We start from the raw sequence: 576716 nt of genomic DNA on the forward strand, positions 1-576716 counted from the left end.
ACTAGAATACAAGCTCTATAAATAAACAGTCTGTAAATTTATCCTTCCACTCCAGCTCATTCCAGGCATTGTGTACATGTGTTTAGGGAGGTGGAAATGGGAGCATCAGCAAGAAGGTAATGCAAGGAATCCAGGAAAATGACGCAATTTGCCATTGCCCAGGGATAGTTCTGACAAACACCAAAAAATACTGTTTTCCAGATTTGTATGTTTATCCTTGAAACAAAAGGAATCTTCTCATAAGATTTGGTTTGGAAGCTAAGAAATTAAGACTATATTTGCAGACAGTTCTCTTCAGTTTTCTGTAATGAGGACTTGATGGGTCTCTCAGAAGGCTTCCTCACCCTCTGTGGTCCACCTTCACTTGTTTTCTCGAATGAGGTCATGTGATGGCTAATACTGAGTGTCAATTTGATTGGATTGAAGGAAGCAAAGTATTGTTCCTGGGTGTGTCTGCGAGGGTGTTGCCAAAGGAAATTAACATTTAAGTCTGTGGGCTGGGAAAGGAGGGCCCACTCTTAATCTGGGTGGGCACAATCTAATCAGCTTCTAGTGAGGCCAGAATAAAAATCAGGCAGAAGAACACGAAAAGACCGGACTGGCTTAGTCTCCTAGCCTACATCTTTCTCCCATGCTGGATGCTTCCTGCCATCGAACATCGGACTCCAAGTTTTTCAGCTTTGGGGTTCAGACTGGCTTCCTTACTCCTGAGCTTGCACACCTTGTGGGACCTTGTGATCGTGTGAGTTAATACTCCTTAATAAACTCCCCTTTGTTTTGTCCCTCTAGAGAACTCCGTCATCACCACGTTACCAAAATGAGACTCTTAACCTTTACAAATATGTATACATGAGAGTATTACTTACTGAATATTAAAATGTCAAGTTATATCACACTGTAATCCTAGCACTTTGGGAGGCCAAGGCAGGCAGATCACTTGAGCCCAGGAGTTCAAGACTGGCCTGGGCAACCTGACGAACTCCCATCTCTACAAAAAATACTATTAGCCAGGTGTGGTGGCACACACCTGTAGTCCCAGCTACTTGGGAGGCTGAGTGGGGAGGATTAACTGAGCCTGGAGAGGTTGAGGCTGCAGTGATCCATGACTGTGCCACTGTACTTCAGCATGGGGGACAGGGTGAGACTGTCTCAAAAAAAAAAGTAAAGTTATAAAGAAAAGGATGTTGTCTTAGCCCAATAAAACTAAAATAGAAAAACAATCAGCAAGATTACTACTATAATTGAAAACAAAAAATAATTTTGTTGGTAAAGAATTCTCATAAATATTATGTTACTGTATTTCCTAAGCTTTTTTGTCTTTTTCATTTCTTTACTCTCTTTCTCTCAAACCATCAATTGTAGATTATACCAGCAATAAGGTATATGAAGGAAGTCATTGTAAAAAGAGTTAATATATCATGACCGAAGCCAAACATATATAGTTTTTTTATAATACCAGCAAAGGAGAAAAAATGTGGGACTCATCCCATTAAAAAACTTATTAATGATACTTCACTAATAATACAGACTTCACTAGGTCAGCAGTTTAGCTGAAATAGTGGTCAACCTCATCAAAGTTTGCTTCCTTTTTCTCTATTGAAATGTTTCTTCACTAAATTGTTTGTGGTGTGCCTATGCCAATGGCTTCGAAGCATTTTCTTTAAAAAAACAAAAAACACCTTAAAACATATGCTCTCCCTACGGAATAGATTTATACAATCTATTACTCTTTTGGAAATTGAATATTTTAAATGGCAGTAACAATCAGTTAGTTGACATAAACATTCAGTAGCTACCCACAATATTTCCATCAAAGGCTAAATAAAAATATGAGATTTCATGTTTTATTCTAAAGACTTGGACTCCTTTATAAAGACAGCAAGAACTGATAGTAATTTGTAGTTTTCTAGGAAAACTCTGCCACCTAGAATTTAAATATGGGAATCTATAGTTAGGAAAATGAAATAGACTTCATAGCTGTAGAGAGAAAATATGTTGTACAATTTACATACGATTATCTATGGAAAAAGGAGGGAGGGATATCTTAGTCATAGAATTGCAATGTTGTAGGGCAGGAGCTTTGTGAAATTCACAAAGCAACTTTACTTGAGGTTTGAGAAGTTCTTAGGGTAAAAATTACACACAGTTAGTAATCATAGCTCTAGGTCTTTCTTAGTTACCTGTGGAGCACGTTTTCTTTAACAAGTCTTCATTAAATTATGATGTGTCAGGAGATGTGCTATCCACTGGAGATGTAAAATTTAGTTCACATTCTAGTGGGGAAGAGCTACATTTTTTAATTACATTTAAAAATGATAAGTATACAATAGAAACATTTTAAACTACTGTAGAGTCACAGAAAAGGAAGTGATTACCTCTCTATAGTGAAGGAAGTTGGCCAAAGAAGGCTTGCAGAGGAGGAAATAGATAACTGGCCTCAGTGGATACAAAATACATTAACACTCAATCGACTCCACTTGACACCAGACTAACCGAATCTCTGGCACCTCTATAAACAGACTGCCTGATAAGCATGGCTAGTGGTTGCTTGTGTAGGACCCCACCCACTGGTATGCCTCAAAACTTCTCTCACTTGAGCATTTGTATGCTTTTCAAGAGTCAAGAGTGTTGATTCCCCAGTGTTTATGCCAGTTGTACTTACTATTGTAGTTACTCAATGTAATTAAATATTATACAAGCCAGTTCTATTTCAGCATGAAAATGAAGAGAACTGAAGGTCTATAAAAGCTAATGCTTTGGAAAGACTTCATATAATAGCCATTATAAAAAAATTGAAATTGTGCTTACATCAGATATAGGTAAGACACCTATAAGTAACTGGAAGAAAATTATAGACATCTAGATGGATTTTGCACTCATATTACTTTGCAAGGGCATTAAATTTCTACTCATCTTGAAATCAAATGAAATCAAAACTAAATGTAAAACGGTGCGAAAAGGACACAGATAATGCAATAGGAACTATGAGAAATTGTATTAGTCTGTTCTCATGCTGATGATAAAGACATACCCGAGACTAGGAAGAAAAAGAGGTTTAACTGGACTTACAGTTCCACATGGCTGGGAGGCCTCAGAATCATGGCAGGAGGTGAAAGGCACTTCTGACACAGAGGCGACATGGGAAAATGAGGAAGATGCAAAATAAAAAACCCCTGATAAAACTATCACATCGCATGAGACTTATTCACTACCACAAGAACAGCATGGGGGAAACTGCCCCTATGATTCAAATTATCTCCCACTAAGTCCCTCCCACAACATGTGGGAATTATGGAAGTATCATTCAAGATGAGATTTGGGTGGGGACACAGCCAAACCATATCAGGAATGTTCATCAGCAAAGAAAAAGCCTTGGCTCCACATTGAAAGTTTGACAATGAAATGATATATTTATACATTTTAATTTAAAACAATTAAAAACTAGGCCATGCGCAGTGGCTCACACCTGTAATCCCAGCACTTTGGGAGGCCAAGGCGGGCAAATCATTTGAGTTCAGGAGTTTGACTGGCCAACATGGTGAAAACCCCCCAGTCTCTACTAAAAATACAAAAATTAGCTGGGCGTGTTTGCGGGTGCCTGTAATCCCACCTACTCAGAAGGCTGAGGTGGGAGAATTGCTTGAACCCGAGAGGCAGAGGTTGCAGTGAGCCAAGATTGTGTCACTACACTCCAACTTGGGTGACAGAGTGAGACTCTGTCAAAAAAAAAAAAAGAAAGAAAAAAAACACCTATGGTCATGCATCACTTAATAACAGGAATACATCCTGAGAAGTGTGTTGTTAGATAATTTTGTCATTGTGTGAACATCATAGCATGTACTTACACAAGCCTACACATGTAGGCTATGTGGTATAGCCCATTGCTCCTAGGCTACAATCCTGTACAGCATGTTGCTGTACAAAATACCGCAGGCAATTGTAACACAATGGTAAGTATTTATATATTGAAACATAGAAAAGGTAATGTATTGTGCTGTGACATTATAACATCACTAGACAATAGGAATTTTTCAGTTCCATTATACTCTTGAGGGATCACCATCATATATATGTGCTTCATCATTGGCCAAAGCATTGTCATGCAGTGCCTGACTGTAATTACAAATAATTTTTATATATAGAAAAAGGTAATTAATAAAATAAATAGATGATAGGTAATTGATAATTAGATCACTCTATCAATTACAGATCCAGTTTCCTTGGTTAAAAAGGCATAGTGTACCCTAAAACTTAAAGTATAATAATAAAAAAAAAAAGCAAAAGAGAGAACTGCCATGAAAAAAAAAAAAGAAGGCATAGTGGTTAAGAGCACAGACTCTGGAACCAGATTGCATAGGTCAAATTCTGGTTCCACCACTTACAAGCTATGTTGCCTCAGGCAAGTAGTCAAGTTAATCTCTTTGTACCTTAGTTTTATCACTTGTTGAAGGGGGCTAATAATATAGTTTTTCTAAAAGATTTATCTTAAAGATTAAATTAGTATATATAAAGAACTTGGGACAACACCCGACACAGTAAATGTTGTATAAGTCTTGGCTATTACCAGCATAGCTATTACCAGTACTAGTAACAGAACTAGTACTGCTACTAATACTGATAACTGTATTTTGCCAGGGAGAGAGACAGAAGAAGGATGGGAAGAGGAGAATGCATTTGCAAGAGGGAATGACCTGCAAACCATGCCAACTGGAAGTGTAGTGCATTTGGGAGAGATAAACAATGAGGCAGTCTTAGGTTTGCTGGCAAAGTTGCTTTTCTGTCATTCCATTCCTAGTGTACCCTCTACCTCTAATTCTCTCTGCTCTCTTGATCATTTATTATATGTCAGGTTTTGAGATGCTGATGAACAAGAGTGATCTCAAAACTTTACAAATTTATAATTTAGCAGGAAATTTTAGTATGTAAATCATATGTTATTAAGAATATACATGCTGTTAAGAATGTATTGTACATTCTATATATAAAAATGTTATTGGTGCAAAGAACAGGATGCGAGAAACTGACCTGAGAGAGTATGATGGAAAGTAATAATTGAGCTGGATGTTAAGGATGAGTAAGTGTTTATTCATAAATAGCAGCATAAAATAATTAGTATCCAACATGCCTAATTGCCATCACTAGACTTACTAGACGAGGCAATCAGAGTGCCCTTTTCAAGTAGTTAGAACAACAAAGAAACCTTCTGACTACAGTAAAAGATTTGGAAAGTATAACATTTATATCACAAGGTCATTGTTATTTTCTATTTGATTTATCCTTGATAAAACTCTGAAATGTGTCATTGAGCCACACCACCCTTAAGTCAAATGACTTCTGAAATACCTTTTTTTCTGTTTTCCTATTTTTTAGCTTTCTAACTTAGACAACTGGCAAGATAAAAATGAACATGAAATGTTGAGAACAACCACCAAGAAAAGGCTATAACCATTGTTCACTGTCTTTCCTTTCAGCACAATAAAATAAAAGGAGATTCCATAAAATAATTTCACTTTGATACCATGCATTGTGGGCAACCTCATTCTGGCATTTTCATTCTGTGCCTCATGTTGACATTATCGACATGAGGGAGGGAGAGAGCTATCTTCTTAAGGAATGCTCACTAAATATTTGAAATGAACAGTGATGAGATCAAGCATTCAGCAACAGAATTCAGCATAGAAAAGCAGCTATAGCACCAGTCCTGAAGTTAATCAACCCTGGATCCAACTCCTACTCCACTACTTATTTGCTGTGTGACAATAGAAAAGTTACTGAACTGTGAACTTCATTTGTAAAATGCAGATACTAATTCTTACCCTCTACCATTTCTGGAATATCAAGTAAAATTTGTAATAGAACACTTGTACATTGTAGATAGTTAATGAATGCTTCTTGAATGAATAAAGTTATTTTCATTCGTCAGCTTTTTGAAAAATACTTTATTGGTTTTTCATTACAACAGTAATTGTATTTGTCTGCTATGGTTGCCATAACAAAGTACCACAGATTGGATAGTTTAAACAACAGTAATGTATTGTCTCACAGTTCTGGAGGCTGGAAGTCCAAAATCAAGGTGCTGGCAGGGTTGGTTCCTTCTGAGAGCTGAGAGAGAAGGATCTCTTCCAGGCCTCTTTCTGTGGCTTATAAATGGCTACCTTCTCACTGTGTCTCTTTACATTGTCTTTCCTCTATGTACATCTGACTCTGTGTCCATATTTCCCCTTTTTATAGGATACCAGTCATAAGGGCACCTACTCCAATATTATCTCATCAGAACTAATTATATCTGCAATGACCCTGTTTCCAAATAGGTCAAATTCTGAAGTACTGGGGGTTAGGACTTGAAACATAAATTTTGGGGGATGAATTTCAATCTATAACAGTAATAAAGGCTCTCTGTAATATTTCAAGCTATATAGGGATATAAAAAATTAATATTGGCTGGGCGCGGTGGCTCACGCCTGTAATCGCAGCACTTTGGGAGGCCGAGGCGGGCGGATCACGAGGTCAGGAGATCGGGACCTCCATCCTGGCTAACACGGTGAAACCCCGTCTCTACTAAAAATACAAAAAAATTAGCCGGGTGCGGTGGCGGGCGCCTGTAGTCCCAGCTACTCGGGAGACTGAGGCAGGAGAATGGCCTGAACCAGGAGGCAGAGCTTGCAGTGAGCCGAGATCGCACCACTGCACTCCAGCCTGGGCGACGGAGGGAGACTCTGTCTCAAAAAAAAAAAAAAAAAAAAATATATATATATATATATATATTTTATTCTCCTATGATCCTAAGTGAAGTAACTCAGGAATAGAAAACCAAATGTTATATGCTCTCACTCATAAGTGGGAACTAAGATATGAGGATGCAAAGGCATAAGAATGGCACATGGACTTTGGGGACTCATGGAGAAAGAGTGGGAAGGGGTTGAGGGATAAAAGACTAGAAATTGTGTATAGTGTATACTCCTCAGGTGATGGATGCACCAAAATCTCACAAATCACCACTAAAGAACTTACTCATGTAACCAAACACCACCTGTTCACCAGTAACCTATAGACATAATTTTAAAAAAAAAAAAAAGAGAGAGATTAAGCTTAAAAAAAAAGTCTCCTCCTCCAATCCAATCTCATTCCTCTGTTTTGACCAATTTTAACACTTTGGAAGTGTTGACATCCCCAAACCCTAGATGAATCCTACTTTGGAATGTATCTTTCTGTCTTTCTTATGTCTGCACACTCACCCACTCACATAGACACACACACACATGCATGCATGCACACACACACAGGCACACACAACACATATATACAGTCTTATCTTTAAATATATGTGTAGTCTTTTTTATTTTTATCAAAATTAAATCATCTACAGCCATACCATCCTGAACATCCCTATCTCATCTGATCTCAAAAGCTAAGCAGGGTCAAGCCTGATTAGTACTTAGATGGGAGACCTCCTTGGAATACTAAGTGCCGTAGGCTTAAGAAAAATATGCAAAACATTTTAAAAATAAATAAAATTAAATCATGTTATACATACTATTTAACTGCTTGCTTTTTTAATTCACAATAAATCATGAATATTTTTCTTTTTTTTTTTTGAGATGGAATCTCGCTCTGTCCCCCAGGCTGGAGTGCAGTGGCGCGATCTCGGCTCACTGCAAGCTCCGCCTCCCGGGTTCACGCCATTCTCCTGCCTCAGCCTCCGGAGTAGCTGGGACTACAGGCACCCGCCACCATGCCCAGCTAATTTTTTTATATTTTTAGTAGAGATGGGGTTTCACCGTGTTAGCTAGGATGGTCTCGATCTCTTGACCTCGTGATCCACCCGCCTTGGCCTCCCAGAGTGCTGGGATTACAGGCCTGAGCCACCATGCCCGGCCTTAAATCATCAATATTTTTCTAAGTCAATGAGCATAGACTTATGTAAATATTTGCATAATATTCTATAGTATAAATAAGCCATAATCTATTCAATTCATTTCCTATGGGCAGGTATTCAGGGTCTGTCTTAGTCTGTTTTGTGCTATTACAGAATACCTGAGACTGGGTAATTTATAATTAACAGAAATTTATTTGACTCATTGTTCTGGAGTCTGGGAAGTCCAAGACCAAGGGGCCACATCTAGCAAGGGCCTTCTGCATCATTGTCCCATGGCAGAAGGGTGGAAGAGCAAAAGACCAATGAGAGAGAGACAAGGGGGCCAAATTCATCCTTTTATCAGGAACCCAGTCCCACATAACTAACCCACTCCTTTGATGATGGCATTAATCCATTCATGAGAGTCGTCATGACCTAATCACCTATTAAAGGTCCCACCTCCCAACGCTGTTGCATTGGGAATTGTTTCCAATCCAGGAATTTGGGGGGACACATTCTAAGCAAAGCAGGATGTATCTAGGGTTTGGGGGTGTCATTTTTTTAATGCAAAAATATAGTTTTACATGGCTTTTTCCTCAAAAACTAGTGCTTTTATTTATGTAAGCTACATTCTGAGAAATAGCACTTCTAGGCCTAATATATGCAAATTTAAATTTAATATTATCAGATCATTTTCAAAAATGTTTTAGCAAGTCAATACTCACCAATAGTGCTTAATAATTATTCATTTTCCCCACACTTTTGCCAAAGTGAATTTGATCCATTTTTTAAATCTTCTACATCTCTGATACATGAAAAATGATATCTCTTTACTTCTCTAATTTACATATCCCTGACTACACTGAGGTACAGCATCTTTACGTATATTTATTGGCTATTTGTATTCCTATTCCTCTTCTGAGAATTGCTAGATCAAATTGTGTACATATTTTTCTATTATATTTCTTGTCTTTTATCCATTTGCAAGAGTCACTGTTATAAGGAAAATTAACACCTTGTCACATATAGGGCAAATATTCTTTCCTAATCTATCATTTGTCTTTCAACTTTATAATGGTGTCTTTTGCCATTCAGAAATGTTATGTCATTATGTAGTCACGTCTATGCATATTTTCTAATGGTTTCTGGATTTTTCTGCCTTGCCTATGAGGGTCCCTATCCTACCCCCGAGGTCATTCATAGTCTCTTTCATTATAGTTTGATGTTTTGTAGTTATATATCTCTCTACCTAGGTCATTTATACAGCTGGAATTTCTCTTTCTATTTGCTGTAAGTTCCAAATCTATTTTTTTCCTTTCAGGTGAATATTCCATTATGTTAACACTATTTATAAGGTAATTCTTCCTTTTCCCACTAAATTGAAATGTCAGCATCATCATATATTAAGTACTTATTTTGAAGAATACCTGAATCAGTTTCTGTGCTCTCTGTTCTGTTCCACTGATTGATTTGTTCATTCTTGAGCCAATATTCATATTATTTTGATTGCAGTAGCCATATAGGGAGTTTTATTAGGTTGGTGCAAAAGTAACTGCAGGGTTTGCCATTGGCAAATTACTGTACACCAGTAATTGCAAAACCTGCAGTTACTTTTGCACCAACTTAATAAAATCTGTATGGTAAGCTCCCCTTTACTATTTGTTTTCTTTCACAGTTTTCTTGACAGTATTTCTATGCTTAGTCTTTCACATTAGCTTTATTTTGATAAGTTAAAAACAACAACAATGGTCGGCCGCAGTGACTCACACCTATAATCCCAGCACTCTGGGAGGCCGAGGTGTGTGGATCACCCGAGGTCAGGAGTTCTAGACCAAACTGGCTAACATGGTGAAACCCCGTCTCTACTAAAAATACAAAAATTAGCTGGGTGTGGTGGTGGGTGCCTGTAATCCCAGCTACTCGGGAGGCTGAGGCAGGAGAACTGCTTGAACCCAGGAGTCAGAGGTTGCAGTGAGCCAAGATTACACCATTGCACTCCAGCCTGAGTCACAAGAGCAAAACTACGTCAAAAAATAAATAAATAAAGTAAATAAATAACAGCAATGAAATTCTGATAATTGTTTTAAGTTTACATACAAATGTGGGAATATTAATGATATTCCCTATCCAGGAATAATACACATGGGCCACATGAAGTTGATATGAAAGCTGTGGTTTAGAAAGGTTATATACCTTGCCTTCCAAAGCCGCATAGCCAGCTAAAGACAGAAATTGCCTTTAGTATCCCTTTGGTGCAAATTTTACAACATTAGTAACCCTTTCATTCATATCTGAGAAGGAAGGTTGTATCACCTGAGGTCAGGAGTTTGAGACCAGCCTGGCCAACATGGTGAAACCCCGTCTGTACTAAAAATATGAAAATTAGCTGGGTGTGGTGGTGGGTACCTGTAATCCCAGCTACTCGGGAGGCTGAGGCAGGAGAATTGCTTGAACCCAGGAGGCAGAGGTTGCAGTGAGATTGTCCTCAACTAAATTACTGAGCTTGTCCTTGACTAAACTACATGGCAGCTTAGCCATTTACAGGGCAGTCAGATGCAAGCAGAATTTGACCAAGCATGGCACCAGTTAATAAGCAAATTGCCAGCTTTCATCCAAATAAATTCTTATTCTTCAAAATATCTAGATTTAATAAGAATGAGAATAAATTTCCACTTAATAAGTATCTGGTACACTCTTGGCTCAAACCTATCTTTACCTATATGAACTTCTGTCATTATAAATTAATTTCTTTGTTTAAAAGTGTATTCTTCTAAAATGTAAATATTATTATAACGATTACTACACATATTGGTGTGAATTGGCTTAATTGCTGCTCTTTTAAGAACCAGCTGGCAAAGTCCCTATTGAAATTAAAATGTTTCTCTTGGAGGGGTGGGGCATGGAGAATGGTTTTAGAAAATGGGACGCCACTTCAGAGTAGCTTAGGCTAAACAGATTGCTGAGAGATATGGGGAAGCTGGAAAGGTGGAGGGACTTGACAAGCTCAGAGGATCCCAGAGCTGGGCCATACAGGAGAGTAAGAGCCACGGAGCCGCACCAGTTATTTCACACTTTCCTTTGGGCTAAGAACTTTTTTGTTCAAAACAAAACATGAAAAAAGAACTTCTGTTCAGCCACCACTAGGTGACAAATGGAGCAAATCATCTCTACAAAATCAGGTGTCTTTCTATATTGACAGCAGTTGTATCCCTCCCATACTCAGAGGAGCCACTTAACAGGAAGTCCAGTCACCATTTGCCATCACTCCTGCTCAAAAACAATGCCCTTTTCAGAACATTTCCAAAGCTAAACCAAAGAACAGCAAGAAAATCAGTTTTAAGGGAAAAGCCTTGCCTGAAGCTGGACACGAATTGACAAGAGATGGAGCCACTAGGCAGCAAATAGGAAAACAGATAAGGAAAAAGCCAGTCAGATCAATAAGTTACCAAAGTCAGTTAATTAACCAGTCAGTACTATGGAGCACCAGCTATGTACTGATTAAATGTAGTTTTAAAAATTACTCAGTTTAACAGACTGATATTGGGTACGCATCACCTGGATGCCCAATGCTTCTGCACATCTCCATCCTTTTTTTTCTCTGGACAGAATAAAATTAGATTCTGCCCTTCTTATTAAATCAAGGTGGTGATGTTACACATAATTTTCTACTTATTCGGCTTATGTTTTATGTATATTTCTTTAAATCATTGGATCAAAGGCACATTTAAAATATTTCCTCAAATGAAATCAGGGCATGATGTAAACTGATGAGTGAATAGTTTTCTTGATAAAGAAAAGTAATGTCAAATTATTATTTCAGAATGTAGGGTAAAATATCAGTCACATATTCATTAACTTATTAAGAAGATTAGCATCTATCCTAAATTTATATGTGGGTATAGTAAATTTACTGAAACATTTTTAAATGAAAGGAATATTTTTAAATGTGATACAAAAAATGTCTATTATTTCCAAATGTAAAAGACATTTCTCAATATTCTGCAACAATATTTTAATACAGCCAGGTGTCCAAAACAATTTATAATAGACATATGCCTCCACTAAAAAATAAAAACAAAAAACCTCCTAAGAATGAAGGTTTGTGGAAGTGATGCTGGATTAGATGATACAAGTCCTGGGTTCTACACCAGGTTGTGACCTTGAGTTTGCTGTACCTTTATAACCTTTTGTTTCTTGTGCTGGGGATATTACACATAGTTGATAGAAGATGAAAATGAGATGAGGCATAGTAATAGGCCTATAGAACTGCAAAAAGCTGTCAAATGCAAAGCATTCTATATCATACAAAATTAGTGTACTTTACTGTGGTGTGTCTACAAACTTCTCTTACTGTTAACATCTTCCATTCCTTGAAAGAAAATAGGACATAATGAACTGATAAAATTAAAAAATTTTAATGCCAGTATCAAACTTTAAATTCAATAGAAAAGCTCACTAGCTGAAAGATTTTGCCTTTTTTTTGTCCTGTAAATATATCATCTCTAAATCAATTTGTTTTTGTGAATTTGTTTTTTAAAAATGAAGTTGCTTTACTGTACATACATAATCGTTTCATTATTATTCACCTAATTGATTCAAGACATTCTGTACTCAAATATCCCCTTCCTGAATGCTCAATTTGATCTGATTACTTTCAATTCAAACTCTTCCTGTCCTGGACACAGAAAGCAAGGGAAGTGCTGCCACCAACAGGAAAATGCAAGTCCCAGTATTTCCACTTACACTAAAATTCTCCATGTTCCCCACTTGGAACTCTTGTTAAATAAACTAAGGCATCGTATAGGCAGTAGCAAAGAAAAATGGAAAAGCTCCTTGGATGCATATAACTTAAATTTAAAACTAAATAAAATTACATCCTATATCAGTAAGAAAAAAAGGCATCTAGAATAATATACTCAAAGGCAAATTTTCTCGGGGCAAGGTGTTACGAACATCACTGGTAGCGACTGACCTTTATTAAATATCTAGTAAGGAGTCTCCATGAAAATATTATTCCTGTATGCAGCGCTGTTATGCCTAAAATACAAAGAACATTTTAAAGAAAATGGTAGCATGCATTCAGTACATAATTTGTTTAGTGTAATAGAGTTTCATGCCTGTACTGTTATATAAGAGCACAGATATATAAAATGCTGCACTATTGTTCTTCTATTGAAAAAATAAAGGTTTTGGCCAGGTGCGGTGGCTCATGCCTGTAATCCCAGCACTTTAGGAGGCCAAGGCGGGCGGATCACGAGGTCAGGAGATCGAGACCATCCTGGCTAACACACAGTGAAACCCCGTCTCTACTAAAAATACAAAAAATTAGCCCGGCGTGGTGGCGGGCACCTGTAGTCCCAGCTACTCGGGAGGCTGAGGCAGGAGAATGGCGTGAACCTGGGAGGCGGAGCTTGCAGTGAGCCGAGATCGTGCCACTGCACTCCAGCCTGGGCGACAGAGCGAGACTCTGTCTCCAAAAAAAAAAAGAAAGAAAGAAAGAAAAAATAAAGGTTTCATGTTTCAAGAGCATCACTCAAGATGACCAGGAAAATGCAATACTAACATTTTTTAAGTATATGATTTTTCTTAAATCTAAGAGGTTTTTATAATTACAAATTATAAGTATATATTATATAAATATTATAATTGTGTCTGAAGATTTGGACACAATTGATGGTTAGGTATATGTATACACATAGGCTTTCCCAATTCTTTTATTCAAAAGCTCTCCAGTCCTTGATCTAGAATCATCTCTGTAGGCATTAGAGGAAGCTAGAACTTGGGTTTTCTGGAGTCACAGCCTTGAGAAGAAAATTATGAGTCACCCTTAAACCCCTAGTTCATCCCATCTATTATTTTAACCACTCAATTTTTTTCATTTCAAATAGTTCTAAGTTTCAAAATACCAAATTCTTCACTCAGGTGCACCCACACATTTCCCACTGAGTTTTTGCAAGTCATACAAATAAAACTGAAGCTACATTTATACCAAATGAATATGGCGTTTGCTTATTTTATATCCAGTTAATATTTGTTTGATGTTAAATTCCTTATAATTTTTATGAGAATTATTAAAAGTCCCAGAAAATTAATTTCAGGGAGCATGTTTTTAATTCTTGACTTTCAACCTCCTATTAAGCACTTACTATATGCTAGTTCCTGTCTGAGGCACTGGGTGAACAAGATACAGTCTTCTTCACTCTAAAACTAAGAATTCATGAAGGAAAAATTTTAATCTCTAACCTATGGATGAATTTATTTGTAAGTATTTCATGAACAAGTCATACGATAAACACAAAAGAGTGTATTAGTAAGAACTGGTGAAATTTGACAACTCTGTTAATATCCCTAACATGTTGGATCTGGCTGTTAGGTACTCAAGTGTCATTACTCTATTTCAGTGTTGAGTAACATGAGTTTTTTTCTTCTATCAAGTTACAGTATTCAGACCACACTATTCTGAGTGCATGAGTCTCTAAAAATGAAGATGCCATGATTTAACAACACTTAAAAGGGCAAAGAGCACAGAAGAGCTCAAAATTCCTCTATCCTCACCTCTTCTTTCCTCACAAACTTTCAATTCACAGCACACAGCTGTAGGAAGGCTGTCACATTGGGGATGTGAATTGTAGTCCTTCAGGCACTTTGCTTCCTCAGCTGGCATTGTCACAATAGCTTCCCAACTAGAATCCATGCCTCCAGGCTCACCCACATGCCAATGCCTTCTCCGTGCATTCAACCATTCTCCTTCCTGTTAAAAACCCTTCAGCGTTGCCTTAGAACCATTAGAGTAAAATCCAAACTTCTTGGAACAGCATTTGAAGACCTTCATGATCTGGCCCTTCCTTAGCTCCAGCTGTACCAATTTCTTGCAGTTCCAAAAATCTACCATGCTCTTTGTTTTGCCTCCTGACCTTTGCACATTTTAGCCCTTCTGCTTAGATTTTTCTCTTCTCTTCTGTTCCCCTTTTCTGGCTTATATGTGCGCTTAAATGCTCTGCTTAACTGTCTTCTCCCCCAGACCTTTCCCTCATCTGCAAAGGGGTCAAGTGACTATTAAAGGGTAGGTTAGGTGCCTATCAAAAATTCTCCCATAGAAACATGTGCCCACTCTATCCTATCTTAGTGTATATAATGTTTTGTGTCCATATGTAATCATGTTTAATTATCTGTCCTTCCAATTATAAAAAGCAGGGAGTCAGTTTATTCACTTTGAATCTTTAATCCATGGCATGCGGTAGGTACTATGTTTACCGAACAATAAAAATACACTGAATAAGGTATACTGAATTAAGGAATAAATTTTCTCTCCTGAAAATGAGCCCTATAGGCTTGTCTGCTCACATCGGCACAAGCTTCTAATTACAAGCGGAATACTCATGAAGGATGGATAACTTGCCAGAGAAGATTATCTTGCTATTAATTACTCAAATAGGAATGTATATAAAAATACTGCTTAAAACATTTGCTTTTGGCTAAGCATTAAGAATTCTCTTGCTCTGGGCACACTAGTGGGCATTTGTAATCCCAGCTACTCAGAAGGTAGAGGCTTGAGCCCAGGAGTTGAAGACCAGCCTGGGCAACATAGCAAGACCCCTGTCTCAAAAAAAAGTAAGAAGAATCAACTGGCCTCTGATTTTTAATTTCCTGGTGAGCAGAGCAATACAATATATCAGAGGAGGGATGGAGAGCTGAATGCAGACTGGGGAGTCATGAGCCATGTCTGTTTGCCCCAAAGTACTGCTCATTTGAAGTTTGATTACCAAGCAGCAGTCAGTTGGTATAATCACATTTCAAGCCTTGTCAAATGCCCAGCTATTTTTCCACGATGACATTTCTGTCATCTCCCAACTGTAACACATCTCCACATGAGTATCCAGAAGTGGATTCATTACTCAATTTAAAAAAGGCGGGTCAACAGGTTGACTAAAGACTCACCCATGAATGTAGACTGAGTCATGACATATTCTCACAGCTGTCACTGATACCTGATTTTCTTCATCACCCAGGTATGTGTGCTTAGACTAGGCAGTCTTTCCCAGCACCTGCAGCCTAGGATTCCATTCTCATTTTGAATACTTCCATTTTTCTTCATTTATGTGCTGCCATTGCTTTTAATTATGACAACTTCTTGCACTTTAAAAGGAAACCAAGTTCAGCAAATGTCAAAAAATACTTGGCACTGATTAAAACAAAGATGACTGATAATAAATTCCCAGAAACCATTTCTGCTGCTGATAATGTGCTTCTTCTTCACCTGTGAGAAAAAAATCCTTTAGCTATCTAGGATTTTCATTCAAATGCTGAGAATAAAAAATAAAAAAAGATTTGAAGTGCTCAACATAACAGTACACAATATTTCATACTGGGGGTAAGGTTTACCACCAAAATAAGCAGTATAGATACCTTGATAACATCTTTTTCATTCCTATGCTTAGGCAAAATGTCTGTATAAAATAATTTTACCTTGTTGGATTAAATAGCATCTCCTGCAAAAGCAATGTATTGAGGTTTACTGCAAGATAAGTCTCACTCTTCCAGAATTTAACGTTTTTTCAACTGGCATTTCCCTTAGCTACAGGGTGATAACTGGCCTACAAAAAGTTAAAGCTTAAGGCACTGTAAGATTATATGACTTGTGAATCACCAAAGAGTAACTAAATAATGGCTAATCCTGATCTATGATTTGGATGTGTTGTGTGGTATTTAACAGCTGCAAAGATTTGAGTGTGTTGTGTAGTACTTAACAGCTGCAAAGTAGTAAAAAGGTATCGAACTGTAGTTCTCAGTCCTATCTTTGCAACTCTAGGTCTGTGAATTGGGACAAGTCAATTCATCATCCCTGCCTTCCTTCCTTCATGCATTCACCAAGAGAGGCAATGAAGATACAAACATGATTTAGCCAAAGTCTCACAAGAAATCTCTGATTGTCAGTTTCCTTATTGGTAAAATGGGGCTTTCTTAATGAGGATTAAAGAAAACAAAGTATGTCAAAGTACTTCATAAATGACTAAGAGCCATATAGATGTTAAATGTTATTATAACATTTTTATGCCCATTTTTTACCCCATTTTCACCCCATTTTCTCACCCTTTTGCTTTCTCTCTCCCTCTCTCTCAATATTTTTATTCCTGAACAGTTTAAAGATTAGTTACATCATCATGGCCCATCATTCCTAAATAATTCAGTGTGTTTCCTAACAATAGGAGTATTTGCTTACTATATTTATAACTATAGTACAATTTTCAACTTTAGTAAATTTGGCATTGATACAGTACTTTTATCTAATTTGCCATCCATATTCCAATCTTGTCAATTGAGATAGTAATGTCCTTTATAGCATTTTTTTTCTCCTCCAGTACAGATCTCAGCCTAGATCAAGTATTTATTTGTTATGTATTTTATAGTCTCCTTTTATCTAGAACACTTCCACAGCCTTTCTTCGTCTTTTATGATGCTGACATTTTTAAAGACTACAGACCTCCTCTTTTTTAAAAGAGAAAATTCCTAATAATTCTCTATTTCATTTTTTAATAATTATTTTGTATTCATCCATTTAAGCTTCTCTTCCTACCACTGGGAATCCAAAAGCCATCTCTGCATGAAAAAAAAAAAAACAGTACACACAGTGGTTGCCACCATGTCTGACTCGCCACCATGATAATGTAATGTTGATTTCTGTCCCCCTCCTCTTCTGCCCTCTTTCTCCCCCTTGTTCTTCTATTGTTCTGTTGATCCTTAGACTGCAACATCCTTTCCTATTATCTGAACTAAATGGATCATGGACAGAAGGTCGTGTCTGCTCCCATCATTCACATAACAAGGAGAAAGGGATGAGGAAGAGCTCATGGCTCTGACAATTCTACAAGAGAACACAATTACTTTTTGCTAATGGTTCTAAATCACCCTTGATTATGGTATTCCCCCACCTTCCTAATCCTTTTTAATTTCCTCCTACTAAACAAAAGATTTCCATCACAGTTGCCCTTCAGAGTTTCAGCACACTTCCTTGAACCTTATTTCATTTGACCCTTAGAACAACCAAATGTATTAGGTAGGATTTATTATCACCATTTTACACATAAGGAAACAGAGGCTCAAACCCATCAAGTGATTTTCCACAAGCTCAGGCGCTTAGATGTAGTAGATTCAGGCTGAATGAAATCCAAGGCTTCTTATTGCTTGTCCAATGCATGCTCACTACATCTTCATGCCTCTTTTATACCTGCAGATCTTATGTGTGGTGGCATTCACCCTGGCATGGTGGGTCAAGATGCAATGCACTGAGGTCAATCTGTGCCTTTCCTTTTATGGAAAATAGTGTAGGTATTTTTAAATAGTACATTTCGGATATATGGTTCTGAAGCTATTATTTAAACATATTTGAAATTTGGCAAAAATATAGAAATACATTTGTTGTAATATGCATTTAGAAAATGTGAAAGAAATATATAGCTCTGAGAAATGTTCCACAAGTGTCCATTAAAATTAGTTTCAGGTGTCAAGAATAACAGCTTTTAAGTAAAGAGTTCATTTTGTAAGTATAATAACTTGCAAATATGCACAGTCATGAAAAACAAACAGGAGACAAGGAAAGAATTTAAAAGATCCTGCCCGGCCTCCTTATTAACAGCAGAACAAATGCTCTTAGGAATACACAAATTTTTTTAGAGGGGGGCATTAACTACCTCATTTTACAAAAGTGGAAACTAAGAGAGAGTCTTAAGTGTCTTATATGTGGCCACACTAGTGATTTGAAACAGCCCTGGAGCTGGGTGCACCTGTAATCCCAGCTACTCGGGAGGCTGAGGTGGGAGGGAGGCTGAGGCGAGAGGATTGCTTGAGCCCAGGAGACCAGCCTAGGCAACACAGCAAGACCTCTATCAAAAGCAAAGCAAAGCAAAGAAAAGAAAAAAAAAAAGCAAAGAAAAAAGAAAAGGAGGCCGGGCGCCGTGGCTCACGCCTGTAATCCCAGCACTTTTGGAGGCCGAGGCGGGCAGATCATGAGATCAGGAGATCAAGACCATCCTGGCTAACACACGGTGAAACTCCGTCTCTACTAAAAAATACAAAAAAATTAGCTGGGCGTGCTGGCGGGCGCCTGTAGTCCCAGCTACTCGGGAGGCTGAGGCAGGGGAATGGTGTGAACCTGGGAGGCGGAGCTTGCAGTGAGCTGAGATCGCACCACTGCACTCCAGCCTGGGCGACACAGGGAGACTTCGTCTCAAAAAAAAAAAAAAAAAAAAAAAAAAAAAGAGGGAGAGAAAAGAAAAGAAAAGAAGGAAAGAAGGAGGGAGGGAAGAAAGGAAGGGAGGGAGGGAGGGAGGTAGGGAGAGAGAGAAAGAGAAGAAAGAAAGAAAGAGAGAGAGAGAAAGAAAGAAAGAGAGAAAGAAAGAGAAAGAATAGAAAAGAAAAGAAAAGAAAGAAAAAGAAAGAGAAAGAAAGAAACATCCATCCCTGAGAGTAGACTTTGTATCTCACGGCTGCTAGTCCAATGCACTTGCCTACATTTTATGAATGTTTTATGGGATATAAATTAAATTCTTTTTAATCCTCCCATATAAGATAAAACTATATACTTCCCTAAGTTATATAGAGCCAAGATAGACTTTTAGAAATATTTAATAAGTGGCCAGTTACGGTGGCTCATGCCTGTAATCCCAGCACTTTGGGAGGCCAAGGCAGGTGGATCACTTGAGGTCAGGAGTTTGAGACCAGCCTGACCAACATGGTGAAACCCCGTCTCTACTAAAAATACAAAAAAAAAAAAAAAAATTAGCCAGGTGTGGTGGCATGCACCTGTAATTCCAGCAACTTGGGAGGCCGAGGCAAGAGAATCACTTGAACCTGGGAGGCAGAGGCTGCAGTGAGCCAAGATCATGCTGTTGCACTCCAGCTTGGGCAACAAGAGCAAAACTCTGTCTCAGGGGAAAAAAAAAGAGAAAGAAATATTTAATATTGAAATAAACAAATACCTTTTTATTTTTTAAAAAAGAAAATTCATCATATGGGGTCTCCACTGAGGAAAATGTAGGTGAGATACTTTTAGCTTCAGGTAAGTAAAAGAGAGTAAAGTGTGCTAGAACTGCCTTTGCTTCTTCAAGGATTTTCTCAAAGTGGGCAGTCAGCTGGGGCTTAAAGTGTTTGTGACAATCAGATCCTTTTCAAGTTAATTTTTGTTTATGGTTCAAGGTAACAGTTGGGTTTATTTTCTGTAGATGGATGTTCAATTGCACCAGCACCATTTGTTTGATGTTCTGAACAGCAAGATGTAAGATTAACTGCAGAAAGTGTCAAACAATAAAACAGCACATAGCCAACATATATATCATAGAAGCAAGCATTCTTCCCCTTTAAGTAGACTTCCCTAGGAAATATAATTAATCTTTTAAAAACTGACCCAGATAAAATGGAGAACTTGTTTTCTCTCAAAATATAGTGAAAGGAAAGGTAAGTGCCCATGTTATTGTACATCATAAATGTTTTCATTAAGAATTTTCTTAAATCACAAATAGGAGTTAAAGAGAATAAAATTTCAAGAAGCACATGTGAAGCAATTGTTAGAATTCATCAAACATACAAGGTATAAGATTAAAGAGTATAAAATCTACAACTCACTTACTTAAGTGAGTGGGCCATAAATGCTCCAGTTCCAAAATGATTTGCCAGTTCACAGTGAGTTTAATTGTTCAAAAGCTGTCCACTTGGTGGCACCATGGTGCTGCCGCAGGAATGAGCCTGTTGATTTGGGTATGGGTTCAGTTAGGGACTGACTTCTTACATAGGGTTTTAGGACTCTTAAACATGCGGTCATACCGCAGTACCTGCCAACAACAAACAATTGCCTTAGTCATTTGCACAAGGGAAGAAAAAGAAAAAGACATTTTACATTGTTCAAGCAAAGGCAAAATGGACAGGGTTTAAGTGGACTTGTAGGGCAGGCTGCACAAGTAGATGGATGAAAGACAGTGCAGCATGTCTTTTTATCCACATTCTTAGGCAAAAATGCCTCTGCAGGGTTTTTTTTTCTTTTCTCTCTCTTATGAGTTGATTCTAAGCAGAAAAATTGACACTAAGCAACTTCAGCCCAGTGAAAGTTCAAGCTGAGCTGCATTTGCCCCTTAATATATATTGAGTGCCTGCTATGCCATCATTATTGGGCACTTTAAGTTACATTATAGAAGGCAAAACATAGTTCTTATCCTTGATGTCTTGCAGTCCACCCAGGAAGGTAAGATGTATGCATGAAGCAGTAATTGCTCAATTGTGTGCTGAAGACAGTGCTAACTGGAAGGCATAATTAGGAATGACTTCACTACAGTCTTTCAGTAGGTGGGACTCTGGCTGGTCTTAGAGAATGGCTTCATTGTGGAAGGCAGCAGATTTCTGCACAGCTGAGTAGAAACAGTGCAGGAGGGACCAGGGCTTCCATCACAGTCACTCTAGTGACATGGTTGGGGAAGGAGGAAGTCAGAGTCTCCTGCTCTGTAGCAGCCTACTGGAGAAGCAGCAGCCATCCCAGCTGGGTTTCCCAGCCCCTCCATCCAGCTGATTCACCACTCAATAAATCTGTTGACTCATAGATTGATTTTTAAATTATGTTGACTTTTTTCTTCCAGATATTAGAGTGAACACAATCGATTGATTTGTTTAATTTATAATTTATATAGTTGAGTTCAACATTTAGACACTAAATGTGTGGGATGTGTATAAATGAATTTGGAAAGTGAGGAACCTGGAGAATACATTCTACACCTCTTAGAAGAATGTTGATGGCATTTAATAGCTTGTCCCTCAATCCATATTGAAGTGTGTAGAGGCAAAATGATTTTAAGTGTAGGATATGCCTTTTAAAATATTTCAACAAAGAAAAAAGTACATAGTGCAGTGTGCCACAGTTTTAATAATTGTTGATTCTGGCTGATGAGTATGTGAGGATTATTGTACTATTCTGTTTTTATGTGCATTTGAAATGTTTTATAGTACTTGGGGGTTGCTGGCAAGATGGTCAAACAGGAAGAGCTCAGGTCTGCAGCTCCCAGCGAGATCGACGCAGAAGGCAGGTGATTTCTGCATTTCCAACTGAGTTACCTGGTTCATCTGATTGAAACTGGCTGGACAGTGGTGCAGCCCAAGGAGGGCGAGCGAAAGCAGGGTGGGGAAGTGCAAGGGGTCCGGGAACTCCCTGTCCCAGCCAAGGGAAGCCATTAGGGACTATACCGTGCACTCTCACACAGATACTGCACTTTCCCTACAGTCTTGGCAACTCCAGACCAGGAGATTACTTCTGGTGCCTACACCACCAGGGCCCTGGGTTTCCAGCACAAAACTGGGAAGCCATTTGGGCAGACACTGAGCTAGCCACAGGAATCTTTCTTCATACCCCAGTGGAACCTGGAACACCAACAAGACAGAACCATTCACTCCCCTGCAAAGGGGGGCTGAAGCCAGGGAGCCAAGAAGTCTGGCTTGGCAGGTCCCACCCCCATGGAGTCCAGCAAGCTACGATCCACTGGCTTGAAATTCTGCCTGCCAGCACAGCAGAGCTGTGCTCAACAGTATGAGCTCAACCTAGGATGCTTGAGCTTGGTAGGGGGAGGGGAATCCACCATTGCTGAGGCTTGAGTAGACAGTTTCACCCTCACAGTGTAAAGAAAGCCACCAGGAAGTTTGAACTCGGCAAAGCCCACCCAAGCTCAGCAAGTCAGCTGTGGCCAGACTGTCTCCTCTCTGGGCAGGGCATCTCTGAAAACAAAAAGGCAGCAGCCCCAGTCAGGGACTGGGGGAAGGGGCGGTTGTGGGTGCAGCTTCAGCAAACTTAAACATCCCTACCTGGTAGCTCTGAAGAGAACAATGGATCTACCAGCACAGTGTTTGAGCTCTGATAAGGGACAGACTGCCTCCTCAATTGGATCCCTGACCCCCATGTGTCCTGACTAGAAGACACCTCCCAGTAGGGGCGGACAGACACCTCATACAGAAGAGCCCTGGCTGGCATGTGGCGGGTGCCCCTCAGGGAGGAAGCTTCCAGAGGAAGGAACAGGCAGCAATCTTTGCTGGTCTACAGCCTCTGCCGGAGACAGCAAACTCCAGCAGACCTGCAGCAGAAGGGCCTGACTGTTAGGAGGAAAACTAACTAACAGAAAGGAATAGTATCAACATCAACAAAAAGGACGTCCACTCAGAGACCCCATCCAAAGGTCACCAACTTCAAAGACCAAAGGTAGATAAATCCACAAAGATGGGGAGAAACCAGGGCAAAAACGCTGAAAATTCCAAAACTTAGTATGCCTCTTCTCCTCCAAAGGATCACAACTCCTCACCAGCAAGGGAACAAAACTGGACAGAGAATGAGTTTGACGAATTGACAGAAGTAGGCTTCAGAAAGTGGGTAATAACAAACTCCTCCGAGCTAAAGGAGCATGTTCTAACCCAAAGCAAGGAAGCTAAGAACCTTGAAAAAAGGTTAGACGAATCACTAGTATAGAAAAGAACATAAATGACCTGATGGAGCTGAAAAATGCAGCGTGAGAACTTCATGAAGCATACACAAGTATCAATAACCAAACTGATCAAGCGGAAGAAAAGATATCAGGGATTGAAGATCAACACAATGAAATAAAGTGAGAAAACCAGATTAGAGAAGAAAGAGTGAAAAGAAACGAACAAAGCCTCCAAGAAGTATGGGACTATGTGAAAAGACCAACTCTATGTTTGATTGGTGTACCTGAAAGTGACAGGGAGAATTGAACCAAGTTGGAAAACACTCTTCAGGATATTATCCAGGAGAACTTCCCCAACCTAGCAAGGCAGGCCAACATTCAAATTCAGGAAATACAGAGAACACCACAAAGATACTCCTTGAGAAGAACAACCCCAAGACACATAATCATCAGATTCACCAAGGTTGAAATGAAGGAAAAAATGTTAAGGGCAGTCAGAGAGAAAGGTCAGGTTACCCACAAAGGGAAGCCCATCAGACTAACAGTGGATCTCTGGGCAGAAAACCTACGAGCCAGAAGAGAGTGGGGGCCAATATTCAACATTCTTAAAGAAAAGAATTTTCAACCCAGAATTTCATATCCAGCCAAACTAAGCTTCATAAGTGAAGGAGAAATAAAATCTTTTACAGACAAGCAAATGCTGAGAGATTTTGTCACCACCAGGACTTCCCTACAAGAGCTCCTGAAGGAAGCACTGAACATGAAAAGGAATAACTGGTACCAGCCACTGCAAAAACATACCAAATTGTAAAGACCATTGAAGCTATGAAGAAACTACATCAACTAATGTACAAAATAATCAGCTAGCATCATAATGACAGGATCAAATTCACACATAACAATATTAACCTTAAATGTAAATGGGATAAATGCACCAATTAAAAGACACAGAGTAGCAAACTGGATAAAGAGTCAAGACCCATCGGTGTGCTGTATTCAGGAGACCCATCTCATGTGCAGAGACACAAATAGGCTCAAAATAAAGGGATGGAGGAATATTTACCCAGCAAATGGAAAGAAAAAAAAAAAGCAGCTGTTGCAATCCTAGTCTCTGATAAAACAGACTTTAAACCAACAGAGATAAAAAGAGACAAAGAAGGGCATTACATAATGGTAAAGGGATCAATGCAACAAGAAGAGCTAACTATCCTAAATATATATGCACCCAATACGGGAGCACCCAGATTCATAAAGCAAGTTATTTGAGGCCTACAAAGAGACTTAGACTCCCACACAACAATAGTGGGAGACTTTAATACCCCACTGTCAATATTTGACAGTTCAACGAGACAGAAAATTAACAAGGATATCCAGGCACCTGAACTCAGCTCTGGACCAAGCAAATCTAATAGACATCTACAGAGCTATCCACCCCAAATCAACAGAATATACATTCTTCTCAGCACCACATTGCACTTATTCTAAAATTGACCACATAATTGGAAATAAAACACTCCTCAGCAAATGCAAAAGAATGGAAATCATAACAGTCTCTCAGACCACAGTGCAATCAAATTAGAACTCAGAATTAAGAAACTCATTCAAAACCACACAACTACATAGAAAGTGAACAACCTGCTCCTGAATGACTACTGGGTACATAACAGAATGAAGGCAGAAATAAAGATGTTCTTTGAAACAAATGAGAAGAAAGACACAATGTACCAGAATCTCTGGGACACATTTAAAGTGGTGTGCAGAGGGAAATGTATAGCACTAAATGCCTACAAAGGAAAGTAGGAAAGATCTAAAATCAACACCCTAACATCACAATTAAAATAACTAAAGAAGCAAGAGCAAACAAATTCAAAAGCTAGCAGAAGGCAAGAAATAACTAAGATCAGAGCAGAACGGAAGAAGATAGAGACACGAAAAACCCTTCAAAAAATCAATGAATCTAGGAGCTGGATTTTTGAAAAGATCAACAAGATAGATAGACTGCTAGCCAGACTAATAAAGAAGAAAAGAGAGAAGAATCAAATAGACACAATAAGAAATGATAAAGGGGATATCACCACCAATCTCACAGAAATACAAACTACCATCAGAGAATACTATAAACACCTCTACACAAATAAACTAGAAAATCTACAACAAATGGATAAATTCCTGGACACAGACACCCTCCGAAGACTAACCAGGAAGAAGTTGAATCCCTGAATAGACCAACAAGTTCTGAAATTGAGGCAGCAATTAATACCCTACCAATCAAGAAAAGTCCAAGACCAGACAGATTCACAGCCAAATTCTATAAGAGGTACAAAGAGGAGCTGGTACCATTCCTCCTGAAACTATTCCAAACAATAGAAAAAGAGGGGATCCTCCCTGACTCATTTTATGAGGCTAGCATCACCCTGACACCAAAACCTGGCAGAGACACAACAAAAAAAGAAAATTTCAGGCAAATATCCCTAATGAACATCAATGCAACAATCCTCAATAAAATACTGGCAAACTGAATCCAGCAGCACATCAAAGAGCTTATCCAGCATGATCAAGTCAGCTTGCATCTCTGGGATGCAAGGCTGGTTCAACATACACAAATCAATAAACATAATCCATCACATAAACAGAATCAATGACAAAAACCACATGATTATCTCAATAGATGCAGAAAAGGCCTTCAGTAAAATTCAACAGCCCTTCATGCTAAAAAACTCTCAATAAACTAGGCATTGATGGAACGTATCTCAAAATAATAAGAGCTATTTATGACAAACCCAAAGCCAATATTATACTAAATGGCCAAAAACTGGAAGCATTCCCTTTGAAAACCGGCACAAGACGAGGATGCCCTCTCTCACTGCTCCTATTCAACATAGTATTGGAATTTCTGGCCAGGGCAATCAAGCAAGAGAAAGAAATAAAGGGTATTCAATTAGGAAAAGAGGAAGTCAAATTGTCCCTGTTTGCAGATGACATGATTGTATATTTAGAAAACCCCATTGTCTCAGCCCAAAATCTCCTTAAGCTGATAAGTAAATTCAGCAAAGTTTCAGGATACAAAATCAATGTGAAAAACCACAAGCATTCCTATACACCAATAACAGAGATCCAAATCATGACTGAACTCCCATTCACAACTGCTACAAAGAGAATAAAATACCTAGGAATCCAATTTACAAGGGATGTGAAGGACCTCTTCAAGGAGAACTACAAACCACTGCTCAAGGAAATAAGAGAGGACACAAACAAATGGAAAAACATTCCATGCTTATGGATAGGAAGAATCAATATCCTCAAAATGGCCATACTGCCCAAAGTGATTCATAGATTCAATGCTATCCCGATCAAGCTACCATTGACTTTCTTCAAAGAATTGGAAAAAACTACTTTAAATTTCATATGGAACCAAAAAAGAGCCTGCATAGCCAAGACAATCCTAAGCAAAAAGAACAAAGCTGGAGGCATCACGCTACCTGACTTCAAACTATACCACAAGGCTACAGTAACAAAAACAGCATGGTACTGGTACCAAAACAGATATATAGACCAATGGAACAGAACAGAGGCCTCAGAAATAACGCCACACATCTACAACCATCTGATCTTTGACAAACCTGAGAAAAACAAGCAATAGGTGTGAGTTCATGTCCTTTGCAGGGACATAGATGACACTGGAAACCATCATTCTCAGCGAACTAATACAAGAATAGAAAACCAAACACCACATGTTCTCACTCATAAGTGGGAGTTGAACAATGAAAACACATGGACACAGGGAGGGGGACATCACACACCAGGGCCTGTTGGGGGCTGGGGGTCTACGGGAGGGATAGCATTAGGAGAAATACCTAATGTAGATGATAGGTTGATGGGTACAGCAAACCACCATGGCACATGTGTACCTATGTAACAAACCTGCATGTTCTGCACATGTACCCCAGAATTTAAAGTATTAAAAAAAGTTTTATAGTACTTTTTTCTCAAAAGTTAATGGGTTAAAAAAAAATTCTGGAAACTGGGCAAGACTGAGCCTGAAACTAAGGGAGGTGGGTTCAGGTGAGGGTGTGGATGATGAGGAAATGAAGCAGAAGTTAGTACTAAGACCCTCAGCTGGAAAAAGTATTACAGTCATGCCTCATCGTTCAAGGAGGATTGGGTCCAGGACAATCCAAAGTCCTCACATACTCAAGTCTCACAGTCGGCCCTTGGTATAAGTGCATGTCATAGCCTACAAGACTGTATTTCCATCCATGTTTAGCTGAAAAAAAAATCTGCATATAATTGGACCCATGCATTTCAAACCCTATTGTTCAAGGGTCAATTGTATTGGCCAATGAATCTACCCAAAAGAAGGTGGAAAAAAAATGTCCTGATGGGGAGATTTACCAGTTAAAAAAGAATCTTCAGGAAATAGACTGTTTCTTTCTGTTCCAACCCACTTGTCCACACTCCAGTGTGAATTATCAGGGACTGTGCATTTAGAAGATAACAGCACCTATCAAACAAGGAATGTGCACACAACCATCAAAGTACTTTCATACAAATTCTCTCAAACATATAAGGAAAGCCATTCTCATCTATGTCTGTCCTCTAGAATTCCTCTGGCATTCTCTAATCTCATCTGCAGGCTAAAGAGAAATAGGCTAGGAAATCAAGAAACATTGAAAAAAAGGAGGAAATGTTTAAAAAGAAACACTAAAAAATGAGATATTGCTTGTAGACTGAGCACAAAACCAAAAGTAAGAAACTCTTTCTTAGAATTCTGATTCTTCCACTTCTGAGTTGTGGGGTTGAGGACAAGTCACTTAAATTTCCTGAATGGATAGAGTAATTGATTTTTGAAGTGTTTACTTTTGACCATAATTTGCACTGCAGATACTCTCTCTCCCAACTTTTCTGGTATGCACACCCACAAGGCCTCAAGTCCACAGCAAATGAGAATAAAAACACAAGATTACAACGTACAGGTTCAATAGAGATCCAACCTGGTGGTAGAAGAAAGCAATCTGGGAATGATCTGAAAAGCAAAAGACCTGATTGGTCTGCCCCAGGTGAAAGCTAAGCTATGAGCACATGCCAGAAGATTGGAGAGAGAAGAGGAAATGTGGGAAACAGCCTTACAAAGATGAATTGCATAAGAAAAAGCACTTCTCACTCCCCATGTTTCCTTCCTTGTTTTTCTAAAATAACACTCCTGGTCTCCCTTTGCTCTCTCCTTTAACTCCTCCACCAAAGAAGTGTAGAAACGTATCTGCTTGGTGAGTTTGAAATAAAACAGGACAAACATAACCTAGCCCCTTCCTCCTCCTTTCTCTCATGGCATTTATTGAGTGCTTAAAGGCCAATGGTAGCTCTTTATTGTGGACTGATGCCTTTTATCCTCTTTCTTTCTTTTTGACGTGATGCTCCTTTACACAATTTATCCTGCTTCCCTGGTTTCTTGTCTCTTTCCTGACACTGCTACTGCCCCTCCCCATCCGCTAAGCTAGTTCTTTTGACTCAATTATATTGGAGCCAGGGGAAGAAGAGGAAATGGGCCAGGATAAAACTAGGCCCATAGTTATGAAGTTGAATGGTGTCCATTCAACTTCATAAAGTTATTTAATTATTACTTTCCTTAGATCATACTTGTTCACTGTAATGTAATAGTCTCACAATTATAGTCTTTGTTTTTTTTCCTGTTGTATCTCCAACATCAATAACTGCTTGGCACATCAGTTTCTCACCAAATATTTATGATGGATGAGTGAATAAATAAATGAGGAAGTATATGATGAAAATAAGAGATAAAAAGTTTAGTTGGAAATATGAAAATCAATTAAAGACAATTAACTAAATACAATTAAAGAGTGGGCCAAGATGTTCCAGCCCAGTGCAAATTAAAATAAAGCACAATTTATTTTATGCCATAAATTGCATAAAAGAGTATTCAAGTCAAAAAGAAAGAAACAGGATAAAAGGCATCAGTCCACAATAAAGAGCTACCATTGGCCTTTAAGCACTCAATAAAATGGTGTTAAAATATAGGAAGTAAGAATTATTTAAAATAAAAGCAGAAACAAAAATATGTTTATTCCACAAGACTTTATTAGACCACTTTTAGCTTTTGACAGGTCAAGTATGCAAAAAATAAACAATGACATAAATAATTTTTAATATAGGAGAGCAAAGGACCCCCTACAAAAAATATATAGTTTCTGTATCTTTGTTACATATATGAAAATTGATATTGTACTAGATTCATTAGGTTGGCCTATCTAACAATCATTATAAACTTTATGCTCTAAGCTAGAGATTAGAAAACTGAAAACAAGCCCAGCTAGGCTGTCTTGTGGCTGGCAGTGCCCATATGGTTCAGTTCTTGCCAAAGAGACAGAAACACAAATCTACATGTGCCTCCTCTCCCTGTTCCTCTTCCTTCCTGCTTGGACCATACACAGGATGCCCAAGATGCAGCAGCACCATCTCCATAAGTTGGCAGAGCAGGAAAACAGAAAGAGCCTGCTTCCTTCAAGGCGGTCCTGGGCTTTCTCCTGTGGACTTGTCGTAGGGCACAAATCAGCCCCTTAGTCATTCAAGCCCCTCAGCTGGGTTTTCAGGCACTTGCACTGAGAACAACGCAAACTGACACAGCCCCGCCACAAAGAAAACACTAATAAATACACCAACGCAAAATCTGCACAGGCCACATCCTCCAACCACAATTCAACGAAGCTAGAAATAAATCATAAGAGTTTTAAAATCCATTTAGAAAATGTAAAGCATTCTTTTCAATAAATATTGGCAAAGGAGAAGCAAAAAATGCAAATTCATACTATTTAGACAAAAATAAAATTATAGCATTAATTATGTTACAAATTCTACTCTCCAGAATTCCTTATCTCCCATTTCTGCTGTTGTTATTTTCCTAGAATTTATCACTTTCTCATATACTACATAATATATTACATCTTTAACTTAATTTTCACCATCTCCTACTAGAATATAAGCTCCATGAAGCTAGGGACTTTTGTCTGTTTTGTTCACTGTTCTATCCCCAGCACCTGAAATATTGCCTGGCCCCCAGCCAACATTCAGTAAGACTGTTGAATAAACTAATAATTGCCCTAAAAGGCAAATATATAATTTTAACTTTTATTATTAACATTTTTAAAAGAAAATATTATAATCCAACTCAAGTTGAAAGATGTAAACAGCAATCAGGCAAACAAACAAATGAATAAAATTCCTAAATAATACAGACAGAAAAATAATAAAGATAAAAACGGAAATTAATGAATTTTTTAAAGTACCTTTTATAAATATATGAAGAAAATTTTGATGAAAAAATACAACAGACAAACTTCCGGTAAATCTGACCAATGAAAGTAGAAAATCACAAACAAAAATAGAGACAAAAAGGAAACTATTATAAAAGCTAGAAAGGAGAATAATAAGTGATAGTAGATGACTATTCCTAATTCCGTGCCCACATATTTTAGTATTAAAAAATAGACAATTTTCTCTGAAAACTTAAAAGAATAAAATGGACTTATAAAGCTCAACAAAATCTGAATAGGTTAATAATCATCAACAACCAAGAAATGCAAGTTATCAAATAATTATCTTAAAAATAAAAGGCTTTTGAAAGGATTTATTAGTTAGTTCTTACATATTTTCAAAGAAACATAAATCTTCATGCTATAGAAAATTATTAAAGAAAATAGCAAAACATGAATTTGATGTTGATTTTTTAAAGTGCCTTTTTGTTATCCATTATTGTTATTTTTCCTTGAACCTATTGATTTGATTTATAGTGTCAATAAAAGTCCTAATAATAAATCACTGTTGTGTTGTTATGGTGGAGAAATCTTTTGCTATACTTTTGAATTCAGTTTGCTGGTCAACAACACAATAGAATATTAAGCAGCCAATTAAAGGAAAGGTTCTGAAGAGATTTTTATGACATGAGAAAATGCTTATGTTGTTTTCTTTATTCAAACTTATTTCCTCTAATGGGCTGAAAGTTACATATCTTTATTCTTCCAGCATAGCATTTCTCAACCTTAAATTCTACCTTGTCTGAAATTAACATTGTCACCTTGACTTTTGGAGTTTGTTACAGCTCATTGAGAATTGGTGGTCTCCAGAGATCTAACAAATGGTCTGCTAGGAGTTTGACAATTTTAGGGGAAAAGGGGTTGAAACCATTTTGTTCACATACATTTCCCCAATTTGAAATGTTAGGTTAATAATGAATCCTCTCAAAATTCATATGTTGAAATTTAATTGCCAGGGTGATAGTATTAAGAGGTGGGGCCTCTTAGGAAGTGATGAAGTTGCAAGGGCAGAGCCCTCATAAAAGGGATTAGTGGCCTTATGAAAGCAGTGCAAGGGCCGTTTGCCTCTTCCACCATGCGAAGACACATTGTGTGAAGGTGCCATCTATGAGGAATAGGCCCTCAACCGACACCAAATCTGCGGGTGTCTTGATCTTGGACATCCCAGTCTCTAGAACTGTGTGCAATAAATTTCTATTGTTTTTGAATTACCCATTCTAAGGTATTTTGTTATAGCAGCCGAGACTAAGATACTTTCACAGAAATCCCATCACATTCTAACAACCATGAGTTTTTCAAAGTTTGTGCAAGTAGTGAAAGGACATAAGTGAATGAATTCATTTCGGTTAACACTAAGTTAATAGCACAAAGTTCTCAGTTATTTGCATATTTGCACATTTTTATTAATTAAAGCAGCAGTCCCCAACCTCTTTGCTACCAGGGACGGTTTCATGGAAGACCATTTTTCAATGGACCGGGGAGGGAGGATTAGATTCTCATGCAGAGTATACAACCTAGATCCTTCCAATGTGCAGTTGTGCAATTCACAATAGAGTCCAAGCTCCTATGAGAATCTAATGCCTCCGCTCATCTTTTTTTTTTTTTTTTTTTTGATACCGAGTCTTGCTCTGTCACCCAGGCTGAAGTGCAGTGGCGCCATCTCAGCTCACTGCAACCTCTGCCTCCTGGGTTCAAGCAATTCTCCTACCTCAGCCTCTGGAGTAGCTGGGATTACAGGGGCACGCCACCACTCCCGGCTAATTTTTGTATTTTTAGTAGAGACGGGGTTTCGCTATGTTGGCCAGGCTGGTCTCCTACTCCTGACCTCAGACGATCCGCCAGCCTCGGCCTCCCAAAATGCTGGGATTACCAGCGCGAGCCACCGCGCCGGTCAGCCTCCGCTGATCTGACAGGAGGTGGAGCTCAGGTGGTAATGCTCGCTTGCCAGCCACACACCTCCTGCTGTGCGGCCCCATTCCTAACAGGCCACAGACTGGTCCCTGGTCCCTGAGTTAGGAACCTCTGAATTAAAGGACTGCATCCAAAGGAGCTAGACAATTTGTACCTTTTTTCTCCCGCATACTAGACAGCCCATTTGCCTCCAGAATAAAGTGGTGACAACTTCTGTGTTATTCGTGTTTTCTACCTATGGAGATTTGCGGATGTCCACATTATTTGCACATTATTCACATATTTGCACTATGTATATTTCATTGTTTACATTTTCCATATTTTCATTTTGCTATTCATATTATAGCTCAAGTTCAACAAAATGGATCAGTGGGTCAAGAGTGTTCCATTAAAGAGTAAGAGTGGTAAATGATAAACTGATTCTTAGATCTATATGGAAATGCAAAGGATCTAGGATACTCAAAACTATCTTGAGTAAAGGATGGAATTGATTTTATGAATTTTAAAGACCATTGTTTATTATTTTGAATGGCTTGTGTGATATATGTAGTATCTTGAATATCCTGAACCTATTAATTTAGGACTTAATATGAAAAATAAGATATTAGAATTTTTAATAAGATGAAGCCAATAGCACAATGGTAGAACACTTGACCCTTTCCCACTTGATCATTGTCTTAGTCTACTCAGGCTGCCATAATGGAATACCACAGACTGGATGACTTAAATAACAGAAACTTATGTTCTCACAGTTTTGGGGGATCAAAGTCTGAGATCAGGGTGCTAACATGGTCAGGCTCTGGTAAGGGTCTCTTTCTGGCTTGCAGATGGCCACCTTCTCCTTGTATTCTCCCATGGTGGAGAGAGAGAAAACAAGCTCCCTGGAGTCTCTTCTTATAAGTGCACTAATTCCATTGTGAGGGCCCTGCCGTCATGACCTCATCTAAATCTAATTACTTCCTAATGTCCCATTTCCAAATCCCATCATCACATTGGGGGCTGCAGCTTCAAAATGTGAATGGGAATGGTGGAAACAATGTAGTATATGGCAACTGTCTTGGTCTATTTGGGCTGCTATAACTAAAAAACACCATAAACTGTATAAGTTACAAACAACAGAATTTGATTTCTCATAGTTCTGGAGGCTTGGAAGCCACTATTAAGGTGCTAACAGATGTCTCTAGTGACAGCCCATTTCCTGGTTCATAGATGGTGCCTTGTCATGGTGGGACCATGAGAAAGAACAAAGAAGAACAGGGAACTCTCACTTTCAGTGGACCAGCCACCAGTGTACTCTGCCATTTTGGAGGCTGGACCTCTCTTAAATCACAGGAGTTGGAGAGAGTTGTAACATTTGGATGAAATTTTAAAAATAGATCTAGTAGTTCTGTTTTTTTGGACAAGTGAAGAAAATTATTCCTGCTATGGTCTGAATGTTGTGTACCTCCAGAATTCATATGGTTGAAGGGCAAGGCAGTTCCTTCACATGGTGGAAGGGGCAAGGCACGTGATGTCTTCACATGGTGGAAGGGGTGAGGCACATGATATCTTCACATGGTGGAAGGGGTGAGGCAGCTCTCTGGGGTTTTTAATAAGGGCACTCATCCCATTTATGAGGCCTCTACCCTCATGATGTAATCACCTCCCTTACCTCCTAATACTATCACCTTGAGCATTAGGTTTCAACATATGAGAATATTTGGAGGTGCACAAACATTCAGACCACAGCAGCAATAATTTTCTTCACTTGTCAAGAAAAATGGCACTACTAGATCTATTTTTAAACTTGCATTCAAAAGTCACAACTCTCTTCACCTTCTGTGATTTAACAGGAGTCAAACCTCCAAAATGGCAGAGTCCAATGGTGGCTGGTCCACTGAAAGTTTGAGTTCTTGTTCTTCTTTGGTCCCCCTGGGTATCCCCCATGTCAGAATGCTTACTGAACTCCATTATGATTTTATGCTAGAAGAACATGCTGAAGTCTCTTTTCCTTTTTCCTCTTTCCTCCCTCTAATTATTGTAGAGTTCCAGATGACTCTGGTTTTTTTCCTCTAATAACACCACAAATTTAATTCACTTTATTTAAGAAGAAATTGTTACAGCTTTAATCTGGAGGCAACCAGCTTGCTTGCTCCCAGCTGCTCAGTATGGAGAAGAGAGGCCAACTTGCCCAGCTCCTTTGAATGCAGTAATTTATCCTGATAACTGCTCTAAACACTTCTCCCCGCTTCATTCTCATGCACTGAGCTGAAGTATTCTGAGGCTTACTCCTGGGTAAGAGTGCTCCTAAGAGTGTTTTGAGTATTGTTTATTCTTTTCTCATCCCAACAGAGGAGAAGGAACCATCAGAAGGGAGGAAACTGACAATAAGGAAGAAATCACTGATAAAGCAAGTTCCCCAAGGGTGTGGAAAGATAGAATTGTGAAGACAGGTAGCACAGGAATAGCAACACTTTCTCTTCTATTAACTGGAGAGAAGATGGCAGGAGAGCTGGGATCAGAGACAGTGGGTTAAATTATCCCAATGCCTTGCCTCTAATAGGGACTCAACTACTTATTGAACTTGATAGATGTTAACTAGTGACACAAACTTCCAGCTCCTAGTGAGTAACAACAGGTATCATTGTAACACATCATATCTGGCAACAGAGCACTGGACTGCGTGGGTCATGTAGATAAACTAATGGAGCAATCGGTATACTCAGTAGTCACCTATTCTTTTAATTATAATGATTATCAAGTGCACTTTACAGTCAACATACCAGGAGTAACCTACACTAGCAGCATAAATCCTCTCTCATCTTTAAATATTGCTAAAAGACTAAAGAAGGAAACCAACAAGGATTGAGCTCTTAAGTGTCAGGCTCTTTGCAAAGTACCTTACTACATTGTTTCATTGAATTGCTCGTAACAACACTATTGAAGAAACTGACTCAGGGAAATTAAGTACCTTGCCAATGTCATGGGCCTAGAAAGCAGAGCTGGGATTCAAACTTAGATGGCTTCACTTAAAAACCCACTCTTTCCACATGCCACAATGCAAAAAAAAAAAGAAAAAAAAAAGCAAGGAAAGAAAGAGAGAGAGAGAAAGAAAGAAAGAAAGAAAGAAAGAAAGAAAGAAAGAAAGAAAGAAAGAAAGTTTAATCTCCAATAAATTAATCTCATACCAGAAAAAGACCATTCAAGCACCTTACAGAGACAATGTGTAGCAGAAAAGCAATCTCACTGAACCTCTTTTCTGTATCTTCTATGAAGTATCACAGATTTGTGCGTATTTTCAGAAAACTGACAACTTGTGGATAGAGGATAACTTTTTGTCCATCTCTAGATTTCCCCTATTCTGGTGAGACAGCAGTTTTAAAATGCCTCCTATTTCTCTCCCTCTGAATTTGAGGTCCTCTATTATTTTCTGCTGTCAGAACTCAGACAAATCTTATTATTTTATTAGGTCATTGGATATGATTTATATGTCTCTTAGGAGGAGTGACTGTAGAAAGGGAGAGTGATAGGACTTATCAGCCCCGGAGAGGACTGAGCTCACCTATTAAGTTATCCTGTCTGCCCTGTACTTGACAGTTTTTAATGCTTCCACCTCCTGCAGCTTCCAGTGTTTGTCCTTCTGAAGTGCCCATTCCAGATATTATTGTTACATTGTGCCAGTACTTATGGCCCAAGCATGCTAGTGCTTTCCATGTCTTGGGCATAGACTGCTGTAACAGTTCCCTGCTGTCCTCCTTTCAATGCATCATCCAAAAACCTCAAATGATCAGCAGGAACCAACTACAGCCTCTGAAGCAAGCAACATACCCTGGCTCAGGCTACTTTCAAGTTAAAATTATTTCTTGGTAGGCAATGATTGTGTCTTGCTAACTCTCCATTAACCTGACAGTTCCTGCTTCATCCTCCTCAGCCTTCATTGTGTTATCATTTTATACAGCTAGTGAGCTCCTCAAGTTATTTGCCCATGATAACTGTTACCTGCCAGAGGATGAACAAATAGGGACAGAGAGAGATGTGACTTCCTTGTATCAGTCAGCATAGCCAAAATTATGCTGTGGCAACAACTGACCCCCAAAATCTCAGTGTCTTACAACGATAGAGGTTTATTTCTCATTCATATTATATGTTCATTGTGGGTGGGCATGTGTCTTTACTTCAGGACCTCAGCTAATAAAACAGACTCCCTGAGGAACATTGTCTTTGGCAGAGGCAAATTGAAACTGGACAATTGTTCCATCAAACTAATGTTTATGGTTTCTTTTGAACAAACATAGAAATTGACCCTCCCAGCCTTCAAATTTGAGAAAGTTACAATTGTCTTATCTGAGTTCCTTTCTCAGGAAACCAACCATCAGGCCTCCCAGATAGTATCAGGGAACTGAAACTCACCAGATCACCACATCTGGACAATGAGACACCAGACACCTCACCGTCATGATCACCTAACCAACTACCTGTTTCCTGTTGACCAACTCCTCTTTCTTACCCCTCCTTAATCCTTGTTTCCCTACATGTAATTACATTTATCTCCTGCTATATAAACCCCTGATCTTAGTTAGTCAGGGAGATGTATTTTAGAGTGCTCTTCCATCTCCTTGGCTGCAGCACTCAAAACCTTCTTCCCTGACAATACTCATTGTCTCAGTGATTGGCTTTCTGTGAGGCAAGCAGCAGGACCTAGATCAAACCCCTGGTGTTTCAGTAACAAAATGAAGCACGCAGAACAGAAACATCTGTCCCCACTTAACCAACAACACAAGTCACATGATCATTCCTGATATCAACAGAGAGAGAATGTGAAATCCTCCTTTGGGGAGCAGTACCCCAACGAGAGGCAGTACCCCATCGAGAGGCAGCACACATTTAGAACAATAATACAATCTACCACACTCACTTCGATATAGACCTGTCATGATATTCCCAAATTGCCTTAGAGGGAGTGCCGTCTATGGAGCCCCAGTCTCAAGACTCTTCCGCAGATTCTGCCAGGGCAGCAGACACCTGCTCATTTTCTCAGCCATGCCTGCCATGTTGAATTGAGCCTCTCTGACACTGACAGATGGCACTGGTTTCCTAGAGACTCCGAGGTGAATCAAGGTGTTGCTCCTGGTCTTTATAATTCCCAGACTGTCTGATATTTGTATCTAAAGAGGGAGACCTCATCACTTGCCCAGCCCCTGGGGCAGGGTAGGTAGAGAAGCCCATCCCCTGGAGCCCCACATTTCTGTCAATGAAGGACATTGTATTCTGAGTCACTTCTTTTTACAGCCTGTCAGAGACCAAATTAGATCACTGTGAAGGAATACACTATGACCCATCTGTCCATTCAAATAAATCACTGACCTTTGTTTTTATTTTTTGTTTTTTGCCCTAGCAGAAAGGTGTTCAAAACAGCTGTTTCTGTGATAAATCTTTAAGAGTTTAATAGGATAAATGTTGTACTTGATGTTTTATGCTATGATTATTTCTGTATTGAAAGGCATAGGACTTAAGAAGATAATGCTGTCCTTGGCAGCATGAGAGACATGTGAAATAAAGATGATTTAATGACTTGAATTATGTTAATAAACAGAAAATACCTGTGTAGGAGGTTTTTCTTCTAAATATGGTTACTCAAAATCTAGCTGAAGACCATTTCAAAAGAACTAATAATATAATAATATAATAATTTTATATACACTAATTTGGTGGCTACAAGCACACACACAAACTATATACATACATACATATATAAGTATATATATGTATGTGTGTATATATATATAGAGAGAGAGAGAGAGAAAGAGAGAGAGAAGAGAGTGTTAACCATTACTCATATAAATCAGGGAGACAGAACAAATTTAAAAAGTATCTCCTGTGGTGATATAAATAGACTGTGGTGACTACACTACTGTAGTTGAGTTTTGAAACTCACATGAAAACAACTGATATTCCTTTACTGAAGAACTATTTACCGAGCGCCAACTCTGAGTCAGGCACTCATCCAAGCACAAGGTATGCAAGAGATGGAAGCAGATAACCTGTAATCCCAGTGCTTTGGGAAGCCGAGGTGGGAGGATTGTTTGAGCCCAGGAGTTTGAGGGTGCAGTGAACTATGACTGTGCCACCACACTCTAGCCTGGGCAACAAGAGCGAGACCGCATCTAAAAAAAAAGAAATCCCATCCTTCATAGAACTTATGTTTTAGTGGGAGGAAAAAGACAAATGAAATATAGAAGACATCGTCTGTTTCCACCTCCTGGTCCACTCTCCACTCTGATCTGTGCCCTGCGAGGCCCATCTGTATAGACTGCATCCATAAGCTCACTTTCTCTTCTGCCTCCAGGTAGATTTAGCCAATGGGAGGAACTTGCAAGAGATCAGAGAACAAGAGGAGTTGACAAGTTGAGTTGACTCATCAAGGGATGGCTGCATCCTTCTCCCAGAGGCAGCCCGCTCCACATTGCTATCCTTTCTAGGTGCCTCTCTCTGTCCTGGTAACTGTTCTCTCACTTTGACCCTATAGGCCTTGGGGTGGCAATGGCTCCCACCAGCACCACCACCATGGTTGCTGGTCCCATCACATTACAGCAGCCCTCTGAAGCTTCCCTAAACCTTGCCCACACCTTTGTTAACCACTCTTTTATTACACTGTCCCAAGTCATCCAGTTCGAGGGTACTGTTTCCTGCTCTAACCCTGACCCATACACAAAATAAGGAAGTAAATTATATAGTAAATTGAATGTTGATAAGCTTTGTTGAGAAAAACAAAGCAGGGAAAGCAGATAAGGAGTGCTGGACCAGGACAGGTGGGTGCTTTTTAAATAGGGTGGTCAGGGAAAGCTTCATCAATAAACGTGTCTAATACTGCAGATTTGTCCATCTTCCAGCAGACCTTTCCTTTCAAAGGAAATCTTACAAGGACCTGAAAATTTAAAACCTGGAAGAGAGAAACATCACTGGTTGGAGCAGAGGCAGGAGTAGAGATGAAGGCTCAGAGCTCTTCCCCATGGCCTATTTCTCCCTATACCCTCCAAGCCTCTACAAACTCATGTACCACCCCACCCCTAGCTTCTGATGCATCTTGACTGGCCCTAGTACTTCAAGATACACACAACCAAGGAAGATACAAAATATTGTGTTTCCTTTTAAGCAGCAGGATCTCACTCTATCTCCCAGGCTATGGTTGCAGTGGTGCAACCATAGCTCACTGCAGCCTCCTAATCCTGGGCTTAAGGGATCCTCCTGCCTCAGCCTCCTGAGTAGCTGGAATTACAGGAGTGTGTCACCAAGCCTGGCTAATTTTTTAATTGAGAGGCAGGGTCTTGCTATGTTGCCCAGACTGGTCTTGAACTCTTGGCCTCAAGTGATTCTCCCTCCTCAGCCTCCCAAAGTGCAGGGATTATAGGGACATGCTGCCATGCCTGGCCAATATTTGGTTCTTAATCCTCTCCAAGTTTTACATTGTATCATTCCAAAGAAACAAAACTACTCCATCTTACCTTTAGGAAACAGCTTTTGTAGCGCCATGACTGAATGTTATGTCCTCATCTCTCACTCACTCCTGAAAACAGAAACGGTCTCACATATATTTTGTCTTTCATCTTTATTTGTAAAATTGACATTCAGGATCCTGTTTCTATTTTCTCCATGTCATCTATATAAGTACAGATATGATAAATTATCTCAGGGCCAGGAAAAAGTTTGTCTCTTCTGTTGAACTACAATCTTTCCTTCTATTGGACAATAAGAAGTGTGTATTTCATCATGTTTTCCTCTTCACGGTGGCTTACAGGAAACTCAGAGCCAAGTGTCATGTTAAAGTGCTATGACTTTTCTCAAGGATGTTTTCTTAATGTAATTTTCTTCTCTAGTTTCCCTTTTATGGTTTTGTTTCGTATGCTTTATTTTATTGCATGATTTTCTTACAGAGGCAGGCAAGCTGTAAATATATATTATAATGCAATCTAATTAAAATTTTTTCATTTTATTTTGGCTGACTTTTCCTGGTTATATATACAATATCAATATAATCTATAAAAATGAAAGCTTTAGCTAATTAGTTATTTTTGTTCTCTTTACTAAAATAAGCTATTTGATGTTTTTCTTACTCAGGAGACTGATTTCTTAATTCATGATTAAAAAAAAAAAAAACAATATGAGCTGGGCATGGTGGCCCACACCTGTAGTCCTAGATACTCAGGAGGCTGAGGCAGGAGGATTTCTTGAGCTCAGGAGTTCAAGGCTATAGAACACTACAATTGCACCTATGAATAGCCACTGCACTTCAGGTCATGCAATGTAGCGAGACACCATCTCTAGAAAAATAAACTAATTAAAATAAATTTTTAAAAACAATACTTCTGGATAATTATTATTGTCAGGATCCATGCTCAGTTCTGAGGATTCAAAGATGAATGTGGTACAGACCCTGTCCTAAAGGAATTTACAGTCTAGAAGTGAAGAGTTCTTCATTCTTTCAAACTTCTCATTCCAAACCAGTATTTATTTGTAGTTTTAAAACTAATTTGCAGAATAATACATTTTTGAAAGTAAAATTGGTTTTCCCCCTTAGTTCTGTTCTCTCATTCTAATAGATATAGAGATAAAACAAATCAACATTCTAAGCATTCTGCAAATGTAAGCATTCAAACAAACGTAAGATTGCTTTTAAAACGCTCTCTACAATAAGCATTTATGGAGGCCAGCCAAAGCTTCCATCGACTCACTAGGGCTGTGGTGCTTTTGTTGTTGATCCATCCTACTCTCTTCAACATTAAAATAAAAAAAATTTAAAATTAGTATTTGGCTTAGAAAGCCTGAAATGTGTCCACCTTACAGGTCAAGCCACGTTTTTAGATAAATCATAATTTCTAGCAGGTTTTGTAGCTTCCCAAGTTTGATGATTAGTTCTGTGCCAGTGGCCATGCCAAAACTCTCTGCTGAGGCATTTTCAAAACCCCAGGTTATAGATATCACCAGTCCGAGTGAACCTCCAACCTCTTATAACATTCATTTATTTGACAAATATTCACTAAACACCTACGATGTGTCAGGCTGCAATACTAGGTGGAGGGATACGAAATGGTAAATAAGATAGATACGTTCCCTGCTCTCACGAAGCTCAGTCTAACAGATGATACAAAAAGTAAACAATTGACTCCAAGTATGATGAGTGTAAGCTGAAGGAGTTCAGAACACACCACCCTAAATAAGCCATCCTGGCATATTGACTGTTTTGAGTTAAAGGTACTTGAAAAACAGCATATGCAAGAAGGACATTTTGAGTCCCCCTTCCTTTTCCTAAAATCAGAAGATGAGATTCCCATGTGAGATATGCCCCCCTTATACCAGGAGAAAATAAACATTCTTATAATTAAGGACAGTAAGTGAGACTGAAAGAATTCTGTATGAACAGACCTTGTTAAAATAATGTTTATCTTTCTTTAGGCTCCCCATACATTTTAACTACTTTTCCACAATCACCTCTCTTTGCTACCTAATATAAAAGCACTTGGATTTTGTCACCTCTTTGAGTCTTCATTTCCTTATGAGGGCTCCCATGTCATGTAAAATGTACATTAAATAAATGTGTGTGTTTTTTCTGTTAATCTGTCTCATGCCAATTTAATTCTCAGGCCAATCTTTTTTTTAAATTTTACTATTATTATACTTTAAGTTTTAGGGTACACGTGCACAACATGCAGGTTTGTTACATATGTATACATGTGCCATGTTGGTGTGCTGCACCCATTAACTCATCATTCAGCATTAGGTATATCTCCTAATGCTATCCCTCCCCGCTCCCCCTACCCCACAACAGTTCCCGGTGTGTAATGTTCCCCTTCCTGTGTCCATGTGTTCTCATTGTTCAATTCCCACCTATGAGTGAGAACATGCGGCGTTTGGTTTTTTGTCTTTGCAATAGTTTGCTGAGAATGATGGTTTCAGCTTCATCCATGTCCCTACAAAGGACATGAACTCATCATTTTTTATGGCTGCATAGTATTCCATGGTGTATATGTGCCACATTTTCTTAATCCAGTCTATCATTGTTGGACATTTGGGTTGGTTCCAAGTCTTTGCTATTGTGAATAGTGTCGCAATAAACATAACATGTGCATGTGTCTTCATAGCAGCATGATTTATAGTCCTTTGGGTATATACCCAGTAATGGGATGGCTGGGTCAAATGGTATTTCTAGTTCTAGATCCCTGAGGAATCCCCACACTGACTTCCACAATGGTTGAACTAGTTTACAGTCCCACCAACAGTGTAAAAGTGTTCCTATTTCTCCACGTCCTCTCCAGCACCTGTTGTTTCCTGACTTTTTAATGATCGCCATTCTAACTGGTGTGAGATGGTATCTCATTGTGGTTTTGATTTGCATTTCTCTGATGGCCAGTGATGATGAGCATTTTTTCATGTGTTTTTTGGCTGCATAAATGTCTTCTTTTGAGAAGTGTCTGTTCATATCCTTCACCCACTTTTTGATGGGGTTGTTTGTTTTTTTCTTGTAAATTTGTTTGAGTTCATTGTAGATTCTGGATATTAGCCTTTGTCAGATGAGTAGGTTGCAAAAATTTTCTCCCATTCTGTATGTTGCCTGTTCACTCTGATGGTAGTTTCTTTTGCTGTGCAGAAGCTCTTTAGTTTAATTAGATCCCATTTGTCAATTTTGGCTTTTGTTGCCATTGCTTTTGGTGTTTTAGACATGAAGTCCTTGCCCGTGCCTATGTCCTCAATGGTATTGCCTAGGTTTTCTTCTAGGGTTTTTATGGTTTTAGGCCTAATATGTAAGTCTTTAATCTATCTCAAATTAATTTTTGTATAAGGTGTAAGGAAGGGATCCAGTTTCAGCTTTCTACATATGGTTAGCCAGTTTTCCCAGCACCGTTTATTAAACAGGGAATTCTCAGACCAATCTTAAGCCCCAAAGAGAGAAGTGGTAATGTTTTGCCTTCCAAACAGAGCTCTATAAGGGTGGAGATTTTTGTCTGTTGCCTTCACTGCTGCATCTCCCATTCATATAATGGTGCCCACATCAATAAATATTTGCTGAACACATGGTATGAAAAAGGAAGCACAGGGCTCTACAAGAGTGTGTACCAGGGGATATCACCCAGTCTGGAGGGCTGAGGAAGGAAATCCTGAAGGAAGGGCATCCTAGACGATACTTAAATGATGAGTTGTAGAGAAAAGAAAAGAGTAATATAGGAGGAAGAAAAACTTTGTTTGAAAGCCCAGATGTAAACAAACTGAGGTTTAAACAGTAAATAAACAAATACCCAGAATGATTGAAGTGAAAAAGGCATAGAGCAGAGTGACACGAGATGGGATTGAACAGTTGGATATAAGCACAGGGGATGTACACCCGTCTATGATATTGTTCATAATATTCAGGGAGGAAGAGGATGATATTATTTTTAATATTGCAGGGGGTGTACATCCCCTTGTGATATAGTTCCTAATATCCAGTGGAAGAGAGAATATTACTCCCAATATCGCAGGGGTGTACACCTCCCTGTGAGAGTATTCGTAATACCCAGGGTGGGAGAGGATGATATTACTTCCATTTTCCCAGGAAGTGTAACCCCCCCCGCCACCGAGATACTGTTCATAATATTCAGTGGGGGAGAGGATATTACTCCCAATATCACAGGAGGTGTATATCCTTCTGTGATATTGTTCATAATACCAGTGACAGAAACGATGATATTACTCCAAACATCAAAGGGGGTGTACACGCCCCTGCGATATTGTTCGTAATATCCGAAGGAAGAGAGGATTATATTATTCCTAATATCGCAAGGGTTGTACACCACACTGTGATATTGTTGGTAATATCCAGGGACCGAAAGGATGATATTACTCCCAACATCGCAGATGGTGTAAACCCCCCGGTGATGTTTTTCATAATATCCAGGGGGAAAGAGGATGATATTACTCCCAATATCGCAGGGGTAGTACACCCTCCTGTGATATTCTTCCTAATATCCGGGGTGGGGGGGAGAGGATGAAATTACTCTCAATATCAAAGGAGGTGTACACCCTTTTGTGGTACTGTTCGTAATATCCAGAAGGAGAGAGAGTAATATTACTCCCAATATCATGGGGGGTGTACACTCCAATATCATTGGGGGTGTACCTCCCCCTGTGATAGTCTTAATATCTGGGGGTGGAGGGGGGAGAGGATGATATTACTCCCAATATCGCATGGGGTGTATACCACCTCTATGATATTGTTCCTAATATCCAGGGTGGGGGGGAGAGAATGATACTATTCCCAACATCGCGGCAAGTGTACACCTCTTCTGTGATATTGTTCCTAATATCCATAAGTGGAGAGAATAATATTACTCCTAATATCGCAGAGTGTGTTCACCCCCCCACCCACCATGATATTGTTGGTAATATCCAGGGGGAAGGAGGATTAATTTACTCTCAATATCGCAGGAGGTGTACACGACTCTGTAACATTGTTGTAATTGTTTGTGTATTGTGTACACCCCCTATGGTATTGTTCGTAATATCCAGGGGAGGAGAGGATAATATTATTCCCAATATCGCAGAGGAGTACACCCCTCTGTGATATTGTTCATAATATCCAAGGGCGGGGGAGAGGATGATATTACTCCCAATATCGCAGAGGATGTACATTCCCCTGGTGGTATTGTTTGTAATATCCGGCGGGGAGAGGTTATACACCCTTCTGTGATATTGATTCTAATATCCAAAAGCAAAAAGGATGATATTACTTTCAATATCGCAGAGTGTGTACACCCCCACCCCCCCATGTGATCTTGTTCGTAATATCCAGGGGAAAGAGGATGATTGTCCTTCCAATATCGCAGTGGGTGTACACTTCACCGCTGATATTTTTCGTAATATCCAGGAAGGAAAAAGATGATATTACTCCCCAAATCGCAGTGGGTGTACACCTTCCTGTGATATTGTTCCTAATATCCAGGTGGGGAGAGGATGATATTACTCCCAATATTGCAAGGGGTGTATAACCCCCTGTGATATTGTTGCTAATATTCAGAAGGGGAGAGAATGGTATTACTCCCAATATTGCAGGGGGTGTACACCCCTTCGTTGATATTGTTCCTAATATTCAGGGGGGGAGAGAATGATTTTACTCCCAATATCACAGCATGTGTACATCCCTTCTGTGATATTGTTCCTAATATCTAGAAGGGGAGAGGATAATATTACTCCTAATACCGCAGGAAGTGTACAGCCCCCCTGTAATATTGTTCCTAATACCTAAGGAAGAAAAGGATGATATTACTCCCTATATCGCAGGGGATATACACCACCCCCGTGATATCGTTCCAAATATCCAGGGGAGGAGAGGATGATATTACACCTCACCCAGTGACATTGTTCCTAATATCACGAGAGGACAGGATAATATTACTTTCAGTATCACAGTGAGTGTACACCTTCCTTGTGATATTGTTCCTAATATCCAGGGGAAGAGATGGTGATATTACTGTCAATATCGCAAAAGGGGTACACTCCCCCTGTGATATTGTTTTTTCTAATAGACAGGGGGAAAGAGGATGATATTACTCTCAATATCGCAGAGGGGTGTGCACCCTCTGTGATATTGTACCTAATATCCAAGGGTAAAGAGGATGACATTACTCCCTATATTGCAGTGAGTGTACACACCCCCTGTGACATTGTTCCTAATATCCAAAGGGGGATAGGATGATATTACTCCCACTATCGCAGGGTGTGTACGACCACCCTGTGATACAGCTCCCAATATCCAGGGGGTGAGAGGATAACATTACTCCCAATATCACAGTGAATGTACACCTTTTCTGTGATATTGTTCTTAATATCCAGGGGGGCAGAGGATGATATTACTCCTAATATTGCAGGGGTTGTACATCTCCCCTGTGATATTGTTCCTAATACCCAGCGCGGGGAGAGGATGATATTACATTCAATATCGCAGGCGGTGTACAACCCCGCTGTGATACTGTTCCTAATATCTATGAAAAGAGAGGACAATATTGCTCCCAATATCGCTGGTGCTGTACATCTTCCCTGCGATATTATTTCTAATATTCAGGGGGGAGACGATAATATTACTCCCAATATCGCAGGACGTGTACATCTTCCGGTAATACTGTTCCTAATATCCACGAGGGGAGAGAATGATATTACTCCAAATATTGCAGGGGTTGTACACTCACCCTATGATATTGTTCCTAATATCCACTGGAAAAGACGATGATATTCCTACCAATATCGCGGGGGGGGGGGGGGTGTGTACACCTTCCTGTGATATTGTTTGTAATACCCAGGGAGGAAAAGGATGATATTACTCCCAATATCACAGAGGCTGTACACCAACCCCGCCCCCCACCGTGATATTGTTTCTAATATCCAGGGGTGGAGAAGAAGATATTACTTCCAGTATCACAGGGGGTGTACACCAACCTTGTGATATTGTTCCTAATATCCATGGGGGAATAGGATATTACTCCCAATATCGCAGCAGGTGTACACCCCCTTTGTGATATTATTTCTAATATCCAAGGGGGGAGAAAATATTACTCCCTATATCACAGGGGGTGTGCACCCCCCTTGTGATACTGTTCTTAACATTTAGAGGAAGAGAGAATGATATCACTCCCAATATCACTGGTGGTGTTCACCTCCCTTGTGATAATGTTCTTAATATCCAGTTGGGGAGTGTATTGATGATATTGCTTTCAATATCTTAGGGGGTGTATACCCCCTTTGTGATATTGTTCCTATTATCCAAGATGGGAGCCGATATTACTCCCAATGTCGCAGAGGCTGTACATCCCCCCACCGCGTGATATTGTTCCTAATATCCACGTAGAGAATGATATTACTCCCAATATCGCAGGGAATGTACATCCTACCCCCAGTGATATGGTTCCTAATATTCAGGGAAGGAGGGGATGATATTACTCCCAATATCGCAGAGGGTATACACCGCCCCTGTGATATACTTTCTAAAATCCATGGGGGAAGAGGATATTACTCACAATATCACAAAGTGTATACACACCCCTTGTGTTATTGCTTCTAATATCCAGGGGGTGAGAGGATAATATTACTCCCAGTATTGCAGGAAGTGTACACCACTTCTGTGATATTTTTCCTAATGTCCAGAAGGGGAGATCATGATATTACTCATAATATGGCAGGACATGTACACCCACCCTGTGATTTTGTTCCTAATATTCAGGTGGGGAGAGGATGATATTACTCCCAATATCACAGGGGGTCTACACACCCCCTGTGATATTTTTTCTAATATCCAGTGGGAAAGAATATGGCATTACTCACAGTACTGCAGAGGTGTATACCTTCCCTGTGTTATGGTTTCTAATGTCCAGGGCGGAAGAGGATATTACTCCCAATATCGCAGGGGGCGTACACCCCTTCTACGATATTGTTCTGAATTTTCACTGGGGGAGAGGATGACATTACTTCCAGTATCGCAGGGGGTGTACACCTTTCTGTGATATTTATCCTAATATTCAGGGGTGGAGAGGATGATATTACTCCCAACATCGCAGGGGGTGTACACCCCTTTGTGTATATATCCACTATACAGACAGCCACTCTAAGTCAAAGAAAGAGGAAACAACCCTGCCAACACATTGATCTTGGAACTCTAGCCCCCAGAACTGTGAGTCAATAACTTCTGTTGTTTTAGCCATCCAGCTTATGCTAGTTTATTATGACATCCCTAGAAAACTAATCTACCTCCCTTGAGGAGAGTTGACTGTATTCTACGTAAAGATGGATGATACACGGATATATTATAAAACATGCAGCAGATTATGGCAGACTGCTAGTTGACCTTCTTACATAGTAAGTCATATTGTCACTTTTTAATTTTTTTGATTTTAGATTGAAGGGTACATGTGCAGGTGTGTTATATAAGTAAACTCGTGTCATGGGGTTTTTTTGTATGGACTATTTTGTCACCCAGGTACTAAGCCTAGTTCCCAACAGTTATTTTTTCTGATCCTCTCCCTCCTCCCACCCTTCACCATCAAGTAGGACCTGGTGTCTGTTGTTCTCCTCTTTGTGTCCATGTGTTCTCATTATCCAGTTCCCACTGGTGAGAACATACAGTATTTGGTTTTCTGTTTCTGCATTAGTTTACTAAGGATAATGGCCTCCAGCTCCATCCATGTTCCTGCAACGGACATGATCTCATCATCTTTTATGGATGCATAGTATTCCATGGTATATACCAGCAATCCTCAACATTTTTGGCTCCAGGGACTTGTTTTGTGAAAGACACTTTTTCCACCAACAGAGGGGTGGGGGGATGATGGGGGAAATGGGAGGTGGCAGGGTGGTTAAAGGGCATGCAACCTAGATCCCTCACATATGCACTTCACAATAGGGTTGAAGTTCCTGTGAGAATCTAATGCTGCCGTTAATCTGACAAGAGGTGGAGCTCAGGCAGTAATGCTTGCTCACCTGCCGCTCACCTCCTGCTGTGCAGCCCCATCCCTAACAAGCCATGGACCCCTGGCATTTGGGGACCCCTGGTGTATATGCACCACATTTTAAAAATCCAGTCTGCCATTGATAGGCATTCAGGTTGATTCTATCTTTGCTATTTTAAATAGTGCTGCAATGAACATACACGTGCATGTGTCTTTCTGGTAGAACAGTTTATATTCCTTTGGGTATATACCCAGTAATGGGATTGCTGTGTCAAATAGTAATTCTGTTTTTAGCTCTTTGAGGAATCACCACATCGCTTTCCACTGTGGCTGAACTAATTTACACTCCCACCAAAAGTGTGTAAGCATTCCCTTTTCTCTGCGACCTCGCTAACATGTTATTTTTTGACTTTTTAATAATAGCCATTATGACTGGTGTGAGATTGCATCTCACTGTCGTTTTGATTTGCATTTCTCTAGTGATTAGTGATGTTGAGCATTTTACATATGTTGGTTGGCCACATGTATGTCTTCTTTTGACAAGGGTTCATGTCCTTTGCCCACATTTTAATGGGGTTGTTTTTCTCTTGTAAGTTTGCATAAGTTTCTTATAGATGCTGGATATTAGACCTTTGTCAGATGCACAGCTTGCAAATATTTTCTCCTATTCTGTAGGTTGTTTGTTTACTCTGTTGATAGTTTCTTTTTCTGTGCAGAAGCTCTGTAGTTTAATTAGATCCTATTTGTCAATGTCTGCTTTTGTTGCAATTGCTTTTGGTATCTTTGTCAAGAAATCTTTGCCAGTTAGTATGTCCAGAATAACATTGCCTAAGTTGTCTTCCAGGGTTTTTATAGTTTGGGGTTTTACATTTAAGTATTTAATCCACACTGAGTTGATTTTCGTATATGGTGTAAGGAAGGGGTCCAGTTTCAGTCTTCTGAATATGGCTAGCCAGTTATCCCGGCACCATTTATTGAATAGGGAGTACTTTACCCATTGCTTCCTTTTGTCGGCTTTGTCAAAGATCAAATGGTTTTAGGTGTGCAGCCTTATTTCTGGGCTCACTATTCTGTTCCATTGGTCTAGCGTGTGCTTTTGTACCAGTACCATGCTGTCCAAGAAGTTTTGGTTACTGTAGCCCTGTAGTATAGTTTAAAGTCAGGTAGCATGATGCCTTCAGCTTTGCTCTTTTTGCTTAGCATTGCCTTGGCTATTCGGGCCCTTTTTTGGTTCCACATAAATTTAAAAATAGTTTTTTTCTAGATTTATGAAGAATGTCAATGGTAGTTTAATAGGAATAGCACTGAATCTGTAAATTGTTTTAGGCAGTATGGCCATTTTAATGATATTGATTCTTCCTATCCATGAGCATGGAATATTTTTCCATTTATGTCATCTCTGATTTCTTTGGGCAGTGTTTCATAGTTCTCATTGTAGAGATCCTTCACCTCCCTGGTTAGCTGTATTCCTAGGTATTCTGTTCTCTTTGTGACAATTGTGAATGAGATTACATTCCTGATTTGGCTTTTGGCTTGGCTATTGTCAGTGTATAGGAATGTTAGTGATTTTTTGCACATTGATTTTGTATCCTGAAACTTTGCTGAAGTTGTTTATCAGCTGAAGGAGCTTTTGGGCTGAGACTATGGGGTTTTCTAGGTATAGAATCATATTGTCTACAAACAGGGATAGTTTGACTTCCTCTCTTCCTATTGGGATGCCCTTTATTTCTTTCTCTTGCCTCATTGCTCTGGCCAGGACTTCCAACATTATGTTGAATAGGAATGGTGAGAGAGGGCATCCTTGCCTTATGCCAGTTTTCAACGGGGAATGTTTTCAGTTTTTGCCCATTCAGTATGATGTTGATTGTGGGTTTTTCATAGACGGCTCTTATTATTTTGAGGTGTGGTCCTTCCATACCTAGTTTATTGAGAATTTTTATCTTGAAGGGATATTGAATTTTATCAAAAGCCTTTTCTGCATCTATTGAAATAATCATGTGGTTTTTGTCTTCAGTTCTGTTTATGTGATGAATCACCTTTATTAATTTGCATATGTTGATCCAACCTTGAATCCCAGGGATAAAGCCTATTGATCATGGTAGATTAGCTTTTTGACATGCTGCTGGATTCAGTTTGTAGTTATTTTGTTGAGGATTTTGTCATCGATGTTCCCCAAGGATATTGGCCTGAAGTTTTTTTGTTGTGTCTCTGTCAGGTTTTGGTATCAGAATGATGCTAGCCTCCTAGAATGAATTGGGAAGGAGCCCCTTCACCTCAAATTTTTGGAATAGTTTTAGTAGGAATGGTACCAGCTCTTTGTATATCTGATAAAATTTGGCTGTGAATCTGTCTGATCTTCAGGTTTTTTTTTTTTTTTTTTTTGGTTGGTAGGCTATTACTGATTCAATTTCAGAGCTCATTATTGGTCTGTTTAGGGAATCAATTTCTTCCTGGTTCAGTTTTGGGAGGGTATATGTGTCCAGGAATTTATCTATCTCTTCTAAGTCTTTCTAGTTTGTGTGCATAGAGGTATTTGTAGTAGTCTCTGTTGGTTGTTTGTATTTCTGTGGGGTCAGTGGTTAACATCCCCTTTGTTGTTTCAAATTGTGTTTATTTGGATTGTCTCTCTTTTCTTCTTTATTAGTCTAGCTAGTGGCCTATCTTTTCCTTTCTTTTTTCTTTTTCTTTTTCTTTTTTTTTTTTTTTTGAGATGGAATTTTGCTCTATTGACCAGGTTGGAGTGCAGTGGTGCGATCTTGGTTCACTGCCACCTCTGCCTCCTGGGTTCATGCAATCCTCCTGCCTCAGCCTCCTGAGTAGCTGGGACTACAGGCATGTGCCACCACACCCAGCTAATTTTTGTATTTTTAGTAGAGATAGGGTTTCACCATATTGGCCAGGCTGGTCTCGAACTCCTGACCTCAAGTGATCCACTCGCCTTGGCCTCCCAAAGTGCTGGGATTACAAGTGTGAGCCACCATGCCCGGCTGCTAGTGGCCTATCTTATTATTATTTTTTTTTTTCAAAAAACGACTCCTGGATTTGTTGATCTTTTGGATGATTTTTTTTGTGTCTTGATCTCCTTCAAGTCAGCTCTGATTTTGGTTATCTCTTCTCTTCTGCTAGCTTTGGGGTTGGTTTGCTCTCGCTTCTTTAGTTCTTTTCGTTGTGATGTTAGATTGTAATGAGTTCTATAGATGTCTATCAGATTAATTTGGTTCAATGTTGAGTTCAGGTCCTGAATATCTTTGTTAATTTTCTGCCTCAATGATCTGTCTGATACTGTCAGTGGAGTGCTGAAGTCTCCCACTAAGTCTCTTTGTAGGTAAAGCTCGCTCTATGAATCTGGGTGCTCCTGTGTTGGGTCCATATATATTTAGGATAGTCAGGTCTTCTTGTTGAATTGAACCCTTCACCATTATGTAATACTCGCCTTTGTTTTTTTTTTTATCTTTGTTGGTTTAAACCCTGTTTTGTCTGAAATTAGGATTGCAACCTCCGTTGTCTGATTTCCATTTGTGTGGTAGATTTTCCTCCATCCCTTTATTTTGAACCTAAGAGTATCATTGCATGTGACATGAGTCTCTTAAAGACAGCATACCTTTGGGTCTTGGTTTTGTTTATCCAGCTTGCCACTCCATGCCTTTTAAATGAGGCATTTAGCCTGTTTACATTCAAGGTTAGTACTGATATGTGTGGGTTTGATCCTGTCTTTGTGTTGTTAGCTGGTTATTATACCAGCTTGTTAGTGTGGTTGCTACATAATGTCACTGGTCTGTGGACTTAAGTGTGTTTTTGTATTGGGTGGTTATGGTGTTTTCTTTCCATATTTAATGCTGCTTTCAAGATCTCTTGTAAGATTTGGTGGTAATAAACTCCCTCAGCATTTGCTTATCTGAAAAGGATCTTATTTTTCCCTTGCTGAGGAAGCTTAGTTTGGCTGGCTATGAAATTCTTGATTGAAGATTCCTTTTCTTTAAGAATACTGAATATAGGAACTCAATCTCTTCCGGCTTGTAGGGTTTCTGCTGAAAGGTCTGCTGTTAGCCTGATGGGGTTCCTTTTGTAGGAAACCTGCCCTTTGTCTCTAGCTGCCTTTAACATTCTGTCTTTCATTTCAACCTTGGAAAATCTAACAATTATGTGTCCTGGGGATGATCTTCTTGTGTTAAATCTTGCAGGGTTCCTCTGTATTTCCTGAATTTGACTGTTAGCCTCTCTGGCGAGGTTGAGGAGGTTTTCATGGATGATATTCTGAAATATGTTTTCCAAGTTGCTTGTTTTCTCCCTGTCCCTTTCAGAGATGTCAATGATTTGTAGATTTGGCCTCTTTACAAAGTCCCACATTTCTCAGAGGTTTTGTTCCTTCCTTTTCATTCATTTTTTTAAATTTTTGTCTGACGGTCTCATTTCACAGAGCCAGTCTTTAAGTTCTGAGGTTCTTTGCTCAGCTTGATCTATTCTGCCCTTGATATTTGCAACTGCATTATGAAACTCTTGCAGTGTGTTTTTCAGCTCTATCAGAGCAGTTAGTTTATTACTTATACTGGCTATTTCATCTGTCAGCTCCTGTATCATTTTATTGTGACTTGGATTGGGTTTTGCTGTTCTCCTGAATCTTGATTATATTTGCTCTTATGCATATTCTGAATTCTAGTTCTGTCATGTCAACCAACTCAGCCTGGTTAAGATCCCTTGTTGGAGAACTACAGCAGTTGTATGGAGGACATAAGACACTCTGGCCATTTGAGTTGCCAGAATTATTGCATCAGTTCTTTCTCATCTCTGTGTGTAGGTGCTCCTTTAAATGCTGGGCTGCCTCTGATTGAAGGGGTCAGATGGGGGCAAGGTGGTTGTGCTGGAGTCCCAGGTCTGGTGGTCCTGCCCTGTGAGAAGAAGTGAAGACCAGCCTGTGTGGAGAACAGTCCAGCCACTTTTTCACAAGGTGGGTGCTTTGTGCTGGGGATCACAGCTCTGGAGAGTCCATGGGGGACTCAAACATTAATATGCATAGGAATCATCTGGTGAATTGTTGACACCCAGAATATGATTCATTTATCAATCATGAAAATGAATGATCTGACTGGGAAAGTTCGAAAAAGGCTTCCAGGTGATGTCAATGTTGCTGATCCTTTTGTCATGGCAAAGACTATGGCCACAGTGGTTCTTAAAGTATGGTTCCTGAACCAGCATTGTCAGCATCACCAGAGAACTTGTTAGAAATGCATATTCTCAGACCCCACTTCAGACTGGAGGATAGGGCCCAGCAATCTATGTTTTAACATAGTCCGTGGGAGACTTTTCAGAGCCTGAAGACAGCCAGAGTGAGGGCTGTGAGACAGCAAAGATGGCAAACCCCCCCTCCCACTGGGTGCTCTGACCCAGGGAGTTGCAGAGCTGCTACCGGCTTGATAGCCCCAGTGTGGGGTGGCTATAGACCCAGGCCAGAAGGACTTTCCCAGTGAGGAGATATGGGATCAGGGACCCACATAACAGTCTGGCCACTTTTCCATAAGGCTACTCCAGTGTGCTGGAGGTCTGCTCCAGTCCCTAGTCACCTCGGATTTCCAGCACCTGAAGGTATCAACAGTAAAGGCTGTCAAAAAGCAAAGACAGTGGCCTGCCCCTCCATCTGGGAGCTCCATCCCAAGGAGGTACAGACCTGTTGCCAGCCTGAACACCAGCAGAGGTGGTTGCAGACCTCAATTGGGAGATTCTGCCCAGTGAAGAGAAGCAGGATCTGGGACTCATGTGAAAATGCTGTGTGGCTGTTTCTCTGTAGAACCTCTGTGCTGTGCCAGGGGACCACTCTAGTCTTTTGTTGCCTTGGACTCCCTAGAGCCCTATGGCAACAACTGCTAAGGTTGTGAAACAGCAAAGATGTCGCTCCATCCCTCCCCCTGGGAGCTCTGTTCCAGGGAGGCTCAGAACCACTGCCAGCTGGAAAACACTGGCAAATGTGGCTGGTGACCCCAGCTGGGAGATCCTGCCCAGTGAGGAGAAGCAGGGTTAGGAACCAGTGTAAAAAAGCAGTCTGGCCACTTTTCCATAGGGCAGCTTCACTGAAGGCAACAATACCTAAGGCTACAAAACAGCAAAGATGGTGGCCCACCCCTCCCTCTGGGAGCTGTCTCAGGTAGGTGTAATGCTGCCACTACCAGTGGCTGGCTGCAGTTCCAAGCCAGAGTCTTATCCTGCAAGATGCCACGGAAGCAGGGCCTGCACAGTGTTGCTGCTCAGTCCCCTGAATTCAGCCCCTTTCCTAAGGGCATGTACAGGAGTCTAACCTCCCACTTTGCCAGAGGTGCAGTTGCTTTTTCTGGGAAGCCCGGATATCTGAAAGGCCTGGAGCTCCACATGTGCCTGAGAAGCTTCTCTGCCATGTAGCTCTGTGTATCAGACCACAGGCCTTGGTGGTGTAGAATCACAAGGGGATCTCCTGGCCCAAGAGCTGCAAAGATCCATGGGTGAAGCAGGGTTCCTGGGGTCACTTACTCACTCATTGCTTCCCTGAGTGGGGGAGGCTCCCCTAGCTCCATTCCATGTCACTCCTGGGCGCGCAGTCATCCTGACTTGCTTTTCCCCATTCTCCATGGGTTGAGTTGTTTTCTTGATAAATCCCAATGTGTATACCTGAACATTTCAGTTGAAGTTTCTGTATTTACTCTCCCCTTCTATTTCTCTCTGTGAGAGCAGCACACACTAGCTGCTTCTAGCTGGCCATCTTGGCCAGCCTCCCCATATCTTCACTTTTTAACTGAGCCAAACTACATTTTCCACTGTCCAGTACAGCTGGCTGTGGCCAGATCACTAAGTTCTGGCCAATTATAATCAGATGTATCAGGAGGCAGATTTTAGAATTTGGCAGCTGCCTTTTGCCCTTTTTTTGTGCATCCCTTCCTCCTTCCTGGAAGCTGATGTGCACATGTGATATCTGTGGTATTTAAACCTCAGTGACCTTGGAAATGGAAGCTATGAAGTATGAAGAACCAGAATAGAAGTAGCTTGAGTGACTAAAAGGTTTGTGGAGCAGTTTAGCAGTCCATCACTGGACTGCCTACATTTGACATGAGAAAAAATGGTCTTTTATCTTGTTTAAACCATTGTTTTGGTGGGCTTACTATTATTTCCTGTTGAATCTAATCTTAAACAATACAAGTATGTGGTGTGGAAACAGGAGAAAATAAAACCTAATGGAGGATTTTAGCTATAGACTACAAAAAAGCAGATTGAGAAGAAATAGTCACAGAGACAGAAGGAAAACCAGGAGAAAATTATATTTGAAAGATAAAGGAGTATCTAAAAAGGGAGAGATGAAGCACTAGATATTCTTGACTCAACAGATATGAGGACCAAGAAATATCTCATGATAGGCCCATGCTTCTCAAACTTTCATGTGCATAGGAATCATTTGGTGAATTGTTAACACCCAGAATATGATTCACTTATCAAACATGAAAATGAATGATCTGACTGGGAAAGTTCGAAAAAGGCTTCCAGGTGATGTCAATGCTGCTGATCCTTTTCTCATGGCAAAGACTGTGGCCACGGTGGTTCTTAAAGTATGGTTCCTGAACCAGCATTGTCAGCATCACCAGAGAACTTGTTAGAAATGCATATTCTCAGACCCCACTCCAGACTGGGGGATAGGGCCCAACAATCTATGTTTTAACAAACCCACCAGGTGAGCCTGATGCACACCAAAGTTTGATGGCTGCTACGGTTTGAATGTGTCCCCTCCAAAATTCAGGTGTTGAAACTTAATGGCCAATGTGATGGTATTAAGAAATGGGGCCTTTAAGAGGTGATTAGGCCATTAAGTCTCCCCACTTTGTGAATGGGACTGAGGCCCTTTTAAAAGAGGCTTGCTTACCCTTCTGCCACATGTGAGGACATCACGTTCCTCCCCTTCAGAGGATGTAGCTACAGAGGCCATCTTGGAAGCAGACAGAAGCCCTCGCCAGACAACTGAATCTACTAGTGTCTTGGTCTTGGACTTCCCAGCCTCTACAATTATAAGCAAATGGGTTTCTATTCTTTATAAATTACTCAGTCTTGGATACTTTGTTACAGCAGCAAAAATGAAGTAAGATAACCATTGGTGAGGGCAAATAATAATAATAATGACTACCAAAGATGTTGGTTACAAACTGCAGGCCAGATACTTTAACACTTTCCTTGCATTATGTTTCACAACAATTCTTTTTATCAAAATGAGGAAACAAGACTGAAAGAAGTTAAATACATAGCCAAAGTCACAAAACTAGCAAGTGGTGGATCCAGGAAACCGTGTCTGTCTCACACTTAGGTCCACTCTCAGATCCCTTTGCCCACTGATCTTTAAGGGTCAACAGGGATACTACCACACATGATTTCGGCAGCATATGAAGATGAACACTAGATTACAATGGCTTTGAAAGGATGGAAATGGGGAAGTGAGCACAAAATACTTTTTCAAAAACATCAACTTTGAAGAAGGAAAGAGAAATAAAATTAAAACTAGAGGGCTTGGGAGAGAGGGAATTTGCTTGGTTATCTTTAAGAGGGGAAACAGAGATAAAAGAGGATGAGAGTTTCAAGATACAGGAATGTGTTAGAGATTTCAAAAGCTCAAACTTGAGCACTATCAGGGGATGGTGGATGAGGAATTAAATATTATTGATTATATTATGATTGCTTTGAGGAAATGGGGATACTTATTCAGGAAAGGGGAAAGACTTAAGCAAAATACAATAGTGAACTTTAAATATCAAGTAGGTTAAAAGATAGAAGAGGAAAGATTTTATTTTTACAGCTTCAGAGAGCAGACCAAGAGATGAAGTTACAAGTGATAGATTCCAACCTTAAAATGAAAAAGAACAGGCTAATGATTAGAAAACAGAATGATTTGCCTTTTGAGATGGTGATTCTCTTATTACTGAAAACGCTTAAGGAAGAGCTCTTTAACATCCATGATGCAAGTTGTATAAGGGATTTCTGTGAACTTGCTGAGGTGTTTTAACTATGCTAAAATTCTATGATATGTCCCTGCACTGTCTACTCCTTTGGTAAACTACTGAAGTATAGTACTGCTTATGGTAAGAACAATTCTTTGTGTAATTTACATCTTGAAGACTTCCTGCTATAATTGACAAGCAATAGAAGTAGAAAATAGATTACTGCCTACATTTCTGGCATTATCAAAACAACTCATATATTTGAAGTAATTTAAATCATTATGTAGACTTAAGATCAGCAGTTTTCTAAATGCTCACATTTGTATATATCCTTTTCTAAACCTCCGCTCACTTTTCTTTTCCTGCATGATTTGGAAAATGTAAGCAAGCAACTGGATTTTCCTATCATTCTAAATTGAAGTCCCTTCATTATCTATTTTCAACATTACTGTCTTTAGTAGATTTTGTTCAGAACCTTCTGCAGACATCATGACTTAACAAGTACAATGTCTCTTCTCCCATATTAAAGATGTCACTACTTCCAAAGCAGAGGAATTCATACTTTGATGAATTTATGAAAGAAAACCCCCCCAAACCCAGCATATAACTCAACAGATTCCAAACCAACTCTGCAGAGGTTTGATCCGTTCTTTCTTCTCACAGCCAACAGATAGAATCACGACCCGAAAATTTCCTAGTTACTACACTGTGAACAACCAGACTATTGGAAAGGGAGCCAAAACTAAAGCCCTCTGTCCTCTGAGAAGATGAATACAATTCACCAAAGTAAGTATTCACTTTTGCCCACTGGTAGAAAGGGCACAACAAAGGCCTCTAAGTGAGCACTGGAGAATGATACCATCTGTTGCACCTGTTGTGGAGAACAGCTGGTCTAGAGACCATATTGTAGATTGCAAGAAAGAGTAAATGTTTACAGAATTGCTATTTATTCTTGGGTTCAAATTCACTGCTGTAGCAAGTGTCTTGTGAAATGTGATTGAAACAGATTTTGCAAAATTTTAAGTGACCAGAGCCCTCTTTCTCTTAGAGTAAACTAAAGAAATAGGAAATTGAAACTTTGTTTCTTGGCTTATGAATTTAGAAAGATGGTTTCTAAGGTTACACTTGATTTTTAACTTGAGTATGTGAGTTTGCTTTGACCAGAATGTTTTTCTCTTCACATACCTTTCTAAGATTTAGTAGAATATAGTAATCAACATATAATTATATATACACATAGGTATAATATATGTGTAAAGGTATGTGGATGTATGTGAAATTTTGGATACCTGCTTCTGAGGCTATAAACTGAAAGTAGCAATTCCATGTTACTATCTTGTTATGTGACAGTTACATGTACATATATTATTAGGAATACGTCAGAAGAAAATGAAAACGTATACCAAATACAGCAGGTTCCTTTGAAATACTTTAAAAAGAATCAATGTTTTTTGTTTGTTTGTTTTGTTTTGAGATGGAGTCTCACTCTGTTGCCCAGGCTGGAGTGCAGTGGCATGATCTCGGCTCACTGCAACCTCCTCCTCCTGGGTCCAAGCAATTCTCCTGTCTCAGCCTCCCAAGTAGCTGGGACTACAGGCGTGCACCAACACACCTGGCTAATTTTTGTATTTTTAATAGAAATGGGGTTTCACCATGTTGGCCAGGCTGGTCTCAAACTCCTGGCCTCAGGTGATCCACCTGCCTGGGCCTCCCAAAGTGCTGGGATAACAGGCGTGAGCCGCCACATCTGGCCAACTTTTTAAAAATTTATTTATTTTGTAGAGAAGGGGTCTCGCAATGTTGCCCAGGCTGGTCAAGAAACAATATCCTTTATATTGCCAGTATAATATCCTTTATATTGGCAGTATAATGTTGCCAATATTTGTGTCCTTCTCACAGACCCGAAGGTCAATAAAATATATAAACTATATAGTCTAGAAAGGTAGAATGCTAAGGTTCTATGGTGTTCTCTAAAAATAATTTGCCAGTGGCATTACAGCAATATGTTCCAAAGGCTACTATACTTTTCTCGTCTTTCAGAATATCAAGTCATACACAAATGGACCTTTTAAATTTGCTTGTAATGCAATCACAGCATTTTAGTTAAATTTGAATTCATGACGGGGTCATCTTTTCTCAAAATATTTGGAAAAACTGGTTTGAACTATGGACAAGAACATGTCTTTCTGACTCAACTCCTAAGTTATTCTGTGCATCAGTAGTTTATCCCTTTCTCTTCTTCAGAGAGAAAGAATGGAAGGGACGGGGAGGGAGAACATGTTCCGCAAGGTGCCTTTGGAAGCTGGGCTATTGACAGTGCACCACCAGGGGGCAGCATAAAGCAGAGAAGCAGGAGATTGGATTTGGTCCTGCTCAGCTCTCTCCTTGATTGTCATCTAAACTCTCTGAGCCTCAGTTTATCACAGTGACTCCAGGATTTTGATATAATTATTGTTATTGTTGTTTTGAGAATGTTTTGTTGTAACTAATGACACACTTGGAGGGCCTGAAGTGCTGGGGGACATGGGTTGGGAATGCAAGGGTGGGCCACCAAGGGTCAATTTGTTTGGGGGACGATGGAAACTCCTGGAACCCTCCATTCTAAAGCACCAGTGGTTTGGCCCAAGTGCAGTGCAAGGATGGGGAAAGGGAGGGACTTCTGAGTACTGTTGGAGGTGTGGTGCTCACTAGCTTTCCCCTTACATCTAATGCAGGATGACCAGGGGGATATGTTGTGTGGTAGATTCTTGGGGCAGGGCATATAAAGATAAATATCAGTCTATTAATTTGTAAAAAGGCATTGCTGTCTCAGGTATGAGAACAATCATGCCTTTGTAATAAGAGCATACTCTCCCTTTCGACAGACTGATGTGGAAAACAAAATAATCAGAAGGTTGCTGGGTGATGACCTTTGAATTATATCTGGGTAAGATACATCTGTCTCCCACAAATGTGATCTTACTGGCCAGACCAGAACCTTTGAAGTCTAACAGCTCATGCCCTCTCTCCTCTCCTGGTATGGCACAGACACTGCCCACCAATATTGTTTTGCAACATTAGTTTTATCCATGGGCTTGGGAAAATAGTGATTATGTATCTTAAAAAGAACTGAAATAAATGATCCTTGATTTCTCTTCTGGGTTCTCCAATTTCTCTTCCCTGGTTCTTTTCTGTGATTTGTTCAGAATCATAGTATTTGTGATTCTGTGGTGTCACAAAGCAGTAACATAGCTTAATGGTAAAGACTTCCAGCACTGGAGCCAGACTGCCTGGGTCCAGATCTTGACACTAACTTGCCATGTCTCTGTGACTCTACTTTCTTTTTCTTTTTTTTCTTTTTTTTTTTTTTTAGAAGAGTTTCACTCTTGTTGCCCAGGGTGGAGTGTGGCACGATCTCGGCTCACTGCAACCACTGCCTCCCGGGTTCAAGTGACTCTCCTGCCTCAGCCTACCAAGTAGCTAGGATTACAGGCATGCACCACCACGCCTGGCTAATTTTGTATTTTTAGTAGAGACAGGGTTTCACCATGTTGGTCAGGCTGGTCTCGAACTCCACACCTCAAGTGATCCATCCGCCTCAGCCTCCCAAAGTGCTGGGATTACAGGCGTGAGCCACCGCACCCAGCCGACTCTACTTTCTTTACCTCTAACATGGGGAGACTAATAGTATCTATTTTCCAAAGTTGTCATGAAGATTAGGAGTGAATACACATAATGCATTTGACATAGTGCTAACCATATAGAAAGCACTGAAATTTTACATATTTTGAGAATGTACTTGCCCATTTCCTTTGTAATTTACATTTTGTGTGTGTGGCTTTAATGAACTCAATGTTAAGTAATGACTTTTCATGTTACATAACAATGTGGTGTTATAACCCGGTTAAGTACTTAATATATACATGATGCCAATTTTAGCAGTATTATTATTACTATTATTGTAATAAATCACAATGCTGAAATTTCTTAAAATTAATGAGCATATATTCTCCAGGCACAAAGAAAATAAATACCTATTTATGGTTGAAATCTTTTTCAACTCAAGCCATACCCTTCAGAGGGAGACAATCTGTTGATCACTTCCAGAGCCGTCCCCTGGGAAAAAAGAGACTAGAAAAAAAGAAGCCTTGGGGATATGCTTTGCATGCATTAGCAAAGTCCAAGGTGAGTTTTCTGCACAATTGTGTCAGGGTATGTTTGTGCTAGCTTATTTTTATTCTCATTGTAGGGCCAGAGTAATTAAGGAAAACATCTAGTTATGAAATACTGGTAAAAGTTACAAGATAGAGGACAATTAAAAACCACATAGATGGAACTCATTTAGCAATTCCAAGTAGATACAATTGAATTTGCTTTTTTATGGTTGTTTTTGAATCATTCAATTCATGTAAAATATATTATCTCAAGCATTTTTAAAATTTCATCTTCCAAGGGCTTAAGATTTAATAAGCAGCAAGCTAAAAACCATAGTCAAATGTGTAAATCCTTTGTACAAATAATAGATAAGATGATTTATTAGAGAATGTAATAGCCAATATAACACTTAATCTTGAGTAAATGAATAATTTGTGAAGGACTTCATGACTTTTTAAGAAATTTGTAATCACATGGTAGATTTAGATCAACGCTTTGGGTAATTTCTGAATGTAAAATAATAAAAATATAATAGGATGAATTCTTGAAGTTTGGAATATAAAAAGCATGATTGATGCTGTGAAATCATGGTTTTTATTTTTTTTAATTTTATTTATTTATTTATTTTTATTTTTATTTTTTTTTACACTTTAGCACTTTATTCCCTGAAGTTAGGAGGTGCTGCCCAGCAGCCATCATACAACCTCATCAGATTCCAGCCCATGGACCTCTTATAAAGCGTCCAGTATGGCCATCTGCTTCTTCATGGCAGGGAGGTAAAGGCTGAGGTCCCTCTGCATCCCAATACTGAAAGCTTCTTTCCGGTGGTCACCTTCCTTTACGGTTAACGCGGCCACAAAATCTTCATAGGATGGAGTTGCCCTTAAAGCTAACGCAAAAACCCCTCGAACTACCCAGCCATGGTGTTGCCGCAATGTTTTACCATATGCGTTATTCAGGGCTGTCTGGATATCCTTTTCCCCATTTTTCACTTCTGTCAAAAATCCCTTCAAAAATTTGAGACCTCTCTTCAGCCACAAGAGGGCTTCAGTCGCTGAGTTCCTAACCTGGGCTACATCCGCCTCCACTTCGTGCAGCACTATCTTCTGGAGAGTGGTAAACTCTTCTTTGTTGGTTATATACTTCTGATTTACTTTCTTAATATTTTCAACAAGATCCATCTTAACAGGAGCAAACACTGTAGGGCCAAGTTTGTCTAATACTGGAACCACAGCACAACATGATGCCAAGAATGCTTCTGTGGGAATGCCACTGTCTTCCAGAAGTTCAATGTCACTAAAGCTTGTGTTCATGGTACTAAAGAAAGTTGGGATAACTTCTTTGCCTTCCTCCCAGAGGCATTCTGGAGAGCAACTTGAGTCTGATCCAGACTGAGACAAGTTATTGTCATGATTTTTCAGGTTTTCCATTCTATCTTCCTTCATTATTTCACCTTGGACGGTTATATTATCATCTGTATTTTCCTCACTTGATATGCTGCAGTCTATCTCTGCAGATTTCAAATATAAGGAATTCTTATTTTTCATTAGGATTTCTTCCTCACCATTTATTTCCATATTTAAAGATCCATTTTCACAAGTGCTCAACTCCGTTTGCCTTTCCAATGAATTATGAATTGGTATAATAGGATGTTTCATCTTGCTGGACTTGAGCATGGCCAGCTGTGGTGATCCTGGTGGAGTGTGGTAGAGCAGCTCAGAGGTGAAGGCTGCATTTGCAATCTGCATGCATTCTTCCAAGGTCTTCAGAAAAGTATTACAGGTTGATTTCAGCAAAGTTCCCACATCAATTCCCTCCTCAGAATTGGACACACCAGTTGTGGTCACTTCTTTTGTTTTATCTACTTGCTGAACAAGGAGGTCACAGCAGAGTCTTAGTTCTGACATTTTGGTTTTCAAGTTTTCAGTGTTTTCAGCAAACTCTTTATCCTTCTGGGTCCTACTGTCAGTCAGGCAAGCCTTGGCTGATCCCAGGGCCACCAGCCGCCGCTATCTTTCAGGCACACTTCTGGCCTTCAGGTAGAAATACTGTTCCCCGGGGATTATCAGGTCCATGCATGTATTATCTACAGAATGAACTTCAATTTCACAGACTGCCATTTGTATGCTCCCTTTGCAACCTTTCCAGGCATCTTCAGGAGAATCATAATAGGACAATATTCCCCTACAGAGAAAGAACCATCAAGGCTGCCAACTGCTCAGATAGTTGGTCCACTTGTACAGCACCCACTCCATGGCGCCCACGGCCACTCAGCCCACGCCCACCGGCCCCCTCATTGCCCAAGGCCCCAGGAGGCGAGGAGCACCAGCAGCAGGGCCATCACCCGGTGCTGCCCAGACGCCCACTCCCGGTGCCCGGGCCCGGTGTGGGGACGCCCGACCTGCCTCACCCTCGGCCCGGGGTAAATCATGGTTTTTAATTACACTTTCTTTAACTGTTGAATTATATCTACCTTCTAATGCCAATATTTCTAATTTGAAAAATCCCCCTCATACCCACCTCTTATTATTTAAAACAAAAACAAAACTCTATGTTTATTTTTCATATTTTTCAGTGAGGGCATCTGTGTAGTGGTATATGTGAACGGGTATAAGAACTTGCTCCCGGCCGGGCACGATGGCTCATGCCTGTAATTCCAGCACTTTGGGAGGCCGAGGTGGGTGGATCACAAGGTCACGAGATTGAGACCATCCTGGCCAACATGGTGAAACCCCGTCTCTACTAAAAATACAAAAATTAGCTGGGTGTGGTGGCGTGCACCTGTAGTCCCAGCTACTCTGGGGAGGCTGAGGCAGGAGAATTGCTTGAACCTGGGAGGCAGAGGTTGCAGTAAGCAGAGATGGTGTCATTGCACCCCAGCCTGACAGCCTGGCAACAGAGTGAGACTCCATCTCAAAAAAAAAAAAAAAAAACTTGCTCCCTACTACTGAAATGAATCAGAATGGCCTAGAGTTCTTAGGGTGAGATGCCTGCTGAGCACCCAGAAGCACTGCCAAGAGTGATTGTGCCTTTAATGCGTCTCCAAGCACCACAGTTTGGCTCTCAGCTTAGCAGGTGTAGAAACTCAATTTAACCCACGTATCTAGATAGCCTCTTGTGGACTCATATTAACAAAGTCATCTTAGATTGATGTATAAATCAGAATACCAATTAATTAAGTTGCACTGGAAAATACGTACTTTTTTGGTATAAAATAACTTATTTACATAATTTATATATATAACATAACTGCTGATATGTACCTTTTTTATCTAAGCATTTCTAAGGTTCATGTAGCCAGAGACTGGTTAAATGTTGGTGCCCACTGTGACTAAGGTACCCGGCACACTGCTTTGCACATAGGAGCTATTTAATAAATGTTGGGAGAAAAGCTGAGTGTTGGGAGAGAAGCTGAGGCAGGGCTTGCATGTCTGACATAATACAAAAAAGTCTTGAAATATGTCTGGGATCCTGGGTCTAAAACCCCTCGTGGCCTTTGGAACACCAAGCTCTGCGCCAAAGGGTGGAAGGCTACCCTGATGCACCATAATCTAAGCCCAGGGCATAAAACCCCTTGTGGCTTGGAAAGAATCCAGGGCTCATGGCCTCTGGAATGTGTCTAGGCTGGCTGGCTCCTTGCTCCCTGCTCTCCCAGGATCTATTGTATCTTGAGTTAAAAGAACCTGCTCTCCATTATCTCAAGTAGCAGAGCATATGCTAAACCATCACAGCTGTAAATCATGTGCTTAATGCAATGCTCCCTTTCAACCCCACATTCTCACCACCTGTTTCTTTGTTTGATCACCAATAAATAGTCTGGGCTTCCAGGGCTCGGGGCCTTCACAGCCTCCATACTCGCATTGGCCCCCTGGGCCCACTTTCTCTCTCAAACTGTCTTTTCTCATTCCTTTCACTCTTCTGGACTTCGTTGTCCCCACAACCTGGTGTTAGGTCCGATCACCCCAACAATAGATGCTAAAAAAAAAAAAAAGGAAAAAGAAAAAATATTAAGAAACAACAACAACAAAATGGAGTAAGACTAAGTGAAATGCTGTTGAAATCCCAAGTGCTTAGTATTCCATCCCACCTTCTTAAAGAACATACTTATGATAATTAATATTAGTTTTTCAGATTCTGTATTTTTTCTTGAGAAAAAAATTGGATTCTTCTAGACTCCTTGATTGTGAGTCTTCTTGATTCTCTTTATAACTCAGTCTTACTTTAGAGATAATAGATTCTAACTGATGAAGTATCAACTTTTCCAGTTAAAAATCTTCAACCCTACCTCTCAGAAACTTAACCCTGGTAAGCTTATTCAAACTTCCCAAGTCTCCCTAGTATCTATTAATAGACAATCCCTTTCTTCTTTGAGATAATCTCTCTAAATTCAGAGACCACCTTCTTCACCTGCATTTGTCATCTATAAAGAGCAGCTGAAAGAAGAGCTAATGCTCAATTTTAGTGGTTAATACATGTTAACATATATTTTCCCCTTTGGGGAAAAGAGCAATCCCATATCAATGGCTGGCGCCCCAAGTGAGAAGGCATGAGAAAGAGGAAAGAAAAAGAAAGAAAGAGAGAAAGAGAGAGAGTGAAAGAAAGAAGGAATGAATGAATGCATTCTGGTGGCAGAGTAGGAAGCTTGGGCCCACCTCAACCCAGCCCACAGACACAGCAATTTAGCAACAATTCATGGACAAATTCCTTTGTGAGAAATCAGAAATGAATTGAAAGACTTCTGCATGCCAGGAGACTATGAAACCAACTCACTGAAACTATTAGGGAGACTCAAGACACCCTCTTGCTAGAGACACTGCCCTGGCACAGTGCCATACAATCAAGAAGAGACCCACTAGCTCCAAGTTTCACCTAGAGGATAAAAGGGGTTGGTTCACAGCACCCTAACTCTTCTAAGGGGGCTCCAGAAAGGACTCACTTCTGTTTTTCCAGTCTTGGAACGCTGAAAGATTTGGCACAGTCTAACCACCTGGAGGAAAATGGATACAGTGACTTGGGCTGGTAGATGTCATTGTTCCTCTCCCCTGCTCAGCACAGAGCAAGCTTATAAGAATGCCAGCATTTAGCCTCTCCTGAGGAGGGAAAGAATTGATCCATAACTCCTCCAGGCCTTCCCAAAGAACTTGCATCTGTCTCACCAGTCCTGAAGCTCTAATGGGTTCAGTACAATCTAGTCACCTGGAGGAGAGAAGAAACAGTAGCTCTGGCTAGTAGATGCCATAGCTCTCCCCTACCCATGGCTTAGCACAGGGCAAATAGGCAAAACACAGCTAACTGCTTCTTCCTGGGGAGGGAAGGAGTTGGAAGAGACCCTCATAATCTATGACTAGGCTGACTGGTGGGGGTCTTCACCTTTACCATGCCAGTTTATGAAGACTGAGAGAGGTACCCGCTTTGTCTAACATGTAGACACAACACAGGGGGTCAAGAAAAATGAAGCACCAGGCAAAGATGTTCCAAACAATGGAATGAAATAAATCTTCAGAAAATGACCTAATGAAACAGTTATTTAACTTGTCTGATAGAGAATTAAAAATAGCTCTCATGAAGATGCTCATTGAGGTTAAGAGAAACAATGCATGAACAAAATGAGAATTTCAAGGAAGAGGTAGCAAATATTTAAAAGCATCAAAGAGAAATATAAGATATGAAGCTGAAGAACACAAATGACCTGAAAAATTCACTAGAGGGGTTCAGCAGCATACTAGATCAAGCAGAAGAAAGGATCATCAGTGAACTCAAAGACAGGTCACTGATAATAATTCCTTCAGAGGAGCAAAAAGAAAAAAGAATGAAAAAGAGTAAAAGTAAGCCTAAGAGAATTACAGAACACCATTAAGCAGACCAAATATGTATTGTGAGAGTTTCAAAAGGAGAAGAAAGAGAGAAAGAATGAGAAAACTGATTCAAAGAACTAACAACTGACAGCTTCTCAAATCTTAGGAAGGGAATGAACATCCAGATCCAAGAAACCCAAAGGGATGCCAAATATGAACCTAGGGAAATCCATGGGCCAGGCACAGTGGCTCACTCCTGTAATCCCAGCACTTTGGGAGGCCAAGGTGGGCAGATCATTTGAGGTCAGGAGTTCATGAGAAGCCTGACCAACATGATGAAACCCCATCTCTACTAAAAATACAAAAAGTAGCTGGGCATGGTGGCGGGTGCCTGTAATCCCAGCTACTTGGGAGGCTGAGGCATGAGAATCACTTGAAACTGAGAGGCAGTGGTTGCAGTGAGCCAAGATCATGCCACTGCACTTGAGCCTAGGCAACAGAGCAAGACTTCAACTCAAAAAGAGAAAAAAAAAGAAAGAAAGAAAAGAAAAAGAAAAAAAAAAGAAATCCACACTGAAATGCATTATACTCAAATTGTCAAAAGCCAAAGACAATACCAATTTTGAAAGCAGCAAGAGAAACAATTTGTCACATACAAGGGGTCCTCCAGTAGATTATCAGCAGATTTTTCAGCAGAAACCTCACAAGCCAAAAGGGAGTAGGATGATATATTTGAAGTACTGAAAGAAGAAAAACCTGCCAACAAAGAATACTATACCCAGAAAAACTCTCCTTCAAAAATGAAAGAGAGGTAAAGCAGAAACCTCACAAGCCAAAAGGGAGTGGGATGATATATTTGAAGTACTAAAGAAGAAAGCCTGCCAGCCAAGAATACCATACCCAGAAAAACTCTCCTTCAAAAATGAAAGCGAGATAAAGACTTTCCCAGACAAACAAAAGCTGAAGTTCATCACCACTACACCTACCTTAAAATAAATGCTTTAAAAAGTTCTTCAAGTTGAAACGAAAGGCCACTAAGCAGTAACTCAATAGCAGAAGAGTGTGAAATGTATTGGCAGAGGAGGCATAACTTATAGCTTGTTACTGGCAACACACAATTTGCCATCTGCTATAATTTCTGACCACTGATCTACTTTTACCTGATATAAAAGATGTTTGTGGGCTGGACACAATGGCTCACACTTGTAATCCCAGCATTTTAGAAGGCCAAGGCGAGTGGATCACTTGAGATCAGGAGTTCAAGACCAGCCTGGCCAACATGGTGAAACCCTGTTTCTACTAAAAATACAAAATTAGCCAGGCATGGTGGTGGGTGCCTGAAATCTCAGCTACTTGGGAGGCTGAGACAGGAGAATCACTTGAACCTGGGAGGTGGAGGTTGCAGTGAGCTGAGATGGTGCCACTGCACTCCAATATGGGTGACAGAGAGAAACTCTGTCTCATACTAATGATGATGATGATAATAATAATAATAATAATAATAATAATAATAAAAGATGTTTGTGAGCAGGAAAAGAACCTCATCTTTTTATCATCAGTTTCTATCAAGTCAAAGGTCCAACTGAAAAGATAATGCAACTAACTAAGCATACCATGTAGCAGCTAACTGAAGGACAATGACCAAAATATCTTATTGGGTTTCTGATTGTTTAAAAGTTATCACTCAAGAAGAGCCCATTTTGTAGGATAACAAATGTAGAACAATTCAAGTGTTGCACTGCTGTTGCCATTCATATTTAGCTTGGAGATAACAAGACACACAAAAATAACACTCCTCTGTCTGTATTTATCCTGCAATCATATGTGCCTAATTAAACTGTATTCAGAACTATGCATGTAAATCATGATAAATCTTTCAGATCCAAATTAAGGTAATGGGATAGTCCTGGTCCCAAAGCCAAATTTAAAATCTAGGTCCATATCTAATTAGAAAATATCCTCAGTGCTTTTCCCAGGTCATTTTATAATACTGGAACCATTAGGAGCATCCCTTTAGAGATTTTGACACAACATATTTGACTTTGCCTCCTTAGAGTTTCTAGAGTGACAAAGCAATTGTTTTCTTTTGTTTTGTTTTTTGAGATGGAGTCTTGCTGGTGCCCCAGCTGGAGTGCAGTGGTGTGATCTCGGCTCACTGCAATCTCTGCCTCCAGGATTCAAGTGATTCTCCTGCCTCAGTCTCCCAAGTAGCTGGGACTACAGGCATGTGCCACCACACTAGGCTAATTTTTTTTTTTTTTTTTTTTTTGAGATGGAGTCTTGCTCTGTCACCAGGCTAGAGTGCAGTGGTGTGATCTTGGCTCACTGCCATCTCCGCCTCCTAGGTTCAAGCAATTCTCCTGCCTCAGCCTCCCCAGTAGCTGGGACTACAGGCACACACCACCACACTTAGCTAATGTTTTGTATTTTTAGTAGAGACGGGGTTTCAGCATGTTGGCCAGGATGCTCTCTATCTCTTGACCTCATGATCTGCCCGCCTCAGCCTCCGAAAGTGCTGGGATTCCCCCGGCCTAATTTTAGTATTTTTTGTATAGACAAGGTTTCACCATGTTGGCCAGGCTGGTCTCGAACTGCTGACCTCAAGTGATCTGCCTGCCTTGGCCCCCAAAGTGCTGGGATTAGAGGCATAAGCCACCGTGCTAGGCCCAATTGTTTTTTAATTTGATGATGAGGAGTCTTCTGATATTTAGACCCCTGCTCAGTATAACACCAAGAAAATCCCAGAGAAAGGTATCTTGATTAAAAGATTATGTTTAACATAATAATCAAACAGTAATAATATTTATTTCTGAGAAAGTAAACTCAAATACCAGGGTTAGGGTGGCAGGATAATTTATTTTCATGGCATACTTTTTACCCTGTTTAAATAGTTTAATATGATACATATTAATTTTCAGAAATAATGATCATGGACTTTTCAAATAGTATGGCAAAAAAGAAAAATAACTTCTTATATTCAATTTCCATATTTCTATATTTGAAACAAATTGCTACTTTTTACTTCAGAATTATGCATATGTCTTGAGAATAAAAATCTCATCCTGTCTGACTTTTGGGGCCCAGGGTTGTATAACAGTTTTCTATATGAAGAAGTTATAAAGTCAAATAAGTCCCTCATTCTAATTTTTGGCCCAAACCAGGACCATGTATACCCAAAATGAAGAACTACATAACTGACAGCTCAAGACTTCCATGGTTGCTGGTTGATCAGTCACCTGAACAACTCAGAACTCTGCTTAGAAAGTAGACAGTAAACACAAGATCACAATGGTGTCTCATGTGCGATGCCAAGAAATATTGTGGGCTTTATCCTGCCCTGGGTCACAGCCTCAAACACAATATTGAGTTGCAAGCATAATGTAAGTCCAGGGTGGAAGCATGCACAGAAGTCAGACCTCCTCTCTTTGCTTTCTTTTCTAGCAAATGCCTAGGGAAATTTTCCTTCTTAAGGCTATTACTATTATCTTTATTATTAATGCTAAAATAACAATGTTGAGAATTTTAATCATTGTGATGATGCTAATAATGACTAGTATTAATCAGAAGTCTGTTCTGGCCAAGTCCTTTTCTAGTATTTTAAAGATATTTTCTCATTTAACTTTCAGAACAACTCTATGAAGTTTTATTTTTTTCATTACCCAAATGAGGAAATTGAGGCCTAGCGAGTTACATAACTTGCTTAAGATCTCACAGCAACTAAGTGGCATAACCCATGTTGAACTTTTAGATTGTTTGACTCCAGAGTCTAGTTTCTTTTTTTTTTCTTGAGACAAACAGTCTCATTCCATTATCCAGGCTGGAGTGCAGTGGCGCAATCTTGGCTCACTGCAATCTCCACCTCCCAGGTTCAAGCAATTCTCCTGCCTCAGCCTCCCAAGTAGCAGGGATAACAGGCGCATGCCACCACACCCGGCTAATTTTTGTATTTTTAGTAGAGACAGGGTTTCACCACGTTGGCCAGTCTGGTCTCGAACTCCTGACCTCAAGTGATCCACCCGCCTCAGCCTCCCAAAGTGCTGGGATTACAGGTGTGAGCCACCGCGCCCGGCCAACTCCAGAGTCTATTTTCTTAACTTGTACTTTTAGCCATTCTAATCTTCAATCCCAGTAGTGAAATTAATTGCATAATGCCTGCCAACAAGAGAATCCGAGCTCTTTAGGTTTCTAAAAATCTCATTAGATTGTTTTTACATTTACTTTTCGGTCAATCTTGAATTATCTAAGGGAAGATATGTATATCTAGCCCTCTTGGATTACCTACATTATTGCTTTGCTAACTTTTTTTTAATCCCTTAGGATTCATGTCCTATCCTATCAGGGAAGGAGGGAAACCAGAAGAGGTAGAAGATAGATCAGTCAGTTGTGCTACTATAACAGCTTTGAGTACAGCTGAGAGGCTTTGAAACTAACATATAAAATTAAGCTTCAGGATTATCTGCTTCTTTAGTACTTCATTCATCTGGATATAATGAGATGAGTCAGCCAGTAGCCAAATCCCACTTACAATTGTAATGTAAGTATTAAAAGGAAAAACTTTACATATTATACTTCTGCCATTGTTGCCCAAATAATTTTGCATAATTTATGTTTTTTTATGGTTGGAATTCTGCAAATATAATTTATGAATAGCATTTAATTGCTATTAAATTATGAAGGCAAGCTAATATATTAATTACTTTCATATCTATTTTTTCCTCTTTTGCTTTACTATAATTTTTCAGAAACTAGCCATATTAATAATCCAAAAGTTATGCAGACAAATCAGAATCTGTCTCATATGTGATGATTTCTAGACATGATGATCCACAATTTCCCTTGATATTTCTTTCCTGAATTTTTCGGTACTCATTGAAGGAATTGCTCTTTCATATCTAAATCCTATTCCTGTGGATGAGACGCATTTCTTACTGCTCCATCCCTGGGAGAAAGAGTAGCTTGCCATAGGAACAGGGAAGGGTTACTTTATATACTATGAAATGTTCTGAGTTTTATATATGTGAAAAAGATCCAGAAATTAAATTTTAATAAGCCTCCAGATTTGGGCAGCAATCAAAGGCTTCCTCTATAGCAACAATTACACACATCACTGATCTGAGATCAAATATTTATGTCTTCTCCTACATGCTAGAGAACTAGCATTTTGCTAGTTACTGTTATTACCAGGGCAATTCAATAGAGGGCAAAAGAGACTAAAAATGTCATTTCACATTGGAAATTGTAAGAAAAAGCAATAACAAGCCTGGAAAAGATTAAATGCAATTGGAAATGAGTCTAAACTGAAATAAAATACTGTATTTTAGTAGATTTTAGTAGGGCTATAATTTTAACTTCTACTAAAAAACTGTCGTTTTGCCTATCGCTGAAAAGAAGACACAAAAGAAGACAAAAAGCCTGATGCTAGCAGGAAACAAAAGCTCTTCCCCATTTCCTAAAAGTACTTTCTTTTCTAGAAGTATATTGTTTGAAGGAGACTCTTCCATTATGCCTTGGGGAAAATGTAACCATTTTTTAAAAAATGAAATATAAATTATTCTCCCCTTTGGAAAAACTTTGTTTCCTTTGGTGTTGTTAACATAGAAGGCAGTGAATAATTTCTGCTCATTGCAGGACCCCATCAAACAATACCAATGTCTCATTTACCTTAAAGGACTAGAGTTTGCTTTGCATTGCCAGCAATATCACTGCCACCATTATCACCACATTATCAATTGCTATACTGTAATATCTTTGGGTGTGCAATCTTGCAGTAAATGCTCCTGCACCAGGTATTTTTCCAGAACTATTATAGAGCTACCTTTGAAGAATTTGTGATTTAGGAACTTACACTAAATTATTATATCCCCATCTTACATGACTTTATTTCTTTTCTGTTCACATTTCTGGTGATTTTACTTGGTTTCAAAGAAGCTATAAAATTCTGTTATTTATTCTCAGTGGGTTCCAAATACACAACCCAACTGGCCTCTCTGGGACCTCAATCTCCACTGGGGCCTCTAAACTAGGAATGGCTGCAGTGAGGATATGGTCCTTGGATGAAGTGCTTGTATAATCCAGATCAGCAGGCAGGGCTCGGTGAGAAAAGGGAACTGGTCATGGATGGCAGGCAGTTCTAAACGAATGGCCTGCCTGGCCAGAATTCAGAAGAGGGAGAGAACTCGGGCTCTACCTGAGTCTGGAAAGGCTTCACGGAGAAGGATCTTGAAGCAGGGATAAGGTTCACAGGGGGCTAAGAGTGGAGGAAAGTTGATCTCCAGATGATGTAATGTGAAGTAATGGGTAGATGGAAGGAGCCAGAAATGTTCAGGAAGCTGTAAAGAGACCTGTCTGGCGATGGTAGTGTTTATGAAGACAAGAAGTAGGAGGTAAGGGTGAACAAGCAGGTTGTAGCTGGCCTTGAATGGCAGGCTCAGAGATCTGAATTTTATTCTCCATTCATGTGGGAGTTGCTGAAGATTTCTGAAATAGGGAAGTGACAGGATGAAAGTGCTGTTCAAAGAAGATGAATGAGGAAGCTAAATGATAGGGCCCAACTCCCCATCTCTCTGGGAGGGTTAGATGCTTAAATTTGACAAATGCCGATTAGCAAACCCAGATGGATTTCACATAGATCCATTCCCCTTCCAGCTTTTTATGGTTTTTCACTTCCCTAACTCTGCTCAAGCCCTTGCCATGCCCCCTTCCTACTCCCTCATTCTCCCTTTGAAAAGCCCTATCACCAGCCACCCAGCCTGCCAGCTCATGCCTGTAATCCCAGCACTTTGGGAGGCTGAGATGGGTGAATAACCTGAGGCCAGGAGTTTGAGACCAGCCTGGCCAACATGGTGAAACCCGATCTCTACTAAAAATACAAAAATTAGCTGGGCATGGCAGCACACACCTGTAATCCCAACTACTCGGGAGGCCGAGGCAGGAGAATCACCTGAACTCGGGAGACGGAGGTTGCTGTGAGCCGAGATCGCACCACTGCACTCCAGCCTCGGTAACAGGTGAGACCCTGTCTAAAAAAATAAAAAAGAAAAAGAAAAGAAAAGCCCCATCACCTCTGTACAACTTGGGTTGGAGTTCAACTCTTCCTCACTGTCAGTAGTTATTAAATAAAATCTGTTTTACCATTTTAACTGATGTGTGGCTGTTTTTCTTTGACAGAGGCCTGAGGTTTAAACAATTTGGGGAACCTTCTTTAAGAAAAGGAATACAAAATTACAAATACAAAACTAAATATGTGGCTTTGGAAGGGGCATATGCAAATGAGGGCCCCTGAGCATAAGCAACCTTAGCTTCATGATAAATCTTCATCTGGTTGACCAGATAGACAAGGTGTCTGCTTTCTTGAAGCTTAGGTTCTAGAGGGAGTGGAGAGGAGAGATAGGCAATAAGCAAGTACACAAATGGGAATTTTTAGAGAATAATTACTCTGAAGCAAGTAAACTGGCATGGTAGAGTGGGGAGGAGGAGAAGAGAACAAGAAGAGCTCTGCTTTCAGGCATGGTGGCTCACACCTGTAATACTAGCACTTTGGGATGCTAAGGCAGGTGGATGACCTGAGGTCAGGAGTTTGAGACAAGCCCAGTCAACATGGCAAAATCCTGTCTCTACAAAAATACAAAAATTAGCGGGGCACCATGGTGTGTGCCTGCAGTCCCAGCTACTTGGGAGGCTGAGGCAGGGGAATTGCTTGAACCCGGGAGGCAGAGGGTGCAGTGAGCCAAGATCGCACCTCTGCACTCCAGCCTGGACAACAAAGCAATACGGTCTCAAAAATAAAAATAAAAAATAAAAAAGAAGAGATCTGCTTCCAATGTGCTGTCTGGGTAGGTCAACTGCATTCCAAGCAGATAGTATGTCTGAGAGACATACTACATGCCATACGGCATATAGGTATAAGCCATACGGCAGGACATACCAAGTGGAATAGAACATGAGGTCCAGGATGTTAGGCAGGAGACAGATCATGTAGGGCCTTACAGGCTACTGTGAGGTTCAGAAGCTGGATTTAGTTTTAAGCGTTTTGGTTATCTATTGCTACATAACAAACTATCTCAAAACATGGTATTTTAACGCAATTACCATTTTATGATTTCTCACAATTCTGTGAGTTGACAGGCTCAGCTGCCTGGTTCTTCTGCTTTGTGTGGTGTCAGCTGGGACCACAGTTAGTTGAGGGTTCCACTAAACTGGACAGTCAAGATGGCTCAGTCCCTTTTCTAGCACCTTGGCTGAGATGACTAGACAGCAGGACTCTGCTGGACACTGGCACAACTGGACTCTCTCTCTCTCCATGTTGTTTCAGCGTCTCTCTAATGCAGAGATATCCAATCTTTTGGCTTCCCTGGGCCACAATGGAAGAAGAATTGTCTTGGGCAACACATAAAATACACTAACATGAATGATAGCTGATGAACTAAAATTTAAAAAAAAAATCACAAAAAAATCTCATAATGTTTTAAGAAAGTTTACAAATTTGTGTTGGGCCACATTCAAAGTTGCAGGCTGCATGTTGCCTGCAGGCTGTGGGTTGGACAAGCTTGCTCTAATGTGATCTCTCCAACAAGATACATAGACCTCTCATATGAAAGCTCACAGAATCTAAAATTACAAAAGTAGAAGCTGCTGAGACTTCTTAAAGCTTCAGCTTTAAAACTGGCACAGTATCACTTCTGCGTTCTACTGGCTCAAGTGAGTGACAGCACTCAGATTAAATGAGGGAGCTGAACACATGAGCATGTGAATATGGAGAGACATGGTTCACTGGAGGCCAGCTATCACAGAAGCCACTTACTTTTTAAAAGACCACTCTGGTTGTGGAGTATGAACTGCAATGTTAAATCAGCTTAACAATAACCCATGTTGGGCACAGTGGCTTACGCCTATAATCCCAGCACTTTGGGAGGCCGAGGTGGGTGGATCGCCTAAGGTCAGGAGTTCCAGACCAGCCTGACCAACATGGTGAAACCCCGTCTCTACTAAAAATACAAAAATTAGCCAGGCGTGGTGGTGTGCACCTGTAGTCACAGCTACTCAGGAGGCTGAGACAGGAGAATTGCTTGAACCCAGGAGGCAGAGGTTGCAGCGATCCAAGATTGTGCCATTGCACTCCAGCCTGGGCGACAGAGCAAGGCTCCATCTCAAAACAAACAAACAAACGAACAAAAAAGCAAAACAAAAAAACAATAACCCACAACACTCGGACCAACTTGGGGATGAATTGCAGTGAGACAAGAATAGAAATAGAGGTCAGTTAGAAGGCAATGGTAATACTCCAGATAAGACGTGGTGACTGCTTGAACTATGGTGGTAGCTGTGGATATGGAAAGAAATAGATAAACTTGAGGATGGGATGAGAAAGTATAATCACCCAATAATAATCAATGTCTGGCATATGTTAAAATAAAAAGTAGAGTAAAGCATTAGGACTGTAGTCATCAGGCAGCTATTAAAGATTTCTTGATGGGGAAATTAATAGAAGGAAAGTCATGTTTTAAGAAGATTCACGTGGGAGCAGAGTACAGAGTGGATTCTGGTAGAAACAGAGCGCGGGAGAGGAAGAAAGTCCTGAGGTAGGAGACAAGTTAGGAAGTCCATTCTTCCCATGATCCAAGGATTAGACACTAAGTCCTAAACCATAGTGATAGCAGACAATATGGAAAGGATGAGAAGCCACAAGATGTGAGAAACATCATGAAGGCAGTGTTGACAGTACTTAGTGACTGCTTTGATGTGGAGATTAGGAAAAGAAAGGACCTTCTTTAGGGAAAAGAAGAAATTAGTGATGGGTCCAGCAATCAGGATTAATTTACCAAGGTTCCAAGCCAGGATGGTGGAGATAGGTGGTACCACTGACAGAACTAGGAACGTTAGGAGAGGGAACTGGTTTTGGAGAAAAATATAACATGTTCTCTGCAACACCTGTTGCTTTTGGTAGGGTCATTTAAATAGAAACACTAAGTCAGAAATGCCTTAGAAATACAACGTTGGGGCCAGGCGTGGTGGTTCACACCTGTAATCCTAGCACTTTGGAAGTCTGAGGCGAGATGATTGCTTCAGTCCAGGAGTTCGAGACCAGCCTGGGCAACATAGTGAGACCCCATCTTTAAGAAAAATTAAAAAACTAGCCGAGTGTGGTGGCACATGCCTGTAAGTCCCAGGTACTTGGGAGTCTGAGGCAAGAGGATTACTTCAGCCCAGGAGTTCAAGGTTGCATGCCACTGTACTCCAGCCTGGGTGACAGAGTGAGACCCAGTCTCAAAGCAAAAAAAAAGGAAGAAAGAAGGAATATAAGATTGGACCTCATGGGAGAGCCATAGAGGTAGATCCATCACAATGTACATAGAGGTGCAGGTTGAAGCAATGGGCAGGAATGGGCTGTTGAGGGACAGAGAGAACAGAGGGTCAAGGGTAAAATGTTTTCAAAGATCAGATGTGAAAAAATGAGAGGACAGGAATGGTTGGTAGAATCAAAGGCTGCAGGCTGGGTGTGGTGGCACATGCCTACAATCCCAGTACTTTGAGGCCGAGATGGGTGGATCACTTGAGGCCAGGAGTTCAAGACCAGCCTAGCCAACACAGTGAAAACCCCAACTCTACTAAAAATACAAAAATTAGCCAGGCATGGTGGCTCACACCTGTAGTCCCAACTAGTTGAGAGGCTGAGGCAGGAGAATTGCTTCAACCTAGGAGGTGGACGCTGCTGTGAGCCGAGATCACACCATTGCACTCCAGCCTGGGCAATAGAGTGAGACTCCGTGTCAAAAAAAAAAAAAAAAAAAAAAAAAAAAAGCATCAAAGAATCAATGATAAAAGCATTGAATTTGGTAACTACATTTTTTTGAGACAGGGCATCACTCTGTCACCCAGGCTGGAGTGCAGTGGCATGATCTTGGCTCACTGCAGCCTCGACCTCCTGGGCTCAAGTGATCCTCCCACCTCAGCCTGATCTTTAGTAAGCTTTTAGAAAGCATTTGGAGTGACTGGAGCAAAGATCAAGTAGATAAGATTTCAGGGACAAAGAAAAAGTGAAAGAAGGGGAAAGGGTTTGTGTCGACTGTGGTCCAGACAACTATGCTTTAGTGATTGTGTACAGAAGGAAAGAAAAAGTGTATATTTTACCATAAGAAGCCCAGCTATAAAGGAACCCATGGGCTTGGGTTATCCATTAGACCTATGCATCACTCTATATAATAATTTACTTGTAAAGATGAGAAAAATAAATAAAAACAAGCAAAGCTTGTGACATAGAAACAGTAGTTTAAAATAGACATGGTGTTTTTTTCTGCTCTGAAATAGAAAGAGTTCCCCCAACCTCTGCCTTTTTTTAAAGAAACTGATCACTAGCTGAGTGTGATAGCACATGCCTGTAGTCCAAGCTACTCAGGAGACCAAGGTGGGAGGATTGCTTGAGGCCAAGAGTTTGAGGCCAGCCTGGGCAACAGAGCAAGACCCCATTAAAACATTAAAAAAACAAAAAAAACCCAACAAACTAGTTAATCACTGTTTCTTTGCCAAGAATATGAAAACATGGTTTATTCCTCTTTCAGCCTAACATATAGTTTCAAAGATCTCTGTTGGTAGGGGTTGGGTGGTGAGAAAGCTTTGAGAAAAAAGAAGACATTTTACTGTTTTCTTGAGTAACTCTTCCTGCATTAGCTAACTTTAAGCAAACTTATAGCTTGCTGCACCATACAACTTTAAAAATATCTCCTGTTACAGATTTGGCAAGGACATGGCAGGTTTGGTTTCCTTCCCTCCTTCCCTCCCTCCCTCCCTCCTTCCCTCTTTCCCTTCTTCCCTCCCTCCCTCCCTCCTTCCCTCTTTCCCTTCTTCCCTCCTTCCCTTCTTCTCTCCCTCCCTCCTTTCCTTTTTCTTTCTCTTTTCTTTTCTTTTCTTTCTTTCTTTCTCTCTCTCTCTTTCTTTCTTTCTTTTTCTTTCTCTCTCTCTCCCTCTTTCTTTAAGTGGCTATATTTTTTTCTCTAGCTTATATAACTTTTACGTAAGTAGTTCATATCAGTCACAAGGCCAGGCTGCTAGAAGTTTAAGATGTTTTCAAGAAAAGTGGAGAAAACATTGGCATCTATAAGAAAAAAAAATTTTAACACCCCCACATTTTTGGGAACTTGACATACAATTCCAACTGTTTGTTCCTAAACTATGCCAATGAAATTTTTTTATTCATTATTTTACATTGCAGACAGACAGATAACAGAACCAGAGTTCTCTAGCTCTTTTGTCTAAGAGGTAGTGACATGGCATTGGATTCAAGCAAATCTGAGTTTAAATTCCTGCTTCACCACTTACTAGCTATGCCAGAGACTAACTGTTTTAGTGTTCATTGTGACCTTATGTTTACTAATTAGTAGAATCTCCTAAGTTTCAGCTGGGCACAGCACTACTCAGCCATAAGCTACATTTCCCAGCCTCGCTTGCAGCTAGATGGGGCCATGCAGCTAAGTTCAGGTTAGCAGGATGTAATTTGAAAGGATTTCCACAATTTGGGGGCATCTACTTTGAGACAAAGCTACTTGCCTTGAATATTGTCTTTCCCCCTTCCCATAGGCTGAAACATGACTATGATGGTGACCTAGCTTTGGCCATGCAGGAGATGACAGTGGCAAGAGAAGGAAAATCTGGGTTTCAGATCGACATCATGGAGCAGAGCTGCGCCAACAACCTGAAATGCATGCTCACAGTGGCCTGTTAAGAGGGACAGAAATATAAACATTAATGAATGAAACCACTATATTTCGCAGTCTCTTTATTACAGCAGTTCAGACTATAACCTTGAAAATATCCTTGCTATGTGCCCTTTGTGTTTAACCCCTCAGAATCTCAGTTTCCTCTTCTGTAAACTGGGGATAATTTCTACCACACATCCACGATGTTGAAGACTAAATGAGAAAACCAGAACCTCACACGAGAGGTGCCCAATGAATACAGCTGATCCACCAACAAGATTCTCCAGTAAATCTCCAATGTCTAGCACAGTGCCCAGCACATAGTATGCCCTCAATAAATATTTATTGAAAGAACAACTACTCAGCCACAGGCCAATCAGAGTGGAAGTTGTAAGTGCCCAGAAATCCTGAGTGATAACACTCCTATTGTGAGGATTAATTGATGCCACATATGTGAAAGTCCTTAGCAAATGCATGACTCATACGTAGTAAGGCACTCAAATAAAAGTTTTCATCAGACTGTAAGCTTCTTGAGGATGAGTTCTGTGTCTTGTTCACCACTATGTCCCAAGTGAACAGCCCACAGTAAGAGTAAGTAAATATTTGTTGCATGAGGAGAACATTGATATACAATGGGTGAGCTATTTTTATCCCCATCAGGTATCTTCTTCCCACACAAAAGAAGGAAATTGACATACAAAAGTTAAGCAATTTGCCCAAGTTGACACAGCTTCTAAGTAGCATAGTAAAGACTTAAGCTAAGTTTACCCTTACTAGGTTCATATTTGGAGATCTTCTAATTTTCAACCTAGGTAGATACTCTTTTTTCTTTTTCTTTTCTTTTTTTTTTTTGAGACATAGTTTCACTCTTGATCTTGTCACCCAGACTGGAGTGCAATGGCGTGATCTTGGCTCACTGCAACCTCCACTTCCCGGGTTCAAGCAATTCTTCTGCCTCAGCCTCCTGAGTAACTGGGATTACAGGCGCCCGCCACCATGCCCAGCTAGTTTTTGTATTTTTAGTAGAGACGGGGTTTCACCATGTTGGTCAGGCTGGTCTCAAACTCCTGACCTCAGGTGATCTACCCACCTTGGCCTCCCAAAGTGCTGGGATTACAGGTGTGAGCCACCGTGCCCGGCCGATACTCTTTTTCTAGAGCAGACTTTAAGACAAGTATGAGGAGAGAATTGAAAAGAGGAAGCTGAGTTGGAATGTTTTCTCTCATTTTACAGATTTGCTTAGCACATAATATGAGGGTATACTCAGTGCTTAGCAAATCTGTAAAATACATAACCCTACAGCAGGGAACATTCTTCCCATTCCTTGCTTCTTAGAGGGCCTACACTGTTTAAAAGCATCTCCTCTCATTTTTTCCTCCTATTTATGTATAACTAGACCTTTTGGATCCCTATGGAAAAACAATTCAACAACTTTTTTTAAAGACTCATTGTTAAGTGACCAGATTAACAAATATTCACCCTTTAGCCTTGGGTAGTATTTATATCACAGAAGAGATAAAAGGAGAAGCCACCAGCATGGCTATCATGTTCTTACTCTAGCTGATTTGAAATGCCCTTTACACTTTCATCTTAACTACCAAAACAATAGATGAGTCACTGATCCTCAGCAAGATAAGTCACTGTTCTTCAGCGAGGGGATAAGCAGAACTAGTTCTCCTATCAGGATGAGGAGTTAATTATAAATGGTTTGGTTAGAGTGGGCTTGAGGAAATGCTGATGGGGGCAGGGTTCTTCTCTCTAGTGTATCCTCCCTCCCCGTTATCATTCTATAAACAGTTACTACTTTTAGAGGTGTATTGTTTTTAACAACTGTTTGATAATGAAGATACTGGCTGATTCCGTTTTAAGGTAGATGCTTTTGCAGGGATATTTTTAAATTAAAAAAAAAAAACAAAACAGGTAAGGATGAAAAGTTCCAGGTGAGAACAATGGCCCCTTTATAGCCTTTTTCTCTGTTTAGATTCAGAAATGCTGTCTCTATGGTATCCCTGGACTGCTTGCTGGCCTTTGAAAAATGGAAACCTATAAGTGATCGTCCTTCCATATTGCTTCTCGGGACCCACTGACCCCAATAAAATAAATTGATATTTATTTGTATTATATATTACATGTGTCCATGTGTTTGAGTGTGTGTATTTCCAGGTTTAGAAAGTTTGTACAAGTATTACCTGTAAATACTGTATTTGGTCTGAGACATCTATGAGGACATTTAATTTTTTTTCTGTCTTCATTCTTTCTTTTTAACCACTTTCTTCTCTTACCACTCATTAGTCTTTTTTTCTAACCTGATACACAAAGGTGGATATTGTTTAATGTGGCCATTTAGAAACCATGTCAGTTATCTTCCTGCCCTCTCTTCCGCCCCTGAATATGGGGAAGAAAGAGGCTCTGAAGGTTTGCTATCCTGGGTATAAGTATATGGACTCCCCTTTGTGAGAAGCTGTAGCCATGAAAGACAGAATCTGCCTTCCACCCAAGGTGGTTCCCTGGGGCCATGATTGCCTTTCCACATGGATGCTTTACACCTATGTGGAAAACAAGGCCACCCGACATTTACCCCAATGGTGGTAAAATACATAGGTGAGGAAGACCTCTGCCCCATACAGCCTTCCCTCACCTGAACTTCCTGTGAATTCTGAGGTCTGGACTAGGTCCTGATAGAAAAAAAAGAAAAAGGTCGAGTGTGGTAGCTCACGCCTGTAATCCCCGCACTTTGGGAGGCCGAGGCAGGTGGATCATGAGGTCAAGAGATCGAGATCATCCTGGCCAACATGGTGAAACCCCGTCTCTACTAAAAATACAAAAATTAGCTGGGCGTGGTGGCATGTGCCTGTAGTTGCAGCTACACGGGAGGCTGAGGCAGGAGAATCACTTGAACCCGGGAGGTGGACGTTGCAGTGAGCCGAGATCGCATCACTGCATGACAGCCTGGCGACAGAGCAAGACTCTGTCTAAAAAAAAGAAAAAAAAAAAAACCTTCTCAAAATAAAAAGGGAACAAAGGTGCATTTGAGAAGAGGGAGAATTTGGAGATGGACCAGGGTTTAAATTGTTGACTTAGTGAACAGAGGGGAAAAAATATTATGATGCTAGCAGCCTTTTCTGGAATTTCCAGACCTTTGGTAAAAATCCTAAGCCTTTTTTCTGTGTATGAGACATAGGAGTAGCAGGGAGGTGCAGGTAGGTGCAGCCAGGAGAGAAGAGGGAAAGGATGCAGATTTACGTCAGAGAGATTCCTTGTGAAGAAGTAACCATGTGACTTCTTCCTTTCACATCCAGTTTTTTTTTTTTGTATTTTTTTTTTTTTTTTTTTAGACAGAGTTTCACTCTTGTTGCCCAGGATGGAATGCAATGGCATGATCTCAGCTCACTGCAGCCGCCACCTCCTGGGTTCAAGAGATTCTCCTACCTCAGCCTCCCGAGTAGCTGGGATTACAGGCATGCACCACCACATTCGGCTAATTTTGTATTTTTAGTAGAGATGGGGTTTCTCCATGTTGGTCAGGCTGGTGTCGAACTCCCGACCTCAGGTGATCCACCCGCTTTGGCCTGCCAAAGTGCTGGGATTACAGCCATGAGCCACTACACCTGGCCTCACACCCAGTTTTAAAATATAGTCAATCTTCTGCTTGGAGGGTGGAGGAGCTATGATAGTACCAAGGGGCTAGTAAAACCAAATTAGGCTAAACATGGGTACAGCATGGATGTAAAATGAACTCCCTTAGTAATAATTACAATGTATACACAGAAAGATAATAATCATTCTCAAAAGTCATTCAAAAGTATAAAAACAATACATTAATGATTGTTTAGGAATACCATACCTTACATAAATTAGTGGGAGAAAAACTAATTATTGGTTAAAAAAAAAAACAGTCCATTATAATTATGTTTTTTAAGCTGAGCTTTCATTCCTGGGATCGAAATGAAAACACAATAGCCCCATTGCCTGCACAGTTCTTTCCTGCACTCAACAGCAGGGTTAGAATCCACAACCCGCTCTCAGGCTCCTTCCCCACAGCAGTCAGAGACAGTGTTCCCAGCGGGAAGGGACATCACACATCTGATTGTCAATGCAGAGGTGGCCCCACTGTACAATCTGGTTCAACTTTGCCAGTAAAAAAATAATGAATGGTTTCTCAGTTGCAATGGACTCCCAGGCTGCAAATCATGTAACCTGAGCATGGCCAGATGAACCAAGTGTGATCGATTTGTGCCCTGGAGCCAGCCAGAATGAAAAAGTCAACCACGCGCAGAACGTAGATACCAGGATAAAGAAATGGGGACCAAATTAAGAAGGAAGGGGTAACCTATTTTGTTGCAGTAGGAACTTAAAAACCAAGGACCCAACACCATTTTGTTGCATGACCCAATCAGATCATGCCTCCTTGCATTTCCCTGTCTCCCTCATAGTTACTCTCTGCCTATGAAACCTGCCCCTAGAACCAGCTCGGGGAGACAGATTTGATTGAGCATTGCTTCCTGTCTCCTTGCCGGTCAAACTTACAATAAAGCTTTTTCTTTTCTTAAAAATTGGTGCCATAGTACTGGCTTCTGTGTGCATCAGGAAGCAAGCCTATTGCTCGGTAACAGTACTTTGCAATAAGCACCATGTGGCATCCATGCATGGCTGCATTGTCCAGTCAAATGAGACAACTTCCTATGTGTTTACAGATTTTTAAGGCCAGGCGCGGTGGCTCACGCCTGTAATCCCAGCACTGTGGGATGCCAAGGCAGGCGGATAGCTTGAGGTCAGGAGTTCAAGACCAGCCTGGCCAACATGGCAAAACCCCATCTCTACTGAAAATACAAAAATTAGCTGGGTGTGGTGGCGTGCGCCTGTAATCCCAGCTACTCAGGAGGCTGAGGCACGAGAATTGCTTGAACCTGGGAGGTGGAGGTTGCAGTGAACCAAGATAGTGCCACTGTACTCCAGAGTGAGACTGTCTCAAAAGAAAAAAAAACGATTAAAAAAATTTTTTTACACATATATACATTGTAGAGTTATTTTTGCCTCTATTATCGAACATGGACTTTAGAAAGATCCTAGCATAGCATTTAATATTTCATATTCTGAAATCAAATGGAAAGAGAATTCCATGTTCATATAAATTTAAGAAATGCTTTGCTAAATTCAGGCAAACAGGATTCATTACAGGAGGGTTTCTGAGAGGCTTTGTGAATCCCAAAGAGAGGATATGGTGGGGGTATTTCCCAGTTATATTTGGCCACACATCGATTTCCTTCTCTCTCTCTCTCTCTCTTTTGGTGGTTGTTTTCTTTTAATTAGGTCATGTCAAAGGACTAGAATTCCAAGGAGCAAACTAAAAGACTTCTTTAGAAGCTTAGTATTTCATCAGTTCAACAAATGTTTCTGAAGCCATCTAGATAGGTTTTTTTTGTTTTTTGAGACGGAGTTTCACTGTCGTAGCCCAAGTTGGAGTTCAATGGCACGTCTCGGCTCACCGCAACCTGTGCCTCCCGAGTTCAAGCGATTCTCCTGCCTCAGCCTCCCCAGTAGCTGGGATTACAGGTGTGTGCCACCATGCCGGCAAATCTTTTGTATTTTTAGTATAGACAGGGTTTCTCCATGTTGGTCAGGCTGGTCTTGAACTCCCAACCTCAGGTAATCCGCCTGCCTCAGCCTCCAAAAGTGCTGGGATTACAGGCGTGAGCCACCGCGCCCAGCCAATAGCATTTCTTATTAAGCCCTATTTTGCACCAGGCACTGTTCTAGCTGTTGGGGATGCTGGGTTGAAGAGACAAAGTCCTTGCCCTCAGTGAGCTTGCTTAGATTTACTCAACAAAGACAGGAAACAAACAGGTAAACAAATAAGTCTCAAAATGCAGTGGAAAAAAATGAAAAAGCCTAAGGTGACCCATTTGAGTCAACAGCTGAATGAGAAGGAATGGGAGCTCGTGAAGACCAGGAGGAATCTTTTGCGGAAATAAGAATGGTGAATGCCAAAGCTGTGAGATAGAAACCCATTTGGCATGCTCCTAGAAGCGAAAGACGATGGTGGCTGGAGAGGTAAGAGCAAGAGAAGAGTGAAAAGAGATGAAGGCAGGAGCCAGCAGGGCCAAGCGAAGAAGTCTGCTTATCGAGCTCAATGTGGCAGTAATCCACTGGAGCCTTTTCTTTTGGGTTTTTTGGTTTTTACTTTTTATTTTAAGGTACATTCCAAATTACAGAGAAGACGCAAGAATATACAAGGTTCCCTAATTGTTCCCATGTTCACCTACAAATCCACAGGATAGCCATCTAAACTAAGAAATTAATACTGATATAACCCTTTCATCTAAGATATCCCGTTCAATTTCTACAATTATCTTAATAATGTCCTGATAGGAAGTTTTTTTTCTCCTTTTTGTCCAGGATCCAATCTAGAATCATGGGTTGCATTTAATTGTCATATCTCTTTAATCTACTTCAGTCTGGAATAATTTCTCAGTCTTTCCCTGTCTTCTGCAACCCAGACTTTTTTTTTTTTTTTCAAGAAAGCAGGCTAATTATTTTGTAGAAGGCCCCTCAGTTTGGGTTTCTCTGTTTCCTTATGATTAGATTCAGATTATGCCTTTATAATAGGAATCTGACAGAAGTTATGCTGTATTCTTCTCAGTATGACATATGAGACAGTATGTGATGTTACTTTGTCTCATTTCTAGTGATGTTACTTTGACTAATATCAGATTTGTTGTTTCTCAGATTCTTCCACTATAAAGTTATTATTTTTACCTTTGTAATGCATTATTTTGTGGGGGAAAAGCTTTGACACTATGTAAATGTTCCATTCCTCAATAAACCTTCACCTACTTGTTTTAGCATCCATTGGTGTTCTGTGTCTGAATCCATCATTATCCTGACAGTTGCCAAGTGGTGATATTTATTACTAGCATTCTAATGCAATAAAGACTTTTCTCTTTTTCCCTATTCATCATTCATTCATTCATTTATATCTGTGTGGACTCATGGGCTTCTACTATATTATACTCAAGCGATCCTCCTGCCTTAGCCTCCCAAGTAGCTAGGACTACAGGTATATGCCACCACACCCAGCTAATTTATTTATTGTTTATTTTTTGTAGAGATGGGGCATCTTGCTCTGTTATCCATGCTAGTCTAAAACTCCTGGCCTCAGGTGATCCTCCTGCCTCAGCCTCCCATCTTCATCATTTTTTAAGCTCTTCCTTATTGTCTGGCCTATGAAAATGTTGCAGGCTCCTCTTGTGCATTTTCTGCCCAGTCCTGGAACCAGCCATTTCTCCCAGGAACCCAGTTCCTTTTAGCGACAAATGGTATTTAGGAACCAAGATCTGGGTGCTAAACGTAGTCATAGCTACAAGGTTTTTATTTCCATTACACCTTCTCATTGGACTGAAGTAGGAAATGCACAGATATAAACAACATATATATAAAACACATAATGCACAAACATATGTACATCTATCTCTATATCTACCTAGCTAGGTATATATTTTAAAGTACCATGACTTCACCCTAATATCTCCAGTTCCAATCAAAAAGCGCAAAATTTATTCTGGCCTTCTGCCTTCCCATATTTGCAGCTTATTTATGTACTTGCTCATAACTCCTCTCTGTAATCAATCTTCTAACCTTACCACTGCTTCCTCAACCTTGGAAGCTGGCTCCATCCCCTCCTCAGTCACAGCCACTTCCTCAGCTCTGACTGCCCTCTTGGTCCCAGCTCTTCAGGCCCTGCCAGGTATGGCTGTCTCAAAGGAAGAAGGCCAATGAATTTTTTTTTTTTAAGAAAAAAATAAGGGAACAGAAGGGAACAAAAGATGAAGAGAAAGAGACACTGGAGAATTTGTTTCCCCTCTTTATTTTGTAAAATTTCAAACATAAAGAAAATAGAGGCTGGGCCCAGTGGCTCACGTCTGTAATTCCAGCACTTTGGGATTTATAATATAATAAATAAATAATAGCAAAGAGATAGAATAGAAGGCTAGAGATCTGGTAGAGGAGAACTGGCCATTGAGGAAATCAGACAATTGAGATGCTCCCCGGAAGCTCAGAGAAGAAGGGTTTCAAAGAGGAAATAGGATCACTTTTAAAATGTACCTACTATTTGCCAGGATTTTAATATTAAAAACAAAAACAAACAAACAAAAAAACACCACCAGGCTGGGTGTGGTGGCTCATGCCTATAATCCCAGTGCTTTGGGAGGTCAAGACAGGAGGATCACTTGAGGCCAGGAGTTCAAGACCAACCTGGCCAACTTCACAAGACCCCATATCTACAAAAACAAACAAACAAACAAACAAACAAACCAAAACATAAGCCAGGCATGGTGGCTCATGCCTATAGTCCTAGCTACTTGGGAGGAGTTCAACGCTACAGTGAACTATGATTGCACCATTGCACTCTAGCTTGGGTGACATAGCAAGACCTGTCTCAGAAAACAAAACCAAACTAAACACTGAAAACTCTCAAGTGCTTCATATATTGGGCGAGAAATTCAAACAGGGTCACTTTCCTCAACAGAAAATACAGAGAATTAAAATGAAAGTAAGTAGGCATTAACGCTAAAGTGTATTAAATACTAGCATGGAAAAATACAGGATGTGCTGCAAGTATGTATTAGGGATATTCAATATAGACTGGGGAAGAATGAGGAAAGCTTCCAGGATGAAGTAAAATTTATAAGCTAAGACCTAATGGATAAGTAAAAGTCAAGTTCGAAGATGGAGATAATTTGTCCAAGCAGATATAAAAGCACATGCAAAGTCTTGGAGGTGTGATAGGGGAAGAAGCTGTTAAATAACTGAAGATGCTGGAAGTATTAAAGATGCTGAAGAAGGGTTGAGAATAAAGCTTGGGATATAGACAGGTGCTCAAGTCGCGAGAAAGTTTGGTCACTATCTACTGTGCAACGGAAGCTCTTGGGAGAGTTTAAAAGAAGCGATTCCATCAGTTTTGTGTCAGGAGGATCATTCCGACCATAGCAGGGAGAATGTATTGGAAAGAGAAAGAAAACTACTAAAGAGGTTTTAGCAGTAATCCAGGTGAGAAATAACTCCAGCAATTCCAATAGTTCCACACCACCAGAATATGCAATTCACTGGTCTTTTTCACTTGTATTCTCACTTTTCTACTTTTGGATCCCATAATACATCAGCAAAAGCATTCCCATGCTTATGCCTTCAACTTCCTCCCACTCTTTCCCTCTGTTGAACTCTCCTGGCCAAACTCAAGCTTAGTTATATACAACTGTCTACCTACTTGACAAGTGCAGAATGTGTCTGGAAAAAAATACATGACTACACTGACAGGTTTCACTTTACATTTTGGTGCAATCCTTGGCTATTTCCCTAGTCCATTTGCTTTCCAGCGGTCCTAGACAGATATTCCACATCTTTCTACTTAAACCTTCTTCCATGTGCTCACTCCTGCTAATGACCTTATTTTCCATTCTACTGAGAAAACAGAAATTCCTAAAAGATAGCTTCTGGACCTTGAGGATATTATGCTAAGTGAAATAAGCCAGTCGCAAAAAGACAAACATGTATGATTCCACTTAGATGAGCTATCTAAAGTAGGCAAAACTCATAGGAACAGAAAGCAGAATGGAAGTTGGGGGAGGAGGGAATGGGGAGTTGTTCAACGGGTACATAGTTTCAGTTTTGCAAGATCAAAAAGTTCAAGAGATCTGTTGCACAATAATGTGAATATATGTGACATTACTGAACCATTCAGAAACAGTTAAGATAGTAAATTTATGGTATTATTTTTTTACCACAATCTAAAAAGAAAAAAAAAAGCTTCCTGTTCCCAGCTAAGTCTGCTCTCAGCTAGGTGCTCGCAGTCTACCCGCAGTCTCCTGTCTTGCAGATGCCGACCCACACAGCTGTGTGGAATGGGGACCCAGGCCAACAAGGGCATCAACTTTGCCAAGGAAGGTGGTGCTCAGGAACCGGGATGTGGCGTGGGGCTGGGCAGCTGAGTAGCAACTGCAGGCCAGGGGCCTCAGCCTGCACTTGCACAGCTGGACACCCACCACAGCCAACCATCCTTGTCCTGCACGACTGCCTCCACCAGGACTGCCAGGGCTCCCCATGCTGGTCAGCAATGAGGGCATCATCTGCAATTTTGATCCCACACCCTTGTGTATTCATAAGCAGCGGTGTCAATGAAAACAAATCAGAGATGTCCGCACGGAGATACTGCCCCCAATAAAACCCCAAGGCAGAGAGGTGGATGTGTCCACTATGAAGAGTCTAAAAGCTCCTAAAGACTGCAGCCCAGAACTGCAGCAGCAGGTTCCAAGTAAGACTGTCATGGAGGAAAACAAGTTTGTGGAAGATACAGAGAATGGAACACACGGAAGGAGGGCTGGCCCAATACAGCACATGGAGGGAGGCAAATTGGCATCATTGTCCGGAGAGTACACCAGGAAGTGAGTCAAGGAAAGGTGACAAGATCCTCCTGAATGCACACTGCCCAGGGGGGTGAGAACAAACTTGAGGGGTGCCCAAGGCCACCAAAGAAGCAGAGACACCCAAGTATTTGGCCCATTTGCTCCCAGATATTGAGGGGGCCCTACAGACACTTTGGGAAGAAAAAGTAAATGTTGACTCACATCTCCATTCTTGAGCATGATTTTGTTCTCTTTCCTGATTCAACCAAAAAGGACATTTAATTCTTGTCCAAAACAGCCCTCACTTTGACTTGCCTGCTAAGTCTATGAAGTCTTTTGTGACTTTTTCCATGATAATCTATAGGGAAAAAATATGCAATTTCTGAAAATAATGAGTGAAAATCAACACATAAAGCGATTCTTTATAAGTATTAATTTCACATATTGTTTACAAGCTGAAACAGCTCCATCTCCAGTGTATAATATATCTTCTAAAAATTAAGCCAAGGGAAGGTACAGTATAACCCAGCGGTTGGCAAATTTTTTCTAGAAAGAGTCAGATAGTAGATATTTTCAGATTTGCAGGCCATACAATCTCAGTAAATGAGATAAAAGGTGCCAAGAGGGCTTAGGTAATTCTGAGTTAAATATGGTCATGAAAATATGCTCCTTTGTCAAGTATAAAAAATACCTAGCAATGCTCTAGAAAAGGAGATATGTGAATTAAATACTAGTGAAAAAGAAGACTATATGGCAAGTCAGTAAAGTGCCATGGGGAATCTGGCCATGAAGTGGTTTGCCCACATGTTGAAACCACTGGTCTAATCATTGCAGGGGTTATTTCTTGTTTTTTTTTTGAGACAGAATCTCGTTCTGTCACCAGGCAGGCTGGAGAGCAGTGGCACGATCTCGGCTCACTGCAACCTCCGCCTCCCAGGTTCAAGCAATTCTCCTGCCTCAGCCTCCTGAGTAGCTGGGACTACAGGCATGTGTCACCATGCCCAGCTAACTTTTTTTTGTATTTTTAGTAGAGACGAGGTTTCACCATGTTGGCCAGGATGGTCTCGATCTCTTGACCTCGTGATCCGCCCACCTCAACCTCCCAAAGTGCTGGGATTACAGGCATGAGCCACCGCACCCGGCCTGCAGGGGTTATTTCTAATCTTTGTGAGTGTGAGATTCCCATGTCATATTTTCCCTGATACCTTGCTTTTTAAAGTATCATATATTTTTAAAATGGAATTAAAATCAAAATAACTTTGAGGTTGTGTTATAAACCCCCTCCCCACCTGTCCTCACCTCCCACCCCCAACCCCAGCAATGACTCAGATTCCGTAATATTGAACTGAGCATGTGGATATTTTGCGGGTCTTTGATGTTTTCCATCCTGCATAGCAATTGAGGACAAGCTATGGGCAAAGCTGTGGCCTCTACTCAACTTCACAAGCCCAAAGAATCAAGTTTCTCTTTTTTAAGAAAATTATCCTGCCCACTAACCCAGTTGCCCTCATGCTGTGGTTCTAATCTAATCCAGCAATGTGGGTAGCTCTAATCCTAATTTTTTCAATGATCCTTGTACCACAGCAAGAAGGTACACATCCGGACTCGGGAGATTGCCATGGGAAAGGGCACTTTATTCACTTTTTTTTTCTAAAATCTTCAAGTGGATTTGTTTGCCAATCTTCCCTAACAAAACAAAAACAAGAACACTTAACTCAGAAAATTTGCTAACCAAAAATTTATCTGTATCAGTTCATTTTTGAGCAGGGCTATAGGTCATCTGGCCTAATTCCCCACCTCCTTCAAAAAAAGAACTCTAATCTCAAGTTTCTGCTTTCCCAACATTAGAACCCTCTCTCCTCAGAACCCAGGTTATCATAGAATCAGAGATTAATGCCCACATCAAAGCCCACTTTCCCATTTCATTTACTCATTGTTCTATGCATAAGCAATACGGATCTTGGGGAATGACAAAGAATCAAAATAGAAACAAAAATCAGCTGCAATCTGAGTTATCTCTTTACTGGAACAAATCAGCCCAGTCCCTGGTATTTGATACCCAGGTCTTAAGCTGATAAATATATTTTTCTCCTTCCCAATAAATAGAGAATTCTAGAAGAAGATGTTTGCTTTCACTGGGAAGGTATAGCAAGTTCCAAAAATCCTTTCTTAAGACCCTAAACTGATAAGACATTTTTAGGTAGTAAGAGGAACAATTAGCTTTTTTGTGGGGGGGAAGGTTCCACATTTGAATCCTAGCCTTGTGGCTTGTATGTGTGCTCTTGGTTCTTGACCCCTGTGCTCTTACACAGAGAGGCAATATAGCAAAGTGGTTAGAGGCACAGACCCTGGAGTCAGACTGCCCAGATTGGAGTCTCGACCCATTGGAAAGATCTGGCATTCACCATATAACCCAGTGATCAAACTGAGCACCAATGATGGTGGGACAACCAGCCAGTGTACACCTCTTACATAATGCAACATGAAGTACACAGCATCTTCTGTGACAGTCTCTTGCCAAAAATGTTTTACCTGAATCTAATTAAGCCTTTGCCTAATGTCCAGATTACAGAAAATACTGGACATTGCACAACACCATTAGAGGAAAAATATCACCCACAGCTATCTTGTTTTCTTGAAAAAGTCAAAGTCATGGGGAACAAAGTTCAGGAGCATAACCAATTGCAGTGTGTGAAATGTGACTGGGTGCTTGTATGAAGAACTTAGCCATACAAGACTAAGACAGTTGGGGAGAATTGAATATGAATTGATATTAGTCGATTTGAGGGAAATATTGTTAAATATCCTCTGTATGAATATATTATTTATGTAGGGATGAAGTATTATGATGTCTGCAACATTGACATGGTTCAGTAAAATATACACAGAGAGACAAACAGATAAATCAAATATAGGAAAATATTCACAATTGTTGAAGCTTAGTGATAGATGTACAGGTATCTGTTATACTATTCTTTCAACTTTTCTATATGTTTTAAAGCTTTCAAAATAAATATACCTACATCTGTATCCATATGTTCTACCTTCCCTGTGGTTCTTGTGATGGAAGTTTTAGCCTGATTTTCATAGCCCACATCTCCAGGGTGTGCTGGAACTCATCACGTTCACTTACCCAAGGACATCAGAACAGCAACGTCTCCTTCTCTCTCCCACATTAGAAACCTTTCCCTCTCTTGACCCCCATTTATGTTTCTATCTACCACTGCATTTCTCCACTACTCTACAGAAAAACTCAATTCAAATTATTTATTGAGTATCTACTATGTGCCAGGCACTGTTTTAGATGCTGGAGACATGGTAAGGAATAAAAGACAAAAGCACTTTTCTCATGGAGTTTATCTTTTAGTTGGTGAAGACAGACAAGAAACAGAATAAGGAACCAAATTCTATAGTATGTAAAAGGAGCCTACAAGGTAAGGAAAAAAGAAAGCAAAGTAAGAGGGATAAGGAGTACAGATGTAGAGGGGTCGAGGGTTGCTGACAACCTGTTTGGGAAATTTATACAGACAGAGCCTTATACCAAGCGACGTGGCTTGGCAAGCAGAGCCTGAGCTAGCCCTCATTTGATTCCCCTGGACCAGGCATTTTGCAGAATAAATATCTTGCACAACCATACAGAGTGACTCTGGAGATTTTGCAATTTAAATAGGATGGCTTTGTGAAGACTTTAGCTAGAATGGGGAGCTGTTGGTAGTTAGAGAAGAGAGATATGGTCTGCCTTATGGTTTAAAAGCATTACTTTGCCAAAAAACAAACAAACAAAATAAAAGCATTACTTTGGCTGCTATGTCATGGGTGGACTATGTAGGGGACAGAGGTGGAAGCAGGGAAACCAGATAGGAATATAATCCAAGTGACAGAGGATGATGTCACAGATGAGACATTGGTAGTGAAGGTTGGGCACAGTGATATAATTCTGGATATATTTCTGAATAGACTAAAAAGGCTTTGCTGATAGATTGGATATGGGGTGTACAAGAAATAGAGGAGTTAATGCTGACTCGAGAGTTTTGGGCCTGAGCAATTAGAAGGATGGAGTTTTGATTATCTGAGATGGAGGTTATGGGTAGCCCAGGGTCTGGGAGGAAAATCAGGAGGTCAATTTTCAATCTGTTAAATTTTAGTTGCCTATTAGCATTCAAGTGGAGATGGAGAGAAGTCTAGCATTCATGGGTCTCAAGGAGTTTCAGGTGGCATCAAAGAGTTGTCTATAGTCACTATGACCACTTCCTCTTCTTTCATTCTCCTGTGAAGCCATTCTAAACTTTCGTTCCCGCCTCTGAAACTATTGTGGTCACCAATAAATTCCCATCACAAAATCCAATGGCTGATTCTATTCTATCTCAAATGAAACTGTTCTAGCCAGGTGTAGTGGCTCATGCCTGTGATCCCAGCTCTTTGGGGAGGCCTAGGCAGGTGGATCACCTGAGGTCAGGAGTTCGAGACCAGCCTGATCAACATGGTGAAACCCCATCTCTACTAAGAATACAAAAGTTAGCCAGGTGTGGTGGCATGCACCTGTAATCCCAGCTACTTGGGAGGCTGAGGCATGAGAATCGCTTGAACCCGGGAGGCAGAAGTTGCAGTGAGCTGAGATCGTGCCACTGCACTCCAGCCTGGGTAACAAGAGCGAGACTCCGTCTCAAAAAAAAAAAAAAAAAAAAGAAAAGAAAGAAAACTGTTCTAGCTACAGAAAAATTGCTAAATAGCTAGTTTTTACAAAGCCACCCAATCAGATTCATTTGGCACAGGAGATCATTTCCTCCTTTTGTGAAAAAAATTTTAACTTGGCTTCTACAACCTCACCCTTTCCTGTTGTTCCCCATTGCTGACTGCCCACTACTGTTTAGTCTCCTGTGCTGATTATTTCTCATTTTCCCCATGCGTATGTTGAAGAAAAGTGTCCTAGGGCTCAATCCTCAATCCTCAGACATCACCCCTTTGTAGAAACTCATTTTCCAAGTGATCTTATTCAGTTCTAAGTTTATATGTCTAGTGCAAAGCTCTCCTCCAAATTCCAGATTCATGCCTACTGGACATCTCCACATAGATGTCTAATATTACATTCAAACTTACAGGTCCAAAAAAATACACTATTTCCCCACCCCCTTGCTTTCCTGTAGTCTTTCACATCTCAGACACAGCAACTCCATTCTCATAACTCAAGTTAAAACCTTAGAGTCATCCTTGACTTTCGTTTTTCCCCCATACCCAAATTCACTACATCAGAAACTCTTTTCAGATCTACCTCAAAAACACATAATCCACATCTACCATTACCACCCAGTTCACTGCAATCATCCCTTCACTATATATATATATATATATATACTATATACATATACTATATATAAAATATGCATATACTATATATACTCTATATACTATATATAGTATATACATACTCTATACATATACTATATATACTCTATATATACTCTATATACTATATAGAGTATATATATACTATATATAGTGTATATATAGTATATATATACTCTATACTCTATATACTATATATACACTATATATACTATGTATACTATATATATTATATATAGTGTATATATAGTGTATATATAGTATATATAGTACATATACACTATATATGTGTACTATATATATACACACATATATATATACACACACACACACACACACACACACACACACATATATATATTCTGGATATATTTCTGAATAGACTCCATATATATATATATGTTCTGAAAAGACCATAAATGTATTCACTATACATATATATACATATATATATTCTGGATATATTTCTGAATAGACTATACATATTCTGGATATATTTCTGAATAAACTATATATATATGTCTTTTTTTTTTTTTGAGACAGAGTCTTGCTGTGTTGCTCAGGCTGGAGTACAACAGCACGATCTCAGCTCACTGCAATCTCTGCCTCCCAGGTTCAAGCCATTCTCCCGTCTCAGCCTCCCGAGTAGCTGGGATTACAGGCATGCACCATCACACCCGGCTAATTTTTGTATTTTTAGCAGAGATGGGGTTTCGCCAGGTTGGCCAGGCTGGTCTCGAACTCCTGACCTCAGGTGATCTGCCCACCTTGGCCTCCCAAAGTGTTGGGATTACAGGCGTGAGCCACTGCGCCCAGCCAATCGCTTCACTATATTATACAACTAGTTTCCCAACTGGTCTCTCTGTGACTACATTTGCTATTCTACAGTCCATTTTTCATAAAGCAGTCAGAAAGATCCTTTTAAAATATGTTAAATAATGCCACCCATCTATTTCAAATATGATTTCCATGTGATTTAGAGTAAAATCACCAGTCCTTCTGTTGCCCCACATGGCCCAAAGTGATTAGTAGCACTCCCTCTTTCTCACCAACCTTGACCCCATCTCCTACCACTCTCCTCCTCCACCAGTAGGCACTATGGTTTGAATGTGTCCTCCAAAGTCATATGTTGAAATCTTGGTCCACAGTGCAGTAGTGTCAGGACCTTAATGAGAGGTGTCTGAGTCATGGGCACCACCCTCATTAATGGATTAACGCCATTATCTTGAGGATGAGTTTATTATTATTGTTATTATTTTATTTTTCAGATGGAGTCTCACTCTGTCACCCAGGCTGGAGTGCAGTGGCGCGATCTCAGCTCACTGCGACCTCCGCCCTCCAAGTTCAAGCGATTCTCCTGCCTCAGCCTCGCAAGTAGCTGGGATTACAGGCGCCTGCCACCTCGCCCAGCTAATCTTTTGTATTTTTAGTAGAGATGGGGTTTCATTATCTTGGCTAGGCTGTTCTTGAACTCCTGACCTTGTGATCCACCCAACTGAGCCTCCCAGGCGGCATGAGCCAGCGCGCCTGGCCGAGAGTGAGTTTATTTTAAAAGGATGAGTTCAATACCGTCTCATGCTTTACCTTATTTTGACCTTCACCTTCCACCATGGGATGGCAGCAAGAAAGCCCTCTCCAGATGTGAGTCCCTTGATCTTGGACTTTGCAACCTCCAGAAATATTAGTTAATACATTTTTTTACCATAAATTATCCAGTCTGTGGTATTCTGTTATAGCAGCACAAAGTGAACTAAGACATTATACCACAGTCACCATGGCCTTTCTGCTCTTCTTGAAGACACTAAGCATGAGTGTCCTCAAGGCTCTGGCCTTTGTATTTCTCTCTTCTTAAAACCCTATTCCCGCGGGTACTTACATGTCTTGTTCTGTTACTTCTTTCAGATCTCTGCTAAAATGTCAGCTTATCAGAGGCTTTCCCTGACCACCCCACACAAGGTCCTTCCTCAGTCATCATTCTCTATCATTCTGGCCCTGCTTCATTTTTCTCACTAGTACCTGTCATCTCCTGACATATACTTATTTACTTGTCTCTATTCACTAGAATGGAAGGTCATGAGGGCAGCAAAGTGGTCTGTTTTCATTTTAACTACTGAATCCCCAACATCCATGAAAGTGGCCAGCATATAGTTCTCAGTAAATATTTGAGGGTTTTTTGTTGTTTGTTTTTTGGAGGCAGAGTCTCACTCTGTCACCCAGGCTGGAGTCCAGTGGCGTGATCCTGGCTCACTGCAACCTCCACCTCCCTGGTTTAAGTGATTCTCCTGCCTCAGCCTCCTGAGTAGCTGGGATTACAGGCGCACGCTACCACACCCAGCTAATTTTTGTATTTTTAGAAGAGATAGGTTCCACCATGTTGTCCAGGCTGGTCTTGAACTCCTAAGCTCAGGCAAGCCACCCACCTCGGCCTCCCAAAGTGCTGGGATTATTGCCTGGCCAATATTTGTTGAATGAATAAACAATTGAATGAAGAATGATGGCAGTATGAGTCAGAACACAGATAGTGGAAATGTGTGGCAGCCAGCCTCCGAGATGCTCCCAGTGGTCCCCGCCTCTAGTATTCATGCTCTTGCATCAGCCCCTCCTACAGTTTATACAGCAGACTGACACATGTAACCAATAGCAGAAAAGACAATTTGTGACTTACAAGGCAAGGTCATAAAGGACATTCTGGCTTCCATCTCATCTACTCCGCTGCATTGCACCATGCCATGAGGACACTTAAGCAGCCTGTGGAGAGGCCTTCGCAGGAAGAAACAGAGGCGCCTGCTAAGAAGCACCATGAGAGTGAACTCTCTGACAAGCAAGTCTTAAAAACCAGTCATCCCTGAATCCAGTAGCACATTAAAGTTAATTTACCATCATCAAGTTGGCTTTACTCCTGGGATGCAAGGTTGATTCAACAAACACAAATCAATAAATGCGATTCACCACACAAACAGAATTAAAAACAAAAACCACATGATCATCTCAATACATGCAGAAAAGGCTTTCAATAAAATTCAGTATCGCTTCATATTAAAAACCCTCAACAAATTACATATCAAAAGAACATATCTCAAAATAATAAGAGCTATATATGACAAACTCACAGCCAACATCATACCGAACAGGCAAAAAGCTGGATGCATTCTGTTGAGAATTGGAACAAGACAAAGATGCCCACTCTTACTGCTTCTATTCAACATAGTACTGAAAGTCCTAGCTAGAGCAATCAGGCAAGAGAAAGAAATAAAAGGCATCTAAAGAGGAAGAGAGAGAATGAAACTATTTCTCTTTGCAGATGATTGATTCTATACCTAGGAAACCCCATAGACTCTGCCAGAAGGATCCTAGAACTGATGATACATAACTTTAGAAAAGTTTGAGGATATAAAATCAATGTACAAAAATCAGCAGCATTTCTATACACTAATAACAGCCAACCTGAGAGCCGAATCAAGAACACAATCCTGGCTGGGCACATGACTCAAGCCTGTAATCCCAGCACTTTGGGAGGCTGAGGCAGGAGGATCTCTTGAGCCCTGGAGTTCAAGACCAGCCTGGGCAACACAGGCAGACCCTCTTTATAAAAATTAAAACAAATATTACCAAAGCATGGTGACATGTGGCTGTAGTCCCAGCTACTCAGGAGGCTGAGACAGGAGGAAAGCTTGAGCCTGGGAGGTCAAGGCTACAGTGAGCTGTGATTTTGCCACTGCACTCCAGCCTAGGTGACAGAGTGAGACCCCATCTCAAAAAAAAAAAAAAAAAAAAGAAAAGAAAGAAAAAAGAAAAAGAACAAAAAAGAGAGAAAGGAATCCCGTTTACAGTAACTACTAAAAGAAAAGGATACAATACCAAAGAACAGAGCTTACCAAGGAGGTGAAAGATCTCTGCAATGAGAATTACAAAACACTGCAGCAAGAAATCAGAGATGACACAAACTAAGGGAAAAGCATTCCATGCTAATGGATAGAAATAATCAATATTGTTAAAATGGCCATACTGCCCAAAGCAATTTATAGACTAAATCCTATTCCTGTCAATCTATCAGCTATTTTTCACAGAATTAGAAAAAAGTATTCTAAAATTCATATGAAACCAAAAAGAGCCCAAATCACCAAAGCAATCCGAAGCAAAAATAACAAAGCTGGGCTGGGTGTGGTGGCTCACACCTGTAATCCCAGTACTTTGGGAGGCTGAGGCAGGTGGATCACTTGAGGCCAGGAGTTCGAGACCAGACTGGCCAACATGGTGAAATACTATCTCTACTAAAAATATAAAAATTAGCTGGGTGTTGTGGTGTGCACCTGTAGTCCCAGCTACTTGGAAGGCTGAGGCAGGAGAATGGCTTGAACCCAGGAGGTGGAGGTTGCAGTGAGCCGAGATCAGGCCACTGCATTCCAGCCTGGGCAACAGAGCGAGACTCCGTCTCAGATAAATAAAATAAAATAAAATAACATAAAATAAAATAACTAAAATAAAATAAAATAAATAAAATAACAAAGCTAGAACAAAGAACAAATAACATCACAGTGCCTGACTTCAAACCAAAGGCTATAGTAACCAAAAGAGCATGATGTGTACAAAAACAGACATATAGACCAATGGAATAGGATACAGAACCCCAAAATGAAGCCACATATCTACAATCACCTGATCTTTAAAAAGTCAATAATAACAAACAATGAGGAAAGGACTCCCTATTCAATAAATGGTGCTGGGATAACTGGCTAGTCATATGCGGAAAGTTGAAACTGGACCATTTCTTTTCGCCACATAAAAAAGTTAACTCAAGACAGATTCAAGACTTAAATGTAAGACCTAGAACAATAAAAACCCTGGAAGAAAACCTAGAAAGTACCATACTGGACATTGGTCTTGACAAAGTATTTATGACTAAGTCCCAGAAAACAATGGCAACAAAAACAAAAATTGACAAGTGGGACCTACTAAAGAGCTTTGGCATGGCAAAAGAAACTATCGACAGAGTATATAGACAATTTACAGAATGGGAGAAATTATTTACAAACTATGCATCAGACAAAGGTCTAATATCTAGAATCTGTAAGGAACTTAATTCAACAGACAAAAAAGAAACAATCCCATTAAAACATGCAAAAGGAAATCAACGGACACTTCTCAAAAGAAGATATACACGTGGCCAACAAATATATGAAAAAAATGCTTATCATCACTAATCATTAGAGAAATGCAAATCAAAACTGCAATGAGATACCATCTCACACCAGTCAGAATGGACATTACTGAAAAGTCAAAAACAACAGATGCTGTTGAGGTTGTAGAGAAAAGGTAATGCTTATACACCGCTGGTGGGAATGTAAATTAGTTCAGCCACTATGGAAAGCAGTTTGGAGATTTTTCAAAGAACTCAAAACTACCATTCAACCCAGCAATCCCACTACTGGTTAAACACCCAAAGAAAAATAAATCGTCCTACTAAAAAGATGAACATGCACTGGTATGTTCACTGCAGCACTATTCACAACAGCAAAGACATGGAATCAACCAAGACACTCATCAATGATGGACTAGATAAAGAAAATGTGGTATATATATATACCATGAAATACCATGCAGCCATAGAAAAGAACCAAATCATGTCCTTTACAGCAACATGGATGCAGCTGGAGGCCATTATCCTAAGCAGATTAATGCAGGGACAGAAAAACCAAATACTGCACATTACCACTTGTAAGTAGGAACTAAACATTTAATACACATGGATACAAAGATGGAGACAATAGACACTGGAGACTGCTTAAGCGGGGAGAGTGGGAGTGGGGTGGGTTGGAAAGCTATTTATTGGGTACTACGCTCAATACCTGGGTGACAGGATCATTCATACACCAAACCTCAGCAACATACAATTTACCCATAACAAAACTGCACATGTACCCCCAGAACCTAAAATAAAAGTAGAAGAAGAAAAGAAAAGAATTTCAGGATGGCAACCACAGAATCTTTTTTAAAAAATTATTTTAAGTTCTGGGATACATGTGCAGGATGAGCAGGTTTGTTACATAGGTAAACGTGTGCCGTGGTAGTTTGCTGAACCTACCAACTCATCACCTAGGTATTAAGCCCCACATGCATTAGCTATTTATCCTGATGCCCTCCCTCCCCCCACCCCACCCCCCGACAGTGTGTGTTGTTCCCCTCCCTGTATCCATGTGTTCTCTTTGTTCAGCTCCCGCTTATGAGTGAGAACATGTGGTGTTTGGTTTTCTGTTCCTGTGTTAGTTTGCTGAGGATAATGGCTTCCAGCTTCATCCATGTCCCTGCAAAGGACATGATCTCATTCCTTTTTGTGGCTGCATAGTATGGTGTATATGTACCACATTTTCTTTATCTAGTCTATCATTGATGGGCATTAACCACAGAACATTTAAATCCCAAGTGTTAGGCCCATAAGAGTGTAGGGCTCTGTGTGAATACACTGTTTGAATGCCCATCAAGCTGACCCTGCCTGGATTAGATAGTAAAGTTATAGGACTGAATGAGTTCTATAGGGAAAGATGAGAAGAAAAGAGACCCAAGACCTGAAGCTAGAAAAGCAACAACTTTTACAGGATGGGCAGAGAAAGAATATCCTGGTGGCCAAAAGTTGTATTTAATCAGATGAATGAATGAGAAAATAATTGTTCTGCGATCCCTGACTTGAAAAAGCTTTGCAAATACAAATAACCTGGCTGTATATTAATATTTTATTTCACAAATTATTATTGTATGGATGATAATTCTTCAGGGTTAAATGTGTGGTTCTTACATAGGCCTATTATCCTATTTCTGAGGCATATATTGATTGCTCAACTGAAAAAAAATGCAGAAGAGAAGTGGTAGGAAATAAAATGGATTAGAGGAAAGAATGGAATTTACTAATAATAGAGTTCCCTTCTAGCAACAGTTACCTTTACATATAAGGCCAACAATGTTTCGCTGCAACATTTATCAAAGAAGAAAAATGTAAACTCTTAAAAATCTGTGAAGAATTCTAAATGACTAATTAAAACTTGTTGCAAAGTCAACTTCGATAATTTTTTAACTACAAAGTAACTTTGACCGAAGTCTTAGTCCATAAAAATGAGAACAAGGCCGGGCGCGGTGGCTCACGCCTGTAATCCCAGCACTTTGGGAGGCAGAGGCGGGCGGATCACGAGGTCGGGAGATCTAGACCATCCTGGCTAACACGGTGAAACCCCGTCCCTACTAAAAATACAAAAAATTAGCTGGGCGTGGTGGTGGGCGCCTGTAGTCCCAGCTACTCCGGAGGCTGAGGCAGGAGAATGGCGTGACCCTGGGAGGTGGAGCTTGCAGTGAGCCGAGATCTAGCCACTGCACTACAGCCTGGGTGACAGAGCGCGACTCTGTCTTAAAAAAAAAAAGAGAGAACATTTGGTTAAAGAACTATGGCAGGGAGTTGATGAGACTTTGAATTTTGAATTGGTGGGGGAAAAAGTGATCTGAAAAAAAAATGGATTGGGACATGTCTCTGGAGGTGGTTTATGAAGAGGCTATGAGCACTGATTCTGAAACAAGCTGTTGAGGTTTCAATCCTGGCTCCACTATTTATTCCCTGTGTGATTTTGGACAAGTTGCTCAAGTTGCCTCACACCTGAAGAAAAATGATAACACTTTCTAGGGTTGTTATGAGGGTTGAATGACTGGATGCTTATAAAACATGTAAAACTTTTCCTAGCACATAAAAAGTACTACACAAAAATTTGTTAAAAGAAAATTGTAAAAATTGATCATGTAACCAAAACACTTTTGAAGTTTCTACTTTTAGTGAGTTTCACAAGCTCAGGGGAGAGTGTTCAGTGAAAGGAAACAATCTCTTCTCATCTTTCTTCTCCCATCATTTTTTTCTCCTATCTTCAGAGTACTGTATTGTTGTCTCTTTATACTAAAAACAATTCTGTTTATTCAAAAAAAGTACCTCAAGAAGCAAGTATAGTGTTTCCCAGGTATTTTCTTAAAAGTAATTTCATCATGTCTTTTCATGTATATATTCATGTCTATTTTCCCACTTAAGATTGGTCCCAATGTTTTCTTTCTTTCAGAGAGAACATTAAAAATGTTAGGAAACTGAGGTGCAAGGATTGCTGGAGGCCAGGAGTTCGAAACCAGCCTGGGCAACATAGTGAGACACCCATCTCTACAAAAAAATTTAAGAATAAGCCCCACATGGTGGTGTGCTCCGCTTGTAGTTCTAGTTACTGAACTCCCACCTCGGCAACAGAGCGAGACCGTCTTAAAAAAAGTATGTGGAAGAAAAAACATGCACAGTAGATTTAGTGTTATTGTGATAACCCTAGCACTTCAGTGGAAAAAATATAAACAATTTCAATGAGTAGACAATAACACATATAACCAAGATTTCAAATATACCTTCTAGCCCTTTTGAGAAGTCAAAATTGAACAACCTGAATGTACCAGCTTTTTTGAAAAAAGTTTTGTAGACACGCGATCCCCAAAACCTGCCGTTCAAACAACTCCAAGGGTCTTTAAAGTACTAAATCCCTTTGTATTTGTCCTATCGGTCCCTTTGGTTTCCAGGAAAGCATTAAAAATAAAAATAAAAACTCTCTGCCTTAATTTTATTTCACGACTTTCTTTTCTCTTATTATAGCTTTCCACATTGCTTTAGAAGAGTTTACATCTAACTCTAGTGGTCTTCGGCTTCTTCTCCCTCTTTGACACAGAGGACTAGTTTCAATTGTACAAATAGGCTGGACGCTTCAGCGATTATCTTCCGACCACTCCCTGTGTGCTCGCGCGGGCGGAGTAGGGGGCGCTTCTCCACTCTCCGCGACCTCAATGTATGCGGAAATCCTCCTGCCTTTGTGCACACGTTTATTTAGAAAATTCTCTCCACCCCCACTCCCGTCCGTCCCGCCCCTTCTTCTTTTGCTTATTCTCTGAGTTTTGCCTCTCCTCCCACCCCGACTCCACCGTAATCTTAACCTACCCGTACAGATTCCACTTTCCCACTTCGGAGCTAGAGTAATTTAAGATCCCCCCATTATTAGCTCCACGTCGCCTTTAAAAGCCATTCAAACGAGTTCGCCTTCCAGGGTTCTGCAGTTGTGCTGCAGCAGCATTTCCCTCCTCTCCAGTATCAGACGTTAAAACAAAGCAAGCCACAGTGTGTGTCCACAGACGACCTTGGAACGAAAAGCTGCCCTGTTTGGGATCAATGCTCAGGGAACCCAGTCCACTCCCGCACTCACGTGTTCCCGCCTTGCCCTCCAGCTAGTTCCCCCGCGCGCAGGATCGCACTACTCCCTCTGCAGTCTCGCCTGCCGACTTCCTTCTGCGCGCCTCGTAAAACCGGGGAAGTTCAATCATTCCGCAGCGAGCCGCGGCGGCCGCACTGGGCATGCTCAGTCTCCGGGCTCCGCTCGGCAGGCGAGAGGCGTCCTCCGGCTCTGGGCTCCGGTCGGTGGGTGCCTCGGCTCGGCTTTCCCCGGCGCTGGCTGGGCTCAGCGGCCCCTGAGCCCAAGCGACACACGCCCCGCGGTCCCCGATCCGGCCCCTGGGAGAGCCGCGCCGTTCTGGAACCCGGGAGCCCCCAACTTCGCGCCAAGTTCGGAGCCGCCTTCTGAGGGAGACATGAAAAAGATGAGCAGGAATGTTTTGCTACAAATGGAGGAGGAGGAGGACGACGACGATGGGGATATCGGTGAGCGAGGGGTCCCCGCGTCCCCACCCGAGAGCCCGAGCCGACGCGGGAAGAAGTTCGGGGACTGCGCGGGGGCGCTGTGCTCTCCGCGGGGGAGGTTGGCCGAGACGCTCGGCCGCTCCGGGCAGGGGAGGAAGCCCGCTGTCCCCGGCTGCTTGCAGACTGAGGCCCCGGTGCGGCCCCTGCGGGGCTGAGGCGCGGGGCGCGTGGTGGCCCCGAGGACAGGCTCCTGACGGGCGGGGGATGCTGCCCCTGAAAAGCCTGGCAGCTGCGGGGACGCCTCTGCGTGCGGAAGTCTCCACTCAGAAGCAACTTTGGGGTCACTTCCCCGACTCGCAGAGTGCTAGGGTTGCCCAGGAGCCTCGGCACTGGGGCGAGCCCCCTGGGCGGGGTCCGGGGAGCAGGCCCGCATTTGGAGGACAGGGTGTGACCCATCTGAATCCTCGTTAAAGTAAAAGCCGACCGACGGCTCTGGGAGGTTTGAGGCCTGGCGGGGCGGCCCCGGGAAGTGATTTGTGGCCGCTAGGCGCGCGCTGGAAACCCTTTCCCATCTGCGGAGCCCACCGGAGCTGTGATCGGAGGAGGAATTCCCCCAGGCAGGGAGGACCGCAGGGCCTTTTTCACTCGTCCTGAGGGGCCCTGGGGCTTGGGGAGCAAACCTGGGGTGACCCATTTCTAGTTAGAGTTAAAAATGCATGGAAGTGACAAGACGAACGGAGGGAGAGCTGTTTTAAGAGCAAAAAAAGAAAAAAAGGGCAAACAAAAGGGATGAGAGGAGGTGAGGAAGGGGAAAGGAATGAGAGGACTAGAGAGAAAATCAGGTCCCTAAAGAGAACACTGTCGGGGGATGATGATATAATGTGTCCCTCCAGAAGACTCTAATTAAATTACCAAGCCAGTCTGTTGTGGCGACTCGGCTTAGTCTCCTGGATGCCAAATCAATTTTAAAGCAGAACATCCTGCTGATGTTCTAAAGCCCTGTTGTTATCTAATAACTTTAAAAGTAACTTAATTTTAGGAGTTGGGTGTGGTTTTTATTTCTGTTACATTTTGGGCACGGAATATTTCGATCAAAAAAATTTGGTAACTTCTTGGTTGTCCAGGGACAAATCGAATAGAGGAGATTACACTCCATGATTTAGTTTCACATTTCATTCATTCATTTAAGAACAATTTACTAGTTATTCATCTTTAAGGAGAGAGCAAATAGTAGTAGTTTTTATAGGAGAGAAAACTGAAGCGCACAGGTTGGTCTGCCCAGCTTCTCACACTTTCAAACCCAGGTTTTCTGACTTGTAAAACCAGTGAAGATTAATGCTCTTACCACTGGGTCACTCTGGCTGTTACTACTGTTTAGCAAGATTAAGTAGTACCTGATGATTACATAAAAATATAGGAGTGAAATTTAAAAAGTTACAATAAAATTGACACAGTCTGTTTCCCAGGAAAGTATTATTGTCTTTTATGGTGAGCTGCACTGTTTATAATGAGTATTGTAAGTAAATAAGGGCAGAAGCTCAAATGGAAACTGAAGTAAGCAAGAGGCTCTGAGCTTTGTTTTACTGTGCCAGCAGTAGATCTCAGTTTAGAAAGTAATTTGGTCTAGTCTGTGTTTACCTATTGAGGCATCGTATAAATTCATCTTAAGCGTGTGGCAGTAAGCTCTTTTTATTTTTAATGACATGTCATTCATGCTAGTTTTGTCCAGTCAAACAGTGTAGATAGACTTAAGAAAAAGTTAAATATCTCTACTCCTCCCCACCCTCTAGAAACTACTAATACTAATACTTTAGTGTTAATATTAGTAGGGCATTTCCCACTATTCCTGTGGGGCCCTGGGGTCTCTACTGTAGGGGTCATCTCAACATATTTTACGTCAAGCAGCAGGTACCATTTAAACAGGTCTTGGCAATATTTTTTTCTTCTCAGTGAATGAAAAGATATGCTGATGTTCTAACACCCAGTATCTATGAATGTGATTTCTGTTTCTTTCTTTCTCTTTTTTTTTTTTTTTTTTTTTTGAGATAGGGTCTCGCTCTGTCGTTTAGGCTAGAGTGCAGTGATGTGGTCATGGCTTATTACAGCCTCGACCTACGGGGCTCAAGCGATCCTCCCACTTAAGCCTCCCAAGTAGCTGGGACTTTAGGCACCACCATATCCACCTAGTTGGTTGTTTTTTTGGAAGTACAAATTTAATGTGGGTTGTAGTGATTTTATATCAGAAAATACTTAACTATGCCAATGTTAAGTTTATGCCTTTACAAAAGAATAAGCCTTTTTAAAGATTACCAGGAGTAGGCTGATAGTGGTCCAAAGCCTTTTACAAAATAATTATTATTTCCAACTGTGGGAGAGGAGACTGGTGAAATGAAGATAATTTTAACCTCTGCCTTTAATTTTGCAATGCACGTCTGTATTTACGCTATTAACTAATATTTCTCCTAGTACTTGATTGTCACTGTCAGTAGTTGTATAATAGTTTGAAACCCACTTGGGTACGGAAGATTTCTGTGAAATCCCTCTATTAATATTACCTTTATAATTCAGACTGGGAGAATTATTTTTAGAGACAGGGTCTTGCTCTGTCACCTAGGCTAGAGTGTAGTGGCAAGATCATAGTTCGCTGCAGTCTTGAACTCCTGGCCTCTAGCCATTCTGCTGCCTTTGCTTCCCAAAGCTCTGGGATTACAGGCATGAGCCACTGTACCCAGCCTTAGAATTATTTTGACACGAGTTCCTGGGTATACCATTGGGCGTTATAATGGCCTAATTTGCAAGAGACCTCCCCCTCCCCCCAAAAAAAAACTTTCTAACTGGATGGGGTCCCTGATTATATCATAGAGATGCTTTATGTATGTATATGGAAATGTGCCCTCTAGTAGCTGGAATTTAGAGCCTTTTAAACAGTGGGTTCCTGCTTACTTTTGAAACACTGTATTTTTATTGTACTTTTATTTATTCATTTAGAGACAGGGTCTCCCTCTGTCAGGCTGGAGTGCAGTGACGCAGTCACAGCTCACTGCAGCCTTGACTTCCCAGGCTCAAGCAATTCTCCAACCTTAGCCTCTTGAGTAGCTGGGACCACAGGCCTTGTGACACCATGCCTGGCCAATTTTTTTTTTTTTTTTTTTTTTGGTAGAGACAAGGTCTCACTGTTGCCCAGACTGGTTTCAAACTCCTGAGCTTAAGTGATTATCCTACCTCGGCTTCCCAAAGTGCTGGGATTACAGGTGTGAGCCACCATGCCTGGCTGTTCAGTACTTTATGTCAGTGTTGCCTCCTAGTTTAGAATGAACTGATCTGGAGAATCAAGGATAGTACATCTCACTATGGATGTCTTTTCCTTGTTTGTTTAAGTTACAGCCAGCAGAAATTATTTCCAAAGGCGTGCTTGTGTGGCAACCTGTTGGCATTAGAGCATTTTTGCAATAGGCCACTTATTTCTAAAGCAGAGCCAACAACCAACCACTGAAGCCACATCCAGGCAGTAGTAGTGGGAAATGTGTGGTTTGAAGCCCCTGTTGTGCTGGTGGAGATCACATATTGTTGCAAGCCCCTGGGAGTTAGGTTGTGTGCTACCCTGCCAAGTGTGCAAAAGAGTGTCCTTGGCTGCTTTTCGCCCCCTCATCAGCGGATTAAATTCAGCATCTCTTCTTGTTCATGTAGAATGCTATAGGAACAGCTTTTGTAGCCAGAATGCAGAAATCAGATTAGTATGCTGCTTTATTTTGTTTCTTCAATTCTGTTCTCTGTGGTCAAGCTTTGCTGAAGGAGGAAAAGTGGTTCCAAAAAAGACTATCAGGAACTATTCAGACTGTTCAGATAATGAGGTTTTGTTTGTGGATGGTTGGTTGGTTGCTTTGAGTTCCTAGTCTGTTTATGGTAGTTTACTGTCTGATCCCCATCACTAATGGTCATGTATGTCATTGAGGGGTAGACAGAGGACATGGTCCATTACCTTTGAGAGATAATGATCCAGCTATTGGCTCCCTTTTCAACTGTCACATTTTTACATAGACTTATCTTCCCACACCCACCTCTCTTTCCTTATTACCTACTTCAGGTTTAATCACCTATAAATCTGATACTAGCCCCAGTCTTCCTTCATAAACATTGATTGAGCAATCCTTCTGTGCTAGTTTCAGGATTAGGTGCTGGGTCAGGTGTTGGGAGACTGAAAATGAGTAAGACATACCTGTGTCTTCCAGGAGAAAAGTTCCTTAGAACCAGACTGTGATATTGTGAAATATATAAGGCATTCTTCCAGTTTCTTGGCATGCAACTCCTAAAACTTTTGGAATTTTCAAAGTGGTAAGTGTCTTTTTGTATGCTAATAAGTTGACAGATGGCTGGCAGCCCCTAGGTAGCTTCCTGATGGGGGCTGGTCACTGGAAAGACCAAGGCAGGATTAAAGGTTTGGACTTCCAGCCCCATCTACCAACCTGAAGAGGGGTAAGAGCCAGGCTGAAGGTTAAGCTGATCACCAGTGGCTAATGATTTAATCAATCATGCCTATGTAATAAAGCCTCCATAAGAACCCAAAAATTCTGTGCGCTGCCCTGGCAAATTAATGGAACCCAAAGAGGGTGTTGCAAGAACCTCAATTTGTAGCCGGTGGGTCAGAAACCCAGGCAAAACAACCTGGGGCCTGTGATTGGTGTCGGAAGTGGGGGGGGGCAGCCTTGTAGGACTGAGCCCTCAATCTGAGCTCTGAGGCTTACTGCAGGTGGATAGTATCCGAATTGAGTTGATTTAGAGGACGCCCAGCTGGCGTTCATTGCTGAACAACTACTTGCTTGTCATGTGGGAAGAACTCTTCCCACATCTGGTGATAAACGTATTCTGTGTTGATTGTATTGAGAGTACAGAAGGAGAACCTGAGTTTGGTTTTCTCTGCATCATCAGACAGAGATTTGCAATAAAAGGTACATATAAAACTGAAGGGAGAGACTGGGAGAGAGCTTCACAGAAGAGATTTTTGGGTCAGATGCTGAAAGACTAGGAAAATGTAGTGCAGAGATGGCCGGAGGAGAGTCTGGAGTTCCAAATAGTTGCCTGCTAGGGAAGGCAGGGAGAGGCTATGCCGTGAAGGATCCTCCATACACTTTAAGGATTTTGGGTTTTACTCTGTATGTGATTTGGAGCTCCTGAAGGATGTTAATGAAAAGAGTGATAGGATTGGATTTGCTTTTGGAAAGATCTCCATGGTAGCACGTTCTAAAATGGGTTGGGAAAGGAGACAGTAGAGCTAAGCCTTTCCAGTAGTTGGGGTCAGAAATGCCTGCAGTGGTCATGGAATAGAGAAGAATGGGTCTGACAGCTTTATGAAAGAGGCGCCATCTGTGGGTTCTCAGCTGCTGATTGTTTCCGGCAAGCAGAGAGGAGCCCAGGATGATGGTGGCAGGAGGAGAGAATTTTCTGTTCCAACTAGTCTTTTAATTTTCCCCTCTGACCATTGGCTCAGACCATTCTCCCTCCCCGACTCCTTTTTTTTTTTTTTTTTTTTGGGAGACGTTGTCTTGCTCTGTTGCCCAGGCTGGAGTGCAGTGGCGTGATCTCAGCTCACGGCAAGCTCCGCCTCTTGGATTCACTCCATTCTCCCACCTCAGCCTCCCAAGTAGCTGGGACTACAGGCCCCCGCCACCACACCCAGCTATTTTTTTTGTATTTTTAATAGAGGCGGGGTTTCACCGTGTTAATCAGGATGGTCTCATCTCCTGACCTCGTGATCCGCCTGTCTCAGCCTCCCAAAGTGCTGGAATTACAGGCATGAGCCACCACGCCCGGCCCCCCCACTCCAGCTCTGTTGCCCAGGCTGGAGTGCAATGGCTCAATATCAGCTCACTGCAACCTCCGCCTCCCGGGTTCAAGTTATTCTCCTGCCTCAGCCTCCTAAGTAGCTGGGATTACAGGTGCCCACCACTGTGCCCGGCTAATTTTTGTATTTTTAATAGAAATGGGGTTTCGCCATGTTGGCTAGGCTGGTTTCGAACTCCTGATCTCAGGTGATCCGCCTGCCTCGGCCTCCCAAAGTGCTGAGCAGGCGTGAGCCACCATGCCTGGCCAGACCATTCCCCTTCATAGTAATTTCAGCCTCACCTCCTCTTTTTCTCAGTGGTTCCCTGTGATATTATGACACATATGTTTTTGTCCATGGTTCCTGGCTTATAACTACCATAACTCTTGCTATAATGTTGGGGTGCTTTAGGCCTCAGAAGCAGAAGCAGGCCTCAGAAAACAATCTCCATCTTTGACCTGCCCTATTTTTACCTTTGTCTCTCCAATTTTAGAAACTAAAACTATAATCTTTCCCCATCTTTCTGTGTGAGAACTGCCCATAAAGAAATTCTCCCATCTACCTTGTCTGAATGTAGGCCATAAGACCCCCATTTCAGAAGGGATCCTGCCCCATACCCTGGAGGAAGGAATGCTGCACAGAGATGCCAGAAAAATCTGATCAGACAGGCCTTGCTGGGTTTCCCCATTCAGTCTATTAGTATTAAATCGTATGCTTTTTGTCCAATCACTTTTCAACATGGTTCAATCATGACTATCCAATGAAGTCTCCATAAAGGTCCAAGAGGACTGGTTCAGGGAGTTTCTGGATAGCTGAACAGTGGAGGTACCTGAAGGTAGCTTGCCCTGGGAGGGCGTGAAAACTCAGTGCCTTTTCCCGCATACCTCACTCTATGCATCTCTTCATCTTTATCTTTTATAATAAACTGGTAAACGGGAAGTGTTTCCCTGAGTTCCCCAAGCCACTACAGCAAATTAATGGAACCCAAGGAGGGTGTCGTGGGAACCCCAATTTATAAACAGTTCATCAGAAGCATAGGTAAAATGACCCGGGGCTTGTGATTGGCATCAGAAGTAGTGGGGGGCAATTTTGTGGGACTGAACCCTTAACTGTGGGATCTGACACCATCTCCAGGTAAATAGTGTCAGAATTCACTTGGAGGATACCCAGCTGGTATCCACTGCAGAATTGATTGCTTGCTTGTTGCTGGGGAGAAATCCTTGCACATTTGGTCACTGAAGTCTTCTGTGTTGATTGTTGAATAAGAGAATAGAAAAAACACTTAGTGTTTTTCTGCTCACAGCCTCCCTCCCCTCCCAAGTCTGTCACAAACCCAGAAAGTTGTTAATGATCCTCTTAGCCCAAAGTGCTCACAATGAATTCTCACTTATTTTTTTGTTCTATGCAGTTAGCATTCATCCTGTATTTTGTCTTTGTTATTCATTATCTTTGCGTTTATCATTCCCATAACCATAGTGTACATTTCTTGGTGACTGGCCTAGGTTATTTAAGTCTTCTAGAGATCATGCAAAATATCTTAAATATTGTACATATTCCATTGCTATAATTTTTAAGAGTTGTCTCTTTTCCTCATTCTCCTCTAAAATGTAAGCTCCCTGAAGACTGGTACCTTGTGTGTTTTGTGTTTTAAGCTGTGTCCCTCATGGCACCTTGGTAGGAGCCAAGCAAGTAATTGTGGAAGGAATGGATGATTTATTCTTCTAAGATAACTTGATTAACATAATGCCTAGTGGTTTTATGGCCCTAGTAGAATTTTCTTCTTCTGTGGCACTTTGAGATACCCCCAGTTATCTGTTCTAAAAATGCTGAGTGTATGTATTTTACCAGGCACTCTGCTAGGTTCCAGGTTCACTGTTCTCTAGTACCTCACTGTCTAGAAAGGAAACGGATAATTTCAGTAACTTGTGATTAATACTGTAATCAAGATCTGTACCAGGTTCAGTGGTGATACCAAGGAGAAAGCACGTGACCTTGCCTAGGGGAATCCAGGACAGCTCTATTGGGGCAGCACCTGAGCCAGCCCTGTTGGGATGAAAAGACAGGTGAGGGCATGGGGCTAGGACAGCAGAGCGTCCTGAGTGTTTCTAAAGGCATGATGATTTCTCAAAAATTAAATCTTGATACACCCTGGCCTTATTCACGATGGCAAGGGGATCATGTTGTGTACATATCATAAATATATACACATGTATAAATATGTATACATTATATATACATATGTGTGTGTGTGTCTGTATGCACACTCTCTACCAAGGAGATGACAGCTAAAAACAAAGCAAACTATCCTCAAACTCTCTTTTAGAATAGTCTTGCTTCTTTTTATAAACCTTTTGTTATTTTCAGTTTCAAGTCCACAGACATGATTTATCTTGCACATTCTTTCAAGTCAAATAATAGCTTTCCAAAAGGTCCTCCAGTATCCTCTTAAAATACTTTATTTGGTTCTGAGACAAACACAGCTCTAAAAGAATAAGAGTTACTCTTACTTAATTTGTATTTTAGCTGTATACACACTCGTCTTTTCTCAAGGGGTTGCAGCAGTCACATATGTCGATTGCTCTACATTTATTATTTTTTCTTTTGGGAGCCTAGAAATTTAGACCAAATGCTCCTATGAAAATTTCCATCAGTTATATGGGATTTTAATTCTGATATTCTTGAAGGGAGATTATAAAGGATTAAGAATACCGGAAATAAAGGGCCGGACATGATGGGTCATGCCTATTATCTCAGCACTTTGGGAGGCCAAGGTGGGAATATTGCTTGAGCGAAAGAGTTTGAAACCAGCCTGGGAAACATACTAAGACCCAATCTATACAAAAACTGCAAAAATCAGTTGGGCATGGCACATGCCTGTGGTGCCAGCTGCTTTGGAGGCTGAGGTGGAAGATTCAATTGAACCCAGGAAGCCAAGGCTGCAGTGAGCTGTCATTGTGCCACTGCAGTCCAGCCTGGGCAACAGAGACCCTGTCTCAAAAAAAAAAAAAAAAAAACTCACGATTTGGCTTTAAATTAAAGGATGATATTGATCTCTTAGTGATATCTGTAGCAGATGATTAAAATGATTGTATTTTAATAAGTTTTCACTCTAATCCTTTAGGTTTTCTTCTGTTACACTTTACTTGGTGTGTATTTTGTATTTTAGCTGTACATCTTAACCAAAAACACTCGTCTTGAAGCGGGGAGAAGATTTCTTATTCATCTTTGTATCTCACAGCCTGAATATCGTAATGTTTTTCACATAGTAGATGTTCAACAAAACATATGTTTTGGGACATTTTTAGATTTTTTTTTTTTGAGATGGAGTCTTACTCTTTTTCCTAGGCTGGAGTGCAGTGGCAAGATCTGGGCTCACTGCAAGCTCCACCTCCCAGGTTCACGCCATTCTCCTGCATCAGCCTCCCGAGTAGCTGGGACTACAGGCACCCACCACCACGCCCGGCTAATTTTTTTGTATTTTTAGTAGAGACGGGGTTTCACCCTGTTAACCAGGTTGGTCTTGATCTCCTGACTTCGTTATCCTCCCGCCTCGGCCTTCCAAAGTGCTGGGATTACAGGCGTGAGACATTTTTAGATTTTAATGGAAGCTTTGCATGCCATATGATTTAAGCTGTCTGATTATAATGAATTCAGGGCTGGGTCTGTGCAAGAGTAGTCAATTTTAGAACAGAAAATATTTCCAATTACCTTTAGCCAACGAAATGTACTACTCAACTGATTGGTAAATCATATGTAAAGATACAGATTGAAGGAATTTTATTCAGCCAAATGATTGTCTTATGACATTATTTTTTTTTCTTTAGTTTTGTATTTTGGTCATTGCAACTAAAATTAATTAGCATCCATCCCAAAAAGCAGTTTGAAGAATACTGGTAGATGAGTATGTCAACAATAGAATATTTTGGACATGGACCAAAGAGCAATTCAAATACTGTTCAGCCAAAACACATCAGATGGAACACTTGCATAGAAGACAAGTTGAAGGGTTAATAGGCAACTTTCTCTGCCATGGTAATTATTATTGCCCTGGCTACATGTTTGAATACTAATTGAAAGATCTTGCTGCAGTAAGTTATTCATCAGCCAGAAATACAAGTGAAAGAAAATGTATTCTTTTGTGAAGTCCAAATGTTGCTTTTATATCTAATGCTTTCATAATAGTACATTGGAATTCTACTATTTCCCACACTATTTTAAAGTACAAATACTTGAAATTGAAAAAAAAAGGGACATTGGCACTTAAAGTTCTCTTTTCTAATATTTATTATAACTTTGGCAGAACTTTAGCCTTAGGTCAAAGCCATGCAAATAGATGTTCTTTTACAGAGTACAATTATGCAAATTACAGGCTTATTTATAAAGCTTGTTTTATCTAAACTAAGATTTTGTTTATATAATTGAATTTTTTGTGATTTCTGTAGACATTCTATCTAGATGTTTGAAAAATAATCTTTGGCTTTGCACAAACAAAATGATGGCTAAAGTTTTCTTGTGGTGTCACATAGTCACAGTCTTATACATGCTTTTTTTCTGATTTGTACTAAATTTTTAAGAAAAATATATTTCCCACTAAATTCTAAAGAAAGATAATACATTTTCTCTGCATATGAAACTCAATAAGATCCTTAACATTATTTAAAAATTTTTATTATAATTTATATTATGATTTGAAACAATTGCATTGTTTCTTCCTATTAAACAAGCTGTGAATGCCTAAATTGCATAAAACATAAGATATTCTTTATTTAAAAAAATTAACAAAAATTATCATTTTCTTTTTTTTTTTTTTTTTTTTTGAAGATGGAGTCTTGCTCTGTTGCCCAGGCTGGAGTGCAGTGGCACGATCTTGGCTCACTGAAACCTCTGCCTCCTGGGTTCAAGCTATTCTCCTGCCTCAGGCTCCCGAGTAACTGGGATTACAGGTGCACGCCACCATGCCTGGCTAATTTTTTGTATTTTTAGTAGAGACAAGGTTTCACCATGTTGGCCAGGCTGGTCTTGAGCTCCTGACCTCAAGTGATCCACCCGCCTTGGCCTCCCAAAGTGATACCCATAGTAAAGAAACCGTTTACTGATCTTAGATGCTGCTTAAGAAGAAAGAAAAGTAAAAGGAGGAAAGATGAACTTATATAGGTAATTGGCTGCTGTTGATATAGAGTGTTAAGGAGTGAAGAGGAAAGTCTTACGGTCAGATGACCTCAGTTTATGGTCACCTAGCACCTTGTGCCATGTCCCCTAGAATTGATTGAATGACACAAGCTTCTCAGCCTCTCTGAGCCTGTTTCTTCAGTCCTGTGTGGTTGCTGGGAGGATGCGAGGTGGTATGCACAGTACTGGACAAGGGGCCCTTTTCACTTAGACACTTATGAGGGCAGTTACATTATCACCCTCATAATAAATTCTTTTTCTTTTTCTTTTTTTTTTAGATAAAACTGTCATGGAAACTGCTACTTTTAACTCCTGATCACTAAGTCTTTTCCCATCAAACATTGCTGTCCATTTTTGTTGCTTTCTATCATGTTATGCATATAGGAACTGCTCAATAGTGGTATTATGCCTGTAGGAACTGCTCAACAAGTGTAAGTGTCAGATTAAGGGTAATGACAGTGGCTGTGCTGCAGACACATGCATTTAAAGATAAAGGTGGTTGAAGAATTGCATGTGGTTTCTGCAAAGAGCAAAGCGATAATTATTGTGTGTGTTTTTTCCTATCTTGCAGATCTTTGGGCAGACTGACAATATTCTGTTGATGCCAAGAAACTATTTTAGGGGGAATCTCTTTCAGGGAAATCTTAGCAAAAGATCCTAGGGGCTGACACACAGTGGCTCCCAATAAATGGCTCATGAATGTAGGGATTATAGTTCCATCAGTGGTCCCTGTGGCCTATCCTATTCTCCTAGGCTTTTTGTGTTGTTTTTTTTTTTTTTTTTTTTGACAGGGTCTCTTTCTGTTGCCAGGGCTGAAGTGCAGTAGTGGAGTAGCGCAATCATGGCTCACTGTAGCATTGACTCCCAGACTCAATTGATCCTCTTACCTCAACCTCCTGCGTATCTGGGACCACAGGTATGCACCAGGCCCTCCTTTTTTTTTTTTTTTTTTTTTTTTTTATTATTAGAGATTGGTCTCACTATGTTGCCCAGCTGGTCCCAAACTCTTGGGCTCAAGCAGTCCTCCCGCCTCAGCCTCTCAAAGTGCTGAGATTACAGGTGTGAGCCACTGCACCTGCCCAAGCAGTTCTAATTAAAGTATGCATGCTCCTTTGTGTCATTGTATAGTTGTATGCACAAAAAGTGCGGAAGGAAACATTTAAGAAGTTATAGCTTTTATTACAGTTCGAGTCTTTAGAATATCACAGGAGAACAGAGGAGGGAAGATTAATAGTGAGAATCTCGTGGTTAGAGTTCTACATGATTCTGTTCTTAGGACTGGAGACATGGAAATACGGAGGAATCTTTCAGAGCTCACTGTTCGCTAGTGGGAGGGCAGTATTTGGTGGAGGCAGGGCAGTCAGGTAGCACCTGGGGGAAAGGATCTTGACTTCATGTTTAAAACCTGTTTGACCTCTTCATCCTTCCCACTCACGTTCCACCTTGCCAGTTGTCAACTGTTGTGTATGCAGGCAGCATCAGTTTCTGCCCCTCATTTCTCTAAGAATCTTCTAAAATTGGAGATTATCTTGGGTCTCTGAGACAGGACCTTCTTCTCATCCACCCTCATATCCCTGCACAGTCTCAGAACTATGGTAATGCTGTGGTAATCTATAGCCACTTGGGTCTGGAGGGGAGAAGGAGAGACTAGGCCATGTACTGGAGCAGATCCACCTTCCAAGCCCCCAGCTAAGTGTGGGTATTACAGATGAGGTGAAGGTGATCTTTTCTCAGGGTCCGGGATGAGAAGCTGAAAACCTGAATTAGATTATAAGTACTTATGGAGATTAAAAGAAAAGGATACTCTTCTCTGTGGTGAAAGATTATTTCTGCCATCTGTTACAGATATAGATAGCCTCACCTTAATTTGGCCAAGGGTGTGGACAGGCACCCTGCTGTATGTACTGTGGAGAGCTATGTTGAGGAAGAAATGGGCTTCCACGCTGGCCTGTGATCCTTTTAATGTTCCCATGTCAGCCTCTTTTCTTATTCTTGGGCTGTCTATCAATCTCCTCAGTTTTTTTTATTTTTAGTTTTTTTTTTTTTTTTTGAGACAGTGTCTCACTCTGTCGCCCAGGCTGGAGTGCAATGGCGTGATCTCAGCTCACTGCAACCTCCACCTCCTGGGTTCAAGCGAGTCTCCTGCCTCAGCCTCCCGAGTAGCTGGGACTACAGGCGCCTGCCATCACGCCCAGCTAATTTTTATGCTTTTAATAGAGACGGGGTTTCACCATGTTGGCCAGGATGGTCTCGATCTCTTTACCTTGTGATCCGCCTGCCTTGGCCTCCCAAAGTGCTGGGATTACAGGCGTGAGCCACTGCGCCCAGCCTTATTTTAGTTTTTTTAATTCTACCTCTGTCCCATTATTTTCATCAGACAGCTTAGCCTGGCTCTGCACAGAGATGGAGACCTGCCACTACTTAAGCTTTGGTTTTAGACAGATTTGAGTTCAAATTCTGGCCTAGACATTCATCAGCCATGTGACCCTGAATGATTAACACAACTTCCCGCCCACCCCCCACCCGTAAGATGGAACGAATGTTAGAACCTACTTCATACGAAACGGTTGTATCAAATGAAGAATGCCATTTAAAAATCTCACTTTGCAGGATGATGGTGCCTGATACAGTGAAAGCCTTCCAATAATTATAAGGTAACATTATTAATATTGTGGGTAGTTGCTTTTACCTAAGTCTTAACCCAGTCTTACCTCTTTTGTTTTTTATTAGAGATTTCGCCTTTCCCCCAAGGCTGTTCCTTCCACTTATACAGCTCATTGTCACTTTTTGTCTTTTCCATTAAACTGGGAGTATCTTGAGGAAAACTTTCACTTCAGTGAGCAGCATAGTGCCTGATGCGTAGTAGGCAATCAGTAAGTTTTTGTTAAATCTATGGGTAAATGAATAAAAGATAATGATTATTGAAGAGCTATGTGATATGACTGAAAAGGACCTGGTCTTGAGCAGCTTCTTATAACTTTGGGGCCTTGGTTTCCATATCAGAAAAATGTAGGGATAATACAGAAGGGGTAATGATACTCTACTTGGACTATTATAATATTAATATGTATAAAATATTTAACATATATAAAATATAAATTATATATACAAAATACATAATTGATATATATAAAATATACAAGGGATGGTTCCTTGCATGGTCATTGTAAAACAACTAAACGGAGAAATATAAGTGAGGTCATTTAAATAAAATTGCATTTTCCAGTAGATGCATTTCACAACAGAATTGTATCACTTTAAATATATAATTTTAGTATGAAAGGTAAGGTTCATAATAGAATCAGATGACATTTTGATAGTCTTTCTACTAAAGAAAATATCTATGGAATAAGAGCATTTCTTAATTTAGCAAATTTAAGATTTTAAAGTGTCTTGTATTAAGGTCTAAAAAGTAGTGTTCTTGATATTGATCATGTGAATTTTTAATAAAGGAATATTTGTAGTTTTTACTTATTTCAATGGTTATTTTTAAAGGAAAAATTTTAGGCTGGGTGCAGCAGCTTATACCTGTAGTTCCCCAGGAGTTCAAGACCAGCCTGGGCAACTTGACGAAACCTTGTCTCTACAAAAATATAAAAATTAGCCAAGAGTGGTGGTGCATGCCTGTAGTCCCAGCTACTCGGGAGGCTGAGGTGGGAGGACTGCTTGAGCCCAGGAGGCGGAGACTGCAGTGAACCAATATCACACCACTGCGCTCCAGCCTGGGCCACAAAACAAGATTCTGTCTCAAAAAAGAAGGAAAAATTCTAAAATGTTTAATTTTCCTACAAAACTAGAATTTTTATTCCTTAAGTATTGTTAAAGTTTGATATCAAATATAACTTATTAAAAGAGATTAATATAATACCAGGCAAAATGAACACACAAGTTATTACCCTGGTAGTTTGAGTCATTTCAAATTTACTGATATAAAAAATGAAATACTCTCTATCTAATTTGCAAAATAGGTACGTGAATTAATGCTTGTCATTTTGTATGCTTGAAAGTTGGGAGTGACTCAACCTATAACCAAATGTTAGAACTTAAACACTGGCAGGCCCTCTTCAGCATTATCAGACCTAAGAAAAGTTTAGACATTCCATATCATTTGGGTAGGTGAGAGCAAAATGAAAGGAAGAAGGCTGTTTTTATCCCCAAATGAAGTAGAGTTTAAGATTATTCACTTTATATTTAAGCCTTTCATAGGAGTTACTTTTTCTATGAAAGCCAAAATTCCATCTTTCTCTTACTGCATTTAGAATTGCAGTTCTCGTTGTCCACTGGATTTCAGGCTGTACTCTATTTGGAAGATTGCCAGACCATCTCATATTTTCTGCCTCCATTTAAATTTAAATAGTACTTAGTGACCACTGGGTACATGCTTCTATAACGGGCATATCACAGCCTACAAATCATAGAGGAGACATGAACATTTCCAAACAGGCCTTTTATCTGCTCCAAGGGTAAGCAAACACAGCAAAAGGCTTTTGAGCCATGGGTAATCATGGTTTTCCTGAGAGTTACAGTTGCCTTTACTGTGGCTAGTGGCCTGTTTTATACTTCAAAATACTTATTTGGAAGAGTTCAGTCACCATCTTTACTAGATTATTTGGCAAAGAAAAAAATCATCTGAAAGCTGACTGGAATTTGGTAGCAATGAGTCATCTTCATAAATCAAGCCCACTACTTTTTGAAAAAGTCATGTGCATAGAGATTTCATTTAGCTTAGAGCACTGGATTTATCTTGCCTCACAATCTTTATTCAGTAAATATGTGCGGTATATTTAAGGTGTAGAGATAAGGAAGCAGATAGGATCCCATCTTCAATAGAGCTTATATTCTAATAAGTGATAAAATAAAAACTAAAAATGTACACAGAAATGCATTCATTTACCTGATATCTGTTCAGCACCTTCTGTATGTCAGGTGTTGTGTTAGGTACTAGAAATTGAGCAACAAAGAAGACTGAAGTGGCCCCTGTTCTCAAAGTAGGCAGCCTAGCAGGGAAGACAAACATACCAACAGAATAACAGCAGATTATATTTAAAGATCGTGAAAAAAGAGACTGAACCAGGATAGCTGAGAACAGAACCTGGGCATATCCAAAACTAGTTCAAGGGAATGGGCTCTCACTGGGAGATGGCTGACAAGTGCACCTGTTATTTTTATAATTCTAAAAATAACATGGCCTTAGATTATCAACTCTTTACAAAACAGGTCTATGAGAAGGCTCAAGATGTACATTAGATTACTGCGTAAAACACCACAAATGCTTTCAGGCTCACAAGTCCAGTCGTACTCAGGGAATTCACCATGCAGAGGTTTTGTTTATAATGATTTCTACAGCTGTTAATGCACCTTGCAAAGTGGTACTATTGCTAGTGGTTCCAGTGCCCCTTTGTTCCTTGCTGAAATAATAGCCCTGGGTTGGAAGGCAACAAAACTCGGTCAGTCACCCCAGTTCTCTTCATTCTTTCTTTGCATTTCAGTTTAGCATAATTATCTTCCTTTCTTGTGCTAAAGGAGAGGCCATGGAGAGCTTGGACCGCAGCAATTCTGTGTAGCTTCCGGAAGTTTCCAAAGGAGGAAGAAAGAGAGGGAGCAGGTACATCTGTTCCCTGCACTCCATCTTTTCCTCTTGAGGAAGGGAGAGGCAGGGAGCTAGAAGCCAACGGGCCTCTGGATTCTCAGCCAGAAATGGCTCTCCAGACTTCTACTCTACTGGCTGTGGGATGTGACTCATTCCTGTCTGGAGGAAGAGTTTAACCTGACTTCGGCTGGGAGTCACAACCAAGCACGTAGGGCATGAATCACAATCTGTGAGGGTGGAAAATACCTACTGATGACTCTGATATGCTTCTCTCAATATTTGTTGCCCATGAAAAATCCTAATATTAGAGAATCACACTGGGGATTTCCTCCCCTGTGAATAGCCAAAGCACCCTAGTAATAGAGTGATATGGAAGATGCAAATTAAAGCTTGCTTTGTTTTCAGTTCATAGGGCAAAAAATAAAGGGTTGCAAATTCTGTTATCACTTGCTGTTAAACAGTCCTGTGACTTATTTTTCTGTGTAGGGATCTTTCATATGTGATTGAAACTAGCAGGTAATATATCTGTATTATTGTTATATCTAATACCTCTAATTCCTTTCAAATTGGGAATATTGTCTTTATAAATGCCATTGAGATCAAGTATAAGAAATATTAACATTATCTTTTGCCTGTGCTCTTGTCTGAACCCTCTATTCCTAGTACTGCTTATTTAGTCCAGTGATATTTTTGGTTAACATTGTAAAAGCATATTTTACATATAGTAAAATGTACTGTTAACTGTTTAAGTTATGACAGTTGTATAGCCACCACCCAAAACAAGAGATGGAGGACATTTCCAGCACCCTTGTACCCCTTTCATGTCAACCTTCCTCCACATGGTCCCTGCAAGCACTTAAAGACTTCCTCCATAAATTGATTTTGCCCATTCTTGAGCTTCGTTCTAAAGAAATCATGTAAAATGTAGTTTTTTGTGCCTGGCTTCACTTAGCACAATCTTTCTGGGGATTCATCTGTGTTATAGATATCAGTAGTAATCTAGTGTATTGGAACTATAAGAATATCTAGAAAATGTATTTTGAATTAAATCTTGAAGTATTCGTTTCTTATAGGTAGCAGACTAACAATCCTTAACCTTCTAATTCTGTTTTTACTTTAAAGTCAGGTAGCTTTTGGTCTTAGTTATTTTTGTAATCTCTTTAAGCAGTTCACATAATGCCTTGCCAATTATAGGAAATTAGCAAATGTGTTCTTAAGTTGGAAGAGAATGTGTGAGGAAAATTCACTCCTATCTCATTTTACAGAAATTCAGATTTTAATTGTCCTGCTGTAATTGTGAAACTGAACTGCACATTCATTCTGAGGATTATTGCACTGATGAGTTTACTGATGAGTGTGACACTGGTTCGGAGGGAACTGTTTGCAGACTCTCCCTATGTATAAGGAGTTCATGTGTAATAATTTATTTCTCCAGAAGGTCACCTTTTTTCCTACTGATTTTTTTTTACTGGTAAAAATATTGCAAACAGATATTGTTAGTCTCGTTTGGTAACTGAAAGAGCTCTGAGAACGGAAAAGTTAGAGTGACCTATCCAAATGAAGGAGCAGTTCAGTGTTGGTGCAGGATATTAGATTCCAAAATATTTGTTCAGGCCCCTTTTCCAAGTTCCCAGGGAAGTTACTGACACTGATGTTGGTTTCTTTTAAGAATGACTCATGATTTTTCGAGCCTGGTTTCCACTCTTAGTCATCTTCCCTGCCTGAGTTAAAACAGGCTTTAGGCTCTCACTGAATTCCAGCCTTGACAGAACCCCCCACCCCCACCCCTGGGCTTTTGATTCCCACTTCCTAGCTCAGCTACATTCCAGTCTCTGGAACCAATTCTGACTCCAGGCAGGCAAGATGAGACAATTCAGCATTTACTATCAGTCCAGCAGTAACCTTTCAGTTCTAATAATTTGGCTTGTCCTTTTCCTCCTCAGTTGTTCAGACTCCTTTCTCAGAAACATGCCTAGGACCTCAGTCTCTTTAGTTCTTTGGATTCTGTGTTGCTCTTGTCAGTGTTTACTATCAGTCCAGCAGTAACCTTTCAGTTCTAATAATTTGGCTTGTCCTTTTCCTCCTCAGTTGTTCAAACTCCTATCTCAGAAACATGCCTAGGACCTCAGTCTCTTTAGTTCTTTGGATTCTGTGTTGCTCTTGTCAGTGTTTCCTAATCACCCTCTTGCCCTGGAAATAAAGTCCTCTCCAATGTGGTGCTACTTCTCCTCCTTCCTGTAGCAGACTCTGGTTGTGGCCTGTCTGTGCCTACAGATTTAGTGACAGGAGCTGTACTTTTCTGTTCCCTTCTTTAGCTGTCATACTGGTGGTATCTTAAATCTTAGCCCTAAATTGTGATGAAACTGTTGTATTTTCACAAGTCTTCCTTAGTCATATTGTGCTGTCTGTTCTAAGTAGGGCTGTGAATAAGAGTGGGGTACAGTTTCCTGCAATAAGAGATGGGAGGCTTAACTTCAGCTTGGCACGTAAGAAAGATCAAATGTTTACTGCAATGTGGGAAAACCACCTCCTGGGCATAATAGAAATCCAGGCCTGGCAGTAAACAATTCTATTCAAAAGCAGCTTCTCAGGGCTGAGGAATGACCTAGTTGAGTGGCATGACATCTGAGCAGAACTAGCAAGGAGGCTTGGTGGTATGCCGCCTTTTAACTCCAGCACCTGTGGCTCTTGAGCATTCTCCTCATTCTTCAGTATGGAAAATGGATATTTTCTCAGTCTTGTGCAAAAACAGCTTCAAGAAAAGTCCCCTAGTCAAAAATTCCAGTATTTGGAAGTGTACCAGGAGTCCAAAAAGTTGAGAACTACTCCTGGCTTTTTCCTTCCCTCCCTCACACTGACGGCATTCCTGAACTAGCATGCCTGTCTGTCTCTACATTTCTGGGTGACTGCCTCATCCCAGGTGGCCTTCCTCCAGCTGTGAGCTGGGTGTGTTCCCAGGTATTTAATCCACCCTTGGGGCAAGTTCTTCCAGGCAGCCTCCAGTGCCCCTTCCGGGATCCTGGCTGGATCAGGCTGACTGTCCTTGGAAGTGAAAGAGGCTACATATGAAGGGGAGAAGGGTCCTCTCTGCCTCAGGAGAAGGAAATTAGTTACAGGTGCATGCATAGGCAAAATAGCCCCAATCCTGTTGTGATATAACAGAATTTAGAAGACATCTGGCTCAAATTTTAATTTTCAAAAAGTGATAAATTCTGTGAAGAGGTAACCTGTAGAGTTTATTGTCAAATTAATGGTAGAGCTACTGTATGTGCCACTGTCAGTTGTTAATTATTATTATTATTTTTTTAAGTTCTAGGGTACATGTGCACAACATTTAGGTTTGTTACATAGGTATACATGTACCATGTTGGTTTGCTGCACCTATCAACTCATCATTTACATAAAGTATTTCTCCTGATGATATCCCTCCTGCAGCCCCCCACCTTCTAATAGGCCCTGGTGTGTGCTGTTCCCCACCCTGTGTCCAAGTGTTCTCATTGTTCAATTCCCAACTATAAATGAGAACATGAGTTTGGTTTTCTGTCCTTGTGATAGTTTGCTGAGAATGATGGTTTCCAGCTTCATCCATGTCCCTGCAAAGGACATGAGCTCATCCTTTTTTATGGTTGCATAGTATTCCACGGTGTATATGTGCCACATTTTCTTAATCCAGTCTACCACTGATGGACATTTGGGTTGGTTCCAAGTCTTTGCTATTGTGAATAGTGCTGCAATAAACATACGTGTGCATGTGTCTTCATAGTAGAATGATTTATAATCCTTTGGGTATATACCCAGTAATGGGATGGCTGGGTCAAATGGTATTTCTAGTTCTAGATCCTTGAGGAATTGCCACACTGTCTTCCACAATGGTTGAACTAATTTTCACTCCCACCAACAGTGTAAAAGTATTCCTATTTCTCCATATCCTCTCCAGCATCTGTTGTTCCCTGACTTTTTAATGATCGCCATTCTAACTGGTGTGGGTTGGTATCTCATTGTGGTTTTTATTTGCATTTCTCTGATGACGGGGGATGATGAGCATTTTTTCATGTTTCTGTTGGCTGCATAAATGTCTTCTTTTGAGAAGTGTCTGTTCATATCCTTTACCCACTTTTTGATGGTGTCATTTGTTTTTTTCTTGTAAATTTGAATTCTTTGTAGATTCTGGATAGTAGCCCTTTGTCAGATGGGCAGATTGCAAAAATTTTCTCCCATTCTGTAGGTTGCCTGTTCACTCTGATGGTAGTTTCTTTCACTGTGCAGAAGCTCTTTAGTTGAATTAGATCCCATTTGTCTATTTTGGCTTATGTTGCCATTGCTTCTGGTGTTTTAGACATGAAGTCCTTGCTGATGCCTATGTCCTGAATGGTATTGCCTAGGTTTTCTTCTAGGGATTTTATGGTTTTAGGTCTAACTTAAGTCTTTAATCCATCTTGAATTAATTTTTGTATAAGGTGTAAGGAAGGGATCCAGTTTCAGTTTTCTACATATGGCTAGCCAGTTTTCCCAGCACCATTTATTAAATAAGGAATCCTTTCCCCATTTCTTGTTTTTGTCAAGTTTGTCAAAGATCAGTTGGTTGTAGATGTGTGGTGTTATTTCTGAGGCCTCTGTTCTGTTCCATTGGTCTATATCTCTGTTTTGGTACCAGTACCATGCTGTTTTGGTTACTGTAGGCTTGTAGTATAGTTTGAAGTCAGGTAGCGTGATGCCTCCAGCTTTGTTCTTTTGGCTTAGGATTGTCTTGGCAATGTGGGCCTTTTTTTGGTTCCATATGAACTTTAAAGTAGTTTTTTCCAATTCTGTGAAGAAAGTCATTGGTAGCTTGATGGGGATGGCATTGAATCTGTAAATTACCTTGGGCAGTATGGCCGTTTTCACAATATTGATTCTTCCTACCCATGAGCATGGAATGTTCTTCCATTTGTTTGCGTCCTCTTTTATTTCATTGAGCAGTGATTTGTAGTTCTCCTTGAAGAGGTCCCTCACATCTCTTGTAAGTTGGATTCCTAGCTATTTTATTCTCTTTGTAGCAGTTGTGAATGGGAGTTCACTCATGATTTGGCTCTCTGTCTGATATTGGTGTATAGGAATGCTTGTGATTTTTGCACATTGATTTTGTATCCTGAGACTTTGCTGAAGTTGCTTATCAGCTTAAGGAGATTTTGGGCTGAGATGATGGGGTTTTCTTTTTCTTTTTCTTTTTTTTTTTTTTTTTGAGACAGAGTCTCACTCTGTCGCCCAGGCTGGAGTGCAGTGGCAGGATCTCGGCTCACTGCAAGCTCTGCCTCCCGGGTTCAAGTGATTCTCCTGCCTCAGTCTCCCAAGTAGCTGGGATTACAGGCACCTGCCAGCATGACCGGCTAATTTTTCTATTTTTAGTAGAGACGGGGTTTCACCATATTGGCCAGGCTGGTCTCGAACTCCCAACCTCAGGTGATCTGCATGCCTCAGCCTCCCAAAGTGCTGGGATTAGAGGTGGGAGCCACTGTGCTTGGCTGATGGTAGGGTTTTCTAAATATACAATCATGTCATCTACAAACAGGGACAGTCTGACTTTCTCATTTCCTAATTTAATACTCTTTATTCCTTTCTCTTGCCTGATTGCCAGAACTTCCAACACTGTGTTAAATAGGAGTGGTAAGAGAGGGCATCCTAGTCTTGTGCCGGTTTTCAAAGGGAATGCTTCCAGTTTTTGCCCATTCAGTATGATATTGGCTGTGGGTTTGTCATAAATAGCTCTTATTATTTTGAGATATGTTCCATCAATACCTAGTTTATTGAGAGTTTTTAGCATGAAGGGCTGTTGAATTTTGTTGAAGGCCTTTTCTGCATCTATTGAGATAATCATGTGGTTTTTGTCATTGGTTCTGTTTATGTGATGGATTACGTTTATTGATTTGTGTATGTTAAACTAGCCTTGCATCCCAGGGATGAAGCTGATTTGATCATGTTGGATAAGCTTTTTGATGTGCTGCTGGATTTGGTTTGTCAGTATTTTATTGAGGATTTCTGTATCGATGTTCATCAGGGATATTGATCTAAAATTCTCTTTCTTTCTTGTATATCTGCCAGGCTTTGGTATCAGGATGATGCTGGCCTCATAAAATGAGTTAGGGAGGATTCCCTCTTTTTCTATTGATTGGAATAGTTTCAGAAGGAATGGTACCAGCTCCTCTTTATACTTCTGGTAGAATTTGGCTGTGAATCCATCTGGTCCTGGACTTTTTTTGGTTGGTAGCTATAAATTATTGCCTCAATTTCAGAGCCTGTTATTGGTCTATGCAGAGATTCAACTTATTCCTGGTTTAGTCTTGGGAAGTTGTATGTGTCCAGGAATTTATCCATTTCTTCTAGATTTTCTAGTTTATTTGTGTGGGTGTGTTTGTAGTATTCTCTGATGGTAGTTTGTATTCCTGTTGGATTGGTGGTGATATCCACTTTATCATTTTTTATTGCATCTATTTGATTCTTCTCCCTTTTCTTCTTGATTAGTCTTGCTAGCGGTCTATCAATTTTGTTGATCTTTTCAGAAAACCAGCTCCTGGATTCATTGATTTTTTTTTTTTGAAGGGTTTTTTGTGTTTCTGTTTCCTTTAGTTCTGCTCTGATCTTAGTTATTTCTTGTCTTCTGCTAGCTTTTGAATGTGTTTGCTCTTGCTTCTCTAGTTCTTTTAATTGTGATGTTAGGGTGTCGATTTTAGATCTTTCCTGCTTTCTCTTGTGGGCATTTAGTGCTATAAATTTCCCTCTGCACACTGCTTTAAATGTGTCCCAGAGATTCTGGTACGTTATGTCTTTGTTCTTTATTTCTGCCTTCATTTTGTTACGTACCCAGTAATTCAGGAGCAGGTTGTTCAGTTTCCATGTAGTTGTGTGGTTTTGAGTGAGTTTCTTAATCCTGAGTTCTAATTTGATTGCACTATGGTCTGAGAGACAGTTTGTTGTGATTTCTGTTCTTCTACATTTGCTGAGGAGTGCTTTACTTCCAATTATGTGGTCAATTTTAGTATAAGTGCTATATGGTGCTGAGAAGAATGTATATTCTGTTGATTTGGGATGGAGAATTCTGCAGCTGTCTATTAGGTCTGCTTAGTGCAGAGCTGACTTCAAGTCCTGGATATCCTTGTTAACCTTCGTTCTCGTTGATCTGTCTAATATTGACAGTGGGGTGTTAAAGTCTTCTGTTATTATTGTGTGGGAGTCTAAGTCTCTTTGTAGGTCTCCAAGGACTTGCTTTATGAATCTGGGTGCTCCTGTATTGGGTGCGTATATATTTAAGAGAGTTAGTTCTTCTTGTTGAATTGATCCCTTTACCATTATGTAATGGCTTTCTTTGTCTCTTTTGATCTTTGTTCGTTTAATGTCTGTTTTATCAGAGACTAGGATTGCAACCCCTGATTTTTTTTTTTTTTTTTTTTTTTTTTTTTTTTTTTTGCTTTCCATTTGCTTGGTAGATCTTCCTCCATCCTTTATTTTGAGCCTGTGTGTGTCTCTGCACTTGAGATGGGTCTCCTGAATTCAGCACACTGATGGGTCTTGGCTCTTTATCCAATTTGCCAGTCTGTGTCTTTTAACTGGGGCATTTAACCTATTTACATTTAAGGTTAATATTGTTATGTGTAAATTTGATCCCGTCATTATGATCTTCGCTGGTTATTTTGACCGTTAATTGAGGCACTTTCTTCATAGCATTGATGGTCTTTACAATTTGGCATGTTTTTGCAGTGGCTGGTACTGGTTGTTCCTTTCTATGTTTAGTGCTTCCTTCAGGAGCTCTTGTAAGGCAGGCCTGGTGGTGACAAAATGTCTCAGCATTTGCTTGTCTGTAAAGGATTTTATTTCTCCTTCACTTATGAAGCTTAGTTTGGCTGGATATGAGATTCTGGGTTGAAAATTCTTTTCTTTAACAATGTTGAATATTGGCCCCCACTCTTTTCTGGCTGTAGGGTTTCTGCTGAGAGATGCGCTGTTTGTCTGATGGGCTTCCCTTTGTGGGTAACCCGACCTTTCTCTCTGGCTGCCCTTCACATTTTTTCCTTCATTTCAACCTTGGTGAATCTGACAATTATGTGTCTTGAGGTTGCTCTTCTTGAGGAGTATCTTTGTGGTGTTCTCTGTATTCCCTGAATTTGAATGTTGGCCTGCCTTGCTAGGTTGGAGAAGTTCTCCTGGATAATATCCTGCAGAGTGTTTTCCAATTTAGTTCCATTCTCCCTGTCACTTTCAGGTACACCAATCAAACATAGATTTGGTCTTTTCACATAGTCCCATATTTCTTGGAGGCTTTGTTCGTTTCTTTTTCTTCTTTTTTCTCTAATCTTGTCTTCTTGCTTTATTTCATTCATTTGATCTTCAATCACTGATATCATTTCTTCCACTTGATCAAATCAGCTATTGAAGCTTCTGCATGCGTCACAAAGTTCTCATACCATGGTTTTCGGCTCCATCAGGTCATTTAAGGTCTTCTCTACACTGGTTATTCTAGTTAGCCATTCATCTAACCTTTTTTCAAGGTTTTTAGTTTCCTTGGATGGATTAGAACATAAACTTTTAGCTCAGAGAAGTTTGTTATTACCGACATTCTGAAGCCTACTTCTGTCAACTCGTCAAAGTCATTCTCCGTCCAGCTTTGTTCCTTTGCTGGTGAGGAACTGCGATCTTTTGGAGGAGAACAGGCGCTCTGGTTTTTAGAATTTTCAGCTTTTCTGCTCTGGTTTCTTCCCATCTTTGTGGTTTTATCTACCTTTGGTCTTTGATGTTGGTGACCTACAGATGGGATTTTGGTGTGGATGTCCTTTTTGTTGATGTTGATGCTATTCCTTTCTATTTCTTAGTTTTCCTTCTAACAGGTCCCTTAGCTGCAGGTCTGTTGGAGTTTGCTGGATGTCCACTCCAGACCCTGTTTGCCTGGGTATCACCAGTTGAGGCTGCAGAACTGCAAATATTGCAGAACAGCAAATGTTGCTGCCTGATCCTTTCTGTGGAAGCTTCGTGCTAGAGGGACACCTGCCTGTATGAGGTTTCTGTCTGCCCCTACTGGAAAGCATCTCCCAGTTAGGCTACATGGGGGTCAGTGACCCACTTGTGGAGGCGGTCTGTCCATTCTCAGAGCTCAGACACCATGCTGGGAGAACCACTACTCTCTCCGGAGTTGTCAGACAGGGATGTTTAAGTCTGCAGAAGTTTCTGCTGCCTTTTGTTCAGCTATGCCGTGCCCACGAAGGTGGAGTCTATAGAGGCAGTAGGCTTTGTTGTGCTGTGCTGTGGTGGGCCCTGCCCAATTTGAGCTTCCCGGTCACTTTGTTTACCTACTCAAGCCTCAGCAATGGCAGACACCCCTTCCCCTACCAGGCTGCAGCCTCGCAGGTCGATCTCAGACTGCCGCACTAGCAGTGAGCAAGGCTCTGGCCGTGGGACCTGCCAAGCCAGGCATGGGAGAGAATCGCCTGGTCTGCCAGTTGCTAAGACCATGGGAAAAGCACAGTAGTTAGCTGGAGTGTCCAGTTTTTCCAGGTACAGACTGTCGTGGCTTCCCTCGACTAGGAAAGGGAAATCCCCCGACCCCTTGTGCTTCCTGGGTGAGGCGACGCCCTGCCCTGCTTTGGCTCACCCTCTGTGGGCTGCACCCACTGTCCAACCAGTCCCAATGAGATGAACCAGGTACCTCAGTTGGAAATGCAGAAATCACCCATCTTCTGCATCGATCACACTGGGAGCTGCATACCAGAGCTGTTCCTATTCGGCCGTCTTGGAACAGTACCTGTCAGTTGTTAATTTTTATTTACTCTCACATATAAATTTCAAAGTGGATTGAGAAAAGTTCCCCTCTGAGTGGTTTTTTCTTTTTTCTTTTGTAAATAAGATAGAAAAGCTTACAATTTTTCACATACCTTTGGGTAAAAAAGGTGATCATGACTACTGACTTTTAATCTGCAACTAGAATAGAAAAGTATACAATAATTAATATTTTGCAAACATGTATAGAAAAATCTATCTAATTTCTGCTGTAACCCTGTGCACTTGTTACTTTATTTTCTATAAGTAATGAGAAATTATTTGGATAATAAGATAGTAATTGTGGCCATGCACAGTGGCTCACACCTTTAATCCAAGCACTTTGGGATACTGAAGTGGGAGGATTGCTTGAGCCTAGCCAAGTTCAAGACCAGCCTAGGCAATGTAGCGAGACCCAATCTCTACTAAAAATATAAATAAATTAGCCAGGTGTGGTGGCATGCACCTGTAGTCTCAGCCACTCAGGCAGCTGAGGCAGCAGGATCGTTTGAGCCTGGGAGGTTGAGGCTGCAGTGAGCCATGATTGTGCCACTGCACTCCAGCCTGGGCTCCAGAGTGAGACCCTCTCTTAAAAAAGTAATTGTAATAAGTTGTTTAATAGCTTTTTGAAGTCCAAATGAACTTACTTAGGAGCTACCTTGGCCATGCATTCTAAACTTCTAAAATTACCACTTTCTTAGTATTGTCCACCCATGATAACCTGGAGTAAAGCATTTAATTTTTCTATATGTCTTTCCAGGTATATAAAGCAGTGATTGAATTTACCTGTTTGTCTTCTGAGAGATGTTTTGTGAATAATTTTTTTTTTTTAATTTTTTGAGATGGAGTTTTGTTCTTGTCGCCTAGGCTGGAGTGCAGTGGCACAATCTCGGCTCACTGCAACCTCCGCCTCCTGGGTTCAAGTGATTCTCCTGCCTCAGCCTCCCAAGTAGCTGAGATTACAGTCACCTGCCACCATGCCTGGCTAATTTTTGTGTTTTTTGTAGAGATGGGGTTTTGCCATGTTGGCCCAGCTGGTTTTGAACTCCTGACCTCAGGTGATCTGCCCGCCTCAGCTTCCCAAAGTGCTGGGATTACAGGCATGAGCCACTGTGCCCAGCCTGAATAAATTTTTAGTGTAGTTAATTACTGCAAATTAACAGAGATTCAGGCATAGTATAGATTGCCTTCTCATTTATAGCAACTTGCCTGATACTATGCAGTTTGAGAAAGTAAATTGAAACTCATTTTCTCATGGTAACAGTGTACAAAGGGAAATTATACTAAGGGCTGTTTACCGTGTTTTATAGAAATTACAAATAAATATAAATGCTATACAGAGTTTTTCCCAATAACTTGAATTGTTGAACAAGAAAATATAATCTAAAATCATATTTGACTTCTGATGACAGAATGTGAAAGTTTCAGTTCATGTTCTTGTGATTGTCGCCTTATTTTTGTTGTAACCAAAAGAAGATGAATAAGTGAAAGTTTTCACAGTTTGGGAATCAGGCTTTTTATAGGAGAGTATCTGTTAGGTATCTTTGAGGAGACTTGTAGAAGCCTCAGGCATAGTGGATAACCTTTTTGAGAAACCGAACAGGTAGATGCTGGTTGTCCCATTACCGTTTTTCTTACTGCCCAAGCAGCGGTTACTACATAGGGCTTCTCTATTTGGGGGGGGGGGGTGGTCTGTGGATCTGCATGGGTGGGCCTGGAGGAGGAGTATTGTTGAATCCCCTCAACTGTATGGAAAATGTGTTTATTTATGTACTCGCAGGTCTCTGGTGAGAGGAATCTATAGTTTTCATTAGATTCTTAAGGGGTCCTTGATCCAAAAGGGGACTGGATTGTCAGTTCTGTAAAACTGGGATAATTATGGTACAGAACTCATGAGTCAAGATTTGTTAACTGCATGGTGCCGTAGAAATCCTAGCTGACACTGCTGCGTTTTGAAACTGAAAGTCTCAGTTTTCCTGTGCTGTCATCATCAGTTCCCATACTGAGGTTTCGTAAGGTTTGCCTGCTTTAAAATGGGTGCACTACAGTGGCTTCCCTTGGGTACTGGTGGCAAGACAAAAGAAGGAATAGAGAATGTGTGCGTGTTTAAACATTTCTTGACTTTTGACTTCCTATTAGGAATCTTTGGTCATAGCAGGGATGGAGAGCTTACATCGAATGGCCTGAACAATTAATGCGGTGACAAAAAGGTTCAGCGGTATCCCTAGCTTCAAGAGCTAGTATTGCTCTCAGGCACCATGGAAGGGACCCCTTAACTTCAGCTCTCTCCTTGCAGTAGAGTGGCAGTGGTAGTTTCTCAGCTAAGAACTGCCCTCTCCGGCCCCCAGGAAGAAAACGTTCTGATAGCTTCTCTTCCCTAGAAATCTCAGCAAATGGCTCTGATGAAATTATGTATGTGCCAGTTCCTGAAACCACCTTTGTGGACTGAAGTTCCCTAGTATGCTGATCAGCACTGGCTGGTAATGGAGTTCTGTAAGCCACATAAATGAAAATGGGAAATGGGTACATTTCTTTTAAATTTTTGTATTATTTTCTTCTAAAGTATTAAATGTGGGAAATCATCTGACATTTCTGTGTACTAAAATATAATTTTTAGTATTAATAATTGTTAATATAAATATTGGAGGCATAAGACATTTTCTATTTTTCTGTCTTAAAAAACAAAAAACTGATTTTTTTTTTTTTTTTTGTGGGGAGACCCTCAATAGACTCTCTCCTTTCCTTGGGTTAGTAGTGTCCATGGCTCTTTATAGAAAATGTATTTGCTTGCCTGAATCTGCTTTTTCACTGTTTTACAGGCATTTTTTTTTCCATCTATGTCCGGTAGAAAGCAGTAGAAAGGGGTTATTTTCTGATATTAGAATGCCTGAATTAAAATCATTACTTCACTACTTACTGGTTGTACAACCTTAACTGTTAAAGCTTTCTGAGCCTTTGTTTTTCTCATTGTAAAGTTGAACTGCAATAATGCACTTAAAGGGCTTGGTACAGTGTGTGGTGCTAGTAGCTGTTTATAGTAGTTAATGGAAATCTTATGATTTCAAGTAAAATTATTGTAATGTGTAAAATAACTTAATTACAGGCATTCATGAATGGTCCCATGGCTGATTACTATGTCTATAGAATGAATCTGTTAATTGTAATTTTGCGTAGATTCTCTTGGGTAGGATTCCACATGTTAGATTGACATTTTAGTCAAAAAAAAAAAAAAACCCAAGAACATTATTAAGTTGATGGAGATAGCATATGGTACATTAATATTACTAATAAGCATTACTTATGTTACCGAATTAGATTCTGAAAATATCAGGAGAGAAATTAGCTTAAAGCACTGAATTGCCAAGTCTGCCTGAGTGTAAGTACATAGTATGTCTTTAATTGATTTTATTCCTCTGGTGACTTTATTCAGTTTATACCGGGGCTCACTTTTCATAATATTATAATAGGAATGAATAAAAATGAATATATTCATTTACCTTCTATGATAAATAGTTCTGATTAGAATCATTCATAAGCCACAGTTTGGAGCCAATGAGTAAAGACTGAAACTTGGTGAAAGTTTATCTTGCGGTTTTTGGTTTTCTTGCACTTCCCAGTGTAATCCTTTTTGAGTTCTTCAGGATTTTTTTAACCTGGGTCAATAGAGTGCTGGAAGTATTTCTACATTTGAGCATTCAAATTAGAGTAAACATTGCTAACTGCGAGGAAAGAGCAATGGAGCTGAAGTTGCTGGGCTTTGAAAGAGAAAGTTTACCAGCAGCCTGTGATAATATAGGGACACCAGCTGTGGAAGTAGATGTAGAGAGAATTCTGTCAGATTTAGGGAATTCATTCCTGTAACTAACCTAATGGCATAGATTGTCAAACACTTAATGTGGTCCGAATGTAGACTTGTTTCCCTGAAAATGTTTACAAGTAGACAAGGAGTGATCAGTGTCTGATCATTTGGATGTGTCCCTGCTTCCAATGGGGGTAGACCAGATGACTTCACATGGGCTAGTTCCACCCTACTTTTTTTTTTTTTTTTTTTTTTTGAGACAGGGTCTCACTGTGTTACCCAGGTTGGAGCGCAGTGGCGCTGTCTCGGCTCATTGCAACCTCCGCCTCCTGGGTTCAAGCGATTACCATGCCTCAGCCTCCCAAGTAGCTGGGATTACAGTTGTGTGCCACCACGCGCGGCTCATTGTTTTTATTTTTTTTTGAGACAGAGTTTCGCTCTGTCGCCCAGGCTGGAGTGCAGTGGCGTGATCTCGGCTCACTGCACCCTCCGCCTCCTGGGCGATTCTCCTGCCTCACCCTCCCGAGTAGCTGGGACTACAGACGTTCGCCACCACGACTGGCTAATTTTTGTGTTTTTAGTAGAGATGGGGTTTCACCATGTTGGCCAGGCTGGTCTCAAACTCCTGACTTCAAGTGATCTGCCCACCTCAGCCTCCCAAAAGTGCTGGAATTACAGGCGTGAGCCACCATGCCTGGCAGTTCCATCCTACTTTGTAATGAAATTCATCACTTCAGAATTTATTGTCTACTCTGTGCCTGTTAAAAACTAAGAAGGTGCATAAAGACAGCAACATATATTAAGTGCCAGGCATAATTATAAATACGTGTATTGACACATTTAATAGTCATAGTAATGCTATGAGGTAGGTGCTGTTATATTACCCATTTTTGGTTGCTAAGATTAAGGATCAGAAAAGTAATTTGCCTAATGTTATGTAGCAATCAGATGGTTATGGCAGGATTGGAACTTAGGCTGAATCACTGAGGTGGTTCCTGGTCAGTCTACTATCTTAGTCGGCTAGGTCTGCCATAACAATGTACCACAGTCTCTACAGCTTAAACAGAAATTTTCTCATGGTTCTGGAGGCTGGGAGTCTGGGATTAGAGTGCTGCCACTGTGGTCAGTTTATGGTGAGGGCACTCTTCCTGGCTTGCAGATGACCACTGTGTCTCTCTGTTTCCACATGATGGAGAGAGAGACTGTGTGCATGACTGTGTGAACTCCCCTGTCTCTTATGAGGGAACTAATCCCCTTGTGAGGGCCCCACCCTCTTGACCTCATCTAATCCCAATGACCTTCCAAAGGCCCCATCTCTCCATACCATTGTACTGGGGGTTAGAGCTTCAACATATACATTTGGAAGGACACAGTTCAGTTCATAGCATCTAGTTATAGATATAAGCATGAACAGATACAATATGGATAGTATAAATATTTGATTTGCTAATGTATTGGGAAATTATGAATTTTATAATCTATATTGTCTCATTTCTATGAGTTTTGTTTCATTCACTTGAAAATCCTGCTAATATCACCACAGATAAAAGACTGACTTGGATATAACAATGAGTTAATGGAAGGAAAAAGTTTCATAAATAGTACTATAAAGTTAATTTCTTTTCCTGACATGCATGTGTAACAGTAATAGCTTCATTTTGTGTAGCTGTAACACTTTACAGTTAACAAAGCACTTGTGTCTCACTTGATTCTTACAAGAGTCATATAAAACCACCCATTTTATGGATAAGGAAACTGACATGCAGAGTTAGCCTGTACTTCCATTGCCCTGCCCCACTACTCAGTTAAGCTTTCTGCCAAGTAGCACAGCTGAATTTTCTTCTGTGTGCATAAGGACAACAGATGAGGTAGTAAAGAAAATATATTTTATAAAAAGTAGACTTTTTTTTTTTTTTTTTTTGGTGGGGACAGAGTTGCTCTCTGTCGCCCAGGCTGGAGTGGAGTGGCATGATCTCGGTTCATTGCAACCTCCGCTTCCCAGGTTCAAACAGTTCTCCTGCCTCAGCCTCCTGAGTAGCTAGGATTACAGGTGCACGCCACCAAGCCCAGTTAATTTTTGTATTTGTAGTAGAGATGGGGTTTCACCATGCTGGTCAGGCTGGTCTCGTGACCCGCCCGCCTCAGCTTCCCAAAGTGCTGGGATTATAGGTGTGAGCCTCCACGCCTGGCACAAAAAGTAGACTTTTTAGAAAAAACAAAAACAGGAATTTGGAGTCAACTGACCTGAAGGAATATGGAGGCAGAATCATTTTAACAAAGGGTTGTGCTACTAAATAGTAGATGTGGGTCCTCACTTAGTGAGTCTTAGAATTCTCCAATTCAGAGATACCTGGTCTGGGCCCATTTGGCCAGCCTTAGCCAAAAGTAAGACTGCCATTTATTGTACTTTATTTTTTGATGAATCTGCTGTGGAAATGGAAGCTGCTTCCTGAGTCAGGATGGTGTAGTCTGGTGGTGTAGCATGTTACTCAGACTCTCTGGTCCTCAGGTTGTCTTAAAATCATCATAATATGTGTTGGTGGCACCACATAGGACTTTTTCTGAGGATGAAATAACACAAATGTTAAGTTGCTTTGAAAGATCTCATTATCCCAACTGCTGTAATATCCTGGGCCTAGAATGCCATATAAATACAGCAACTTAGTTTGAACTGAAACTGCAGCTTCCATATTAAAGAAACAGAATCACAAAATGCATGACTGAAAAAACTATTATCTAGGAAATAGTATGTTACACAGGAAATTTACCTAATTGTATCATGTTCATGAAATGTTTGCAAATATTTTTAAGGTTGTGATGAGCATTTCATCTTGAGTAATTATTCTGAGGTATTTATTCTTTAGATTTCTGCCTTTTAAAATTTGGTATATTAAATATTCTGAAAGTTTATAAAGGTTTATAAATTCAAAAAATCCTTTTGGTGTAATAGAATTCTTCTGATTCTAGAAGGTGCTGTCATGCATTTGAAAATTAGTGTTTTACTGATAAATAATTCATTGGTAGGGCAAGAGGTTCCCATTTTAAGGCATTTGAGGGATCTCTTATGTTCAGGATAGGAGATGGAGGATACAGGTTTATTAAGTGAAGAGAGAGCCATCAGATAGTAGAGCTGATTTTCAAAAATCTTTAATATTTCATGTAAATTTAGAGAAAAGCTTCTTCTGGATGAAAATGTTAGACACTGAATCCCCAAAAATAATTCAACCATTTATGAGCCTGTGACCTCTAGTTACTTACAGTGCGCTAGCCCTGTGTATGCCAATACCTTGTGTCCTTTTCCTTTTAAAACAACTGCCAGAACTTGTCTTTGAAATTGTCTTTTCTTTATTCATTAACAGTTTAATGAACACAGTATCCAAAAGACTAATGTGCTTAATGAGAATGCTTCTTACTGAGCAGATCATTAATCTTCAATTTCAGGTTCATATGGAGCCTAAAGATCACCTGTTTCCTGTAAACTGTTCACACAAAAGGCTAACCTTGGGAAGCTCAGTGTTGCCTTTTTAATAAGTATGCCAGCTAACTAAAGAAATAAAACCAAGAACTGTGTTACTAGAGATAATAAATGGTCATAGGTTGTCTTAACTAGTTGGAGCAAAACAATGACTGTATAAGTACTAAAAAAGTAACAGCGGCGTTTACCTGAAGATGTTTCACATGAAATGGGAATGAAGAGGTGACATTTCAGACAGGTTTTTGAGGCTAATACTAATGTCTGCATTGCTGAAACAAACTTGGATCAGAAGTTTTATTCCATGCTCTCCAAATAGTAATTCTTTCCCAATTTCATCTAAAGAAAATGTTTAAGATAAAGACAGAAGAAAATATGTCAGAATTATTCTTAACTTTATTATTTATTTATCGAGATGGGGTCTAGCTCTGTCACCCAGGCTGGAGTACAGTGGCACGATTACAGCTCACTGCAGCGTCGAACTCCTGGGCTCAAGCATTCCTCTTGCCTCAGCCTCTTGAGTAGCTAGGAGTATAGGTATATGCCACCATGCCCAGCTAATTAAATTTTTTTGTTGTTGTTGTTGTTGAGGGGTCGTCTTGCTGTGTTGCCTAGGCTGGTCTCAAATTTCTGACCTCAAGTGATCCTCCCACTTCTGCCTCTGAAAGTACTGGGATTGCAGGCATGAGCCACTGTGCCCAGCCTTAACTTTTAAAAATGGAGAAGATACAGTACAGCCTTTATGGACATGCTCTGGTTACTTAAAAAAAAAAAAAAAAAAAAAGAGACAGTGTCTCACTATGTTGTCCAGACTGGTGTCAAACTCCTGGGATCAAGCAATCCTTGGCCTCCTGAGTAGCCGGAACTACAGGCATGTGTCACCACACCTGGCCCTGGTACTTTCTGAGTTCATATAATAACAAAATAGGCTGGGCATGATGGCTCATGCCTATTATCTCAGAACTTTGGGAGGTTGAGGTGGGAGGATCTCTTGAGCCCAGAAGGTCCAGGCCACAGTGAGCCCTGACAGCGCTTCAACCTGGGCAACAGAGTGAGACCCTGTCTCAAAAAAAAAAGGAAAAAAAACCCACAAAAAAACCCAAAATAGTGAAAGTGGAGGTGAGATATGAGGAAACCAAGATGAGCTCTTTGAAAGAACAGAGCTGGGACCCTAGAGACTTGGATTCTAGTTTTAACCCGATTACTAACTAGTGTCCTTGGATATACACTTAACCCATCTGGGTCTTAGTTTCCTTAGAAGCAAACAGTGGGACTAGCAGATCTTCAAAGTCTCTTCCAAATTCTTGATTCTCTGTTACTGCATGGCAAACTATACTAGAGCTTAGCGAATTAAGGCAACAGCCATTTTATTATATTTCATAGTTTTTGCACAGAGATTCAGCCAGGGCTCAGCTGAGTGGTGTTTAGCTGGCAAACAGTCTGATTCAAGATGGCATCAGGCATGTTTCTCTGACCTTGGTGAGGATTTGGAAGGCTGGGTTCAGATGGGGCTGTACATTGGAGTGCCTACTTGTGATCCCTCCATCATGGCAGCCCCTGTAGTGGGACTTACTACAGGGCCCAGAGACTAATGTTCCAGTGAAGAAGACAGAAGATGCATGGTCTTCAAAGACTTAGCCTTCCAAGTCGCAGGTACCTTTCTCATCATGCACCCTTGGAGGAGGCATTCAAAAGGCTGCCTAGATTCAGGGGGAGGGGCCGTAGCCTCCATCATCTAATGAGAGGAGTTTTAAAGGCTATGTTTTAAAGTTGATATAGTCCCATTCACTGTGTGTGGTAGAGTTTGTTCAATTGTGGTAAACTTACTGTTTTAAACTTAGCCTTCTTGAACCCTTGACAAGTTGAAAAGACAGCCTTCTGCCCTCTGAGTGAATACTGATGATCAAAAATAACACCCTATACTCTATTCCTTCTTACCTGTTCATTCTCCGATATAGTATTTGCAAACAGACATTTTACTTGTTCAACTAACACTTCGTGGCCCCTCAATCACTTCTTAGGCTTTATTATTGTTATTTAATATAAAGAATACTGTGATCTTGAAAAGTAGAGTTTGAGAACATCTTCCATGAGTTTTAACATAGAATGAAGGGCACAGGATGTTTTTCAGCCATTTCATTTCCAATAAATAGTTATTTGACATAAAGAAGCTTGTGATAGTGCCAGTTTCACCTGGCAGAACACACCATCACACACACAAAAAAATTTAGCAGTTGGAAAATAGCAATTTATGATTAAACAACCAAACTGCCTGATTTGATGCTTTTGTGTTTCCATAAAGTGAGATACTTTGAAGCTTCTCTCCTGGAGACTTGTATTTATCCTCAGTATAACAGGTGGTGGCGTAAAGGGTTGAAAGAAATTATTTAAGCAAATATTACAGGAAAGTGGCCAGAAAACTCCAAATACAAACATATCTGCATCTCCAAAGAAGCATAATCATTTTTTTAAAAGTCTAGGTGGGTTTTTTTGTTGTTGTTGTTAACTACTGTTTTTATGAGCTGTTTGTAAGAAATGGTGTATCTCCGTTGTTTCTTAGGGTACATGCTAAAATTTGGCTGACAATCAGTGTTCTCATTAAATACTCATTTCACCCCTGTGAAGGAGTTCTGTTACCTGGGGTCTGTAAAGCATTGTATTGTTGGAGCAGAGCACCCTTCTACTGAGCCAAAACAGTTCTCACATTTTTCTAAGGCTCAAAGTTAACAACATGAAGGTATTAGGGAGAACAGCATTTATTTTAATTTTTGTATTTCATTTCTTTACGTTTTGTATATAATGGTTTTGGTCATCAACATATGTTAAGTCAAAATGTAAATATTGGCTCCAAGGGACAAATTATGGTAAGGATATAATCTTATATTAATCTCTTTAAGTCAGCTTTAAAGATTTGTGGAAACCTTCACACAACAGGGAATTGTCATGGTTCCTGACTTACCTGGATGTGGATATCTTTCTTTTGAGACTTCCTTGGGGACAGAAATCATCACTGAATTTTTCTTGCTTACTCTCTGTAGATACTGGTATAACATTGTTTTATTAAAAGCTTACCATGTCTACTTTTTAAACTGTCCCCCCTTGTTCTCCTGAGAAATTTGTTAATAGTGAGACATATATCATGATCATTGCAGGGAGCAGGGAACATTCTGTAATTCAGGCTATTTAATATCATGTTTGTTTAATTGCATAAGTATTACATTGTCACTGGAAGAAAATGAGAATATACAGAGAAAATGACAGCACCTAATAATGTCTGAAGTCTGTGGGAGTCCAGAGCTTGTTTTTCTCATCTCTCTCCAAGCCCCCGCCACTGATCCAGTTGCAGAGAAGAGAAAATAGAATTCAGAATTCTTAAATGTATAAAGTTATTCATTGTTTTAAATAGTTTACAAAAGGCATGTTGATGCCATTAATAACAATGAAATGTGAATTCAGGGTCTATGGAAGAAGTACAGGATTTGAAATTTTTAAATATATCTAAATCTGCACATGACTGTAAATTAGAAGATACATGCAAACATTAAGAACCTGGGTTCAAATGAACAACCTCTTACAACAAGGATTTAAGGCCTCAAAACATGAAAATGTGTAATTGAGTTGTTCCACCGATGTTACATGAATGTGCAGGTTACTTTGAGTCAGTTATTATTTTGGTTGTAGATGATAGCCAGTATCATAGTTCACTATCTGTAAAATGAGGAGTTTAGGCTTAGATTACATCCAAAGTTCTTCCCAGCTTGCTGATGTCATGATTGTGTATTACTAACCCCTATAATGAGGCTAGAAGTGTTTGGTTTACGCTTTAGGTTTGCAAAAGCTCCTCAGAACTCTCCATGTAATAATTCACCATTCATCAGGAAAGTTCGCCACGGAGTGTGGTGGCTCATGCCTGTAATCCCAGCACTTTGGGAGGCCAAGGTGGGCGGATCATGAGGTCAAGAGATCGAGACCATCCTGGCCAACATGGTGAAACCCCGTCTGTATTAAAAATGCAAAAATTAGCTGGGCATGGTGGTGTGCGTCTGTAGTCCCAACTACTCAGGAGGCTGAGGCAGAAGAATCGCTTGAACCCGGGAGGCGGAGGTTGCAGTGAGCCGAGATTGTGCCACTGCACTCCAACCTAGCAACAGAGCAAGACTCCGTCTCAAAAAAAAAGTTCGCCATTCTTACGAATGAGGAAGTTTGTGGATGCTGGATGGCACAGAGAGAAGGCAGTAGAGAAAGATTATGAATTGAGTTGCAGGGCCAGGGGAAGCTTACTCCAGGATTCTGAAGCCCAGCTTTGTGACCCAGTTGTCCATACCTCCTGAAGGTGGGCCAAGGAATAGGGGGAGAGGAGGATGGGGATGTTGTGGATCATCATTGCCTGGGGAGGCAGTATCTGCCAGATCCATGACTTTGGCTCAGTGAAGGTAATTTTTCAGAACAGAAACAAAGTCCTGTTTTCTGTCTCCTAGAAGACAGGACTGCAGAGCACTGGATGGTTTGTTGAAGGCGTCATAGATACTAACAATCACTTGTACTTACAGGACCAACTCTTTGTCACATTTTAAGTTTGTTTGGAAAATCAGTTAAGTACAGTTTAGTTTGGTAATTTGGTTGGATTTTTTAAAATTTGGCTAATCAAATGTTTATCACACTTTGGAGTGAACATAAAATAGTGACAGAAAACTTTTTCATTCGATGGATACTTATGATTAAATGGATTCTGAAAATTTCCCAGAATTACAGATATGTAAGATTATACCTACTTTGTTAACAATGAAGTAGAAATATGAATTATGGCTAAGTTCCATAAACAGACTCAACATACTTGAATGAATAAAAGAGCAGTTTCCTGGTTCTGTTGTTTAATTGTATACTTTTATTTGACTCTCAAAACATGAAAAAAATCACATTTTTAAATAACCCTCATCAAGCTTTGATTCAAAATTTTAACTCATATATTTTATGATTGAGAATAAGCTAGTTTTTAACTTACTTTCCATATATATCTCTTACATTATAAATGCTAAAAGAATTAAGTTACCATAATTTTTGCATGTCTATATTATCAAACTGAACACAGCTTTATTTCTGTTTACTAGAATGTTCTTAATTTTGTAGCATCTTGTTATCTATCATTCATTTATAATCTCCCCTTTTATTATTCTGACATTTGTCAAGTGTTTTACATGTTTGAGGCCCTTAATCTTGGTCACCTTTAAATACTTAGAGATTAGTCATCATTAGCGCATGCTCCCTCTGCCTTGGAATTTTTTTCTTCAATAAAAGCAGGAATGTCATCTTGGCCAACATGGTGAAACCCCGTCTCTACTAAAAATACAACAACAATTAGCTGGCCATGGTGGCGTGCACCTGTAGTCCCAGCTACTCGGGAGGCTGAGGCAGGAGAATTGCTTGAACCCGGGAGGCAGAGGTGGCAGCTGAGATTGTGCCACTGCACTCCAGCCTAGCGACAGGGACTCCATCTCAAAAAAATAAAAAACAGGAATGTTGCTGAAGGAGGTTGTAGTGGACATTACTCCTTGGATATTATTCCTAAAGGAAGCATCGTGGAATCATAGGATTCTTAATTTACTAAGAATCATCCCAAAGCCATTTTTAAACAAAACTTTTTGCTCAATGAGAACTCTGGGAGTTACAACTAGTAGATTGTAATAGAATTAATGCAACAACCGTAGAATACATATTTTAGTGGCAGTGCTTGTTAAGAGGGGAAACTGTGACTCCATGAGCTCCTCCTGGATGGATCATACATCTCCATCTCCATCTGGCCCCAGGTTTTCTCCCTGGGTGTTTTTTTTTTTTTTTTTTTTGAGACTGAATCTCGCCCATTCGCACAGGCCAGAGCGCAGTGGCGGGATCTCGGCTCACTGCAACCTCTGCCTCCTGGGTTCAAGCAATTCTGCCTGAGCCTCCCTCCCGAGTAGCTGGGATTACAGGCATGCACCACTACCCCCACCTAATTTTTGTATTTTTTAGTAGAGACAGGGGTTTTGCCATGGTGGCCAGGCTGGTCTCAAACTCCTGACCTCAGGTGATCCGCCTGTCTCGGCCTCCCAAGGTGCTGGGATTACAGGCATGATCCACTGCATCCAGCCTCTCCCTATGATCTTGAAGTGACTGCATCTCTTTTTATGATCAGGATGCTATAACATTGAACATGCCCATGTGTATACACAACACATGGGTAGACACTGTTGGCAGAGATGACCAAATATGAAGAATTCACAGTATTTTTTGTTCCTGGCCTCATCAAACACTGCCACAGTAATCATTTAAGATTCTGGTGCTTTCCTGGTGTTCTAAACCACATTTACGTATGGCAGTGCAGGTAATTTATTTTCATATCCGTCTGTTTGTCATTGCATTGGTACCTTGGAAAGGTTAGTGTTTTCCATTTATTTGATTGTTACTACTGTTAATCATTACAAAATCTTATTATTGCTGCTCATATATAGATCAGGACAAGCAAATTTGATTTCTAGCTTTCTAATGTGGTAAAAAAAATCATAGAGGAAACTTCATATGCAAATTTAAGTAACTGACAGAGAATATATATGGACACAAACTCTTGCTATTATAATCATATTGTGACCTCAGCCACCCTTTGTATAGCCCAAGTAATGACTGTTTGATATTTATTATAAAGCATATTAAATTCCTTGATTAACTGAACCTTTCATTCCTCTTTTTTGTTTCATGCAGCAGTGAAAATAGATTGTTCTATTATCATCCTTGCCAGGAAATTTATAAAATGTATAAAATTATTCATAAATGTATTTTAAACTGAAGATATATTAATGTATTATTGGGTGTACTGAGCAGAAAACATTTCTTTTCACATTTGAATGGCAGGCACATGATTATACATTCACTTCCTACTGAATATTAATCATCAATTCCATGTGGCTGGTGGATAAAGCTCTGAGAGGCAGCCAGGAGATGCAAATTCTTGCCCTCATCATGGACTTTTAATGTGATTTTGTTTAATGTTTAAAATCAACTGAGAGACCTTTGAATTAAAAAAAAAAATCATTCTTTCCAAGAAGTCTAGGGGCAGTATGGGCTCAGGATTGGGTTATTATAACTTCTATTGCTCTCTTGGCGTGCCTGCTTCGTCTGTTCAACTTGAAACACTGTTTTAATTCAAGCTCTAACCTTGGTTGGCTTCTGTTCTCACATTTCTTGCATGTTTTCTGAGGGCAGTCTCATTCACACTTGCAGTTTCAGATCTGTTCCTAGAGCTTCAGAGCCCCATCCAGGCCATCTCCACCAGGGTGCACCCCTCTGCCCAGCCTAATCTCCTTGCTCATTGTTAACCCCAGTCTGCCCGTCCTGGGGCCACCCCAGTCTGATGTGCCACAGACTCTTCAGCACTCAGCATAGAGTAGGCACTTGGAATGATTTCGGTGATTTAGTTCACAGTTGAACTTGTTATTTCCTCCCCCACACCACAAGTTGCATCCCTTCTGTGTGCTCTCTGTGAATGGCATCCCCATTTCACCCACTCTCCCTGACTTCCCCTTTTTCCTCTACCACTCTGCTTCGTCTTTTTGCTCGATGTCCTTTAAATTCTGCCTTCCATGTTTCCTGAGGCAGTTCCCTGCCCTCCCCACCACACATCACTGCCTTGGTTCTAGGCTCTTGTGTCTCACCTGGACTGTGGCCATCTCTCTTAGTTTGTGTTTCAGCCTTCCAATCTCGTCTCCTCAAATCTGTCTTCCTTCATACTGTTGCCAAATTTATCTGTCCAAAGCATATATCTGAACATGCCACCCTCCTAAACTTACAAGTCTTCAATGAAGAAAACTGCAAACTTTGCGAAGATTATAAAAAGATTGAAATGAAAGCCAGGAGTTTTATGTGCTCTCTATATGGGAAAACAATATAGTAATGGGTTTGGTTTTTTTTCCAGGTTTATTTTTAGGTTTATCACAATGCTTATCAAATTCCCAAAGCGATTTTTCTGAGAAAATTGGAAAAAGTAATTCACTTATAAATTAAACACATGAGAATAAAGAAAAAAAATGAAGTATTTGAAGAAAACTTGGTTTGGAATCTCTCAGCTCTGCTATTAAATACATATTAATCAGTCGTGTGGTGTTGGACACCCTTCCCCCAACTTTGTCCTCCTAAAAATGAATTACAATGAATAATTGTGAATTACTAAGAATTATTTTGAGGATAATGCATGTAGTGTATTCAGTATAGTGCCTGATGCTAGTAAATACTTAATTTTAGCAAAATCAAAGTAGAATACAAACCACAGTTACATACACATGCATACTTATTAACATAACACATAAGGATGAGAGAATAGTAATAATGTTGCCTCTATATGATGGAGTTGTGAGTTTGTCGTCTTCTTGCCTTTTCTCCATTTTTTTACAATAATCATGTTACTTTTCTAAGTAGAAAAGGGAGAAAAAATCTTTCAGTGATTTTCACCTCTGGGATATGTCCACGTTCCCTACCTCATTTGGTGCCCTCTATCCTCATACTCCTCTTTACTTCTCTCTCCTCACCTCTTACATGTGCCTTCTGCCTCCCTATTTAGTCACCACGAATCCTGAATTACTGCCTTCCCTGTACACTGTGATTCTGCTGCATGCCTTGCTGTCCCCCTGCCAATAATGTCCCCACCTCCACACACCAATTTTGTCTAGTTTATTGCCACTCCTCCCCTAAGATTTTGCTTAAAAATCACTCATCAGGTTTGAGCATTAGGACACTTGTATTAAAATTAACTGATTGTGTGTTTGTTTCCCCCAAAGGAATGTTTTCCTCCAGAATAGAGACTGTAAACTACGAGCTGGAAATAAAAGATTGTTAAGTTATAGTCCATGCCCTCAGGTTGCCGACAGTCTGATAGAGAAAGGGATGTGACTGCATGAAAGTAATAAATATTGTAGGATCTCTGATTCAAGTATCTTCAGAAAATGGTGGGACAGGAAGAGGGGAGTAATTTGCCCTTCTTGGGGAAGGGGTGGATTAGGGTGATGGGTTCATAAAGTTTCCATTATTTTCATTTAAGAGGTGATGCTTGAACTGCAGAATAGATGTTTCCTGGGCAGAGAACATGGGGACAAGTGTTACAGGCAGAAGCTTTACATGGAACAAAGGCAGGATGTTGGAGGACAGTCCAGCATTCAGAATGGTGAAGCATTAAGTTTGAGGTGGTGTCCCCATGGTGCTTGGCACATAGTACAAGCTCAAGGATTTTGAACTAAACAGTATGCTTTTTCCTGGTTTCTGTGTATAGGGTTTAGGGGTTTGTGTATCCCTAGAAGTTGTATGTAATATTTTGCATTTATGTGCTTTTGAAAATTTTTCAGGGGAGCGAGTCATTGGATTTCACTAGATTCTCTCAGAGGATTTCATGAACTATAAAAGGTTAAGAACCACGATTTTAACAGTACACCCTAGAAATGGATAAGGTGAGATGTAGAGGATAGAAACTGATGTGAAGACAAATACCTCCAGCTGCAATTGGCAGGGATGCCCCTGGGCATTCACAGGGCAGGTACTCACCTGCTGGAGCCACGGAGGGCCTGGTTGCAGTGGGTACTTCTGATAATGGCTCTGCACACGCTTTTCCACCTCCTTTCAGCAAACAGGCTTATTCCTGCCTCTTTATTTGCTCCAACTAAGCCATTATAGTATGCCTTCTCTGATAGTCAAAGCAACTCTCCAGGGCAGGAAACATGATGGGGTTGAAAGACTGGAGAGAGAATGGAAACACCATATGTTCTATTCTGAAAATAAAGTAAGAGATAAATATGTGAGGAGAACAGGAAAGCATGTACAGCAACCAAAGCAATTCAGTGGCAATGGCATTAAATAGACTGCGTTAAAAGGCTGCAACAGCACTAGCCTCCCACAGGCACTGTAGGTCAGCTCATTCATTCCTCCATGGCGAGTAAAGAGATGTGGGAATTATCCAACTCCTCGAATCCTGCCCAGGCAGATTCAGTGTCCTTCTTTGCCCTCTGTGCAGCTGTAATAACCTTGTATATACTTTTGTTCTAGAACATACTGCACTGTGGCAGAATTGTTGATAATTCTTTTCTTCCATAAGGAAAAAATGGCTGATTTTTGAAAGCCGAGCACTTAGCGCTGGGCTCAGTACATGTTTACTGAAAGAAAAAGGTTGAGTTTTATAGCCCAAAGGTAGTGAAGTCAGTTTGTACAGTTCAGCCTGTACAAAGGTAACCTTAAACAGCTGAAGATTTCCATTATCCTTGCTTTGTCAGCTTCTTTCCTCCTTTGCCCAGTGAGGCACTCAAGTAAGAGCTAATCAAGGAAGGAAGCAGGCAGATCTTTTGCAAAGATAGGGGCTGCTCTTTTGAAGGGAGGGATTTGGTGCAGTGTTGAATCTGATGCAATCTCAGACTCGATCAGCTTGCTAAACAATGTTGGCAATTGCAAGGCAAAGCAAAGGACAAAGGTTATGGGAGCAAATAGGAGGGCACTGTGGGTCACACTTGGATTTGTTTCAGGGGCACTGCACACCCTCATCAGTCAGAATCAAGTAACCTCCCAAAGCATAATAATGTGTTGCATTTTTCAGAGCTCTCTGGGATGCATGAATTAGGTGCTAGTCTTATGCTATCACAAGTCCTGCTCAGAGGGATTCAGAGGCCATCCAGTTAACAGAATGTAGGGAGAGCTTGAAGAGAGGATTGAGAGGAACCACTGATACGTTTAAAGGAATGAAAGATTTTATCATTTGTATTGAGTTTTTAGTTTTATTTTTATTTTTATTTATTTTTTTTTAAGAGACGGGGTTTCTTGCTCTGTCACCCAGGCTGGAGTGCAGTGGCGCCATCTTGGCTCACCACAGCCTCAAACTGTTGGGCTCAAGCAATCCTCTTGCTTCTGCTTCTTGAGTAACGAGGACTGCAAGCATGTGCCACCGCAACCGGCTGTTTTTTTTGTTTGTTTGTTTGTTTTGTTTTGTTTTGTTTTTTTGGTAGAGATATGGGGGTCTTGCTGTGTTGCCCAGGCTGGTCTTGAAATCCTGGCCTTAAGTGATCCCCCAGCCTTGGCCTCCCCAAATGTTACGTTTACAGGCATGAGCCACCATGCCAGGTGTGAATGAAAGGTTTGAAGAGAAACCTAAGGGTGATATCAGGATTCCAGGCATGTGAAGGACACAGAGAATATTTTCCAGTTATTGAGGAACAAAGAATAGGAAAATTGGTTTGCATTTTATGAGGGCTTCTGAGGAGTGAAACTCGAAAAGGATTCAGAACATCTTCCCATTCTCCTATGATGTTAACTGTATTAGTTCTAGGTAGAGGGCCGTTTTTAGTATTTCACTTGCTATCCTGGATTGGACACTTGATCTAAAGAGGGGAAAGGAAGGAAATTAATGATATTGATTGGACAACTGCTGTTAGCACGCTCAGGGTTTCCTCCAGCTCTGATTTGCAAATATCATCTTGTTTACCCAAGAGGGAAGCATTTTTATCCCCATTTATTTGTGGGACAACTGAGGCCAGGAACACTCACAGTTGTATGCATGATAAGTGGCAGTCCTGGCTCTGTTACTTCAGTCCTGAGTTTGTGTAACTCCAAAGGACTTGCTTCTAATTTATTTGTAAATGTATCAAGTTTAGTGTTTATTGAGGCCATTTGGATGTCTCAGTCTCTTTGAGGTGTTGCAGACTGGCTCATCACAGGTTCTGAAAGTCTTTCACCTCTGAGAACAACTGTGCATTTGATCCAGTTGGTCACTTGTGTGTCTAAAACAACCATCAGTTGCTGCTTCTCAGCCTGAGCAAAGCATACTTACGGTGCATCACATCTGAAAGGCATACTTTCTGGCAGAGCAAAAGCTAAATAATACATTTCAATTTTAAAAGGTACCGTTTTCACTTAAATGGCATGTTTTATGGACTATACAGTGAAGGCAAGCACAAATGATATGCAGTATACAAGTATAATACATCAAGGATCATAGCAAGGTAAATGATTTTGATCCACGTTTAACCTGCTGATAAGGAAACCTTTCTATCCATGCTGCTTGATGTCTTTTTCCAATTATACATATTATATGTGAGCCATTGTAGAAATTTTGGGAAATACAGAAAACTGCAAATAAAACAAAAATCACCCCAACACTACCCCTCAAAGATAAACCACCATGAATATTTTAGTATGCTGCTTTCCCGCCTTTTAAAAAAATGCAAATGTAGTTTTATATGGTTTAGACCTATGGTATCCTGCCTTTTCACTTAACTTGCCTCATAAGCACTCTCTGTTTATCTCTTTTATTGGGTTAAAGTATACATAACATAAAATTAACCATTTTAACCATTTTTAAGTGTACAATTCAGTGGCATTAAGTATATTCAGTGTTGTGCAATCACCACCACTATCCATTTCCAGAGCTTTTTTTTTTTTCTTTTTTGAGACGGAGTTTCGCTCTTGTTGCCCAGGCTGGAGTGCAATGGCGCGATCTCTGGCTCACCGCAATCTCCGCCTCCTGGCTTCAAGCAATTCTCTTGCCTCAGCCTCCCGAGCAGCTGGGATTACAGGTGTGTGCCACCACACCTGGCTAATTTTGTATTTTTAGTAGAGACAGGGTTTCTCCATGTTGGTCAGGGTGGTCTCAAACTCCCAACCTCAGGTGATCTGCCCGGCTCGGCCTCCCAGAGTGCTGGGATTACAGGCGTGAGCCACTGCGCCCGGCTTTCCAGAGCTTTTCATCATCAGCACTCCCTATATTTAAGAAGGCTTCACAAACCACATTTAATGGCTGAATAACATTCCATCACATAAAATTTACTTAAAGGTGTTTTCCAGAAGACATTCAACAGATATTTAGTTTGTGCTTATTATAAACTATACTTTGTGGCGAAAGTAGTGAACAAAACATGGCTTTTGTCCTTCAGGACCTGTTGGAGGAAATGGCCAATTAGTAGGCAGGTTGAGTCCTGTAGAGGGGCAAGTACATGGTCTATGGGATCATGTAGGAGGGGAACTTAACTTGAGGTATAATTTGCATAATCATTCCTTGATTGTTGCAGATCTAGCATGCATCAGATTTTTTTGCTGTTATAAATAATATTGAGAGAGATTTGTAGGTATAAATATTTGTCTATATTTCACATTATTTTGTGAAGTTCTTGAGAAGTGAAATTACTGGGGCACGCATTCTAACAGGGGCCGGTACAAGATGTTCTATTTTTTATCTTGAGAGACAGAGTCTTTCTCTGTCACCCAGGCTGGAGTACAGTGGTGCGATCACTGCAACTTTGAATTCCTGGGCTCAAGTGATTCTCTCACCTCAGCCTCCTGAATAGCTGGGACTACAACCATCATGCCTGGCCTGGCCTTTTTTTTTTTTTTTTTTTTTTCCTGGAGAGATGGGATCTCATTTTGTTGCCTGGGTTGGTCTTAAACTCCTGGCCTCAAGCATTCTTCTCACCTTGGCCTTCTAAAATGCTGGGATCACAGTCGTGAGCTGCCCTGCCTGTCCTAAAATGTCCTTTTAGGACACTAATAATTGTTACCTACTGTGCTATTCTCAAGGTTAGGAGCTGCACCAAGGATTTCCATTGCCTGTTTCACCTTAAACCTCTCCTAACTTTTTATAGATGTGTGTACAACTTGCCTCTGGCAGGATTACATGAAGAATGGGGGCTGAGAAGTGAGTGTATCCAACTGGGAAGAGCCAAGGAGGGTCAGAGGCAAAGGGATTGTGGCTGAGGCTGAGGTTATGTGGCAGGTAACATGCACACCATCCAGGTGTTTGTACTCATTTCAGAGGCCTTGGTTTGACAAATGCTTTAGGGCTGTGTTCACTGTGCGTGCTGACAGCTTGGCTCCCTTCTGTGAAATTTCATTCTTGTGAACTTCAAGTCACTGAAATAAAAGTAGCCTATTTTTTCCCCTTTAAACGTATCTGTTCATCGTCTAAACAAACTCCCAGTCTGTTATCAGAGCTGGAGGAGACCTTTGGATATCATATCATCTTCCCTGTTCAAACTAAACCTAAAGATTCTAAGACTTAGAAAAGTTAAGGAACATTCGGAAGGAAACCGAGGAAACCAGCTTGGTGGGTGTAATGAGGGGTTATAGCTCATATCTCTTGATTTAGCTGCTGGTCACCCCATTACCTGCTGCATGTTGTCTTCAGGCTTTATTCTCTCCTTAAAGGAATTTTTTCTTCTTCCCACATCTTGATTCCTGATTTTGTGCTCTGCTCTTTCCTTCTAAGATGTGTTATTCGAGTGTTGAATACATGTATGTCTTGGCTAATGCCTGTGAACTGGAAATTATGCTGATAAGTTTGCATTCCTTATCCTACTCTGTCCTTGGCCTACTAATTGGTTTGACAGTTGATTGTTCTCTTCATCTTGGCCTCTTTGTTTCTTGGAAAGTTTCTGTTGACTCTGGTAAAAGTAATCAGTTATGTCTTATTTAGTCCCTTTGGATAATTTTTTGGGGGGTTGGCTTTTATTAATTTTAAGAAGTAATACACCCACCATTGATATAGTAAGTGTGGCAACCTGTCATGGACCAAAGAGTAAAGTTTTAAAATAGATGATTAATATTGAGAGTAGGAATAGCACAGACATCTGAAACATTAATTTTACCAATGGTTAGTTGGTGAAACCTGACTGTGGATACATACATATTTATGTAAATACAAAAAATTTTTTGTGGTACAGTAAATCTTGCTTCTAAGATCAAATATACAAAAAAAGTTAGCATTGTTTTGTATTAGACAAAGTGCTATTATCTTCAGTTGAACTTCATATCTGTATCATGACACTAAATATAAGACCTTGGGTCCCTGATAATAAGAATTAGAGAAAGGAACGTACAAAGCCAACACACCAAATTTGGTCTGAGGCTGTGAGCTCCAATATCAAGTGGTAATTGTGCAGTTGGAAAAATCCTGTAGCTTATATTCTCAACAATTTCTGATCATCAGAGTTTCAGAAACAATTCAGAGTTATCAGGCTCTGTCATTTATGAGTGAAAGGAGCAATTCCTCATTGACTGTAAGTCTTTTATGTTGGCAATTCCATTCTTAAATTAAGGCATTGGCATTTTCATTATGAAAATGGTTTTCCTGGATTTATAGCTGAGTCCATTAATTTTGTGTTTCAAAACTGATTGGCATTAATCTGTATAGTGACTTTTATATAAAAGCAACGTAAAGTTGATTTTGTAGTCTCGATTTTAAAGATCATTTCAGACATCTCTTCCTCCCGTGTTGGATCTACTGTATTGAAATACGAAGTTATGGAGAACTAAGGAATAAATATAGCACACTCCATTTCCAAAAAGACAGATGGCCTTACCATTCTGTGTAAGGGACTTGAGGAGACCCTGAAGTGACCTATATACCCTGGCTCCACACCTCACATTTGTTCTTGCTCATTTTCTTCTATATCTTGCAGTGTGGAATGATAATAATAAATGATAATGATAGCAGTTATGTCTTGAGTGCTTACTGTCAGACCTCGTGTTATGTACCTTACCATCCTTATTCCATTTAATATTCACAGCAGCCCTATGAACAGAGGTAGTATGATGCCTATTTTACAGATTAGGAAGCTGAGACTTTACCCAGCTGATCATCCAGTTAACCTTCCCGATTCTTGTCATTTCTCTACCACCTCCAGTCCATTCTGCACATCACTGCTGGCCCCATCATGTGCTTTTCTCCTTCAGAAACACCTTCGTAGACTCTATACTGTGTAGGGATAAAGCGCAAACCTCAGTGTACCTGCAGGTTGGCTCCAACTTTTTAAATCTTATGTCCTGCAACTTCCTTACAAAAATCCTGCAGTATAGACCTACCCTAACATGAGCATGCTGTGTGTTCACCTGTTTCCCTGCCCCAGCTGGCAGATGCCTACTATTTGCCAGGCACTGTTAGGATCTTAGGGACACAGTTCTTGCCTTCAGAACAATATACTCAAGGATAAGGCAGACCTGAACATAAATCACTTCTCCTTAGCTTTTATTTCTAATCCCAGATTGGCTTAGACCCTATATCCTTGGTGAAACTTCCCCTGGCCATTCAAGGCAAAAGTGATTCCACCTTCCTCTGAATGTCTGTAGCCTGAACTGCCTGTACCACATATTTATCTTTGGGTTGTGATCTTTTCAGTTGTCTGCATCTTAACCCACTTACAAATCTTTGCAAGTTAAAGACTATAGGTTTATAGGTTAAGCCTTTATAGCTTAAAGATTCTATAGGCAAAGTCTGTGGTTCTATGTCATTGATCTCTAAACTCCAGTTTTTAAAAATATTCATAAATTTGTAAAAATCTATAAGATTTTATAAAGAAATTTTAGCCCTGGATTACCATACTTTTAAAAATATATTGCATTGTGGTCTGAGACCGTATGTATTAAAGTATAAAAGATTAGGTTGGCACATAAATATGGCATATCATTTGTTTTTCCATACTTGTTTTAAACATTGGTGCCAAGTCTTTTTTTAAAAAATTGAATTAATATTACTGTGACACTTTCCCTTTTCTTAGTTATCAGCCTTTTGACTATAAGCCAAGCTTTTAAAAGTCACTAATAAAATATATGAGGCTTAGCCTGGTAATATAGTGAGACCTCATCTCTACAAAAACGTTAAAAAATTAGCTGAGCGTGGTAGCATGCACTTGTAGTTCGAGCTACTTGAAAGGCTGAGGCAGGAGGATTGCTTGATCCCAGGAAGTGGAGGTTGCCGTGAGCCAAGATTGTGCCACTGCCCTCCAGCCTGGGTGACAGAACAAGACCCTGTCTCAAAAAACAAGTGTGTGTGTGTGTGTGTGTGTGTGTGTGTGTGTGTGTATAATATGGCTCTAGTTCTTTGAGTTATGGGGTTTGTTAAAAATGACGAAGTGGGAAACCCATTCAGGTCCCAGCTTGAGCCACTTAACAGGGTGAACATGATTTAGTCAGTAACTCCTGTTTCTTCACAAAGCAGATGAGGCCATCAGCATCACGGTGGACATAGTGGGCTTTTCACCTGTTGAAGACTCTTGTGGGTGACTGTATCCATGTTGTGCTATTTGAATTGAATCATCCATCTATTTATCTGTTATATTAGTTTGCTGGGGCTGCCATGACAGAATACTTTAGACTGGGTTGTTAAACAACAGACACTTATTTTCTCACAGTTCTGGAGGCTAGGAAGTCCAAGGTCAAGGTGTCAATACATTTGGTTTCTCCTGAGGCTTGCTAACGACCACCTTTTCTGTGCCCTCACATGGTCTTTCCTCTGTGGGCATGCACTCTGGTATCTTTCTGTGTCCAAATTTCTTCCTCTTTTAAGGACACCAGTCTGATTGGATTAGGGCACACTCTCACACTCTCATTTTCAACTTAATCACCTCTTTAAAGACCCTGTCTTTTCCAAATCCAGTCACATTTTGAGGTACTTTGGGTTAGGGCTTCCACATCTGATTTTTGGGGAGTTATGATTCCATAACATCTATTTAAAATAGCACTTACTAGCCAGGCATGGTGGCTCACGCCTATAATCCCAGCACTTTGGGAGGCCGAGGCGGGTGGATCACTTGAGGGTCAGGAGTTTGAGACCAGCCTGGCCAGTGTGGTGAAACCCCGTCTCTACTAAAAATATAAAAATTAGCCAGGCATGGTGGCGGGCACCTGTAATCCCAGCTACTCGGGAGGCTGAGGCAGGAGAATCGCTTGAACCAGGGAGGTGGAGGTTACAGTGAGCTGAGAACATGCCAGTGTGCTCCAGTCTGGGCAACAGAGCAAGACTCCCATCTCAAAAAAAATAGCACTTACTTGTTGTAAATTATGTATGAAGAGGCTAGCATAAAGAAGAAACCGGAAATAGCCCTCCACTTATTTAGTGCCTATTATTAAAAGGGGAAGGGTACAGGTATATGAAAAGATAAGTCAAAACTGTATTGAAGGGTATAAAAGAAAAATAACTCTCTCTCCCAACCCTCTCCTATTTTAGGAAACTTCTTTAAAATCATTTACACAAATGTTTAAAAAGGCCAGGTGCATTTTTTAATGTATTAGTGTGTCAGAGAGAGTACAGATATCTCTATATCTGCACACAGATTAGGCTTTTAAATAACTACATAGTATTCCATTGTGTATGTACTATAATTTACCTAATCACCTATTAACAGGCGTGTAGATTGTTTCCAGTTCCCCCACTACTCCATTACAAACAGTAGTGCTGGATTCCTTTTACAAACCCAGGTCTGGGCACAGTGGCTCATGCCTGTAATCCCAGCACTTTGGGAAGCCAAGGCAGGCAGATCACTTGAGGTTAGGATTCCAAGACCAGCCTGGCCAACATGGTGAAACCCCATCTCTACAAAAATACAAAAATTAGCCAGGTGTGGTGGTACATGCCTGTAATCCCAGCTACTCGAGAGCCTGAGGCAGGAGAATTGCTTGGACCTGGTAGGTGGAGGTTGCAGTGAGCTGAAATTGCACCGCTGCATTCCAGTCTGGGTGACAGAGTGAGACCCTGTCTCAAAAATTAAATAAATAAATAAATAAAATACATACATACATACTTAACCAGGATGAAAAAAATAATGAAGAGCTACCTAAGAAGAATAACTGGGCTCTGATCTTGGTGAAAACCATCTTTGTTTTTCACCTTCCTGTTTATTGGTCTTTACAAGAGTTGTTGTGAAAGGCATTTCATTCTTTCCTGTCCTCCAGTACCTGACCACATGCCAATACCTCTTCTTCCTGCAATAATAGGAAGGGAAAGGGCTTTCCTTGGCAACATTAGGTCATAGTCCTCCCCAGGAAGAAAGGTCTGTCTGGATCATTAACGGGCATAGACTATTTTTAGCTAAGGAAAACAATTTTTCTTGTAAGAATTGCTATTTCCGTGCTCAGGGCAGCACATGCATCCTTTCTGGCTGCTTCCACCCATTGGCAAGGGGCCAGCTCTCTAATGGAATGTGAGCAGTCTTACTGCTAATCAAGATTTATGGTGGAGACCAGGACGCCTGGCCGCTCATTGGATTTGCAGACCCTCCAAGCTAACAGCGGCAGCCTTGAGATTAAGTGCAATGCAGAGGCTCTGGTGCTGTTCCCAGGCCCTCCCTTCTTCTCTGGGGCCAGCTTCTTAGCCACAGGTATCATCTGGCATTATTTTATAAGCTGTGCCATAGTGCAGATGTTCTTTTCTGAGGAATTACTTTCATTTCTGACTCATTTCAGGAAATGAGACAGTCTATCAGAGGTATTCTTCATTTCCAGACCCCTGGAGAGTTCATTTTCACCTGGGATTTCTAACCACATGGGGGCAGTGCTTTATTTACCCAGATGTGAGAAATAACAGTAATGAATAGTCTTCTTCTAAGGCAGCCCTTACTTCCCTGCAGAATCCAGTGTGAAGGCCCAGAGGTAGCTTATGCCCTTATTAGTGTAAATATTTCTGAGGCTTTGGTTTTGTGATGCTTGTGGACATGCTGTGTGTATGGGCTTTGGTGCAGGAAAAACATAATTTAGCAACAGATTTAAAAGGTAGTCTGGAGTGTTTCTAATTACTGTTTGTTTAGTTCACCATTGCCTAATAAGTGGATTTAAGTAACCTCGGGGGTAGGGAATGTAATGTTCATATTACAGTCAACCATGCAAATCAATTTCTAACTAAGTATTGCAGAGAACACACCGTGGAGCCATTTTATAGAAGTATTCCATTGAATCTTAAATTTAGACCTGAGAGCATTTTGGATTGGGCATTTCCCACTGGTTGATGCACACAGCCATGTGTGGTACAGTCCCGTTTAAGATCCTTCGGTGGCCTTTGGCATTTAGTTTTCTTGTTAATTCAATGTAGTTTTCTTTTTAATTTTCCCATCCTTCATTGACCATAATAGGGAACTGAAGTATTAAGAGGGCCCAGAACAGTAGTTGTCAACCTTGGTTGTAGCTTGGCATCATTCTGGGAACTTTGAAATTACTGATGCCTGAGGCCACCTCCAGAGATCTGGTTTAATTATTGGAATGCAGCCTCCACTGGGATTTCTAAAAGCTCCCAGAAGATGTTATTGTGCACCAGGGGTAGTGAACCACAGACCTGAGATGTCAGGGTCCTGAGAGCTCATCTCATCCAGTGGTTCTCAGCCCTGGCTGCAGATTAGCATCATCTGGAGAGCTCATGAAAGAAGCACTGAGGTCCCACCACCTGAAACGACCTTTCAGAGGAAGGAGCCATTCTTTTTAGAAGGTGCTCAGGTGATTTTGATGCACAGCAAGAGTTAAGGTTAACTGACATCTTAGCCATCCCATGTTATAGATAAGGAAAATGAGAGCAAAAATGGTCAAATGGCTTGTACGAGGTCAGGTCCTTGTTGTTACAGAGGCAGGTCTGATGCCGCCTCCTGCTCTGTCTGCAGCCTAACACCATCCCTTATATTGGCCTGTTGTATTTATTGATGCCTCCTCATCCTTCAGGTGATGTTCCTGCCTCCAGGAGGCCTTTTCTGACTCCTCATACTCACCTCCCATCCAGCCTGGGTAAGATCCCCTTCCTTTGTATTTGAACAGCATCCTTCCTTCTTTTTCCCCTCCGACTGTCAGTTCCGGGAGAACAGGCCTGTCTTTCCTGTTATTTCTGTAACAGTAGTGGGGTTTCAGATAATATTTGTTGAATTGAAGTTCTGTAACTTTTTATTCCTCAGTCCACATGGATTGCTGAAAATAATCCATTCCTATATGCATGCTTCAGAAAAGAACTTCAGAAAGCAAAAGTTATTTTTTTTTTGAGACAGTCTCACTCCGTCACCCATGCTGGAGTGCAGTGGTGCAATCTCAGCTCACTGCAACCTCTGCTTCCCAAGTAGCTGGAATTACAGGTGCATGCCACCACACCCAGCTAATTTTTGTATTTTTAGTAGAGACAGGGTTTTGCTATGTTGACCTGGCTGGTCTTGAACTCCTGACCTCAAGTGATCCACCCACCTCGGCCTCCCAAAGTGTGGGGATTACAGGTGTGGGCCACCATGCCCGGCTGCAAAAGTTATTTCTTACCTGTCTATGGCTCACTGTACTATGGGCCAGGATCTTAAAAGCAAGAAGGACTTCCCACCCTGCCTTCCAGGAGAGAGAGTTTTAGCAAAAAATGTTTGGCAAGGATATTTTGATGACAAAATAATGAAAACAAGATTTCAGTGACCTTACATGTTACTCAAGCTATGTACAACATCCAGGGACCTTCGAATAACATACAAATGTATATGGCATAACAAAAGGGAGTATTGTGGCATTACCTAACAACAAAAAGTTGTCTGAAGTAAATGATGCTATTTTATAAATATACATTTTAAGGACTGAATTATTATTTGGTGCAAAAGTAAATGATGCTATTTATAAAAATACATTTTAAGGACTGATTATTTGATGCAAAAGTAAAAGTAATTGTCATTACTTTTAATAGCAAAAAGTACAATTACTTTTGCACCAATCTATAATATTTTAAAGCAGCCACATTCTGTTAGTATAGCTGAATTAAATCCTTTGGCTTCTTTGGATTAATATGTTTTGTCTTTTCAAATGATTTTTAAAAACTCTATCTTCTGTCATTGCAGTGTACTTAGGATCATCCTTGGCCAATGTTCTATTTTTACTGGAAAAGTATTTTCAGATTTGCACTATTTACATTTACCCTTGTAGCTGTACCAGAGACTTTTCTGTAAAAGCAAGATCACAGCTAGTATCTGCTTAGCCTACAAGTGGCCAGGAAGCTCACTGCTGAGATGCTGAAAAGTAATAATTTTCTTGGGTGAAAAATACATAGTTAAAATTTTTTGGAACTAAAACTGCAAACTGGGCCTCGTTGTAGAGTAGACCCCAAGATGTTAAGATGGTGCAAACAGGACAGAATAATAATTGAAATGTGAAGAACCTCTTTGAAATCCTAAGTCTTCATACTTTCATGCATTATTTTTAAGAGCCTTCATATTGGAGAGCAAATGGTAATGTGGCAGTGTGGAAGTAAAGTCACCATATATCATGGAAAATCTTCCTAAAACAAATATTCTTGAAACTTTCAAGATAAAGCAAATCAATTTAGTTGGAGGTAAATATAAAACGTTTTTATATTAAATAACTTTTATTGTTTAAAGATGCAAATTTTTTGTGAAGATAAAACATGAAGATTTGAAGAACCACCTTTTTGGGTTTTTTTTTCTTTTCTTTTTTTTTTGCTGCTATGTAGGTGAAAAATTTAACAAAAACTACTAATGAGTAACCAACTTCTATCACACAAACTTCAGAGGCTCAGCAGTGCATTCTGGAAGTGAAGAGAAGGGTCAGGAGAGAAAAAAGGGTTTTTTAAATATGTAAGACTGCATTTTCAGTGTTTTCATCTATGTCCTGTCATCAAACTTTTATAACTACCCTGCAAATTAGGATTTATTCTGACCAGATTTTTACATTTACCTGTTCACTAGAGAGAGGAGCCAAAATTTAAATCCAAGTAAGTCTGATGTCCTTGTGTTTTTACACTGAATATGGCCTCTCATGTCATAAGAAGAGAGAATTCTCCAGAAGAGACATTATTAACTATGAGCGTTTACCATGCTGGTGGAAGAGGGCTGGCTTTAGCTTCCCTTAGAGTTCTTAATAAACACAAATAAGTTGATGAGAAAAAGTGTTGGCAGTGGTATGGAAAAAAGGGAATCCTTGTAAACCATTGGGAATATAAATTGCATAACCATTATGGAAAACAGTATGAAGATTCTAAAAACAAAAATCAAAAATAGAACTACCACATGATCCTGCAGTCCCACTTCTGAGTATATACCCAAAGGGAATGATCTTAGTATCTTGAAGAGACATTCACACTTTTGTGTTCATTGCAGCATAATTCACAATAGTCAAGATATGGAAACAACCTAAGTATCCATTGATGGATGAATGGATAAAGAAATTTTGGTCCATATATACAGTGGAATGTTATTCAGCCTTAAAAAAGAAGGAAATCCTGCCATTTGTGACAACATGGATGAACCTGGGAGATGTTATGCTAAGTGAAATAAGCCAGACACAGAAAGACAAATACTGTTTGACCTCACTTACATGTGAAATCTAAAACAGTCATAAAACCAGAGAATAGAACAGTGATTGCCGGGGGGCTGGGGGAAATGAGACATGTTGGTCAAAGGGTACAGAGTTTAAGTTAAAGAGGACTAAGTTCTGGGGATCTAATGTACAGTATGAATGGTGATGGAGTGTGTTAATTTGATTGTGGTAATTGTTACACAGTGTATATCAAATCACATTGTACACCTTGAATATATTCAATCTTTGTCAATTAAATATTTTAAAATGGAAGAAAGGATGGCCAATTTTGATCAAAAGTCATATAGTCAGATAGAATTTTGTGATCTGACTCCCAGAAACTACACATTTGATTTGGGGAAGGCAGCCAAGCAAAATAGTTGATAATTTGCTCTTTTCGTTTGATTCCTAGGTTTGAGAATCTTGGCTTTCCTACCTACTAGCTGTGTGATTTTGGGCAAGTCACTTAACCTCTTTGTGCCTTAGTTTCCTCATTGGTAAAATGGGAATGATAAAACTTGATTGCTATTGATTTTCTTCTCACATGCTGTGAGTTAGAAAAATGTAGGAATTTGTAGAATGGTTCTGTTCTGCTCCAACAAATTGGGTTCTTTGCTGTGAGCCTTGGTCTGCTTCCTATTTACGCCTCCCCATTAGAGCCATTTCTATTTCACAGGCACAGGGATCTCTTCTGTTGCTTCCTGGGAGAATCCTGAAGGAGGCTTGCCATGGGGTGAGGCTTCCTTGGAAACAGAGGCATAGTGTTCTAAATGAACTGAGGGTTACTAAGTGGTCTGAATACACTTATGGGTAAGGAATGTTATCACAGAGGATTGTTCATTCATCATGAGTCACAGAGCCTCCCAGAACTTTCTCTTGGAGCTCATGCTTATCTCAGCAGCACGGGGCACAACTGACCACTCCCTGCTTCCTGAAATTCTTTTTTTACTTGGCTTCATGATGCTACTTTATCTTGATTCTGCTCACTGCTCACTTGTTCTTTCCCAATCTCTCCTGCTGGATCCTTCTCTTCTTCTGGCCCCTAAACTTTGGAGCACCCAGGGCTTAGTGCCCTGACCCTCTTCCCCATCTCCACTCCTTAGGTGATCTCATTCATTTGCAAGGCCCTGAATGCCATCTGTATGTGGATGACTTCCACATACTTATGTCCACTCCTTATCTCTCCCTTGCTTTACAGCTGTCGGCTTTACTTCTTCACTTAGTTGTTTAGTAGATGAGTTGAACTTAACATTTCCAAAACCAAATTCTTGATTTGTTTCGTGAGTCTATACTTCCTCCATTGTTTTAACCTATGCAGTGATACCACCTAGTCACTCAGGCCCCAAAGCTGAAGTCATCCTTGATTCCTGCCTTTCTGTGACACCTCGTATTCTCAAATTCAAGCACCCAACATCCCCTGCGCCCACACCTAAATCGGAGCCCAGGCCACTACTAAGTTTTGCAAGGACTCCTGTAGTCGCTTCCTGCCACCATTCATGCACCTCTTGGTCTGAGTTCATAGAACAGTCACAGTGATCCTTCTCTTTTACACCTTTATACTGTCTGTAGTGGCTTCTCTACAAACAGTATAAAATTCAAACTCTTGGCCATGTACTGTAAGGCCTCTGCTACCTCTCCATCCTCTTCTCTTCCTGCTCTGCGTGTCTCTTAACTGTGCTCTAGCCACACCTGTCCCTTGACATGTCACTCCTTGCCTGGCCACTATCCTCATCATCCTCTCCACCCTCTGTCACCTCCCAACTCCTTTCTCATCTAGGATGCTTGCTGCTGCACTTCCTTCAGTTCTCACTTGAATGTCACCTACTCAGAGCTGTCACCCCTGACTTATCTATCTAAAATGTCACTGTTACTCTGTATCCTCTTAACCTGCTTTGTCTTCAAAACATTTATCTCCAACTGAAATTAGTATATGTACATTTGTTTGTTGTCTCTATCCCAGTAGATTGTAAGCTCTGTAAGGACATTGATCCTGGTGCTCGATAAGTTGTATGACTGAAGGAGTTAGTAAATTAATGCTCTGGAATCCCTGTGTTAAAAATACTAAAGAATCAAACACCTTTCTCTAGACCCTTAGATCCGTCTCCATCTCTTACCCTGTTTCTCTGTCTCCTTTTATTTATTTTTTTATGTTTATTTTTTGAGATGGAATCTTGCTCTGTCGCCCAGGCTGGAGTGCAGTAGCGCCATCTCGGCTCACTGCAACCTCTGACTCCTGGGTTCAAGCAGTTCCCTGCCTCAGCCTCCCAAGTAGCTGGGATTACAGGCACCCGCCCCCACACCTGGCTAATTTTTGTATTTTTAGTAGAGATGGGGTTTCACCACATTGGCCAGGCTGGTCTCGAACTCCTGACCTCATGATCCACACGCCTCGACCTCCCAAAGTGCTGGGATTACAGGCATGAGCCACCATGCCCGGCCTGTCTGTCTCCTTTTAAAGCAAAACTTCTAAAATGTTGCCTACATGTACTACAGCTTCTTCATTACTCATTTATTTTTCAATCTGTTACGTATGGTGTCTTTTCCCATCACTCTTCTGAAATTGATTGTGGCAGAGTCATTCAAGATCTGTGTGTTGCTGCTTCCAATGGATACGTTTCTATCTTACTGGATCTCTGAGTGGCTTTAAGCAGTTTTCTATTGCCTTCTTGAAATTACCTTCTAACTTGGCCTTCCCCCTTCCCTACTGGCCATTTCTTGATCCTCTACTGGCATTTCCTTCATTACTTGGCCTCCTGGGAATGTTGAGAATTCTTCATGCTATGGTTTAAGCCATACCTCTTCTGTCTACATGCTCATCTATTTCAGGGGCTTTAAATACCATTAATTTGCTGACTCTCCAAGGTGTATATCTCCAACACTGAGCTCTTCTGAGTTCTAGACGCCGTACCCTCCTCCCTCCTTGACAGCACTCCTGGATGGATGTCTCATGTTCAGGGAGGAACTCTTGATTTGCTTCCATGTCCCATCTACCCCATCCTGCCTCTGCGCTCTGTGTCTTCACCATCTCAGTAAATGGTACCACCATCCTTCCAATTTACAAAGTCAGAAACCTGTATATCATCCTTGGTTTCTCTTCTATTGTCCTTCCTCTCCCCCCAGTACTTCTACCTTCAAAATGATTTTGAGTATCTTCTCTGTCTCCACTACTATCATCTTAGGCCAGCTTCGTCACCTGGACTTCAACATTAGTCTAATGACTGGGTCTGTCGTTTCCACTCCTGCCACAGAAGTATGCTCTGTGATGGTGTGGTGCCATCCCATTGTTTACCTGTCAGTGTTTACCTCACTTGTTCCCCAGCCTCTCATGTCTTCACTGCCCTGCAGTCACACCGATCTTTGATCATATCTTTGAGCACACCAAGATACTTTCTGCTTCAGAACTATGGTCTTGTTTTTTCTTTTTCCTTGCATGCTCTTTTTTTTAGCCCTGCATAGCCAACTCCTCATACTTCATGTCTCAAATATCACCCCTCAGGGAGGCTCCTGTGACCCACCCTACCCGAAATACTTCCATCTCTTAATCTCTGCTATATCAACTTGTTTATTTCCTTCATATCTCCAAGCAGAGTCAGTTATTTTAAAAGTACTTATATTTAGTTTTTATTGTGGAATATAAGCTTCCTAAAAAGGGACATTTTCTGTTTTATCTTCTGCATCTAGCACGTGCCTGGCATATAGTAGGTGCCAGAACAGTGATTCTTACGTTTATATGTGTTCATGCCATGAGCTCCCCGCCTTTTTTAATTGGGGGAGAAATGAAAAGTTTTTATTTTAGTCAAAGTTTTACATAATTAGTTAGAATGTTTACATAACTCAAAAATTAAATAATGTTGCAGGTTTTGTTATGAAAACCAGCTGCATCACCTTTTCTGTTCGCTGTTCCCCAGAGGCCAGGATTTTTAACTGTAGCTGATTCTTTTAGTAATTACCTCTATATCTCTGGTTAACATAATTAAATTATAATTTATCTATTTTTCAGTTTTAGGCATTATCTATTGATGCAGAAGTATTTAGCTCTTTTTCACCTACTCCAGCCCCCTTCCCTTCTCTCACAAACTTTCCCAACCCCATTCCCTCAATTGTAATTGTGTTATAATTTTGGTAAGATCAGTATGCAGTGTTTACTTTATTATAACTATGTAATACTTTCCACAGATGAGCTATATAATATAGTTTGATTACTTTTCCTCTGGAGACTGTACAGCAGATACTGATATTATTAGTTTTTCATATAGTTATGAATAATTCAACCTCACACTTTTACCCAATTGTAAATCTCCTCTCAGTGTAATCAGCCATGCATGGAATCCTGTCAAATTCATCCTTTGGGGGAGATTCCTCCCACAGCCTTCTGATCTCCTCCACGCTGCCCAGGTTGGTCTTTAGACCTCAGCCGAGTGAGGGATTCCTTTTCACCACCATCCTGAGAACTTGTATTGGAGCCCTACATTTATGTCTTATTTTTTGTTGGTTTACTATTTTATTTTGATGGAGCATATTTCTCAGTGTCTTATGTAGAAAGGGTTAAAGGCAGGTAATTTTTTTTTAAACTTGCGGGTCTGACAATGCTTGTATTTTTCTCTGGCTTTCAGTTGACAGCTTGACTAAGTATATAATTCAAAGGTGGAAATTATCTGCTCTCAGAATTTTGAAGCCTTCTACTTTCAGGAGTTGCTCTTGAAAAGTTCCTGCCATTCTGACTTATGATCCTTTGTATGAAAAACTTTTCCGCTCTGGAATTTTGTGGATTTTTTTCTTTGAACGCAGTACTTAGAAATTCCATAATGATTAGTATGGTGGAAACTCAGGAGACCCTTTCACTATGGCAAGCCCCACCCAATTCATTTTTTTAAGTTAAAAAAATTATTATATGTATTTTTTAGAGATAGGGTCTTGCTCTGTTGCCCAGGCTGGAGTAGGTGGCACAATCATAGCTCATTCCACCCTCAAACTCCTAGCTCAAGCTATCCTCCCCGCTCAAACCACCCTCCACCTCGTAGCTAAGACTATATGCATGCACCACACCTGGCTAATTTTTAAATTTTTTTGTAGAGACAGGGTCTCTCTGTGTTGCCCAGGCTGGTCTGGAACTCTAGGCCTTAAGTGATCCTCCCCACCTTAGCCCCCAGAGTGCTGGGATTACAGGTGTGAGCCACCGTGCCCAACCCCCAACTCCATTTTTTAAAGGAAAAAAGTGTCCTTCAGTTTGTTTTCAGTCGTGGGAGAAAGGTGTTCTTTAATTCCTAATCCTTTTCAATTTGGGGAAATTTCTTTGACAGTTACTTGCCTTCCATTTTGTCTAATCCATGAATACGTCTGTTATTTGGATATTGGCTATCCTGAATTGGTTCTCCAATTTTCCATGTTTCCTATTTTTCACCTCTTTTTGCTTAACTTTATTGAACATTTCCTGAATTTTATCTTTCAAGCCTTCTGTATCATTTTAATTTCCAAAAGCTCTTTTTTTTATTCTTTGACTATTTCTCTCTTTCTCCCTCTCTCCCTTTGGTAACATCTTGTCCTTATTTCATGGATGCACTTTTCTCAATCTCTGATGATGCAAGAGTTTTTTGTTGTTTGTTTTAAGCGTCTTTTTCATGTGATTTCTCCCTCTTCACCAAGTTGCTTTGCTGTTTCTCTGTTAGATGCCCTCTCAGTGTCTGGGAAGTCTTGTCCCTTCTAATTTTTGAGTAGCTGTCTAGAAAGATGGCTGGAAGTTCTGTAGTAGTGGATGGCATTTGGCAATTATGCACTTCACTTTAGGGTGACCTGTTTGGCTGTTTGTTTAGGAAACTCTGTTAGTAATTTTAGGCCGTCCCTCCACCCACCCCTCCAAGTTAATCAGACCAAGAGAAAATACAGCTAGTCAGAAAGCTAAGTAGAAGTCTAGGAGTCTCAACATTCAGCAGTAATCTTTTGTGTAATCTGTCTTTTCAGTATGGGATCCCCATCCTCAACTGTGCCTAGTATCCTCTTGTCTGAAGAGCCTCTGTTCACTCTTTCCAGAGAATACCTTTCAAGTCTTTTCCTAGGTAGGGTGGGGTTGGGAGGCAACCACTTGTCTTTAAGCCTTGAGGAAGGGAATCTGGAGGTCCAACTCCTCAATAAACAGACTTACGACCATTCTCCTGCCCTACCTTCAGTCCCACTTCCAGAGGAGCCTGTGCTGCCAGCCTCTTGAGGGCTTATAATTTAAATGAAATTGCTTCGAGGCTTTCCTATTTTAGTATTTAGCTTTCTCCAATTGGCTAAGTAGTTGCACTTGCCTAACACAATGTCTCCCCAAATTGTGTTACTGTCTCTCCTCCTCTATTTTCTTTGTCTTTATTGGTTTATGTTCTGGTAGTACTTGAGGAGGGGGCAGAGCTAAATGCATATATTCAGTCTTCCATCTTTAAATAAAGTTTCACCGACATGAGTTTTTAATTGTTTACAAGGCATTTGATCACACTTCTGAAACAAATTTCTGTGTGACCTCTGAGTCCCCATTTCACCGTAATTCTTTTGTTACATTATGGGGCGAGTACGTGGAAAGCCCCTGGGTCAGTGTTTAGGACACTTGGGTTCCATTCCCACATTTGCTACAAACTCTTTAATCCTGGGCATCCTGCCTTGTCATTATTTCTGTTCCATAAGACTAAGGAATTAAAAATGATTTTAAGATCTCTTTTTACGCATAGATTTATTTCCAAGAAGTTGAGATAATTGTATGTAACTGAACACCGGAATAGGAAACAGAGTTGTGGCAGCCAGTTGAAGAAATGTGAAGTTAAGTTTCTCCTTGTATTTTTTAGTCAGTCTCAGTAATTCTGACATTTTCAAAGTCAGGTAAAATTGCAACCCACATTTCATGAACAAGAGCTGTTAAAAGGTTAAAAATTGTGGATTTTTTTTCCTCTGGGCTATTTTCAGCTGATAACAGTTCAGCTCCAAAGCACACTTGGATTCATGTTCTCAATAGCCAGATAAAATGTTAGTTTTGAACAGAAGAACAGGAAAGATAATAGAGGTCTATTTTTTCCCCTTTTGCCCTCTGGCAAGGATGGCCATCCTGGGAGCACCCATCAGGAAATGTGTCCTTCCCATCAAAGCCATGTTTGAAAAGATAATACGCCCATCTCTGTATATTTTTTTTCTCTTTTCTAAGTTGCTGCTTCTCAGCTGGATGGAAAGACAAAGTGGACATGGCATGTCACCGTGACTTTGAGTGACGAGTTTGATCAGTAACCCAGTGTGCTCAGCTGTGGTCAGTACAATGACTGAGGAGAAAATGTGGTTGTGAGATCAGTGACCCTGTGGCCTACAGACCAAAGGGCAGTGCTTCACAAATTGCCATGTACATGGGACCCAACCCCTCACCAATTACTAGCACAGAATCTCCATCAGGCAAGGTGTAGGAATCATTTTGCATAGTTCTCCTGGTTATTGTTACACATTTGATTCTTGCACTGATTCTGGGAAAACATTGCCTTGGGACAGGAAGCCAAAAAGAAAATTGGAGTCTTGAATATTTACAGAGCTCAGAAGAAAAACCCAGCAGAATGGAAACTGATCCTGGCACACCGAGTCAGCAGATGCTCTCCTATCAATCACAGAAACTGTTTCAAACTCTCACTGTCTTCCTCTATTCCACACCCTCTTGGCCTCTCAGTAGATCATTTTCTTAAATCAGAAAGGAAAGGAAACCTGCAGGGGCTACTGCCTCAACTTCTTTTATCTCCCTTCCTCCAAAAATGCATATACATTGTGTGCATGTAAATTGTATCATATATGTGTTTTTATATATATATAGAGAGAGAGAGAGAGAATATATGTATATTTTATATATAATGCATATATAAATGCATGTTTACATTCATCTTTGCTTCTCCCATCTGTCATCTTTCTGATAAATGTTAATGCCTTCACCTATGCCTCTCTCCATCAGTGATCCTCCTGTGTTTTTCTTTCACTGTTTTCCATCAACGTGTGTATGTGTATATGTGTGTGTGTGAATAGGTAATATGAATACAAGTTTCATCTTATAAAACAAGGCACAAAAAATGAACAAAAATATATCTTCCTCAACCCTACCTTATTTATTCATTTAGTAAATATGTATTAGGGTCAACTGTGTACAAAGATTCTGGCTAACTACTGAGGTTCTACAGCAAACTAAATAGGTACAGCTTCTGTCCTCATGATGCTTGTAGTCTCTTTTTAACCAGCCTTCTTTAAAAATCATTGGTCTTATTTTTTCCCATGTTATTCCATTCTTGTGTTGCTGTAAAGGAATACCTGTGACTGGGTAATTTATAAAGAAAATAAGTTTATTTTGGCTCACAGTTCTGCAGGCTATACAGGAAGTGCACTGTTGGCATCTGCTTCTAGGAGGGCCTCAGGGAGCTTACAATCATGGCGGAAGGCGAAGGGGAGGCAGCATGTCCCATAGCGAGAGCAGGAGCAAGAGAGAGAGGAGAATACCATACTCTTTTAAAACAGCCAGATCTCATGTGAACTGAGCAAGAACTCATAAGCATGGGGATGGTGCTCAGCCATTCATGAGACATCTACCCCCATGGTCCATTACCTCCCACTAGATGCTGCATCCAACATTCGGGATTACATTTCAACAGGAGATTTGAAGGAGACAAACAGCCAAACCATATCATTCCCCATTACAGAAATAACATCTGTTTGTTATCTTAAATTTGAAAGTGGTTTCCTAATGGGAAGCTATTAAAGTATTTAAAGCAGAAAAGTACTGGGTCAGAATTTTATTTTCAAAGATTGCTTTGGCTACTGAAAAGATAAGTGATTAAAAGGGGATGAAAGTTGCTGGCAGGTGGGCGGGCGGTCAGGAGGTTGGTGCAATAGTCCCAATAACAGATGCAAGGGGCTTGGCAGGATGAGATGAAGAGAGGAAGACAGTCAAGAACTCTTCAGCACCATAGGAGAGTGAATGTTTGGCTGTGGGGGATGCGGAAGGGAGGCTAGTCAAGGATGACAACCAGGTTTCTGGCTTGACCAGCCAAATAAGGGGGGTTACCATTTATGCAGACAAGAAATATTGAAGAACAGCTTTGAGTGTGTTTGTGGTTGAGAGGGAAGCATAAGTCCTGTGTGTTAATACTGAGTCTGAGATGCCTGGGACATTTCCAAGTCAAGATGTTGCATAGGCAGTTGGATATGTGAATCTGTGGCTCAGAAGAGATGGCTGAAATAGAGCAATGCATTTGGAACCTTTAGTCTACCTGTGTTAACAGTTGCCAGCAGACAAAGAGGAGCAGGGCTTGGATGGAGCCCTGAATATTTTCAGAAGTCAAGGCGCAGTCAAGGAGGAGGCACCAATGGAGGAAATCAGAGAAATGGAAGACCCTCTAAGAGAATGAAACCAAGAGGAGAGAGTCTTCAAAAGAAGTCGTGGCCAGCCGTGTCAAAGCTCATTGAGATGTCAAGTAAGGCAAAAATGTAAAATGGGCATTAGGTTTAGCAGCATGCAAGTCACTATGGACCTTAGAGCCGGCTGGTGACTGATGGGGGCTGAGTCCATGGTAGAGGAGTGCCAGCGTACTTTGACCTTATCAGTAGTAGTAAGGACTATGTTATAATGCAATAGGTGCAGTGGAAAGGCTGATTAAAGTTGTTTTAACTTTTTTGATAACCTTTTATCTTTATTGTTTTATTCTGATTACAAAGCAATATATTTTACAATGAGTCATTGTAAAAGTTCTAAACATTAGAAAGTATAACTGAGAATCATCTCCATAATTGCATTCTCTCATATATAGCCACTGTTAATAGTTTGAGGTGTATCCTTCAAGACTTTTCTGTACATGTGCTATTGCTCGCTCTCTCATACACACTTACATTACAAAAATTGGCTTTATTGCTATGTCGTTGGCCAGAGTTTGTGTTTTTGTTCTGTATATTATAGACATGTTACTCCCTAAAGTAGAAGCATACTATTCTATTGTGCTGTAGTGTTGTCTGGATATTTTAGTTTTACTTAGAAATTTTGGTGTCTCTCATAATGTTACACTCAACATCTTAACGTACTTATGCATATTTATATTTTTCCAAATGTGTACAGGAATTAAGTAGAATTTGTGAGGTCGAAGTATATGCACATTTAACATTTGATAGTGATACATTTCCTAAGGAGAGGCTTTTTACTTTTTTAAGATGGAATAAATCTGAGCATGAAAAATGTTGACAAAGGTGAAAATGAAGCGTAGGTTGAAGTCACAGTAAAAAGTGCTGAAGTCACAAGAAGTCCTGTGGGAATGGGAGTCATGGCATAGGAGGAGGCTTTGGGCTATGATCAGAAGGGATATGCCACCTCTCCCATGAGGAGGAGTGGGTAGATGGGACAGGATGGGGAAAGGCAAAGTCCTCAGTTACTGCTGTATTTCCAGAGCTTGCCCAGTGCTTACGTTTAGCAAGAGTGCCACAAACATTTATTGGTTGAAGGAATAAATATAATTTGGTTGATTCAGTTATATAATTTAATGTTTCCATGTAATAGCATCTATTTTTTCTACTCTGTCTACATAATGGGAGCTAAGATTTCCTGCTGAAACTGGTGAAGGAAGAGTTAGATTTAAAAGGCCCTTCTTACTTAGTGAACCCAGTAGGTAAAGTCAGACAGGACTCGTAGTCTAAGCATTTCTCATCTTCCTTTCCTATGAGCCTGCAGGGCCTGTTGATTCTAATACCTTAATGTCACCGGAATCCATGTATTTCTGTTTATCCCCACTACCACCATCACTGTTATTCCAGCCTGGGTTTTCCTATCACAACAACCTCTTAGATTGTCTCTCACTTCCTCTTATGCATCCATAAGGACATGGTTTAGGGGTGTCAAGGCCAAAGGAAAACTTCCCCTTTGCTTTCTGAAGGTTTGCTGAAAATCACTGACAAGAGGCAGATTAATAGGATAAAAGGCATACAAATTTATTTGATCATAGTTTTAGATGATATGGAAACCTTCAGAATGAAGACCCAAAGATACAGGGGAAATTGTCCATTTTTATGCTTAGATTCAAGAAAGTATAGACAGCCATGTAGAAACACAATTGGAAAAAAGGGTCTGATCTAATGCGAATAGACAGAATGGGGAAACCCAGCAAGGCCTGTGTGTCCAGACGCTTCTTGACCTCTCTAAGCAGCATTCCTTCTTTCTGGGTAAGACTCTCTGGAATGTGGATTTTAACCTACAGTCAAACAGTGTAGATCAGATAAGTACTTTATGGCCAGAATCTTATGGCCAGAATTTCTTTATCTCCACCTTTCTGTATAATTTTGTAAAAAATCCCTCAAAAGGAATTCTGGCTTCTAAACTCATCTTCTAGTTTCTGTGGCCAGCCTCAGGGGAGAAGGGGATTGAGAGATACGCGGGCAGGAGAAGGTCAGAGAAAAACTTTTGCTTCTAAGGCTGCTGCTAAGGCCTTTATTTTAAAAGGGGTGTTGTTTGCTGATGCCCACCAGGGGCTACCTCGTCCAACTCCCAGCCAGGCTGCTTTAGGAGTCTCTTCTTGGGCTCCCCCAGCCATTTGCAGGCATCTGTTCTCCCCAGATGGTCACTGGTATGTTTTATTTACCTAAAGCCTTCACACGTAAAATACCTTAGTGACTGTTGTCGTGTATCTAAGACCTACTGTAATGCTTAGCTCATCCTGCATGCCAAGTAAATGATAGTTATTATGTGTGAAAGTCTGATGCCTGTATAAATTTGGCGCATAAAAGGAAAGGACAAGGACAAAAGCAGGCCTCAGATGAAACCACAAAGGACCAGTAATTTAAGACATTTAATCCTGGAACAAGCCTCAGGATTATTACTCCCTAGGGAGGGGCAATCTGAGTTATATGTCATTTCTGTTATTTCTGTAATTAACATGTTAAGTGCATATTTAAGAAATTTTAAGTAGCTTGAATCTCTAAGATGATTTAGCTGTAGTCAGATAATCTGTTTATTTTGTAAGATCTCAACTAAAGAACTAAATTGTGATATTTTCTGGAGTAAAAATACTTAAATTTCCTTAGCTATGCCTGGCCACCTGGAGAATATAATCACATGATTGAAGTCCAGGTTGGGATTCTAGAAGAAATGGCCTTCACAGACCTATTAAATAAAGAGCTTCCCAATTTGAAGGCAGTGTTCCTGCCTGCCATCCATCACCATGCCCCACCCCATCTACTGAGGAGAGTAGTAGGAAGTAGTTACCAACTAGCACCTGAATATAATTTTAAGTTACAGAATCAACTATCAAAGTATAATGAAAGAAGAGACACGAGGAGTTGATTATTTGTGGAGAAAACAGCATAGATTCAAGCCCCTTATAAAAGTTACATATTCAGAGTTGAGAAATGCTGCAGTAAAAAGGCTACCGAGGCCGGGGGCGGTGGCTCACGCCTGTAATCCCAGCACTTTGGGAGGCTGAGGCAGGCGAATCACAGGTCAGGAGATCACCAACATGGTGAAACCTTGTCTCTACTAAAATACAAAAAATTAGCCAGGCGTTGTGCTACGCACCTGTAGTCCCAGCTACTCAGGAGGCTGAGGCAGGAGAATCGCTTGAACCCGGGAGGCAGAGGTTGCAGTGAGCCGAGATCGCGCCACTGCACTCCAGCCTAGCAACAGAACAAGACTCCGTCTCAAAAAAAAAAAAAAGAAAAAGAAAAAAAAAGGCTCCCAAGTAATTGTGTGGAGCACCTGCATCAATGGGATGGTCTGGAGAGGAGGTCATTGTGAGTGTTGTAGGCTGAAAGAGATCAGCACCCTGTGGCACAGGGCCAGGTGCTTCTTTCTGAGACTCCTCCTCCCCACTGGAGGTCTGAGTTTCCCTCAGATAGCTGCCTTATTCAGAGCACTTGGTGAAGTCCTTAGTTAAGATAGCCATTGCGGTTGCTACCCCTTCAGCAGTAAGAGAATGGCTGGGGCCTGATCTGGATATCCTGCTTCTGAAAAATTACCTGAGGCTACTGGGCTGTGGAAGGTTGAACAAGAAAAAGGCTTCTACTGATAGAGTTGCACTTGACTCCTTCCCTGTTTTACCTCTGAGCAGCAGCAACAGCACGATGGGCAGTGGCTGGATATGAATTTATAATTTTTTAAAGAGAGATCTCCTCGTGTTGCCTAGGCTGGACTTGCACTCCTGGGCTCAAGCAATCCTCCTGTCTCAGCCTCCTGAGTAGCTGAGACTATAGGTGACTGGGACTTGAATATGAATTTAAATAATCTTAACCGTAAAGGCATTCAGTTATATTTGGCCTAAAATAATACCCTGAACTAATAAAACATCCATCCAGAAGGAATTTTTATTGTTTCAGTCCATTATTTAACCGATGACTTAAAAAATATCCATACATTCAAGATTTAAGTAGGGGGTATGATTTAGAAATACAACAGAGAATGCAAAAAATGGAATTTAGATAGAGCTAATGTGTTTTGAGTTCTCCCCACTTTCAGTATTAGACCAAATTTACATATGGTTTTCCTTATCTTCAGTGTGACCTAACATTTAATAAACTATCATCAGCAACTTTATTTCTCAACAGCTATCTTCCTAAAGCTGTATACCCCTCTTTTAAAAATGAAAAGAACTTCAGGCAGGATTAAGCATAACATTTTTTCCCCTCTCATTTGCAATACAAGTAGCTAATGTTTGTCAAGTGTTTACTATGTGTAAGTAACCAGGCTAAACACTTCACATGCCACAACTCATTTTATCCTCAAGACAACCCTGAGGGGTAAATACTAGTCCCATTTTCCAGGTGCAGACACTGAGGGGGATAGGAAGGTTGAATGATCTAAGCTCCCGTGGTTAGGAAGTGGTAGGTCTGGGATTTGCATTCAGGTCTGTCTTACTCCAGCAGCCAGTCTTATATTAGTTATGCATTCATTTGGTCAGTCATTCAAGAGATTAATGATGGATCGCCTAACATGGCCCAGGAACTATCCTAGGTGGTTGGGATTCAGCCATGAACAAGGTGAGATCTCTACTCTTATGGAACTTACATACTTTATGCGTAATTACTAATTAAGTGCTAAAGGAAAGTACAGCAGGGCAAGCTAACAGAATGATGGCTCTTCTCTAGGGCTGCTTAAATTAGAATTTCAGGGACAACCTCTCTGAGACAGGGATATTGAACAGAGAGCTGAATAATGTGAGAGAGAATGCTACCTAAGGCCGAGTGCGCAGTGTAATATAGTGGTTAAAAGCATAACCTGTGAGCTCCGGGGTTCACATTTTGATTCCACTGCTCACTAGCTGTGTGATCTTATGCAAAATACCTAACTTCTCCATGCCTCTTCATCAGTGATATGAAGGTAACTGTTGTACTTTTCTTACCTTGCAGAACTGCTGTGAGAATGTAATGCGTTCATATATGAAAAGGACTTAGCTATAGAATAGGCACTGGAATCTATTGCACGCTCTTAAGTGTGAGCTGTATTATCCATAGAAGCCCTGTGGGAATGGTGAAAAGTAGCTGGCTCCTGGGTAGGTTTTGAAAATTTGGCGGACAGGATTTACTGAGAAATTGGATGTAGGAGAATAAGGAAAAGGAGTCAGGGATGACGTCAGTAATTTTGGTCTGGTTAATTTGGTGAATTTTGGGGCATTTACTGAAGTGGGAAAGGCAAGGTATAGCAAACCTCTTTTGAAGGGAAGACACAGTGGAGGGTAGATATGCTAAAACTGGGATGCTTCTTGATGTGTTGGTCTTCTGTTCATTGTGGAAAATTTGGAAAACGTCAAGTATTAAAATATTAAAGATCACCTGACATCCCACTACTCCTTATCCTTTTGCTTACATTTTTTTAACCCCATATAAGTCTTAGATCATATAAAACATAACAATTTTTAAAATTATATACCCTTTAGTTTATTGGAAAATGGCTTATGGCAAGGGGGAGAGTTAAAGTAGAGGTAAGATGATAAAAGCCCCAGCACCACGAGAGTCCCCTCCACCCGTCAGATGGTCGTTATGGACTGAAGCCTCAGAAGAGCTCTCCCTAAAGGACAGCAGAGCATGTAGTAGGTCTCATTCCTGCTCACCCATCTAGGTGTTAGAAAGCACCTACTGCCTGGTACAGCCTAGCCTACAACAGCTAAAGGATTATTTTTTTAAAGCTACACTTTTTTGTGTGTGGTGGTGCAATACACATAATCTAAAACTTACCATTTTAACCATTAAGTGTATAGTTCAGCACTTAAAAGCATTAAGTACATTCACATTGTTGTGCAACCATCACCACCATCCATCTCCAGAATCATTTTCATCTTGAAAAAGGTTGTTACTGAAACTACCAATTAAACAATAACTCCCCATTCCCCCTTCTCCTGGCAACCTCCATTCTACTTTCTGTCTCTGTGAATATGACTATTCTAAGTACTTCATATATGTGGAATCCTACATTCTTTGTCCTTTTGTGACTGGTTTATGTTGCTTAGCCTGATGTCCTCAAGATTAATCTATGTTGTAGTATATGTTTGAATTTTCTTCCTTTTTAAAGCTGAATAATACTCCATTATGTTTTATTACCCATTTCATCAGTCAGTGGACACTTGAATTGCTATTGTAAATGTTGCTATGAACATGGATGTCCAAATATTTGTTAGAGCTCCTACTTCTAATTCTTTTGGGTATATATTATAATACATAACTTTTTTGTTTGTTTGTTTTGTTTTGTTTGACGGAGTCTCACTCTGTCGCCCAGGCTGGAGTGCAGTGGCACTATCGCAGCTCACTGCAAGCTCCACCTCCTGGGTTCAAGCCATCCTCCTGCCTCAGCCTCCCGAGTAGCTGGGACTACAGGCGCCTGCCACCACGCCCGGCTAATTTTTGTATTTTTTTTTTAGTAGAGACAGGGTTTCACCGTGTTAGCCAGTAATATATAACATTTTATAATCTACTTTTTCACATAGAGATATATTGCTGAAATTTTCTGTCATGAATATTCTATAAATTATTTTAAATAATTGCATTATATACAGTCATATAGCTGTACCCTAATTGATTTAAGCAATCAAGTATTTCCTAGTAGAATTATAAGATCAAAGGGTATGAATTATTTTTATTTTATTATTATTATTACTTTTTTTTTTTTTTTGGACATGGTCTGACTCTGTTTCCCAGGCTCAAGTGCAGGGGTGCAATCTCAGCTCACTGCAACCTCCACCTCCCAGATTCAAGCTATTCTCCTGCCTCACCTTCCTGAGTAGCTCGGATTACAGGTGCCTGCCACCACACCTGGCTAATTTTTGTATTTTTTCAGTAGAGATGGGGTTTCACCATTTTGGTCAGGCTGATCTTGACCTCAGGTGATCCACCCGCCTTGGCCTCCCAAAGTACTGGGATTACAGGTGTGAGCCACTGTGCCCAGCCGGGTGTGAATAATTTTAAAGCTTTTGCTATACTCACCAAATTGCTACCCAAAAAGCTTATACCACCCCACACTGCCAGTGTGTTTATTCCCAGCATCTTTGCTAATATTAGATATTAATGACTATTTTCTGTTCATTTGGATAATTAAAAGTAGTATATCAATTCTGATTTTCCTTTTATCCAAATTTAGGATTTACTTTCTGAGTTAGAGTTTATTTGTAGCTGATTACTGGGGGAAATACTAATTTGGTAAATACTCAATTTGTGAGATGATTAGAGGAAATGAGACCCTATGGGGTCTTTCCCTTTTCCAGTCAATTAGTTTTTCATTTGAAGGTAATTGGCCAACCTTTTGCTCTGTGTGTATATGACAAGCAGCTGTACTGAGGTTTTGTGTAATCTGTTATTGGGTGCTGAATATATTCGTAGTTATTACAGGCTCACAATTCCTTAGAATTCAAACATCCATAAAGTGCTGAAAAAAATTTTTTTGGTAATTCCTTTGGTTATAAAACCTGACAGAGCTGAACTCATTTGATGTAGATATCTGACCTCAACCAACACAAGACCATTTACATTTTTCATTATCCTCCCCCTCAAATGAATATTTATATTATCTGGCTGCAAAATATGAATGTGTTTGGGTAAGGCATGCTGTTCCAGACTTCACTGGGGGTGCATTAGTAATAGAGACAATATATACATGTAAAATTTTTTTTTTTTTAATTCTGAAAAATTCTGAATTCTGAAACACTAGGTTTTGGCATCACAGGTTTTGGATAAGGTCATGTGAACCTATAGCGGCTTTTTTTTTCCTTTCATTTTTATGTTCTCATTCCTTCTAGGCAGCAAAAACTGGTTTTGAAATCAGGCCTACTCTGATAGGTTAAGCATGAAGTTATGACTCAAATGTACTTGGAGCTGAAAGACAATAGGAATTTAAAAGTGGTGTCTTCTTTCATCCCCAGGCCATGTGCAATCACTATAATCTGGGAACTGACAGGTCAGCGACTAGAACCAAGTTTCAGCTAAGCCACAACCAGTTGCAAACCCAGGATAATGTTGAACTGAGAGCCTGAGGGTCTTAGGAGACCTGAACCAGTTAGACTGTGAAGCAATAGTAGTAGTGTTCCAAGATGTTATTGGAACATATTTCTACAATTAATACTGTTTGCCATTTATAGAATATCAGCTGTCTAAACCAGGCTTTTAAAATACCAAATTGGCAAAATTAAATAATATTACTCTTCAGCTATCTATTTTTAATGGTAAATCTAAGTTTTTAAAAGTCTGTTTATTAAATGCTAAAAGTTGCAGAAATGAAAAAGCAGATCCACAATTTCATATGAGATGGCAAGTTGTCCAAATACCAAAACAATTCTGAAAAAGAATAAAGTCAGAGGATTCATGGGTTCTGATTTCAAAACTTAATGACAAAGCTACAGTGATCAAAATAGTGTGGTCTTGGGTACAGATAGATATATAGACTAATGGAATAGAATCAAGAGTCCAGAAATAAACCCACATGTCAATGGCCCAACTGGTTTTTGAAAAGCGTGCCAGATACACTCAATGAGGAAAGAAGAGTCTCTTCAACAAATGGTGCTGCAGCAACTGGATTTCCACATGCGAAAAGAGCAACGTTCAATCCCACCTCACATCACAGACAAAAATTAACTCAAAATGGATTAACCCACGTGCAAGAGCTAAATTCATGAAGAAAACATAAGGGAATAACTGTTGGGCATGGTGGTGCATGCCTGTAATCCCAGCTACTCAGGAGGTTGAGGCAGGAAAATCGCTTGAATCCAGGAGGCGGAGGTTGCGGTGAGCCAAGATCGCGCCATTGCACTCCAGCCTGGGCAACAAGAGTGAAACTCCGTCTCAAAAAAAAAAAAAAAAAAAAAAACACAAAGGAAAATCTTTATGACCTGGATTTGGCAGTAGATTCTTAGATATAACATCAAAAACATGAACAAAAAAAAAATTAAAAATAGATAACGGGACTTGAGAAAATTAAAAATTTTTGTGCATCAAGGGATATTAAAAAAGTGAAGGCAGCTTACAGAATGGGAGAAATATTTGGAAATCATGTATCTGATAAGTCTTTAATATCCAGAATATATAAATAACTCCTGAACACAGCAAAAAGACAGACTCAGTTGGAAAATAGGCAAAGGACTTGAGCATTTTTGATGTTTTTCCAAAAGAATATGTACAGATATCTAATAGCACAGGAGGGAATGCTCAACATCATTCACCATTAGGGAAGTGAAAATCAAAACCACAATACCACTTTACACCTACCGGGATGGCTACTATTTTTTTTTTTAATCAAATAAGAGCACACAAAATAGTAAGTGTTGGTGAGTATGTAGAGAAATTAGAACCCTCATACATTGCTGATGGGACTGTAAAATGGTGCAGGCATTGTGAAAACAATTTGGCAATTCCTTAAAAAGCAAACATAATTATCGTACGATCCACAGTTCCAAATCCTAGATATACACCCAAAAGAATTGAAAACAGGGACTCAGATACTTGTATAACAGTGCTCGTTGCAGCATTATTCACAATAGCCAAAAGGTGGAAACAACACCCGTGTCCATCCACAGATGAATGGGGTAAATACAGCGTAGTATATCTGTACAACGAAGTATTATTCTGTCATAGAAAGGAACAAAGTTCTGATATATGCTACAACTTGGATATAACTTGAAAACATTATACTAAGTGAAATAAGCCAGAAACAAAAGGACAAATATTGTATAACTCTATTTATATGAAATATATTAAATAGGCAAATTCATAGAGATAGAAAAAAGATTAGAGATAACTAGGGACTGGGGAAAAGGGGAAGGGGAAATGGGGAATTCGTGCTTAATGGTTAGAGTTTCTGGGGTGATCAGAAACATTTTGGAAATAGTGGTGATGGCTGTGCAACATTGTGAATGTAATTATTGCCACTGAATTATATATTTTAAATGGCTAAAGTGGCAAACTTTATGCTTATATATTACGTTACTGCAATAAATTTTTTTAAGATGGTAAGAGAACTAATGAATTCACAGTGAATCTGATAGGTTTGCAGTGTACATTGAGTTTTTCTATAAAAGCATTAGGTAATCCAGTTGTGTGTGAGAATCAGTAATGTGATAGTTGTTTCCAGCTCTTCCAAAGGACGCATGTTTAACTTCTAGATGTATTTTTAGAGCTGAACTGTTGGGGCAGAGGAGGCTTGTAGGAATAGGGGAAGAGTTCATAAGCAGAGCTGAAACAACACCAAACATGGAAATGTTACAAGGTGGAGAAATTGTGCTTACTGAAACTCTTCTCAGAAATATTGCTGTTTGTGGATGATAGAAATCTTCAGAGTTGTCACTTAAGGTAGAGGTAGGAGGGTAAGAAGCGTCAAGGACTCACCGAATTGTCCATTCCCCCTTTTGTTCTGCTGTGGAATGTTTTGTGCTGCTGGTAAGAACATGTTCCTATTTGGTGAGTTGCTGGAACAGTGAGCAGTGGGCAGAGTGCCGGGGAGGCTCCTTTTTTATAAATATTGTCCAAATATTTGATGAGTATTTGGTCTTGAAGGGACACTGTATTATTAGTCTGCTTTGTGTGTGTGTCACAGTATGGTGCAGTGCAATATGGTTCTGGAAATAGAAGCACTCTCTTATTATCTAAGCAATTACATTTTGAGGAATTGAAGAGCACTAGTAACTGTACTGGAGTGACAAATTTATAATTAATTTCATCATTTGTTTATTTTCTCATTTATTGAGCATCTATAATATGCAAGGTATTGTTTCAGGTTCTTGGAATATAGAGTTGAATAAGACAATGGCTTGCCCTCTAGGAGCTCATGGACTAGTGGAGAAGAAAAACAATGACCACACAGTTTTCTTGTGATAAGAAGGATCAACACCTATCTTTTCCCCAGATTTTATCTTCTATAGTGGTGGGTAGTTGTCAAAAAGTAACCATGTGATAATTTTGAATTCTGTTCAATGTGAGCTGCAAATTTTGCTTATAAAAATCACTCTTTAAAAAAAAAAACCTTTTTCCTATAACTGGATGTCCAACTGAAAAAAATACTGTATTATATTATATTTTATTTTTTTGAGACAGTCTCGCTCTGTTGCCAGGCTGGAGTGCAGTGGCATGATCTCAGCTCACTGCAAGCTCCGCCTCCCAGGTTCACACCATTCTCCTGCATCAGCCTCCTGAGTAGCTGGGACTACAGGTGCCTGCCACCATGCCTGGCTAATGTTTTTTTTTTTTTTTTTTTTTTTTTTTGTATTTTTAGTAGAGACAGGGTTTCACCGTGTTAGCCAGGATGGTCTCGATCTCCTGACCTCATGATCCACCCATCTCGGCCTCCCAAAGTGCTGGGATTACAAGCGTGAGCCACTGCGCCCGGCCAAAATACTGTATTTTAATAGCCAATAATGCAATGATTTTTTGGCTCCACCTATAATAATGTGGCAGGTTTTACTAGACATCCAAATTAGTGCTATAGGAGCATGAAGTGGAGGCAAGTAACTTAACCTGGCACATAAGCAGTGACATTGAAAGAAAAATTTGAAGAAAGAGTAACACAGGGGATATGGGAATGTGCATTCCAGGTAGGTAGAAAACACTTAAGATGAGGTTGAAAATAAGAAGGATATAATTTAGTGACTTACCAAAATATTGATAGTGAAGGAAAGAGAAAGGTCAAGAATGGCTCCCGCTTTTGGATTGGGGAATTGAACTGATGATAATACATTATTCAAGAAGGGTAGCACAGCAAAGGGGAACCTTTTGAGGAAAAGCATTTTTTACCAGAATGCGGAGAGAATATTTATTAATTTTCTAAATTGCCAAATGTATAGTACTGGACCCTGGCCATGAGTAAAAAATGTTCTTACCCTGACAAAGTTTACATCTTCATGAATAACTTTCTTTTTCCTTCTTTGTTTTAGAAGCAGTGGCTGAAGTGGTAATAATTGTAGAAATATCTTTGTTGAGAAGGGGGCCAGGTGCAGGGAGGGAGGGAAAGCTCCTGTCTTAAGATAGATGGGAAAGACAGAGAACTGTAATGAAAACTATCAATTTGAATTTGGAATTTGCATTCTAGAAATGATTAGAAGAGACTGCCACTTTTTTTGTTAATGTAAATAGTAAGTCATTGAGTTTACTTGCCAGTAACAGACTGGGTAAGAGACTGATCCATCCAGATTCAGACATTTCCTGATTGACATTTCTTTTCATTAGAAACAAGTAACCAACATTGCCCAGAACGTTGTAGTTATTCGAAAATGATTGCTGAATTAATGTTATCCCTTTCTATGCTTAAATTTATTTTAATATTTAAAAAGGAAATGAAGGACAGGGATTGTCAAGATAGAAGTCAGAAGGAAAAATTGGTGCCTAATGAGGCAAAGGATGATAAAACGTATTAAAAATTGAAGTGAAAAATTATGATAGCCAATATTTATATAGTACTTAAGAGTCTTCACGTCAGTTTCATATATATGTCAGCTTATTCTCCACAGTAACCTTCTGATGTAGGCATTATAATCTGCATTTTATTGATGAGGAAACAGACTAAGCGTTAAGTGAGGTGCCTGAGCCTCAGGGCTAAACCATGTAGCGCTCTTATGATTCAAGTCCATTGTCCTGTGTAGCAATACATAGCCATCATGCTCTTGAAAGCTACGCTTTTGGCTTTGTATTTTATGTTTTATTACTAACATTCTTTGCATTAATAATGACTGAGTGGCTCTATTTTAAAATCTCGTTGTAATATCACAAGGCCTATACTCTGCAAGCCTACAACCTCTTGCTAATATAGGAAGTAGAATTTCTCTCACCTCATTGTTCACCAAAATATGGCAAATCCTGTTAAACTGAGGCCAGAGAAAGAGATGTTGGAACCCCTTAGAACAATTATGACTACCAGAGAATGATGCAGGAGCAGCGGGGCGGGGATAGACTCAGCTGAAGTGATGTGGGGAGTGAGACTGGGCAGGCCCAGCAATCTGGAAAGCATGAAGCGACGGGAAATGGTGGGCCCTGTATGTGGCTGCTTTTACTCTCTTTTTTATTTGTTTATTTTGTTTTGTTTTTGAGACAGAGTCTTACTCGGTTGCCCAGGCTGGAGTGCAGGGGTACAGGGGCCCAATTTCGGCTCACTGCAACCTCTGCTTCCTGGGTCAAGCAATTCTCCTGCCTCAGCCTCCAGAGTAGCTAGCGTTACAGGCATGTACCACTATGGCTGGCTAATTTTTTAATTTTTAGTAGAGACGGGGTTTCACCACTTTAGCCAGGGTGGTCTCGAACTCCTTACCTCAAGTGATCCGTCCACCTGGCCTCCCAAAGTGCTGTGATTACAGGCGCTTTTTAAATTTTTTTATTTTTATTTTTATTTTTATTTTTGAAACAGAGTCTCTGTCACTCAGGAAGCTGGAGTGCAGTGGTGCGGTCTCAGCTCACTGCAACTTCAGCCTCCTGGTTCAAGTGATTCTTGTGCCTCAGCCTCCTGAGTAGCTGGGACTACAGGCATGCACCACTATGCCCAGCTAATTTTTGTATTTTTAGTAGAGATGGGGTTTCACTACATTGCCCAGGCTGGTCTTGAACTCCTGGTGTCAGGTGATCCAACCGTGTGGTTGCTTTTAAAATAATGACTGGTGAGTGCTGGCATTCAGGTCAAATATTAGATGTATGCTGAGATCCAGTTTTCAGAATGGAAAGAAGAGTTTCAGGTACAAGACAGCGTGGCAGATCTCTAGATATCGTGCCCAATCTGGATATGTGAACATGTCCTCATTCTCAAGGTGATATGGGCCATTCCTTTGACATTTCTTTAGTTGCGTACGTTGACTAGATCATAGAATTCCTGAGGTTAGATTCTGTACCCTCCTTATCTTGATATCTGTACTTACATCATCTAGCTCAATCCCTGGCACACGAATGTCTTTAACCACTTGCCAGAGTATTGTATCTGTTTACCCTGTGGAGCTTTCCCATTAGTTCTAATTGCGAATGCTATATAAATTTCACTACATTGTTTTTTTCTTTTTTTTCTTTTTTCCAAATTGTATTAGTCTGTTATATCTCTATCTGGCTATATTGAAGCAGTTATTTGCTGATTTTTAAAATTTATATACAATACTATTCTAATTTCTTCTAAACTTATATCTAACATCAGGAGTTCTTTGGATTATTCACAGCAGCTCAGGAGACAAATTAATGTATTTTAAAAGATGTGCAACTTTGGAATCAGGTTTAGATTCCCATTGTGTCACTTTGCTTGGTTAACTTCATGCAGCCAATAACCTTAATTATTCTTCATCTGTGAAAACGAGGGACAAAAATAGGATTAAATAAGATAAGACATTTAGAAGTACCAGGCACAAAATAGTAGGTACATTTCTGATTACGTGACTTCATATCATTGAGTCTGTTACATGAACTTAATTTGTATTTATATAGTGCTTTATTTTTTTTTAACAACATGCTTGTGAATTGTCATTTATATCTTTGCCCAACTTTGTGAGATAACCAGGGAAAGTAACGTTATCACTAGCATTAGATAAATAAACTTGAGAATAAGCATTGCCAAGGATCATGCAGCTAAGAAATTACAGAATCAGAACTTGAACCCAGTCAGTCCCCTCAGTCTATACCCAGTGCCCTTTGTGCCAGGCCTTGGTATACTTTTACTTGCTCTCTCTCTATATATTCACTATCTTTGATAATTTTAATGGCAACCAATCCCTGTAACAGATGAGTCATTGGACCCAACCACCTGCCATGCTAGTGCTAAGTTGGATAAATTGTTGATGCCTAATTCTGATTATCTTTATTCCTAGGGCACTACCTATTAGGTATTTGGGGTTTTAACCAAGAGTTTCCTGAGATCATTTTGTGTTTTCTCATAGATAATAGATTGTCTGAGTTATAAACTTGTAGACAATGGCTCTTTTTATTGGCCAGTTTATATAAGTCTCAAACAACTTTGCTGTATAGATTTTCTCTTTATTTTACAATTGGGACAATGGATGTTAGTTACTCCATTTCTAATTGGTAGACAAGTAATCATGTGAACTGCAGCTTTCTGTAGAGGCTTCCAGTGTTGCATTATTAATATGACTGGGCCTCTAGAAAATTCTTTTGGGCTGTTGATTTTGGACTATCAAATAAGTCAGAAGCAGTACCACCAAGGACTTTATTGCTTCAATTTCACTATACTAATTGCATTGATAAAAATTTTTAAAGTATGCTCTTTTATTTTTCACTGTGTTATATAATTAATTCTATTGAATTTAGGAAAGGTAGCTATTTAGTGGGTTTCTTTTGACCGAAATCATCAATTATTCAATGTTTACCTATAGTAATCCAATTGATAGTATTCTTACAGTACTCCATAAATCTGTCTAGTGTGGCACTTAGAAATGACACTAAAATTAACATTAATTATGTCTCTGGTTTCTTTCTTCAAGAAAACGGAACCTTGTCTGGTTCTTCTTGGCTTCCCTAGGGCCTTACCACACAGTGTGCAAAATATAAAGTAGATTTTGATGTTTGTTGAACCTGATTTTGAACTGCACTTTCATTGTGCATCCATGCGAAATCCCACTGACGTATCAAGACCAAGGTTTCTGTCATCATATTAGAATAACTATTTTTTGTTTTCTAGTCAGCCGTTTGATGAACAGATAACATAGAGGTCTCAAGTACTGTTGTTCCAAGTGCTGAAATTAAATGAACTAAACATGATGCCACTGAAGATAGTACTTTTGCTGTATAAGGCTGAGGCATAGTGACAGGACTAAAAATACATTTCAACATATTACGTTAAGAAAAACATGATTTATATAAGGAAAGAAATGAAATTAACATATTTGCCTTTTTAGAATTTTGTCTTGATTCTGCTCATTTTAATACAAACCCTCAGTCACCTTGATTTTGACTATTTTATTTTTGCTGAGAAATGAACTTTTTCAGTTGTGTTAGATTACCATAAATGAGAATATCAAACAGTAACTAGAGCCCCTCAGTAGTGGGGGTAGAATTATATTGGCCTCATAAATCATTTGCTTCCCAGCACTCTATCAGGTCATGAGAGCAAGAGCTGTGGCTTTGTTCTACCTAGATGATGTTTCAATAAAGCCATTTCTGTTTTTATTCACTCAGATTTACAGTTTTTTCTTTGTATTGACATTAACCAGTGAATCTATTAGTTTCCATTACCAGCAGACTAACTAAAACTATAAATAGTTCTAATTTCTTTCACAAATCCATTCAAGCTACATAGATACCGTTTATTGGATAGAACATCTGGGTAATCTTGTTTGTCCTGTCTTTAGGCAAAATGCATACTTTCTTAAGCTTGTCTTTTCATTTAGAAAAAAGAAAAAAATCAACTTTAGCAGCTCCGTCTGTTGACCTTAGATAACAGATAAATTGGGTATCTAATCATCTAGGAATCTAGATAAGATGCCAAGTCACTCCATCGGATTTATAATACTGGTGTAAAAAAAAAAACAAAAACCCCACAGTATTATGTTTCCTTGTTTGCTGGTTCTGCCAAAAACCAAAATATCATAAATACCATAGATATAATTTTTTTAACATCTGTCTTAATACTATAAAAAGATTAGGTCTTTTCTTCCAAATGTAAAGCAAGCTGCCCAGCACTAACTTAGAACACACTTATCATAGCCTCGCATATAAGCACATTTTAGCAAGTTTTAAAGATGGTCTGTAGGAGTGTAATTATCTTGGACAACTGTTGTACTGGAATAACCAGTTTAGTATGTTACAACTCTCTCAGTGTAACAGACTGTGTGGTGATTACTATAGCCCTCCAGGAGTTCTCAGAGGCAAGCACCTTAATTTTGGCAATGGTTGCAGCTCTTCAAGCCTTTGCTCATCTCATCTGTTTTCTGTTTCTGCTTTGGTTCACACATAGGGTGTCCTCTAATGAACTCAGTTTTTCAGAAGAGTTAGAATCACTTGATTGTACTGTCATTTCTACTGGCATTTCTTTTCAATTCATAAGTATACAAAGATGTGAGGTATTTTTTCCTCAGATTCTGTGTGAACCTAAAATTGAATCCAGGCCGGAAGCGGTGACTCACATCTGTAATCCCAGCACTTTGGGAGGCCGAGGCAGGCAGATCATGAGGTCAGGAGTTCAAGACCAGCCTGGCCAGTATGGTGAAAACGCTTCTCTACTAAAAATACAAAAAAAACTAGCCAGGTGTAGTGGCACGCCTGTAGTCCCAGCTACTTGGGAGGCTGAGGCAGGAGAATTGCTTGAACCCAGGAGGCAGAGGTTGCAGTGAGCCCAGATTGCGCTACTGCACTCCAGCCTGGGCAGTCAAGGAAGACTCCATCTCAAAAAAAAGAAAAAGAAAAAGAAAAAAAATTGAATCCAAATATTAGGAGATTTCTTAGTGAGGTGCCAAACCTAAGTATTTGGTAACTGAATTGGCTAAATTATTGGCTGATATTTTGGTTTTGTAAACAATCACATAGAGATCTCTTATGATTCTGCCCTATATGAATGTTGAGTTTTCTTCTTTTGGGTCACTGAATGTTTCTAGATCAATAGGAACCCAGCCTTCTCTTCTATAAAAGCTTTTAATGGATTAAGGGAAAACATAGTATGCATTTTTAAAAGTCACTACAAAGCCGAGATAAATCACACACAATAAAATTAAAGCATTATTTATTTCTTTCTTTTTGAGACAGAATCTTGCTCTGTCACCCAGGCTAGAGTGCAGCTGCATGATCACAGTCACTGTAGCCTCAACCTCCCAGGCTCAAGCAATCTTTCCACCTCAACCTCCTGAGTAGCTGGGAATACAGGTGCACACCATCACGCCCGGCTAATTAAAAAAGGTTTTTGTAAAGATGTCTAACCATGTTTCCCAGGCTGGTCTCAAACTCCTGGGCTTGTGCACTCCTCCCACCTTGGCCTCCAAAGTGCTAGGATTACAAGTGTGAGTTATCATGCCCAGCCAAAAATAATTTTTTATAGTTTTATACTTATTCCATACTCAAACTCTCCAGTTTTGAAAAATAAGTCCTTTATAACTGGTTTGTCCAAATTAGGATCCAGTTGAGGACCCTATATTGCTAGTGGTTATGTCCTTTAGGGCTCTTTAAATCTGATCTCCCTTTTTAATGTCATTGACTTGTTAAAGAGGCTGGACCTATTGATAAATGAGAATATTTATTTAAACTTACTTAAACATTAAATCTTTAAGCTTACTTAAATATTTAAGAATATCTCTTTACATTTATTCAGAACATTTTCTTACATAGCAAAAATTCTATTCAAATTTTTGCAAGTTAAAAATAAAAAAGTTCTTTGCATCTCATTTGTTTAAACCAGGATCCAATCCAGAACCACATGCTGCAAATGATTGTTTTGTTAACTTGGAACAATTCGTTTTATTCATGTCAGTAACTTGTTGACAAGATGAAACTATAGCGTCTTACAGAATGACCTACCTTCTTGATTTGGTTTCTCTATCCCTCTAACATGGCACTTGTCCAATATGGTAGCCACTAGTCACAAATGGCTATTGAGCTTTTGAAATGTGGCTAGTCTGAACTGAGATGCACTGTGAGTATAAAATATACACTGGATTGCTAAGACTTAACACAAAAGAGGTAAAATATTTCATAAATAGTTTTTACACTGATTACATGTTCAAATGATAATTAGGGTAGTATGGGTTAAATAAATTATGTTATTAAAATTAATTTCACCTGTTTCTTTTTTTTTAAAAACGTCTCTACTAGTAAATTCTATCTGGCTCCCATTATATTTCTATCAGATTTAAAATAGCCAGGCATGGTAGCTCATTCCTGTAATCTCAGCACGTTGGGAGGCTGAGACAGGAGAATCGCTTGAGGCTAGGAGTTTGAGACTGATTAGCCTGGGCAATATAGGGATACCCCTGTCTCTACAAAAGAAAAAAAAATGTTTTTTAATGTTTTTTAATTAGTCAGGCATGGTAATATACACCTGTGGTCTCAGCTACTTGGGAGACTGAGGTGGGAGGATCACTTGAGCCCAGGAGGTCGAGGCTGCAGTGAGCTGTGATCGTGCCACTGCACTCCAGCCTGGGTGACAGAGTGAGACCTTGTCTCAAAAAAAAAAAAAAAAGAAAAAGAAGATTGCTACCCACAAAGGGACTTCACAGCAGTACCCTGTAATAGAAAACAGAACATCAGTAAAGTGTTTCTTAGTTAGACTTTTGTAACATTTGCTTGCTGTGTACCAGTTAAATGATTTTCAGTGGTAGACCTTGCCTAGAGAATTTTAAGACCTAGTGTTCTACAACCCTGGCATCGTCTGGTAGATCCAATAGATGAAACAGCTGCTACATATTTTTTAATATATCTGATAGCTGAAAGGGTTAAATAATATAAACCTGTCAATGTGCTACCAATGTTAATAACCCGGTGCTGCTGATTTAAAAGTACAGAACTACGTGAGCCAGTGCAGGTTCATGCTTCATTTGTTTATATATTCATTCGTTTTTAGTGTTGGAAAACCTTGGACAGACAATTGTCCCCGATTTGGGATCACTGGAAAGTCAGCATGATTTTCGAACCCCGGAGTTTGTGAGTACTATTCCTTTATCTTAAATTTGTATTCTTAAGCTAAGAGATTTTTCACAAAATGAGAAAAAAGTTCTTTTATGAATTCATTCCTTCAATGGCTGTAGATCCTACATAGATCTTATTGCAGGGACTGTGCGTTCAGAGCTCTGGTGTCTCTTGGGAATAGGTTGCTGAACTTGATTGTGTAAGCATCATGGTCTATAGGTTTGTTCTTCATATTGTTCATGTAATTGCAAATGGGAGTTCACTTTGTAATAAAATAGCATCTTGTTTCTGAAACTCCTGTTCCATTCATTGATACCATTGCTGTCAGTATCTGTTGTTAGTAACTCTGGAAAGCAGTCTTTAAGCATATACAGGTATATTGACCAGTGCCAGTCACTGGTAGCGAACATAGTCTACTTTCCCTTTCATCCTGGAGCTTTCAGTGATACAACCTACATGTATCTTGTAGGGCTAGGAATATTCTGTTGGTTGTTTCTACCAGAAGGGAACTAAATGCTCCCATTAAATTGGACTCATTAAAGATTAGCCATGGTTCCTACCCTTAAGGAATTAAAAATCTTATTAGAAGCTACTATGATTTTATTAATGCCTTTTTTAAAGAAAATTAAGCACATAGGATGCCTTGTGCAAAATATCCTTAGTAAATAGATTTTTACATTAGGCTCATTTGGAGGGCGGGGATGGGAACAAGTGTTTCTGTGACTCATGTACCATATTATTGCACCAGATATGTAGGAAAAACATGCCAGGATCCACTTACATTTCCTGATTTTTGTCCCTGCTGCAAATGGCCTACCACTTTAGGAGTGCAGAAATGTTTTTTTATTTATTTTCAATGTGATATACAATCACCACTCCAGTAATTGGCAGAGCACAATTGTATTATTGGTAAAGACCAAAAAAACCTCATTATGTGCTTTTTCTGTTCTTGCTCACTCTTTATGGATTGCCTAGTCAATTCAACCAAGAGTAAAGAAACTAGAGAGTGCTCTGGACTGAAAAGGGATGGCACATAAAACTGTATCCACAATGCCATTTTATTTCAAAGTGTGGGACTCCTGTGGTGTACTAGCAGATTGCCTACTGTGAAAATCACCTGGATATAATAGAAAGACGTAGTATTCAATGACTTCCCTATTATATTCAATAAGATTTCTGGTAAAGGGAAATTGTGCATGCCCACCAATATTCCTGCATCTTAAAGTAGCAGAGCAATTTTGTGGGTTTTCTAACTTTTGCAGTTAGAGACCAAAAGCAGAATTGACACAGATATTTCACATTTGAGTATGATACTGGTAGACACTCATGAAGCTGCCTCTTTTTTTTGTTGTTTTATTTTTGGCTCCTTTTGTTGATACTTTTCAAGCAACATATCTAATCTAAAAAGAACTGTGTGCAACAAGGTGTTGGTGCGCCTGGTAAACCTATACATAGTTCGCACCAATTCCCTATGTGAAAATAAAAGTATTTTCCTCAAGAACAGCCTTGAGTGTATTGCGATGTTGCAGACTGGCAAGTCTCGGCAGTTTGTTGCCACAGATAAGGCAGATACACTGATAATCTTCCTCCACCTTCAGCATTAACTTCTTGAGTACCACATTTTCCTTTTCAAAGTGGAAGAAGACAGCTAGTCTAAGCTAGAATGCCCAGGGGTGGAACTCCGGGCTCACAGAATACATTTACCTTATTGAAAGACTTGTTTTCACAGTGAATCTGAGAACACCCAAGCTGGAAGGAGATTCTTGGGCTAAATCCCCACTTTTTTATTTTTCAGTCTCACGCTTACAGAATTATTGAGAGTCATATTGTTAGACTGCATTGATGGCATTGAAAACTGTTAATCACAATATCCCTGTATGTGTGGTTGATAACAGATTTCTGTATCCTGGCTATTATCTTTCTCTAGTTATGGGTTCATAACATGTTCGGGAGAGAATCTGGGATTTTCTTGTGCTTCGTAGATTTTCACACATCTGATGCTCATTAAGGTCACTTCTTTGTGTAACATGTAAATAGCTGCTGTGTTTTCTCCTTAGCATCAGCTTAGCCAGTGTACTCCCAGTTCCACAGTAAACATAAACTGCTGTCTCCATGGTAAACAAACAGAAGGTGTAGAAGTGGTGCCTTGAGAACAGGGTGCCCAGAGGAATCAAGCATTATATTTAAGCTCAGCTCTTTTTGTAGGCAGAAGCTTACAGCGTCAGTGAAAATGGGTGGCTCCCATTGTATAGGCAGGCAAATGCCAGGACAAAATCAGGTAAGTTGATTCAAGCCACATTTTAAAATCAGAAATGAGTGTCACAGTACAAACCTGAGAGCAGAAAGAACCCAAAGGCAAAGCAAAATTGAAGAAAGAAGACTGAAAAGAGGAATAAAAGGAGGTGAAAAATCAATATTCTGTTTTTCTCCATCTGGCATTTTGGAAGGTCCAACTGCAGTTTGTGGAGTTGAACCGAAATAAAGCAAAGCCTAGTTCATGTTTACTCGGGCCTTATCCTCAAATAGTTCAGATTTTAGAAGGATCAAGAGCCTAGTGTTTTTATACAATGGGGTGTATTTATAGAGTTTGGCTAACAGGGAAACTAAAATGCTTATCATTATTAGTTCATTTCCTTCAGAATTTCTGTTTTTCTTTCCTTTGAAACGAGACCTAAGAGAACATTGCCAGTTGAATAGTCTTGGCCGCTGGCATCATAAGCACATTCAAGTTTTCCTTCACAGCTGAGGTGTCTCTAATGTGACTAGTTAGGTAAAGCCAGCACTGCTGTATAGTGTGCATATATCACAGTGAAATAAATGCTGCTGTGAACCTCCCAAGTGGCCTGGAGACCACAGCCTACCTTGCTCTTGGCAGCATCCCCAGTGGCTTCTTCTCTCACTTGCTGCGGAGTTTGTCCATTGATTACATGTCACCTGCATATCTGTGTTGCTCTTCTCCAGCTCCTGCCCCACTTTGCAGACTGAGGCAGATAAGTTTAGCTAAACTATGCAAAAATGGTAAGTGGTGAATAGAGATGTGAACATAAGGTGCATGTGTTCTTGCTACCCCAAAGCTTAGGAGCTGGGAATGTGTTGAAACTAGAAACTGTGACATAGACACACTCCAAAGTAAGATGGGTGTGTGGGTAAGAGTCCAGGTGAAAGGGACCCGGCAAATACTGGCATTAGAAAGTAACTTGATGATCTTGCTGTGGTGGAAAACTGTCCCAATCCTGGTTCAGTTTTTTGTTTAAGCACAATGAAATCTGTTTTATAACTCGTTTCATTAACATTTTATCTTGAACGTTTTCCCACACTGTTTTGTTTTCTCCAACATTGTTATTGTCTCTGACATTATTTGTTGAATATATTGATAAGCATAACTAATCCATTGTTACTTTGAAAGCAGTTAGTTCAAGGAGGATGTAGTCAGGAAAATGGTGGCATAGCCAGATGTTCTGGAACTATGTGAATGGTGACTATCATTTGGGGACATGGATGAAAATAGATTAGGTGCATGATGACTCTGGGGAAGGGAATCAGTTAAAGTGAGGCTGGGAACTGAGGACCAGAGACTCAGATAACCTTGTAGAGTTCCGTCTTAAAAGTAGAGACTTCAGAAATAGGCCATGTGATTGAAACTGAGGATGGGGAGGCGTCCACATGGTGATGGAGCAGATAAATGTTGTTCTGCATGTGGTTGCATGCAGGATATCCCACACTTCCCTTAGTTTGCCCAATCCCAGGTCTGGTTAAGAGCAAAGGAGATCTAAGGGGCAGTCATGGCGGGCCCATTAGACCCCAGGTTGATTCCAAGCCCCAAGGAGTTGAAAAAAAAATAACTGGAGGTGCAGGGGGAGCAGTAATGGTCAAGGCTATTTCTAGAAACTCTGACTCTGTTGACATTGACCCAGGAACTCAGATGGGCCAGTTGCCTGAGTACACATGAGCTGAGGGATGGGGTGTGGGAAAGGATTCTGATCTAGCAGTAGTGAATCTGCTTGCAGCAAGCTGGAAGATACTGCCATGGATAGAAATCAGGCTGTGGTCAACATGAAAACACAAGGAAAGAGAAGGCCAAGGAATTACGTTTTATGATCTGAGACTGACATTTTCCAGCCTTTCTAGAACTCGAGGTTATATATAACCCTACTGACTTTTGAGAAGCTGGAAGATTCTTCTTGCCTCTGATCTCATGCCAACCGAGGATGTTTTTCATTGCTTAGTCTCTACGAAATTTGGAATAAATAATAAGAAAGAATTTGGGATGGCAAAAGAGTATTAGGTTTATAATAGGATAAATCAGGGAAGATGATGAGAAACCATAGGATTTAGAAAGGCTAAATAGAAAAATAGGCTCAGGAAGATGAAGATTAAAGGAGAACAAATATATGTCCCATTAATTAAGTGTCACAGATACACAGAGAAGGAAGTCTGAAGAGTAATTATCCCCCTGAGATTTTGTGTAACTGACTCCCTTTTTGAAGGAAGATACTACTTTATAGAAAAATATTTTTGATTCCCTGAAATTCAATTTTTGATTATCTTCAACCATATGAAAACACATGTGATCCCAAGGAAGAGTTAAAATATTAATTTACTAAAATATTCATTCGATATCTACTATTTTAGGTGAAGAAACAGGAAAAAAAAAATCCCTGCACTTGTGAAGCTAACATTTTGATGGGGGAGACATAAAACACAAACGTCAGATAATCCTGTAGAGAAAAAGTAGGGATTATTTGTGTGTATGTGTTGGGGGGGTGGTGACAGTTTTAAATAGGGTGTTTAGGGAATATCTCACTGAGAAGTTCCAAGTGAAAAAACCTCAAGGTGCTGCTGGAGCAAGTTCTTTGGAAATCTGGAGGAAGAGCATTCCCAGCAGAAGGAGTAGCATAAACAGGTTTCGAGGTAGGTGAGTTTGTTAGATACATTTAAGGAAATGGAAGACCACTGTGGCTGGAGTAGAATGAAAGATCGAGAGAATAATAGATATGAGGACTTCATAGGCCATTGTAAAGACTTTGGTTTTACTCTGAGTTGGGAAGTCATTTGAGGGTGAGCCTTTGGAGGGTAAACTGGCAGATTTTGAGCAGAGGAGCAACCTGAACTGCCCTGTTTTCATAGGATCCCTTGGGCTGTCCTGAGAATAGATTATGGAGGAGCAGAGCAGGGGCAGAGAGACCTATTAGACTTTCTCAGGAATCCAAATGAGAGATGGTGGTGGGTTGGTCCTGAGTGTTAGTTATGGTGATAGAGAGACATACTCAAATTCTGAATACATTCTGAGGGTAGAAGCAATAGAATTTGTTGACAGATCAAATGTGAGCTGTGCGAGAAAGAGCAGTCAAGGAATGACTCTAAGTTTTTGACCCAGAAGTCTGTGGAAGGAGCAGTTTGGGGAGAGGATATGCAGGAGAAAAATCAAAATTCTGTTTTGGATATGTAAAGTTTGAGACATTCAGGTGGAGAAGTCAGTATGCAGTGGGATATGTGAACCTGGAGTAAGAGTTAAAGAGGGGGGCCCAACCCCCGATGTGAGAGTTGTCAGCACACAGGTGATGTTTAAAGCCATGGGACGAAATGAGAGCAGCAAGGAAAGGAGTGAGATAGAATAGAGAGGAGATGCTGGACTGAGCCCGGGGGCACCAGTGTTTACAGGTCACGGAGATGAGGAAAAATCAGCAGGACAAGCTGAGCCAGGAGGAGCCAGTGAGGTGGGAGGAAAGTGAAGAGTCTTGGAAGCCAAGTGAAGAAAGTATAAAGTAGGAAGGAATGACCACATTCTGATGATGGAGAATTGACCATTGTATTTAACAATAGGGAAAAGACCATGACAGGAGGGGTTTGGGTTGAGTGGTAGAATCCAAACCTTATTAGAAAGGATTCAAAACAGAATGGAAGAAGAGGAACTGGATACAGAGAATTTAGGTAACACTTCCGTGTGTGTGTCTGTGTGTGTGTGTGTAATTTTTTTTTTTTTTTTTTTTTTTTGCCAAGCAAGAACACAGAGAAAAGGGGTAGTACCCGGAAGGGTGATTACCGTGAAGAGAGTTTTAAGATGGCAGGAATTACTGTTTGTCAGGTAGTGGGAGCAGTTCAGTAGGGAGAGAAAATCTGATGATGCAAGAGTGAGAGGGAAGGATTACTGGAATAATGTCCCTGAGAGGGCAAGAAGGGAATCCCGTCTATAAGTGGAGGGATTGGCCATAGCTGTAGGGACTGTTCCTTCTTAGAAGTAAGAGGGAAGCCAGCATATTGGGACACAGATGAAATTAGTTCAGTAGATTTGATAGGAGATTGCGGAAGCTTTTTCTTGATTGGTTTTCATTCACCAGTGAAATGGAAAGCAAGGCATTAGCTAAGATTGAAGAGGGAAATGGGATCCGAAGTGAGGAGAAAGGGGTGAGACACTCATCTGGAAGAGTGGGAAAGTGAATGCACAGGGGAAATGGAATGTCATTGCTGGCAGCAATGAGAGCCTACTCAATGGTAGTGGTCATGGTCAGGGTTGGGTGGTTGTGTGTTTTTCCCATTCAAATCCAGCTTGAGGGGAGCAAGTGTAGAATAGGCAGAGTTTGATTTAACCAATTTGGAGAGTGAGAGAGTAGGCTAACTAGAGCAACCTGGAAAAAGTTTTAGGATTTCTGGGCTGTGGCCAGGGCCTGTGTGGGGCTGATGATCCTGAATTTATAGTCCTACCACACTGCCCTGCTGTGTGGCTTTCTCCAGCATCATTCAGACAGCAAGAAAGCAGATAGCAGCCCTCAGCCAGAGTTGGGGCTTTGTAGATGGACATTATGGAGAGTACAATATTGGCAAGATGTCACTGAAACAGTGTGCTCTGGAATGTGGCCCTAAAGATGGAAGGAAGGGAAGAAAGAAGAGGGTTGGCAGATTGATTAGAAAAAGTCGAGGGGCCCCTGGGGTCTTGTGAAATGAGTAGGTAATGTAGTTGTGGTCAGAAAGAGGGATTCTTAAATAAGTTCTTTTTGAATATTTCTTAAATAAATGCTTCTTGAATTTTTCAGGATGGCAAGGGCTGGGGTGGGACTATGGCATTAGTGCATGAAAGGGAGAAGGTGATTGGCAGTAAGAAGTGAGGCTACTGAGAGGCCAGAATGCATTGGTCATGTCATGTCTCTGGATGCATAGGTCCTGGTCTGATGAAGGACACACATTGGAGAGGAACATGTGAGCCCAGAATCAGAATTTCAGTGAACCAGGAGCAGCAGCTGGGAATTTGGAAATTATAGACTTTAGGAAGCTTTGGGGTTGTATTCTATTCACATGGACCTGAAATGAATTTTCTTCCAAGAACATTGAGGAGTAATGGTCTGGAAGTGGCACTTGGGAAAAGAACATTAATCTTACTTCCTTGCCCTGAGGTGTGAAAGGTATGAGAGAATCAGAGCCAGCTACCCACAGGTCTACAAATTTTTACTTGCAGGTTTTGTCTCAAAGTGGGTTCAAGGATCTATTTTCACCTTTTTTTTTTTTCCCTGAGTAGTCCAGACTTTGTTTTGGTTATTTCTGAAGCAACTGAATTGGTGTTAGGGCTATTGAAAAATATTTTGGTCTATTTTATGGTCAATCCAAGACCTTTCTTGGCTAATCCCAGAAACCCAACTAAACTCTCAAGGTCTGCCCACAGACTTCCAGATCTTCAGGATCAGAAAGTCTGAGAATAAGGCAGTACCCTCTTGGTTAAGCATTTTTTCACTTGGACTTACAAAGAAATATGATGACTTTGCCTTGTGTCTTTGGCCTTAAGCTTGCCAAACTAAAAAAGAAACTCAACCAAAAAAGAAAACCAAACAAAGGAACATTAATTTGGCAAAAGGACTCTGAAAAGGGGGAAATGAGATCAGAGAGAAACTGGCTAGTAAGAATTGCTAAATTGGCCCATTTGCTGTGGTAGGAATTCACATGGCATCTCAAGGCTGAAAGCTTTTTGTGCATTCAAGAACCGAAGGTGATGGAATGTGCATTTTTGTCTGAATATGGAGGAATATTTATTTGCTGTATGTGGCTGAGTCAAAAGCTAAATTTATGGATTTGTTAGGATTGGGGAGTATGAGCAAAAGTGCAGCAGTTTAACATGTGAAGATGTCATTTAGAAATTTTTTGGAATACAGAATGTTATTTTCCCAGAGAAACAGTCATAAATGGTGATTAAGTTGCTGGGCCCAGCCAGACAAGACCTGCTAAAGCCAATTTAACTCAGAAGGCTAACAAATGATCATTCTGTACTAATAGTCCTCTTGAACACTCTAATCTTATTTTTTCCATTCTTAGCCTAAAAATGTGAGTGTAAAATGAAAGTCCTGAGTAAGTGAGTCAAGGCTTGTGAAAAAATGCTTAGCATGATCAGAGAGATTGATTGATTTTTGAGTTATGTGAGATGATGAAGAAGCAGTGGTCAGCCCACAGTTTAAGGAAGTCAGTTTAACTGTATGAGATGAATGAGAAAACAGCTTACTAGCTTCTATATTACTTTTGTCTTTTCTGTTAGTGAAAGTGAACTTTAGATTGATAATGGTTAAAGGTCTGGTGAAGTCTACAGAAGCTCATGCTGCCCAAGAATATTTTAGAAAGGAGTATAATTGTTCCAAATGAGTTAACCAGGGTATTAAAAGAGCTTGTAGATTTGCTTTGGGAAGTGCAGCCGGTCATCTCAAGGTGATACAGGGACTGGGACAGCTGCCAGAATCTAGTGGGGCAAATGTGACAGTTCTCAAAAAGGGGTGAAGTTAGGGTAGAAGTTGGGCATAGGCTAAATTCCCATAAATGGAGACACTGGAGCTGAAGCACTAATCTCCATATTCCAGAATGAGATGTTTAAGCAGATGGTTTGTGAATATTAGAAAAAAGGTCATTAGGAGCCAACATGATGAGTTCAATAAAATAAGTCATCCCAAACTGAATACATTACTTTTTTTTCAATGGAGGTTGTTAGATTGACAGAATAGGAGAGGGCCACAGACATTTTTGGTGTTTTGATTTTAGCAAGATGTGTGGGGAAAAAATGTATTTAAATACAAAATGAAGAAATGTGTGCCTGGTGACAGCATGCTTATCTGGGCAGTTATTCTTAAAACTGTGGAATAATGGATGAAAATCAATCTCTAGAGGAGACAAAAATCAATATGAATTAAAGTAAATTCCTGCCCCTAATTCATAAATATCAGCTGTTTAAGTAAATAGCCTAAGAGCAGAGAGTAATGATGGATCACATGAAATGGCTGGGTATTTGGTTAACGAAGCTCCGTGTGAATTGAGCATGTGATAACAATGTCAAAAGGTTAATGAAAATCTAGGTCGCATTTGTACCTGTGTCCAGAATAAAGGAAATACTAGGCTTTTCCTGCTCAGTATTGGTAAAGCTGCCTCTCATTCTGAGTGCTGACTTTAAAAGGGGAGCATATTGAGAGGGAATGATCAGCATGGTAGAAGATCCCGATATTTAGGCAAGAACATGACAGCAAGATTTAAATATTTGTCAAGAGTAATTGGTGGATGGCATTGCAAAATGTAGCATTAAGACCCATGAATAGAAGGTATATATGAGCAACTAGATTTCATTTCAGTAGAAAGATTTTGTCATAATTAAAATACCTCACACCTTGGAGGAGATGAAATACAGATGAAATGGATAACAATCTAGCATGGAGATAATGAATGCTTGAACCAGGCCATGTCAGTGGGACATGACAATTGGCAATTTCTAATTGATTAACTTGGTAACTGATAGAAAGTGGGGAATGAGGGAAAAGAGGTTTCTGTGACATCTCACCCTATTGAGTTTTATGCAGTTCATTGATGTATTTGCATTGCTCCATTTTATGTTTTTTTCCTCATTTAACATATTATTAGCAGCCAAATGATGTAATTGATTAAAACCCTTTCTCCATATAACAGTGTTCATTCTACCTGGTTTTATTCCACTATTTCCAGAAATCCTTTGCTGTAAAATGTCTCATGAATTCCCACCCCACAAAGTATCACATTTGAAATTCAGCAAGCTATTTGTTATCTGGGGAATGTCAAAATTAATTTGACAAAAACATGGGTGAGGAAAGCAGGGAGCCCTGGACATTCTGAACAAAGATGTGATATCAGTATTTACCATGGAACTCATTTGATTATAAGTCATCTAGAAGCATAATCACAATAATGGCCAGGAAAGCCACAGAAGCAAAATAATTGAGTTAAAGTTGAGAGTTTGCTGGCAAATAACCTCATCGTATCATGACCTAAAAAGCAGCATGGATGTAAAATGTTGTAATAAAAATTTAAAGAGAAAGACAGAACTTGGTGGGCATGTACACACAATGTGAATTCACAAGATTCCCAGAAAATTGAAAAGGAGAGACCAGTGGGATTTCAGCTTCTGCCATCCCTCCTGTATTTTGAACTCTTAATTAATTTGGAAGGCTGAAGGGCTTTGGAAAGATGATTTGAAATCTTTTTATTTCTGAGGTCCCATTAGTTAACTGTAGTTTTCCTTATTTTAACAAATAATAATAAAAAGTACATCTTTACTATAAGTCTCAAATGTATTCCTCAAGTATGTCTCTAGTAAGAAACTATAAATATGCTTTTACCCAGAAAACTCTTAATGGCTTCTTCAAAAGGAAAAAGTGTTTACAGCTCCTTCTCCCAAGTCACTCTTTGAAATGTAGAATAATGTGACCTGACAGATTATAATAACTACCAAACAGCATCTCCATTAATTGTAATGGGCAAACCAATAATATGGATCTTTATGATGTTAACATGTATTATAATATATCAAGTCAAGACCATACTTGTAGCTGGAATAAAATTTGATTGCAAATTTGTGTGTTTTGTAAAATGCAGGATGTGTGGAAAAATTGTAGATTTTTTCCTGACTTCCTTAAAATAAAAACAAATAATGAAAATTTTGACAGGTCATTCAGTGATGCTAATGGTATCACTACCATGTCATGTACTTTCATCTACCTTAAGTGTTTTTAAAAAGCAAATATACCATCTGTGAGATATGAAGGAAGAAGATTAAAAAGAGGTGAATTAGATGAGGTACTTCTGAGACTTTGGAAGTGTTTTTACTTATTTTTAATTTTCCTTTTTTGTAGGTGAAAGCTATTCTGAAGGTTGCCCTAGGAAGTTGAACATAAGATGGACTCCAGGGAATTAGAAACCCTGTTTTTCCATGCAACCCTGCTCTCAGACCTCTGTGGACAAGTCGCTTTTCCTTTTAGAACCTCAGTTTCCTCATATGTAAAAAGCAGAAAGATCAGCAGTAGATATCCTCACTGGAGTGTTGTTCAGTGACTGCACGGTGACTGAGAAACATTTTAGCTATCTTAAAATGATGTTCATAATAATATAGTGAATAGTCTTATCTAACATTTATGGATGCTTGTGGTTGGCTAAGCACATTACAGGGAAAGGGCTGCCTAGGATTGAAATGGCCACAGCCCTACATTACTCAGCCCTGCCATACCCCGTATCATTCCCTTTCAAATGAAATCAGAGTGTGTTGGTATCAGGAATTAGTTCTGTTCTTCTTAGAAGAGCAGGCAAGAGCTTTGATGACTTGTGTGCCTGAGAAAGTACAGTTACAGACACTTAAGTACCTACCAAATTATCAAGAGGTTGAGAGTTAATCATACCCAGCAATATTATAAAATACCAACAGCACAACCTATCAATAAATAAATATGTTGAGCACTTACACGTGCTAATGTAATTTTCAATGAACTAGAAATAGGCTATTTAAGTTATGTACTATTTTGAGTAAGCGACTATTAGCTTCACTAAATTTTGGAGTAAAATTTTCATTAAATATTTATTAATCAGTATGCTTAGAGAAATACAAAGCAGTCTATCTCAACTTTACCCACAGGGCCAAGAGTGGGCATACTGTTCACCTCAGGCTCCTGCATCATCTTATTGTCTGACAGTGTTAGTCGTGCAGTTGACGCTGGTTGGTTGGTTGATTGAATGAAAGACTATAAGGCAGTGTGTACTGTTTAATGAGTTCTGTTAGGCACTTAGGAAGTGCTAGAGGAGTTCAGTTAGGGTTGTAGTTCTCGCCCTGGCTGTGCATCAGAATTACCTAGAGTGTGCTTTTGAAATATGAAGGCCCAAGCTCCACTTTCATGTGCTTATCTTGGTCTTAGTAGAACCTAAGTGTGTTTATATAACATTTAAAAGATGACCATAATGTACACCCAGGTTTAAGAATCATTGCCTTAGAAAAATCAGGTTTGGGCTGGAGGCCTATAATCCTAGCATTTTGGGAGGCCAAGACAAGAGAATTGCTTGAGCTCAGGAGTTCAAAACCAGCCTGGGCAACATAATGAGACCTTATCTCTACAAAAAAAAAATTATATATATATTATATATACACACACACACACACACATATATACATATATACACATATGTGTATATATCTACCAAATATATATATACACATATATGTGTACATATACATATATGTGTATATCTATATAAAATCAGGTTTGTATTTTTGAAGGAAATGGTATATAGCTCAACCTTGAAGACTACATTTTGGGAGGTACTGAAATCTGTGCCAGAATCTATATATTGATATAATCAGGATTTTACCAGGTCTTTTGACTGACGTCTGGAGAATGCCCACACAGAAATGGAGAGTAATCTCCTTTACTTGAAAGTCACCTGATTGTGGATGTTAACCACATCTACAAAATACCTTTACAGCAACACCTTGATTAGTATTTGACTGCATAATAAATGAGTACCATAGCCTAGCCAAGCTGATATCTAACTATCACAGTGGATGTATTACAGGAGGGTGCCCAAATAGCATTACATGAACATATCAGTGAAGGTGGAAATGAGTGGGTGTGCCCAGTTTGCATTGAGCCTAGAGTTGATCTTGGGAAGTGGGAGGAGAGGATGTTGGAAAGATAATGTGGAATGTAGAAATGTTGGACTAAAGAGTTTGGGCTTTTGAGCAGAAGAGAGAAAGCAATGCTGTAGCAGTGCTGTCCAACAGAACTTTTTCTCATGGTGGAAATGTTCTGCCTCTGTGCTAACACGATAGCCACTGACCACACATGGGTATGGAGACAACTTGTGATGCAGCTATTGAGGCCAAAGAACTGAATTTTTAATTAATTCTTATTCATGTAATTTCAATAGCCATGTGTGGCTCATGGCTACTGTGTGGGAAAGCACCACTGTAGAGGGAGTATTCTGGTGGGAGGATGCATGAGGAACTGGGGGAGAAGCAACGTGCAGACAGTCCAGTTAGGAGATGACCATAATAGTCCCAGTGGGGACTGGGCAGAAGCAGGGAATATGGAAAGGAGAGTTGGGGGTGAGGGAGAAGCGAATCAAAGATAGTCTTACATTGACCATTTCTCTTTCTGGCCACTCCCGTTTCACTTCCTGCCCTATGTCACCCAAGCACTTCCTATCCGTTAGATTCCTCAGAGCTGAGCCCCACTCATCTTTTCTCACTTACTCACTCTCCTCCTCACACTCACTTCCTCAGCTTCCATGATGAGCTCTGTGTTGACAACTCCCAAGTTTATCCTTTTCTTAAATCTTTTCTCTCAGCCCTGCATGCTGATACTGCCACATAGAAACCTCAGGGACTTAGTCTTTTCCTCCTAATCTTTTTTCTCTTCCAGTTCTCTGAATGTTGATAAATGTAATCATCATCCTCTCAGCCGCTCAAGCCAGAAACCTCAGGATCTTTGACACCCTGTTGATAACTGAGGCTCTCTCACCCCCGTCCAGTTAATCACCAGGGTCTGCTGATTCTAGGTATAAATTATAGCTTCAATCTGTCCCTTACTTCTCATCTCCATTGCTAACCTCCTCAGGTAGGCTCCACCTTTCTTCCCTGGACTCATAGTCTTCCCATTACCACTTTTGCCACACACTGAGCTGTTCTCTAAATAATTCCTTTAAAAATAAAAATCAGATTTATTTATTTCTTCTGTGAGGTGTAATGGAATTTTCCCGGTAATTTATCTGCCACATTACAGAATGTCACAGGATAAAGGGTTAATTAATTTCAGTTAATTTATTTAATAATATTTGTCCATTTAATGTTTCCATAGCCCTGTTGAGCAGGTACTGTTGGGAAATATCACTAAAAAGATGGCACAGTCTATATCCCTTTGAGGCATATATTCCAATGAGAAAGACAGACATTAATCAAATAATTACACAAATAACTCAACAATTAAAGTTGTGAGAAGTGACATTTAAGGAGAAGTATAAGGTGTGCTGTGAGCATATAAGGAGTAAACCTCAGCTAGCTGCGGGACCAGGGAATATCTCCATGAAGAGGAAACGGAGCAAAGGAGATTCTAGGAAGAGGGAACTGCATGTGCAAAGATAGGAGGGAAATACTTTTCTTCAATGGAATACAATTTAAAATGTTAATAGAATATAGAAACTGACAACTGCATTTAGATGGAATGGAGTCTTGAATTTTCTGGAAACGACTTAGTCTATTGCCACCTAATTATGAAACTTGAATAAAATGGTTATATTAAATACTTGGACATGTTACCTCAAGTCAATTCAATAATCTGTTGGCTCACTTTCTTAGGTGTTATAGATTAAAAGTAAGTATTTTTTCCTTCAGTATTATATTCCAATTAAGATGATACTATATGTACATAAAAATATATGACATATATATGTATTATACTATTATAACATATGATGTAAAATTAAGAGCCAAAATGGTATAAAAAAGCAGTTCTAAATTTTTAATATTCTTACACTTCACACTCTAAATAGAAAAGTATCGACCTCAGAGTTTTTTTTTAATGTGGATATATCTGTTGATATCTACTATATTAGAACTTAAAACACTTAAAACTGAGAAATTTAAAAAATATGTATTAATTCATGTAAATATAACATACACATTAATATAAATATGTAGAATGTCTTCTAAAACAGTAAGAAGGGTATCATTTTTTATACATTTTGCAGATCTCTTTAAGAAAAGACAGCTGGATTCTTTTTATATGTATATATATATATATATATTTATTATACTTTAAGTTCCAGGGTACATGTGCACAACCTGCAGGTTTGTTACATATGTATACATGTGCCATGTTGGTGTGCTGCATCCAGTAACTCGTAATTTATATTAGGTGTATCTCCTAATGCTATCCCTCCCCCCTCCCCCCACCCCACAACAGGCCCCCGTGTGTGATGTTCCCCTTCCTGTGTCCAGGTGTTCTCATTGTTCAATTCCCACCTATGAGTGAGAACATGAAGTGTTTGGTTTTTTGTCCTTGCGATAGTTTGCTGAGAATGATGGTTTCCAGCTTCAACCATGTCCCTGCAAAGGACATGAACTCATCATTTTTTATGGCTGCATAGTATTCCATGGTGTATATGTGCCACATTTTCTTAATCCAGTCTATCATTGTTGGACATTTGGGTTGGTTCCAAGTCTTTGCTATTGTGAATAGTGCTGCAATAAACATACGTGTGCATGTGTCTTTGTAGCAGCATGATTTATATTCCTTTGGGTATATACCCAGTAATGGGATGGCTGGGTCAAATGGTATTTCTAGTTCTAGATCCCTGAGGAATCGCCACACTGACTTCCACAATGGTTGAACTAGTTTACAGTCCCACCAACTGTGTAAAAGTGTTGCTATTTCTCCACATCCACTCCAGCACCTGTTGCTTCCTGACTTTTTAATGATCGCCATTCTAACTGGTGTGAGATGATACCTCACTGTGGTTTTGATTTGCATTTCTCTGATGGCCAGTGATGATGAGCATTTTTTCCTGTGTCTGTTGGCTGCATAAATGTCTTCTTTTGAGAAGTGTCAGTTCATATCCTTTGCCCACTTTTTGATGGGGTTGTTTGTTTGTTTTCTTGTAAATTTGTTTGAGTTCTTTGTAGATTTTGGATATTAGCCCTTTGTCAGATGAGTAGATTGCAAAAATTTTCTCCCATTCTGTAGGTTGCTTGTTCACTCTGATGGTAATTTCTTTTGCTGTGCAGAAGCTCTTTAGTTGAATTAGATCCCATTTGTCAATTTTGGCTTTTGCTGCCATTGCTTTTGGTGTTTTAGACATGAAGTCCCTGCCCATGCCTATGTCCTGAATGGTATTGCCTAGGTTTTCTTCTAGGGTTTTTATGGTTTTAGGTCTAACATTTAAGTCTTTAATCCATCTTGAATTAATTTTTGTATAAGGCGTAAGGAAGGGATCCAGTTTCAGCTCTCTACATATGGCTAGCCAATTTTCCCAGCACCATTTATTAAATAGGGAATCCTTTCCCCATTGCTTGTTTTTCTCAGGTTTGTCAAAGATCAAATAGTTGTAGATGTGTGGTATTATTTCTAAGGGCTCTGTTCTGTTCCATTGGTCGATATCTCTGTTTTGGTACCAGTACCATGCCGTTTTGATTACTGTAGCCTTGTAGTATAGTTTGAAGTCAGGTAATGTGATGCCTCCAGCTTTGTTCTTTTGGCTTAGGATTGACTTGGCAATGCGGGCTTTTTTTTGGTTCCATATGAACTTTAAAGTAGTTTTTTCCAATTCTGTGAAGAAAGTCATTGGTAGCTTGATGGGGATGGCATTGAATCTATAAATTACCTTGGGCAGTATGGCCATTTTCATGATATTGATTCTTCCTACCCATGAGCATGGAATGTTCTTCCATTTGTTTGTGTCCTCTTTTATTTCATTGAGCAGTGGTTTGTAGTTCTCCTTGAGGAGGTCCTTCACATCCCTTTTAAGTTGGATTCCTAGGTATTCTCTTTGAAGCAATTGTGAATGGGAGTTCACTCATGATTTGGCTCTCTGTCTGTTATTGGTGTATAAGAATGCTTGTGATTTTTGTACATTGATTTTGTATCCTGAGACTTTGCTGAAGTTGCTTATCAGCTTAAGGAGATTTTGAACTGAGCCGATGGGGTTTTCTAGATATACAATCATGTCATCTGCAAACAGGGACAATTTGACTTCCTGTTTTCCTAATTGAATGTCCTTTATTTCTTTCTCCTGCCTGATTGCCCTGGCCAGAACTTCCAACACTATGTCGAATAGGAGTGGTGAGAGAGGGCATCCCTGTCTTGTGCCAGGTTTCAAAGGGAATGCTTCCAGTTTTTGCCCATTCAGTATGATATTGGCTGTGGGTTTGTCATAAATAGCTCTTATCATTTTGAGATACATTCCATCAATACCTAGTTGATTCAGAGTTTTTAGCATGAAGAGCTGTTGAATTTTGTCGAAGGCCTTTTCTGCATCTATTGAGATAATCATGTGGTTTTTGTCTTTGGTTCTGTTTATATGCTGGATTACGTTTATTGATTTGTATATGTTGAACCAGCCTTGCATCCCAGGGATGAAGCCTACTTGATCACAGTGGATAAGCTTTTTGATGTGCTGCTGGATTTGGTTTGCCAGTATTTTATTGAGGATTTTCACATCGATGTTCATCAGGGATATTGGTCTAAAATTCTTTTTTTGTTGTTGTGTCTCTGCCAGGCTTTGGTATCAGGATGATGCTGGCCTCATAAAATGAGTTAGGGAGGATTCCCTCTTTTTCTATTGATTGGAATAGTTTCAGAAGGAATGGTACCAGTTCCTCCTTGTACCTCTGGTAGAATTCGGCTGTGAATCCATCTGGTCCTGGACTCTTTTTGGTTGGTAAGCTATTAATTATTGCCTTAATTTCAGATCCTGTTATTGATCTATTGAGCGATTCAACTTCTTCCTGGTTTAGTCTTGGGAGGGTGAATGTGTCCAGGAATTTATCCATTTCTTCTAGATTTTCTAGTTTATTGGCGTAGAAGTGTTTGTAGTATTCTCTGATGGTAGTTTGTATTTCTGTGGGATTGGTGGTGATATCCCCTTTATCATTTTTTATCGTGTCTATTTGATTCTTCTCTCTTTTATTCCTTATTAGTCTTGCTAGCGGTCTATCAGTTTTGTTGATCATTTCAAAAAACCAGCTCCTGGATTCATTGATTTTTTTGAAGGGTTATTTGTGTTTCTATCTCCTTCAGTTCTTCTCTGATCTTAGTTATTTCTTGCCTTCTGCTAGCTTTTGAATGTGTTTGCTCTTGCTTCTCTAGTTCTTTTAATTGTGATGTTAGGGTATCAATTTTAGATCTTTCCTGCTTTCTCTTGTGGGCATTTAGTGCTAATAATTTCCCTCTATGCACTGCTTTAAATGTGTCCCAGAGATTCTGGTATGTTGTGTCTTTTTTCTCGTTGGTTTCAAAGAACATCTTTATTTCTGCCTTCATTTCGTTATGTACCCAGTAGTCATTCAGGAGCAGGTTGTTCAGTTTCCATGTAGTTGAGCGGTTTTGAGTGAGTTTCTTAATCCTGAGTTCTAATTTGATTGCACTGTGGTCTGAGAGACAGTTTGTTATAATTTCTGTTCTTTTACATTTGCTGAGGAGTGCTTTACTTCCAACTACGTGGTCAGTTTTGGAATAGGTGCGGTGTGGTGCTGAGAAGAATGTATATTCTGTTGATTTGGGGTGGAGAGTTCTGTAGCTATCTATTAGGTCCACTTGGTGCAGAGCTGAATTCAGTTCCTGGATATCCTTGTTAATTTCTGTCTCGTTGATCTGTCTAATGTTGACAGTGGGGTGTTAAAGTCTCCCATTATTATTGTGTGGGTGTCTAAGTCTCTTTGTAGGTCTCTAAGGACTTGCTTTATGAATCTGGGTGCTCCTGTATTGGGTGGATATATATTTAGGATAGTTAGATCTTCTCGTTGAATTAATCCCTTTACCATTATGTAATGGCCTTCTTTGTCTCTTTTGATCTTTGTTGGTTTAAAGTCTGTTTTATCAGAGACTAGGATTGCAACCCCTGCCTTTTTTTGTTTTCCATTTGCTTGGTAGATCTTCCTCCATCCCTTTATTTTGAGCCTATGTGTGTCTCTGCACGTGAGATGGGTTTCCTGAATACAGCACACTGATGGGTCTTAACTCTTTATCCAATTTGCCAGTCTGGAAAGACAGCTGGATTCTTATATCTGCTTCTGCACTTAAAAGTTGCAATATATTGTTTTGGTTGAAGTAAATGAAGATGATTCAGTCTTACATAGACAGGTAGTCAGTAAAAGGAAGCGTATTTTAAAGCCTTTTCAGATAATTGTGGATGTTCTTCTTGGATTGCACAATGAAACTCAACAAGTGGTAGTTTATAAAGGTTAGTTGCAATGTGGAATGTTGAAACTGTATTAATAAATTTTCGCTACTTGCCTTGCGTTTTGAAAGGACCTTTACCCAAGCATGATTTTTGCCACCATGCTTAGGTCAGTTGGAAGGTATCGATTCACTAAGTTAAGTAGATTTTACAAATGTTTATTCATTTCATTATATGATATGAAAAAAAATCACATGTGTTAACATTACCTTCAGTCTCAACAGAAAAGTCATTGACAATTAAGAAGCTGTCAAATTCACAGTGGTGAATTTAATTGTCCTAAATTCTAATATTTGGTTGAAAACTTGTATTTTGTCACTAACAGGAAATGTTGTCAGTTGTTTTCCTTGAAATGACAGTCGCGTGTTGTTCATTTTCGAGAAAGTATCTGCTAAATACTCGTCTGTGTAACCAAGTTTTGTGTCAGTCATCTGTCAAGTAAAAATGGTATTCTGTGGGAAAAAAAAGGCAGTTTTAATGCACAACTCAAAAATCCTGCAATCCCTTTCCCTTGAGACAATCATCATACTTCTGTGTGCAACAGAAATGCTGAATGGGTACTTCCATTTCTCCCCACAGAATATTAAAAAGATGTGTACTCAATGCTCAAGATTTAGTAAAGTTAGTACTTATTACTGCGCCATCAAGAACATTCTTAAGGGAAGTGACAACTTGTTTTTTTCACTGTGAGCATGTGGTGGTGAAGAATGCCTGGTAGTCCAGTCTGGTGCCAATGTGGGATTGTGCTAAGGTGCTGGCAGTTTTACCCACCATGACTTTTGCACCATCATTGCAGATGGTAATGCAGTTAGAAAGGCAAATAACATCTAGTATTATTATGAAAATGGTTTTGATCTTGCAGGTTCCCCAGAGGTCTGTGGAGCACACATCCATTGGCACAGAGGGTGATACGAGAAGAGAGAAAGAAACATGAACCCAAGTTGGTAGGAAGGCTTGGAAGTTCTTCCAAGGAAGAACTGAGCTGGACCTTAAAGGAGAGTTAAGATTTGGATAGGTGGTTAGGAGAGCAGGAGAGGATTTCAGGACAGAGAAACCATGGGAGCAAAGGAGTAGAGAGAGGAAGGACCATGACATAGTCAAAAGACTAATGAGAAAGATAGTTGGGTTGGAAGGTTGGGAATGGGGAGTAATGGTTTATAAAATGTGGCCTATAATCAGATTATAAGGCATTTGAAAAGTTTGGACTTCCTCTAGAGGTTGCTGAGAGTAACTAATGGTTTTTGACCCCTTCTGTGACTTGCTGAGCATATTGGTTTAGGAACATCTTTCTGGTGGCAGTGTAAAAGGTAAGTTGGTGAACAGGAGAACTGGATGCAAGGAGACCAGTGGGTTGTTAATTGTAACCTCATTAGTAGCGGTCAAGAGCACAGACTAGAACGATGGCAATAGATGGAACAGATTGAAAGCTAAAGTAACTGCCTCAGAGGTAGAGGCAATATGAGAACTAAAGATGAAAAAGTCAAAGGTCACCTATATTTTATATTGCATAACCCCAACTGCTTGCCAAGGACATTGTCTATTAGGGAAATGTAAAAAAAATTGGGTGCTTTTATATATGGTCCCACATATGACTTTATCCTCCCAAAAAATCAGAATGCTTCCTTTTTTCCAATAGCAGGACTATATCATTGAACGTATTTTCCTTTTGCCCTGCTGCCAAGAGGCTTTGTGCCAGTTTTCATGTTAAGATCACGACAACTACAATTGTCTCAATGGTTAGTACATTTTCTTCCTCCTACCTTCTCTGGCTCTGGTTCTGTTTATAATTCTTTAATGGTATTGTATTTATTCTTCTTGACACCAGATGTCTTACGTCTTCTTTTGAAAGAGGCTAGGAGAAGGGGAGAATACAATTTAATCGCTCTTAACATATTCTATTCTTTTGTGGAATAAGGCCCTCCTCTTTATCACACTTTACTCAGAATCTGAAGAAAGACTAAAAGCCTCTGATGTCCAAAACCAAAGCACTACTCCTTAATTTGAGAGAATTTCAACAAATTCAGTTAATCTGGTTGCCCAATTCAAAGCATGTTAGAAGCAGCAGGTAATAGGGTAACACAACACCTATTAAAGACAGCTAAAAGAAGTAATCCCTGATAATCTGAGTAACAGCAGAGAGAAGAAGCAAGATGCAGGTGGAAGTTTCTGATGATTATGAGCTATGTGAATGTACCCAACACAGGTAGTAATGAATAAAGAACGGTTACCTATTAAGGTAGAGAATACCATTGTGAAAGCTCACATTTATTGAGCTTTTACTATATTCCAGGTTTTGTGCCATTGCCTTGCATGCATCATCTCACTTAATCTTCACAATTACCCTGCCTTTCTATGATTTTCCCTTTTTACAAATGAGTCAGTTTAGTTTTAAAGAGATACAATATACACACAAAGGCACATGGCTAGTTGTACATGGCATAGTTAAGGTTTGAAGCTAGTAGCTCTGCCAGATACCAAAGTCTGTGTTCTTTATTCTCATTTTGGACTCTTTTCATTTACCTGCTAAATAATAATAGCTTATGTTCAATATATCCTCTTTTAAGAGAGTTTTGTAAGGTTTTTTTTTTATTTACTATCTATAGTCAGCTGAAAACATTTTTTCATCACTGTTTTTTTTTGTTGTTGTTGTTGTATTTTTTTTTTTTTTTTTTTGAGACAGAATTTTGCTCTTGGTGCCCAGGCTGGAGTGCAATGGCACGATCTTGGCTCACTGCAACCTCCGCCTCCCAGGTTCAAGCAATTCTCCTGCCTCAGCCTCCCGAGTAGCTGGGATTACAGACATGCACCACCACGCCTGGCTAATTTTGTATTTTTAGTAGAGACGGAGTTTCTCCATGTTGAGGCTGGTCTCGAACTCCTGACCTCAGGTGATCCGCCACCTCGACCTCCCAAAGTGCTGGGATTACAGGCGTGAGTCACCACGCTTGGCCTGCACCACTGTTTTAAATGAGACATTCATTTTTTAAAATTGTGTTTTGGAAACATCTGTGCATCCCTATTTCCACACCACAAAGAACAGCCATTCTTGTAAACTGCTTTTTGAGTTAAAGGAAGAAAAGTAATATCTATATAAAACATGAATCAACTGGTAGGAATCGTCACAATCCTTTGCTTTGCTGGGCACTAGGTACTCTGATTTGTTTTTCTTCCTCTAGCTTTGAATGAAGTTGCAAACGTTGATTTCCAGAGCAGTCGTCTGAGATTATGGCCCAGGGGTACATGTGACATAAGCGGTTGACTAGGGAATTACAGATTATGACAGCACTCTTGAGTAGCTGAAAAGCTAAAAATAGCCCAGGGCAGTTCTAAGACTGGAAATGGAAACCTACTGTAAAAGATGAGTTCACCAAAGAAATTGTACCAGGAAAAACCCTTAGATGACTTTCAAACATGTGTCACTATGGGAGTGACAGATTGTAACATTAAGGGAAGCTGCAGAAGAATTATCTGAGAACCTAGTAAAGAACCCAAGACTTCCTACTTTGGTTATGCCCCCACTTACACCTTACTTATCTTCTTCATCTCAGCTTAAGTCTAAATAGCTATAGCTTAAAATTTGAGGGACTGCTAACCTGACACAGGTGTCTACTAACTTGACACAGTCACATGTGACACAGGTGACTTAGAAAAGGTGGGCAATTCACAGCTATCGATTTGGTGACTGATTTGGTATTTGTGAGTCGTGACCAGTTTTGTGGTCTAAGAACCAAACATAGGTAAGCTAAAGATAGTTGAAGTATATAATTAAGAAGAATCAGAGGATGAGCAGAGGGGAACATACAGTTACGAAGTCAAGCTACATTTGTTGTTCCATAAAACTAAGGATCTTAAAGTTTGTGGATAGAATATTGTGAAAGTTCACTAAATCATAAAGAATCTGGTTGTAGCAATATTATTTTGGTTCCAACTGATTCCAGAATATAAGATTGGAGCTATTTCTTTAAAAGTTTAGAAATGTAATTTAGGACAACTCTCTTGTCTAAGTGGAAAACCTACAGATCATTATTCCTCAGGAGACGGTACAAACTGGAAATGCTCACAGGGTCAAAAAAGCTTGAAGTAAGCATGGCTGGATATTAAGTCCATAGTGGATATTAAAGCAAGATGCCTTGAGGATATTTGAACCTTAAGAGTTTAGCCTCTAGGAGGATAATCATTCACTCTCACAAATGTCCTTTTTTACCACCTGTCTTGTTTTATTATATCTATCTTTTGTAATGCTTTATTGGGAATATCTTAAAGTTTGATCTCTCCTACATTTCTTTTACCAACATTACCACTTCCAGATGAGAACAGTGCAAATGGATGATGATGTCTTCTAGAAAAGGAGAGTATAAAAACAACCACTATAGGCATTTTCACATTTTTTTCTTTTCATTTATTGACTATTTATTGTTCTGCTTTTCTGCAGATCACCTCTAAGGAAGGCTAAATTGAGATTTTTAAAATGATCAAAAGTCTGTGGGAAAACAGGAAAGCCAAATATATATATATTTAGTCATGCTAATGAAAATTACAATTATAACTCTGTGGGTTTACGAAAAAGATTCAGTAAGAGTCCTCTACCCCATAAGAAGGCTCCTAACTCAGCATCTTCCACCCTTGTTAATTAATGACATTTAAGGAAGTTTTATTTTAAATGTCATTTCAAAGTTCTGTTTTCATATTTCCTCTACCCTTTTTCAGAAATTTAAAGAATACTGAAAATCCTATGAGAACTCCATTTGATAAAAGTACTGCTTCCTTGGCATGAACTAGAGGGAAATATTTAATACTCATTATGCTCAAGGCATTGCGCCTTCATCCTTACCAGGGTCTAAAATGTGGTATTCTAATGATAGAACTCTAGAGTTTAACACAGGCAAATGGAAACAGAGGTAAAATCAGGAAGCCATTGATATGTGAACATTCCCTTGCATACAAGGCATTTCATGGCACAATCTAATGGTATTTATAAGTGAACTACATCTATCCTTGATGAGAAATGACTGAAAATAACAAGTTCAGGACTAGTTATAGCCATTTACTTATATAAAACACAAGACTGTTTTTTAAGAATTTCTACATATTTTAACTTGCAACAGAAATTATTTGTGTACCAATAATAAGTAGTATGTTTTGAATCTAAAGAAATATGTGAGTCAAAATACACAATTGATAACCTGGTAGTTATGCAGGCGGCATGTAAATTATAATGGAAAGTCGGTCAACAGGCTGGTGCCCTTCTAAAATTAGCATGCCACATTCCAGTTGAGTGTCCACATTACAGAAAACATGCTCACCTTGCTAAACCCAGGGCTGCTTGACGGTGCCCTGAAATATTTCTCCCTTTTCCTTTTGGGACTAATTTAGTAAAAATGAACTCTTTCAAGGTCACTGTATACATCATTTCCTATTTTGTTTTTCATGACCACAACCCCAGATTGTGCTGGGACACCATCCACTCCCAGCAGCTGCTGCCCCTTCTGAAGCTGTCTTATTCAGCCACCTGTTCAAATGGATACCAGGGTTCACAGTGGCTGTAAATCACACCATTTCTGGGTTTGGATTGCTTGGTGCAAGCACCATCCAGGGATGCATAGGAACCTCTCATAACCAGTCTCTCCATAACTCAGGTTGAGTGCTTACCTTTGAAGAGATATTTGGTGCCCTCCCCCACTTAGCAGTCTTCTCTTAGCAGACAGAAGTCCCATACTGAACCACATGGAATCATATAGGCCTAGTCTGTATTGCCCTTTACCCCACTTACTCAGTTACCTGTGTGGTTTTCAGGATTTCATCAGTAAGAAGACCCAAGACAATCTACTGAAAAGTGTTTAAATAATAAGATTGTTCAAATAAGTGAAAGATAGTAATAAGCACTCCACAAAAAAAAAGAGTATTTCATTTGGGCAGTATCCATAGCAAAGTTAGAGCTCTCTAGTTAAAAGGTGTACATGAAAAAAACAAAATACATATTTTGACTATCATATTGGGAAAAGTAGAAAACACTGAAGTCAAATGAGGGTGGAGCAAAGCACTCATACCCTCTGGTGGATACGTTGATTTTATAAATATTTTGGATGACAGTTTAGCAACCAGTGTATCAAAAGCTTTTAAAAAGGCTGTGCCACTTAAAATCTGCTTCTGGAATTTAGTAATTGAACATGTGCACAGATACATATGTACAAAGATGCTCATTGCAGCAGTGTTTATAAAGGCAGAAAATTGGAGACTACTTCTGTGCTCATCAGTGGAGGAACTGTTTTACTAAATTATATTGCAGCTATTACACATGTTGTAAAGCTTTCTATAAAGCTAGCAAGTGTCTATAATAGATGTTTATAAAACAGTATGTATAATATGGTATCATTTTGGTTAGTGTGTTTGTGTGCTCTTGCATGCATGTATGTCCATCTAAGCCTGAAAGGATGTACTCCAAAATTTTAAGAAACTTAGCTCATGTCTAGGAGATGGGATTACATATGACTTTTATTTTTTCTGTATACATTTTTGGATCTTCAGAATTTTTTTGTGTTGAGTATATATTTTATCAGAAAAAAAAATTTTATTCTAAGAAAAAAATAAACCTGAGCCCTTGAGTTCTCAGCAGAGAACTCACGGTGAACAAGCCAGACCTGGCCACTAATCTTCAGAAGCTGATAGTGTGGTTTAACAGGGCAGGAAGCAGACAGTGTGACTTGTACAAAAATCATTCTGGGCCATTCCTGAGTACACCTTGATCATCATAGAGTCACAACCAAGGGATGTTCTTGGAACATCCTGACACATTTGACTCTAAAACAGACTTGGAGTCCAAGCTTCAGGATGCATTTTCATCCTTGAATGGGCTCCTTTTCCACTGTGCTTCTTTGCTGTCTGCACATTCCTGAATGCCTGGTCAGGTCAAAAACAAGCTCATTTACTCCCTACAGCACACACCATTTACTGAGCTGACTTCCTGTGTGGCTCCCCTGTGTGTCCAGAGTTACTATGTTACTTCCTTTCCTCCCCACCCCAGCTTCCACAATACTTGTCTTTCCACCTTCGGAAGTCAGCCTTCCATACCTGCAGTTCTTGGCACTTTTTTGGCTCAATTATTACTGTTTTTCTTGAACTTTGTAGTTTGCATTTTGATAAAAATGAAAAAAATTTGATCTAGTGTCTTCTATCTCTGCAATATTTTTGCACCGTTTTGTTGGAAAAAACGTTCTACTTATTACTCATGCCTTGACTCTGATGCCTGAGCTCTGCAACAGTTAGGAAAAACACTTAGGAATATGTGTCATTCATAACTGCATAGCATGTAAATAAAATTTTATTATGTTTCATATTTTGAGAAATCTAAATATTTACGTAAAGGCTTTTGCTTCTAATCTTTTGTTTCCCTAGAACTTGCTATGTACCTGGATTCACAATTTACTGAAAAATAGAAGATTCCATATTTTTACTTTAGTAGTTGTCTATTATTACAGTTTTTTTCCCTTTGTGTTCTTCTTGGAATTAACTACTTTTTCTTGTCTTAAAAATTGTAGAGAGCCCCATGTTTTTTCCATATTTGCACATCAGTTACAATTCAAATTATGTGAATGTTTTGATACTTACTTTTCGTAGTGTAATTCTTCAACTTTATTGTTAGACAGTAAACCTTTCTTGCATCCTGCTAGGCGTAAAGGTTGAGAGACCATTAACCCAAATGAGCCTGGAATACTCTCCAATCTCAGTAAATGACAACCGTGTCAGGGGAGGAATAGGCTATTTGGGAATTCCCATACAGTAAGTCAATCTCACTTGCTGTCCAAGGCAACTTTCAAACACCCTTACACATGAACAAGAATTTGAGCAAAGATCCTAATCTGACTGCTTTTATTCAGATCTTGGACAAATAATTTAACTTCAGCATTTTAACTATCTGTTTTTATTTAGGCCAGTTCCGTTATTTGTTACATATTCTTTCCAGGCTAGTGATATTAGTTTCTCCCTTTTTCCCCATTATGTGGTAGAATGTCTTCTGCCAAGAGATAGGAAACCTGGATTTCACAGCAGTAGAGACTGGCACTCTTTTCTCTAGTATTGCATTCTAATAGTACCATATTGGAGTTTGACCTACTTATTACACACAGGCAAATGTTGCCAAGTCAGTGAGGTTTTCCTCCAAATAAAGGGCCATGGTCTTGCATCACACATGGGAGGTTTGCATGCAGACCAGATTATCTGGGAGCTAACTGCCAACCTGTGCCACTGTGCAAGGGAAGAGTGCCTGGAGCCATGTACAGATGTGGTTCTCATTCCAGGCCTAATTCTTCAGAACTTAACTTCCGTGAGCTCCTGCTGGACTCCACCAAAGGCAACAGAATGTGGGCTACAGAGAACAAGTTGCTTTTTGTACATTTTTCAGATGTTTGCAATGATGACCAGGTTTTCCTGACTATATTCCACTGGACCCCACTTCCCCTTTGTTCTTCTGAGAAATTATATATATATATTTTTCTCCATGCACAATTTTCCTCTAGCAATAGCCCTGGTTGTCACCCATAGTATAGTCCTCATTGAAAGTAAGAGAAATTGAATGGACCTAAAGGACTCTGTGGCTGAAATGAAAAAGACATGGCTCAGCATTTTCATATAGTTTTAAATACTCTTAAAGTTTATTGATTTGAAATAACTGAAATTGCAAATATAAGAATTGGATAGTGATATCAGCCTAAGACATGGATGTGTCTTTGTTTTCCTAGCCCTTTATTGCCCTGGATAGGAAAGGTCTCATGGCAGTCACGCTGTTTGTGCTTAGAATTCCTGGTTAAATGCACTGGATGAAGGTGCATTGAGATGGGTTACATCAGCAGCATTCATTCTGCTGGTGAAAAAACCTGCCAATTAGGAACTTCAGATACTGGTAATAAACCTTCATGTGTTCCACAGTGGAAAAGGGGAAAGGAATGATAAATATCACGTTTCATATAAGTATCAAAAAATATGTTTTCAAAAGTGAGAAGAAAAGGAGAAAGTGGTGTGTGGTAAAATTGTGTAGCTTCTGTGCTAATCGATAATGAAGAGGAGAATTAATCACATTTAATGAACACAATGTACAAGTTATACAAATGATTGCAAAATGAAATCTTATCAGTTTTTAATGAATCATAGAAAACTTTTCAGTATCACGTAGTTAAAAAGCAGTCGATTCTTAACAAAATTAACATGAGCATTCTGACAAGCTGTGTGAGAACACAAATTCAAATCATTCCTCAGAGTAAATTAGAACAATTCTATCCAACTCCATATGTTCACAGGTATTTTTGTATTTGGTCTCTGTTCTGCCATCATTTCCTTTTAAACCATAAGGATTTTAAGCTCTAAACTAAAGGCTTCTATATTTTGTTGTTGCTGGTTCTTTTGGTTTTTTAAAATTTGTTTGCTAGGAATGAGGGACATCATTTGTAGATTAGGGGACGAACACCAATGACTAGTGCAGCTTTTGTTTATATGGGAGTATCTTTTGGCATTTGTTTGAAGTTGTCCCATGATACCTTCTATAAAGCGGTGAAGTAAGTCCAAAAAGAAGTCATGAAAAATGGTAAAAGGTTAGAAAATAAGACATAAGAAGGATGAGATTTTCATCAACAGTGCTTTGTCTTAGATTTTTCTTCTTGTTAAATAAACTTCACTCCCTTGGATAGGCAGTTTTTTTTACTATGTTCGTTTTCAATCTTGATATGCCTTTGCTGCTTGAGGTGAAAATAATTCTGGGATGATTGTGTTACATATGTAATATTGACATGTTCTCATGAGTTTATAGAATAATGCTGTACTGTTCAATTCAAATACTTCCTTTCACCAAGAATAGACCATGTTTGCCATGTCAGTCATAGTGGCCATGACTGTTTGGTAAGCTAACTAGTAGTGGATGTATTTCTCTTTCACAATAAACCTATTAAAGCTTGAAAATTAACACTTATAAGTCAGCATTTTTTCAAAAAATTATATATTACAATTTGTTTTTCTGTTTTACACAGGAAGAATTTAATGGAAAACCTGACTCCCTCTTTTTTAATGATGGCCAGCGAAGAATTGACTTTGTTCTAGTATATGAGGATGAAAGCAGAAAAGAGACCAATAAAAAGGGTACAAATGAAAAACAAAGGGTAAGTTTTTATGCTATTTTCCTTTCTTTTTATTTCTTATATTGTAACATGAAAAAACTGCTATTTTGTATAAGTAATAAAGTGAAACTGATGTTGAAATATCATACACAAAACAGTTTCATATTTTCTCTGCTCATGTTTTCTCAAAGCATATTAACAAAACGTTTTTTAAATATGAATCAGAAACTTCCTCAGGCTCTTAACCTCATTTGGTTTCACAGCTGAAAGCAGACTTTCTTTCAAGGAATTGGACTTTCTATTGTACAGAAGAGATTTACCTTAAGCATGCCTGGCTATTCAATTAGGTGGCATAGGAAGCTAATGATTAATAATGACAAGTGTAATAACAACTAGCTTTCAATGTGTGCTCACTCAGGTATTGTACATACATTTGCATACGTGTTCTCCTTTCATACAGCATGAAGTGGGTTCTATAATCACACCATTTTATGGATGATAGAGATGACCCTTAGGTTAGATGAATATACAAGGTCATGGAATCTAGTCTAGCAAGTGGTGAAGCCATGGTTCAAACTGTCTTGAATATGGAGACTGCTCTTGACCTCGCATTTTTCTCTGTTACCTCCCTTTCATTCATTGCATTGCCAGTCAAGCTGCTCTCTTCTCCCTTTCCTTTGCACCAAGCTTTTTTAAGTAAAAGGCCATCTTTATCTCAGGATATTAAAACAGTAGGGCAGGTTTATAAACAACTCCCTGGAACGTTTTTACCTGTACCTAAACTGCATTAAACTAAAACAGACCAAAAAAGATTGCATATATGTGTTACTTTCACCCACTTTAGAAATCATTCCTCATCCTTTTTTTCTTCCCCTTTTCACATATATGTGTGCTCTCTCCCTCTCTCTCTGTTCTCTCTCTCTCTCTCTCACACACACACACACACACACAAAACTTTAATTGTCCCTGTCTAGACTGTCTCCTTGAAATATGCCAACTTTAAATCTATTGATTTTTGCCCATTCTTTCAAATCAAGCGATAAAACCTTTTAAAAAATGAAGTAATCAGTACTGTTTTATTCATCTGTTTGTTTCAGAGGGGGTTAAGTTTGGCATTTTATATTTGCATGGTGGAATAGAATGAGCCCAGACTTTGGAAACTGACCTTCAAGTTCTAATTCTGCCACTCTGTTGGAGTAATTCTAGTTGTAACAAACAAGCTCCCAGATGACAGGGACTTAACACAAAAACAGAGTGTTTATTGTTCACGTCAAGGTCAAATGTAGCATCCCTGTTTGGCACATAGTTTGGGGTTGGGCCTCTGTCCTTTGCAGTTATCAAGAAACCCAAGCCTGACAGAAGCTCTGCCATATTCGCCAGGTAGACTCCCGGGTCATCCCGAATATCAACATAGATAAATGGTAGATAAGATGAAGAAAGTACTCATGCTGCTTTACCACTTTGGCCTCAAAGTAACTACATCAGTTGTGCTCATATGCTACTGGTCAGAACTCAGAAGAGTGGAAAGTATCGTTTCTGGCTGGGTAGCTATGTGACTTAGGCAAATTTTCAAATCAATTTTTTTTTTCTTTTTTATGTTTGACATCTCTAAAATCAGTTGGATCTTACAAATGCTGTATCATAATTTCATTGTTGAATTTTTTCTTATTAATACATAAAATATTGGCTCACCATACAATCAATGGCATCTTAGATTCAGGGAAATTGGATCCTAATACTTAGCCTATATAATTATGGTTAAGATTAAATAAAATAACATATAGATGTTACATAATTTTTTAGCATTATTAGATCATAAATTTTAATTCTTGTATCTTCCCATTTGGGATTTTCTTAAAATAATGCCCTGATATGAAAAGGCATGACTTTCCTGTTATTATACAATTTTATCACTAAAGTAAAACAGCTTAGGGTACTTTAATTTTCCTGTGGACACTAAGATATTTTATGCAGTCATAGTCACCATCATCAAATATTCATTAAGTATCCATATGCCAATGGATCTGGATTGAGCAATATATAAAGTAAGTTAAACAGATCTAATACATTAAAGTATAAAAGAAACAGTTCTGGTTTTAAACAAGAGCTTTACTGCCATGATGAAGGGCCCTAGAGCTGCTTACATTAATCAGTTCTGCATTTGCTTCAGACAGAAACATAGGTCCCAAGGTAACTCTCATAAATAAGGAGGAAAAAAATCATCATTAATTTTGGCAATCCTTGAACTCATGGATTGATATACCTTGATGTTCATTTTTATAAGCTGTGCTTTGAAGTGTTTTCAGACTGTATTTGCACATATTACTTAATTTATATATACTTCACCGAAATTCAAAGCTTAACTTTGGAATCATGTTTTTCTTCATTGGAAAAACATTTGTGAGTTCCATTGTACTCCTTGTCAGGCCTTATTGAGGATTTAGGACAATACCAAGGAAAGGCAATTCAAAATCCTGTTTTCTTTGAAAGAAAAAAAACTTATGTGTAAACCATATTGATTTCCTAAAGCAACCCCAAGCTTGACTTCACCAGAGTTTATCTAAAGGATATTGTTAAACACTTTATAGGGCTGGAGAAAGATAGAAGTGACAGGGCTACAAACACCAAAAACATAGAGTATTTAAAAGGATGTATCATCCTTTGAGCAAAAAGAAAATAATTTTCTAGCCAAACCTCCAAATATCATGTAACTTGGGCCACTCATATGACCAAAAACACTTAAGAAACATACCTTCCTTTAAAAAGCATAAACCATTTACATTTAGATTTTACATGAGGATGATTGTAAGTTGCTTCAGCAACAAACGCTCGTTTAGTCTGTACTGGGCTTGGCACAGAATGTTTGAATGTTTTAAATCACAAATAACAGGAAAACCAAACTCAAAATGGCTTAAATGCTAAAAGGAAATAATTATTTTCTCATTTAAGTAGTCTAGAGATACAGCCATTTCTGGATTAGTTTATTGGCTCAATGAAGTCATTCCATCCTCCTGCTCTGCCATCCTCAATATTTTGGCTCTTAAATTGTCTTCCCTTGATTTTAAGATGGCTGCTGCAACTCCAGGTAGCCAGAGGCAGAGAGAAGGAATGCCCCTTCTCAGGGCTGTTTTTTAAGAGGGAAGAAAGCTCCTCTGGAAGGGCCCTTTGCAGATTTCCTTTCACAATTCATTGTCTGTTACAAGTCTCTTCCTAAATCAACTACTGGAAATATGAATGGAATTATTGCATAGGATTGGTCTTTCATCTCTTGAGTCACCTGATCACAGAATACCTAAAGAACAAGCAGGCTTTTCTTAGTAATAAAGAGGGGAGAATGGCTGTTCCGTAGGCAGCCAGCAGTATCTGGCACAGTAGATGATTAAATATATCTAAATATGTTTGATCCATATTGTAAAGAGCAAAGATGTTTTACATAAAACAAATTCCCATATATTTCTCCAACTCCTCTTGCTCAGTTTTGTTAGTAATTGCTGCTTTCTTCCAGAACTGCTAACAATCGGCAGAACTGATCTTTTGAATTTTGTTTTGTCTGATGCTTGCCTTCAAACCGATGTGTTAGTGACCAAGTAATGGTACAATTCAGATGAGGGTGAAGATGGGGAAGAGGTCTAGGTAGTACAAAAACAGTGGGAACAACCCTGAATATGATTTATTTATTTACTTTAAAAAAATTATCCATTCCTAAAAGTTAATGGAAAATTTATGTCCTTGAAGTTGAAAAGTTTATATATGGAAGTATATATTTGTATTTCATATCTGACCTTAAGAATTCTTTAGTGTATGGCAAAAGGATCTGGCCAGTGGAGACTGTAGGATAGAGAATTTTTTTAAAATTAGTGATCAAAGTTAAATTTATCTAATTATAATTTAATTCAAACTTTCAAATACCGTGAGACAACTAACTGGTTATAGAGCCTGTGAGCTTCTAAAAACTGTTATCCATTGTTTTGGATTAATCATCATGAGACCAGAACAGTTTTCCTAGAGTCTGGATGAGATCTCTTGGGAAATGTTTAAAAACTTACCAAAAAGTTTTACTATGATGAACATGATATATCACTCCTTTTATTGAGATCTACTATCCTTTAAGTAAAGCTTTATAATACAGGTTAAGCATCCCAAATCCAAAATGCACCAAAACGCAAAATTTTTTGAGTGCTGACTTGACGTTCAAAAGAAATGCTTAGTGGATCATTTTGGATTTTCAGATGTGGGATGCTCAGCTGGTAAGTATAATGTAAATATTCCAATTTCTTAAAAAGTCCAAAATTAGAAATACTTCTAGTTCCAAGCATTTTGGATAAGAGATATTCAACCTGTAGTGTCCATGCAGATCTTGTACATTTTTATTAACTTTTTCCAATTACTGAAAATTTTTGTTGCTATTGTCAGAGGCATTTTAAATGCAGTTATGATTTACTGTGTGTAAAAGAAGTCTATTGATTTCTGTGAGTGCTAAGAACCTTGATAAGCTCTTTTTAGTTTTAGTAGTTTCTAATACTATTAATTTTCCCAAATGAAGACCATATTGTCTACAAATGATGACAATTTTGTTCTTTCTTTGCCATATTTATACTTTCTTTTTCTTGTCTGAGTGCAATGGCTATGACCTCTTGAACAAAACCAATACACATAGTAGTCACTATTGTATTGTTCCTGATTTTAATGGGAATGTTTCTAAAATTTCACTATTAAATATTACACTTGCCATACATTTTTGATAGATTTCTTTTAAAAAGTTAAAGGAGTTCCCTTTTAGTCCTAGATTGCTAAGCATTTTTATAATAACTGGGTTTTAAAGCTTATCAAATGCTTTTTCTTATATCTATTGAGGTGATCATATGGCTTGGTTCCTCATTAAGTCTTATGCATATTAAGTATTTGGTTATTTTTGCCTAATAAGATAGTATTATAACTGATAGTATAGTATAACTCAAAGCATTCATTTATTAGCTTTAATATACAATGTGTACTTTTTATAGTTATTAGCACCCTACTTATTTATGTTAATACTACATTAAATTATTTATGTATGGTCATAAGTTGCTTAATGATGTTTCAGTCAACAATGTACCACATATACCATGATGCCTCTTAAGATTGTAACACAGCTGAAAAATTCCTGTTGCCTAGTGACATCATAGCTGTCTTAACATGGTAGTGCAATGCATTACTCACATGTCTGTGGTCATGCTGGTATAAACAAACCTATTAGGCTGGGCTGCTAGTCATATAAAAATATAGCACATACAATCATGTATAGTACCGAACGCTTGTTAATGGTAATAAATGACTATGTTACTGGTTTATGTGTTTACTATACTATAATATATTTTAAAAGTATACTTTTTATCATTATTTTAGAGTATATTCCTACTTATAAAAAATAAATAAAAAAAGGAAGTTAACTGTAAAACAGCCTCAGGCAGGTACTTCAGGAGGTATTCCAAAAGAAGGCACTGTTATCACAGGAGATGACAGCTCTATTTCTGTTCCTGCCCCTGAAGACCTTCCAGTGAGACAAGATGTGGAGGTGGAAGACAGTGATACTGATGATCCTGACCCTGTGTAGGCCTAGCTAATGTGTGTATTTGTGTCTTAGTTTTCAACAAAAAAGTTTAAAAAGTTAAAAATTAAAGATAGAAAAATATTTGCAATAGAATAAGGATATAAAGAAAGAAGTTTTGTACAGCTGTAGAGTGTGTTTGTGTTTTAAGCTAAGTGAGCAGTGTTATAAAGTCTGCAGTAGTGCACATAATGTCTTAAGCCTTCAGGTTCAGTCACCACTCACTTGCTGACTCACCCACAGCAACTTCCATGCCTGCAAGCTCCATTCATGATAACTGCCCTAAACTGGTATACCATCTGTAAAATGTTTATACAGTATTTTTACTGTAGCTTTTCTATATTAAGATACACAAATACTTACCATGGTGTTACAGCTGCCTGTGGTGTTCAGCTCAGTCTCATGCAGTGCAGGATTGTAGCCTGAGAGCGGCAGGCCATTCCATATACCCTAGGTGTATGGTAGGCTACACCTTCTAGGTTTGTGTATGTTCATATGTACACTCTATGGTGTTCACACAAAGATGAAATCACATTCTCAGAACGTATCCCTGTTGTTAAGCAATGCATGAATGAATTTATAATTTATTAAATAGTATTCGATGCTTACATATTGAGTGTAAAAAAAGTTGAATTCATAGAAGTAGATAATAGAATAGTGATTAGCAGGGGCTGGAGGTGAGAGGATGTTGGGGAGATGTTGGTCAAAGGATACAAAATTTTAGTTAGATAAGAGGGATAAGATTAGGAGAACTATTGTACAGCTGACTCTATTTGATAATATATTCTTGAAAACTGCTAAGGAGTAGATTTTAAGTGTTTTTACCACAAAAGTTTGTGACGTGTAAATGCATATGTTAATCAGCTTGATTTTGGCTTCCATTATATATGCATATTTTAAAACATGTTATACATAACATTTTTATTTATCAATTAAAATAAATATAAATGTTAGGAGGGAAGTGGAAAAAAAGTATTTAAGGTCACCTATGGAAATATATCAAGAATGAAAGTAATTAAAGACTAAATCAGGGTAAAAGAAATATAAAAGCCAGAAAAATAAAATGAAGCCATGTGTCAGAGTAATAAAATGATTTATTATCAACCATAAGTTCTTGTTCAGAAGTTAGAGATCAGCTGCAAATTTGCCTCTCAACTTCTTAGTTGCCAAAGAATATAAGAGGATTTTATTAATAACATAATTTAAAGTTTCATCACAATAAAAACAAAACTGGTTGTTCCAAAGCAACACAGTGTTCTGGTAGGAAAGATCCTCCTGAGAAAAATTTGTCTCATGAATCCTCATAAAGAGGAAGGCATGATTGCATAGACTAAAAATTGGCTTACCTTCTTCAAATTGAAGAAATAAAGGGACAGCAGAAGGTGAGGGGCACTATGAGGAATCAGAACAGCGTGGAAAGTTTGCCTGGGAATGACATTTGCAACAGGTAGTTCATGAATTGGAAACTTGAGCCTCATGTTAAGATAGGCTCAGTAAGAGATATGGCAGCCAGTGTTGGGTGGTTTTACTTCCCAGCTAACTTTTGGCAGGTGTTCTGTCTTTTGTTTTAGGGAGTGAAGTCAGATCTATCTTTAGCTCCTAAATATTTTAGACTAAAGCAGGGAGGTCTTTATATTTTTATCTTTTCCCTTGCTTTACAGTCTACTTGTTTATGCTAAGATTGTAGGTAAAAAGGAATAAATTAAATTAGAATCAGCAGTTTCAAATTACAGCTATGAAATGCGTTGCTGGTATAAGCACATTTGGTTTTATTTTTGAGTATTACCACCAAGAGCAATGAATCCAATTCTTGCTTCTTATTTCCAAAATGGGAAGTATCTCTGGGCTGAAGCCTTAAAAACAGAGAGGACAATGAAATTCTGAAAAGCAAGACCTGATTATTCTATTTTATCCTACTGGGGGAATTAACAACGAGTTCACAAAGACATGGAGAAGAGAAAACCCTTTTTCTGATTGCTCCTCCTGAGGTCTGGCTGTAGGTTGAATGAAGAGGCTGTCATTTACCTGGTACCAGCAGGGCAAATGTGTCACCTTTTTAAAAGATCATCTGTAAAGGGGTACAGCAGGATTGGCAAAAATCAGCTATACCAAATTCTCTCATAAAACAGGCTTGACAGGGATAAATCATCACAAAAGAATAGCTGCTTGTGTGCACTTGTACATGCATATATGCACAGAAAAAGGTGTGTCCTAGAAAATAGGATTTACTAAACTTGTCCTATGAGAAGTCACCTGGGTTGCTTGTTAAAAATAGATTGTCCAGGCCCCATCCCATACATGCTGAGTCAGTACTTCCAGGGGAGAGGTTCAAGAATCTACATTTTAAATAAGCTCTCCAAAGTTGTTCCTTTAAGCAGATAAGTTTGGAAAACACTTTACTGAAAAACTTTATTGTACACTTAATTAATAGAATAGTTATCTTGGCAGTGAATTATGGGTGTTTATTTTTTCTTCTTTGAAAATTTGTTTTCTGTGTTACTCAGAATGAGCATTTATTTCTTTTGTGATTTGATTTAAAAGTCGTATTTGGAAGTGAACTTCAGCTAAATATTCACTCCATCCTATGTTTATCATTTAAAATGCTCGTCTGTTTTTTGTCCCCTAGTGAACATACATTACTCAGTTGAGTAAATTCCTCATCAGATCAGTCCACTAACATTAAATGTTTTTATCACCAACACGTGAATTTAAATTAAGTTCTGATTAAATAATGTATTCTGCTTACCAAACCTTCGGGAGAACTAATAAATAGCACAGTAATTAGACTAATTTTTTTTCCACAAATTAAGTACCTATGATGTATTTCTCTTGCGTTTTTGTAGGTTAAAAAAAGATTGGCAAGTTGAAAATACAATGACAGCACCATCAATACTTTGCCTAACAAAGCTATAAGAATATTTGAAATCAATCTATTCATATATTTCATTAATCCCAACTGGTTTCTACTTTATCATCATAGTATATTCATTAATTTTACTACTTAGACATTGCAGTCCCTGCTTTTTACACTGAAAAAGGTGGGTAATAGAAAGAAAATGGTAGATATTTGTGTTTACAATCAGTACTATTACTGTGTAATTCGCAAGTAAGTCCTTCACAACAATGACTTTACTAAGCCAAATGAGATGTGTAATGTGTAATGTGTAATCTAGGGTGCGTAGGGATAGAAAGCTTCCTTAATTATGCCAGTCTGTCCTTTGTGATTTTGATTGCTTTATTCTTTATTTCCCTGACAGCTTTATTAACCTCTCAAAAGAGGTATGAATAAGATACTGGTTTCTGGAGTGTGGCAGGTGCTTTTGTCCTTTTTCACCTTGAACCTCCAGTACCATTCTCCACCATCAGTAATAGAATCACATGCATCATTTTGTGATGTACCTAGGTCCTCAGTGATTACAGTCACTTTGGCTTTACTAGAATTCTAGTAGGTTAAAAAATAAAATGTGGTTGCACTGCAAATGAATTTGCTCCCATAGAGATGTACACATTTACAACACAGGTTAATTTATGACTAGCCTTTTTTGTTTTTTTAGTCAGTGAGCCTCGTTTAAACATTTTATGCTGCCAAATAAAGATCATAGACTATCAGTTTAGGTTCTTATGTATAAGGTTTCCAGTAAGGCACATAGATAATTTTTACTTTAAAATTGTGTGGCCTCAGGTATTCATTTATTCAGCAAATATTTATTGAGCAATGGCTATGTCAGCCAATATGCAATATTAATTATCTTTCATTTTTAACATGGAAGACAGCTCTACCCTAATTTTTTAAATGTCAAGAACACTGTTACTTATCCAAGTGTAAATTCTACAGTGAAGTAAAGATGATTTCATGTTAAAGAGACTTAAGCAATCTTTTCTTAAGTAAGCAGTCCTTTCCTGATATGTGCCTATTTGACAAATATAGCACATATGCTAATTTACTTTAGCTACCTGACAAACCAAGAAAACTGGTTTGATCAATTTTTTAAGTATTCCACTAGTTATTTGTGAATTGCCATGCCAAAAGAAAATAACAAGAACTGTCTTATTAAAGTAACACCAAGGTGATATATTAATGTGTTTAAGCAAATAAAAATGTCCTATCCTTGATACAACTGTTTTAAGTATTTATAGTTGGTGGTAAAATGGAGGGCATTATAAACCAACTCCAAGGTCTACCAATTATCCTGAGAGAAATCAGGTAAATATCTCAGGAGTTCTTTGTAAAGAACTAAAATAGAATAAATTAGTACAACCTTTCTGGAGGGCAGTACAGCAATACATATTAAAGAACTTAAAATTGAATACACTCTTTAACAATTTTACTTTTAGGACCTTATCCTGAGGAAACAATAATGGATGCACAAGATTTTTCATAATAGCAAAAAGGTAGAAACCACCTAAATATCCAGCCATTTGAAATTGGTTAAATAAATAATGGTACATCTCTCTGAGAGAATATTATCAAGCTCTTAAAATGAGATTGAAGGGAAGTATTTCTAGTGTTTTCTGCGTCTATGATATTCATATGTGCTATACATTCTCATCAGTGACCTACCTTATAATAGACATGAGGCAAAAGAGAAGAGACAAAAAGATATGTTCACATCCTTCAGAGAAGGAAAAGATAGATATCCATCAGATATCAAAGAAGGTAGCCTGAAGATCAGGATAGCCAAGTGGTGTAGAAGAGTCAAGGGGGAGTCTAGGTGACTCTCATAGTGTTCCTGTAAAATGACGTACTGGTGTCCCACTGCAGGGACGAAGGGTCATTGGGTGCATGGTGTAGAGGCAGAGTGAGTGGGGTTGCCTGTTTTGTCAGATATTTGGTATTTAAAACAGAGATGAGCCTCTAAGCCCTGCAGAACAGAGAGAATTTCTTTTTTTTTAAGGAATAAGGGAAGTCGAGCATGTTAAAAGGCAGAGAGAAGGTAATGGTGATGGCTGACATATCTACAGCGCTTATCATATGCCAAGCATCATGCCGAGTGCTTTATGCCCATGATCATGCTTAATCCTTAAAACAATCCCAAAATGAAGCTGTTTTTTCCCTCTATCTTTTAGATGAAACTGCTGATGATTATAGAGTTGATTATTTGCCCAAACATCACAGAGCTAGTAAATGGCAGAGTCAGGATTTCCATTTTGACTCTGAATCTAGCCACTATGCCCAGGAGTAACAGGAAAACCAAAACTGCAAGAGCTACAGGGGCTGTTTGTTGGAACAAAATCCGAGAAGAGAGAGTCCCTTGAAGGTGATGAGTTGTAGCCTCAGTTTAGAAACTCCATCAAGAAGGTACATGTCTGACTTGCACTATTCAGCATGTTGCATTCATAGCTGATACAGCTGATACAACCAAGACAGAAATATTTTGTGTTTGGTATGTTTGACAGAACTGCCCTCGTGTGGGGCTGGCTCATTCTGGGCTGTCTAAGCCTCATTCCTTTTGTCATCTGGTAATTCAAATTCTGAAGCGTCCAGGAATCACTTCATGCTGTGGATGCCCCTATGCTCTCTATCTGGTGTTGGTGTACTTCAGAATTAAACTGCATCTCTCTTTCTACACCATGTCCTGTAATAGCCATAAGTAAAAGTACATGGAAAATTTGGGGGGCTCAGAAAATTTGGGGGGCTGCAGTTGCTGCACTGCAGCCATTTACACTCCTTAGTTCATTCCGGCTTAACAGGCAGTCATCGATCCACTATTCACTCAGTTTATTCATTCATCAGACATTTATTGTGTGCTTACTCTGTTATAGGCTTGTTTTAAGTGTTAATGATATCAAGATTAAAAGACACCACTGAAGTAAGGGCAGTAATTGAACAGTAGGCAGGGCCATGGGAGGATTTAATATTCTTAACATTGGGAAACATTTAAGGTGTTTTTTGGCAGAGGAGTAAGAGCAATGAAGAGAAAAATGGGAGGTATTGCCCAAGTAAGCTCAAGAAGAGAGATGAAAGGATAGACTTCTGACACCAAGAAGAGAGGTGGTGCCCAACTACTGATAGGTAGAAAGAAAGAGACTGGCAGGAATTTCCAGTGAGTGGCTGCCCTTTTCTCTGTAAGGAAGGAGGTGAGGTCACTTGCGAGCATGCTGGGCTGGAAGTTAGGTAATGAGCGTAAGGAGCACCTTAAAAGTTTGGAACAGCTCCCTAGTGGATAGCTAGGGGCCAGGAAGGAGACAGCCCAACTGTGATGGGAACCATGAATTTGTAATAAGGCCATTGAACAGAGTTACATGATTTTTTTCCCTACCAGCACTTATTGTTAAAACACTCATCAAGCCACTGGAGAAGACCCTCTTCTGACTGATTCTCCTACTCTTCTAATGAAGACATTTGTCTCCAAGAGCTAAAATTCTTGGGCCTGAGCTTTCACATGCTAACTGAAATTCATGACTGAATTTTAGAGGATACCAAAGACACAGGCATGGATCCTGCTATGACCTGCTAGTGAGACCATCTGGGTTGCCCTTTGTACAGCCTCAGGGTGAGTCATCTCCCCTGAAGGAAAGAATGTCACAGTGTCTGGTCCTTTCAGAATACTCCATCCCTCTACTGTACCATGTTTTAGGTTTTGGTCTAACACGTTTTCCCTAGTTTGCAACCACTCTGTTAGTCAGGATTCTTACTTACCAGTATCATAAATGAGCTGTAATTTAAGCAGATCAGGAGTTTATCAGAAAAATGTTAGAGAACTCACAAATTCTCCTGATGGGTTAGATAAATAAGGTTAGAGATAGGCAGCCAGAAGCAGTACCTTAAATCCTGCCACAGGAGAAAAAGCACAGTTGCTGTCCTGAGCACAGGGCTGCTGCCAGCACCGCTGGCACCACTGACTAGCAGTAGCTATGGACAGCTCCTGCCGTAACCTCTACCATCTCTGGAACTGGCATTTGCTCTCTCAGCCACCCCAGAATGTATTCTGCTTGGCCTGGCTTTGCATCACTAGCATTCAATTTGGAGCCTGGAGCCAGGTAGTCTGGTTGGCGGGGCCTAGCTCGAGTGCCAGTAGCTGAATTTCATGGGAGACCACGAAAAGGAGTGTCTGTGTTTTTATCTGCTATAATGGATGTGGGCTCTTGTAGGAGTTTAAAATGGGTGTCCATAAAGAATGACAGATGTCCATTACAGTGCCAGAAAGCACATGAATAAACGTTTCAGTCATTCTGTATCAGGAGAAAGTCTTAGGTCACTGGATGCTAAGTTTCTCTATATTTCCTCTGTAGCAGACTATTTTAAATTCTTTCAGTCTCCAGTACTTTGCAGGATGCCTGCAAAATAAAAGGCACTCAAGAAATGTTTGTAAATGAACTAATGCTTGTTGAGTATATTCTTTCAACAAATATGTGTTAGGCATTGTATTAGTTGTCACATTGCTATAAAGAACTACCCGAGACTGGGTAATTTATAAAGACGAGGTTTAAATGGCTCACAGTTCTGCAGGCTGTACAGGAGGCCTCAGGAAACTTCCAATCATGGCAGAGGAAGAAGGCACATCTTACATATCTGGAGTCGGAGGACAAGAGCAAAGGGGAGATGCTACAAACTTTTAAACAACCAGATCTCGTGAGAACTCACTATCACAAGAACAGCAAGGGGGGAAATCCGCCCCCATGATTAAATCACCCCCATCAGGCCCCTCCCCTAACATTGGAGATTACAGTTCGACATGACATTTGGGCAAAGACACAAATCGAAACCATGTCGGGCATATACTGGTGAATGCTGTCTGTGGGATCAAAATGCTTTACCCAATAATAAAGAGGTAATCAGTCAGAAATAAGGACTGGGCTCCTATGTAAGAATCAAAATGAGAGGATTAGGATTTAGAGGGAAGGAGTACTGCTTAGATAAGAAGTAGAATGAATCTGAGTCAACTTTCAAGTTCAAGTTGGGAATATGGTGGGTCAGGGGTGGAAAGTGCTGAAGAACTTCTCAGGATGAATTGCGGAGCTGGTGGGGAAGGGGACACCCAGAGGGAACAGTCACTTTTGGGGAGCGGAGTAGGAAAGCTATACCTCAAACTCTCCTTACCCCTATCTGAGTGGGGCATTTCTAGGCCATTTGCTTGTGTTTAGGGAAGTTATACCACTTGCTGGTTTCCTCTGCTACTCTATTGTATGTTCAAATTGCAGCCAATAGTTAAATGTACTATATCTGAACAGCTCTTAGAACAGTGTCTGGCATGTTTTAAGTACTGTACAACCATTTATTAAAGATATAAAAACAAAGCAATATCCTTTTTCTGATACTTCAACACAATACATCAGGGATTCCACTTGGACTCAAATGTAGCCAAATACCAGGTATATTCTTTTACTTTTTGACCTTTGGTCTTTTTCCTGCAGCTTCACCTACTTCTAGTTTATGGGATTTTTTTTATGTTCTAGGCCCTGTGCATAGCACAGCAACTCATCCCCACTCTGTCCCTTTAGAGTGGGCAGATCATGAGTATTGTTCCCTGGGTAAAGTGTCTGACTGCCAGACCCACTAGATGATCTCGACCTGGACCTAGCAGTTCCTCTCTGTCTTGTTAACTGCTGTGCTAAATATTCCACCCAGCGTTTTCAGCTGTCTTCAGTGTAAGGCTTGCCCCAAGTTACCTTTTGTCACTATTGGAAATGAAAATTCTACTTCATGTGCTTTATGTAGTTTAAATCATATCTTCACAAGACCCTAAAAAGGAAACAAGTGGGTTTTCTTAGTTCTACAGATGAAGAAAAATGAGGCATGGAGAGTTTAATTTTCTTGTCATGGGTCATAGAGTTGATGAATAATAAATCAGATTTTGAACCCAGGAAGTGTGGTTACAGAGCTCATTCTGGTCCATTTTGTGCTGCTGTAACAGAATTCCACAGACTAATTTATAAAGAACAGAAATTGATTGGCTCACAGTTCTGTAGGCTGGGAAGTCTGAGATCAAGGGGGCTGGCATCTGGTGAGGACTTTGTTGCAGTGTCACCCCCACGGTGGTGGGGGAGAGAGAGGTGGTAGGGAGAAACAAAAATGGGGCGGGGGGGTTAGAAACAAAAGGGGGCCAAACTTTTATAAGGAGCTCATTCCATGCTAATAAACTCCCTCCTGTGATAATGTCATTAATTTGTTAAGTCTGCCCTTGTGGCCTGATTACCCTTCAGTAGGCCCCACCTCTCAACACTGTTGCATTGGGGATTAAGTTTCTAACATGATTTTTGGGGGACATATTTAAACCATAGCAGAGCTTGTGTTCTTAACCTCTGTGTCTACTCATTTTCTTCATTTCACAAAGCAGTATAAACTGTTTTGTCATGAAAAGCATTCTTTTTAAAAGGTCAAACAAGTCTCCATCTTTGCATGCTTCCCTTACAACTTTGGGCACAGCTTGGCAAAAGCCTAGGCATCTAGAATTTAATATCCATAAGTGTAGTATATTCTGTATCTTTTGAAATGGCCATGTAATATAGATATCAATTTAGTTCACTATTTTTATGGATTTAGACATAGCTTCACAAACATCTCAGTCTTGCAGAGAGAAAAAAATTATCTGAATTTTGCCAAAATTGCCTGTGTTGTTTTATTGAATTTGGTCAAGATATGCAGGGATGACGCATACACATCCAGTAATTGAACCATTTGAATGTCTGGTATGGAAACCAAATTTTTAAAATCTGGAATCTTCAACTCTGAAAACTCGTATCAGTGAATAGGACTCAGAAAGCTCAATTTGTATGCTTTTATGAGCCAAAAAGTACGTGGGATTGTGTCAAAGCAGGATACTGTTATTTACCTCAGATGACTGAAACCACACCAGGACAGCCAAGGGCCTTCCAGGGTGCCAGGGCATCGAAGTACCCTCCACGGCATTCTCTTGGGGATCCAACACTTACATGTCACCAGCAGCAAGAGCTGCTTCATTTCTTCTATTCCATTTGCTTGACCAAATGCTGATGCATTTCTTTTTCAGGTCCACGCTAGTTTGATTTTGTTATTAATATTGTTTTAAAAAATGCCTTTTTCTGCCTTTGGTAAACTAAAGGTCTAACATATATTCCAACTTCTTTTGACAGAGGAAAAGACAAGCATACGAATCTAACCTTATCTGTCATGGCCTGCAGTTAGAAGCAACAAGATCAGTAAGTACTGGTCCCTTTTCAGCCCTCGGCTGACCACTGTTCTCGGGCAGCTTCGTGCCACTTGGAATACTTGGGTGACATTGGAAACATGCAGCCCTGGCCACATCTTAGTCATAGACTGGGAGAGGAGTCAATCAAAATCTGCATTGTGTAGGATGTATTCTTTTTTTCTGATCAAAACTAGCAGATCTTTTTTAATAGCCAACGAATTTTACAATGAATGCATGTATGAATGATTATTTTCTTTCTTTAAGAAACTTCTAAAAGCTTTTTTGTTATACAAAAAATAGTTTATGGTAAAAAATTAGAAAACATAAGAATAAGGAAAATAATCTGTATCTTAATTATCCATAAATAATTTTGCAGTCCTTCTGAGCTGTTTTACTCAAAAATATATATGTACACATTTTTTATCTTTCAAAAAGGAGAAAATTACCACTTCACAGTTTTATAATTTGCTTTTTCCCTTTAATATATAGCAAATGGATTTATGTCAATAAATATAATTCTTTGACATTTTTAACAGCCACATAATATGATATTGAACAGATAGACAATAAGTTCATTCGAGGTTTAGAAAATTAAAAATTTTTCATTATGCTAGCACTACAATGAATATTCTAGTGTTTTTACTTTAAGTCAATAATTAGGGTAGAGTGATAGACAAATAAGTTTGGTTTTCTTCATTTTATAAATTATTTTCATAGTTTTATGAACTATGATGATTTGAATTACTTCCTTAATGATTCAAACCAAGAAATCGTCTTTAAGACAAAAATTTATGATGGTTTGCAAATCTGTTTTTATTGTTATCTTCACTTTTAGTGGTGGTCTCTGTATTGTTTTTTTAAAGCTACCAACAACATAAGAAAAATCTATGTGTTTTAAAATTGTGAAAAGAGTTGGTTTCTTGTTCTGCGTTTTTATTTTTCCAATATAGGTATTGGATGACAAGCTTGTATTTGTAAAAGTACACGCACCATGGGAGGTGTTATGTACGTATGCTGAGATAATGCACATCAAATTGCCTCTGAAACCCAATGATCTGAAAAACCGGTCCTCAGCCTTTGGTACACTCAACTGGTTTACCAAAGTCCTCAGTGTAGACGAAAGCATCATCAAGCCAGAGCAAGAGTTTTTCACTGCCCCATTTGAGAAGAACCGGATGAATGATTTTTACATAGTTGATAGAGATGCTTTCTTCAATCCAGCCACCAGAAGCCGCATTGTAAGTCTAAACCAAATTTAGTTGCTGTCTTGGGGTAATTTGGAACCTGCTGTTTTGTGGTTTGGTTGGTTTGGTTTTATTTTTAAAAACTGCACAAAAAGAAAAGAAATATGCCAGCAGATTTGTGTTACAGTAGTAAACAATGATTGGATTGGTTAATTACACTATATAAACCGCATACTCTATTTTGGAATCTTTTTAGGTTTACTTCATCCTCTCTCGGGTCAAGTATCAAGTGATAAACAATGTTAGCAAGTTTGGGATCAACAGACTTGTAAACTCTGGGATCTACAAGGCAGCTTTCCCACTCCATGATGTAAGTTAAAAGGCAAAAATGAACTAAAAGGCCTTCTGTATACTCTGGTGTTGACAATAGCAAAGGGCTAACTTTCCTGACTGTAAGTTTCTTCCTCAGTAAAATGAAGGGAACATACTGCAAGATTACAAGCTCATTTAGGGTAAGAACTAGGTCTTTTGTTCACAGATGGATCCCAGTTATAAAGATACTCAGTTTTAAAGGAGCGAATGAATGAATGGACAGGACCTCTCTCACAGTTAATGTGTAAAGCAGTATAGATTAGCAGTTAATCTGTGTTAGCATTTCTGAGACCAAAATGCCTGCCCTGCCACTTTCTAGCTGGATGACCTTGTGAAAGTCATTTAGCCTTTCTTCCTCCATTTCCTCATCAATAAGCTGGGGATAAATTATTACCTACCTCCTAGAGTTGTTAAGAGGATTAAATTAATCCATTAAATTAATCCAAATGTTAGTCCCTAGCATATAATAAATACTATTATAAGTGTTAGCTGTTTTCATAATTACTAACAGATGTTATTATCAACCAGAAAAGATTAGTTCTTTGTCAGCAAAATACATGTTAGACCTTCTCATTTATCATTTTCTGCAACATAGACTTTTCTTCCTCATTTGGAATACGATTTTCAAACTGTCCCCTGGAATATCCCTGGGCTTTTAAAAAGGCATCTGTCAGGGTTGTTGTGACAATGGCAGTACCCCAGATGGTTGACATTTTTTTAAGGACTACATTCTGAGACCACAGCAACCCCTCAAATTCAAGAGTACTTCTCTAGCCGAGAACATCTCTCGTGAAATGAAATTTTTAAAATGTGACCACTGTAAATGCAGGGACATTATAACTAAAGCTGTTTAAACTCTGTCATTGAAATAAATTAAATACTATATTATATTGCATTATTACTTTGTTATATTCACTATCAATTTATCTGACTGTGTAAGACCAAAGAAAGTAAAGACTGAGATTGGTAATTGCTACTGTGTAGTACATGTATTTGTGGATAGAGACGATATTGAAATGTACTGAATAACATAATAAAACTAGGACACTAAACAGCAGCTTGATACACATGGAAAAGTAGAGAACAGGGAGCTGGGTGAGGTAAATACTGATCCTAAGAGACCCAATGTAGCCATCCAGCCTGAGAGTCCATGTGTTTTACTTTTGTGCCCCACTGAATTTAGCTAATTGCGAATAACAGGACATGAATTTTGAGGCCACTTGCAAATAGCTGTCACGAATATTAATTTGGGATGCCAGGGTTCTCTAACAGTTGACATTTGCTTTTGGCCATGTCTTTTCCACTAAAGCCTCTTCTAATTGCAGTGGTCCTGTATTCAGGCTAACAAATGGTCCCATGTGGTATTTGAGAGGGAGGTGTGTGAAGGTCAGGGCCTGTGCCCTGATTTGGCTGGGTGGTAATCTGGTTCTAGTGCCAGAAGAAGAAAAATGAGTCAGAAAAAAAGGCAACTGGATTTAAGCAGGAAGTTTTGTTTCTTGAATAAGCTAAGTGTGTAACATGATACCCAGCTTTATTGTTTGTTTTCTGTATGTTATCACAGAATAACTGCTGAACTGGGGGCAAAGAAGCCTAGGTTTTAGAATTGACCCTGCTGCTAACCAGCCAAGGCCTTGGTTTCCCCATTGTCCAAGGAGAGGGGTGGGTTATCACGTGTTCCTCTGGTGTGGTGATTTGGGCACTTGGGTGGCCCAATTTTTCATTGTGTAGGACTGCCCCACTTAAAGCATTTTAAGCATCTCTGGGGCCCTCACAGAGTCCCTGCAGTGCTCCCCAGGATTGTAACACCCAATCGTTCATCCCTGCCCACATTCATAAATGACCCCCAAGGAGGGTAGTACCATGCCTGGTTAAGAATCACTAAAAATTAGATGGTATTTCCACCCTTTCCAGAAGGTGAGGACCCCTTGTTCACAATTGACTATCAAGTATTTGTATCACATTTAAGAAGCAGATTTGTGAAAACACGATGATTATGGTGCTTACATGTTCCCTTCTGCGTCACAGTGCAAATTCCGCCGTCAGTCAGAGGATCCCAGCTGCCCTAATGAACGGTACCTTCTGTACAGAGAATGGGCTCATCCTCGAAGCATATACAAAAAGCAGCCCTTGGATCTTATCAGGTGAGGGGTTGTAGGGAGTACTCCAGGGGGAGGCACTCAGGGTGTTACCCCCACAGCATCTGAATGTGACAGTACTCATCAAGACTCTTGCCAGTGAAGGGAGCTGACCCAGAGTGCTGAGCTTCGTTGGCCAGGGTTTTTATTGAGGCTTAATTATGTGGGCATGATTAATTGAATCATTACCCATCTCCAGTATCATCCTCCCCCTGGAAGATGGCCAGTAATATGTGGCTCAAAGCTCCAGTTCTCCAATCACATGGTTGATCTTCTGGCATGGCCAGCCTCCACCCTGAGTCATCTCATTAGCACAAACTCTCTAGAGGTCCACCATGAGCCACTTCACTGGCATAAACTATCAGGCGTAGTCCTAGGGTCCCACTGTGAATAAAAAGGCACTCCTATCTCTCAGGAAGTTCCAAGGGTTTAGAGGTTACCCACCGCCCAGGAACTGGGATGCAGACCCACCAAATTCCATATTGCACAGAAGTAAATGTTAGATGTAGTTTCTATTGTATGGTAAGACATGTACATTTTCACTCTTTTCTTATGTCTGCCTCTAGGTTCTATTTCGTTGTATCTCACAAGATACAATGACTAGCTCAAGAGTTTTTCTTCCCAAGGTACCCTGTTGGTTTTCCTCCAGAAGCTTACGTTGTTTGGGCAGGGCTGAGGATTCTGGCTTGTGGGAGATAGACCAAGAACACCCAAACAAGCCAATAAAACATGAAAATAAATAAACAGAATTTCTAATGGAAGTGAAGAAAATAACAGAGCAATAGGATGGGAGGGCAGAGTGGGAAGTGAGTTGAGGGAGTTATCTTTGAGGAGGTGACTTTTAAGCTGAGATCGGATAGTGAAGAGGAGCCAGTGCTTTGAGGACTTGGCAGAAGTCCTTCTAGGAATAGGGGCAGCTTGTACAGTGGCCCTGAGATGCACACACATTTGGCAAGTTTGAGGAAACATCAGAGACCAGTGCTAGTGAGAAACAGAGCAAGACATGAAGTTAGAGGGGTGGCAGGAGCGCCGAAAAGAGTTTAGACTTTAATTGCAGTGAGAAGCAGTTGTAATATTTTAAATGTTTAAGTCATTGTATCCTATTCACGTTTTGCAGATAATGTGGAGAATGGATTATAAGGGGTACAGGGAGCAGGGAGACCACTAGGTAGGAGGCTGTTTGAGCCAGGCAGAAGACTGTGGGAGCAGATTTGGGATGTGTTTGGGGAGTCGGGTCGACAGGACTTGTTTATGGATTGGATGTGGAGAGTGACGAGGAGAGGAGAGTTAACTTCATGTCTGTCTGGAGCCACGTACCTGTTTTTTTATGGTGTCTCAACACCCCATGCACTTGCCACCTACTTGAGAAAACTACTAGACCTTAAAAGTGAGAGTTTTAAACAAATGAATGTTTGTTTTGTTTTACATTTACCGTGGGAAATTTTAAATATATACAGAAATAGAGTATCATAGCAAGCCTGCATTCATCTGTCACCCAGCTCCAAAAATTATAAACTCATAGCTAATCTTGTTTCACTTTTACTCCCACTTCTTTCCCTCCCCACTCCACTGGATCATTTTGAAGCAAATTCCAAATGTCACGTCGTTTCATTAGCTTCTATTTCTAAATAAGGTGTCTCTTAAACATAACCAGAATACCCCCTTTTGAAAAGGAAGGCTGGGTGAGATGACTCATTCCTCTAATCCCAGCACTTTAGGAAGCCAAGGCAGGATGATCGCTTGAGGCCAGGAGTTCAAGGCCAGACTGAGCAGCATAGTGAGATCCAGTCTTAAAAAAAAAAAAAAAAAAAAAAGCCAGGCACGATGGCTCTCACACCTGTAGTCCCAGCTACTCAGGAGACTGAGAAGGGAGAATTGCTCGAGTCCAGGAGTTTGAGGCTGCAGTGAGCTATGATTGTGCCACTGCACTCTAGGGCAACAGAGTAAGACCCTGTCTCCAAAAAAAAAAAAAAAATTATTTAATATCATCAGATAATCAGGATTCAGATTTCCCTTATTGTCCCCAAAAAAACTTAATGGTTTTTTAGTTCAAAGCAGGATCCAAACATGGTCAAGAGGTTGCAGTTAATACAATCTCTCAAATTTCTTCTGGTCTCAGTTTCACTGTTTATTTCTTGTTTTCCTTGCTCTTGTTGAAAGAATGCCTTTCATTCCCTATTTTGCTGATTTCATTCTCTCCTGTGGTGTTGTTGAACATGTTCCTCTGTATTTGCTATAACTAAGTAATTTGTGTAGTTGCATTAGCTAAGTAGTAATTGGATCCTCATCTAGAAGCTTAATCTGATTGAGGTTAGATTTTATACAAGAATACGTGATACGTGGAGTTGAGTACTTATATCAGAAGGTATATAATGTTCAGTTGTCTCTTTTGTTATGATAGCAGCTATCAACGATCATTACTTAGATTCATTATTTCATAAGAGATTTCATTATTTTATATGGTCATACTCGGATTCCCTTGTCATTCATTTTTATCACCGAGATTACAGTCATGAAGAGGCACTTTCATTAACTCTGTTTACCCTGTAAAATAAGATTTTAAAAGATATTTGTACATATGTAAATATTTGAGGTTGACATTCATGTGAAGTTTCCATTTTATTAATTTCCTTTTATGTTAAACCAATAGCATCTGATAACAGAGTGATGGGTTCTTAATCATTTTTTATGTGCTCTTTTATTTTTTTTGCTTTAGTAAAGAAAACTTCCCAACTATTTTAAATATATTTTGCTAGAGGAAATGCATTTACTATCCCCTGTCCCTGGTCCACATGTTCTTTCCCTTCATTGCTTCCCACTAGTAACCCCTTGAGCATTCAGGCTATTAAACCTCATCTATGGTTCCCAGGGATTACTGAAGGGAAAATGGGCTCTTTCCATTTTGTTCCCAAAAAGCAAACCAAACTGGAAACAGCAACCTAGGGGAACCAGACTTTGCACAGGTAAAAAAGAAAAGTTTCCCTCCAAACTCCCGTTTTTACCTCCAGAGTAATAAAAGAAAATAGGGTATTCACAAGACAAGGGCAGGGTCCTATAAAAAAGGATTGTTGTGAGAATAAAATCTAGCTCTTGGAAACTGAAAATGTGATTAGACAGAAAAACACCAATAGAACGCATTAGAAAAATGAAGTTGAAGAAATTATGCAGAGCATAGAGCAAAACTTATAAAGGGATAGAAAAGGGGGAAAAGATAAAAAATTAGATCAGTCCAGGCCGGTACAATGTATAAATAATAGGATTGTGAGAAACCAGGGGAGAAAAAATGTAGGGAAGAAATCTGAGAAGTACTTCCAGAGAAGTATCTGAAGAACTGAACATCATGAGTCTCTAGGTGGAAAGAGCCTGCTGAGTACCCAGCCTAGAGGATGAAAATAGAGCCACTGAGTCACTCCAACACAGCAGCTCAGAACGCTGGGGACAAAGCAAAGATCCTGCTATCCTTTGGAAAGCAAAATGAAAAGAAAATCATACAAAGGATCAAGACTCAATAGCATTGTGCTTCTCAATGACACTACACACTGAAAGACAGCAGTAACTTCACATGTCTAAGGAAAGTTTGACCATATATATGTAACTCTATGTATGCTCAAACTGTTAAGTATGAGGAATTTTCACAGTTTAGATGTGCAAGGTAATGGAGGAGGTGCTCCACCAAGAAGGAAGACCTAAGAGTTAGTAAACAGGAAATGCAGGAAATGCCAGCACAAGAGAGAGGGACAGAGAGATCCCAGGTGACACAGTTCTGTGATGGGGCTTGGAGAGTCATCAGTCAAGGTTGGAGGAGGTCTGAGGGCATTTATTCAAGGAGTTGAAACTGAAAGACAATCTCATGTGTTTGAGCCTACTGAGAAAGTTACACATTAGGGGAGAGTCTGGGGTTGAATTGCTGATAAGTACACAGAAAACTAAGCAATGAACCATCAAGACAATTATTAACTCTAGGGAGAACAAGATATTGAGCAGGGAGGAAAAAGTAATTATAGCAGTGACTTGATTCAGCTGTGAATAGTGTTTATAGAATCATAATAATGTAAAGCAAGAATATTAATCTAACCAAAAACTATAATGTAACTATGTCAGGATGGCAGGAATAGAGATGTGGATGTTTAGATGAGGCAAGGAGTTGAAAGAGAGCTTAATCCACATCTTCCAGAATAGAAAGTCAATAGGTGATGCATAAAACTGAAAAATCAATAAACAGCACTTCTCGCATGTTATTTAGAGATAGGGAAGTAAATATTCTAAGCATCAACTATAAAAGTTTAAAGTGACTGCTTCTGGGCAGCAGGAAATAGGGGAGGGGGTAGGGGACTGCTCCTTTTTATAACCAGCCTTCTAGAGCTATTAGACTAATGACTGTATACTTGTAACTTTGATTTAAAAAATCAAAGCTGAATTTTGTTAAATTGATTTTAAGAGTTGGGAGGTGTTTGGCAGAGAGGGACAATGATCAGAAAATATTGCATTTGAAGGAATCCTCATTATTTCCAGCTTTTCAGCAAGAACTAAGAGACAGATTTCCTTTTGAGATTTGAAAAATCTTTCTGGCCTTGCCTACAATGTAACAGGGATGCCTTAGAAAGTATTGAACTCCTTGTCACAGTAAATAACCAAGCAGAGACTGCCTGACCAGCTCTTTAAATACAGCAGGATTTTTTTTATTATTGGGAGCTTGGACCAGGCAACTTCTAAGATTCTTTCCAATTTAAATATGGCATTTCCAGGATGGATGGCTGATGAAAACTTATTACAGAAAGCATAACCAAAAAGAGGCCAAGGCGTCTCAAACCCATGGCCAGACTTCTCTCCCGGGCTGTATCCTGAACCTGCCGTTTGCCTGCCTTCCATGAGCCAGAGAGCAAAGCTCCGGTCACGTGAAAATCAGCCCACTGTGTTCCTCCCATCTCCCGATTCCACCCTCAGGTCTGTCTCAGCTCTTCCTTTTTTCCCTGTGGATGTGAACTACACCCAGGCCTGTGACCCATGGAACTGGTCTCAGACCTTCCCTGTGAGTGCTTGTCCAGCCCAGGGATGTTCCTGTCTGAAGTCTCCCAGGACTCCAGGTTTTGCTCAGAGCTAAGTCCCCACGAGGCTAAGACCAAGGAGTTCAGCCCAGCTCCATACTGAGCCTGAAGTCTCACGTAGGCCTCAGAGTTAAGTAAATCTCCTTATCGTACAGATCAAGATGAAGGCAGAAATGAGTCATTCTTGGGGAATATCAGCAACAGCAGCAGTCACCTGAACCATCTCTTCATTCCTAAACTCTCTTTCTGCCTAACTGTACTTGACCTTCCTTTCAGGAACAATTTTGGCACTGCTTCTTGGTCAGCCTGCCCTCTTTAATCTTGCCTACGTGGCCTCTTCAGTTTTACCCCAGAGTATACCATTAACCAGTTTTTAAAACTTAGGAAAAAATAGAAGAGCTAGCTATAAGGAATACAGGGTGATGGATTCCTCAATCATATGCATCCTTCCCTCTTTCATTCTCACATGAGTTTTGCAAAAATTTTGGTCAGAGAGACATTCCACTACAAATTAGTGGTTTTTTTTCTTATTATTACAGTTGCCCCTTGAACAACACAGGGGTAGGGCAGTGACACCCGCACACACATACAGTCGAAAACCTGCATATATATTTTGACTCCCTTTAAACTTTTAATGGTCTGCTGTTGACTGGAAGTCTTACCAATAACATGAACAATCAATTAACAAATATTTTGAATGTTATATGTATTACATACTATATTCTTACAATAAAGTTAAGCTAAAGAAAAGAATGTTATTAAGAAATCATAAGAAAGTATATTTACCATTCACCAAATGGAAATGGATCATCATAAAGGTCTTCATCCTTGTCTTCACATTGAGTAGGCTGAGGAGGAGGAAAAAGAGTAGGGTTATTCTTGCTGTCTCAGGGGTGATGGGGGAAAGAGGTGGAGGAAGTGGAAGGGGAGGCAGGAGAGGCAGGCACACTAGGTTTATCTTTTATTGAAAAAAAATCCACATTTAAGTGGATCCGTACAGTTCAACCCTGTGTTGTTTAAGGCTCAACTGTATTTGTGACTTACGTTACATTTTCTCCAAGGAACTTCCCTAGTTAAGTAAAAGCAAATAACTGAGCAGATTGTTCATGTTCATTTGTCTCATGCATATAAAGAACAGTCTTTTGGAGAATGTGTAAAATAGTGCTGGTCTTTACAAAGAATGATAGTAATACTCTGTATTTATTCCATAATCAGCATTTTTCTCTCCCTTGCTGTATTTTAATGTACTTTCACCAGGCAAACCAGCAATAGTGATCAGTTCTTCCATAATGTGTAATATACTTTTTGTTTCATCGTAGAATTCAGGGTCTGCTGTGAAAATGAATGTTTTAAGGGTGAATTGAGTCAGATTTAAGCTTAAAGCCTCTCCTTTATTTAAAATCAGAAATTAATATTAGGATGAAGCTACGGAGTAATTATTTGCATCTTCTAAAAATAATTTCTGTCTTTCTTCAGGAAATACTATGGAGAGAAGATTGGAATCTACTTTGCTTGGCTGGGCTATTACACTCAGATGCTTCTCCTGGCCGCAGTTGTAGGAGTGGCTTGCTTTCTCTATGGATATCTTAATCAAGATAACTGTACATGGAGGTAACCTCTGTTTATTCCTTGTTGCCATGCTGAAAAGTTTATTAGACATAAAATTATTTTCATGGTCTTAAACTGTTTTGGTAAGACAAGACTGACTGCAGAACATTCATTGCTTGGGATGATATATCCCTTTTGTTCTGAGCACAATAACTGAGTGAAATGGAAAAATTTTTTTCTTAGATAATCCAACCCAGTGTCTGACATGAATATTACCCCTAGGAAACACTCCAATATTTTAAGACAATATTTTGTTTGAAAAAGAAAGGAGGACTGGAGGCGGGAGGATTGCCCTTGAACTTTTGGCCCCTAGAGGAATGTACACTCAGCCCTGCAGATGTGAGCCAAAAGCAGCTCTGATTTCTTCAGGGTTCCACTGGGAAAATTAGTGAGGGGTTTTGTTTTTTGTTTTATTTTGTTTTACTTTTAGAAATGATTTCTTACTACTAAAAAGTGCTTGTTTAAAAACTCAATAGTTGTTTTGGTTTTTACATTAAAAAATAGTTCATACAATGTTTAAAAAAATGTAGTGAAAAATTAGTTTGTACTGAGGTTGAAATTCAAACACCAGCTGCACTCTCTAAAGGGACATATGTGGGTGCCAGAGCACTCTAAATTTCACCATCACTATTCTGAATGGTATTATTAGACCTCTGCTTTTGGTGGTCTCAACTTCCAGCAGGGATGCAGCACGGAACCAGGATTTTCTCTTGATATCTGGCTGCTATCCAGGTGTGCCAGCCAGATAAAAATTTCTGGGCACCAGCAATGAGCTGATAACCAAATTTTTCAAGCCTGAAGCATGTCAGCCTGCTCCTGAGTTAGGTTGCTTACATGGCAGCCCTGATGGATAGACATAATTACGCTTCGATTTAACAGAGGATTCTGAGCATGTTGTACCCATTATGGCTTCTTAGCTTGAAAGCTGCAGATGGCTTTTGAAGTACTCTTCCCTCCTCACTGAAAAAGAGTTTTGGGCCAAAGGCTGAATGTTGTTACCTTTTCTCTAAATTTGTCTTCAGCTTCTCTGTTGGTTTGTACATTGTTCTAGTTTAAAAAAAAAAAATCAAAAATACATTTCAAAGTGCAGAAGTTGCATTTTTATAAGGTCCTCATGGGTTGTTCTTGTTATAACTTATTTTACAAAATCACCATGATAGTTACACCACATATTTCCTAGCATTTCACACAGATTAATTTGCAGAAAATAGAGGGAAGTTCTTGGGGATATACTGCCTGTGCTCAAAACTATTTGGCTTTAATTATTTAATTATGAGATATCTTTAAAATATCTAAATTATAAATATTTTCAGTTACTTTTATAGTTTCTATCAAATACCTGTTTAAAGCTTATGTCCCTCCTTTTTTTTTTTTTTGGTGGTGGGGGCAGTCTTGCTGTGTCGCCCAGGCTGGCGTGCAGTGGCGCCATCTCAGTTCACTGCAACTTCTGCTTCCCAGGTCCAAGCGAGTCTCCTGCCTCAGCCTCCTGAGTAGCTGGGATTACAGGCTGCGCCACCACACCCGGCTAATTTTTGTATTTTTAGTAGAGATGGGGTTTCACCATCTTGGCCAGGCTGGTCTCGAACTCCTGACCTCAGGTGATCCGCCCGCCTCGGCCTCCCAAAGTGCTGGGATTACAGGCGTGAGCCACTGTGCCCGGTCCTTATGCCCCCTTTTAAAAATAACAGTTATATAGAGACATTATTTATATACCATAAAATGACCTTTTTTAAAGTGCACAATTTAGGTGTACCCCTTTCCCTTAGCCCCTGGCAACCACTAATCTATTTGCTTTCTGTTTCTAGGGATTTACCTATTCTGGACATTTCATAAAAGTATTTAAATATTTTAAATGTTTTCTATTCTTGTGAATCTACTCAGTATGTAATAAAATTGAAAATATTAAAAATGTGTAAACAATTCAGGTGTTTTAAGTGCATTCACCAAGTTGTGATCACCACCATCTAATTCTAGAACATTTTTATTGCCCTCAAAAGAAACCAGTGCCCATTAGCACTCACTCCCTAATCCCTCTTTCCCTTGGCCCCTGGCAACCAACAGTCTACTTCCTGTTTCTATGGATTTGCCTGTTCTGGACATTTCATAAAAGTGGAACTATACATTATAAAGCCTTTTGTGACTGTCTTCTTTCATTTCACCTACTGTTTTCAAGGTTCATCCATGTTGTAGCATGTATCAGTACTTCATTCATTTTTGTGGCCAAATAATACTCCATGTGTGTATAAACCGCATTGTTTATTCATTAATTGATGGACATTTGGGTTGTTTCTACTCTTTGGTTATTATGAATAATTCTGCTATGAACATTCATGGACAAGTTTTTGTGCAGACACATGGTTTCACATCTCTTGAGAATATAACAAAGAATGGAATTGTTGGGATATACAGTAACTGTAGGTTTAACATTTTGAGGAACTGTCATAGTATTTTCCAAAGTGACTGCATATTCCACCTGCAATGTATGAGGACAATAATATCTTCACATCCTCATCAGCACTTAAAAAAAATTGCCATTCTAGTTGGTATGAAGTGGTATGTCATTGCAGTTTTGACTTTGTTTTCTCTAATGTCTACTGATGGTGAGCATCTTCTCATGTGTTTGTCATTTGTATAGCTTCTTTGGAAAAAAATTTGTTCAAATCCCTTGCCTATTTTAGTTGTGTTGTCTTTTTATTGTTGAGTTGTAAGCATTTTTTATATATTTGGGATAGAAGTCTCTTATTGGATATTGTCTTAGTCTGTTTGTGCTGCTGTAACACAGTACCACAGACCAGGTAATTTGTAAAGAATAGAAATCTACTTTTCATAGTTACAGAGGCTGGAAATTCCAAGATCAAGTTGCCGACATTTGGTGTCTGGTGAGGGCTGCATCCTCTGAAGGAGAGGAATGCTGCATCTTCACATAGCAGAAGGCATAAGGGCAAGTGGGGAGAACTCCCCTCATCAACTCCTTTTATAAGGGCACCTAATCCCATTCATGAAGGATGAGCCCTCATGGCCTAATCACTTGTTAAAGTCTCCACCTCTTAATATTACCACACTGGCAATACCTAAATTGGAAGAGACACATTCAAACCATAGCAGATACATTGAAAATATTTTCTCCCATTCTATGGATTGTGTTTTCACTTTCCTAATAGCATCCTTTGAAACAAAATTATTTTTAATTTTGATGATCTCCAGTTTACCTTTTATTCTGTTATTTGTGCTTTTGGTGTCATGTCTTAGAAACCATTCGTAATCCAAAGTCATAAAGTTTTTTTTAACATTTATCTTCTAAGAGTTTTATGGATGTAGGTTTATGATTTATTTTGAGTTAATTTTTGTAAATGGTATGAGATAGGGTCCTGCTTTATCATTTTCCATATCCGGGTATACCAGCACCGTTTTTGAAAAGACTGTTCTCTGTTTAATTATCTTGGCACCCTTGTTGAAAAGCAGTTGGCCAAAAATTTAAGAGTTTGTTTATAGACTCAGTTGTTTTCCATTGATCTACATGTCTGCATTTTATGCAAGTACCACACTTTATTTATCACTGTAACTTTGTAAACTTCAAATTTTCGTTTTTCTTTTTCAAGATTGTTTTGGCTGTTCTGGGTCTTTTGCATTTCCGTATGAATTTTAGGATCAGCTTATCTATTTCTAGGATTTTGATAAGAATAATGTTGATTCCATAGGTCAGTTTGGAGAGTATTGCCATCTTAACAATATTAAGTCTTTTAATCCCTGAACACAGGATGTCTTTTCATTTATTTAGGTCTTTCATTTCTATCAACAATATTTTATAGTTTCAGTGTGTAAGTCTCATACTTGTTTTTTCTCTTAAATTTATTCTAAGTACATTGTTCTTTTGATGCTATTATAAATTGTTTCGTTAATTTAACTTTTGGATTACCTATTGTAGTGTATAGAAATGTAATTGCTTTTTTGTATATTGATTTTTGTGTGTGTGCTGCAACCTTGCTAAACTGGCTTATTTGCTCTAATAGTATTTTGGGTGGATTCCTTAGGATTTTTATATACGATGTCATACTGTCTGTGAACAGAAGTAGTTTTACTTCTTCCTTTCCAATTTGGAGGACTTTATTTTTTCTTACCTAGTTGTCCTGACTAGAACCTCCAATATAATGATCTTAGGAGGAAAGCATTCAGTCTTTCACCATTAAGTGTGATACTAGGTGTGGGTTTTTTCATTGATACTCTTTATCAGGTTGGGAAAGTTCTATTCCTAGTTTATGAGTGTTTTTAATCATGGAATGATGTTGGATTTTGCCAGATGCTCTTTCTGTGTCTATTGACATTATCTTGTGTGTAGTTTTTGTTCGTTATTCTATTAATATGGTATATTACAAGAATTGATAACTTTTGTACTTTGAATCATCCTTGCATTCCTGGATAGATCCCACTTGGTCATAGTATGTAGTACTTATTTTATATGGCAGGATTTGGTTTTCTAGTATTTTATTGAAGATTTTTCCATCTATATTTGCAAGAGATATTAGGTCTCTAGTTTTCTTATGTTGTCTTTGGTTTTGGTATCAGCATAATACCAGTCGCATAGAATGAGTTGAGAAGTGTTCCCTCTTCTTTGTTTTTAAAAGAGTTTATGAAACATTGGTGTTAATTCTTCTTTAAATGGTAGGTGGAATTCATCAGTGAAACCATCTGAGACTGGGCTTTTCTTTGCAGGAATTATTTTTTTTCTGTTAGTCCAGTCTCTTTATTTGTTAAAAATAGGTCTATTCAAGTTTTCTATTTTTGCTTGAGTTACCTTAAGTAGTACATATTTTTCTAGGAATTCTTCCATTTTATCTAAGTTGTCTAATTAGTTGGCTTATAATTATGCATAGTATCCCCTTATAATCCTTTTTATTTTTGTAAGAGTAACAGTAATGTTTCCCTTTTCATTTCTGATTTTAACCCTTTGAGTCTTCTTTTTTTCTTGATCAGCCTAGCTAAGTTTGCCAATTTTGTTATCTTTTCAAAGAACCAACTTTGTTTAGTTGATTTTTTTGTTACTTTTCTGTCCTGTATTTCATTTATTTCCACTTGTTGCCTTTTGATTTTAATATTTAGTTCATTTATATTTAATGTAATTACTCATGAAGTAGGAGTTAAACCTGCCATTTTGCTATTTGTTTTCCATGTGTCTTTTTGTCTCTTGTTTTTCTATTCCTTCATTACTACTTTTTTTGTGTGTTAAATAGATATTTCTAGTATGCCATTTTAATTCCATTATTGTTTCTTTATCTTTTTTTAGTGGCTTCCCTGGGGATTATAATTAACAACTTAATTTAAAATAATATAGTTTGAATTAATGGCAATTTTAATTTCAAATAGTACACAAAAACTTTACTTTGGTACAGATCTGTTCCTTCTCTACTCCTTTGTGGTATTATCATCATGCAAATTACAACTTAATGCATTATAAGCTTACCAACAGTTTCATAATTGTTGCTTTGTGTCTTTTAAATAAGATAGAAGAAAATAGAGACATACAAAAATATACTACTTTTCATATTTATATATGTAGTTAGTTCTATCTCTGCTTTTTTTTTCTGTAGGTGGATTTGAGTTACTGTCATGTGTCTATTTAAGCCTGAAGGACTCTCTTAGTATAGGTTAAGTGTTTCTTGTCCACAATGCTTGGGACCAGAAGCGTTTCAGATTTCAGATTTTTTTCAGATTTTGGAAAATTTGCATTATACTTACCATTGGAGCATCCCAAATCCAAAATGCTCCACTGAGCATTTTCCTTGAATATTATGTCAGCACTTGAAAAGTTTTAGATTTTGGACCATTTCAGATTCAGATTTTTGAATTAAAGGTGTTCAATCTGGGCTGAGTGCGGTGGCTCACGCCTGTAATCCCACAACTTTTGGGAGGCTGAGGGTGGCAGATCACGAGGTCAGGAGTTTGAGACCATCCTCACTATCACAGTGAAACCCCATCTCTACTAAAAATACAGAAACTTAGCCGGGCATGGTGACATGCGCCTGTGGTCCCAGCTACTTGGGAGGCTGAGGCAGGAGAATCGCTTGAACCCGGGAGGCGGAGGTTGCAGGGAGCCGAAGTCACGCCACTGCACTCCAGCCTGGGCAACAGAGTGAGACTCTGTCTCAAAAAAAAAAAAAAGAAAAAAGGGTGTTCAGTCTGTGTTTCTGGTAGGGCAGCTGATATGATTTGGCTGTGTCCTCACCCAAATCTCATCTCAAATTGTAGCTCCCATAATTCCCACATGTTGTAGGAGGGACCTGGTGGGAGATAATTGAATCATGTGGGCAGTTTTCCTCATATTGTTCTCATGGTAGTGAATAAGTCTCACAAGATCTGATGGTTTTATAAGGGGAAACGCGTTTCACTTGACTCTCATTCTTTCTTGCCTGCCTCCATATAAGACATGCCTTTTGCCTTCTGCCATGATTGTGAGGCCTTCCCAGCCATGTGGAACTGTGAGTCCATTAAACCTCTTTTTCTTTATAAATGAACTAGTCTCAGGTATGTCTTTATCAGCAGTGTGAAAACAGACTAATATAGCAGGTCTCTGCCAACAACAGATTCTTTCAGATTTTATTTATCTGGGAATGTCTTAATTTCTCCATTTTTGAAGGATGGGTTTGCTGGATATAGAATACTTGGTTGACAGTCTTTCTTTCAGCACTTTGAATATATCATCCCACTGCCTCTGGCCTCCATGGTTTTTATGAAAAGTTAGCTGCTAATCTTACTGAGGACCCTTTATATGTGATGAATCACTTTTCTCTTCCTGCTATCATCATTCTTTGCCATGATTTCTTTGGCTTTGTCTTTACACTTTGAATGTGATACTCCTAGGTTTGGATCTCTTTGAGTTTATCCTACATGGAATTTGTTGAGTTTCCTGGATATGCAAAATAGTGCTTTCATTAAATGTAGGAAGTTTTCAGCCATTGATTCTTCAAATATTATTTCTGTTTCTCTCCTTTTTTCTCTGGGACTTCTATAATGTATGTGTTGGTATATTTGATGGTATCCCACTAATTTCTGAGACTGTGTTCCTTTGTCCTCATTCCTTTTTTGTTCCATTTCTCAGATTGGATAATTTTAATATTCCTAGCTTTCAATTTGCTGATTCTTCTGCTATTTCATATCTGCCGAGGAGCCCTTCTAATGATTTTTTTATTTTAGTTATTGTACTTTGCTAATTGGTTCTTTTTAATAATTCCTATCTCTATTGATATTCTCTTTGTTGTGCTTCCTTTAATTCTTTAGGTGAGATTTCCTTTAGTTCTCCAAATATGTATAACTGCTAAATATAAAAAGACTTCATCTAATAAATGCAATATCTGGGTGTCCTCAGGGACAGTTTTACTGACTGCTTTTTCCTCTCTGTGTTAGGACCATAGTTTTCCATTTCTTGGTGTATCTTGTAATTTTACATTGAGAACTGGACATTTTAAGTATTATAATGTAGCAAATCTGGAAATCAGGTATTTTCCCTGTTCAGGGTTTGTTGTTGCTTCCGTTTATTATTATCACTGTTACTGCTGCTTCCCTTTGTTTACTTTCCTGAACTACTTGTCTTTGTCATGTGTGACCACTTAAGTCTGTGTTCAATAAGTTTTGTTGTTAGCTAATGATTGGATTAGCTGGTGACTGCATTAAATGCCTAGTACCAGTAATTTTCGTTTCTCTGCCTTTGCCTCATCTCATGGCTGTGTGTGAGTGTGTATTGAGGAAATGTGTTTAACGCTCCAGCAGGTAGTTTTCAGCTCTTCCTTAGCTTTTTTTTCTTGCCAGTGCAGAACCTCAAAGTCAGCCAGAGGTAAGGGATTAAGGTTTTCTCATGTCTTTCTTGGCCATGTGCACTGTCCTACACATGTGCATGGCCTTCTGCAATCTCAGGAATATGTTGGAGCTTTTTAGAGCCCCCTGTGCACATCTCATTTCCTAATTTTTCCTTTTAAGTTCTTTGGTTGACCTCTTGTTACGGTATCACTGCCTCAAGCAGCTACAATGTAAAATAATTCTTGCCGATTGCTTTCAACACTTTGGTGATAGTGCTGTTCACAGTATGAGCTCTGAGTATGAGGTTTAAAAAGAATGGCAAATCCTGCGCATGGAGCTTTTTGGGGGAGCTGCTAGGCAGGTCAAATAGTAAGACTTCTCTGAGGATGGGGTTTTGGGGGTAGCTTTAGACTACTTCTTCCCCCTTCAGTGGCTGCTAGGCTGCTATTTTTCACAGCTTCTATAGTTACAAGGCTGTTGGTTTTTAAGGCTACCATGAAGCTAGGGAGATGGGGATGGGAATCAGTGAGGTTAACAGGTGTCATCATTCTTATAGAGATTTAGCCAGTTTTCCTCAAATAAATGCTCCTCAGATGACATCAAGCACTTGCTCCTCAGATGACATGAAGCACTTGCTCCTCAGATGACATCAAGCACTTGGTTAATTTCCAGAGTTCTGCAAAGGCTGATTTTGACAATTTTTGCCAGTGTTCTCATTGCTTTTATGGAGGGAGAGGGTTTTCCAAGATCTTTACTCAGCTATTCTAGGAAAGCTTCCCATTCCTATTTGTTTTTCCTTAGTTATTTGTAAGACCACCTAACTGCACAGCTCCAGTCCTAGTTACATACAAGCCTAGCCTATCTGAATGGCTTCTCCAAAGGGAGCAGCGTGCAATGTTACTTGGGTTTTTTTTTTTTTTTTTGGTATTAATTTGTAGGAGTCCTTTAAATACTCTGACAAATAATCCTGTCATTTTTATGTCTGCAAAACTTTTACCAATTTGTGGCTTATATTTTTCTCCCTTTAATGTTATTTTTTAATGACATTCTTTTAAAATATCTTGAATGTATCAATATTTTTCTTTGTGGTTTATGCTGTTTCGTTTCTTGTTTATGCAATTCTCCTTACTCTGAGGTTATCTACATTTTTTTTTCTAATAAGTTGGTACGTTGGCATTCTCATTTTCTACCTGGAATTGATGTATATAGAATATGATTACAGGTTCAATTTTATGTTTGTTCATATGGATATCCTGTTGTACCAGACCCGTTTTATTGAAATGTCAGTTCTCACTTTACTAATTTGCTTGGCCAGCTTTGGTATAAATCAGTTTTTATATAGGCAAGAGGTCTGTTTCTGACGTCTTTATTTTCTTCTGTTGGTCAATTTTTCTTAACCTCTCCCATAATGCCTTTGTCTTCAGAAGTATTTTGACTGTTCTGAGCCTTTGCTTTTCCACTGAATTTATAGCTTAAATGGGAGATAACTAATATCTTTAAATATTGATTATTACAAATTGTGAATATGGTAGTGTAGGCCTTCTTTACTGCATTTCAGAAAAATTCTATTTTCTCCCTATAAATCTTAACATAGTTTGAATTAGATTTATTCTTGAACACTTTATATTTTTTACACTATTGAAATGGTACTTTTTAAGAATTATTTCCTAATGATTACAGGTGTATGGGGACATAATTCCTTTTTGTATCCCTGTGTGTATTTTGTATATTGATTTTGCATCCAGCCAACTTTACTGAACTTATTTTTGTTTTGTTTTGTTTTGTTTTTTGAGACAGAGTCTCACTCTGTCACCCAGGCTGGAGTGCAGTGGCATGATCTCAGTTCACTGCAACCTCCACCTCCCGGGTTCAAGCAATTCTCCTGCCTCAGCTTCTCGAGTAGCTGGGATTACAGGCACGCACCACCATGCTCTGCTAATTTTTGTATTTTTAGTAGAGACAGGGTTTTGCCATGTTGGCCAGGCTGGTCTTGAACTCATGACCTCAGGTGATTCACCCACCTCGGCCTCCCAAAGTGCTGGGATTACAGGCATGAGCCACTGCACCTGGCCTTTACTCAACTTATTAATTCTAATAATTTATCTTTAGGGTCTATTAAGTCATCTATATAGATAATCATGTAATCTGTTAGTAATAACAGTTCTCTTTCTTCCTGGCCTATCCTTGTGGCCTTATTTTACTTGACATACAATGCTGGCAGAGACCTCCAGCTGAAAAGAAACAGTGATAGCAGAATCTTTTGCTTTATTCCTGACCTAAAGGAATTACTTTCAGCGTTTTACCATTTAGTATGATTTTTAATGAATTTTATGTAACAAAGTTTTATGTAACAGAAGTTCACTTCTGTTTCTAGTTTTACAAGATCGGTTTAGTTTTGTTTCTTATTGTGAATGGATATTAGATTTTATCATGCTGCTTTAAATTTTTTAAAATTAAGTTTTATTTCTCTCTTTTTAGCAAAGAAGTTTGTCATCCTGATATTGGTGGCAAGATCATAATGTGTCCTCAGTGTGATAGGCTTTGTCCATTCTGGAAACTCAATATTACTTGCGAGTCCTCAAAGGTAATTTTTGCTATTGCCAATATTTACACCTAATGAAAGATTTTTTTTCTAATGCTAATTTAGATAAAACATAGTATTGTATCTTTTTTCCTCTGAGGAATTAAGATATTTTTCAACTAACCTTTCAAACATTCTGGACATTAATATACAATGCTTTATTCCTCTTTTACAAATAATAAAATTGTGATTTAAGACCTTAGATAAAATCTCATAGAGTGTCAGTGAGATAATAGTGGAATCTAAACTATTTGAGTATTTCAAGTAATCAAAGCAGAAATCTCAAACCCATTTTATCTTATAAATACTTTTTAATAGATTCACTACAGGTTGAGTATTCATTATCTGAAATGCTTGGGATCCAAGGTGTTTTGAATTTTGGATTTTGGAATATTTGCCTTAGACTTACGGGTTGAGCGTCCCTAATCCAAAACTCCAAAATCTGAAATGCTGCCTTGAGCATTTCCTTTGAACATTATGTCAGTACTCAAAAAGCTTTGGATTTGGGATACTCAACCTGTGTAAGTATTTTCCTTAATTCAATTAAGTGGAAACCTGAAATCTGTACTTCTGTTTTCCCCCTTTCAACATATGCCAAAACTATGCTTAGATTGTAAAGACCCTGATGGTCAGATTTAGACTGTCTCTATAACTATGCATGAGAAGGGTTTTATATGTGATAAAAGGTATTTGTCTTAAAACATTGCCAGAAAACACATCTAGCTCTCCTTATACATGCAGATGGTCGTGAGCTTTATGACTTCTTAAAATTTGGGAGGTTTCAGACGAGCATGAAGAATGGAGGGAGCTTACTGAAAGCAGGCTGGAAACTCTGGACAGATAGATGGTCAGCTTATTTCAGAGCATTTTCCTTACAATCCTGACCTACGCTTCCCTCCGATGATCTTCTCTCTATCCCCTTGTTCTACCATGAGAGTTTAGGAATCATTAGTATCCCTAGAACATTGTAGCCTACTCCATGTAAGTCAGATTTTAACGGAATGTATTGCTGTTATACTGATGCCACTTTCTATATCATACTTTGCATAGTTCTTATACTTACCACTTTTGACATATACAACAACCCTGTGAGATAGACAGAACAGGCATTATCTCCATTTTTACAGCGTAAAATACTGGCTATCTGGGAGATCAAATAACCTGCCCAAAGTCACCCGCCTAGTAACTGGCAAAGTCAGAAATTTATAAGAAATCTGCATTTCTTGTCATTACCATATTCTTTGCCAGCTGACATTGCAGGCACTTTACTCAGATCCAGCTCTGTTTGAGAAATTGTTTCACTACTTAGTTAAGCTGATTGCAGGGTGTTGTCAACAGATGGATTTTTACACTTAATTTAGAAATTAAGCCCCCTCTCCCAAACCAACACAAACTCTAGACTATAAATATCTGTTGTAGATCACACAGAGTAAAAGACTTGAAGCTAGTAAGAGGGAAGCTGCTTCCAGTGATGCTGACTCAGAGGCTAAAGGGCACTAGTTAGCTGTACCCTGAAGCACTGGCTTTAAGGCAGATGCCAGCAATAAGACCAGAGGCAGATTGTCATCTACAAAGATGCAAGTGGAAGTTTCATTTTCCTTAAGAAGTTCTCTCGACACTCCCCACACCCACCTCTTCTTCTTTCTTCTGCTCCACCTACCCTCCTTAAGCACATGACTTTCAAATATACCCCTGTGTGCATTTTTTTGTTTTGAAAAAAAAAAATTGAATCTTTAATTCTATTCTAGTTTCCTGAAGAATCCCTTGAGTCTTGTCAGAATGATTTTCAAGAAGAAAGAAACATGAAAGAATATAAGTAAGGGGACTAAATGGAAAAAAAAAAGTTTGAAAAAGAAAAAGCACTTTTTCTGGCTTTTCTGTTTGTGAATTATTTTTTCCTTCATACATTTATTTGTGTATTCATTTACACATCTTTCTTTTGGAAAGAGTACTAATTTACAGATATGCTTACCTTTTAGCAAATTAAAAATAGAAATATGAAATTAGGAAACAATTACACAAATAATAAGGATTCATACTGTTTTTGTGATTATTGAATAAGATTCTTAGCTTTCTAGCTGGCAAGATAAAAGGGAAACATGGTAAGTTCTAATATTCTGCTCATAAAAACATATTTAGTTATAAAATTTTGACTTTGCTGCTTTCCAGGAAGAAAGCATAACAAATTCTCATTTTTTTCCCCCAAAATTCTAGTTGGTTTCTCTGCTTAAAATCATCTTGCCTACATATGCAGCTCTTTCTTTTCTTTCCTGCTCTATGTGACTAAAGCAGTATGCTGATTCAGACCGCTCTTAACACAGCTGTCTTGCCCTCTCTGTGCCATCCCACCTAGCAAGCTAAGCTAGGCTTCTTACCCAGTAAGCTCCTTGCTTCCTTTTTCCCTTACTTCCTGCTTCCACATAGTCCATGGAACACAGAGCAAAGAAGTCAGCCATCTTATTCTTTCTCAAGCGTCCAGGATTCTCACACATGTGGCAAGAATACGAACTTCATCCAGGCCTAACTCCCTCTCATAAGAGTGCTAGGCATGTCCATCACCTTGAGCAAGGCAGCTGGACTGATCTTGACATTGGCAGTACACTTGCTCTTTCATAATGCTCCCATTTTACCCTCTAGCACTGACAGATGTGTTTCCATTGACATTTTCTCAAAAGAGTAGAGCTAAGAATTCACAGGTGGGGTCTTCTTTTTGGAGTAGGTGGGCAGAAGTGTCAAGGCAAGTAGAGTGTTGTCAAATACTTAGAAGATTGCATTGACTCCTAAAATGGAAGTGGCATTGGACAGAATCTTCAATAATAGTATTACAACATGCAGAACTGTTTTTTATGGGACCTTTCTTATAATTTTACAATAAAGGATAAGGCATAACATTAAAACTTAATTTGGAGAAGATGGTTCCATAAGAGTCAAAGGTAAAAGATTTGAAATATGTGGTCTTATGGAATCCCTGGACAAGAGGAGTAGGTGGAAAGGATTGTTCCCCAGAGCAGGCACGCATTTATTGTCTTCCTTGAGGTTTTTTAGAAGAATGATTGGGAGGAGGAGCCAAGATGGCCGAATAGGAACAGCTCCGGTCTACAGCTCCCAGCCTGAGCAACGCAGGAGACGGGTGATTTCTGCATTTCCATCTGAGGTACCGGGCTCATCTCACTAGGGAGTGCCAGACAGTGGGCGCAGGTCAGTGGGTGCACGCACCGTGCGCGAGCCGAAGCAGGGTGAGGCATTGCCTCACTCGGGAAGTGCAAGGGGTCAGGGAGTTCCCTTTCCTAGTCAAAGAAAGGGGTGACGAACGGCACCTGGAAAATCGGGTCACTCCCACCCGAATACTGCGCTTTTCTGACGGGCTTAAAAAACGGCGCACCACAAGATTATATCCCGCACCTGGCTCGGAGGGTCCTACGCCCATGGAGTCTCACTGATTGCTAGCACAGCAGTCTGAGATCAAACTGCAAGGCGGCAGCGAGGCTAGGGGAGGGGCGCCCGCCATTGCCCAGGCTTGCTTAGGTAAACAAAGCAGCCAGGAAGCTCGAACTTGGTGGACCCCACCACAGCTCAAGGAGGCCTGCCTGCCTCTGTAGGCTCCACCTCTGGGGGCAGGGCACAGACAAACAAAAAGACAGCAGTAACCTCTGCAGACTGAAATGTCCCTGTCTGACAGCTTTGAAGAGAGCAGTGGTTCTCCCAGCACGCAGCTGGAGATCTGAGAACAGGCAGACTGCCTCCTCAAGTGGGTCCCTGACCCCTGACCCCCGAGCAGCCTAACTGGGAGGCACCCCCCAGCAGGGGCACACTGACACCTCACACGGCAGGGTACTCCAACAGACCTGCAGCTGAGGGTCCTGTCTGTTAGAAGGAAAACTAACAAACAGAAAGGACATCCACACCAAAAACCCATCTGTACATCACCATCATCAAAGATCAAAAGTAGATAAAACCACAAAGATGGGGGAAAAACAGAACAGAAAAACTGGAAACTCTAAAAAGCAGAACGCCTCTCCTCCTCCAAAGGAACGCAGTTCCTCACCAGCAACGGAACAAAGCTGGATGGAGAATGACTTTGACGAGCTGAGAGAAGAAGGCTTCAGACGATCAAATTACTCTGAGCTACGGGAGGACATTCAAACCAAAGGCAAAGAAGTTGAAAACTTTGAAAAAAGTTTAGAAGAATGTATAACTAGAATAACCAATACAGAGAAGTGCTTAAAGGAGCTGATGGAGCTGAAAGCCAAGGCTCGAGAACTACGTGAAGAATGCAGAAGCCTCAGGAGCTGATGCGATCAACTGGAAGAAAGGGTATCAGCAATGGAAGATGAAATGAATGAAATGAAAGGAGAAGGGAAGTTTAGAGAAAAGAGAATAAAAAGAAATGAGCAAAGCCTCCAAGAAATATGGGACTATGTGAAAAGACCAAATCTACGTCTGATTGGTGTACCTGAAAGTGATGGGGAGAATGGAACCAAGTTGGAAAACACTCTGCAGGATATTATCCAGGAGAACTTCCCCAATCTAGCAAGGCAGGCCAACGTTCAGATTCAGGAAATACAGAGAATGCCACAAAGATACTCCTCGAGAAGAGCAACTCCAAGACACATAATTGTCAGATTCACCAAAGTTGAAATGAAGGAAAAAATGTGAAGGGCAGCCAGAGAGAAAGGTCGGGTTACCCTCAAAGGGAAGCCCATCAGACTAACAGCGGATCTCTCGGCAGAAACCCTACAAGCCAGAAGAGAGTGGGGGCCAATATTCAACATTCTTAAAGAAAAGAATTTTCAACCCAGAATTTCATATCCAGCCAAACTAAGCTTCATAAGTGAAGGAGAAATAAAATCCTTTACAGACAAGCAAATGCTGAGAGATTTTGTCACCACCAGGCCTGCCCTAAAAGAGCTCCTGAAGGAAGCACTAAACATGGAAAGGAACAACCAGTACCAGGCGCTGCAAAATCATGCCAAAATGTAAAGACCATAGAGACTAGGAAGAAACTGCATCAACTAAAGAGCAAAATCACCAGCTAACATCATCATGACAGGATCAAATTCACACATAACAATATTAACTTTAAATGTCAATGGACTAAATGCTCCAGTTAAAAGACACAGACTGGCAAATTGGATAAAGAGTCAAGACCCATCAGTGTGCTGTATTCAGGAAACCCATCTCATGTGCAGAGACACACATAGGTTCAAAATAAAAGGATGGAGGAAGATCTACCAAGCAAATGGAAAACAGAAAAAGGCAGGGGTTGCAATCCTAGTCTCTGATAAAACAGACTTTAAACCAACAAAGATCAAAAGAGACAAAGAAGGCCATTACATAATGGTAAAGGGATCAATTCAACAAGAAGAGCTAACTATCCTAAATATATATGCACCCAGTACAGGAGCACCCAGATCATAAAGCAAGTCCTGAGTGACCTACAAAGAGACTTAGACACCCACACATTAATAATGGGAGACTTTAACACCCCACTGTCAACATTAGACAGATCAATGAGACAGAAAGTCAACAAGGATACCCAGGAATTGAACTCAGCTCTGCACCAAGCAGACCTAATAGACATCTACAGAATTCTCCACCCCAAATCAACAGGATATACATTTTTTTCAGCACCACACCACACCTATTCCAAAATTGACCACATACTTGGAAATAAAGCTCTCCTCAGCGAATGTAAAAGAACAGAAATTATAACAAACTATCTCTCAGACCACAGTGCAATAAAACTAGAACTCAGGATTAAGAAACTCACTCAAAACCGCTCAACTACATGGAAACTGAACAACCTGCTCCTGAATGACTACTGGGTACATAACGAAATGAAGGCAGAAATAAAGATGTTCTTTGAAACCAATGAGAACAAAGACACAACATACCGGAATCTCTGGGACACATTCAAAGCAGTGTATAGAGGGAAATTTATAGCACTAAATGCCCACAAGAGAAAGCAGGAAAGATCCAAAATTGACACCCTAACATCACAATTAAAAGAACTGGAAAAGCAAGAGCAAACACATTCAAAAGCTAGCAGAAGGCAAGAAATAACTAAAATCAGAGCAGAACTGAAGGAAATAGAGACAGAAAAAACCCTTCAAAAAATTAATGAATCCAGGAGCATGTTTTTTGAAAGATCAACAAAATAGATAGACCACTAGCAAGACTAATAAAGAGAGAAGAATCAAAGAGACGCAATAAAAAATGATAAAGGGGATATCACCGCCGATCCCACAGAAATACAAACTACCATCAGAGAATACTACAAACACCTCTATGCAAATAAACTAGAAAATCTAGAAGAAATGGATAAATTCCTCGACACATACACTCTCCCAAGACTAAACCAGGAAGAAGTTGAATCTCTGAATAGACCAATAACAGGATCTGAAATTGTGGCAATAATCAATAGCTTACCAACCAAAAAGAGTCCAGGACCAGATGGATTCACAGCCGAATTCTACCAGAGGTACAAGGAGGAACTGGTACCATTCCTTCTGAAACTATTCCAATCAATAGAAAAAGAGGGAATCCTCCCTAACTCATTTTATGAGGCCAGCATCATTCTGATACCAAAGCTGGGCAGAGACACAACCAAAAAAGAGAATTTTAGACCAATATCCTTGATGAACATTGATGCAAAAATCCTCAATAAAATACTGGCAAACCAAATCCAGCAGCACATCAAAAAGCTTATCCACCATGATCAAGTGGGCTTCATCCCTGGGATGCAAGGCTGGTTCAATATACGCAAATCAATAAATGTAATCCAGCATATAAACAGAGCCAAAGACAAAAACCACATGATTATCTCAATAGATGCAGAAAAGGCCTTTGACAAAATTCAACAACCCTTCATGCTAAAAACTCTCAATAAATTAGGTATTGATGGGACGTATTTCAAAATAATAAGAGCTATCTATGACAAACCCACAGCCAATATCATACTGAATGGGCAAAAACTGGAAGCATTCCCTTTGAAAACTGACACAAGACAGGGATGCCCTGTCTCACCACTCCTATTCAACATAGTGTTGGAAGTTCTGGCCAGGGCAATTTGGCAGGAGAAAGAAATAAAGGGTATTCAATTAGGAAAAGAGGAAGTCAAATTGTCCCTGTTTGCAGACGACATGATTGTATATCTAGAAAACCCCATTGTCTCAGCCCAAAATCTCCTTAAGCTGATAAGCAACTTCAGCAAAGTCTCAGGATACAAAATCAATGTACAAAAATCACAAGCATTCTTATACACCAACAACATACAAACAGAGAGCCAAATCATGAGTGAACTCCCATTCACAATTGCTTCAAAGAGAATAAAATACCTAGGAATCCAACTTACAAGAGATGTGAAGGACCTCTTCAGGAAGAACTACAAACCACTGCTCAAGGAAATAAAAGAGGATACAAACAAATGGAAGAACATTCCATGCTCATTGGTAGGAAGAATCAATATCGTGAAAATGGCCATACTTCCCAAGGTAATTTGCAGATTCAATGCCATCCCCATCAAGCTACCAATGCCTTTCTTCACAGAATTGGAAAAAACTACTTTAAAGTTCATATGGAACCAAAAAAGAGCCCGCATAGCCAAGTCATTCCTAAGCCAAAAGAACAAAGCTGGAGGCATCACATTACCTGACTTCAAACTATACTACAAGGCTACAGTAACCAAAACAGCATGGTACTGGTACCAAAACAGAGATATAGATCAATGGAACAGAACAGAGCCCTCAGAAATAACGCCACATATCTACAACCATCTGATCTTTGACAAACCTGACAAAAACAAGCAATGGGGAAAGGATTCCCTATTTAATAAATGGTGCTGGGAAAACTGGCTAGCCATATGTAGAAAGCTGAAACTGGATCCCTTCCTTACACCTTTTACAAAAATCAATTCAAGATGGATTAAAGACTTAAACGTTAGACCTAAAACCATAAAAACCCTAGAAGAAAACCTAGGCAATACCATTCAGGACATAGGCATGGGCAAGGACTTCATGTCTAAAACACCAAAAGCAATGGCAACAAAAGCCAAAATTGACAAATGGGATCTAATTAAACTAAAGGGCTTCTGCACAGCAAAAGAAACTACCATCAGAGTGAACAGGCAACCTACAGAATGGGAGAAAATTTTCGCAACCTACTCATCTGACAAAGGGCTAATATCCAGAATCTACAATGAACTCAAACAAATTTACAAGAAAAAAACAACCCCATCAAAAAGTGGGTGAAGGATATGAACAGACACTTCTCAAAAGAAGACATTTATGCAGCCAAAAGACACATGAAAAAATGCTCATCATCACTGGCCATCAGAGAAATGCAAATCAAAACCACAGTGAGATGCCATCTCACACCAGTTAGAATGGCAATCATTAAAAAGTCAGGAAACAACAGGTGCTGGAGAGGATGTGGAGAAATAGGAACACTTTTACACTGTTGGTGGGACTGTAAACTAGTTCAACCATTGTGGAAGTCAGTGTGGCGATTCCTCAGGGATCTAGAACTAGAAATACCATTTGACCCAGCCATCCCATTACTGGGTATATACCCAAAGGATTATAAATCATGCTGCTATAAAGACACATGCACACGTATGTTTATTGCGGCATTATTCACAATAGCAAAGACTTGGAACCAACCCAAATGTCCAACAATGATAGACTGGATTAAGAAAATGTGGCACATATACACCATGGAATACTATGCAGCCATAAAAAATGATGAGTTCATGTCCTTTGTAGGGACATGGATGAAATTGGAAATCATCATTCTCAGTAAACTATCGCAAGAACAAAAAACCAAACACCGCATATTCTCACTCATAGGTAGGAATTGAACAATGAGATCACATGGACACAGGAAGGGGAACATCACACTCTGGGGACTGTTGTGGGATGGGGGGAGGGGGGAGGGATAGCATTGGGAGGTATACCTAATGCTAGATGATGAGTTAGTGGGTGCAGCGCACCAACATGGCACATGTATACATATGTAACTAACCTGAACAATGTGCACATGTACCCTAAAACTTAAAGTATAATAATAAAAGAAAAAAAAAGAATATTGAAAAAAAAAAAGAAGAAGAATGATTGGATGACAGACAATTTAGGATTATGCTTGCTTTCTCATCACAATCAATGTGGACGATTGAGGGGGCCTTGAAAATTAGATGGATGAGAATGTCGCTATTCTTTTATGAAGATAACTAATATTTTTACATAGATGAAGGTTTATCCACTTTACATGAGTATGAAGAGCAACCCAAAAAATCACCTAAAGCAGACTTTTCTACTTTGAAGCAGCTTTGAATTTTCTTTCAGCATTTGAAAAGGTTTTTTTTTTTTTTACCTATAGCTTTTCTACCCAGTCCCTGTCCTTTTATATTATCTGTCATAAAGTAGATATAATATGCTTGTCACTTTTTCCATTATCTTTATAGTAATTTTTAGGAAATGTAAAAATGCTCACTAATGAAAAATTAGTAACGAATTAAAATATTTTCCAGGAACTCATAGAGGGAGATAGGCTACATATATAATAGCAAAAGGATAAAACTTAGCAGAACTAGTAAATAAAGCCTTATTTGGCCAGATACGTTATTTATCATTCATGATCATTGTATTCATTGTAATGTTAGCAAAAGCACCTCTGCATCCTTTATTCCAATAGAAGCATCTGTCAGTGATGGTAGAAAAGCCATCATTGGGTTTAAGAAAACAGAGTTCTCCTGGAGGAGAGCCACTTCGAGATAAACCTCAGCTTTGTACGTCTCTTAACAGGAAAAACAGGAATTCTGAAACTTACCCTCTGACCAGGGTGGGATGATGATAAAATGTAAATCATATATCTAAAAGTTGCTTAGGGATCATTGTATTTGTAGATCCATACTGCTTCCTCAAATCCATTATGACAGCTCATAAGAGGCTGTTATTCAAGCCCAATGGAGGCTTTAAACACAGTGGAATTCTAGGAACTATACCTGTTTCCTTATTGGGATATGCAGAGTTTCACTGGAAAATACACTGGTTAATACAGCAAAGACTTTGCTTTGAAAAGAATCAAATTTCATCTATAAGTATGTAGTGGATACATTGAATGATGTATGATCATAGATGATTGTTAAACTAGGCATCACCTTTGAAAAGAACTTCAAGACTGTAGAATAGACAAAGCATTTCATATTTACTGAATCCTAATAAGTGGAGGATATGACTCATTTATATGTCATTTATATTTTCCAGAAATTGTGCATCTTCGACAGTTTTGGAACCCTGGTCTTTGCAGTATTTATGGGAGTATGGGGTAAGTTTTTTTTTTTTTTTTCATGCACTCAATTTGATAGTATTACACAGTTTTATGTAGGCTATCAAAGTAACCCACTTTTAGGATCTTGTATTGCCCAGGCTTCAACTCCCCTAGAATTCCATTTATAACTGAGGGCATTTATCAGTTAACTTTTACTATATTAAAATCTGCATCAAAATATAGTGGCTTAAAACAACAAACTTTATTTCTCATGTTTATTATTTCTCATCATTCTCTGGGTCAGCTGAGAGTTCTTCAGGCATGGGTTGGCTCAGCTGACTCTCCAGTAAGCTGGCAGCTCCACTGGGGATAGATGATCTTGCAACTAGAAACCCGGTTTGGTCTGTGGGGCTCGGCTGGGAAGGCTTCTCTGCTCCACATGGTGTCTCATCTTCAAGTAGGCTAGCCCAGGAGTCTTGGTTTCAGGGTTCCAAAGAGAAGAGAGGACAAGCTTCAGTGCATATGCATTTTTAAGCCTATTGTTGCACCAAGTTAGCTAATGTCCCATCAACCAAAGTAAGTCATATGGCCAAACCAGCATCAATGTGGGGCGGTGGGAGTACTACCCAGTGGCTTGGATGTAGGAGGCATGATTTGTTGGAAGCCATTATTGCAACAGCCCTCACAGTGTGATACAACCTAACTTTTATGGGGGTGGAGATCAGGAGGAAGCAGCAACACAGTGATTATGGGTGAGCTTTCTTTCTCATACACTTCTATGTGAGCGGATATTTAATGAGTATCTGCTACTCGTATAATAACAACAAACTCTACTTACTAACTAGAACAGATATAATTCTACAGGATCTAATTCCCATATGGGAACTTTACCACTATATATTATTTACTTTGGGATAGAATCATTAATACAATGAGGCAATTATCATTTTCTTTAAATGCAAACTTTAAATGTTTAATTGATCTGAATGTTCTAACGTAGAAGAAAAATTTCCATTTTCAAAATTAGATGCATTTCCAATTTCATTGTGTAAGTATGAGGAACAACAGAATTCAGGTTATAGGAAGGCAGAGGAAAAAACTGAACCAAGTTTCTTATTCTTTAAAAGACAACACGTCAATGTGTGTAACTCACAGAATCAGTTATTTACGGTGTCCTCAGCAGTATTTCTGTTTGGTAGTGATTGTGCCTATGAAGAATTACCAAATGGATCACAGAACAGACAATCCAGTTATTTTGCTCACTTTTTAGAGATATTTGTTGCCGCTCCACAGATAAAGTGCACTGTAAGGTGGCCAAACATCCCAGTCAGTTACATTGGCATTCAGCCATTTAGCATGTTTTGGCTGGAGACCAAACTCTGACTAATATTTGACCCATAGAAGAATAAAGATTGAATGTATGTATTAAGATCCTCTGTGCTCCTCCATTGTAATACACCTTTCTCCGCCCTCCCCTTCCGCCCAGTAAGAGCTTAGGTGCTGAACACATGGGTCAGCATTTTAACTATTAACCGTACTCTCAGCGTTGAATCATAATGTATAACATTCTAACACATCTACTAAACTGCATATACTAATGGATGCTGATAGCCCCAATTAAAGAAGACATTTGAAATAAAGCAAAAAATGTTAATTTTGACACTAGAAAGACAAGCCTCAAATTTACTAGCTAACCTTCCTTTCTCTGATCATTAACTACACCATGGTTATAGAACTGACTTACACATTAGCTGCTGATTTTATCTGATTTTTGAATGCAGAAAGTATTTCAGCACTGCCTATAGCATCGTATGTATATTTTTAAGGATATGTATGATAAACTTTAAGTGCTTTGTGTGGCTTTCCTTGTTACTTCTGCTTTGAGAACTACTGCTGTGAACCACTTTACAGAAAGTTTGAAATTGCAGAACCAAACAGGCTACAGCCTCTTGTGAAGTTATTCATATCACCACCATTATGTTCCTGCAGCATCTTTTTTGTGCCCAGACGCATATGGCACTTATTTTTCTGCTCCCTAGAAATTATGAAAGTTGAGAGTAGAAAACCTTTTGTAATCAATATAATATAAATCATATACGTACCTTAAAAATGTCCATCCTTTCAGGACAAGGCAGCCCACCTGTTCATACTGATTCATAGAGTCCTAAACACCAACCCATGGTTGAAGTAAAGGTTCTAAACACATCCTGCCCACTCCCTTCCTTGTTGCATCTTGCCTACTTACACCTGATTCTCCCTGGATCAGACTTGGCTGCATGACTGCAATGTTTAATTTTCACCTTTGAGGGGTGAGTTCTAAACTAGGCCTACTTATTTCCAGAAAACCACCAGTCATCTGGCTCACTAAGGATCTGGGGAACCAGGAAGCCTAACTAGCTGCACTTGGGGATCAGAAAACAGCTGCTGTGACTGTTACTTTCAGACCTGTGCTGCTTCTGCTAGGTCCACACCAGCAAAATAATGCATCTCCTGCTACCACCACCCTGACTCTGTTCAGCCCAGTTTCTGACTTAAGTGACATACAGATGCTTCTGAGAGGCATTTTAAAAAATCAGATCTGGAACCCTAGCTGCAAGAGAGTTTCTAGCCCTTGAATTAGGAGGTTGGAATAAACGGCTGGGTGTGGTGGCTCACGCCTGCAATCCCAGCACTGTGGGAGGCTGAGGCAGGTGGATCACTGAGGTCAGGAGTTTGAAACCAGCCTGGCCAACATGGTGAAACCTCGCCTCTACTAAAATACAAAAATTAGCCAGGTGTGATGGTGCACACCTGTAATCCCAACTGGAGGCTGAGGCACAAGAATTGCTTGAATCCAGGAGGCAGAGTTTGCAGTGAGCCGAGATCACACTACTGCACTCCAGCCTGAGCGACAGAGTAAGACTCCATCTTAAAAAAAAAGTTGCAATAAAGGCTGAGGAAGTTAATCTAACTTCTCTGCCTCTGTGGGTTACGAGGCCTAAATGGTTTCAAGGCGTTAAAACATCCTAGACCTTCAGCAGCAAACTCTTACAGCAACCAGAACATTCCCATCTACCAGAGTGTGTCTCATCCTTAGACAATGCAGGATATAACACCATAACACTTTACTGCTCTGAAACCTTTTTATGTATATGTGCATCTTCTTCATCTGATGCATATTTTGTTTAGATACAGTAATATCCTGATTAAGAGGAAGAGCTGTTATTGATCCCCAAGTTCCAGACAACCTTTCTCTTTTCTTATTATATGTTGATGTAAGAGTTTTAACTGTGCCTAATCAGCTAGCACCTCTGGATTGCCAGAGAACAGAAGTGTGTTGCTCCCTGCTGAAGTTCTATCAGTTGTCTTATTGCAGGGGGAGAGAGCAAAAGATACGGAACAGAAATTTCTGTCTGTGATCATGCACGGTCACCCCAGGGCTTGGTGCCCTCAATCTGGGACACACAGCATTGTGAGTCAGCACTGGCGTGGCCCAGGAGTACTCCAAAACACTGGATGACTACTAGGTTAGCAGTGCCTTCCATAGACCCTGCAGAATCTGTGGCTGAGTGAAATAAGGAACTAAAACACTCACCTGTCGCTGCAATTCCCAGGGGTTTTCCTTCAAGGCTGAGGATTTGCTAACACCAGACTATGTCTTGCTTGCATTGCAATCCTATCACTTCCCAGGCAGAACTGCTTCCTATAGTTCAGAATTTCGTAAACAGAAGCATTTTACCCAGTATGTTCAAATTCAGGGAGGAGGGAAGAGGACATCCACTGTTCTTCCCTTATAGCACCGACTAGAGTTGCTTATGTTACTCTTTGTGAGAAAAGTTAAGAATATTATCATGAATTATCTCCTGTTGATACCTTATAGATACTGAGATAGATACTAGATAGGTACTGAGTAAATGAGTGGCTATCACACTCCGATTTTAAAGATGAAGAAGATGACACTCAGGAAGATTAAGCCAATTACCTAAAGCCCCACAGACAGAAAGTGACAAGCATAGAATAAGAGTTCTGCCAATAATTTGGCTATTATCAGTCTTTAGATTGATGACAAAATACAGTGTATATTAATGAAGTTGCAGCAAGCTTTGAGAAAGATGCAGAAATAATTTGGTTTTTACTGACATAATTGCATTATTTTTGGTGCTGTGAAAAAAATGAGAATGGGTTAGAAAATGTCAGTTTAGTCTCCTTGGTTCTACCTCATGTGACACAGGTGCAGACCCTTCTTTCTATCGGAAAAATAAGAAACCACCCATCTTCCAGCCTAATTTTAACAGGCTTATAAGTACCAGTTTTTCATTTATGCCTGTAGGTGTCAAAGTGCAACAAGATTTTAATGTGCTTAGTCACAACATACTTTAAAAAATGGTTATGCTGGAAGAGTATGTTTGCAGTCTGTAAGGTAGAAGAGTACCCATGATAATTCCTTCAGCATGTTGACCCTGGACTCCTCCCCACAGTCAAGGTGCTAAAGCTTGATCTCACCAGTAAACTGTCAATGCTTCATGGTATATTCTCCATCTAGGGTTATCCTGGCCTCTTGCTAGGTACAGGACTACCTCAGAGATACTGTGGGTAAGGTTCCAGACCACCACAAGAAAGCGAGTATCACAGTAAAGGGAGCCACACAAATTTTTGTTTCTCAGTGCATATAAAAGTTATGGTTATACTATACTATAGTCTAGTGAGTGTGCATAGCATTTGTCAAAAAATGTACATACCTTAATTAAAAAATACTTTATTACTACAAATGCTGACAATCATCTGAGCCTTTAGAGAGTGTTAATCTTTTTGCTGTGAGAGGGTCTTGCCTCGATGTTGATGGCTGCTGACTGATTAGGTAGGAGGATGGTTGCTGAAGGTTTAGGTAGCTATGCAAATTTCTTAAAATAAGACAACAATGAAGTTTGCCACATCAGTGGACTCTTTTTTCACAAAAGAGTTCTCTAGCATGTGATACTGTGTGGTAGCATTTTACCCATAGTAGAACTTCTTTGAAAATTGGAGTCAATCCTCTCAAACCCTACTACAGCTTTATCTACTAAGTTTGTGTGATATTCTAAATCCTTTGTTGTCGTTTCAGTAATGACAGCATCTTCACCAGGAGTAGATTCCATCTCAAGAAACCACTTTCTTTGCAGATCCATAGAAAGCAACTTCTCATTCCTTCAAGTTTGATCATGAGACTACAGCAGTTCAGTCACATCTTCAGACTCCATTTCTAGTTCTTCTTGCTCTTTCTACCACATCTGCAGTGACTTCCTCCACTGAAGTCTTGAACTTCTCAAAGTCATCCATGAGGGTTAGAATCAACGTCTTCTAAACTTCTGTTAATGTTGACATCTTCACCTCCTCCCATGAATTATAAATGTCCTTAATGACATCTAGAATGGTGAATCTTTTCCAGAAGATTTCTGCTTATTTTGCCAACATCTAGCCAAATAATTACTATCTATGGCAGCTGTGGCCTTACTAAATGTATTTCTTAAATAATAAAATGTAAAAGGACTCCTTGATCTATGGGCTGCAGAACGGATGTTGTGTTCATAGCCATGAAAACAATATTAATCTCTGTACATCTCCATCAGAGTTCTTGGGTGAGTGGATGCATTGCCAATGAGCAGTAATTTTTTTAAAAGAGTAATTTTTTATGAACAATGGGCTTAAAATAATTCAACACACCATGTTATAAACAGATGTGCTTGTCATCTAGGCTCTATTGTTCCATTTAGATTACAGGCAGAGTAGATTTCACATAATTCTTAAAGGCCCTAGGGTTTTTGGAATGATCTAAGAGCGTTGGCTTCAACATGAAGTCACCAGCTGCATTAGCCCCTAACAAGAGAGTGAGCCTGTCCTTAGAAGTTCTGAAGCCAGGCGTTGACTTCTCTCTAGCTGTGAAAGTCCCAGATGACATCTTCTTCCAATGGGAGGCTATTTCATCTACCTTGAAAGTCTGTTGTGTGGCTACCTTCATCAATGATCTTAGCTAGATCTTCTGAATAACTTGCTGCCAGTTAGCACTTGCTACTTCACCTTGCACTTCTATGCTATGGAGATGATTTCTTTCCTTAAACCTCATGAACCAACCTCTGCTAGCTTCAAACTTTTCTTCTGCAGCTTCCTCACCTCTCTCAGCCTTCATAGAGTGGAAGGGGGTTCTGGCCTTGCTCTGAATTAGGCTTTGGTCTAAGGGAATATTGTGGCTGGTTTGGTCTTCTATCCAGATCATTAAAACTTTCTCCGTATCAGCAATAAGGTTGTTTCACTTTTTTGTCATTTGTGTGTTCACTGGAGTAGTACTTTTCATATCCTTCAAGAACTTTTCCTTTGCACTCACAGCTTGGCAAACTGGCACAAGAGGCCTAGCTTTCGATATGCCTTCCTCACTAAACTTAGTAATTTCTAGTTTTCATTTAAAGTGAGAGATGTGTGAGTCTTGCTTTCACTTGAACACCTTGAAGCCATTGTAGGGTTATTAATTGGCCTAATTTCACTACTGTTGCATCTCAAAGAATAGAGAGGCCAGAAGAGAGGCAGAGAGATGGGGAAGCAGCCAGTCAGTGGAATGGTCAGACCACACACATTTGTTAATTTTGCTGTCTTACATAGGTGGACTTCATGTTGCCCCAAAACAATTACAATAGTAACATCAAAGAAAGATCACTTATCACAGACCACTATAAAAGATACAATAATAATGAAAAATTTGAAATGTGAGAATTACTAAAATGTGACACAAAGTGGGTACATGTTGTTGGAAAAATGGCATTGATAGAGGCTCAACGTGGGGTTGCCACAAACAATCAATTTGTAAGAAGATAAAAACACTATCTGTAAAGCACGATAAATCAAGGTACATCTGTACAGGAGGTACTGAAGGCCCAAGTAGACTAGCATAGCAGGAAGTAAGGACAGTGGGTGGTTATGTGTAGAGGTGAGCAGTTGGAGTCAGCTGGGACCTCTGAGTGGATTATTCCCCAGGTGGTGGGGGTCCTCCAGTTTCTGGGTGGTTTCCTTCAGTTTGTTCATTCAGTGCATTCATTCGTTACATGCCTACTATGTCGTAGTGCTTCTGCTATGAACAAAACCAAATCCCTGCACATGTGAAGGTGACATTCCAGTGGGTATGATAGACAGTAGACCTAGAAGCAGATATAGGTTGGGATGCATGAGTGCTATGTATTAATATTTTGAAGGGCAGAAGAAGGGTTGACAAAGGGAATAAAATGGGCCCTTTCTGAGAGAATGCACATGACCGCTGGAATGATTGCATAATTACAGAGTGGGAGACAGAGCTGAGGGAGCTTCAGGGGTGGGGGCATATGCAATACTGGCAGTAGGATTCTTGGTAGATTAAAAAGTAGAGTCCTCTGTTGATGGAGATGTATGGGAGTTTATCAAGGGGATGCAGAACCTTGGGCTTTGGTAAGTGGGTGGTGTATGTTATGCTGCTTCATATGCAGCCTAGGGAGGGTTGGCTCATGGGTGGCTCATTCCTCCCAACAGGGTCTCTTTGGGGAGTATCTGCCACCTGAGACCAGCATGGCTCAGCTGGGCACCAAGACCAGCCAGTCACATGTCAGTCCACAAAAGGACATGGTGCCCTCTAGATTTCCATCCCATTGACAAAGAAGCCAATACTCACTTCATTTCCCCTTGGGCAGGTACAGAAGCACAAATGTCTGGGTTGTTTCTCAGTAGCCATCACCCTCTATATAAAACACTCAACAATTTGATCCTGATTCCAACATCCAGGTTATTTCTACTCTAACTTACTGGAAAAGTAGTAGTCAAAACAAACACTGCTAGGAAGTGAGTGCTTTTAAACATGTTCAGTTGTCTTTGCCATTGGGGAGTGTTGGATTCTTGCTCCTTACAGGTGCATCCCAAGACTGCCTCCTGCATTTCAGGCTGCCTGCTGCAGGGTCTGCAGGATTTCATTCTGGCTCTCTTCACTCTCTACTTCAGTGAGTCTCCACCCTGACTGCGTATTAAACCTTAAAAACAAAACAAAACAAAAACAAACAAAACAACTATGCTCAGGCCCCATTCCAGACCAAAAATCATAATTTATAATTTACAGGGTGGTACCTGGGCTCAGTATTTTGTAAAAGCTCCCTGGTCCTTCTTACCTGCAGCCAGGGTGTGATTACTACCCTGCATCTCATTTAATGGTCTTATTCTCTCATGGCCCCAATTGCCACTTAAAACAATGAAAATCCATCTCAATCCAGATCTTCCTCCTATGTTGTAGACTTTTACCTATCTACTGGACATTTCTTCTTGAGTAGTCCACATACATTGCATCTGATCATAACCAAACCAGGTGTCTCCTCTTGCACACTTGACCTTCTTAAGACACTTCCTATTTCCAAGGAATGCCACTAGAATTTAGGATATTGCCTAAGTCAGAAACCTGGCTAGCATCCTTCTGTCATACCTGCATCCATCTGTCATACCTGCATCCATCCGTCTGCCTTCTCAACGTCCCTCAAGGATCTTGCTGCATCATGTACCTGCCAGCAGGTCTCCCTGCCCCTAGTCTCACTCTAGACTACCTTCAAAGTCTCCTCCATCTGTACGTTAAACTCTCTAAACTCCTTTCAAAGCACAGAAAACCCTTTGTGATGTGCCCCTGCAGAGCTCTTACCTGGCTGCCCCACCTCCATCACACCTTTCACTTACTACCAGATTATTTGCAGTTTTGGGAAAGTACCTGGCCCTCTGGCCTCCGTGCCTTTGCATGCGCAGCTCCCTGGGGGTAGGTGGCCTTAGTGTTCCACCCACCACCACCTTCACCTGATCAGCTCTGAGGCATCTCAGGACTCATCACTGTGGTCCCCTCCTCTGGGATGGCCTTCCCCGAAACACCCAGTTAAATGTTCTGGTTCTGTGTGCCCAGAGCAACCTGTGCTTACCTTTATCATAGCCCTCTTAATAATCAACTATACCTGTCAGTTCAAGGACAGCATAATTCTCATATGCCTAGGAGCTCCTTGAAGCAGGGACTGTGTCTTGTTTTCTCTTTATTCCCAGCTGATAGTAGACACTCAAAGAATGTTTGTAAATAGAAGAGTGGTGATTACAGAATTTTTTTATAGGAAGGACTTAGGGTTCGCAGTCTGATTAGAAGAAGGGCATGGGGTATTTACCCTGAAACTGCATTTTTTCAATTAACATTTAATGTTTTTATTTACTATTTAAAGTTAAAAATTCTGAAAAATGATTCCTAAAAAATTATTTTAGTCATACATTATATAAGATTGAGAAAAATACTAGTTTTCCGTATGAATGAATATTAATTTATTTGGGACATCCTAAAGTATTCCTCTTCCCCTGTAGGCCCTTAGGAAGGAAAGGAGAGTACAAGAATGAGGGCACGGGGAAAAGCAGATGAAGGATGGATCATGAGCTCCTTTGGAACTGTGATCATTATTTGTGTTTTAGTTGGCAATAAGGTGCTGGAACATATGCTTCAGTGTCAGACATACTCACATGTCTTCTGACCATCACATTGCCTTTCCCAGCATCTATAGTCTATTTCATAATGTTGTAAATTACCAACATTTTTCTTTAAAATCATGTTTTTCCCTTTTAAATAGTAGTATCTCCTATAATTTAGATTTGATTTGCCATATACAAAAGTATTATGGATGATATGGTTTGGCTCTGTGTCCCCACCCAAATCTCATGTCGAATTATAATCCCCATGTGTCAGGGGAGGGGCCTGGTGGGAGGTGATTGGATCATGGGGTTGGATTTCCCCCATCCTGTTCTCATGATAGTGAGTGAGTTCTCATGAGATCTGATGGTTTAAAGCTGTGGCACTTTCCTCCGTGCTCTCTCTCTCCTATTGCCATGTAAGACGTGTTTTGCTTTCCCTTCACCTTACACCATGATTTTAAGTTTCCTGAGGCCTCCCCAGCCATGCAGAACTGTGAGTCAATTAAACCTCTTTCCTTTATGAATTACCCAGTCCAGGTAGTTCTTTATAGCAGTGTGAAAACAGGCCAGTACAATGGATAATTAATATTATTCAGTACAGATTTCTGAAACATCAGTCATCATTGAAAATCCACACAAGCTCTTCTGTCTCTCTGTTAGTTACCTTGTTTTTGGAGTTTTGGAAGCGACGCCAGGCAGAACTTGAGTATGAATGGGATACTGTTGAGTTACAGCAGGAAGAACAAGCCCGACCAGAATACGAAGCACGATGTACTCACGTAGTGATAAATGAGATTACTCAGGTAAGCAGGGTCGTATTTAGGTGCAGTTTAATCTACTTACTGCTGTGGTTCTCCTCCTTGGCCGCACATTAGAATCACTTGGGGGAGCTTAAAAAATATTGATACCTGAGTTCCATCACTACATACTCTGGTACTTAGTAACCTGGGGGTATTCTGAGCACAGGGGTTTTTTTTAAAGCTCCTTTGGTAATTCTGATGTGCAGCCAAAGTGAAGAAGCACTGCTTAGAACAGTAGACACAGGAGATAAATGGGGCCCCTTCTTTCATAAAAACAGTAAAAATACAAAAAAATAATTTTTACTGTGACATAGTGATATAAGGAAAGAGGCACTGGTTTTTATAGTTGATTCTCAATTTTTCACGTATACTTTCATTATTCCAGCCCCTTATTCATCCTAGACCAGCTGCCCCTTTATCTTGCAGTAAGCCTCAGTCACTGCTCCACCTTCTGGTTGGGATGTGCAGAAAATAGTGTGGCCTTTATCCTAAAGTTGGAGAAAGGATGGAGGAAGAAGGAAAGTATTTTTTGAGGTCCAACTCTGTTCAGGTACTGTGCTAGGTATTTTATGTCATTGGAAAGGTAGATTTGCTGCTGCTACCACTACTCCAAAGATAAAAAACTATATTCTGTCTGTATAAATATTCCAAAGTCCCTGAAAGATGATTTTTAAATCATCTGCATTCTTGCTTCTTTCCATCAACACAGAAAACTTTGAGCTGATTGTACTTGCAGTCATCAGCATAAGAACAGTAGGTTCTGAATACGAATAGCTCTTGGAAAGAAAATGCTTTTACCAAGAATGTCTGAAAGTGTTCCCAACTATAGGTTTTATAAATTGAATCACAGATTTACAAAATGTTGGCACTAAAAGGAACCAGAGGGAACAGTTCAACCTCTTCCTTTTACAAATGGGAAAAAACGAGGTTCAATTACCAGTAGAAAGTGACATTTGTCTTTCGCAATGTAAAAGCTTCAAATAATCCCCATTATGAATAGTTCCTGCTGTTTACTAGAGAGGACAGGGTCAAAGCATATGTTGTTGAAAGATTGTATATTCAGAAATGAAAGCCAAAACTTAAACAAAATTAGATGTTTATGAAGTAGTTTGAGCACTAAAAAATCTTATAATACCAGCAACATGGGAAAAATACTGAAGAAAAGACAATTTGGTCATTTAAACCTGCCAATTTTATAGTTAAAATTGCCAGCTTATAAGTTAAATTTCCCTTGAAGTGTTACTTGTTAAAACATTGCAAGTGAAGGTTCCTTTTTCTTTATGGTTATTCCTCGTTTCACTTTCATTGCCCACATACCCTCCCTTTGTTTAGAGAGGCCTATAGTGTGATGGTGAAGTCTCTGATGCCAGAGTTCATGTCTGACCACAGCAACTTACTAGTTGGGTGATCTTGGACCAATTAGTTAACTTCCCGGTGCCTCAGTGACCTCATCTATAAAATGGGAATAATACAGTTGTTTCCTCATGATCGCAGCTAAGGATTGAGTTAATGTATAGAAGCTACTTAGAATAGTGCCTGGCACAGAGTTAAATACTCTTAAGTATTTGCAGCTGTTATTAGGCTGCTCTTACAATACAGGTAAATCATGTAGAGGGTTGATTTCTACTCTTAAGAATTTAAATATATTTTTATGAACTATAAAATGGAAATCCTCTAAAAATTTATTCAAAGTTAATATATAAAGCCCAACCAAGAAACACATAGTGGATACCTAGTATTTGCAGACATCTAGGAAACTTTTTGTCCTGCCTGTGCTCTGCGCTATCATCACAGCGATTTCTAAAACCTAAGACAAGCCCAGAAGTATAGCTTTGCAGCTTGGCACCATCAGACACCCAGATTCCTGAGCTCGGGTCGTGGCCGATAAACAGTTTATTCATGCTTGCATTTTCCAAAAACTTATTAAAATGAACACTGCACATGTTTTGTGATGTGTGACTTTGAAATTGTTAACAAAAAAGTGCAATTATGAGTAAGGAGACTATGCTTGCAAACTAATTTTTTAAAATTAATTCTAAGATTTATTGGCGAGTCAGGAGAAAAATAATTTTATTACAGTAATCCCTTGATTGACTAAACTTTTTTGTTTTTGTAATTAGGAAGAAGAACGCATTCCCTTTACTGCCTGGGGAAAATGTATACGGATAACCCTCTGTGCCAGTGCTGTCTTTTTCTGGGTAATTCTATCACAAAAATGTTTTGAATGATTAAAAATGTTTTTATTATGTAACAGATTTTTTTAATATCTAATTTTAAATGTTGAGGAAACTAAATGCTGAGCCTGGAAACTATATGGTCTCAGAGAGACAGACAGATATTTCCAGATAACTATTTTAGCCACCACATAGAGCAACTCCCAAGGTTCGAGATACCTTATCTGTTCACAGAGGTTCTTCTAGTTCTTTTCACCTCATCTGTTAAATCAGTGATTCAGGATTTTCCAGTTTCTGGTGAAGACCAAATGGAAGGCATTAAGAATTCTAAAATTTTCCAACAGCAACAATCAAAATAAAATGTTGGCCAGGGGCGGTGGCTCATGCCTATAATCCAAGCACCTTGGGAGGCCAAGGTGGGTGGATCACCTGAGGTCAGGAGTCAAGACCAGCCTGGCCAACATGATGAAACCCCGTCACTACTGAAAATACAAAAATTAGCCAGGCAAGGTGTCACACACCTGTAGTCCCAGCTACTCGGGAGGCTGAGGCACGAGAGTCACTTGAACCCAGGAGACGGAGGTTGCAGTGAGTGAAAATCACACCACTGCACTCGACTGGGTAACAGAGCAAGACTCCATCTCAAAAAAAAAATAAATAAAATGTCTAGGAATACCCTTAACAAAAAGATAATAGGAACTATCAAAGAAAACATAAAAACTCTTGAAAGTTGTAAAGGATCTGAATGAATGATAATTAAATGAATGATTCTAGATAGAAACACATTTTCTGTAAAATATCAGTACTTACTAAGTTAGTTTTAGGCTTATTGATGGAATCATATTAGTGATGTAATAATTTAGTGTGAGTTTTAATGGCTCAAGAAGAGCCAGATTCAAGAATAGCACATGAAGCCTAGAAATAGCCCCTGATAGCAATAAAAATGTAATATGTCAGAAAAGAGGCATTATAAATCCATCAGACAAGTGGAGATTATTCAATAAATAGTAATGGAATACTTGTTAGCTATTTGGGGGGACAATAAATGTTAAAGTCTTACTTTAAACCATATACTATAATAAATTTCAAAAACATTAAAAAAAAAATTAAAGGCCAGGCATGGTGGCTCACGCCTGTAATCCCAGCACTTTGGGAGGCCAAGGCAGCAGATCACCTGAGGTCAGGAGTTCGAGATCAGCCTGGCCAACATGGCGAAACCCTGTCTTTACTAAAAATACAAAAATTAGCCAGGTGTTCACCTGTGATCTCAGCTGCTTGGGAGACTGAGGCAGGCGAATTGCTTGAGTCTAGGAGGTGGAGGTTGCAGGGAGCCGAGACTGCACCACTGCACTCCAGCCTGGGTGACAGAGTGAGACTCTGTCTCAAAAAAAATGTTAAAAAGGAAGTTGCCAAGATGGCCAAATAGGAACAGCTCCCATCTGCTGCTCCCAGCGTGATCAACACAGAAGACGGGTAATTTCTGCATTTCCAACTGAGGTACCTGGTTCATCTCATTGGGATTGGTTGTACAGTGGGTGCTGCCCACAGAGGGCGAGCTGAAGCAGGGCAGGGCATCGCCTCACCCAGGAAGCACAAGGGGTCGGGCGATTTCCCTTTCCTAGCCAAGGGAAGCCGTGACAGACTATCTGGAAGAACGGGACACCCCCTGCCCAAATACTGCACTTTTCCCAAGGTCTTAGCAACCAGCAGACAAAGTGATTCTCTACCATGCCTGGCTCAGTGGGTCCCATGCCCAAGGAGCCTTCCTGACTGCTAGCGCAGCAGTCTGGGATCAATCTGCGAGGTGGCAGCCTAGCTAGGGGAGGGGCGTCCACCATTGCTGAGGCTTGAGTAGGTAAACAAAGCGGCCAGGAAGCTCAAACTGGGCAGAGCCCACCGCAGCTCAACAAGGCCTAATGCATCCAGACTCCACCTCTGTGGGCAGGGCATAGCTGAACAAAAGGCAGCAGAAACTTCTGCAGACTTAAATGTCCCTGTCTGACAGCTCTGAAGAGAGCAGTGGTTCTCCCAGCACAGCGTTTGAGCTCTGAGAACGGACAGACTGCCTCCTCAAATGGGTCCCTGACCCCCGTGTAGCCTAACTGGGAAACACCTACCACTGGGGGCCGACAGACACCTCATATAGGGTGCTACCTCTCTGGGACGAAGCTTCCAGAGGAAGGATCAGGCAGCAATATTTGCTGTTCTGCAGCCTCCGCTGGTGATACCCAGGCAAACAGGGTCTGGAGTGGAACTCCAACAGACCTGCAGCTGAGGGACCTGACTGTTAGAAGGAAAACAGACAGACAGAAAGGAATAGCATTAACATCAACAAAAAGGTCATCTACACCAAAACCCCATCTGTAGGTCACCAACATCAAAGACCAAAGGTAGATAAAACCACAAAGATGAGGAGAAACCAGCAGAAAAGCTGAAAATTATAAAAATCAGAGCATCTCTTCCCCTCCAGAGGATCACAGCTCCTCGCCAGCAACGGAACAAAGCTGGACAGAGAATGACTTTGACAAGTTGACAGAAGTAGGCTTCAGAAGGTCGGTAATAACAGACTTCTCTTAGCTAAAAGATAATGTTCTAACCCATCGCAAGGAAGCTAAAAATCTTGAAAAAACGTTAGACAAATGGCTAACTAGAATAAACAATGTAGAGAAGACCTTAAATGACCTGATGGAGCTGAAAACCATGGCACGGGAACTTTGTGTTGCATGCACAAGCTTCAGTAGCCAATTCGATCAAGTGGAAGAAAGGGTATCAGTGATTGAAGATCAAATTAATGAAATAAAGAGAGAAGACAAGGTTAGAGGAAAAAGTAAAAAGCAACGAACAAAGCCTCCAAGAAATATGGGACTATGTGAAAAGACCAAATATGTGTTTGATTGGCGTATCTGAAAGTGACAGAGAGAATGGAACCAAGTTGGAAAACACTCTGCAGGATATTATCCAGGAGACCTTCCCCAACCTAGCAAGGCAGGCCAACATTCAAATTCAGGAAATACAGAGAACACCACAAAGATACTCCTTGAGAAGAGCAACCCCAAGACACATAATTGTCAGATTCACCAAGGTTGAAATGAAGGAAAAAGTGTTAAGGGCAGCCAGAGAGAAAGGCCGAGTTACCCACAAAGGGAAGCCCATCAGACTAACAGCACATCTCTTGGCAGAAACCCTACGAGCCAGAAGAGAGTGGGGGCCAATATTCAACATTCTTAAAGAAAAGAATTTTCAACCCAGAATTTCATATCCAGCCAAACTAAGCTTCATAAGTGAAGGAGAAATAAAATCCTTTACAGACAAGCAAATGCTGAGACATTTTGTCACCACCAGGCCTGCCTTACAAGAGCTCCTGAAACAAGCACTAAACATGGAAAGGAACAACCGGTACCAGCCCCAGCAAAAACATGCCAAATTGTAAAGACCGTCGATCCTATGAAGAAACTGCTTTAATTAACGGGCAGAATAAGCAGCGAATGTCATAATGACAGGATCAAATTCACACATAACAATATTAAACTTAAACGTAAATGGGCTAAATGCCCCAATTAAAAGACACAGACTGGCAGATTGGATAAAGAGTCAAGACCCATCAGTGTGCTGAATTGAGGAGACCCATCTCATGTGCAAAGACACATATAGGCTCAAAATAAAGGGATGGAGGAAGATCTACCAAGCAAATGGAAAGCAAAAAAAAGCAGGGGTTGCAATCCTAGTCTCTCATAAAGCAGACTTTAAACCAACAAAGATCAAAAGAGAGACAAAATAGGCCATTATGTAATGGTAAAGGGATCAATTCAACAAGAAGAGCTAAGAATCCTAAATATACATGTACCCAATAAAGGAGCACCCAGATTCATAAAGCAAGTCCTTAGAGACCTGCAAAGAGACTTAGACTCCCACACAATAATCATGGGAGACTTTAACACCCCACTGTCAATATTAGATCAACAAGACAGAAGGTTAACAAGGATATCCAGGACCTGAACTCAGATCTGCAACAAGCAGACCTAATGGACATCTACAGAACTCTCCACCCAAAAACAACAGAATATACATTCTTCTCAGCACCACATCACATTTATTCTAAAATTGACCACATAATTGGAAGTAAAGCACTCCTCAGCAAATGTGAAAGAACAGAAATCACAACAAACTGTCTCTCAGACCACAGTGCAATCAAACTAGAACTCAGGATTAAGAAACTCATTCAAAACTGCACAACTACATGGAAACTGAACAACCTGCTCCTGAATGACTACTGGGTACATAATGAAATGAAGGCAGAAATAAAGATGTTCTTTGAAACCAATGAGAACAAAGACGCAACATGCCAGAATCTCTGAGACACATTTAAAGCAGTGTGTAGAGGGAAATTTATAGCACTAAATGCCCACAAAGGAAAGCAGGAACGATCTAAAATCAACGGCCTAACATCATAATTAAAAGAACTAGAGAAGCAAGAGCAAACACATTCAAAAGCTAGCAGAAGGCAAGAAATAACTAAGAGCAGAACTGAAAAAGATAAGAGACACAAAAAACCCTTCAAAAAATCAGTGAATCCAGGAGCTGGTTTTTTGAAAAGATCAACAAAACTGGTAGACGGCTAGCAAGACTAATAAAGAAGAAAAGAGAGAAGAATCAAGTAGATGCAATAAAAAATGATAAAGGGGATATTGCCACTGATCCCATAGAAATACAAACTACCATCAGAGAATACTATAAGCACCTCTATGCAAATAAACCAGAAAATCTACAAGAAATGGATAAATTCCTGGACACATACACCCTCCCAACACTAAACCAGGAAGAAGTTGAATCTCTGAATAGATCAATAACAGGCTCTGAAATTGAGGCAATAATTAATAGCCTACCAACCAAAAAGAGTCCAGGACCAGAAGGATTCACAGCCAAATTCTACCAGAGGTACAAAGAGGAGCTGCTACCATTCCTTCTGACACCATTCCAATCAATAGAAAAAGAGGGAATCCTCCCTAACTCATTTTATGAGGCCAGCATCATCCTGATATCAAAGCCTGGCAGAGACACAACAAAAAAAGAGAATTTTAGGCCAGTATCCCTGATGAACATCGATGTGAAAATCCACAATAAAATACTGGCAAACCGAATCCAGCAGCACATCAAAAAGCTTATCCAACACGATCAAGTAGGCTTCATCCCTGGGATGCAAGGCTGGTTCAACATATGCAAATCAATAAACGTAATCTATCACATAAACAGATCCAGTGACAAAAACCACATGATTATATCAATAGATGCAGAAAAGGCCTTTGACAAAATTCAATAGCCCTTCCTGCTAAAAACTCTCAATAAACTAGGTATTGATGGAACATATTTCAAAATAATAAGAGCTATTTATGACAAACCCACAGCCAATATCATACTGAATGCGCAAAAACTGGAAGCATTCCCTTTGAAAACTGGCACAAGACAAGGATGCCCTCTCTCTCCACTCCCATTCAACATAGTGTTGGAAGTTCTGGCCAGGGCAGTCAGGCAAGAGAAAGAAATAAAGGGTATTCAATTAGGAAATGAGGAAATCAAATTGTCCCTGTTTGCAGATGACATGATTTTATATTTAGAAAACCCCATCATCTCAGCCCAAAATCTCCTTAAGCTAATAAGCAACTTCAACAAAATATTAGGATACAAAATCAATGTGCAAAAATCACAAGCACTCCTATACACCATTAGGAGACAAACGAAGAGCCAAATCATGAGTGAACTCCCATTCACAATTGCTACAAAGAGAATAAAATACCTAGGAATCCAACTTAAAAGGGATATGAAGGACTTCTTCAAGGAGAACTACAAACCACTGCTCAACGAAATAAAAGAGAACACAAACAAATGGAAGAATATTCCACACTCATGGATAAGAAGAATCAATATCGTGAAAATGGCCATACTGCCCAAAGTAATTTATAAATTCAGTGCCATCCCCATCAAGCTACCAATGACTTTCTTCACAGAATTGGAAAAAACTAAAGTTCATATGGAACCAAAAAGCCTGCATTGCCAAGACAATCCTAAGCAAAAAGAAAAAAGCTGGATGCATCACGCTACCTGACTTCAAACTATACTACAAGGCTACAGTAACCAAAACAGCATGGTACTGGTACCAAAACAGAGATATAGACCAATGGAACAGAACGGAGGCCTCAGAAATAACACCACACATCTACAACCATTTGATCTTTGACAGACCTGACAAAAACAAGCAATGGGGAAAGGATTCACTATTTAATAAATGGTGCTGGGAAAACTGGCTAGCCGTATGTAGAAAGCTGAAACTGGATCCCTTCCTTACACCTTGTACAAAAATTAATTCAAGATGGATTAAAGACTTAAATGTTAGACCTAAAGCCATAAAAACCCTAGAAGAAAACCTAGGCAATACCATTCAGGACATAGGCATGGGCAAGGACTTCAACACCAAAGCAATAGCAACACCAAAAGCAATAGCAACAAAAGCCAAAATAGACAAATGGGATCTAATTAAACTAAAGAGCTTCTGCACAGCAAAAGAAACTACCATCAGAGTGAATAGGCAACCTACAGAATGGGAGAAAATTTTTGCAATCTACCCATCTGACAAAGGGCTAATATCCAGAATCTACAAGGGACTCAAACAAATTTACAAGAAAACAACCCCATCAAAAAGTGGGCAAAGCATATGAACAGACACTTTTCAAAAGAAGACATCTACACAGCCAACAGACACATGAAAAAATGCTCATCATCATTGGTCATCAGAGAAATGCAAGTCAGAACCACCATGAGATACCATCTCACACCAGTTAGAATGGTGATCATTAAAAAGTCAGGAAACAACAGGTGCTGGATAGGATGTGGAGAAATAGGAATGCTTTTACACTGTTGGGAGTGTAAATTGGTTCAACCATTGTGGAAGACTGTGTGGAGATTCCTCAAGGATGTAGAACTAGAAATACCATTTGACCCAGCAATCCCATTACTGGGTATATATCCAAAAGATTATAAATCATACTACTATGAAGAAACATGCACATATATGTTTATTGCAGCACTATTCACAATAGCAAAGACTTGGAACCAACCCAAATGTCCACCAATGATAGACTGGATTAAGAAAATGTGGCACATATACACCATGGAATACTATGCAGCCATAAAAAAGGATGAGTTCATGTCTGTTGCAGGGACATGGATGAAGCTGGAAACCATCATTCTGAGCAGACTATCACAAGGCCAGAAAACCAAACACCGCATGTTCTCACTCATAGGTGGGAATTGAACAATGAGATAACTTGGACACCGTGGGGAACATCACATAGTGGGGCCTGTTGGGCGGTGGGGGGCTAGGGGAAGCATAGCATTAGGAGAAATACCTAATGTGAACGATGAGTTGATGGGTGCAGCAAACCAACATGGCACGTGTATACCTATGTGTCAAACCTGCACGTTGTGCACGTGTACCCTAGAACTTAAAGTATAAAAAAAAACTACAAATAAATTTGATGACTATATGATCTTTAGAAGTAAAAACGTTTTCTAAATGTACTAGCAATAGAAAACGTTTCAGAGGAAAACATTTAAATATTTCTATACATCAAAAGTATCCTAAATGTAAACAAAATACCAGAAGATATATTTGTTAACAATAGGGCAAACAAGAGGTCAATACCTTTAATACGTGGAGTCCAGATCATCTAGAAGATAACACCAAAGATCTCAGTGGCTAAAGAGACAGAACATTAATGTGCAATTACAAAGGAAAAAAATATGATGACCAATAACCATTACAAAATGCCAAATCTCAATAGTGATTAAATCCACTCACATTAAAGTGAGATATGATTTTTCACCTCTTGAATGATAGGACTCAGTGTCTGTGAGGATGAAGTACAACAGTCAACTACTCCAATACAAGACTATTGTAATTCTGCACTGCTCCAGCTTCGTAGAAGGCAGCTTAGCAATTGTGTTTCAAGTCTCAAAAATATTCATATGCTTTAATCCACTAATTTAGCTCTTAGGACTTTCAATCAGGAAATATTTGAAAATGGTCAGTAAAAGTAAGATTTTTTCACATACTTATCACAACATTTATGTATATATTTATATACACACATATATACATAAACATATATATCAACCAAAATATTCTACTTCTCAACCTTCAAACAGTGGAATGTTGTGCGGCGATGAGAAAGTATGGTCATGAAGATTTTTTAAGGCACATAAAAATGCTTATGGTTTATGATAGGTTTAAGGGAAGGATAAAATATGTAAAGTGGTTTTAAATATGCATACAATGCATACATAATCCTGAAGGAATTGTGCCCACATGTAGATAGTAGATAAATTTTTTCCTATTTAATGTTATTTTTGTTAGAAATCTTTGAGTTATGCTTGGCAGAAAATCGGTCTTCAGTCGGTTTAAACAACAGCAAAAGAGGGGGAGGTGGGATTTATTCTTTCCACCTATTTATTCTCTGAAACTGAAAATTCCAGGCCTGAGGTATGGCTCCAGTCAAAGCTAGATAACTGCAGACCAGATATTGTCAAGGGCTGTGTTTTGTTCCTTTCATCCTGTGTCAGCTGGCCTCCTGGGCATGGTGGGTCTGGACACTTCCTTGTGGTAGCAGAATGGCTGAAGCATTTCAGATGTCACATCTTCCAAGCCAAGGGAGGTTTTTTGTTTTTTTGTTTTGTTTTTTGTTTTTTTGAGACAGGTTCTCGCTCTGTCGCCCAGGCTGAAGTGCAATGCGTGGTCTCAGCTCACTGCAACCTCCGCCTCCCGCGTTCAAGTGATTCTCCTGTCTCAGCCTCCCCAGTAGCTGGGATTACAGGCACCTGCCACCACGCCCAGCTAATTTTTGTATTTTTAGTACAGTCGGGGTTTCACCATGTTGGCCAGGCTTGTCTGGAACTCCTGACCTCATGATCTGCCCGCCGCAGCCCCTCAAAGTGCTGGGATTACAGGCGTGAGCCACCGCGCCTGGCCGAGGTCTTTTTTTTAATGGCTTTCTCTATTGATGGGTGAAGCTTCTCTTTCCCATGGGCACTAACAGATGTCTCCTCACTTCTCAGTGGCTGTTACTGAGTTATGTGTCAATCCCTGGATCAGTTGCTGAGTCCGGTGGGATGTTACATGTTTGTCTCAAACCAATCAGGTTGTACCTCTGGAGCACATCAGGGCAATCCCACCTAAACCCCAGGGCTAAAAACAGAGGAGTTCTTTCCCCTGAAGCAAAATCTGGGTTCTCTTCTAGGATGGAGAACAGACCCAGGCTAGCAAAAGCAATCAGTGTTCACTACAAGGTACTTTCAGATTGTCCACAGTGACCTTATACTAAAGTTATGATCAGAAAAGTATTAATGTTAGAATCAGAAATAAGTTATAAACTTGAGGAAAAAGAATAAAAAGCTTCCTGCCCCTATGAAGAAATATTGAAGTATGGGAAGCACCCCAAAGAAATATGGGAACTTAACAAGTTTGTAAAAGCTCTGGGATGAATTAGAATTCATTTCATAAACCACGTGGGAGGCAGTGCCATGGAGAGGTGAGTGTGTCTTCAGAATCTTAGGAGACCCCAATTCTTTTTACTAGTTATCTAATCTTGGACATATTGCTTAATGTCTTTGAGCCTCTCTTTTCTCATCAGTAAAAGAGAGATAATATTATACTACCTTCCTCACAAGCCTGTTATGAGATTAAACAAATATACATGTGCTAAGGTGAACAGAGAGCACTTAAAGAATGTTATCTTTATCATTAATAATAAACATTATGGAGATAATTTTTAAAAACACATAATAAACACCCTGTATGTATTGTGCTAAGAGAGGATGACTTGATTCATCTTTTTAATTTTTCTCAGCCTTATCTAATTTTTACATATACACACAAATCTTACTCATCTCACAAGTGTTGAGACTTAACTGCGAAAGGAAATAGATTACAGGAGAAATGTAATGCCTTCTCTACAAGCAGATTTCTTAAAGAGCAAGAAAAACATCTTTTTTAACACTTAACTTTGGTTGCTATAATCATAGCTAATACTTATTTGGTGCTTTTCATGTATCTGAGCTTAATATTCTGTTTTTACCTGAAGTAACTCATTGAATCCTCAACAACTCCATAGGTTAGGTGCCATAGTATTCCTAATACACAAGAGAAGATATTGAAGCCCCAGTGGAGCTTGTACTCAAATAGAGAAATCTAGCCCCAGGACCATCCTGTAATCACTCCCTTTACTGCTCTCCACAGGTGACAACTGGCCTCTGTTACTATCAACAACAAGATATGGTTTGCTTGGTCCTCAGTTTCCCTTCTCTGAAACTTTTCTGTCATCACGAGCAGTCACACACCTTGAGTGCATGGTTCTGGAGAAAGTAGATGTAGGGGAAACAGTTTAAAGATGCCTCTCCAATAGTGTCTAGTACTGTGTATCAAGTAAGGAAAATTCATGGCGCCTTTAATGTGCGTCGTTGAGTGGTGAGAAATCTGCTTACTGAGAAAGTGAAAATCTCTTACTGGGGATTATGCAGTCAAAAATACAGTGGACTAGTGGCGTGAATCTTGTGGAAATACAAGTACAAATGACTGCCAGTTTAAGGTCGTAAGATCTGAGTGTGAAAAGTGTGTGAAGCTTTTATCAGCAGAGACCTGCTGCCAGTACCAACAGTTAGCTCAGGGCACCTCTGTGCCAGCTTCACTGGCAGTGCTCAGACTCTCCCCTGCTACAGTGATTAAGACAAAAGCTAGCACCTGCTGACACTTCAATTGGTGATAGCTTTTCTGTTGCAAGGAAATGTAGCTCCCTCATGGAGTATGAGTGAGCAAAAAACATTAACTCACAACTTAAATAATTTAGTAATTGTAGAAGGGATGTTTTCTTTGGTTCTACACTCATTTTTTTCCTTCTACCAGAGTATGCTACTAGTTGTTCCATTTTTATGCTGTCTGAAGATACTCTTTTTTAAATAGACTTTTTTTAGAGCAATTTTAGGTTTACAGAAAAATTGCACATAAAATAGTTTCCAGTTCCTTCCCACCACCCCCTGCACCCAGTTTCTCCTCTAGTTAATGTTTTACATATGTGGATGCGCCTTCTTTTCACTTCCATCATTCCTTTTTCTTTTTAAAAAATTTAACATGCCAGACTTTCTACCACCGCTGGTATCACTTATGTGAGATTTACATCACTTTACACACACACCTTGTTAAGTGTGAGTTCAGTTTTTAATAGTACAAGTGCAGTTATTGGTGAGTCTCATGCTACTGTGTTTGTTGTGCTTTCAGATCCTATTGATCATCGCTTCAGTTATTGGGATCATTGTCTATAGGCTCTCGGTGTTCATTGTATTTTCTGCAAAACTTCCCAAGAACATTAATGGAACAGACCCAATCCAGAAATACCTGACTCCACAGACAGCCACGTCCATCACGGCCTCCATCATCAGCTTTATAATTATCATGATTCTGAACACCATATATGAAAAAGTGGCAATTATGATTACTAACTTCGGTAAGGTCCTACTATAGCTTAGGTAACTTCTGACATATTTTTAGAACCTGCCAAAAATAGAGACTGTTATCTTTTAGGCGTTTCAATTCCAGTAGGTTACAATTTTTAGAAATTTTCAAGTGTAAACATATTTTCTCTAGCATGTATGGAAATAAATTATCTACAGCTTTGCATTAGTAAAAGGGACAAAGCAAAGACAATCATCATAACGTCCAAGCTCTCTGTAAACAGATCAGTGCTGAATAATATTTTCAATTACATTAGATCATGTACTCTATTGTTGAAAGTCAATAGTCTCTTTATTGCAAATAAGTGGAATAGGGTCATGGTTCCGGTGGCAAATATGTTCCTCGGTTGCTGAGAGGACAAGCTATCACACTGCTACGTGTCTTCCCTGTGCTGTGCTGTTCATATTAATATAATTCTCATCAGCCCTTGATTTTTTAATGTGTTTCTTCTCTCTGGCTTGTATCCCAGGCAGCTGTTTAGTGGCCAAGTTAAGTGCTTCCCACACTGCATACGTCTGAGTCGTTCCCTGAATGGCCTGCTCGGTGATCATCTAAAATGATCAAACTGATGCAAACTCCACACTAGGAGGATGACCTATTTTGTTTTTCCCAAATGCCTCTAGCAAGTTGTACCTTGGTTTGCTTGTTTTCTTCAATAGACCTACCTTATCGCAATTCAGGAAAACAAGAGAATATCATTTAGCAGGCAGTTCAAAAATAATTTTCTGTCAATTATACCCATGGCAGTTCTTATTTGATAACACTGGACTTGTAAATTTTAAGGAACAGTTGATTTTTTTGTGGGGCAGGGGGGAACATGTGGGCTATTGTATTCCTACTGTGAGGGAGAACTCATAACAATGTGCAAACTTGGAATTAACACAGTGGCTATATTAAGGAATTCAAAACAGCTTAAATGGAAACAGTGTGAATTGTATTTTTTTAACGTGTTTAACGTGTTAACTCATGTATCAGTATTTTTTATTAGAGTCTCAAAGCTGTTCACAATTTTAAAATCTTATTTCTCTTTCTTTTAACTACAGAACTCCCAAGGACCCAGACTGATTATGAGAACAGCCTCACCATGAAGATGTTCTTATTCCAGTTTGTCAACTACTACTCTTCATGCTTCTACATAGCATTCTTTAAGGGCAAATTTGTAGGCTATCCAGGAGACCCAGTTTATTGGTTGGGAAAATACAGAAATGAAGAGGTATGAATATATAATTGTATTATCTTGCCAGTTTAAGCTGAGTTTTCTCTCAGTTGCCCAAATGAATAGTTTTTTATTGTAAATTCCTTAGATTTATTTTTTAGCCTAAACAGAACAAATGTCAGAAAAATAGAATGCCTATATTTCAAGTTAGATCCATTGAATATTTAAATGGTATTTTCTTTTTAACCTTCTAGTGTGACCCAGGTGGCTGTCTTCTTGAACTGACAACTCAGCTGACAATAATCATGGGAGGAAAAGCAATCTGGAATAACATACAAGAAGTATTATTGCCGTGAGTGTTAAATTGTATAGCCATGGGTAAAAGGACAAGGGATAGAACAGCCCATCCACACAAATCATTTGCCTACATAGCCACATAGCCACATAGCTGCATGTCCACCTCTAAATGGATCAGAATCTGTTGTCATTAAAGGTCTCCAGACAACATAGTCCAACCAACAATGCAAATGTATCCAGGATCTAATAATTGTATTTTAAAACCTTCATTATATTTAATGTAAATCCCCATCTGCTAGAGTTTATACCTACTGGGCTATTGTTGGTGACTGACTAATCACAACCCTTTGAGCGACAGCACTGGTTAGAGCTGTGAACTGTGTATTTCCACAATTTCTTATATCCTCATATCCTTCTCCTCTCTTTCCTATATATTATGCATTTAAAAGTCAGTATGAATTCCAGTCACTATATTAAGTGCTATATATATATATACATCATTTAATCTACCAAACTATCCTTATTTTTATCTCCTTTTTACTAATGAAGATCTGTGGTTTAAAGAGGTTAAATGATTTACCCAGTTTCACATTAGCATTAAGAGACTACTGTAGGATTCAAATCCAGGATCCCATGAGTACAAACTTTTAAGAATAGAGGTTCTTTCATGATCCTAAGGCACTAGGATATATAATGTTTTAAGAAATAATTGTCTAAAATAATAATCACAAAGGCTTTGACTTACTGTTGTTTTCCTAAAAAATGAGAACAACAGAATAGTTGTACTTCAAATGTTAACTAAGATTTCATTGCCCTTTACAATTTTCACTTAGGCCCCCTCCACTATCAAAGTGTAAAGTCCAACACCATCTGCAATTTCTGCAAATTTCAGGGAGCTTTTTGTTTGGGTTTTCTATTGCTGCTATAACAAATTACCCCAAGATTAATGGGATAAAAATAACATGTAATATTTTATGGTCCCGGGGGTCAGAAGTCTCACTGGACTAAAATCAAGGTGTTAGTGGGGCTGTGTTCATTTCCAAGGGCTCTGGGGTGAATCTCTTTGCCTTTCCTAGCTTCTGGAGGCCACCATCTATGCTCCCTGCCTTGTAACCTCTTCTCCATCTTAAAGCCAGCAAAGTTTCGTGTTTGTGACTATCTTCTGTAGTCACCTCTCCCGCCTTCTGTCTTCTTCCCCCTGTCCTCCTCCTCTCATCTCCCCCACCACCTCTTCCCTTGTTTAGAAATAAAAAACCTCTACCTTTATAAAAAGTCTTTTATCCCACTATATAGCTGGGAATTTTTTAAAATTTATCACCCTTCTTTACAGGCTCTCGCCTCCTGCCATGTTGCCCTCTTGCCTCCATCACATACAACTTCTCTCTCCTTTCTTCTCCTACTCCTGGCTTTTTTCTCCCCAGTCACCAAGTTTCTGTTCATTCTCTTTATTGAGCAGTTAACTCACTCCGGGTTTCAGTGCCTCCTTCCAGATTTCTTTAACAGGTCTTATTCTCCATCTTCAATGGAAACTGTCAGGGTCTTTCTCTAAACAAAGATCTCTCTCCTTCCTCTTCCCCCACCCAGAAAGGGATTCTGGCTTTAGCTGTGAAATTCTTTTTTTTTTTTTATCCTACTCCGGAGAAAACAACCCTCACTTTCATTGAGCTCATATTCAGATTTTTCCAGATAAGTAAAAGTAGGTCATGCATAAATAGTACTGTGTTTCTAGATGAAAACAAATATATAAAATTGAGGAAAGTCTTAATCCATTCTGAGATTAAAAAGGGTTTTCTGAAAAAAGTAGGTTAATTATTTAACACTATGTTTCGGTAACATTGGTTTTTAGCAGCTATTTCCTAAACTGGAATTGAGAAATTCATATGAAATGAAATTTGTTCACATGAAATATTTTAAAGGATGAATTATACTATCCGTGGTTTATACTTTCACTTCAAGTAAGCTCATTGTTGAAAATTACAGTGATATGAACTTTGCCTTCAAATTTCTCCCCCTATGTTTTCTTGTTTGAAAACTGAGAATGCTGAGTGTTAGCCAAATTAGAGAGTGACTGGTGCTGCTTCTCTTTGTGTAGGTGCCAGTTTTCTTAACTTTTTTATACAAAGTCCTAATTTATCAAAGATATATCAGCCAGGTGCTGTGGTTCACACTGGTAATCCCAGCACTTTGGGAGGCCAAGGTGGTCAGATCACCTGAGGTCGGGAGTTCGAGACCAGCCTGACCAACATGGAGAAACCCCATCTCTACTGAAAATACAAAATTAGCCAGACATTTGGTGCATGCCTGTAATCCCAGCTACTCAGGAGGCTGAGGCAGGAGAATTGCTTGAACCTGGAGGCGGAGGTTGCAGTGAGCCGAGATCGCACCATTGCACTCCAGCCTAGGCAACAAGAGCGAAACTCCATCTCGAAGAAAAAAAAAAGATATATCAGTTATCCTTTCTATCCAAAACTATACCCACCCCCCAAAAATAGATAGAGAAAAGCCTTATAAGTCAGCAGTTGTTTTCACATCGTGTAAGTGTGTCAAGAGAAACATGGAGAAATGTTTCACCACACATGTACCCTCCTCTTCCTTCCTTCCTCTCCCGCCTTTGGGCCCATACCCCTTGACTAGGATTCTTGCAACAAGGAAAGGAGCATATCTGGCTCAGGGATCCAGGTTCCTTTTGGGGCCTCCCCAGTACCTGGCATATGACAGGGACTCAGTATGAAGCAGCTGAGTGAATGAATAAGTGCCTTGTATGCTTCAGATACATCACATCAGTAAATTACAGAGTTGTCAGTGAGACCCGGAGAGCAAGCTCAGAGCCCTTTGGCCTTCCCAGCTCCACCTTAGTGTTTTGATATTTAAGGTATTCCTGGGGATTTTATTCTGTTCTTAATAAAAGGCTAGTATAATTCCTGTGTTAACTCACTCTGGAGAAATTTTTATAACAAAATGTCAGAGATAATAGAATTAAGGATCCAAAATGTCTGTAGTATCAATTGTTTGGTATTTAGTAGATAGCTATAATTTTCCTTTATATACATTTATACATGTATATTGTAACATAAACGCCTCTTCTTATATAAATAAGTATACTTATTTATATAATAAGAAAAAAGAACTGTTTTAGGAGAAAATGTCCCTTCTCAGGATAGGATTTGGAGAGAAGATGAGCTATAGGCAATCAGAGTCCTAAATATAGGTGTCCCTCACTATCCACACTTACTCTCTAGGTTCAGAAACAGTAAACTGACACATAAAATAGATTCAGATAGTGAAGGATGCTTGTATTTCAAAATTAGCAAGTGGGAATACTGTAGAACGTCCTAAACAGAAATGATGATCATCTCCATTATGTGGATTAAATGTGATAATGGAGTTGAAGAGGAAGTGAGATGTAAAGTGCTTCTCACCATGTTTTGTACAAAATAAGGACCTAGTAAAGCATAACTTATGATGTGGCTATGACAATACACATGGTAAATTCCTATGGAAATTATTTTGTAACCCCTGCTTCTAGCCTTGGCCAGGGAAAACGTATCTGGTGTGTATATTTTTCTAAAAGTTCTGTGGGTGATTCTCATGTGAAGTCAAGATTGAGCTCCCTGCACTAGAAACACAGACCAATAGAAAACCCAAACATGAGTGGTTCAACTCAGGAAAACCAAACAAGAGGCTCAGCATCTGTAACTCAGAAATGAAAGCTAGTAAGAAAGACTTCTAAGATGACCTGATATGAGACGGAAGCGCCAGCTGACACAAGTAGTTGCCAGGACAGAAGTTTCATCCTGAATCTGAGCTTTGATGTGATTTAGAGCCCAGACAGAAAAAGACCTGCTTCTCTGAGGGCATGGAAAGGATTCAGCAAGAGGCGGAGGCTAGAAGTTTGGGAGGCAAAGCAAAGTATAAACAAATAGAAACCACACCCAGTGACCTTAGAGTTCGGTGTCATGAAGGGTGATGGACATGTGTGGTCCTTGGTGCTACCTGAGTCACCCCCCCCCCCCCCCCCGGAATGACTGCAAAACTGCAGATTCTGGAGCTTATCTCAGACCTTTTAGTTGGGAGCACAGGAAGCTGCACTACTCACAAGCATTCCATGTCATGCTTGTATGTGCTGAAGTGGGAACCACTGATCCAGGTGGCCTGGATAACTGAGCCAAGAGTCTACGTAATATAGGCCATATTTACACTTGGCCTCAGCCAGTGCAGCCTGTATTGCTCAACAGAAAATCCCATTCAGCAGGTTTTGATGTGTTAGGAAACGTGCTACATCCGTTACCTATTTTGAATCATTTAATCCTGACAGCAGCCCTGGGCAATGTAGGTTTTATCACCCCGTTTTATTTTTTTACCAAAGTTAACCAGCTAAGAAATAGAGTGTGGATTCAGATTCAGGGGTGTCTGAACTCATATCCCATCCACTTTCCACAGCCTCCTGCTGCCTCTCTAACATCATCAAAAAGAAAGAAGTGGGGAAAGATTGTGAGGTCAGAGACGTCTCCTGTAGTAGAGATAATTTCCCCTGAGTAAAGCTTCAGTAGCAGTCAGTGAAAAGTGAGCCCTGAGATCAATAGCAGTGGGAAACCCAGCAGAGTGAGCCGTTTGTACTGCCTGTCTTATGCTGGCTGGGTGTGCACGTGTGCACATGTGATGGAGAGGATGAGGGTCTGCCTGGTTTTCTTGCAATAACTGTCCTTAACCATCATGCGATGCCTTCTCATTGTCAGAGTTTGAAGTCCACACCCACATGTTTAATCAGCCAGTGTATCCAGATGTTAGATCTGTATTTGGAGTTGTTGTTATGCCTCTTCTGATGACTCCACAGGTAAACCACAAGCTGGCAGTTGCTTGAGGGGACAACAGTTCTCTATGCCACAGGTGCACACCTCATTTTACTGCCAACTCAGATTTCTTTTCCAGACAAATTGCCATAAAAAGGGGGGAAGCACTTAGCCACAAGGATTCTGAGATAGGGAAAAAAACATGACATAAAAAAGAGACAGTGGGTAGCTCAGCGGGGCAGTATCCACGGGTGGACAGAGCGCTGGGACGCAGTCCAGGCTGTTTTCTCCTAGCTCTGCACTATGACCTGGAGGAGGCGTTTCACTCCTCTGGTCCTTAAATGATTCAGCTTAAAATAGGAATTGGACCTATTTTATCTAAAGTCAGATTATGTCACTTTCCTACTTGGTGCCCTCCAATGGCTCCTCATTTCCCTCCGAGGAAAAAAATGCCCAGATCCTGACAGTGGTCTCTTATTCCTACCCTGCGTGCTGTCTGTGAACCATGGAGACCTGCTCCTGCCTCAGGGTCTCTGTCATCACCGTTCCCTCTGCCTGGGACTTCTTCCCCCAGGTTTCCCACTCCTTTGTCTCCTTCACATCCTTATTCAACATCATTCTGAAGGAGACCTTCACTGGCCACCTCCCTAGACACAAATGCAAGCACTCCCTGCCCTGCTTAGTTTTCTCCACAGCACTTACCACCAGCTCACATACTCTACCTTGTTTTCTCTGTTGATTTTCATACTGGCAAGACTATTTTGAATGATAAGGGGGAAATGAAAAAACAAACAACTGAAGTTAATCAAATAAAGGAACATGCCTTTTAAAAATTAAGCTGCCCATAGGGAAAAAGTAGGAGAAAAAAATAGTAGCAGCTGCAGCTTTGGTAAACCCTGGTGTGTAGTCCTATTTTTCAAAATATTTTGGAATAAGGAGGCAGAAATAAAAACAAATTTAGCATGCAAACAAAAAAATAGTTTATTGGGAAGATTACTTGTGCAGCTTTGAGATAGCAGCAAAATATTTTTATGACCTTGGCCTGATAATATTCGTTCTAATTTATAAATTGTTCTTTTTGGCAGCTGGATCATGAATCTAATTGGGCGATTTCACAGAGTTTCTGGATCAGAAAAGATAACCCCACGATGGGAACAGGACTACCATCTGCAGCCTATGGGCAAACTGGGATTATTTTATGAATATCTTGAAATGAGTAAGTTGTTAGTGAAGTTTTTAGTGATATAAAACATGTTAGAGTATGTTGTGGATACCAAAAGCATCTGTTATTGAGCCATATTAACATTTAGCATATTGAAATGAAGAAGAGTATGTTTTTCTCCACTAGATAAAATTATACAATCCAGCTTTCAGATAAGGTGGTCATGTATGTCTTTGTCAATATTTATGTTGTAAAAAGCTAGAAATTTATTACTGGGCAATGAAATGGAATATTCATTGAGGTACATCTTTACCATTAATTCTTTTTGTTTGTTTTTTTTGAGACAGAGTCTCACTCTGTAGCCCAGGCTGGAGTGTGGTGGTACAATCGTGGCTCACTGCAACCTCCACCTCCCAGGTTCAAGCAATTCTCCTGCCTCAGCCTCCTGAGTAGCCGGGATTACAGGCATGCGCCACCACACCCAGCTTATTTTTGGACTTTTAGTACTGACAGGGTTTCACCATGTTGTCCAGGCTAGTCTCAAACTCCTGGGCTCAAATGATCCACCCACCTTAGCCTTCCAAAGTGCTGGGATTACACGCATAAGCCACTGGGCCCGGCCATCTTTACCACGAATTCTTAAAGCATTCTAATCATGTTGTCTGAGAATGAACTCAGCAACTGTAATTAGATGTGATTCAGCTTGGCCTGGAGTCCGTGCAGGCACAGCTGTTGGCCGATACAGTTCTGAACTGAGTCAGTTAAGCAAGCCTGCAGGAGCATGCAGCTTCGTGGCAGGAATGGTCCCGGGATGCCCACTTTCACATCTCATGCCTGCCTTTGACAGCCTATTTCTTCTGGCCAGTGGTTTCTGCCTGGTTCCTTGAGTGACTTCATGGCTCATAACTGGCCTGAATTTGGAACCATTGTGCTGGTCTGGAATTAAGATTTAGCACAGGTCCTCTCTTTCCTAAATGCCTTGGTCCATTTTTATATTATTTGCTTGGACTCTTAATTCTTTTCAGTAGAACTTGATTTTGACCTCTCAGTTGCCTTTAAACGGAAGCATCTCAAAATAGATTTCCATAGGAAACACCACCTTTTGTATTATGCATGACACGCTTATATCTAATAGATGGCTAACAATTTACATGGTTTTTATCTGTGCCCTTTCAGCTAACCATTGCATTCAATTACAGTTTTTTTTAAGCTTAGGAGAATAGAAAAAGAAACACATCATTTTTGTTGACAGGCTTTGCATTTATGCACAGGGCTTTGCATGTTGGCAAAGACACCCCTTTGTGGTTCCTGTTTACAAGTCTGCAGTTAGAAGGTGGTTTTTATTAAATCACATTCTATATATAAAATAATTGCTTTTAAAAATATACATTATACATGGAAACACATCTGCTTCCTTCAATGAGTAAAAGGTTCATCTTGTGGCTTCTTTAGTCAACAGTACTTTGCAGCAGCCTGGAGCCTGTTTTGAATTTCATTTTTGCTTTGTTATGTTTTGTGACCAGGTTTTATTAAGGGTGTAGCTGCAGTACATATGTAGAAGCTGTCCTTAGTTAGTTATTATTCTGCTGATTTTCAGAAGGACTGTAAGACAATTACCTGTTGTTCAAAAATGAGTCATAATTGTAAATATTTCTTATTGGAACTATTAACAGCATTTTTAAAAATCCTGGGGCAGAATGTCATTTATTATTTTTAAAAAGTTATTTTTCTGTAGTTGATTAGTCAAATAAATGACATCAGAAGGGAAAGTTATATGGTCATGTGCTTTGGGGAGAAGTTGATAGGACTTTTAGAGTTTCATAGGCTCTTTAAAATAGTTATCAACCAAATAATTCTGCCTCATCCTGCCCTACAAGAAAGTATAGAATAACAGCTGTTATAGACAGATTTTTAGGTTTATTAGGTTGTTTTCCTGTTATCTAAATAGTATCTAATGACTTAGAAAACTTGATTTCTGAATTTCTGGGAGTAGGCAGTCTGTCACTGTGTGGGCAACAGGAGAGTGAAATCTGTGTTTTGTCCTTCTAGTCTGTGAGAGACATAATTTCCAAGTGCCTTTTGAATTGTTTTCATTTCCCTAGAAATAAACATTGAGTGCCTTTGGTATTGGTCTCACCACCACACAGTCCCCTCCTTCCCATTTCCCCATATTCCTTAACAACACCACCATCTACCTTTTAAATTGTGGCTCTAACTGCTTAAGGGAAACATCTTCCGGAAAGCAAGCCTCCAGGCTTGCTTGGCCTTGCACCCAGGCTCAACTCTCTTTCCTTCTTTCCTACCTGACAAGTCCTGCTGAGCCTCAGCTGGGCCCCTGAACTTTTCAGACAGCTTTGCTGCTCTTTTCTTCTAGGTGTTAGCAGCACCTGCTGCCTGCCGTGGTGGTATACGCTCTGTGCCTGCCTCTCTCCCCATTGCACCGAGCCCGATGGAGGCAGCTACTGCGTCCTCTGCTAGAGCGCCAGTGCCTGGAACCTTATACTCATAAACATTTAAGCAACTTGAACTTGGAGCTCCAACACACATATAAAACTGTTAGTTGATTTCACATTAACATCCTTCACCCACTTCTCACCAAGTTCTGTATGACCTGTTTGAGTGAAACGTTTTTTATTTAGTGAATTTCCCACCATCCTTTGAGATTATTGGAGTAACTCTGAGCTGTTAACCCAAATTGCTTCTCTAAGAGTGTTCCTGACTCCAAGTACACAGACACAGAACATAATAAACGTAGTTGTCTGTATTCAAACCTGGAAGCCATAAATACTGTTTTGTACTCAGTAATGTACTGCAGACACAGGTGTCCTGAGAACTTGATGAGGCCTTCCTGGTGGGCAAGTGCCATAAACAGAGTGCACTGAAGTGATGAGTGGGCCCTGTTTGTCTCTGGCACTGCCTCTTCCACCCTTGCCGTGGTACCTTGATCTCACTTTCATCTGTCTCCAAGTTAATTTTTTAAAATCTGCTAAAACAATGACCTTCATATATGATTTTCTCCATGTAATGAAGATCAGCTATTCTTCAGCAGCTCCTCGTACCCCTTTCTTTTTCTTCCTCCTATGCTGAACCCACCGATGCCTCTGCTGCACTCTCCAGGACTCAGGCCTTCTTCCCTTCATGCTCTCATCTCTGCTTGGTTCGAGCCCATCACCTGCCATGAAGTCTCCTAACCTTTGCAGGATGAGCTTTCCAAAAGGGCAACTAGGTAATTGGGAGGATTTGCAGTCCTCCAGCTCTTCATTTGTTCATTCATTCATTCACTCATTCATCCATTAAACATTTATTAAGCACTTGCTGTGCCAAACACTCTCAGTTGCTGGGGATACCAGGGCACTTGGTCCCTCCCCTCACGGAGCTCAGCGCTTGGTGCATGGTTAAGGAGAATGCTAATCAGACTTCCTTGAGCAGGTGATATTTGAACTGGATTTTGAAGGGTGAATGGAAGTTAGTTATCTAAAGTATGGTGAAGAGAATGGACATTTTGTGTGGAGAGGTGGACATATTTAAAAGTACAATAGCTTGATCAAAGAATGGCAAGTGAACAAAGGACTCACAGGTGGGAATATCAGGTAGGCAGGGGCCATATCATGATGGGTCTGGTGTGCTTAGCCTGAGGACTTGAACTTTATTCTTAAAGAAATTAGGATCCACTGGAATATTTGTAAACAAGATAACTGCATAACATTTATGTGGAATAAGATCAATCACGCAGCAGAATGGAAGATAATATTTTGGATGAGATTCGTGGTGGGAGGGAGATGATTTAGGAGGCTACAGCAGGTAACCCAGACAACAAGTGATAGGTGCCTAAATAGTGGGCATAGGAGTAGAGAGAGGGAGATGGATTTGGTAAGTGTTAAAGCGGTGAATTGCATAGCAGATGAGGAATAAAATTAAGATAACTTCCAGGAGACCATATATGCAGGGCAGAACATAAGGAGAGGAGCTGTTCTCTAGGAAATGCCTAAGTGTTGGATATTTTTAGCATGAAAACATCTGAAAGGCAATGTCCATTAGAAAGTTGGACACAACAGTCAGGAGCTCAGAGGAGCCATGGGTGAGGCCACGAGGGTGAATCAGGCATGCCTAGCAGGAATATCAAGAGAGATGGACAGAGAATTGATGATGAGGCCCGGGGGTAAAGGGACATTTGAAGAGTGAAGAGTGAGGGAGGCTCACAAAGAAAAAGAAGAGCAGAGCAGTGGGAAGAAGTCTAGCAGAGTTGTGTCAACACAGAGAAGGCTTGGGAGATGATAACGTTGCTTCAGAGGAATTTGGACATGATGGAAAAGGGGCATAATGGGAAATACAGAGGGGGAAGAAAGGAAGAGCCAGCACCTACACAAGTCCTAATTGCTAGACCTGGGTTGGGAAGTGGAAGCAGTGCTATAGCTAGGTAGGGCTTTTTTAGTTTTTTTGTTTTTCAATATATATTTTGACTTTTTAAAACTAAGTAAAAAAGAAATCAAGGGGAAACAAATATTCCACAGCAGGGGGACTGTTTGACCATGTCACATAAATCTTGGCCGTACATTTCTTATGGCCATGTTACAAGAAATCACAAAAATCAGGACTGAAAAGGAACATCAGCTTATGAACATGCAGCCACTGGCAAAGTTAGCAAGAGTAGGTCCAGTGCAGTGGTGAGGGTCTCAGCAGGATGCGGGGCTTCAGGGAGTAGTTACTCTACCACTTGTTGTGAAGGTGGACACTTCCTTCAGAAAACTCAACTGTAACATGTAGAAGCAAGCAGAGAAAGCATTAGAGAGCAGTATAGGATTATGAAAAAGTTGCAGGCAAGGGTTGTTTTTTTTTCAGTGGGTGTTTTGCGTTGACTTTTTGTTGTTGTTATTCTTGGTTTCAAAAGTTGCTTATAAAATTTTTCTCACTTGAATATCAGAACAAATTATATGGGCTTTTTCTGGTGTTTTATTTTTAATATAATATTTTTAATCCATCTGGAATTTATTTTGGTGTCAGAAGTGATGGCCCCATACCAATTTTTCCCATGACTTAGCTAGCTGTGTCAATACTTGCATCCACTGCTTCAAAGTATCACTTTATAATATATAAAAACCCATGAATATTTGCATCTCCTCTTAAAATTCACCCTGGTTAATTCATACTATCTATTCATATACTAGTTCTAAACTGTTTCAATTACCATAGCATTATAATACACTCAATATCTCCCAGAGCTATCCCATTTTATTTTTTCACAATGTTCCCAATACTGTCTATGCAAACATCCCTGTTCATTATTTTACCTGTTTATATTTCTTGAAGAACTTTAGTATCACTTTTCAGCTTTTCTTTTCTTTCTTTGAAAGACAGGGTCTCGCCCTGTTGCCCAGGCTGGAGTGCAGTGGCACAATCCCGGCTCACTGCAACCTCCGCCTCCTCATCTAAAGCAATCCTCCCACCTCATCCTCCTGGGTAGCTGAGACTACAGGCTCGTACCACCATGCCCAGCTAATTTTTGTATTTTTTGTAGAGACAGGGTATGTTGCCTAGGCTGGTCTCAAACTCCTGGGCTCAAATAATCCTCCCGCCTCAGCCTCCCAAAGTGCTGGGATTACAGAGATTAGCTGCCATGCCTGGCTGACCTGTCAGCTTTTTTTTCTTAAATCCATTTGGGATTACTAACAGAATTTACATTAGAATTCTAAATTATTTTGTGGAAAAAAAATTTGATATGTCCCTGAATTCAAGTTTGCCCAATCAAGAGTTTGGCACATCCTACCACTCATTCATTCATCATTATTTGTTTTTTCTTAAGTCAATTATCATAGTGGTCTTAGTTTTCTCATTAATTTATTTCTAAATAGTTTATGCTTTTGTTGTCATTATAAATGGTATCTTTTCTCTTTTGGATTTTTAACAAGGTTTACTGATAACATAATCCTAATCTCTGGCTTCTCTTGAACAATCAGGAGATCTGGCAACATGGAGCCCTCATTCCAACATGGCAACTATGAGCTGTCCCTTTCCATAGGACACACGCTTGCTAGTTTACCACAGTTGACGGGCTGACTCCACACATGGCTATTACTTGCATGCCCTGCGGGCTGATGAGTTATTTAGGGTTGGGTGAGTCATAGGGAAGTTGACATCACTGCTTATTGCTGCTGCTCATGACTCTGTAGCATCACCAACTCTGGTCCTTGCCTGGCTGACTTCTCTGCATGAGTGTTCCTGCCTGGCCTGTGGGACTTACTGGATCCTTCTAGCCCTGTCTGCTCTTCTGCAACATGCCCTTTGGCTCTCTGACCAGAAGCAAATGCCAGCTCTGCTTGCCTCGCCACACCCTCCACAGCCTTGCCCTTCCTGACAGAGTCATCCCTGCCCCTTGTCTGAGCATGAGGCCTAATGGAACTCTATGTTTTCCTCCCATCCACAGTTTTAGTTACATATCTGTAGATGTTTCCTCTGAAGGTCTGCCAGTTAGGAGGGCAGGGTCTAAAACTTGAGGATATTTTCTTACTTCTTCCTCTCCGTGGTATCACTTACCCCAAAATCTCTGCTGCCCCATTTTTAATAAGGCCGTGTCAATTACAAACAAGGAGAAAAGAACTTCTAAGCCACCACTCAAATTTTGACTTATTATGACCACAAGGACTGCAACTAACTTCAAGATTCTTAAGGAAGGATATTATAATTTATTAAGACACTTTTATCACATATATTTCTGTGATTTCTATTACTGTCAAATTCTCTGAATGCACTGCATTTGCATTTGCAGACTCAGGGGAGCTCACTCATTTGCTTGTTCTCAGCATATTTCTTCTAACGTTCTCTAAGTATAGCCTTCCCATGGGTCCATTTCTTTTTGTCTTTAACTTGTTAGATAATGCCACAATATTTCTTTTTTCTTAAAAAAAAAATCCTAAACCACAAATCTTCTTTCAACATTCTATTTCAACACTGAGAATGAATAATATGCTTATGATGTCTCAAGTTTATTACCAGCGAATAATTCTGGTTGACTAAAGATGTCTAAATATATTGTTCCTATTAAGTGTATACATGTGAAAGAAACAGGCTATAATTAATCTTCTTTCCAGAGATTTTATATTTGTGTTTTGTTTGAATTCTTTCACTGTTGAACACTAAATTATTATTTACCACAGATGTGTTTTCTCTCTGGGATTTAGTTCGTTTGCCTTTCTCTTTCAAGAGTAAAGGAAAATATGTTGTCCTTCCATCCACCACCACTCCATGATGTGTGTCCATTCCATTGACAGTTATTCAGTTTGGGTTCGTCACCTTATTTGTGGCCTCTTTTCCACTGGCCCCTCTGTTGGCTCTCGTGAACAATATATTGGAAATAAGAGTGGACGCATGGAAACTGACCACCCAGTTTAGACGCCTGGTACCAGAGAAAGCCCAAGACATTGGAGCATGGCAGCCCATCATGCAAGGAATAGCAATTCTGGCTGTGGTGACCAATGTGAGTAGACCTAAGCTTTACAGAGTAAAGACCTTGAAGATGCATTAGATTTGCTACCTAAGGAATCAAATGTTTAGTGTTTTTTAAAATGAGAGGAAGATGCTAAGTCTGTCATCCACATAAATGATATAGTTGCTATATATAACCACTTGTTAAATGTATTTTCATTTTGTATATAATTATTTTTAACTGTCAAGACCTCCTATACAGGTACTGTTATTGCTCATTTGCTAAAGTTTTTATTCAGTATGAAATATGGTAATGATAAGAAGTACTAACACTTTTAATCCTCACATAACTATAAAAGGAGTTATCAGAAAATGTTTTTTTTATAATGTGGGTAGAAATCTGTTCATTTAGAGTTTGAGGGCCCTAAAATAAGATCATTCTACCATATTTTACTACTACATATTCCAAAGCATCACCCTAAAATATTGACTCTGATGGTGAAGTATAAACACTTTGTGCACTCCTAATTACCTTCCTTGACTCCAGAGCAGCAGCTCTTAAAGGAGGAAGGTGGGTGGGTTTCATCACCCTTCCCACCCCACCCTTAGGTCTTTGCTCACCATGCTTTGGTCATTGGCTGAAGCAGCCTCATGCCCTGTATGTATCCCAGCTGTGAGGGGACAGAACTCAGTTGTTTACAGCCTGTATTCATTGATTATGGGCCATCTGAACAGTGTCATTTTTATGTACAGGCACACAGGAAGTTCTCAGGCAATGCAATTTTCATGCCAGCCCATTAGAGGACCACCTTCCCAAGAAGTATCCCAAAACTAGGGCCATTTCCTCCCATATTTCACTGACAGTCTCACTCCCAGGTGAACCTCCCTAACAAAGTGATTCCCCAGTTTTGTTTTCTTAAGCCACATCTTCCCTGAGTCCCCAGCCAAAACAACAGAAGTTGGCAGTGCCTGTAGTTTAGGCTCTGGATGAGGGAAGTTACTGAGCACTGTAGGCTCTAGAGTCAGGTAGACCCGAACTCCACTTCCCAGCACTGTAGCTCTGAGCTGCATGATCTTGAGCCAGGCCTTACCACTCCAGAGCCCTATTTTATTATTTGTAAAATTATTAATTCCCTACCACATATCATAAGAATAGTACATACCAACCACAGTGTTAGGGAATTCATTGAGTTAATGCATGAAGCCTCGTTTCTATTGAATGTTAGCTGCTGTTATTTTATCATCTTCATTACTCATCATTGTTATTAACAGTAACGCTGTGAGGACTCTGACAGGTACCCCAATTGGAGGCACAGGAATTCCAAAAGCAACCACTGTCTGGACAATGGTTACAGTTTTATACAATAAAACAAGTTATCTGGAACCTAGCTGTCATCCCTACCCCAGAACCGTACATTTATCTGAATTGCATGCTATCTGTACTATTTGGAGAAAGTTGCAAATCGCACACAAAAACCAACTACTGGGGTATGTCAGTTTCCTTTCACCCAGGTACCCCACACCTTCAACATCTACTGTGCTGCAAAATGAAGACTGCTGTTTAGAAAAATGGCAGTGAGGCCTTTCAAGTTCCTCAGTCATAAAACAATGAACATGACAGCACGTTCAATATGCTCTAGTACACTAAGCTGGACAAGAACATGGACTTGTGTGCTTTAAGAAAATTTTCAGCAACAAAGTTTGAAACTAAAAGGGTTTTTATTTTACCTTCAACTAACCAGAAAATTCAGTTGACTCAAACTCTCCCTATTCCTCAAGCATTCTAGATTGATTGTATTAGGTACCTTTTCCCAGCATCCATGCCATGGCTCTACTCCATGAGCACAGATGGAGGATTGGCTGTTTCCAAGGCGACTCAGTGTGTGTATGTGTACAGACATTCACTCTGGCTAATTGGTGCTATTGGTTCTTATCCAATAATGGCTTTTTCTTATCACTTAACCTAGGAAAACTGCTTATTAGATTTGTGACATTGATTAAACTATGGGCAATCCCTTTTTCCATATTAGGATTTGTTATACTTCCAAGATGGCAGTTATACATCCACATACATAGACATCTATGTTTATATGTGTGCTTGTGCAAGCATTAAATGTGTGTCTTATTCCCTCAAACACCCAGTGTGTATCTCACAACCTACTGTCTACAAAAAGAGAATAACCACCAGGATGAGAGTGGGCATCAAGCAGGAATTTGGTATAAAATCATTCATTTTAAAGCTGCTGGTTCAATAAATAAGCTGAATTGACATTGTTGTATCATGCCAGAGCATCTGTTATTGAAGACCAATTTTAATTTATTTTTATATAAATGGAAAACTGTGTGCAGAACAGCATGGGAAATGAAACACACTGCATTTATTTGTGCTCTTGCAGCATGTCTCTCAGAGCAGCTCAATTCAGGAAGAAAAGTATCTTGTCAGAAGACAATAGAATTATCTTCCTTGTTGGAATTTTTTGTAGCTTCTGATGCACATCTGCCAGTGATTCTATAAAAAGATATAGTTGAGTTAAATGATAATAGCAAAATTTAATCTATTGAAATCTGAGGGAAAAAAGGTAAAATATTCGTGTGGCTCCCCAGTACTGACAGGCAGAAACACACTCATATGTATATGTACATTTTTCACATCAGAGGAAATGACAAAGCTGGTTCTAGTGAGGGAAATTTTGTAATAGAAAAGCCCCCTAATTGTTTTTTCTTGCTTTGCCTGAGATTTGGTTTGTGGTCTCACTATGCCTAAACCATATGTTCAGATGAATACTATTAAAAATCATGTTAAGCCAAAAACATGTCTACTTTTCTGCTTCATCAATGACAATCATTTAGCTGTTTTATTCACATAGAATTTGGTTTAAAGTAAAAATCCTTTCTCCTTCCTTCCAACCAGTTTTACACACTGGAGAGTTTAAAGCCCAAATTAAAGAATTTTAGAGAAAATTCATATAATTCAGAATAGCTTTACCTCCTAATAGATGTCTCTCTGATACACAGGTTTATGATTGGCCCATATTTACTCCTTTTATCTAGGAACATACTAAATTTTCTGTATGTTGTTGTTCAACTTATAATTTTCATAACTTCATCCACTTAATCTTTTTGAAGTTTAGAGACTTAGATACTAGATCAGACTAAACAGACATTATTGTTTGACTATGAATGGGACAACCCCAATATAATTCTACTACCCAAATTTTGTTAAAATTAATAAATGCTCACACTCTATAATGAAGCAACAAACATAACCATGTACTGAGAGTTTAAAACAAATCAGGTCATGGTTTGACTTGTGTAAACAAGTCATAATACTATACAGGAAAAAAGTGAACTTAGAGGTCATTATTTAAATTTAGATCAAGGAAAACATGCAGTTTACCTTCTGTGTTTATGAAAAGAGCTAAATCAATTATATAAAGCTCAATTATTTTCATAATGTTGACTCTGATTACATGTGCAAGTCTTCTAGGCTGAGATCAGTGGCTCGTACCTATAATCCCAGCACTTGGAGAGGCTGAGAGGATTGCTTGAGGCCAGGAGTTCCAGACTAGGCTAGACAACATAGTAAGACCCTATCTCTACAAAAAATGTTTAAAGATTAGCCAGGCATGGTGGAGTGTACCTGTAATTCTAGCTACTCAGGAGGATCACTTGAACCAAGGAGTTCGAGGTTACAGTGAGCTGTGATCATGCCAGTGCACTCCAGCCTGGGCAACAGAGCAAGATCTTATCTCACTATCTGCATATATTTTGCAGTTAAGAAAAAATTAAGATTTCTGAATCTTTAAAAAAAATTGACACGATGAAAATAGTAATTCTGGCATATTTGTTAACCTGACCTATACAAACTATAACTTCGGCCAGGTGCAGTGGCTCACGCCTGTAATCCCAGCACTTTGGGAGGCTGAGGTGGGCAGATCACCTGAGACCAGGAGTTCGAGACCAGGAGTTCAAGACCAGCCTGGCCAACATGACAAAACCCTGTCTCTACTAAAAGTACAAAAATTAGCCAGGCGTGGTGGCACGTGCCTGTAATCCCAGCTACTCAGGAGGCTGAGGCAGGAGAATTTTTTGAACCCAAGAGGTGGAGGTTGCAGTGAGCCGAGATCGTGCCATGCAGCCTGGGCAGCAAGAGCGAGACTCCGTCTCAAAAACAAAAAACTATAACTTCATTTTCGCTTTGTTTTTCTCCCAAAATAGGCCATGATCATAGCTTTCACGTCGGACATGATCCCCCGCCTAGTGTACTACTGGTCCTTCTCCGTCCCTCCCTACGGGGACCACACTTCCTACACCATGGAAGGGTACATCAACAACACTCTCTCCATCTTCAAAGTCGCAGACTTCAAAAACAAAAGCAAGGGAAACCCGTACTCTGACCTGGGTAACCATACCACATGCAGGCAAGTTCTGCTTTACTTGTTTAAAAATGCACTTCATCTTTAAAAGGGTTTTTCTTGTGACTTAATTCTGTTTGGTGTCATTTTTAAAATTTTTATTTCTTTATAACTTCAGGATCAATCAGGTGCTTTGGTGTCATTTAAATCAAGCTGCTAGAGACATTTTTTCCCCATAGCTTTCTCTTGAGTGAAACTCAGAAAATGTATATATATGTATATTTATTAAAAAGTTAATGAAGACTAGGGGTAAAACTTTCAGACCAGGGGTAAAACTTTCAGACCAAACCATAAAGATTTAAAGTTGAGAGTTTCAAACGATTACAGGGAGATTGATTCCAAAGAAAAGTCATAGAAATAGAGAAACTTCAAGAGGTCCAAGAACCAAGATAATTCAGTTGTTAATACTATTGTGTTATTCAAGCACAATCTGAAGATATTGAATGATGGCAAACTAGCACCTCACATAACAGGGACATACAAAGATAAGAGATGTGAAATCTCAGCTGAACAGTATTATCTAAAAATATTCCAAAGTTCTCTGCATCGATTTTAATGGCTGGTGAGTTCAACAGTGGACAGTATGTACCAGGTAAATTACCAATTGATAAAGTTTGTGAACTGTAGGTCATCAACCTTTTTTCCTGGACCATAGAGTTTTACCTAAAATAGGAGGCTTTAAAGTTTATTTAGTCCAACTCCTCAAAGCCTTCACTAACTCAGATTCTCAATGATGCAACCAGGAAACCAGAAATAAGCCCAAAATAAATGTTTGTGTTACACCTAGTGGAGCCTCTTTACAATTCTGCATCAAATCTGCTTATTCTTACTTTCCACAATTCTAATCAGAAATTAAACTCTTCTAGGTTTAATAGCTTACAGGCATAAAATTAGAGATGTCCTACCTGAGGAAGATACACTAACAGCAGTTAACACTTGATATCTGACAACAAAGAATTAGGTAAAAAATTATAACAAGCAGATAGCACTCTGTATGAGGAGAGAGAGTCCCATAGCTGAGTGAACCCTGATGATACCATTATATAAATAAATTTATAAATATGATCCCCAAAACAGGAATTGTTTTGAGAAAACAGGGATAAATGTTGGGAGAACAAATTTAAAACTTTAGTTCTTTTATAAAGATGGATTCTTTTCTACAAAGATGGACCATGTTATTACCATCATTCTCTGATTAAATATTAAATGAGGCACTACTGTAGTTATTTTGGGGCTTTGTTACCAAATTGAGCTTTAAGAGAAAATGTATGTGATGTCCAGTTTAAAAGAGCATTGAATCAAATATGACTTTTTTTTTTTTTTTTGAGACAGCGTCCTGCTCTGTTGCCCAGACAGGAGTGCAGTGACACCATATCAGCTCCCTGCAACCTTCACCTCTCGGGTTCAAGCAATTCTCATGCCTCAGCCACCAAATAGCTGCGATTACAAGCACGTGCTACCACACCTGGCTAATTTTTGTATTTTTAGTAGAGACGGGGTTTTACCATAGTGGCCAGGCTGGTGTCGCACTCCTGGCCTCAAGTGATCCACATGCCTCAGCCTCCCAAAGTGCTAGGATTACAGGCATGAGCCACTGCACCCGGCATGACCTCTTTTTAAATGGGGCCTTTGTTTACAGTATTCAGTCAAAAAGATTTGTCTCCCAATATGTCTCCATTTTGTTTTCAGGTATCGTGATTTCCGATACCCACCTGGACACCCCCAGGAGTATAAACACAACATCTACTATTGGCATGTGATTGCAGCCAAGCTGGCTTTTATCATTGTCATGGAGGTAGGAAAAGTATGCTTTCAAACAGTTTATAAGGATGTGTATTTGCAGACCTTCCATTAAGTGTTGCCAACTCCATACTTAACATGTGTGATACTTTCTTCTTATCACTTGCTAATATTTTAGGAAATATGTTAATCAGTATTGACCTGAAAATACTCAACTTCATTAACGAGAGCATTATCTGCTTTTAAAGTTTAAAAGCATGTTATGCGCAAAGGGGATTCAATTTCATTCATTACTAACTTTTTAAAATGTAGGGCACTGGGCAGCATGTTGGGCTATGAAAGGGCTTATGCAAGATGGGTACGATGATGTGATCTCTGCCTGTGAGAAACTTTTATTGCTGGGAGAGTTTGAAATTGACCAGCTCTGAAAAATTACTAAGGCAACTATAAATTTGTAATTGATCTAGCCAACTGTGCTTCCTATGCAGAGTGAGTTAACTACTGCCAAATTACAAAGTATCAGAGTTTAATTGCTTAATTGGTATGGTAGATAGGATTGTATTAAGCTGCAAGAAACAGAAAATGCAGTCTATGGTGGCTTAAATAAGGTTGATTCCCCTCCCCACAACCTATATGATAGAGTTCATGAAAGTCTGTGGTTGCTCCTGAATCAATCAATACCAGTTCACTGATGGAAGCAGTCTATCCAATTCTTGGGTTTGCTCTCATATATGTGTCCCCTTTATGGCTGCTGAAATTCCAGTTAAAAAATTACATGCAAAGCAGGAAGAAGGGCGATGCTAACCACATCCAGTCCTTTTTGTCAGGAAAGAATGCTTTGCCAGAAGCCCCTACAGTGGACTTCCACCTACATCTCATTGACCAGAACTATAGCATGTGGTTTTCCTAGCAGCAAGAGGGGCTGAGGCAGGTGGATTTCATTTGCTCTGAATAAAACCAATCAGCAGAGAAGAAGTGGGGTAGACTACCTGGATTTTTGGTACTTATACTAGTTCTTTTTTTTTTTTTTAAATAGCTACCAAACATTAAACAGGGAAGACAAGTAACTCACGGTTAGTATCTGACTCATGTCAGTATCTGACATATCAGCAAGAGTCACAGGTTTCTATTTAAACATGTAGTTGATGAAGTGATTGGCCTTCTCCTTTTGATATTGTGGTAGATTATATGTTGTCCTTACATATGCAGTGGACCATCCCCACTGCAAAACTTCTAGAGCCAGCTAGATAATTCCTTTGCATTGCTGAGCCCACTGGAAGGGAAGAGAATCTACAGAGAGAGGGAAAACTAGGTGATGGGTTTTTTTTTTTTTTTTTTTTTTTTTTTTAAAGACAGAGTCTCACTCTGTTGCCCAGGCTGGAGTATGATGCCATGATCTTAGCTCACTGCAACCTCTGCCTCCAGGTTCAGCCAATTCTCCTGCCTCAGCCTCCCAAGTACCTGGGACTACAGGTGCACACTACCACACCTGGCTAATTTTATATTTTTAGTAGAGATGGGGTTTCACCATATTGGCCAGGCTGGTCTCAAACTCCTGACCTCAAGTGATCTGCCCTCCTCGGCCTCCCAAAGTGCTAGGATTATAGGCATGAGCCACTGCGCCCGGCCTAGGTGATGGGCTTTAATAGGGCAGTGAGCAATAAGCACTCTTGTAGTGCTGGAGGTCTCAAAGAGCAAGCTGGTACCCATCAGTGCCTCTATCTTGGAGCTCAAGGAGACCATGCCTTGGGTCAGAAGGGAGGTGGAAAAACTGAGCTTGAGATTCCTGGATAAGCCAGAGACCCAAAACAGGGCTGCATTTGCCTCAGTAGAAAGAAGTGTGTATCTTCTCTGGAGAAAAATGTCCCCAGGTTTTTCTCAGATCAAGCTAATCAAATATGAGCACACAACCAAAGATGGTCAATAACAAGAGGTGATTTAAAAAAAAAACAAAAAAACGTGTGAGGTTCAGCAGGAAACAACTGATTTGGACCCTCAGTAACCTCAAGGGTTTGTTTGAACTGTCAGATAAGGAATATAAATTAACTGTATGTGAAAACATTTAAATAATTATGGGTAGAATTTAAAAAGCAAGAAACTAAAAATTATAAGGCAATTTTGAAAAAACTAAATGGAACTTCTAGAAATTAAAATAAAATCATTGGTGAAATGGAAAAAAACATGGATTAAACAGAAGTTTATGCAAATCTGAAGAGAGAATTTGTGAATTGGAAGATAGGTCTGAAAAAATTACTCCTGATATATCACAGGGAGATAAGAAAATAGAAAATATGAAAGAGATGTTAAGTGATATGGAAGAATGAGAAATACTAACTTAAAGAAGCTGAACATGGATAAAAGAAATGAAAGAGTTCACAGATCAGAAAGCATGACATGCATCAAACAGAATAAAGAAATCCACTTACACATATTGCAAGGAAAATGCGGCACACCAAAAATAAGACCTTGAAAGTAACCGGAGGGAAAAAACTGATGACTAACAGAGAAAACTAAGGCGAGAATGGGAGTAAGCTTTTCAACAGTAACAACGGAAGCCAGAAGAGAGTAGTCTATCTCCAGAATGCTAAAGAAGGTAGCTATAAACCTTAAATTACAGCAGAAGTTTGAAATATTTCTACAATGAAAACACCAGACCATGTGGTTTTTATTGGAGTGATACCAAGCTTTTTAAAACAGATCATTTCAATCCTATACAAATGCCTTCAGAGATGAGAAAGAGGAAATACTCTCCAACTCATTTGGTGAGGCTAAGAGTAGCCTAAATCCTAAAATCAGACAAGAAGAGAGAAAGGAAAATGAAGCCAACCCTATTCATTACATAGATGCAAAGATCTTTCTAAGATGTGTAAAGTGAGATGATGGACATGTTAATTTGTTCCACTATAGAGTAAGTCCTCACTTAACATCCTTATTAGGCTCTTGGAAACCATGACTTTAAGACAACAACTTCTAACAAAACCAGTGTTTTTTCTAATCAATGCTGTAACGAAACAGCATTGAAGGAAATGACGTTATTCAAGGACCTGGAGTTGCAGTTTCCAGGAACCTGTCGATGATGTTGAGGGCTCACTACATACATGTGTCTTACAACATCATGTTGTATACCTTTACGCAAAATTTTTAAAAATGTACAAATCTGAATCTAGCAATATATTTCAAAAAGATAACATCATGCCACCAGGCTTTAAGCTGGAAATGCAAGGGTGGCATAACACAGAAATTCCACATATCTATAAATATTCCCTACCTCAGAAATAGATGAAAGAACTCTTTCCTACAGCATCAACCTTTGTCGCTTTACTATATAATTTCCATTATCACTAAACACACTAATATCTCTCACATCTCAAAATTCTCTCCATCCTTACCTCACCAGTCCTGCTTCACTTCTCTTTTCCTCTTTGTGGCCAGCGCCGTTGAATGAGTTGCCAGTACATGCTGTCCTCGATTCCTCTATCTTTCTATCATGCTTTCACCCCCTCCACTTCACTGAAGCTGCTCTTGCCAAAGTTAGCAGCAGCCACCACTTCCCCAACCCTCCCCTCACCTGACTTAGCAACATTTGACTTAGCAAAAATCTGAGTCAAATTTTTGCTGAAAATCTGACTTCAGATTTTCCTCATCACTTGCCCCTGGAAACTCCTCCTCACTGGGCTCCTAGGAAAGTACGCTTTCCTCCTGCGTCCCTGGCCATTCCACCTCAGGTTCTATGCCAGTCACTTATTCTCTTAGTGATCCTGGGACTCATCCCTTGGTTGTCATCTTTTCTCTCTCCTTGGTCTGTTGATGATCTCCTGGAGTCTGCTGGCTCTAAATACCATCTGTATGCTAAAAGGACCTTAAAATGGCTGTTTGCAGAGCACCCCTCTCCTGAACTCCACCCATGAATCCAACGGCCTACCTGACCTTTCTGCTTGGATCCCTAATAGATGTCTCACATCTGCTGCCCCACATGCCTATATTTTCCTCCATTCACTCCAAATGTTCTCCTCCCAACCCAGCCCAAAATCTCTCCCATCCACAGTATTTCCCTCTTGATTATGGCAACTCCATCTCAACACTGCTCAGGCCAGAATCCTTGGAACCCTAATGCTATATCCAATCTGGTTGGCTTTTCCTTTATCAGTGAGCACTTCAGACCAATTGTGCTGCTACCACCAGGTCAGAGCCACTATCATTTTTTGCCTGGATTAGGGCCAGAGTCTCCTAGCTGGGCTTGCCCTTCCTCTCTCACTCAGAGTCAGAGCCAGAGTCCTCACAGTGGCACACAAGGCCTCATGGATCCAGCCACGCCCCAGTGCCCCTCAGACATCACTTCTCTTCTCGTCACCTGCTCCGCACCATCCTTGCCTTTTCTCGAATGCATTCTGAGGCTCCTCCAAACCAGCTCTGCATTGGCTATTCCCTTTACCTAGAATGTCTTTTCTTCTGATATCTGTAGGGCTTGTTCCCTCACCTCCTTAAAGTGTTTGCTCACTTAGGCATATCCAGACTAATCTACAGAAGAATCTCTTCAAAGTACTCATCACTTTTTAACACCATGAATAATTTGTTTTTAATTATGCTTATATTATCTCTCTCCCCTTGCTAGGTCAGAGATTTTTGATTGATAAATTAAAAAATGAAAAGGTGTTTAACCTCATTGGTAATCAGGAAAATGCAGAGTAAGACCAAAGGGAAAGTCCATTTCATAATCACTAAGTTGGTTTAAAAAAAAAAAAAAAAGCCTGATCCAGCCTGGGCAACATGGCAAAACCCAAAATTAGCCGGGCATGGTGGCAGGTACCTGTAATCCAGCTACTCAGGTGGCTGAGGCAGGAGAATCGCTTGAACCCGGAAGATGGAGGTTGCAGTGGGCCAAGATCGCACCACTGCATTCAAGCCTGAGTGACAGCAAGACTCTGCCTCAAAAAAAAAAAAAAAAAAAAAGGTTTGATGATACGAAGATGTAGAGCAACTGAAACTATTGCTGCTGTGGGAGTGTAAGTTGGTATACCTGCTTTGAAAAATGTTTTGGTATCATCTTATAAAATGGAACATTCACATGACATAGAGTCTCAGCAGTCCCACTCCTAGGTCCACACTCTTGAGAAACTTGCAGATAATGCTCTAGGATTCAAGCACAATAATGTTCACAACAGCATTTTTCCTAAAACAAAAACTGGAAACAACCTCAATGCCTGTTCATAGGGGAACAAATAAATTATAGTGTAGTCACACAGAAGAATATTATACAGCAGTGAAAATTAGTGGACTAGTTTTATAGAATAACAATCTTAGGAAATAGTTTTGAACAAAAGGTGGCCTGGCGTGGTGGCTCACACCTATAATCCTAGCGCTTTGGAAGGCCAAGTTGGGAGGATTGCTTGAGGACAGGAGTTTGAGACCAGCCTGGGCAACATAGCGAGACCCTGTTTCTACAAAGAAATTTTAAAAGTAGCCAGGCATGGTGGCATACTTCTGGATCACTTGAGCCCAGGAGTAGGAGGCTTCAGTGAGCTATGATCATGCCACTGCACTCCAGCCTGGGTGACAGAGTGAGAACCTGATCCAAAAGAAAGACAGCAATTTCCAAAAGACTGCATGCAGCATCATAAAGGTGAAGTCAAGGAAGACTATATTTTGGGGGTATATATACATATTTTGTCAAACTTTTTAAAAAATAAGTGAGAATGATACACATATACTTGTACAGATATGATAGCACTGACTTTTGGAGAAGTGCAAGGCCATTAGAAAAAGAGACACAAAATACAACAGCATTGTCAGCATCCTAGTTTTTAAGTTTAATGGAGGTTTTTTGAGGTATTCATTTTTTCTTTATCCTTTATAACCATTATATGTGTGTATATATACTTTTCTACATATCACATAGTATTATTTAAATGTGTAAAGTAACAGTAACTGCTAGAGCCACACTGTTGATTAGACACAATGGCATTAGCGGTTGGTTGTGTGTGTAAAATGTCCACTGCCTTGTCCAGATAAACTGCCATAATGACAAGCAAGAATGAAAGGAACTCGGTGTTCTCCTCCATTTCTTTGTGAGTGACATTTTTCTTCTTCTCTTCCCCAGCACGTCATCTACTCTGTGAAATTTTTCATTTCATATGCAATTCCCGATGTATCAAAACGCACAAAGAGCAAGATCCAGAGAGAAAAATACCTAACCCAAAAGCTTCTTCATGAGAATCACCTCAAAGATATGACGAAAAATATGGGGGTGATAGCTGAGCGGATGATAGAAGCAGTAGATAACAATTTACGGCCAAAATCAGAATAAGAGCTTTATGTTCTGAGAAGCACTTTAAGGAATTTAGCTTTGTCAAAATATATTAGGAATCACTAATGAGAATGTGTAAGTTAAATCACTTTGGCAAATATGAGTCTCAACTATTGCCATTTCCTCATGTATTATTTTTCAGTTTCAGCTAGCGATGCAGAAACTGGAAAATGTAAAACTTAGATCATGAAGGGCATAAAACTTATCACCCGGAAAACCTCAATGTTACCTTTTTCTGATAAATTGGAATTTTACAGAAAAAGTCCCTCAGTGTGCTTAAAAACCACCCCTTCTAAAGTAGAATGGATTCTTTTTTTTCTGTTTGATTATTTTCATTTCTGTCTATTCTCAGGCGCATGATCTCCTTTATTTTTAAGCCATGTTTCATTTCTTCACTTGGCTAGATCTGTTCCAGGGTCATCTTTTCCTTACAGTACCATCATTATAGATTTAATTTAATAGCTTTCATGTGATTAAAAATAGCTAACTAGACTCAAGGATTCACAATATTTAGGTGTATTTTCAATACCTCCAGAAAGGAAACCTCAGTTAATCAGAGGAAATAGTTTCAGTCTTCATTTGAGCATGTCTTTCCATCTCAAAAAAATACTCTTAGTAGGTTGGAGTGAAGATAGCAAGGTTTTGAAGCATATTTGTCCTAATCCACAGTGACACTTTTTATCTTCCAGGAGCACTCCTAGGAGGTTCCGTGCCTAATCAATGTTGACTGCTTTGCAGATCTCAAGGGAATAAAATGACAAAAGCAGGGAAAGTTACAGATTCAAACAGCATTTTAACTCATGTTGATCTGGATAATTAATCTTTTCTAAAGATGTGTAGTTTCTTGGAAAACAGTGATATCACATGATTAAAATTACATTTTTATCAACATAATTGTCTGGAAAAGATAAGCCCCTCAATTTTCTACCAGTTGACTTTTATTCATTAGATACAGAAGGTGCAGTATTACACATCACCAGCTGCCTTTGTGAATGGCTCACTACACAGCCATTGGGGTACAACTGTGTGCATGGGCAGAAACAGCAAGTGCCCTCATTGTGGTCATTGGGTGGGGAGTGCCTTTTGTCAAGGAGTCTGCAGGAATTGGCTTATTTCTGTATGCCAAAGTGATCAACACACCAAAGTCTCTGCCATAAAGAATGTGGCTTCCTTGCATCCTCCATCCTGTTACTCTGGGCCCAGTAATTTGATGTAACTGTCTGATTGTACTAGAGACAGGAGTATACCCAGCTTATTCATAATCAAGTAAAGAGACTCAGATTAGATTTGATTTTTTAGCCTCCTCTAGAGCCAATCAGGCAGTTAAGAGTAATAAAGGAAAAGGGTTTGGTCACAAACCCTACCATTATCTGGAGATTACTTCCTGCTGCACTCCTGTCTTGCCATGCACGTCTTGCCCCCTCACTTTTGCTCAGCCTAGCAGTCTACTTCACTTTATTGCCTTGTAAGTGTCAGGCCTCCTGGGCGCTCTGGAAAAGACAGGGAGCCAGGCCCTCTCACCCCTACTGGTAACAGGTCATTGCTGGGTGCACAAGAGGGAGGTGATTTGCATCATGGTCATGCTGCATGGGCTTCACTGGGATGCTGTTAAACACCAGAGGAGCCAACCTATCAGAATCCCAGCAGCAAAGGAAAACTCAGATTTTAGAGGCTTTTTACAATAAAGTAGCGTAACTCTAGGTCATGATTGATTTCAAATGCCTGCCATGAATGATTTGTAAGTAATTATGTAGGATCCATCAAAGCAGTATTGTAGGCTTTTGAATTGTCCCAGTGGATCCGGGACCCCATTTCACTGTCTCTCTTGATCGTGTTAATGATGCAATCAGAGTTCAAGACAGGCCCCATGAAGTCTGACTGCACTGGGATGGAGAAATGAATTTCTTCCCACTGAAGGAAACTCTTTCTCATTCGCAGCCAAGACGGGAGTGCCACTGTTCCTCTCTTCACTCCTGAGATACTGCTTCTGGAAGCGGGTGTCACTTCCTCTCTAGTACCTCTTCTCTTCTCTGAAGTGTGTGACTATCTCCTAGTGTTTAAATTTGGCAGTTACTCGCCATGTATGTCAGCATAGAAAAGGAAATGTTTTTACCTTATCTCCTGTATGTATGATAGAACTTAAAAGAAATGTGCATTTGTTTTCATAGCCCCAGCAGAGAAAATCCTCTTCATAGATTAAATGTGCTGCTGTGGACAGGAGGGGAAAAAAAACCCTCTACATATTGAAAGGCACCAAATGTAATATCTGACACTGTTAAGATGCCCAAAAGAGCAAAGTTGTAGTGGAGATGCAGGGTCATTTCCCCATGCCATCCACAGTGTTTGTTAGTGAGTCCACGGCTGACTTGCAGTGATAAAGAAAAGCATGGAGCTGTGTCTGCAGACAATGGTGGCTGCATCTGTAAGTGGCTTCAGAGGCAGCAGCCCTGGGGAAATTGATGGGTGTGGCAGTGGACCTGTGAAGAGGGAGAATCTAGCCTTCAGCCTGTCCAGTGTTAACCACTAGAGAAACTGAGCTTTATATCCTTTTTTAATGCCTGTGAATTTTAGCATATTGAAACATTAGAGCAAATACTCAGGGGATTTTTCATTAAACATCCCTCAGATAATTTAGCTATATATCATTAGAAAGGGAAAGCTATCATTTTTATTTTAAAACTAAACAAGGCCATCTTATAAACTGTCACCAAAGTCTTCCCTTTTTTATTGCATGTGTGCCTTGAATTTCATAAAACATTAATTCACAATGGGGGTCAGAATGTACTCTTGTTGAAACACTTCTTGTACCATTTTATGTTCATATTATGTTTGAGAGGGTAAAAATGTATGAGCAGCTTAACTGAAGTAGAACTATTCATGATGCTTTTCACACATTGTGGCATAAGATGTAAAGTTTGTAATTAATGTTAATTTCTGTGCATTTTAATATTCTTTTATAATTATTAATGTTAATTTCTGTGCATTTTAATATTCTTTTATAATTATGAGCATTTTAATAAATTCATTTTTACAAACAATAGTATGGTCTATTCTATATTGTCTTAACGTTTTTAAGGAAGAGAACATATATCTGCTATTTACTAGTGGCCAGTTGTGTATCACTTAGATAAATGTGTGCTTTTGTGTAGATTTTTCACAGCCTTCACTTCAGAGATTTGCTATGGATTTTTAAAAATTATATTCAGTGTATTAAGGTTACAGATCAGAAAAGCTAGTTATTAAACTCAGCCCAAATCCTATTCTTTTCATCAATCTAGCAAATTTTACCACTTTTTACCAGACTTTTGAATAATGTTTGATTTCACCTACTAGTTTAATGAAATGTGTTAAAATATCTGCAATAGCACTTATAAATGTAGCATATTCCATTCATTTCCTTTTTAAAATACTCGTTATATGACCAATAGTGACCGAGAGGACGTAACTGGCAAAACTAGAAACGTCTTTCTCTTGCTGCCTTCTCTCTATAGGACACCTTTCCCAGAACCATTTAGGTTGTGTTCCCTGTCTCCCCTTCATTACTGAGAGGCAATATGTAAATGGACAATGGCCAGATCATATGTAAAAGCAGAACTCTATCCACACCCTGCCCCTGCTATCTGCAATAGTCAGCCCAGAGAGCCAGCCTGCAGTAGGTTATACTAACAAAGTCAGAGTGCTCTCTCCAGTTACAATCCAGGAAACTAAAGAATAACTTCTGTAACAATTGGCCCAATATGACCAGGACTTGATGAATAACTGACAGCTTCCCTAATTTTGGTCCCGGCTTATACCTTAGGACCAACCAGAGAAAGCCAAATATGCCCTGCTAATCATCGCATAGGATACCCGCTTCTAGTTAGCTACCTACAGCTTCCCACATCAGTGGCCTCCAATCAGGCATAGCGGAAGCCTTCCCACTCTTCTGCCTGCCTTTGAGTCTTTGTCAAAACACCAGTGAGAGTGGCTGACTCCCTTTGCTATAGCATGCTCTGAATAAATAGCCTTTCCTTCTCATGTGGATGGTCTTTGCTTATTTCCACATTATTACCGATACAAGGGCAGTGGATGTTTGCTGGGCAGTAGGACAAATACTCGAGTGCATTACTTTGGCAAACTCCTGCCCTTGGATCATACTGGGGTTGGTCAGGAGGGAGGTTGGTCATGATGACAGATAAATCCTGGGGAAATGTAGATTGGATCACTGGGAATGAAGCTGTGAACCTAACACGGTGAGTTTTGCCATTGATAAGCAATGGGGAACCTGTGGAGAACTTCAGAACGGAATGCTGTAGGCAAGAATGTGATCTTTGTCCCTGGTGAGGACTCATCTGCCTTCTCTCCTAAGCTCTCTCTTCTGATGTGCTCTTTGAGCCCTCGTCACCGTCACCGTTAAGATTCAAGGAGTTTGATAGCAGTTCTCACAATAGGGAGGCTGCCTTGCAGCATTCCTGAGGGGAGAAGGAGAACTGACCCCACCCAGAGCCTTCGGATTCCATGGAGCATTCAAGCATAAATGAAGGGGAAATCCTAGAATAACCTGCTGTGGCTGTGACCATTTCATTTTATTTGGGGAGATGTTTTCCTTTGGTTATGAAACAGATTTTACAAATGCTCTTAATAGCATTTCCATTTCCCAGCAGAAAACAAAGATAAGACAGGTAGCCCTTTAAACCCCTTGCCTCATTCCCGAAAACAGTTCAGCACATGGGATCCTTTACAATGCTGGAATGATTTGATTTTTGTCACTTTACCAACTGGAAGATACGCCTGAGATCGGTCTTGCCCTTCATTTCTCATAATTTCACCTGTTCTTGGCCATAATCAAACCTAGTTCTTCTAATTAGAACCACTTCGCACAGGAACTCAAGCAAGTAGACTGTGATTCCTAATACCGTTCAGGGTGGATAAGCACATTTATGTTACAAAATACCCTGCCATTACTTTCTTTCTTGTCATTGTCGCTTGAGGTGAGTCAGAGTGATAAATCGCTGTCAGTCACCTAAGAGGAAGCTGCAGGTAAGAGGCCTGCTCTGTGGTACAGAACATGCTACAGCCCTGGAAACAAGCGACAGCACTGGCTGCAACAAAATTCACGGGCTGACCACACCGCTGGGCTTTTTCTCCCCTACTTTGTCTTTAAATCAAATCAAATTTTACCTTCAAGTATTTTGGTTCCTTTGGGACAATCAATATTCACCATTGCAGGGCTCTAGCTTCAAGATCAAAATCTTACAGCAACCCTTTTCCCAGGACTGGGATAGAAGAGGAAGGAGGGAGGCAGTGCAAAGAATCCAGGGAAATAAAAGACAATTAAACAAAGGGAAATCTCTCTGGAGACTCCAACAATTAACAGAAGGCTCCCTGTCCCTCATTTCTGCTCTGTGGGAAACCTCTGGGTATAACTAAGAAAAAATATTCCATTTCAATTGCTCCCTAAAAGACTGAAAAGCAAACATATGTAAGGAGCAGCTCCCAGGAAATTGTTTAAATGCTCTTTTCATTGGTGGTGGTGGGGCAAATACAACACCAGGAGCTCTCATGGGATCCCATAGAGAACTATCACATAAACACTCACCCTTCATTAATAATGAGGCAGGTTAATGCGTTCTTGAGACCTCTTCTTCAGTCTCCTTCATGAGGATAAATCATTGCATTGCCTTCCTTGTTTTAATCTAGGAAATTGCACTGAAAGCCTAGAACAGAACTTTTCCCAGACAATATTCTTCCACATCATCTCTTGAAGCTCTATTACCTGTTCAATGTGAACAGTGTAATTCCTAATACTTGATTATGGCACTCTCTATTATAAAATGAATGGATCCCTGGATGTCTCCTCAGAGCTTTTTCCCTGGGTTTTCCTATTGTATTCAGGGCTCCAACCCTTGGCAGTTTGTCAGCCTGGATAATTCCACAATATTATTGTCTTCCAAAGCTTGTCTTTCTTAACATATCCAGTCATGGGCAACTAATTGCTTACTATAAATTCCACCACTTTAGCTGCTGCACCTAATAGTAAAAGAGAGAGCACACCAGTGTCCTGCTCACAAACCACCCCTCAGTGCAGCCCAGTTTCTGCCAGGATGGCCAGTCTGTTACAAACATATCTTTGTATCAGTCCTCCAAACATTTTCTTAGGAACTCTTTGACCAAGCCATGCTATGCAAACTAAGCCACATCTTTGTCATCTGTGAACCAGAGCCTGAGGCAAATGTACTCCCCTTCCTTCCCACCTACCCTGCATATTGTAAATGATGAGAAGGAAAGGAAACTTTGGGGTAAAAACTGAAGGTTTTAATCTTCTGATCTAAGTATCTTAAGAATATAGTTGGCATCATCAAAAACATACCATGTTTTAATTAGGCTGGACAAGTACATTTAGAGTACAACACAAACTCACTGAAAAAAAAAAATGAAGGCAAGGTCTGGGGCAAAGACAGCATCGATGGTGGTTTTACCTGGGTTCAAGGCAGCCTGCCTATGATATGGGAAAAGACATAAGATTTAGAAATAGAGGACCTTGATTCAAGTCCTGGATCTGCCACTGGCCAGCTTCATAAATTTTAGCAAGTTAAGAAACTGAATATACAAATGGACAATGGCCAGAGCTTATATAAAAATAGATCACTGACCCTCAGCCTGCAGCAACCTGCCCAGGAAACTAACCCCTTTATCTACAATCAGCCCAGGAAGCCAGCCTACTATAAGTCAGACTTGTAGGAGGTCAGAATGCTATGTCTAGTGACAAACCAGGAACCTAAACAACACCTCTCTAACAATTGGCCCAGTATGACCAGGACTTGATGAATAACAGCTTCCCTAATTCCAGTTCCTGCTTGTACCCTAGGACCAACCAGAGAAAGCCAAATATGCCCCCCTAACCATAACATAGAATGCCCACTTCTGCTTAGCTGCCTACAGCTTCCCCATGCCAGCAGCCACCAATCAGGGCATAGCTGAAGCCTTCCTACTCCTCTGCCTGCCTTTGAGTCTCTGTCAAAACACAAGTGACAGTGGCTGACTCCCTTGCTATAGCAAGCTCTGAATAAATAGGCTTTGCTTGTTCTCATTTGGCTGATCTTTATTTCCACAAAGGCATTTAACCTCTCTAGGCTCTAACTTCCTAATCCATAACAATGGGGCTTGTTTCCACTACTTGGCGTCATTATGAAGTCCCTAATGTCTATGCTTCTCACCCTGGATTCAGGGTGTATAAGAAACCACAGGATCAACATGAGTAATCCCCTTGGAGGTGAATGTTTCAATGATTAAAGGAGAAATGGTCGTATTAAAACAAACACAGATATATTTTGAAATTGCATGCAAAATTCAAATGAATGTTTAATATAAAATAACAATCTTTAAATAAATTCCAGCTGGGCATGGTGGCTCACGTCTGTAATCCCAGCACTTTGGGAGGCCGAGGCTGGTGGATCATCTGAGGTCAGGAGCTAACGACCAGCCTGGCCAACATGGTGAAACCCTATTTCTACTAAAAATACAAAAAATTAGCCGTGTGTGGTGGCAGGCACCTGTAATCTCGGCTACTAGGGAGGCTGAGGCAGAATTGTTTGAACCTGGGAGGCAGAGGTTACAGTGAGCTGAAATTGCGCCATTGCACTCCAGCCTGGGCAACAAGAGTGAAACTCTGTCCAAAAAAAAAGAAATTCCACACTTACAGTAAGCTGCTTCATCTAGGCCCCAGGGTTATACCTTAACCTTCCTCTGTCCTCAGTGAAACCTGTGTGGAAAAGACAAGGGTTGACATATGTTGAAAGCACCTTGTCAGCCATGAAATTCTAGAACAGTGTTCTCAAAGTGTGGTCTAGATTCCCCTGGGAGGGTCTAAGTCCTTTTCAGGAGGTCCACAAACACAAAACTATTTTCCTAATAACACAAAGACATGATTTGCCTTTTTACTGTCATTCTCTCACGAGCATAGAGTGGAGTTTCCAGAGGCTCCATGACATGGAACATGGGCATAGACTGAATGCAGGAGCAGGTATGAGCATCTAGCCGCTTGCTGTTAAGCCAGACATTAAAAATAAAAAACAATGCCACTCTTCTCACTAGATTATTTTGAAAAGTACATTCTTTTCCATTACAACATTTTATGTTTTACATGCAATGGGCTTATTCTTATTTTAAATTTTTTTTAATGTTCTGTTTTCATTTCTAATACAGTAATTTCTAATTCTAATACAGTATTTACTATATTCATACATATGATTCATACAAACAAAGGTTTTTGTGGGCTCTCATAACTTTTTTTTTGAGAGACAGAGTCTCGCTCTGTCGCCCAGGCTGGAGAGCAGCGGCGCAATCTCGGCTCATTGCAACCTGTGCCTCCCAGGTTCTAGCAATTCTCCTGCCTCAGCCTCCCTAGTAGCTGGGATTACAGGTGCACATGCCACGCCCAGCTAATTTTTTGTATTTTTAGTAGAGACGGGGTTTTACCATGTTGCCCAGGCTGGTCTCAAATTTCTGAGCTCAGACAATCCACCCACCTTGCCTCCCAAAGTGTTAGGATTACAGGCATGAGCCACCACACCCGACCTCAAAACTTTTAAGAGTGTAAAATTGTTCTGAGAACCACTGCTTTATAAAAATTTGGACCAGAGCTAATCATAGCATTTACATTTAAGTTGGCTAGTAAAACTTCAAGCACGAGGGTAGCAAAAAAGACCAGCGCAGTCTTTCCACTCTCTATGCATGTGAAATCCATTTTCTGGTCAATGCCAACCTCTAGTAAAGCTCTGTCTCTGATGCAGGGTCTGCGCTGGTGCTTCCGCTCAGGCAAGCTGCCTCATCCTGCCCAATGCCCACTGAGCTCTTGGTCTTCCTCATTTCCTAGTTGTCCATCCTGGGCTACATAGTGTGATAAGGCCTGCTGTGGTTTCTTTTGTGTATCCTGCCACATTCAGCACATATTTGCGTGTATGTGTGTGTGTGTGTGTGTGTGTGTATGTATGTGTGTGTAAGATATATATACACACATATATATTTCATTCCAAGCTGTTTTCCTGGAAATCCTGGAGTCCCAGAAAAGGACATGTGATCAGCAATACAGATTGAGCATCCCAAATCCAAAAATCTGAAATCCAAAATGCTCCAAAATCAGAAACTTTTTGAGTGCCAATGTGATGCCATGAGTGGAAAATTCCACATCTGACTTGATGTGGCAGGTCACAGTAAAAATGCAGGCACCCAAAACACACTTTGTTCAGCATCCCCAAGAGAAAATAAAATTACCTTCAGGCTATGTGTATCAGCTGTATGTGAAATACAAATTTTGTGTTTAGACCTGGGCCCCATCCCCAAGATATCCTATTACGTATATGTAAATATTTCAAAATTCAAAAAAATCTGTAATTTTTAACACTTCTGGTCCCAAGGATATCAAATAAGGGATATTCAACTTGTAGTAGTGTGACTAGTGTGCAAAAAGTGATCAGAACTATAAATCCTGGTGTCATCTAGAGGCCCACTGCAAAAACATGACCCACATTGATCCTGTAAGCCATATGCAGGGAGTAATTCCATTAAAGATATTTCTTTCAAACAGGGAATATTGTGTATTAATTCAGTATTTATAGCACACTTGGAAAAGAGATGTTCAATAAATACTTGTTGAATTAATGAATAAATGCCTCATCTGTCCTGATAATAGATTTTCTAACCAAAAGATGTAGGAAGTATATCCAGGAAAGTAGCATAATGTTAAGAATGACAGTTGCTTGCTCAAGTCACCAAATCAAGATGAGTAAAGCTTGGTTTGGTACAATGGCTAGTCAGAAGTCCTGATGGTGAGCTGTGAGGACTATGAGGAAGTGTCACCTGTGTGTCTTGAGTATAGATGCTGCTACTTCTCCAGCCACCAGCCCACCACTGAAGTGAGTCACAGTCCAGGATGCAGTTACAGTAGCCTACTAGAGTGGGCTGATGCCAGCGCTTAATCACAGGTCACACAGAGGCCAACGCAAAAGGCCATTGAAATGGATCTGGGACTCTGAATTTCTCAATCCCCATATCAAAACACTGCATCGAGCAAACTCCCAAACTCATCTGCGGTGTGGTTCTCATGAACTAATTCCCATCTGGTCTGCCCAGTTGGAGACAAACCTAAGCAGGAGGCAAATCAAACAAGGCTATCATGATATTGATGCCCTGTTACTCCTTGTCCATGGGAGAATGGTAAAAGGCAGTCTGTCTGGACATGAGGGCATTTGAATTTGGACCTTTAAACAAATTCTCAAAGGTAAATACTAACACTCATTTTCATTCAGCTTACCTGAAGACAATAATTACCAGAGTATTCAAGATATGATTTAATTGCTTTTTTTTTTTTTTTTTTTTGAGACAGTATCTCGCTTTGTTGCCCAGGCTGGGACACAGTGGCATGATCTTGGCTCACTGCAACCTCCGCCTCCCAGTTGACTGCTGTATGTGTTATAGGTTTGTCGATGAAATTAGACTTTTGGAACAACTAACTTCTGACTTTATTGACTCCCTCTATTATATATTTTCTATTTCAATAATATCTATTTTCTTTTCTGTTACTTTCTTTTTCCTTCTACTTTCTTTGGGGCCAACTCCGTGTTTTTCTGTATCGAATTTCTTAAGTTAGATTTATTCAATAATTCATTCAACAAATATTTGTGTGTCTATTATGTGGCCAGCATTGTTTCATGTGCTCAAGATAGAGTAGCATTGTTTGGCTCATTAATATTCCAATACTGGCATTTAAGACCATTAATTTTCCTCTAAATCGTATTTGAGCTGCAACCCACAAGCTTTTATATGTATAGTTTTTTGTTGTTGCTATTATTAAAAGTATTTTAGATCCTCCCTTGTTTTGCTTTTCAATCTGAAATGCCTTCATGCCATTTTAATTTTTAAAAGGTAATTTAATTGAGCCTAATTTCTTTTTCTTTTTTCTTTTTTTTGAGACAGAGTCTTACTCTGTCACCCAGGCTGGAGTGCAGTGGCGTGATCTCAGCTCAATGCAAGCTCTGCCTCCCAGGTTCACGCCATTCTCCTGTCTCAGCCTCCCAAGTAGCTGGGACTACAGGCGCCCACCACCATGCCTGGCTAATTTTTTTGTATTTTTAGTAGAGGCGGAGTTTCACCATGTTAGCCAGGATGGTTTTGATCTCTTGAATTGAGCCTCATTTCTTTTTCACCTAAGTTGCTTTGTTGTGTGATTTGAAATCTGTAAGACTGCCCTTATATTATCAAGTCTAACCTTAAATGCATTAAAGCAAGAAAAGTTTCTGTATACTCTAATACTGATTTTTTGACAGTTATTGAGATGAGTTTTGAACTGACATATAATCTGTTTTTGTGAAGGTTTCATGTGTGTGCTTAAGAATATATTTCTTGAGGACATCGGCAAGATGATAGAACAGGAAGTCCCAGGCTCCCATTTATTTATTTATTTATTTTTTGAGACATAGTCTCACTCCCAGGCTGAAGTGCAGTGGCACGATCTCAGCTCACTGAACCTCCACCTCCCAGGTTCAAGCAATTCTCCTGTCTCAGCCTCCTGAGTAGCTGGGATTACAGGCATGTACCACCATGCCTGGCTAATTTTTTTTTTTGTATTTTTAGTAGAGACAGGGTTTCACCATTTTGGCCAGGCTGGTCTCCAACTCCTGACCTCGGATGATCTGACTGCCTCGGCCTCCCAAAGTGCTGGTATTGCAGGCGTGAGCCACTGCACATGGCCAGACTCTCATTCTTCCAAGGAAATATCTAGTAAACAACTAATGACTAAAATAGCTTTATAGGAGCCCTGGAGACCAAAGATCTGCAGCAAACAAGTAAATGTCCAATCAAAAAAAAAAAAAAAAAGCCATACTCAAAATGGCAGTAATATTGCGGCATTTTAGCTCAACCTTGCCCTACCTTCTCTCTGGCATGGCATTGTTGGGAGGAAGTGGCCCATTTTCTGGCTCCCTCTTGCAGGATGAAAGGAAAAGTGTGAAACTTGTTTGCAATATTCTGACCTGTCTGTGGGCTGACCATGGAAATGATTTCTATATAATCTAACCCAGAGTTCAGATAGAAATGCCAGCATCGTTTGGATATCAGGTTGGAAAACATTGATGGCAGTGGTGGGTGCCATGGCATGTGAAGACTGCAGGGGGACTTCTGACTCATGAACATCTGGAGATAAGAGATTGCAGAAAGAATAATGCAAGAGTTCCAGGCCCTGAGAAGAAGCAGGGATGAGATTCTTAAGGAAATTAAGACATTTAAAAGCAGCTATATATATAGGAGAATGAGGTTGGGGTGGGAGGGAAGCATACAAACAGACCCAGAGAATGTGTTTGCTGACAAAAGATCTGAGAACAACTTAAGCCTTCATGCTGGCCTTATGAGAAGGTATACCATCTCCCTTACAGAGACAGTCAGCAAAGACTAGGAAAGGTGGCCGTTTTTCAAATGCCCAATTTTCAACCAAAGCAAAATCACAAGTCATACAGAGAAACAGAAATATGACTCATTCAAAGGAAAAGAAATTTCCAAAACCAACCCTAAAGAAATACAGGCTTTGGACTTACTAGACAAAGACTTTAAAACAACTGTCACAAATAAGTTCAAATAGAAATTTTTTTAATAACCAAATTCTGGAACTGCAAAACAAACACTGAATTGAGAAAATATATTAGAAGTGTTCATCAGCAGATAAAAACAGGAAGAAGAAAGAATCAGCAAACCTGAAGACAGGTTATTGGAAATTATCAAGTCTGTGTAGCAAAAGAAAAAAGAAGAAAGTGAATGGAGCCTAAGGGACTATGGGATACCATCAAGCCAACCAAAATATACATTAAAGGAATCTCAGGAGAATAGAAAGAAAGGGGTAGAGAGTTTATTTGAAGAAATAATGGCCAAAAGCTTCCCAAATTTGAGGAAATACATAGATATACAAATACAAGAAGCTGAACAAGCTCCAAGTAGAATAAACCCAAAGAAAACTACACTGAGACACATTATAATCAAGCTATCAAAAGACAAAGACTGATTCTTGAAGGATGACTACCAGAAGCTGGGAAGGGAGGTAGGGAATTGGGGCAGAAATGGGGATGGTTAATGGGTACAAAAAGTAGTTAGAATGAATAAGACCTAGTATTTGATAGCACAATAGGGTGGCTATAGTCAATAATTGTACATTTAAAAGTAACTAAAAGAGTACAATTTGATTGTAACACAAAGGATAAATGCTGGAAGTGACAGATCCCCCTTTTGCCCTGATGTGATTATCACACACTGTATACCTGTACCAAAATATCCCAAAATATCATATATATATATATATATATATATATATATATATATATATATACACCTACTATGTACCCACAAAAATTTTAAAAGAAAATTTTTAAAAGAGATTCTTGAAAGTAGCAAGAAAAAAGCAAATTGTCACATACAAGGGATACTCAGTAAGACTATCAGATTTCTCAGCAGAAACCATGCAAGCCAAAAGGCAGTAGGATGATATATTTAAAGTGTTGAAAGAGAAAAGAACTTCACCAATAATTCTATATCTGACAAAACTATTCTTCAAAAAATATGAGAGAAATTAAGAAATTTCCAGAAAAGCAAATAAAGAAATTTATTTCCACCAGATCTGCCCTACAAGAAATGCTGCAGTGATTTATTCAAGTTTAAATAGAGGCATACTAGACAGTAATTCAAAACTGCATAAAAATATAAAGTTCCTTGGTAAACACATGAACAAATACCAAAACCAGTATTATAATTTTGGTTTATAATTTCACTTTTTCTTCCTTTACAGGATATAAAAGCAAAAGCGTAAAAAATAAATCTATATTAATGCTACACAATAGGTCTGGGCACAGTGGCTCACACCTGTAATCCCAGCACTGTGGGAAGCCAAGGCATGTGGATCACTTGCGTCCAGGAGTTTGAGACCAGCCTGGGCAACATGGTGAAACCCTGTCTCTAAATACAATAATAATAATAATAATAATAATCATCATCATCATCATCATCATCATCATCATCATCATCATCATCAGCTAGCTGTGGAGGCTGAGGTGGGAGGATTGCTTGAGCCTGGGAGGTGCAGGTTGCACTGAGCCAAGATCTCGCCCCTCCACTCCAGCCTGGGCAGGAGAGAGGGACTCTATTTCAAAAAAAAAAAAAAAATAGTTGCACAATATATTAAAATGTAATGTGTTATGTTAATAACATAAAGGGGCATAGCTCTAGAAGAGTAATATTTTTATATGAAACTTAAGTTGGTATCAGTTTAAAAATATTGTTATAATTTTAGAATATTTTAGAATATTGTTAGAATTTAGAATATTTATATAATTTTAGAATATTGTTATAATGGTTACCAGAAAGAAAATATCTATAGAATATATGCAAAGGAAAATGAGAAGGTAATCAAAAATGTGTCACTACAAAAATAATTAAACATAAAGGAAGGCAAGAAGGAAGGAATGAGGGACAAAGAAAACTATAATACTCACAGAAAGAAAATAACAAACTACCAATAGTGAGTCTTGCCCTATCAGCAATAACTTTAAATGTAAATAGGTTAAACTTCCCAATCAAAAGACATAGATTGGCCAATTAAATTTTTTAAAATATGATTCTACTATATGCTATCTACAGGAGACTCACTTTAGATCTAAGGACATGCTTAGGTTGAAAGTGAAAGATGGAAAAAGATATACTATAAAAATAATAACCAAAGAAAGCAAGGATGGCTAAACTAATATGAGACAAAATAGGCTTTAAGTCAAAAACTGTTACAAGACACAAATGTTGATATTATGTAATGATAAAAGGGTTGATTCATCTAGAAGATATAACAATTATAAACATATATAGCAAACTTCAGAGGTCCTAAATATATTAAGCAAACATTGACAGAATTAAAAAGGAGAAAAAGATCTATAATTATAGTAAGACACTTTAATACCCCACCTTTTATTAATGATAGAACAGCTAGACAGCATATAAGACAGAATATAAGGACACAGAGGTCTTGAACAACATTAAAGACCAATTGGACCTAACAGACATACATAGAATATTTTATCCAACAAAGCAAAAAAAACACATTTTTTCTCAAGTATATTTGGAACATTATCCAGAAAAATCTACATGTTAGGGCATGAAATAAATTAAAAAAGACTGAAATCATACAAGTTATCTCTTCCAACCACTATGGAATGAAACTGGAAATCAATAGCAGAAAAAAATGGGAAAATTTACAAATATGTAGAAATTAAACAATACTCTCTTATACAACCATTGGGTCAAAAAATAAAGGAGAAATTAGAAAATATCTTGAGACAAATGAAAATGAAAACACAACATACCAAAATCCATGGGATGCAGCAAAAGCAGTGTTAATAGGGAAATTTGTAGATGCAAACAAACATATATACTCAAAATGAAGAAAGAGAAAATGGCAACCTTCAGCTAGGTGTGCATGGAAATGGTCCTAATTCATGCCTCTGGCCTGCTGCTGCAGCAGCAGCTACCTGGGGCTTGTGCAGCCAAGGGCCCAGCCAGAACACCCAGTAAGGCTCTCTCACTTCCTCAGAAGAAGGAAGATATTCATGATTACAATGATATAGACATGGCATGTCTTCTGGTAGAGTGGGAGAAGGATGATGACATAAAAAAAGATCTTCCAGAGCACAAGAGACCCTCAATACCTATCAATTCTTATATATCAACCTGGGCAAGCCTGAAAGCACGTTGAAAATGATGAAAGAAGGGAAGATTCTTATATGTTTGTCGCTGTATCAGGAACCCCACTGAGAAAGAGAGACGAAATCATGAGCCTCTGTCAGGGCAGTCTTTTCAATGCTAATGAAATGTCCAGAGGTTCATTGTGGGATCAGACCATACTATCTTCATGCTTCATGATGGAAAATATGCCTGGGAGATCAAGAACTCTTGTCAGTGAAGACAAGTGTGCTGACGCACCTCTGGAGGGACAGGTGTTCCCTGGCAAAGGAGAAGGAAGGAAGCAAAGAGAAAAATAAAGACAACATTGAAAAGAAGAAGAAAAGAGATCCAAAATCTTGGGCTTTCAATGAAGACAAGCTGGAAATAGCAGAGAAGACCTGTAACAGGGCAGCCACGGTGGTCTGCGGAAAAGTAGATGGACACACAGAGCTCCTAGCTGGGCTCATGTGGTTGGGACTGGTGCAGGAAACTGCACACAGGATGACATTCTAGTTTCTTCTAGAAAGAGTCTGCCACATGACAAGTTTTGTGGTCAGTGTAAGAATTATTGTTTAAAAGGCTTCAAATACACCCATTGAAAAAAGTGGCATGCCACTGTAAACTCCACGGGACAGCTGAAAAACTGTGAGTTCTCAAAGTGTGAGAGGGGATAAGTCTGCCTCCAAACACACATCCCCACTGGGGAACCAGAAAATCCAGATCAAGGGAGAAGGATTTAACCTACCTAGAGCTGAAATAGATTTAGGGAACCCAGTGAAATATAAAGGTAGAAGAAGCAGTGGGAAGAGTTCTATAGGCACTCCCATTTCCCAGCTTGAGCCCAAGGAAGCCATCCCTGACTTTACCTCACAGAGATCCTTGGGGAAGGTAGCCAGCAAAATTAGGGAGAGGCCACAGGGTGAAAGAAGCTTCTAGCTGAACTTTGTAATAATTTCAACTGAGCACTAATTTTCCTGAGCAGAATCCAGGGGATGAATCAAGTGCAGGTACTAGCACAGAAGCTGCAGCTGATGGTGCAGGCAGGCAGGGAGGGTCATGGTCTGAAAGACCTGCTTGCTTTCTCAGTTGAGAGGCTTGTAGCCTGGGGCAAGATCTCAGCCATATCCACCAGCTGCCTGGATATAAACTCAGCACTGCTGGCAGGGCATGGTGGGAGTAAGACTGGCCTTGCTGGCTGTGTGGGAGCTGGGTCAGGCCTGTCACTGCCAGCTTTCCCTCACTTCCCTGGCAACCTGCATGACGCAGGAAGGGCAGCTGTAATCCCTCTTGGAACATAACTCCATTGGCCTGAGAACTACCCCTCCATCCCACACAATGACTGCAGCAACCCCCACCCAAGGAGAGTCTGAGCTCAGAACCACCTAACCCTGCCTCCACCTGATGGTTTTTCTCTACCTGCCTTGGTAGCCAAAGACAAAAGACAAACTCTTGGGAGCTCTATGGCCCCTCCCATTGCCTGACAAACCTGAATACTTATCCTGGACAACTCAGGGCAAACTTATATCCACCTTATACTACTGCAGCTGGTACTCTCTTGAAAGCACCACCTCCTGACTGGAGGCCAACCAACTCAAGCCATTACAGCAACTCATAACAGAACAACGATGCTCCAAAGAAGGAGAAAACAACAGCTAATTCCACTGCCTGCAACATCTTGGCTAACCAGAGGTCCTGAGTCTGTCCATGTAATTATGTCACTGCCAGCATAACCAGCATGTAAGGAAACCAGTGCACAAAACAAAACTACAAACAAGGACTCAGAGAATCCACTTCACAATTCACTCCCCTGCCACCTCCACCAGAGCCGGTGCTAGTATCCATGGCTGGGAGACCTTAAGATAGATCACATCACAAGATTCTTTGCAGATATTCCCCAGCCCCAGCCCAGAGCCCAGTAGCCCCACTGGGTTGCTAGACTCAGAAGAGCAATAACAATCACTGCAGTCTGGCTCTCAGGAAGCCCATCCCTAGGGGAAGGGGGAGAGCACCACATCAAGGGATCACCCCATGGGACAAAAGAATCTGAACAGCAGCCCTTGAGTTCTAGATATTTCCAATGAAACAGTCTACCCAAATGACAAGGAACCATAAAAGTAATTCTGGTAGTATGACAAAACAAGTTTCTAGAACACCCCCAAAAAGATCACACTAGTTCTCCAGCAATGAATCCAAACCAAGAAGAAATCTTAATTGCCAGATAAAGAATTCAAAAGGTTGATTATTAAGCTACTCAAGGAGGTACCAGAGAATTGTAAAAACCAACTTAAACAATTTTTTTTAAAAAAATACAGGATATGAATAAAACAGTCTTCAGAGAAATAGATGTCATAAAGAAAAAACAATCACAATTTCTGGAAATGAAAGACACACAGAGAAATACAAAATACACTGGAAAATTTCAACAATAGACTAGAACAAGTGGAAGAAAGAACTCCAGAACTTGAAGACAAGGCTTTTGAATTGACCCAATCTGACAAAAACAAAGAAAAAAAAATTTTTTAATGAACAAAGCCTCCAAGAAATTTGGGATTATGTTAAACAACCAAACATAAGATTAATTGCTGTTTGTGAGGAAGAAGAGAAATCTAAAAGTTTGGAAAAATTATTTGAGGTAATAATCGAGGAAAACATCTCTGGCCTTGCTAGAGATCTAGACATCTAAATACAAGAAGTTCAATGAACACCCTGGAAATTTATTGCAAAAAGATCATCACCTAGGCACATAGTCATCAGATTACCTAAAGTCAATAAAAAGGAAAGGATCTTAAGAGCTGGGAGGCAAAAGCATCCAGGTAACATATAAAGGAAAACCTATCAGATAAACAGCAGATTTCTCAGCAGAAACCCTACAACTTCAAAGGGTCCTATCTTTAGCCTCTTTAAACAAAATAATTATCAGCCCAAAATTTTGTATCCAGCAAAACTAAGCTTCATAAATGAAGGGGAGATAAAGTCTTTTTCAGACAAACAAATGCTGAGAGAATTCACTGCTACCAACTGAGCACTACAAGAAATGCTAAAAGGAGATATAAATCTTGAAACAAAACCTTGAAATACACCGATATACAACCTCTTTAAAGTGTAAATCTCACAGAGCCTATAAAATATTAACACAATGAAAAAAACACAAGGTATTCGGGCAACAATTGGCATGATGTAAATGGCCTAAATTCTCCACTTAAAAAATACAGAATGGCAGAATGGGTAAAAATCCACCAACCAAGTATCTGCTGTCTTCAAGAGACTCACCTAACATGTAAGGACTCCCATAAACTTAAAGTGGTGGAAAAAGATATTCCATGCAAATGGAAACCAAAAGTATGCAGGAGTCGTTATTCTTATATCACAAAACAAATCTCAATAAATTTAAGAAAATAAAAATTACATCAAGTACTTTCTCAGACCACAATGAAATAAAATTTCAAATTAACTCCAAAGGTACCCTCACAACTATACAAATACATGGAAATTAAATAATGTGCTCCTGAATGATCTTTGGGTCAACAATACAGTCAAGATGGAAATTAAAACATTCTTTGAACTGAGCAATAATAGTGACCTATCAAAACCTCTGAGATACAGCAAAAGTGGCGCTAAGAGGAAAGTTCATAGCCTTAAATGCCTACATCAAAAAGTCTGAAAGAGCACAAACAGACAATTTAAGGTCACACCTCAAGGAACTAGAGAAACAAGAACAAACAAAACCCAAACCAAGAGAAGAAAAGAAATAACCAAGATCAGAGCAGAATTAAATGAAACTGAAATGAACAAAAAAATACAAAAGATAGATGAAACAAAAAGCTGGTTCTTTGAAAAGATAAACAAAATTGATAGGCCACTAGTGAAATTAACCAAGAAACTAAGAGAGAAAAACCAAATAAGCTCAATTGGAAATGAAATGGGAAACACCAAAACAGTATGGTACTGGTATAAAAATAGGCAGATAAACCAATGGAACAGAATAGAGAACCCAGAAACAAAGTCAAACACTTACAATCAGCTGATCTTCAACAAACCAAACAAAAACATAAAGTAAGGGAAAGGACACACTATTCAACAAATGGTGCTGGGATAATTAGCAAGCCACACAGAACAATGAAACTGGATCCCATCTCTCACCTTATACAAAAATCAACTCAAGATGGATCAAAGACTTAAATATAAGACCTGAAATCATAAAAATTCTAGAAGATAACATCAGAAAAGCTCTTCTAGACATTGGCTTAGACAAAGACTTCATGACCAAGAACCCAAAAGCAAATGGAACAAAAACAAAGACAAATAGATGGGACTTAATTAAACTAAAAAGATTCTGCACAGTAAAAGAAATAATCAGCAAACAGACAACCTGCTGAGTAGGAGAAAATATTCACAAACTGTGCATCCAACAAAGGATCAATATACAGAATCTACGAGGGACTCAAATCAGAAAAAAAAAATCCCATCAAAAAGTGGGATAAGGATATGAATAGACAATTCTCAAAAGAAGATATAAAAGTGGCCAACAAACATAAGAAAAAATGCTCAACATCACTAATTATCAGGGAAATGTAAATCTAAACCACAATGCAGTACCACCTTACTCCTGCAAGAATGGCCATAATTTAAAAATTAAAAAATAATAGATTTTGGCAGGGATTTGGTGAAAAGCGAACACTTTTAAACTGCTGGTGGAAACATAAACTAGTACAACCACTATGAAACATAGTATGGAGACTCCTTAAAGAACTAAAAGTAGAACTACCATTTGATCTGGCAATCCCACTACTGGGTATACCCCAGAGGAAAAGGAGTCATTATATGAAAAAGACACTTGCACATGCATGTTTAGAGCAATACTATTTGCAATTTCCAAAATATGGAACCAGCCTAAATGCCTATCAATCAGTGAGTGGATAAAGAAAACATGGTATATATACACCATAGAATAATACTCAGCCATAAAAGGACAAAATAATGCCATTTACAGCAATCTGCATGGAGTTGGAGACCATTATTCTAAGTTGATTAACTCAGGAACGGAAAACCAAATATTGTATATTCTCACTTATAAGCAGGAGCTAAGCTATGAGGATGCAAAGACTACACATTGGGTACAATGTACACTGCTTGGGTGATTGGTGCACCAAAACCTCAGAAATCACCACTAAAGAATTTATCCATGTATCCAAATATCACATGTTCCCCCAAAAGTACTGAAATAACTTTTTAAAAATAAGAGTTAAATTTAAAAAAAAAAAGATAAGAATTGACCAAATTCCAACCAAAAAAGACAATAGAAACAGACTTAGAGACCTAAATAATGAAATTAACAGATATAGACCCTGAAACAACTGCAATTAATGTTTTAAAAAATAACAAGATAGAGAATTGTGACAGAGGATTAGAAAGTATAAAACAGTAAACATAAATGTTTGAAATAATGGATATGCTGATTACCCTGATTTGATTACAACTGTATACATGTATCAAAATATCACTTTGTATCTCATAAATTGTACAATTATTGTGTCAACTAAAATTTTTTTAAATAAAAAAGGTTTCAAATAAGAAGACAAAGATTTTCTAATTATATTGAACTCTGACAAATTCATGTTTACTATAAAATCATCTTAAATAGAAAAAAAGATTTAAATGAACACCCTAAATTTATGCCTTAATGAGGAACCAGAAAAAAGACCAAACTAAACCCAATGCTAGCAGAAGAAATAATAAAGACTCAAATAAGTAAAATCAGAAATGAAAAGGGGGACATTCCTACCAATTTTTACAGACAGAATAAAAAGATTATGAGAGTACTATGAACAACAGATTGAATATCATAGATGAATTGGACAAATTTTAGAAACACACGACCTAACAAGACTGAATTGTGAAGAAACAGAAAATATTAACATATCTATAACTAGCAAGGAGACTGACTCAGTAATGAAAAACCTCTTGTCTAAGAAAAGCCCAGGACCAGGAAATTTTACCGGTTAATTCTACAATACATTGAAAGAAAAACTAATGCCAATCTTCCTCAAACTCTTCCAAAAATTAAAGAGGAGGGAACACTTCCAAACTCATTCTATGAGCCCAACATCAACTTGATACAAAATCCAAAGGCACGACAAGAAAAGAATTAATTAATTAATATTGATGCAAAAATCCTCAAAATACTAGCAAACAGAATTCAGCAGCACATTAAAAGGACTGTACATTATGATCAAGTGGGATTTATTCCTGGAATGCAAAGGATATCTTACCATATGAAAATCAGTCAATATAATGCAACACACTAAGAGAACAAAGGTGAAAAAAACAAACCAACCACATGATCATCTCAATTGATATAGAAAAAGCATTTGACAAAATTCAATACTGTTTCATGATGTAAATACTCAACAAACTAGGAATAGAAGGAAGCTACCTCAGCATAATGAAGGTCATATATTGAAAGCCTACAGCTGCATCACAGTCTATGGTAAAAGATTAAAAGCTTTTCCTCCAAATTCAGGAACAAGAGAAGGATGCTCACTTTGCCACTTCTAGTCAACATAATACTAGAAGTCCTAGGTAAAGCAATTAGGAAAAAAAAAAAAAGAAAAGAAAGGGCATCCAAGTTGGAAAGGAGGAAGTCAAATTATCTCTGTTCACAGACAATATGATCTTATATGTAAAAAACCCTAAGGATTCCACACACACCCCAAAAGCTGTTAGAACCAATAAATGAATTCAGCAAAGTTGCAGATACAAAATCAAAACACAAAAATCAGTTGTATTTCTACACACAAACAAAGAAAAATCTAGAACAATTAAGAAAACAGTTCCACTTACCATAACATTAAAAAGAATAAAATACCTAGGAATAAATTTAATGAAGCAGGCAAAATACTGTACACTGAAAAACTATAAAATGTTGCTGAACTAAAAAAGACACCAATAAGTGGAAAGACATCTCACGCTCATGGAGTGGAAGACTTAATTTTGTAAAGATGTCAATATCACCTAAAGAAACCTACAAATTCAATGCAACTTCTATTAAAATCCCAACAATTTTTGCAGACATAGAAAAATCCATCCTAAAATTCATATAAAACTTCAGTGGACCACGAATAACCAAGACAGCCTTGAAAAAGAACAAAGTTGGAGGTCTCACACTTCCTGATTTCAAAATACCACAAGCTTACAGTAATTAATCAAAATAGACATACAGACCAATGGAATAGAAAGAGCCAGAAATAAACCTTCTTATGTATGGTCAAATGATTTTCAACAAGGGTGTCAATTCCCAATTCAATGGGGGGAAAAGACAGTCTTTTCAACAAACGGTATTGTGAAAACTGAATATCTACAAGAAAAGAATGAAGTTGGATCCTTACATAACACCCTACACAAAAATTAACTCACAATGGATCAAAGACTTAAGTGTAAGAGCTAAAACTATAAACTCTTAGAAGAAAACATAGGAGAAAAGTCTCGTGACATTGAGTCTGACAATGATTTCTTAAATATGACACCAAAAGGCACAGACAACAAAAGAAAAAAGACTAAATGGATTACATCAAAATTTAAAACTGCTGTACACCAAAGGACACTATTTTTTTTTTTTTTTTTTTTGAGATGGAGTCTCGCTCAGTCGCCCAGGCTGGAGTGCAGTGGCGCGATCTCGGCTCACTGCAAGCTCTGCCTCCCGGGTTTAAGCCATTCTCCTGCCTCAGCCTCCCAAGTAGCTGGGAATACAGGCGCCCGCCACCACGCCCGGCTAATTTTTTTGTATTTTTAGTAAAGACGGGATTTCACCGTGTTAGCCGGGATGGTCTCGATCTCCTGACATTGTGATCCGCCTGTCTCGGCCTCCCAAAATGCTGGGATTACAGGCGTGAGCCACCAAAGGACACTATTAACAGCATAAAAAGGCAACCCACATGATGGGAGAAAATATTTGCAAATCATATGCCTGATAAGAGATTAATATCCAGAATATATAAATAACTCCTACAAGTTTACAACAGAACAATAACCCATGAAACAATTTAAAAATAGACAAAAGACGTGACTAGCTATTCCTCTTAAAAAGATATAAAATGGCCAATAAGCACATTTTTAAAATGCTCAGCATCACTAATCATTGGAGAAATGCAAATCAAAACCACAATGAGATATTACCCAACACCCATTAGGATAGCTACCATTAATAAAAAATAACAAAAATAATAAATATTGTCAAGGATGTGGATAAATGGGAACCCTTGGTATTGCTGGTGAGAATGTAAGATGGTGCAGCCACTGTAGAAAACAGTATGGCCATTCCTCAAAAAATTAAAAATAGAATTAACATATGATCCACCAATTTCACTTCTAGGTATATACCTAAAAGAATTGACAGTAGGGACTCAAATAGATGTCTGTACACCCGTGTTCATAGCAACATTATTCATAATAGCCAAATGTGGAAGTGACGCAAGTGTCCATCAATGGTAAATGGATTTTTAAAATGTGGTAAATAAACATAATGGAATATTATCAGCCTTAGAAAAGAAGGAAATTCTGACACATGCTACCACATGGATGAACCTAAGTGAAATAAGCCAGTCACAAAAGTACAAATCACACAGGGGTATGATTCCACTCATATGAGGCTCCAAGAGTAGTCAAAATCATAGAGACTGAAAGAATGTTGGTTACCAGAAGCTCGGGGAAGTGAGAACGGGAGATTGTTTTTGGTTTTTTTTTTTTTTAGGGTTGAGTCTATGTCATCCAGCCTGGCCTTAAATTTTGGACTCAAAGCTGGAACGATATGCATGCACCACTGAGCCCAGCATGGAGTTATTTTCTTAATGGGTATAAGAGTTTACGTTTTGCAGGATGAAAAGAGTTCTGGAGACTGGCTGTATAATAATGTGAATGTACTTTACACAACTGAAACAGTACATTTAAAAATAATTAAGATAGGCCAGGCACGGTGGCTCACGCCTGTAATCCCAGCACTTAGGGAAGCCGAGGCGGGTGGATCACCTGAGGTCAGGAGTTCAAGACTAGCCTGGCCAGCATGGTGAAACCCTGTCTCTATTAAAAATCCAAAAAAAAATTAACTGAGCGTGGTGGTGTGCCTGTAATCCCAGCTACTTGGGAAAGTGAGGCATGAGAATGGCTTGAACCCAGGAGGCAGAGGTTGCAGTGAGCTGTGAACATGTCACTGCACTCCAGCCTGGGTGACAGAGCGAGACTCTGTCTAAAATAATAATAATAATAATAAAGATGGTAAATTGTGTGTGTGTGTGTATATATATATATATATATATATATTTTTTTTTTTTTTTTTTTTTTTTGAGATGGAGTCTCACTCTGTTGCCCAGGCTGGAGTGCAGTGGCACGATCTCAGCTCACTGCAAGCTCTGCCTCCCAGGTTCACGCCATTCTCCTGCATCAGCCTCCCGAGTAGCTGGGACTACAGGCACTCGCCACCACGCCTGGCTAATTTTTTGTATTTTTAGTAGAGACGGGGTTTCACCGTGTTAGCCAGGATGGTCTCGATCTCCTGACCTTGTGATCCGCCCGTCTTGGCCTCCCAAAGTGCTGGGATTACAGGTGTGAGCCACCGCGCCCGGCCTTATGCGTATATTTTGCCACAATAAAAATTAATGTATTTCCCTAATTGCTGGGTACAGGCTTCTACATATGTGCAACAGCTCAATCTTACTTATTTTGCAGTTTAACTCATGATCTTACTAATTTTGGGTGTATGGGATCTCACAAGAGATTTGTGTGAAAGACTTCTTTCACTTTGGTGGTGGGTTTTACAATTTCTACCTGAATTTTATAAAATTTCGCTTTATACTTTTGACCTAACATATTAGGTACATGAGTTTAGAATTACATCTTCCTAATTAACTGAATCTTCTATCACATGTATTAACAACACACTATACCACTAATGATGGTTATATTCTGTATCTAATAACTCCAATATCAGGTATTGGGGATCTAATTTTGCTTTTGCTTGTTTCTGCTAACATTTTTACACAAAATGGTTCATGTCCTCTCTGTTTTGAAATTTGGGACTCGGAAGTCATATTTGGGATTTAACCTATAAGAATGCTGCAAAGACTGAGTGTGGGGACAAGCCTCCATGGAGGATGTGTATTTGCTTTTGCCTGGGACCCTGGGGGTCCTCCAAACAAGAACCACTTTGATTCCCCAACTAGGATTTCCTAGAGATTCAGGTAGTGTAAATCCAATCCCAAACCCACATATGGGAAGGCCCTGATTGCATCAGAGAAGACTCTCCCCGCACCCCCAACCTAGAGCTTGGGCCATGATAGACAAGTGTCTTTGTTATTTCCCTTTGCAGACTGCTGCATTTTTTTCTAATCCATACTTTTATTTAAGATGTATCCCTTGAGGTCCTGGCTTTAGAGAACCAACCTTCTACCCTGAGTGGATCTAAAGCCCCATCTCTTTCCTTCTGTTCAGCCATTGCAAGAGAGCCCACTTGGTTATTAAAACTGACAAACGTCACTCAGAAGCCAGTGCTTCAGGATGAAATTGCTACACAGGTTTCCAGCTCCTCCTTTGTTTTGATCCCCTGGAGATTTATCTTATAGTCCTACAATTTCAGCTATGTGTTTAAAGGATGTTTGTTGTATTTTACCTAGCATTCCTAGGAGTTTTGTATTAGGTGGCTTTTCAGGATAGCTAGTCTACCATAGTACCAAAAACAGAGGTCCATTTCTTACTCTTGTAATTAAAAAAAAAGTTTTCTTACTTAGCAAGTGAAGACACAGAGGAGTTATCAAAACAGTTTCCACTACGATAAAATCTTTATCAGTCATATAACTCCCATGTTCACTTCTGTTATCCCTTCTTTGTTCCCAGATTGCTCTGGTAGTAAACTACCTAAGATGAGTTGAATGTGGGCTGATTAGGACACTGCCTAAGGGGTGGAGGGTGGGGCTGATGGGAAGCTCCATCTCATTCTGAGTCCAGACTTGAAGAAAGAAGAACCCCCAGACTACAGTGGGGCAGGAAGATACTGAGAAGGGAAAAAAAATCAGAATGAGTCCTTAAGGCCTGTAATCAGGAAGAAATACAAGAAACTCATCAAAGGCTAAGAGCAAAGGGTCTCACAAGTTGAAAATATAAATGTTCAGGCAACAAGAGTGAATTCTTTAGCACTCCTAAATTAGGCCACTTTTTCCTGGCTTATTTAGCAAGTATTTTTATCTAGATTACCTATAAGGTGGATTACGTCCTTAAATAAAATGTGTTTTTCTACATCATCAGGAAGAAAACAAGTCACAGAGAATTGGAATAACTGGCACCAAAGCCACATGTTTGTCCATCCCTGAGCCAGGAAAGAAACTCAGGATTGACAGGTTGTGCACTCCTGTCCCATTGATCTCTCCTCTACCCCTGCGGCTCTTCTCCCTTGTCACGGAAGAAATGAGCTCTCGCTTTAACACTGGGTGACAAAGCAGAATTTCCCAGAGGACAGAACATTCTGGAGGACATCCGTGGATATCCTAAACATCTTTATTAGTCTTTGAGTTTAGCACAGCCTTATCCAAAACAGGGAAGCAAACACTGCCCATCAAAAAGACAGCAGGTGAGCACGACTTCTAAATCAACAAAATAAATTTACTTTTAGGAAAACAAAAGGAAAGAATATCAAAGTGAAAATTTTCATAGGACTTTTCAGGCTTCAGAAAACTGCATCCCATAAGCCAAATCCAGCTAGCCACCAACTTCTGGAAATACAGGGACACACTTTATTGCACTTTACAGATATTGCATTTTTTTACAAATTTATGGCAAGCCTGCATTGAGCAAGTCTTGTTGGAGCCATTTTTCCAAAAGCATGTGTTTACTTTGTGTGTGTCACATTTTGGTAATCTTCACAATATTTCAAACTTTTTCACTGAGTGATCAAAGATCAGTGATTGCTGATGTTACTATTTAATAATTTGATGTTATTATTTTGGGGTCACTACAAGCTACACCCATAGAAGATGGCAATCTTCATCATAAGTGTGTCTTGTGATTGCTCCACTGACTGGCTGTTCCCCCCCATCTCTCTCCCTCTTTTTGAGCCTATTTCCTGAATTACAAAAATATTAAAGTTAGGCCAATTAACAACCCTACAGTGGCCTCTACATATTCAAATGAATGATAGTCACACATCTCACACTTAAAATCAAAAGTTAGAAATGAGCTCAGTGAAGAAGGCATATCAAGAGCCAAGATACGACAAAAACTAAGCCTCTTGTGCCAAACAGCCAAGTTGTAGATGCAAAGGAAAAGTTCTGGAAGGAGATTAAAAGTGCTAACCCAGCAAACACATGAATAATAAGAAAGCTAAACAGTCTTATTGCTGATATGGAGAAATCTTAATGGTGTCAAAAGAAGACCAAACTAGTCACAACATTTCCTTAAGACAAAGCCTAATCCAGAGCAAGTACCTAAATCTCTTCAATTCTGTGAAGAGTGAGAGAAGTAAAGAAGTTTGGAAGAAGTTGATTCCAACTCTTATGGATGACTTTGAGGGATTCAAGATCTCAGTGGAGGAGGTAATTGTAGACATGGCAGAAATAGCAAAGGAACCAGAGTTTGAATTGGAGCCTAAAGATGTGACTGAATTGCTCTAGTCTCATGATCACACTTGAAGGAATGAGAAGTTGCTTCTTATGGATCTGCAAAGAAAGTGTTTCTTGGGATGGAATCTACTCCTGATGAAGATTCTGTGAGCATTGTTGAAATGACAACAAAGAATTTAGGCTATTACACAAGTTAGTTAATAAAGCAGCAGCAGCATTTGAGAGGATTGACCCCAATTTTCAAAGAAGTTCTACTGTGGATAAAATGCTATAAAACAGCATCGCATGCTACAGAGAAATCTTTCATGAAAGAAAGAATCCATTGATGGCAACAAGTTCATTGTTGTCTCATTCTAAGAACTTGCCACAACTACCCCAACCTTCAGCAACTACCACCCTGGTCACTCAGCAGCCCTCTATATTGAGGCGAGACCCTCCACCAGCAAAAAGAATATGACTCGTTGAAGACACAGATGATTGTTAGCAATATTTAGCAGCAAAGTATTTTTTATTTAAGGTTTGTACAATTTTTAGACATAATGTTATTGCACAATTAGTAGATTACAGTATAGTATAAACATAACTTTATATGCACTGGGAACCCAAAAGTGTGTGTAACTTGCTTGTTTGCAATATTTGTTTATTGTGGTGGTCTGAAACCAAACCTGAAATATATCTGAGGTATGGCTTTAAGTTTTATTGGAACACAGCCAGTCATTATTATCTATGGCTGCTGCTACACTACAGTGGCAGAGTTGAGTAGCCATAGCAGACCACATGACTTAGATGCCTAAAATATGTACCATCTGGCCGTTTACAGAAAAGAGTTTGCCAACCCCTGTCAAAACTCTCTATTTTAGTCTTCCTGTCTAGTCATGATTCAGTATGACCAATCAAAGATAATGAAGATGTCTCAAAGGACATTTTCCTCACCATTTTGCTGGAGACATCCCACCTTTACAATCTTTCTGCCTGCAGTATGCTACCTCCCTGCTCTCTCTCTATACTAGTCACTGTTATCTCTGGCTAAGGTTTCTTCATTTGTAAAAGGAAATATAGTATCTACTTCATTAGGTCATTGTGAGAATTAAAGGAGATACTCAGTAAATGGTGGCTATGATTAAAATTCATGCATTCATTCAGCACATATTTGCTGTATTTGTTACAAGTTGAATTGTACCCTCCCCCTAAATTCACTTTTGGAAATGCTAACCACAATACCTCAGATTGGGACCTTATTTGGATGTAGGGTCTTCAGAGAGGACATCGAGTTAAAATGAGGTCATTAGGTGGAGTCTAATAAGACTGGTATTATTATAAGAGGAAGGAATTCGGACACAGAAACTCAACAAAGAGAAGATAAACTTACAGAAAAAGGAAACAGCCAACTACAAGCCAAAGAGAGAGGCCTGGAACAGATATTTCCTTCACAGCCCTCATAAGGTACCAACCCTGCCAACATCTTGATCTCAGACTTCTAGGCTCCAGAACTGTGAAACAATAAAATTTCAATTGTTTCAGCCACTCAGTCTGTGATACTTTGTTACAACTGCCCTAGCAAACTAATATATAGATTTCTATAAGAAAACAGCCAAAAACAAAAAACAGATAGTGACGTGGAACAAGGAGGTGCTACTTTGTATTAGTAACTCATTTCTTTGAGATGACATTTGTGCTATGACCAAAATAGTTACAAGAAGAAAATCATAAGACAATCTGGGGAAAACACATTCCAGCTGAAAAAATGATAAATGAAAAAGGCCTGGAACAGAAATGAGTTTGCTGGTACAGCTCTTTTCTCCTCCACCTTTTTCTTATCTTAAACACAGATGATGTAGATGTGATGTCTGGAGCTTTAAGAACTATCTTGGGACCATGAGGCAACAAACATAAGGTGAAATGTGAACATGCTGAGAGAAAAAAGCAAGGATCTGAGTACTTCATGGAATCATGAAACAGCTGCACCAATACTACTAATTGCTTACTCAGGATTTCTTGTTCTGTGAGAAAAATAAATCCCTTTTTGTTCAAGGCATCATTAGTCAGTTTTTCCATGACTTGGAGCCAAAAAACTTTCTTAACAGACATTACATTGTACAGTGTGGTAAGGATTACGAGACTTTGGCAGTTTTTAATCTGAGGAAAAACAAAGTCTGATTTAAGTTTTTAAAAGAACATTCTGTGAGATTAGGAACTATAGAAATGTAGTCATAGAAATTAGGAATAGGTTTTTTAAGGCTCTGTAGGTCGTAATTTTGAATTTTATTCTAAATGTAATAGGAATTTCCTACAAGAAGTGTCAAATCTGATTTGTATTCTTAGAGAACACCTTAGGTTGGTGAGTTAGGAGACCAGTAAAGAGACAACTGCAGTAGCCAGAAAAAATATGATGGTAGATTCACAAGGGTGATATTAGTAAAGATAGAGAAAATTGGGGGAAAAGAACATTCTGGCTACTGAAATGCAGAGAAGCCTGTTATCAAACTAATCAAGGAGAAGAATAGTGGTGGTTGGTACCTGATAGATTTAGGAAGCATTTTGGACATAGCAGTCTTGAGTGGACTTGCCAGTGAATTGGATGCAGGGTGAATCGAGAAAAAAATGGGGAGTGAGAATAACTTACTTTTTGTTTGCCTGAGCAACCAGGTAGATGGAGATGATATTAAGTAGAAGAGGTCAGTGTTAAAAAAAAAATTAAGAGTTCAGAGTTATGTTTTCACCATGTTAAATTTCAGATCTCTCTTCAGAGAAATGCAAATCAAAACTGCAATGAGACATCATCTAACCCCAGTTAAAATGGCTTATATTCAAAAGGCAGGCAATAACAAATGCTGGAGAGGATGTGAAGAAAAGGGAACTTTTTATGCTGCTGGTGAGAATGTAAATTAGTAGAAACACTACAGGGAACAGTTTGGAGTTTCCTCAAAAAACTAAAAATTGAGCTACCATATGATCCAGCAATCCCACTGCTGGGTATATACCCAAAAGAAAGGAAATCAGCATATGGAAGAGATATCTGCACTCCTATATTGGTTGCAGTACTGTTTACAATAGCTAAGATTTGGAAGCAACCTGTGTCCATCAACAGTTGAATGGATAAAGAAAATGTGGTACATGGAATACCCTTCAGCCATACAAATAAATGAGATCCAGTCATTTGCAACAACATGGATGGAACTGAAGATTATTAGGTTAAGTGAAATAAGCCAGGTACAGGAAGACAAACATTGCATGTTCTCATTATTTGTGGGATCTAAAAATAAAGACAATTGAATTCATGGACATAAAGAGTAGAAGGATGGTTACTAGGGGAAGGGTAGTGGGGGATTAGAGAAGAGGGAAGATGGGGATGGTTAATGGATACAAAAAAATAAGACCTACTATTTGATAGCACAACAGAGTTACATTGTAGTAAATAACTGTACATTTTTAAATAACATAAAGAGTGTAATTGGATTGTTTTTAACTCAAAAGATAAGTGCTTGAGAGGATGGATACCCCATTCTCCATGATGTGCTTATTTCACATTGAATGCTAGTATCAAAACATCTCATGTACCCCATAAATATATACACCTACTATGTACCCACAAAAATTAAAAACAAAATTTAAGTTTCAGATCTTTGTAAGACTCCCAGATGAGGACATCAAGTAAGCATTAAATATATAAATGTGGAGTTCAGGGATGCTTTTAGACGCAGACATGTACATTTTGATTCATCTGTATGCAAGTGTAAGCCTAGATGTGATCACTGAGAGAAAAGCAGCCCATCCAAAACCAAGCTCTAACATTTGCCAAGCATTAGATATTGATCAGGGGAGGAGGGGGAGGAAGAGACTCAGAAGGAACGGTTATGAGAAAAGGAGGAGGAAAGCTAGAAGAGTGTGTTATCTTGGAAGCCAAGAGAAGAAGTTGTTTCAGGAAGGAGTGGGCAGGTCAAACACTTCAAATGCTGACAGGTCAACAAAGACAGGACATTTGGATTTAGCAAGATGATTAAACTGTGAAAATAGTTTTAGTGGATTGAGCGATCAGAGCCCACTCAAGTGGCTCAAACATTGGCCGTAAAATTTTTTTTAAAAGGAGCAGAGAGTGACTATAGGCAATCATAATGGGAGAACTGGGGGAAATGTAAGCACTTCCCTGAGGACTACATTCTCTCCTTTCACTTGCCTTTTTAATTTTTTTTCTCTCCTCTTTCCCTTTATGCTACATGATCCCTTGGCTAGCACCCAAAGCCCCGTGTGAAACAAGTGGTCTGGGTGTCTCAGGCATGGTGGTCCAAGGCAGGGAGTAGATACTGTCCTTCCTTTTGCTGCTTTTCTAATTGCACACCAGGGCTGAAAGTTATTTGATCATGGTCAGACATAATTTTCTGATTCCTTTGTATGTCAAATCTTGCAGCCTAGCATCACCTTCATTTCATTTAATTTACTTAGTTTCTCAAAAGCAGCAGAGAACGAGTTGTGTTTGTGTTAGTTTATTTTAATGTATAATGAGCGATTCAAATGATTGCACATCACACATTCAAATTTGGTTGAATGCGTAATCATTTAAATGAACACAGGTGCCATGCGCCTGTGTGCGCCTGGAAAACCACCCTCTGTGCTTCATGTGGAAAGATGATGATGTACGGGCTGTACAAACCTCATATCTTAATTTTTTCTTTTCTTTTTTTTTTTGTGAGATGGAGTCTGAAGTGATGCAATCTTGGCTCACTGCAACCTCTGCCTCCTGGGTTCAAGGGATTCCTGTGCCTCAGCCTCCTGAGTAGCTGGGATTACAGGCATGTGCCACCGCACCTGGCCAAATTTTTGTATTGTTAGTAGAGACTGGGTTTCACCACGTTGGCCAGGCTGGTCTCAAACTCCTGACCTCAAGTGATTCGCCCACCTCAGCCTCCCAAAGGACTGCGATTACAGGCATAAGCCATGGTGCCCGGCCTTTAATTTCTTTTTAATTTCATTCTGCCTCAACTTCTTTGTTTTTTCCACCCAATAAAACGTGCTGAACCCTGAGCTCTGTGAAGTAGATACTTGCCCCAACAGCAAACCTCAAACTATTCTGAAACACACATGAAACAGCAAGCTTGCAAATGTGGAGTGTATTTTTAACTTTGGGGATGAAAAACTACAAATCTGTGCTCTTTAAAATTAGCATTTCCAGCAAGGTATGAAACCCTGGAAACAAAGATGAAAGAAATTAAATTATCTTCTGTAATAATGCTCCTGTGAGGTGGGACTAATAGCACAGAAACTTCTTTCATGTCACTCCTGACACTTTAGTATCAATCCTCCCAGGCAAGCTAATGTAATCAATTCTGGCATGTTTCACTGTAGTGCTGACTGCTATAGCATTATTAGTACGACCGTGTTATTTCATAATTAACTTACCTTTTATTTTTCAGACAGGAACTAGATCTAGTGAAACAAAAACACTTGGGGGATCTCTGAATAGGCTCCTGAACTGTTTATACATGCATATCACTAAATCCCAGTCGAAGCTTAGATGTAAGAAGCAGTTCATTGTTGCTCCCTAACCTGTTCCAGCACTATGGGGAAGTCAGAAGTCCTTGTTGGCTACCATAAGTATCATCAAAGAAATTCTTCACCACTGATCACTTATTATACCTGAATGCATGTTAAGAATAGCTGAGAAACCTGTGCTTCTCAAAAGGAGGTAGGTGGACCATTTTCATCAGATTCACCTGAAGGGCTTATTAAGAAGTACAGATTCCTGTATGCCATACTACTCAATCAGGATCTCTGACGGGAGCCCTGGCGTCTGCATTTTTAATAGGCTTTCCAAGGATATTTATATCTTCTAATGCTTAAGAACCATTGAATTAAACTATTTTACATCAGCCATCTTTCACCAATGATAATGCTTGTCATTAAGCCATTTCCATGTATATAAACACATATATACACATACATATGTATATATTGTAAAGCCTTGGGTCCTACTGCATCACAATTGGGATGGGTGCCTTGGTGCCCAGCCAACATTCTCTTCTTTGGCAATGCCACTGTCACAGACTCTGCAAAAATGAGTAATGTATCTAGTAGTCCTGGTGCTACCACAGCCATTAAAACTGATTTGACATGGGCTGGAAATCTGACCCAAGCTGAGTCAATGAGAGTCTCTGTTATTAATTCAAACTGAGACCATAAAACTGCAGTAGTTGGTAGTGGTCACTGGAACTGGGAAGCCATTTAGACTCTCAAGGCTGGGATTGTTTGGAGACTGTGTGGATGAATGGGCGGGCAGAGAGGACCGGGCCACAGTGAGAAGCAGAGGGTAAAGCAGGTGCCCTAAATGATGTAGAAATGAAATATGCTGTGGAGAGACAGAGACGAAGCCAAGTGTGGATGAGAGAGGTGAAAAGAACAGGAATCTTGGTTCCTGAAGACTTCTCAGTTTACAATCGCAAACTCATATTATGTACCAGCTCTTAGCTTCCATTTACTTAAGGAGGTGTGTGTTGGTTTCTGCTATTTGCAAGCAAAAACAGCCCTGAATTCAGCAGGGCTATTTTCAAAGTAATTATTTTGAGTAGTTTCATATAGCCTAAAGTTTTTCGTTCAATATTCTTTGATTTTTAATGTTCAGAATAAGCCAAAAGAGTTCCTAGTCTATTACCAAGACCTTCCTAGTAAAATAAAAATTAAAATAAAAAAGGTAAACTCTCTTGGTTTTTTTCTTTGAAAAACTGCTCTTTCATGCTCCTGGGCAGAGTTCAATAAAAACTCACAAAGCAGAAATGTCACCTACCTGAGTTGTCAGGCCACTAGCCAGAGTAGCTGTCAATTAATGTTCCCTGTCTTCCCTTTGGAAAGTTGAGCAGACAAGCTGGCAGGAAAAAGTCCAGTTACCTTCAAGGGTCATCCATCTACTTCTAAGCCAACAAATACCTGCGTATCTTGACTCCACAGCTGAGATCAACTAAAAACAAACCAAATGCTAAAAATCTTTGCTTCAAAAAATAAAAAACAAAAGAAAAAGGATGCCAGTTTAGACAGCAGCCAGCACCTGGCTGGCTTGCTAATGGAGTGCTGGGAACCAAGCCTCCGTCCACTCACCGTATTCATTAGGCAGAGAGAAATTTTCAGATAGATTCCAATGATTGGTGGAAAGGCTCTGAGAAAAGGATGGCATTCCACTCTCCCCCATCCACCCTCCTTTTACTTACCTCCTTTTACTTACTTCCACTCCTCACTCCACTCTCCTGGCAACTGTTCCAGAAAAAGGAGCCGGGAGCCACAAGGGGGACCCAGGCTGGTCTGTGTAAGAACAGGCTGTGCCAGGTTTTCAGATGCAATTAATTTTCAAGATAAGCTCTAAACTTCTGAAATGTCTTTGCAATTGAAATGCTGATACAGTCGTCAACCACTGCAGTACATAATCATAAATCTTGAGCACAGATAGTTTTTGTTGGTAATAATGAAGTACAATATACATTTAATTAGTGTGAGATTTAGGAAACGTGCAGTGTAATAAAACAATATTCTAATTAGGGTTGGGGAAACGTTTAAATACTATTTGTGCAGTACCGTTCAATGAAACTCTTACAAACTACACTCAAATCTGCTGTTTCTAAGCAAAAAAAAAAAAAAAAAAAAAAAAATCAAAACAGAAGCAACAAGTTCTTTATGCCCTTGAATATTAGTTGCAGGGACAGCACTAGATTAAAAACAAATGCTTGGTGGTCATCTGGAGTAGGCAGCTCAGGGGGAAAAGGGAATCCCAGTGCTAAAGTGCTTGCTAGATTTTTGGTAACAGCCCAGGCTGTCCTCACACCTTCATTTACTGTCCTATTAATTTATGCTTCAACCTCCCCAACATCCTGCTCAAAACCCGTCATCTGTTACCTGGGAATGCCACCTGTGCCCACGTCCAGGGATGCTGGGATTATTAATGATGCATTTCCTAAGAGTCCCCAAGTCCTTCAAAAGAATGAGTAATCTAAACTGACACCACGAAAGAAAAACAGCCTAACGAAAGAAAGGTGTGGAAGTCAGGAAGCCTAGAGTCTAATCCTGGCCTTAATTGTAATTTTCTGTGTGTCCTTGAGAACTAATTAACATTTCTGTACTTCATTCTCCTGATCTGAAAACTGAGAATAGCAAGGTTTCATTTGGGCAATGTTGTATAGGTCTGAGATAATTCCTATATTATAATGAATGTGAGTAAAAAGTGATGGGAGAAAAGATGATGTGCCTTTTCTACTCACTCCCACATACACTCAAGTGCATGTAGAGTAGCAATGGAGAAAACGCAAGGGGTGCAGCTTCCCAACTTATTGGTTTTTGTTTATCTTTTAAAGGGAGGATTTAAATACTTTTTAAAGTCAGGGCATTTAGTGTTTAAAGTCAGGGCACTTAGTGTTTAGATAGAGTTCATTTTAATTGTAAATCAAAAAAATTCTCCTGAATGTCATAATCCATATGAAAAGGGTAAAAATAATTTCAATAAGTCCTTACACTAAATAAATACATTTACACTAAATAAATGTATGATCTGGGGCAAGTGAATTAACCCTCCTGTGGCTACGTTCCATCATCCCAAGTGCACTCTCTTACCGAGGAAGTGGTGAGCAATAACTCAGCCAAACTCACCTTATTTTTTTCCCTCTTTATCTGAAGATGTTTTTATATGAATGTAAAAAAAAATTACAGAATTTCTGATCTGGTAAAATATTGAAAAACCACCTAATCTAAACCCTTCCTTTTACTGATAAATTGAGGCCCAGAAACATTAAACAACTTGTCCAAGGTCACACAGGTGGCCAGACACAAAGCCAGGACTGGGCCCTGTGCATACCACAGCTGCCTCATGGGTTTGAGAGAGTTAATGCCCCTCCAAACAATAAACAGGACAACCTATTCATGGCCAACTGGTATAATTTGTCTCCATTTTGCAGTACTGCATATTTGTGAAGATGTTGCCAACCTTTTTTTAACATTGAAAATATATCAGTGATATTATCATTATTTTAAGTCAGCTAGAAATCCCAGAAAAAGGAATTAACAGCTTATTACTTTCAAACATCTCATAACACTATTAGGAAGAATGTTTTTGACATTTTTATGTAGTCAGGTGGAATCTAATGTAAACACTACATTTGCTAGGCTAAAATCTATTTCTCCATCTTTGTTTTCTGCAGAGAAATTTCACTGACTTAAGATGTAGTTCACAACAAAAATTGATAGGAAAATATGGTCCTAACATATAGGAGCTAATTAGTATGGATTTCCTTTCAGGCATATTTTGCTTATGCTACCAGACACTAGGAAAGATCCTTACATGCAAGTTAGTTTAATCATCAGCTAATCTTCTTCTATGTTTGATTGATCCACATTGAATGAAGTTAATAGATTGTAAAGGTGGTTCCCTAGCTTTTGGGTTCTTGTACTATAAAAATTCTGCACTTACTCCTATACCCCACCAAAATTGGAAACAGACATAAGATTTCCAACTTTTAATTTTCCCAAGTTAAAAAAAATAGCTAACCAACTGTCACCACCATTCCATGAAAGAAACAATTCAAACAACAACAAAAAAAGCAAAAGAAAATATTACATTCTCAAAATAAAAAAATCTTTCAATGGAATACTTTGACTTTATGAAAAACTAACCACAATGTCACTCCACAATTAAATGGTGTCAACTCCATCATAGTAATTATCAGATAAGATGATGTATTCTAGATGTTTAGTTAAAAGAATGTAAAAGCATTGGACAAAATGCATCTATGTTATGTGTTTTACTTTCTCGTCCTTTAAACCAAGAAGTCAGTGAATTACCTGTGTTAAATATTTAATAAGTGCAGATACCTGAGCGGCACCCCAGATCTTCTGAATCAGAACCTCTGCTACCCTGGGTATAATTTTATTGTGAAATGGCAACAGTACTAGAAGCCAAAAAAACCCCTTGAGAACATTTGAAGTCTCTGCTTGCATTATGATATTCCATTGGCTGAGCCCAACATCAGTCAGATAAGGAAATCTACTCTCCCTGCGTTTTGGGAGGCACTGCAAAGTCACTTTGCAAGGACATGGTTGTCCTGTAATTCTATAACACAGGAGAGAATAAAAAATGGGAATAATAATCCGATCAACTATGGCTTAATTTTGGAAAATGTGCCGTTACTGCAGGAATAAAGATGGCCAACCTAATCATCCAGGTAACTAGGCACGAGTTTCTACTCTCCTTCTGAGTAACAACTTACTTAGACACACGAGTGTTTCCAGAGAAAGGTGCATTCAGAGCAAGCCTACCTTTGATTTCCATCTTGAGAAGGTAGTTCGTCATATTTTATATCAACATCAAGATTTGCTTTTTTTCTTTTAATCATTTTAATGTTAAGTCCTTCTTCACATGCATTTTATCATCTTATCATTTAGATGATAAATTTCACACTTGTCATAGATCCGCTGTGTAGAATAGAACAGCAATTTCTGCACCTGTTTTACTTCATTGCCTACGGCCGTGGTTCATTAAACCCAACTTTCAGAGAGCCAAGCCCAGGCAAGTGCTGTTTCTTTAGAGCACCTACAGGTGATTCAGATGTGCGCCCAGAACTGAGAACTATTGGCTAGGACCTCTGATCCAGGCATGAATACAAATACAACAAAGAAGTAGTGCCACACACTAACTCTCCCTGTGCCAGAAGAAGCTGCAACATTAGTTTGCAAGAAGATAGGTCATTTATAAAATGTCCTCTGGGCCCAATCAGACCAGCAGTATCAGCAGCACCTGGGAGCTTGTGAGAAATGCAGACTCTCAGGCCCCTTCACAGCCCTGCTGGGCCAGGAAACTACATTTTAAACAGATCCCCAGGTGATTTATATCTACATTAAAGTCCAAAAAGCACTGTCATAAATCCGAAGTCCAACTGGGCAAGCAATTCCACGATTCAGTCTGCCCCAGCACACATCTTCTTAGGTTCTTAAGATTCGAGTCCAGGATTCATCGCCGATCATGTTGCAGGTGAATTAATTACTGTATTGATATAGATCATATCATATCTCTTATTTTCCAAAGAAATAAATTAACTGGAGAGGAGGGAACGTTAAATTATGTTAGAAATAGAAAGAGTGGCATTAGCCACCCAGCATGCACTAGTGTGTCACTTTATTGCACTGTGGTCAAAACAAAACAGATATGATCTGGCTCTTGCCTTCAGGCTACTTACATTCTAAATAAAAGATACTGACAAGTAAACAACTACCTAGTGATGGCAGTGGCTGCTGGATCACGCTGGCTACAGCAGGGAGGCACAGCTCCGGCTGCACACTCCATGGAGCCTATGGGAGCCCCGCCCCTTCTGGGCTGGAGTGGGAGCTCACTGGGTGCCGCTGCAGCTGCCCAAACAGCAGCTGCAGACCCAGGCCTCCTGCTCTACGGAGCAGGCAGGAGCCTCGCCTTCCTCAGCGGGGCTACAGCCGCCCAAACTGCAGCTGTGGATCTGAGCCTTCCTGTGCTCTTGGGGGAGGGCCGGGAGCAGGCAGGCTCTGCCTTCCCGGGTACGGCTGCGGCTGCCCTCCTAGGCACAGGACCCAGGCGTCTCTGCAGTCTGCACCCCTGGGGGCCCCAGGAAGGACCCCCTAATCCATGCATGCTCGGGGGTGTCTGCTCCCACTGCCTGGCCTCTCTGCTCCTGGCACCTGCTCCAACCTTCGAGTAGGTTTTGGGACGGAATCCAGGGGCCATGAATGGCAATGGGAGGCAGATTGATTCCTAGGCGGAAGGGGGAAGGTCCCCAGTAAGGCCCCACCTCTGGACCAGGGAAGGCCTGAAAGTAGGGGGCTGGGCTACCAATCCTGCAGACCAGAGTGAGGACTCATGATGCCTCTTCTTTCCCGCCCATGGCTGCCCATGGACCAATTGGCACACACTTCCTCCCCTCTGAGGTCCACAAAAACCCTGGGTTCAAGCAGAGCAGAACAGAGGATGGCCAGAGAGAGGATGAAGAGAGCAAGCGACAGAAAGACAAGGAGACAACCAGCTGCAGAGAGGAGTACCGTCTCCACTGAGAGCAGCAACTGCAGCAGAGAGCTTCAGAGACCTGCAGAGACATCCAAATGACGTGCCTGCAGAAAGGAGCCACCCTCTCCAGGGTCTCCTCTCCGCTGAGAGCTGAACACTCAAGGGGATGACCTGCCTATAGAAAGGAGCTACCCACTCCTCTGAGCTGCTCTGACACCAAATAAAACTCTTCCTCTTCTTCACCCTTCACTTGTCTGTGTACCTCATTCTTCCTGGACACAAGACAAGAACTCAGGCAAAGGTGCCACAGCCACAGAAAATCGACACCCTAGAGATCCCGTAACACTAGTACTTCACGTGGTCTAAAATCCTAAACAAAAAATACAGCAATAAGGTATGGCAGTGACTTTCAAACTTTAGTGTGCACTAGAACCACCTAGAAGGCTTGTGCAACCACAGATCTCCCCAGCCCCGGAGTTTTTGAGGAAGTCTGTGGGGGTGAGAACCCCCACATCTAACAAGTTTTCTCTCACACTTTGAGAACCACAGGGTGATGGAAACAGAATAAAAAACAGAATTCTGGGGCTCAGATGGGGGACACAGAATGAGCCAGAAGTTGACAAGCAGAGAAGATCAAGAAGTGCATTATCAGTTGGCACAATAACAACAGTGGGGTGCATTTGAAGATCTGTGGGAAGTCTACTATGACTGGAGCTCAGGATATGTGAAATGAGGAGCAGATGAGGCTAGAAAGATAGGCCAGGTCCAATTCATGGTGGGGAAGAAGTTTGGGCTTGGCAGCAGAGGAATTTGTATTTTATTCTTTTGGCACTGAGGAGCAATGATATTTGAGGATACAGAGATTTTTTAAGAAGATATAATTCTACGTTTACTTTAAGATAGTAGTTCAGGCAGCGGGGAGGAGGATGGACTGAGAGACAGGAGAATGGAAAGTCAGGAGAGTAGCAGGGAGGCTATGGAAATGACTGAGAAGAATAATCCATGAATAAGGCCCCTTCTGCGGAGCACAAGAAGAGTCCATCATTGGACAGAAAAGAAGGTTCATTCATTAATTTAACACATATTTATTGAGTTCCTATTATATTCCAGGCACTGTGCTAGGCACAGAGGAAACAGCGAGGAAGGGGACAGACAGATTCTTACTCTCATGGAGCTCTTGGACTAGGGGAAAAGAGACAAGGCAATAAGGCCAGCAAAGGAGGAGAGACAATGGAACAATATGTGTGTGATGGCAGAACTGGGGATGGGCCTGTTTGCCTCTTCTAGTTAGGACCGTGAAGGAAGGCTTCCTGGAGGAAGGGACACTTAAGCCTAAATTCTCAATGGCCAAAATGTTTAACAGGGCATGTGATCTGGGCCCTCCTTTGGTCTTCAGCTTATTATAAACCATTATCTCTCTCACTCTTCATACTCTAGAGCTGGGCTTCTTTCCATTTTTCCAGCCTCAGGACCTTTGTGCATGGTTTACCCTTGGCTTGGAATTCTAATAGTTCAGCTTAAACATCGCTTCCACAGAGGATTCCCTATGACCCCAAGATTAGGTCATTACCCTGTTTCACTCTCTGAAATCTCCCTGTATTTCAGCTTCCTAGTACTTATCACAATGCTTATTAATTCCTTAGTTGAGGATTATTTGTTTAATGCCTGTATTCCCTATTAGATCATAAGGTTCATGGGACAGGATTATGTCTGTCTTCTCCATATCTGTATTCTGAGCTCTTAATGCAGTATCTGGAACACAATATGTACTCAGTATTTCATCTCATAAATGGAAACCAAGACCTAAAGAATAAAAAGGAAATAGGAAAGTAGGGTGTGAAGGGAAGGAATAGCATGCATAAAGTCCCTGAGGTAGAACTGGAAGGAGCCCAGCATGGTTGGGTCTGGCAGAGACAGACATAAGAGATGGGCCTGAAGAGACAGTCATTGGGAAGACACTCAGAGTTTGGAACCAGGAATCTCACAGCAGACCTTTTTAAAAGGCCTACTCTGGTTGCTTTACAAACAGTGTTTCAGGAGGATCAAGAGTGACTAATGATATCATTGAAAGGCTTTTCCAAGAGTCCAGGTGCTGGGAACACTGGGCAGGGAGGTAGCACTGGGAAGAGAAAGATAAAGACACTTAGGTGGGATACTTAGGAGACAGAACTAATGGAACTTGGTGGTGAACTGAATGTGAGGATAAAGGAGAAGAATAGTTGTTAAGATTGACCTGGATGTTATTGGTTTGTGGAGACAATCAGTGCCATTTATGGAGGTGGGAACAATGAACCTCCTGGGCCCTGTAGTGCTCCTCCTTGCAATGAGAGAGTACTTCTAACTAAGAACATAGACTGTAAGGGACTGAGACTGCAGAGACAATCCCACAGCCACAGGATTTTAGAGACCGCCAAAGGGACCTTAGAAACCAGTCCAGAATATGTGTGTACATATATTTTACATATACATATAATTCATACTGGATGGATAAAATAGTAAAATTCTTTGAAAAAAGGCTACTACTGCTAAAAATATTTGATCACCACTGTGCTGCGTAATGGTGTCAATTCCCCTACACATTAGCAGATTGATAGGTGACATGCAACCCCAGTTTTGTTACTGCAGAATATTAGTGCAGTTATAGATTTCTTTTTTTTTTGAGACAGAGTCTCACTCTGTTGCCCAGGCTGGAGTGCAGTGGCATGATCTCGGTTCACTGCAAGCTCCACCTCCCGGGTTCACACCATTCTCCTGCCTCAGCCTCCCAGGTACCTGGGACTACAGGTGCCTGCTGCCATTCCTGGCTAATTTTTTTTTTTTTTTGTATTTTTAGTAGAGACGGGATTTCACTTTGTTAGCTAGGATGGTCTCGATCTCCTGACCTCATGATCTGCCCACCTTGGCCTCTCAAAGTGCTGGGATTACAGGCATGAGCCGCCGTGCCTGGCCTAGATTTCTTTTCTGTATCTAGAGGTGGTAACTTTTCTTCTAAATCAGAAGATGGCAAAATTTTTCTGTAAAGGGCCAGATAGTAAATATTTTAGGCTTTGTAGATGCTACAGCCTCTGTTGCAGCTACTCAATTCTCAGCCACAGACAGTATGTAAATCAATGAACATGGCTATGTGATATAGATTGGATATTTGTCCCCACCCAAATCTCATGTTGAAATGTAATCCCCAATGTTGGAGGTGGGGCCTGGTGGGAGGTGTCTGGATCATGGGAGTGGATCCCTCAGGAAATGGCTTGGGTCATCCTCTTGGTGATAGGTGAGCTCTCACTCTGAGTGCACATGAGATTTGGGTTGTTTAAAAGTGTGTGGCACCTCCCCCCACCTACTTTCTCTTTTTCTCTGTTCTTGCCATGTGATGTGCCTGCTCCCCCTTAGCTTTCCGCCATGATCGAAAGTTTTCTGAGGACCCCCCAGAAGCAGATGCTGCTGTGCTTCCTGCAGAGCCTGCAGAACCATGAGTCAATTAAACCTCTTTTCTTACAAATTACCCAGTCTCAGATATTTCCTTATGGCAATGCAAGAATGGATTAATACAGAAAATTGGTACCAAGGAGTGGGACACTGCTAAAAAGATACCTGAAAATGTGGAAGTAGCTTTGGAACTGGATAATAGAGGTTGCAAGAGTTTGTAGGGCTCAGAAGACAGGAAGATGAGGGAAAGTTTGAAACTTCTTTGAGACTAGCCAAATGGTTGTGACCAAACTGCTGATAGTGATGTGGACAGTGAAATCTAGGTTGCTGAAGTCTCTGATGGAAATTAAGAACTTATTGGGAACTAGAGCAAAGATCACATGTGTTATACCTTAACGAAAAACTTGGCTGCATTCTGTTCATGCCCTAGGGATCCACGGAAGTTTGAACTTCATAATGATGATTTAGGATATCTGGTGGAAGCAATTTATAAACAGCAAAGCATTCAAGAGGTGGCCTAGCTGCTTCTGACAACCTACCCTCTGATGTGGGAACAAAAGAATGACTTAAAGTTAGAACTTATATTTAAACAGGAAGAAGAACATACACGTTTGGAAAAATTGCTGCCTAGCCATGTGACAAAGAAAGAAAAAGCTTTTTCAGGAGAGGATTTCAAGCAGGCTGTGAAGCAACTACTTGCTGGAGAAATTTTCACAACTGAAAAGGAACCACATGCTAATAGCCAAGACAATGGAAAACAAGGCTTCAAAGGCATTTCAGAGATCTTTGAAGCAGCCCCTCCCATCTTAGGCCCTGAGGCTTAGGAGAACTTAATGGCTTCAGGGACCAGGCCAAGGGCCTTACTGCCCTGCGCAGCCTTGGGACATTTTTCCCGGCATCCTGGCTGCTCCAGCTCCAGCCTTGGCTCAAAGGGCCCCAGATGCAGCTCAGAATGCTGCTCCAGAGGGTAAAAACCATAAGCCTTGGGGGCTTCCCTGTGGTGTTAAGCCTGTGGGTGCAAGAGTACAAGAGTTGAGTCTTGGGAGCCTCTGCCCAGATTTCAGAGGATAAATGGAAAAGCTTCGGTGTCCATGCAGAAGCCTGCTACAGGGGCAGAGCCCTCACAGAGAACTCTACTAGGGCAATGCCAAGGGGAAATGTGGATTGTAGGCCCCACATGGAGTCCTCACTGGGGCATTTCTAGTGGAGCTGTGAGAAGGGGACCACCATCCTCCAGACCTGAGAAGAGTAGATCCACCAGCTGCTTGCACCCTGAGCCTGGAAAAGCCACAGGCATTGCATTCAACTCCAGCCCATGAGCGCAGCCTTGGAGGCTAAACTCTGCAAAGTCACAGAGGCAGAGCTGCCAAAGGCCTTGGGAGCCCACCCCTTGCATCATATGCCTTGGATGTGGGACATGGGGTCAAAGGAGATTTTGGAGCTTTAAGATATAGTGACTGCCCTGCTGGGTTTCAAACTTTGACGGGCCTGTAGCTCCTTTCTTTTGGTCAATTTCTCCCTTTTGGAATGGGAATGTTTATGCAATGCCTATCCCCCCATTGTATCTTGGGAGTAACTAACTTGTTTTTGATTTTACAGGCTCATAGGTAGAAGGGATTTGCCTTGTCTCAGATGGGACTGTGGACTTTCGAGTTAATGCTGAAATAAGACTTTGCAGGGACTGTCAAGAAGGCATGATTGTATTTTGCAATGTGAGAAGGACATGAACTTTGGGAGGGCCCAGGGACAAAATGATACTGTTTAGGTATTTGTCCCTGCCCAAATCTCATATTGAAATGTAATCCCCAGGGTTGGAGGTGAGGCCTGGTGGAAGGTGTTTGGATCAAAGGAGTGGATCCCTCAGGAAATGGCTTGGGCCATCCTCTTGGTGATAAGTGACCATCCACTTGGTGATAAATGACCTTCCACTGAGTTCACATGAGATTCTGATCATTTAAAAGTGATTCTCATGATTCTAGGCAGTTTTGTAACCTGCCAAAAGCAGAAAAGTGAAGAGTGGCACCTCCCCACTCCACCCCTACTTTCTCTCTCTCTTTCTTTCTTCTCACCATGTGATGTACCTGCTTCCCTTTGCCTTCTACCACCATTGGGAGCTTCCTGAGGACTCCCCACAAGCAGATGCTACCATGCTCCCTGTGCACCCCGCAGAACTGGGAGTTCATTGAATCTCTTTTCTTATAAATTACCCAGTCTAAGATATTTCTTGATAGCGATGCAAGAACAACCTAGCATACTATACTTCGATAAATGTTTAGTCACAGACACTGAAATCTGAATTTCATAACATTTTCAGAGGTCAAAAATAATATCCTCCTTTTGGTCTTTTCAACCAATGAAAAATGTAAAAACCATTCTTAGCTCACAGACCATACAACTACAGTATCTGCCCCATGTGCTTGAATTTGTGGACTTCAGTCCTAAATGAGAGAGCTTTTCCACAGAGACATGGAGTCACAACATATAGGTAAAGAAAAGCAAGCTTTAGTGCCATATCCTGGTCTTATGTAATCCAATGGAGAAAACAGGAGAAGATTCCTAGCCAAGAAGAGGAATTAAAGATTCTCATGATTCCAGGCAGTTTTGAACCTGCTGAAAGCAGAAAAGTGAAGAGGAAATCACCCCATGTCATCTGGTTGGGAACAGCTCATCTCAGTGGCCCTAAAATGGGGTACCTCTGGCTGCTTTCTTTATTGTGGAAGCCAGGTGCATTCTGATTCTTATTCTTACTCAGAGCTCAGGCATGTCAAGTGAACCAGGTGCAGAAACTCACCAACCCCTTTAAGATATAAAGCTAAATGCTGATCATGTTCTTAGCTTTCAAGTATAATACTCATAACTAAACTCAAACTGCTGTATTATCTTCAAGCTAAGTAAGCTAACCATATATTAAAGAACTACAGGCTTCAACTACTTGAGGGACAATATAGAGATCAAAGAAAGGTAGTGTCATTACAAAGTGACATTTGCTTAAGAAGCTTTGAATTATCTCTAAACTGATCTTCCTGGATCTCCTATCAAGATCCACAAACTCAAATGATTGTCCCCAGACTAAGGATATGTATAGAGAGCCGAAGATACATATCACTATATATGCTCTTCAGTGCTCTTTTGATAAATTATAATTATATGTATATAACTACTTATATCAAAGTATTTCACTCTTGGGCTATGAACTACTTGAAGCTAGGGATCTTATCTTATTCATCTCTGAAATCTCAGTATCAACTACAATTACTATCATATAGATAAATCCGAATAAATATTGGTTGAATGAGTTAATGACAAGGCCATAAACTTATTAAAACTATAATATGGAAGAGGCAATATTTGCTTCTGTGCAAAATACAAAACATTATCTTAAAATACACACCAAGGAGCACACTTTGTGTATGTGCCTATCTCTCAGAATAATCTGGAGACTAAGGAAGTCTGTGATAAGGTAAAAGCATAGAATTTCTTGCTTACTTACCTGACAACCAAGTGGGATTTTAGTCATTAAATACCCCTGTGGCAAACACTACAGGATCTGCTTAGCCGAAGCAATCCCCACCCCACTTTTCTCTTGCCACCTTCCACAGAACAAGCTGAAAAATATAAAAACTCACTTTCTCTGTCTCCCTTGTTGATAGGGAAGCCCATTTGACCACATTATGGCCAATGGACTGTAACCAGAAGTCTCCTGGGGATTCCTGGGAAATCTGTGCTTTTCTGATAAAGGCTCTGATAACTGCTGCCAATTCCCTCTTCTTCCTCCTTTGACTGGGGACAGCAGGAACCAATTTGCAACCATGAGGATAAGGCCAGAAGAATGCCAACACACTGGCCCTGGCATCATTGAGCTGCTGAACCAATACCCAAATCTTTCTATCTCCAGATTTCCTGTGTGAGAAAAGGTAACAATTTTTATTTAAGCCACTGTTAGATGATATTCTTTTTCTTGCAAATGAGCATACTTCTAATGGCTGAAAAGCCTATTTTGAAAAACAAAAACTCCTAAGTGCCAATTAATTAATCTCCAAATGTTACAGCACCATCACTAAATATTATCTTACTATTTTCTGTTTAACTAGAGGTTATTTGGGGGTCCTTTTAAAACGTTTATTCCCCCAGGTATCTAGCCAATTAAACCACTACCATTCACTGTTTCTTTAGCACCTCTTTGCACTTACTCTGAGCACTGTCTTCAAGAAAATCTTAGTTTCTTTCATTCAACTCTTTGAAGGATAAATACATCATTTTCCATAATCTATCTACTTTCCTTTTAAGTGATATGAATTTAGTTTATTTATTCAATTTGTTATGGCATATTTCCAGAAAAGATTTTTGGTGGGCACTGTCAATCTGAAGCTCTATGTCTTAGGTGGAATTTTACTTACATCAAAAGACAGGAGAGCTATACAGGAGATCCACAAGATAATGGACTAGTAAGCTCTAGGTCCTTGTTCCTCCATGGAAACATCAAATAACATATGGACCATAGTAGCTTTGGGAAACTAGTTAAGAAGTTGTACAAAACAAGTAAATACTAAGCCAAGAAAAAGCCACACTCAAAAGGGTAAGACATTTCATGGCATTTTTGCTCACCCTTTCCCTATGCTCTCCTTCATGCAGTGTAGCTTGCTTAAGAGGCAACCACTCAATTCCTGGTTCTTCCTCCCTTGGGACCAAAGAAAATGAGTGGAACTTGCTTGCAACATTCTGGCTTGTCTGAGGGATGCATGGGTGACTGGTTTATGTCTTGTGTGACTCGGACAGTGAATGGAAACAGTGCCATAGTTTAGATATCAGCTTGGAGGCCCCTGGAAGCAGGAATGGGCACTTTGGCATGTGATAACTACAGGAGGACTACAGACCTACAAGTACCTGGGGCAAGAGATCATGAGCAGAGAAATACAACAGAACATCTAAGGCCCTGAGAAGCAAGGTTGAGACTCACAGAAATTAAGATGTTTAAAAGCAGCCAGCTGGGCACAGTGGCTCACACCTGTAATCCCAGCACTTTGGGAGGCCGAGGCAGGCAGATCACCTGAGGTTGGGAATTTGAGACCAGCCTGACCAACATGGTGAAACCCCGTCTCTACTAAAACACAAAAAGTTAGGTGGGCATGGTGGCACACACCTGTAGTCCCAGCTACTCAGGAGGCTGAGGCAGGAGAATTGCTTGAACCCGGGAGGCAGAGGCTGCAGTGAGCCGACATCTCGCCACTGCACTCCAGACTGGTGACAGAGCAAGACTCCGTCTCAAATAAATAAATAAACAAAATAAAATAAAAGCAGCCATGCAGATGGGGGAATTGGAGGAGAAAGCACACATGGAAGACCAGGGAAAACATTCCCAGAAAAGATTCAGAGCCTTCATGCTGGACTGATTAATGAAGGTCTTCCCCTGCATGGAGCCAACCTGCAAAGACTGGGAGCGGTGCTATTTTCTCAAATCCCCAATTTTCAATAAAAGATTGCAATGCATACAAAGAAACAGGTGAATATGGCCAATTCAAAAGCAAAATAATAAATCTCCAAAACAGTCCCTGAAGAATCACAGGCCTCAGACTTACCTGACAAAAATTTTAAAACAACTTACATGTGGCCAATGAACATGAACAGAACACTAAACAAAATCAAGAAAATGACACATGAACAAAGTAAGAATTTCAACACAAAGATAAAAATTATTTTAAAAGAACAAAACAGAAATCACAATACCTAATAAACACAATACCTGAATTTAAAAATTCACTAAAAGGCTTCAATGAAAGACTAAAACAGGCAGAAGAAAAAAAATCAGTGAACTTGAAGACAAGTCATTTGAAATTATCAAGTCTGAGAAGCAAAAAGCAAAAATAAAATTAAAAAAAAGAGACAGAAAGCTTATTTGAAGAAATAATGGCCAAAAGTTCCCCACATTTGAAGAAATATATAGATACACAAATACAAGAAGCTGAACAAACTCCAAGTAGTGTAAGCTCACCAAGACACATTATAATCAAGCTGTCAAAAGACAAAGAGAGAGATTCTTGAAAGCATCAAGAAAAACGCAACTTGTCACATACAAGGTATCCTCAATAAGATTATCAGTAGATTTCTTGGCAGAAACCATGAAACCCAAAGAGAAACAGGATGATGTATTAAAAGTACTGAGAGAAAAAAACTGTCAACCAATAATTTTACATCTTACAAAACTATTCTTCAAAAATGTGGGAGAAATTGAGACATTTCCAGATAAACAAATGAAGAAGCTCATTTCCACCAGAACTGCCCTATAAGAAATACTAAAGTGATTCCTTCAAGTTGAAATAAAAGCATGTTAGACAGTTACGAAAAAACCATATAAAAATATACAGTTCTTTGGTAAAGGTAAATACATCAAAAAATACAAAACCAGTATTATCACAATGTGGTTCATAACTCCATTTTTGTTCTTCTACAAGATTTAAAAGCATAAAAAATAATGATAAATCTATACTAATGGTATACAATATATAAAGTAGTAGCCACAAAAATGAGAACAGGGAACCTGAAGCCCAAAGATGTACACACAACTAAGAATCACTAAACATTTAAGAAAAGCAACACCTTGAAAGAGGCACATCAAATAAACTCAAAAGTCAACACTTATACAAATAGAGTTAATAGGGCACAAAGAGTCTTTTAAAATGTCATATTAATATCTTCTGAGGGACAAGATAAGACATAATATTCACAAAATGAGAAGACCTTGATATAAAAAAGAACCACTTGGGCATCTTATAAATATAAACATAAATATAAAAATTAAACCATCAAGGTAAATAGATAAATAATATCTAAATTGTCAGTAGAAAAATGAGATAACTAAAGACCCAATTAAAAAGTGGGAATATTGAAAATTATTAAGTAATTTTTCAGCTTATAAAGCAAAAGGAAGACAGTAAAGAGATGTGGCAAATAACTCCAGAAACCCCAATATAAGTATGGTAGACACTGCAGAAGAGCAGGAGTGGAAAAATAGGAGAACGAAAAGAATCAAGAAGAGGAAATAATCGAAAGAATAATAGAAGAAAATTCCCCCCAAATCATATAGTTTCAGATTGATAGTGTCTACCAGAGCCTGGGATAATGAAAAAAGACCCAAACTAGATAGATACATCATAGTAAAAATTTGTGTATCAAAGATAAGGAGAAAAATCCTAAAAGTTTTCAGTGAACAGTACAACAAAACAATATTAAACAAACAAAATAACTGATGCCACCTACAAGGGAATGAGTAACAAGGATTTCATGCTGAGGAAAAGTGTACCTCTTCCAAATGACTACATTCTTTTCCCCTTTTAGTAAGATGGTTATGAAACCTATCATATTTCCTTTTTTGCCCTGGATGACAGGAAGCTATGATGTTTAAGCACTGGAGCCATGTTAACTAATATGCTAAAATATATGAATTTTATTTCCCATTCCTAGTTGTCAATTATTTTGTGTATTTAACTAGCATATAAGTATTTCTTTAAAATTTTTAAATTGTGGCAAAATACATACAGCATAACATTTACCGTCTTAATCATTTTTAAACGTACCTTTCAAAATAGTGTTAAAATACATTCACATGTTTGTGCAACCAATCCCCAGAACTCTTTTCTTGTAAAATTGGAACTCTATACCCATAAAAAAAGATCCCATTTTCCCTCCTCCCAACCCCTGCAACAAATATGATACTTTCCGTCTCTCTGATTTTGACTACTCTAGGTACTTTACATAAGACAAATCATATAGTATTTATACTTTTGTAAATGGCTTATTTCATTTAGCACAGTGTCCAGTAACACACCTACTGACCTTCATAGCTTAGCCTAGCCTACCTGAAATGTGCTCAGAATACTTACATTCGCCTACAGTTGGGCAAAATCATTTAACACAAAGCCTATTTTATAAGTAAACTCATGTTATGGGGGTTTGTTGTACAGATTATTTTATCACCCAGGTACTAAGTACACAATTGTTATTTTTTCTGACCCTCTCCTTCCTCCCACCCTCCACCCTCAAGTGGGCCCCAGTGTCTGTTGCTCCCCTCTTTGTGTCCATGAGTTCTCATCATTTAGCTTATAATTGAGAACATGCTGTATTTGGTTTTGTTTCTGCCTTAGTTTGCTAAGGATAATGGCCTCCACAAAGCCTATTTTATAATAAAGTGTGACACTTTACATATCTCATGTAACTTATTGAATACTATACTGAAAATGAAAACAGAATTATTATAAGGATACTCACCATTAATGTGTACAGATGAAAGCACACTGAGCCTGAAGAATGTTCAAAGCATTAAGCTAAAATTAAGTGCTGATAATGGGGATGCTACAGCTACAGAGTCATCAATTTCACTCTCTTCTGATGAGTCTTGAGAATAGCTGGCAGAAGGCACTGGGACACTGACACTTGTTTATGGTTTAGAAGGCAAAGTGTTCTTCAGGTAGATACCAAGTTTTGACAATATGTTTTTTCTTTTCATTACATATTTCTTCATTGCAAGGAAGAGCATCCTTTTTACTCCCATAGAGCTCTTGGATTAATAGGGAAAAAAGAAAAGGTAATAAGGCTGGCAAAGAACAGGAGAGACTATGGAACAATATGTGTGTGATAGCAATTGTAATTGTCACCCATTTGTCCTAACATTCACACACCACTGCTGATAGTAGAAAACACCGCTGCCAGTTTATTTGCTATGAACTTTCTTGGTGCCTCAGGAACAATTTCTTCTATCTTTGCCCCAACTTCTTTACTTCTTTCTTTTTCCAGCTTCTCATTGGAAAGCTCTTCAGCCTCGATGCCAACAAGCTTATGAATACGGCAGAATCTCTGTTAACATTTTGAATGTGTTCACATATGTCTTCAAAACTTTCTTCCAAATGCTGTTCATGCATGGCTGTGTGACTTCTTCCCATGCTGCATCGATGTTCCAGATAGCATTTAGAATGTTAAAAATCCCTCCGAAACGCTCAGAATATTTGGCCAGATTCAGTCACTTCAACAGCCTGTGCAAACATTTGATATAAATAGTATGCATTGAATACACAGTCCATAGAAACCATATTGCTTTTGCACCACCATAAGTTAAAAAAATCATTAAATTGAACAGTTACAGGCCAGGAGTGGTGGCTCACACCTGTAATGTCGGCAATTTGGGAGGCTGAGGTGGGAGGATCCCTTGAGCCCAGGAGTTCAAGACCAGCCTAGGCAACATAGTGAGACCCTGTTCTAAAAAAAAGTTAAATAAATAATTTTTTTAAAAAGCTGAACCATTGCAAGCTGGGGACTATCTGTGTGTGTGTGAGTGTGTGTGTGTGTGTCTGTATATATATGTAAAACTCAAAAGTCAATAGAGATATATATATATATATATATATATATATATATATATATATATATATATATATATATAAACACGTATATAGCAAATAAACTCAAAAGTCAACACCTATACAAATATAGCTAATAGGGCATAAAGAGCTTTTGAAAATTTCATATTAATATCTTCAGAGGGACAAGAGAACATATATTTATGCTGCTTATATAGCCTTCAGAACCACAATCTAAATAAGCCTTTTTTTCTTTATAAATTCAGGCCCGAGTATTCCATTATAGCAACACAAATGGACTAAGATAGGACTTGAATTGGCATTTCTCCAAAGAAGTTAACAAATGGCTGACAAGCATAGGAAAAGGTGGTCAACATCACTAATCCTTAAGGAAATGCAAATCCAAACCACAATGAGGTACCACCTCACACCCATTAAGATGGCTACTATCCCATACACACACACATATATATATATATTTATATATCTGAACCCCTGTTCAGATATATGATTTTATTTATATATAATATATATATTTATGCATCTGAACCTCTTTTCAGATGTTTTATTTGTATATAAATAGACATTATATATCTTATATATAAAAATATTTATGTTTATATTTATGTATCTGAACTCTGTTCAGATATATGATTTTATATATATATATTTATATGGGATAGTAGCCATCTTAATGGCTACTATAAATATATAAATAAATATATAATGTAAATTATATATACAATTATATAAATTATATTTTAAAATATACATTTTTAAAAATATATAATCCCATAAATATATATTGGACTTATATATATAAAGCCATATAAATAAACATGTATTTTTATATATAAATAAATTATATATATATCTATATATAGGATAGTAGCCATTTTAATGGGTGTGAGGTGGTACCTCATTGTGGTTTGGATTTGCATTTCCCTAATGATTAGTGATGTTGACCATCTTTTCCTATGCTTCTGAACAGCCATTTGTTTATCGTCTTTGGAGAAACGTCAATTCAAGTCCTATCTTAGCCCATTTGTGTTGCTATAAAGAAATACTCAAGGCTGGATTTACTTCAAAAAGAGATTTATTTGTCTTATGGTTTTGAAGGCTATATAAGAAGCATGGTGCCAGCATCTGCTCAGCTTCTGGTGAGGGTCTCATGCTGCTTTCACTCATGGTGGAAGGTGAAGGGGAGCCAGCATGCAGAGATCACATGGAGAAAGTAGAAGCAAGAGAGAGAGAAGGAGGTGCCAGGCTCTTTTTAACAAGCAGTGCTTGTGGAAAATAAGAATGAGAACTCACTCACTCCTGTGAGAATGGCACCAAGCCACTCATGAGGAATCCTCTCCCATGATCCAAACACCTCCCACTAGGCCCACCTCCAGTACTGGGGATCAAATTTCAACAAGAGACTTGGCAGGACCAAACGAACCATATCCAAATCACAGCAAGTCCTTTGCCTATTTTTTAAAAAGTTGTTTGGGTATTTTTGTTGTTGAGTTGTAGGAATTCTTTATATATTTTAGATGTTAACCCCTGTTCGGATATATGATTTGCAAATATTTTCTCCCATTCCATGGATTATCTTTTCACTCTGTCGATCATGTCTTTGATGCATGGAGGTTTTTAATTTTCCTGTAGTCCAGTTTATCTTTTTAAAATTTCATGAGCTGTGCAGTTGGTGTCATATACATGAAATCTTTATCAAATAAATGCCATATCATGAAGACTTTCTTCTATTTTTTCTAAGAGTTTTCTAAGGGTTTTATAGTTTTATCTCTTATATTTAGGTCTTTGATTCATTTTTAGTTAATTTTTGAAATGGTGCAAGGTAAAGTCCAATTTCTTTTTTTGCATGTAGATAACCTGTAAAACAATATAATACAGTTGTATTTTGCATGTTGATCTTGTATCCTGAAACCTTGCTGAACTCATTTATTAGTTCTAAGATGTTGTATGGAGATTTCTTGAGAGTATACAGGTTGAGGATTCCTAATCTGAAAATCTGAAATCAGAAATGTTCCAAATTCAAAACTTTTTGAGCACCGATATGATGCCACTTATATTTGGAAAATTCCATATATAAGTATCTAACATATAAGTACCTAACACAAACTTTGTTTCATGCACAAAATTATTAAAAATAATGTATAAAATTATCTTCAGGCTGCATGTATAAGAGACATAAATAAATTTTATTTTTAGACTTGGGTCCCACCCCTAAGATATCTCATTATGTAAATGTAATATTAAAAAAATCCAAAAAAATCAAAATCCGAAACATTTCTGGTCTCAAGCATTTCCGATAAGCAATACGCAACCTGTATTTCCACAAACTGGCAATGAACACACAAAAACCAAAATTTAAAATATAATATCACTTACAAATGCTCAAGAAATGACACTTCGGTGTTATGGCAAGCAGGTAGCATGTGAAAAAGAAAAACAGCATTCAAAAAAAATGACACTTAGGTGTAAATCTAGCCACACATGCACAGTACTTGTATTATGAAAATTTTAAAATGCTCATGAAAGAAATCAAAGAAGATCAAAATAAATGGAGAGACATATCATGATTATACATTGAAATACTCCACATCGTAAAAATTTCAATTCTTCCAAACTATTATGTAGGTTGTGTAACATATAGAAGTTGCATACATATAACATGCATATTACATATAAGTATATATTTGTGTTTATAATATATTACAGATGTTTATATGAGCCTATTTCCCATAAGTCCCTTTATAGATAATAAAATATATTACATACATATATATATATTATATACAGGCATCCATCATTTTATTGCACTTCACTTTATTGTGCTTAGCAGATATTGTGTTTTTTTACAAATTGAAGGTTTGTGGCAATCCTGCATTGAGCAAGTCTATCAGCATAATTTTTTCAACAGCATATACTCACATCATGTCTCTGTGTTACTTTTGGTAATTCTCACAATATTTTAAACTTTTTCATTATTATTATATCTGTTAGGATAATCTGTGATCAGCAATCTTTGATGTTACTATTGTAATTGTTTTGGGGTGCCACAAGGCACACCCATATAAGACAGGGAACTTAATTGATACATGTTTTGTGTGTCCTGACTGCTCCACCAACCAGCTGTTCCCTTATCCCTCTCCCTCTCCTCAGGCCTCCCTATTTCCTGATACACAACAATATTGACATTAGGCCAATTAATAACCCTACAATGGCCTCTAAGTATTCAAGTGAAAGGAAGTGTTGCATGTCTCTTACTTTAAATCAAAAGCTAGAAATCACTAAGCTTAGTGAGGAAGGCATGTAGAAAGCTGAGACTGGCCAAAAGCTCAGCCTCTTGTGCCAAACAGCCAAATTGTGAGTGCAAAGGAAAAGTTATAAAAGGAAATTAAAAACGCTACTCCAGGGAACTCACAAATGAGAGGAAAGTCAAACAGTCTCATTGCTGATACGGAGAAAGCTTCAGTGGTCTGGACAGAAGATCACACCAGCCACAGCATTTCCTTAAGCCAAACTCTAGTCCAGAGCAAGGACTAACTCTCCTCAGTTCTGTGAAGGGTGAGGGAGGTGAGGGAGTGGCAGAAGAAAAGTTGGAAGCTAGCAGAAGTTGGCTCATGAGGTTTAAGGAAAGAAGCCATCTTCTTAACGTAAAAGTACAAGGTGAGGCAGCAAGTGCTAATGGAAAAACTGCATCAAGTTATCCAGAGAATCTAGCTATGATCATTGATGAAGGTGGCTATACTGAACAATGGATTTTCAATTATGTACATACAATATTCAAAAAATCCAAAAAAAATCAAAACCAAAACACTTCTGATCTCAAGCATTTCAGATAAGCAATGAATTTTCAAGGAAGCTGCACCAGCCCTGTATTAGAAGATTTCATCTAGGACTTTCATAGCTGGAGAAGAGAAATCAATGCCTGGCTTCAAAGTTTCCAAGGACAGGCTGACTCTCTTGTTAGGGCCTAATGCAGCTGGTGACTTTAAGCTGAAATCAGTATTCATTGGCCATTTTGAAAATCCAAGAGCCCTTAAGGATTATGCTAAATCTACTCTGCCTATGCTCTATAAATGGAAGAACAAAGCCTGGATGACAGCAATTCTGTTTATAGCATAGTTTACTGAATGTTTTAAGCTTACTGTTGAAACCTACTGCTCAGAAAAAGATTCTTTTCAGTATATTATTGCTCACTGTCAATACACTTGGTCACTCAAGACCTCTGATGGAGATGTAACACAGGATGAGTATTGTTTTTATGCCTGTGAACGCAACATCCTTTCTGCAGCCTATGGATCAAGGAGTCATTTCAACTTTTAAGTCTTATTATTTAAGAAATACATTCTCTAATGCTATAGCTGCCATAGCTAGTGATTCCTTGGATGAATCTGGGCAAAGTAAATTGAAAACCTTCTGCAAAGGATTCACTATTCTAGATACCACTAAGAACATTCATGATTTATGAGAGGAGGTCAAAATACCAACATGAAAAGGAGTTTATAAGAAGTTGACTCCAACCTCATCGATGACTTTGAGAGGTTCAAGACATCAACGGAGGAAGTAACTGCAGACGTGGTAGAAAGAACAAGAGAAATGGAATTAAAAGTGAAGCCCAAAGATGTGACTGAATTGCTACAATTTCATGATCCAATTGGAATGAATGAGAAGTTGTTTCTTATGGATGAGAGAAGAAAGTGATTTCTTGAGATGGAATCTATTCCTGGTGAAGATGCTGTGAACATTGTTCAAATGGCAACAAAGGGCTCACTGAAGTCTCAGACAATTGTTAGCAATTTTTAGCAATGAAGTATTTTTAAGTTAAGGTATGTACATGATTTTGATGTAATGCTATCACACACTTAACAGATTACAATATAGTATAAACATAATTTTATATGCACTGGGAAACCAAAACATTTGTGTGACTTGCTTCGTTGCAATTTTTGCTCTATTATGGTAGTCTGGAACTAAATCTGCAATTTCTTGGATATATATACATACATATATATATATATATGGATTTATTATGAGTAATTGGCTCATGTGATTATGGAGGATGGCAAGCTATGATCTGTCATCAGCAAGCTGCAGACTCAGGGAAGCCAATGCTATAGTTTAGTTCAGGTAGAGTCCAAAAGCCTGAGAACTTGGAGGGTTGATGGTGGAAGTTTTAAACCAAGTTTGAAGGCCTGAGAACTGGAAGGCCAATGGTATAATTTCCAGACCCAGAAAAGACTGATGTCCCAGCTTAAGCAGTCAAGCAGAGGGAATTCTCCCCTCCTCCACCTTTTTGTTCTATTCAGCCCCTCAATTGATTGGATGACGCCCACAAACATTAGGGAGGTCTATATGCTTTACTCTCTCTACTGATTCAAATGCTAATCTCTCATGGAAACATCCTCACAGAGACACCAAGAAATAATGTTTAACCAGATTTCTGGTTATCCTATGACCTAGTCAAGTGGCACAAAAAATTATCTATCACACAGGTTTAACACAATTCCTATCAAAATTCCTACAGGATTTTTTATAGCTATAAACCAGATTATTTAAAAATGTATACAGAGAGGCAAAAGAAATAGAATAGTTACAACAATTTCAAAATAAGATGAAACTAGAAGAATAAATCTACCCAATTTCAAGATATACTATATAGCTACGGTAACCAAGGCTATGTGATATCAGTGGAGGGATAGAAGCATAAACAAGTGGAATCAAATAGAGAACCAGGAAATAACTGCATACTGAAACAGCCAACTGATTTTAGACAAAGGTTCAAAAACAATTCAGTGAAGAATAGGTAGTCTCGGCCGGGCATGGTGGCTCACGCCTGTAATCCCGGCCCTTTGGGAGGCTGAGGTGGGCGGATTACCTGAGGTCAGGAGTTCAAGACCAGCCTGGCCAACATGGTGAAACCCCCATCTCTACTAAAAATACAAAAATTAGTCGGGCGTGGTGGCACACATCTGTAATCCCAGCTACTCAGGAGGCTGGGGTGGGAGAATTGTTTGAGCCCAGGAGACGGAGGTTGCAGTGAACCGAGATCATGCCACTGCACTCCAGCCTGGCTGACAGAACAAGACTGTCTCAAAAAGAAAAAAAATAGGTAGTCTCTTCAACCAATGCTATTGAGGCAATTGGATATGCACAGCAAAAATGAACTTCGACCTAAGTCTCATACTTTATGCAAAACTTAAAATGAATCATAAACTTAAATGAAAACATAAAACTGTGAAACTTTTAGAAGACAAAATAGGAGAAATCTTTGGGATCGAATACATCATGATGACTTTTTAGACATGACGTCAAACGCATGATCTATAAAGGGAAAAAATTAATAAATTAGAGTTCATCAAAGTTAAAACCATTTGCTATGTTTTTAGGCAACGAGCCTGTTAAAAGAGAGAAAAGGCAAGCTTTAGCCTGGGAGAAAATATTTGGAAACCACATATCTGACAAAGGACTCATATCTAGAATATATAAAGAACTCTCAAAATTCCACAGTAAAAAGAAAAAACCCCAAAATAAACCCAAACAATCTAATTAGAAAACAGGCAAAGACATAAACAGACGTTTCATTTATAAGATACAGATGGTAAATAAGCACATGAAAAGATGTTCAATATTACTAGCTGTTTACAAAGGAAGTCTTAAGCCAGGCCTCAGATAAGTAAGATTTTATGAATTAATAAGAGGGATATAAAAGCATAAGCTCAAGAGTCTCATTGGATCCCAACAATTTCTTTGGCCTAATATTTTTTAAAGTTTAAATTTTTCTGCAAGTTATATAGCACTATGTCTAGTATAGTTCCATTTTTTGTAAAAGATATATCTATATATAGGAAAAATTTGAACACTGAGTATTTGATGTAATTTAAGAGTAATTTTTAAAAATTTAAGTGTGATAATGATTTTTAAACGTTTTTATCTTTTAAAGATAAATACTAAAGTATTTACTAATGAAATGTTATTATGTGTTAGATTTCCTTACAAATAATCCAGTGAGGGATGGAAGAAAATAGGTGGGAACATGGATGACACATGATTGACCATGAATTGATTACAGTGGAGGTTGGGTGATATATGTATACTGGCTAATTATATTATTCTATTTTTTAAAGTTTGAAATGTTTCATAATAAAGATTAAAGTAAATTAAAATATAGTTGCATATGTGTTTCTATGTGCATAGCAAAACAAAATCTGAAAGGATACTTCTCAAATTGTTAATCATGGGTATCTTTGGAGTATAGAATTTGAATGAAAGAAAAGAAAATTTCTATATTTTACTTGATATACTTCAAAATTTTTACAATGAACATATGTATTTTTAATAATAAAAATCTTAAATGTATGAGATTACTTTTTTACAATTAATTTTTTTTTTTTTTTTTTTTTTTTAGAGATAGGGTGTTGCTCTGCCATCCAGGATGGAGTGCAGTGGGGTGATCATAGCTCACCATAACCTCCAACTCCTGGCCTCAAGCCATCCTCCCACTTCAGCCTCTCAAAGTGCTGGGATTAAGGTGTCAGCCACCATGCCTAGCCTCATCCATCTTTTAATTTATTGAATAGACATCAAAGAGAGTTTTCAAATGTATGCAACTCTAAAGGGTCTCAAATATTGCTAGAAATTTACAAAAGGGGAAGCACATGATAGGCATTGTGAAGCTAAACTTGAGAATCTTCTTGCACACAAGTTGATCCAGATCTCATGGCTTTTAAAAGCAAATGAAATAACCCAATTGCACAGATTTATCCACTATATTTGCATTTATTTCTGTAAGACATCAGATAGATTTGGGCAAATTACCTATTGGAAATACAGTCATGTACCACATAACATTGTTCCCGTCAATAACGGACTGCATATACGATGGCGACCCCATAAGATTGTAATACTGCATTTTCACTGTACCTTTTCAATGTTCAGATATGTTTAGATACACAAATACTTCCCATGGTGTTAGGATTGCCTACAGCATTGAGTAGAGTAACCTGCTATACAGGTTTATAGCCTAGGAGCAATAGGCTTATACATACCATCTAACCTAGGTGTACAGTAGGCTATCCCATCTAGGTCTGTGTAAAGACACTCTATGATGTTCACATGATGACAAAATCACCTAAAAACACATTTCTCAAAACACAACCCATCGTTAAGCAAACACGTGACTGTATTAAACAGTGATCCAGAAGAGTGAATTTACCTCGAGCTCAGCTCTTTAAGTCTTTGAAAAGCACACTTAAATTCTATTCATAGCCACTAGGGCTCAGTCTCTTCTTTAAAATGTGAAATTAATGTATTTTTGAAAACAAAAGAATCACAAAACTTATTCTAAGTTGGTGCTGAATAAAAAGGAGACTGTCTTTGTGATAGTCTGTGGTCTTATTTAAAACAAAATTCCAAGAAAAATTGTGAAAAATGAGACAGGGGCCTCATGAAGACACTTATTTCCCTTCCTCCTGGCATGATTGAGGGGAATTTTGTTTATGATATAATAAGAAAGGAATATTATTCCTAGAGATGGATTTAAATTTTTAGTCATTATTTGAATTTATTCTCCTAGAATGTCTTCCTGTATTGTGATGGGTGAACTCACTGGGAAGAACTGAGTAGCACTGAGCCCCTGTTGTACTTCTGCAAGCAAACTGAGGCACGGAGTTTGGGGCTGTGCATATGGATGGCTAGCAACCTGTTTCCTTACTGGTGGGCAGCCTTTCAACATTGAACTTCCTATTTTTAGATTTCTAAGGGACTTTAAAGTAAACACAACTCATAGAGTATGCTTTATTAGGTCTTCAAACACTTTTGCTGCCCAGTGGAAACCTTTTGGTTCTACAGGGAATCTCTCATGTTGGCAGCCTTAAAGGTTGGTCACGTCTATCAATAGTACTGACAACTTTGTTCTGTAAATACCTGCTTTCTCCTGAAGCAGCATTTTAGGGAGAAGTTATTATGCTCCTCTTTTCATATTCTTCCTTTGACCCTAAGAGAAGGCAATGTACTTTCTCTGTCAGAGGGCAGTGCCAAAGAGGGAATGCCTACCCCTCAAACCCCTGATTTCTCCTCCCCATGGGAAGAGGTCTGGCTGGTCAGAAAGGACATTTACCAGGCCACCCTCTCTATCAGTGGATCTGGCAGGCTGAGCACCACTAAACCCTGATGAATGGGCTCTCGCTCTCACAGCAACAGGGTGACTTCTCTGATCTCTCATAGTGAGCAGGGCCTGCCCCTGCCAGAGCTGCCAGGACTATATTTTCCTCCCCGATATGTGCTCAACCAGGGATGTGCTCCCGGGCCTACTGTCTTCCACTGGGATGGGTGGTAAGAGGCCCCAGCCAACAAAGTGGTCATTACCAGAAAGCCCTAGTGTCAGTCCATCTTCTGTCTATTTTATCAACCCGCGTCAGATATGAGGGAAGTAAAGGGTACATGCACAAAATCTCATCCCAAACTCCCCCAAAAGAATCAAAACATGCCCCAAATACTCATATTGCCTTCACATGTGTAAAGAGTTCCACTATGCCGGACTTTGCCCAATTAAGGCATTATGCATAGAGATTCACACGAAAAACTATTAGGGCTTGTTTCTAACACAGTGGATGCCTTCCTTTCCCGGGCTGATGAGAGTAAGTGAATGTCTCTTCTTTAGTTTTCCTTCAGAGAGGAGGATAAACTTACTGATGTGTATATAATTCTAAGATTTTGAAGAATAATTGCATGAGAAAAGACTTTCAAAGGAAGGATTTGTTTGTTTACTTTATCCCTTCATCTGCTTACAGGATAACAATCTCTGTTTATGACAGAGAGCTGTAGTGATCCTCAGTTAGGGTTGCCAGATGAAGGGGAGGGGGAAGAGAAACAAACTAAGATGACCAGCTAAATTTGAATTTCATATAAAAACAATTTTTAGTATAAGTATATTCCATGCAATATTTGGTGGAACATACTTATTCTGTGGGAAACACTCAAAGTAAAAATATTTGCATTTATCTGAAATTCAGATATAACCTTGTATTTCATTTTCTAAGATTGCATATAGGTAACTCTATCTGTAGTAGAAGATATTCATCATAAAAGCCAAAGGTTTTTCAAAAGCCCAGATGTTTATTAAATATTTTCTTTATCACTGGGCAATCAGTAATATTTTTTCCTTCTTTTCTTCCTTTCCTTAACAAATATTTAGTAAGCATCTACCACATGTCAGACACTGTTTTATATGCTGGAATAATGAGCAAGTCAAAAAATAAATAAATAATTCCCCAAAGAAGATGAAGAAAAAAACAGACAATGTGATAAAGAATGTCTGGATGCACTGAGCTACCTTAGTGCCAATGTCAGGGGAGCTCTCCCTGAAGAGGTGATATTTTAGCTAACTCCTAAAGGTGCAGATGTAAGGTTTCATAGAAATATACTGTAGGTAGAGGAATCATAAAAATCCTAAGATGATATGATAGTCTCCTGTGGCTGCAGAAACAAATTATCACAAACTTGGTGGTTTAAAACAACAGAAATTCATTCCATCCTAGTTCTGGAGGCCAGAAGTTGGAAATCAAGGTGTTTGCAGGGCCACACTTTCTCCAGAGGCTCTAGGGGAGAATTCATTCCTTGCCTCTCTCAGCTTCTGGTGACACCAGCATTTCTTGGCTAGTGGCCACATCACTCCAATTTTCAAAGCCAGCATTTTCAAATCTTCTCCTCTGTGTGTCCAGCTAGTCTCCCTCTGCCTCTCTCTTACAGGGATACTTGTGATGGCATTTAGGGACCACCAGATAATTCAGGAGGATCTATCTCCCCATCTCAAGATGCTTCATGTCATCACACTGCAAAGACTTTTTTGCCATATAACAGTCACAGGTTCCAGGGATTAGAACATGGATATATTTGCAGGGGAGAAGAGTGGGTTTTTTCAGCCTACCACAGATGGGAAGGAGCTGGACGTGTTCTGCACGTGTGTGTGGCTGCAGCAGCAGGCACCAAGGGAGAAGTGAAGGCCACGAGGGCTGGAGGCGGACAGGGCCAAGGTAAGGAGTCTAGATTTTAGTTTAATGTCAATGGGAAACCAGTGAGATTTCAGACAGGAAGTGGCCTGATTTACAATTTTAAAAGCATTTCTCTGGTCACTGGGCAGGGGCTGGACAGCCATAGGGACAAGAGCAAAAGGAAATAGGAAACTGTTAGGTGGTATGGGCTTCTACCAGCAAAGGGCAGGCTAGAAGTATTGGTAGCTTAGATTCAGGGGGTGTGAGGGGAGGGAGAGACACAAATGGGCAGAAGAGATAGATTTTGGAGATAGAGCCATGAGCACTTGCTGATGGATTAGATAAGGGAGTGAAAAAGGAGAGTATTGTGGAATTCAAGGTTGGAAACCTTTTAATCTTTTAGTCAGACAGATGCACCTGACCACTCATCTTGGATAAGAATGGCTATTTTTTTCAAGCCCTAATGCTGGGCTGTGTGTCCTTCATTTATAATTTGATTTTTATTCATCAGATACAATAAATGCTAAAAAGAAGCCAAATGTTGAGATTTGCTGCAATTAGATAAGACTCTCTAGACTGAGGGAGGGGATTTCACACAAAGTCAAGGAAGGAGTGGGTTCTGCCTTGTCCTACAATGCAGTTTATAAAGTAACCATGCTCTTCAGGAGGGAAATATTCTTTTCCTTCCATTCAAAATTGAGTGTTAACAAAGGCATCACACTTCAGAGCAAGGTTAAAAATAACAAAAGCAGCACTGTTAAAGTGATTGATGATGACTTGATGCACACCTGTTAATACCGTAAACCTCTCACAGCCTGGGTCAGGTTTACTTGGCAGGTAGCATCTTTCATGTCCTGTATTAAGAGTGGCTCAGCAGCCAGGAAATCCTTCTTACACTGATGTTCTCCAGCACATGGTGTTCATCAATAAAGAATGGATGGCAATAAATCAATTGCTATGTTGCAAGTTGGGCACAGATAAGAGTCATGGAGAAAACTCTGTTAGGAAGGTGCAGGAGGTAGGTTCTACTGTGAGTTCTGTCACCCATGACCCATGTAAATTGCTGTGAGTCACGTGACCCCTGGTCCTCAGTTTTCTAGCTGTAAGGGGTAAGAGTCATTGAGAAGATCAAAGGAGATGATGAATTTGCCAGTACTTTGGAAACGATAAAGACCTAACAATCACGTTGTCATTGTTATCTTATACATTTTATTATAGTTGCATCCTCCATAGTGCCTTACACTTAGAATAGGCTCGATAATTTTTTACCAAGTTTAATTAACTAAGTATAACCAACATGGCCAGAAAACAGGCAGTTTTTTTGGCAAGTGCTAATAGATTGATAATTGGAGATTTGTATATGGTTCTCTGATTTATATTTAGATGTCCTTTATCAAGGAAAGAAAATGAGGCTGGGTGGAGTGGCTCATACCTGTAATCCTAATGTTTTGGGAGGCTGAGGTAGGAGGATCACTTGAGGGCAGGAGTTTGAGACTAGGTTGGACAACATAATGAGACCCCGTCTCTACAAAAAAAAACTTTTAAAAATTAGCTGGGTCCAGGCACAGTGGCTCATGCCAATAATCCCAGCACTTTGGGAGGCCAAAGTGGAAGGACTGCTTGAGCCCAGGAGTTCAAGACCAGCCTGGACAACATAGCAAGACCCTATCTCTACAAACAGTTTTAAAAAATTAGCTAGGTGTGGTGGTGCACATCTGTAATATCAGCTACTCAGGAGGCTGAAGTGGGAGGATCACTTGAGCCCAGGAGAGAGAGGCTGCAGTAGGCCGTGCTCATCATCCTCATGGCCACTGTACTCCAACCTGGGTGACAGAGTGAAAGCTTATCTCAAACAATAAATAAATAATAAGCTGGGTGTGGTGACGAGTGTCTATAGTCTTAGCTACTCAGGGAGCTGAGGCTTGAGTATCACTTGAGCCCAGGAGTTCAAGGCTGCAGTGAGCTATGATTGCACGCTACACTCCAGCCTTGATGACAGAGCAAGACTCTATTTCAAAAGGAAAAAAATGGGTGTTGCAGAAGGACACCTCCACCTCCCCTCAGTCTGACACAAAGGATTTTGGCCTAAACCATGCTGTACCAGGGTCATGCAACCTCAAATATGTTACAGACAACTTTATTAAAATAACAGATTATTAACAATGGACACTCACAGCCTCGCATTAGAGCTTGTGATAAATAGTCATTATTTCCAAAAGCAAGTTATTGGGTGCTCTGTCTGACTGAAAGAATGAAATGTTTCATATGGTTCTTGAATATTTTCTTTATGTAAAATAACTTATTATTTGAAGTTCTATCAACTGGATCTGAGGGGATAATTGTGGCCTACTGGATCCAGCCATTAGCCATATCTGTGACTACCCTGAGATCCCATCAGTTTGATGTAGGAGAGAAAATAGTGAAATTTGATGTCCTCTCACACACTGCATTGTCTAAGGACAATGAAACACAAATGATACTTTATAAATGCAATTCGATTTTCTTCACAATCTGTCTCATCAGCTAAGATTGTTTACCAAAAAAGTTAGATTTATAAACTAATATTCTAAAAGATGACGACATCTAAATTCACTAATTCATGAATAAGTTACTTTCCAAATATCACCCAATTTTGTCTAAGAGTTACTGTCACTTTTTTATTCATTTATTTTCAAAAGTCCAACCTCTATCTTCCTTTTTGTTTTTATATGATCTTTCGTTTTGATAGAAAAGATTAAATGTCATACTTAATTTAAAATCAATATTTTCTGAGGTTGTGTTGCAGACAGATCTGGATCTGGACTTGTAGAACAGTATTTAACCATACAGCCTCCCTTCAAATATGCATCTTTGAAAACAATTTATCACAACTGTGGCTATAATAACAGTTCTGTTAGTGTCTATGAATATTATATGTCAAAATCCATCAATTTTGTTAGCCAAGCCAGGATAGAATGTTATTGAAAAACTGATAAAGATATTTGTAATAATTGGAACTGGTAGAAATGGCAAAGCTCTGATTCAGGTTGGTCTTCATGTAATAATATAAAGTAGAGTCATCTTGTCTATTTCCATAATATCAAGGGTAGCTGGACATTATCCAGTGTCCTTTGTACTTATTTTAGGAGCAAGGTAGATCAAGAAGTACAGGAGAAGACTGGTGACCAGCAGCTTTTAAAAAATTCTGTAAAATAGCCTGACTTTAAGGGAAAGTGCCCAGCCTGGTTCACAAACATCACATTCTACTTGATAAACCACTATAGATAAAAATATATCTACATTTGGAATGAAACACGTATTTATCTACATATTCCCAGGCCACCAGAGAAAACCAAAAAGGTCTTCCTGATAGTCACCTGCTATATAAAGAAATATAGCCTTACTTTTACACTTTATATAGTCACCCACTATATAAAGAAATGTAGCCTTACTTTTACACTTTTTATAAGAATTCATGTTGGACAGAAAACTCTTAAGCATTTGCTACAGCTGGCCAGCGCTGTGTGGGGCTCTCACAGAGTGTTTTCTGATAAGTGTGGTATCCACAAAGTCTGAGTCTATAGGTGTGTACACTTGGAGCCATGTCCTTAACCTCACTCATAGATGGGTGTGACTGGAGGACATCATTATCTCTGATCTTATGAGTCAGTTCAGGTGTTCCAGGGGTAGAATGAAAGAGATGTGCTATGGTTTGAATGTTTATGTCCACTCCAAAATTCACAGGTTGAAACCTAATCCCCAATGTGATATGTTGGGCAATGGGACCTTTAAGAGGTAATTAAGTCATGAGGACAGAGCCTTCATGAAGGGATTAATGCAATTATAAATAGGATTCACAGAAGTGAGTGTGTTCTCTTTTTGCCCTTCTGACTTTTTCCATGTGTTGATGCAGCAAGAAGGCCCTTCCAGATTCCAGCACCTTGATTTTGGACTTCCCAGCCTCCAGAACCATGAGCCAATAAATTTCTGTTCATTATAAATTACCCCGGCTCAGGTATTCTGTTACAGAAACACAAATGGACTCAGACAATGTACTTTTCCAAAAGTTCTCCTTTTTCAAAAGCTCAGCCCCTTATTTAAAGCAACATCTTCTCAAGAGTAAACAGCATTTCCCTTACCAATGCTGGGATGCTACTTTTAAACTTCCGTTTGTCTCAAAGATCTTCAAACCCCAGAACTAGCCCACCCACACCTCTCCCAGACAGATTCTCTTCCTCATCTTTAAGTCTTCAATTAGGTAGGGAAGATTCTCCATTAAGCCAGTGCTTCTCAAACAGCAGTGAGCATCCAAATCACCTGGACAGCCAAGATCCCACCATCAGAGATCCTGATTCATTAGGTCTGGACTTGGGCCTGAAAATGTACATTTCCATCAAGCCCACAAATCAGACTTTCAGTAGCAGTCCTTTAAGTCACAGTAAGAGCATGTGAATTGCCAAGCTTTGAATTTCCATGCCCTCAGCCGCTGTTTACTTTGCTACAGCAGGGGAGCCTTTGCTGATCCACAATGATTTTCAACTCTCCTGGGTATTCATCATCTTACTTGCCATGATGCTCCCATTGTTCATCACCCCAATTGAATTTTATAGCTCTATCTGCCACTAATGAATGGAAGTCTTGTTCAAACTTTGAAAATTGTTGTATTAAGCCATACTTGTGTTGCTATAAATGAATACCTGAGACTGGGTAATTTGTAAAGAAAAGAGGTTCTATTGGCTCATAGTTCTGCAGGCTGCACAAGCATGGTGCCAGCATCTTCTTCACTTCTGGAGAGGCCTCAGGGAGCTCATGGCAAAAGGTAAAGCAGGAGCAGGCACATCACATGGCCAGAGCAGGAGCAAGAGCGAGAGGGTGGGGAGGTGTCACACAATTTTAAACAACCAGATCTCATGAGAACTCATTATTATGAGGACAGCACCAAGGCATGAGGAATCTGCGCCCATGACCCAAACACCTCCCACCAGGCGCCACCTCCAGCATTGGGAATTACATTTCAATATAAGAATTGGGCAGGACAAATATCCCAACCACGTCAGTTGGACTCCTGAACTGCCCTAATTTCTCAAGCCCCCCACAGGGCTGTATGAACAGCATTCTCCACCAGTTATATCCCTAGAGGGGCAAATATCCTTTAGCTGCAGCTAGACTCAAGCGTGATCACCTTGCCAAAACTTCCACCTATACCATTATTTCCTGCTTTACCCATAACTTTGGCAGACTGGGCATTGGGCTCCATGACTCCTCCCACCACAATTGGTTGGGTAAGAAGTGAACATTTGACTCAAAGAGAGGGAGATCCACAGAATAATCTGGGCCAATCAGATCTCTTCCTTCTATTTTTGAACAAAGAAACAGAAGAAATTTCAGACACATGTTAGGCAATGATCAAATAGGTTATAGAAATCAGCTGAGGTAGCCATGCTGGTCAATGTGCAAGATAAGTAACAGCAGAAGTAGAGGGAGGTGGTTAGAGAGATGGATTAGATAGTGAGCTCCCAGCGGCCATGAAAATACTAGAATTTGACACATGACCTGCTGTGCCCAGCCTACATATGGTTTTTCTTATAACAACTTAGGGTATTTACAAACTAAGGTACTTAGGATATTCAAAAAATTAGGCAATGGCCCAGTGACATTTATTATAATCATTGCATGCCATCTTTTAAATCTTAGGAATCAAGCAGCCCAGAAACTTTTCTTCTTTATCACAAAGAGGAAGGGAAATACCTGGAAATTTTATAAAAAGTACATTTTAAAAATCCTTAAGAAAACAAGGTCGAAGGGAATTAAGTATATATTTACAGTGGGGTGGTCCAGAAGATATATCATCCCACTCTGCTCATTATAAATTGTCTTAATATTCTGGATTTCAGAAAGGAGGTATTTATGTGGAATAGGCTACAAAAAGACCCTCTATATAGTCAGAGCAAACAGATAATTAATGCAATTGCTAGCATCTTATATACTAAGAGTCACAAAGTCAAATGCCTTGAGGGGCCAGGCAGGTAATGTAGACATGTGACAAGGTCCATATAGGACTCTGGCACACTGGAAAGTGTGTTTCCTGTTTAAGGGCTCAGGGAACCCAGAGTGTCCTTTTTTTCAATAAAAGGTACGGATGCTAATGTATAGCCTCTTAATTTTTAAGTATTGCAAAATATTTTTTAAAAAAGCAACAACTTTAAGCCTTTTGCAGGGTAAACAAGAGTATTGTGCAGATCAAATATATGCCATAGCGACCATGACTGTCTAGCTGCAACATCTGATCTAGTTAATTGCATTAATTCATCTGACCGAATTTGTGCATTGCTGAAAATATGCCCTAGAGAGGGAAAAGTGAAGTAGAAAGTAGAGAATCATGTTATTAAAAATATATATATTTTAAAATGCACTCAGTCTTTAGAAATGATATAAAGCAAAAAGCTTTGACATCTCCTGTTAGGATAGTAGAGTCTTCTTAACAGGGAATTGTCAGCTCTGTTCTGTGGCGCTTTAGTTATGTTAAGTTACTCAGTTTACATCCTCTGCCTTTCTTAAAATTTGAAATCTGGGCATTCTTTCTAGAGTATGAAGAGCTCAAGTCTAATATTAACTAATCCAGTGTATAGATGCTTAGTTCTTTAGGATCATTTCTTAAGAATACATATCTGGAGATTAACATTGTGTCATGTCATTATAATTAAATTTTTACAAAGAATAATTAGAAGAAAAACAAGTCAAAGTTTCTCTTTCTATGTAAAACAGAAAAAGAACTTTACACAGACCACCTTTCCTCATGTTCCCTGTGGAGTCAGTCATAAAACATGCCATCAGCCACCAAGAGCAATTTTCAGATGATCCTGAGAAGAGAAAAACTTCCATATATTTATGCTTTTTCAACATCTATTTCCTTCATGTTTCAAATCATGTCAAATGTCTTATTGCCATGACACACAATGCCCAGTAGAGACAGTCTGGTATGGCTCCCATCACTTCTGATAACACATCACTCAGAGCAATTATGTATCAACTGCAAGCATTTTTTAAAAAACAGGCTCAGGAAAACCGTTTCTGTTTTTCCAACTCAGTCTTTAAGTTGAAAATATTGTCTATATCCTTAACCAAGACTGGCATTTATTCACTCACACAACACATATTTATTGAAGCCTCTTGTGTGTATTAAAGCACTCTGCTAGAAATTAGGAACATACTATGAGTCACTTGGACACAATTCTGCCTTCATGGATCCCTGGCAGCAGAAATTAATCACAAAATCAGCATATTATCACAAACCTTGATAAGTGTACTGAAGGAGGATCATGAAATGCTATGAGAGCCTAAAACAGGGTCTAAGACATAATGTGGTCTGGGGATTAAAGGGAAGACTTCCCTGAGGAAGCTGAGAGTTCCAGAGCAGTTAGGTACCACTATGGGGAAGAGGAAGCGGGGAAGAATGTTCCACTTAGAGATGATTGCACATGTAAAGGCCCAGGGAGGAAGACAGCACATTTCAAGAACTGAAAACAAGCTAGTGTGGCTGGAGTTCACAAAAAAAAGAGGGTTCCAGATGAAGTCCAATAGGTAGGTAGGTACCAGATCATTTAGGAACTTCTAGGAAGAGCAATAGGTAAATATTGAGGGATTAAGGAATGAAGAGTGATGTCTTCATATTTGTATTTGTAAAGGCTCTCTCACTCTGGTGAAGAAGACTGGATTCAAGGAGACTGTTAAAAGGTATATTAATCATGTGTTTCTGATGTTTTCACATTTGGGGCTTTGCTGACCCTGGAGGGACTGTCCCTCCCAAGGCTAGCTAATTTCTAGAGATAGTAAAGAACTTTCCTGCAAGTACACCTTTTGTATGTAAAACAATCACCCAATGCTCATAAAGCCCAACCAACTCCTCTCTCTAGCTCTTTGACTCTGGGCCCCATTCACCTGTCCCCATCACCCCACAGCCAGTCACCAGACAACTTGGAATAGGTGCTATGCCCCAGAGCCTGCCAAGATTATTCACACTAGCCAATCCTTATTCTGCCTCACCCATTTCTTCCCATGGTCACTACAACAGTCTCTTGCCCACACCTTCCCCTCACTTCCTCTTCCTCCTGACCAACCCTGGTGTTTCCCCACAGGATGCCCCTTCATGGCATGCCAAGCCTCCTGTTTCTAGGGATCTGTGAATGTCAACGTCTTCCTTTATGACAGTCATTTCTATGTCTGCATGTCCTACCATACCTGATTCAAACAAATCCTAGGTACATTTTAAAACACAAGACCACTGTGGTAAGCCAGGTGACTTCTGATGGTGGCTTAGAACAGTATGGTCACAGTGAAGCAGAATAAGAGTACACAGTTAAAGAAGAAATGAGTTGGATAATAAAGTGAGGAAGAGAGAGGTGTCAGAATAATTCCTGGACTTATGCTCTGTTCAGTTAATTGGATGATGGTGTCATGTACCAAGACAGGAAATCCAGAAAGGGGACCAAGTTTGGGAGAGAGGATGATGAGTAAAATGTGCTTTTGAGACAATCAAATGTAAATGTTACAATAGTCAGTTGGATTTAAGCTCCTATTCAAAGACAGGAGTCCTCACCATCCTTGCCCAGCTATTCAAAGATGAGGACTCCACGGCAGAACTATTTAGAGGCTATGATTTTTTCGCTCTAATATATCACATTTCTGGTTGATGTAAATGACACTTTAAAATGAGAAACATACTATATTTATATCTTACTGGTAGTGAAAAATTAGCTTTCATATGCTCCAGATGCTATTTGATACACATCTGTCTGCCTACGCTCCATGTCAAACTAAAATCCATTCTCATAGTGAAATGTTCTCTGAACTTGAGCCAAATTGCCTTAAAGTACCCTTCATTCTATAAACTATAAGGATAGTACTTCCTTTAATGTGACAAGAAATCACATTGTCAGGTTTCCCTGATTCACCCTAATAATTGCACTTACTTGAATCACACTGCAACATAAGTTGTTTTCAGATTGATCTTTAAATTCATAGGATGAAGAAGATAACAGTTATGGGAAAAATTCCAGCTTTGCCATTCTTATTCTTGTAATTGGCCAGTCTTTTCATAGTTTCAGGATAAAGATACGGAGACCAACAGGGTGACACAGATATTTTCCCTCTCTCTTGCACTTCAAACTACAGAGGCGCTAAAATAATGACTCTACTATTGTTACTAGCAAGGAGGTTTGAAGATTGTTTTGTCTCTTTATCTGTGTTTTGAAAAGTCTTAACAAAAGTAACTTCTGAAGTCACTGTTATCTAGCCCAATTTTGCCTAAGGGGCTGAAGAAAAGAAAGACGTCTACATATTTTCAGAAATAGGCAAGACTATTTCATGATAACAAGTCATATTTAGGATTCTGATCTGAAATTGTGCGAGAAGTCCAAACTGCCTACAAACAGCAGCTGTGATTAAAGAAATATAGCTGTCTAAATCTGGCAAGATAAGTAAGAAAATAACCCAGTGTTTATTGTTTCCTAATGGGATACAGGCAGACAAATGCAACTGGTGGTCACACCCATGATGCATTATACACCCCAGTGAGATCTTCTGACAGCTTTGGGGAAGGCTGTATAGTCAGAACAAGCCTCATATCTAATCCACAACAGAGAAAGCAGAAGGGAAGAATTCCATGCTCACTTTTTCTTCTTTCCCACTTGCTGTGGAAATAAAATCTATAATATAGTGTCATATTACTTATTAATGACAATAATAACCTGTTAGAACTCTTACAGTGTATTGGGCACTGTACCATGGACCTTACTTAAATTATCTCCTTTAATCTTCATTATGACCCAATAAGGTAATTGTTTCCATTATCCTCATAAAAGAAAAATAATTACCATATACACCAAAATATAAGGTGGGGGAGATTATTTTCCCTAAATTATCCATCAGAAAAAAACTGCCTCATATTCAATTCTTCAGAAAATCCTCCAAATATTATAAGGCACTGTTTTAGTTACTAAATTTTGAATGTCAGAATATCTTGAGAAAGATATATTTCCCTAAAATGACCATAATTGGTGCTAGCTTGAATGCTCATAAAGTAATCTGGTAGAATTTGTGTTTTTAAAAAAAGAAACAAAGAAGATAATCTTTAACATAGGTAATTATTTCTGGAAGGCAACAGAAAACGCTCATGATGCAAGTCTTTTTGAATCACTCTAAGAGGTCAGAATAAACATAATGAATGTTCACCTAATGAATTCTAAAATAGTTTTTTAAGGTTATGTAAATGTATGTTTTGGGGGTAGGATAAAATTTCTAGTGACAGTATCAAACACAGATTCAAATAGTTTGGATTCTCATGCAACTTAAATGGATATCAGGATATGCCCTAAATCACTGCATGTGGCAGGTCAGAAAGTGGCCCCCAAAATGACAGAGACACTGATGTCAGAGTTGTTCAGAAAGAATTTGAATCAAAGTATTTCATGAAGTGTAAGACTGGGGGCTGGGGGAAGCAATACTTCTAAATTAATGTTATTTCACATGTATTTTTTTTTTTTTACTGTAACTAATTGTGTAAATGTTACAAATATACCTTTCTGGTTTTTAACAGATTCAATGGAGTGTGGTCCAGTAGACAGAGTAAGCTAGAAGGAAGTAGGCAAGTTGAGTGAGAAGATAGGAATGAGCTTTTAAAAGTTCAGCATAGAGATCCAATTGTGTTCCACTCAGTTTATGGAATTCCTCTGACGTGCAAGGCACTGGAGTAGGCCTACACAGGATACCTAGATGAATATTCATGGCATTGCTATCCACCCAGTCCCCTAAGTTAGAAACCTTGCAGATTTAGTAATAATAAAAATACCAATAACATATTTGATGCAAGATACCATTCTAAGTGCTTTTTACTTTTTAATATTATTTAATTTTCAAAACAACCCTATGACGTATCAACAATTATTGTTATTATTCCCATTTTACAAATGAAGAAACTGAGGTTAAGTAACTTATCAAAGGCTACAAAGTTAGTAAATGGCCATTTTAGGAGTCAAAACAGGGAATCTGGTGCTTAAGTCTATGCTCTTAATCATTAGGTTACACTGCCTCTCTTATCTTCCTCTCCTTTCCCTCCTCCCTATAGCTAATCTGTTCCCACATTTTGCAAAGGAGAGCCACACCTCCGTGAGTTCTAGCTAACACATTTATAAAATGGCAAATAGGAGTGAAAATAACTGGAGTATTAATTCTTATCTTTTCAAAGAATGCAAACTCCTTTCAATATCAGATGAAAGTTACAGACCCGCTCCAGACAGTCTCAAATTTTACACATAACTTTAGGAAATTCATAGCCAATTCAAAAATCCCAGGACACAGAGTCTTAAACCAGACAAATGTGAATGCGATTGATGGATGCTCCCAGTTGAGGACTAGATTTTGCGCAACTGCGGCCATAAAGATTGATGACTTCCCCTGGAGGAAAGAACGTGATTAGCCTTATATAGACCAGCATGGAATGCCAAATAAATCCCTGAATGAGGCAGAGACAATCCAACACAGGAGGAAGAGAATGAGACAGAATCAGTACAATGTAAAAGGAAGAGAATCTGAGCAACACCAAGACCAACATGACTGTAGTATTTGTGGCCCACACTATAGTTATAAATTAGATCATTTATGATTGGCTGCCAGTGAAGCAAGATTGCAAAAAAACACTTACTCCCTCCTCTGACCCCAACTCTGGATATGTGACAAAAGCAAGAGACTAGTTAATGGACCCCTAAAGTGGGAAATCTTTAGGGAGACAGACATAGTTGAGTTCCAGTTTGGGGAAGAAATGTTAGCCTTGCACAAGGGAGAGCCAGATGCAGAGATGATGGTAGTTTGGGGGAAGTTTGACATTTTCTATTTGTATTTTTTTCTATGCCTCACATTTCCATAGGCCTGTCTTATGGCCATGGTGGGAGAGATAGGCAGCAGCACCAACTTCAGCCAGCGGATAGAGTAAGGCTAGGGAAGTATTAGATCCTAGTTAAGGTGAGTGACAACAGGTGCATGTGGTCTAGCTGGCCTTGAGAACCTTCTCCTCTCCCTATCCTGTTATAGGCTGGGTAATTACAACAGAAGGAGGTAGCCTTGAAAATGAGCATTGGCAGGATTTTACTGAGAGGTTCTGGGTATATGTGTGTGTGTAGAGGCAGGTAAATGGGAATGATTGAAATACCAGAGGCTCTACATCGTAATTCCTGTTTTTTCCTCATACATTTAGGTGAATATAAGCTGAGGCCTGTGGTTTTTGCCTGTCCCTCAAGTATATGTTATCAGCCAAAGTAGCTGGTATATCACAGTGAATGTTAATTCCCAGAAGGAAAAAATAAGATGCCTGAGAAGCATGAGCATTATAAAATAAAAGCCAAAAATCAAACATTTTATATAAGAGAAAGCAGAATTAATTAACCAGTGTGATATTGTGAAAAAATATTTGGTCTTCCTTCCCATTCCCTGACATACAACTCCTAAAATCCTTGGAGTCTCTAAAGTGCTATCTTTTTGTATGCTGATGTTGACTCATATCTTCAGAATGGATCTGGTTACCGAAAAGGAAGAGCAAAGCATGATTAGAGGGTTGGGACTTTCAGCACCATCCCCTAAAGTGGGAGACGAGAGAGGCTGAAGGTCAAGTTGATCACCGGTGGCCAAGGTTTAATCAATCATGCCTGCATAATGAAGCCTCCACAAAAACCCAAGAGGACAGAGTTCATAAAGCTTCCAGATAGCTGAACATGTAGATGTTCCTGGAGGGTGGTGTGGCCAGGGAGGGCATGGAAGCTCCTCACTCCTGCCCGTACTTTGCCCTATGCATCTCTTCATCTGTATCCTTTGTAATATCCTTTATAGTAAACTGGTAAACATAAGTAAGTGTTTTCCTGAGTTCTGTGAGCCACTTGAGCAAATTAATCGAACCCAAAGAAGGGGTCATGGGAACCCCAACTTGAACCTGGTTGATCAGAAGCTGTGTAGGCCTGGACTTGCAACTTGTGTCTGGGGGTGGGAAGGGGCAGTCTTGGGGACTGAGCCCTCACCCTCTAAGTTCTGATGCTATCTCCAGGTAGATAGTGTTGGAATTGAATTTGAGGATGCTCAGCTCTTGTCTACTGCTTGGTGTGTGGAAGAAAACCCCCACATTTGGTCCTAGAAGTTTTCTTCTATATTGATGATTGTTGTGGTGTGAGATCAGAGGAAAAACATGGTTTAAGAGTTTTCCCCTAAATAACCAGATAGAACAAGAATTTAAAATGTAAAATAAAATTATTAAAGAGATAAGGGAGACAATTAGAAACATGAAACAGAAAAAGCAATTTGAAAGAAGGCCAATTGGAGACAATGGATATTTTTTTTTAATTGTTGAAATAGGCTGGGCATGGTGGCTCATGCCTACAATCCCAGCACTTTGGGAGACTGAGGTGGGCAGATCATTTGAGATCAGGAGTTTGTGACCAGCCCGACAAATATGGTGAAACCCTGTCTCTACTAAAAACAGAAAAATTAGCTGGGCATGGTGGTGGGGGCCTGTAATCCCAGCTACTCGGGAGGCTGAGGCAGGAGAATCGCTTGAACCCAGGAGTTGGAGGTTGCAGTAAGCTGAGATTGCACCACTGCACTCCAGCCTGGGTGGACTCTGTCTCAAAAAAAAAAAAAATTTGTTGAAATAAAGAATTCAATCAATAAATTGTACAGTAGAATAGATAGAACCAAAGAAAAAAATGGTAAATTGAAAAATCAGGTTAAAGAACTCTATGGAAAACTATCAGAAAGGACTAAAGACAGAAAACATAAAGATAAATTTTAAAAATATGGAGGGATCTTAAAATGTTAAGATCTACATAATAGAAGTTCCAGAAGGAGATAAAAGTGATCAGGTTTGGGAGAACAGAGCAGGAAAGTTTTGAAGAAATAATAATCAAGATGTAAGACCCCAAATTTAAAGGAATCACAGAGACTAGAACTCACATAAAACACAAGAAAAAATTACAACAAAATTCATGATAGTAAAATTTGAGAATATCAAAAACAAAGAAAAATTCTAAAGCTCTTCCAGTGAGAAAAGCAAATACTTGCATAGGAATGAGAGTCAAATTAATATTAAACTTCTCAAAAACAACATTGAATGTAAGAGGATAATGAGGTACTATTTTCAAAATTTTGATAAAATCAACATTTATTAAAGCAAAGATTTTATATCTAGCTAAACCCTTGTTTGAATATAAACCTACAATAAATTTATCCTCAAACATAATAAAAAAGGTTTATGGAAAGGGGGTTAAAAAATAGGTTAGCACATGAAAGCCTATTTTAAAAGCACCCTGAGGGGAAATAGTCCAATAAGAAGATCAATAAATCCAGGAGAAAGCATCAAAATATAGGAAGAAATATTATTGATAGCTATATTAGTTTGTTTTTTGTTGCTATAACACAGTACTACAAACTGAGTAATTTATAAAGCAAAGTTTATTTGTCACATGGTTGTGGAGACTGGGAAGTCCAAGGGCAAATAGGCACCAGCATCTGGTGAGGAGCCTCGTGTTGCACCACAACTTGTCAGAAGGCATCATGTGGTGAGAAGGCAAGAGCAAGAGAGCCAGAGAGAGCTTGCTTTTATAACTAGCCTATTCCCATGTTAGAAACATTAATCCATTTATAAAGGCAGAGCTGACAACCTATTCATGAATGCAGAGGGAGTATGTTTCAACACATGAACTTTTGGGGGACACATTCACACCATAGCATTCCACCTTCAGCCCCCAAAATTCATGTTCTTCTCACATACAAAATACATTCACTCCATCCCAATAACCCCAAAGTCTTATCTCATTCCAGCACCAACTCAAAAGTCCAGAGTCTCATCTAAATCAGATATGGGTGAAACTGAAGGCATAATTCATTCTATGGCAAATTCCCGCCAGCTGTGAGGCTGTGAAATCAAAACAAGTTGCCATCCCATTACAGGGTATATACCCAAGGGATTATGAATCATGCTGCTATAAAGACATATGCACACGTATGTTTATAGCAGCACTATTTACAATAGCAAAGACTTGGAACCAACCTAAATGTCCAACAACGATAGACTGGATTAAGAAAATGTGGCACATATACACCATGGAATACTATGCAGCCATAAAAAATGATGAGTTCATGTCCTTTGTAGGGACGTGGATGAAACTGGAAACCATCATTCTCAGCAAACTATCGCAAGGACAAAAAACCAAACACCGCATGTTCTCACTCATAGGTGGGAACTGAACAATGAGAACACATGGACACAGAAAGGGGAACATCACACACTGGGGACTGTTGTGGGGTGGGGGGAGGGGGGAGGGATAGCATTAGGAGATATACCTAATGCTAAATGACGAGTTAATGGGCACAGCACACCGACATGGCACATGTATACATATGTAACAAACCTGCACGTTGTGCACATGTACCCTAAAACTTAAAGTATAATAATTAAAAAATAAATAAATAAATAAAGTATTATTGGAAGGAGAAAACAAAACAAAACAAAACAAAAAAACAAGTTGTCTACTTCATTGTCCCACCAAAATACAATGGTGGGACAGGCATAGGATAGACATTCCCATTCCAAAAGGGAGAAAGAAGTAAGAAAAAAGGGATTACTGATCCTAAGTAAGTCTAAAAATCAACAGACAAAACAGCATTAAACCTTAAAGTTTCAGAATGATCTTTCATTCTATGTGCCACGTCCTGGACACACTGGAGGATTTATGTCCTAAAGCCTCAAGCAGCCCCATCTGTATGGCTTTGCTGGGCTCATGCCATGCAACAGTTCTCATGGGTTAGAGTCTCATGCCTGCAGTTCTCCCAGGCTAGTGTGGCACACTGGTAACTACAGTTCTCAGGTTCTAGGCGTGGCTCTGCTTCTGGAGCTCCACTAGGTATTGTTCTAGTGGGGGTTATCCATGGCAGCACCAGCTCTGACTCACATTTCCACCCAGCATTGCCCTAGAAGGGGCTTTCTGCAGTGGCTCTAACTCCTGCAATAAGGCTCTGCCTGGGCTACCAGGCTGCTTGCAACATCCTTTGAAATCTAGAAAGAGGAAGTAATGCCCCCACAGCTCTTGCATTCTGCTTTACTTAAATCAGCAGTGTTAGCACCTCATGAGCACCACCAAGGTTTACCACTTGTACCTTTTGGAGTGGCGGGTCAAGCCACACCTGGGCCCACTTGAGCCACAGCGTGGGTAGCTGGAAAGAACAGCTTCAGAATGCAGGGAGCAAAACCTAAGGTGGCCCTGAGCAAGGGCTTGTCCTCCAAAACCATTCTGTTCTCTAGAACCCTGGGCCTGTGTTAGGAGAGACAGCCTTCAAGATCTCTGAAATGCCTTTGGGGTTTTTCTCTTATTGTCCTGATGAACAGTCTCCGGCTTTGTTCTATTCACACTAATTTCTGTATCAATCAGTTGCTTGGTCACACCCTTGGTTTCCTCTGCTAAAAAGCCCTTTCATTGTCTACCATATAGCCAGGCTGCAAAGTTTCCAGATCTTTCCACTCTGCTTCCCTTTTAATTATAAATTATATCTTTAAATCATCTCTTTCCTCTTATTTTACTATAAGCAGTTAAAAGTAGCCATGCAGCAGCCTGAATGCTTTGATGTTTAAATATTTCTTCCAATATTTGTCAAACCTGTGAGCTCTAAAGCATGAAGAATGAAATCCAGGGCAACATAAGAGGATATGGTGGTGTGTGGTTAATTTTGTGTGTCAACTTGGCTAAGCCACTAGATATTCCAGTTCATCACTCTTAAATTCCACTTTCCATAAAGTTTTCAGGCGCAGACACAGTTCAGCCAAGTTCTTTTCCACTTTATAACAAGAATGGCCTTTACTCCAATTTCCAATACCTTATTTCTCAGTCCCATCTGAGACATAAGACCTCATCAGAATGGCCTTAGTGTCCATAGTTCTATCAACATTCTGGTCACAATTACTTAAGTAATCTCTAAGAAGTTCCAGACTATCCTTAGTCTTCTCTTCTTCCAAGCCCACATCAAAATCACTCTTAACATTTCATTCAAGCTAGTACAGACTTTTTCTAGCCTACTTCTCTGTATTAGTCTCTTTTCACACTGCTATAAAGATACTACCTGAGACTGAGTAATTTATGAAGAAAAGAGGTTTAATTGACTCACAGTTCCACATGGCTGGGGAAGCCTCAGGAAACTTAAAGTCATGGCAAAAGGCAAAGGGGAAGCAAGGCATGTGTTCCATGATGGTAGGCAAGAGAGAGGGAGCACAGGAAAAACTGCCACTTTTGAAACCATCAGATCTTGTGAGAAATCCCTCAATATCATGAGAACAGCATGGGGAAAACTGCCCCATGATTCAATCACCTCCCACCAGGTCCCTCCCTGGATACGTGGGGATTACAATTCAGATTACAATTCGAGATGAGATTTGAGTGGGAATACAGCCAAATCATATCATTCTGCCCCAATCCCTCCCAAATCACATGTCCTTTTTACATTTCAAAACCAATCATGCCTTCCCAACAGTCCTCCAAAGACTTAACTCTTTCCAGATTAACTCAAAAGTTCAAGTCCAAAGTCTCATCTGAGACAAGGCAAGTCCCTTCTGCCTATGAGCCTGTAAAAATCAAAAACAAGTTAGTTACTTTCAAGATACAATAGGGGTACAGGCATTGGGTAAATGTTCCCATTCCAAATGGGAAAAACAAAGGGGCTACAAGCCCCATGCAGTCCAAAATCTAGCAGGGCAATCATTAAATCTTAAAGCTCCAAAATAATCCCCTTTGACTCTATGTCTCACATCCAGGGCATGCTGATGCAAGGGGTGGGTTCCCATAGCTTTGGGCAGCTCCACCCCTGTGGCTTTGCAGGGTACAGTTCCTTTAGCTGCTTTTATGAGCTGGCATTGAGTGCCTTCTGGTTTTCCAGGTGCACAATGCAAGCTGTTGATGGACCTACCATTCTGGGGTCTAGAGGATGGTGGCTCCCTTCTCACAGCTCCACTAGGCCATACCCCAGTAAGGACTCTGTGTTGGGGCTCCAACCCCACATTTCCCTTCAGTACTACCCTAGCAGAGGTTCTCAATGTGGGCCCCACCCTTGTAGCTGACTTCTGCCTGGACAGCCAGGCATTTCCATACATCCTCTGAAATCTAGGTGGAGGCTCCCAAAGCTCAACTCTTGTCTTCTGTGCACCCCCAGGCCCAAAACCATGTGGAAGCTGCCAAGGCTTTGGGCTTTCACCCTCTGAAGCAATGGCCCCAGCTGTACCTTGGCCCCTTTTAGCCACGGCTGGAGCTGGAGCAGCTGGGGTGCAGGGCACTTGTTGTCCCAAGACTGCAAAGAGCACTGTGGCCCTGGGCCTGGCCCACAAAACCATTTTTCCCTTTTAGGCCTCTGGGCCTGTGATGGGAGGGTCTGCAGTGAAGGTCTCTGACATGCCTTGAAGACATTTTCCTCATTGTCTTTGGTATTAACAGTCAGCTCCTCCTCGTTACTTATGCAAATTTCGGCAGGAGGCTTGAATTCCTCCCCAAAAAATGGGTTTTTCTTTTCTGCCACATGGTTAGGCTACAAATTTTCCAAACTTTTATGCTTTGCTTCCCATTTAAACATATGTCCCAGTTTCAAACCATTTCTTTGTGAGCACATATAACTACATGCTTTCAGGAAAAACCAGGTCAGCTCTTGAATGCTTTGCTGCTTAGAAATTTCTCCCACCAGATACCCTAAATTATCTCTCTCAAGTTCAAAGTTCCATAGATCTCTAGGGTAGGGGCAAAATGCCACCAGTTTCTTTGTTAAAGCATAGCAAAAGTGACCTTTGCTATTGACTTATTGGGAACTAGTTTCCAATAAGTTCCTCATCTCCATCTGAGACCACCTCTGCCTGGATTTTATTGTCCATATTACTATCAGCATTTTTATCAAAACCATTAAACAAGTCTCTAGGAAGTTCCAAACTTTCCCTCATCTTCCTGTCCCCTTCTGCACCAAACTGTTCTAACCTCTGCCCATTAGCCAGTTCCAAAGTTGCTTCCACATTTTCAGGTTGTCTTTACAGCAATACCCCACTATCCCAATACCAATTCTCTGTATTAGTACATTTTCACACTGCTATAAAGATACTATCCGAGACTGGGTAATTTATGAAGAAAAGAGGTTTAATTGACTCACAGCTCCACATCGCTGACGAGGCCTCAAGAAACTTACAATCATGGTGGAAGGTGAAGGGGAAGCAAGGCACATTTTACATGATGGTAGGCGAGAGAGAGCCAGAGAGCGAGAGAGCACAGGAAAACTAGCAACTTTAAAACCATCAGATCTCATGAGAAGCCCCTCACTATCATGAGAACAGCATGGGGGAAACTGCCCCCATGATCCAATCACCTCCCATCAGGTTCCTCAGTGGACACATAGGGATTACAATTTGGATTAAAATTTGAGATGAGATTTGGGTGGGGACACAGCCAAATCATATCATTCCCCAAATTCTTCTAGCATCTTCCGAGTTCCAAAGTTGCTTCCGCATTTCCGGGTATTGGTTATCGCAACAACTCCCTTCCTGTTACCAATTTTCTTTCTTAGTCCATTATCTGATGCTATATCAGAATACCATAGACTGAGCAAATTATAAAGAAAAAAGGTTTATTTAATTTCATGGTTCTGGAGGCTGAGAAGTCTAAAAGCATGGTGCCAGCATCTGGGGAGGGCCTTTGTGTTACATCATTACATGGTGGAAGGCATTCACATGATGAGAGGACAAGAGCAAGAAAGCCAGAGAGACCTCACTTTTATGACAAAGCCACTCCCATGGTAATGAGCTCACTCCAGTGATAGCAACATTTCTCCATTCATGAGGGAAGAAGCCTTGTTAATCCATAAACCTATTCATAACAGCAGGGGTATTATATTTCCAACACATAAAATTTGGGGAGACACATTCAAACCATAGTAATAGCTTTTAAACAATATAATTTGTCAAACCTATGAGCTCCAAAGTGTGAAAAATGAAAGCCAGGACAACATAAAAGGATCTGGTGATGTGTGGTTAATTTTACATCTTGGCTAAGACACGGTAGCCAGATATTTGGTCAACAATCTGAATGTTGCTGTGAAGGCATTTTTTATGTAAAATTAACATTCTAATCAGTAGACTTTAACTAAAGCAGATTACCCTCCAGAACGTGATGGGGAGACTCATCTAATCAGTGGCCTTAAGAAAAAGACTGACCTCCCCCAAGGAAGAGGGAATTCTGCTAGCAAAATGCTTTCAGACTCAAACTGCAACATCAACTCTTCCCTAGGTCTCCAGCCTACCATGCAGATTTTGGACTTGCCAGCCTCCACAATCACATGAGCCAATTCCCTTCCTTAAAACTAATCTCTTTTTTCTCTCTTGCGATATACATACATATATGGGTATATTTGTTCTGTTTCTATATGTGTTCTATTTGTTCTGTTTCTCTGGAGAGCCCTGGCTGATAGAGGGTATGCTATAGGAAGCAATTAACATGTCTACTTATATTTATTTTTCAATCCGCATTCTAAAAACAAATTCTTCACGAAACCTTTACATGTATATAATCTATTACTATAGTGTATATAATGTAATTTAAAATTAAGTATATGTACATACTTGCTCAATTTTTAAAAACCTAATATGAGCACACAGCCAAAAAAGTTTGAAGATCACTAGTTGAAACAATGACAATGAATAAGTAATATATTCATAAAGTCCATAATGAAAAGTATAATTATAGTATTCCAAAATCAAGGGGATGTCAGACAGAGAAGTAGAGGCCAATGGAAAGGAAGCAACCTAAGGTACCTATCTTATTTTGAGGATAGGCACAGACATCGATAAGCTTAAGACATTGGTGGGGAAAACACATTCTTTATGAAAAATTATGTGCAATTCCTTCTGAAACACATAAAATTAAATATTTCAATTTTTTTATTGATAAAAACTCTTTCAGGTATTGATATAGAAAGATACATGTAGGTGCTCACAAATGAATTCCAATGTTAAACAGCAATCACTGAAGTGGCTGCAAAATAGAGTGCATAAAACATTGGAGTAGGGGAAGAAAATGCATGAACTTCAGTTTATATCTATTTTTATTTCATACATGTTAATTTCTATCTTTGTGTGTGTGTTACAATATAAAATAGAATAAATGCCTAATTTATTAATAAATATGTATATGTTTGAGGTGGGTATTTTTTTTTTTAATGTGGTGAATACTGCCCTGGAGAATAATGCCTAAGCAGATGCTATTCTTATCTGAGTGTCTACTCGTTACACTTTCTTTCCTGTCAAACTCCTATTCATCGTTTATGTCAATGTAGCTCAGGATCCACCCTTTGTAACAGACACTTTCCATGGAGTCTGGCCAACAGGTACTGTCAATCCCCCCCCCACTCACAGGGACAGGTTCCACCACACATTTGTGTTTGCCGAAGATTCTGAGTACCTTAGTTACTGGCGATTAGTCCAGAACCAGAATGAACTTGAACAGAGTTTGATTAACTAGATTCACCCTCTGAGAAATTTGGATTCAGAGATACTAATTAAATTCTGTTCATCAATAGACACAACAAAGACCTGTAAATCTGAAAACTATGAGGTAGGTACCTATCACTGGAACTAAGGAAAAGAATTTCATCTTTGCTTAGCCTTGTTAAGGGAGGCATTGCATTACCAAGATTTATTTAGTCTGCAAAGATCTGTAGTGCTAGTAATTTTTTTCTCCCAACTTTCAATTTTGAAAAATTTTAAACTTACAAAAAGTTGAAAGAATAATACAAAGAATACCTGTATACCCTTCTATGTTTGCCACATTTGCTTGCTTAATCCTACCCCTTCTTTCTCTCTCCCCATAGACATGCACACACACACACAGACATACACACACACACACACACACACACTTACATATCTTGAGCTGAAGTATCTCAAATTAGGTCTCAGACATCATGACACAATGACACATTATCCCTAAATACTTTGGCATGAGTATCCTAAGAATGAGATATTCTCCTTCATAACCCCATAATAACATTATCACAACAAATAAATTTAACAATTCAATATTATCATCTAATATATAGTCCATCTTCAAATTTTCCTATTTGAGGCCACAATGTCTTTTATAACTGCTTTTTTTCCTGATCCAGGATCTAATCAAGTTTTTAGCATTGCATTTTGTTGTTACGTTTCTTTAGTTTGTTTCAACATGTGCTAGACTCCTTGTCTTTTTGTTTTTGTTTTTCATAACACTATCTTTTTTAAAGAGCCTAGCCAGTTGTCATGTAAAATGTCTTTTCTACATCCCAAATATGTCTGGTTGTTCCTCATGGTTAGAGTCAGAATATTACAAGAGTATTACACAGACAATGCTGTATATTCCTTATCGCATCACCTAAGGTAACTTGTGTTATTTATTTATTTATTTATTTTTGAGATGGAGACTCACTCTGTCACCCAGGCTGGAGGGCAATGGCGCAATCTTGGCTCATCACAACCTCCACCTCCCGGGTTCAAGTGATTCTCCTGCCTCAGCCTCCTGAGTAGCTGGGATTACAGGCACACACCACCACGCCTGGCTAATTTTTGTACTTTTAGTAGAGATGGGGTTTTGCCACGTTGGCCAGGCTGGTCTCGAACTCCTGACCTCAGGTGATCTGCCTGCCTTTGCTTCCCAAAGTGCTAGGATTATAGGGGTGAGCCACCGTGCCCGGCCTAGCTTGTGTTATTGTTAGAGATGCTGAATTTGATCTATTGGTAAGGTAACTTTTCCCTGTGTAACTAGTAGATAATCTGTGGAGTGATACTTTGAGACTGTGTGAATAACCAATTCTCTAATATATTTTTACCCAATAACTTTAGAATTTATGATTAATACTTGCCTAAATCAGTTATTAAATTGGGAGTTACAAAATAGTGATTTTTGAATTCTATCATTCTTTTTACATATTAGTTGGCATTCTTTAAAGAAAAGCTTTTTCTCCCACCCCACTCCCTTTATAATGCATGTATTTTTTTAATTCAACATATTACAACCCATTACAAACATTATTTGTTACAGTGCTCAAAATGTCCCAAATTTGGCTTCCATTATTGAGTCTCAAAGACTCTAGATTTTATATCAAGGGAGAAAGCAAAATGTAGTGGGTAGAACCCAGGCTTTGGAGTCAGACAGCCTTTGGGAAGCTGCCACTTACTAACAGAGTGGCAATAAGCAAGTTTTAAAAATACATAGAGACTCAATTTCTTCACCTGCAAAAGAATGCTAATAATACCTACTTCCTAGATGGGAACCAAGCCTTCTGTTCCACTGTTATATCCCCAATATCTCAGTCACCTAGAAAGCACTTAATAGATACCTGATGACTTTGGAAAGCACCTAGAACAGCGCCAGTTATGCAATGGCAGCACAATAAATGAGCTGTTGTTGTTCATATTTATATAACACAATATGGCTTTATTAGTTAATTATTGAAGGCTTTTATGTGTGAACATTTGTACTGGCCATCAAGAAAGAACTGGAGGGTCAGGGAGACTACATCCAATTCAATTTAGCAATAATAATAATAATAATTATTGTCTTGACAATGATGAACATTTGTATAGTGTTTTCTATGGGACAGGTAGTGTGCTGAGCTCTTAATTAAGTCATTTATTCCTCTCAACAATCCTATAAGGCATTATTATTATCCCCATTTTAAGATTAGGAAACTGAGGCCCAGAAAGGATAAGTAACTTGCCACATAGCCAGTCAGCAGTAGATCCATGATTTATCCACTGCCAATCTGGTTTCAGAAGTATTCTTGTACCCATTATGCTATGCTAAAGAAAGAAAAGCTTTTAAAAATAAGGTAAATAAAAGCAGAAGGTGTTCTTTACACAGAAGAGCGTATGGTAGAGATTATGACATTTATTTAAAAGACACACGCACTTTACTGGCATAGAGTTGATAATGAAGATGTAAGGTTCTTATCCTAAAGTTCTACTGACATCATAATTTGTTTAAAAAAATTACATTTTGGAAGATGCTGAGGCTGTTGCAGATGAAGTTCTCATTTCCAGAACTTAAGGCACTAAAGCAATTTAAGCCTTGGAAAATTAGAAGTAGACGCCAGCTCTTATCTTCATCTGGTGCTTTATGGCAGCCGCTCAGTGATATACAAAGCTATGTCTGAATAACCCACCAGATGGTCCAGCTGTGAGAATGTTATTGTTTTCTACCAATTTGTATCATTCCCATGGCTTCGTAAGTTCTAGTTCTTGAACCTTCAAAAGACACCACAACTTTTTCCTTAAGCTGTGAGAAAATAATATGTTTCCCAAATCCATCACAAAAGATTCATCAGATCTGCAGGTGAATTTGCAGACAAATGTCAGTGCTTTTTGCAGTCTCCCTTAAAAGGCTGTACTTTAGTTTATAAGCCCTTGTCCTTACAAGGGTTTGATAGAAAGTTTTTGTATCAGCAGGCCAGGCACGGTGGCTCACGCCTGTAATCCCAGCACTTTGGGAGGCCAAGGCAGGTGGATCACTTGAGGTCAAGAGTTCGAGACCAGCCTGGCCAACATGGTGAGACCCCCGTCTCTACTAAAAATACAAAAATTAGCTGGGCATGGTGGCAGGCGCCTGTAATCCCAGCTACTTGGGAGGCTGAAGCAGGAAAATCGCTTGAACCTGGGAGGCGGAGGTTGCAGTGAGCCGAGATCAGGCCACTGCACTCCTGCCTGGGTGACAGAACGAGACATCATCTCAAAAAGAAAAAAAAAGTTTTTGTATGAGCAGACTGTAGACAGTTGCTACCACTGTCAATTAGTTAATGCACTTTGTTAAAAATGATCCTTGTCTCTCAAAAGCCATTTTGTTATCTGTCTTTACACTCTTACCTTCTTCAGTATTATGTGGAATTGCTTGCCTGATGTTATTGGAGTGAGCATACTGGTCATTCACAGGCACTATATGTTCCCAACTATCTGTATCCTACAAGAAAGATGAGCAATAAGAACTCACACAGTGTGAATTATAGCCTAATAATTAGTATCTCCTGCGTTAGGAGATGCAAGGCTGAGGGCTATGCAGCCATTAAAACAGTTAAGCATGAATTACCACACTATAATTCAGGGCCTGAAGGCTCTTCTATACATAGAAGCAGATGTCTCTTTTACTAGAAGAGGGAAGCCGGTAGTAATCTGAAGCGGGGGAGGTGGTTTTTTGAAAAAATGCTGGCGTGACCCAGTTACTGCTACTGCACCCGGAAATAAGACATATAACACGCCTCTGAATTCCCCTGAAGCAGCCCTTGCATTGATCTTAGCCTTCATCAGCCTCCCTGTGGGTACCTGTGGGGCCAGCAATGGATCCCTGCATTTATCTAGCTTGAGCAATTTCCCCTTGTGCGTTTTTATTGTCTTACAATTAAAACCACAAAACACGCCCCTCACCCAGGACTCTACTAGAAGCTACATCTGAGTGTATCCCTCTGTATACGTGTCCAAGAGTAAGCACCCCATGGTATTTCAAGGAAAGCAGGCACTCTAAAAACTTTTCAACACCTGGCCCTGCCTGTGTCTCAAACTTGGTCTCCCTGTACTCACTTCCTCTCTCACATTGTTCCAACCATACCTTCCACATTGCTCTTCCTCATGCCGGCCAAGTACATGTATATCAAGGGTATTTGTCCTTCCTTCTGCCTGGAAGACTCTTCCATCAGGTGTCTGCATGACTGAAGGAAAGAAAAGGAAAGATATGAAATAAGGAATAAAACAAGGACAGGAAAAGAAAGCCTCAGAGAGTCCTTTCCAGATCATAATTCATAAAAGCGTTCCATGCCATTTTTGTTTGTCTCTTTATCTGACATTATTTTACTTCCAAGCACTTACCACTACCTGGTATTAAGTTGTGTATTTATGTGTTGGGTCTGTCTCTTTCACTACATCGTAAGCTCCATGAAGTCAGTTTATTTAATTTTTTGTTCCCTGCTTTTTAGCCTCAAATTCTCAGCCCTTAGAAAAGAGCCTGACACATAGTAGGTCCTAAAATATTTGCTGAATGAAAGAATGAATTAATGCACTCCCAGTTTCAAGGAACAGAAGAACTCATATTTCCATGCTTTTTTATTTTTATTTTTTTTAAGATATGGAAACAAGTCCGGGCGTGGTGGCTCACTATTATAATCTCAGCACTTTGGGAGGCTGAGGCAGGTGGATCACCCGAGCTCAGGAGTTTGAGACCAGCCTGGGCAACATGGCAAAACCCCGTCTCTATAAAAAATACAAAAATTAGCCAGACACGGTGGCACATGCCTGTAATCCCAGTTATTCAGGAGGCTGAGGCACAAGAATTGCTTAATCCTGGGAGGCGGAGGTTGCAGTGAGCTCAGATCGTGCCATTGCACTCCAGCCTGGATGACAGAGAAGATCCTGTCTCTCTGTCTCTCTCTCTTCCTCACACACACACACATACATACACACACACACACACACACACACACACAAAGATACAGAAATACAATTCTTCAAGTTCTTTCTTCACATGTACCTCCTTTCTACTTGAAATGACTAACTAGTTTGGGATGTGATGCAGGGGCACATCTCCAAGGATTTGCTCTGGAAATGGACAAAATACTCGGGTGCCCCTCCACTTAAAGAAACTATAGGTTGTGTTGAAAAGCAAAGGTTCTCTAACCTGAGGCCTTTCTAAAATGTGAATTTTAAAGCATTAAAGAAAAGCTGCCATTTCAAAATTTCTTCTAGTTCTTAGTAGAGCTTACAAAGGAAACCCAAGAAAACACATTAATGGGATTTTGACTATGAATAACAATGCACTGAGTTTATCCTGGAATAAGATTTTTGAGACTAAGGAAACTAAATTTCTCAGTATAATAACTAACAAGAATTTTCTGTTTGCACCAAAATTACCAGAGGAAAGCCTTCTAGCCTTCTAGAGGAAGAAGCATGATGGGGAAGCAATGTTGTTCAGAGAAAGTGGGCACAATGAAAGGGTGACGGCTAAAGAAGGAAACACTAAGGAGAATACAAAAAGGAAATTATAGCCCCCTTTACCTATGCATGAAGATTCAAAAATCCTAAGTAAAATATTAGTGAACCAACTCTACAATGTTAAATATATTTAATACATAAAATATATTTAGTTGTCTTAGGATTCTCCAGAGAGACAGAATTGATAGGCTATATGTCTCTATATCCTATCGATACACACACACACACACACACACACACACACACACACACACACATATATAGAGAGAGAGATGAGAAGAGATTTATTAGGATAATAGTAATTAGTTCATTCCATTATGGAGTCAGAAATATCCCACAATAGGCTGTCTGCAAGCTGGAGAAGCAGAAAGCTAGTAGGGTGGCCCTGTCAAGTCTGAAATCATCAGATTAAGGAAGCAGGTAGCATGGCTCTCAGTTCGAGACCCAAAAGTTGTGGGCCTAGCTGGTCCCAGCCCCATAGTGTAAAAGCCTGAGAACTTGGAGTCCTGACATCCAAGGTCAAGAAAGGAAGGACATCCTGGCTCCAGAAGAAAGAGAGAGCAAGAATTTGTCCTTCCTCTTCCTTTTTGTTCCATCTGGGTCCCCAGACAAATGGATGGTGCCTGTGTCTATTGAGTGTGAATCTTCCCCACTTAGTCTTCCAACTCACATACCAATCTCCTCTGGAAATCGCCTCACAGACATGCCTGGGGCAGCCCAGTGAAAAGGCCAGTAAAAGGCCAAACCACCTGGGTTGCCCTTTCAGCAGAAGAGGGGTGGGCTCAGTGCCTGGTGAAGCATTGAGGAGAAGTAGTGCAATGATTAAGAATAAATGATACCTAACCAGCTATCTGGGAATCCCTTAATTCAGTCAAGTTGACACCCAAAATCAACCATCGGTATTGTAAATTTTAGCTCCAGATCAACTGCAAGAATAGACCAGCAATCCTGAGAGGACCCACAAACCCTCTGAAGGAAGCAGACTGCTCCTGCAGGAACTGGGAGACACCCCAAATACTGTGAGTGCCCCAAACGCGGAAGTGGGAAAGGGAGACCCTCCTCTCCCGAACACACACACCCACTGGAGAAACTGAAGATGTGTTTGCAGAAGTTCCCGAGTTTACCTGGAGCTGAGTCAAGTTAGAGAGCTCAGCCGAGCGAAATACAAGGGTAGAGGAAGTAGCAGAAAGGCACTGGGAGCTTGCTGGATCCCTAAGCAGCCCATTCTTGCCTGGCACCACAGGGATCCATCAGGAGAATGGCCAGAGGAGCAGGGGGAAAACTCCACAGAGAGAAGGACTTCTCTAGCAGAAGTTTGTAACAATTTGAACAGGGTGAGAAGCCTCCTGGCCAGAACTCGAGGGAGGGCGTGATTCCAGCTTGCAGACTTCACAGGCAGAGGAAGAACTAAAGCCCTTTTCTTCTTATTTATTTATTTATTTTTTTTTTGAGATGGAGTCTTACTCTGTCACCCAGGCTGGGTCGCGCCGAGTGGCGCGATCTCGGCTCACTGCAACCTCCACCTCCCGGGTTCAAGCCGTTCTCCTGCTTCAGCCTCCCGAGTAGCTGGGACTGCAGGCATGCGCCACCGTGCCTGGCTAACTTTTGTATTTTTAGTAGAGATGGGGTTTCACCATGTTAGCCAGGCTGATCTCAAACTGCTGACGTCAGGCAATCCACCTGTCTTGGCCTCCCAAGGTGCTGGGATTACAGGCGTGAGCCACCGTGCCAGGCCTAAAGCCCTTTTCTTTCGCAGCTGGGAGGCTGAAAGCCTAGGGCAAGTTTTCAAGCCCAACTCCCTCTCCACCTGAAAACAGACTCAGAGCTGTTGTGGGGGACATGGTGGGAGTGAGACTGGCCCTTCAGTTTGCCTGGGAGCTGGGCGAGGCCTGTGACTGCCGGCTTTCCCCCATTTCCCTGACAACCTGCATGACTCAGCAGAGGCAGCCATAATCCTCCTGGGTGCACAACTCCAGTCACCTGGGAATCTTACCCCCATCCCTCACAGCAGCTGCAGCAAGACTCGCCCAAGGAGAGTCTGAGCTCAGACAAGCCTAGCCCTGCCCCACCCACCTCCTGATGGTCCTTCCCTACCCACTCTGGTAGCAGAAGACAAAGGACATATAATCTTGGAAGTTCTAGGGCCCTGCCCACCTCTGGTCCCTCTCCACACTACTACAGCTGATGCTTTCTGGAAAGTGCCACCTCCTGGCAGGAGGCCAACCAGCACAAAAATAGAGCACTAAACCACCAAAGCTAAGGATCCCCATGGAGTTCATTGCACCCTCCGTCACCTCCACCAGAACAGGCGCTAGTATCCATGACTGAGAGACCCATAGAAGGTTCACATCACAGGACTCTGTGCAGACAACCCCCAGTACCAGCCTGGAGCCAAGTAGACTTGCTGGGTGGCTAGACCCAGAAGAGAGACAATAATCACTGCAGTTCAGCTCACACGAAGCCACTTCCACAGGAAAAGGAGGAGAGTACTACATCAAGGGAAGACCCTGTGGGACAAAAGAATCTGAACAACAGCCTTCGGCCCTAGACCTTCCCTCTGACAGAAGGAAGCCAAATGAGAAGGAACCAGAAATGAGAAGGAACCAGAAAACCAGCCCTGGTAATATGACAAACAAGGTTTGTCAACACCCCCCAAAAATCACACTAGTTCACCAGCAATAAATCTAAACCAAGAAGAAACCCCTGATTTACCTGAAAAAAGAATTCAGGAGGTTAGTTATTAAGCTAATCAGGGAGGGATCTGAGAAAGGCAAAGCCCAATGCAAGGAAATCCAAAAAATGATATAAGAAGTGAAGGGATAAATATTCAATGTAATAGATAGCTTAAAGAAAAAACAATAAAAAAATCAGGAATCTTTGGACACACTTTTAGAAATGTGAAATGCTCTGGTAAGTCTCAGCAATAGAATTGAGCAAGTAGAAAAAAGAAATTCAGAGCTCGAAGACAAGGTCTTTGAATTAACCCAATCCAACAAAGACAAAGAAAACAGAATAAGAAAATATGAACAAAGTCTCCAAGAAGTCTGGGATTATGTTAAACAACCAAACCTAAAAATAATCAGTGTTCCTGAGGAAGAAGACAATTCTAAAAGCTTGGAAAACATATTTGGGGGAATAATCAAGGAAAACTTACCCAGCCTTGCTAGAGACCCAGATATCCAAATACAAGAAACACAAAGAACACCTGGGAAATTCATCACAAAAAGATCTTCACCTAGGCACATTGTCATCAGGTTATCCAAAGTTTATAGCAGCACTATTCACAATAGCAAAGACTTGGAACCAACCTAAATGTCCAACAACGATAGACTGGATTAAGAAAATGTGGCACATATACACCATGGAATACTATGCAGCCATAAAAAATGATGAGTTCATGTCCTTGGTAGGGACATGGATGAAACTGGAAACCATCATTCTCAGCAAACTATCGCAAGGACAAAAAACCAAACACCGCATGTTCTCACTCATAGGTGGGAATTGAACAATGAGAACACATGGACACAGGAAGGAGAACATCACACAGCAGGGACTGTTGTGGGGTGGGGGGAGGGGGGAGGGATAGCATTAGGAGATATACCTAATGCTAAATGATGAGTTAATGGGTGCAGCACACCAACATATCGCATGTATACATATGTAACAAACCTGCACGTTGTGCACATGTACCCTACAACTTAAAGTATAATAATAATACTAAAATAAAATTTAAAAAAAAAGCAAAGTTAAGACAAAGGAAAGAATCTTAAGAGCTGTGAGACACAAGCACCAGGTAAACTATAAAGGAAAACCTATCAGATTAACAGCAGATTTCTCAGCAGAAATCCTACAAGCTAGAAGGGATTGGGGCCCTATCTTCAGCCTCCTCAAACAAAACAATTATCAGCCAAGAATTTTGTATCCAGTAAAACTAAGCATCATATATGAGGGAAAGATATAGTCGTTTTCAGACAAACAAATGCTGAGAGAATTCACCATTACCAAGCCACTACGAGAACTGCTAAAAGGTGCTCTAAATCTTGAAACAAATCCTGGAAACACATCAAAACAGATTCTCTTTAAAGTATAAATCACACAGGACCTATAAAACAAAAATACAAGTTAAAAAAACAAAAACAAAAAACAAGGTATGCAGGCAAAAAAGAGCATGATGAATGCAATGGTACCTCACATTTCAATAATGACATTGAATGTAAACAGCTTAAATGCTCCACAGAACCACAGAATGGATAAGAACTCACCAACCATCTGCTGTCTTCAGGAGACTCACCTAACACATAAGAACTCACATAAACTTAAAGGGGTGGAAAAAGGCATTTCATGCAAATGGACACCAAAAGTGAGCAGGGGTAGCTATTCTTATATCAGACAAAAAAAATTTAAAGCAACAGCGGTTAAAAGAGACAAAGAGGGATATTACATAATGGTAAAAGGCCTGGTCCAACAGGAAAACATCACAATCCTAAACATACATGCACCTAACACTGGAGCTCCCAAATGTATAAAACAATTACTAACAGACCTAAGAAACGAGAAAGGCAGCAACACCATAATAGTGAGGGACTTCAATATTCCACTGACAGCACTAGACAGGTCATAAAGACAGAAAGTCAACAAAGAAACAATGGATTTAAACTATACTCAACCTAAACAAATGGACTTAACAGATATATACAGAACATTTCAAACAACAACCGCAGAATACACATTCTATTCAACAGCACATGGAACTTTCCCAAGATAGACCATATGATAGGCCATAAAACAAGCCTCAATAAATTTAAGAAAATTGAAATAATATCAAGCACTCTCTCTGACTACAGTGGAATAAACTGGAAATCAACTCCAAAGGGAACCTTTGAAACCATGCAACTACATGGAAATTAAGTAACCTGCTCCTGAAGGAGCACTGGGCCAAAAACAAAATCAAGATGGAAATTAAAAAAATTCTTTGAATTGAATGACAATAACAGCACAACCTATCAAAACCTCTGGGAGCAGCTAACGTGGTGCAAAGAGGAAAGTTCATAGCCCTAAATGCCTACATCAAAAAGTCTGAAAGAGCACAGACAATCTAAGGTCACACCTCAAGGAACTCCAGAAGCAAGAACAAACCAAACCCAAACCCAGCAGAAGGAAGGAAATAACCAAGATCAGAGCAGCACTAAATGAAATTGAAACAAACAAAACAAACAAAATACAAAAGACAAATGAAACAAAAAGCCGGTTCTTTGAAAAGATAAATAAAATCAATAGATCATTAGCAAGATTAACCAAGAAAAGAAGAGAGAAAATCCAAATAACCTCACTGAGAAATGAAACAGAAGATATTACAACTGATACCACTGAAATGCAAAAGTATATTCAAGGCTACTATGAACACCTTTATGCACATAAACTAGAAAACCTAGAAAAGACGGATAAATTCCTTGAAAAATGCAACCCTCCTAGCTTAAATCAGGAAGAATTAGATACCCTGAACAGACCAATAACAAACAGCAAGATTGAAATGGTAATTTAAAAATTACCAACAAAAAAATGTCCAGGACCAAACAGATTCACAGCAGAATTCCATCAGACTTTCAAAAAAGAATTGGTAATAATCCTTTTGACACTATTCCGCAAGATAGAGAAAGAAGGAGCCCTCCCTAATTCATTCTATGAAGGCAGCATCACCCTAATACCAAAACCAGGAAAAGACACAACTAAAAAAGAGAACTACAGACCAATATCCTTGATGAAAGTAGATGCTAAAATCCTTAACTAAATACTTGCTAACCAAATCCAACAACATATCAAAAAGATAATCCACCATGATCAGATGGGTTTCATACCAGGGATGCAGGGATGGTTTAACATATGCAAATCAATAAATGTGATACACCACATAAACAGAATTAAAAACAAAAATCACATGATCATCTCAATAGGTGCAGAAAAAGCATTTGACAAAATCTAGCATTGCTTTATGATTAAAACCCTTAGCAAAATCAGCATACAAGGGACATACTTTCATGTAATAAAATCCATCTATGACAAACCCACAGCCAACATAATACTGAATGGTTCTTCACAGAGTTAGAAAAAACAATTCTAAAATTCATATGGAACCAAAAAAGAGCCCACATAGCCAAAGAAAGACTAAGCAAAAAGAACAAATCTAGAGGCATCACACTACCTGATTTCAAACTATACTTCAAGGCCATAGTCACCAAAACAGCATTGTATGGTATAAAAATAGGCACATAGACCAATGGAACAGAATAGAGAACCCAGAAATAAATCCAGATACTTACAGCGAACCAATCTTTGACAAAGCAAACAAAAACATAAAGTGGGGAAAGGACACACTTTTCAACAAATGGTGCTGGGATAGTTGGCTAGCCACATGTAGGAGAATGAAGCTGGATCCTTATCTCTCACCTTATACAAAAATCAACTTAAGATGGATTAAGGACTTAAACCTAAGACCTGAAACTATAAAAATTCTAGAAGATAACATTGGAAAAACCCTTCTAGACATTGGCTTAGGCAAGGATTTCATGACCAAAACCTCAAAAGCAAATGCAATAAAAACAAAGATAAATGGCTGGGACCTAATTAAACTAAAGAGCTTTCACACGGTAAAAGGAACAGTCAGCAGAGTAAATAGACAACCCACAGAGTGGCAGAAAATCTTCACAATCTATATATCTGACAAAGGACTAATAGCCAAAATCTACAATGAACTCAAACAAATCAGTAAGAAAAAAACAATCTCAACAAAAAGGGGGCTAAGGATATGAAGAGACAGTTCTCAAAAGAAGATATACAAATGACCAACAAACATGAAAAAATGCTCAACATCACTAATGATCGGGGAAATGCAAATGTAAACCATAATGCGATACCATGTTACTCCTGCAAAAATGGCCATAATCAAAAAATCAAAAAACAGTAGATGTTGGCATGGATGTGGCAATCAGAGAACACTTCTACACTGCTGGTGGGAATGTCAACTAGTACAGCCGCTATGGAAAACAGTGTGGAGTTTCCTTAAAGAACTAGAAGTAGAACTACCATTTGATCTAGCAATCCCAGAGAAAAAGAAGTCATTATTCAAAAAAGATACTTGCACATGCATGTTTATAGCAGCACAATTCACAACTGCAAAATTGTGGAACCAACCCAAATGTTCATCAATCGAGTGGATAAAGAAACTGTGGAATATATATATGATGGAATACTACTGAGCCATGAAAAGGAATGAATTAACAGCATTTGCAATGACCTGGATGAGACTGAAGACTATCATTCTAAGTGAAGTAACTCAGGAATGGAAAACCAAACATTGTATGTTTTCACTGGTACGTGGGAGATAAGCTATGAGGATGCAAAGGCATAAGAATGATACAATGGACTTTTGGGGATTTAGGGGGAAGACTTGGAGGGGGGTAAGGGATAAAAGACAACACATATGGTGCAGTATATAATGCTCAGCTGATGGGCACACTAGGATCTCACAAATCACCACTAAGGAATTTACTCATGTAACAAATACCTCAATAACTTATGCAAAAAAAAAAGAGTAAAAAAAAACCCCACAAAATCAACCATCACATTAGTTAATTAATAAAATATATTGCATAGCCTAATAAATAAGTTAATTAAGAATTATACATGATAGGCTGGGCGTGGTGGCTCACGCCTGTAATCCCAACACTTAGGGAGGCTGAGGCGGGCGGATCACAAGGTCAGGAGATCGAGACCATCCTGGCCAACATGGTGAAACCCTGTCTCTACTAAACTACAAAAAAAAAAAAAAAAAAAAAGTCAGCCGGGCATGGTGGCACGCACCTGTAGTCCCAGCTACTTGGAAGGCAGAAGCAGGGGAATCGCTTGAACCTGGGAGGCAGAGGTTGCAGTTAGGCCAGATTGCACCACTGCACTCCAGCCTGGCAACAGAGCAAGACTATGTCTTAAAAAAAAAAAAAGAATTATACATCATAATCAAGAATGTAAGGAACATCATCAGAAAATCAGTATCAGAAAATATATTAAATTCTATATTTCTTTTAAAATAAATAAAAATAAAAATAAAAATATAGTATTGTAATTTGTGGTATTAATAAACTAAAGGAGAAAATGATAATAATAAAATAATTTATTTGGCCAGGCACGGTGGCTCATGCCTGTAATCCCAGCACTTTGGGAGGCTGAGGTGGCGGATCAAGAGGTCAGGAGTTTGAGACCAGCCTGACCAACATGGTAAAACCTCGTCTCTACTAAAAATACAAAAATTAGTGGGACATGTTGGTGCGCACCTGTAATCCCAGCTACTCAGGAGGCTAAGGCAGGAGAATCACTTGAACCCAGGAGGCCGAGGTTGCAGTGAGCCCAGATCAGGCCACTGCACTCCAGCCTGGGCGACAGAGCAAGACTCCATCTCAAATAAATAAATAAATAAATAAATAAATAAATAAATAAATAAATAATTGATTCAGAAAAACATTTGATGAGGTTCAGTGTCCATTAAAAAAATGTTAGAAATAGTAAAGAACATCCTTTGTAAAATGTATTAATATATACCCAAACCCTAAATATTATAATTCATGAAAAAACTTTATATGCATAACTTTTATGATTAGGGAAAAGATAAGGATAGCATTGTTATCCACACTGTTCAATACAGTATTGGAGGTTGTGACCAATGTGATAAGGAAAGAAAAATAAGAAAAGTGTTTCTATTGCTAATTACATCCTATACATTTCCCTTTACCTACAGTTTTCATTGTTCTCTACAAATTTTTATATACTCTATTTTCATTTTCATTTTATTAAAAACATTTTCTAATTTTCCTTATGACTTCTTCTCTGACCCATGGATTCTTTAGAGTTGTGTTGTTTCATTTCCAAATATTTGGGGATTTTCCAGATATTTTTCTGTTATTGACTTCTCATCCAATTTTATCATGATCAGAGAAGCTACCTTGCATGATCCTAATTATTTTAAATTTGTTGAGGTTTGTTTTATGGGCCAGAACATGGTCTACCTTGGTGAATATTCTATGTTCAATTAAAAAATATATATTCTGCCATTGTTGAGTTTTGTGTACTATAAATGTGAATTAGGTCAAGTGGGTTGATAGAGTTCTTCAGGTGTTCTAAATCCTTAATGATTTTCTGCCACTTTATCAATTCTTGAAAGAGGAGTGTTGAAACCTCCAACTTAATTGTGAATTTGTCTATTTCTTCTTTCAGTTCTATCAGTTTTTAAGCTCTGTTGTTAGGCTCATCCACTTTTAGGATTTTTGTGTATTCATAGTGAATTCACTTCTTATCATCAGGTAATGTCCTTCTTTTATGCTTTATGATAGCTCATGTTCTGAATTTTACTTTGTCTGATATTAAAATGACCACTCCAGCTTTCTCTTTGTTCGTGTTTGCATGGAATATATTTTTCCATTCATTTACTCTCATCCTACCTAGGTCATTATTATTGAAATAAGTTTCTTATAAACATTTGGATCATCTTTCAAAATCCATTCTTCCAATCTCTGTTTTTTAATTGGTACATTTAGACTATTTATGCTTAATATAATTATTGATAAGATTGTGCTACAGCCTATCTTGCTAGGTGTTTTCTATGTATTCATCTGGTTTTTTTTTGTTTCTTTTATGTGTTATGCCTGCTTTTTTTCTTCCTGCCTTATATCTCCACAATTGAATTTATTGAAATTATTTCTATTTGAAAAATAATAATTACATATTTATGGAGTACAATGTGTTAGATATATGTATATATGGCCGAATAATGATATCAAGCCAATCAACACATCCATCACTTCACATACTTAGCTTTTTTTTCTGTAGCAAGAACATCTAACATTGCTATTCTTTTGGCAATTTTGAAGTATACATTACATTACTATTAACTATGGTCATTTTGCTACATGATAGATCTTAAAAACTTTTATTCCTCCTGCCTAATTTGAACTTTATACCCTTTGGTCGACTTCTCTTCATTCTTAATCTCCCCATCTTCACCCCCCACTCCAACAACTCTGGTAACCAGCATTCTAATCTTACTTCTAAAAATTCAATTTTTTTCACAATTGGATTTTTTTATACCTTTTCTTAATTTTTTAGTAATTACTCTAGGTTTTACAAAATATATCTTCAAATAATATTCTGTTGCTTCGTGTTTAGTGTAAGGACCTAAACTTACAATACTGTATTCTCAATTTCTCCCTCCCATCTTTGTGCTATTAGTTTCACGTCTTACTTTTACATACACTTTTTTTTTTTCTTTTGAGATAGAGTCTTGCTCTGTCATCCAGGCTGGAGTGCAACGGCATAATCTTGGCTCACTGCAACCTCCACCTCCCAGGTTCAAGCGATTCTCCTGCCTCAGCCGCCTGAGTAGCTGGGACTACCGATGTGCACTACCACACCCGGCTAATTTTTGTATTTTTAGTAGAAAAGGGGTTTCACCATGTTGGCTGGGCTGGTCTTGAACTCCTGACCTCAGGTGATTCGCCTGCCTCAGCCTCCCAAAATGCTGGGACTACAGGTGTGAGCGACCACACCCGGCCTACATACACTTGTAAACCAAGCTACATTGCTACTTCTTTTTAGACAATCGCTTACCTTTCAGAGTAATTTAAAATAAGAGAAAAGAATACTTTTTCATTTTAACTGTTTTCAGAGATCTTCATTTCTTTGTGTCAGTTCCAATTACTATCAGATTCTTTCCTTTAACATTTTTTGTAGTGCAGGTTTGTTGATAATGAATTCTGTTTTTATTTTTCAAAAAAAGTTTTTATTTTGTCTTCCCTTTTGATAGATCTTTTCACTGAATTTTAAGTCGACTTTTTTTTTCTTTTAGCACTTTAAAGAGACCATTGCCTTCTGGTTTGTATGGTTTCTGACAAGAAGTCCGCTTAATTTTTATTTTTGTTCCTCTGTATGTGATGTGTTTTATTTTTCTGGCTGCCTTTTAGATTCTCTCTTCATCTTTGATTTTTATTCACTTGACTATGATGGTCTAGCTGTAGATTTATCTTTCTTGGTGTTCTCCGACCTTGTTTGTTTGATTTTTTTTTATTATTGCTGGAAAATTCTTGGCCATTATCTCTTCAAATATTTCTTCTGCCTCATTCTTACTTTTTTCTCCTAAGATTTCAAAAACACATGTTTTGTGTTTGATTGTTTGATATGTTCTTAAGCTCTTGTATGCTCATTTCTGGTTGTTTTCTCCTTCCCCACCACTCTTTTTTCTTTGTTTTTCAGTTTGAGTAATTTCTATTGATCTATCTTCAAATTCACTAATGCTTTCCTCAGATGTGTTGAGTCTACTGATGAGCCTATCAAAGGCATTCTTTATTTCTGCAACTTTGTTTTTCCCCATAGCATTTTCATTTGACTATTTCTTATAGTTTCCATGCCTTCAGTGATATCTCTCATCTGTTTGTACATATCTGTATAACTTCTCCAAAAGAACTTTTAACAAATTAACCATAGTTGTTTTATTCCCTGTCCAGTAGAAACGATTTACTTTTTCTCCAGAAAAAAGAATGCTCTTTCTTGTTACTCTGCAAATGAGGGGAGGAGTAGGGGGTTTGTTTGTTGTCTTTGTCCAGCCTCAGCTTAGGCAGAATCTGTGTCCCTTGGTCTCAGAGGAAAAGCTTTCTTAAAGATCCTACCTCACACCCTGTCATAAAAGGCATAAGAAACCCAAATGGTTTATTGCCCTTCCCCCTGACATAGACGGTATTTTTCTTTTACCTTCAGCCACATGGGTATTCACAATGCTTTGGGGATTTCAGGGTTTGCTGCTGTTTCTTCACTGTCTTACGCCTTCATTCCTCAAAGAGAAAAAGATACAGACAGAGCTTCGCGGCTTTCTCACAGCAGTAGCTGCTGCCTTCTTCAAGCCTGTGTCACTGACAACAGGCTTTCTCTAGGCTCCCAAGCCTCCCTTAATCTTTCTTGTGAATATTAGCAAAGAAGAGCCTCTTTGTTTGTTTGGCACCTAGGTGTTCTGTATTCTCCAACTGGTCCACCCCTAAACTTTAGCAATTCGTTAACATGTTTTACCGAACTTCTTATCTGCTATACCAGCTTTTTCTGCTATATACAGCTTTTTCCTGAACTCTGCCAGAGTGGCCCACCCTGCCTTTCTTTAAGACTTCAGGCTAGTAGTTTTCTTTGTGAATTCAATTTTCTCCTAGAGTCAAGAAAATAGATAATTTTGTTGATTACCTAAGGTGTTTTTTTTTTTTTTGTTTTGTTTTGTTTTTTTTTTCCCAGAGTCTCGCTCTGTCGCCCAGGCAGGAGTCCAGTGGTGCGATCTCAGCTCACTGCAAGCTCCGCCTCCCGGGTTCACGCCATTCTCCTGCCTCAGCCTCCCGAGTAGCTGGGACTACAGGCGCGCGGCACCACGCCTGGCTACATTTTTTTTTTTTTCTTATTTTTAGTAGAGACGGGGTTTCACCGTGTTAGCCAGCATGGTCTCGACCTCCTGACCTTGGGATCCGCCTGCTTTGGCCTCCCAAAGTGCTGATATTACAGGCGTGAGCCACTGCGCCCGGCCGATTACCTAAGGTTTTATTTTTAGGGCGAATGCAACACTCTCATGGTTTCTACATCCTAGTTGGATGCCAGAAATTCTAATATTCATTTTTAGATAGCTTCCTGGTCTATGCTATAATTTCCCAATTGGTCTCTAACTTTCAGTAAAAGTTCATTACATTCTATAGCATTGATAGAGGGGCTTTTGCAAAGGAGGAAAGAAGAACATGTTTGGGATGCAGCAGTAAAAAGAGGCCAGTATTTCTAGACTTGTATTTCTACATAAAGAAAGTTTTTAAAAGTTAAAAAAATAAAGAGGCCAGTAGCTCACAAGCAAGAGGTGATCAAGATTATGTTGACAGCAGGTATTTGTAATTAAGGGTGAAAGGCAACCACCAGGAGCATACAAGCACTTTTTCCCATACTGAGGAGAATTTGGGAAGTACCTTTAACTTTCCACAGTTATGAGTAAACGAGAGTTCAATGAATTACATGTGGCTACTAAAGGAAAGAATGATCAGGGATTACTATGAGGACTTAGACTATCCGGATTATAGGGATATAGCTAAATCATTACATCTGTTTGTCATCAAACCTAATACAATAACTTCGACCTATTAAAAGTGGGAGATTAAGCTCTTTACACAGAAAAAGTTAATACTAAAATCTGGAGTTTACTTAGGTTCCCATTTTCACCACAGTACTTAGCTGAGTTACCTGAATTGTAACACAACAGAGAAAAAAAGGACTTAGAATGTTTAGATGCCTTCTTTCTTAAAAAAAAAAAAAAGATACAAGTTGGCTTTCTGTGTTATCCTATTTAAGTATTCTGATAAGGGAGCCCAAGTTTTAATTTTTATCATTATTGTCAAGGGGGAAGGGGATCAAATTTTAGAGGCCATCTCAGTGCCTGAGTAATTTTTTCCAATCCAGCAAGATCAGATGGTCTGATTGCCTTGCTCAGTGTTTCTGGTAGAAAAGGCAATTTTCAAGACTGAAATAGCAATTTCTTAGCCATCACTGGAGCTCTTAAAATCCATTTTTTAAACTCCCGTAGACTTCCATGTGTAAATGAAAGAAGACTCCTGGAAATACACATTTTTCTATTTTGAGAGATAACTCACTCAAGCATAAAGTTAATACAATTTATTACACCAAAAGTAAAGTTGCATTAGAGTGAGCTCATAACAGATGAGTAAACACACTTCACAAGAGTGGGGTTGGCATGTCTGCTATCCTTAGTTTGTCTTCTTCAGCTTGGATGCCTTCTAAATGTCTTATTCTTACATCGGTCCTGTTGGCAGAGGAGAGTTCTGTCCTTGTTAGAGAGGTGTTTGGAAACACCTTTAGACCTTTGAAAAATTCAGCACTAACACTAAGATGGGTCACTAGCCTTTGCTTATTCTGAGGGAAAGAAAGCCTTCAATTAGTATTTTAAAGTGAAAGTGATAAAATCAAATTGAAGGGTGCCTGAGTCGGGCTACTCTCATTTATATCATATGTTTAATGAAAACATACTAACTCTGTGACCTCAGGCAAAGGGGTTAACTTCTTTGAGCCTCGTTTTTTTCATACAGAATGAAAATTTTAATAAACCATGCCTTACCCATGGAATTGTGAGAAAACTTGTAAGCAAAGCATTTAGCAGAGTGCCTAGCACACAGTACACATGTAGTAAAGACTGGATTTTTATCATCATCATCATCATCATCATTATCATCATTACTACTACATCAAATATCAGGCCAAATTGCTACCTACCCTACAGCTTCAGTTTATTTATTTGACAAATTATTGAGCATCAATTGGGTACCAGGCTCTGCTCTAGGAACTTGTGTGTAATAAAATAAGAATATTGGCTTTGTCCCTGCTGCCACCTACCAGGAAGACACTTCATCTGCTTGAAATTGGGCTTCCTCTTCAATCAAGAGGAACTAATCAGCACCAGGCCTAGGGAGAGGTATGGGAGACTCGTGCACAACCCTGAGTGTAAGTGCCTCCTTAAATTTTGTACCCTAGGTAACTTGCTTGCCTCATTCTTGTCCCAGCATCTGGGAATAATAATACCTATTTTACATAGTTATTATATGAATAATGGAAGTAGAGAGAGGATAGACTATATTTGCCTGGTATGGAAGTGGGATTTGGGAAGGCTTGTCTATTAATGGGATATTAGGCTGGGCCTTAAAGGATGAGAAGAAGTTTATTAGGTAGGCATTGGGTTGTTCCCTGTAGGTATATCAAGGGGTAAATGATGGGTTATGCTTGGAAATGACAACATGACTTGAAAGGAAATTATGACAAGAGCTAAGAGTTATTATTATTTACCACCTACTATGTGCAGGATATGGCTGGACATTTTGCAAATATTGTCTTTAATCCTCATAATGGCCTTAAAAGATTGGTATCATCTATCTTTATTTTACAGCATAGCCTCAAAGAGCTAAGCCCAAAAAGCCAAAGAGTACCAGAAAGAAGTCCTTTCTGTCTAAAAACACCTCTTCACTGATCCCCAAAATTCCATCATTAACACTTCACCCTTGAGATAAGCACTGTTGGAAATGTGGATGGGTCATATGATCAACTCCTTATATTTTTTGGTGAATGAGTTATCCATCCACTCATCTACCCATTCATCCATCCACCTATCCACCCATCCATCCATTGACACACTCATCCCTCCACCAATCCATCTATCCATCCATGCATCCACCCAATCATCCATCCACCCACCCATCTGTCCATCCATCCACCCACCCATCCATTCATCCATTCATCTATCCATCCATCCATCCATCCATCCATCCATCCATCCATCCATCCACCCATTCATTCACCCATCCATCCACCCACCTATCCATCCACCCATCCATTCATCCATCTACCCACCCATTCATCTATCCATCCATCCATCTATCCATCCTTCCATCCATCCACCCACCCATTCTTCTACCCATCCATTCACCTATCCACCCACCCAGCCACCCTTCCATCAATCCATCCATCCACCCACCCACCCACATGTTCATTTATCCATCCATCTACTCATTCATTCACCCACCCATTCACCCACCCATTCATCCATCTATCCATGCACCTACCCACCCATCCATCTGCTCTCCACCTACCCATTCACCCACCCATCTACCCATCCACTCATATACCAATTTAATAAGAGATATTGATCACCTACTAAGATTTAGTCTCTGGGCTGGGACTTTTCTCCATGACAAGAAGGACTCAGAAGCAAGAAAGTGTATGCCAAAAAAGAAAAGTGGGGCCATAAGAACAAATTTCACTTATTTGAAGTTTTGCCTCAGGAGATATCCACATTTATCACTTAGTAATCATTAAGTCACGACACAGCATGATGATGCCCATCCTTCCTGCTGGATAACTCTCCCTTCACAGCTAATTGCCTTACATCTATAGCCTAGTTCTTGTCAGTTTTGTCACACTGTTATTACATACAGTAATGGTGTGTAAGATATTAGCCTGTCATTATATATAAATGTGTCTAAGGAAAACTCATTTCCAAGAATCATTTTTGAAAATGAATCCAGAAGAGAGGTAAAAGCTTATTTTCTGTCTCCAAGGACAAATAAAGTAACTCTGAGGCTTGTAACAAGAATCATTTAAGGTGGATATTATACCTCATAGGAATACCAAAGCCAGAATACATTTTGGGATGTTATATAAAGCCCAGGAAAGAGTTAAGCTGGAAATAGGAAGCTACTTTCATCTTCTAACTGTGCATGCCTTGAGGGTATGAATAACCTAGCCCTTTCCCCACTTACCATTTTTCTATTTAGTTTATTATGGTTAATAACATGTGACCAGAAAATCATTTTTACCATTTTCCCTCTGGTGCCATTAAGTTTAATTTCCTTGTTTTAATAATACAGCACCAGCGACTTGTCTGACATTAGAACTTTTTTCTTCCAGTTATCTATTAAAGTAATACTTTAATTTATTACAAAATATACATTTCACACAACTCTTCCTACCCAGTTTGTGATATCCCTAAGGGCCGAGCACTATCTGTGTACCCAGTATTTTCCCAATTTGTTTCTGACAACTTTTACTGCTGAGATGTAAACTGTATGAAATCAGACACTGTGTGTCTTGTGGTGTCCCCAGAACAGTGCCTGCATGCGGCAGGTGTTCAAGAATATATATCAAACAACCAACAAAATGAACACCTTCTGCTTTTACCCTCTCACTTCTGACCATACACGAAATAGCCAAAATATTTTTCCACTTGAAGAGTTTGTCTACGAAATGGAAAAGACATGGATTCTAATTTAAATGTTGACTCACCCAGAAAATGGATCAACTTTAGCACACTTTTTAAACTTTAAATACAACAAGCATTTGTTAAAGTCCTGCTGGCTATCAGTGGAGAACTCTATTCAAGGTGCTAAGGGCAAAATAAAGGTGACCCAGACACTGTGCCTGCCCTGCAGGGGCTTAAAGTTTGGTACAAACCTGGCGATTACCCGCAGGGAGAACCTAGAGTGACCCCAACTCCCTCCAAATGCCTGGAGTACTCATTGGAGCCATGCATTTGGCATGTCCAGATGAAGATTCAACTTAATGGCTCTAGAGATGAATTGCCTGGGTTCAAGTCCTGACACAATCAAATACTAGCTCTGTGATTTTGGGCAACTTAGTTTTCTGCACCTCAGTTTCCCCATTTGTAAAATAAAAATAAAAATTGGACTAATCTCATAGCATTGTTGTGATGATTAAACGAGTTCCTCTATGTAAAATGTTTAGAACCATACCTGGTACAGTATAAGCATTCAATTAACATTAGCTAGTATTTAGTTTATTATGGCTACTCTGTGATAAATTGTATTTTGCATAGCTGTCTTGAGCTACTACTATTAATTTCCTATTTTATGTTTTTAAATAGAAATATCTTCATTGCTCTTAAGAACAGCAGTCCCCAATGTTTTTGGCACAAGGAACTGGTTTCGTGGAAGACAATTTTTCTGTGGACCAGGCAGAGCGGGGATAGTTTCTGGGTGAAACTGTTCTACCTCAGATAATTAGGCATTTGTTGGATTCTCACAAGGAGCATGCAACCTGGATCCCTCACATGCACAGTTCACAGTAGGGTTCACACTCCTACCAGAATCTAATGACACCGCCAGTACAGGTCTGCAGCCTGGAGGTTGGGGACCCCTGCTTTAGAATGATATGTGATTGTTATAGGATAAATTATGTAGAGAATGACAATATTTGTAATCTTAACCCCAAAGATAACCATGGTTCATAATTTGGCAAATCTCCTTCCACATAATAATTTGCCTATTTAAGAATGTGTAGAATATACCCAAAGGATTATAAATCATGCTGCTGTAAAGACACATGCACACGTATGTTTATTGCGGCACTATTCACAATAGCAAAGACTTGGAACCAACCCAAATGTCCAACAACGATAGAGTGGATTAAGAAAATGTGGCACATATACACCATGGAATACTATGCAGCCATAAAAAATGATGAGTTCATGTCCTTGGTAGGGACATGGATGAAACTGGAAACCATCATTCTCAGCAAACTATCGCAAGGACAAAAAACCAAACACCGCATGTTCTCACTCATAGGTGGGAATTGAACAATGAGAACACATGGACACAGGAAGGGGAACATCACACTCCGGGGACTGTTACGGGGTGGGGGGAGCGGGGAGGGATAGCATTAGGAGATATACCTAATGCTAAATGACGAGTTAATGGGTGCAGCATACCAACATAGCACATGTATACATATGTAACAAACCTGCACATTGTGCACATGTACCCTAAAACTTAAAGTATAATAATAATAATAAAAGAATGTGTAGATATATTTTCAACATAAAAACTACACATACTGTTCACAAACAGCCTATTAATATATGGAAATCACCTATCTGTGTCAATATGTAAAGATCTATTTTGTAATTTATATAACCATTACTTTATTGGTGGACATGTAGACCATTTACTGTTTATATAGTATTTAGAAAGATTGGGCTGCAGTGTCCAAGCTAAAGCATATGTTTCTCATAGGAATGTCATTGAATTCCCAAAGAGCTTTGCAAATACAAATGGCTGCATAAATATTTATTTATTGACCATGTTAGGAGAATGGGAAAAAAAGAAGAGATCTTTAAATGCAGAAAATTATATTTCTACAATTTTTTCTAAGCGTTCTAAAAATGATTTTGACTAGCATGATATAACTATTTTCAGGGTTGTTATGAAGACAAAATAAGGTATTATAAAATGTCTGAACCCTATAAAATACTCAATAGATGCTGGCTATTATTGCTATTAGAACAGCAATTAATGGGAGACGAGATTAGGCACCAGCTGTCTTTGATGACTTAATCATTGACCTACGGAAGGTGAAACAGATCATCTCTAGCAACAACCTTTGTCTCTAGGATTCTGTTCTTTAATGAGTAGATACTGTACTAAAGATAAACTCAAGCATGGAAATAAAAAGAGGATAACTGCTCGCCCTGATTCTTCCAACAACTGAAAATTATCCACATGATGCTTGTTAGCTAATAAGAAAGGTTAGAAATAGTGTTTATCAAAATTGCCTTTGCTATTTAATGACCTGTAGAGAGACTGGCACTTTCAACTAGTATTTTATTACCTCATTCAGCTTGCCCACGATAGAGAGAGATCAGTTAGGAAAGTGTGTAACTAACAATTGGACATGGAAGAGAGGCAGGAAAGATGATTATTGAATTAGACTCAATTTCTGCTTTTTATATCATAGTCTTTTTATTCAGAGTTTCTTAACCTTGGCATTATTAACATTTGGGGCTGGATATTTTTTTGTTGAGGAGGGCTCTCCTGTACATTATAGGAAGCTTAGCAGTACTATTAACCTTAGCAGCATTATTAAGCCAGCCAGTAGCACCTCTCCCTTCCCCCACATAAGTTTCGACACCCCAAAATGTCTCCGGACATTGCCAAATGCCCCCTGTGGGACAAAAGCACCCCCAAGAGCCACTGATACATGCATGTGCATATTTTTGTACAGCATTTTACACTTTGCAAACACATTTAATACTCATAATAGTTGTGTGAGTACGCAGGGTAGATATTCTCTCTCCCCCTTCCCATTTCAAAGATGGGAAAGCATAATAATGTAATAATAAATGTTGTGAAATCAAAATTTAAATTTTTAACCACTAAGATGCCATCGTGAGTCAGACAGGAAGAAGACCGATTTATTTTTTAAAGTATTTTAGTAAAATAAGCAGTCAAAGCTTTTCCCCTTTACTTGAAGACCAGAAAAGGAATACTCAGGCAGCCACCCTCAAAGAGGACCCCCTAAGCAAAACAAGTGTGAAATGCAGCCATGTAACTCAGAGTTAATTTGGGGTTGAATTCATTAGCTGTAAAAATAATGATGTGATGAAAAATTTGCCTGCCCCTGCAGAGATAGGAAATGGGATAGCATGTGAATAAATGATCCTAATAGCTGTGATGGTATATCTTTAGGAGGTATGAGCATTCCATCTATAGAGAAAGTCTGCCCATTAATTAAAATTCTTATGGAGAGACACAAAGAAGATTAAAGTAGATAAAAGCTGTAGCACCAACAGGCCTAAAAACCAGTGTCTTGGAAAATAAAGAAACTGCCTGAAGACAGGGAATTATAATCTAAAGATATTGAAAGAAGAGAGGTTTCTAAATGCCAAGAAAAGCTAGATTCCCAAGGAGATGGGAAATAAGATGAGTAACTGTAGGAAATCCACCAAGGTCATCAACTCTCAAGCTGAACCCTAAGTGACACAAGCAGACCTCTATTAATCTGCACCTGTCATTTCACTGATTGTGTAGATATCAACACAGCTGCTTATTTCTGCTTATTTCTGTTGAGGCTTTTTACTACACCAGAACTCAGGTTTGTAGACAGTGAAAATGTCAGCACATTAAAAACATTCTGCTTCACATGTGTGAGATAATAGGATTTGGGGTTAATGAGCTCATGTCTGGGATATCGATCCAAATGTGAATAATTTGTAATTGGCCATCACTCAATGCCAGCTTATAACCAGCCCAGGCTATATGAATGGAACACTTTGTTCACTGAAATGACTATAGAGCCACAAAAACCAAAACTTGCTCAAAGAACTGGCCAATTGCCAAACAGCATCTCCCCTCCTCTCTCTTCTTATTCCCTGACTTCCAATTAAATACTAAATTGCTAGGAGAATATAAGATAATACATAGGGCCCATCATAAATTCCTCACCCAGCAGGCCCCATATATAGAATGAAAAAGATGTGATTTAAGATATAACAAGAGGCCCCCCTTTCACCAGCAAGCATCACTTTGATTATTTTGCCATTGCAAACCCAGGTTTTGAAAGATTTTATCTCGAAATACTAAAGTTGCTATATTTAAAATATGGATGTTTTAAATAATGCCCCATCAAGCTCTAGTTTCCTACAATTCTATCTATGGTACCACTCTTTTGGATGAAGATACTTTCTTTTTGTTTCTGATTTGGATGACTTTTAAAAAAATTATTATACTTTAAGTTCTAGGGTACGTGTGCACAACATGCAGATTTGTCACATATGTATACATGTGCCATGTTGGTGTGCTGCACCCATTAACTCATCATTTACATTAGGTATCTCCTGATGCTATCCCTCCCCCGACCCCGACCCCACGACAGGCCCCCCTGAGTGATGTTCCCTGCCCTGTGTCCAAGTGTTCTCATCGTTCAATTCCCACCTATGAGTGAGAACATGCGGTGTTTGGTTTTCTGGCCTTGTGATAGTTTGCTCAGAATGATGGTTTCCAGCTTCATCCATATCCCTGCAAAGGACCTGAACTCATCCTTTTTTATGGTTGCATGGTATTCCATGGTGTATATGTGCCACATTTTCTTAATCCAGTCTATCATTGATGGACATTTGGGTTGGTTCCAAGTCTTTGCTATTGTGAATAGTGCCGCTATAAACATACATGTACATGTGTCTTTATAGTAGCATGATTTATAATCCTTTGGGTATATACCCAATAATGGGATCACCGGGTCAAATGGTATTTCTAGTTCTAGGTCCTTGAGGAATTGCCACACTGTCTTCCACAATGGTTGGACTAGTTTACACTCCCACCAATAGTGTGAAAGCATTCCTATTTCTCCACATCCTCTCCAGCCTCTGTTGTTTCCTGACTTTTTAATGATTGCCATTCTAACTGGCATGAGATGGTATCTCATTGTGGTTTTGATTTGCATTTCTCTGATGACCAGTAATTATGAGCATTTTTTCATGTGTTTGTTGGCTGCATAAATGTCTTCTTTTGAGAAGTGTCTATTCATATCCTTTGCCCACTTTTTGATGGGGTTGTTTTTTTCTTGTAAATTTGTTTAACTTCTTTGTACATTCTGGATATTAGCCCTTTGTCAGATGGGTAGATTGCAAAAATTTTCTCCCATTCTGTAGGTTGCCTATTCACTCTGATGGTAGTTTCTTTTGCTGTGCAGAAGCTCTTTAGTTTAATTAGATCCCATTTGTCTATTTTGGCTTTTGTTGCCATTGTCCTGAATGGTATTGCCTAGGTTTTCTTCTAGGGTTTTTATGGTTTTAGGTCTAACATTTAAGTCTTTAATCCATCTTGAATTAATTTTTATATAAGGTGTAAGGAAGGGATCCAGTTTCAGCCTTCTACATATGGCTAGCCAGTTTTCCCAGCACCATTTATTAAATAGGGAATCCTTTCTCCATTTCTTGTTTTTGTCAGGTTTGTCAAAGATCAGATGGTTGTAGATGTGTGGTGTTATTTCTGAGGACTCTGTTCTGTTCCATTGGTTTATCTGTCTGTTTTGGTACCAGTACCATGCTGTTTTGATTACTGTAGCCTTGTAGTAGAGTTTGAAGTCAGGTAGCGTGATGCCTCCAACTTTGTTCTTTTGGCTTAGCATTTTCTTGGCAATGCAGGCTCTTTTTTGGTTCCATATGAACTTTAAAGTAGTTTTTTCCAATTCTGTGAAGAAAGTCATTGGTAGTCTGATGGGGATGGCATTGAATCTACAAATTACCTTGGGCAGTATGACCATTTTCATGATACTGATTCTTCCTATCCATGAGCATGGAATGTTCTTCCATTTGTTTGTGTCCTCTTTTATTTCGTTGAGCAGTTCTCCTTGAAGAGGTCCTTGGATGAAGACACTTTCTAAGAATAGTATCTATAAGCCAAAGTATCCACGATTAGTAACATTGGCAATTTATTAGTTTAACTATCAAAGAACAGAGCCTCAAAGCCTCTGGCTACTAGGACTGGTAATTTAAGTGAAGGAAGACAAAATTCAGAGAAACATGAGATGTCAACTTTCACTCAGTGGAGGCTGGAACCGTTGGGGGCCCTGAGAAGCCAAGGGCAGCAGGTTGAGGAACAAAGTACGAAGGACAGAGGGCTGGTCTTGGCACTGGGCTTGAAAACTACATTTATGATGTATTCAATGTGTAATAATTGGGCAAGCCTCTTAAGCTCTCCGAGCTTCAGTCCCTATATCTGTGGGTAGACTAATGCCTACCTTAAAACTTACTAGGTGAATGAAACAGAGGATAAAGATACTTGTCACTTAGGAAGTACCCATTCTAAACTTACTTTCTCTACTTACTTTCTTTCCAGTGTGGCTCAAGTCAGCCCTGTACTGGATTGTAGAGTAATTACTATTAATCCTGAACTGTTAAAGGGTTCAGCATCTTAAAACTGAATGATTAAAAGAAAAGTGGTCAGAACACGTGTGAATATACAGCTATATTCATTCATGGTTTATACGAAACACTAAATATGCTAGATAAATCCCCATTTCTGCTGCTGAAGTCCTGAAGAATCAGAACTCTTGAAATCTTAGCTTCAAAAGTCACATTGCAGTCATGAGAATCAGACTAAACCAAAAAGCCCCATGAAGAGCTTGAAGCTGGGTTTGGATTCTTCCGCACAAAGATCAACACTAGGGGGAGACTCTATCCCTTCTCAGCTGAGAGTGATTTGGCAATCCCCTTGCTCGGTTACCACCCAGTGCTCTAGGAGAATTGCCTGAGTAATAACAAGTTCAATAATTGATGAATAGAGCTGGGCAGGCAGCAGATGCCACTGGAGGGATGTGATGAGTAAAACCCAACAAAATGACAAAAATTTATCTTCCCAAAGTCATTCAGAAAATCTTAAAAAGTTAAGATCAAGAAAGCCACAGCTCTTATTTCACTTGATGGATCAAGTATTCATCAATATATTTTTATAATTGTATTTTATTTTTTGGTAGAAAAGTTATATTTAACAATTAACTATATTAATGATAAGGTATTAATGATGGTACTGATAACAAAAGTAATTATAATGCCTGATGTGCACAAAGCTTTGTGCGTACTCTCTTTAAAAAAAATTATTTTAAAAATTCTTCCAACAATCCAGTCAGTAGGTATTATTACCTCCATTTTTCTGTTAGAAAATTTAAGGAATAGAGAGGTTAGATGACTTAAACATGGTTAAGACCACAGACTGCGCAATCGGACTGACTGGGTTCAAGGCTCAATTCTACCATTTACTAGCTGTGTAACCTGGCAAGTTAATTTACCTCTCCGTTCCTTATTTCCTTGTGTGTAAATGAGAGTAATAATAGTACCTACTGCCTTTGGTTGTTGGGAGAGTTAAATGAGTTACTACGTGTAAAATGCTTAGAGCTGTGCTTGACAAATCGTTAGCATTTGATGTGTTTAATTAGCCATTATGTGACCCAAAGACACATATTTATTATTTTATATATGAATTACTTAATTACGATTGTACTTGTGTCAGGCACTGTCTTAGACCTAGCAAAGAAAAGATTGTATGGTTTATGGGAAAGGCAGACATTATGTAATTTTCGTAGGGTGTGATGAGTTTTGCGGTGGAGGCAGTAGGCACCATGCAGTATGCAGGGCAGTAGGCAGGGTAGGGGCCAGGCACGGGATGGTAAGACCAGGGCCCAGAGGAGAAGCCAGCTGTATTTGAAACAGCAGCAGCAAAAAAAAAAAAAAAAAAATGATTCTCATCAACAACTCTGAAGCTATTTCCAAGGCTTATGGATGAAGGAGACTCTAAAAATTTTAATACCTAGTCTTAACTCAGAAACTTTCTGAGCAAATCATTTGACCCCTGGATTTCCATTTCCAGATATATAAAATGCTGATTTCTTAGGGTTACTCTAGGAAAGAGTGAAGATTACTGTATGGGCTTCCATTGCTTGTGAAGAATCTACAAAGGCATGAAAACCTGGTGGTGCGATTATCGATGGGTAACTACCTAATTAACCACACATCTTTTCTTAGAAGAGATTATGTCAAAGGAGCACATATAGAGGAAAACCCTCAGGGACTTTCATTACAGAACCCCAGAGCCAGAAAATATCTTCGGGTTCATTGTTTGGTGGCTTCCAAAGTTTTCACTACTACAGACACCTTTCACTGGTCTTCTATCATGAACTTTATGGTTTTAGAGATTTGAGCTACCATGTTGCCTACATTAAGTAATTTTGTTTATCCATTTTGATTCAGTAGAGAGCATTTCATTTGTGCAAGATGCAGGTTTTAACATCCTGAGCTGATATAATCCAACCAAAATAAAATAAAAATCTCCCATCACACACTTATTGGAACAAATTAGGAATATATAGAAAGGAATAGCTTCATCACCACTGTCCAGATTTTGACATATTTCCTTTCAATCTTTATTTTAAGTGCTGTCTTTCTTAAAATACCTAAGATTGTACTGCATGTCCTTAAGGCAATGAAAATGGGCATTTCTTGATGTGGTGCTGGAGGGGTATTGGGTATCATTTACCCTTCCCAAGCCTGGGTTGTGCTATGTGACCCCCTTCCCACACCCTGAGACCCCAGACTACCCTGTCAATACGCTTCTAACACTTCCATACGGTACTCAATTAATCTGTTGCTATCTAACAGATTAAATAGCTTTGATTCCCCCTTTATACTGTAAAACTGTGTCTTATTCATCTTGGTGTCACCAGCACTTTGCAACCTATCTGACATGTTGTACAAAGTTGATACTTTTTATGCTGTACTGAAATATATATATACATATATACTGTTATATATAAAAGTGTGTGTGTGTGTATGTGTGTGTGTGTGTGTGTCTAGAAATCTTGTAACTCTACCACTGCCTTTGCATATCACAGGAGGCTTGGTTTGGTTCTCTTCTTTCAGATTAAAACACTGAATACCAACGTGGTTGATGGACAGAGGATTCCATATATAAGACTGAGTGATTGCCAGAAAGCAACAGAGGACAGAGGCTGGCATATTCTGGAATTCCATCACTTTAAGATAACCACTATTTATATTTTAGTGGTACAGTAATATCACAATACTCTTTTATCCTGAGCAATTTTTTAAAATGTAGACTTTTTAAAATCCTCCTCCTTCCCTCTGTCATTGAGCATTCCTCTTTTTTACCAGACATTCCTCTGCTTCATCCTAACTCCAACATAACCAGGGTTAGTGGCCAGTACATATCCTTTCATGACATTTTCCATGTTGTCAGAATCATAAACAAACATAAACAAACATGGAGTAGGGTTGTCATTTTCTGATTTTCAAAAATAGGCTCATGCTATATATATACTTCCCTAGATCTTGCTTTTTGCCCTTAACAATACATTGCAGAAATATGTCTGAGTCAGCTGGTTTTGATCTACCTCCTGTGAAGTGGGTCCCATGGTCAGATGCTATGCTGTATGGGATTCCACACCTGCAGATCAGGCATTTGGCAAGCTCCTGGGTGAGTTTTGGCTGAGGCTTTGCAGAAAGGAAAGGCAAACTAACACCGAGAATCAGTATCTGTCCTGTGAGGTCAAACCACTGGCCCTTCCAGGATGGACGTGACCCTTTGTAGCTGAGCTGCTACCAAGATGCTGGTGGTGTCCTTGAGAAACAGTGTCCATCCTTTTCCCCAGTCCTCTGACCAGCCAGCTGGGTCACTGGCCCCAGCCCAGATTTCTAAGAGCGACCCTAGCAGCAAGTTTGCCCCATCCCCTGGGGTCCTCGCCGGCGTTAAACCCCATGTACTGAGAAAGTTCCCTAAAGTCAGTGAATTCTTGCTTATCCAGTTGTATGTTCTGCCTCCTTGATTAAGCCTCATCAAAATTTATTCCCCAGTGTACCTCCCTGGCTCCTGCCAGTAAGTGCTATTTAATCTTTGAAGCTCCTTTGAGGTGTAATCTCTTTCCTCCCTTATCAGTCCTAGCACATTCCTAGCTCAACTCTGCTGGGAGTTAACCCTAGTTATCATAGAGGCATTCAGGAGAGGCAGTAGAGGCAGCTCCTTAGAGGAACACCTGTTGCTTTGTGGAGGAAGGCCACAGCAGTCTTCCCACATGAGGGAAGGGCTAGCTTTTCATCGAGAGGGTTGGGCTCAGAGTGTTGTGGGTTCAGAAGAGTCCACACAGCTACAGTCCTTGCAGGCAACCACCCAGATGTCCCCATCCCATATTTCAGGATCCTAAGCTTTCCCAACCAGAGCCCTGATCTTAACAGTACAGACCTGACTTGTTGAGAATTTACAGGTCTCTGGAGCTCCTGGATTCTAACTACTAAGTCCTACACTTGCTCCTCGGCTACATCCATGCTTCCACTGCAGGAGATTAGGGCCTCTTACTAAACTCCCAAAGAGGCCTTACAGAGGGGCTCTCCAGCTCCCACATTCAGCCTATAGATGTTCACTCATAGCCCTCAGCTTCTCATTATCTCCCTGCAGAGCATTAATACAACCTCTAAACATCAACTAACATCACTGCCAACATCACTGCATTTGTTCCTCCCCATTGCATTTAAAATATCTGAATCATCAAGGGCATTTCCATCTACCCAGGTCACCACTGGTTAAATTTTTAGCAATTGAACTGCACTTTATATCAGGGATTATCCATGTCTACATAATACGTGGCATATTAGGCAGAGTAGAATAATGCCCCTCCTTCCCCACAAGATGTCTCTGTCCTAGTCACCAGAACCTGTGAATATGTTTACTTACATGGCAAATGGGACTTTGCAGATGTGAATAAGCTAAGGGTCTTGAGATGGGAAGGCTATTCTGAACTGTCTGGGTGGGCCCAGTGTGATCACAAGAGTCCTTATAAGTGAAAAAGGGAGATAAAAGTCAGAGCTGGGAGAAATTTGAAGATGTATGCTACTGGCTTTGAAGAACGGTCTATAAACCAAGGAACGCTGGCCTCTAGAAGCTGGAAAGTGCAAGGAAACAGATTCTCCCTGAGAGCCTCCAGAGGGACACAGCCCTGCTGACATCTTGATTTTAGCCCAATGAGACCCATTTTGGACTTTTGTCTTCCAGAACTTTAAGATAATAAATACATGCTGTTTTAAGCCACTAATTTGTTACAGCAGCAATAGGAAACTAATACTCATGGGGTGGGGTGCTCCTTGCCACCAGCGAATTATCCAACCCCCAACCCATCCTACTGCCTTCGTCCTCAGACCACTCCTGGTACCAGTTGTGTGTCTGGGTCCTCTGAGAAGCAGTCACCAAGTTGGAATGCAACTGGCAAATGATTATTGGAGGAAATACTTATGAAGCATAAAATGAAAACAGACAGGAGTAAGCAGACAGAGTCTTCAGGTTGTGATGCAAGTCTGACAACTGGGAAAGGAGAGAGGGAAAGAAGGACTGGATAGGAGAAGGTAGCTCGGAGAAAGTCTCAGCCAGATCACTCAAGGTACCAGAATAAAGATTGTCCCGTCCAGACAGGGTGGTCTCAGCCTGAGTGCTGTGGCATGTGTAAATGTTTAATGGCTGGAGGCTGTCAACCAGATATAATTTGCACAGCAAGTTTTCTCGAAGGAGATCTGAGGAGCCCATCTCCGCAGTAGCCATACTAACCCACCTCCTACCCAGGCCCAGGCAGTGCTAATTAACCAGAGGCCCGCTACAGGGGCAGACCCATAGCCACTGAGCTTATTGGCCAAGAAAATATCAGCGTTCATGCTCTCTGCAGGTAAGTAGATCCCAGAAGTAGGAAAGGACAGGCTGAGCAACACATGTCTAAGTCCCGATCCTCAAATTTACCGATCAGATAATTCACTTAGGGAAATGAAGAGAAGTCAGGATTGTTCTCCAAACAGAGCTCTCTTTACATGGAAAAAAATGTTAGAAGAGGAAAATAATGTCCTATTCTATCAGATTATTGGAAAAAATTTTAGTAGATATTAGATATTGCCAGATTGCTTTCCAAAAAAGTTAAAGCATTTTACACATCCACCAGCAATGCTGAGAGGATCTTCTTCTCCTATGTCCATACAGCATTAGGCATTATCACTCTTTTTGATTTCTGCCATTCTGAATACTTCATTTTTATTTAACCTACATTTGCTTAACTACTGGGAAAATAGAACATTGCTATGATTTGAATGTGAGTCATAAAGTTCATATGTTGGAAACCTAATTTCCAATGCAACAGAGTTGTAAGGTGGAGCCTTTAGGAGGTGATTAGGTCATGAGGGCTCTGCCCTCATTGACGAATTAATGCCATTATCACAAGAGTGAGTTCCTAATCAAAGGGAAAATTCCACCCCCTTTTACTCTCTGTCTCTCTCTCTCCCCCTTTCTTTGCGATGCCTCCTTTTGCCACCGGAGGAAAGCCCTCACCAGGTGCTGGTGCCTTGATCTTGGATTTCTCAGCCTCCAGAACAGCAGAACTGTGAGAAATAAATTTCTTTTCTTTATAGGTTATCCAGTCTCTTTTATTGTGGTTAGAGCAGCACAAAACAGACTAAGACAAATATCTTTTTGTATGGCGTTTGCTTTCACAGTTGTATGACCTGTCCATCCACAAGCTTGGTTTACTGACTTGTTTGGGTTTCTTTTGTTAATGTGTTTGTAGAAGTTGTGTATATATTATAGATACTAACCTCTTATTTACTATATGCATTGCAAATATTTTTAAAACAGTTTTTGGCCCATTTTTTGATATCTATTATCAGACAAAACAAGCTCTCATAAAGTCAAATATCTTTTCTTTTATAGTTTTTGGATTCCCCATCTTTGTCTTCATGATCTCCCTGTCGCCACATTTTCAATATAGTCTCCTAAATTTTATTCTAAGATTTTAACTAACTTATTTGTTCATTTACTATTTCATTCAACTGAAATTTATTTTTGTAGTATTGTTTCTTGTTACAAAATAATACATGTTTCTTGTAGACAGTTTAGGAAACTTCAGATGCTGAACAAGAAAAAAATTTAAAATTAGTCTTAATTCCCCACCTTCTTAATATGGAGCCCCTGTGAATGTCTCCAGCTATATCCTTCCAGGCTTTTCTTCTATGCATTGTACATTGTCTTACATTTTTAAAATTATATTATAAATTCTGTTATATAGCCTGCTTTTGTCTAACAATACACTCAGAACAATTTTTCAAATGTACCCTCATTTGTTTAATCACACCTCTATTTTTGGACACTTACATTGTTTTTCACTTTTTGCTATGATAGATAATGTGTCATGATGCTGCCTCTCATTTGTTCGACTATATTTTGCCCTGTGTTAAAGAGCTCACTCATTTTCAAATATGTTTTTTCAATTTTACTAGCATCTAAAATTACTTGTTTAAAAATCGGGTAAGGAGAGGGAAAGAAGGTCCTTTTTTTTTTTTTTCTGGGTCACTGTATTGAGCTATACCTAAATTAAATAGGGGACTTGGAACTATTTTTACAAAAAACTAAGTCTGTAGAATGCAATTGATAGGCCTAGACATTATGTTTCTAAAACGCATCATCTAGAAAAAGTTCAGAATTGAAGAATTCTGAAGTTAAAAAACATAAGCAATAAACATAGCATGAGGAAAATCACCAGGCGGAAGTATCAGAAAATCCTAAAGCACCAGCAGTCAGATAAAGGATTAACAGGGTAACAATGCCAGTTCTCTTAATACCACCACCGCCTACACACCAAGAAGCCACTCCTAGTTCTTTTGGAAAGAGACAGATATAAATCAATAAATCATTCCATTTCAGGACTTTACTAGAATTTCAAGACAAATAACTGAGAGGCAGAAATACTAAGAATCTGGGAAGGAAGGAAAAAGAAACAAACAAACCATGAGTAAAGAGCCTATTTTTTATTAAAGTATAATTTAAAAATAAATATGAATATTCAAAAAATAATCTACATGAAGCAAAAGTATCTACACTCATCTGCTATGAAACCTATTTCTAGTTGACTTTAAAATTCATTGTGATTTTAGAGTTTCTCTGCCCTTGCTCTCTTCCATGTTTAACCATATCCCAAACAAGACAAGAAAAGAAATACTATTGAACTGTACACAACAAACCATGGAATGTGAAGTTAGATGGGAGTTTAGAGCTCAGCTGGTCTGGCCCCAGTATTTTACCATTGGGAAAGCCGAGGTCAGGAAAATGGAAGTAACTTGCTGAAGGTCATACAGCTGGTTACCTGCTAAGCCAGGAGTGGAAATGCATCTCTTGCCTCTTAGCACAGTGCTCCTGCTACCAGTATCACACATCAACAACGTAATCACACCCATTCTGGTGCCTTATTATCATCAGTTATCCATCAAATTAGGAAGGCAACAAGAGGAAATTTACATATATATGTGTAAAAACAATTATTTGAGCACTGATATCAGTTCTTTCACTGTTCTTTGGCCTTTGATGTTCACATGTGAAGCTTTCTGGAAAGGAAAGACCAGACCTGCATGATAAGATAAGCCTGGATGACAGTGGGGCCTACTCCACAGAACAGGTGTCCTCAAGCATCACTACTGCTTCCAATGTTGAATAAGAACAGCCCAATCTTCCTGGCTCTTTTTGTTCAATTCATGGTCCCTGGCACAGAAGGCTCTTCCCTTAAACATTTTTCCTCTGTGGGGATTTTATAGTTAAGAGCTAAGTGGAAAATGTTCAAAATGATCAGATCTAACACACTTCTTATTAGCAAATTTAAAATGCATATTATTAAACAAGGACATTCTTGACTTGATATTTTTAAGTTCACGTTTTTAAAAAATTGAGGAAAAAAGTAGGTGTAGCCTAGAGCAAAAATTCTTGACTTTTCTCCAACACAACCATGTCCCATCTGTAACAGTCACAACAGGCTGTGATTTCTGTACATAACCTGGCTTACTAGATATAACTTTACCCTTTCTACTCTACTACCACTGATAAAACATCATAAATAGTATCATATTTGGATATTTTAAGATAAAATCTGATGCAAGAGTCAGGCTCCTCTTTAATCCAGAGCTGAAAGCTGTCTTATATGAATAATATGTATGTATTTTTACTACTACTAAGGGCAAAAATGGCCAAAATTATTCTACTTGTGAATTAACTACATGCAATTGTAGTTACTTTAATAATAATCATAGTTAACTAGAAGAAATATTTTTAAAATGCTTAGTACAGAGCCTGGCATACATAATGCTCAATAAATTTTAGATGACACTATTGTTGATGTCATTGAAAACAACTACCAAGTACCAATTGCATGTAAATATTTTACAAGCAGGATAATCTGTACCCACAAAAACAGAACTCCCATGTAGCAGGTGCCTCTGGTGCTCTTGTCACACGTCCTTGGCTTACTTCTGATATCAGCCATGGCTGTAGTAGACAGTTCCGTGCAATCAACTCTCCCACCTCACGCTACACCTTGGATGTGTGTCTTACCACATTCTGCTCTGTGTCAGAGAGCTTACTCACTGGGACATGAAGAGCTGAGCCTAGAAGTGCAGGGGAGGTAAAGCTTAGTGGGGAAACCCTCACTCAATGAGGGGCAACAGCCACTGGCTTGCAGGAGGACAATTCTAGGAAGCATTCTGTGTGTTTCTCAAGAGGTCTCAGCAGAATTGTCTTCCCCACATTGCTCCTAGCAGGTGACTTCTTCTTCCCCAACTCACACCCCTGGCTCCCTCACTCCTGCCTCTAGAATCACCTCCCAAACTAACCAGCTGCACCCAACTCCTTGTCTCAGGCTCTGCTTTGCACGGAATATGAATTAAGGGATTCCACTTCCTAAGTCTAGGTGATTTCCAGAAATATAAACTACAGTGCTTTCAGTGGGTGGTCCTCAACACAAAGCAACATCAGATTATTTTTGTTTTGCATTAAAAATATTTGAAATGGAAGAGAGAACATTATCAGCCAAGACCTTTCTGTAAAATAGAGTTCATAATATCTTATTGTGGAAACCCCTTAAAATGTTGTGGAAAATAATTGTGTAAAGAATTGAGGGAGAGCAGAGGAAACAGGAGAGAAAACCCAAGACCTGCAGCAACTTTGATCATTATTCCCACGTTCTGCATTGATGAGTCAGGTGATGACTGGCTCCTGTTCAGCTCTCTCTGATGCCGGCATTCGAGAGCATTTACTGCATAACTACTTGGATGTATAATCAATTCAAGCCTGAGCTCTTTGGCTGAATGGGATATTGGCAAAGTTCCATAGGCTAATGGATAATTTGTAGGGACCCTATCATGGGCATTTGGCTGCATGTCCAATGATGTGGGGGTAACAGCCAGCATTGGTTAGAACATTTAAGGCCCTTAACAATTGTTGTGAGTGACACAACAAAACCAGAATATCATAAAACCCTAAAGAGATCAAGTGACTAAGGGAAAACACTCAAGTCTTTTCATGTAATTGCCTTGAGAGTACTGACCATATAAAATTTAATTCAATAGGTACATTTAGAGCACAACAATAAATAGCTATAGAGCAGTTTTACATCTGTTACCTCATTTGAGCCTAACATAACCTCTAAGATAGGTTATTATTTATTCTCTCCACTTCACAGATAATGCAACTGAGACTCAAAGACGTGATTAACCCTAGGAAAGTGCTCCACAAAAGATGATGAAATTGATGGCTTAGATGAAGTTAGGCCTCAAACACGAATGCAGATCTTTGCATTCCCAATTATTTGCTCTTTTCCCTACTTTCTGCTGCCTGGTTGGACAGCATCAGGTGCCACCTCCAATATGAAATGCAAATGAATAGGACTGGTTCTCCTGCTTAAGGACTCTTTTTTTGAGTCGGAGTCTCACTCTGTCGCCCAGGCTGGTGTGGAGTGGTACGATCTCGGCTCACTGCAACATCTGCCTCCCAGGTTCAAGCAATTCTCCTACCTCAGCCTCCCAAGTAGCTGGGACTACAGGCATCTGCCACCACTCCTGGCTAATTTTTTGTATTTTTAGTAGAGGTGAGGTTTCACCGTGTTGGCCAGGTTGGTCTTGAACTCCCGACCTCAAATGATCCACCCACCTTGGCCTCCCAAAGTGCTGGTATTACAGGCGTAAGCCACCGCACCCAGCCCTTAAGGACTTTTATAAAGCCTACTGGGGAGTAAGAACAGTGCTGTTGATGAAGTAAATAGACCCCATGTCATATGAAGTTACAAAAGAGAGATGAGTACTGGCTTGTCTCCTTAGGGGAGGCTGTCTAAAGCAGGCGGCAATAGAGCTGGGCTTTGAGGGATAGTCCAGATTTTCACGTGGTGAGAGAAAGAAACTGGAAACATTGCGCAGGGGCCATGCTAATCTTCTCTGTATCGTTCCAATTTTAGTATATGTGCTGCCGAAGCGAGCACATGAAACTGGAAACATTGCAACCAGTTAGGAGGACACTCAAGAGAGGATAGCTTTGGATTATGAAAATCTCACCAGTCTTGGTGACTTGTTAACTACTTAATATTCTTTAATTTCCATGAAATAATGTTTTATAGACTACAATTTTTCTAAGTTCTGTACTTAAGTCACTTCTTGATAGTAAGGACCAATTAGGTCAGTTCAACGGTTTTCCAATATTTTTGAGCTGTGGAACCAGAATCTTACATGGAAGTCAAATATATATATAAAGAGAAGCTGTTTCGGTTGAAGCAGAGGTGGATGGAGGTAATCAGAGACCAACGGAAAGGAGGTCATTCACACAAGGTGAGCCCTTATCAGCCCCATCCTGCTATTTTAAACATGATGCACATTTTGATAAGGGCCAGTCAGGAAAACAAAAACTACCTCAGTTATTTTAACAGGGAAAAAAAGATATAAAGAATTAGTTGGATGAGGCATGGTGGCGCATGCCTATAATCCGAGAACTTTGAGTGGCTGAACCAGGCAGGTTGCTTGAGCCCAGGAGTTTGAAATCACCCTGGGCAACATGGCAAGACCCTATCGCTACAAAATGTACAAAAATTAGCCAGATGTGGTATTGCCCACCTGTAGTCCCAGCTACTACTCGGGAGACTGAGATGGGAGGATGGCTTAAACCCAGGAGGTCGAGGCTACACAGAGCTGTGATCACACCACCACACTCCAGCCTGGGTGACAGAGCAAAATCCTGTCTCAAAGAAAAAAAAAAAAAAAGGAATTAGTCAGAAAATCGTTGGAGGACTGAAAAGGCAAGAAGAGAACACCAAAATAACACACAGAAAAGGTAGCTTCTCCCTATAGGGCTGGCGAAACAAAATGAAAGAGGTGGGGTTATTAAAACTTAAGAGGTCGGAAGAAGTATCCTACTGAGCTTATACTCAGACCTCAGGAAAAAAGACCCTTCCCAGCTCTTATGGGAATGATGAGACAAATTTTGGTCTAACTGATGGGAAAAAAAGTTGTAAACTAGAGCAAACTGCCACTGACAAGATGAAGGGCTAATGCTGGAGTGATGCAGGTGGTAACAATGAATAAACAGGAAGGATCAGTCCCCCTTTCTTCCTCCTGCCTTCCAGTTCCATTGGTGGAACTTCATGGGATCCAGCTGGCAAAGGAGAAAGGTGGTCTTCAGGCCCAGCCCCAGCAACACAGAGCAGAGTGGCGGGAGGTGGAGCTGAGACACAATCGCTTTATGACCAACACAGTGCCTCAGACCACAAGAAGGAGCAAACAAGACAGTAAGGGGGCTGTGCCCCAAATGTTCCTGATTTGGGGGGAAATCAGAGTTTATATCCTACAGATAGCAGATCAGTTGTTCTGTCTCTGAAGGACAAGGTGATGGTATGTTAAATGGTGTATGAACCACACATTGGTATGTACAGCCTACTAGCAGGAAGGGACCAGATCAATGGAGTGAAGAAACAAAGTAGATCTTCAAATTCTGAAATAACCTCTTTTGCCATATTTTCTGGACCAGGATTTATAATTAAATGATGACTTATTCTCTTTTTTTACGTATGTTCTTTCTTTTCAAATTCATTTTCTCTTCTGCAGCATACTTGGATAAAGTCAATGCATCAGAAAGGCTAAGTCAAGTGATAGAGCCACTAACTGCAAATACATTAAATGTATGCAGCATGTATCATTTTCCCTGTCTATGAGATGGTGATACTAAGGGATTATATATAGAAATGAAGATTCTCTCATTAGCAATTATCATTCATTCATTCATTTAACAAATATATTTTAATGTTTGTTATATATCAGGCACTGTTTTAGGGGTAGGGGTTCAAACACTGAATACATAATAATAGACAAAACACCCATATTAGTTAGGAATATTAGTATGACACTAAGTAATGGAAAATCCCACTCCAGTGGCTTTACCAAAGAGAGTTTTATAATTTTGGCCTAATGAGAAATCATGAGGGAGGCAGCCAAGATTGGCAGGGTAGGCTGTGATGCCATCAAGGACCCAGCTTCTCTCTGTCTGTTTACCCTCCTTAAAGGGCTGATTTTTATACGCACACTTGTCCTTTCATGATCACAAGATAACTATTCCACTGTGAGAAATTATATCTGCATACCAAACAAGCAAAAGAAAACAGAGAAGGAAGAGGCAATGCCCGTGTTAGGAAAGTAAAGGCTTTATAGAAATCACCAACAGACTTCTGCTCATATGTCATTGACCAGAGCTACATCACGTGGCCACCCCTCACTGGAAACCAGAATGGGAGGGTGAACATTTTTAGCTGGGCATATTTCTATCCTAAGTAAAATCAGGAATCTGTTAGTAAAGAAGAAATGATACTGGCTAGTTGTCTAGCAGTCTCTGCCACACTGCCTGTGTCATGGTGCTTATATTCCAGTGTAGCAGATTGTATCACTGGGGCTCTTTGGTTGCAGCAACTGCAGCCAAGAGGAGTGGAATTTGTTGGAAAGATGTAAACCAGCTCATAGAAGCAAAGAGAAGTTGGAGAGCCAGGTCATAGAAGAACAGGAACTAGGGCAGCCTGTGAGACTAGGCACCCAGTGGCAGTGGTCTGATAAATAAGTCCCAAATACAGAAGTTGTCCAAAGTCAGGAGAGAAGTCCAGCTCCTGGCTGGAGTCCTAGCAGTCCCACCACTCTGCACCCAGTGGGAGAGGTGATATCCCCATAAGGAAGTCAAGGAGCACTGACCAAGGAAAGAGGCAAGGGTGTAGAGCAGCCCAACAGGTCCAGAACATTGACCAAGGGGCTGATATTGGTGAAATGATTTAAGTTTCCCATATAACAAGTTCTCAAGTGCTATTAAACACTGTTAAGATCCTTAATATTATAACTCAACCTTAAAAACACATCTTTGCTCCAATTCTTTAATGCCTCAGAAAAATCCAATTTTCACTTTTCTAAACTGAATCAGAACTGCAAAAAATAGTTTACACCAGAAAAACAGACTGCAAAAGATTGGATGGTTTTGTTATTAAGACTGTCTCCTAGTTACATTTTATATATAGATTCTTCAGAATGTAGGTTAGGGAGCTATTAAAAAATTAAATAAGAGAAGAGCATCGCTTCTGCTATTTGACTTGAAGATGTTCACAGCGGGGCAACATAAAATCAGATTTTTATAGTGTTGCCTGAAAATAATACTATATACTGAACTAGGAGCCTATAGGCAGATCAGGCCATTAAGGACTATTACCCATATTATTACTGCTAAAATATTCATATGTTATAATTTTGTAATAAGGTATTTACAAAGAAAATAATGTTGGCTTAAAATGCACATATCAGTAAAGGCATTCCAGCTTAGTGTTGTTTGAAGATTTCTGCAGGAGCAAAAGCCAAAAACAACAAATGACTATTTTAAGTTTAGATTATGTCCCGCTAATTGCCTATTTTTTTTGACCCTTGGAAACATTTATAGCAAATGAAGCAATAAAATTAAGCAGAGTAAAATTTGTTAAAAAGAGAAAATTGATATAGGCCCAGGTGCCATTGTTACTCATATTCTTTTCCTGTAATAGATTTATTTCAATTTCTAAGCAGTTTTGAGTCTTCATTGGTTTATTCAAAAAATATTTAGTGAATCTGTCTACTAGGGCAGATGGTACTCCTTGCCTATTCAGTATTCATTCTCCTTTTACTCCTAACTAATATAATCCCATCTCTTTCAAGATGTCAGCACGTTCTACAAAAATAATAACTTCCAAGACTCACTTGCAGCCAAGGGTTACCATCTTACTAGGGCTAGATAATGAGAGATAAAGAAAAGAGTTTTTGTTTTTTGCTTTTTGTTTTAAGTAGGAGAAATTTATCTGGCAGTATCTTTAAACTTTCTGTTTGGAATGCAGATGCAATTCCTGGAACTGTGGCAGCCATCTTGTAACCATGAGGATACAGTCAATAACGAGATGGATCATTGAGCTTTGATGACATTTTAGAGACACTATACCACCACTGGACTGCTTGTCTTCAGACATTTTCCTATGTGATTAAAAAAAAAAATCAGCTGGGCGCAGTGGTTCACGCCTGTAATCCCAGCACTTTGGGAGGCCAAGGAGGATGGATCACAAGGTCAGGAGATAGAGACCATCCTGGCTAACACAGTGAAACCCGTCTTTACTAAAACACACAAAAAAATTAGCCAGGCGCAGTGGCGGGCACCTGTAGTCCCAGCTACTCGGGAAGCTGGGACAGGAGAATGGCATGAACCCGGGAGGCAGAGCTTTCAGTGAGCCGAGATTGCGCCACTGCACTCCAGCCTGGGTGACACAGTGAGACTCCATCTCAAAAAAAAAAAAAAAAAATCTCCATTTGGTTCAGCTATTGCAATCAGGTTCTGTTATTTGCAACCAAATGCATTACTAACTGGCATATGTGCCATGTACCTGGTACTATGTCAGACCCAGTGAACAAGATATGCAGTGAACAAGATCCCTCAGGGACTTTACTATTAAATGGGAGAAATATTAAATAAATAATTATAAAATTAATGATTTAATTACAATTTCTATGAAGGTTATTGCTAGGGCATCCAAATTAGCCTGAATGAAGATGGTGGTTAGAGGAGATATTTGGAAGTAAATGACATACAAATTGAGATTTGGAGGATAACTAGGAGTTAACTGGGCAGTGACAGTTGGAGAGAAAATTCCAAGGGGGAAGAACAGTCCCTGTGAGTAAAACATACAGACTAAGGAGAATGATACTTCGTGAGGCTAGAGCAGAAGTCAGATACAAAAAATGCAAGGCCAAGGGAAGGAGGGAAAAAAAAATGCGGGGCCTTTTGGCCATGGCAAGAAACTCAGACCGTAGAGCAATGGAAAGTCTTTGGCCTATGTAATCAGATTCCAATTGTGAAAAGATAATTCTGATTGCATTATGAAGGAACTGGAGGGAAGCAAGAGTGGACATGGGGAGTAAGAAGTTGATTGAAATAGACTAGATCAGGCGTACGCAAAATACTGACCAAGGACCTGCCTTCATAATTAAAATTGTTTGGAACTCAGTCATGCCCATTCATTTACATATAGTCTACTGCTGTTTCTATGCTACAACGGCAGAGTTAAGCAGTTGCCTCAGAGACCATATGGCCTGTAGAGTCTAAATTATCTACTATCTGGCCCTTTATAAAACAAGTTTGCCAACCCCTGCTCTAGATGGAAGATGATGAAAGAAGATGATGGTTTGGACTAGTGCCATGAAGCTGTAGAAGAGTGGACAGATTTGAGATGTATTTGAGACTTGCTGAGGGGTTAAATTTGGGAGTTGAAGGAGAGAAAGAGATGAACAATGACTTTCAAACATAAGCAACAGAAAAGATTTTTAAAAAGCAGGTTTGGGAGATAACGTTCAAGTGTTCTGTCTCGGCTGCTTGAGTTTAAATATCTTAAAGAAAGAGATTATTAATACCATGGCCTCTCTCTTGAATACGAGAAGCCTATAATATGGGAACTTTCCCTGAATTCCATATTGTAATCAGTTCTGTGCTATGACAATCACACTGTGACATATTGATTTTTACATACAGAAAGTCCTCCTAAATAAATAATTCAATTCAGTCCATTTTAATAAAAAAGCAAAAGTTAAAAGAGATAAAGACAAATGGATGATAATAAAAGTTTTCTGATGGTTTGAGAAAGAGCATCTGGTCCTTTAACAGTAAGTATATCCAATAATGATACGCTTTCAAAATTTATTTTTCATGCTATCACATTTCCCCAGTATTTTCTTGCCACTAACTATAATCAAATTGATCTCATAAAAATAACAAATTCATGGGCCTGTTGCAGTTAAGATATAACTTATTGAGAAACAATGAAGAGCTTTTGGGGTTACATTTTATTAAACCCATCTTTACCCTTCCAAATAGAATGACTGTATTTCTCTGTCAAAATCTGGGACACAAGGTTAACAACTGGAAACAAAATTTTAATTGTGGAAGTCCCAGAAAATATCAAACATATGACTGTCATATATTTCTATGCAAGATCCTAAGGCATGGGAAACTCATCCAAACTTTATTCATGACCCGTAAAAGGCGAAGCTTCAAGTACAGAAAGGAACATAATGGACCATCATGGAAAATGATGCAGCCCAACATTTGAAATAAGATACCTTGGTGCTGGTCTTCAAATTTTATAAGTATTTAGCAACATGGATATGAAATATTCTTGATGAGACCTCCTACGGAGACTATTAGAGAGGAAAAAAAGCAAGACTTCCAAAATGTAAATATGCAGGATAATATTTGACCTGCACTCTTTTTGCTTAGAACTATATGTCACAACTGTTAAACCAGTTTGGAAAGCTGCAGGAATCTTTTGAATGCTACCTCACAATTTTTCATTGTCGTGGAATTGTGCTTATCCCAGTAAGTGGTTTTTTGGCAAAACATGCTGGAAATTTTCCTTGTACTTAAGGATAAAACTATTTTTTCGAGATGCACACATTAAGATATGGGGACAAAAATATCCAAGGTAGAGAATGTAGGATTTATATGTTTAATGAAATGTGAAAATTGAAAAAGACAAACATTTCTTCTGGAGATGGCCTTAACCATTTACAAATTGATTAACTTAAAATTATTCAAACCAGCATTCTTTTATTCCTTGATAGGTAAATTTCATAGGTAATTCCTTTTTTAAATTACTATTTTCAAGCAGAGTAGAATTTTCCCTATATGAAACTTGGAATTCCTGGCCAAACAGTGTTGAGCTAATGCTCAGAAAGTAATTTCTTTCTTCCCTCCTGAATCCACCTGCTCAGGAGCATAAGCCCAGCTCCAGGTGGGATAGTGTTTGGAGGGGAAGCTGGAGCAGAAAAGAGTTTGGAACTGCCATGTGGAGCTGGTTTTGATGCTTTTGTAATTTCATTCACACACGTTTCCTTCCTTCCTTCCTTCCTTCCTTCCTTCCTTCCTTCCTTCCTTCCTTCCTTCCTTCCTTCCTTCCTCCCTCCCTCCCTCCTCTCTTCCTTCCTTCCTTCCTCTCTTACTTTCTCTCTTTGTTTCTGTCTCTCTTTCTTTTCTCTCACTCTGTCATCCAGGCTGAAATGCAGTGGCGTGATCACAGCTCACTGCAGCCTCTGCTTCCTGGGCTCAAACGATTCTCCCACCTGAGCCTCCAAAGTCGCTGGGACTACAGGCTTGCACCACCATGCCCAGCTAATTTTTGTATTATTTTTAGAGATGGGATTTCACCCTGTTGCCCAGGTTGGTCTCGAAATCCTGGCCTCAAGCTATTTGCCTGCCTCAGCCTCCCAAAGTGCTGGGATTACAGGCATGAGGCACTGCTCCTGGCCTACACACATTTTCTTTAGGAGATCTGTAAGGTGTTATTTTACAAGGTGAAGTATAATTGACAAACAATAAAATTCATCTTTCAAAATATACAGTTCTATGTATTTTGTGACGTTTATACAGCATCTCACAATCAAGGTAGAGAATATTTTCATCATCTTAAAAGGTTCTTCATGTCCTACCTCTATTCTAGTTCTGGAAACCTGCAACCATAGATCTGATTTCTAGTTCCGCCTTTTCCAGAATGTCATATAAAGGGCATTGTACAGATGTAGCCTTTTGAATCTGACTTCTTTCACTTGGCAAAATGCTTAATTCAGCAATGTTGTGAACATATTTAGTTTATTCATTTTTTATTGATGTATAGTGTTCCATTATGTTTATATGGATGTACCACAATTCATTTATCCATTCAGTATTTGGTTGTTTGGTTGTTTGGTTTTTTCTAGTTTTGGGTAACTATAAATATGGCTGCTATAAGCATTCCCATACAGGTTTTGTGTGGACTCATGTCTTCATTTCTCTAGGATAAATGCCTAAATAGAAGTTTTTCGAATCACGCAATAAGTGTATGTTTAACATTAAAAGGAATTGTCAAATTGTTTGCCTAAGTGGCTGTACCATTTTGCACTCCCACCAGTAAATGCATGAGAATTTCAGTTACTCAGCATCCTCACAAGCATCTTACATTGTCAGTTTGTTGTTAGAGCCATCATAACAGGTGTGTAGTTGTAGTGGTATCTCATTGTGCTTTTAATTTACATTTCTCCGCTGACATAATATTGAACATATTTTCATGTGTTTTCTTGCCATGTGCATCTTATTCTTTGATGAAGTATCTCTTCAAATCTTTTGCCCACTTTTAATTGGTTTGTTTTCTTAATATTGAGTTTTAAAAGTTCTGTATATATTCTGGTTACCAGTCTTTTCTGGAATAGGTATTTTCCAAACATTTTTTCTGCCTGTTTTGGGCTTGTCCTTTCATTTTTTTCACAATGTTATATGAAGAGCAGAATTTTTAAATTTTGCTGAAATCTAATTTATTAACGTTCTTCCTTTATGAATCATGCTTTTTGTGTCCTTCCTAAGAAATCTTCACCTAACCCCAAATCGCAACGTTTTTTCTGTATTTTCTTCCTATAATGACATTATAATTTTAATTTTAAATTCAGGTCTCTGATCAATTTCCAGTGAACTTTTAAATATGGTGTGAGATATGGATTGATGTTCATGTTTTACACATGGATGGCCAAATAGGCAGGCACCATTTGTTCGAAAGGCTGATCTTTTGTGTTGTATTATCTTGGTATATTTGCTGGAAATCAATATTTGTGTGGCTTATTTCTATGCTCTCTATTCTGTTCAATTGATCTATGTGCCTTTCCTTTTGCCAGTACTGTGCTGTCTTGATTACTGTAGCTTTATAGTAAGTTTTGAGATAAGGAAGGGTTAGTCACACAATTTTGCTTTTTTTTTTTTTTTTTTTTCAAAATTCTTTTAGCTATTCTATGTCCTTAGGGTTGCCATATAATTTTTAGGATCAGTTTGTTGATTTCTACCAAAAGCCTTGTAGGATTTTGATTGGAATTACTCAATATATATATCAATTTGGGGAAAATTGACATCTTGACACTATTGAGTTTTTTGATTCACTAAGACAATATGCTCTTCATTTATTTAGGTCTTCTCTGATTTCTCTCATCGATGGCTTTTAGTTTTTAATTTATAAATTGGACAGATATTTTGTTAGGTTTATCTTTAATTTTCTATGTTTTAGATGCTATTTTAAATAGTGCTTTCCAAAATTTTCTGTTCCTAATTGTCTATTACTAGTACATAGAAATACAATTGAATTTTTTTGGTATTTTGAGCTTATATCCTAAAACTTTGCTAAACCTATTTGTTAATTTTAGTAGCTTGTTGGTAGATTCTTTGGGATCTGCTATGTAGAAAATCATATCATCTGAGAATATGAAGTTTTAATTTTTCCTTTACAAAATGCATGCCATTTATTTATTTTGCCTTGTTGCACTTGCTAGGACCTCCAATGCAATACTAAAAAGATGTAGTGATAGTGGATTCCTGATTTTCTGATTTTACAGGAAAGACATTTATTTAGTCAATTATTATTAAGGGTTTTTTTTTTTTTGCAGATTTTTTGATAGACGCATGCTACCAGGTTGAAGACATTCCCTTGTATTCACTGAGTTTTGTTATTGTTGTGTTTTTTCGTGAGTGGAGTTTAAATTTAGTCAAAGTCTTTTTTGATCCTATTGGGATGAGTATATGGATTTTTTACATTGTCGATATAGTGAATTATGCTGATTTTTGAATGCTGAACCAACCTTGTATTCCTGGAATAAACCTTACTTGGTCATGTTGTATTAGCCTTTTCTCATATTGCTGGATTTAATTTGCTAATATTTTGTTAAGGATTTTGCATCTGTTTTCATGAGACATATTGGGTACCTTTCAAGATAATTCTGGTCTTACAAATGAATTTGGAAGCATTCCTTCCTCTTTAATTTCCTAAAAGAATTTTATATAGAATTGGTTTCTTTTTCTTGATGTTTCATAGAACTCACTAGTGAAGTCAGGTTCAGTGGCTCACACTTGTAATCCCAGCACTTTGGGAGGTTGAGGTGGGAGGATGGCTTGAGCTCAGGAGTTCGAGACCAGTCTGGGAAACATAGCAAGACCTCATCGCGACTAAAAATAAAAAATTGTAAATTAGCTGGGGCCAGGGGCAGTGGCTCACACCTGTAATCCGAACACTTTGGGAGGCCGAGGCGGGAGGATCACTTGAGCTCAGGAGTTCAAGACCAGCCTGGGCAACATGGCAAAACCCCATCTCTACTAAAAATACAAAAATTAGCCAGGCATGGTGGCAAGCGCCTGTCATCCCAGCTACTTGGGAGGCTGAGGTGAGAGAATCACTTGAGCCTGAGAGGCAGAGGTTGCAATGAGCCATAATCGTGCCACAGCACTCCATCCTGGGTGAAAGACCCTGTCTCAAAAATAAATAAATAAATAAATAAATTAGCTGGGCTTGGTGGCTCATGACTGTAGTCTTAGCTACTCAAGAGGCTAAGGCAGGAGGATGGCTTAAGCCTGGGAGGTTGAGGCTGCAGTGAGCTATAATCACACCACTGCATTTGAGCCTGGGTGACAAAACAAGACCTTGTCTCAAAAAAAGAAAAAAAAAAAAAGAAAGACTTCACTAGTGAAGCCTTTTGGGCCTAGACCTTTTTTGTTTTTCTTTTTCGTGGGGGAGCAGGTGTGGAGAAGGCTTTTAACTGTGAATTCAATTTGTTTAATAGATCAGGACTATTCTAGTTATTTATTTTTTTCTAATAACTTTTTTAAATTTATTTTTTCAATTTTTTTGGCATGTTCAGTTTAACAGGCAAACTAAGAAAATTTGATTCTTTTATCTCACTGGAGTAGTGTCTTTGAGAAATAAGATCTTAAAAAACACAGCACCCCAGGGTTAGTTTATATGTCAAATAAAACAAATTAAAGACTAAAAACAGCTGCATTATAACCTGTCAATGTGAGGTCCTTTTTTTCTGTTTAAAATAGCTCTGGCTGAAACTTACAACTGTGAGAGACAAATATGAGTAGAACAACTTCTACTTCCTAGATAGGATGAGTGAATTAATTAATTAATTAATTCAATGACAATTGATTAAGATGCTGCTTGCCAACTTTGCAGAAAGCACTTTGCAGCATGTGAAACAAAGGAACTACCTCCAGGGAGTTGTAATCTGTCCAGGAAATCAACTGGAAAATATCCACAAATGCAGGTGTGATCAAGCACAAATCAATATAGAGTGAACTTTCTATTTAAATGCTGAGGAAACAGAAACAAGAATATTGGAAAAGTTATTTGAAATGATTATTAAATTATTTTAAAAGATGAGTTTTGAGCCATAGTTTAAGAAAATGAACATATATCAGCAAGAAGAAATAGGGATGGCATTTCTGGTGGAGGAAGAGGCACCAATTATTATTTTATTATTTTTATTTTGAGGCCTTAGCAAAAGAGTTGGCAAAGTACAGTGAGATTGCTACAGGGAGACCTGGACAATGGGTAACATTACATTACTTAATTTCCAGGTCAACTCTTTGATGTGATTTTTCTCCCGAGTTTACTGATGAGATTATCATTAGAGTATTTAGATAACTTATCCACTGTCTCCTATGTCAATGGCAATCTGGCATCTGAACTCAGGCCTAAGGTCAAAGCCTAGCTTTCTCCTACTGTCTTACACTTTTTGTCAGCTAAAGGAGCTCAATACTGTCTGATCAGAGACTCTCAGCTGCAAAATTGTAATCAGCTGTGATGTGAATTGCAAGCAATTTGTTGCTAGTAACATGTACGCGTGCATGAATGCATGCATTCATTCAATAAGTATGTGCTGAATGCCTTGCCCTGTGCCAGGCATTGTGTTAAGGTGCCATGGATAACAGCAATGAACAAAATAAACACTCTTCCTCTCACTGGGTAACTTATTTCCTAATGATGAAAACAAACATTGAACAAGTCATTATAAGTGTGATTAATAGATATTTACAAATAAGTATATCACCTTAGTGAAGCATTAGAAAAGGGACCCAACCTAGTCTGAAAGTCTCTGTAAAGAAGTGACAGTTAAGCTGAAATATGTAGTAGAGCAGGGAGGGAAAAAAAGGGAAAACAATAAACTTTCAGACCTTACTTCATAGGAAACTGGTTGTAGGATTTTTAGCAAAGGATTAACACAATCAGATTTTTCAGATACTTATTCTTAGAAGTCCATTCTGACTGCATGGTGAAGAATAGAGGGTCATGTGATTCTAGAAACCATTTAGGAGAAGATTGCAGTACCAGGGCTAGAGAAGATGATGGAGGTCAGCCTTGAAGCCCTGAGGGCTAGCTTGGATTGGATGCAGAAGTTCAGGGAAAAAGAGGAATAAAGAACAACTCCCAGATTTCTGATATTTGTAACCAGGTAGCTGGTAGTTGGCCATCTACCCAAATTAGGAATGACACAGAAAGAGCAGCAGAGGAGTGGTGTGGTAGGCAGATGACGAGCTCAGATTTGGCAAGTTGAATAGACACATACAGTGAATGGTTAAGAGTGTGGCTTATGAACGAGACTGCCTAGATTCCAATCCCAGCTCTGCCACCTAACAGCTGGCCATTTACAACAAGTAATTCATCCTCTCTGAACCTCAGTTTCTGCATTTGTAAGATGGGGATAATAATAGCATCTACCTCATGACATTATCCTTAAGGTTAAAGTGAGTTACACAGGGAAAGCACAGTTGTAGTACAATGCCTGGGCTTGGTGAGCATCAGTAGATCTGAACTATTATTATGTGACTGTGAGATGTTCAATATATAGCTGAATGTATTGTTTCAAGTCTCAGAAAAAGGGTCAGGGTGGTGTCATTGTAGGTTTGAACTTCCCAGCTCCTCTGTGTTTGAGTGAGGGATGTATACCTGAGTTGGAAGCACTTAGTGGCCAATACAAGAACCTCTGAAGCTCTGTTTTCCTATCATAGAGAGGCTGGCAATGTTTGACAAGAAAACTATTCCACCACCCCAGGTTCTTGAGTAATTACGGTGAACATATCCTCCATGACAACCTTAGATAGATATACAACATAAATGAAGAAAGAAGTCTTTATTTTAAGCCACTTAAAATTTGAGGATTGTTTATTATTTCAGCACAATCTTGTCTATACCAACTGACACATCAGTGAGCTATTTAACTGTGCAAATTGAGAAGCTATGGGCCTAAAGCAAAAGACTTTATATGTTTAAAGCAGATGTATAGTCCACAAATAATTTCCCTAGGACGTGGGTTTCCTTCTAAGTATGAATCTAGATTATACCTCACAATCTGAAGAAGAAACTGCTTGTCTCATAAAGATATGTGAGCTTCTAGTTGAGTAGTTGGTACTGGGACATTAAAGACTGAGACTTCAGGAAGAACACGTAGGCACAATTTTCCCTTCATATTAGACAAAAGCTTAAAGAGAAGCTGGTCTAGCTTTGATGTTATTTGAAACTACTCAACCAAGACTTTGAGAAATTAAAAAAGAAGGAGCCATCCTTTCTTTTGTAATTTGGAAGAGGTAAACATAAGGGAATGATGCTCTTACATCTGTGTATCCATTGTATGGAGCTGGACTGCAGTGTTACACTATGGTTTACTTTGAAGGCAAAGCCCCACCTGTGGATAGGAATTAAGGTCTCTCCTAAGGGGAGAGGACTTTCTCACTCACAGTCATTCTGGCAAAAGGCAGATCTGTGGACTGGGAGAGACCATTGATAAGGCAGACCATAAACAGGAGATAAAGGATTTCATCCCCTCTGGATTTTACCCTCTTAGGCTTGCAGTTCCAAATATTCAGACTGCGTAAGTGGTACTAAGGGTAGCTGACATACTCTGCAGGACAGGAAGTGGGCATCTAGTTGGGGACAAAACCCTACAGCAAGGACTCATTAAGTAAGGCACCCCAGAATAATGGTGTGTTACAATGGATGGCTTCAAGAGCCTCCATATTTAATAACCAGTTTTAAGTCTCTTTGCTGTAATTTCCTCTGTTTTCCTGACCATTCAGTAAAGTTTTGGCTGACATAAAAGCCTGGTCTCCACAGGGCTGGGAAGAATTAAGAAAGGCCCTGTGACGGTTCTTAGTCCAGTAATGTAGGAGTAACTCACCTTGAAGTCAGCATGGCAGGGGAAGCATCAGCCCTTGGCCAGTGCAGGGATCAACAGGCTGGAACTGAGAAACAGCCCAGGCACATGCAGAGGGCTGGGAGCCCATGTGAAATACCCCTGGAGACTCCCTGAAAGAAATTAGAAGAAACCTGAGAAGGGCATCCTACTCTCACGCAGGTGGAGATCATCAATCAAGAGACACTAGGTTAAACTGTGACCTCATTTGCCCTGGCGAGGCCGAGGGATATGGGTTACAAATAGAATCCTGAGTGTATGCCTCCTTGGGACTCTGAAGCTTGTGGGAGTTTATCTGCCAAGTGAAAACCACTGGGCCATGTGTTGGGTAAAAAAAAAGGTTGAGACATTCTCTTCTAGGCAATGAGGAGCCCTGTGGGTTTTTAGGAAGGGAAGTGAGAAGATGAAAACAATAAGATACTGAATTTTTACAATTTTCTAATACCATTATAGCGAACAGAGGTTTGTTTTTCAATAACTGTCCTATTAAAAAAGTTATAAATATTGTTTAGGGAACTATGTTTTCAGTTGAAACAAGGCAGTAAATCAAGGTTGAAGCTTGTGGATTTAGTTAAGTAGAATGAAGGTAAAACAAAATCTCAATAAATCAAGAAAACCAACCTTAATGTAGGCAGTTCATTAATTAAAACTCACAGCCAAGAACAAGATTTACACAATCCTGAAGTGCCAATACTGAAATAGCATCTGCTTCCAAGCATCTGCTTACCAAGAAACTTTGCTCTTCTTACTGAACAATAGGATAAATCATGATCCTCTTATAATCCTTTTAAGACTGGAAGTGTTTCCCATGAAGTTTTCAAATGGCCTGGGCATGCTCATTTCACTTCGGTAACAAAATCCACAGATATAATTTGCTCAGTTTACAACTTTGAAGTAGCAATCATGCAAATCTCAAATTGTAGATGTTTGGGAAGAGAGATTAAAGCTGAAGGAGGGCCCCAAGGAGATTGAGGGGAAGAAGAGGGAAAGAGTGGAATTCAGTTTCCTACAGTGCAAGGGCACCTGGGGTGAAAAAACCTGAGGGCAAAGAGTCATCAAGACTAAAACTAAAAAGAAGATGAAGAAAATGTCCGATGATAAAGTCAGTATGCTTAAGTGAGTTGTGTTATATGCACATTTTACTTACTGAAGTGCAGCCACATATGCTAGATAAAGGAAAAGGAGAAACAGCTTAAATAGGTCTGGCTAATTTTGCACACTCTTCCCACTCAATGAGCTATCCTCTGTAGTGAGACTGAGATGGGCAACAGTAATCTGTTTTTCCCATAGTTTGTAAGTGTCTCTCACTGTGTGGGCATCTTACTGCACTGAGTATGAATCTTGGGTTTAAAGATATGTTTTTTTTTTAACAACATGATTCTTAAATTGAAGCCAACTACTTCATCAGGTGCCCAGTGGGGTGGGGGTGGAGGTAGAGACAGGAAACTGGAAAATCCTGTCAGTGGACTTATTACTAGTTGTATGATAGTCTCTGTGTCAGTTAGGGCTCAGGCAGATAAGCAGAAGCACTATGAGTGGTACAGAGAATAAGGGCTACAAAGACTAGGGCTTACCCAATTATGGAAGTTGGTAAAGAAATCTATGGAAGGCTGTTGCTTCAGCATCTGATAGTGGGCCTGAGATTTCTCAGCAAGACTGATATTGAGAAGAAAAGCTGGATGTGAACTGGGGGAGGACAAGGACACACCAGAACCCACAAGGACAACTGGAACCCAAAGAACAAAATGGAACCCACATCTGCATCTGACCATCTGCAGCCTGGTCAAGGCTAGAGACCTGTAGTAGGAGGAGCTGGTGGCTTTCACCATGGAACTACACATGCAGTAGTCCAAGATTTAGAGAAGCTAAAGGAGGAGATGTGGCCACAGCTGAAGAAGCCTTAGGCTCAGCTGCAGCCCTGTAGCCAGCAAGGTGAGGCAGTAGATCAGCGATGCACACAAGCACTGTAGCTCTGAGTGCCTTTAACCAACCTGACAAGCATAATGGCTGCCACTTCTCTCTGCCTTGCAAACTGTGTGCAAAGTTTTCTTGTGCCCAGAATCTAATTCTAATCCAGAATCATACATAGAAGGGAATTCTAGAAAATGTAGTCCTAATTTAACCAAGTTAATGCACTCTATAGCCACTTCCACCTCCAACATTAGGCTTTTCCCTAAGGGATTTCCAAAGATAAGATTAATAAAAGGTTTATTTTATGTTCTGCCTTTAGAACTCAACCCTTGTGTAAGACGTAACTCCACTATACAGATTGCCGTGTACTAACATTGTAAGTGAGAAAATTGCTACTCAGTTCTGGTACCAACATTCTGGCTGGTACATTCTTCTCCTGTCTTCCATCATTAAGGCAATTAGGGTCTCCCTGCTGAGAATACAAGTGAATCTACAATATGATGTTATCAGCATTCTTCCCAGACATCCTCTGTATGTGAAAAAATTATTAAATATGAACTTTTCCCCATATTATGTTGTGGGTTTTTCTTAAAAAAAGAACTCAAAAGACCCTTATTTGTTTCATCTGACCTATCAACGGGACATTTGATATTCAAAAAAATAAACTACTTCTTTTGAAGTGAGGGCTGCACTAAAACTATACATTTCCTATTTCTTTTTGTTTACTAAAGGGTATGTGTTGGTGAAAATTTTGATATTCATAATTCTAGGACTTGACACTTTTTCTGTAAAACAATTCCAGTATGGGAAAATGTTATGGTACTTTATTCCCCTTAAGTCATGGTTTACACAAATATTGTTCCATCTCAGTAATTTCTCAGGGCATCCAAGAGCTTATTGGTAGCTGGATTCTGAGTAAAACCATTAGCTTGTGATGACCATTAACTAATGACTGCCATTATGTGCTATTTAATAATATGATGTGCTCATTGAGCTCAGAGCCATGTCTTGCTCATATTTGTATTCAAAACACCTGGCACATACTAAACACTCAAAAATAATTATCGAAATACCAAATGGTTTTTTGTGTATGACTTTAAATGTTTGGCTTTATAAGCCTGATTTTGGATAAGTGACCCAGACACAGAACCACAAAGAATAGGTGAGTATAGAAAACACAATTCGGGCTAGTGGACAAAGAAAGGGAGTTATTCTCAATCTATTTGCCCTTCTTCATTTCCATCAAAAACTATTTGTTGATTATATACTATATACCAAGCACCACATCAGAAAATAGAAATATAGAAATAAACAAGACAGAAGCTTCACCCTCAAATATTTCACAGTCTTGTCTGGCCACAGACATAGAAACAAATTACTTACTTCCTGGTAAGTGCTTTTAATAGAGAAGTGTATGCAGAGCAGAGGTGATCAAATATATTCTCTAATTAGAATGATAAACTGTTCAAAATGATGGCTGGAGTCAGTCATAGATAAGCCTAAGTTCCAGGACTGAGAGGTAGCTAATTTCAAATGCCCATTCTGGAGTGGAAAAAAGTTTACTAGGTTCCATCTCACTGAAAGTCTGCCTCACTTACACTCCAGGTCCACCCACAGCTTAAGGAAATTTTTGCTTATTAACACCTGCAGCCTGCAGAACCAGAAAAGTCACATAGGTGTGGTTTTCCAAACTGAACTTAGGAGCCATTCATTTGCTCCAGTAAATTATTTATCAGATGTACACAGTGTTGTACTGCATCTTTACAAACAACCGGGTTTGAGTCTATATTGGCATTCACTTATTTGACTAATTTTTACAGAGCACCTTCAAGGGTCTGATTGATTCCTGATTATTTGCCAGGTGTGAAACCAAGGACCAATAATTGCTAATGTCAAGGTGAATGTCAAGGAGCTTAAGTTAGATGACAAATAATTTCAAAACAATGTGATAATCTCTAAGCAGGTAATTATGACACCATATATATCAGGAGCTACAGAGTGTTACTGAGTCACTGTGGAGGAGACACTAAATTTGCTTTGAGTGGAGTTTGGGAGAAATTCAGAAAGGGGATATTGCCATTGAATCGTCAAGACCAACTAGGAGACTCCCAGATACAGAAAAGCAAAGCCTTCCACAAATACTTAGTAAAATTTAACCAAGCATATTCTAGGTAGGCAACACTTTTAATAAATTCTTAATCCTCTTCTTTGGGCATTGACTGACCCTAAAGGTAGCCATGGAAGCAAATTCTCCAGCACTGTTTGGAAGCTGCTTTGGAATGTTGTGTGGCTCCAAAATAATTGGGAACAAGTGAGATATCTGAAATATATGGTGAATCCCTGTGTTAACTGACTAAACATGTAAAAAGTGAAATTACAGCTAACAGCACAGCAGCAGGTCAAGTCTGACCTCCCTTCAAACACCATTCATGTTTCACTAGTAGCGAAAGATCAGCCTCCCCAAGAGTGTCCTTGGATCCACCAAAGCAACAAATATTCACTTGCTGGCTGCTCTGTGCAAATTACTCTGCTAGGCTTCAGAAGCCTGGAGCTTAATAAAAATGAAGGAAAGTTGTCAAATGACAAAAGTACTTCTAGAGGGCAGGAACTAGGCCTCCCATATGGTCTTTATAGGACCAATTAAAAACATTATTAAGTTTCCAATTATGTTTCCCACCTTAGAAACTCATTTATTTATTCTACTATACAGCTTATTCCTGAATTTGTGCTCTGTAAGCCTTTCTTGTTGTTTCAAGAAAAGCCCATTGGGCTGAAATCAAATGGTAAATGCCCTTCATGTGGCATAATTATGTTTTACTACTATTCTCTAACCATCCTCTGGTTTAGAAATTTCAGGAGTTAAGCAGAATCTGGGGAGCATTAGGTCCTCAGACACCCATTACTGTTATTTACCATTTTGTTTTCACTAAAATTTCCATTAACTTTTTCTCCATCAGCATTAGATTATAAATTGCAGTCAGTTATCTATTGACTAGAAAGAAATCTTACTTGTAATGAATTAAGTAAATAAATAATTTTGCCCTCACTTTCATCCTATTGGTTGAGAGCCACTTTTTCAACATTATACAAACAGTAACTTTTCACTAAAGGCTAGTAAAAGAAACTTTTCTAAAAGTAAAACTTTACAAAAAGTTTAGATATTTTAGGTTTCCAAATACATAGATCAAGTCCAATAGTACAGTCAACTCTCAATCATTTATATCTACACACAGGTCTAGGCACACCAATTGAGAGGGCAGCCAAATTAGATAACACTTAAAAGATTTGTTCAAAGTTCCATTTGAGATAAATATATGTGGAAGTTATAGAAGCATTATTTGCATAACATATATCAAAAGTTGAACAGCACAGTAGAGGCTATTTCAACTCCAGTAACTTCTTCTATTAACAAAGAAGATATATTTCAACTATTTGACATTGTCCTCATGTTAACTGAAATGTGGGCTAGTTGCTCACCACACAACAGTACACTTCAATTCACAAGAATGGAGTCTTATGCAAAAAAAGTGAATTTATTCCAAAGCTAGCTTAGGGGAAGGGGCATAAAGTATCCTGCCTTTACATGTGCCGCTTCACCTTTGGAGCAGAAAGTGGGCATTTTTATAAGATAAGGAAGGAAATGAGCAAGGGCAGGGGTCCCCCTGCTACCAGGCAGTCGTTTACTAGGCAGTTGAGTTGGTGCCTTCCTGGGCAGAAGTATGTTGTAAAAGTGGCTAAGTTGTCCAGGTGCAGTGGCTCATGCCCGTAATCCTAGTAGTTTGGGAGGCTGAGGCGGGCAGATCACCTGAGCTCAGGAGTTCGAGACCAGACTGGGCAACACAATGAAACCCCGTCTCTACTAAAAATACAAAAATTAGCCGGACGTGGTGGTGGGTGCCTGTAATCCCAGCTACTTGGAAGGCTGACGCACGAGTATCGCTTGAGCCCAGAAGGCGGAGGTTGCAGTGAGCTAAGATCGCACCACTGCACTCCAACCAGCACGACACAGTGAAACTCTATCTCAAACAACGACAACAACAACAAAAAGTGGCTAAGTGGGCATGCTTTCAAGATGCTCTCCTAGTGGATTTGAGTTTCCAAGCAACCCCTGGAGGGTGAAAGTTCCTGGAGGGTTTGCTTTGGTCTGCAAAGCCACTGTCAATTCTGGAGGCAAGATCTGTCTTGGAGCACCTAGTTAGAAGAACTTAGGCTGTAGGGAATGTCTGGTGAGGGGAGGTGAAAGGTTATATTTGCAGTTCTGAAGGCTTAAGTAGGAAATAGGGAGTCAGGGAAACAAGAGAGAGAGAGATTTGAAAAATAATAATTAAACCACCTCTAGAAAAATGGGAGTACTCAGTTACACTCAGAGACCTTATTCCCAGAGGTAAAAGTATTAGAAGTCTTAGGGAGGTAGTCCAGAACATGCTTTCTCTGTGGCAGAATACTTCCTCTTACCCTGCGCTTTAGACAAGGTAAGAGAGCACACCCGGGCCCTTTTGGTCTTTTTGAGGGGGTACACATGCTTAGGAAAAAATTACTTAAATTGTGACACTAATACAAATTAAAAGCTAATATTTATTGAGCTATCATGTTCTAAGAACTTTTCATGTATTATCATATTTAATCCTGACAATAGCCCTCTAACACAGATAATATTATTTTCGTTTTACAGGTGAGATAACTAAGATTCAAAGAACTTAAGTAACTTGTCAAAGAACCCACAAATAGGATATGTCAAACCTAAAACTTAAACACAGGTACTCCTAACTCATAAGCCCAAGTTCCCAATTCTATTCTAATCATAGGGACTGACATTTTTATAGAGTAGATATTACTTATCTCCAAGTAATGCCCCTATTCTCCTAGAGGCTGAGGGTTCTCAGTAAGGCTCAGAGCTCTTTCTGCATCATCTACAAGAGATGTTAATCTGTCACAGTGCCACTTCCTCTTCTTGGCTAGCAGTGTCCAGTGCTGAGGTTTTGGAGGACACAATAAATAAAATCCCCCTTTTAACTCAAGTTTGGAACCAATTTAGAATCAGACTCAGGAATTGGTCAAGATTGAGATGTCAGTTTTGCTACCCATAGAACTGCAATGGTAATGATCCAGACTCAAATGGGCTTGCTTAAGCACTTTTTACCCTATTTCCCTTCCAACTCCCAGCCCCAGATGTCGGGACTCAAGCTTGTGGGAAGGTTTGGGAGTCTAGGGCAGATGTACTTTAAGTAGGGTTGCAGCCTTGCTCTGCTCCAGGGCAAAGAGGAAAAAGAAACCCAATCTCCAATGCTCGCAGCCTTTTAATAGATGAATTCTCTCTACTTGTGAACCATGGCCTATGGCTATTCTCTGCCTAATGTCCTCCACCAGGTAGCATCCTTAGTCTGAACAAGGATAGGTGAGCCAGAGGCAAGCTGTGTTGCTCTAGTGGAGTCGACTCCGATGAGAAGAGGAAAAATGGCAGAAATGAGTTCCTACATCATAGGAACTTCCTTACACCCCTGAGAATGTGATCCGAGCAGAGACTTGAACCAAAGGGGACTAGCAATTATGTTCTGAGAAAAAGGAAGTTACTATGTATGAGCGGAGGAGCAGACAGTTCAGCCTGCCCAGAACTACTGAGACAAAGAAAGCGCTTCCTCTCCACAAACAAGCGTGTGTCAGGCTACAGTATGTTGATTTTTGCTTTCAATGAATCTAACTCTGTATAGAGAAATGAAGGGTATGACTTTTTAAAGAAAAATGTGATGAAACAGTGTTTGGGGATTTTATTGTGATTCCCCCTCCTACTGACCCACTTCATTTCCTAGTACTCCTTTTGCTATTTTTCTCACAGCATTTATCCCCTTGGGGATGAGAAGATTCAGCCAAAATCCAAGGCTTTTGATTTTCAGATGCTTTGTTTTTTAAATTGTATAAACCTAAACCCAGTAAACTCAGGGCAGAGGACAAAAGATGTGGAGAATACATAATAATGTAAAAGTCAGGCTGGGGGTGAGGGGGCTGTTTGGAGGCAACAATGGAGAGGGGTGTTATAGGGAAGTCAGGACAATTCTATTCCAAACAAAGAGGCCTTGAGCTGTGGGCCTGGAGGTGCTTTACCTTCTTCTACTTGCCCAGATACAGGAGGGAGGAGTTGAGGCACATGGCCATGACATGAGCACGAGACAGGCTCTGAGACTCCATGAATGAGGGCCCTGTGTACCCCTTTCCCAGGTGGAACTCAGGATTTTTCTATGGCAGCCTGAAAGGAGAGCAGAAGAAACATCTGCGGAAGTTGTCTAAACAGGGGTGCCCAAGACAGACGGAGAATGCGTCTCAGATGCCCAAGAGCAGTGCAGATGTGGTTTGAGAGCTGCAGCAGAGAGTGCATCCATGGGAATAAGGACTTCAGCCTGGATGCCCGCATGGATGGCTGACAATGCCAAAACCAAGAAACTCAACAGCAGCCAACACAGCAACGCCCCAAAGGCCACCCAGGTCAAGGGGCTGAATGGTCTGAGATTACACTTTAGTTGGGTTATAGAAAAATGCTGAGTAGTCTATTTCCTGAGTGAATTCACTGAAAATCATACTGCAGAAGTACTAACAGTGGAATATGTGTTAGGTGTCAAATAATCAGGCAGTATATTCAGCAAATACCAGAGAGGTGTAGATCAAGAAAGCACAGAACCCACCTCTCCTACACACACACACACACACACACACACACACACACACACACACACACACTCACTTCCAGGGGCATTTTGATTTACATAATATTCATTTCACTTCTTCATTTAAACAAACCCACACAATAGAGACCTTACTGCATCTCTTTCTGAGCACAATCCTATCCTTCAGCATCCTTGAATTGCTTGGCCCTTTAAATTACAGAGGTTTATTCCAATGTCCCCTTGTGCCTCCACAGGTTGTCTTTCATGTCAAATTTTTTTTCATGGTAATAAGAAAACAACTCTAGATGTGTTTAACACAGCAGCCAAGGTGTACCCACGGGGTATAATTAGCACTTAATATGTTAGAAAGAAAAGGTAAGGTATAATACAGTACTGCTTGAAACGAAAACGGAAAAAGGTACCAGGGAAAAAATTGCTTCAAAATTGCCTTTCTTCTTGAGGTACTCAGAAGTGATACTTACTGTGATTCTGTTAATTATGGAATAAAACAGGGGGTTACTTAACATATGCCATGCATCTCCTCTTTCATTGAGGGAGTAAAATAGGCTGCCGGTGGATTGTTAATGTCATTTACAGGGACTGGCACCACTGAGAATTTCAAAACTCCAATCAGGTGCAAGGTAATGTTGACAACTGATACTATTAACAGCACTTAACTTTTAAAAAAATAAATAAATAAATGTGGGTGTGTATGTGGAGAGGTATTATAGACTTCTGGGCTTTGGTTCAGTTTCTCCCACTCCTTCTGCAAGAGTGGTTGGATAACTGGCTCTTTGCCTTTATAATAAAGGATTCCAAACTCTCTCTGTTGTTGTTTTGTTTTGTCTTGTTTCCCCTCTTAGAATTATGGTTTCTAAAGGCCCCATGACTCATATTCAGAGTGTTTCTAATTTTGCCTGGTGGGTGGCACCTTTCTCTCACTTGTACCCTGTTCTTGGATTTAAGTAATCATTTCCAAAGACTACACTGTTTGAAAACTTAATTATCTATTAGATATAAGAATCCTTTGTTGCCCAGGAGTTTAAAAATGCCACCAAAACGCATATGTCACGGGTCATCTTGAATTCAAAGCCTCAGGTATTTTTTAAAGCTCACACACATTTCATCAATTTTATCGAGTCCAAAGCATTGGAGGATATAGAGTGAATTTCAGGATAAAAATGATCTTATTTGATTGAAATTACTTATTAATTTGTTGCAGCTGGGTAAAGGAGAGGACATTTTCTTTGCATCTTAAGTAATACAGTGAAAAGCATTAAACAGGATGGATTAGGACTTAATTCTCTAAATATTAAAAGACATGCCATTTGGGTTTAAGTCCTTCAAAGCTGGAGATGGTTCCAGTGATAGAAGCCAGATTTGTGCCTTGGTTTTTAAGATGTCTCCAAAGTTGAAGGTGGAATTACAGAGGGCCTAGATAAAGGTTACAGAACAAGACTGGATAAACCTAAGATTCCATTCAGATGGTCTTGAACTAAAAAATGAAGGTTTAAGTAACTTTAATGATGATGATACCACAATATCACAAGAAAAATAACACATCATCAACTGGTTCTGAGGTTAATTGCATTCTATATTAGTCACATTACACATTCTAGCACTTAGACAAGCTGTATGATGTACTGAACCAGAAAACAGTAAAACTAAATGAAAACATGTTGTGGAGAAATAAATGAAAAAATAATAGATGCCCACACACTAGGTCCCACCCATAATATTAATAGAGTGTATCATTTCTGGATGATTTTAAGAACAATCTGTCAATGTTTTTGGTTGTTATTTCAATTCCTACTGCCAGATATTTTGACTATAAAAATTAAGCTAAATTGGAAATAATACTGTCCAGTCTTAACTTTCTATGATAATAGTGACCTAAATTATACTTGAGATTAATATAAAAAAATGACATTTGAAAATCATCCAAGAAATTTCCAGGAAATCACCAAAATAACTAAGATACCACTGGGAGCACAGTGATTTAGACCTGTAGTCCCAGCTACTTGGGAGGCTGAGATGGGAGCATTGCTTACACCCAGGAGTTTGAGGCTACAGTGAGGTATGACTGTGCCACTGCACTCCAGCCCAGACAACAGAGCAAGACCTCATGTCTTGAAAAAAAATACCATTTTTATTGATTCTAAGATGCATTTTGCCCAACATTTAAAAATCTCTGAAATTGGGGTGTGTCTGACAATGGTATCTCACAATTATAACTGATGGTATGTTTTCTTAGTAATACATAAAATAATAATACATCTGAAAATTGACGGTGTCTTACATTCTGCATAATATGGTAGTTTTGGTCATGGGTATTCTTACAGGCAAAGTAAGAGAATAAAAAATATTCCATTACTCTCTCAGAGTTGATTGTATTCACCTAAGTTTGTATTCACAGGGTACAAGTAATAGGTTATCCAGAGTTGCTTAAGTTTCTAGAGCTGTGCTGTCCACTACAGTAGCCACTACCCATATGTAACCATTTACATTTAAGTGGATTACTATTAAATAAAATGAAATATCAGCTTCTTAGTGGTACCAGGCAAATTTCAAGTGCTCAATAACCATAGGTGGCTATTGGCTATCATATTGAACAATGTGGATTTATAGGACATCTTCATCATCAAAGAAAGTTCCACTGGGCAATGCCAGTATGGACTGCTGACTTTATATCACAAATTCTTTAGACTTGAACAGTAGTACGTGGAGCAAAGTCCCAGGCATTTTAGTATCTATCTCAGGGGCAGCAGTTTGGTGTAGTTAATTCAAGCATGGGCTTTGAAATCAGACAGACGTAGGTTTGAATCTTGAATGTCAAACTTAGTGTGGTTATCATCAGGTTTCTTGACTTCTCTAAGACTCAGTTTTTCATTCGTAAGATGAAAGATAATTGTGGTAACTACTTCATAGAGCTATTTAAAGAAGACAAAGGGTTAACCACAAAGCATAATAAGCATTCAATTAATGCTAGCTTTCATGATAAGTCTTTTAGAATTTTGGTGACTAAGGTGTGGCCAAGTTGAGCATGATGGTGTGATAAGTGCTAAAGTATAATAAAAAATAAGGTGGTCCAGGAACAAAGAGAAGGGAATTTCTCTTTCTCAGTCAACCAGGAGAGGCAGGGAAGATTTATCAGACGAGGTGATACTTAAACTGCATCTCAAAGGATGCCCAGATGTTCATTGGGCTGAAAAGGCTAAGGTTGGGATGTTTTTGCTGGAGAAAGAGCATGTATAATGTTACAAAAGCTTGAGAGAACTCCTGGCACTAAGATAAATGGATCTCATTTGGGAACAAGGTAAAGAATAGAGATTATTAGGAGCTGAGGCTGTGAATGTTTGTTGAAGCCAAATTGTAAGCCTGAGTGCCCTGCCAAAGACATTATCAAGATTTGAGGTAGGAACCCCATTGCAATAGTCTGGGTGAACACTGAGCAAAACACTAATGAGGAAGTGAAGAATTGTCTGCACTCACCACTTCCAATATGTCTTCTCCCATTTGCTCTTGAACCCACTCTATCAACCACCAAAGCCGCTCTTAACAGGATTACTAGTGACCTTCATATTGCTATGCCTTGTGAACCATGTCTGTCTTCACCTTTCTTGACCTGATAGCATCATCTCACACAGCTGATCACTCTTTTCCCTTGGAACATTTTCTTCACTTGGCTTCCAGGAGATCACACTTTCTCCTACTTCATTGGATATTCCTTCTAAGTCTCCTTTGTTTATTTCTCCTCATTTCCACAACACTGAACACTGGAAGTCCCAGGGCTCAATCCTTTGGGCCTCTGGTCTTTCTTATGACTCCAAAGAGTTCAGTATCATGGCTTTATGTACACACTACATACTGATCACATTAAAAGGTTCAGCCCACTTCTCTAGCCTGAACTCCATATTTGTCTACCCAACAGCCCACTCATCATGTTCACTTGGATCTCTAAAGGGCTTGCTCACTTAACGTGTTCAAACCAAAATTCTTGATCTCCTCCCCCTGCAGTCACCCTCATTTGAGTCATCTAGACTCCTTGGAGTCATCCATTTCTTCTCTCTCTCTCACATCCCACATTCAATCTATCAGTCAATATCCTGTTGACTTTACCATCACAGTAAGCTCAGAATAACTCCACTTCTCACCATCTTACCTGCTACCATCTTGTTTGAGCATCCACCATTTCTCCCAAGTCTCCCAACTGCCTTCTCTGCTTCCACCTAATTCTCCATAGTGCCCCACCTCCCACCCCCATCTATTCTCAAAACAACAGAGACATTCTGTTTCACGCGTGAGTTAGATCAGGTCACTCCATTCAATTCTCCAGCACCTTTCCATCTTCAAGTAAAAACAAGAGACATTAAAAGTGCCTACGTGTCCCTATGTAATATTCCCTGTCCCCTCTCCTCACCTCCTTCTCCCTTTGCTCACTCCACTACAGCAACACTGGCCCTCTTTCCACTTCTTGAACGTGATAAGTATGCTTCTGCCTCAGGCCCTTCATACCTGCTGTTCTCACTGCCAAACATGCTTCTCCTCCAGTTCCCAGTTTCTACGTGGCTCATCTACTCGTCTCTCCCAGTTGTTAGTCAAATGTCACTTTCTCACCGGAGCCTTCCCCGACCTCCTATTTAAAATCGGACACTGCACCCAACACACTCCCTATCCCTTTACTTACTCATTTTTTTCCCAATGGTTCCCATCATTATTTAAAATTTGATATATATTAATCTATTTGGTCTATTATCTGTCTCCTCTCACTAGAATTTAAACTCCACGAGGTCAGGGATTTTTGTCTGCTTTTGTGCACTGCTGTATTTCCACGAGCTTCATGTACCTGGCCCATCAGTACTCAATAAACCTTTGTCAAGAAAATTAATGCACACGTTTGCTTATTTGAGGGGGCTGAGGAAGATGGAGAAGGTGAGAAGTCATTCACATATTTATAACATTTAGTGCACATCTCCCATATGCCACATACTGTGCTAGATGCTAAAGATCCAAGTGACTTAGGCAGTTGGGTATGTAGTGATGCCAGCAACCAAGACAGAGAAACTGGCAAAGGAACAGGAATGCTGAGAACACTTGTTGAGTTCCGATGCCTATGGGACATCCAGGTGTAGATTCCAATCATAAGCTGGAACCAATTCCAAAATCCACGTTGATCCACCATGCAGGAGCCAGACTGAAAGGGGAGGTTAGAGGGCCTCCCTGGAGCACTGAGCCACAGTGCACACCTGGGCAGTAATTCCATCCTCTGCACTGTCTTCAACTACAAAGAATAAAGTAAACATTCATAATACTTGCTTCTTAGAATTAATTGACCTCATATGTGTAGAGCCCTCAGCTTCCCAGATGAAAGGTGTTACAGAACTACAAAGTTAATCTTGCTGACTCAGTGGGAAGGCTGGTGCCCGGAATTATCATGGCCCTGACTGGAGGCATCTGGGTATCCATCTTGATGTTCCTCTCCAAGAGTTGACCCAGACTCTGCCTAATCTCCCAGTGAGATCTAAAATACTCTCAGAAAGGAAACCAAGCATGCTTAATAAAGAATAAGAATTTGATATAACTATGAACCTCTGGGGGAGAAAAATTACTTCAAATACATTAGTCAAGAAAGAAAGTTCTTTTATACAAAAAAAAAAAAAAAAAAGATTTGGATGATTTCCAGCAATGCAAGACTTCAAAAAAGGAGTAAGAGAGAGGGCAAGGATGTCTGTTTTCTCCCAATTCCAGTGGGCATTGTGGTGAAGGAGGTGAATAGTTTGCACAGAGGACTAAGGATAGCTTGTTAACAGATGGCTTACCTACTCAAAGAAAGAATTATCTTTGAGGAGCAAATATAAAAGAAGCAAATGTGTTGACTCACTCATACTGACAAAGAAAGAATGTGACTTTAAGGATATGTTTCTCAGACCTTAAAGGCTATTTGCAGCAGGGAAGCTTATCGCGGAGGGGTGGGGTTGCACTGAGGGTGGGTGTAGGGGAAGAGAAGGTGTCTAAATTCTGGAACCTTTTATTAAAGCTTGTTTTCCTTGTCTGAATCTTTTGGTTCCTGTATCTGTGACAGTATTCATAACTCAGCCCCAGTGTGCCAACAAACCCCATATGTTTCAGTTCTCTCCTTATCTTTTAAGCCAAGATAAGGTTGAAATGAGTGTATTGCAAGAGATTTGTGACAGAATACGCACACAAACACACACGGTGGCGGAGGGTGCGGACCGTGTCTTACTCATCTTTGTTTCCTTCACTGCAAATAACTCAAGACTTACACAAAGAAAACACTCAATAAATTTCTCAATTAAATGTGCATATTCTTAAGACAAAAAAAGAAGAGCGTCCTCTGTGGAGAAGGTCTTTCTTTATAGATTGAGGGAAGTAGCTGTGGGTCAGATAACAGGAGTCAGTGAGCAGAAAAACCAACTCTGGCCATATTCAGAAAGAACACTTTCTGTCCCCACTCCACTTCTCATTCATTTATTCATCTAACAGCCTTTCAATCAATATACACATTTTATTGGCTACCATCTGCCAGGCTTTGAATGCTGGGAACATAACAATGAACAGGACAAGGCCCTGCCACTAAATCGATAGTGTAGTGTGGGAGAAAGAGATTAATAGAAACAATATTCAATATCAGGTACTACAGTGATCTCTTTTGCTAGGATTATTTCATTCAGTCTATTTCTTCTCACATTTTAACATACCTGCAAATCATCTGTAAATTTCTTAAAAATGCAGATTCTGTTTCAGTCTTTCTGGGATAGGGCCTGGGATTCTGCATTTCTACTAAGCTCCCAGGTGATACCTATGCCAAAGATTCTAAAACCACGCGTTGAGTATTAAGGATTTAAACATTCCAGCAATTCTGTGTGGAAGGAGCTATCATTCCCTCCATTAAAGAGAAGAAAACCAGGGCTTGGTGAAATTACATGATTCATCTATAGCATCATGAACAGGGTGTTATGTGACCCACCAAGCCATGAAGCTGGGCATGCACAGCAGCACTCCATCATCAGATAGAAGTGGTATATGCGCAATCAGGCCCAAGCAGGCCCTTAAAGCAAAAGTGAATTACATGAAGTGGTCCAAATGCCCATGGTCCCCTCTTCTGCTATGCTGTCTTCTCTCTCCCAGCCTGCATCTATGGCCTCATGGGGCATTCCCTATGATCAGCTGACAGAGGAAGAGAAAACATGGGCTTTGTTTTTAGATCTGCATGATATGCAGGCACCACCCAAAAGTGGACAGCTGCATTACTAAAGTCCCTCTCTGGGACATCCCTGAAAGACAATAGTGAAGGAAAAATCTTCTAACTGGGCAGAACTTTGGGTAGTGCACCTGCCTGTGCACTTTCCTTGAAAGTAGAAATGGCCAAGTGTGAAATTATAAACCAATTTGTGGGCTGTAGCCAATGGTTGGTCAAGATGGTCAGGAACTTGGAAGGAATGTGATAGGAAAATTTGTGATGAAGAAATATGTGGACAGACCTCTCTGAATGAGCAAAAAAAGGTGAAAATATTTGTATCTCATATGAATGTTCACTGAAGGGTGACCTCAGTAAAGGAGAATTTTAATAATCAAGTGGATAGGATGACTTGTTATGTGGATACCAGTCAGCCTGTTTCTGCAGCCACACCAGTCATCCCCCAGTGGGGCAGGGATGGGGGTTACACATGGGCTTAGCAATATGCACTTCACTCACTAAGGCTGATCTGGCTATGACCACCACTAAGTGTCCAATCTGCCAGCAGCAGAAACCAACACTGAGCCCCCATATGGAACCATTCCCCAGGGTAATCAGCTGGGTACCTGGTGGCAGATTGATTACAGTGGACCACTTTCATCATGGAAAGGGCAGCATTTTGTCCCTACTGGAATAGACATTTACTCTGGATATGGATTTGCCTTCCCTGAATGCAATTCTTCTGTCAATACTACCATGTGTGGACTTACAGAAGCCTATCCACTGTCATGCTATTCCATGCAGCATTGCTTCTGACCAAGGAACTCACTTCAGTGACAGAAGTATGGCAATAAGCCCATGCTCATGGATTCGCTGGTCTTACCGTGTCCCCCACCATCCTGAAGCAGCTTTCTTTTTTTTTAACTAAAAAGTAAACTTTAATGTCGAAAATGCAAACTTGGGGAAGACAGAAAAGATCACACACAAGGCTGTCACTTCACACTTGGAAGGTTGCACGGCCACCAGTCAGAGGCGCTCCTCACTTCCCAGATGGGGTGACAGCTGGGCAGAGGCGCTCCTCACTTGCCAGATGGTGGGCAGCCGAGCAGAGGGACACCTCACTTCCCAGATGGGGTGGCCGGGCAGAGGCGCTCCTCACTTCCCAGACAGCTGGGCAGCTAGGCAGAGGCGCTCCTCACTTCCGAGACGGTGGGCAGCCGGGCAGTGGCGCTCCCGACATCCCAGATGGAGTGGCAGCCGAGCAGGGACGCTCCTCACTTCCTAGACGGGGTGGCAGCCGGGCAGAGGCGCTCAATTCCCAGACGAGTCAGCCGGGCAGAGGCGCTCCTCACTTCCCAGTCAATTGGGCAGCCGGGGAGAGGCCCTCCTCACTTCCCAGTCAATTGGGCGGCCGGGGAGAGGCGCTTCTCACTTCCCAAACAGGGCAGTGGCCAGGCAGAGGCACTCCTCACTTCCCAGACTGTGGGTGGCTGGGCAAAGGCCCTCATCACTTCCCAGATGGTTGGCGGCCAGGCAGGGGTGCTCCTCACATCCCAGATGGGGTGGCAGCCGGGCAGAGGTGCTCCTCACTTCCCAGACAGTTGGCAGCCAGGCAGAGGTGCTTCTCACTTCCCAGATGGGGCAGCGGCCGGGCAGAGGCACTCCTCACTTCCCAGACGCTTTGGCAGCCGGGCAGAGGCACTCCTCACTTCCCAGCCGGTTGGCCGGCCAGGCAGAGGCGCTCCTCACTTCCCAGATGGTTGGGGGCCGGGCAGAGGCACTCCTCACTTCCCAGACGCTTTGGCAGGCGGGCAGAGGCACTCCTCACTTCCCAGCCGGTTGGCCAGCCAGGCAGAGGCACTCCTCACTTCCCAGATGGTTGGGGGCCGGGCAGAGGCACTCCTCACTTCCCAGACGCTTTGGCAGGCGGGCAGAGGCACTCCTCACTTCCCAGCCGGTTGGCCGGCCAGGCAGAGGCGCTCCTCACTTCCCAGATGGTTGGCGGCCAGGCTGAGGTGCTCCTCACTTCCCAGTCAGTTGGGCAGCCAGGCAGAGGCGCTCCTCACGTGCCAGAGGGTGGGGAGCCCGGCAAAGGCGCTTCTCACTTCCCAGACAGGGTGGTCGGACAGAGACACTCCTCACTTCCCAGACTGTCAGGTGGCCGGGCAGAGGCGCTCCTCACTTGCCAGTCAGTTGGGCGGCCGGGCAGAGGAGCTCTTTACTTCCCAGTCAGTTGGGGGGCCGGGGAGAGGCGCTCCTCACTTCCCAGACAGGGCGGCGGCCAGGCAGAGGCGCTCCTCACTTCCCAGACAGCGGGCAGCTGGGCAGAAGCGCTCCTCACTTCCCTGACGGGGAGGGCTGAAGCAGCTTTCTTGATAGAACAGCGAATGGCCTTTTAAAGACTTGATTATAGTGCCTACTAGGTGGCAGATACCTGCAAGGCTGGGGCACATATCTCTATAAGGCTGTGTATGCTCTGAATCAGCATCCAACTATATGGTACTGTTTCTCTCATAGCCAGGATTCATAGGTCCAGGAATCAAGGGATGAAAGTGAGAGTGGCATCACTCACTATTACCCCAAGTGATCCACTAGCAAGATTTTTGCTTCCTGTTCCTAAGATTTTATGCTCTGCTGGTCTAAAGGTCTTAGTTCCAGAGAGAGAAACGCTTTCACCAGCAACATCACAACAAGGATTCCACTGAACTGGAAGTTAAGGTTGCCACCCAGTCACTGTGCCTCTGAGTCAATAGGCCAAGAGGGCATTTCTGGTGTTGGCTGGGGTGATTGAGCCAGATTACTAAGGGGAAATTGAACTGCTATTCCACAATGCAAATAAGGAAGAATATGTCTAGAATACAGGAGATCGCTTAGGGTGTCTCTTAATATTATTAATACCATGCTCTTTGATTAAGATCAATGGGAAACTACAATAATCCAACCCAGGCAGACTATGAATGGCCCAGACCCTTCAGGAATAAAGGCTGGGTCCCACCCCACCAGGTAAAGAACCATGACTAGCTGAAGTGCTACTGAAGGCAAAGGGAATACAGAATGGGTAGTAGAAGAAAGTGGTTATAAATACCAGGTATGACCATGTGACCAGTTACAGAAACAAGGACTGTAATTGTCATGAGTATTTCCTCCCTATGGTGTTATGAATATGTTTGTGTATATATATACATATATTAAGTAAATATCTTTCTTTTCTTTCCTCTTTCATTCTCTTATCATGTAACAACATAAGATGTATTGAGTCTATATCGACATTTAAGTGTTATTAATTTTACATCACAGTATTTAAGTTACAGGATATCGAAGAGAAAGTAAACATCACTCCAGAACTTCACTTTCTCTTCAGGGGAAGAGATTAATGCATATCTTGGTTGTATGCAGGAGAGTTGTCTCGTATTCAATGGAATCATGACCTTGTCTTTATTTGGAGATTAAGTTTGGTTTAAGGAGATGCGCTTGTGTGGCAAGTTGACAAGAGGTGGATTTGCAATGGTTAATTTTAGGTGTCAACTTGACTGGGTCAAGGGTTGCTCAGATAACTGGTAAAACATGATTTCTGGGTGTGTTTATGAGGGTGTTTCTGGCAGAGACTGGCATTTGAATCAGTGGACTGAGTAAAGAAGACTCATGCTTACCACTGTGGGTGGGTAACATCCAATCTGTTGAGGGCCTGGATAGAACTAAAAGGCAGAGGAAGGGCTCTCTTCTTCATTCTCTATTCTGGAGCTAGAATATCCATCTTCTCCTGCCCACAGGCCCCAGCACTCCAGGTTCTTGGGCCTTTGGACTCTGTGACTTACACCAGAGGGCACTCCTGCCAACCCGGTTCTCAGGCCCTTGGCCTCAGGTTGAGTTACACCACCAGCTTTCTGGCTCTCCAGTGGGCAGACAGCATATCCTGGGACTTCTTGGCCTCCACAATCACATGAGCCAATCCCCATAAAAAATCTCCTCTTATGTATCTCTATATATCCTGTTGGTTCTGTTTATCTGGAGAACTCTGACTAGTACAGTCACACAGCTAGTAAATGCTGGAAACAGGTACAAATCCAAATCTATTATATTAACCACCTCTCCCCATACTGCCTCTAAGACAACTAGTAGAAAAGACCTCCTAAGGGAGAAGACAGAAACAACACTGGGACTTAATTATGTAATATGGAGTCTAGTGCAGTGTTGCTTCCCTTGTTTTTGAGTATTGCTCTCCCTCCAGCCTTTTTAGACTTTTTTCCCTTATCTCTACCTTCCATGAAATTTTAATACTGCAGATATACTGTCTATTTATTTATGTACTCTGGTCCTTTGGAGAGCCACAAATCACTGCAATATCTAAAGTTTTCTTCACTCTCCTCTCTCCCACCCACCTCTCCAGAACCCATTTTTATGTCACTGGGGGCTATATTGTCCCAATGAGAATGCATGATCGGTATACTTTGCTCACCTTGTAGGATATACCATTGATTTCACAGAATCACAAAATCTCAGGGTTGAAAATAACTTGAAGGCCATTTACTCTTTTGCAAGAACCTTAACAAGTGACAATATATCCTGTACTTGGACACTTATAGCAATGGAGAACTCACTACTTGACATGGCAGCCCCATTCATCTCTGGAGGGCTCTTTACTAGAAAGCACTCTCTTATTTTGAGCCCAAATCTAGCATGTCAAACTTTATTTCACTAGTCAGTTATTTCCTTTGTTGCTGAACAGAAGGTGCAAAGTTAGGTACAATAGAGGGTAGAAACATGCCGAATATTTGGTTTCTAGGGACCAGACCAGAAACTGGTAATTGTATATGTTTGTATTATGGAAATTCTCTTGTGGTTCACCTATTTCAAACCTTATGTCTCTAGACTTTGTATCTCTAATAATACAGTGTGAAGTTTCTCTAGTGTTTTGAAGAAGCCATATCATACTTTGTCATCTTACTATGAACAAAAATTTCTCAGTATTAGTGTTGTTTTTAGAGATGATGGAATTGGTACAATAAAAAGGAATGGAATAGAGGTAAGAAGATTAGGGTATAATTTTTAAAATGGGGGCTACTTTTTTTTATTTAAAATAACAGTGGTAATCAGTTGTAGAACTAAAAGTGTTAATATAACTATAAAATATGAGTGGAGAGGAGGGAAAAGGAGATGAGTGACAGTGAGATGAGGATGAGCTAAGCCCTCATGTTTCACAGTGGGAATCAATAGCACTGCCTAAAAGTGATAAATTGAGAAGTAGAGAAACAGACATATTTTGAGTAATGAAAATAGCTATGAAACTCTAAAGCCAGAAGCAGAAAGAGGAGTAGGATAGAGGACGGTTGGAAGATTCTTGCTTTTCTTCATAACTTCTTTTAAACCATCTGACTTTTAACCAAACACATATACACATTAATTAAAATTAAAAACAAAAGAATAATGCAATTTTAAAAACCACCGTAGTGGTCTCTAAAACAGACAGGTCACTGTCTGTTGGCCTGACTGGAATAAGTCACCTAATCTTGGATTTAAATTTCTCACCTGTAAAGTGAGAAATGGGCTACATCAGTGGTTTTCAATGTTTTAAAAATAAAATATTAGGCCAGGTGTGGTGGCTTATGCCTGTAATCTCAGCACTTTGGAAGGCCAAAGCAGGTGGATCACTGGAGCTCAGGAGTTCGAGACCAGCCTGAGCAACATGGCAAAACCCCACCTCTACGAAAAATACAAAAATTAGCCAAGCATGGTGGCACGCACCTCTAGTCTCAGCTACTCAAGAGGCCGAGGTGGGAGAATCACTTGAGCCCGGGAGGCAAATGTTGCAATGAGCCGAGATTGTGCCACTGCACTCCAGCCTGGGTGACAGAGGGAGACCCTGTCTCAAAACAAATAAACAAAAAAATAAAAATAATATTACACAGAACCCCAATATATGAAAACAATTTTAATGAGGCTGTTCTGATTGGGAGGGGAGAATACCAGGAGTTTAACCCACTGTGCCTCTCTCCCTTAGCCCTTCCTTTCCTTCACCCCCTCACCCTCACCCCTATCACAGGCAACCTTATGACACTTAATCAGAGAATTCTAAGAATTTAGTTTGAAAACCATAAGCCTACATCAATTTTTCAATTTATGATTGTAACCCATAAATGTAATGACTTTGGACTAGCACAGTATTTTTTTTAATTTAATAGAAAAAATCAGAATGCAGTCCATTGTATTGTTGTGTACAACTCTTATTTCCATGGGGTATGTGTGTGTGTGTGTACTGAATAAAGACAGAAAGTGTGTTTCTTGTTATCAGTCACAATGGAAACATCTACGTTTTTCCAACTCTAACATTCTCTGACTCTGTGACTTCTCTGAATCATCTACTCTCTCTCTTAGGATCCTTATATATAGCAGCCCAAATTGCAATAGAGTTTTTGCTTTCTGCTAGAAAATCTTTATATTTTCACAAGGTATCAAAAAAACTGCTGGCTGGTCTGGAACTCGGAGTCCCATTAGGAGAATGCTTGTATACCCAGGTCTTGGGTGGAAGAACAAGAGAGGGCATAACTGAAAATCCCTCTGGGTGATTCTAATATATACTCCTCCTCTCCTCCCACTCACTCATCCACAAGACAAAGAGTGGAAACAAGCTGGCAATGCAAATAGTAAAATATATTTGGGAGGAATCTAAATTACTAAGCCTCGTTTATTGAAAAGAATGCCCAGTGGTTCTTCTTAATTAGTGAATTTTTAGGCAGCAGAGTTCTAAAGTGGTAAAAAATGTCCTAGACATTTTTCATTTTCATGAATGCCAAAATAAATATGGTATTCTATATCATATTACCACCAGCTCAGGAAAGGACTACATTCTCATAATTGGAAGAAAACTAGAATAGATCCATAGGGGAGAGGAAAAAGTTGGGTCTTCCTATCGCTGGAGCTTCATGAACTCCTTGAAACTGTACAAAATTGTGTTTGAATGTGTACATGTGCATTTTTCTAGGATAAAAGGTCAATAACTTTCAACAGCTTCTCAAAAGAATGTGATTGCTAAAAAAAGCTAAAAATCACTGGGTTAGAGGATCATGTTCATGACAAAGGCAATATGAACCACCGTCTCCAGGTGAAAAAATTTTGACTTTACCTTAATCAATAGAAGGCTTTGTTGCTTTTTTTCCTTTTGAAAGGGACTTAAAAAAAAGTGCACATCTGCTTTCACTGAGGATTCATCAATTCAAAGGCAGACAGCCTTAGATGACATACGGCCAGCACAGGGAGGCCTTGGCCATCGGTTACACCTGTACCGCCTGGCAGCGAGCCCCTGAATGGGCACCTATGACAACACCCTCCACAGATCATGCACAGACTTGATAGGGGTAGCACGGCACAGTGAGAGAGCAACAGAGCTACCTTTATGATGCAGGACTATTTGCTGACTATTTCACAGGGAAGGGACATAAAGTTCATACTAAGTATTCCCTTCCCCCAGTTAAGGAAGTATGGATAGTGCATTTATTTTATTTCTTATACTTTACAGTAATGCTGAGACAAAAATGCCTCCATGGTGTAAAACTGACATGCTAGGTTTTTTACTACTGAAAACGTCCAGTGCATCTAGAAATGGACCTCTCCGGAGTGTGGTCAAAGCTTTTTTTCCATCTCAAAGCATTTGATAAAAACAGTTTTCTACCACTTACTAGGAAAGATGTTCAATATATCACCTCCTATGGCCAGAAAAGAAGAAGGGTACATTTCAAGAAACAGAATTCAAAGGAAGGAAGGATATAAACAACTATTAGATACTGAGTGCCTTGAAGGTCTGTACTATGGTTTTTGTTTTGTTTTTTATTTTTAAGCATCTGATACAGAATTGCATCTAATATGAAATCAAATAATCCTGTATTTGGAATAATGCAGATCTGAATCTTGGTTCCACAGCATCCTAGCTTATCCAACCTCTGAGAGTTTCACTTTCTTCATCTGTAAAATAAAATAATTTTATCCATTGCCTTGTGCAGGCACTGTGAACATTTTTTAAATCAAAAGATATAAAACTCCCAGCAAGTGTCACTGCTCAGTACATGTTGGTCCCTTGCCCCCATCTCTCACAGCCGCCTCACTCCTCACAGTGGACTTCTAAATCCCGATTTCCAGGAATGACAAAACTTTGGTCCTTCAGTAAAGTATCAGAAGGATACAGACAGGCAGTGGGGGGGTGGCAATTCCCCTCTAAGATATTCTATTTTTTTTTTAAATACTTTACAGTGTTTCAGGAGACTCTTGACAAGTATTTCAAGCTTATTTCCATGCTTGCCCCAAAACAGGCAAGCAGGAGGAGGACTCAGGTATGGCCCGTACACTATGCCCAAAGGAAGGTAGTGGGAACCAGCCTGGCTCACATGAGAGGTGTGATCAGACTGGAGAAGCTTTTGAAGTCTGGTAGCTTATTTTTAGGCAAATGGTTGGCATAGGAGCCATCATGAAGTAGCTGCTACACCTTTATGATGCACAGAAACTAGGTGCCCAGCAAGTATGAGTCTACCTAAGGGCAGTAGAGGGCTCATCGAAAGATGAGGCTTCAAGGATAGCTACAGGGATGGCTTGGGTCCTCATGGCGGAACTGGGGCACTGGACTTTAAGAAGAAGCCTGCTTCTCTAAACATGGGTCAGAGTGGAGAAGATATCAGTCAAGAGGCCTATTGGATGGATCAGGAACCCTGCAGGGTTTGTAGAGTGAAATATACATCAGGCAGTGAGAGGCGTTGAGCCCTGGGGACTCTCAGGGCACAGTGATAGAATCCAGTAGTCATCACTGGAGAGTCACATCTGCATTCCGCACACCAGGGAGGGGAGATCATACTACCTCCCCTCTGGAAGTGAGAGAGGGGAAAGAAGGGCAAGCTTCATCCCTCCTACCTAGACCTGCAGAGTGGAGGGGGACAGGGCTATAGCTGGAGATTGAGGGGGAGGATAACAAGTGGGAGGCAGCGCTGCAAGGGGGAGGTAGAAGGAGAAGTCTCTCTTCCAGAGCACATTTTCACCAAGGGGGATCTTCTGTAGCCTTTTTATTGAAAGGTAACTAGTGGCCATGATGGAAAGCGTACAAAACGTACATCATAACACCAGCCAATCAGGAACGCTATGGATATGTGGGGACATGGGATATATGAGAAATCCTGTACTTACTTCTCTATTTTGCTGTGCAAAATAAAGCTCCTCTTTAAAGAAAGTCGATTTTTTAAAAAACAAAAACAGTCAACAGACACTCTGGGCTCATTTCCTCACTACCCTGGAGCAGTTCCCTCCCCAGACACCCTGCCCAGCCCCTTCCCTTGGGATCTGACCACATCTCCAGTTCAGGTTTCAACTACGCCCTGGTAGACAAAACACCCTAAGTACTAAAGTCTGTTCTTGCTTTCCAAAAAAGCATCAGCTGTTTCTTCCTAGGTGCACATCCACAAATTACAGAATGTCAGAAAGAGAGCTACCTCCAAAGTAATCAGGAGGAAACCATGAAGATTAAATTAGCTTACTTGGGATTTGAACCTATTTTTCTCACTGACACTTTTTACAAACTAACATTTAGTTATATACCAACATTTAGTTATACACACACACACACACTTAGTTGTAATCGGGGCTCTCTCAACAGAACCAATTGCATATATATTTGAGAGTAGGATAGAGATATAAAGAGATTTATCATACAGAATTGGCTCATGTGATGATGGAGGCCGAGAAGTCCCAAGATCTGCAAGCAGCAAGCTGGAGACCCAGGAGAGCTGGTGGTGTAGTCCTAGTCCAAGAGCAAGTAAGACTGATGGCCTAGCTCAAACAGACAGACAGACAGAGTTGCCTCTTATGCAGCCTTTTTATTCCATTCAGGTCTTTACTTGATTAGATGAGACCCACCCACTTTAGGGAATGCTATCTGCTTACTCAGTCTAGCAATTTAAAATGTTAATCTCATCCGGAAACACCCTCACAGACACATACAGAGATAATGTTTTAGCACATGTCTGGGCACCCATGGCCCAGTCAAGTTGATATATAAAGTTAACCATCACCCAAGGGCTTGAATTGCACCTTAAAAAAAAAAATCCCCACTGCCATCATCTGATGTAGGTGACCATGAGTAGAAGAAAGGCAAAGTAATATCAGTGGTGGGTAGGCAAGCCAAACTGCAGACTTGATCATCCTCCCCAGGAATCCAAGAATTGCCCTATTTGTCAATGTATAAATATACTTTCGTTTTTTGGAGAAGGAAAAGAAAATAACTGGAGTACAGGTTTGAAATGACTGGATTTTATTACTTTAATTTCTTTTGCTCTGTTCAAAAATTTTGTAGAAAATAAATCCCATAAACTTAACACACCAACTATTCACAGCATTCCTTTTCTCTGCTGTACTTGGCCAAGATAGAGATCCACATTTTACAAAGGGTTCTGCTCTGTTTTGCTTAACCTTTTTAAGGTGCCTGGTGAGAGGCATGGACTTGGGGTCAGAGGCCAGGCTCTGAATCCAAACTCTGCCACTGTGTAGCCTTCAACAAATTGTTTTACCATGCCAAGCCTCCATTTTCCCCACTTGCAAAATCAGGAACAGCATGCATTTTCTCCTTTACAAGATTGCTGTGAGGATCAAATAAACTAAAGCATGTTGAAAGTATTCATATACTCTAAACCTTTATATAAATGTTGAACCACATACTTGTCATTTTATTAGTGACTCTGACTTCTGTCATAATAATGGGATCATGGTGTGTGTATTAGTTTCCTAATGCTGCTGTAACAAATTACCATCAACTTAGTGCCTTAAAACAACACAAAAGTATTAACTTACAGTTCTAAAGGTCAAAAGTCTAAAATGGTACCCCCTGGGCAAAAATAAAGCTGTTAACAGGCTATCATTTTTCTGGAGGCTTTAGGGGAGAATCAATTATCTTGCCTTTTTAACTTCTACAGGTTACCCACATTCTTTAGCTTGTGGCACCATTTCTCCATCTTGCAAGCCAGCAATGTCAGGCCAAGTCCTTCTCACATTGCCATTTCTCTGGTTCTCTCTCTCTCTCTCTCTTCTGCTTTTATCTTCTACTTACAAGGACCCTTGTGATTACACTGGGCCCACCTGGGAAATCCTGGTTAATCTCCCCACCTCAACATCAGCTGATTAGGACACCTTAATTCCATCTGCAACCTTAATTCCCCTTTGCCATGAAACCTGACATATTCACAGGTTCTCAGGATTAGGACATGAACATCTTTGGAGGGACATTATTATGCCCTCCGTACTTTATTTACTCATCCCCCTCAACGTAAATTCAGTTTTTAAAATACTGCACCTCTACACATTTGTTATATCTACTTTCCCCGATGAGTTTGAAGTTAACAGAAAACCTAACGGCCATTTTTCCAGGTCTACTTTCCAGTCCAAAAGTATTCATTCCTATTAAAAAAAAAAAGCTATTTAGAAAATTTTAAAATTCAATTAAAAAATTAAAGGAAGAAAAACATATATAATCCAAACACACGCAGCAATTGTCATATTTTGGCACATTTCCTCCAAGCATTTTTTTGCAGTTTTCTTTCACATAAGTGAGAGCATACCATCTATAAAAATGTTTATGCTGTTTAATACAATTGCATCAACATTTCAACTGTGCAAACCCTTTGTGAACATAAATTTTTATGGCTGCATAATATTTCATTGCAGCAAGGTAACATAATTTACTTGGATGTTATTGTTAAGCATTTAGTTTCTTTAATCTTTTACTTATTAAAGATAATAAATGTTAAGTATCTTTTATCATTCATATTTATTTACATTTATAGTTATATTCCTCTTAGGTGAGATTTTCAGAATTTATGGGCCAAAAGGAATGAATATATTTAAAGCTCTTGATAAATATTGTCAAAACACTTTCTTCAAATAATAGTCTATTTACACTCCTTCCAGCACTATGCTGGGTCAACACACCCTGACCAACAGTAGGTATTCTCATTCTTCTTAATCTTGGCTAGTTGAAATGGACATCTCATTGTATATGTATCTCCTTTGATCATGTGTGAGTCTGAACATTTTTTCATGTGTTTATTCAGCACTTATATTTCTCCATTTGTGTTTGGTCTACACATGAAGGTCATTTATTCTTTCCCAACCTAGTTATGCTTGTGGGGGTTCATGGCAAGAATGCGTCACTTCAACAGTAACTTGGAAATTCTTTCTCTGTCCTTACTCTGCTTGAAGGATCTGAGCCCTAATCAGATTCTCTGAGGACTACTATTGCCAGTTTTCCTCAGAACAGGCTTTCTTTACTGGTCTCAAGCTGCTCTGTGGGTTTCTGATGGTGTTTCTTCACTGTTCAGTTGTCAGGTCTGGCTTTAGCTGGCAAACCTTCCAAGAAATCCAGATTTTTCTCTCCTGCCTGCTACCTTCCCACCTCATTCTCATCTTCCTGTGTTCCTTCCAGCACCTTCCTAATGCCCTAATACCTGATATTCTAGTTCAGTTCCTGGAAAAAAACAAATCTTCAGTCACCCACCAGGGTAGGGAACAGGTAGCTGACCAGCTGACCCAGGTAGAAAACAGGAACAGGGGTCTCATTACTTCTTAGGTAAACATTCACCACTCCTCCTGGTTCAGTCTTACCCTTCACCTCCATTTCCATGGTATCTGGTGCCTCCGGTTCTAAGACTTGCCCTGGTTCTATGATGTGAACTGCCCATTTCTTTTAGTTATCCGCCTCTAGAGAAAGGTAGGTTTCAGTTATCCCTCATCTGCTAAATTAGTTACAACATACCTACTTACTTTTCAAACTCTAAACTTTTATTGATAACTCTGATCTGCTCTTGTCGCCTCTTCTGTTCTCTTTGTCCTTATGGGCTTACACATTTTGTAATTCCTTTACTGACATTTTGACGGGGCTTGGGGAGCCTGTGCTCAATACACTGTGTATTTCTTTACTCTCTGCCCTGGAGACCGTGTTCTTTCTTACGTCGATCCTCAAAAATCCTCATTTTCTTATCTTTTTGCCCTCCAAAGCATCTTGTCTCTCTCTTCTTCATCCAATATTTCCAGAACAATGTCTTAAATAAGCTTAGGCTTTTACAAAAGATGAGAAGTAGCATGATTCCAAGCAGCGTCCACGTTATCCTGTCCCATCCCACTTCTACCTACCCTACAACAATCACTGAAGTAAGACAACCCTGAGGGCCAGGCTGCCCATTGAAAGCAGGGGAGAAGGAAAATATTGGAGATCAATAAATGTAAGTTTATATTTAAGTATATAGACTTTATTTACTTACTGCCCATTTTCTATACACAATAAAATCTACAGAGCACCTGGTTGGACTGGAGTGTGTGGCTTCAGCTAGGCTTCTAATGCTGGCATTGCAAAAAGTCTCACTGCATTTCTTATATCCCAGAGTATGGTTAGTTTTATTTGCTAGGGATAGGACATGGCATCTTAATAAGAAAACCCTTCAGTTATAATTCACAGGTGATTTGTTCAGATCATAGTTAAGAGATATCAGGCCGGGAGTGGTGGCTCACACCTGTAATCCCAGCACTTTGGAAGGCTGAGGTAGGCGGATCACAAGGTCAGCAGTTCGAGACCAGCCTGGCAATATGGTGAAACCTGCCTAGCAATACGGTGAAACCCTGTCTCTACTAAAAATACAAAAATTAGCTGGGCATGGTGGTGGGCGCCTGTCATCCCTGCTACTCAGGAGGCTGAAGCAGGAGAATTGCTTGAACCCAGGAGGCGGAAGTTGCAGTCAGCCGAGATCGCGCCACTGCACTCCAGCCTGGGAGACAGAGCGAGACGCCATCTCAAAAAAAAAAAAAAGAAAGAAAGAAACATCAAAGATACCCAAAATCTACTTCCCGGACTGCGTGTCACTTACAGAGCACTCCAGTCCCACAACTATGCTGACCTCAATTATAAACCATTACTGGGTTTTTTTTTTTTCCAAAATACTTTTCTTGATTATTGAGTTATTGTGTTTAAGGGTTAGAAGTAGGTGCCAAGAAACAAGATTACAACTAGTATCTTGACATTTCAGATAATTTAATCTCAAAAAGGGGATACTTAAACTGGTTTTCATGTTTCCAGATTAACTGTTGACATCAAGTCAGAGACATCTCAACTTTCTTAGAGGCTCCTACTCCCAGTGTTAACATAAACAACAATAAAATCACTCTGCTTGCAGAGTCTAAAATAACCTCAGCAGAGTTTTCATTCCAAACTTTTTTTTTCTTTTGGAGACAGGGTCTTGCTCTGTTGCCCAGGCTGGAGTACAGTGGCATGATCATGGCTCGCTGAAGCCTTGACCTTCAGGTTCAAGTGATCTTTGTGCCTCAGCCTCCCAAGTAGCTGGGACCACAGTCACATGCCACCACATCCAGCTAATTTTTAATTTTTTTGTAGAGATGAGGCTTGTCTTAAATGTCTGGACTCATGTGATGTTCCCACTTTGACCTCTCAAAGTTCTGGGATTACAGGCATGAGTCACTGTGCCCAGTCTATTCTAACCATTATAAGCCACATTGTGAGACATTGAATGCAATCAAGGAATGTGCCCAAATAGTTCCCAAATATCCTACAAATTTACTTTAAAGAATAACATTTGGAGTTAAGGTCACATAAATCAGCTTAAAAATGACCAAAACTCTTTAATCTTGGAAGGAAGTAAATAACTGAAAAAAAAAAAAAAAACTATATATGGCATGATGGGAGATAAAGTCATATAAATGAAGGAAGGAAATCCTAAAACTCATGCATGTGTCAGAGAATCACATTAGAAAGTGTATTAGGATATATGCCAGGCACTGTGGCTCACACCTGTAATCCTAACACTTTGGGAAGCCCAGGTGGGAGGATCGCTTGAGCCCAGGAATTTAAGACAAGCCTGGGCAACATAGTGAGGCCCTGTTTCTACAAAAAATTTAAAAATTAGCTGGGTGTGGTGGCATGTGCCTGTGGTCCCGGCTACACAGGAAGCTGAGGCACAAGGATCACTTGAGCCTGAAGGTCAAGGCAACAGCAAGCCATGATCATGCCATTGCACTCCAGCCTGGGTGACAGAGCAAGACTCTGTCTCAAAATAAGTAAATAAATAAATACATAAATAAATACATAAATAAATGATTGCCTCCAACATTAGTCACAAGCACAAAATATAAATACAGTTCTTCCTTGTTCTTGTAACCTGATGGTTTCTCAGTCTACATAGTCACCTTTTCGGTCAAGTTTCAAAATTTAAAAAAATTCATTCAAGAGGAAAAGAAAGGACGTTGTTACTATCACCAGTACAGGCAATATGAACAACTTCATATAACTGTCATAACTTCTAAACTGAACATAATTTCTAAAGTCTAAACCTTAATGCTGTTCATAACTGTTTACGTAAATTGAGTCTGACTATATTTTAAAATACCTCCCTCACAATTCCACTTGCAAGTAGTAAAAATAAATCTCACTAGCATCTGAGTTTCTCACCATGGCTCCATCTGTTTCCTCCAACATAGACCTGTTTTCTTCCCATCCAACCTCAGAAGCTGATCCCCAAACCACCTCTTGCAGAATGGGATACAAGTTTAAAAGCTGGTATTATTTTCATCCTTTTTCTTATAAAACTTATAAAATAGATATGCTAAGGCTAGTGGTGAACCCCTCCATCTGGGTACCAAGCTGTTTCCTTCTATTTTATTTGAATGGAATAATGTAAAACTGCATGATCTCTAAAGTTCTTTAAAGCTGAGAAATCGAATATATCTATGATATCACTTATCATGAACAGATTTAAGTAGAGTTGGTAGGTATGTATCTCCTAGCCATCAAAATTATCTGACATCTCACCTTAAATCTTAAACATCCTAATTGATCTAGTATCTAGAAAGCAAGGTGATTGGTTAGGTCAGGGCATGGGGCTGAGTTTACCAGTGGCTCTCCATCACTGTGTAATAGCTCAGTGAAAAAATATTAGCTCCGTTATTAATGATGATTGTTAAAGTGTCCCTTGATAAAAACAAGCTGCTGGCAAGGTCTATACAACCAGCAGTAGGAACCCTTGCTCTCAAGTTTGTGAATCAGCAATACAGTAGGTGTGCCTGCCTACTGCCTCCCAAAATGCACATTAAGAAGAGAAAGGAAGAGGAGAAAAAGAGATTTCCATTTAGCTTTTACCTCTAAAAGCACTGTCAGCTTTGAAGGACTAAGCGATGGCAGAGGAGTTTGTTGTGCACCAAGGCGTGCATCTCAGACAAGGCCATTGATGGTTCCCTCACCTCCAGGCAGGAACAATTCCCTGAGGATGAGGAAGATTAAGTTCATACACATGCACACACACATGCACACACACACGTATAGCACTCCACAATGTGGGAAAAGATTTCTCTGATGTGAGGAGGAAAAAGGTTATTTTCTTTTTTTTTTATTATACTTTAAGTTTCAGGGTACATGTGCACAACATGCAGGTTTGTTACATATGTATACATGTGCCATGTTGGTGTGCTGCACCCATTAACTCGTCATTTAACATTAGGTATATCTCCTCATGCTATCCCTTCCCCCTCCCCCCACCCCACAACAGTCCCCGGTGTGTGACGTTCCCCTTCCTGTGTCCATGTGTTCTCATTGTTCAATTCCCACCTATGAGTGAGAACATGCGGTGTTTGGTTTTTTGTCCTTGCAATAGTTTGCTGAGAATGATGGTTTCCAGCTTCATCCATGTCCCTACAAAGGACATGAACTCATCATTTTTTATGGCTGCATAGTATTCCATGGTGTATATGTGCCATATTTTCTTAATCCAGTCTGAAAAGATTATTTTCTCATTGCCACGTTCCCTCTGCTTGGGAATTTCTAGTCATTACAGGTAGTGACAATGAAAATTATTTTGTCTTGATAATTCATTAAATAAATATTTATTGAGTGCTATTATATGCTAATAATCTTAACATTCTCCTGAAAAATGTTTCTTTCTTAAAAATAATAAAAGAAAATTATGTCATACCTTCTGCAAATATGTCTTCCACTCAAAGAACATATGCAGTACTAACAAAGTGTCTTATTTCAGCATCCAAGCTTGTCTCTCAGAAATGGCCAAGTGATATAACAGGTTCTGCTTCTAAGCCACGAGATGATTTATAATACCAACTAGTTATACCTCTTTAGGACATTATAGCTACTATAAAAACAGATACTTCTATAATATCTCAGGTGATGGCTAAGTCAAGAAACAATCCGTTGTATCTTAGCATAGTTGTGAGGGAAAGTTCTTCCATCTCTATATTAAAATAGTTAGTGTTTCCCACAATTTCTCTACATTGTTGCTAGTGTTGCCTTTTGAGGCTATGGAATGTTCAAGGCTTCCATTATTGGAACCAGAATTACAGTTGGCATTTACTGGGTGTTTACTAGGTATAGTGCCCTGTGCTAAATTCTTTGCAGACGTTATGTTATCTCCCCCTGTAAACACAGACCCGCACCATCCCCTTTTCCAGGCAAAATAAACCAAGATCTTCCAGCTGTTCTTTGTGTGATTGTTTCCAGACCTTTCAACATTCTGATCACCCTCCCTGGTCAGCTCCACTTTGTCAATGCTCCCGTTAAAATGTGGCATCCCTATCTAGTCACGATCATCCAGATGTAAGTTAATTGATTCCAAATACAGAAGAACTATTATTTCCTTGGACTGGACAGGGTATTCCTCTCAGTCTGGCCTAAGAAGAAAGGATCTTTGTTTGTTTTGGGGGTGTTTTATGGCAAATCACATGACTTGCTCATGTTGCCCTTGCTGTCAGTGAAAACCCTGAGTCCTTTCTGCATATAAACTGATTAAGCCAAATCTCTACCATCCTGTGCAGCTAATTTTTAATGTAAGGAAAATGTTCACTTTGTATTTATTCCTCCCTATTAAATTTACTGTTTTCCATTCGCAGCTGCTTCAAAGCTATAAAGATATTTTGAGGTCTTATTTATTTATTTTTGCTTTGTTTTGCTTTGTTTGAGATGGGGTCTTGCTGTGTCACCAAGGCCAAGGTGCAGTGGCACAACCATGGCTCACTGTAGCCTTGACCTCCCAGGCTCAAAAAATTCTCCCATGTCAGCTTCCCTAGTAGCTGAGACTACAGGGATGTGCCACTACACCTGACTAATTTTTGTCTTTTTAGTAGAGACAGGTTTTTGCCATGTTACCCAGGCTGGTCTTGAACTCCTGGTCTCAAGCGATCCTCCCACCTCAGCCGCTAAAAGTGGAATTACAGGTGTGAACCACAGTGCCCAGCCCTTATTTATTTATTTTTTTTAAGAGACATAGTCTCGCTTTGTTGCCCAGCCTGGACTCAAACTCCATGGTTCAAGTGATCCTCCCACCTTGGCCTCCCAAATAGCTAGGACTACAGGCACAAGCCACCATACCTGGCCTTTTCAGATCTCATTTTGTCACTCAACACATTAACTCTCTTTATAGCATCTCAAAATGAAGTAAGCATGTCTTCATCTAAGCAGATAATTTAAGAAGTTGAACAGACCCATGCAGCATGCCAGCTAAAGCTTTGCCACCTAGTTCATTAGTGGGAGATCCTGAGATACAAGCCTTCAACCAGTTAGGGAATCTACCTAATTATTTTATCTTCTTGACCCTTTTCTTCATCTTGTTCTCAGTGATACCCAGAAACTTCATCATCTGTTTTGTTAGAATCATGATGCATTCCTTCAACCTACCAGTTTGGTAACGTGAACAAAAAGAATGGCTGTTTTAAGTTGCTCTTGGTGAAGTCCTATTGGTTGCTGGTAACTGCAACTTTCTTTCTTCACCTAACAAATAAACTATCTCAAAATTCACTACAGAATCTTGCCAAAGATCAATATATTTTAGTTTTTTTCTCCTGGAATTCATGTTCTTTCTTGCCTCTACCAATACATACTATATAAATACTTTCTAAATATTGGGACACTATTTGCCTCCTCCTCCTCCTCCTCCTCCTCCTCCTCCTCCTCCTCTTCTTCTTTTTCCTTCTTCCTTCTTCTTCTTTTTCATTTTTTTTTTTTGAAACAAAGTCTCACTCTGTTGCCCAGGCTGCCAGGCTGGAGTGCAGTGGCATGCTCTCGGTTCACTGCAAACTCCACCTCCTGGATTCAAGCGATTCTCATGCCTCAGCCTCTGGAGTAGCTGAGACTACAGGTGTGCACTACCACACCCAGCTAATTTTTGTATTTTTTAGTAGAGATAGGGTTTCACCATGTTGGCCAGGCTGGTCTCAAACTCCTGGCCTCAAGTAATCTGCCCTCCTTGGCCTCCCAAAGTACTAGGGTTACACTTACGAGCCACCCTGCCTGGCTTCATCTTCATTCTTAATGCCTCTCTTTCAATCCTCAAGATTATTGACATTGAGACTGGATTCTTCTTTGCAGTCAAGTATGCTGGAATGAAATCCAACTTTTATTCCTGAAGTCATTTAAAGCAGGCAGGTACTTTTTCCCATCCCTTTACCTCCAGAGAAGTCTTTCTTAATATTATTTTATCTAACATTTCTAATGTGACTGTAAGTATCAACTACAGGAGGCAAGTGGGTCAATTATTTTTATCCTCCTTTCTTTAGAAATCACTGGGACACAGATTAATTGAGCAGTTAAGGAGTGGCAAAGTTAGAACTGAACCCAGTTGTCTTACCTCCAAATCCAGCACTTCCTAAACTACGTTTGTTGTCTCCTTTTCTTAACTTCCAGGAAAAAATGTTGCTTGTGTAAGTGAATCTGTATGCTCTGTGCTTCCAAAAATTAAAAATTAAAAATAAAACCTGGCCAGGCGCAGTGGCTCACTCCTGTAATCCCGGCACTTTGGGAGGCTAGGCAGGTGGATCGCTTGAGGTCAGGAGCTTGAGACCAACCTGGCCAACATTATAAAACCCCGTCTCTACTAAAAATACAAAACAAAATTAGCCAGCCGTGGTAGCGCACGTCTGTAATCCCAGCTACTCGAGAGGCTAAGGCAGGAGAATTGCTTTAATTGGGCAAACCTGGGAGGCGGAGGTTGCAGTGAACCGAGATTGCGCCACTGCACTCTAGCCTGGGTGAAAGGAGACTCCATCTCTAGGTAAATAAATAAATAAATGCGATATAATCTTATGTTTATTCCTCTTTGTTTTTTATTGCCAGAATTCCTGGATCCAAACACTGGTGCCTCAGCTCTGTTAAATCAAATTTAGCCTAAAGGTGACTCCTTACTTAAGTTCAGCCTAAAGGTTTCTCTGTACCTCGCGAATTATAACAAGTGGAGGTGTAACCAGACCATAGCCTACATTTGTGCCAATCACCGAGTTTTGGCCAATCAAATGTAGCCAACTGTTCAAACTGTGTTTCAATAAGGCAAACGCCAAGCTGTAACCAATGCGGCTGTTTCTGTACCTCATTTCTGTTTTCTGTACATCACTTTCCTTCTTCTGTCCATAAATCTTTCATCGCATGGCTGCACTGGAGTCTCTGAGCCTACTCAGGTTCAGGAGGCTGCCCAATTTGCCAATCGTTCACTGCCCAATTAAACCTTTTTAAATTTAATGTGGTGGAAGATTTTCTTTTATCAGCTCTGATCCAGAAAACCATCTACTATTTGTTGTTTTTCCTGTTATGTTTTTGCTTTTAGATGTCTTATAATTTCAATCTTTTGCACTTTAGAAATAGTCCATAAACAAATCTTAAGTAATTCATTTAGATTGTCTTTTTCTCTCGGGGAATTCCACTACAGATAGTGAAAGAACACCTCCTTTGATAGTTTCTTCCTTCCTGTCACCGCAGAGAGAAATTCTATTCCTTACATAGTTAGGGATACTGGAATTGCTACCTTAACACTCAAGCAGCTAATGTAGTCAGCACATGAATCTGCCTCTGCCATTTTCACTAGAAGAAAAAATTTTACCATCCCGTAATAAAAGCAAAGAAATTTACCTACAAAAATAAAAGACTTTCCAAAGATAGAACTGATCAGATACAAAATCCCAAAAGAAGATGAACTTTACAGGTAGTGGAAATGGCTAAAATTCTAAAAAAGATTTTCATGTGTGTAAATGTGTGCAAAGGATTTATGTTTTTTAAAATGTATTATCTTTAGTTTTCATTGGTTTGTCTTTGTTGTGCCTAGATTAGAGTTTCTTTTTGTAGTTTTACTCCTTGTGGTTCCCAGGTCTTCTTGAATCTGTTGCTTGATTGCTTTCATTCATTTTGGAAAGCTCTCAGCCATTATCTTTTCAAATATTATTTTTGGCTCATGTTCTTTCTTCTCTCTTCAATCTTCTGGATCTCCCGTAATACATATGTTAGCTCTTCTCATGGTATCCCATACAGCTATTAACCATTCTTATTTTTCTCCATTATTATTTTGGATATTTTCTTCTGACCTATCTTCCAATTTTCTAATTCTCTCTTCACATTTGTCTACTGCACACATTTATTATAGTCTTAATTTTTTGTGTTTTTTGTATTGCATCATATAGTTTCCAATTTTATGCTTAAATTCTCAATTCTGTATTATCTCCTTGAACATAGCAAGCATATATATTTTGAATTCTGTGTCTGGTAACTGTAATCGTAGAACCTACCTCAGAGAATGTTGTGAAGACTGAATGACAGAAGCCATATAAAGTGATTTGCATAGGGCTGATACAGAGTAAGTTCTTTTTAGGTAGTAACTATAGGTAGTATATCGTAAAATATATATTAAATACATAGTTCATGTCAAGAAGGAGCAGTTAAAAGAACAGCAGATGACAGTTACATATTCAGCCATCATTCTTCAGCTGCAATGCTTAATACTTGTGTGGGTCACCTAGTAAGTCCATTTTATTATCTCTGCAAACTTAGGCCTACCACTCAGCAGGAAGGTGGGACACTCACAAATAGACTTACATAAAAAAATGAGACAAGATAAAAGTAAAGAGGATTTGACATATGAAAATAGACCAGTCTCACAGAATGTTAAAAAAAAGAAAAAAGAAAAAAAAAAACAGTTAGAGTCCAGGCATGGTGGTTCATGCCTATAATCCCAGCACTCAGGAAGCTAAGGTGGGAGGATTGCTTGAGGCCAGGAGTTCGAGATCACCCTATCCAACATAGTGAGACCCCCATATCTATTAATAAAAAAAAAATTTTTCAAACCACTTATGCCTCTTTACATGTTTCCAACTGGTACCATAATTAAGCAACTTTCAGGAATAGAAAAATACTTCCTTAATATGATTTTTTTAAAAATATCACACACAGAGCCAACATCAACAACTGATAGAGACATTTCTATTAAAATGGGGAAGAAAACAAAGCTCCTGATAAAGCCACCATTATTTAAAATTGCACAGGATATTCTCAGCAATGTAGTAAGATACGAAACAGAAATGACACATAACAACTGGAAGAGTGAATATATTTATCACATTGTAGATTACAATGTTAGACAATATAAGAATACACTGGGAAAACTAGAGTTAAATTTTAGTGAAGTGCTTGAATGCACCCTATATCTAAAAATCAGTAGGTTTCTTTAAAAATACTATAATTGTGTACCTATTCATAGTACTAGTTATTATTTATTCTCCCACTCAAACTATCCTATCCCTGTGGCTCAATTCTTCACTGCTCCAATTATTTCTGCAACTTATGATCATTGAGTTAGGCTTTTATTTGTCTGCTTAAAATGCCAAAACACGGCCAGGAGCGGTGGCTCATGCCTGTAATCCCACCACTTTGGGAGGCAGAGGCGGGCTGATCACTTGAGTGCAGGAGTTCAAGACCAGACTGGGCAGCATAGTGAGACCTCGTCCCTACAAAAAAATTTGAAAATTAGCTGGGTGTGGTGGTGTGTGCCTATCATCCCAGCTATTAGGAAGCTGAGGTGGGAGGACCACCTGAGCCTGGGGAAGTTGACACTGTACAGTGAGCCAAGATCCTACCACTGTGCTCCAGCCTGGGCAACAGGGCAAGACCCTGTCTCAAAACAAACAAACAAACAAAAGCCAAGACAGGAATAAGAGTAATGTAGGAGATTGTGTTAAGACACAGTCACCCAGGAAGGTATATCCTACCTTCTTCTGAGTGCTGGAAGAGAATCAGACTGAGATGAGGCTTTTATTTATTCAACACACACTTGTGTATGCACAGACACTGTGCATATTAATTCAGGGAATACAATGATGCTAGGACTTCTGCTCTCCTGGAGCATGCTGTCTAATGAGAGAAATTAAATAAATGAACCCAAGATAATATTTATTAAGTGCTAGTTGTGATAAGGTCTGAGAAGAAATAACAGAAAAATAGAAAGTGATGGGGAAAGGGGGTCAAGGAAGAGAGAGAACATAAAATTTAGAGTGAGGGATCAGACTAGTCTGTCTGAAGAAATGCCATTCAAGTTCACACCTTATGGGCCAGGAAGGGGTTGGTCAGACAAGAGGGATGGGCAGCATCCCTAGAGCAAATAGCAAAGAGCTAGAAACAAAAGTCTAGTGAGCCAGGGGAAGAATGGTGAGAAGTAAAGATAGAAAGACAGGCAGGATCCACATGATGCAGTCTGTAGAAGCTGGGATGCTTTCTGCTTCTAATAATAGAAGGACAAATTAAAAAGAGCTCAAACAGTAAGAAGTTTATCATCTAACAAAATAATCACGACATATATTTAAATATATTATTATACACATAATAAATACAACATGAAGCCCAACAGTAGGTGGCTCCAGTCTGGCTGCAGGAGTGGGTGGGTCAGCTGCTCAACCACATCTTCAAGGGTGAAGTTTCTTGTTTCTTTCCCAGCCTCCTGTGCCATGCCTGGGGGTTGTCCCCTTAAGCTAGATCCTCTTATGGGGTCAACATGACGATTAAGGTTTTGAGGTGGTTTTGGTTTTTTTTGTTTTTTTTTTTTGAGACTGAGTTTCATTCTGTTGCCCAGGCTGGAGTACAGTGGCGCAATCTCAGCTCACTGCAACCTCCACCTCCCGGGTTCGAGCGATTCTCCTGCCTCAGCCTCCCAAGTAGCTGGGATTACAGGCATGCACCACCATGCCCGGCTAATTTTTTTTGTATTTAGTAGAGACAAAGTTTCATCATGTTGGTCAGGCTGGTTTCAAACTCCTGACCTCAAATGATCCACCCACCTCGGCCTCCCAAAGCGTTGGGGTTACAGGCATGAGCCACCGCGCCCAGCTGATTATTGTTCATTTTTAAAGAGTAAATAACCCCTCCACAGAAATGCTACTCCACTACTCTGTCCCTTCCCTCTCCTCCTCTCTCTCAAGCAGGTTTGTGACTTTGTTTCCTTAGATGGCTACAGCCAATGCCTAAAACTACCACTGGCAAAAAGAATGGAATTACTACGATTGGTTTACTTTAATTCACCCTGTGGGCCTGATCGCATGACCCAGGAACAATGACACTGAATGCAAGGTTCTTAACCTGGGGCCTATGAACATTTTGGTTAGCATTCAGGAATATCTGTGAACTGAGATGGGGAAAGCACTACCCCTTTATTTTTCAACAATCTCTAACTGAAATCGTTAACTGAAATCTTATTTCCTTCCATTATGAAGGTAGGCAAAAGACTACAGTCATAATAGGAGTGCATGTGATTTTATCACCAATAAAAATCACAGATATTTAATATCACAGTACAGTCACAGTTATGTTGCTTTCCTGCATTCCCCATCTTCACCTGCTTTTTGATCAATACTTGGAAGGGGTGAGTCAAAGACCATTCCACAGTTTAATGTTCTTATTCACTCTAAGCAACAAAGGCCTCCACACTAATAGATTTTCTAAAAATGTAAACTTAAACTTAACCAACCTGGAATTTGGTGAATTCTTTCCTTTTTTTTTCTATGCACTATCCTTACTACCTCCCCCAGCCTACACTTAACCTGCATTTCTTGTCCTCTCCATCCATACTGCTTCCCATCCCCATCCTATAACCCTTACTGTCTATCTTCAAGTTATTTACATGTGTATATAAAAACATAGGAGGCAAGAGATTAAAAACAGAAGCAGAAAACACAGTCTTTTCTCTCTCTCTTTCGCCTTAAATTGTAAAAGTAGGCCAGGCACAGTAGCTCACACCTGTAATCCCAGCACTTTGGGAGGCTGAGGCGGGCAGATCATTTGAGGTCAGGAGTTAGAGACCAGCCTGGCCAACATGATGAAACCCCGTCTCTACTAAAAATACAAAAATTAGCCAGGTGTGGTGTCAGGTGCCTGTAATCCCAGAAACTCAGGAGGCTGAGGCAGAAGAATTGCTGGAACCTAGGAGGCAGAGGCTGCAGTGAGCCGAGATTGCACCATTGCACTCCAGCCTGGGTGACAGAGCGCAACTCCATCTCAAAAAAAAAAAAAAATTTAAAAGCAGGATAAAGCCACGGTGGGGAACCCCTAGGGCCTTGGTGTCTGGGTTTGAAAGTATGTTCCACCCCTTACTAGAAGTAGGGCTTGGGAGGGTTTCAGGACCTCAATGAGCTTAATTTCCCCATTTGTATAATGAACATAATAATAATATCTGCATCACAGATGAGAAAATGCACATGAAGTGCTTATAAAGTGGTGGCACACAGTAAGTGACTAATGAAACTTTGTTATTACTAGTATCATGTGAGGAAATTATTCTGACTAAGTGCATAATTTGGTCAACTCTCCATGGCATACATCACCCAGTATTCATGTCTGAAGAGATTTTCTTCTTTTGTTGGCCAGCTAAGAAATTTTATTTATTAATGTGTTCAAGAAATACTTACTGAGCCCATACTAAGTTTCATCCCTTGTATTCAGTAGGGGCTTAGTTAACATCCTGTATAAACACACAATAGAATATGTTATGATGCTTCAGCTAAGGCGAACTCGTTGTATTTCTACCTATTATCATGGGAAGAGCTCCAATGTCAGAGTATTTAGTGGGAGAAAAAAGTTGCTGACAGTTTATCCGCACTAATTCCATTCTTATAAAATCACATAAACATACACGCAAAAATACTACATATTTTGTATGGATCTCTATATATTATGTAAATGTGCAGAGGAAGTTCTAGACTGGTACTCACCAAATTGGGACGGAAACTAAGATTGGAAGTGGGGGAGCCGTTTAAAAGAATGTTAAACGGCCGAGAACCGTGGCTCACACCTGTAATCCCAGCACTTTGGGAGGCCAAGGCGGGTGGATCACCTGAGGTCAGGAGTTCATGATCAGCCTGGCCAACTTGGTGAAACCCCATCTCTGCTTAAAATACAAAAATTAGCCAGGTGTGGTGATGCGTGCCTGTAATCCCAGCTACTCAGGAGGCTGAGGCACGAGAATCGCTTGAACCAGGAGGCGGAGGTTGCAGTGAGCCGTGACTGCGCCACTGCACTCCAGCCTGGGCGACAGAGCGAGACTCCATCTTAAAAAAAAAAAAAAAAAAAAGAATATTAGTCTTATGGGTTATGTTCAAATTTTTACATGAGGATGGAATATAATACCCAGATAATATCAAAAAAGCAATGCTGTGGCTCCTGCCAGATTTCCTGGGTATCTAATTGCCACAACCCATGCAATTTCTGACTTCGAATAGATTCGGTTAACAACTTTAAAAAAAGCCTAATCACACACAGAAGATCCAGTGTTGTCTCTCTTTTCTTCAGTGCCTTGGAGAAAAAGGCAGAGGCATATTTATATAAGCACACCTACACGACTTCTAAATTTACCCATTTAGAGATGTGCGCGCACAGACACGCTGCCTCCCAGGGAGACGCGCGCCTCGCCGGGGCTGAGGCTGGCGCTGGGGCTGGCGCTGGGGCTGGGGCTGGGGCTGGGGCTGGGGCTGGGGCTGGGGCTGGCGCTTGGGTCCAGTGCAGCTGCGCGTCTTCCTCCATCCGGCGCCAGCCCGAGTCCGCACCTTCCATCCTTTCGTCGGCTGGACCCTTAACAATGTCAGACTAGAGGAAGCAAGTTTAAAAGTCATGGGTGACAATTTTCACTTCCAATACGTGGGATGCTGAAGATCTGAGGTCCAGCCGTGCTCCTCCTCTGGCTTGCTCTGTGGTCCTGGCAAATCAGATTAACTTTCAGGCCTGGGTCAAGCGGAGGGGATGATGCGAAATGCTGTCAATCGGTTCATAGAGGAAACTTTGAAAATGCTGAGTCCTTAGAAAGCAGCAATGGTTTTACATGGTTATAAAGCACACTCCTTAGTGAGTTTCTACACACACGCAATGTATGTATTTTGGAAACATCCAATTATATTTCTGTGTATGGCATATTCTAAATTCTATGTCAGCATAAATAATATGATGTATATCTACAGTGTTTATGTATGTGCATAATTTTGTGTACATAAACATTGTATTTATGTAACACGCACATTTGAAGTGTCTATTAAATGTATATATTAATATATTTGCAAAGTTTTATCTCTTGTTCATGTCACAAATATAAACTCTACTGGGTGTTCATAATTAATATATAATGGCTATCAGCAAAGCCTATGTGTATAAACTGCATAATTTATAATGATGCAGACATGAGGTATCTTTAATATAGGACTAGTAACGTATAAAGGTAAAGCAAACAAGGTGCTTAGGGTGCAAAATCTGAGGAGTCCACCGCTCAGGTTCCTGCAAAGGCCGCTTGTCTCACCCTAGTACTGGTCCTGATAAAAATGCCAGTTTCTCTTATTATCTTCATCGCAACCAGAAACTATTACTCATTACTAAGTGCCAGGCACTGTTTTATGCACTTTAAATATATTAACCAAGCTAAAGAAATGTCATGACTACAAATAACATGAATTCTAAGTGAATTACAGGAAGTTGTGACTAACAAGTAAAATGTTTTGAAAGCCGTAACTCAAAAGTCCCAGCTAGACATGGCCTCTAATGAAGACTTCTGCAGTGAAGTGATGAGTCCATATCTCCCAGGAAGTCATGGCACCTAAGCTAAATCCAGCAGTCTTTCCTGTACATTAATTGTTTTTCTTTAATACACACTGTATCAAGGGTTCTACTGATCTCTCTCCACATTGGAGCAGCGTGGCAGGATATACGCTCCAAAACTTTCTGCCTAGATGATGGACAGACTTCAAAAAGAAGAATGATATGTATTTTCATTTTCTATATTACCGTTACTACTTTCAAAACTGAGGTAGATAATGGAGCTTATGATAGTCTAACTGTACTTCAACAAGATAATATGTTTATATTTAAACTCATTCAGAGACCAAGGAAGGGGGATTTACAGAACATATTATCTAGTATCTAGCTACAGGTGATTTACTGTTGTTCACTGAAATGCAGTTGAAGCACAAGATGGATAATAATATTATATTGTGGTATATATCCTGTTCACATCAGACCTTCGTAATAAAAGCCGAACACCAATCTACAGAACCTGTCTTAAATCTGCCATCTAAGATACTGATTGTAAAATAAAATGATCAAAGTGCAGTTTATCTCTATACTGCCTTCCCCTGAGATAGTGGTATGCAAAGAACTTCCTATTTTTTAATTTATTTACATTCAGTCAACAGAAACATAAATTAAATTAAAAACCTCAGTGTTATGCAGACTGAATAAAGCATACCTAATATGTTGCTAAGTAGACTTTTTTAAGGTATTGCAGACTACAGCTTGTATTGTATTTTTATCCAGTGCACCTTTCACTACCTACCAACAACAAAATATGCTGATAAAAATAATAGATTAAAATGAATTTTGCAAACCAGCAATTTCACATGCTACACTCCTGCTGAGAATAAACAGTTTTTACTGGCTCTTTTTATTTGACACATGAAATCCAGTATTCCTGCCAACTGATTTCATTTTAAATAATTTCCTAAGGACCCAATGGAAAAAGACCATAAAGGAGTTAACATTGAATAGAGAGATCACAAATGAATTTTAAGCAAACCTTTTTGTCTTTACAGGCAAGTAATTGTAGAAAAATTAAAGGCCAAACTTCCCTATAAAAAGAGATGCCCTTGTGTCATAGAATGTAGATGGCAGAAAAGTATGAGGTCTGGGGTGAATCATCCTCTCTTCTAAACACATATACGTACTTAGACTCAAGTTAAAGTGAAGGTCAAGAGAATCCTTGGAGGGGAAAAGAAGTTCCAGTACTTCTCACATTTCTGCTACACCCGGGATTTAGCTGCTGTCTTCTCGGTGCTGCTGTGGCCCCTCACACAAACCCCTATTGTGACAGTCATCTTAATGAATTATAATAATTTGTTTGTTGTATGTTTTTGATTGTGTGTGTGTCTACTTGTTATCTTTCCAATGAGACCATAAACTCCCTGAGAAGAGAAATTGTCCCCAGCTCCTAGCCCAATATTTGGCACTGAGTAGGTGTTCTGTAAATGCCTGGTGAATTTAAATGGATATTGAAAATAATAACGTATGATTTAAAAGAATGAGAGAGGAACTTGGAAGGGGGAAGAAACAATACAGTCACATTTGATTGATGTTGTAGAAATAAGAGCTGGTTTTAGGTGCAGTTAACACATGGAGATTTTTAAGGTCAACTATTGCACCACCTCCTTTTCCCATTTGGGCCAGTTAATTCCTCCACTCATTCATTCATTCATTCATTCATTCATTCAGCATATATCTGTTGAGTGCCAACTCTGTGCTAGGCAAATGTTACCTACTGTAGTAGCTGATACCATGAAACACAGGATCACTGTCATTTGTTAAGGTCTCACTGCAGATATGTCAACAGAGTTAGAGCTGAGCTTCAAGTTTATGCTCAAGCTAAGCCGTGGAGCACTTTTATTTTACCATTTAAATGTATCTTGCCATTAACTAAGTAGTTTCAGTCTCTTTAGGCCTCAAAGATTTACTCTAGGATATATTTGACAATATAACCAGATCTTCTTATGATTCTGGCTTAATTCTTCAACTTTGCCAGTGATATGCTCAGTGCCACTTATAATTATGCTGAAGTGGTCCTCATTTTCCCCAAGAGTTTCAGATTAGACTGGAGACCCACGGCCAGGATACTTATCTTTTTCTGTACTTCATTCTATGGTGAATGTCTTGTTTTCCTTCAACAAATAATATGTACTTCTAATATGATCAAGGGAAACTGGGAATAAAAATTGGGTTGTCTTGCAGTCTCAGTCTTAAAATATGTTGAAAGTGGTATCATATGACCACTTATATAGATTATAAAAAACATTTCTTTGTCTTTTCAATCAATGACAAAGAAAATTCCCAAAAGTGTTTTAAAACAAAACTAACCTTTTCACTAAAGTGAAGATAAGTAGGCAGATGTCTTTTAAAGCTGTACAAAGCCTCAGATTTCTTTCTTTCTTTTTTTCTTTCCCATTTACACATAATTTCTGGATGCAGGGTGGTGAGGCCATTCAGTAAGATGGAGTATAGAAGTTTTGCTTAAAATAGGAATAAAAAGGAGCTTTTTGCCCCTTGTAATTTCTCCTTATTAAGCTGACAAAAGCATCTATTTTAGAATTCTGTTAAAAGCAAGCTTGTTTGCTGATAGGTCAAAGAAGAGAAACAGTGAAATTATAAGTAAGAGACCCATTTGTTCTAGCCATGTTGCTGTCAGGACGGTATTATCCCTTTCAATGGGCTTTCTGATTATAATGATAGAACTGACAGTGGATTCAGCATGTATCTTAAAAATATGATTTATAATTGAGCAGTTCATCAAAACAGGTACTGGTCTTATCACAAGTTCAATAAACACTGTTGAAAATTCAGTCTTATGTTTCTACTTTCATTAATTAATTCTATCTTATTTTATCCTTGCAGTCCCTTTCTTCTCCTTACATTTCTACACCTAAATATGAAGTATAGGCATTGTCATCATTTCTAGACTGTACCAAATTGTCTTTGCATAGTTTACCATTGCTTAACCACAGGATACACTCCATAAATCTTTTTTCATAAATCAATCCTTCCCTTCCATTAATCATTTTCATTATTTATCTCTGACTTCCCTCCAAGATTGTCAACACTGCTTGTTTATTTAGGTGCTTGAAATTGAATACAGTGGTCTGGGAGTAATTCTAGCTACAGTTGTATGAGAGGCCATAGCCTCCCTTCCCCCTCCGGGCTTCCACACTGACTCACACAGTCCTGTTGTCTTTTTGTGGTTAATATTCACTGTAAATTTGTCCACATTTCTCCTGGTGCTCCCTCCTTCTTTGATTACTACTAACAATCCCAGTTTTCCAGATTCTCTTCTTCAATGAATGCTTCTGACATGATTTTTTTTGGCCACATATTTGTTTGCATCTTTCTGAAAACAATTTCATTTTTTTCATCCCTTATTTCTGACTTGTTTTGGTTCTTCCGAACCATACTGCTGTCCATATCCTGGCCATTTCTCAAAGCTTGTAACACCTCCCAATTTAGTCTTTTCAACAACTGCCATGAGCATTCTGTTCATTCTCTTTTCTGGATTATTAATGCATACATAAAATACAAACTATGGTGACTTGCTAAGAGACAGACCCTCGGAACTGCACAGAATGCCACTGTTGTTACCTTTTACAGATGGCAGCTTCAGCCTCCTTCAGTCTGCGTGGCTGTGTTGTTATCAAGGCTATGTGGAATGAAGGTGTCGGGGGAAATTGCATAGCATGTCAAATTAAATGTTTTGTTCAAGTCTGAATATGATGCAGACGTCATACTATGTTCCAGTCACTAGCTCATCTCTTCTCCGTGGATAAACAAAGCTCTATAAAATCTGATCTTGCTTCATGGGGGTTTGGGGTGGGTAGTCTGGTTTTATTTTATAGTTTGGCTCAGTTTGAAGTTTGTTTTGGTTAAGTTCTTGAGCACCCCTCCCTCAGAGAATTTTTTTACTTCAGGTGATGCATTTTGGTGTGTCAAATGCACATCCAGGGGAGCTGAAGAGAATATCATAAATAGTTCAAAAATATGTAGCAGTAGGTGCATATTCTGAATGCTCTGCTGGTGCCCATGGTCCTGAGGTTGGGGTTTCCTTCAATTGAAAGATCAGAAAGTTCCCTGCACAGCCCTGGGGGTGAGAGTTTAACCCTGTGGCTTTTCTTAATGCTTATTTCCAACCAATTCCACTTCCAAGGTTTGCTTTAAGGTTTTTGTTGTTGCCGTTGCTGTTGTTGTTGCTGTTGTTGTTTTTAACTCAGGCTTCATCTTCACACTGTCATAAAAACTGAGCAACTATGTGGAGGGAGAAAGCTTTGTAACTGACTGTCAGCAGCCATGCATCCATCTCCAGGGGCATGACGTACATTGTATTTCTGTGATTGGTGCCCCTCAATCCCAGCACATTGGGAATGGCGCCACAGGGGTTAGGCAGTCTGGAGGTGCTCTGGTTCTTTGGCTGTTTATAACCCTAATTATGAGAATCAGATGAGATAATTGATGTAAATGTATAATATGAATTCAATATTTTAAAAATAAAGAGAAAAAGATAGGTATTTGTCCTAATTTTCCTTTTCTTTTTAGCAATTTATGTTACATGGGCAAGAATGTTGTTTTTCCCAGCTCCTACTAATCTTTAATCCTTCCTTGAACAAAAGAATGAAATAACTATTCTTCAATATATGCTCTAGTAATTGATTTGCATATTCCTTGACAGAATCCCTAATATTTAAATATTCTGTAACTCCTTATTTAAAGCCCTTCGTGTTTGTGCTTTTCACTTTTCTGTTTGCCGTTGGCTTCTTCCCTCCATTTCTTGCCATTCTTGCACATCCTTTTAGTTATTTCTAGGCCATGTTCCAAGCCATAAGACAATCACACCTATTAGGAACACAGACAAGAACCATGAACTAATAAAGCTCAGAGGTCTAAGCAGCTGAAGGAGATATTACAAAGTCCATCTATTAAAATGCATGTATGCTATTTAAAGTGAGGCCCAACTCAGAGCCCATGAACACTTTGCCTACTCTTCTCATAAAAATGTTGTTAGCTGACATATTAGGCCAATGAATTGGAAGTGGAACAGAGAGTTTCTTCCTCCAAGTCAGCATTCTGAGTGTTGTCAACAATGTAATCTATAAAGGAAGCCAGAAAAACAAAACTACTAAAACCTGCAGGATGAAGTCATTAAATTGAGAACAAATAGCCTCAAATGTATGTACCTCAAATGACTCTAATGATACTACCATGACATGCCACTGTTTAGTTAGTAACTGCAGTTCATAATAATGGTATGTTCATTGTAGTCATGTCATTTCCTGGTGAAGTAGTGAAGTACAGAGTATATTTTAGATGGATTTCTATCTAAAATTATTTTTTTATTTTTGTAGCTAAAAATAGCTGTTAATTTTTAAAGACTATTTAGAACAACTCAATCTGCAAAAGACAGCCTAGTTTTTCTATAAATGACAATATATTTCTCATGTCCTGTTTAACATATGCATATCCATTCCCATCCTTCTGAGAATATAAATTCTTTTTTTCTCTCTCTCTTTTTTTTGAGACGGTGTCTCGCTTTGTCACCCAGGTGGAGTGCAGTGGTGTGATCTTGGCTCACTGCAACCTCCGCTGCCCGGATTCAAGTAATTCTCCTGCCTCGGCCTCCCAAATAGCTGGCACTACACGCACCTGCCACCACGGCCGGCTAATTTTTGTATTGTTGTAGAGGCAGGGTTTTGCCATGTTGGCCAGGCTGGTCTCAAACTCCTGACCTCAAGTGATCCACCCGCCTCGGCCTCCCATAGTGCTGGGATTATAGGCATGAGCCACCATGCCCAGCCTAGAGAATATAAATTCTTTAGTAGCAAGAACTGGTTCTTCAACTTGATTTGGATATACAATGGCTATCTGAGCACACAAAATAAGAGTTTAAAATCCTAAACTTTCAGAATGAAAGGAATCTCGGAGATCACAGTAATCCAATCCATTTACTTTACAGAAATGTTAACTATATGTACCAACATTTTCTCTAAGCTAATAAGGCATTTTCCTCCCAAACTGTACAAAAATGCATGTAGCAAAATGGAAATCTCTTACCCAAACAGAATCCCTAACGCCCCAGTCTTCCCCTCGTAAAATAGGCAGTTACCAGTTTCTTTTGTGAAAATACTCTACGTAAATACAAGTACACACTTGAGCTTTATAAAATACAAATAATGGCATGAGAGACTTCTTTGCAACTTGATTTTTTAGGCTAAAATCATATATTTAAAAATAATAAATATGTATTCACTGAAAATTATAGACACTAGAATTAAGCTCCCTCATAACATTACCTAAAGTTTAGTACAAATGAGTCACTAATACACAAAATATACACTTACAGATTTACTTCAGGCTATACAAATGCCTCCTTTCCCTTTTGAGGATGTGATAAACCCCAGAAGGAAGTGAAAGGTATGCAAAAAGCAAATGTTTTCCCTACACGAATACCCCTAAATACATGGTCGTTCAACACTTCAAGATGAGGCATGGAGAGCAGCGACTGTATTCTCTCTTTTTTTTTTTTTTGAGACGGAGTCTCGCTCTATCGCCCAGGCTGGAGTGCAGTGGTGCGATCTTGGCTCACTGCAAGCTCCGCCTCCCGGGTTCACGCCATTCTCCTGCCTCAGCCTCCCGAGTAGCTGGGTCTACAGGGGCCCGCCACCACCCCGGGTAATTTTTTTTGTATTTTTTAGTGGAGACGGGGTTTCACCTTGTTAGCCAGGAAGGTCTCGATCTCCTGGCCTCGTGATCTGCCCGCCTCGCCCTCCCAACGTGCTGGGATTACAGGCGTGAGCCACCGCGCCCGGCCTGTATTCTTAATATTCTAATTATTCAACATTATTATAGTGTTAGAACTAAAAAAGAGACCCCAAGATCCATTTAATATGGTGTTTTCAAACTGCAGGTCAGATGTGAGAAGTGGGTCCTAACATCAATCTAGTGGATTACAATCAGTATTTTTTTAGAAACCATTTTTGAAACAGTATTTTTTAAATGAAATAAAAATGAAAAGAAAATATCAGTATGCATCCCATTTAACAAGGGTAAAAACTGTTTCATAATAATTTTCATTTGTTGTGTGTGTCTATACTGGGTTGTGATATAAAATGTCCATCTAGCTGTGGATCACGGGCATGAACTTGAAAGTCACTGATTTAATTCAGCCTTTGGCTTCTAATGAGGTAAAACTATAAGTGTTCTCAGAGAAAGAGGTGTCTGTGCATTCCTGAGAACAAGCCTCTCACAAAGAACCATCTTCATTCTGGCTCATTATTTGAAGTACAATGTCACTTTCTCTTTTCATCAAGATTATTGGGGTACAGGCTTAATTCCAAACTTACTCTTTGCAACATAACTTTACCCAGTCAACTAATTGATCAAAACCCAGTAGAAATCCATCTTAATCATTAGCCATCATTATTATTATTTCAATTATAGGAGCACAGGGATAACAGGAAAACTTAGCTTCATCTACAAATGGCTTTCACATTCTTTGAGCTAGCCCCTTTCCTCCTCAGAATCAGTGAGGCAGAAGCCTGCTGACCCAGCGACAAACCCTGAGGCACATCCAGAGAACTGACAGTCTCGATCTGGTCAAACCAAAAGAAGTAGTACAATTGTACTGAAAGGCTTAATGAAGGCTATATCTCTCTTTGCCACCATCTTTCCTCTGTCTGATGGAGTTGAGTGCAGAAATCATAATGGGAAGAAAGAAGTTACGTCTGAAATTTTGTGTTTTACTAGAGGCAATAATGGGGTAGAATGTGGGTGTGGGGGTCAAGAAATGTGTGTCTGGCTTGAATCTGAGTTTGGTGACAAGGCTTTCAAGTCTTCCAATTGCCCCAGCTCTTCATGTCTTCATTTCTAAAACGAGGGACTGTGCCACAGCAGTTTAGCCATGAATTATCATCATAGCTGCACTTGTATGACCCTTGCTATGTCACAGGCTCAAGCATTTTACATAATTGGCTGATTTAATCATCCCCATAACACTAACAGGTGGGAAATTTTCCCTTATGTTACAGGTGGATTTGCACAGATGAGTAGCAGAGAGGTCAAGTAACTTGCCCAAAATGACCCAGTTAGCAAGTGGCTCCAGATGCTGTGCTCTCAATGTCATGCAATGTTGCCTCAGCAGAGATCTTTTTAAAAATCACTTGTCCTATCCCCAACTACTCTCCAAAGCCTATGTTACTGAAGATATTTTCTACTAAATAAGCCATATTTGCTAAATTTCATTTTCCATTTTATTAATCAGAGATGTATCATATGGTCAGAGTTTCTGATCAGCATAAAATAAGTTACCACACACATTTACATAATTCCTGCCCAATGTGAAATTCAGTGTTTAGGTTAACCTAGTAGTTGTATCATGTATGATTTCTCTTAGCCCAGGAATCTCAATTAAGACTTGGGGGCTGGGCGCAGTGGCTCATGCCTGTAATCCCAGCATTTTGGGAGGTGGATCACCTGAGGTCAGGAGTTCGAGACCAGCCTGGCCAACATGCTGAAACCCTGACTCTACTAAAAATACAAAAAAAAAAAAAAAAAAAAAATCAGCCGGGCGTGCTGGTGGGTGCCTGTAATCCCAGCTACTCAGGAGGCTGAGCCAGGAGAATCTCTTGAACCTGGGAGGTGGAGGTTGCAGTGAGCCAAGATCATGCCATTGCACTCCAGCCTGGGCAACAGAGCAAGACTCTGTCTCAAAAAAAAAAAAAAAAGACTTGGGGACTTCTTATGTCTGAAACATCAGATTTCCCTTTTAGTTCTTCTAACAGCTGGTCTCAAGGGCAGGAAGGATACCATTGCCATAGAGGGAGCCTGGAAATCAGGTGGAGACATTTTTGGTTGTCACAGTGACTGGAGGAAGGAGATGCTGCAGGGGGTGTTGGATACTAGCATTTAATGGGCCAAGGCCAGGGACAGTCCAACCCAAGGAAGAATGTCTCAAAGTGCCAAGAGCACTCCTGCTAAGAAACCCCCAAGGGCTGCTTGCTGGAGGATGGCAGAGGGAAGGAGAGACATGGAAGCTCCATTCCTACCATTACTCCCCAACTTTGCCATGTTTCACTAGAAGAACTTCCCTCTCCTGGTCTCTTGTGAAGTCCAGGCAAGCCCCTCTTATACCTTTCCATTAATGTTTCCAGTATTTCTACATTGTAATGCTCCTGCACATACAGCAAGACACCATCTGGGCAAAGCCACTGTCTTTGTGCAATGACAGAGCCTGTTCTTCACAGTCAGAGCCTGAAGGACACATCTGTGCCAGGGCAAACCCCCTACCAGCCCGCTACATTTCAAGGAATTGCCTTTGCTCTTTCCTTTGTTCTGGGAGAGGTCAGGGAGACATCCTCACAGGATAACCAGAGAGTGGCAGAGCAAAACCTCATGACACATGTCGAATGAGGTTTTTGATCCATATTCATTGGCTCTTTTAAAAATATGTATCAAAAAATCATTATGAAATACCACTTCACATCCTCAAGGATTGCTAAAATTGAAAAGACAGGTAATACCAAGTGTTGGTGAAAATGTGGAGAAATCAGAACCCCCACACACTGCTGGTGGAAATGTAAAATGGTACACTGTGGAAAACACCTAGGAGTTCCTAAAAAAGTTGAACAGGGAGTTACCATATGATCCAGCAGTGCCACTCCTGGCTACATACCCAATAGAATTAAAAACTTGCCTACACAAAAACCTTTAGATAAATGTTCATAACCACATCATTCATAACAGCCCAAAACTGGAAAAAAATATACATCAAACTGATGAATGGATAAGCAAAATGTGGTATATTCTTAAGGCAGAAAGGATTGAAGTGCTGACATATGCTGCAACATGGATGAAACTTAAAAACACACTAAAAGAAAGAAAAGTCACAAATGGCTACCTATTATAGGATTTCATTTATTTAGAATGTCAAGCATAGGCAAATCTATAGACAGAAAGTAGATTTGTGGTTGCCAGGGGATGGTGGTAGAAGGAAATGGGGAGTGTCTGCTAATAAATAAGCTTCTTTCTCAAGTGATGAAAATATTGTGAAATTAGATAGTGGTGACAGTTGCACAATTATGTGACTAACTAAAAACCACTTGAACACTTAAAGGTCTAAATTTTATGATATATCTCAATAAAGCTATTATTAAAGAATAAATATGAATGGAGTTTCTACCTTGTGGCAGACACTTTTCCAGCCATTGAGGGGATTCCACAATGTACAAAGAAGACAGTGTACTTGATCTCATGGAATTTGCAATTCTGGTAAATAAATAAGCAAATGAAAGTGAACTGCATGCTCCTGCATATAGAACCACTGGAGCGAGCCCAGGGCACAGACAGTGTTCAGTCCACATTCACATGGACTCCTGCCAGACATTCTTGCCCAGTGTGGCTCCGGGACACTCACATGGGCCCCCTCACAGGTCTCCTCTCAGAGCCACCACACAGCAGCTCCCTGGCCAAGGCCCCAGTTCAGAAACTCACCCGCAGCTCCAGGAATCCAAGCTCTTCATGGATCCAGCTTGCACTCTTCTTTCAGCCTCCCTGGTTTCTTCTACTCACTCACTTTTACCCTTATTTGTTCATTTAGCAAATTATTTAACACGTATTTACTGAGGGCTATAGTAGCTAGAATGCTTTGGGCCAAAATATATAGATATGTGAGACTATTTTAGGCTCAAAACTGTTTAAACAATAAGGACAATTATTGTTTCCTGAACAAGATGCCCACACTGCAAGCATGGGGCTCTGTTTCTCTAGTCCATTTGGTTCTACCCTCACCAGTGTGTTATCATTGTCCTCAGGCAGCCATTGAGGGCAGCAACAATGGGGGCACAGCTTTCTTGGTTACATCTAGCAAGAAAGAGAGAGGAAAAAACTATCCTTTAACCATGGAATAGAAATCCGTGTTTTCAACCTATCTGGGCCAATCTAGATCAAGTATCTTCAGGTGGCGGTGAAATGCCGTGAGTTGATTGATCTCAGCCACACTCCTGGGCCAGTCACTCCAGAGGAGTTGGGGATTCCCAGGATTGATTGAGGATGAAATCCTAGAGCTGGAGGAGGAGCTAGCACTCCCTGAAGCCTGTGGGATACATAGGAAGGAGGAAGAAGGAAGGGATTCCGTCTGATTTTCTGTTCATTATAGATTATTTACCGGTCTGCTCCTTAAGCTCATACCAGGTACTAAGTGCTTTTCTGTGTGCTAGGGATAGTTTATCTTATTTATTTATGTATTTATTTCAGAGACAGGGTCTCACTCTGTCACCCATGCTGGAGTGCAGTGGTGTGATCATAGCTTACTGTATCCTGGAATTCTGGGCTCAAGTGATCCTCCCAACTCAGCATCCTGAGTAGCTGGGACTACAGGTGTGTGCACCACACCTGGCTAAGTTTTGTAAATTATTATTATTTTTTTTGTAGAGACAGGAGTCTCACTGTGTTTCCTAGGCTGGTCTCAAACTCCTTGCCTCAAACAATCCTCCCACCTTGGCCTCCCAAAGTGCTGGGATTACAGATATGAGTCCACCTGGTCTAAGGATAGTTTACCTTTTATTTGATGAAGGACTATGTTTGCAGTTTAAACTGCCACAAAATCTTCCCCAAGGAACAATGTGTTCTCTCTCCTACTGGTAGCATTTCAAGGTCAATGACACCTGATATGGGGTGACATTTAACAACAAATACTTGACACCCCCAATGTCACATTCTATAAGCAGCCACTCCTGCTATGTTTATGACCAACCCTGCCCATATCCCACAAGATTCTCACGAGCAGAGGTGTGCCCTCTAGGAGAAAGTCTTCACTTGGCTCCACCCATGGAATATGCTATAAAACTGATGCCAAATTTTCTGCTAGAAAGCTCTATACTTCACAACCAGAAAGGCTGGGTCAAGCGTTGGTCAAACTATTAGCCTATGTTTCAAAAGTTATTTGGACATCTTGGAAACATCTCAGAAATATTTTGGAAATCTGAAATTGTTTGGAAATATTTGGATTCTTTGGAAATTGTTAATCTTTTTTGTTTCTTAATTCCTACAATAAGGAGAATTTAAGGGGTCTGTAAAATATAGAGCTACCCCACTGCCACATACATACATGTCATGATTTCCCCACTTAACCAAAAATGTGATTTCAGGTGGGATCAAAGTGAATATGAGCATTAATTCTAAACTCCATGTGTGGTTAATCATAATTATAATCTTGTCTATACAATCTTATAAGTGCAAGGCAAACAGACTTGCCAATATAACTGGTTGAAGAGAGTTGCAATTAATTGATTAAATTGATAGGCAGCAAATGCAGAGATGCTGGTCTCTCAGGAAAGAAGTTTTCAAAATAATACTGAGACTTAAATCCAACTGACATTATTATTAACGATACTAATTATGAATAATACATTATATTTCTACCATGCTTTATTATTTATAAAGTTCTTTTACATGCATTATCTCATCTGCTATCACAACAACCTTATTAGATGGAGAGGAAGTGTTTCCATTGCATAGATGAAGAAACCAATAAGGCAAGGTTTAAGGTTACCTCTCATGCCACAAAGACAGCAAGTTCAGAAGATGAAGCTTACCCCCAAGTCTGATTGTTCCTGAACTGCAGCCAGCTCTCTCACTTCCATTCTCTTGTGGGGAGCATTCATATTTTATTATTATTATTATTATTATTATTATTATTATTATTATTATTATTTTAGATGGAGTCTTGCTTTGTCACCCAGGCTGGAGTGCAGTGGTGCATTCTCAGCTCACTACAACCTCCACCTCTCAGGTTCAAGCCATTCTCCTGCCTCAGCCTCCCAAGTAACTGGCATTACAGGCACGTGCCACCACGCCCAGCTAATTTTTGTATTTTTAGTAGAGACCGGGTTTCTCCATGTTGGCCAGTCTGGTCTCAAACTTTTGACCTCAAGTGATCCACCCACCTTGGCCTCCCAAAGGGCTGGGATTACAGCCGTGAGCCACTGCGACCAGCTGCATTTATATTTTAATGCACACAGCACAAAGTAGAAATTCAAAAGTGATTGTCAATGGCTGAATTAGAAGGATGGATTGCAGGCAGAAACAAATTGAGTGATCTGCAACAAGTTAACAGCGAGAATCAGAATCATCATTAAGGAAATTTCCGGCTGCATTTTTAGAAACAGGGAGAGTTAACTAATGTAAACTGTCTTTAAGTATTTATGGAAAATTGAATGATGGCAAATTTAAGTAATTTTTCTCAGTGATTTAAAACATCTTTTTCGGCTATGCGCGGTGGCTCACGCCTGTAATCCCAGCATTTTGGGAGACTTAGGTGGGAGGATTCATTGAGCCCAGGAGTTTGAGATAAGCCTGAGCAACATGATGAGACCCTCATCTCTACAAAATATTTTAAAAATTAGCCGGGCGTGGTGGCATGTACCTGTAGTCCCAGTGTTCGTGGGGTAGTTGGGGTAGTGAGGGGTGGGAAGGGGACTGAAGTGGGAAGATTGTTTGAGCCCGGGAGGTCAAGGCTGCCAGTGAGCCATCTTGGCACCACTGCATTCCGGCCAGCGTAAGCAACAGAGCAAGATCCTGTCTCAAAATGAAAAAAAAAAACTTATCTTTTTCTTTTTTTTTTTTTTTGAGACGGAGTCTCGCTCTGTCGCCCAGGCTGGAGTGCAGTGGCGCAATCTCGGCTCACTGCAAGCTCCGCCTCCCGGGTTCATGCCATTCTCCTGCCTCAGCCTCCCAAGTAGCTGGGACTACAGGCGCCCGCCACTACGCCCGGCTAATTTTTTGTATTTTTAGTAGAGACGGGGTTTCACCGTTTTAGCCGGGATGGTCTCGATCTCCTGACCTCGTGATCCGCCCGCCTCGGCCTCCCAAAGTGCTGGGATTACAGGCGTGAGCCACCGCGCCCGGCCAACTTATCTTTTTCAAAATGTGCATTATAAACTTTGATTGTTGCTGTCATCTAAAAAGATCTTTAATATGTCCATGACGTTTATTAATAGGTTCCATTCGTTTTGTTTACCCAGGCACTCTGTATATAGATTACCTGGTTTTACCCTCTCAATCAACCTATAAGTGGGAATTATTAATTGCATTTCATAGATAAGGAAGCTAGCTGTAGCTTGGAAGGGTTAACTGTCATTTCTCAGCTCCCACAGGAGAAAGTCATAGAACTGGGATTAGAAGAGAGCATTATCTTAATGTCTTTCTGCTGGGCCAGGTTTTGGGGCGATGGGAGCGGGGGAACATGTTCCTTAAAAACTTCTTCTAAAGGGCAGATGCAAAAATTATGGTTCTTAGTAGCAATAGCATTGACCACAATTCTTAGAAATATCTGAAATGTATTTAGAAAACCTCAAACCTTACTTGAAATTAATAAATACAAGGGGAAAGAATAAGACACACCTGGACAATTTCATCTTTTCCCTGTTCATTTAAAGCAATTGAATATGTGTGAGTTTAGTCCAAACTCTTGTAATTAATACTGAAAGTATTTAAGGTACCAGAATTTTAATTACATGTTCCCAGATTACCAATAAGTGTTGCAAATATTTTGTTATAAAAATGCATACACCTTCCCTAGTAAATGTGCTTGTTTTACCTGATGTGTAAAATTTAGAGGATCACCTAGGAGATTTTTAATGTTATGTTTATTGCATTGATAACCCTTTAAAATCTATTGTTTGTGTTATTGGTATCCTCCTTAAAAAGATATAATCAATGGAGTAATTTGGGTGTAGAAAGAATTAACATTGCTCAATAGAATTGTTCAAGACCAGTCCAGAGTCATCATCTCAAATATTGCTCAAGACTGAGCATAAAAGTATTGCAGGTGTTCTACAGCCACAAGAAAATATATAGAAGTGCATAGCCCTGTCCTCCAAAAGTTTAAATTTAATGAAAATAGAAAAGGAAAGCAGACCCAGCCATATGTTTAGTAGATCATTAGCCAGGCTCCAGAGAACGGGGTGGCATCAGGAAGACGAATGGGTTACTGTGAAAACTTTGAAACCCAGATTCCTTGAGAGGTAAATGCTGCCTGCCCCCTGTAGCCTGGTTGGTGAGCTCTTCAGCAGATGGCTGATTTACCTTTCTTATTTCACTCTTGCATTTAACCTAAAACAGGGAGAATTCTCAATTTCCAAACCAGATGTGCGTGACTGTTTAACTCCAGGAAAAAACACAAAGAAATAGCTGGTGCCTTCTCGTTAGGAGGCACTGTTACAGAGATGAGGACCGGGGTTTCTTTTTGTAGCTAATGTGACTTGTATTCTATTTAAAAGCATTGAAGATTCCTAACTTTGCTAAGGGAGAAAAGACCTTCCTTAGCAAAGACTTCCCTTTCCTCCCATGGAAAATTCTGCCAAAACATCCTCCCCGCTCCCTCTCAATTCACCTATAACATTTGTTACTAGAAAGAGCTGTGAGTTGGGGCCAACTCAAGAGTGTGGTGCTTTTTTCTTATGAATATGATCTGCCTCGGGAAATTTGCATACGCTTGCCTTCAAAGGAAGAGGAGGAATAATACATTTAATTAGCTCAGTGCACTTCTTGAAATGTATCTGAAAGCAGATGACAGATCTCCATAATCAAACTACCACCTACACTTGAATTTTACACTATTTTCTCAAAAGTGGTATGTACTGGTTTATAACTGTAGTTACTTATAAATACATGAAGTTATTTTTATATTGTTTTCTATGCTGGAGGTAGCTTTTGCCGATACATAAATTAGAAAGGGAGGTCACCTTTGGAAGGGAAAATTCTAATTCATTGCTGGAGAATTCTACACTAATTGCACAGAATAAATTTGTTTGTGTACTATCAACACCAAGAAGGGCTTCCGCTGGCCCAGCACATACAGCATTTTTACTTTTTTCCTTCAATTAACAGACTTTAATGTGTCATCCTTAGAAATAATGACAATTCTTCTGACCGCAAACTTTTAAAAATATTGTAAGGATGGTTTGAGTCTAGCATCCCACCATGTAAAATGTAACACTATACACAGTACTTCAAATACAGGATATCATACTAAAAATGTTACCTTCACTCATTTTACTTGCTATTTAAATTGACTGGTTTCCCCTCACAGTACTTTGTTAAGATTATTATTCTTTCAGACATAATAGCTACTATGTGCCAGATACCAGAGATACAAAAATACATAAGGCATAATTCCTACTCCTAAGACAGCAAAATTTAGTCCGGGATACAGATGTATAAATAATTACAGAGAGCTCTGAGATCCCAGAGGGAAAAGTGAGATATTCTTCTAGGGAAATGTTGAGAAGCCTTCATGGGGACTACCATCCTAGTGCAGTCCTGAAGATAAAGCAAAAATTCACAGGAAAAAGATAGGAAAAAAGCTATGACTGGGATTTTCTGGAATTGCTGTCTCTGTGAGGTTGGAACATAGGGCGAAGATGGGTGTTTATTAACATCACTTTGGATGTTGTTTTTAAAACAGAACTGCCATCCATTGGCCAGGTGTGGTGGCTCATTCCCGTAATCCCAGCACTTTGGGAGGCCAAGGTGGGAGGATCACTTGAGCCTAGGAGTTTGAGACCAGCTTAGGTAACATATGCTGTCTCTAATAAATAAAATAAATAAATAAATAACAAAAATAGAAAATTTGGCTGGGCAGGATGGCATGTGCCTGTGGTCCCAGCTGCTTGGGAGCCTGGGGCAGGAGGATTGCCTGAGCCCAGGAAGTCGAGCCTGCAGTGAGCTGTGATCATACCACTGTACTCCAGCCCAGGTGACAGAGTGAGTCCCTGTCTGAAAAACAAACAAACAAAAAGAACTGCCATCCATAGTCTACTAAATGTTACTTATGGGTTGACTATGCCTTCATTTTTAAAATAGACTTTAATAACTCATATTATTAAAATAAGAACTGTAACATCGTTAATAGGCAAAAGGCAGTGAAGAATAATTCCAAAAAATAAGCACTCAATTTAATAAATGTTAATGGGCAGTTAGTATTTTGATTTGTTTATAATAAACTTTATATACATGTGTATATTTATAATATTTAAGTATATTATGTTTATTTTAAATATATTTAATTCATAATTTATAATTTATATACTCATAATTTATATACACATAATTGTTTTATGCATAATATACCAAAATATAATGTAAAATAATATATAATCTGTAATAATAAAATATAATAAGTATATGATAAATAATATGTTATAAATACATAAAATCTGGGTCTTCTTTATTTGGCATCTACTGTATTCCAGGGTATGTTCTAGTCATCAGGAAAACAGAGGTAAACAGGGCAGATAAAATCCCTGCCTTCAAGGGACTTACATTACAGAGGGTTGTGGGCAACAAATAAATGTAATATAAAATAGGCTGGGCATGGTGGCTCACGCCTGTAATCCCAGCACTTTGGGAGGCTGAGGCAGGTGGATCACCTGAGGTCAGGAGTTCGAGATCAGCCTGGCCAACATGGTGAAACCCTGTCTCTACTAAAAATATAAAAATTAGCCAGGCAGGGTGGCAGGTGCCTGTAATCCCAGCTACTCAGGAGGCTGAAGCAGGAGAATGGCTCGATCCTGAGAGGCGGAAGTTGCAGTGAGCCGAGATCAAGCCATTGCACTCCAGCTCCATCTCCAAAAAAAAAGTAATATAAAATAAAATAATGTAAAGCTTAAGAGACTTGGGGAGATACTGAAGCATTAATTACAATAAAAAGTGTGTGTGTGTGTATGTGTGTGTGTTTCCTGGTGCTAGCTTTCCCTCTAGAATCACCCTAATCATTATAAGCTTTAAAAATACTGTGTGTGATAGATTTATCATCTCTCTAGTTTTCCTAAAGAATGCACTTTCCTGTGTTTATTATGTAAAATGTACATTTGAATAGCAGTATTAATGGTTTCCTTAAAGAGAGACAGACAATAAACTGCCATGGTGGTGAAGAGTAAAGATTCTAGAAACAAACTTCCTGGGCTCAGCTCTCATAGCGGAGTGATTTGGAGCAAGTTAACCTCTCCGCATCTCAAGTTCCTCATCTGCAAATAATAATAATAGTAATGCCCACCCACCTCATGGGGTTGTTCTAGTATTAAATAACTTAATATGTCAATTACTTAGAACAGTACTAAGTACATAATAAGCACGCAAAAATACCGCCTATCATTATTATTAAAATGTTAACAAACTTGCACATTAACAAGGCAGTGTTTGAAGTAAGTTCAAAGCTCAAAAAAATGTCATGAAAAACTATGACTTTCTCAGGCAGGAGTGGTGCTGGTGCACCTGTATCCCCAGCTACTAGAGAGGCTGAGGTGGGAGGATCACTTAAGCCCAGGAGGTGGAGGCTGCAGTGAGCCATGGTCATGCCATTGCATTCCAGCCTATGTGACAGAGCAAGACCCTGTCTAAGAAAAAAAAAAGGGGGGGGAATAAAAAGAAACTATGACTTTCTCTTGATCCACAATAGATACCACAAGTGGCATGATGTTAAAAAAGGAAAAAAAAAAAAAAGAAAAGAGAAAGGAAGGTAGAGGAGAAAGGAGAAAGGGAAGAGGAGGAGGAGAGGAAGAGAGACAGAAAATTTCCCAGAAGTAGGAAAGGGATATATCCTCTCCCACAGAGATTTAGAGGCTAGTCAACTTAGAGTTTGGGAGTTCTTCCCACAGTTACAATGCCACTCTTCTTGCGCTAATGAGTAAGATCATTACTCTTTCTGGTAATAGGCAAAGCAAACTATTTCCCACTTCCATCTACCCTGCAGCTTTTCAAATGCATTTCAGCTAGCCCTCTGCAATTAGCAATTGTTTCTCTAGTGGTTTTAAAGCTACTTGATCCTCTTATAGCACTTTATTTCTGTACATTATTCATACATATGTTGAGAAGCTAACATAATAAGGTGTTTGCTCAATTAAGCTTTCACTTAGTGAACTTTACTCATTCTAGTCAACAACTGTGTAGTTTTTTCTCACCCTGAGAGAGCTGAGAAGGCTTCACAGAGGACATGATATTTGAGTTGGGTCTTGAGAGACAAGAGCATGTCCATGAAAGGTAGAATATGCAAGTTCAGGAAGTGTGATAAGTTTTAGGGGATAGCATCTACAATGTTTAATATCATATTTCACTCATAACTGAATAGTATTAATACACAGGTCAACTTTTGCTAGCTGTTGCTACTGTAGATACATTTTCTTCCCCTCTTGCCACTACCTCCCACACAGACATGTACAAATAGATATTCACACACATTCATAAGCATGAGAGCTATGTTTTACGTTCAAATAGAGAAGCAGTGTTTAGTGAGGAAGAGACAAAACGTGAGGAAGAGAAAAGCATGTGAGAATCTAATTATCATTAAACTAGTTTTGTGCCCGTGGTAGAAAGAGGGGAGGATAGCAAACAACTATCTATTCAAGAGTCACCTGTGAGATTTCTGTGAGATGTTTAGTGTCACACTAAGCTCCTACTATAAAGAAAGTCTGATGAAGAAAACAGGCAATGCAGCACCCCGGCATAGGCAGACATTGCTCTTCTCCAAAGGGCCATGTTAGCCTTGAAGCTTCTCCAAGTGGTTTCAGGTGAGCAAGGACTGGACCAGAAGAACAGGTGAGATGCTAAGTGGTGACCACTGCAGGCAAATTAACGTATGTGGTGTGAGCACTTATGAAGCACCACACTGGAAACTCCTAGAAATGGGCCACATGTGATGGCTCATACCTGTAATCCCAGCACTTTGGGAGGCCAAGGCATGCAGATCACTTGAGTTCAAGAGTTCAAGACCAGCCCAGGCAATATGGCAAAACCCTGTCTCCACCAAAAATATAAAAACTAGTCAGGCATGGTGGCGTGCCCCTGTGGTCCCAGCTACTTGGGGGGCTGAAGTGGGATGATGGTATGAGCCCAGGAGGCAGAGGTTACAGTGAGCCGAGATCACAGAACTCCAACCTCGGTGACAGAGTGAAACCGTGTCTCAAAAAAAAGAAATTTCTAGAAATGGACAGGGGTGCACCTTTACAAGTTTTTAAATACAATGGTTAATTAAGAGCTTGTACTAAGAGTAGAAAGAATGTTGGTTCTGCAAGTCTATAGCCTTTATTCAACACATCTGCATGGTCTGTCATGTGCTCAGCACTGGCAGTACAGAGCAAAACAAATATCCCTGTCCTCAAGAAGCTTATATCAGAGCAGATAACAGATATAATAAATAGGTAAATTATAAGATATGCTAGAAGATGGTAAGTATTAGAGTAAAAAATAATAAAGCAGAATAAGGAGAATGAGAAATGCATCTCTCAGAGTGGGAGTTGAAATTTTAAATGAAGTTGCCAAGTGACCTGTGAGCAAAGACTTGAAGGAGGTAAGAAGAGAGCCCTGCCAAGAACGGAGGGAAGAACACATCAGGCAGGGGGAGCAGCCGGGGAAAAGGCTCTGAGGTGGAATGTGGCCAAAAGGCACTGTCTGTGTGTCTCAAGAAAAGCAAGGAGACCAGCATGGCTGGAGAAGAATAAGCTGGCAGGGGGTTGGAGGGTTGCAGCAAGGCGAGGCTACTACTCTTGTTCCCTTGTGCTTACGTTATTGGTATCTGTCAATATTTTTAGTTACTTAAATATTTTATAATGTTTGCTTTAACTAAATGTTGATCCTACACCCTATCTAATCCACTTACCCAGGCATACATAAATAGCAATACTTTGCAATAAGCCAAAAATAAACAAAGAATGAGGATGCCAATGCCACCGTCATTCTCTTCCGCATTGGGGAGCTATCATTCTTCCTTCAGGATCGATCACATTTTATATAAGTCAGGATCTTTCACATATTATGTATGATGACCATCTGACATCACATGGAGTGCAGGTGATGGCATCAATTTATAAACTGATATTAACAACACTTAATTTCTTATTTTTTATTAGAATAAAATATAAATATTAATACAAGTTCAAGTATGTTCCTCCAGCCCCCATTCCTCTCCCCCCAGAGATGTTGTGCACTCCTGAGGAAGATGAACTTCCTCGGGAACATCTGGACTAGAGAAGCCAAGGCTGAGTCTTCAGCTTAGGATGGGATGTGGGTTCTGGGAAACCCCTCTGGGCTCCATCGAGGGAGGGACTTTTCTATGAGTTGCAGAGAATGTGGGCCAAGAAAGTGATCCAAAAGGCACTGTCTGAGGAGGAAATTAATACAAAAGGGGACCATGTGCCCCAAAGAAGCTGTCGGTTCAAAAGAGCAGGACAAACATGGAAAAATCCAGGAAGAGATAATGAAATAGAAACTGAAAATAGGATTCAATTCTTTCTTGTGAGTTTTGAAAAAAAATCTAATCCCTGAAAGGTTCAGAGTTTAAAGGTTTTGCCAGAAACAACAGGTTTTGAGGAATCCTTGCTCAATCAGTGCCAGTTTCTACCCTGCTCCCTCTCATCCCCGCTCCCATTCCCAGATCAGCAGACCAACTTGTGCCTATTTGCTCCAAGTTTTCCCAGTTCTAGCAATGAAAACCTCACATCCTGGGAAATCTCTCAGTCTCAGGAAAACCATGGCAGTTGGTCACCCTACTCCCAGATTAAACAGTCCAAAGTTTTGAAATAGGGGGAGTGTCAGAAGAGAAGCAAAAGAGTTTGATGCTGATTAGGGTTTTGAAGTCTTTACCTAGGAACTGACTGGGACAACTCTGAATTGTCTGAGATTTCTTTCCCCATCATTTAGCATAATGGGACTCAAAATATGAATTAAATTCAATTGTAGAAAAATGCACTTATATTTCCTGCACACGTGAGTCTGTGACCTAAATTTCTCCATCTCTCTCTCTCTCTTAATTATACACACACACACACACACACACACACACAAACACAAACACACACACAGATCTGGAGGGAGTTAGTTGATACTGAGGACAATAACTTTTTACTCCTATGTCTCTGAATTGTTTAAAATTTTAGTACAATGAATTTATTTATCACTTGTGCCATTTAAAAATAAAAGAAAGAAAACATGTTTTTCCTGCAAGTCAGGAGGGCATATACCTATTTTATAGTGGACAGATCACCAAAAGACAAATAGACAGAATGAAACTATGAAAAAGACTCAACTTGAGAGAAGGGGAAAACCCAAGGAAAAGTGATCATTAGAATGTGACATGAACTAGAGAGGTAGAAAAAAGCTGAGTTTTTTCGTTTGTTTGTTTAGGTAAAGTTTCTGTAGGCTGATGGACTAGAAAGAAAACATCAACAACTTTTACAGTAGAGAAAAGCTTGAGTTTTGAAAAGCAGAGAATGAAGTGACTCAAAGACAACCTCCCATGCCCCTGACCCGCCTTGTGCTCAGCAGCCCTGGGGCGGCGCTGGATGCTGGACCAGCCCCTCCCTGAGCAGCCCTTCTCCAGACTTGCCTCCTCAGTCTGTCAGGCCCTTTTCTCTCTGGGCTCTTGCCTTTAGCAGTTTCCTAGCACCCCATGGGTTTAATTAGCAATTTGATGCAGACAGTCCCCAAAGCGCATCTCCAGAGGTGACCCTCTCTCCTGGGTCACATTCTTCATTTCGAATTCCCTGCTAGTATCCTGTCCTAATATGTCAAAAACAGAACCCATAATCCCCCTCATCTTCCTATTTCCATTTGTTGTTAGTGATAGTACTATCACACCCCAGCCATATAATTTTGGGTCAGAATCTCTTTTCTCCTCCTCCTCCCTTTCCCTGTTTTGTGCCATCAGTTGCTCATATCTGTTGAATCTTCCTCGTGTGTATCTTTCAATTCTGCATTTGAGTGGGGCCTGAAATAGTCCCTATAAACTTTCACCTAAACTGCTGCAATAGTAGGTTAGGTTCCTCTCTGAGGACAGCCAGAATTCATTTCACACGCTGCTGGAAATCTCTTGGAAACAAGTTTATCCATGCAACACAAATTTACTGAGCACCTGTTCATATACCAGGCACTGTTCTAGGCCTTGTAGGTGCAGGTGAATCAGAAGTAAATAAGACAAGATCTCAACTCTTCTAGAGCTTACATTCTAGTGAGCTGTGGCGGACGATTAACAAGAGACCAGAGAGGTAAATAAAACTTCAGAAAATAAGTGCCTTGAAAGAACAATAGATGGGTAATTGCATTGGTAGGAGGTGGGTGGTACTGACAGCTTTTGATAGCGTGGTCAAGAAAGGCTTCTCTGAAGAAACAGCCCAGGGCTGAGACCTGACTGAGCTGAGCCTTGCTTCTCAGGGCTAAACATGTCAGGATGAAGAGCCAGAAAGCGAGAAAGGCCTAGGCAGGGGCAGCTCACAGAGGGCCTTGTAGGAGTCTGGATTTTGTCCTTACTGTGAAGGAAACACATTGGAGGGTTTTAAGCAGGGATCAGATCTAAGCCAATTTAATATGTTAAAAGATTACTCCAGCAACTATGTGGAGAATAGCTTGTATGGGGCTGAGGTATGGGAAAGGTGGTAGCAAAGAGAAACTTAGGAGCTATAGAAGTTGTCCAAATGAGAGATGATGGTGACTTGAACCGGGGAGGCACCAAAAATATGTTGAGAGGTGGTTTGGAGTGTTGAGTTAAGAGGAATTGATTGATAGGTTTATTGTGGGGCATGAAGGAAATCATTGATGCTGATATAGTTTAGGTATGTGTCCCCTCTAAATCTCATGTTGAGATGAAATACCCATTGTTGGAGGTGGGGTCATGTGGGAGGTGATTGGATCATGGGGGCAGATCCTTTCTGGCTTGGTGCTGTCCTCGTGATAGTGAGTGAGTTCTCCCGAGCTCTGGTTAAGTGTGTGGCACCTCCCCCTCACTCTCTCTCTCTCTCTCTTGCTCCTGCTCTCACCATGTGACACACTGGCTCCCACTTTCTCTTCCACCGTGAGTAAAAGTTCCCTGAGTCCTCCCCAGAAGCCAAGCAGATGCCGGTGCCATGCTTCCTGTACAGCCTGCAGAAACTTGAGCCAACTAAACATCTTTTCCTTATAAATTACCCAATCTCGGGTATTTCTTTATAGCAACACAAGAACAGCTTAATTCAGATGGTTTCACAGTTTTGGCCTGAGCAACCATGTGACAAAAGTCTATTAACTAAGATTATAAATATTAGTTGACAAATATGTTTGGAGGGCAAGGACAGAGACATGTTAGGTTTGAGATGCCTATTAGACATTTGTTGTAGGATGATATTTTAACTATTTATCTTGCATAATTTCTAGCTTTTTATTTTGAAAAATCCCAAACATACACAAAAAAAGGAAGAACAAAATAATAGACACCCATGTATCCATCATCTGGCTTCAACAATTACCAGTATTTGGCAAATCATGTTTCATTTCTACCCACACATGTACAGTTGCCCTCTCCCCACCCAGCTGGGGTATTTTTGAGTAATTTCCAGACATTATAGCATTTTACTCCCAAATTCTTTTTATCTAATAATTGGACATCCTTTTATAACATATTCACAAAACTATGATCAAACCTAACAAAATTACCACAACTTTCTTCATAGCATCTACTATCCAACACCCATTGTTTAAAATTTTCTAATTGCAGGTATGTAATTAAGAGCTTAGAAATAAACCCTTGAATATACTGTCAAATGATTTTTAACAAAGATGACAAGACCATCCAATGTAGAAAAGACATGGTTTTCAACAGATGGTGCTGGGAAAACATGAAAAAGAATGAAATTGGGCCCTCACCTAAGACTGTATGCAAAAAAAAAAAATTCAAAATAGATAAAAAATCTAACAGCTACACTATAAATATCTTAGAAAAAATCATAGATATGTATCTTCATGACATTAGATTTGGCATTGATTTCTTAGATATGACAGCAAAAGAAAGATCAACTGGAGTTCATCAAAATGTAAACCTTTTGTACATCAAAGGATACTATCAACCAAGTGAAAAGGCAACTCATGAAATGTCATAAAATATTTGTAAATTACATATCTAATAAGGAGTTAATATCCAAAATATATAATGAACTTGCACAACTCAACAACAAAGAAACCCAATTTTAAAATGGGCAAAGGACTTGAAGAGACCTTTTTCCAAAGAAGATGTACAAAAACCAATAAGCACGTTAAATGATGTTCAACATCACTAGTCACCAGGGAAATACAAATAAAAACCACAATTAGATACTAACCAACACCCATTAGGATGGCCATTATAAACAAACAAACAAACAAACGAACAAAAAACCCAGATAATTAGTGTTGGTGAGGATGTGGAGAAATTGAAACCCACATTGCTGGTGGAAATGTAAAATTGTACTGCCACTGTGGAAAACAGTATGGTGATCCCTCCAAAAATTCAAAATAGGCTACTATATGATCCAGCAATTCCCCTTCAGAATATACAGCCAAAAAAATTCAAAGCAGAGACTCAACAGATATTTGTACACCCATATTCATACAGCATTTTTCACAATAGCCAAAAGGTGGAAGCAATCCAAGGGTTCATGGACAGATGAATGAATAAACAAAATGTGGTATATACATACCATAGAATATTACTCAGCTTCTAAAAGGAAGGAAATTCTAACATATGCTACAGCATGGATGAAACTTGAAGACATTAGCTAAGTGAAATAAGTCATTCGCAAAAGGACAAAGAGCTGTTTGATTCCATTCATATGAAGTACTTAACAGTAGTCAAATTCACAAACATAAAAAATAGAATGGCAGTTGCCAGTAGGAGGGGTTAAGAGGAATGGGGAAAGGATAGTGCTTTTTTTTTTTTATGTGTATACAGTTTCAGTTTTGCAAAATAAAAACCGTTCTGGATATTGATTGCACAAAAATGTGAATGAACTTAACACTACTGAACTATATGCTTAAAATGGTTAATATGGCAAACTTATCTTACATATATGTTACCATAAGAAAAAAACATTTCCACTTGCATCATAAATGTCTTTTTACAATTGGGTTGTTTGGATAGGGATTCAAAGAAAGTCCACAGATTGCATTTGGTGTCTTGGTTTCCTAATTCTCTATTAACTGATAACAATTCTTTGTCACCCAACCCCCTGTTTATCTTTTATTGTTGAAAAAACCAAGTTGTTTGGTTCATTAAATTTCCACATTCTGGATTGGCTGATTGCATTCTTATGGTGTCATTTAACATGTTCTATTTCCTATCCTTGGTAGCTAAGTCTAAAGCGTTGATTAGATTCATGTTCCAGTTTTTTGGTAATGATATTTCCTAGGCAACACTGTGTACTTTCTATTGTATCATGACAGGAAGCACTTGCTGTGCCACTCTTTTTCTGATGTTAAGATTGATGTCTGAATGCAGGCAGGCATTGTCAGCCTGATCTATCCATTATAAAGTTCTCCATCAACTTCTCACCCAGCAGTTCTAGCAGCCTTAGAGGGCCATTGATAATCTACCTCCATTATTTTCTTATGGGATCCAAAAAAGAGATTTTTCTAATTCTGTCATTCTCTCAGTACTCATTAGTTGGAATTCTTCTATAAAGATTACTTTTTTCATCAGAACTATTTGATAACTCTAAAGTTTGTTCAAGAAGTCAGGAAAAATGTTTTATTCTTTCCCTTATTAATTGGTTTTCAGAATAATGGGCTGATGCCTAAGCAACTTTTTATTTTTTCTCTCTTTTTTTTTTTTTTTTTTTTTTTTGAGATGGAGTTTCACTCTGGTGCCCAGGCTGGGGTACAGTGGCATGACCTCAGTTCACTGCAACGTCTGCCTCCTGGGCTCAAACAATTCTCATGCCTCAGCCTCCTGAGTAGCTGGGATTATAGGCACCCACCACCACACCCGGCTAATTTTTGTATTTTTAGTAGAGACAGCGTTTCACCATGTTGGCCAAGCTGGTCTTGAACTCCTGACCTCAAGTGATCTGCCCACCTCGGCCTCCCAAAGTGCTGGGATTACAGGCATGAGACACCGTGCCCGGCTGCTTAGCAACTTTCAAAGTTTACCAATTACTCTTCTGCTTGTTTTATTTGTAAACATGGATTTTTTCATATATTTATTTTCAACTCATTGCATTGCATTCTTTTTCTTCTTTTTTTTTTTTTTTGAGACAAAGTCTGACTCTATTGCCCAGGCTGGAGTGCAGTGGTGTGATCAGTGCTCACTGTGCCTCAACCTCCTAGACAGAAGCAATCCTCCCACTTCAGTAGCTGGGGCTACGGGCATATGCCACCATGTTCAACTAATTTTTTAATTTTTTGTAGAGATGGGGTCTCCCTATGTTGCCCAGCCTGGTCTTGAACTCCTGGACTCAAGCAATCCTCCCATATCGGCCTCCCAAACTGTTGGGATTATAGGCCTGAGCCACCATACCCAACCTCAGTATTCTTTTTGATGCTCAATTTGTCCCATCTCTGGCCAGTGGGAGTCTCAAGTTGGATCCTGAGTCCTTTTAATAAAACCTCAGTCATCTTTATTAGCTTATTTGCTTTCTGTTATCACATGATTTTCTGGAATTATCTTGTATATTTCCTGCTTCAGACCTGGAATCAGCAATTTCTGCCAGGAGCCTTAGGAAATGGTAGTTAGAAACCACAATCCAGGAGGCAGGGATATTAATTGCTACTGAAACATCATTGTTTCTAGGCCTTTTCAATATCCACAGTTAGAAAATAAGTTTTGTTGTTGCTTTGTGTATTAGTCCATTTTCATGCAGCTGATAAAGACATACCCGAGACTGGGCAATTTACAGAAAAAAGAGGTTTAATGGACTTACAGTTCCACATGGCTGGGGAGGCCTCACAATCATGGTAGAAGGTGAAAGGGACATCTCACATGGCAGCAGACAAGAGAAGAGAGCTTGTGCAGGGAGCCTCCCATTTTTAAAATCATCAGATCTCGTGAGACTTATTCACTATCACAAGAACAGTATGGGGGAAACTGCCCCCATGATTCAGTTATCTCCCACCAGTTCCCTCCCACAGCATGTAAGAATTATGGGAGCTACAATTCAAGATGAGATTTGGGTGGGGACACAGACCCAAACTATATCACTTTGTGTTTTGTTCTGTTTTGTTTTTGAGACAGAGTCTTGCTCTGTCACCCAGGCTGGAGTACAGTGGTGCAATCTCGGCTCACTGCAACTTCCGCCTCCCAGGTTCAAGCGATTCTCATGCCTCAGCCTCCCAAGTAGCTGGGATTACAGTTGCACACTGCCATGCCCAGCTAATTTTTGTATTTTTAGTAGAGATGGGGTTTCGCCATGTTGGCCAGGCTGGTCTCGAACACCTGGCCTCATGTGATCTGCCTGACTCTGCCTCTCAAAGTACTGGGATTTCGGACATGAGCCACAACACCTGGCCGTTGCTTTGTGTTTTGTTTGTTTGTTTGTTTTTGTTTGTTGTTGTTGTTTTGAGACAGGGTCTCACTGTATCACTCAGGCTGAAGTGCAGTGGCAAGATCCCAGCTTGCTGCAACCTCGACCTCCTGGGCTCAAGTGATCCTCCCGCCTCAGCCTCCCAATTTGCTGGGACTACAAACATGTGCCACCATGCCCAGCTAATTTTTAGCTTTTTGTGGAGATAGAGTCTCATGATGTTGCCCAGGCTGATCTCAAACTCTTGGGCTCAAATGAACTTCTGCCTCAGCTTCCCAAAGCGCAAGGATTGCAGGCATGAGCCACCATGCCTGGCCTGCTTTGTTGTTTTCCTTTTTTTCAGAGAAAAAAATCATGAGTTCTTATCATATTTCCAGAGTATAGTGTTTTAACTTAACTTCTTTAATTTTTATATATGTATCTCTTTATCCTGAAAATCTTGGTTCCCAGTGACATGACATAATTATTTATTTACTCCATCCCATTATATACATATTATGATTTCAAAATAACAATGCCAATATAAAAACTAACAATATGATATCTAAGTACAGTTTAAGATTTATTTCCAGTTGTGTCCTTAGAATATATTTCACTAAGAATGCATTTCCAAAATTCGTTGTGTCTTAAAGTCACATGTGTGCCTAAGACACAAATTCACAAATATAAAATACATTTGTTTTATTTTGGCTCATTTGGTTTCCAGTTCTTAGAGATTGCATTATTTGTTGTTGTTGTCTTTATTTTTATCTAATTTTATTTTAAAATTGGGTAAAAACATTCACATGGTTCCAAGGTCAAACTAAGTACACTTATCAAAGTATGTTTAGAAAAGTCTAGTATCAATTTTTATCCCTGCCACTCAGTTACCTCCCTCCTCACTCTCTACCAAATAACCATTTTCACTAGTTTTTTGTTTATCATTCCATTATTGTATTAATATATGCAAATATAAATATGTATTTATATTTATATTCCTTTATTAGGTAAAAGGTAGCATATTATAGACACTATTCTGCCCTTAAATTTTTCACCTAATGCTATACATAGCAGGATAGCAAGATATGGAGATTTCTTCATTTCTTTTAACCCCTGCATGGTCATCCATTGTGTGAATATACCATATTTTGTTTCAATTCGTCTCTCATGGCTGGACATTTAGGTTGTTTTCCATTTTGCTGTTATAAATGGTGTTATCATGAATTGCTTTGTACATGTCATTCCATATTTTTCCCAGTGAATCTTTGGGAAAGATTCCTGTAAGTGGGATTGCTGGGTCAAAGCAAAAATGCATATGTAATATTGATAGATATGGACAATCTCCCTTCACCAGAGCTGTACTCCTGTCAATAAGGTATGGAAGTACCAGTTTCTTCAAAGCCTTGCCAACAGAATCCAACTGTTAAACTCTTAGATTTTTGCCAGTCTGAGAGGTGAGAGATGGTATTTTAATGTAGTTTTAATTTTCATCTCTCTAATGATAAACAAGATTGAGCATCTTTTTGTATCACAAGTGGCATTTGTGTTTCTTTTCCTGTGAATTGTGTGCATATTTCTTGTCCAGTTTCATAAGGTTGTTTGTCTTGCTTCTTAATTTGTAGAAGTTCTTTAGATATTAGGGATAGATATTAATCCTTTTTCTGTGAGAGAAATTGCAAATATTTCTCCAGGTGTCATTTGCATTTTTTGTTTGTTAGTTTCTCAAGACAGGGTCTTGCTCTGTCACCTAGGCTGGAGTACAGTGGAGTCATCATAGCTCACTGCAGCCTTGACATCCTGGGCTCAAGAGATCCTTCTGCCTCAGCCTCACAACCAGCTGGAACCACAGGCATGTGCCACTACACCCGGCTATTTTTTTATTTTATTTATTTTTTGTAGAGACGGGGTCTCCCTATGTTACCTAGGCTGATCTCTAACTCCTAGGCTCAAAGGATCCACCTGCCTTGGCCTCCCAAAGTGCTGGGATTACAGGTGTGAACCATTGCACTCAGCATCATTTGTATTTTTACTTTGCTTTTAGGGGTTTTTGCCATGCAGAATTTTAAAAAATTAAACCAAAGTTATCAAACTTTTCTCTTAGTTTTTGGAAATTTTCACTCACATATGGTAAAGGAATTCACCCATGTTTTCTTCTAGTATTTGTACAGTTTTGTTTCTAACCCATTCAGGATTTATACTGGTATATACTACACAGAATAAATCCATTTTTATCGTTTTCATACGCCTATCCATTTGTGCCAACACTGCTTATTTAAAAGTCCATTTTTCCCCACTGATTTCAGATGCTGCTTTTATCATGGTCTGAATTTCCATGTGCAGTTAGGTTTATTTCTGGATATTCTATTTGGTTCCATCAGTTGTCTGTTCATTCACTTGCCAATACAATTTTCTTCTAATTATAGAGACTTTGTAATGTTTTAACATCTGGTTTAAGATCAAGCCTCCCTCTCATTGTTTTCCTTTTTTAGAGTTTTCCAGGCTATTTCTGTTTAGTTGCTTTTCCAAATGAAACATATAATCAATTTGTTTAGCTTCAAGAAAAAAAACTGATAATATTTATCACAATAGATATCTTTTTTTTTTTTTTTTTTTGTGAGACTGAGTCTCGCTCTACCGCCCAGGCTGGAGTGCAGTGGTGCGATCTCGGCTCACTGCAAGCTCCGCCTCTCGGGTTCACGCCATTGTCCTGCCTCAGACTCCGGAGTAGCTGGGACTACAGGCGCCCGCCACCACACCCAGCTAATTTTTTTTTTGTATTTTTAGTAGAGACGGGGCTTCACCGTGTTAGCCAGGATGGTCTCGATCTCCTGACCTCGTGATCCACCCGCCTCGGCCTCCCAAAGTGCTGGGATTACAGGTGTGAGCCATCGCGCCCGGCCTAGATATCTTTATAATATTGAGTCTTCCTATCTAAACTTACGGCCTACTATCTGTTCATATCTATTTTTGTGTCTTTCAGGAGTGTTTTATTCATATATGTTTTGGTCATTTCTTATTATTTATGCCTAGGTACTTTTGTTGGTTTTGCTGCAATTATAAAAGGAGTCTTTAAATCTTCCAACCAGTTGCTATTTTTATATACGGAAGCTATTGCTGGCTGGGCATGGTGGCTCACACCTGTAATCCCAGAACTCTGGGAGGCCAAGGCAGGATCGCTTGAGGCCAGGAATTTAAGACCAGCCTGGGCAAGACTCCATCTCTATTTTTTTTTAAAGCTATGGCTTTCTATATATTGATTTTATAACCTGCACTTTACTAAATTCTGTTAAGTGTTTTGGCAGTTTTTCCAATGATTTTTTTTTTTTTAGTTTTCCTGATATATAATATAATCTGTAAACAGAAATAATTGTATCTATTTTTCTCTAATTCATATGCCTCTGTCTACTGGCACTGGATGATAATTTCAAACTGGTTTTAAATAGTAATGATGACATTGTCCATCCTTGTCTTATTCCTGAATTTGGCAGGTATTTCTCGATTAAGTAAGATGCTGACTTTAGGGATGAGATACATAAAATTTTCAGATGCATTTTTAGTTCCCAATAAATCTGTCACTCCCCCCATTGAGGCTGAGATGGTACTTCAGGATAAAGCAGAAAGCACCAAGAATAGTTGCTTTTCGAATGTTAATGTACATACAAATCACCAAGTGATCTTGTTTAAATGCATATTCTGATTCAGCAGGTATGGGATTGGGGCTGAGATTCTGTAGTTTTAACAAGCTTCCAGGATATGCTGGGATGCTGCTGCCCACAGTGGACCACATTCTGAGTAGTGATGATCTAAAACAAAGAAATTTTTTTCTAGCTTTGATTTTCCAAAATAAACTTTACAATAGTTCAAAGTGGAAAAAATAGTCATAAAAATTCTGGTTTCCAATTTTAAAAGCCAAACACATTTAACTCTCTATAGACCAATCCTGGAGGACTAAACAGAGTTTCTTCATAAGCCACAGAGTGGGAAAATGCAGGATATGACAAAAGGGTGGCTTCCTGCCACATAGGAAGAGGAAGAAAGTTCTTTCTGCAGCTGTGGGGAGGAGTCTAAGGAGATCGAGTTGAGACATGTAGTTCTTGCAGCCCCAGTTAGAAATCATGCTGGGGCTGGTGGCAGGGGAGAGGAAAGCCCAGATGGTTCAAGGGAGAATATGAGACAAGGAGGTAATGCAGGAGCAGCTGCAGCTAATGAACACAATGAGGGCCTCACAGGTGCAAAGGCCAAGAACAAAGCCCCCAAAAGAGACCCTTCAGCAGAGCCAAGCCAGGTTCAAAGGACTCAGACAAACTCCTTTTTCAGTGTCAGAATAAGAATTTATTGTTGGTGTTGTGTCTGGGTTTCGTAGATGAAAAAATACTAAATGAATCTGAGGCAGAGCCACCCATCCATTCCTTCTGCAAACTGAGTACCCATTATGTCAGGCGCTAGGGAGAAAGTGAATAAGATAGACAGAGCTCCTGCCCTCATGGAGCTTAATGTCAATAACATGTAACATCTATCAGCAATGGTAGTTTACACAGGGATATACATCTGAAAATCTATATAAACATGCCCATACCTGCCCCTGGAGATCTGATTTGATGGGTCTGGGAAGAACCCAGGTAATTCAGATGCTTAATTCTAGTTAAAAATCACTATTTTTCAATATTTATACATCACTAGAGTACTTAATTTCCCAACTAAACATTTGCAACTACAAATTTAAAGTTGCATGCAGTAAAATAATATTTTACAATCTTTTTGAATTCTAAAAAATATTTCTAGAATATATGAAAATAGTTGGTTTTTAGGACACAAATTAGTCACACTGTATTTGGGATATGTTCTAATTCATAAGACAAAGCTTCACAATTTTTAAAATTATAACTTTTTAACATATACAAATTAAGATCCAAATATAGGATTTTTTAAAAATTAGCACTGTTCCCTATAATAATTTAAGCCGATTAGTATTTGCATATTTAGTAATGCTGTGAAAAGGAAGTTTCGGGGTTGAAATAGTACTTCTGTGAAAAAAAAATTTTGTGTATATATTTTTATATTTAGGATGTGAATGCATGTGTGTGTATAAAACATTGCCCTATATTTACAAATTCTAAATCCTGATATATATTGATGTTTAGAAAATAAAACCATTTATAATGTTTTCCTTTATATAAAAAATACACATTTTCCACTAAGATATCACTTTAATCCAGACTTCCTCCTGGAATCTTCTCCAGGCTCCACCTTCCCTCCCACCCCCACAGGCATTTGGTTCCAGCTCTATCATGTAGCTCTATTGTGTTGCTGAGAATAAATGAACAACTCTGAAAGGGAAACTTGATCACTGAGACCAAAGTGAAGTCTGATATTTTCAAGATTCTTGCTCAAATGTACTCACCCCGTTAGTTACCATATCCTATTATAGTTCTTGCCACATTGCACTGTGACTTATCAGTTCAAGAGTCTATGTTAACCAGACTGTGAGAAGTTCTTGTTCTACTTTACTTAGAAATCTGACACATAGAACAAATCAAGAAATGCTTAATGAATAAATGAATGATTAAATTGCACTTCCCATCCTCTTTAAGAGCTGTAATTTAACCGCAGCATTTAGACAGACTCCAGATTTTGTGTCCTTACAGTTTGGTTTTATAACCAAACTCAGTTCTGTAGGGCTTAGGTCTCTAAACTCCCTTGTGAGCTGCTTTTTTATCCCAGAGGCATAGGACTTACTGGTATAAACAATAAGAGGATGGCAGTGGGAAGAGGCCTCTGCATGCCTGGATCTGCTCTCAGGAGAAACTAACCAAACCAAAATCTGAAGAAAGCCAGTTAGTGTACCTGTGCTATCAGAAAAACAAAATGAGATGGATAATCTTAAAGTGTATTTGCATCAAACGCCTTTACAATAGTTCTGCATTTATCCATTAAGCAAACCCAGTATTCCTTTCTCCTTGTCAGGCCTCCTGGCTTTTCTTCAGTTATCTTCTTATAATCTAGAGGTTAACAACCTTTCTGAGATATCTTCAATTGCTCTTTATCCGATTGCATGAGGAAGGAACAGTGGGATTGTTAAAGAAAGTCAAGACCTACGTGCTGGAGAGATGGAAGAGTCCCCATTATGCTTGCCCAGGTTTTGTCTAAAGCAAATCTTTTCTGCAGCTGTAAGTAGATATCCAACTGGTCAGACTCCTTTAACTTAAAATCCTAGAAACAATTGGAGTACTTAAAGAGATTCCAAAAGATGAGATAGAGGAGAAAATATGGCGAAAGAAGACTAAGCAATCTAGAGGTGTAGGCGGGCAAGGATCAAATACAGAAAGATAAACTAAGGCATGGAAGCACAAGTAGGTCTTCAAGTCCTCTCAACTCTGAATGAAAGTCTAGAAATGCAGAGTCAGCAACAACAATACCTGAGAATAAAGTTAAATTCTATACCTAACTCATGGGCTTGATTCTGCTAGGAGTCGGTATCCTTAGATCCTCAAGTGTTATCATAGCTAGAAAGAGGCTAAGTGACTGCAGGTGAGCCCTTATCCAATTCCTGTGCTGCATTCCCAAGATGACCTCCCCAAACATAAGCAAGTTAAGTGAGATAGCAGGGCTTCTGGGGGTCATGGGTACAGAGGAGACCATTAAAGCTCTGAAAGTGTATAATAGATGACTGTACATACAAGGTATACCACACAAAACATCTCATTTATAGCACTGTCAGCATTTGGTAGTGATTACATTGTTTGTGACATATTTGACATGCAAAATCTCTATAGTAAAGAAATATCCCCTAGAGCCATATCTGTATCCATTTTGCATTTTCATATTGACCAATGCACTAGAAGAAAACTGTCAGAAAATAACTTTATGGAATATCCTCCCATGGCTAGGGCCTTGGGGAAAGTTTTAGAGATGAATTTTTTCGACAAATACTTCTGAGATACAAGAGTAGAACAATAGCAGGTGGTACAAAAAGAATGTAGAAAGTGTTGGAAAAGGAAGGGAAACACTCGATAAGGTAACTTCACTGAGCTGTAGAATGAGAATGGGATTTGGAGTTGAAGACTTGGGAATGAATCCCAGTTCTGCCACTTGCTAGAAGTGCCTCTATTTATCCATTTGGAGAATAATAGAAATAAGTATACTATGTCATGAAGTTTTGTGAGAATCAAATAAGAAACTGTATGAAAAAAAAACGTAGTTAACATGACAGGCACTCAAAAATTTTAGTTTCTTCCCTGGCGTTGCAACTTTTAGATCGTCAACCTCTTTGAGCTTTAGTTTTCTCATCTCAAAAATGAGAGTACTCTCTGGGTTGTACTAAGAACTAAAGAGAAATGTATCAAGGCACTCTGCAAACTGCAAAGCATTACTCAAGTGGTAGTTATTGATTTGTATGAAACATTTGGCATTTTTGGTTTCTCAGCACATAAACACCTCTTCTATTGGGGGGAAATCCCAAGATAAGTGGGGAGCAGCTCACTGTGACAGCCAAGGAAAGGTAAATATTCCATGAGTTCTGGCAGGTGGAGCAGACCCAGGCAGAGGCTACTGCTTGGACTTTGAAACTTAATGGAGTAACCGAAAGCACAAGGTCAAAGATTCATCACAGCAGCTGCTGTGGTTGGACTGCAGCCTGTTGATGGCACAGGTGCAGGGTGGTGCTGCCAGCAGCAGCAGTGCCAGTGCCCGCGACTGTCCAGTGGCAACTGTGCCAGTGGCAGGATCCTAAACAGAATCAGCCTGTGGTGGGATCTTGGCTGTGCCTCATCTTGCTTGGAAACTGCTCAAGTTCCTGGCTCTCCAACCTTCCCCTGGATCCTTTTTGCATGTAGATATAGAGAGGCAGCTATATTTTTGTAATTAAAAAACCATTATTGATACACATACCATCACAATCCCTAAGCTCAAGGAGTATACCTTCAAATTGCCAATGATAAAATGATTTATACATATGTAGTTATTTAATATGTTGTCCAAAACCCAAAATAACCAGATCCTTTTAGTATCAGATAAAAAAAAATCAGCCAATGCTCAAAGTAAATCTTTGTGTTGAAGCATTATACAGTTAGATGCTCATTTTTCTGTAAATCCTACACTGAATAGCTGAAAAAACTTTACAGCTGCAAAAACTTCAAAGTCAAGAGATTTTGTTTTGTCCTTTTCACTAAATGAACCCTAGCAAAAAAAAAAAAAAAAAAAAAAAAAAAAAGCCAATTCATCCCAGACACTAGAACCCATAGGGAAAACACATAAGATTAATTTCTTCTACAAATTATTTTATTAACATCTCTAGAGTTAGTGTTTTCTTGGCCCTTTTTAAAAAAATTTTCAAATTTTGAAATTTTGAAAAATTTTTAAAATTTTTTCATTACTAGTCCCTAGGGAGAAAAATTTAATTTAATTTAAATTCTCTATAACAAAAGATTAAATACTAAGGAATCCAATTTTGTTAGGTGAGGTTGAGGTACGGGAGACCACCATGGTAATATCTTGGGTTTCTTGCCCCCTAAAAACCTGTATTTGCTTTCCAATGGTCAGGATAGGAGACTCTGTAGCTTCCACTGAGAATGCGTGCTTTAGAATTATGGTCTTAGACAACAGACTAAGCTTCAAACAATGACTTGGTAAGTGTTATCAATGCTTCCTATTCCATTTCTAAATAAATATGTATTATGGGCCTTAATGAATTGAATTTACTGTAGCTAAAAAATTTTGTCAGGATTAGTCATGTCCAAATGACTACCTACAGTTCAAACTGCCTCTAAATTACACTTTGGTAATATTCTGATTTGAATGAAAAAAAAAAACAAGATTATCTTTGTTAAACTGAGATTGAGTTAAAGTTTAAATTTACCCAACATTATTCCAGTAGAGACAGAAAACACAGTGCTATGTAGTATAAAAAGGGGAGAGAGATTAAGACTGTACCCAATAACCATCCCAGTTCATTCTGACCAATGGAGATGGGGAGACCTTCTTTTTAAACTCTTCCCAACCTACTTAATCCATGGACTTGGCTTGAACTATGATCAAATTGCTAATCACTCCAAATCTCTATCACTAGCTCACATCTCTTTCCTGACCTCTAGATCCATTTCTCCAACCTCCAATAAATATCTATACTTTGATTCCCTCCAACCATTTTCAACTCCAGGTGTCCCAGATTGAATTCGCTCTTTTATTTTTGCTTTATATGACCTATTTCAATGAATAACAGTTTCCTAAGCCATAAACCTGGAAGTCATTCTAGCATTTTCTTCCTCCTTATTTTCCTTATCCAACCAAACTCTAGGTCCTACCAATTTTACCTGCCTACATCTCTACAACCCTTGGTCCAAGTCATCTCTCTCTACGAGAATACCACAGCCTCCTCAGAGATCTCTGCCTCCAGTGTTACTCCCTCCGGACTCCTCCTTCACACTTCACACTGAATGTTCTTTCTTAGTATAATGAAAATGGAAACCATACCCCAATTAAAACTTTTCAATGTTCACTGCCATCTACATCCTTTTCCTTGGCCTCATGTTTCCGTTAGGAGATTCCTGCCACAGTTTCACACATGTTCTCTTTCAACTTGCCCATCACCTCCAACTCACACCTTCCTGTGGAAGCATGAATGATTTTCCTGGCGAATTTTGGGGAATATACTGCATATAACTGACTTAACTCTTCGGAGCCAGCCAATCGGCAAAAAATATCCCATTCTTTGCTCATCTGTAGGGTAAAATTTTTCAGGGGCAGTCTCTGCTCCTTTAAGGAAGGGGTGCTGCAGTTTAGGAGGTAAATGTAATTTAGGAACAAGTATTGAGAAGCCTAGTGTGACTGTACATCTAAGCGACATCATCCAATCCAGCTTTTGCCTGTAATAAGGCTCATTTTTTCCAGAATACCCCAAATTCTCACACATCCTTCCTTTCCACATGCCGTTCCCTGTGCTGCTTTTGCATTTGGAAAACTCTTCTCATACTTCCCACCTCAGCTAACATGCTATCCCTAGACAGGCTGCAGGACTCTTACTTTTCTTCTACTGAAAGTTATCTGTATATTCATATAGAAATGATCATATCACATTGTAACTTATTTGCATATTTGGCTGTAGCCTATAAATTCCTCCAGAAAAGGAAACATACCTCAATTTATTCTTGAGTTCCTAGAACTCAGTGCTGAATGACATAGTAGGTCAACAGTAAATACTTATTCATTGAACAGGTAAATAAATAAGCTTCCCATATACTCTCATTCCCAAAAAAGGAGTTTGTATAAAAAATCATATAACTACATGAGTACTAAAACTGGACTAACAAGAAGTGCCATAGTTCTTTTTATAATGTATGCCAACTTTAGTGAAAGGAGAATTATATTCTTTAGATGTGTCTTAACTGGATAGCAGTCTAGAAATAAAATCAGCTCTATTTATAACCCATATTCTATAACTCCCCAAGTAAGAAATTACATATCTAATACCTAAAAAAAGAAAGCTATTTTTCTAGATAAAATCAGTCTTACTGAAAATTTTACACAACTGATTTTCAAGCTTGCATTACTTGCGGCTTCTGGATTGTAAAATGCTGATCACATCATTTTATAACATTCAGCCACAGACAACTGTGTTTTGGACAGAGCACATTGTCACTGTAATTCCTTAATATAATATTATGAAATGAGAGCATAAGTATTTATTGATATCAAATTTTAACCCTCTGAGGATCATTCCAAAACAAGACTTTAGTTGTTTTAGAACAAAGAAGTATTAAAACATATTTATACATCATCTTGCAAGCTTATTGAAGATGAGCTTCAAAATACAACAGAAATATAATTAAGTAAAGCAATCAGGAGGAAAGGAAATGAACAGCCTCAGTGAGATTAGGATATAAAATATAAGCCCTAGGTTCTATGCTCTTTCTGAGGTTGCACATAAATTTGGCCTCAAATGCAGTTTGGCAAATTCCTATCAATTTGCAAGGGTTATATAAACATCAACACACTGACGTCTTTTATTTTATTTATTAATTTTTTTGAGACAGGAACTTGCTCTCCTGCTCTGTCATCCAGGTTGGAGTGCAGTGGTGCAAACACAGTTCTGGGCTCAAGCAATCCTCCTGCCTCAGCCTCCCAAGTAGCTGGGCTAATTTTTAAAAAGGTTTTTTGTCAAGACAAGGTCTCACTATGTTGCCCAGGCTGGTCTCAACCTCCTAAGCTCAAGCAATCCTCTTGTCTCAGTCCCAGAAAGTGCTGGGATTACGGGTGTGAGCCACTGCACCCAGCCACACTGAAGTCCTTATTAAACTCATAGTTTAATAATATCTTAGCTCATAGCTTATTCACAGCAATGGCATGGGGTGTAAATAAAAGGTCAGTAAGTCACAAATAATCACATATAATCCTAACATTTTCTTCTCACAAAATGTTGAAAATCTAGTTCTAGTCTGTAGTGAAATAGGCAAGTCTGAAGCTGACCTATACTTCCAAGTACAATTTTCATCTGAGAGGCTTAGACTTAGAACTTAGCAAGGAAGTTAATATGTATTTTGGATGGAATGTCTAGAAACCAACAGGTCAATAATTTTAGAGGAGGAGGAGAAGAAAGTTTCTCTCTTCTAAATGCAGAAAGGTCACAGTCTAATATCAACTAATGGAAGGAAACATATTCATAACTTTAGTAAGAGTAAATTTACATTGAGCTTATTTTTAAATTTTATTTTATTTTATTGATGTGTTTATTTATTTAGAGAGGGATTTTGCTATGTTGCCGAAGCTGTTCTTGAACTCCTGGGCTCAAGCGATCCTCCTACCTCAGCCTCTCAAGTAGTTGGGACTACCGGCACACACAACCATGCCTAGCAAGTCTATTTTTTAAAAGCAATTATACTATCTAGTTTTGTAATATTAACATTCCAGTTAAAACTTGACATGGGATCTACAAACTTTAGGGACATTAACCTTGGTTTGTAAACTTAAAAAAGTAAAGCACCCAGGTTGGGCGCTGTGGCTCACGCCTGTAATTTCAGCACTCTGGGAGGCCGAGGTCAGGAGTTTGAGACCAGCCTGGCCAACATGATGAAACCCCGTCTCTACTAAAAATACAAAACTTAGCACTACTTGAGAGGCTGAGGCAGGAGAATCGCTTGAACCTGGGAGGTGGAAGTTGCAGTGAGCTGAGAAAAAAAGAAAAGAGGAGAGGAGAGGAGAGAATAGGAGACGAAAGGGGAGGGAAGTGGAGGGGAGGGGAGAAAAGTGAAGCACTCAGAGGATGAATGAAATCTATACTTCCATAATTTTATTTATCAAATTCATACCTTGTATTACTGTGCCCCTGAATCTACATTAATTATTGGACAGTTAACCTAAATTCAGGTCCTTTTATATTTATTATACCTGAAAATTTTTTTCCCACATAGTAAGAAATTTATTGTATGATAAAAGCGTAGTTGGCCTCTTCTAATTTTCCTTCCTATGTTACCTTACCACGCTGGCCAGAGTTTTTATTTGCTGGCTGAGCATTCTTGCCAAACCAGGCAATAGAAAGGAGAATGCCACATTTGCAGGGCTACTGTGCAGTTTAAACCAGTTTTAAATCATTAGTCACCCAATAATAGAAGATGACAGAAGAAATTTCTCCCTCAAAGCACATGAGAAGGATTTTCTAAGGTTTTAAAAGTTTTCAGAAAGTAAAATGTCACCCATAGTTTTCAGTTCTTTGTTTCACGCTACTCTTCATCTTCTAACATCCCAGGTCTAATTATGAGTACAGATAGACTCTGCGGTGAAAACAATGAGGTGGAAATAATCGCTTTTCATGCAATCTAAAAGAGTCATGGTAATTAAGATACAGGAACAAAAACGAACCTAATCTATGATGCTAGTTTCTAAAAAAAAACATGAATAAACGTCCCCAAATTGATCCCATGTTCTCCCTTTCAGCTCCAACATATTCATTTCCTGGATAGATACGGGGAGAAATATTCTGTGTAGAAAAATGTATCTGTCTTTTTCAAATGCTTTCAGAAAGTGCTCTCCCACCCCCCAACAATTCCAGAGTAGGAAGAGTCCATTGACCATACCTCCAGTTGTGGTACTGAGGGCCCCAGAAGCAACTCAACCCTTTGTAAACTATGTAGAATAAGTAAAAATTGAAACAACATAAAAGAGTGCCACAGGCCCAATCAGACACTGTACCTTTTAACAGAGAATGTGTAAGTGTGAAGGCAAATCACAGTCATCTTGCCAGGAAAAGAAGTCACAACCAAAGAAATTCCTGACGGAGAATTCCCTGTATGGGAGGCTTGTTCGTGCTCTCCTGAGGTTGACAAGAAAAAGACTTCTAATCTACTCTTACCTTTGACCAAAGGGTTTTCTATGATAGACAAAGATAACTGTTGCAAATGCACAGGGAAAATGGAAAAATGAATATCATGGCATCTAGGTCTCTATTAGGCCTATGCTATTAAAAACCAACAGAAAATCCAATGCATAAGAGATCTCCTCTTCAGGACAGCAGCAGGCCATGTCCCAGGAGAACCTACTGTAAAGGAGCTCACTCCAGTGTGACGTCATGTGAAGGAGCCCACTGGGTCCAAGAGGATTCATCAGTTGTGCCAGTGGCTTCCAGTGCTGGCATTTGCTGGCTTAGAATCTCACGGCTGTCTTCCTCTGCTGGCCTTGCTTCTGACTTCAAAGTCATTCTACTTGAAAGAGATTCTGCCATTTTGCTCAGGCTCATATTTGGAATGTTAAAAGGTTGACCATTGTTGGGGAAAATGGTCCAGATGCCAAAATCAAAACTGAGTGCATAAATTATTGGGACAGATGGGTGGCCATCTGGAAAAAATACAGTTGGATTAAAACCTCACACATTTAACACGAAGCCAAACCCAATATGGTAAAACTTCTAATGTAGAAGAGTAGAACTGTAAAAGGAATAGAAAAACACAGGATAATTTTCTGTAATTCCAGGGTAGGGATGGTCTTTATGAAATAAAATCTGGATTATTTTAAAAAAGGTAAATTTAAGCATAAAGAAAAACAGCTGCATGAGAAAACATACAAAATGCAGATTAAAAAAGTAAAACAGGCCGGGTGCGGTGGCTCACGCCTGTAATCCCAGCACTTTGGGAGGCCAAGGCAGGCGGATCATGAGATCGGGAGATTGAGACCATCCTGGCCAACATGGTGAAATCCCATCTCTACTAAAAATACAAAAATTAGCCCTGCGTGGTGGCACGCGCCTGTAATCCCAGCTACTCAGGAGGCTGAGGCAGGAGAATCGCTTGAACCCGGGAGGCAGAGGTTGCAGTGAGCCAAGATCATGCCACTGCACTCCAGCCTAGTGACAGAGCACGACTCCATCTCAAAAAAAAAAAAAAAAGTAAAACCAAAAAAAATTTGTAGTCCATGTCAGAATAATTGTCTATATGTTATGATATATAATATATAGTGTCATATTTATATAAAAGTACATAATTTAGAGCTATGCATTTATAACACTATATATACATTTATCTTTATACACACACACACACACACACACACACCTCAAACTTGCAAACCAACTAGTCTGTATAAGTTACTTACAGTTAGTGAATTAATCAGCCAGATAAGTTTTTCTTGCGTATAGTCAGAGAAATGGTCTATATTCTCCAATGCATGTATATTGTATTAATTAACGTGGTTCATGCTGTTGTGAAGCTGCAGCTGTTGAGACTGTGTAGAGCTGAGCGCTGTCCAGAAGGAGGAGCACAGGTTGCCCTGAAGCTGATGCTCTTGTCTGCACTGTTGCCATGGAGCCCGTGCATATACGCTTACTACCAGTGTGGAGCAATCATTTCCTATTCCATTCAGTACCTTTTTATATCTTGTGATTTTGATTGATGTGAATGTATTATGTATTATCTATTCAAAAGATTAAATAGATTTTAAAGATTAATTTTTTAAAATTAGTGTGAAAGTTCTGGCTCAAGATGAGTGAATGAGCATACATTTTCCAACTCTCTCATGACCTGATTCAATTTCAGGAATAATGTGAAATGGAATAAATCCATGGAATAAAGCGTGCCTTCAGCAGGTAAGAAATTATGTTTTTCTAGAAGTTGGAATGCAAATGGGCTCAAATGGTCAGAGAAAACAAAGAGAAGAAATCATGATTCCAAATGCTCATAGAATAAAACTACAGAGGAGGTAGGAGACATTCTTCCAGAGTAGGCTTCTAGAGAATCCAAGTTCACAGTCAGCAGGTACAAAGATCAAGATGTTTGGGCTGAACGGCAAAAATTTTGAGGAACCACTAAGCTCCTCAACTTCCTCTCATATGAGCAGAGAGCAGCCAGTTGAGCATTTTCATTTCTACTGGGTATGGCTGTTGGGACTGGAGAAAAAGTAGAAAAGAGCCTAAAGTGGACCGCCAAAACAAAAATCAAGAGAACATAGCATGTGTGCTGAATCTAGAGGCTCTAGAACACTGATTGACTGAGCTAGAATCAGCTCATCCCCAAGAGTCAAGCCCTCCTTGCTGATTGGCAATTGCCTCCCTGTCTATGAACTATAAGAGATGCCTGCATCCACTGGAACTACCCTCTTGCCCAAAGAACTCTGCTTGTCAGGGAAGAAGGTTGTTGGGTAATCAGATCTATACAACTGTAAAGCAAGCTCAGCTGCCCACCTATACTAATTAACATGGTCCTTTTGAGGAAAACTAATAACAAAAAGAAAAAGATCAATATCAATATCAATAAGCAACAAACAATTAATTCAGAAGAAAGAGATGATGCAAGGAATAGAAAAAAAACCTTTGTAAATTAAAGATAGTATTCTCAAGGAGATTTAGGAAGATATTGCAAGATTAGAACAAAAATAGGCTGCTATTAAAAGATCAATAAGAAAATAAGTGGCACAGTCAGTCACATCTGTAATCTCAGCACTTTGGAAGGCCAAGGCAAGAGGATTGCTTGAGTCCAGGAGCTTGAGACCAGTCTGGGCAACATAGCAAGAACCCCATCTCTACAAAAAATTTGAAAATTAGCCAGGTGTGGTAAAACTTACCTGTCGTCCCAGCTACTCAGGAGGTTAAGGTGGAAGGATCGCTTGAGCCCAGAGGTTTAGGTTGCAGTAGCCGTGATTGTGCCACTGCACTCCAACCTGGGTGATGCAGTGAGACCCTGTCTTAAAAAAAAAAAAAGAAAAGAAGAGGCCTCAAAATATGATTGTTAAAAGAAAAAAATAGAACAGCTAAATTATAGAATTAACAGAATGAGCCAGTATGGTGGCAAGCACCTATAGTCCCAGCTAGTCAGGAGGTTGAGGTGGGAGGATTGCCTGAGCTCAGGAGTTTGAGGTTGCAGTGAGCTGTGATCACACCCCTGCACTCCAGCTCCAGCCTGGGTGATAGAGTGAGACTCTGTCTCAAAACAAACAAAAAGAACATAATAAACAAGGTTAAAGCTCAAATTAGTGATCTTGTAAATAAAGTTGTAACCAGATGAAATGACTTGCACCTGTAATCCCAGCTACTTGGGAGGCTGAGGCAGGAGGATCACATGAGAATTCCTGTCCTCAAGTCATCCTCTGGCCTCAGCCTGTGCGATATGCTGACAGCCCATCTCTCTAAAAAAAAAAAAAAAAAAAGAATAAAGAAAGAAAACAAAGTTATGAAAATGTTAGATATTACTATAAAAGAAAGCACAAATAATATAATGGAGACTGTACATATATTAATAGAATAAAATGTCCCTGGGAGAAAAGCTAGAATCCTCAAAATGAAAGAGTTCTCTGAGCATTAATGAATATAAAAGGAAAACACTACACCTAGACATATCCTGGTGAAATTTTAGAACTTTGAGTATAAAGAGAAAATGCTGCTTGGGTATGGTGCCTCACGCCTGAATCCCAGCATTTTGTGAGGCCAAGGCAGGAGGATTGCTTGAGCTCAGGAGCTTGAGACCAGCCTGAGCAACATAGTAAGACCTCATATCTACTAAAAACAAAAATTAAAAAATTAGCTGGGCATGGTGGTGCATTCCTGTAGTCCCAGCTATTCAGGAGGCTGAGGTGGGAGGATCGCTTGAGAGATGGCAGCTGTAGTGGGCTATGATCACGCCACTGCACTCCAGCCTGGGTGACAGAGCGAGACCCTGTCGCCTAAAAATAAAATAAAGTAAAAAAGAGAAAATGCTAAAATATCTCAGAATGGTTAAAACATTTAAAAGCAGACTACCCACAAAGGAAATAGAATTAAGCATCTGAAGAGCAACACATGAGTTTCCACAAAACTTAAGAGAAAATGATTTCAAATCTAGAATCTTATACTCAGATTAACTATTAGTTAAAGGTGAGGGAAAATCATGGCATTTTCAGGTTTATAGTAATGGCTAATATTTAATGAACTCTTACTATGAGCCAGTTGTATCTCCATGCTCGTTGCAATTATTAACTTATTTATTTTATACTCAGAACAGCCCAGCTAGTTCGGTACTATTATTATCACTGGTTTTACAAATGAAAAACCAGAAGTATAGAGAAGTTGAGAAACCTGCCAAAGATCATGCCACTCGTAGAAGGCAGAGTTGGGTTTTGAATCCAGGAAGTTTGGCTGCAGACTCTACACTCTTAACTACTACACAACAGTGCCACTCTGTTGGTCAGGCACTCAGAAAATTTATGTCCCATGTAGCCTCTTTGAAAAAAAAAATGCTTGAGGATATACTACAATAAAATGAAAAAGGAAGTCAAGAAAGAGGGAAGCGTCAGATCCTAGAAAGAGTGGCACTAACCTGGGGGTCAGGCCATTTCAGGACAACAGCATGTCTATGAAATTAAAACAGAAAATCAGAACATTCCATGAAAAAATGTCATCAAAAGAGAAAGATTCTATTGTTCGAATTGTATGATTAAAACCCTGAAGTTCTTAATAGTAAAATGATGGCGTGTATTTCCCCTGGAAACAAGAAAAAAGAAAAGCAATTGAGAACTCAATGATGAGCCATTTTTTGGAGTGAAAGAAAAGAGAATATTCAGAACATTCTCATTCTAAAGGGGTAGATTTATTCCATGAACATTTCTGTCTTTATGAGTCCAATCATACCATTTGTTTCTTCAATGTGTAATATTTACTTACTCAATATTGTAAATGCAATTTACTGCTTTTCCATTTGTAGTTAATTATAGGAAAAGCATGGAAAACTTAATTACACTTTCTGTAGACTAGAAAGAAAATAATAAAAGCCTTATAATATACAAGTACTGTCACAGTTAATAGAAGACAAAAGGAAGAAAGAAGAGGAGAGGTGTATGCAGGGGAAATCAAGGTGTACTTATTTCTCCATTTTATAGAGCAATGAGTTAGCAAATAGAAATACAGAATATCACAAATGTATAAAGGTAAACATTAAAATAGGTAAACACATACCTGTGAAAGCTGTCAGAATCAAAATGGAGTCACTAATGTTAAGAAAACTTTGACTAATAGAGCCCAGGAAGGCCATAAAGAAAGGGCTCTCACATTTGTATGCCTGCCTGATGGCAAAAAAAGATGCTACAAAAACCACAATTTCAGACAAAGGCCATTGCAACCTTATACACAAAAAAAACTTATGCCAGGACATCTGCCCAGCAGCTGCCTATCTAAACTCGGACTGGCAACACCCTTATTATTGATCTTTGTAGCCAAGGATAATTATTTCAAAACAATTATGTAATCTTCTTCACTTTTTCCTTTAAAAACCTTTGTCAGGCTGGGCGCGGTGGCTCACTCCTGTAATCCCAGCATTTTGAGAGGCCGAGGTGGGTGGATCACGAGTTCAGGAGTTCAAGACCAGCCTGGCCAACATGGTGAAACCCCGTCTCTACTAAAAATACAAAAAATTAGCCGGGTGTTGTGGCGGGTGCCTGTAATCTCAGCTACTCAGGAGACTGAGGGAGAGAATTGCTTCAACCAGGGAGGCAGAGGTTGCAGTGAGCCGAGATCGCACCACTGCACTCCAATCTGGGCAAGAGAACGTCTCAAAAAAAAAAAAAAAAAACAAACAAACAAAAAAACCTTTGTCATCCTTTGCCTTCCTAAATACAAACACAGTTTACTGTGGCACATGTATTCCATTGTAATGCCCTATTCCCAAATAAATATCTTTTTATTTTAGAGAGACTCTGTTATTTAGGTTGACATACCTAAGTAAAGCATAGAGGTGAAGAAAGAAAAAGGAGGTGGGATGAATATAAGTCCACTAAATTCTTGACCTTTCATAGTATAAAGCTGATACAAACTAAATTTTATAAAACAACAGACATAAAAGTAGAATTTATAATGGTACCTACTAGACTGAAATCAGAATGGTGAAAAGGATGAACTTTGCTTTGCTGTTGATGTTTGTTTTTACCATAAGCATGTTTTACTTTTAAAACAGATTGGGTTGATGAATGGATAAATAGATGAATAAGTAGAAGTAGCGTAAGTAGAAAGCTATACTACTTTCTAGAAGGCAGGACATCTAGGCAGAAACACAGGGAAAGACTAAGAGTTACCTAAATGAGAAGAGAAAAGAGTATTTCAGGCAGAGGGTCTTGCCCAAAGGAAAGAGATAGTAGGGAATACAAAAAAACAGAAGGAAGTTCATTGGCTGAAATGCGGAATAGAAGGGAAAAATTGAAATGAGGCTGGAGAGATAGACAAGAGTCAGAGATTGTGAGCCATGTTAAGGATTCAAAAGGGAAGCAACTGAGGGGTTCTAAAAAGGGGAGTGTGGTAGCCATAGGATGCATCATTCAAATCATCCTCCAAAAGAGGACCAGTTGCGAGGAGCATAGTCAGCTAACAGCTTCTTCCAGCTGTGCACCTTCTGGTTCCTCTGTAGTGTGCATGCTGAGGTCATGCTTCCCTTGGGCTGCTTCCAGCCAATGACTAAGCACAATGCAATGAAGGTATTAGAGCCAGGCCATTGCTGCCCAACACGGGACTCCTCTCACAGGCCATCTACTTCTCCATCAGGGTAGCCAAGAGTTTCTCAAAAGTGTGCTGGCATCCAAGGTGCTTTCTACCTAATTCTCCTTGCTCCCTCCCCCTTTTCTATAACATGGTCTGAGGCTCTCCCCATACACTCCTCCTCTTCCCTTTGTCTTTCACAGGTATTTTCTCCTCCAATAAATCTCTCTCACTTCTAGTTTTGTCTTACCATTTGTTTTCCAGAGGACTCCAACTGACCCAGGGAGTGATATGAAGTCTCATTTTACTGTAGAGGGTAGAATAATGGTGGTGAGATGAATATAAAGGAGAAATGAGTAGGCTGTTGCAGAAATGTTTATGAAATCTTACTTAAGCCAAGACAAGGATAGTAGAATTGAAGAGAAGTGGATGTGTTAATATTATATATGGGGATTTGCATTGACAGTTCTTGATGATTTATTAGCAGTGAAAGGAAAAGCAGAAGTCAAAGGTGATTCCAAGTTTCTGGCTGGATGTATGTATCATTTACTGACATAAAGAGCAACTGGTTGTTCCTCACACCAACCCCCATCATAGAATAGCTATTCTGCTGATGTCATAGCTGAATCCCAAGAGTTCATTTTCCTTTCTCAGAGCTGATACTCTTCACAATAACATAATGGATATCAAATTGAGGCAGAGGTCCCTCGCACTTTCCTTGCAGAAGCTGTGATGTTCTTCACACAAAAGAATGGGGAGCTCTGAGCAGCCTGGGCAACATGGCAAAATCCCAACTCTACAGAAAAAAAAAAAATATTAGCCAGGTGTCATTGAACACCTGTGGTCCCAGCTACTTGGGAGGCTGAGGTGGGAGGATCACCTGAGCCCAAGAGATTGAGGCTGCAGTGAGCCATGATCATGCCACTGCACTCCAGTGTGGGCAATGAAGTAAGACTTTATCAAAAAAAAAAAAAAAAAAAGAATGGTGAGCTCTATATAAGGACCACCATAGCATTTTGTAACCATTACCCACACCACTGCTCTTCAGCCTGCTCTCTCAGTTGTTAGCTTGATGAGACACAGGCTTTTACAAAACTATATCTCCCCAAAGGCCATATAACTCTCCTTATAAGAGAGAGACAGGAGATAAGTGAGATAGAAGATGACAACTGAAGGAGAGAAAGATTAGAGTTGGCCAGGCACGGTGGCTCATGCCTATAATCCCAGCACTTTGGGAGGCTGAGGCAGGTGAGTCACCCAAGGTCAGGAGTTTGAGACCAGCCTGGCCAACATGGTGAAAACCCATCTCTAATAAAAAGTACAAAAATTAGCCAAATGTAGTGGTGTGCGCCTGTAGTCCCCGCCACTCGAGAGGCTGAGGCAGGAGAATCACTTGAACCCGGAGGCAGAGGTTTCAGTGAGTTGAGACTGTGCCACTGCACTCCAGCCTGGGCAGCAGTGCAAGACTCCATCTCAAAAAATAAAAAAAAAAATAAGAGAGAGAGAGAGAGAGAGATTAGAGTGATGCTTCCAATCAAGCCAATGCCAACAGCCTCTACAATCTTGAAGAGGAAAAGGATAGATTCTTCCCTAGAGCCTCCAAAAAGAGCTAGCCCTTCCTACACCTTGACTTAAGCCCAGTTAAACTGATTTCAGACTTCTGGCCCCTAGAACTATAACAATAAATTTGTATTGTTTTAAGCCACAAAATTTTTGGCAATTTGTTACAGCAGCCATAAGAAATTAACAGAAAAGCTAAAGAACTGATTTACCTTTGTCCTGGTCCTGGCTTACCCCCACCAACAGCCAGATCCTTCCAACATTGGCAAGAGAGATGCCTCTACCTCCAGGATTCTAGCTCCTGAAAACTTCTACTACTGTACCTATGTCTTATGGAATCTGATCTGATGGGAGTCTCTTCCTTTTGAAAGCATTATCTTGAACAGCCCATGAATACATGGACAACATGCTCACACTATCATATGCACTGGAGAAGCTTATCTAGACATGATAACTCAGATCACAGCAGGCTAGTGGATTGAACTTTATGCAACAGTTCAATATTACCATCAAGTAAATACCCCTAAAGCTTCCAGATGGTCCCAAATTGCTCCTGGATATCCTCTACCCAGAAGACTTTGTGGAAATTCAACCTACATTTAACTCACCAAAGCAGTCTGATGCAAGCACACAAAGCTCCAATATAACACTAATCTTATGGTTAAAACACACACATATATACATATGTGTGTATATGTGTGTATATAATATATCCCCCATAGTAATATATAGGATATATTCACATATATTATCTTAACTGGTTATCTCAGGATGGTGGAATTACAGATAATTTTTACCTTCTTTCTTGTACTTTTATATATTATAAATTATATTAATGAACAAACATTTCTTTATATTCAGAAAGTCTAATTTTAAAAACTAAAAGAAATTAAATACAAAATCAATAAAAATTAAGCTAAAATAATTAAAAACCCAATAAAAATTTTTAAGAATGAAGAATTTTTAAGTAACAGAGTTAAAGTACATTAAAATATATAAGATATGAGTAGAAACCACAGCTAAAGAGTTAAAGCATTAAAGTAAGCAAAAAAAGTAGAAATACAAATCATAAATTTAATAGTAAAATTTTATAAGAGCATAAAACAGAATTTAAATTCTTAAAGTCTAGAAACAAGGACTCATGGTGAAGTAAAGCAAGCTTAAAACAGAAAGATAAAAGATTTAATAGGTAGAAGGAAAATGAAAAAGAAATAGAAAAAAATCAAATAGCAAACACTTAGCAGCAAGAAAAAGTTACATAAAGCCAGGATGCTGAACTAGTCGACAGAGTATGTCTTCAGTAAAATAAGTAAAGATAAAGGGAAAGAATAGAGTCCTAAAGTAAAGAAATCCTATTGTAGACCAACTAATAGCCTCAGTTCTTAGTAGTTTCCTACCTTTCTGGGAAAATCCCCTCTGATCCTATTGTACTCTTTATTGACTCAAACCTCAGGGAAAGGAGCCACAAGACACGCTTCTTCTTTCTTCTTTTGGCCACAGCTGTGTTTTTACCAGTTCTGTGAAAGAGGGACTTGGCCCTAAAGAAAGTAGTCTCCATCTCTCAGAAGCCTCAGCCAGCTATGAACATTTAGTTCCTGGAAACAGCTGGCCTCTTATGTGCTAGAGACAAAGGAACATGCTTCCTCCGGAACAACCATTTACAACTTTGTTTTATTTCATTCACTGATTTACCAAACACACAATCTACAAAGGTTCCCTATATCATGTTCCCTTTTATAATATTCTGTTCTTGCCCTTCATAGGCTTTTCATAGTTTGCAATAATTTATTTACGTGCTTACTCTTTTAACATCTCTTTATCTTAGTAGATTATAAGCTTCGCGAGAGCAGAGATCACATTATTTTGCTCATCATTAGAGAATACAGTGTTGGCTCTTAGTGGGCACTCAACAAGTATTGATGGAATGGATAGATGAAAGGATAGATGTGTAGATTTGAGCATGGATAGGTTATACCATCCATAGCATATATACCATAGCATATACCAAGCCCTGTGCTAGCGGTATTATTTATCTTTGTAACCCGGCACCTCCCATAACACATGGTGTATAGTGTGGCTCTATAGATTTGTTGGCTATATCCTAGGCACCAGGGATGTAAAGATGAGTAGAGTGCTTTTTGGTCTTCCAGAAAACAAGTTTTAGGGAGAGAACTACATAAACTAAGAATTAGAGCAATGTGAGGTATATGGCATGTTACAAACACAAACAGGGCACTATGGAAGCACAGAAAAGAGTGTGCTTAACTGCATTCGGAGCTCAAAGAAGCCTCCTAAAGGAAGCTACATTTGAATTGAATCTTAAAGTAAGCCCAGAAGCTTTCTGAATGAAGAACAGAGGAAAAGCATTCCAGAACATAATATATAAAGACAGAGAGGATCGTTGGAAGGATCATGACTCCTCTAACATGGCTGAAAACACAAGATGCTGTAGAGGAGTGACAGATAAGGCTGGAATGAAGGCCAGACTGAACTAAAACATTTTAGCTTTTTCTTGTAAATGATGACAAGACTTGGGATGACAAATGTGAGAGAGAAAGACATGGTCAGATTTGCACTTTAGAAAGGGCACTTTAGCCAAAGTATAGCTAAGAAGTTGGAAGGGCGAGAAAATATAGGCATCAGTTAGAATTCATGTGAGAAATGATGAGGGCTTGAATGTGGCAGTGGCAGTAAAAATAGAGAAGAGATAAATTCAGGGGCTACTAAAAAGGTAGAATAGACAGAAAAAGACAGTTACCACCCGGATGTGGAGACTTGGTGGAAAGGGGTTGCCATGGTGACTCACAGTTTCCCAGTTTGAGCACCTAGGTGAACTATGGTGCCATTAACCAAAAATTGGGAAGGGAAAGAAGAGGAGAATGTTTGAGGATATGTTGCCTTTAGGTACCCCAATCTAAAAGAAAGGATACAATAATTGAAAAAGTAAGTCTGCAACTCATGATAGGAGTCAGAGAATGGGATGAGATTTGGCAATGATCATTTCATGGATGATAGTAGCAGGTGCCCAGGAAATAGAGAAGAGAATGAGGAGAAGGAGGCTGAATGTGGAGCCCTGTGGAAGATGTACTATTCATTTCAGTATCAAATTATAGCTTATTTGGTGTAGATTGCTTCCACTGGCTTAATTTTAATAACTTATTCACTCTGGTTAGAGAATTCCATAATTTAATTTTAGTTAAGTGTATGTATGCAGTGTTGACACTTGCTGTTTATAATAACTCAAGGCTAATATTTTAATCTTTTTAAACGTTTTAATTATTTATATAATGAAAACGTAAACAACATGCTGCACAAGTCATTTTATACCTTTGTCTTAATTAAAAAATAAACATATAGACACAGACAAATTTTGAAGTGACTTCCTCCATGCCTCCTCCTTCCTCTGCTTGCCTACTGTTTCTATTACTGAAATATTATTACAACTGCACCCTGCTTTTGCGAGAAAGTCACCTGAAAAATTGTCATTACCAAGTTCTTAAAGAGCTGCCAGAACAAAAATCCAAAAAAAAAAAAAAAAACAGAGCAAGTTAATGGTTATTAGCATATTCATAAACTGAGACATAAGGTCAAACTCTTTATTTTCATTCCAAAAAGTCATCTACTTATGTCACTGACCCTGCCTTTTTTTTCTACTATAGCCAATAATAGATTAATGGTTGTGTGATTTGAACAAATTCTCAGAAGCATTTATACTTAAAAAAAATATGAATATCCAGAAGAAAGGGGTTTTTTTTTTTTTAATAGTTAAAAGTATTTGTTAAGTTAAGATACTGCAAGGGTTTAGGCAGCTCAGTAAATAACTTCAGGAGAACAATCTGTTGTCCTTTAACAGGCTCTTAATCTCAAGGGTAAAATCTCTTTCCATTCATTGATATTTGCAATAAAAATTGTGACGGCTTCATGCTGAAGTAATTTCCTTGCTAATGTAATGGCATTAAGATATTCAAATTATCATTGTCTTTTGTACTGGGTGTTTTCAAAGAAGTGTGAAGATAGGGAGAATTTCCTTAGCATATTATTCATCATGTGGCACAAATCACCTCCCTGCTAGCTTGGAGAAAAATTGTATGAGAAAATTCAAGATGCATGAAAAAAATTATCTTGGACATTGAAAATTAAAACAACATGGGCACAAAAACCAGAAGACAGATGTTTTGTTTATACCACATAGCACCTCCAAAGTTGGCCTGATATTTAGGCAAAGAAGTGGCCACTTAAATGATGTGAGTCAATTTTATCTGCCTGATTGGAAAAAGGGATGATGATGATATTGGTGGGCTGGGGAGGAATGGAAAACACTGGTGGGATATCCACCCCAGCTGGTGTCCAGGCTGTTGACACCATCAAGAGAAGGAATTCAAGGATGAGTCAGAAAATAGTGAAAATATGGAGATTTATTACAAAGTGAAAAATCCACACTTAAGAAAGGGGAGTGTGGGCGTACTCAAGAAAGCGTCACACAAGGGAGTTTGGGGCTTCTCCCTTTAGGGCTTCTTTAACCAAGGGGTGGTATATTTATGAAGATTCCTGGAAAAAGTTGAAGATTTCTTGGAACTATGGTGCCATCCATTTTTACACCAAACAGGGGGTTTCCAGAACTGTCATGGCACTGACGGGTTTGTGATTTGTATGTTAATGAGCATATAATGAGGTCCTAGGAGAAACCTAGGTCAAATCCAGCACCATGTAGGGTCTAGTCGGTCATAGCCAGCTTGGCCCACACCCTGGTTTTTCAGGGTCTTATCAGCCCCTAGCTTACGCAGGTATTTCAACAGTTTCCTTTTGCTGCTCATGTGAAACTACTGCCTGGAATTTTCTATTCTCCTGTGACCACCCTGTATTATTCCTATCTCAATGAGAATGAGACAGTGCTTTTTTCTACTGTGTCATTTCTTGAATCCTGGCCTACCCTGAGATGAGTAAGCAGGGATGAGTGGAAGTTTTTTTCTCCCCTCCTCTGGTAAAGCCTAGATCCTAAAATGTTACTTTGTGAATTATAAATATAAACACCTCCTCCCCTGTCCTTTTATGCTATTGTCTTCAATAAAACAGATTTTTTTCTCTTAGAAAAATATCAAGACAGTTATTTTTTAAAATGACTTTGACTCCCAGACACATTCCCCAGTCACTTCAAGTGTGTTTTGTCTCTGCTGTTTGCATACATGTTTCCCTACTTCTCTCACCACATCCCAGCATCCAGAAGCTCCCCAGTCCCAACACTCATTCTCATTGTTCAGGGCCAACCTGAATGTCTCACCTCCGTGCAGCCATCCCTTATCCCCTGTCCCAATCCCCTCACCCCAAATCAATCAATTAATCTATATGAAGTGCTCTGAACATTGTCTGGAATATAAAATATATTATATGAGTATTGGCTGCCATTAACATCATTGTGTGTGTTTCTAAAGTACTTTCCACAAACCTTTGCTGTGCATGACTTTCATCTTGTCACTTAGCTTCTTTCCTCACTTATTTACTCAAAATTCACCTTAGTGAGGTCTTCCCGACCAAAATTTCAAAACCCTCCTTTAAATCTCCTTTTCTGATTTTTAAAATCTTTAGCATTTCTCACTATGCACATTTTTCTGCATTATCTTGTTTATTGAATGTCTCTGTCATCAGAATGAAAGCTCCATGGGGGCAGTAAATAGTTATGCAATGAATGAATGAATGTGCTTGCATATATTTTTACCTACTAAGACTCTATATCGTCAGAGAACCTAATATACCATATGGCACTCAGTAGACCAGCTGAGTAAGAGGAAGATCTAGAATCCTAAGGCCATTCCAAAGAATGGCACATTTGAAAGGGTGCCTCAGCGTGAAACACTCAACTGGCTACATAATGAAGGCATTGAGTGTTAGAAGGAGAGGAAAAAATCCCTAACATGGACATAATAACTTATGTCCTTTTCTAGACTACAGTGCCTAAGGACATCTCTGGGTCCTAGGCACATTGTTTATATTTAGTAAAAATTTATAAAGATTACTGATACATAGTATTTGGCAAAGAAAGATAAAAACTGACATATAAACTATTTGCTTATGAAGGATAAATTTAAGGTTAGATAAAAAAAAAAAACCTCATGTTGCTATATTGTATGACGGGTATGGTTTGCAAAAAGCATAATCCAGGGCCATTTTCCGCATTATATTAAATGGTGTTTCTATACTGAAATCAACTCCAAACTTATACCATAAAATATTGTGAAAATGTCATAGGTAGTTAGTGCAAGGTAGTTTTTAAATAGGGAGTCATTACTTTCGAATATCCATGGAACTTAACATTTTCTTACTTAATTTTTATCAAAAGATTTCAGGGAGTTTGGAACGTCTCACAAAATAGCTACTGAACAGGAATATGGAGAGAAGCAAAGTTTGTTAACTGGAATAAAATAAACCTACTTGGAACTTGGAACTCAAAATTCAAGCTCACTTACAAGGTGTCTGCCATGCCCTGCTCACAGAGTATACATTCCTGGTCAAGAATGTTAAGTCCTAAATAATCCTATCTTGGATGACACAGGAACTGATGAAAAAAGATAACCCAATGGCTTTATCACACCAAATATTCTATCACACAGATCAGAAAGAAGTTTTGACTCTAATCCCACTTAGTGGCTGTGTGAACTCAAGTAAGTAACTTAACCCCACTGATCTTCCATTGCCTTGTTTCAAAATGAGAATAGCATATTAGCACTGCCTTACCCAGTTGTTGTGAGGAGCTAATAAAATACTGTGTGTTAAAACGTGTGGTAAACCCTGAAGTGCTATACAAATGTGATGTATTATTTTTGTTCTTTAAAGGTCTTTTGACACCTAATCTTTGCCTCCATAAATGACCTCTTTGTTTTCAAGCTTGCTTTTGTCTGATCTTACACTGGCTCAAATTTTAATCTCTTACCTAGTGAAGTTATTTCTTTAGACCTTGCCTCTGCCCAGCTCTTTCTTGGACTACTAGAACCTAATTACTTCTGTGGCTTCTGTTTGACTCAGCATTCAATAGTATGGTTACTCTGAGCCTGCCATGTAAGAACTGTGAATGTAAACTAAGGGCTTATCCCCCTGTCTACTGTAATCCATCTAAGTAATATGCAATATTTGAGTGTAGATGACAAGATGGCATGAAATTTCACTTCTCTTTCAGAGAACGAAACCAATTCCTTATCTTTAAGAAGGTTTACTTGAAAGGACTTTCAGTTTCTCTTCATAAAATAATGTAGAAACCATTATTCTTTCTGTTTGCCTCTCACCTCAGCACTGGGCTGAATGTATTTATAAACTAAAACTAGAAAGAATTCTTGGTTTGCAAAAGATTTTAACAGAAAACCAGAGCTGATGGCTAATACTAGCAGGAGCAGGGTCTGTGTACTGGTTTCCACTTCATTAAATAATAGCAGCATCCAGCAGATACAGCACCTACTAAGTGCCTGAGTTTTTACATGTATTAATTCATTTACTCTTCACAACTATTATTAGCTCCATCTTGCTGTTGAGGAAAATAATTGACATAAGGTCAAACAGCTAGTAAGTGGAAGAGCTGGGATTCAAACTCAGGCCATTTGATTCTAGAATAAGGTCATATTCTTAACTCTATGTTATATTGCTAATAATAATGATTATTATGATACTGATAACAAAAAAAATGTATTATTTCTTGTTGCATAACAAATTGCCCCGAAATTTAGTGGCTTAAAAGAACAAAATCACAGTTTCTGTGAGTCAGGAATTTGGACACAATTTAGCTAGGTACTCTGCTTCAGAGTCTTTCACAAGCTGCAATCAATGTGTCCTGTGGGGCTGTAGTCATTCCAAGGCTCGACTGGGAAAGGATCCACTTCCATGCTCACTCACATGGTTATTGTTAGAATTCAGTTCCTTGCAGCCTGTTGGACAGAAACCATCCCTAATTCTGTGCCAGGTGGGCCTCTCAAACATGGTAGTTTGCAAAGTGTGAAAGCTGGGAAAGATATAGAGTCCAGCAAAATACAAGCCACTGTCTACTGTTAATAGACATTAGTATTTCCACCACTTTTGTCATACTCTTTTTATTAAGAGCAAGTAACTAAGCCCACACTCAACTGGAGGGGATTACACAAGGATATGAATACCAGGAAGTTGGGATCATTGGCAGTCACATCAGAAGCTGCCCACCTTCATAATAATTAACATTCTATAAATATAATAAGAAAATAACATTTATTGAGAGCTTACTATGTGCCTGGCAATAGTCCAAGCATTTCACGTATATTAATTCACATAATCCTCACAACAAACCTGATACATGAATTAGTAAGGGGAAGTGCCATGATTACACTTAGAGGTGGAGAAATTAATACCACTTTTCTGTATTCCAACAGATAAAGCCTTTCTTAGAATGCTTCAAAATGATTGCCACAAACTGAATCTACCCCAACCACATCCTCTTTCATAACCACTTGTCTTATTCACAGAACAGGCTTTTTCTAGCTGGTGGCAAATAGTAATTTCCCAAAGTAACCCCCTTCTGGCTCTACTAGTCCTGGGGGTAGGGAAGAAGAAGTAGTCTTTAAAAAAAAAAAATCACTATTTTTCATAAATTTTTTTTTTTTTTTTTTTTGGTCACCGAGGCTGGAGTGCAGTAGTGCAATTGCAGCTCACTGCAGCCACGACCTCCCAGGCTCAAGCAATCCTCCCAGCTCAACTTCCCAAGTAGCTGGGACCACAGGCATGTGCCACCATGCCCAGATGATTTTTTATTTTTTTGTAGAGACAGGGTGTCACTATGTTACCCAGGCTGGTCACAAACACCTGGGCTCAAGCAATCAATCCTCCTGCCTCAGCCTCCCAAAGTGACGTGAGTACAGGTGTGAGCCACTGCACTCGGCCAAACATTATACTTTTTATAAATGAATATATCATTACTGTAATTCCAATTTTAAATAGAAACTGCTAATAAGAATCATCTTTTCTGTTTGAAAGGCTACCAAGGATACAAAATATCCAAATCAATTCCAGTTTTGATTTAATTCTAGTTTTTTTACATCGTGCTTCTCTTCAAAAAGTTGTTGAGATGGCTGGCTCCCAGTTGGTCAACTATAAAGAAGGATAAGAGAGAATAAGCACATCCCCCTGAAAGATTCTAGGCTCTATGGAATTGGATGGAGGTGGGTACTGGCGCATTGATCAGACTGTCTCTCCAGTCTTACCCTCCAAATTAGAGGCCCAGAGAAAACATGGAATCACTTAGCACAGGAGAGGCTGGAAGTCCTCTTCCCTATTTTTAATAGGGACTAAAGGAGTTGCTTATTATGAGAGCTGTGTGGAAGACATCCCAGATTCCTAGGCTGCTGGGTGTGTGTCTATTTTCAACCCTCTTACATTTGCAATGACACATCCTTTAAATATCTAGAAGCCAGTTCCTGGTCAAGTTAAAAATATAAACAAATGAATATCGATTCAAAGTTCTAAATAAAATACGAACAAATGAAATTCAATAATTTATTATTAAAAGAATAATTTACCAAAAGGGTTAATTCAATCATACAGAAAGGATTATTTAATAACACATTAATAAGATTCATCACACTAAGAGGTCAAAAAAGTAATATCATCTTAATAGAAGGCAAAAAGCACTTGCTAGAATTTGGCAACTATTCATAATTAAAGAAATAAATGTCTCAGTAAACTGAAGATAGAAGAAGTCCACTTTGTCATGACAAGTAATATTTATATGGACTAACATATTTAACAATGAAACACTAGAAGAATTCCCAATGGTCAGAATTAAGACAAGGATGTTACTGATTTATTGCATTTTTTAAACACAAAAATGGAAACAATCTAAATGTTCTGCAGTTAACTAAGTTAAAATACAGTCGTAATATGGAATACTTGATAGCCACTATAATCATATGGTACATGAGTATATATAGGCATATTTGAGACCTATACACAAACAATATATAGGTATATATATAGTGTATATAGATAATATATGTTTGCAGATATGAAATATATGTGAATGTAATTGTGCATTGAAAAAGTTCTGAAAAGAAATACAAGCTGCAAACAGGGCTTCCTTTAGAAGAATGGTTTTGGTAGAATTAACAGACTAGAATGGAAAGATCTTTTGTACAAGTACTCTGTGTTGTTCAAATCTTTTTGGAACAAGGAAATATTAGATATGCAGTATTTATTTAATTATTTATTTGGGACGGAGTCTCCCTCTATCACCCAGGCTGGAGTGCAGTGGTGTGATCTCTGCTCACTGCAACCTCCGCCTCCCAGGCTCAGGCGATTCTCCTGCCTCAGCCTCCCAAGTAGCTGGGATTGCAGGTACCCACCACCATGCCCAGCTAATTTTTGTATTTTTAGTAGAGATGGGGTTTCACCATGTTGGCCAGGCTTGTTTTGAACTCCTGACCTCAAATGATCCACCTGCCTTGGCCTTCCAAAATGCTGGGATTACAGGCGTGAGCCACTGTACCTGCCTATGTATACAGTACTCAGACCAACTCTAAAAAAACTAGTCAAAGAATACTGACAGTGAAGAAATAATGGTATTACCAATAAAAAAACAAGTTCAAGGCCAGGTGTGGTGGCTCATGCCTGTAATCCCAGCACTTTGGGAGGCCAAGGTAGGTGGATCACGAGGTCAGGAGTTCAAGACCAGCCTGGCCAATATGGTGAAACCCTGTGTCAACTAAAAATACAAAAACTAGCCAGGCATGGTGGCTCGTGCCTGTAGTGCCAGTTACTCGGGAGGCTGAGGCCAAAGAATCGCTTGAACCCAGGAACCAGAGGTTTCAGTGAGCCAAGATCGTGCCACTGCACTCCAGCCTAGGCAACAAAGCGACTCTGTTTCAAAAAAAAAAAGTTTTATAATACAATATGTATTAATACATCAAAAATTACCTAAAGGATGCATCACCAATTTTTTTTTTCTTTTTAGAGACAAGGTCTCACTCTGTGGCCCAAGTTGAAGTGTAGTGGCATGATCATAGTTTACTGTAGCCTCAAACTCCTGGGCTCAAGTGATCCTCCCACTTTAGCCTCCTGAATAGCTGGCATTACAGGCATGCACCACCACACATGGCCAATTTTTAAATTTTTTGTAGAGATAGGGTCTCACTATGTTGCCCAGGCTGGTCTTGAACTCCTGGCCTCAAGCAATCCTCCTGCCTTGGTCTGCCAAAGTACTGAGATTTCAGGTATGAGCCACATGCCTGGCCATACCTCCAAATTTTGACTTTGGTTGTTACACTTATATAATAGACTGATTTTTTGATAACTTTTTAAATGTTGCTTCATATGTTTTCCAAGTTCTCTGTTAATCACATATTTCTTTTGCAGCTAGGGGAAAGATTAGCAAAGAAAACTGTGGTGATATTTAAATTACAGATCACACTAAACAATGATTAAAGAGTTTACAGAAAAATGTGTTTGTCTTAACCTGGTTTCTAAAAGGGTAACGATGCCTTCTAACTCTGCCTCAATCTTATAAAGCTATTGGGAAAGCTAAATGCTTCCATTTTCTTGCTCAGCCAGCTTCCTTTTCTGGACTTGCTTAATTTGGGCATTTCTCTGAGCTTCAAAATCTTGGAGTCGTTCTTCATTCCTTTCTCTGTTTTCTGTATGGAGTCACTCACTGACATCTCTCACTAATCCTTCCTCCATCTCTCATACAGCTCTTTTCCATTCTAATTCCATATCCCTCCTGGTTTATGCTTGATCAGTTCACATCTGAACCATGGAGACATCTCACTGAGTCTTCGTGCCTGCCAAGACTGTCCCTCTATTTACACATCTCCCATCTTCACCTCACATCCTTCAGGTGATACCTCTTTAGAATATTCAACCACTCTCTTCCTTGTTGCTCTCACCTGCTATGTTCCCAATTCCATGCCTATGCTCTTGACACTGCTCCTTGCAAAAATATCCAAGTTCTACTCCTCTTTCCCACTTAACCCCACCTCCACATGTTATGGTCTCTTCTTCATCCCTTTGTATATCCAATCATTCTTTCAGTACATATTTCAAAACTATGTACTGTATACCAGATACTGGACTAGGCACAGGGAATACTGTGCTTAACTTGGGCACAGGCCTTCTTTATTATTTTCCAAATTAGTGATGGACCACAATCAAAGGATTATGAAACTCAAGTTCAGAACATTATCTGCCTTAACAATAATTTATCACATCCTCCAATGACCACAGAAATCCTTTAAGAGCTCCTCATCTCTCTGCTTCCCTCTGACTTAGTCTCAAGAAATCTTTCTTGTATTCAACAGTTAATATGTGCCTGTGTACAAGGCTTTATGCTAGATGCTAGAAATTGAGAGGTGAATAAAATCTGCTTCTTACAGAGAGCTCCAAGATTAACAAGGATGGAAGACAGGAAAAGATATACAATAGTGAGTAAAAGGTACTCTGATAGAAATGTACAGATTCGACTGGAGAATTCTACTTGGGAAGAGCAAGGAATGCTTCACAGATGAGGTCATGCTTGAGCTGATAACAGGTAGAAAAGGTGGGGACAGTATTTTAAGCAGCTGGAATAGTATTGCAAAGGCACAAGGCATTAAATGGCACAGCTTGTCAGGAAGCCACAAGTACTTCAATATGACCCAAGTACACGAGGCTGGAGAGTTGGGCTGGGGCCAGATCGTTTTTTCCCTTGTTTTACATTCGAGGGAATGAGTAAACGCTGAAGAATTTTAAGCGATGAAGTAACATGATTATATTTATATTTCAAAAAGTACCTCTGGTGGCTATATGGAAAATAGGGAGTGTGAGGGATGGGGCCCAGCTTAGGCAAAAAGTCAAAAGACAGAAGGCTGTTTTTAAAATCCAAGGAAGTTACGTGAATCAGGCAAGTAATGAAGTAGAGGAGTGGTGGCTAGGGTGAAGAGAAGGAAATAGTTTGGAGAGCTATCGGAGAGGTAAAATCAACAGGACTTATCTACTATTGGGTTTTAGAAGTTGAGGAAGAGGTAAACAATGACCTCTGAGTTTCTGGCTTGGGTTATACATATTCTAAGCAGAAAATACAGGTATTGTATACTAAAGGAGCAGGGTGAGCAGGGTATATAATAAGTTTAAGTTGCCTGTTAGGCATTGAGGTAGAAGGTCTTGGAGACTGTTAGATACACATGTCTCAAGTTCAGGATTTTGTTTGGGTTAGAATTAGAGATTTGGGAGTCAGAATACAGATAATGGATCAAAACCATGAGAATGGTAATAGTGCCCAGAAGAAATGTAAATGATGAGAATGGGTGGGAAGGACAGAGCCTTGGGGTATACCAACAATTATGGGGTCAGAGTAAGAGAAACCAGGAAAGGACCCTGAGAAGAAATGGACAATGAGGCAGAAGGACAGCCAGGATAGGCTATTGTATGAGTTTCCAATTACTGCTGTAAAAAATTACCAAAAATTTTATAGTTTTAAACAATGCTGGCCAGGCACAGTGGCTAGCACCTATAATCCCAGCACCTTGGGAGGCAGAGGCAGGAAGATCACTTGAGCTCAGGAGTTTGACACCAGCCTGGGCAACAGGGCCAGACCACATCTCTACTAAAAACAAAACAAAGAAAAGAAAAGAAAAACCAGCCAGGCATGGTGGTGCACACCTGTAATGCTAGGAGGCTAAGATGGGAGAATCACTTGAGCCTAGGAGGTCAAGGCTGCAGTGAGCCAAGATCGCACGACTGCACTCCAGCCTGGGTGACAGAGCAAAACCCTGTCTCAAAAAAGAAAAAAGAAAAGAAAAGAAAAATAAATAAATAAAACAATGCAGTGCCAGGTGTGGTAGCTGATGCCTGTAATCCCAACACTTTATGGGGCTGAGGCAGGAGGATTGCTAGAACTTAGGAGTTTGAGACCAGCCTGGACAACATGATGAGACCCCCATCTTTACAAAACATAAAAATAGCCAGATGTGGTGGCACATGCCTATGGTCCCAGCTACTTGGGAGGCTGAGGCAGGAGGATCACTTGAGACCAGGAGTTTGAGGCTGCAGTAAGCTATGATGACACCATTGCACTCTAGCCTGGGTGACAGAGCTAGACCCTATTTCAAAAAATTAAAGACAAAACACACACACACAAGTTTATTATCTCACAGTTTTGTGGGTTTAGAAATCGAACACTGGTCTTGTTTGTCTAAAGTCAAAGCGTCAACAGAGTAGCATTACTTTCTGGAGACTTGAGGGAAGAATTGGTTTCCTTGATTTTTCCCAGCATCTAGAGACCAACCACCTGTGATTCCTTAGCTTATGGATTTTTCTTCAGTCTTCAAAGCCAGCAAGTGGATAGAGTTCTTCTCACATGACCCCACTCTGACCTTAGTTCTGTCTACACATCACTTTCTCCAACTCTCTTCTTCTGCCCGTCTTCTACTTTGAAAAACACTTGTGGTTACATTGGGCTCACCTGGATAATCTGGGATATTCTCTGTCAGGAGAGTAGTAACCTTAATTTCATCTGCAACATTCATTCTCCTTGCTGTGTAAAGTAATATATTTATTATAGGAGGTTCTGGGGATTAGGACATGGACATCTTTGACGAGAGGTTGGGGGAGGTGCATTATTCTGCCTACCATAGCTGTCATGTCAGAAACTAATCAAACAAACAAAAACATTAAAGAAAGAAAAAAAGTAGAGGGTAGTGATTCTGGGCAAGTTACTCAACCTCTCTCTGCCTCTCTTTCTTTTACTGCAAAATGGAGAGAATAGTGCCTACCTCATAGGCTTGTTATAGGGATTACATGTGCTAATGTTAGAAAGCACATAAAGCTGTGTCCAGCTTATGTTATAATTTTTTAAAAGAGCAATGAGAGAGATTAAATAAGGCAAAGACCTAAAACTGGCCATTGGATTTGTTAATTAGGCAATTAGTTGTTGTTACCACTGTAGTTTTGGGGATATGGTGGTTGTAGAAGTCTAATTATTGTAAGATGGAGGTGAGAAAATTGGAGAACAGGAATAAACATTATTTTGAAGTAAATGTTTAAGAAAGGATAGAGAAAGAATGCTGGCACCTTCTTAGGTGGCATATTCTTAGGGGAAGATGGGAAGTTATGGGAGATCTGAACACACATGCTATGGGGAAGGGGCTAGTGGATAGAACGGCTGAATATATGAGAAAGGGAATAATGACATAGTAAAATCCCAGAGGAGAAGAAATAGACGTGATCAACAGCTCAGATGTTGGCATTAACTTTGAACTGGATTTTCTGAGTCTAGAGGGCAAACTATGAGGGTGAATCTTAGGAATTAAACCTAATTCCTTTCCTTGGCTTCTGTTCATCAGTAGGAATTACTCACAGGTCTCTACCTGAGGCTATGACACCAGAGTTAGAGTTCTTGTCCACCATCCAATATTAGGGTGCCACACACTGTCATGGAGTTTACCTTCTTTCACAGGAAAGTTATATTAGGGCTTTGAGCGTTCAAGTTTAGAATTAGCAAGCAAAAATGTCATTTCTTTCAAAATGGTTAATTTCATAAACAATACCTGTCCTTTTCAAAAGATTTTTCTGATAGAAAAATGCAACTAGGTATAAATTTGTGTTAACAAACAGGCCCTCTTTGTTATTTTAAACTTTTTATCATGGACATTTTCAAGCAAACATAAACAGAATCATATAATAAATTCCATGTACCCAGCACTTCAATAACTACCAGCCTATGACCAATTTTGTTTCACTTATACTCCCCTCTCACCCCCAACTTCACCCCTAGTGTTTTAGGGCTAATAGTTTGGCTGTGTCCCCACCCAAATCTCATCTTGAATTGTAGGTCCCATAATTCCCACGTGTTGTAGGACGCACCGGTGGGAGATAATTGAATCAAGGGGGCAGTTTCCCCCATACTGTTCTCATGGTAGTAAATAAGTCTCACAAGATCTGATGGTTTTATAAGGGGTTTCCCTTTCCACTTGGCTCTCATTTTCTCTCTTGCCTGCTGCCATGATTTGCTCCTCCTTGCCTTCCACCATGATTGTGAGGCCTCCCCAGCCATGTGGAACTATGAGTCTATTAAACATCTTTCCTTTATAAATTACCCAGTCTCTGATATGTCTTTATTAGCAGTGTGAGATCAGACTAATACAAAGGCAAATAGGCATCATTAAAAAACAAAACAAAACAAAACAGGACTTTGGCAAGGCACAGAGGGTCATGCCTGTAATCCCAGCACTTTGGGAAGCTGAGGCAGGCAGATCACTTCAGGCCAGGAGTTTCAGATCAGCCTAGGCAACATAGTGACATCTTGTCTCTACAAAAAAATTTAAAAATTTGCCAGGTGTGGTGTTTTGTGCCTCTAGTCCCAGCTACTTGGGAGGCTGAGGTAGGAGGATCGCCTGAGCCCCGGAGGTCAAGGCTGCAGTGAGCCAAGATTGAGCCACTCCACTCCAGCCTGGGTGACAGAGTGAGACTCTGTCTCAAAAATTTATATATATATATATTTAATTAATTGAATCAAATAATAGGCCGGGCTTGGTGACTCATGCCTGTAATCCCAACACTTTGGGATGCTGAGGCAGGCAGATCACTTGAGCCAAGGAGTTCGAGACCAGCATGGGCAACATGATGAAGCCCCGTCTATACAAAAAAATTTTTAAAAATTAGCTGATGGTGGCATGCATCTCTAGTCCCAGCTATTGAGAGGTTGAGGTGGGAGGATCGCTTGAGCCTGGGAGGTTGAGGCTGCAGTGAGCCATGATTGCACCACTGCACTCCAGCCTGGGCAACAGAATTGAGACTCTGTCTCAAAATAAATAAGTACATTACACTAAATAATAAAATTAATAAAAAATTAAAAAATAAAAATAGTAATATATAAAGTATATAAGAATCTATGAAGTATATAATCACTAAGTTTTGTTAGCATTAGCAAGCAAAAATGTCACTAAGTATACTGATCATATACTTTATATATCTGCTTCTCTTTCATCACGTTACCAAGAACTGGATACAATTTAGTTTATATGAATAGTTTATATGAATTTGAAATAGAACAACAGAAATATTAATAAAGTCTAATTTTAGATGTTAATTTTTAAAAATGTCTTACAATTATTGAGAATTGTGTAATTATTAAGATTTACATAACGTCAGAGCTGGTAGGCTAGTAAATAGTAAATGTTTTTCATGTTTTTGTCAGTTGAACTGCTCAGCAGATATGCCTACCTTTGATTCTGCTGAGAAGAGAGAAAAAAAAAAAAAAGAAATGCCTACCTATCCTTCATATGATATGAACACCTCAGTTCCAAGGTTTAGAATTAAATAATTTTGGTGACTATTTTGCTGCTTAACATTTACCATTATTTTAATGTAAAATTGTTTTTAATAGCTCAAACAGACCATCAAGTGCTGATGTTGGTGTTTGAAAGCTCACTCCCGTACCAGTAACTTTAGAATAGAAGTAAAATGTGATAAATTACTCTGAAGAAGGCCAAACTTCACAACAGCCAGTATTGTTTGTTTAGAGTATGGACTGAAAAATACTAGAAATGATGCTGAGATACTCAAATGCAGCAGATACATCTTTAACCTTTAAAATACCTCAGGTATCTGGGCAAAACAAAGAGGAAAAAACCTACTAGTGACTCAGCTGCAAGATCAATATCAGTGTAACAGATTTATAGGCTCTGAAAAAGTACTCCAACGCCCATCACTATTTATTTTATTTCTATTGGAATATTATGCTAGGTCTTCAAGAATATATTATGTACATGGAAATCAACTGTCCTCTCAATTAGTGCAGATACCCAAAAGTATATCATTGTACAACACTATTTTATAGTATATCTAAGATAATCAAAAGAGGAAAAGAAATTTTAAAAAATCATTTTAATTTTAAATTTAAAGTAGCTTATTTGACAGTTTTCACAAAAGGAAAAATAGAAGTTAAAAAATAAAGTAGCTTGTAGCAACCACTTCATTTGCCAACCTTCTGTAGCTAAGTGTAGCCCTGCGACAAAGTTGGGACCAATGGGATGTAAGCAGAAATGTTACGTGGCAGTTTATAGGATACTCTCTATAAAAGATAGCTGGTGTCTTTTCAGTAAATGGTGTGAGAAACCCGAATATCCATGGGCAAAAGAATGAAGCTGGAGCCTTAACTTACACTCTATACAAAAATTAATTCAAAATGGATCAAAGACTTAAGAGCTAAAACCTGTTGAGGTCAAATAAAATATACAGACAAATCTCCAAATTTAGAATGTTTTCTTTGGGAAGCAAGTATTGTAATTGAGGGCATACACACAGACCAGGTGGTCTCCAGTATGTTTGAAGAACAAAGAGAAGGTTGGAGGTTTTATAAAAAGGAGAAATGTATTGTTTTGAAAGAAAGTTCATTGGCACTAGTAAAGTTTTAGGGAACTGGCAAGCTCTGATTAATGAGTGACAGTGGTGGGTAAAACTAGACTTAGAGTCACAGCAGATTGTTTCAGTAGCCATTAGATAAAACTGGTTACAACAGGCAGTTTCAGCAGTCAGGCTTGCAGAGATTTGTATTCTTGGAGCAATGTTATGTGTGCCCTGAGTATTTTTTACCCCAGCCTCTGGCCTCTGTTTAGTTGAATATGACAAGAATGACCTAATTCATATGATCACCTTTCACAAAGTATAAATTTTCTTTCTTTCTTTTTTTTTTTTTTGAGATGGAGTCTCACTCTGCTGCCCAGGCTGGAGTGCAGTGGCACAATCTTGGCTCATTGCAACTTCTGCCTCCCGGGTTCAAGCAATTCTCCTGCCTCAGCCTCCCAAGTAGCTGGGACTACAGGCGTGTGCCACCACGCCTGGCTAATTTTTTGTATTTTTAGTAGAGACGGGGTTTCACCATGTTAGCCAGGATGGTCTCGATCTCCTGACCTTGTGATCCACCCACCTCGGCCTCCCAAAGTGCTGGGATTACAGGCATGAGCCACCATGCCTGGCCCACAAAGTATAACTTTTGTAGAAGAAAACATAGGGGGAATATCTTCATGACATTGGATTTGCAAATGATTTCTTGGATAAGGCACAAAAAGCACAGATAACATATAAAATAGATAAATAGTATCATTTTATTGAGACAACAGTCTCACTCTGTCACCCATGCTGGAGTGCAGTAGCACAATCTCGGCTCACTGCAACCTCTGCCTCCTGAGAGGCTGGGGTTACAGGAGTGTAGTACCACCATGCTCAGCTAAGTTTTGTATTTTTAATAGAGATGGGGTTTCGCCATGTTGGCCAGGCTGGTCTTGAACTCCTGAGCTCAAGTGATCTGCCCGCCTCGGCCTCCTAAAGTGCTGGGATTATAGGCATGAGCCACCACATCCAGCCTGAAATAGATAAATAGTATTATATCATAATTTAAAACTTTTGTGTATCAAAGAGTACCATTAAAAGAGTGAGAAGGCAACCTAGAGAATGGGAGAAAATATTTGCAAATCATATACAGTCATGCATCACTTAACACTGGGAATATGTTTTGAGAAATGAGTCACTAGGTGATTTTGTCAATGTGTGAACATCACAGAGTGTACTTTCACAAACCTAAATGATGTAGCCTGGGTGTGTAGTAGGCTATATGGTATATAGCCTATTGTTCCTAAGCTACAAACCTGTATAGCATGCTACTATACTGAATACTGTAGACAACTATAACACAATGCTAAGTATTTGTGTATCTAAGTATGTCTAAATGATATGGAAAGGAGACAGAGAAATACTGGGTAGAAGAGGAAAGTTCCCCAGCAAAGGACTACCTGGAAACCTGAGGCCCTAAATGGGTACAGGCATTCCTGTTTTCATGCCCAAAAGTTGCCTTTTGGCCCAGCATGCCCTGCTATCCTACACCCATATAAACCCTGAAGCCCTGGCTCCACGAGGAGATGGACAGAAGAGCAGAAGGACAGCAGAATGGCACAGGAGAGAGAAGAGAAAGAGCGTCTACACACTGAGAGGAGTTCAGCTGGGGATTATTGGAGAGGAGATCAGCCACTGGATGGCCAAACTCCAGGAGAAGATCATCTCCCCACTCCATCCCCCTTCCACCTCCTCATCCACCCCACTAAGAGCCACCCCCACCACTCAATAAAACCCCTGCATTCATTTTTCAAGTCCATGTGTGACCTGATTCTTCCTGGATGCTGGACAAGGACCTGGGTACCAAGAGGGCACTGAGCTGTTTAACACTTAAGCCATCTGCAGACGGCAAGGCTAAAAGAGTGCACTGTAACACACACCCACTTGGGCTTCAGGAGTCGCAGGCACCCACCCCTTGACGCTGCCAAGGGGCCAGAGCCCAGGGGTGCTCGCCCCAGCTCCTGCACCTGCCCATCTATGTGCTCCCTCTCCCATAAGGGGTTTGAGTGCACACAGCGGCTGAACAGATGAGCCCTGTCACACATCCTGCGAGGGGGGTCAGGGAACTCTCCCGATTCACAAACATAGAACAAGTGTTCATAAAAAAAATAGTATTATAGTCTCATGGGACCAATGACATATATTTGTAGACCAAAATGTCACTATGTAGCACGACTATATCTGATAAGGGTTTAATATCCAGAATATATAATGAACTCCTGTAACTGAACAGCAAAAAAGAAAAAAAAAAAAAAATCCAAGCAATCCAATTAGAACAAAAGGAGTTGAATGGACATTTCTCCAAAGATATGCAAATGGCCAATAAGCCCAAGAAAAGACGCTCAACATCACTAAACGTTAAGAAAATGCGTACCAAAATCACAATGATATACTAATTCACAACCATTAGAATGGCTATTGTCAAAAAACAAAAAATAACAAGCATTGGTGAGAATATGGTGAAATTGGAACCCTTGTGCATTGCCGGAAGTATAAAATGGTGCAGCCGCTATGGAAGACAGCAGGGCCATTCCCCAAAATATTAAAGACAGAATTACCATATGACCCACCAATTCTACTTCTGGCTATACACTCAAAAGACTTGAAAGCTGCCAGCCACAGTGGCTCATGCCTGTAACCCTGGCACTTTAGAATGCCCAGGCAGGAGGATCACTTGAACCCAGGAGTTAGAGACCAGCCTGGCAATATGGAAAAACCCTGCCTCTACAAAAAATTTAAAAATTAGCCAGGTGTGGTGGCACACTTTTGGTCCAAGCTACTCAGGAGGCTGAGGTGGGAGGATCACTTCAGCCTGGGAGGTTGAGGCTGCAGTGAGCTAAGTTTGTACCACTACATTCTAGCCTGGACCCTGTCTCAAAAAAAAAGATTTGAAAAGGACTGAAACAGATACTGGTACACCCATGTTCACAGCAGCATCATTCACGATAGCCAAAAGGTGGAAGCCACCCAGTGTCCATCAACAAATAAATGGATAAACAAAATATGGTATATACATACAATGAAACATTATTTGGCCTTAAAAGGGAAGGGAATTCTGATATATGCTACAATGTAGATGAACTTTGACCACGTTCTGCTAAGTGAAATAAACCAATCACAAAAGGACAAACAATTGTATGATTCCACTCATACGAGGTATCTGGAGTTGTCAAATTCATAAAGACAGCAAGTAAAATGGTGGTTGCCAGGGATGGAAGAGAGGGGAGAATGGAGAGTTAATGTTTAATGAGTATGGAGTTTCTGTTTGGGAGAATGAAAATGTTTGGACATGAATGGTGGTGATGGTTATACAGTGCGAATGTACTTAATGCCACTGAACTAACCATACACTTAAAAATGGTTAAAATGATAAATTTTGCTATGTATGTTTTATCACACATACACAAAATAAAGGTAATTGGTTAATCCCCTTGCTCCTTCTTCTTTGTTCATTCCCCTTTCTTGCTGCCTGGAATGTAGATGTGATGGCTGGAGCTGGAACAGTCTCCTTGGACTTCACAAGTTGTACCTTGCAATTCCAGGGGGTACCATTTACATAGAATGTATAGATTTTTACATAAGGAGAGAAGTACTCTGTCTGGTTTAACCACTGTTCTTTTGGATTTCTGTTACTTGCAAACAAAACTAGTTCTAACTGATATAATAGGTTCTATCTATCTATCTATATCTATCTATCTATCTATCTATCTATCTAGGTGTATATCTTATAACTAAAGTATTCATAAACAATAACCTTTAAAGTCCAGAAGCATGTAGACTATTATAATAAATGTGAACAAATTCCAAATGTATGCTAAATTCTGAACAGCAGAAAATCTGGCAGGGAAAAAAATTACATATCAGAGTCCCATTTTTAAACTTATTTAGGTATTATGTTAATTACCTTATAAGTAGTGACAAATATTGTATAACTATGAGGTGATTTATCAATAGAGGCCTGGAATACTATGCAGTTGTTCAAAATAACAAGATGAATGTATATATAAGCAAGTGGCAGAACTGCTTGCATTGTATGGTCCTGTTAACATGAAAATAAAAGGTGACTTGTGCTGCCATGTGTAGGAAAGACATAATAATACGTAACAGTTGGTAGTCACTGTTCTAAGAGCTTTCTCTGAATTATCTCTGTAAGTTCTCAAAACATGCCCATGAAAATTAAGAAATGTAAGGTAATCACACCATGATTACACCTTAGAGAATTAAATAGGGTTGCATTCCGAAGACATATTTAAGATATTACAAAGGGAGAAAAGATCAACACAAACCCCTAAAAATGTAGTAAATGTCAAAACTCAGGGTGATGGATTTTGATATAATATTGTATAATGCAACATTTCTCAAACCATACTTGGACACTGAAGACTGCCTGGTCACCATTTAAAAAAAATACAATATTTAATAGCTTACCCAGAAGAACTAAAATAATGAAAAGGAAAAATGAAATCAATGATATGGAATCTAAATACTAGATTAAATAAAGACAAATAGATGTACAAGGCACCACATGCTGCTGTAAGGGTTATCTCTACACAATTCTAGGGGGCTGTAGAAGACTTTGTGGTGCCCCAGCTTCTTCTTATGCTCTGGCCGACTTTCACTCAGTATCTGAATCTCTGTCCCTGAAGACTCCTTCCTTCCACTCCCTACCCTATCCCAAAACCACAGAAAGCCCAGCCAATGCTTCTAGCAGACCAAAGGGACAAGCAATCAACACACACACACACACCCTAACAGATCTCAACCAGTGACTTACCTCAGAGCTGGCATAGAAATACTATAGCTTCCTCACACCTTGGTTGGGATAATTTTAAGGCATATATTTTGAATTTTTTCCCAGTTTCGGCCATGAAATTAAGCTCCAGCCACTTACTGGAGTGCCTAACTTAATAATGCATCCTTTATTAGCTATATTCTCTTCCTGGTATCACTTCCCCACTTTCTTACTGGTGTCAGGTAAGTGAGATTTGCTAGAACCACCCTGGATCAGGGAAACATGTGATTTAAGAAGATAAAGGATAAAAGGGTAGGTGATGAGGAACCTTTGATTTCTGTGTGTCCACATGATCACCCATAGTATGGAGCAGCAGCTGTGCTGTAATCCGTTACTAAAGGGAAAAATTACCAGTGGAACTTAGAGATGGATCCAGCTCCTGCAGTGTGTTTCATTTAATGCATAATGAAATACTACCTAATAAGAAAAAAGTGAAACATGCAATCTCTTGGTTATTATTACCTCTAATCAATAAAATTAAATTAAAAGAGTGCTGGGTTGGACCTCGATGCTAGACCAAGCTCAGATTTTAGTTGTTCTGAGATTTGGCCACAAGCCTCAAAGCCACCCACCAAGGGACAAATTATGCAGAGACAACAGAAAGTACCTCTAAGACCTGTGGTTGCCAAGAAGGTAGTCAATGTTGGGGGAAGAGCAAAACCAAGAAACTATTGAAACTAGATGGTATAGTGTTAAGAAATTGTTTTATTTTGTAGATTTGTATCATCAGCTCCCTGAGGAACTTTTACTAAAATGAATTGTGAGAGTAACTAATTTAGAAGCTGAAGCATTTTAAATGCTACAAAATGGAAGAATATGTTTGGGTTGATGCAGAACCCACATTCACTATGGAGCAGTCACAGGTGGCTATATGTGATGTAGACACAATCTAAATTGTTTTAGATTGTAATCAATTGCTTATAAGAGAATACCTAAGACTGAGTCTCTGCCTGGGCCCCCAGCCTTTCAACACATCCTTTGAAATCTAGGTGGAGGCTGCCAAGCCTCCTTCACAGCTCTTGCTTTCTGTAAGCCTGCAGAATTAGCACCACATGGACACCGTCAAGGCTTACAGCTTGTATCTTCTTAAACTGGGGTTGATATGTACCTGGGGCTGCTTGGGAACAGAGCAGGAGGCTGAGAAGCACCACACTGAAATTCCAGGACTCTGGGGTAGTGAGCCTGTGAAGAATGCCTCAGCCTATCCCCCAAAATCATTCTGCCTGATGAGAGGGTCAGCCTTGAAGATCTCTGACAAGTCTCTGGGATCTTTCTTCCACTGTCTTGTGGAATAGCACCTGGTCCCTTTGTATTCATGCTAATCTCTTTGGCAAAGGGTCGCTGGGCTACACCCTTGGTTTCCTCTCCCTAACACACTTTTTTCAAGCTAAGAGTTTTCCAGATCTTTCCACTTCTCTTTGATAATAAATTTTGTGTCCAAATCATTTTTTCCCTCTCAGAGCTTAATGTAAGCGGTTAAAAGTAGCCACAAGGAGTTAAAAGTAGCCAGTCAGCAGCCTGAATGCTTTGTTTCTCAGATATTTCTTCCACCAGATACCCTAGTCCATCACTCTCAAGTTCAGCCTTCCACAAAGCCCTTGGGCAGGGCTGAGAAGTCCAAGGTGGAGGGGCTGCATCTGGTGAGGGCCTTCTTGCTGATGAGGACTCTGCAGAGCCTAAGGTGGCACAGAGCATCACATGGTGAGGGGGCCGAGTGTGTTAGCTCAGTTTTCTCTTTCTCTTCTTTTAAATCCACTAGTCCCAGTCCTGAGATAGCCCATTAATCCATTAACCCATAAATGGATTTGTTAAATTAAGATTAGCGTAAAGCTGCCTCCTTACATATTTT

General features: G+C 39.5%; 1 protein-coding gene, 2 long non-coding RNA genes and 5 pseudogenes across 10 annotated transcripts, besides 13 other annotated features; 4 read left to right on the top strand and 4 right to left on the bottom strand.

Moving 5' to 3' along the window:
- RNA5SP361 (RNA, 5S ribosomal pseudogene 361) lies at nucleotides 7359-7476 on the top strand (annotated as a pseudogene).
- Nucleotides 20629-20678: an enhancer, noted in NCBI's record as "active region_6225". NCBI's record gives its function as "activates an Ori minimal core promoter by ATAC-STARR-seq in GM12878 lymphoblastoid cells {active_cell/tissue: GM12878}" and the evidence as "EXISTENCE:reporter gene assay evidence [ECO:0000049][PMID:35858748]".
- Nucleotides 62622-105594, bottom strand: PLEKHA8P1 (pleckstrin homology domain containing A8 pseudogene 1; annotated as a pseudogene). Its single transcript, NR_037144.1, has 3 exons — nucleotides 105528-105594; nucleotides 65829-66021; nucleotides 62622-64230 (listed from the first exon to the last, which is right to left on the bottom strand). The product of NR_037144.1 is annotated as a pleckstrin homology domain containing A8 pseudogene 1 (transcript).
- LOC100419293 (carbonyl reductase 1 pseudogene) lies at nucleotides 90473-91118 on the top strand (annotated as a pseudogene).
- Nucleotides 105449-105548: an enhancer, noted in NCBI's record as "active region_6226". NCBI's record gives its function as "activates an Ori minimal core promoter by ATAC-STARR-seq in GM12878 lymphoblastoid cells {active_cell/tissue: GM12878}" and the evidence as "EXISTENCE:reporter gene assay evidence [ECO:0000049][PMID:35858748]".
- On the top strand, nucleotides 105683-329992 carry ANO6 (anoctamin 6). Of its 6 annotated transcripts, NM_001204803.2 has the most exons (21): nucleotides 105683-105979; nucleotides 160050-160112; nucleotides 191602-191681; nucleotides 220883-221011; nucleotides 236610-236675; nucleotides 237616-237903; nucleotides 238106-238219; nucleotides 240247-240362; nucleotides 246878-247012; nucleotides 257276-257381; nucleotides 267641-267701; nucleotides 277749-277891; nucleotides 280009-280086; nucleotides 291383-291608; nucleotides 292660-292829; nucleotides 293027-293124; nucleotides 298945-299075; nucleotides 306287-306492; nucleotides 310659-310861; nucleotides 312545-312650; nucleotides 318693-321937. In NM_001204803.2, the coding sequence occupies exons 1-21, from the start codon at nucleotides 105910-105912 to the stop codon at nucleotides 318897-318899; spliced, it is 2796 nt and encodes a 931-aa protein (NP_001191732.1). In that variant the 5' UTR covers nucleotides 105683-105909; the 3' UTR covers nucleotides 318900-321937. The 6 variants fall into 6 exon arrangements, with proteins under 6 accessions (NP_001191732.1, NP_001136151.1, NP_001020527.2 ...); NM_001142679.2 differs by lacking the exons at nucleotides 160050-160112; nucleotides 318693-321937 and adding an exon at nucleotides 329263-329992; NM_001025356.3 differs by lacking the exon at nucleotides 160050-160112.
- Nucleotides 106009-106318: a silencer, noted in NCBI's record as "silent region_4373". NCBI's record gives its function as "represses an Ori minimal core promoter by ATAC-STARR-seq in GM12878 lymphoblastoid cells {active_cell/tissue: GM12878}" and the evidence as "EXISTENCE:reporter gene assay evidence [ECO:0000049][PMID:35858748]".
- Nucleotides 106559-106688: an enhancer, noted in NCBI's record as "active region_6227". NCBI's record gives its function as "activates an Ori minimal core promoter by ATAC-STARR-seq in GM12878 lymphoblastoid cells {active_cell/tissue: GM12878}" and the evidence as "EXISTENCE:reporter gene assay evidence [ECO:0000049][PMID:35858748]".
- Nucleotides 146848-147348: an enhancer, noted in NCBI's record as "H3K4me1 hESC enhancer chr12:45651043-45651543 (GRCh37/hg19 assembly coordinates)". NCBI's record gives its function as "activates a minimal SCP1, AML or CMV promoter by ChIP-STARR-seq in primed H9 embryonic stem cells {active_cell/tissue: H9 hESC(primed)}" and the evidence as "EXISTENCE:reporter gene assay evidence [ECO:0000049][PMID:30033119]".
- Nucleotides 260750-261287: an enhancer, noted in NCBI's record as "H3K27ac-H3K4me1 hESC enhancer chr12:45764945-45765482 (GRCh37/hg19 assembly coordinates)". NCBI's record gives its function as "activates a minimal SCP1, AML or CMV promoter by ChIP-STARR-seq in naive and primed H9 embryonic stem cells {active_cell/tissue: H9 hESC(naive and primed)}" and the evidence as "EXISTENCE:reporter gene assay evidence [ECO:0000049][PMID:30033119]".
- On the bottom strand, nucleotides 280280-458432 carry LOC105369743 (uncharacterized). Of its 2 annotated transcripts, XR_944886.3 has the most exons (7): nucleotides 458310-458432; nucleotides 408642-408741; nucleotides 407906-407999; nucleotides 370899-371659; nucleotides 366263-366536; nucleotides 287759-287812; nucleotides 280280-280356 (listed from the first exon to the last, which is right to left on the bottom strand). It is a non-coding gene; the product is annotated as an uncharacterized LOC105369743 (long non-coding RNA). The 2 variants fall into 2 exon arrangements; XR_944887.3 differs by lacking the exons at nucleotides 280280-280356; nucleotides 287759-287812 and adding an exon at nucleotides 358017-358279.
- Nucleotides 322361-323269: an enhancer, noted in NCBI's record as "OCT4-NANOG-H3K27ac-H3K4me1 hESC enhancer chr12:45826556-45827464 (GRCh37/hg19 assembly coordinates)". NCBI's record gives its function as "activates a minimal SCP1, AML or CMV promoter by ChIP-STARR-seq in primed H9 embryonic stem cells {active_cell/tissue: H9 hESC(primed)}" and the evidence as "EXISTENCE:reporter gene assay evidence [ECO:0000049][PMID:30033119]".
- Nucleotides 323270-324176: an enhancer, noted in NCBI's record as "OCT4-NANOG-H3K27ac-H3K4me1 hESC enhancer chr12:45827465-45828371 (GRCh37/hg19 assembly coordinates)". NCBI's record gives its function as "activates a minimal SCP1, AML or CMV promoter by ChIP-STARR-seq in primed H9 embryonic stem cells {active_cell/tissue: H9 hESC(primed)}" and the evidence as "EXISTENCE:reporter gene assay evidence [ECO:0000049][PMID:30033119]".
- MESDP1 (MESD pseudogene 1) lies at nucleotides 334384-335023 on the top strand (annotated as a pseudogene).
- Nucleotides 358656-359201: an enhancer, noted in NCBI's record as "H3K4me1 hESC enhancer chr12:45862851-45863396 (GRCh37/hg19 assembly coordinates)". NCBI's record gives its function as "activates a minimal SCP1, AML or CMV promoter by ChIP-STARR-seq in primed H9 embryonic stem cells {active_cell/tissue: H9 hESC(primed)}" and the evidence as "EXISTENCE:reporter gene assay evidence [ECO:0000049][PMID:30033119]".
- Nucleotides 363117-363632: an enhancer, noted in NCBI's record as "NANOG hESC enhancer chr12:45867312-45867827 (GRCh37/hg19 assembly coordinates)". NCBI's record gives its function as "activates a minimal SCP1, AML or CMV promoter by ChIP-STARR-seq in naive and primed H9 embryonic stem cells {active_cell/tissue: H9 hESC(naive and primed)}" and the evidence as "EXISTENCE:reporter gene assay evidence [ECO:0000049][PMID:30033119]".
- Nucleotides 433434-433728: an enhancer, noted in NCBI's record as "tiled region #5471; HepG2 Activating DNase unmatched - State 12:CtcfO". NCBI's record gives its function as "activates a minimal TATA promoter and a strong SV40 promoter by Sharpr-MPRA in HepG2 cells {active_cell/tissue: HepG2}" and the evidence as "EXISTENCE:reporter gene assay evidence [ECO:0000049][PMID:27701403]".
- On the bottom strand, nucleotides 444178-444247 carry LOC124903092 (uncharacterized; annotated as a pseudogene).
- A 26981-nt stretch (nucleotides 458433-485413) lies between the features above and the next one.
- LOC105369744 (uncharacterized) lies at nucleotides 485414-500234 on the bottom strand. Its single transcript, XR_944889.2, has 3 exons — nucleotides 500127-500234; nucleotides 490252-490372; nucleotides 485414-485510 (listed from the first exon to the last, which is right to left on the bottom strand). It is a non-coding gene; the product is annotated as an uncharacterized LOC105369744 (long non-coding RNA).
- Nucleotides 524174-524468: a silencer, noted in NCBI's record as "tiled region #8796; K562 Repressive non-DNase unmatched - State 22:ReprW, and HepG2 Repressive non-DNase unmatched - State 24:Quies". NCBI's record gives its function as "represses a minimal TATA promoter and a strong SV40 promoter by Sharpr-MPRA in K562 cells, with weaker repression in HepG2 cells {active_cell/tissue: HepG2 | K562}" and the evidence as "EXISTENCE:reporter gene assay evidence [ECO:0000049][PMID:27701403]".
- Nucleotides 544969-545058: a silencer, noted in NCBI's record as "silent region_4374". NCBI's record gives its function as "represses an Ori minimal core promoter by ATAC-STARR-seq in GM12878 lymphoblastoid cells {active_cell/tissue: GM12878}" and the evidence as "EXISTENCE:reporter gene assay evidence [ECO:0000049][PMID:35858748]".

Source organism: Homo sapiens, chromosome 12, assembly GCF_000001405.40.
Source record: "Homo sapiens chromosome 12, GRCh38.p14 Primary Assembly".
NCBI classification, from domain to species: domain Eukaryota; kingdom Metazoa; phylum Chordata; class Mammalia; order Primates; family Hominidae; genus Homo; species Homo sapiens.

Excerpts from the sequence above, each read along its gene's own strand:
- ANO6 (NM_001204803.2), top strand. The coding sequence starts at position 105,910 with ATGAAAAAGATGAGCAGGAATGTTTTGCTACAAATGGAGGAGGAGGAG. Across the intron at positions 160,113-191,601 it reads TCACCTCCCATCCAGCCTGG|TGTTGGAAAACCTTGGACAG; the intron begins GTAAGATCCCCT and ends ATTCGTTTTTAG. Across the intron at positions 299,076-306,286 it reads TTATGAATATCTTGAAATGA|TTATTCAGTTTGGGTTCGTC; the intron begins GTAAGTTGTTAG and ends TTCCATTGACAG.